This window comes from Musca autumnalis, unplaced genomic scaffold, assembly GCF_047663935.1.
Source record: "Musca autumnalis isolate F117 unplaced genomic scaffold, ASM4766393v1 scaffold_4, whole genome shotgun sequence".
NCBI lineage: Eukaryota > Metazoa > Arthropoda > Insecta > Diptera > Muscidae > Musca > Musca autumnalis.
This window is the reverse complement of record NW_027411977.1, coordinates 90758212-91334927: the sequence shown is the minus strand read 5'-3', so window position 1 is coordinate 91334927 and position 576716 is coordinate 90758212. Positions and strand designations below refer to the sequence as shown.

At 36.2% G+C, this 576716-nt stretch overlaps 4 protein-coding genes, 1 long non-coding RNA gene and 12 other non-coding genes across 71 annotated transcripts; 9 read left to right on the top strand and 8 right to left on the bottom strand.

The window, feature by feature from the left end:
- Positions 1–47132: 47132 nt before the first annotated feature.
- Positions 47133–50627, top strand: LOC141400673 (brachyurin). The gene is made up of 2 exons (XM_073980040.1): positions 47133–47306; positions 47603–50627. Exon 2 carries the CDS (start codon positions 48327–48329, stop codon positions 49242–49244), a length of 918 nt encoding a protein of 305 aa, XP_073836141.1. The 5' UTR covers positions 47133–47306; positions 47603–48326; the 3' UTR covers positions 49245–50627.
- Positions 50628–83474: 32847 nt separating this feature from the next.
- Positions 83475–137104, bottom strand: Ak1 (Adenylate kinase 1). 5 transcript variants are annotated; one of them, XM_073980149.1, is made up of 7 exons: positions 136624–136763; positions 100651–100734; positions 100089–100211; positions 99869–100011; positions 84510–84594; positions 84288–84437; positions 83475–84205 (listed from the first exon to the last, which is right to left on the bottom strand). In XM_073980149.1, the coding sequence occupies exons 1-7, from the start codon at positions 136624–136626 to the stop codon at positions 84107–84109; spliced, it is 687 nt and encodes a 228-aa protein (XP_073836250.1). In that variant the 5' UTR covers positions 136627–136763; the 3' UTR covers positions 83475–84106. The 5 variants fall into 5 exon arrangements, with proteins under 5 accessions (XP_073836250.1, XP_073836248.1, XP_073836249.1 ...); XM_073980147.1 differs by lacking the exon at positions 136624–136763 and adding an exon at positions 113571–113759; XM_073980148.1 differs by lacking the exon at positions 136624–136763 and adding an exon at positions 101627–101746.
- Positions 137105–142597: 5493 nt separating this feature from the next.
- Tsen54 (tRNA splicing endonuclease subunit 54) lies at positions 142598–149230 on the bottom strand. 2 transcript variants are annotated; one of them, XM_073980146.1, is made up of 5 exons: positions 149120–149230; positions 147728–147825; positions 147553–147668; positions 147293–147480; positions 142598–144460 (listed from the first exon to the last, which is right to left on the bottom strand). In XM_073980146.1, exons 2-5 carry the CDS (start codon positions 147790–147792, stop codon positions 143603–143605), a joined length of 1227 nt encoding a protein of 408 aa, XP_073836247.1. In that variant the 5' UTR covers positions 147793–147825; positions 149120–149230; the 3' UTR covers positions 142598–143602. The 2 variants fall into 2 exon arrangements, with proteins under 2 accessions (XP_073836247.1, XP_073836246.1); XM_073980145.1 differs by lacking the exon at positions 149120–149230 and adding an exon at positions 148976–149038.
- Positions 149231–165650: 16420 nt separating this feature from the next.
- Sarm (sterile alpha and armadillo motif) lies at positions 165651–539914 on the bottom strand. 50 transcript variants are annotated; one of them, XM_073980092.1, is made up of 13 exons: positions 538918–539914; positions 439520–439551; positions 417768–418775; positions 406390–406514; positions 263982–264305; positions 214336–214646; positions 213887–214268; positions 186919–188823; positions 186671–186850; positions 182231–182400; positions 181938–182128; positions 180209–181364; positions 165651–166600 (listed from the first exon to the last, which is right to left on the bottom strand). In XM_073980092.1, the coding sequence occupies exons 3-13, from the start codon at positions 418420–418422 to the stop codon at positions 166594–166596; spliced, it is 5406 nt and encodes a 1801-aa protein (XP_073836193.1). In that variant the 5' UTR covers positions 418423–418775; positions 439520–439551; positions 538918–539914; the 3' UTR covers positions 165651–166593. The 50 variants fall into 50 exon arrangements, with proteins under 50 accessions (XP_073836193.1, XP_073836195.1, XP_073836210.1 ...); XM_073980094.1 differs by having other exon boundaries at positions 180209–181361; XM_073980109.1 differs by lacking the exon at positions 180209–181364.
- TRNAE-CUC (transfer RNA glutamic acid (anticodon CUC)) lies at positions 429145–429216 on the top strand. The gene has a single exon. It is a non-coding gene; the product is annotated as a tRNA-Glu (tRNA).
- Positions 430041–430112, top strand: TRNAE-CUC (transfer RNA glutamic acid (anticodon CUC)). The gene has a single exon. It is a non-coding gene; the product is annotated as a tRNA-Glu (tRNA).
- TRNAE-CUC (transfer RNA glutamic acid (anticodon CUC)) lies at positions 432886–432957 on the top strand. Its single transcript has one exon. It is a non-coding gene; the product is annotated as a tRNA-Glu (tRNA).
- Positions 433902–433973, top strand: TRNAE-CUC (transfer RNA glutamic acid (anticodon CUC)). Its single transcript has one exon. It is a non-coding gene; the product is annotated as a tRNA-Glu (tRNA).
- Positions 434316–434387, top strand: TRNAE-CUC (transfer RNA glutamic acid (anticodon CUC)). Its single transcript has one exon. It is a non-coding gene; the product is annotated as a tRNA-Glu (tRNA).
- Positions 434824–434895, top strand: TRNAE-CUC (transfer RNA glutamic acid (anticodon CUC)). Its single transcript has one exon. It is a non-coding gene; the product is annotated as a tRNA-Glu (tRNA).
- TRNAE-CUC (transfer RNA glutamic acid (anticodon CUC)) lies at positions 435155–435226 on the top strand. Its single transcript has one exon. It is a non-coding gene; the product is annotated as a tRNA-Glu (tRNA).
- TRNAE-CUC (transfer RNA glutamic acid (anticodon CUC)) lies at positions 441806–441877 on the bottom strand. Its single transcript has one exon. It is a non-coding gene; the product is annotated as a tRNA-Glu (tRNA).
- TRNAL-CAG (transfer RNA leucine (anticodon CAG)) lies at positions 442145–442227 on the top strand. Its single transcript has one exon. It is a non-coding gene; the product is annotated as a tRNA-Leu (tRNA).
- Positions 520169–525372, bottom strand: LOC141402120 (uncharacterized). Its single transcript, XR_012412534.1, has 2 exons — positions 525056–525372; positions 520169–523585 (listed from the first exon to the last, which is right to left on the bottom strand). It is a non-coding gene; the product is annotated as an uncharacterized lncRNA (long non-coding RNA).
- Positions 539915–551528: 11614 nt separating the features above from the next.
- On the bottom strand, positions 551529–551601 carry TRNAR-ACG (transfer RNA arginine (anticodon ACG)). Its single transcript has one exon. It is a non-coding gene; the product is annotated as a tRNA-Arg (tRNA).
- A 10786-nt stretch (positions 551602–562387) lies between these two features.
- TRNAR-ACG (transfer RNA arginine (anticodon ACG)) lies at positions 562388–562460 on the bottom strand. Its single transcript has one exon. It is a non-coding gene; the product is annotated as a tRNA-Arg (tRNA).
- Positions 562461–570229: 7769 nt separating this feature from the next.
- Positions 570230–570302, bottom strand: TRNAR-ACG (transfer RNA arginine (anticodon ACG)). Its single transcript has one exon. It is a non-coding gene; the product is annotated as a tRNA-Arg (tRNA).
- Positions 570303–576716: the final 6414 nt, after the last annotated feature.

The window sequence follows — 576716 nt, the reverse complement described above, 5'->3', positions numbered from 1 at the left end:
GTGCAGAGATTCTTAAAATAAACTTATAGAAAATCGGTCCAATTTCTAGGAAAATAATAGAGAAATCGGCCACATTTCTAAAAAAAATTCAGAAAATCTCAGAAAAAATCTGATATCAGAGCCCTCGGAAAAAATTGTTAGCTGGGTATGAAGAAATGATGGACAGCTGGGAGACAGCCGACAAATGTATGTATGTGTTAGTAAATCAGAGTTGTATTTGAAGACAAACTGTCTAGTGTAAACGCCTATTTATGTTGTTAAATCAATAATAATTTGTTTTAAAGGGATTTGACATTTCATATTCGATCAGCTGGTGTGATACCACTACCTTGGTAATTGTGCCATGGCTCTAGACATTCTACTAATCCCATTAGTCTTTTGAACTCTTAATTTGTGAATAGAATAATATAAAAATTAATACAGTATGTCAAGGATTTGTAGTCGAATAATATTTGAGCTTTTTGGCGAAAACTGAAAATATCCAACCTATTAAGGCCAAGAACATACGAGGGCGGTTCGGAAACTTCTTAGCCTATCGATGAAAGAGAATAGTTAGTTTTTCAAAAATATTTTTATTTTTCAATATAATCTCCTGAAACTTCGATACACTTACTAGGCGTTTACACCAGACAGTTTGTCTTCAAATACAACTCTGATTTACTAACACATGCTCTTATGTTACACGCTAAAACTTTCATACGAAACTTTCCCATTATTTTGGCGTTCATAGATCGAGTTCCATACAAAAGAATTTTAATAAAATAACTGTAATGGGGAACTCGACCTAAGAACGCCAAAATAATGGGAAAGTTTCGTATGAAATTTTTAGCGTGTAACATAAGAGATGCATACATTTGTCGTTTGTCTCTCACCTGTCCATCAGTTTTTCACAGACAGCCGGGTTGACAAATTTTTGACATTTTTGTGAAAAAGAAAATGAGATGATAATTCAAATGTGCTGAAAACAAAAGAATATGTACAAAACAAAATATATGAACGGAAAACAAAAAGAAATCGGTGATTTTCATTCATAATTTTACAACTGTTTTCGCAGTTGTCTGGACGCCTACGTCACACAGGCAAGTTGTGGGATTTTGACAATCAATTCATGTATTCATTGATCAACTGTGCTGTCATTTGGAAAAGCAGGGTTAGTCCAACGCTTTTCTAGCCATTCTATCCCTTGTTTAAAATAGTTTTCTTCAAGGGCTTCAAAATAGTGGTTTACAACTGTAATTGCATCTTCATTTGAGGTAAAACGCTTGCCAGCAAGGAATTTTTTTTTAGATTTTGGAACAAGTAAAAGTCACTGGGAGCTAAATCGGGAGAATAAGGTGGGTGGTCAAGCAACTCGTACTTTAATTCGTTGATTTTAGCCATTGTTAAAACACTCTTGTACGCTGGTGCGTTGTCTTGATGAAAAATTATTTTTTTGTGTTGTAAGCCAGGACGTTTTTCTCGAATTTGTACATTTAATTGATCCAAAAGGTTGCAGTAGTACTCTGAATTTATTGTTTTACCCATTTGCAGATAGTCAATCAATAAAATACCTTTGAATTTCCAAAAAACCGTTGCCATAACCTTACCAGCCGATTGAATTGTTTTTGCCTTCTTTGGGGCACTTCCTCCAGCTTCAGTCCATTGTTTGGATTGTTCTTTTGTCTCTGGAGTATAGTGGTGGATCCATGTCTCATCAACAGTTATGAAACGGCGCTTAAAATCCATTTTATTTCACTTAAAACGATCCAAACAAGCTTGAGAAATGTTCATTCTTATTCGTTTTTGATCGACTGTTAACAAATGCGTCACCCATCTTGCAGAAAGCTTTTTCATCTGTAGTTCTTCATGCAAAATTAAATGGACTCGATCATTTGAGATGCCCATGATATTAGCAATTTCACGCACTTTTATTCGTCGATCATTTAATACCATATCATGCACTTTGGCTACAATTTCCGTTGTTGTTGCTGTTTTTGGACGTCCACTACGTGGTTCATCTTCAATGCTTGTACGACCACGTTTAAATTCAGCAACCCAATTTTTACTGTTGCATATGAAGGAGCACCTAACACATTCACCATATCATTATGAATTTCTTGTCCCGATACACCTTTTTTATGTAAATATTTAATGACAGCACGCATTTCTAATTTTTCCATTGTAAAAAAATTGCGGATGCGTCTTTTTTGAACACCTGTTTCTACATGAAGGAGTTGCCAGATCGAAACAAAATTTAACATGTGTTCATAACAGAGATGGAAGTTTCCACAACACTTAACTTTTTTCTGTTTATACCGCGCTTTTTGTGCTAGGCTAAGAAGTTTCCGAACTGTCCTCGTAGAAATTAGTCTATATTTACATTAGGCAATTTTCCTTGCGGCAATTGTCAGTTTTTAGGTGAGAGAGGGTGTTGGGAGGTAAAGTGTTACCATATGCCTCACCTCTCTCTTCATCAAACTGACAATTGCCGCAAGGAAAATTGCCTAATATAAATATGGACTTACTTCGAACCACAAACTTGGCCGAAGCTGATCCAAAGGCCGGTTGAAAAATGATGTGGCATTGTGGCGTACCAATGAGGTGAGTTGACTATCCCGCAGTACATTTCTGGGACGAGCAACGTTTATATCAAGTAGTGATCTCCTATCCAAACAAGTAAGAAAGTATCAGTTAGCTGTGCCGATTGAGATATACCCTCAGCCTCGGACCTAAATAGTAAGTTTACATTTACGAAATCCACTTAAATGTCAATTCCACTGCTTAAACGTCAAATGAAATCCCATTTTATTTGTTTTCATTTGACGTATACGCAAAGGAATTGACAGTTGAAATCTAGTGGATTTCGTAAATGTAAACCAAGCAAAAGAAAAGAATCAATAGCAGAACATGTTACCAAAAATTTAAAAATGACCCGAAAGAGTGGTCCTATGTAGTCAACAGTCGGACATAATTTGAGGCTGTAGGAAATAATACCAAGGCAAATGTATGTAAGGCATAAGCATGAATTACAACAACTAACAAATTTACAAAACAAAATTGTTATTGAAAATTAATTGTCAAATATTGAATAATAGGGTCATTTTTAATTTTTTTTTTGAAAATCTTCTAAAATAGAACAAATTTGAATCAAAATGTAAATATAACGCATTCAGAACTCTCGTAGGTAATTTTTATTACACGGATGAAAAGCAGTATTTTATGGTAGCAAATTTCGAAGTTTCAAATTTCATGAGTAGGCCCTATTACATTTTGAAAGCTAAATTTACAAAAAAAAGTAAGAATACAGCTGATTGTCACTTCTACCCTATAAATATGCATTGATAATACTATGTACAACGGTTGGACAATATCGGTTTCTCCCTTCGAGGGTTATCTTACGTACTGCCCAAACGTTTTCCAAAAAATCAAAAACGATCAGAGACGAGCTATTAAAGTGCATTTTCGGTTTCTTTGAACTTTTAGGCCATTATCTCAGGAAGTATGAAATGGCATCCAACAGAAATTGTACCGTCGTAAAGGGAGCTGCAAGGACAACCTGCAGAAAACAATTTAAAACGATCCGAGAGGAGCTCTTAAATTTCACTTTACCCGAATTTTGTGTGGGAGGTACCCGAAGGAGTGGTCCGATATGGCCCGCCTTCGAACTTAAACCAAGTTTGAAAAAATATTAAGATACCCAAAAATTTGGTTTGAATCGGTTGATCCGTTCGAAAGTTATAGGCCGCACCAGCCAGACAGACCGACGGACGGACATGGCTAAATCGACTCCAAATTGGCTGAAACGAATTTCGTCCAAACATACTTGGGGTCTAAAACCGTTATTTCGTTGCGGCACATTTTTGGTCGTATCAAAATGTATAGCGTCACCTGAAATGCCCTTTTTAGCCTAAAGGGTATAAAAAAGATACCCTAACACCATAGTGCTAAGGCACCACGTGTCTATCGGTGTTGTTGAAGGTTTTCAGAAGGTGTCAACTGTCAACGAGCCTTAGTTTTTGTCCATCAGTCCCGTCACAAATCAATATCTCATGGGTATACAAACTTTGATGTAAGTGCGAATGCCTTGGAGCCCTCGATTTTCACTTATACAAGTGCACCAACTTCACTAGCCCTGGTTATTATAGATATGGACACTGACAGCGAACACCTCACGCCAGCAGATCAAGCTCTGATGTCACAAAGAAATGCTATGTTTACATTTACGAAATCCACTCGATTTCATCTGTCAAATCCATTGGTTAAACGTCAAATGAAATCCAATGGATTTCAGATGAGATTTCATTTGACGTTTGAGCTATGGAATTGACAGATGAAATCGAGTGGATTTCGTAAATGTAAACTTAGCATAAGGGCCGGGAAGTCATCCCAAAACTAGACGACAAAAACGAATGTTTCGGCAGACAGAACAGTGTACTTCTCAATCTAATTGAGGAAAATGTCGCCCTAACTGTCAGGGAAGAGAGCATTCCGGACGAAATTTGGGATAATTTATCACTGATAGAAGATGATGAAGCCATGGACACGACTTAAAGTCGGAAGAACATGCAACTTAATGAATTAAGCCAGGAATCCTCTTATGTGACGAGGCCTCTAGGAAGAATTTTGAAGGTAGTCGGGAAACGGAACGTAATTTGCTAAAAAGAACCTTAATTTAATGAGGCCCCGACCCACCAGGCAACGTCGCACAGGATCTGCTGGACTATCTTTGGATGGTAATTTTGGATGCTAACCACTCCACTGGGAAGCTGTGACACTAATGTCAGAGGCCATATTTAAATTTATTTTACAAAATACAGTGAGTCACAGTCAAAAGTATCTACTTGATTTTCTGTCATTAAAACTGCGATTGCTAAGAGTTAATTACTGATAGTGATTTCATTCTTTTTAAAAAAAAATCAAAAAGTTAAAAAAAAAATCATATTTAGGCATAAAACCGGGAATTGGGTTGAAAAACAGCGAAAAAAAATATTTACACTGAAATAGAAGAAAATTGGTTGCTTTGACAGGTGACCCATAGCCCGAAGCTTAGTGCTCCTAAACTTACTCAGACCGCGGAGAAATATCTTAACAAAATCTGTAGCCCATTAACCATTAGGATAATTTTCGTAAGCATGGCACTGAAAAAACAATTCATAAATCCTAAAAACCTCCAAATTCGATTGGAGTTCGTTCAGGAACTCGGAAAAAAGGATATTTTTGCAGATGAAAGCAAATTTAACCTGTTTCGGTTGGATAGACCAAGTAAGGTATGGCGTAGGGCAAATACGGCCGTGGACCTTAAACACACAAATCCAACCGTAAAGCACGGGGGAGGATCTGTTATGGTATGGGGTTGTATGAGTGCATCCGGTGAAGGTAATCTTGTCTTTATCGAAGGAATTATGCGCAAGATGTGCTATTTAAAAGGAATTGACATTTGAAACCCAGTGGGTTTGTTAAATCCGGTTATACATATATAAACGTGCTATAATGTAAAAATATAAAAAGCAACAAAATCATTTTCATTAATTTACTCTTAGCAATCGCAGTTTTAATGAAAGAAACTGAAGTAGGTACATCTGACTCTGACTCACTGTAAATTGGGTATAAACTGGATGGCGGACAAGGCAATTTACAACCAAAACAAATAGTTTCCCTGCTACAAATCAACTTAATTTTCCTCTCCAGATTTATGCAGAACAACCAGCCTGTTATTTCTTCTTTTCTCTTTAGTTGAAATTTCTTATCTTGTTTGACATTGACGCTGCTTTCCAAATATGTATTAACTATTTTAAGCGTCCAAAAGAGCAGACGCCATTTACTGCTGCGGTAATTAATCAATCGATTATTTTAAATATTTAGGTGTTTTGCAGTTTGGTTAACTTTTTTCGTGCTTTTAATGTGGCATTTGCGGTCTGTTGCGATTAGTAAAAAATTTGCTAGAAATTTGTTTATGTTAATTTTGGCTAATTTACTTGGCGCCAATAAATTTGCAGCGGTCCATGTTTTGGTTTTGTGATTTATTTTATGGAGTAGCAGCAGCAGTTTGCAAATGATAGATGCCACAAAAACCACAAAACGTATTCAAGTTTAAATGCTTCAGGTGATAGCTGGAAATGGAGCATAATGAAGTCAATGAAAAATTGGCATTTGCCAATTATAAAAAAAAAAACAGATAAAAAAGAAGCAGTCGACTTTGCCGATAGCTAATTACCCTCAGTCTGTGAATGTAAAAGAATATAATAACAATGATGGACCAAAATGTCTTATTAACGGGTCTATAATTTTAAAAATATTATTTACGTAGATGGCAAGCATGAGTTTTGGAAGTTTCCAGCGTAGTGCATCTTGGAATTTGATATAAGTTTGGAAGACACTCCTTTAGATGACTATGGTCTTGAAGTGTGGACATGTCGTCAAAAACATTATATTGTTGTAAACAGGACACTAAAATAAACACAAAAATATTTATCAGTCTAAAAAGATTTTGATTGTGCGATACAATAACCCTGTATTTATCTGCGATATAATAACCCTGTATTTATCCATTCGTTAAAATAGACAAAATGCTTTATAATCTTTTAAACGTAGCAGTTAATTATTTTTAACTGTTCTTTGATAAATCGATTTCGAAGATAATGTCTTTTGGAACTGCACAAAGAGCAAACCTATCAAGTTTTGGCTCATTAGACAAAAACTTAAGAGTGCAGGAATGTCGCCTGTCCGTCATACTTCAAAAACCGGTAGATCCTAGTATTTCGAAATATAAAACAATAACAAATGTTATGCCTGCGCCAGAGCCTGCATGAATCTATAAAATTTTACTACGATAACAATTTTTTTATAATATCTAAAAATAAAAAGTAAAAATTAGTAGGTTAGGTTTAAGGATGCAAGACCATAATTCATCATCATAACCGCTTCACTCGGAGACCGTAGGTCCATCATTATGTTCATCCTGAAAGTAAATATGGAGATACGAAAGGTTCGTAGCAGGAGAAGATAGTAGAGAGTGCAGAGCAGTGCTCACCAGCGAGCCAATACTGAGAGTAAGTGAGCACTGGTGTAGAGTATGGTTATTAAGAAAGTGAAATTCGTATTATTGTGTTTGTTATATCCCAGCAAAGCAAATGTCGGGCGTCCGACGCGTCTGCTCAAAGTCGGAAGTTTTTTCCGACGCGTCTAACCGATTTCGGTCAGAATTCTGTCCAACTTGTCTGAGGAAATTTTTTCTCTCTCTCTCGCTGAAGGGAATTTTTTCTATTTTCTCTTTTACTTGGGTGGCAATATTTATTGTAAGCAAGCAGAGAGAAAATAATTGTAAATTTTGCGCTCGCACATTGTGGACAAAATGTAAATGTTTAATTATTGATTTGCCGACGTTGATGAAAGATCTGTTCCTTTACGTGCAAGAATCTTCAAGTTTTGCCACTTTTTACTCGAAAAGTGTTCCTTTACTTCTGGCACCATGCAATTCATATGTGAGCAGCTTACAACTTTTGCCGGATTTACCATTTTCAAAAGTAAAGGAACAGACCAGAAGTACGAACTAAAAAATTAGCGCTACGGTTTTAATTTATATATCGAAAATTGGTTTATTTTTGTTACGCGTGTTGTTGCATGACAGTGTTTAAAGATCGTTCAGAGTGAACCGTTGTATACATAATAAATGTTCCACAAACATCCAATACGGGACAAGGGAGACTTCTCTCATATCTCATATCACTAGTAGAGAAGTTTTACATGGCTGAAATACTCAGGAAATGTCGCCAACATTACTGAGGGTTATTTTGCCACCGTTGAAAATTGTTTGATGTTTCTGACCGGGGAATCGAACCCACGCCTTCTGCGTGCAAGGTTATATACATATTTGTTAATTTTTATTAAGTGAGTGAAAGTAAAGATTTTCATGGTCAAACTTCAACACTGTTTCGTGGAAAGTCATCATACGTAGTACACCTAAACATATGGTCTGTCCCTTTATTTTTGAAAATGGTAAAACCGGCAAAAGTAGTAAAGGTTGTAAATTGCACCCATGTGAATTGTATGGTATCGGAAGTAAAGGAACGCTTTTTCAACCGATCTCATTGGTTTTCCCCATTTTGTAAAGCTTACTAAATTTCCTTCTTGATAACGGTAAATATTTACGCAGTTTGGTGTCTTCTACGCAGCCTAGAGCACGAGGAAAAGCATTTTCCTGTTTTTTAATGCGTTTTTGTCACATTTAAATCACTATAACTCAACCATTTGTTACCCGATTTTTAAAAATTATGGCTTGTTTGAAAGACATGTTTTTCACCTTTTAAAAATTGATAGAGCAGTCAAGCTCGAGGTCTATTTTTGTAAATATTTATTTATTTAATCATCAATATTTCGCAACTGCATTGAATTGCTTCATCAGGATTATCTACAAATACAGATGGATACACAATAATTTATTATTAACCCCGAGGTATACATCATATTACAAAAGAACTAACATACCATGTTCGCAAAATACGTAAAAACAAACTTAAAAAATATTTACTTATAACTAGAGTAGAATAACCACCATCGTCATGTGAGGTAAATATTGCACTGTCGTTTTCTTTCGCATTGCGATCCATTTACATTCTTTGTTTTGTTTATGAGTCCTCGGCAGCGTGACCGCTGGAAAATTTCAAAAAGTATCACAAAAAGTATCATTCCAGGAAAAAGGTGGCACAAGTATTTCAAAAAAGTAGCACAAAAAGTGGCAAACTTTTTTCTTATTATTACTAGGCGTTTACACCAGACAGCTTGTCTTCAAATACAACTCTGATTTACTAACACATGCATACATTTGTCGTTTGTCTCTCAGCTGTCCATCAGTTTTTCACAGACAGCCGGGTTGACACATTTTTGACATTTTTGTGAAAAAGAAGTGAGATGATAATTAAAATGTGCTGAAAACAAAAGAATATGTACAAAACATATGACGCCTACGTCACACAGGCAAGTTGTGGGATTTTGACAATCAATACATGAAGTCTACTGTCCTGTCATGTGTAAACGCAGGGTTAAAAACCGAAAACAATAGGTTCGTCCTCGCACTCGATAACACATTTTTTTAGCAACTTTTCCATTATACAGCTGTCAACTTTAGAAGAATTTTTAAAAATTATTACAAATTATGGAGTAAAAAATTCAGCTTCGTTTCAGAACTAAAAACTTTTTACACATTTAACACATTTTGAACATTTTTCCCCGAAATGCGTTCCTGTACACCAAAAAAGTTGCAAAATGTTCACTTCTCTTTGAACAAAAATGGCGCTGAGTGGCTCTCTCTTTAGAAACTTTTTACACGACAAATTTGAGCGAGCAAAAATGTGCAACATGTTTGTCGGCTTTCGATTGGCTGACACGCCTACTTTGACATTTGTTCTAGTTTTTATGACGTTTTTGCCATTTTTCCGTTCCTGTACATTTTGGAAAAATGTGTGTGTTGGACTCATTTTCAACAGATTGCTCTTTTGACACTTTTATCATTAAAAAAGTACTGGAACGAAGCTTTCGTTTATAAGTAGTAAGTCCCAATTATAAGTAGTAAGTATCTCTCTGTTTGTAGGAGAGACACTTAAGGGAAATAAAAAAGGAAAACAAGTCTACATAGCTTTGAAAACAAAATTTGCCTGAATAGAATTCCTTGTATAAACGCAAGAGGTAAGTTTAAAAGGAACGAGAAAAATTGCCGCGAGGAAAATGGCCCAATGTAAATCGGGACTAATATACAATATGTTAAAAATACACTAAAACACCGTTTCTTTGAACTTCTAAGGGCTAATAACACAAAAATAATATTGAATCACATTTATTTAATAATTGCTTGCAAAATGTTGGTTATTTTCCTTATAATAACGAAGCCACACAACTATTTTTTTTTCTCTAATTATACTAAATGCATTATCCGTAGAAGTTCCCACAAAATTATTCCAAGGAAGGTTATGGCACTCTAATGTAGAGAAGATATTACAAATATCTGGACTTTCTAAGAAGAAAGAGTCTTTAGTGTAGCCGTTTTGCGAATCAACTGAATGACTACCATTACCAAACATCGTTCATTCCTATCAACCGAAAACCTGGGTTTTACAGATGCAAATATCACTTAAAAACAAACGAATAAAAAAACTTGCCGCATGTTGTTTCAACTCCCTAATTCCAAGTCGTGTAGTTCGACGTTTTTTCGACTGTTCCTCGTAATTAAAATTGAGTCTACATTACAATGTATTTAATTTAAAAAATAGTGGCACAAAGTATGAAAAAGTGTCACAAATTTTCAAAAAGTGGCACATTTGGTATCAATATAAAAAAGTGGCACAGAAGTATCAATGCCGAAAAAAAGTGTCAAAATTGATACTTTAGTGGCACAACGGTCACACTGGTCCTCGGTAGCTTAACGCACTGTTGTCAACGTCACTTTTGATTCAAAAGTTTTGAAGTTCATGCGTTTTGTTGTTGGCACATTGAGTATGTGGAGCATCTCCATCGTGTAGCGTTTGCTGTGGTGAGTTTCCGTATCTAATATTCCCACTCTCTCCAATTGTGGGTGATGACTTGCGTTGGCACAGTGGCTTACTAGTGCTGTTTTGGGTTTTTCGTTTTGATGCCGTAATTTAATATCGGACTTATGAGATGATAATCTTGTTTTCAACTTGTTTTTAGTTGTTCCGACATATAACTTATCACATTTTTCGTTAAAACTGCCGCCACATGGAATTTGATAAATAACATTATTCTTCTCTGTTTTTTCAATTTTAGTTTTGGTATTCGAGAAAAGTGTATTTAGTGTATAATTGCTTTTGTGTGCTATTTTGACTTTGTTTTTGTTATAAATATTAGAATGTTCAAACCGTTCTGATATACCAGGTACATATATCACAGATTTGTAATTTTTCTTTTCATTGTTATCATTTGTAGATTCCATAGGTAAATTTTTGTAGTAATCTTTGATTAGATTGTTAATAATATTGCGTGGAAAATTGTTGTTGGATAAAATATGTTTGATTTTTATTTTGTTCTGCGGATGAAACTCATCGTCACTTATAAACAGACATCTATGAATGAGATTTTTCGCCGTATTCATGATTATTCTTTTAGGATGCTTAGAGAAGAAGTTAATTATACGCCCTGAGGCTGTAGGTTTTTGATACCAATCTGTCTTAATCTTATCATTATCCCTTATTACCATTATGTCTAGATAAGGAAGCCTGCCATTTTGTTCTCTTTCCAACGTAAATTGTATATCTTTGTGATAACTATTTAGGGCTTTCAAAAAAAAAATTAAAAATTAAGCTGTAAATGTCTGTTGTGGAAAAAAGAAGTTAAGGACTGAGTACATAAGCTGCTTTGCCTGGTTGCCTTGCTTTCGTGCTGCATTTTTTGACATAATAAATATAAAAGAATAAAGGAGGCCGATCAAATTTCAAACTGGGTTCCCCTTTTTTGTTTTATTCTTTTATCAGAAACAAGCAAGGCAACCAGGCGAGGCAGCTTATGTACCCAGGCCTTTATGCCCGTTTTAAGTTGAAAATCCAACCTGTTTTTCACTACATTTACCGTTATAAAATCAAAAACTGAAGTGACCCAAAGAAACCAAAGGTATATTCGCCTTCAAATTTTCACTGTAGCACAGTGTTAGCGAGTTCTTTATTCCACCTTACTGGTTGATTTTTCCTGGCTGATAATATAGGCGGACATGATTTCTCATAACAACCCAAAAGAACATTGGTGACTTTATCCCCTGCATTATCAACTGCTTCAATAGAATGGACGATAGACGATTCATACATATTAGTTACCGTTATGTCTATAAGCTCTTCTCTAACTCTATTATGGAATGTGGCCGTATTGCCCCTATTGCATATTCCTGGATTATTACTTAAAATAAAATCAAAAAGTGACTCATCCCTTGCATTGGTGTTAGGCCTCGACACATAAGAAGCATGGTGTTCTTGCTTAAGTCATATCTGGTAAATGACTAAAGACCAAGTTCGACCTAATTTAAATGTGATTCTGAAATCTTTTTATTAAGTCGAACTTGGTCTTTAGTCTTTTATCAGATATGACTTCAGCAAGAATGCCATTCTTCTTATGTGTCGATGTCTTTACTGCTCCCCCAGTGAAAATTGTGAGCGCTTTGGACTTCCGCAACCAGATTACGCAACCCTCTACTGAGTGGTTCAGGGTCCTCAAATGGTAGTTAGACTGCAGCAAGGAGAAGTGCTCTACCCGAGCTCGACACCAATCTAAAAGTCGTCATATCCCCATCGCTATAATTTAAGAGATGGATTAAATTTAAATTCTTTTTGGCAATTATGCAAGTTCTTACCTTCTCCACACTTGCGGAGGCAAACATTTCGTAGTTTCTATCGCTTAGTCCAGCAACTCTATTCTGGTACAAATAGGGTTCCTAAACCAAAGCCATGTCAACATCGGACCTGGAGAGGGAGAATGAAAGTTTAGCCGTATCGACTCTACAGTAGTGCAGATTAATCTGGACCACTAGGATCGCCGACTGCTTAATTCTGTGCGCCATCAATTTGGAATGAGGAAAGCTCATCCATCCCAAGACTGAGCACTCCCTCACAGGCCCGCAGATACTCGACACACTTCTTGTCGGTGGAAAACTTGACCACTGAACCATTCCCGTTCCGCAAAGAACTGACTACCCGCTAGCCATCCGTCTGTAGTTCCTGGTTTTGCTTTCCTAGCAGTTTCCGAACCTCTACCACATCCATTACTGGAAGCTGTACCCAGACTGAAGCTACCGATCTGCATATCTGCTAGTGTGACATGGACGTTGACTGTCTGGGTAAGGAATTTTCTCGACTATTCACGAGTCCGTACCAGTCTACTGCTACTTCCGGGGTAATCAGGTATCTCTGTGCTGGTAAGCGTGAACACAGGCCGCTTCCATTGTCCTCTTTCACTTGAATGGGTGCATGCCCTTTGCAGCGCTACAAACGCTGCAATTGATCTTTATTGATGTTCTTTTTTACTTTACACATTCATTCGCCTATTACCTTCGTGATGACAAACAGTTCCTTCAATAAACCAATGTTTGTTTTTTTTTGACATTGAAAGAACGATTACGACGTGCAAAGATTAGACCAAATCGCTGTAAAGCGGGGTAAACACGATCAGTTTTGACTGTCAATTTTTCAGAAATATCAATAAATGTCAAACTGTCCAGCAACCACAAAATATTTTGTGGTTGTCTGATGACTGACACAAATGAACGGCCACACTGGGAACCAACCGATTATTTGAGCAAAACTGACAGTCAAAACTGATCGTGTGTACCCCACTTAAGAGCCAGTTAGTATGAACAGAGCTGGCAAACTATCAACATTCCCAACATTAGATATTTTCGATATTTTATTTCAAATAATCGATAGCTATCGATATTATCGTTAATTTGTCATCACTATTAATTTGGAAATAAAAATGGCAATTTGCACAAGTACTACACAGAAATATAAAGGAGAGATAACAATTGCTTTTATTTAATAAAAATTTGTACGTGTGAGTACGGACTCACATCCACAAAACCGAAAAGTCGCGTAATTTCTATTCATTTCAATATATTTTAGGTTAGGGGTTTTTAATTCGATAATATCTATAGGTAAAACTAATTATCGATATTGAATTTTTAAAAAATAATGGATACTCTTGATAATGCCCACGATTTTTGCCAGCACTAGTATGAACTTACTTTTAGAAAATTTTCGGCTAATAATCGATTAACCAAAATCGATTTTAAGCATCCCTCGTCGTAAAGCTGGGTACACATCGTCAGTTTTGAATGACAGCTTTGTTGTTGCTTGCAAGTGTGGCTTTTCATTTTTGTCAATCTTAAGTGGGGTACATACGATCAGTTTTGACTGTCAGTTTTGCTCAAATAATCGGTTGCTTGCCAGTGTGGCCGTACATTTTTGTCAGTCATCAGGCAACCACAAAATATTTTGTGGTTGTTGGACAGTTTGACATTTATCGATGTTTCCGAAAAATCGACAGTCAAAACTGATCATGTGTACCTCGCTTAAGGTCTGTTCGTTTACTCAGGTCCAGTAACTTCTTGTAATCGACTAAGGTCTTTTGCATTGTACTGTAGAGTAAACGAACAACATCCAGTAACAATTTGTACAACTTTTAAGTAAACGAACACACATAAAGTCAGAAGGACTATCTGCTGTAAAAATTTCAAACCTAAACTAGACATGTCCCAGAAGTGCACATTTGCGAATATTTTTGGAAATTTTTGTGGGAGGTAACAGGCGGAGTACATCCATATAGTTAGCCCATATTAGAAATATTAAGATGAGTAAATATTGGACCAATGCCAATCACTCCTTTCGATGGTTATCGGGCTCATAAGACACTTTAGCTGGTCACCGTGGATTTTTTCCGAGCTTTTGAACCATTATGTGAGGAACAGGCGGAGTACATCCATATAGTTAGCCCATATTAGAAATATTAAGATGAGTAAATATTGGACCAATGCCAATCACTCCTTTCGATGGTTATCGGGCTCATAAGACACTTTAGCTGGTCACCGTGGATTTTTTCCGAGCTTTTGAACCATTATGTGAGGAAGCATGGACTTGCCCATGAAAAACATTATATCGCTGTAAACAGGACCACAAGAAGTACTTTTGGTAAAAATTTGAGAACGATCCTCGAGCAGCCTTTAAACTACACTTAGCAAAATGTTGAACTTTTGTGAGGGAGGTACCCGAATGAAGTAAAAATGTTTCAGTTTGCATATTCCACTTCTACAAGGAATAAGCCCTGACGTGGGGGAAGAGGTTAGTACTTTCATAAACGAAAGGAAACGAACTGTTCAATTTTACTTCTATACATGTCGTGGTGGAGGGTATAAAAATGTGATTCTTACTTTTTTATTTTACCATGTTCGAATTCAGACCTTTGAGCATGTGGAACAAGAACATCCTTCAAACATTACTTGGGTAAAAAATTGAATTGTGAATTGACTTTAAGCCCACACAGTTCTGTTGTGATACAAACATATACATATATGTATATAAAATACAAAGAATTTATTTATTAATACAATTCCCACTGACGCCAATCGCAAAGATAGCCGTCACACTTCTCTTCTATGAAATGATACGAAAAAGTCAAAAATATGCATATAAATTAAAACAAGGCATTTCATTTGAATTAAATTTTAGTCATCAAATTAAAAAGAAAACATTTACTGTTGACATTATTGAATTCTAATAACTGGGGGAATCTTTGTGTCCGTCAACAATTTAATAAATAAAAATAAATATTGACTAATTTATGATTTGTTTATACCTTTATATCTATCTATATATATATATAAAAATGGTGTAAAAAATGTATAGTAATTCATAAAATGAGAACGGCTAGGCCGATTTCTGTAAAATTTTTTGTCAGTTATTCGTATTTTCGAGGAGAAGGTTTACGGAAGAAATTTTTGGAAAATCTTTCTTGAAAAGTCGGAAAATTGGAAAAATCGAAAATTGAGTTTTTGTATGAAATTTTATTCCTTAATAGCGAGACGAAGTTCGCAGGGTCCGCTAGTTTATAATAAATGCGAACCGGGATTTAAATACGAAAGCAAAATAATTTAATTAATTTGTAAAGAAAAATTATTATTATTTTTTTTTTGGATTGTAAAATCTGACAAAATTGTAACGACATTTAAATAAATATTGTCATATTTATGATAAGGCATAACCTTATGTCTCCACTTAAATTTCCAATAAATTACCTCTGCGAATGGGCTTTAAATACGAATGTAAACAATTTAATTGATTTGTAATGAGAAAATATATGTTTTTAATGAATTGTAAAAGCTGACAATGCGAATTGTAACGATATACATATGTATGTACGTATGTAAATAGGTTAAATATAAATATTTCCTCAAGGCTAATGAACGATTTCATTTAATTTATAATATCCTTGGATGTGAAGAAGACGGCTCGATATTCCTAATTCAAATACTCGATATCTCAAAACATCGTCTTCGAGATTCCAACTTGTTTTGCTGTCTATTCTAAGTTCGGCATATGGAACATCTAAGCTAGTAAACAAACTAGTTACATTAAATACTCTTTATTCATTCCAATCTGAATCACATAAAAAGCAAAAATTATAGCCATAGCCAATGTTCAGCAATGCACGTAAGCATTAATAAAGATGTCGTCTACCTCAAAACAGTTTTTTTTTTAATTTTGTTGTATCAAAATTTCTAATTTATTTGACAAACAACGACAAAAAGATTATACCCTCGCGACAGACAAACACAAAAAAACACAAAATAGACCAAAAACCAGTAGCACTCTCCTTAAAAGATTTCAAATATGAAAATGGATTCAAAAAAGCAAAGCGAAAAAACAGCTTAAAAACTAATAAAAAATTAATTTAAATTTAGTTTCTTTTAAAAGTCGTCCGATCGATCGTTAGACCATCAACTAGGTTTGTTAATGAAATTAAATCGTTTTGATCAATTCCCAGTTTTTTTAATTATTTTTCCTGGGGCAATTTTTTATTTAATCTTCAGTCAGTCTTTGCCATTTCCAATTTAGCAAAATCTTTGGAATTCCCAATTTTTTTTTTTGATTAAACCTTGTTTAATTCAGTTAATAAACAGGCGATTGCTAAAGGCGCGTAGTAAGCTTTAAAAGACTGTAGGTTTGGTTATAGCATGGAAAAATGCAAGTCATCAGCCCTTGGGTCTAATATTGGAAATACCAAAGAACAGTGAAAATCGAATCGAATAAACTAAGTCAATTCAACTCAGGTTTCAAGTGATAGATTACAGTCAATTCATTTTGAAACTTTGTCCAGTACCATTAAAATAACGGGTATTGTATTGGACTTTTCATTTCGAATCTTGTTTTGACCTTTCCAGGAAATTTGTAAATATAAACATGAACAAAATATTTGGAGAAACTATCAATGCGAAAAACTGCATCTGTTGCTTTAAAATTTATAATACGAGGGCTACTAAATAAGTTTGAAAAAAAAATGGAATTTGCTTTTGAACACACGCAGGGGGAAAAATATGATTTATCCAACAATATTCAAAAAGCAAAATAGTATGTATTGTAAAGATATTATTAGATTCCGTGTGTAGTATTGTGACCCAAATAATCGTTTTTGTCAATTTCAAAAATTGCTTTTGGCAAATCTAACAATAATTTTTTTCACCTGTGTAATATTATTATCTTTTCTTCTTTTATTCTCCTCTCTCGGTATTCGATGCCGTGGTAAAAAAAAAAATAATTTTTGTGAGTTTTGTTTTGTTTTTTTTTTTTTTTTGACAGGAGAATTTATCTTTGATTTTCTGTATATATGTATGCAAAGTATGTATTGTAAAGATATTGTTAGATTCCTTGTGTAGTATTGTGACTCAAACAATCGTTTTTGTCAATTTCAACAATTGCTTTTGTTAAATCCAAAAATAATTTTTGTGACCTGTGCAATATTATTCTCTTTTCTTCGACAATTATATTCTCTTCTCTCGGTATTCGATGCCGTGGTGAAAAAATAATCGAAAACGATTGGGCCGTTTTCATATATTTCGGTAAGTTTATTAAATAAATAACAAGTAAAAAAGTGTCAGTCGGCTTTGCCGACAGATATATACCCTCAGCCAATGTGAAGTGAAACTTTCACCTAAGGACAAATCGAATGTATTTAAGGTCACTTCAGAATTTTGTGGCCCTTTTTGGACATTTGAACTTACCGACAAAAATGTGGATTAGAAATTAACTGCACTAAGACACAAATGTTGAACCTTTGTGGGGGAGGTACCCTTAGAGAGGACCAATATGGGCCATTTTAGTGACATTTTGGATATAATATGACGAAGACCAAATTTTGGATCAAATCGCTTGAACAGTTCGAGAGTTATCGTGCTCTCCGACAGCCACATATGGTGACATAGGGATTTTTACACCTTTCGGGCTGTTTTCCTAAGAAACATGGACTTGCCCCTGAAAAAACGTTTACCGCCGTAATGGAGGTAGCAAATTGCTTCAATAAAAATCAAAGTGATTCGAGAGCAGGTCTTAAAGTGAATTTATCTGAAATTTTGTGTGAGAGGTACCAGAAGGAGTAGACAAATATAGTCCATATTCTAACCTGTTGTATATCTGGTAGATATATTAGGATGTGCAAAGTATGGATTACATCTATCACTCCGTTCAAAAGTTATCGTGTGCACAATTTTTCCGAACATTTTTCAACTTTTGTGGGGGAGGTACCTGAAGGAGTGGACCGACATGGCTTATCTTCGAATTTAAACTATGTTTGGACAAAATATTACGAAGGCCAAATTTTGGACCGAATCTGTAGATCCGTTCGAGAGTTATCTTGCGCTCCAACCACTACACACGGTGTCATAGGGGCTCTTTGCAACTTTTAGGCTATTTTCTCAGGAAGTATGGACTCGCCCCTGATGAAACTTGTACCGTCGTATGGGGGCAGTGAACACAAGTTGTTGCAACAAAAATCAAAGCGATTCGCGAGCAGGTCCTAAACTGAACTTTTCCGAAATTTTGTGTGGGAGGTACCCGAAGGCGTGGACCGATTGAGTCCATATTGGAACCTCATCTAAGTGTGGCAGAAATATCACGATGTGCAAAGTATGGGCCATGTCAGTTATTCCCTTCAAGAGTTATCGTGCGCACACATTTTCCGAACATTTTCGAACTTTTGTGGGAGAGGTACCGGAAGAAGTGGACCGATATAACCCATCTTCGAACTTGAATTAAGTTTAGACAAAATATTGCGATAGCCAACTTTTGGACCAAATCGGTTCATCCGTTCGAGAGTTATCGTGCGCACCAGCCAGACAGACAGACAGACTGACGGACATTGCTCAATCGACTCTAAATTGTCTGAAACACATTTCGTCCAAACATACTTGGGGTCTAAAACCATTATTTCGATGAGGCACATTTTGCCCGTATGAAAGTGTATATATACCCTCGTTAGCATAAATGCTGAGGCTATAAAAAGGGTTTCATATGTCGTCATTTGCGACAAAACTATGCAATATTATTCAACAACAAAAATTCCAAAAGTTAGAGTTGTGTCGTTCCGGAACGAACTAGTTCAAAGGAACTACCCCACAAAAGGAACGACCGGTACTAGGTCCGACTATGCGGTTTAGCTACCCGCTTGCAACGAAAACTCCAATTGTCGCAATTGAAGTAGTCCACAACTAGTTCTAATCCATACTAGTACAAATATTGACCCCTAAGTAATGCGAAGGGAACCAATTGACACCTTTTTATCCCCAAGTAAACGAGGAGGCGTCAGTTGCGACTAAATTAACTTAACTTAAACGACGAGTTGTATAAATAATTCACATTTACATTTTCTTAATACCTTAAATATAAATGCAGCATCCAATAACAGAAGCTAGTGTTGATGGACTGAACATATTCGAACATATTATTCATATTGTTCTGGTATAAAAAAGGAATACGAAGGAAATATGCAAATTGCCCTCTTCTTCTCTCTACCCGCTAGCAATTCCAATTGTTGGAGTTTAAATAGTCCTAAACTAGAGTTAAGTGGTACTAGTACAAAACTGACCCCTAAGTAATGCGAAGAAAACCAATTGACAACTTTTTATCCCCGAGTAAACGACGAGGCGCCAGTTGCGACTATTTACTCTTAAATAAAATCTACCACTTTTTTAATTGTAGTGGTATATGACTGTAAACTTGGAACTAGTACAATACCACCAACAGGTAATGCATAGAGTGGTTACCTCCTATGACATCCCCATGTTAAAGTTTACAGTTGATTGCACTGTGAGGGGCCTTAAGTGGAACTAGTTACTGTAACCCAGAGAATCGACGAGTTTCCGATACCGAACTAGTCCATCTTGCAAGAGGGTAGTTCCTTTTGCTCCCTCGTTCGTTTTTCTCCCATTATTTTTGCTCTTCTCTTTCAGTTAGTTCCATCAGTTCATTTAACACAATGGTGCACAAGAAGAGTATGCTATTTTGGTATTTCCCGCTTGCAACGAAAATTCCAATTGTCGCAATTGAAGTAGTCCAGAACTAGTTCTAATCTGTACTAGTACAAATATTGACCCCTAAGTATTGCGAAGGGAACCAATTGACACCTTTTTATCCCTAAGTAAACGAGGAGGCGTCAGTTGCGACTAAATTAACTTAACAAAAACGACGAGTTGTATAAATAATTCACATTTACATTTTCTTAATAACTTAAATATAAATCCAGCATCCAATAATAGAAGCTAGTGTTGATGGACAGAACATATTCGTACATATTATTCTGGTATAAAAAAGGAATACGAAGGAAATATGCAAATTGCCCTCTTCATCTCTCTACCCGCTAGCAATTCCAATTGTCGCAATTTAAATAGCCCTAAACTAGAGTTAAGTGGTACTAGTACAAAACTGACCCCTATGTAATGCGAAGGGAACCAATTGACAACTTTTTATCCCCGAGTAAACGACGAGGCGCCAGTTGCGACTATTTACTCTTAAATAAAATCTACCACTTTTTTAATGGTAGTGGTATATGACTGTAAACTTGGAACTAGTACAATACCATCAACAGGTAATGCATAGAGGGTCAATTGGTTACCTCCTATGACATCCCCATGTTAAAGTTTACAGTTGATTGCACTGTGAGGGGTATTAAGTGGAACTAGTTACTGTAACCCAGAGAATCGACGAGTTTCCGATGCCGCACTAGTCCATCTTACAAGCGGGTTTGTATAGGAAAGAGAGTTGTAGGTTACTTTTTCGTGCATGGCTGATTTAACATCAGTTGCCTCTTTCTCTCCCTGTCTTTTAATAGCTCTGTTCCTTTACGAGCAGGAATCTTCAAGTTTTACCACTTTTTACTCGAAAAGCGTTCCTTTACTTCAGACGCCATACAACTTATATGGGGGCAGTTTACAACTTTTGCTATTTTTGCCGGTTTTACCATTTTCAATAGTAAAGGAACAGACCAATTATTATATTAGTGAATAAGAAAACTCATAGTGTCATTTCGTTTTTCATTTCTTACTAAACTGATCTTTGTCCCAATTTACATTGGGCGAGTTTACTTGCGGCAATTGTCATTTTGTAGGAGAGAGAGGTGAAGCATATGGTAACCCTTTGCCTCTCAGCACCCTCTCTCACCTAGAAACTGACAATTGCCGCAAGTAAACTCGCCTAATGTAAATTGGGACTATGCCGAATTAAAAAAAAAAAAAAAAAAACAATTGAAGTATTTTTAATTAGCAAAATGATTGTAAATTTGTTTTAAATATTTGGGCATAAGGCCATGTTTATATTATAGCCTTTTGCAGGGTTAACCTCCTCAATGAAGATTTATTTGACGTATACACAAAGGAATTGACATTTAAAACCCAGAAGGTTTGTTAAATCCGGTTATATATAAACGTACTATAAGTTGAATATACTGACTGGATTCGGATCGGTTTGAAGGAAGGTTTTGTTCACGTTACCCGAGATTTGTTCCTGTCCATAGGAAATAGGCTTAAACCCCGGCCGAAGGCCTGCTATATATGAAAAAATTCGATTTACACTAAAAATATCGTCAAAAGCAAGGGATTTTTTGAAATTTCGGAGCCTATATCTCGTGGAGTATGGACTTCCTGCCCATGATATATTGGCGTGATCAACACTGCAAGACCTATCTGTGGTAAAAATTTCAACAAATTAATTTTTCTTTTGTTTTGATGAAGAAGAAGCACGAACGATATGAACTGAGTGAACGAGTATGAGTGTGGGTATACATCTCACGGTGCTCTTGAAACAATTTTAAATGGAAGGTGCTTACTAGGGTTATGACTTTTTGACATTTTTTCTCAAAATTGATTTCCTGTAGCAGGGATGAATGAACTTTTGCCTAATAATCACTACGCTATCGTTTATTCCATTGAAATTTAAAAAAAGTTCACGCACAAATCGATTTTTAAAATAAAATTTTTTGAAAAAATGTATGAAATGAAAAAAAAAATTTTTTCAAAAATTATTTTTTGTTGCACGAATGAATAAATATAAGCCTACTAATAACTATAATAATGTTTATTTCATTCAAATATTGAAAAAGGTCATGCACAAACCACTTTGAAAAAATTTTAAGTTTTTTTGGTTTTTGTTAAAAAATTATATCTTTAAATAAAAGCGTTTACGACAGTTTTACGATTCTCAGAATTGAAGAAAATTAGTGAGAAATAAATGTTATGTCAGTTTAATTATCTCATGTGACTCTAAAGTTTATTTTCAATTGTATATCATAATTTTGATAAATTCAAATTTTAAAATCATTTTGTGCGTGAGGTTTTTTCACCGAATCACCTTATAATTATGAATTCATGTAATCTTATGGCAAAACTCATCACGCTATGATACAGGGATATGAGGTTGTAAAAAAGTCATAACCCTAGTGCTTACACCTCGGAAATTTTTGCGGATTCTGAAACTACAATGTTTATAGATAAGAACAATCAAAAAACAAAAAAAAAAAAAATCGCCGGAGCGCTTTTTAAATAAATCGATTTAAGTTGACATTTTTAGGGGTTGTTTAGGTTTTCGCGATTTTGCATAGAAACCACATTTCCTATCAAAATGGGACTAAAACAAATGTTGTAGATATGAAAATTCTCTACAAGATTGACCTTTATGATATTCTCGTGGGTTTTACCGTTTTTGAGATATAGAAGTTCAAATTGGGACAATTCAAATTCAATTCAATTCTGTATCGCCCCCTTATAAAACAATGTCATGACTGCAAATTCCCAACTTAAACTTATATATCTAAAAAAATGTTACAACTAAGGATAAGTTACTTAAGCCAGTCTTGTAGAGAATTTTCACAGCTTTAAGATTTTCTCTGGTCACATGTCGATACGACTTACCGTATTCAAGCAAATTCGCGAAACCCTAACAAAAAAAAACTAAAAATGTAAACTGAGCTTCCTTATCTCAAAAATGGTACAAGCTGGGAACAAATGATAAAGTCAATCCTCTAGAGAATTTTGACAGGTACAACATTTTCTTTAGCTCCATTTCGATTGGACTTGCGGTTTTCAAGCAAAATCGTAAAAACCTAAAAAACACCTAAAAATGTGTATTTTGAACGCGATTTTTTAAATAAATCGCTACAGCGATTTTTTCTTGTTTTTGGATTTTTCTCATCTATGAACACTGCTGATTCAGAATTCACAAAATCTTTCCCTGTGTAAGCGGTTTTCATCAAAAGTTAGTTAAGGCGCACCCTACATGACATTGTTTTATAAGGGGGCGATACAGTCAGTGCATTGTCCCAAGTTGAACTTCTCTATCTCAAAAATGGTAAAAACTACGAAAATACCGTAAAGGTCGATCTTGTAGAGAATTTTCGTAGCTACAATATTTGTTTTAGTCCCATTTTGATAGGAAATGCGGTTTCTAAGCAAAATCGCGAAAACCTAAACAACCCCTAAAAATGTCAACTTAAATCGCGATTTATTTAAAAAGCGCTCCGGCGATTTTTTTTTTCGTTTTTTGATTGTTCTCATCTATGAACATTGTAGTTTCAGAATCCGCAAAAACTTTCGAGGTGTAAGCACCTTCCATTTAAAATTGTTTCAAGAGCACCGTGATCTTTGATGTCAACGCCTGCACGTTGTCGTAACAACAGAGAGCTATGCCAGCCGTTGTTTAACGACCCGCTTGGGCCAGTTCGGCATCGGAAACTCGTCGATCCTCAGCGTTACAGTAACTAGTTCCACTTCTGACCCCTCACAGTGCAATCAACTGTAAACTTTAACATGGGGATGACATAGGAGGTAACCAACTGACACTCTATGCATTACCTGTAGGTGGTATTGTACTAGTTCCAGGTTTACAGTCATATACCAGTTTATTTATAAAAAAAAGTGGTGGGAAATAGTTACAACTGACGCTTCGTCGTTTACTTGGGGATATATCGGTGTCAATTGATTCCCTTCGCATTACTTATGGGTCAATTGTGAACTAGTACCACTTACCTCTAGTATAGGACTATTTAAATTGCGACAATTGGAATTGCTAGCGGGTAGAGAGAAGAAGAGGGCGATTTGCATATTTCCTTCGTATTCCTTTTTTATACCAGAACAATATGTACGAAGATATTCAGTCCATCAACACTAGCTTCTGTTATTGGATGCTTCATTTATATTAAAGTTATGAAGAAAATGTAAATGTGAATTATTTATACAACTCGTCGTTTAAGTTAAGTTAATTAAGTCGCAACTGACGCCTCCTCGTTTACTTGGGGATAAAAAGGTGACAATTGGTTCCCTTGGTATTACTTAGGGGCCAATATTTGTACTAGTACTGATTAGAACTAGTTCTGGACTACTTGAATTGCGACAATTGGAATTTTGGTCGCAAGCGGGAAAGGGACATTACTCTCCCATCAATTCTCTCTCATTTATTTTGGACACCAATGATAGTATACATATAAAGGTTGGTACTAAAAGGAACTATGGAACCAACTGAACGACCTAGTTCCTTTTGCGGAACGGAACGGAAAAGATCGAACCGCAAAAGGAACGAAATTGCCCAACTCTACCAAAAGTTCCAAAGGTCCCGATATATATTAGGCGAGTCTACTTGCGGCAATTATTCTCGTTCCTTTTTAAACTTGCCTCTTGCGTTTATAAAAGGCTATTCTGTTCCGACAAGTTTTGTTTTCTAAACAATGAAAATAATGTCAAAAAGGAAAAATATAAAAGGATTTGACCGAAAATTGCCGGTATGAGCAATTTGTTTCCATTTCCTTTCCCTTTACGTGCCTCTCCTACAAACAGAGACTTGTCGCAAGTAAACATGCCTAATGTAAATTGGGACTAGTTTAAGTTGTGCTCTTTCAGTTGAAACAGAGATCTACATAAAATATTCGCTGATTCTTCGAAAAACTCATGAAAATTTAGTTTTTTGATCTGCTCAACTTGAGATAACCCCTTATATACCTAACAAAAGTTCACAGTTTTAGCTAAAGTGCTGTTTAAGGGCTGTTCGAGAACTGTATTAAACTTGTTGCCGAAGTTCTCCTTGTGGTCTTCTTTACAGCGATATAATAATGGTCCAGAAGCTCGAAAAAAATCATACGATAGAAAACTAAACTAAATCAGACTAGCCACATGTGGCAATAGGAAATATAATAACTGTTTTTCTGTGAGTAGATTCCTATCTAATAATCACTTTTAAAGTCATAACTATTTCATTATCTTCGAAAGAAGTTGCATAGTAACCGGACAGTTTTATTCGATCTTGTGAAATTAATTCATGGATAAAAAATACATGTTATCTAATGATGATTCAGCACTATGTAAATCAAATCATCGAAATGGTATTTCGTATTTTTGGGATGCTGAGTTCAAAGATCATAAAATCGTGAAGAAGAGTAAAAGACACTGTGTATGCGCTTAAAAATAAAATGGAACATCAATAAGGTGACTACGTCATAAACTAATTAGTATGCCAGCTCATTTTCTTCGTCGAGATAATGGTTGGTATTTAAACGGAAATGCAGAAACTGTTTTAGACATAGTTGAGGGCATTCCCATCGACAGATGAAAATTAGTACAAATGAATAGCCTTGACAATGCTAACCAACCGTTATTTATGGCTCATTCGACGACGACGTCGACAATGGAGAAACCCATTTCAAATTCAGACATTGCCTTAACTTTATTAACATGTCTTCGTTGGTATTTTTTGTAAGGCGCCAAATTAAATGACGCTAAACTTGGCAACAATTTTTCACACCTTCTGATTGAAAATGAAACAATAGAAACAGAAATAAAAATGAAATGTTTTTTCTTAAAAAAATTTAAAATTTAGAATAATCGATGAAATTTATGTTTTTTTTTGCAGAATTTAAAATATTTTTATTTTTTTGTTTGATTTTAGACATTATCAGTGGCCGAACTCAAGTAGATTCGAATGTTGTAAATTCTTGACTATTTTCAGTAATGGTACGTTTATATATAACCGGATGTAACAAACCCACTGGGTTTTAAATGTCAACTCCTTTACGTATACATCAAATAAATCCTCATAAAGAAGGTTGACGTATTTATCATCGTTAATGTATTTATCATCTCGATGCCACTGAAGACATGTACCACCGAATAATATATAGTATCAATACCCTGTAAATATTCATTTATGGTCCTTGTATACGTCAAGCTGTATCTTGATTTCCGTCGAATCGCGTCTTATATTACGTGGTTCGATTCGATAGAGATTTTGCTCGTGAATAAAAAACGGCATGATAAGACTCGATCGAAAACGTTCAAGCAATGTTATCGATTTTTTCGATAGTAACCGGTAATCGAACTATGGAAACCTATGTGTTCTTCAAGCAACATTATAAAGGTAGACGCCAAAAAATGAGTTTATTTTAAAACAAAAACTAAAATTATGAATGAAAAAATTTAAATATTTGTGGAATTTGTTGAATAATAATTTCGCAATGAAGTAATACATCTACCTTAATAGTTCTCTCTCAAAATAAATGAGAGAATTTGGTGGGTTTTTTGCTTAGCCTCTCTGACAGAGTCTTTCCGGCCGATGTATTCTATTAAATGTTGTTCACCTATAAGAAAGGCTATTAATAGGTCTTTCTGGTTACCCTAAAACTTGTAACAATTTGTACCAATTGTTGCAAAAAGTGTGCATCCGCGGATGCAGTTGAATCACTACAAGTGTACGGTACATTTGCCGTTGGAGTACATCTTTTCCTATGAATTCACTTATGAATTTTACAAGAGAGCGCGCAGCTAGGATGCTCTCCATTTTGCTTCCACAGCACGCAGCTGGGATGCACTCCATTTTCGATCTAAATCACAGCTTTTGATGTAGTGTTTTGGATTGAATTTAAAGGCACTCTTCGGATTGCGTGTTTAATCAGTCCAAAGATGCAATTAAAATGCAAGCCATTGCGAAATATTCCAAAATAAATAAAACGCATTTATTATTTGTGTAAAACAAGAACACAAAGAACTTTATTATATAAACACAAATTAAAAAAGTTTCCATTAAATTCAATCACATTTGAGCTTACTTCCTCCATTCTCGATTTAATCGAAGCGCATGTGATTTTCTTTCATCATACTAAAGTTGTTTTATGTTGCCTTCCCATCACTAGTTCAGCATTCGACATGGACTCCAACTCCACTCCATTAAAAATTTCTGTCTCGTGAATTACCTCGAGCCAAAACAATTCTTATGAAATTACCGCAAAAATGTTCGCAACTTAAGTTGTTTTTTCTTTATTTTATAACAAATTCTTCGATATGTATATACTCTTGTTTATTTTTTGAAGAAATATGTAGAGATCAACCAACTGTTTTTTTTCTGTAGGGATCTCTACAGCAACTGCTTATAAAATGTATCGAACGGAGTGCATTTTTCTTAACTCTGTTGGACTACAGTTGTGAAATCATAACTCCAATTGAACAACTTCCAAAAATTTTTGCTGGGAAGGCATTAAGAAGTCTTTCATTTTGTTGGTTTACGATAGGTAATTTAGCTACGAGTAATTTCTCGCAAATTTATGCTCAATAACTCGATAACGAATGTTGTCATTCCAACTTTGAGTACTCGGTTCGAAACAACTCGATATCGAATCACATAATTAGGCTAATGAACTTAAAGAAGCAATTAACTGAATAAACTAAAAAGTACAACTCTATACTATTGCAATCCTCTAGACACTGTGATATAAAAACCTTTCAAAATATATATAATAACTTTTATTCGTCTAGCGAAATTTTATTATTGTTGTCATTTGTGAAATTCCTACACCGAAAAAAGTTTTTCTGATAAAAGTGTGAAATACTTTTATTTTGGAATTTCCTATATTTAGATACATATATTTGTTGATGATTGCAGACACTGATGTAGCATTTTTAACGCCCGTCAATAAAACTAAACTATTTTATTAGAGCTAAATTAGTAAATCAAATCGAAAAGATAAATATTATTTCTAATTTTAAATTCCAGTTCATTGGTGATGTTAAGTGTTTTGGAGTTTTAATTTGAACTTAAATAAAAACCACGTAATGTGTCGTACATTGATCTGGCGTCGTGCGAGATATCGTTGTTATGATCCACCATCATCCAGCCATCCGTCCATCTGTTTGTTTATCATTATTTGTTTTTTGAAATGCCAAAATGAATTGAAACGGAACATGACTTTTAACAACATTTTTGTTGTTAATTTCTGCTAAAATCCTTGTCACAATAAAAACTTGATCGAAAGTTTTTTTTTATATATACACTAGACCACATAATTATGGGTATAAAAAAATAAACATTCGTTAAAATTTGTTTAATTAGTCTTAGGTCATGTTTATATTATAGCCTTTTGAATGGCTAACCTTCTAATGAGGATTTAACTAACGTATACGCAAAGGAATTGACATTTGAAAACTAGTGGGTTTGTTAAATCCGGTTATATATAAACGTACTATTACCCCCATTATCATAGGTCTTCTTTTGCTATTGATTGGATTTTATGTGCAGGAGCGCTATAACTGTTCCGGTCAAATTAAAGTTCAAATTGATCATTAAATTTCAAGGAGTACCTTCTTAGCATTAACTTTAGTTTTTTTAATTAATTAGGTTTTAAAGTCATCCAAATTGATTTATTTTTCGATTTAAAATCCAATCAATAGTAAAAGAAAACATATAATAATGGCCCTTAAGGGGTCATCTCTAGTTGTGCAGACCAAAATAAATTAATTTTCATATATTTTTCCAAGAAACTACCAATATTTTTAAGTTGTTCTTTCATTAATATATCTTGCTTAAAGACAAGATTTTTATGTATTTAATAAGATCGGTCCATTCGTTTCTAGCTACGTTGCCACCGACTTCAAAAATGCAATTTCGAACAAAACGAGTTTTAAGTTACGCCTCTACACACCACAAATAAAGGGTTCTTTACTTCGAACCGTCATATATATCTCAGCCAATTTTGTTCCGACAATTTTTTGAAAGTGATAAGTAGGGGTAACCCTTATGTATATAATTTCTATTTCCAATTTATGTTTATTTTAATCCACTGAAAATGTCTACATAGAGCCCAGAAAAAGTGCGAAACTTAATTCCATTCCATACCTATTAATAGTTGTAAGGAAATTTATGTGATCTAGTGTATGTACATAGGTGTGAAATTGGAGCCACAATTAAGTTCATAATTTATTAGCAATCGTAATATTTATGAAGAGAATTTCCCAAATCCGTAAATTTGATTAGACCCCAATGTTGCAGCACATCGAGACATTGCACACTGGTCCCAATATCAGCAAATCTCTGCGACAATTCAGCAAATTGTCTCTGAACATATCATATTTTAATATTCCAGCATTGCTTTTGTAATTTATAAAGGTATTTAACAAAACAAAACAGAAGAAGTTGACATTTACGTATCATCACTTAAAAACTTTAAAAACATCAGTAAGGTTGTGACCATGATACAATAAGAAGGTAGCATTATCAGCCCAGCTGATGGTAACATGATGTGTCAATTGCATTGAATTTATGTCAAATTTTGACATCTTATGTTACCATCTTATGTTTTTTCCAAGTCCTAAAGATTGATGTTGAGTTTTACTAACTTCGCCACTCTCCTAATTTTTTGGAAAATGTTCAAAATAGTGCCCAGTTTACAAAAAAATTGGTTCCAGCTGCATATATTTGCATTTCCGTGTGTGACATTAAAAATAATTACCATGCCTCTGGTCGTTTCAGTGAATATGCCGTATTACTGTATTCTCAGTTTCTTCTTTGTTTTGTGTTTTAATTGTTTGTTTTGGTTTTTTCTTTAAAGATTTAGACATTTTTGTTTTGGGATATACTTATGAGTGTATTTTTTTACATTTGCATATTTTTTTATATGTATGATGCTACATCTATATATGGTAACATGGGGCGTGGTGGGTTAATGTTAGAAATTTGTCATGTTTAATTTAGATTCTTTATTCCATAGATATACCACACTTTAATGTGAAGTTAAAATCAAATATTATCCTAAACGTATCTTGTTTTAGTTATCTTATGATTGTTGTACCTAAATTCAAGGTACTTACTTCAATTAACTGCTAGAATCGGTTACTTTTTGTGAATTTTAAAATCATTTTTGATTATTCAATAGAGAACATGTTCCTTTTTTGCATAATGTTTACATTTAAGGAATAAGTATGATAAATTACAGTTTTAGAGTCCGTTGGAGAATGTTCAATATCGGTGGCGAAGCTGCCCTATGGTTGGGGAGGCTTCGCCACTTTTTAGACATTTTGTAAATTCTCAAAAATAATATTTTAAAAACAACATTATAACAATTTATATAGCAAAACTTGTAGTCAATATATGCTAGTATTTGTACCAAAAATAATAATTGAAAAAACTTTAACGGTGTCAGTATGAGAACATTTTGAACAAAAACATGGCGAAGGCGCCCATGTTACCATAAATAAAAATCAAATGTCGTTCGTTGGTAATGACATCAGTTGAGAACGGGCGCACCGATTTCGATAATTCTTTCTGTAAAATGTGCGCCATAACCCGACTTGGGTTTTTATGCAAAGAAATTTAGACCACACCCACTTTTACGCCAACTTTTTTCAATTTTCAATTTTTGTCATTTCTACAAAAACTACTGTACCGATTTTCCCGAAATTGCCAGGGAATGCACAGGGATGGCCCCCGGTTAAAATAGGCTACAAATTTTGTTGAATTTCAGAAGGGGCGGCGTACTTCCCATATACCCTATTTCTTTAAAAATGCTATCTATATCTATATATGGCGAAAACCAAAAATGTTTTACAATCGATGAATCCTAGTTTCACCCATTCAGAATTCGCGAACTGTTAATATGTATATTCTATATAGTATGACTGAAATTCTTTAAAATGAAGTGTTTTAGGAGGGATCCCATAATGTCGACCATTAAAATTAATTTTCGTGGAAGCTGTGTTGGCATCAATGTAGAAAAATAGGTAAAAATGGGTTGAAGCCAACAAGTTTTTTATGCTCCCTTCCGATTTCTGGCTTAACCTTACATTTTATAGACATATGTCCAAAGAAAGACTCAAAGAATACTTCATGGGCAATATGATGCTAGTGTATCATTTTTCGATATTTCCACTGCATCCACCTAAAATTGATGCTGACATTTTGAAGCCGGAATTTCGGGGTTTTTTGAAATTTTTTAATAATTCGGACGTGCAACAAGATAATATTCCAAACTCATAATAGAATTATAAATCTCGTGATTCTAAGTCGTTTAATGCATATCTCATGAGTGTGCTCCTTACAGCATCCTAGTAATTGGAGTCTAAAGACCAATATTTGATGCGTGAATTTTTTTAAAAAACCTATTTTTTGCGTTTAAAATTTACAAGTGCCATTCAATTTCCTTTGTACCCCACGTGAATTTAGTTTTTTTACGCGACGGATCTATTGAGTCCACCCGCGATCGAATCCATCCACTAAAACCGCGGATATAGATACCCTGAAAATAGGAAAATCAGCAAAAATATATTTTGACAAATCCGCGTACTAAACCGCGATTTTCTTTAAAATTTTTTACATAAATGGAATCCTTTACTCGCGATTATAATATTTGCGAAAACACGTGTCATAAAAAACAGAGATACGCGAGTAATATGGGTATTTCGCCAAAAATTGAATGTGGAGGCACATCCGCGGTCTTTGAAGAATCTATTTGAAATAGGTGTATATTGACGTATTTTTGATGCGCATCAAAATCGTATGCACATTGTGCGACTTTTACCAACTTTAAGGTTTTTTGCAGTGCATGATGCAACTGGCGGCACACAATGGCCGCTGAGTGAAACATCGAAATATGCATAAATATTGAAAGAGATTGATTCGCTTTATCCAAAATCGGATGCGCATCAACCGACTTTAACTAATTCGCGAATTACAGTCTTTTTAATTTTCATATCTTTTAAATGATAGTAATCAATTTACCTATGGCAGACCGGTCCTTCCGGGTTCATCACATTATATTCATCGACATTCATCGCCAAAAACAATTTTTCACCCCCAGCCTTTAATCTCCATATTTGCGCGTACTGATATTTTTCCTTAAAAACGGTTTAAGAAAACGGGGTTTTTGTTCTAGAACTGCAACTAGAAAACTTTCAATCAACGAATTAATTAAGGAGTTTTTGAAAGATTTTTAAAAGAAGAACAAAAAAGACGCATTTGATGAACCGCATGTGGGTTAAAATTTTTAACAAAAATATTGTCCACATACTCCTCCGTAAAGTTGCCAAAGACACTATATACCTGAAATGCATGGATTCAAAGATATCTTAACTCGAATATTTCGAAAAAATTAAAAATGGGCGGAACTTGCCCCGCCTATTTTGGTTACTTTCCGACGTAAACTTTTAAAACGCCGATACACGTGTCTTATATTTTTAGCTCTACTTTCATAATCTACTCGATTTTCTTCGTATTTCTTTTTTGTCGCACAGTGAAATTAGTGAGAAACAAATTTTAGGTCAGTTTCATTATTTCACATATACATATCTACTTACAGTGACTTCAAATAATTGCCCCTAATTCTGCTAACTTCAAATTATAAAATCATATTGTGTGTGAGGATTTTTCATCGAATCACCTTATAATAAATATTTTATGTAATCGTGTGGAGAAACTCATCACGCTATGATACTGGGATATGAGGTTTTAAAAAATTCTTAACCCCAACATACACTGTAGAAAATTTTGATGTTCTGGTCAGGGATTGAACCGCAGACCTTCTGAGTGCAATGCGGACGTGCTTACAACTGCACCCAGGGATTATGAGATATAGACCCGAAAATGTCCCAATATTTGGGAACGAGTGTAGCCTTCTCATAATTATTATCATTCTCTATACCTCTCTCGATAATTCTCAGAATGTTGCAAAACCCAGCCCATGTGGTATTCTAAGAGTTATGTTCGTTGATGATGTGCAGGCACCAAATACCTGAAACATTTATTGTATATTCAACATTATCAAAATTCTTCTAACTATTAACTCTATTATTTGTAGATTTTGTTTTGGATAATAATTTAAAAGCCTTGTCTAAATTTAATCCAAATCTAATAAACATAAACTATTTCCTATATTTTTGCCAAACATAATTTATGTTATTGACAAAATATTAGTTCATAAACTTGTGAAGAATTTTTTTATTCACACTTCAAGGTAAATGATTTGCATTTTTACGATACATAGTCCATTTGATACTCGAGGTGGTGAGATGTTTTCTTTTTTTAATACTATCAAAATTGTTGACGAAGTCATAAATGATGATAAGAATTTAATGCCGACATTTAACACAATTTTATAACTTCAATTTTGATGTTGAAATAAAACTGGCTTAAATGGTGTTTAGGATCAAAAGGAACGCTTAAACTTGAAAATTGTGTCTAGACAAATGCGCTAAAAATATCATTCATCAAATTCTAAAGAGAGTCTATGTTCTATGGAATTTCCCGACATTCTTCATTAGTAGAACATAACCGACATGCTAATGAATTGGTGTTTGTGCTGTGATGATCATCGGCATTCCAAAACAAAATCAACGGATGGTTCTTGTCTTTAATTAAAAGAACACAAATAAATTCCAACAAAATTTTCTTAATTTAATATAAAACTCTTTTGGAATTTCTTTATTTATTGTGAATTGATGTTTTCATTTTGATTCTTAATGAAAAAAAAAACAAATTAAATTATGCTAATTCCGTTTATTTGTTTTAATCTTATCTGATGAAAATGGTTGAGGGTGGGAAGGGAGAGTGAAGAGAAAAAATGTTACTTCGGCCGGTTGGCTCCAGTCGGCTTTAAATTCAAGTTTAATTTCCAATCAAACACAACAAAACATATTTTGCCAAATATTGGCAAATTTGTTATGATATTTGTCTTCAGATTAATTCCTATCGAAAATATTTACTGTTGAACTCCGGTTTGACGTCACAACCAACATTCTTTTAGAACAAAGACTACCAGCACCACCACAACCAAATGACATTCATTCATTTTTTATCGCTTCAAAAGAATTCCCCCCATTCCAATGTGTGTATTTTATGGGTGTCTCTCTATTTGGTTAATATGGGTTCAAAATCGAACGCATAGCAAAATTAATTAATTTCGTTTTATTTCATCAGTCGACCATTTAATTGAAGGCGTCGAGTTCATTTGTGACTTAAGGTGATTTTTTTGGAAATACAAATCAGTCAAAGGCGCCAATCAAATTAATTAATAGAACATTAAGATGATACTCTGTAGAATGAACTGGACCTATTTCATGATTATTGCGAATTTAATTTTCACGCTTAATCAACTGAGTCATTAGCATTTTAAGGTGACCATATCAAAAAAGTGTTGATATTTGATAGTTGCACTTTTCGCTAATATTGCACATGCGATGTACTCGTATATACCCAGCAAACCAATCGTACCGACATGGTAACGAAATCGGAACAAAATTCGGACGCTACGTTCGATGTCGGATCAGAAATCGTAACGACATCTTAACGATAATTATATGAAGTGGTTGACATAATTTCGGAACGAAATGTCGGAGTAAAATCGGATAGAATTCGGAACGAAAATCCTTGGGAAATTAGGAAGGCGAATTTTTTCTTCCGAATTATCGTACAGATTTCTGAACTATTTCGGAATAATGTCGTATGAAAATCGAAGGTACCTTCCGAATCTTCGAAAGATTTCTGAACGATTTTGGAATAATGTAGTGTATGAATATGGAAGGAAAACATTTTTCTCTGGCGTCTCTTTTTCATTAATTGATCTTTGTTATGATTTTATTGGAAGACAGTAATATCAAACGTTTCTCCAATGATATTAGAACACTGTAAACTTTGTGTACGTATATGCTGAGTATATCATCACTAACTTGAATTATTATATGTTGCATTTATATTTAAAATATTTGAAAATTGTATATGTGAATTTTAGAACCAACCATTTTGTTTTTCGACAACAAACTAAAATGAAACCAACCACCTTTTGTATATATTTAACATCAAGGAATTAGATATACATAAAAGGTGGTTGTTGTGCGAAGGGAAATTTGTTTCGGACATATCGATTCGAATTCGTACCGAAAACGGAAGAAAAACTCTGGTATATTCGAAGGGAAATTTTTTACCGACATTCTCTCCGAAATCGGAATGAAATCTCAACGAATTCCCATATGAAAAATCATATAGAAATCTGAACGATTTTGTTTCCGAAATTGTTGAGATGTGTCGGACATTCGACAATTGGTTTGCTGGCTACAAATAAAAATGATTTCCTGTAGCGAAAATGAATGAACGTTTGCCTATTAATGATGAAAGTAACCTTTATTATATTGAAATTTTGTTAGAATCAAGGCAAATTTATATAAGGTATATGCATGAATTACAACAACTAACAAATTTACAAAAACAACATTGTTGTTTTTGAAAATTAATTGTCAAAGAAAATATTGAATAATAGGGTCGTTCCGCCATGGTCAAATTTCTTTTAAAATTTGTTCTCAAGTTTTGTTATACTGCTATCAAAACGATCAAATATATTTTTGGTAATTAAGGATTTTTTTAAAGCAAAATACCACCAATTTTTATTCTTCTCTTCTTTTAAAGTGTCTCTGCTGTAGAAAAAGGTAAAAATAACGATAATTTAATTAAACATTTTGCATGAATAAAAAGTCAGACGAACATCCGAATACTTAAGAAAAATGTGATAGATACGATTAACTATGGCAATTTATTCAACGGAAATGGCGAATAGCAGTCCTTCTACAACAGAACTGAGCAAAATCGAGAGACAGGCAAATTTAAGGGAGAATTAATATTTAATTTTTCTTGATGTTTCATTACTTATTTCAACATTTGTTATACATTAATGTTGTCTAAAATCGTCCACAATGCAAATTATTAAAAAATATAAATAAAAAATTGCATAAACTTTGAATTGTTTATGGTTCACAAAAAACTAAGAGTACGTTTTCACAATATGCGTATGTGCTAGCACACAGGCGTGCTCACCCCTGTTCTACAACAATATTCAATGTTTACAAAGACATAAATACAACAAGATAAGACATTTTGTTTGCTATCATTCTTCAGTGAATGGCTTTTGAATTTAACATAATGTTATATCGCGATATGGTGATATAACATTTTTTTCTTTTATACATTTTTACGTATTTAACCGAATTTACCGATCCAGTTGACATAGAATTATTCTTGAATAGATCCTTGAATTCATAAATTTCGTTTCTGATACCATTACATGAAATGTTCCTCCTTGGTTGCGATTTTGAATTAACTGCAACCTGTTAAGGGTAATGTTTATATACAAAGTTTCGTAAACATTTTTTGTTGCATGCATTTTGTCATGTCTTATGGTCTGTTCCTTTACGTGCAAGAATCTTAAAGTTTTACTACTTTTTACTCGAAAAGCGTTCCTTTACTTCAGACACCATACAATTCATATGGGGGCAGTTTACAACTTTTTCTACTTTTGCCGGTTTTACTATTTTCAAAAGTAAAGGAACATTAGTTGTATTTATGTCTTTGATGTTTATATGAAAATAAATGTTGCCAACGTTGGGAAATGCAACGAAACGTAATCCGGACTAAAGGTAGAAACACAATGAAATACGCCGCTTTTCACGCTCAGTTTCATGTAAAAGATTAAAGGCCAAGTCCTATCTATTTCAAATGAATTCGATAGCATTTGAATGCAATGAACATGAAACTGAGCGTGAACAAAGCAGCGTATTTCATTGTGTTTCTACCTTAAGGTAACGTAAACACATTTTTGGCTTGTACATGGTAAAAATCGCAAAAACGTATTGAAGTTTTAGAATACGAAAATCATTTATGTCGAAAACTGTGAGAAATTATGAGGAACAATTAAACTATACAAGTCTTTATACTGTCTGCGTACGACTAAAATTCACACACTCTATTACCTCCACAACTACCAGAATCAAGCCAATACTTGTAATAGGTACTAATTACTACGTTTTTACGTATTACAAATATTGGCTTTATTCCTCCATGGGGAGCGGCTGAAAACTAGATGGAAAACTGTAAACCCTTCAGAAGGCAATGGGAAACCCTTGCAGTACTATCCCACGAAAATCATGCAATTTATGAATATAAATAATGAACGGCCCTCAGTCTCCGGCCAAACGAGGGTGCTAAGAATCCCCGGAGGTAAAACAAAAAATAACCTGAATATTGGTACCTGGAACGCACGAAGCCTATATGAATCTGGAAAATTAGCTAACACCATTAATGAGAAGAATAAACTGAATATTGATATACTTGGAGTTTGCGAAACATGGTGGCCTGATAATGGAGAATTTGCATCTCAAAACGTCAAAATATTTTACTCAGGAAACCTGAATAGAACTCATAGAAACGGAGTAGGTGTCATTTTAAAAAACCACATAGCACAATGCGTAATAGGATTTGTACCAAAATCTGACAGAGCAATGCTTATAAAGTTAGAAACAAAACCCTTAAAACTAAACTAAATATAAATATAAAACTAAATATAAAATACCCACTGCAGACAAGAGCAAAGAAGAAGTGGAAGATTTTTACGAAGATGTAAAATACCTAATAAATATGACAAAACCCCATGATATAACTATCATCCAAGGAGACTTTAATGCCAAAGTTGGACAAGATATTGTACCAGGCATAACAGGCAAATTTGGACTAGGCGAGAGAAATTATAGAGGTGACAGACTTATTCAATTCTGTCAAGAATATGGGTTGAAAATTACAAATACAATGTTCTGCTTGCCAAAAAGAAGATTGTATACCTGGAAATCCCCTCAGGACAAACCAACAAATATAATACGAAACCAGATAGATTATATTTTGATCAATAAACGCTTTTCTTCATGTGTAATGAAGACATCCACATATCCAGGGGCAGATGTTCCATCGGACCATATCCTGTTAATGACAAAAATAAGAGCAAAATTAAAGAGAAACTCAAAGAGAAAAACACGTGGAAAACTCAATACTGGAAAACTGGAGGAACCAAGGGTTAGGACAAGAATGAGGGAGATCATTGATCAAGAATTTAGAAAAATTGAAGGTGCAGATAGTGAACAGATGTGGAATAATCTAGGAATCACAACAAAACCACAAAAGAATGAATGGATGACAAAGGAGACATAAAATCGAAACTACGAATTATATTACGAATTAAATAGAGAAATACAATCCGCAATCATAAACAGGCAATGCCAGGAGATTGAAAGATTGCAACAATTAAATGACGATTTCAATCTTCACAAAAAGATCAAAGAAATGACAGGTGTATACCGCAAATCAATACCTAAAATTCTATACAATAAGGAAAATTAACCTATTTTTGATATATCAGAAAAGATGATAATATGGAAAGAGTACATAAAGCTCCTCCGACCAGAACCGATCAACATATGTGATGATGACGAATGAACCGCCAGAAGGAACATCTATAACCAAACAAGAAATTGAGTCAGCAGTAAAATCCTTAAAACTTAAAAAAGCATGTGGTCCTGATGAGATTCCATCGGAAATATTGAAGTTAATAGACGGAGATTACATTAATATCCTGAACAAGCTATTCAACTACATATATGAGACCGGGGAATACCCAAATGACTGGCTGAGATCAAAGTTTATAACTATACCAAAGAAAACACAGCCGAAACACTGCAGTGACTACAGACTTATCAGCCTAATGAGCCATGCATTGAAGATTTTCCTAAAAATAATTCATGGGCGAATATATGAGAAGTGTGAAAAAGTTATGGGTGCTTCCCAATTTGGTTTTAAGGAAGGCATGGGAACCCGCGAAGCTCTTTCTTCCCTACAAATCCTAGTTGAAAAATGCAAAACTGTTCAAAAAGATGTATATACAGTATCGGCCAAAACTAAAGCACCCCCTCAGTAAATTTTTTTGAAATGATAATTTTTTTATGAAAACTAAATTATAAATTTATTTTTTATTTTTCTTTTTATATATTTATATCTTTATAATTGAAAAATACAAAAATAAGGAGATCAGAATTTAATAAACAAAAGTTAAAATTCAAAAAACATTTTAGGTCGCAAATATAAGCGGACAAAACTAAAGCACCCCCCCATTTGAGGTACAGCAAAAACTATTGAAATCAATATTTCGTTGCTTATCCTCTATTCTGGATGACACAATCAAATCTTTTAGGCATAAAGGATACTAAATTATTAATTATTGCAGGCGAAATAATCGGTTTTTCGAAAATTTAGCTTAAATCCTCAAAATACTGAAAATCGGAAGTTACCGTTATATGGGGGCTATACCCAAACGTGGACCCAGGTCCACGATTTTTGGTGGATATGTTTTGTGACCACTAAGAACCCTAAGTACCAAATTACAGCTAATTTAGTAGGAAAATGTGGCTTAAATATTTGAAATACCGAAGATCGGAAGGTACCGCTATAAGGGGGCTATACCAAAACATTAGCCGATATTGTTCATATTCATCCAAAAACGATGCTACAGCATCCACTAGTCAAATACAATACGCTTACGTTTAAAAATTAGCAAACGAACGAATTGCAGAAGAACGACAGACGCCGGCTTATTCAGTCGACGACCAGCAAAAAAAAACCTTTCATATCGTCTAAAAATGAAGGAGCCAGACTGGCATTCGCCAAGACCCATTTGAACTGTTTTCCGAAAAATCTATGTTTAATTTATAGTATTCAGATGGTAAAAGGCTTGGACCAAATGGGCAACCGTTAAATCCTAAATATTGCAAAGGCGCTGTAAAACATGGAGGCGGAAGGTTTTTTGCTGGTCGTCGACTGAATATGCCGGCGTCTACCGTTCTTTTGCAATTCGTTCTTTTGCTAATTTTTAAACCTAAGGGATTTAGTATTTGACCAGAGAATGCTGTAGCATCATTTTTGGATGAATATGAACAATATCGGCTAATGTTTTGGTATAGCCCCCTTATAGCGGTACCTTCCGATCTTCGGTATTTCGTATATTTAAGCCACATTTTCCTACTAAATTAGCTGTAATTTGGTACTTAGTGTTCTTAGTGGTCACAAAACATATCCACCAAAAATCGTGGACCTGGGTCCACGTTTGGGTATAGCCCCCATATAACGGTAACTTCCGATTTTCAGTATTTTGAGGATTTAAGCTAAATTTTCGAAAAACCGATTATTTCGCCTGCAATAATTAATAATTTAGTATCCTTTATGCCTAAAAGATTTGATTGTGTCATCCAGAATAGAGGATAAGCAACGAAATATTGATTTCAATAGTTTTTGCTGTACCTCAAATGGGGGGGTGCTTTAGTTTTGTCCGCTTATATTTGCGACCTAAAATGTTTTTTGAATTTTAACTTTTGTTTATTAAATTCTGATCTCCTTATTTTTGTATTTTTCAATTATAAAGATATAAATATATAAAAAGAAAAATAAAAAATAAATTTATAATTTAGTTTTCATAAAAAAATTATCATTTCAAAAAAATTTACTGAGGGGGTGCTTTAGTTTTGGCCGATACTGTATATATGGTTTATTGATTACGAAAAGGCTTTCGATACAGTACAACACGACACGACAAGTAAAAAAGTATCAGTCGGCTTTGCCGACAGAGATATACCCTCAGCCTGTGTATATTGAAACAATTTTTTTCCAAAATACGTATGTATTTAGGGGGTTTTAAAAATGTTGGGCGTTTGAACCGACAAAAATTTTGGTTGGGATTAAAGATCAAAAGTTTTGCGGAAGAAATACTAAAAGGAATGGATCGACATTGACCGTTATGGAAGTGGATCTCCAGCCACAACATATGGTGTCATAGGGTGTTTTTACACTCTTCGGACTGTTTGCTCAAGAAGTATGGACTTGTCCCTAAAAAAACTTTTACCATCGTAATTGAGGCAGCGAATGCAAGTTGCTTCAACAAAAATCAAAGTGATTCGATACTAGGTCTTAAAGTGAACTTATCCGAAATTTTGTGTGGGAGGTACCGGATGGAGTGGACAAATATAGTCCATACTTGAACCTGCTCTATATCTGGTAGATATATTAGGATATGTAAAGTATAGACCAATTCGGCCACTCCCTTCAAGAGTTACCGTACGAAAAATTTTTCCAAACATTTTTGAACTTTTGTGGGGGAGGTACCTGAAGGAGTGGCCCGATATGGCTTATTTTCAAACTTAAACTATGTTTGGACAAAATATTACTAAGGCCGTATTTTGGACAGAATCGGCAGATCGTTCGAGAGTTATCTTGCGCTCCAACCACCTCACACGGTGTCATAGGGGTTTTTTGCAACTTTCATGCTATTTTCTCAGGAAGTATGGACACGCCCCTGATGAAACTTGTACCGTCGTATGGAGGGCAGTGAATACCAGTTGCTAAAACAAAAATCAAAGCATTTCGAGAGATGGCCCTAAACTGCACTTTTCCGAAATTTTGTGTGGGAGATACCCGAAGGAGTGGAACTATTGAGACCGTATTGAAACCTCATATAACTCTAGTAGAAAGTTTACGCTATACAAAGTATGGACCAAATCGGTCACTCCCTTCAAGAGTTATCGTGCGCACAAACTTTCCGAACATTTTCGAACTTTTGTGGGGGAGGTACCGGAAGGAGTGGACCGATGTAGCTCATCTTCGAACTTAAACTAAGTTTGGGCAAAATATTACGAAAGCCAAAATTTGAACCGAAGCGGTTCATCCGTTCGAGAGTTATCGTGCGCTCCAGCCAGCAGGACAGACAGAAAGACAGACAGACAGACGGACGGACATGGCTAGATCGACCCAAATTGTCTGAAACACATTTCGTCCAAACATACTTGGGGTCTAAAACCATTATTTCGATGAGGCACATTTTCATCGTATCAAAGTGTATATACCCTCCTTAGCCTAAAGGCTGAGGGTATAATTAAAGATATGGACGTGGAAAGAGTACATAGCTTTAAATACCTCTGCGTCACAATAAATGACAAGTGGAACATTTCAAATGAAATAAGAAGCAGAATCGAAATGGCGAGAGAAGCTTTTGTAAAATACAAGAAAATTTTAAATTTTAAGTCATGATATTACTATAGAGTCAAAACTAAGATATCTGAAAACATATGTATGGTCTGTTTTGCTATATGGAGTCGAAATGTGGACCCTGAAGGCAGTTGAAATGAAAAAACTTGAAGCTTTCGAGATGTGGACTTACAGACGAATTCTAAAAATACCATGGACCAAGTTTGTAACGAACAATGAAGTACTGCGAAGAATACACCAAGAAAAAGAGCTTATACGTACAATAAAGAAACGAAAAACAGCGTATCTTGGACACATAATGCGAAACAGCAAATACAAACTACTCCAAAACATTATCCGATGCAGAATAGAATGCAGACAGTCCAGGGGAAGAAAAGAGAACTCTTGGATTAACAATATTCAGGAATGGACCGGCATAAATGATGCCTCAACTCTACTCAGCAGGTGCAGAAATCGACAATCTTTTGCTGAAATAATAAACAACTTATAAATACATATAAGCACTTAATATAATGTAATATATTTTATGTAATTGCACTGATCGCCATAAATTCGTAAAACGAATAGGCAAATAAAGAAGAAGAAGAGCATCGGAAATTGACGGACTTAGCAGAAAGGTACGATTTTTAGTATACAGAGATCTGTTTCGATCTTTGTCGAAAATCCCCTGCCATGTAAAATACGTATAAGCTTGTCTTTTCGGTAAAACGTTTATTAAATGGACCTAATACAAAACAAATGAACATATCCCAATGTGTTTCCTTAAGTTCGTGTAACTAAAATTGTATATTAAAATAAATGTGTGTATTTATGGTTATATTGTCTCCAAGGAACCGCACAGTGCCGCTGTTGCTACAAAAAAAAAAAAAAAAAAAAAAAACAAGGATTTAGCCTAAACTTCATTTTTGTAAGGGGTATGTATTAGGTTTATGACTTTTTTACAACCTCGTATGCCTGTATGATATTTTGATGAGATTACATAAAAAAAAAAATAAAATAATTATAAAGCGATTCGATAAAAAAAGCTTCCGCACACAAATCTTTTAAAGTTTTTATTTTTCAGAACTTTTGACAATTTTTTGAAGTCACTGTAAGGCGTTTGTTTCCAACTAATTTTATCATCGTATTATATATTATATATAATTTTATATTACATATAACATAATTTCATATATCATAAAAATTAAAAGTAGTTTGTGTGGGATATTTTTTAATATTTAAATGGAATAAAAGTTGTTTAAGTCGTTAATAGGCCATTCATTCGTGCAACAGGAAATAATTTTTTGATTCAAAAATTTTTTTTTCAAAGAGTTTTGTGCGGATTTTTTTTATAATAAAATGGAATGAATGTTATTTTAGGCATTAATAGGCAAAAGTTCATTTCAAAGCACATTTCAAAAAGTCATAAACCTAGTACGTATGCTTATATGTGCCACTGTATTTGCCTGAAACCCTGTTATCTGACCTTGTATATCAACATATTTGGCATCAACTTATGGGGATGGAACATATTTTCCAGGAATAAAAATACTAAAAATTTTACCAATTTTCACACAAAGGTTTCGGGTTATTTAACCCGGGTCTGCGACGAATGTTTCGCGATGTTACATGAATATTGGGAAAAAGAAACTTATAATAAATACCCTTTCCACATTTTCCACATTTGATCAAACAAAATACAGGTATTGAAGCGGAAAAAATAAACGAAGAATAGTGTTTTTACCACCACAATAAAATCTTTAATGCAGAAGGCGATAGAATGTTTTTTCTTCCTCCTGAAAAATTTCAAAAAATGGACTTACGACCGTGCGTAGCAGTCGATATGATTTTTTAATATATGAGTTTTTTTTTAATGTAAATGTAATTTTAAAACTGAATCGTGCTGGTACCTTGCAAATATTTTGTTCTGGAGTTTCTTTTTTGGAAAACCGAAAAGTGAGCATCATTCTCATTAAAATGGGAAGGTTATGTTAGGTTAAAGGATGCGCGGCTGTCATGGTTGACAGCCACTTCACTCGGAGACCTTGTGGTTCATTGTGTTCATCCTGTTGATGTACTGAAAAGAAGAAGAGGTTATAGAGAAGATAGGTAATGTGTGGTTTTGAGGGAGATATTAAAGATTTGGATATTTGTTCCCGCTGAAGCCATTTTAGACCTTTGGCAAGATTTAGCAGACTTGTTGGCTCGGTGTGGCAGTGTTATTTGGGAAAGCCGAAAAGTGAGCATCATTCTCATTAAAATGGAAAGGTTTTGTTAGGTTAAAGGATGCGCGGCTTTCATGGTTGACAGCCACTTCACTCGGAGACCTTGTGGTCCATTGTGTTCATCCTGTTGAAGTACTGAAAAGAAGAAGAGGTTATAGAGAAGATAGGCAATTTTGGGTTTTGAGGGAGATATAAAAGATTTAAATTATTGTTCTCGCTGAAGCCATTTTAGACCTTTGGCAAGATGAAGCAGGCTTGTTGGCACGGTGTGGCAGAAGGTTGTCAGAGTTTGGATCGTGTGTTCACCCATGGTTCGCAGTCTCCGCGTCGTGAGCATTGGACAGCGACATAATAAGTGTTCGATTGTTTCTGTTTCCTCTTCATCTTCGCACAGCCTGCAGTAGTCAACATTATTGTCTCTTTTCCATTTGCAGGACATAGATCTTATTCTGCAATGACCCGCGATGATTTCAACCGTTAGTTTCAAGTCGGATTTGTTCATGGAGAGTAGGGATGTACTTCTTTGCTTTGATAGGATGGGTAGATTGCCTTGGAACCTTACAACTAGGTTCATGGTGCCAAATCTGGCTAGCATTGTCTCGATAGGAAGATAGGCTGATCAGTCTATAGTCTTTAGGAAGTGTGTGACTTGAGTTCCCCGCCTTGGGGATGTATGCCACATTAACCACTCGCCATAGAGCCGGAGTGAGCGATAGCCGCAGACAAGCTCTGAAAATTTTGTCCAGATGTGGGATAAAGGCCTCTAGTGCATTTTTTAGCATTGCAGGAAAGATACCATCTGGACTAGGTGATTTAAAGGGCTTGAATGTATTTATCGCCAAGGCTATCTTTGGTCGACTTAATGACTCTCAACTCCCCATTGGCTTGGTTGCTTACGATTGGAGCGGTGGAGCGCTCTGGTGCATCCATGCATTTGGGGAAGTGTGTATTATATAGGATATCTAGAGTTTCTAGACCGGAGTTAGTCCACGTGCCATCTTCCCGTTTGATATCGCCGATGGGAAACTTGATGCTTGAAGAGTTCGGTTTTTCACTAGAAAAATCACCATTTCAGTAAACTGAAAAGCCAATTGATAATTCCCTTCACCGGGATGAAATCATGATATTGGTAGCGATCAGTAAATTTTGCAAGGTTGTCAGTGCGTTTTGTAAACATTACTCTCTGTAATAGAGAGTAATGATGAAGTTAAGCCAATGGGGGAATACTCCAGACTTAAAGCAACCATATGATTGACTCTTCAACAATAACAAAACAAACAATTTTTTTTTAAATTTAAAATTTGTTTTCCATTTTTTGAATTTTCTGTTTTTTATAGTTCGTTTATTGGCGTTTGACCTTTTTAATAGTTAGAACATATGAAAAACTTAAAAACACTCATACTTTCATGCAAAATATATAAAAAACTCAAAATGTTCCTCTTGGAGTAGGAACTCTTCTTATGAATATTGCAAAATTTATCGGCCTTAAGGCTTACTTTACAAAATGTTTCAATAAATAAAATATAAAAAAGAATAAAATGTTAACTTTGAATTCCTCTGCATCTACTAGACCTATTTGAATGATTTTAATGCATCGGAAAGCTGATTGTGTTATTTGTTCAATACTTACAGAGTTTTGACCAGGAAAAAAAAAACGATTCTGAACCACTATGTGCCTTAAATAGGCCCGCAAGGGCAACCTGCTGAAAAAAATCAAAACGATACGAGAGGAGCTCTTAATCTTCACTTGTTCGAACCCGATCAATACATGGAAGGAATAATACGATGTACTAAGTTTGGACCAAATCGAACAAATGGAGCATGTGTTTGTAGTCAACACCTTTAAAACTTTGAAAATCAGACTGTGGTCCACAATAATGAAAGAAGGGAAAGCTCAAATAATAGCAGGTTGACTCCAGAATGTGTTAGATGTGCTCAACTTGTAGGGATCAATTGTGATTATTGTTGTGGATACAGCAGCAATCGTCAATACCGGCTAAATGTCACCCCACACTCGAATTCATCAGTTGCCAGCATCATGTGCTGGATCGCATCAAAACAGTAATCACCTTAATGTGTATGGAGAAAAAATTATAAGCCTAGTGTACCCTAATATGGTTATAATTTTGTGCAAATATCAAAAATACCACCACCTAGCCTGTAGAGCATGGGAAAATATTAAAAGTTACCATGTCCCTTTTCCCCCTACAGCTATATAAGTGCCGGCACCTATTGCGTGCAAGTTTTACATTGCAGTTGTTGGAATAGTGCTTTTCAAATTTCCACATTAGCTTCGTTCCAGAACCTAAAAGTTTTTACCCATTTTGCATATTTTTCCCCAAAATGAGTTCCCGTGCACCAACTAAGTTGCAAAATGTTAAACAAAAATGGCGCTGAATAGCTTTCTCTATGAACATTTTCCAAAATAATTTTTAGTCATTCAGAAATATTCGGAATTTAAATCAAATAAATTTTGTAAGAAAATTGTCTATATATTATAGCCTTTTGCAGGGTTAACCTCCTTAATGAGGATTTATTTCACATATACGCAAAGGAATTGACATTTGAAACCCAGTGGGTTTGTTAAATCGGGTTATATACATATGTATAAACGTACTATTAGACCCTTGTTTTCTACATTGTTTAATTGCGAAAAATTGAGTGATAATATCGAATTTCAGCGATGAACAATTTCCTCTGCTTTTTCATCTCTACATACGAGAATATCTCGTATTGGTGTAAAATTCCCAACGTTTTGGAAGACGAATCCCTAAGCATTGGTTCCGGCATTTTGAAATCCATTTTTTATGCTGGAATAATGCAGGATGAAACGAAGTACCACACATTAGTTGGATCAATTGAAAACAATATTCTCAACGCTGTAAGCCACATCATCTAGAATCCTCCATACGACAATAAGTATGAAGCACTAGACGGCAATTCGACGATACCACAAGTAAGTAACCATGCAACCATTTTTTGTGGCATTAGTACGACCAGTGGCTTTAAGTGGGTTAATAGAGTAGTGTTTAATATTATAACAACAATTAAAGTTTAGCTGAAACTTATCTTTAGTGTAATAGTTCTTAACGACCTATTTAAAAAAAATGCGGAAGTATATTGTTCCATATTTTTTTTTTTAATCGGGACTAACTATATACATTGACCTCTGGTCACCTTAAAAGAACCATCATAACTGATAACAGTATCTAAAGAACCATTATGTATGTATTTAGTTTTCTTTTCTTCCAGCTTGTTATCAATAAAGCTTCATTTTGGGCATTAATCTTTGGTATGTGGAGGGGATGTTTCCAATAGAAATAGTTTAAAAATCAATAAAGATTATGTGCAAATCTCCACGCTGCTGCCAGCGTACACAGCATCCGATGGTAGCAGCGATTTTGGCGACGAAAATCTTAAAAGAAACAAACAATATCAAGTCCAACAAAATTCCCAAAAAACAAACACACAAAAACGGCGAAATGAGCACAAAATTCAATCAAAAATATTTTGAAACTTAAAACGAGATTTGTTGTTGCAAACGCTCGCGACAACGGCGCCGACTTGTTTTTTTCTGCCGTTTCGGCGTAAAATCGAAGATGAGACGAAAGCAGCCCTAGCAGACAGAAATCTAAAGCGCAGCCGGCAAAATATTTTTTCGAGGTTTTGAAATAAAATTTCAACGTCCAGTTAGAATGAGTTTAGATTTAAACGGGAGTTTGAATAGTGAACAACACACGCTGAATCAATATCAAAAAAGCAAGAAATAAAGCAAAGAAAATAAAATAAAACAAGCTTAAAATTGCAAAAGAAACTGAAAACTTAATAAGAGACAACAAGAAATTCAAGTGTAAAGAACACGTAGAAACAAATTTAATGAACTTTTTAACGTACAGAACTTTTTGATTTGAAAAAGAAAACAAAATTTGAACTTGAACTCAAGTGGTGAAGTGCGATCAATTGATTGATAATAAAAATGTTGGCATTACGGTTATTTGTAATGAGCCTGCTGGTGGCCTTGTCTTTAATAAAGGTCGTAGATTGCTATGCTGTGGGCCAATCCAAATATGGCCGTATTGAGAAATTTCCCTATCAAGTAATGCTGATAGGCAAGCAACAGTGGCGCAAACGTATACTCTGTGGTGGTACCCTGCTGGATAATCGTTGGATATTAACTGCCGGCCATTGCACCATTGGTGTAACACATTTCGATGTTTATATGGGCACCAAGAGTGTCGATGAATCCGAGGAAGCCGGCAAGGTTGTTATGCGCAGCAACAAGTTCATAGTCCATGAACATTTCAATCCCCGTACAGCAGCAAATGATATCGCCTTGGTCAAATTGCCCGAAGATGTGGTATTTACATCACGCATTAAGCCAGCCACCTTGCCGCATGCCATGCAGAATGATCAATTTGTGGGTTCACGTGTTGTGGCCACGGGTTGGGGTGCAGCTGGTGAAACATCTAATTCTGATCCCATGCAGTACACCGAATTACGCGTCATCTCCAATACCGAGTGTGCCGAAGAATTTGATGTGATTACTGATGGTGTCTTGTGTGCCAAGGGCTTGAAAGATGAAACTGTGTGCACTGGTGATTCCGGTGGTCCTTTGGTCTTAAAGGGTAGCCAAGTAGTGGTGGGCATTACCAGCTTTGGTCCCGCCGATGGTTGTGAAACAAATATTCCTGGTGGTTTTACACGTGTTACTCATTATCTGGATTGGATTGATGCAAAAATTGGTAACAGTCAGACAAATTATAAACAGCAACAACAAAAACAACAAGAACAACCTAAACCAAAAACCCTAAATGATGGTCGCTATCATCCTCAACATAATGTCCAGCATAAATCTATGGTGAACACTCCAAGGGATCATCCCAATATTGTGTAAAGAAATGGGATGATGGAGAAAGAAGATGACTAAAAGAAAACAAAAAAAAACAGGGGTCCCAAAATATTGGACATTATTTGCTGAATCTCATAAAATGACTGACTGAACCTAATAGCTTTATTTTAATTTGTTTGTTACAACAAAATCCTATCCAGTAATTATAGTATGTAAGCATGTTATTATTTATTGTCATTATTATGTAAATAATAGTTAAGTGATATATGTGGAAAAAGTACAAGAATTGTAAGCAACTTTAATATTTTTAGAATTGAAAGGAAAAGTGAAGAGAATTTATACAGTGTTCATACTTGGCGATTTTTGTTAGTCAACATGGTTGGAATTTATTCAAGTGCTTAGCTTATACTTGGTTTACATTTACGAAATCCACTCGATTTCAACAATTCAAATGAAATCCAGATGAGATTTCATTTGACGTTTGAGCTGTGGATTTGACAGTTGAAATCGAGTGGATTTCGTAAATGTAAACCAAGCATTACCGATCATAAGAATGTTTCTGTATTTGCCGTACATTTGTGATAAGATTTATGTCAAATAAATCAAGATTTAGGAGATTATCATCATAATAAGCGCTACCGTAATAACCAGAGATGGCTAATAGAAACCGCCGCCACCATGTGCTGTGAGCAGCTGTTGTAGACAAAATTGTATTTTTTGAAACAGCTGTTATGATTTGCGTACCTTATTTAATATTCTCTCTTATTTTATTTTTTAGAATAAAATGTGTAGAATTTATAGATTTTTATATCAAAATTGACTCAAAAATATTTGTTTTTCTATGTAAAAATAGTTTTTAGAAAAAAATTCAACTATTGATAAAAGAAATATGAGAGTAATAATTTTGAAGAGAAGATCAAAATCTAAAATAGAGAGAGGGAGAGAGCATGCATGTCGATATAAGAAAATAATGATGACGCTGTTGACATTTTTAAATCATTAGTCATCATTGTTATCCCTTTCGAATGAATGAAACTTAAACAATCTCATGCACCTCTATCCTATAAATCAAGCTAGGTGTTTAAAAACCAATTTGTCATATTAATTAATTTCTAACAAGGAAGTAATAAAAAACAACTATTCTCTTTCAAAATAATTGTGATATCAAAATTTTTCCACAATACAAAATATCAATAATTAACCTAAAAAAATTTTTAATTTGCATAAACATTGCATTAAGTATAGTTTATTTATTTGAATAGTTAATTGTTTTTCACATGGACATGAAAAATAAAACAAATATTTGTTAAGAGTTTTGAAAGCTTGAGACTAAATAACAAATAATTTGAGTCGTATATTAATATAAAAAAAAAAACCAAAACAAAAACAAATTCATTTGTTTATTATTAACATAATTAACGAAAGAAAGGAGAAGAAGAAGAAGAAACAAAATTCTGAAAAGAGAAAGAAATAAAATACACAAAGAAATTAAATATTTTTTATATACAAATTAAAAAAGACCTGGTTTTATTTCAACTTTTCAGCTCTGGCTAAATTTCCAGTGGGGAATCATTTGGGTTTTACCCTCGAAATTTGTTTGAGAGAAACAAAAACAAAATTTATTAGTATAATTTAACTCTTACCTCCTATATATGCATGGATATCGTCATTGTCATTTTGGGAATTTCTTCGTTTTAATTTTTTTTGTTATTTGTGAAAGGTTAAAATCCTCTCAGTGATATAATAATATTTTTTATTTGTTTGTCTATTGAAATATTTGCATAATTATTTTTTTTTGTTTATTTTGTTGCGGTTAAATTGGCGCCAACAACTTGCCGGTTAAAATTTGATATTCAGTTAAATCTGGTTAAGGTTGTAAGATATAGTCTAAGCTAAATTAAGTGATGATGCTGCTGCTGCTGCCAATGGCTAACATTTTATTCGTAAAGGGTGAAATTTGTTTATATTGCTGGGATTTTCCGAACATTATGTTATAATTTTAAATACATTGTTTTTTTCGCCGTTTCAATGGAATGAGGCTAACCTAGTTGTCTTGATGATTTAGTTTTTTTGGTATTTCATCTATTCAAGTTTTGATTTCAATTTATTTGTTAGTTACTTTATTGGCAACGTAACGAGGTGTGTTGGGAAATTATATGAAGCCAGTAATTAGAGATTTATAAATGTTTTTGTATTATAAAATGGGGTATTATTTTTGGTACCATCTTCTAAGTCTTCGATTCCCATCCCAGAAATAAAGGGAGGGCATTGCAGTCCTGAGGAATTGTGAAGAGCCCTCGCAAGCATAATATGACAAATGTCTTCATTCTCACAATTCTTTGTAAGTCAAATCGATTGTAAAGAAAAGCCAACCGAAAGACTGATTACCGAACTGCTCAAACGGGGCTTTGGAATGCTGAACGTGAGCTATAAGTATACTAAAACGGAAAATAAACCAAACCGCTTCATGGAATAATGAGGGCGAATTTAAAAACACAGCCAAAAAGGAAATAAAAAGAAAGGGGCACGACTGTGAGACTATAAAAACGGGTTAATCCCATCATTTATACCTTCGACCATATTATTGAGGGTATAATTAAATTTCTCATTCCGTTTGTAACACATCGAAATATTCATCGGAGACCCTATAAAGTATATATATTCTTTATCAGGGTAAAATTCTAGGTCGATCTAACCATGTCCGTCCGTCCGTCCCTCTGTGAAATCAAGATACAGCTCACAATTTTTAAGATAGAGCTTTGTAATTTGGTATAGAAGTTTCTATTACTCCTATAGAAGGAGTTAACGAAGCTGCCAGGTTTCGTAAGATTCTATCCAAGGATCCCAAACCCATGGGTAGCATCAAACGAGAAAACGGCACGTGGACTAACTCTGGTCTAGAGACTCTAAATCTGTTGTCTGAAGTGCATTTTCCAGGCTATACAGACCTAGAGAGTGACTCGCAGCGAACGAATCACAATCAGGGCTGTACGGCACAGGACGAGCAACTGATTGACAGCTTAACTAGCATCCCAAGAATAAAATGGGCGATAGACAGCTTTCAACCCTATAAATCTCCTGGACCGGATGGCATTATACCGGTTATGTTGCAAAATGCAGCTGACTCGGTACTGGCAACCATAAAGGAAATTTACAGGGCCTGCCTGCGTCTGTCGTACATACCTAACTCATGGAAGGAGGTAACGGTGACTTACATTCCCAAAGCTGGGAAGCCTAGTCACACACTACCTAAGGACTATAGACCTATTAGTCTTTCTTCCTTCCTCCTTAAAACTCTAGAGAGACTACTCGACCACGACATACGGTCTCATCTAGATTCCAATACTATAAGCAACTCGCAGCACGCCTATATTAAAGGCAAGTCGGTGGACACCGCCTTACACGAGGTGGTTGGATATATTGAGAGGAATATGGAGGGTTCTTGCTTCACACTTGCAGCCTTCCTCGATATAGAGGGAGACTTCAACAATGTGAAGCTGGAATCCATTCATAATTCGCTCACCAACGCAGGAGTTTCCTCTATCCTTGTTGGGTGGGTTGATGAAATGCTGAAGAGCAGAATCATCAACTCCCATCTAGGAGAGAGTTCCGTAAGGAAAAAGGTTTGCAGGGGTACGCCTCAAGGAGGAGTTTTATCACCCCTCCTCTGGCTCCTTGTAATAAACGAAATTCTTGTGAATTTCAACCAACTAGGGACGAAGGTGGTAGCCTATGCTGACGATGTTGTTATCCTCATAAGCGGCAAATTCTTGTCGACCATATCAGACCTTATGCTGCGTGCTTTAGTGCAGCTGTCTCGCTGGGCTCGCACCAATGGACTTGGTGTGAATCCAACGAAGACTGAGCTCGTACTCTACACGAAGAAGCGCAAAATTCCCGATTTCCCGCTACCAGAGCTGGACGGTGTTGCCCTAAAACTCTCATCGGAAGCCAAATACCTCGGTGTTATCCTGGACCAACGCTTAAATTGGAAAAGGAATACTGAGGAGAGGGTTAAAAGGGGTTTTATGGCACTCTATTCCTGTAAGAACTCCATTGGTAAAACTTGGGGTCTCAAACCAAAGATCATACACTGGTTGTATGATACCGTGGTTCTCCCAATTCTTACCTATGGTGGGCTTGTCTGGTGGCATGCACTCGGGAACAGTGCACTTCTGTCCAAATTATCTAGTGTTCAAAGAGCCGCATATTTGCTAATCTCTGGAGCCATTAGAAGTACACCTCAAGCCACCCTGAATGTGATACTGGATCTCCAACCTCTGGACATCACTATCAACTTTCAGGCGGAGAGGACGGCTTTCAGGCTTAGAGAGGCAGGTATGTGGCAGTGTTCACGATTTGGACATGCAAAGGTCTTCTTCCCCTTCACCGATTTACTTGAGTTCAGTGGACCCGATCACATCAGTGATTATATACCCACTTTACTCAACTTCAACCAAATTAACGTCACAATTCCAAGCAGAAATGCCTGGTCTAGTGGTAGCCTTCCTCTTGGCGGTCTAGCCATCTACTCAGACGGTTCAAAGATGGAGGATGGCACAGGTGCCGGGGTCTTCTGCGAAAACCCACAAATTAAGCAATCCTTCAAACTCAACGATAACTGCAGCGTCTTTCAGGCAGAGATTTTTGCAATTAGGAAAGCAGCGGAGATGGTCAAAGAACTTGGGAGTGTCCTTAAAGGACCGGTGACTATTTTTGTCGATAGTCAAGCGGCCCTTAAGGCTCTCAAGTCATGGACCATAAACTCAAAAGCTATCCTCGATTGCAAAAACGCTCTGCTTGAAGTACGCGACTTCGTTGGGAAAAGGGAAACGAAGAGGCGGATGTACTAGCACGGGGTGGCTCTCAGTCGACTGATTTACCAGTTGAGTCATCTATCAGACCACCAAAATGCTACTACATCCGGAAACTTCGCTGTTACTTCCTTGAGAAGGCGGGGCAAAGATGGCAAATGGAAACTGGCTGTAAGGTATCCAAGGCAATCTGGCCCAGCTATTCTCAGCATAGAACCAACTCTTTCTTCTCATTAAATAAGTTAGGGATAAATACCACTGTAGGTCTCATTACCGGTCACAACATGGTCAGGTCCCTAACTTCTAGATGGGACAACAGTAGTATAGATTGCTGTAGGCTATGTCAAGATCCAGAAGAAACAGAGACGGTCGAACATCTACTATGTAGGTACCCCTCGTTACTCACGAGGAGACATCGATTCTTCGGTAGATATGATATAAATACTCTGACTTTCTTCTCCGACATAGACCCCATCTACTTGTATCAATTTGCCAAAAATCTCACATGGCTGGCAAACAAAACTAATTAATCACTGTTTTTCTTTCTCCTTCACACAGGGTGATAGAAATCGGCTCAACACTGAACAACACCCTCAGCGGCAACACACCCATATCACATCCACTACATCAACATCTTTGCCACAATCACAGCAGCCGCGCATCCATATCCATTACTCATTGCACCCATCACACCAAACCACTTTACATCAACAAACCTGCAATAGACCAACCACCGTATATTACTTCAGTCATCTTTACTATAAACCGTCACCTGGCGTCTATCATCATCGCAACCTCAACAACAATACACGAATATCTCTATAAAAGACCAACCACCGCACATCACTGCATTATAAACCAGTTACCACACACAACAACTTGATTATAAACTTACATCCACCATCACAAACTCAGCAACAACCTATAAACTCACATCCATCATCACAACATCACCTACACACTCAACTTGACAACAAATCCGCAATAGTCCAGCATCTATCATCATCACATATAGTCCAACCACAACACACATTTTCTTTAAGGATGATCACAATGGACCTCAAGGTCTCCGAGTGAAGTAGCTGCCAACAACGGTAGCTGCGCGTCCTAAAACCAAACCAAACCAATTACTCCTAGGATGTTTGGTATTGCAAATGGGCTATATCGGCCCACCCCTTAATATAGCCCCCATAGAACGGTACCATCCGATTTTCGGTATTTTGAATGTTTTAGCTTCATTATCACACCGAAATGGCTGACATTTGGTACTTAGTCTTCGTTGGGGGTATAACATTTCTCCCCAGAATTTTGTCGGTATCGGTCCGCGCCTTCATATAGCCCCCATAGAACGGTACCTCCCGATGTTCGGTATTTTGAAGGTTTTAGCTTCATTATCACACTGAAATGGCTGAAATTTGGTACATAGTTTTCTTTGGGGGCATAAACCTTTTACCCAGAATTTTGTCGGTATCGGTCCACGCCTTCATATATCCCCTATAGAACGGTACCTCCCGATTTTCGGTATTTTGAAGGTGGTGGCCTCAATATTCCATCGAAATGGCTGAAATTTGGTATATAACCTTTATTGTGGATATAAAATTTCCCCCTTTAAATTTGTCGGTATAGGCCCATGCCTTCATGTAGCCCCCATAGAACGGTACCTCCCCATTTTCGGTATTTTGAATGTTGTGGCCTAAATATTACTCCGAAATAGCTGAAATTTAGTATTTAGACTTCGTAGGGGGTACTCAACTTTCCTCTTTAAATTCCTCTTTAAATTTGTGAGTAAAAAATTTTCCCCTTTAAATTTGTCGGTATAGGCCCATGCCTTCATGTAGCCCCCATAGAACGGTACCTCCCCATTTTCGGTATTTTGAATGTTGTGGCCTAAATATTACTCCGAAATAGCTGAAATTTAGTATTTAGACTTCGTAGGGGGTACTCAACTTTCCTCTTTAAATGTGTATAGGTATAGGTCCACGCCTTCATGTAGTCCCCATTGAACGGTACCTCCCGATTTTCGGTGTTTTGAAGGTTGTGGGCTCAAAATTCATCCGAAATGTCTGAAATTTGGTATTTAGACTTCGTTGGGGGTACTCAAACCTCCCCCTTAAATTGATAGGTATAGGTCCACGCCTTCATATAGTCTCCATGGAAGGGTACCTCCCGATTTTCTGTATTTTGAAGGTTGTGGCCTCAATATTCCTCCGAAATTACTGAAATTTGGTATTAAGTCTTTGTTGAGGGTATAAAACTTCCCTCCTCTAAATTTCTCGGTATAGGTCCACGCCTTCATGTAGTCCCCATTGAACGGTACCTCCCAATTTTCGGTGTTTTGAAGGTTGTGTCCTAAATATTACTCCGAAATGACTGAAATTTGGTATTTAGACTTCGTTGGGGGTACTCAAACTTCCCCTTTAAATTGATAGGTATAGGTCCACGCCTTCATATAGCTCCAATGGAAAGGTACCTCCCGATTTTCGGTATTTTGAAGGTTGTGACTTTAATATTCCACCAAAATGGCTACAATTTGGTATTAAGTCTTCGTTGGTGATATAAAACAGTTTGTCTGTACATGTCCACGCCTTCATATTACCCCCATTTCCGACATTCGTCGGTATAGGTCCACGTTTCGATATAGCCCTCTTAGAACGGTACCTCCCGATTTTCGTAATACTGAAGGTTGTGACGTCAATATCCCACCGAAATGACTGAAATTCGTTATCTAGTTTTCCAAGAGGTTATAAACTATTCCAGAAGAGTATTATCGTGAAGCGTACTTCTTGATTTTTGGTACTTTTAAGTTTTAGCTACATTCTTTTACCGAAATATAGGAAATTTGTTATGTAGTATTCTTTGAGTCTAAAAACTTTCCGCCAGAAATAAGAAACTTGTTTAGGTTTAGATTTTTGACAAAAAAAAAAAAAAAAAACATTTTGGCGACACTGTGCCATGGAACTAATCGTCTATGACAATGCGAAGAACGCGACCCAGCACATTGTGCTAGCAACTGATGAATTTGGGTGTGGGATGAGTGGCATTTTTTTTCTGTAATCGAACTGCAACGCTTGCAATTTAGCTGATACTAACGCTTGTTCTATCAATAACAGTCATCGCAATTGATCACCCAATCCCACGTTGGCATGTTCTTCGATACCAGATTGGCCCGGAACCACACAAGCCCCTTATTCCGCTCAACGGCTGCTACCTTAGTGTATTTACGTTTGTATTTGTATTGTTTTTTGTGTTTGGGAGCAGCATATCCCATAATGTCTGTTTCCTGCGGATTCTTGTGGTCCTTGTCGGACGGAGGAAAATCCAGGTGTGTTTGGGAGCAGCATATCCCATAATATCTCATCCGGATTCTTGTGGTCCATGCCGGAAAATCCAGGTGTGTCATATTCGTATCTACCGCACTCAAACTTCGATAAGATGCAATTGATGCTGGGAGTGGGTGCATCTAAGGGGTTGCACTGGGATCGTCCATGTGATGGACTACGACAGGGAATATGTTGCTGTATGCAGCATGAACACAGCCCCCCCTCCCCCCCCCTGTGAGACGACGTCATCAAAATACGAGACTCTGCAGCAGTCGCCCCGACAGCAGCACGTAACACCAGCCGTTGCTGTTCCAATGAAATATTTTCAATTTAATTACAACAGACTCCACGGTTAGATGGGAAGAATATTATGGTCTCGTCAATGCTGGAAACCAAGCTCAGCAACAACCACAGCTTACAGAGTTTGCTTGAGCCTGGCTCTAATAACCCGTACATGGAATGTATTGGGTAGAACATAGGTTTGGAACTGCCTTGGTAGAGCTGCTTATCGTATACATCCCATATATACCAGAAGTCGAATCTCTGTAGTGTGAAACAGGGAATTCTCCATTTATGGTGATATCTCCGAAACTGTTTAACCCACACCTCTCATTTATTCCACACCTTCCAGACAACATTGCGATCATAAGATTGAGATCTTGTTGCCAGGTACCCTCCCTTCCCTGATATCATTTATGAACGGCTAAACTCCTATTTGACAGATCATTTCACATTTTTTCCACGCGAAAAAAATACAAATACCCGCTATCAAATTTACGGCGACCTTGTTCACCACGTGGTTTGTGGAGGTGAACTCTGACTTGAATATCATGGTCGATCGTAGCAGAATTCCGACCACCAACCATTCCAATATTCTAGGGGTCACATTCGACAGCATGCTCACTTCGTCCGCGTCGCCTGGCACAGTTATCTGAGATGTGGGAACAAGGTCCCCAAGCCCCTAGCCGGCAGTATTTGGGGTGCAGAAACTTTCGTAACCACATATAACACTACAGGCCGGTCTGTGGTAAGTTATGCGGTGGCAGAGTGGTCTGCGAATATAAGTGCAACGCCATGGAAAAATATTCAAATCTGTCAGAATGCAGCCCTGAGAAATGCAACAGGTTGTCTCCTATGTCTTCAATTGACCATATATATGAGGAGACAAAGATTCTTCTATGTAGTAAAACAACATAATGACGTGCTCTCGTTGCAGTACTTAGTACCCGAGAGTCATTCTAGGACCCCCAATCCTTGGAGAATTTCATTACCTAGAAATGAGGTCTAACGTTACAAGAAGCAACCCCTAGATTAGCAAGCCTATCAAGCAGTTTTAAATAACATTCACAAAGATGATGTCGCAGATGCCTCCACGGTGAACATTCTCAATATATAGCATCAGAGGAGCATCGGCTGCCATGACAAAACAGAGTAGTTTTGCCTCAACTCAACTTGTTGTGGTGAAGCTGTCTAAATTGCTATAGGGCAAGGAATGATGACACCGTGCACAACATCTGCCCAGCATGCGACACAGACTCTCACGTCATACTGCACCTTTTCAACTTTCCTGTCTCTGCAATACATGTTAGTAGGGATGCCGATCCCGAATTCCGAAACCCCGCAATTTTTCGGCATTTCTCAAATCCCGAACCCCGGGATTCACTTCTTTGGAGTCCCGGGATTTTTATACCCTCAGCCTTTAGGCTAAGGAGTATATATACACTTTGATACGATGAAAATGTGCCTCATCGAAATAATGGTTTTAGACCCCAAGTAGGTTTGGACGAAATGTGTTTCAGGCAATTTGGAGTCGATCTAGCCATGTCCGTCCGTCTGTCTGTCTGTCCTGCTGGCTGGAGCGCACGATAACTCTCGAACGGATGAACCGATTCGGTTCAAATGTTGGCTTTCGTAATATTTTGCCCAAACTTAGTTTAAGTTCGAAGATGGGTTATATCGGTCCACTCCTTCCGGTACCTCCCCCACAAAAGTTCGGAAATGTTCGGAAAATTTGTGCGCACGATAACTCTTAAAGGAAGTAACAGATTTGGTCCATACTTTGCTTATCGTGAAATTTCCACCAGAATTAGATGAGGTTCCAATATGGACTCTATCGGTCCACTCCTTCGGGTACCTCCCACACAAAATTTCGGAAAAGTTCAGTTTAGGACCTGCTCTCGAATCGCTTTGATTTGTGTTGCAGCAACTTGTATTCACTGCCCCTCATACGACGCTATAAGTTTCATCAGGGGCAAGTCCATACTTCCTGAGAAAATAGCATGAAAGGTACAAAAACCCTATGACACCGTGTGTAGTGGTTGGAGCGCAATATAACTCTCGTACGGATCTGCCGATTCGGTCCAAAATGTGGCCTTCGTAATATTTTGTGCAGACTTAGTTTAAGTTCGAAGATAAGCCATATCGGTACCTCCCCCACAAAAGCTCAAAAATTTTAGGAAAAATTGTGCGCACGATAACCCTTGATGGGAGTTACCGATTTGGTCCATACTTTACACATCCTAATGTATCTATCAGATATTGATCAGGTTCGAATATGGACTATATTTGCCCACTCCTTCGAGTAACTCCCACACAAAATTTTGGATAAGTTCACTTTAAGACCTGCGCTCGAATCACTTTGATTTTTGTTGAAGCAACTTGCATTCGCTGCCTCAATTACGACTGAAAAGTTTTTTCAGGGGCAAGTCCATATTTCTTGAGAAAACAGCCCGAAAGGTATTGAAACCCCCTATGGCATGATAACTCTTGAACTGATCAACCGATTTGGTACAAAATTTGGACTTCGTCATATTTTGTACAAACTTAGTTTCAGTTTGAAGATCGGTAATACCGGTCCACAACTTCCAGTACTTCACCCAAATATTTAAAGAATGTCACTAAAATGGTATGCACTATATCTCTTGAACGGAGCAACCAATTTTGGATATCTCAATATTTTGTCTAAATTTTTTCTTTAGAGATATTATTGTGCGTATGAAGTTTCAAATTAAACTGGCTGAGGGTATATCTCTGTCGGATAAGCCGACTGATACTTTTTTACTTGTTTTCCATTTAATTTAAAATTCCTTTAATTTAAAATTCTTTTAATTTAAAATTCTTTTATGGCGGCAAGTCTCGACAAATCTCGCAGTCCCGAAATTGCCCCGAAAAATCCCGAAAATTTGGAAATCGCGGGATTTTTGAAAACCTGTCCCTTTCGACATCGCTACATGTTAGGTTATGCTTTACTTAGTTTGTTGATGCTGTATTGTCATCCTTCCCTGGACTATCTGTACTGCTGTCGGATGAGTTCGTGCTACTTTGGAAACATTTAGGCATCGCTGAACTGGTAAGCGTGGAAACAATAACCTCCATTTCGCTTGGATGGGAGGTTGGTATTGGCTCTAGCAGGTTTGCCGCTGGAATAACCAAAGCGGTCTTTGCTCTCCACTTGCAGTTAGTAGAGGTTATTTTCCTTTTTGTACATCCACTCACCTTAGAGTAGAGTACCGATTGTACTCTTCCACAAGTTTTGCACAAATTGGTTGGTCAGATATATCTGAACTCAAACATTTTTTCTCCAATTTTTCCTATAAAACCATAAAAAAATAAAATTAGAATAATATGATTTTAATTTTTTCGTAATATTTTCTTCGTATTTTTGCAAATAACATGAATACTATAGCTCCAACTTTCACAACTTAGGTTTCATTTTATTCCTCAAAATGTCTGGATGCTGTAATAATTTTTTTTATATATTTTTCGTAACTATGATCGCAATTTTTTCAAAAATATGTTTGTAAATACGTGAAATTTTTTAACAAATTTGATTTTTCGCGAATCCATTGAGACTTTGCGATTTTTTTTTTGCATCATAGCAAAGGGTACGAATTCAGTTAACGATAATAGGATATAACAGCTAACTATATTAAGCCGCGATTTTTTTAGAATTTTTTCTTATTATCATAATTAAAACGGTCATATCTTTTGCGCGCAACGATCAAAGTTAGTAACGAAAACAGATTTGGAATGCTGATTTTTTTCTTAATCTATGTACCAAAAATCATTGATGTAGTTTAAAAAAATTTTTTTGATTTTTTTGAAATGGAAAAGACAATTTTAGCCATTTTTCCTGATATGTATATGCGACAATTTCATTGTTATGTTTCATATGGATTTGAGTTTGGAATACATACATATTTAAATATCATTAACGAAAACAATCGGGTGTTTCCGATGCTACTAAAATTACACATTTTATGGAAAATCAATCTTAGCGTTCGTTCGTTCGTAAGAGTCGTAGGCACGTTTTAATACACTGGAAGGCAATAAATTGATACACATCTATAAAAATTTCACAGTTCCTGGATTCTTATTCAAAATATTCGGAATACATTTTAAAACTATTAAATCTGAATCAAAACTACCAAATATGGAGTTGGCACATTAAATTGAACATTCTTTCAGCTTTTGTTAAGATTTCATCGAAAGACGGGCGCCAATTTGACGGATTGCGAGTGTTTCAAATTAAATTTGCATGTCTGAGAATTCTTGCATAAATTATGGAATTATTCGCCAGCGAATTATAAATTTTGTTGAATGACCAAACAAACCACCACCACTTAAATCGATGATGACAAATAAAAGTAGCCAAAAAATGCTATTGATAAGACTTTCAATAGCCAATGGAATGTAGTTCCGTCAAGTTAATGTCTTTTCTTTCGATTCCATCGATAATCGAAAGCTTAAAAAGAAAACTAGATTTAGTCACCATGCATTATTAAGTGTCACGCTTGTGACAGCCACCACTAACTACTACGGATGACTTCTACAGTTGGCAGTTGGCAGGCGACATTAGCAGGCATATACATACATATATTTAGGTAGGTATATGCTTTAGTTAGTATGTATGTAGATTTGAATTCGAACAAGATTTGTTATCTATTCAAATGGATATTGACATTTATTTGATTCTGGACTTTGTCTCAAATAAATAACAACCGATTTTATGGGATTTCTTCACATCATAAAGCCTAGTTGTTCTATTCACGTTTTTTTTTGGTTAACCAATTTATTTGGCGATTTTTCGAGATCGTCATTAACCATGTGAATGTGTGTGCTATTAAAGGAGATGTGTATAATGATACAAAACAAGCAAAAGTTTCTGTCGGCTTTGCCGACAGAGATATACCCTCAGCCTATGTGAATTTAAAATCTCATCTGCGGGCACATCAAATGTATTTAGGGTCTTTTCAGATTTTTGTGGCCCTTTTAGGACATTTAAGCTTGCCGGAAAAAATGTGGATTAGGATTAAAGTTCGAAAGTGTTGCGGAGGAGGTACTAAAAGGAATGGACCGACTTGGTCCATTATGAAAGTGGATCTTATTTAGGAATCATATCTCTTCGAAGAAGACTTAATACCAAATTGTAGCATGTTCGGTAAAATAATGTGGCTAACCTTCAAAATACCGAAAATCGGGAGGTTCCGTTCCATGGGGGTAATCGTCGATCTATACCTACAAATTTCTGGCGTAAAGTTTTTAGACTCAAAGAAAACTAAATACCAAATTTCCGATATTTCGGTAAAACTCTTCAAAATACCGAATATCAAGAGGTACGCTTCTATGGGGTATATAGGTATCCGCGTACCTATACTGATAATTCTTTTCTGGAATATTTTAAAATCCCATGGAAGACTAAATAACAAATTTCTGTCTTTCGGTGGGATGTTGTCGTCACAACCTTCAGAATTACGAAAATCGGGAGGTACAGTTCTATGGGGGCTATATGGAAACGGGGACCTATACCGACGAATTTCAGTCAGCAAGGCTTTTACCTCCAACAAAGGCTAAATACCAAATTTCAGCCATTTCGGTGGGTTGCTGTGGCCACTAACTTTAAAATACAGAAAATCGGGAGGTACCGTTCTGTGGGGCCAATATGAAGGCGTGGACCTGGGAGGAAGTTGTATACCACCAACGAAGACTTAGTATCAAATTTCAACTATTTAGGTGTGCTGATGAGTCTAAAACCTTTAAAATACCGAAAATCCGATGGTACCGTTCTATGGGGGATATATGAGGGCGTGGACCTATAACGACAAATTTCATGTGAACGTTTAATACCCCAAATGAAGACCAAATACCAAATTTCAGCCATCGGTGGAATATTGAGGCCACAACATTCAAAATACCGGAAATAAGGAGGTGCCGTTCTATGGGGCAATATGAAGGCGTGGACCTTTACCGACAAATTTCAGGCGGAAAGTTGTATACCCCCAAGCGAAGATTAAATACCAAATTTCAGTCATTTTGGTGTGATAATAAGACTAAAACTTTCAAAATACCGAAAATTGGGTTGTACCGTTCTATGGGGGCTATACAAAGGCTTAAACATGTACCGACAAGTTTCTGGGAGAAAGTTTAACACCCCCAACGAAGACTAAATACCAAATTTCAGTCATATTGAGGCCACAACCTTCAAAACACCGAAAATCGGGAGGTACCAATATGAAGGCGTGGACCTATACCGACAAGTTTCTGGGAGAAAGTTTTATCTCCCAACGAAGACTAAACACCAAATTTCAGCCATTTCGGTGGGATAATACCCATTAAAATACCCAAAATCGGGTGGTATAGCTCTATGGGGGCTATTCTAAGGCGTATACATGTACCGACAAATTTCTGGGGAATAGTTTTATACCCCCAACGAAGACTAATACCGCCTACCAGGACATTCAAATCTGTTCTCATCTCCGCAGTCCATGTGGTGAACAGATTGACCCTAGACGTAGTGGCGTATACTTGAACATTCCTCGCGTCATATCATCATCCGCAATCATCATACAATCATACAATCATCCGCATATTTAATGATCTCAATACTGTCTGGAGGTTAGAGGTTAAGCAGTTTCGAAGGTAGCACCTCGCCTTGGGGCTTTCACTCTACATGACGTTGACTTCTTGTTCGTGTATTCCACGTATGACTGGCGTCCGCACATATAATTGTTTATCCAACGTTTCAAATTTGGCCGGAGGGTAATCTGCTCAATGACCTCAAATAGGATCGAGTGCGGGAGTGCCTTCAACAGTGTCCTATCACATAGTTTTTTGTGGTTGAGTCCTTGACTAATATGTGTGTTAATGGCTGTGTGGTGGTTTCTCATGCTTACGGAACCCATGTTGATAATCGGAAACGCCTCAAGAGTGTCTTTGTTACGTGCAACAAAAGCGAAATAGGTATATACGATTTACCTTTATTGGCATCCTTGCCCAGCTCCCAGCTGTTTTAATATTACCATGAAGATACCACCAGGGCCTAACGTTTTGGACGATTTAGCATTCCTAATGACATTTGCAACATCAGTCATTGTAAATTGTGGTGGTTTCTCATCGGTAGGAAGATATCTTTTGCAACGTGGTACTCTTCTCTTTGCCCTGTCAATCCCTAGGATGCTCGAGAAGCTTAAATAAATAACTTGCGCACCTCTTCGTGGCATCACCAAGTGTGACTGAGATCCTATCTTCCTTCTTTCTAGATTTCGAGAGTGATTTAACCGTTGCTCAGAATGCTCAGGTTTTGGCTCCAATGTTACAACTCTTTTGATAATCCAGTCACTTGTTCCGCTTGTACCTACCGACTAACATACTAACTTCCAGTGTCAGCTCCCTAACTCTATGGTCAATGGGGTTGGCTTGACGAAGCTCATCACTCACATTTGGTAGTCCAACCGCTTCAGCTGGGAAATTTGTTATCACTTCGGGTATTCGACCAGCAGGTATACAGTGAGCGGCTGCAGCTGTGATAAGGTCCTGGAAGAGAGTGTCCTCTTTCCGCCCATACATACTTTTGGCTCTCCCATGATTGATGAAAGTGCGGCGTTCAGAGGTAATGGAATCGGATAGTCTGCTGATGGAGACATTTATGGGGAGATGGTTTTACCCAAGAGAAACGACGGATTGCCACATGACGTCATTTGTCAGACCAGGTGCTTATGTATTGCGATCTATGATACATTCCGCTAATTCAGGTAAGGGTGTCCTCATTGACCGAACAAAAAGAACAATGAAGTTAGAGTAAATACTACAACAAATACAACTCAACAACAAACACATAGGAATTTGTTTTTGTTTGTAATGTTATTGTCAACTGTACATGTAAACAAAACAAGGAAATGTCTATAAATTATTGGAATTTATCATGGCGCAATTACACAGGTAGTGGTATCACACCAGCTGTTCGAAAATGAAAAGTCAAATCCCTTTTTAAAAATATTATTTTTGTTGTAATTTTCCCATCAACATAAAGAAAGTTTTGACATAATATATTCAAAATTTTACGATGCCGCTACCTGGGTAATTGTGCCATGGAATTTATAAAACCTATATTTTTTCACATTTGATTGAATATTTTGAAAAAACATGAATGGAAATTCGTTACATTTTCAATTTGAAAGTATCCACATCATTCCCCTAAATGGATAATTTGTCGCAGAAAGTAGAATCCTTGCAAAAATCTATGGGGTCGCTAAAAATTCACTGAAAAAGGAGAAGCTGTTTCAAACCTTTGTTTTTGAAATCAAAAAGCACATGTTTATTATGGCTTTAATTTTTTAAAATTTAACAAAATGCCACACATATTAACAAATAGTATACCGCTTCTATAAGCGGTGCAACAAAATGGAGCTCGAGGTCTGGGGGGTGGAAAATTCCTTTTGGGGGTGAAAGGCCTTGATGAGTATATACAGAACCCCAAAGGGCAGATCCGCCGTGAGTGGAGCTTTTGAGTTATGGCGTGATGAATTTTTCACTGGAGAACCTATAAGCCATCAGAAATTACCGTTATATCTTTTTTCGCTGTTGTTTTGGTTTTTTTTTGATATGATATGTCTACGGTCAAATCTAATGAGGATCTTTTTCGTAGAACATTTCAAGATTCTAACTCGCTTCCTTCCATGTCCTTTTCGTCCTTTACTTCAAGAACCTCAATAAAAGTACCACCAGATGACATTATGGGTCTATAATATGAAGTACAGCTATTAATCGGCGGGATGTATACGTTAAGCAAATCTACATCCAAATTTCCACACCTGACTGCATTCCATGTACGGATCATTAGATTCAGGCTCAAGCGAGATAGATCTGTACCCCACCTTCACTTCTGATCCTTCCTCAGTACCTTGTAACCAGCGTTGTCATGTAGTGGTTGCTGTAGTTATTATTAAGCTTGGTTTCATGCAACGATCTTACCTCTGAGTCCATTGCAATAAAAATGCAAAAATTATGAATTTCCAGGGATTGGAACAACAAGGGCCGGTATTAAGTGCTGTGAGTGCGGTTGCTGTTGGGTGGACTGCGTTGGAGTCTCCCACTCTGATGACGACTCACTTGGGGTACGTTCACGCAGCGGCAACATAGTCCCGGTTGTAGTCGCTCACATGGACGATCAACCCCTGAGATGCAGCCACGTACTGACATATATTGCATTTCACCGATGTTGCGGATGTGACAAATCAAGCATATTCAAATTGGTCTTGCATTTCCCATGTCACGGCAAGAACCAAAGAATCCGTAGGCATTCCGGCATTCCAGAATAAGTTGTTCTCAACAAAGGAAAACGATACAAATACAAACATATGTACAGTGAGGTGTCATCAGCCGACCAGAACTCTTATGTTGTGTGGTGCGCAGCCATGAATTTGTTGTAGAAGAGGTGGATCGACATGGTCCTTCTTCGAACTTGATCAAGTTTGTTCAAAATGCTACGAGGTGCAAAGTTTCGACCAAATCGGTTGATCCGTTCGAATGTTATCCTGCACAGAAAAGGGCTAAATCTGAAACGGATTTCATCCAAACATATTTTGGGTCCAACAAAGAATTTTTAATGTGAATGCCTAATAGCCTGCAAGACGAAATTCGCCGTGTCCACTAGAACATGACCCAAACTGAGTAACCATTGTAATTTGATTCGTTAAACTCTGTATGACATTGTCGGAGTACTGGCCGTACAACTCGCGGTTCTCATGACATCTATATGCTCCACGTATAGAGATTATCCTATCGATTTTTTTCTCCCAAACACTCCAAGAACTGTCTCTTTTGCCTCAAACTGGACTAATTTGCATCTACGACGTATTTTATATTGTTTTGATACCCTCTGTTGGTCATACGAATATTTTCTTGGACTACTGTTTGTTTTAATTACTTTTTTCTTTTGCATTTATAAACCATAACTTTAGTCTTTGGCAAATTTATTATCACCTAATTATTGGCCGGTATTTTGTCACGTACTATTTTAACCCATCTGTACGTAAAATGTATTTCTTGAACAATTAAGATGATATACATATTAACTAGTAACGGTTAAATGCCTATTATCATATCATATACATACATACATATCTACATAGTATACTAACGTCACAGATTTCATATTGGAATACCAACAATATTTGCATTTTGTTTATCGTATTTGTTTTTATTTTTGAAAGAAAGAGAGACAAGCCTTAAAAATATTTTAATATTAATAAAAATAACTAACAGGCTATTACGAATTTGTATATGAACATATTTTGAATCTAGGTTGAAGGTCGGTTAAATGTATCTTCTATGCGTATTTGGTATACTCGTACATATGTAAAAGAAACTATTTCCTACAAACATCCCACAGTGGATGAGTCCAGTCCGATTCTATTTTAAGTTCAACGATATGAGACCACAAACATACATATGTACGTACAACGCAACCTGTAGATATTAGCAGCTTGGAATAATGTCATGGTCGCGTTGCAGGAATCCAAGCTCGACAACAACTGCGGCCAACTCATCATGAGCTGTGGCATTCGGTCCTCGGAAACAGAGAAGCCGAACAGATTGATAGCTCTACGTTTTGCACGGTCAATGAGGACGCTCCTGCCAGAATTAGCGAAGAGTGTTACAGTTCTCCAGACATAACCATCGTGCCACATGGTGCTGGATTATTTTTCTATGAAAATTTGGAATGAAAAATATTTTCTTTATAATTTTTTTCATTTGACAGGTTTTTCCTTTATAAAAGTTTTTATTTCACAGAATTGAGACCCTGGACTAACAAATGACGTCACCTGGCAACCAGTCGCTTCTCTTGGATCAAACCCTCTCCAAATAATTGTCTCCAACGGTAGATCACCCGATTCCATCACATCTAAACGCTTCACTTTCAGAGCTCCGAAATACTCGCTCGAATTCTACTCGCGAGTGAAATTGGAGCGAGATTGAGCGGGAGTACTCGCGCGAGTAGAGAAAATAAAGCGAGTATACTCTATTTTTACTCGTCACTTGCGAAGCATATGTCAGACTTGCTCGTTTTTACTCGCGAGTGAAAAGTACCTATGATTGGGAGTACTCGAAGAGTGCGAGTTTCAAAAGGAGTTTACTTCCACTCTTTTTTTATTTGGTAGGAAAAATAATGGGGTGAGGGGGTGGGGGTGGGGGAAATTAATGTCTGCAGGTTGAGGGTGGGGAAGCTAAAAAATCGTACCCATCCAAAAAGTTGACAGCCTCCTCAAATTGCCCCAGTCTACTTCCCCACCCCACTCTCCCCCCAACTTCCCCACCTAAACTTTCCCCCCCCCCCAACCTGCCCTCCCCTCAAATCGATTAGTTGTCAATGAGAGCCGTAACTAAAATTTTCTGAGCGACATTTTTGCAGAACATTTCGAAGCTGTAAAACGTCATCTTGTGGTACTTTTATAGCGGCCCTTAAAATAAAGGACGAAAAGGACATTGAAGGAAGCTAGTTAGAAGTTCCAAGTGATCTACGATGATAGTCCTCATTCGATTTGACTGAAGACATGTCATCTCAAAAATAAGCTAAAGCAACAGTGAACAAAGATATAACGCTAATTCCTGATGGCTTACAGGGTCTCTAGCAAAAACTTCATCACGTCATAACGCGGAAGTTCGACTCACGGCGGATCTGTCCTTCGGGGTTCTTAATATACTCATCAAAGCATTTCTTCCCCAAGAGGAGTTTTCCGTGCCCCAGACTTTCACCTCCATTTTGTTGCACAGTGTATTCCGAGACATTAGGTATGTTCGATAACCCAAAAGTTTGTACGAAATTTGTACAAAATTTTACAAAAAGCTGTTCGATAACAAGCTTGTTCAATAAAAGGGAAATGAGAAGTAGTTACAAGTACTTGCAAGAGCTTGCAAATAGTTTTTACTTTCGAAGTTATCGAACAGGCCTATTATAACTGCTGCAGACGCTCGGTATTTACCTGCTGGTCGAATGCCCGCAGTGAGACCAAAGTTCCCAGCAGAAGCAGAACACTGGAAGCTAACCGGTTGGTCGGTGAGCATAAGCGGAACATGTGGTGAATCATCTGAAGATTTGCAACATTGAAGCCGGAATAAGTGAAATGCCAACGGTTATGTAACTCTCGAATCCGGGAAAGAAGGGAGATAGGATCTTAGTCACGTTTGGCGACGTTAGGTGCACAAGTTATTTCAATCGATAGTTTGTCGATCACCGCTGGAGGGAGTGACAAGGCAAAGAGAAGAACACTAAGTCGCATTAGATCTTTTCCTGCTGAGGATGAACCACACCAATTTACAATGGATGATGTCATCAGGAACGCAAAATCATATAAAGTGTTGGGCCCTGATGGAATCTCCATGGTAAGGCTGAAACCGCTGAATGAACCGTATGCAGCGCAGCATGACAATAGCGCGGCACACCATCTCGAGGACTCAACCAGAGCAAGCCGTGTGGTAGGACAGTGATGGTGGCACTTATCAAAAGTCTTTGATACTGCAAAGCACTCCACGCTGTTTGAGGGCACAGAGCAGACTACCACCCTCCGGCCAAGTTTTAAAAGTTGGATACTTAGTTATATGTGTGGACGTATTTGGAATTCCGAAACAAGAAGTACAAGCCCAGTAGAGTAAAACAGGGAGTTCCCCAAGGTAGGGTGATATCTACGGAACTGTTTATCCTCTACCTTTCCTGTCTTCCGCCCTTTCATATGGAATTGAGATCGTAACGTATGTAGATGATTGTATGAATTTGGCGTCAGGATCCTTTGCTGATGTAAATTTACGGTCACTCTGCTCACCACATGGACAACAGAGGTGAGAACTGAGTTGAATGCAACGGTCGTTGATAACGGATGTCAGATTACAAACAACCACAAAATTCTACGTGTTACATTCGACAGCATGTACATGCCGTCCGCGCATGCCGCAGTTATCTGCTCTGAAATGTAGGAACAAGGTCCTCAAGTATCTAGCCGGCAGCACTTGCGTCGGCAGATAAAGAATTCTTGTTAAGGTAGTAACGTCTGTGTATGATTGTAAGATCTTGGCGTGAGGTACCTTCTTTGATGTCATTTGTGAAAGGCTGAATTCCTATTTCTACCACTGGAATATGCACTGCGTTCACCACATGGACGGTAGCGGGGAGAACTGAGTTTAATGCCAACCAGTGCACTGAAGATATACATGAGGAGACAAAGATTTTTCAATACAGCAAAAAAATGACATACACTCGTTACAGATCTTGCTGGGTGGTATCGTGGTAGCCAACCTTATCACCCACCCATCCAGGCATGTTAGGATGGATCTTTATGATTTAGAGAGGGGGGGTACAACTTTACAAGAGAGAACTCCAGATCAACAAGCCTATCGAGCAGGCTAAAATAGCATTCTCATGGATGCAGTCGCAGATGCTATAAACAATTCCTATAGGGCAAGGGTTGATGATATCATGCAAAACATACCAACATGCGGTACTGGCCCGCACATTTTCAACTGCCCTCAACTAACTCCAGTAGATCTGTGATTCCATCCACATTCCTAGACCCAGAGCCAGATTATGCAGAAAACGAACTTAAAACAAGTAAAAATGTATCAATCGGCTTTGCCGACAGAAATGTACCCTCCCAGATCAAATGCATTTAGGGTCTTTTTCAGTATTTTGTGCCCTATTTTGGACATTTGAACTTGCCGACGAAAATGTTGATTAGGATTAAAGTTCAAAAGTGATGCAGAGGAGGTACTTAGAGAAATGGACCGACATAGTCCACTAAAGAAGTGCATCCTATTTTGGGGGTCATATCTTTTCGATAGATATCGCGTCCACTAGCTAAACTGCACTTAGACACAAATGGTACCTCCATTTTAGAAGTTATACTAAATTGGGGAAAAATATTAAGAGATCCAAAATTTGGACCAAATTTGTTTAAGAAACATCGTGCATAACATTTTAGTGATTTTTTTAATATTCGGGGGAAGTACCTGATTTTGTGGACCAGTATTGTCTATCTTCGAACTAAAACTATGACAAAATATAACGAAGGCCAAAGTTTGGACCAAATCCGTTGGACTGAGTTATCGTGCTCTCCAGCAACTACAAGTATGGGCTTGGCCCTGAAAAAAACTTTTACCATCGCAATAGAGGCAACGAATGTAACTCCATTTTAGAAGTTAAACTAAATTGGGGAAAAATATTAGTGAATTTTTTTCAAATATTCGGGGAAGTACCTGAAGTCGGGGGCCACCGTGGTGCAATGGTTAGCACGTCCGCCTTGCACTCAGAAGGTCTGCGGTTCGAATCCCAGGCCAAGCAACATCAAATTTTCAACGGTGGCAAAATTCCCCCTCAGTAATGCTTGGCGACATTTCCTGAGTATTTAAGCCATGAAAAACTTCTCTACAAGTGGTGTCGTAAGACACGCCGTTCGGACTCGGCAATAAAAAGTAGGTCCCATATCATTGAGCCAATATGAATCGGCGTGCACTCATTGATATGAGAGAAGTCTCCCTTGTCCCATCTGGGATGTTTGTGGAACAATTATTATATTATTACCTGAAGTTGTGGACCGGTATTGCCTATCTTCGAACGAAAACTATGACAAAATATAATGAAGGCCAAATTTTGGACCAAATCCGTTGGACTGAGATATCGTGCTCTCCAGACACTATAAGTATAGGCTTGCCCCTGAAAAAATTTCTTCCATCGTAATAGAGGCAACGAATTCTAGTTGCTTTAACAAAAATCAACGTGATTCGAGATCAGGTCTTCAAATGAACCTATCCCAAACTTATAGACAAATATAGCCCATAGTCGAACCTCATCTATATCTGATATATATATTAGGATGTGTATAGTAGTATGGACCAAATCGGTCACTCCCTTCAAAAGTTATCATGCAAAAACTTTTTCGGAACATTTTTTAACTTTTGTGGGGGAGGTACCTGAAGGAACGGACCGATATGGCTTTTCTTTTAAATTAAACTTACTTATTTACTTACTTAGCTGGCCCATTACAGAACATTTGTTCCATAGGCCGAACTAAGAAAATATCTCCATTCCTCTCTATTTGTTGCTTCGCACTCTGGAATACCGCGCCTTTTCATCTCATCATCCACTTGTTTGCGCCATCTATTCCTTGGCCTGGCAATTCTGCGCGCACCGCCAAGCGGTCCGTATTTATACGCCTTTTTAGCGGGTTCATCATCGCTCATTCTTATGATATGGCCTAGCCAACGCAATCGCTGCATCTCGATACGTTTAACAATATTGATGTCGTTGTACAGCAGATACAGCTCGTGGTTCTCTCAAACACACCAAGCACTGTCATGCCTGCTTGCGCAAGTACCCAGGCTTCGGAGCCATACATCAGCACGGGTAGTATCAGTGTTTTGTAGAGCGTTATTTTTGTTTGACGAGACGTGGCTTTGTTTTTAAACTGCTTACTTTAACCAAAGTAGCATCTGTTGGCCAATACAATTCTTCTTTTTATTTCACAACTGATGTCGTTTGTTGTGTTTACGGAGGTGCCGACGAAGTCTTTTACTACCTCAATAATATAGTAACCAACATCCACAGTCGGTCCGAGCTAAATGGACGCATTGCCCGTCGACATCATTAACTTGGTCTTCTCACCGTTTACCGCCAGACCCACTTTAGCAGATTCTCCTTCGACCTTTATAAAGGTATCAGTTACTTATTTTACTGATCGGCCTATGATGTCTATATCATCAGCATAAGCAAGTAACATGTGACTATTGGTATAGATTGTGCCACTTCTTTTGACGTTTGCCTCTCGTATAACCTTTTCAAGCAGGATATTGAAAAGGTCACACGAAAGGCTGTCTCCTTGCCTGAAACCTCTTCTGGTACCAAACTCTTCGTAGAGGTTCTTTCCTATTTTAACTGGGGACCTCGTGTCAGTCAAAGTCATTTTACAAAGTCGGATGAGTTTTGCGGGGATACCAAATTCAGACATGGCTTGGAATACCCTTGAACGCAGCGGGCTGTCGAAGGCTGCTTTATAATCGACAAAAAGGTTGTAGGTGTCGATCTGCATCTCTTGGGTCTTCTCCAGGATTTTCCGCAGGGTAAATACCTGGTCAATGGTGGACTTGCCAGGTCTAAAGCCGCATTGGTATGGTCCAATTATCTCGTTGACCATCGGCTGTAGTCGTTCGCACAATATCCCTGACACGATCTTGTAGGCAATAGGGAGTAGACTTATGCCCTATAGTTAGAGCATACAGTCTTATCTCCCTTCTTGTGGACGGGACACAGGATACTCAGATTCCAATCGTCGGGTACTCGTTCTTCCTGCCAGATGGTGCTAACTAGCTGATGAATACACCTTATCAGCGTGTCGCCTCCGGTTTTGAACAGCTCGGCTGGTAAGCCATCGGCCACTGCTACCTTATTATTTTCAGCCGATTTATTGCTGTCCTTACCTCATCTTGGCCGGGCGGTATACATTCTATACCATCTTCTGGGATTGGGACTGTGGTATATTCGTCGTCTTCGCTGCTATTGGATACCAACAGATTTGAAAAATGTTCTTTCCATATCCTGAGTACACTATCTGTATCAGTTACCAAATTACCTTGCTGGTCTCTACAGGAGGATGTGCCTATACCAAAGCCATCAGTTTTATGCTTGACTCTTTGGTAGAATTTTCGGACTTCATTCTGGCTCCTGTACATCTCGAATTTTTCACACTCCCGCTTTTCCATCTCTCTCTTTTTCCTGCGGAAAAGACGTTTCTCCTCTCTCCTTTTCTCCCTGTATCTCTCTCGTGCGCTACGCGTTGCTACGGATTGTAAAGTAGCCCTATATGCCGCATTTTTCTCTTCGGTGGCAGCACGACACTCCTGATCATACCATGGATTCCTTGGTGGAGGTCTCTGGTATCCAAGTATGGATTTTGCGGCTGTTTGCATGGAGTGGGCAATGCTTTGCCATTGCGCTGAAATGTTATCGGGATGAGGAGTGCTTTGATTAAGCAATTGGGCTAGTTGAGTGGAATATGTTGTGGCTATATGTTGTGATTGCAGCTTACCGATGTCTAACTTTCGTGTTATGTCTGTTCGTACTTTGTTTGCTACGTTTAAGCGGATGCGTACCTTTGCTGCAACAAGGTAGTGGTCCGAATCAATGCTTGCGACTCCAACACGCTCGATGAATGTCTTCCATCTATCACAACATGATCAATTTGATTTCTTGTTTTCTGATCTGGAGACAGCCAGGTGCCCTTATGAATATCGATATGATTAAATCTGGTACTGCTAACTACCATGTTTTTTGCAGCTGCAAAGTCTATCAGCCTCATACCATTGTCAGATGTTACACTGTGGAGACTGAATTTCCCGACTGTTGGGCCAAAGATATTCTCCTTTCCAATTTTGGCATTAAAATCGCCTAGAATGATTTTAATATCATGGGCAGGACAACGGTCATATGTTTCTTCTAAGCGCTCGTAAAATATATCTTTGGTCTGTTCGTGCTTTTCTTTAGTGGGAGCATGAGCGCAAATAAAGCTGATGTTGAAGAATTTAGCTTTTATTCGAATTGCAGCAAGTCTTTCATTCACTGGGGTGAAGCTTGATACCAGTTGTTTTAGCCTCCGACTAACTACGCAACAAAACTCATGCTTTGTGTCATGGCAGCTATAATACACTGCGTCACCTTTAGGTGTTGTTGTGACGCCTTTCCCAATCCATCGTATTTCCTGTATGGCAGTAATATCGGCCTTGTACTTTTCAAGTACGTCTGCCAATGCGTACGTCTTCTCTATAAAGAGTGCGAACATTCCAGATACAGATTCGCAGATCATTGTCCTTAAAACGTTTGGGGGGTTCGTCAACATTAGAGGGGTTTGTTTTTCTTTTCTTTCGTTTTTTCATAGTAGGCCGTTTTTTCTAGGGGAGGGTTACTAACCCGACGCCCAAACCCAAGTTTTTAACGTTCTTATGGGTGAACGCGCGGCACATGTTAGCTCACTACCTTTAACGGGTGTTAAAGGCAGTTCCCCAGGTGACAACACGGGGAGGTCAGTGTCCACTTGGGATGAAAGGGGGACCAAGATAAATTCTGGGCTTTGCCATGTTAAAACCGGTCAGGACCGTTGCTTGGTACCTTCCATCCCCTTTAAATTAAACTATGTTTAGATAAAATATTATGAAGGCCAAATTTTACACCAAATAGGTTGATCCATTCGAGAGTTATCGTGCGCTCCAACCACTACACATGGTGTCATAGGGATTTTCAACAAAAAAATCTTTTTTGCAAAAATTAGAATTTTGTTTGCGACTGTTTGACACCGTCAGTAATGAAAGTACTTAGCTCCGCTGCCATGTGTTTGGTGCATCAACTACATGAATTCGGGCAAACATATACGCGTATATGGGAGCTATATTGAAATCTGACTCGTTTCAAATATAAACCACATTTCAAATTTCATCAAAATTGATTGGTACATCAAATATCTAAAATCGGGCGAAAATATATGTATATAGGAGCTACAAATATCCAAATCTGAACAGATTTTTAATGTTCGTCATTTGGTGCCACCATGTTGCAATGGTATGCACACCCGTCTTGCACGCTAAAGATCGTTGGTTCGATTTCCAGGCCAGGCAACGTTAAAACATTTTCATTTCAGTGATGTTGGCGACATTTCCTGAGTATTTCAGCCATGTAAAACTTCTCTACAAGTGGTGTCTTAGAACACGACGTTCGGACTCGGCAATAAACAGCAGATCCCATATCATTGAACATACTCGTATACATAAGAGTGCGTATATACATACGATATGAATCCTAACATCAAATTCACTTGCAATGTAGTTGACGAAATTTTCATTATTCCAAATGTCTTTGTTTTTAATGGATCAAATTGAATAGAAGGTCAATTGCAAATAGGCCGAAGATTATCGCCAACAGTTAAAATTATCAAGAGTTGTTATTAAAACATCAATGCAAAAAAAAGAACAACTTATTTTTGAAAAAGAACAAACAGTATTAGAATTTAGTCAGTTTATAAAGCTTGTCATCGAGAGTGTTGTTTATGACAACGTTCCATGGATTTGAAAATTATATCCGCGAAAATGACATGTCCCAAATGGCCTATGATTGTAGCATATATATGCATTTTTGTCTATACCCTGTCTGCCTGGTTTACCCTTAGCAGGCTGGTGGGTTGGCCCAATAAGGACGAAGAACCCCCCATGATTAAAGATAGAAAATATGCCGATGGCAAGCATGTAGATCCCGACGATACAACAACGGAAGATGAAATTTTAATGGCATATAGTGGTAAGTAATTTTGTTGTTGTTTTGTTCAGTTCCAAAGTAGTTTTCAAAAAATTATCTAATTCTCTCTTTAAAAAGAAGTAGCTAAACATATAGCCTCACGAGTTGCAGGTCTTGTTGTTGATATTATTATGATAATGTTATCCGCTCTGCTTGTTATGGGCCTTAAGAAGGTAAAAACGAATTATCACCATCTTCATCCTTTAATAATTAGTTTAATTCCTCCATTCCTCTCTCCGTTTTTTAGGAAAACCATAAATGTATCTACCCCTGGTTGATTGTAAGTTTATTTTATGAAGTTGTAGAATTGTTCCTTATGTACTTGGATGAACAGTCTAAAGCGGAAATTGTTGCCTATTTAACATTTATATGTAAGTATTTAAAGATACCTGAGATACCTAAAGTTCGGCTTAATTTAGTTGTTTTTACCAAACTATTAGTGTTCATTGCGGTCATGTGGTATCCGGTCTATAAACAATACAAACTCATGCGTCATCCTAAAGTTGTGGTGCCAGAAACTAGCAAAATTACTGCATATTCCCCAGGATATACCCATTGTACCGCAAAATCTAATATTTGTAATAATGAAGGATTGCCAGTGGCCAAGCCAAACGTTTGAATAAAGATAAACATTTTAAAACAATAGTTTTACTCGATTCACAGAGCTCTTGAACCAACTTTAAATGGGAGGTACTTAAACCTGGGAAGTTTTTTGGATTTTGAAACTACAATGTTCATAGATGAGAAAAATCAAAAACTAAAAAATCGCCGGATCGCTTTTTAAATAAATCGCAATTCAAGTTGACATTTTTAGGGGTTTTTTAGGTTTTCACGATTTTGCTTGGAAAACCGCAATTCCTATGGAAATAGTACTAAAGAAAATATTGTACTAGTGAAAATTCTCTACCAGATTGACCTTTATGATATTTTAGTAGGTTTTACCATTTTTCAGATATAGAAGTTGAAATTGGAAAAATGCACTGACTGTATCGCCTCCTTATAAAACAATAGGTCTGTACGATAACTTCGCAAGTGAAAAGTATTTGCAAGTACTCAGCAAGTTTTCAGTAACCTCTCTCCACTAATTTTACTCTCTTGAAGCTAAAAATTTGCAGATTGTTATCGAACAGCAATTTGCCAACACTTGCAAGAAGTCAGCTGATTTGACAGACAAGAAGTTTGGCGGAAAATATTTAATTTAACAATCGAAAATTGTTAACGAAAATTGTTTGAGTATCCATTGCTACAACAATAATTCTCTTTCCATATCATAAATTAACGGCTGGCCGTCCGCATAGTGTTCCTCCCACTCCATGGATGCGCCGCTTTTTGTTGGGATTTCATAACTTAAAAATAAAACAATCATCACTAACTACAAAATAAGTTATTTTACAAAATAAGGCGTTTTCCATAATTTATTTAGTTATCTCTTCTCTTTTTATACCCTCAGCCTTTAGGCTAAAGAGGGTATTTACACTTTGATACGACCAAAAATGTGCCTCATCGAAATAATGGTTTTAGACCCCAAGTATGTTTGTACGATATCCGTTTCAGACAATTTTGAGTAGATCTAGCAATGTCCGTCCGTCTGTCTGTCTGTCTGCCGGTCTGTCTGTCTGTCTGGCTGGCTGGTGCGCACGATAACTCTCGAACGGATCAATCGATTCGGTTCAAATTTTGGGTATCGAAATATTTTGTCCAGATTCGATTTAAGTTCGAAGACGGGCCATATAGGTCCACTCCTTCAGGTACCTCCCCCACAAATGTTCAAAAATTGTCACAAAACTTGTGCGCACGATAACTCTTGTAGGAAATAACCGATTTGGTCCATACTTTGCACATCGTGTAATTTCTACCAAACTTAGATGAGGTTCCAATATGGACTCAATCGGTCCACTACTTCGGGTACCTCCCACACAAAATTTCGTAAAAGTTCAGTTTAGGACCTGGTCTCGAATCGCTTTGATTTTTGTTTACGCAAGTTGTATTCGCAGTCCTCTATACCACGCTGTAAGTTTTATTAGGGGCAAGTCCATACTTCCTGAGAAAATAGCCTGAAAGTTATAAAAAACCCTATAACACCGTGTGTAGAGGTTGGAGCGCAAGATAACTCTCGAACGGATCTGCCGATTCGGTCCAAAATTTGGCTTTCGTAATATTTTGCCCAAACTTAGTTCAAGTTCAAAGATGGATTATATCGGTCCACTCCTTCCGGTACCTCCCCCACAAAAGTTCGAAAATGTTCGGAAAATTTGTGCGCACGATATCTCTTGAAGGAAGTAACCGATTTGGTCCATACTTTGCACATTATGAAATTTCTACCAGACTTAGATGAGGTTACAATATGGAGTCAATCGGTAAACTCCTTCGAGTACCTCCCACACAAAATTTCGGAAAAGTTCAGTTTAGGACCTGCTCTCGAATCGCCTTGGTTTTTATTGTAACATCTTGTATTCACTGTCCCCTATACGAAGGTACAAGTTTCCTCAGGGGCAAGTCCATACTTCCTGAAAAAATAGCCCGAAGGGTGTAAAAACCCCTTTTGCACCCCCATTGTCTATGTCGGTCCATTCCTTTAAGTACCTTTTTCGCAAAATGTTTGAAATTTAATCCTAATCAACATTTCATACGACCAACATTTTGAAACCCTCTAAATACATAAGTTTAAGGCTGAGGGTATATCTCTGTCGGCAAAGCCGACTGATACTTTTTTACTTGTTTATTTTGTAATTATACCCTCAGCCTTTAGGCTAAAGAGGGTATTTACACTTTGATACGACCAAAAATGTGCCTCATCGAAATAATGGTTTTAGACCCCAAGTATGTTTGTACGATATCCGTTTCAGACAATTTTGAGTAGATCTAGCAATGTCCGTCCATCTGTCTGTCTGTCTGTCCGTCTGTCTGTCTGTCTGGCTGGCTGGTGCGCACGATAACTCTCGAGCGGATCAATCGATTCGGTTCAAATTTTGGGTATCGAAATATTTTGTCCAGATTCGATTTAAGTTCGATGATGGACCATATAGGTCCACTCCTTCAGGTACCTCCCCCACAAATGTTCAAAAATTGTCGCAAAACTTGTGCGCACGATAACTCTTGTAGGGAATAACCGATTTGGTCCATACTTTGCACATCGTGTAATTTCTAGCAAACTTAGATGAGGTTCCAATATGGACTCAATTGGTCCACTCCTTCGGGTACCTCCCACACAAAATTTCGGAAAAGTTCGGTTTAGGACCTGGTCTCGAATCTCTTTGATTTTTGATTACGCAAGTTGTATTCGCTGTCCTCTATACGAAGCTGAAAGTTTCATTAGGGGCAAGTCCATACTTCTTGAGAAAGTAGCCTGAAAGTTACAAAAAACCCTATGACACCGTGTGTTGTGGTTGGAGCGCAAGATAACTCTCGAATGGATCTGCCGATTCGGTCCAAAATTTGGCTTTCGTAATATTTTGTCCAAGCTTAGTTCAAGTTCAAAGATGGATTATATCGGTCCACTCCTTCCGGTACCTCCCCCACAAAAGTTCGAAACTGTTCGGAAAATTTCTGCGAACGATAACTCTTGAAGGAAGTAACCGATTTGGTCCATACTTTGCACATTATGAAATTTCTACCAGACTTAGATGAGGTTCCAATATGGACTCAATCGGTAAACTCCTTCGAGTACCTCCCACACAAAATTTCGGAAAAGTTCAGTTTATGACCTGCTCTCGAATCGCCTTGGTTTTTGTTGTGACATCTTGTATTCACTGTTCCCTATACGCAGGTACAAGTTTGCTCAGGGGCAAGTCCATACTTCCTGAAAATATAGCCTGAAAGTTGAAAAAACCCTATGACACCATGTTTATGCGTGGAAACGCAAGATAATTCTCGAACGGAAATTCCGATTCCGGCCAAAATTTGGCCTTCGTAATATTGTTTCCAAACTTAGTTTAAGTTCGTAGATAAGTCACATCGGTCCACTCCTTCAGGCACCTACCCCACAAATGTTCAAAAATATTCGGAAAAATTGTGCGCACGATAACTCTTGAAGGGAGTTGCCGATTCGGTCCATACTTTACACATTCTCATAATATCTACCAGATATAGATAAGGTTCGTATATGGACTATATTGGTCCACTCCATCCCGTACCTCCCACACAACATTTTGGATAAGTTCACTTTAAGACCTGATTTTGAATCACTTTGATTTTTGTTGAAGCAACTTACATTCGGTGCTTCAATTACAATGGTAAAATTTGTTTCAGGGGCAAGTCCATACTTCTTGAGAAAACAGCCCGAAGGGTGTAAAAACCCCCTATGGCACCCCCATGGTCTATGACGGTCCATTCCTGTAAGTACCTTTTTCGCAAAATTTTTGAACTTTAATCCTAACGAACATTTTTGTCGGTTCATACGACCAAAATTTTGAAACCCCCTAAATACATAAGTTTTTTGTGAAAAAAGTGTTTCAATTTGCACAGGCTGAGGGTATATCTCTATCGGCAAAGCCGACTGATACTTTTTTACTTGTTATTTTAATAACCAAATGTTTGTTTATGTTTTTGCCAAGAATTGCAAAGTCCGCCACACAACATTCGAATTTAAATCAGCTGATCAAACTTGCAAGTTCTTACAAGAAAAAATTTCCCTGCAAAAACTTGTAAACAAAACTCTCCAAAGCTCTCCAAAATTCTCTCACAATTCTCTTCAAATTCGCTCTCTTTTACTTTACAAGTTTGTTATCGAACAGCATTTTGTAAAAGTTTTTACAAATTTGTGCAAACTTTTGGGTTATCGTACAGACCTAATGTCATGTCTGCAAATTCCCAACTTAAACTTATATATCTCAGCAAGTAAAAAGTATATGTCGGCTTTGCCGACAGAGATGTACCCTCAGCCTGTGTATATTGAAACAATTTTTTCCCAAAAAACGTATGTGTTTAGGGGGTTTTAAAAATTTTGGGCGTTTGAACCGACAAAGGATTAAAGATCAAAAGTTTTGCGAAGGAGATACTAAAAGGAATGGATCGACATTGACCATTATGGAAGTGGATCTCCAGCCACTACATATGGTGCCTATGGGGTTTTTACCATCGTAATTGAGGCAGCGAATGCAAGTTGCTTCAAAGTGATTCGATATCAGGACTTAAAGTGAACTTATCCGAAATTTTGTGTGGGATGTACCGGATGGAGTGGACAAATATAGTCCATATTTGAACCTGATCTATATCTGGTAGATATATTAGGATGTGTAGAGTATGGACCAATTCGGCCACTCCCTTCAAGAGTTACCGTACGAACAATTTTTCCGAACATTTTTGAACTTTTGTGGGGGAGGTACCTGAAGGAGTGGACCGATATGGCTTATCTTCGAACTTAAACTATGTTTGGACAAAATATTACTAATGCCAAATGTTGGACCGAATCGGCAGATCCGTTCTAAAGTTATCTTGCGCTCCAACCACCTCACATGGCGTCATAGGGGTTTTTTGCTACTTTTATGCTATTCTCTCAGGAAGTATGGCCTTGCCCCTAATGAAACTTGTACCGTCATATGGGGGGCAGTGAATACAAGTTGCTAAAACAAAAATCAAAGCGATTCGAGAGATGGTCCTACACTGAACTTTTCCGGAATTTTGTGTGGGAGGTACCCGAAGGAGTGGACAGATTGAGTCCATATTGAAACCTTATCTAAGACTGGTACACATTTCAGGATGTGCAAAATATGGACCAAATCGGTTGCTTCCTTCAAAAGTTATCGTACGTACAAATTTTCCGAACATTTTCGAACTTTTGTGGGGGAGGTACCGGAAGGAGTGGTCCGATATAGCCCATCTTCGATCTTAGACTAAGTTTGGGCAAAATATTACGAAAGCCAAAATTTGAACCGAATCGATTCATCCGTTCGAGAGTTATCGTGCGCTCCAGCCAGCCAGACAGACAGACTAAATCGACTCCAAATTGTCTGAAACACATTTCGTCCAAACATACCATTATTTCGATGAGGCACATTTTGCCCGTATGAAAGTGTATATACCCTCGTTAGCATAAATGCTGCGGGTATAACAAGTTCAAACGTTACAACAACCGTTGAAAATTTAAAATTGCAACTCCTAATATTTATGTATTGTAATGAATTTCTTGCTCAAGATTGGCGCTAAATTTAATACAATTTCTATTTTAACAAACAACATGTTATTTTCCAATACTCAGACACGATTATTTCCTAAACAAAAATAAACTCTTTGCCATATAAAGAATCTGAATTTGTAGCAAAAGACGTAAATTTGCCCAGTTGGAGATCTTCCCCCAATGGAATACGGAAATTATTTATTATAACAGCATGGTAAATAGGATATGTCTAACTACGTCACAAGCTCCCACGAATTGAACTGTTGGGTTGAGATATCACATGGCACCTATTGGCAAGCATACATATATTCATATATACACATAGATCTACAAATGTATAAATGTGAATACCGTTCCAACAAAATACTTACCAAATAAATTGCAAACAAAATTGTTTTACCACCACAATACAATGAGGGAAATATATTTTGATTTTTTATTTATTTATTTAATTTGTTTTGTATTAATTTTCAATTAAAAGTGACTTAAATTTAATACAAATTGAACTAACATTCATTTATTCATTTAATGATACAATTTTGTTTTTTATTGAAAATAGACAAAAAGTTTTGTTTTATAAGCATTGCTTCTTGTTGTGTTTTTGTCTCTTCGGCACTGAGGGCGGCGATGGCAATATTTTTCATTCAGTTTAATGGGAGGTAGGGTGAGTATTAGAAGTTGTACAATATCAATAGGTTTGTATATTACTACATATATGTATATTTGTGTGGATGTTATAGTATAGGTTGCATTATTGTTCAAATTCATTAAAGCTTTTATTTGTTAATGCTCTCACATAATTTATCTTTGGTTTAAAGCATACATACATTTGTATGTAGTTTCTCTACATCTCTTTGTTTTGTATATAAACAAACACCTTCTCCTCGAGCCGAGTTATAATATCTTTGGTATATTGAAAAGAAGATTTTGTTGTGCAGCAGCAAGTGCTAATTTCAATATTTAAAAGTTAAAATTAAAAACAAATTAAACATTTAAAAAGAAACAACAAACATAAAGATAGTAGAACTACATATTAAACAGATCATCATGGATGGCCTTTATGCACTGGCCACAACTGTGGCTTTCTTCTGTATTACACAATCCAAGGCACAGGTGACGTCATTGAAGATTTCATCAACACCGCGTTCAGCATTGATCTGTGAGAAATAACGAAAAACAAAAAAATAAATTAAATAAGTTGGGTTCTAAAATAGATCCGGTCATTGTTATAAAACTTACAGTTAAGGTCTTGTCGGTATATTGTGAAAGGATGGCATTGGTATTTGATCTGAAGGTGGCAATACGTGTCTTAATAGTTTCTTCATTATCATCAGCACGCTTTTCAGCGGAGGCAGCAGCACGAGCCATAACACGGCTTACCAAAGTGGCCTGTAAAGTGATGATGATGAAGTAAAATGTCATTGCTTGCTTGTTGGTCTTTTATTTATTTCGTTAACTTACATCGGCACAATCGAAGAACAAAACTAAATCGGCAGGAGCAATTTTCTTTTCAAAGGCAACACCTTGATCCTTCTCACGTGGATAGCTGCAAGAATAACAAAAACAAAGAGGGAATTGTTTAAACATTTACATAAAGTAGTTTACATGTTTCAGCACTAATTTGTATAGCCGTCATATATTGCAAACAAAAGGGGACCAGAAGAAATTCAATTGCAAATAGATTGAGTCAAATACGAAAACGTTAATTCTCAGTTCACTTAAAGACCAGCGTTCGAATCGTTTTGAATTTTTGCTTGTCTTCGCGGACCTGTTACGATAGAGCAAGATTTTTTAGGCCAAATCCATACTTCGTGAGAAAATGTCCCGAAAGCTGTAAACCCCCTACGGAGGGAAGAGTTCTAAGGTGCACAACGGTCCACTCCTTCGGGTACCGCTTCTTCTGAAGTTTAAACAATTTTGCCACAATGTAGTCAATGCCTTTTTACACACTTTGACCCGATAAAAAGGTACTTCATCGAAATAATGGTTTTAGACCCCAAGTATGTTTGGGCGAAATCCGTTTCAAACTATTTAGAGTCGATTTAGCCATGTCTGTTCGTCTGTCTTGCAGGCTCGAGTGCACAAAAACTCTCGAACGGTTTTTTACCATTTACCAATTTCGTTTTGGTAATATTTATACCCTCAGCCTTTAGGCTAAAGAGGGTATTCACACTTTGATACGACCAAAAATGTCCCTCATCGAAATAATGGTTTTAGACAAACATACTTGTACGATATCCGTTTCAGACAATTTTGAGTAGATCAGTGTGCAATGTCCGTCCGTCTGTCTGGCTGGTGCGCACGATAACTCTCGAACTGATCAATCGATTCGGTTAAAATTTAGGGTATCGAAATATTTTGTCCAGATTTGATTTAAGTTCGAAGATGGGCCATATAGGTCCACTCCTTCAGGTACCTCCCCCCACAAATGTTCAAAAATTGTCGCAAAACTTGTGCGATAACTCTCGAAGGGAGTAACCGAATTGAACCAAACTTTGCATATGGTAATACTACCTCTAGGCAGGTTCGAATATGGATTATATCGGTCCACTCCTTCATGTACCTCCCACACAAACTTTGAAATAAGTGCAGTTTAGTGACACCTCACGAATAGTTATGAAATTTTTTGTAACAGGATGTTCGTGCGGCCCCCGTTATGTCATTGTAATTTTTTCGAGGGCAAGTCCATAGTTCCCGAGATAATGGCGCATAACCTCAAAAAACGCTGCACTATTTCGCTAGTTCAAATAAACGGTGGCCAAATATAGAAGGAGTTGGCAGATGAATTTTCGTATAAATACTTATAGTTCACTGACAATGTCGAGAGCAGAAAATTGGGAAGGTCGGTCTACGTTTTGGGATAGTCCCCATGCAACGGTACTTCTTAATGTTTCGGTATTTTGAATATTTAAGCTAAACTTATCAACCAAATTGGTTGAATTTTGAGATGCGGGTTTTTACTTTACAAAAAACTTTTCCGATAAAAATTGTGGACATAGGTCCACGTTTTGATATAGACCCCATATAACGGTACCTCCCGATTTTCGGAATTTTGAAGGTTTTAGCCACATTAAACCACCAATGTAGCTGATATTTGGTATTTAGTCTTCGCCAGGTCTTGCGAAATATTTTTACAGAGAATTGTTGGTATTGGTTCACGTTTTGATATAACCCCCGTGGAACGGTACCGCCCAATTTTCGGGGTTTTAAGGTTTTAGCCACATTATCCACCCAAAATTACAGAAATTTGGTGTTCAGTCTTTTGTGAGTTTATTGAATACATCAAAATTTTGTCTTCAAATAAGAGAATTTTCCTTAGAAGTTTTTTGACCGATTAATGGTCAATAAACGGCACATTTTTTGTTAAAAATCGAAATTTTGACTTTGTATTCTTTTCCTTGACGGTGTATTCTTTTTCGGGGACAAGTCCATACATTTTGAGATAATGGCCCAGGAGCTCAAAAAAATCTGCCGGCACTAACTAAACTTGGTTGTGCCTAACATAACACTCGCGTACATACTTAGATTACGTCCAAATATGGAACGTAGATCGTACCACTCCTTAGGGTATCTCCCACACAAAATTTGGAACATGTAGAGTTTAAGGTTTGTTATACCTTCAGCATTTATGCTAACGAGGGTATATACAATTTCATACGGGCAAAATGTGCCTCATCGAAATAATGGTTTTAGACCCCAAGTATGTTTGGACGAAATGTGTTTCAGACAATTTGGAGTCGATCTAGCCATTTCCTCCGTCTGTCTGGCTGGCTGGTGAGCACGATAACTCTCGAACGGATGAACCGATTTGGTCCAAAAGTTGGCTATCGCAATATTTTGTCCAAACTTAGCTTAAGTTCGAAGATGGTTTATATCGGTCCACTCCTTCCGGTACCTCCCCCACAAAAGTTCGAAAATGTTCGGAAAATTTGTGCGCACCATAACTCTTGAAGGGAATAACCGACTTGGACCATACTTTGCACATCGTGATATTTCTACCAAACTTAGATGAGGTTCCAATATGGACTCAATCGGTCCACTCCTTCGGGTACCTCCCACACAAAATTTCGGAAAAGTTCAGTTTAGGGCCTGCTCTTGAATCGCTTTGATTTTTGTTGCAACAACTTGTATTCACTGCCCCCCATACGACGGTACAAGTTTCATCAGGGGGAAGTCCATACTTCCTGAGAAAATAGCCTTAAAATTGCAAAGAGCCCCTATGACACCGTGTGTAGTGGTTGGAGCGCAAGATAACTCTCGAACGGATCTGCAGATTTGGTCCAAAGTTTCGCCTTCGTAATATTTTGTCCAAACATAGTTTAAATTCGATGATAAGCCATATCGGTCCACTCCTTCAGGTACCTCCCCCACACAAGTTGAAAATGTTCGGAAAAAATATGCGCACTATAACTCTTGAAGGGAGTGACTGATGTAATCCATACTCTGCACATCCTAATATATCTACCAGATATAGATCAGGTTTGAATATGGGCTATATTTGTCTCCTCCTTCTGGTGACTCTCACACAAAATTTCGGATAAGTTCACTTTCAAATCTGCTCTCGAATCACTTTGATTTGTGTTGAATCGATTTGCATTCGCTACCTTCATTAGACGGTAAACGCTTTTTCAGGGGCGAGTCCATATTTCATGGGAAAAAGACCGAAAGGTGTAAAAACCCTCTATGTCAGCACATGTGGCGGTCGGAGAGAACGATAACTCTCGAACTGTTCAACCGATTTGGTCCAATATTTGGTCTTCGTCATATTATATCCAAACTTAGTTTCATGGGGCAATACCGGTTAACAACTTCTCCCCAATATTTAAAAAATGTCTCTGGAATGCTAGGACGATATCACTTGAATGGGACAACCAATTTGGTCCAAACTTTGGATCTTCTAAAATTTTGTCAAAATTTAGTTTAACTTCTAAAATGGCCCATATCGGTCCTCCCTAAGGGTACCTCCCCCACAAAAGTTCATTATTTGTGTCTTAGTGCAGTTAATTCCTAATCCACATTTTTATCGGCAAGTTCAAATGTTGAAAAAGGGCCACAACATTCTGAAGAGACGCTAAATACATTCTATCTGTCCGTAAATGAAAGTTTCAATTCACATTGGCTGAGGGTATACCTCTGTCGGCAAAGCCAACTGACACTTTTTTACTTGTTTTTCTTAACTTAGACCAAGTTCGAAGATGGGCAATATTATCGGTCCACTCCTTCCGGTACCTCCCCCACAAAAGTTCACAGTTTTTGCTAAAATCGTGCGCACGATAACTCGGGAATGGATTATCCGACTTGGCCCAAAAGTTTTTTAATATTTTAATAAGACATAGATCAGGTTTAATCGATCCACACCTTCGGCTATGTCCTACTTAAAATTTCAACAATTTTCACATAAATGCAGTTTAAGGACAAGTCTCAGGTCGATTTGAAATTTTTTGTAGCGTGTTGTCTTCGTGGACAAGGTCTTTTCGAGGATTGTTTGAAAATGTTAATCGAAGGCGTAGTCCTTGTGATTCTGATTACAACGATATACCCCCATTATTATAAGACTTCTTTTATTATAGTTTGGATTTACCGAACCGATTTATAGCATTCCGGTTAACTTAAAGTTAAAAGTGATGATGGAATTTCAGGGAGGAGCTTCTTGTCATTAACTTTCAATGTGAAAATTATACTTTTAATGCTTCCAAGTTAGTTTATTTTGCATTTTCAAATCTGTCAGATAGTAAAAGAACACATGTAATAATGACCCATAATGTTTTTCCGCAGGCAAGTCTATGCTTGCAGGAGCTGTAAGTAATCCTACGGTGACCAACTAAAATGGCTGCTTAGCACGATAACTATCGAAAGGAATGACTTCAAAATGATGATCTTTGTTGATTTAAAGGAATGGACCGGTTTAGTCTAGATCCATTTCATTAAATCAACAAAGATCACCCAAAGATCAACACTTTTGCGCAATTGCCGGCGCACAGTGGTTCAGGAATCGATTTTACTGGCCAAAACCCCAACTTTTTGTCGTCATCGATTGTTAATTTCTATGTGGGATTCAATAGTAAACATGTTGAAACTAAGGAAACCAAAACAATTAGATCATAATATTGGAAGCTGTGGGCGTGGCGTGCTCCAGTTGCCAATTTTTATCAATTTTGGAAAATACGTCATTTTTGCAAATTTCTGGGGAAAAGAAATAGCTATAGGCGTCAGGAATATTCAAATATTCGTCATTAAATCTACGGCCTCTCCGTTCACCACATGGACGGCAGTAGTGAGCACTGAGTTGAGTATCATGTTCAATGGTAGCAAAATTCCGACCACTAACTACCCCATGATCCTAACGTTCGATAGCACGTTCACGCTGCCCGCGCCTCTTACAGCTATCTGCGACAGGTTGATATGTAGGAACAAGGTACTCAAGTCTCTAGCCGGCATGACCTGGGGTGCAGAGAAAGAAACCACGTTGTGTACATATAACGCGATAGGTCGGTCTGTGGTAAGCTAGGTGACATCAGTGTGGTCCGCGAGAACTGAGAACTGCAACAAGGTGCCTCCTAATGTCTGCAGTGGACCATCTACATGAGGAGACAAAGATTTTTCCAGCAACACAATGGCATGCTGTTGTTGCTCTCGTTGTAGTACTTGCTCGGGCGTTACCGTGGGAGCTACCCCAATTACCATGGTAGATAGGATACTCCTCCCTTCCACCAACACATGTCACGAGGGATCTTCATAATCTAGAAAGGAGATAATGGAGTGAATCTCTATATAAACAAGTGTATGAAGCCAGCTAACGTGTAAATGCGGTACTCGGAGTACTTCGCCCATCTATCGCAGCTGAAGCACGACAGCTGCTACGATAAACCAGAGTAGTTTCGGATGCGGCCCGCACAATACACTGCACCTTTTCAGCTGCCCCGTCAAGCCTTCTCAACTAACTCCAGCAGCTGTGTGATTACAAACCATCGAAGCAGCCACATTCCAGAGTCACATTAAGCAGGAAAACGAACATACAATCATATCATTTGCTGTTAGGAAAAAGGTGACCAACTAAAATGTCTGGTGGACACGATCTTTGCAACCTTTGCACATCGTAATAATTGTCGTATACTTTCTGACCGAAAAGCTCTAAAACAACAGTAAGAAAGTATCAGTTGGCTGCACCAACAGCGATATACCCTCAGCCTCGGACCTAAAAAAATCACAATACTTCTAAAGACTACTTTAGGGTTTTTTGAGTTTTTGGGCCAATTTCCCAGGAAGTATGGGCTTGTCCCCCAAACAATTGTGGTCAACATTTTAAATACGATTTCAGACGAGTCCTTAAACTGCTCTCTTTCCAAACGTTGTGTGGGAGGTACACGAAAGAGTGGTCCGATGTAGTCAATATTCGGACATAATCCGAGTCTGCAATGTTCAATGTTTGGACCAAATCGGTTTCCTCCTTTTGGGGTCAGAGGTCCGCAAAATGCAACTCGCTTTTAATGCATATTCGCGATTTCGTACCTTTTTCATTGCTTGCTATTGCCATCTCAGTTTAGTGCTATTGCTTGCTTTGCTTTTACTTTCATGAGTGTGTGCCAATTGCACACACACAACACACTAAAAGAGCTCGTTGCCCTTTTTGCTGCACGCTGCCTTCGAAAAAGCACGTTGCACTACAAAAAACAGTAGATATTTCTGGTCAAATTTACATGTTAATTATTATAGGTTTTTAGGTACCGGTAAAGTCGACTGATACTGTTCTTTATACCCTACACCATACTGTGGTAAGGGGTCGTATGTGTTTGTGCATTTGTTTGTAACATGCATAAGGAAAAGAGATAGACCCATACTTCCTTCTAGGGATATGCATAGAATCACTTTCTGAGTCGATTTATGCATGTCCGTCTGTCCTTTCGCAACGTACAGGTAGCATTTGTTGTCCGATTTGGCTGAAAATTGGGCCAGATCATTTTTTTAGCCGTCGGAAGAACGCTACTGCTTTTGCTGAAAATCAGTTCAGATTTGGATATAGCTCCCATATATATTTTCGTCCGATTTGAGGTATTTGATGCACCAAACGCGCTATATCTGTCTAATTTTGATGAAATTTGGAATTTGTGACGGACTTAGGTCTATAAATAAATGTACCAAATTATATCGAAATCGGTTCAGATTTGGATATAGCTCCCATATATATTTTCGGCCGATTTGACGTATTTGCTGCACCAAACACGCTATATACGTCCGATTTTGATGAAATTTGGCATGTGTGACTGAATTCGATCTAAAAATAAATGTGCCAAACTACATCGAAATCGGTTCAGATTTGGATATAGCTCCCATATATATTTTCGGCCGATTTGACGTATTTGCTGCACCAAAGACGCTATTTACGTCCAATTTTGATGACATTTGGAATGTGTGACTGAATTTGGTCTAGAAATAAGTGTTCCAACTTATATCGAAATCGGTTCAAATTTGGATATAGCTTCTATGTATATTTTCGCCCGATTTGTCCAATTTTGATGAAATTTGGAATGTGTGACGGAATTTTCCCTAGTAATATGTGTACCATATTATATAGAAATCAGTTCAAATTGATATATATCTCCTATATTTTACATATTCACAGTGGTGTAGGGTATCATATAGTCGGCCCCGCCCGACTATGATCCTTTCCATACTGGTTATTTATTTATTTTTTTTTGTAAAAATTGTTTACATTACATACGCCGCCTAATCAATTATGGAAACGAATTACTCAATGTCAATTTTCTACACAGTAAATATTGTTTTTGACCAGATGGGCTTAATAAGAATCTTCCAAAATATGTGGATATTCAACAACAGTCGTAAATATTTTTTATGTATCAATTAACAATTTTATCAACAAAGTACAAGTCTTTGACATCTAACGTTCAAATAGGATAAACAAAAACACACATCATTGTGTATTCGAGAAGGGTAACAACTTTCACACGTGAAATAACAATTTCATCATAAAAAATGGAATTTATTTCAAACCAACATTTGTATGGTTTTAAGGCTCTAATAAAGTTCATTGGCGTAGAAAATTACATTCGCTAATTGTATGTAATTGTAATAAATTTATTAATTACAATCAACAATAGCAATTGACGTTTGATTTATGGTCTGCTTCTCTAGAATTTAATTCATTACAATTTTTAATAACAAAATATTTTATAGTAACAGGATTTTGAAGGAATTCGAAGGATTTTTTGAATCATCGTAGAGAAATAGACCATTAGACCTTTGGTTGGACCTAGGTTGTAGCCTAATTTTTTTTTGTTAACGATAGCCTATCTCGAATTGAATTCCAGCTGATGGCCGAAAAATATACTATTTTGGTCAAAATATCTTTTCTCGTTTATGTTGATAAATTAAAAAATAATATTAGAAAACAAAAAAATGTATTAAAATTTAAATTTATTAATTAAAAGCAAACTATTTTCGTAATGCTGATACATAAGTTTCCCTTCTGATTCAGAATGTTTGACGGATAGATGATATTAAAAAAAAAGTTTATGTTTATATTGAAATCTGTGACAGCTTCAATATGAATTTGCCAGAAAATTCAATAACTTTATTTGGAAATAAAATTGAGTTATTGCAATTTTTAATCGAGTAAAATATGGTTAATTTGGGTTAATATATCTGCTATAAAAATTGAAATTTATCTTTTTAATGTATTAACTAAAATATCCAGAAGTATCTGCATTGTCATTCAACATTCAAACTGGATTAACAAAAAGCATTGGAATTCAAAAAGTGTAACAAATTACACACGTGCACTTTCATTGACATCAATTAATTAGAACAGAATTTCAAAAAACAATAACAATGTTGTCATAAAAATTGTATTTATTTCGTTTATTTGAAAGGATATGCATGTGTGAATTATAAAATAACCTTTTGTAATTTTTTTGGGTTTTAACAAAGTTCATTGGTCAAGCTAATTACAATCGTTCGTTAATTACAATGTCTAGAAATTTATTAATTTCAATCAGTGATTATTATCACAATATGACGTCTGATTGACTGACGCATGCTAAAGATTTACACAAAAAATTCAGTAAAAGGTATTCGAAATAAGACAATATGTACAGTTGACACAAAAATAATTAGGATCAGTTTATAATTTATATTTCATTATATATTTTAGAGTCCTAATTACATTAAATTATACCAATACATACATATCGCTCATTTACTCAAAGAGTGTCATAACTCAAAAAAATGGATTTTCTGAGTTAGAATTTTCTATTCTTTCTACGACTTCTGTAGGCCTATTCTGTAACTTTTTAACAACTTTACTCATTGTTTACTTTACAACAATTTCATTTGTTTGTTTTGTTTTTGTTACAATAACAAAAGAAATTTAAACAATATCGATAGTTGTTAAAAGTTACAGAATAGTCCTACTGATATCTCCAAAACTCGACGAGTTACAGCTCATTTGCTACGAGATTCGCATAACTTAACACAAAGCTTTTTTGCGATTATGAAGCACTCAAACACTTCAAATCATGCTTGATATTGCACAGAAATATAGCACTGATATCTAGCTAGCTGTGTAATAATCTGTTCTATTTGGGAAGTCAAATTTTTCTGGGCAACATAAAACGCGTTTTTTTCAAAACTGGTTTTTTGACATGTGTCACTCTTTGAGTAAATGAGAGATGTGTTTCCATACACATATCCGAATTGAAATGGCAGACTTCTCACACATTCCCTTTTTATTTATCGGGTTTTTACAGCTTTTGATCCATTATACCGTCCATACTTGGAATAGGAAGTTTTGTGTGGGAGGTACCGGGAGTAGTGGACCGATATAGAAATATTGCGAAGTGCAAACATTAGACCATATAGGATTATTTAAGCAAACCTTTTTTAACTATTGTGGGGGAGATACCCGATGGAGTGGGCCGATATGGCCCATAATCGAACTTACACTAAGTTTTGTGAAGATATTTGGATGTACAAAAGTTGGACCCGATAGGTCCAACCAACATTAACCTGGTGGCCGTAGGGGTATGAAAATATTACCGAATACAAGTTGTTACATAAAAATATCAAAGCGATTCGAAAGCAGGTCTTCAACTGCACTTTTCCGCATTTTTGTTTGGGAGGTACCCAAAGGACGAGACTGATGACTGGAGGAAATGTTACGAAGTGCAAAGTTTGGACCAATAAGAAACTCCCTGCGAGAGTTATTTTGCGGATTTGCCATTTTAGTTGATGTCGTCAGGGTTTCTTGGAGCATTAGGCCAAACATAATTTATTGCAATTTGTGAACTTGTCTTGACATTTTTTGCACCCTCCACCATAATGTGGTGTTTGTAACACATCGAGTATATATTCTTGAACAGCATAAAATTCTAAGTCGATATAACCATGTCCGCCAGTCTGCCCGTCTGTTGAAATCAAGATACAGCTCGACATTTTTAAGATATAGAATGTTTGGTATTGAAAATGGTCTTTGGTATTTAAGCTTCGTTGAGGTTATAAAACTATCCACCTGAAATTTATCGGCATAGGTCCACGTTTTCATATAGCGCCCATAGAACAGTACCTCCTGATTTTCAGTATTTTGAAGGTTATGGCCTCAATATCCCACCGAAACGGCTGAAATTTGGTATTTAGTCTTCGTTGGATGTATAAGGTGTATTGGTATATATGCATAAGGTGTATTGGTTTAGATCCACGCCCTCATACCGCCACCATAGAACAGTACCTCCCGATTTTCGGTATTTTGAATGGCTGAAATTTGGTATTTAGTCTTTATTGGGGATATAAAACTTTCCACGTGAAATCTGTCGGTATATATCCTCATCTTCATATAGCCTCCATAGAACGGTACCTCTCGAAGATTGTGGTCTCAATATCCCACCGAAACAGCTGAAATTTGGTATTTAATTTTCGTTGGGAGTATACAAGTTTTCAAATGAAATTATTCGATATTGTCCCACGTCTTCATATAGCCCCCGTAGAACTGCCCCTCCAAATTTTCGGTATTTTGAAAATGTTAGCAATATCTACCGAAATGGTTTAAATTTGATATTTAATTTAATTTATTTGACAAACACAGTAACCTAGCACATACAATAACTACTCTCAGTATAGGCCCACGTCTTCATATTGCCCCCATAGAACGGTACCCTCCGATTTTCTGTATTTTGAAGGTTATGGCCTCAATATCCCACCGAAATAGCTAAAATCTGGTATTTAGTCTTCGTTGGATGTATAAAAATTCCCACCTGCAATTTGTTGGTATAGGCCCACGCCTTCATACAGCCACCATAGAACGATACCTCCTGCTTTTCGGTATTTTGGAGGTTGTGGCCTCGATATCCCACCGAAAAGGCTGAAATTTGGTATTTAGTCTGCGTTAGGGGTACAAAACATTTCATCTAAAATTTGTTGGTATAGGTCTACGCCTTCATACAGCCACCATAGAACGATACCTCCTGCTTTTCGGTATTTTGAAGGTTATGGCCTCAATATCCCACTGAAAAGGCTAAAAGGGTATTTAGCCTTCGATGGGGGTATAAAACTTTCCTAAAATCTGAAATTTGTCGGTATATTTCTACGCCCTCATATAGCCCCCATAGAACTGTACCTACCGATTTTCGGTATTTTTAAGGTTTTAGCCTCATTAACACGCCGAAATAGCTGAAATTTCGTATTTATTATTCTTGGTGGTGTAACTGAAATTTGGTGGTATACGTCCACGTTTTCATATAGCCCCCATAGAATAGTACCTCCCGATTTTCGGTATTTTGAATGTTGTGGTCTCAATCTCCCTCAATCTTAATCTTCGTTGGGAGCATACAATTTTCCACCAGACCCCATAGGTCGGTACCCTCAATTTTCGGTGTTTTGAAAGTTTTTGCCACATTATTCAACCGGAATAACTGAAATTTTTGTATTTAGTCTTCGCTTAAGGTACAAGACATTTATGCAGGTACAAAACATCCCTTGGAAAAAATCATACATTGTAGGTTCATGTTTTGGTATAGCCCCCATATAAGCGGGAGATCGTTGGGAGCATACAATTTTCCACCAGAAAGTTGTGGGTATAGGCCCCATAGGACGGTACCCTCAATTTTCGGTGTTTTGAAAGTTTTAGCCACATTATTCAACCGGAATAACTGACTTTTTTGTATTTAGTCTTCGCTTAAGGTACAAGACATTTATGCAGGTACAAAACATCCCTTGGAAAAAATCATACATTGTAGGTTCATGTTTTGGTATAGCCCCCATATAAGCGGAGCCACCATTTAAGGGTTTTTATCCCCTCAGCATTTATGGTAACGAGGGTATATACACTTTCATACGGGCAAAATGTGCCTCATCGAAATAATGGTTTTAGACCCCAAGTATGTTTGGACAAAATGTGTTTCAGACAATTTGGAGTTGATTTAGCCATGTCCGTCCGTCTGTCTGTCTGTCCGGCTGGCTGGTGCGCACGATAAATCTCGAACGGAGCAACCGATTCGGTTAAAAATTTGGCTTTTGATTTAATTTGCCCAAACAGAGTTTAAGTTTGAAGATACCTCCCTCACAAAAATTCAAAAATCTTCGGAAAAAATATGCGCACGATAACTCTTGAAGGGAGTGACTGATGTAATCCATACTCTGCACATCCTAATATATCTACCAGATATAGATCAAATTCGAATATGGACTATATTTGTGCACTCCTTTGGGTACCTCCACACACAAAATTTCGCATAAGTTCACTTTAAGACCTGCTCTCGAATCACTTTGATTTTTATACCCTCAGCATTTATGCTAACGAGGGTATATACACTTTCATACGGGCAAAATGTGCCTCATCGAAATAATGGTTTTAGACCCCAAGTATGTTTGGACGACCGGATGAACCGATTCGGTTCAAATTTTGGCTTTCGTAATATTTTGCCCAAACTTAGTTTAAGTTCGAAGATGAGCTATATCGGTCCACTCCTTCCGGTACCTCCCCCACAAAAGTTCGAAAATGTTCGGAACATTTGTGCGTACGATAACTCTTGAAGAGAGTGGCCGAATTGGACCATACTTTACACATCCTAATATATCTACCAGATATAGATCAGGTTCAAATATGGACTATATTTGTCCACTCCATCCGGTACCTCCCACACAAAATTTCGGAAACATGTTCACTTTAAGACCTGCTTTCGAATCGAACTCTTGAAGGGAGTAACCGATTTGGTCCATACTTTGCCCATCGTGGAGCGTGTACCAGACTTAGATCAGGTTTTAATATGGACTCAATCGGTCCACTCCGTCGGGTACCTCCCACACAAAAATTTGGAAAAGTTCAGTTTAGGACCATCTCTCGAATCGCTTTGATTTTTGCTTTAGCAACTTGTATTCACTGCCCTCCATACGCCGGTATAAGTTTCATCAGGGGCAAGTCCATACTTCCTGAGAAAATAGCCTGAAAGTTGCAAAAAAAACCACTATGACACCGTGTGAGGAGGTTGGAGGGCAAAATAACTCTCGAACAGGTCTGCCGATTCGGTCCAAAGTTTGGCCTTAGTAATATTTTGTCCAAACATAGTTTAAGTTCGAAGATAAGCCATACCGGTCCACTCCTTCAGGTACCTCCCCCACAAAAGTTCAAAAATGTTCGGAAAAATTGTGCGTACGATAACTCTTGAAGAGAGTGGCCGAATTGGACCATACTTTACACATCCTAATATATCTACCAGATATAGATCAGGTTCAAATATGGACTATATTTGTCCACTAGGGCTATAACCAAAAAAATACCACCACATAGCCGTGTAGAGCACGGAAAACTATTATGAAATACGGCGTCAATTTTTCTCTATCGCGAAAAAAGTTTCCGCACCGAATGCATTGAAGTTCAGTAATGCATTTTTTAATTTTAGCTGTTATGACAACATATTTGCTTTTATTTAAAATTTTTATTTTTTTGTAATCTAATTTAAAATCATCAAAGCGTTCTGGACCAATTTGTTCTCAACTCGCGCCATTTCGGAGCATGTTAGGAACTTTTGATATTTTTTGTACCTACCGGACAAAAGAATATGGGGCCATTTGCAACGAAGTCGCGAAAGTTACAGGCTGTTTTTGTTGACTTTGCCTGTGAGAATCGTATATGTTTTTTACAAAACGAGGGGAATTTTGTCCTAATAATGAAAACGCGTTTCTAAGATCGATTCGGTGAAAAAAGTTTCCGCGCCGACTGTAATTACTAAAACCCTTTTGATATTTTTTCTACTTATAATTTTAAATTTGCTTTGTTTGAATAAATATTCATAGAAAAAAATACAATTCTCACAGGCAAAGTCATTAAAAACTCTCTGTAACTTTCGCGAATTTGTTGCAAATGACACCATATTCTCTTGTCGAATAGGTACAATAAATATAAACATAAAATTCGCGAGTTTATAAAGAAAAAACAAAAATTGTAATAGTGTCAAAAATTCCTAAAATGCTCCGAAACGGCGCGATTTGAGAACAAATTGGTCCAGAACGCTTTGATAATGATTTTAAATTAGATTACAAAAAAATAAAAATTTTAATTAAAAGCAAATATGTTGTCATAACAGCTAAAATTAAAAAATGCATTACTGAACTTCAATGCATTTGGTGCGGAAACTTTTTTCGCGATAGAGAAAAATTGACGCCGTATTTTATAATAGTTTTCATGCTCTACATGGCTATGTGGTGGTATTTTTGATATTTGCAAAAAAGTGCAAAAAGTTATATCCCTATTGTCCACTCCATCCGGTACCTCCCACACAAAATTTCGGAAACATGTTCACTTTAAGACCTGCTTTCGAATCGCTTTGATTTTTGTTGAAGCAACTTGCATTCGCTGCCTCAATTGCGATGGTAAAAGTTGTTTATCCAAACTTAGTTTCATGGAGCAATACCGGTCCCCAACTTCCGATACTTTTCACCAATATTTAAAAAATGTCACTAAAATGTTAGGACGATATCACTTGAATGGGGCAACCAACTTGGTCCAAACTTTGGATCTCCTAATATTTCGTCAAAATTTAGTTTAACTTCTAAAATGGCCAACATCGGTCCTCCCTAAGGGTACCTCCCCCACAAAAGTTCAACATTTGTGTTAATTCCTAATCCACATTTTTGTCGGCAAGTTCAAATGTTGAAAAAGGGCCACAAAATTCTGAAAAGACTTTAAATACATTATATCTGTCCGTAGATGAAAGTTTCAATTCACATTGGCTGAGGGTATACCTCTGTCGGCAAAGCCGACTGACACTTTTTTACTTGTTTTTTTTGATGATTTTAGTCACATTTTTCTACCGAGTTGGTCGTTAATTGGATTTTTGTGTACCCGGAGATAGAAAACCTACTTGTCTAGCCCAATTTTGTGTTTTTCGGGGGTTTTTTTTGTCAACTATTCGAATAGAGATTGCTGTAATTTAATATTGTGTATTGCTAGGAGTTCAAAGGCTCAATTCGGAAATTTGTAAATATTAGTCCATGTTTTAGAAAGAACTACGATGACGCCCCATACGCGCTATTTTGAAGGGACTGTTATCCGTTTGGGATATACTACTCCTGCAATATGAGGAAGTGGTTAGTACTTTCATAAACGAAAGAAAACTAATTGTTTTTATTTACTTCAATACAGTTTGTGGTGGAGGGTATAAAATGTTCGGCCCGGCCGAACTTAACGCCTTTCTTACTTGTTCTAATATATATTTAATATAACCCCAACAAAGTATGATTTAGGTTATGTTGTTATCCCTAAAGATTTGTTATGTCAACGTTTTAATAAAACAATCTTCCAAACTACTTACCCATCGATGAGGAAACCCTTGGCACCATTAAGTCTTTCACGAATAGCTTTTTCCAATAGTCCCAAAACGTCATCGTTTGACACCAGTTTGCCTTCTTTCATGATGGCAGCCAATTCTTGACCTCTAGGTGAGCCGGAGGCTACCTATCATAAAACAACAACAAATCACAATAATTAACACCACTCCCTGCCCAATTAAACACATAATCGAAAAGACATACCTCTTCACGCAACAAATCACCACTGGACAAGTGGACGAAGCCATACTTTTCAACAATTTTGGCACATTGGGTACCCTTGCCACAGCCGGGACCGCCCAAAACCCAGATAATTGGTACACCAACCTAGAATTAAAAAGGGAAATGCAAAAAGGAATGTTAAATGGATTGAAGGATATAATTAGGTAATTATTATGTTTATATAGGGTACAATTAACGCATTTATGGCATTTAGCAGCTTTCAATTTAATGGAGCAACACTTGGTAGAGGCAATTTCATTCCTAAGCATAGCTGTTTGATTAGAGAGAGCGTTTGTAGATTAGTGTTCGTTTTAGTAGCCTTACAGAAATATTAAATCTTACTCTTGAAACATGCTTGAATTTAATTTTAATTTATTAGATGTTGATATTGTTTTTTGTTTGTTTTGCTTTTAAGGAGGGTTAGCCTGTTTACACCCATCACACATCCACACAATATTGAATGGAACAACTTCCCTACCCACCCACCACATGTAAAATGGAGTGTGGGTGGAATGGTCGGTTGCCACTTTGTTTTGGTACTTACACCAATTTGTTGTCTTCGCACTTCATCAGCTTTTTGTTTTTCATTGGCCTCCTTCTTCATGGCCATTTGGTGACACATGAACAACTGTTGTTGTACCCCAGGACAATTTATTGGGTATTTGTATTTGTTTTGTTTGTGTGAGAAAATGTCAATTCAAAACGTTGGGTAGCAGAAAATAGTAAAAAATATCATTTCAAACTTGATTTTATTTCGTTGTTTTTGTTGTTGTTATAAATGCTAATTCAAAGGGAGGAGGAGGTAGTCACATTTTAGTATGGAAAAGCATTTGTATTGTTAGTATACTTTGGCAAAGTTGCACGTTTTCGCTTTGACAGTTTTAACGCTCAAGATGTACAGTAGGTTGAAAATTACCATTCTGATTCAGTTGGAAATCTATTCAATTCAATTTGTTGCCTAAAGGCCTCGACACATAAGAAGCATGGCATTCTTGCTGAAGTCATATCTGATAAGAGACTAAAGACCTAGTTCGACATAATAAAAAGATTTCAGAATCACATTTGAATTAGGTCGAACTTGGTCTTTAGTCATTTACCAGATATGACTTAAGCAAGAATGCCATGCAACTTACATATGTGTCGAGGCCTTAAAATATTGAGGGTACCCTGAAGTAAGAAGTGGAACGAACATATACTCTTATCCGATTATGTTCTCCTTCATCTGGTCATATATAGCGGTGTATCTCAACTTAATTTCATTCATTTGATATTGTCTCATTCGTGGCTATATTTCCTATAGATTTACTCATATTTGGTATTTTGGCATCTACTAAGTTCAAAACAAGGACATGTTTAATGCATTTCAAAAGCATTTCCGTCCCTTTACCCTTTGCTACTAGCGCAGCAGCACAGAAGGTCAACCCGAACCATGGGTGTTACGTATGAATAATCAAGAATTATGTCATCACATAAAAAAAATCAACAAACAATCTGTCGAAAAAAACAAACAAAACACGCACCCATTCATATACCACCATCACCCCACACCTTAGCCGTGTTGGCCAAGATTTTCTTTTTTTAGAAAAAGTTTATTTTTTAAGTTTTGTCTACACCACTACCGCACAACACGAAAACAACAACAATTGGCACAAACATCCCATCCAACAAGCAAATAAAATACAATGTCAATTTCCCCTAGTTTTATTCGCCGTGAAAATGAAATGAAATTTCATTATGCTTGAAAATATTTTTTTCCGGCAAAGTGCCAAACATTTTTATTTCCTTTTCGCATTTTTTTTGTTTTTGGTTTTTTAGTGAAATTCATTGGTTGTCGTCGTTTGTGGCAAGTGGTTATTTGCGAAAAAATAGAATATATAGAAGAAGAAGCAAAACAAATTTATACATTGGCGTAGGTATTTGGTTTTTTTTTCCCGAGGGTCTTCTCAATAAAAATTTGGGGATATTTCATAAATTATCCAAATTTGTAAGGGCGATTATCGGTCCCTCTTAATGAAATATCACCTACGCCCGTGTTTTTACTGTAATTAATTGTTATTGTCTCTCACACAGTATATAGGATGAGGGGGAAATGTGTCGAAAAATCGTAGAAAGAACAACGCGCTAAATGTGTAAAACAATTTCGAACATCACAATCAAGACCTCGTAGCCTTCAAATTGAGGAATTTCTGTGTTATTGTCAAGATCAATTTATTACTCGTGTTGTATATTAGGACATTTCTCTTTTTTTTTTTTTGAAAATTATTGCTCGAATTAATGAAATTTTGAGATTTTACAAAATATTTATTTCAAATTATTGGCAATGTAAAGAACGCAATCTACACAATACAATACAAAATTCTGGATACACTGCACTCTGGGCCCAATGGCAGTTTTCTGAGGCAAACAGTCTATTTTTCATGTCATATATTTGAATAAGGTAATAATACCCTAGACAGACGGCAGCGTTAATTTGCATTAACTGCCTTAACTCAAATTAATCCGTGAATTATCCACATTCTTAATACCCTAAACAGGCGGCAGCGTTAATTTGCATTAAGTACTGCATTTAATTTTACCGGGACAGACGACAGTTTCTGCATTTACGAAACAGCTAATTGCTGGTAAACAACTGTTTTGTTGTTGTTTGCTATGTGAATTGTGTCTCTGAGCATGAATATGCTCTTCTCTCTTACATGAATATGGGCTCTCATCTACAGTATTGCCATATTGAAATACCTAAATTCAGTTTAAATTCACTTTGATTTTGTGCATTAAGAATGTGAATAATGCACGAATTAATTTGAATTAAGGCAGTTAATGCAAATTAACGCTGCCGTTTCATGAACGAATACAAAGCAACTGACGTTTCAGAAGTCAGCCATATATTTATCTGAACCGATCAGAACCAAATTTTCCGGATATGAGTCTAAATTGAACATGATCTGCCATATCAAATTTTAATGCCATCGAATGCGAATTGTAACCTTTGTTCGGCTTAAATATAAAATCTGTTTCATTCGAAAGCCATATCTATATCTGAACCGATTTCTACCAAAATTTGCAAATGCTCATTATAAAGATCGGAAAGAAATTTGAAAGTTCCAGCTGCTTCCAGTCACTTGTTGCCTCAAAAACTTGCCATTGGGCCCATAGTGCATTGCAAGAATATTACTTGGGTGGAATTTTTGGAACTTTAAGACCATTATTGAGATAAGTGTAGTATACAGAATAAAACTATGGCGTCGCACAGTGGTCAGAATCATTTTTCCTACTAAAAATTGTGTAACTATTGAACGGATAGAGATATTTTCATAATTTTTCATAACACAATTAGCTTTTTTATTTATTTTTATTTAATTGTTGTCTTATTAAGACGAAGGTCATTTATTTGTGAGATTTTTATTTTATTGAATTAATTGAGCTTTCATGACCAAAGAAGTTTTGTATTGAAAAATTGATATCTATCTATTTAAAAAATGTCCACTTGTGTGTGTCATCTACTTACAGAATTTTGAGGCTCTTTTTGAACATTTAAACTCTCCGACAAAAATGTGGATTAGGATTAAAGTTCAAAATATTGCGGAGGAGGTACTTGAAGGTATGGACCGACATAGTCCAATATGGAAGTTGATTTTATTTTGGGGTTCATATCTTTTAGATTGATATAGCTCCCACTTGGCACTTTAGTGGGTCATAGTATAAATTTTGGACTTGTCCACAGAAAACATAATGTCACTGTAAACGGGACCACAACGAACATCATCGGTATACATTTCCAAAGGATCTTCGAACAGACCCTAAACTGCACTTAGACATATATGTTGAACTTTTGTGGGGGAGGTACCCTAAGGAGAGAACCGATATCGACCATGTTAAAAGTTAAACTAAATTTGGACAAAATATTAGGAGATCAAAAGTTTGGACCCAATTCGCGCCGTTCAAGATATATCGTAAATGCCATTTTAGTGACAGTTTTAAAATATTGGGGGAAATACCGATATTGCCCATCTTCGAACTGAAAATAAGTTTGGACAAAATATGACGAAGACCAAATTTTGGACCATTTCGGTTGATCCGTTCGAGAATTATCTTGCGCTCCAACCACTACACATGGTGTCATAGGGGTTATTTGCACCTTTCAGGCTATTTTCTTAAGAAGTATGGACTTGCCTCTGAAAAATCTCTTGCCGTCGTAGAGGAGGCAGAGTATGCTAGTTGCTTCAACAGAAATCAAGTGATTCGAGTGCGGGCCTTAACTTAAAGTTAATTTATCCGAAATGTTGTGTGGGAAGTACCTGAAGGAGTGGACAAATATAGTTCAAACCTGATCTATATCTGATAGACATATTAGGATGTGTAAAGTATGGACAAAATCGGTCACCCCATTCAAGAGTTATCGTGCGCACAATTTTTCCGAACATTTTTGAACTTTTGTGGGGGAGGTATCTGAAGGAGTGGACCGATATGGGTTATCATCGAACTTAAATTAAGTTTAGACAAAATATTACTAAGGCCAAATTTTGGACCGAATCGGCAGATCCGTTCTAGAGTTACCTTGCGCTCCAACCACCTCACACGGTGTCATAGGGGTTTTTTACAACTATTTTGTCAGCAATTATGGACTTGCCCCTGATGAAAGTTGTACCGTCGTATGGGGGGCAGTGAATACAAGTTGCTACAGCAAAATCAAAGCGATTCGATAGTAGGTCCTAAACTGAACTTATCCGAAATTTTGTGTGGGATGTACCCGAAGGAGTGGACCGATTGAGTCCATATTGGAACCTCATCTAAGTAGGGTGGAAATTTCACGATGTGCAAAGTATGGACCAAATCGGTTTCTCCCTTCGAGAGCTATCGTTCGCAAAATTTGTCAGTACATATTGGAAATTTTGTGGGGGAGGTACCGGAGTGGATCGATATAACCCATCTTCGAACTTAAACTAACTTTGGACAAAATATTACGAAAGGCAAATTTTAGACAGAATCGGTTCATCCGTTCGTGCGTTCCAGCCAGACAAACATACAGACGGACGGGCATTGCTAAATCGATTCCAAATTGTCTGAAACGGATTTCGTCTAAAACCATTATTTCGATGAGGCACATTTTGCCAGGAGCTTTTATCTCAGGAAGTATGGACTTACGCTAGAAACAAATTGTACTGTTGCAATAAGGACCGTGAAAACAAATTTCAAAAATTTCTCAAATTTTGTGTGGGAGGTACATGAAGGACGGGAACGATATAGTCCATATTCCGACCTGATACATGGCGAGCAGAGAAGAGATATTGTAGCAGCAATCTGAAAATATATATTGTTGGTGCAACAACATATTTTGTGTCATTTGTTTCCTGACACAAAATATATGGTTGAAACAACAATATGTATTTTCAAATTTAAATGGTCTGTTTCTCTAAAACGATTCAAATTCAAATTCATTCGAATTAAATCCAAACTACGGTTGTTTTAAAAAAATTCTTGTTTGATTGAAAACAAAAATGAATCAAATATTTTTCAAAAAATAGAAGTTTGGTAGTAGTTCGAATGAATTTCTATTCGAATCGTTTTAGTAAAACAGGCCGTTAAAATACACTATTTTGCTTTTAGAATAGGATTGCTGCTACAATATCTCTTCTCTGCTTGTGTACAAAGTTTGCAGCAATCAGAAACTTCCTGTGACAATTATCTTGCGGATTTGCCATTTTAGTTGGTGCCTTCAGGGTTTCTTGGCCATTATCTCAGGAAGTATGAACTTCCCCCCAAAAAAATTACAGTAGTTAAGGGTGCCGCAAGAACAACCTGTTGAAAAAATTTCAAAATGATTTCAAATTTTGTGTGGGAGGTACTCGAAGGAGTGGACCTTAGGGTTATGACTTTTTACAACCTCGAATCCTGTATAATATGTCGATGTGTTTTTATCTAAGATTACATAAAATCTTAATTATAAAGTAATTCGATAAAAAAAGCTTCCGCACAAAAAGCTTTTAAAGTTTTTATTTTTCAGAACTTTTGAAAATTTTTTGAAGTCACTGTAAGCTGATATTTAACTGAAAACAAGGCATGGAGGGGTACACGACATAACCAAAATGACATAACCGTTTGTTTCTCACTAATTTTATCATCGTATTATATATAATTATATAATTTTATATTAAATATAACATTATTTTTTTTCTGTGAAATTACATAACAATTATGATGTTGCCTCTGCGCCATTAAGGCATAATTGAGGCGTGCTGGCAATCTGACACGATTCACAATATATATTTTAAAAATTAATTTGATAAAAGTTAACATTATATTAGTTTAGAAGCATCTCTAGCGTAGACAATATATATGTTTTTAAATTTCTTTTGAATATTGACAAGGAGTCACAATTCTTTAAATTAGTTGGCAAGTTGTTAAACAAATGGCTACCCATGTAGGTAATTCGCTGTTTAGTTGATTCCAATCTGCATCTCACAATACGCAAATTATTTCTATTTCTAGTATTAATAACAGTTAGATTTTTCTGAAATTTTATAGTGCGATAACCAATGTCATTTAAAGACTTAAAAACGTATATTAAGGTTTGATATTGGTACAAACCATGAACTGGTATAATTGTTTTGCAGATGTCACTGTATAGGCTTATGGTAGGGAAAGTAATTGGCAGTTTATATACACTTTTTAATGCTTTGTTTTGCATAATCTGCAACGCTTTTAAATTGCTTGAATTTTTTGCTCCATATATCGATGTTAGATAACTTATATGACTCTGGATGAGTGATTGGTATAATAGCAATTTACTCTTTATATCTAACACATACTGCATTTTGTATAATATCCCGAGTGCGGGTGCTACTTTATTTTTAATACTATTTATGTGCATATCCCAAGATAGGTTACTCTGCAGAGTAACACCCAAGTATTTGACATTATTTACCTCGTGCACTTCATTTCCATCAACAACAATGCTAAAAGAACTGTTATTATGATACGAAAGTGGTCTAAATCGTATTTCATATATAATATCAATTAAAAGTAGTTTGTGCGGGACATTTTTTAATATTTAAATGGAATAAAAGTTGTTCTAATCGTTAATAGGCAAAAGGAAATTCATTCTTGCAACAGGAAATAATTATTTTTGAGAAAAAAATTTTTTCGTATCATAGAATTTTTTCAGAAAAAAAATGTTCAAAGTGTTTTGTGCGGAACCTTTTTTTATAATAAATGCTCTGTTCCAGAACCTGCAAGAATCTACTATTTTTTACTAAGATAGCATTTTTGCCTTTATGTTATCGGAAAAAAAATAGTAAACATTAGTAGATTCTTGGAGTTCTGGAACAAACCAAAAATGGAATGAATGTTATTTTAGGCACTAATAGGCAAAAGTTCATTCATTTTCCTTACAGGAACTCATTTTTGAGAAAAAAATATCAAAAAGTCATAACCCAAGTAGACCTATACAATCCATATTCGAACCCGATCTATATCTAGAAATTTGGACCGAATCGATTGCTCCTTTCGAGAGATATGGTTCACAACATTTTACAGAAAAATTTTGAACATTTGTGGGGGAGGTAACCGAAGGTCGAACTTAAGTTTGGGCAAAATATTATGAAGTGCAAAATTTGGTTCGAATCGGTTGATCCGTTCGAGAGTTATCGTGCACACCAGCAAAACAGCCAGACTGACGGACATGGCTAAATCGATTTAAAATTGTCTGAAACGAATTTCGTCAAAACATACTAGACCCCATTATTTCGATGAATCACATTTTTGGTCGTATGAAGTGTACATACCCTCTTTAGCCTAAAGGATGAGGGTATAAAAATCAATTTAGAATAGAAGAGAAAAACTTTAACCAATATGTAGATGCGTTAGATACATTGGGCTAAGTCAAGCAGTTAAAAACCAACCAAGATAAACATGTTTCAAACGATCTACCGATCAATCTGCGTTTTCGTTGAATATCAACGTGGTATGAATCACAAGCTGTACCAGCTATATAACGACAGATTAACCGTTTCCAGTTACACATGAAAGGAAGATCAAGTTTACGATGTGGAAGACGAGATCGCTTTGGTATCGAAAATTAGGAAAGACAAAGTGATGAGCTGGAGGGTTTGCAAATAAACTCTTATAATATTCTGACAAATGACACTGATCACTTAACGTCACATCTGTATGTAAAAAAACATTATGTTTTGCTGGAAACCCAAACACAAAAAATTAAATGTATAATAAAATGTGGTTCATATACTTTTATTTTTCAATACTTTTACTTTAGTAAATACGAACCAAAAAGAATATTCTTGCCGCAATCATTTGGACAATTAAAATTAAATAATTTGTTTTAATGATTTTGCTTGTTGATTAATTGAAATTTCGAAACTAGAATATGTACAAATATCGTTTTCTAAACGAGAAAAACAATGTCGAAAAAATGTCGAAAAACACGATGAATGACCTTGATGATAAACAAAAGATGAAAAGAAATTCAACAAAAAAAAAAAAAAGACAAATAATTTTATTGGTTAATTTAATGACACAACAAAGATACATATATTAACGTGTTCGTAATAAGTATACATATATAAAGATGTTTCTTTTTGTTTCATTATTATAATGTGAACAAAAATATGCTTCTTATGTATGTATGTATTTAAATAAATCCACATGTTATATATGTACTCATTTGTACATATATTCTAAACCATTATGTGGGAGAAGGTAACATTTCTTTTTTAGCTATGGGGGAAAGTATTATACAAGAAATTGTCATTTCGACTCGATTTATAGAAGTATGTATATTAGGGTGACCCTAAATAAGGTGGATTTGTCCACCAAAAAATAATAGTTGTAATTAGAACCACAATGACTATCTCCGATGAAAATTTGAAAACAATCCTTGAACAGCCCTTAAACTGCACTTAAGAGAAAATTTTGAACTTTTGTGATAGGGGTACGAAAAGGATGGCCGATTTAACATCGGCCACAATATTATGATGTGCAGAGGTTGGACCGGTGTGTGACCTAGGGGTTCTATCTTATATCATTGGATCTCTCTTATTGGAAGACTCTTCAACTCCTCATGCAGATGATTCACTGATGACATTAGGAGGTACTCAGTTGTAGTTCACAGGGCGGCGTTCTGATCGGTTTGGATACTGATCCATCACGTTGCTCTTATGTTATCATACCACACAGGCGTCGCATAGATTACCACATGCCGACCAATCTTTGTCTGCATCCCAAATGCTGTCGGCAAGGGTCGCAGGTAGCTATGGCATGCGCGAATAACGTGCACATACTGTCGTATGTTACCCCAAGAATCTTGGGATAGTTAGTAATCGAAATTTTGTTGCCATCGACCACGACATTCAACTCTGTGCTCATCTCCGCATTCAATGTGGTGAACAGAGTGACCGTAGACATAGTGCCGCATATTTGCACATCCATCTCGTTAAAAAAGTGGTAAGATTGATTAAATAGGAGTTCATCCTTTCGCAAATGACAGGATCGTAAAATCATTCGCATACGTAACGATATCAATGTCTTATGGAGGGGGTAGAATATAGGAAAGGTAGATGTTAAACATTTCGGGAGAAATCACCCCACCTTGCGAAATTTCCTGTTTTACTCTACGGAAGTTCGGATCGCATGCTAATGATCGGATAGATATTTCTGATGCTGGGGAGGACTAAAGTCCCAAGAGACTTTGCTACGGGCGACAAATGCGAAATCGGTCTGTACGTTTCACCTTTGCTGGCACCTTAAAGGTCTTCTCTCTACTAGAGAATACCTTAAAAGGTCATCTGTCTTCTAGAGAATACCTTAAAAGGCGTTATGTCTACTAGAGAATATAGAAAAACTGTTCTGTCTACAAGAAAATACCTTAAAAGGTGCTCTGTCTACTAGAGAAGACCCTAAAAGTTCTTCTGTCTACTAGAGAATACAGAAAAGCTGTTCTGTCTATTAGAGAATACTTTAAAAGGTGTTCTGTCTACTAGAGAAGACCCTAAAAGGTCTTCTGCCTACTAAAGAATACTTTAAATGGTCCTCTGTCTACTAGAGAATATCTAAAAGGTTTTCTGTCTACTAGAGAAAACCTTAAAAGGTGTTCTGTCTGCTAGAGAAGACATTAAAAGGTCTTCTGTCTACTAGAGAATACCTTAGAAGGTCATCTGTCTACTAGAGAATACCTTAAAAGGTCTTCGGTTTGCTAGAGAACATATAAAAGGTCTTCTGTCTACTAGAGAATACCTTAAAAGGTCTTCGGTCTACTAGAGAATACCTTAGAAGGTCATCTGTCTACTAGAGAATACCTAAAAAGGTCTTCTGTCTAGGGAAATCCTTAAACGGTGTTCTGTCTACTAGAGAATACTTAAAAGATATTTTGTCTGTTAGAGAATATCTAAAAGGTCTTCTGTCTACTAAAGAATATCTTAAAAGTCATCTGTCTACTAGAGAATACCTTAAAAGGTCTTCCGTCTACTGCGGAAAACAGTTATTCTGTCTACTGGAAAATACCTACTATTCTCTAGTATTTGCTGACATCACCCTGTCCATTTTCCAGACATTAGCCACAATAAGGGTGGCTAGCGAACGGTTGAGAACTTCGGTATGTACTCAACTCACGGGTCCTCCAGCAGTTTCCAATGCAATTTGCATCTTTATCCATTGTAAATTGTGGTAGTTTCTCCTCAGCAGGAAGATATCTAATGTTGTTGTTGATTGATTTTAATTAATTTCTCGTTGGAATCAACTTAATGACCGTTTATTTTTGCAAGTGAAAAAGCAAAGCCGAAGATTCGAACCCACACAACCACCACTATGTGACGTGCATGTTTCGCCGTTGGTAGAGCGGCTCATCAGACATATCGGCTATGGAGTGGCTTCTCTGTCATCAAAGTTTCCCTTTTTTAAATGCAATTTTAGTTTCTTACAACAACAATGGACATTTGCCCATTTAGTGGTGGTTTCATGACGAACGCTTAGCACTGCATATAGTAAACGGTAATTTGTGCAGCCGATATATCTGATGAATCGCTCTACCAACGGCGAAACATGCACGTCACATAGTGGTGTTTGTTTGTGTGTTCGAATCTTCGGCTTTCCTTTTTCACTTGCAAAAATAAACTGTCATTAAGCTCGATTCTAACGAGAAATTAAAAATAGTTTTTGGAAATCCTATCTTATATATCAAATTTTATGTAATTTGGGGGGGTAGGAGTTTCAAAAATTAAAAATTTTGTTTTTTTGGGTCACTCTAATGTACATATGTCTCAATATCATGACACAATTATCCAGGTAGTGGCATCGTAAAATTTTGAATATGTTATGTCAAAACTTTCTTTATGTTGTTGGGGAAATTACAACAAAAATAATTTTTTATAAAGGGATTTGACTTTTCATATTCGATCAGCTGGCATGATAGAGGTTAGAAATAATTGTGATTAGGATTTAGCATGGTACAATAATTTGGAAGGTAGGCCAGGTTTGAAAAAATTTTGAAAAACAAGGCCTGGGTGTAGTTGCTTATTCTGTCAGAATTACCATAACTGAATATGCAACAGATTGTACTGTTTATTTGATATTTTGGATCATGAACTAAAAACGCGAAAATGAATGGGAGGCTAAGTTTTTTTACAGAGTCAGCTTCTGCATATGTTCAAAAGTTTGTTTCATAACAATGTTGTAATAAATACAAATAATAAATGTTGTAATAACAATTTTCATTTCGACTGAATTATAATATTTATAATTGTCATATTTTCCCCCCATACCATTGCTATCGGAAACGATTCGTTTTCGAATGTTTTTCGATAGTTTTGCGGATATTTTGTTTGAAAACGACACACGAGAACGAATTGAAAACGATTCATTCGTCGCTCAGTTTGTGGCAGGAAAACCTTCGAATTCGAATATCGTTAATAATATTATTAGCGAATGAAAGATGATAGTTTTTACGATAGTGGCGAAAAACAATTTTTGTGTAGTGTCTTGATGTTTCTGTTATGTACCTTTTCCGTTTTTATTTCTTTATGTTTGCGACTCGATATGTAACTGTTGATAAACATTGTTGTCTTGTGTTTGGCAACCTACCCATATGTTGTCTTTATCAACACTTATTGTCATGGTAGAACAAATACAAGGTAAAGTTAATACTACAACAAATACAACTCGAACAACAACCACAAAGGAATTTGTTTTTGTTTGTAAACCTTAGTGTCAACGTAAATGTAAACAAAACAAGGAAATGTCTATAAATTATTGGAATTTAAAAAACTAATATTTTTTCACATTTGATTGAATATTTTGGAAAACATGAATGAAAACTCGTTAGATTTTCAATTTGAATGTTTCCATATCATTCCACTAAATGCATAATTTCTCGCAGAAAGTAGAATACTTGCAAAAATGATTCGGGTCGCTGGTAATTCATTGAAAAAAAGAGAAGATGTTTCAATCATTTGCTTTTGAAAACAAAAAAGCACATGTTTATTAGGGCTTTATTCTTTTCAAGTTTAACAAAATACCACACATATTAACAAATATTGTACCGCCACTATAAGCGATGTTTTAGTGTGCGGCATGTCGTTCGGACCTGGAGGAGGTTACATGTCAATGATATGAAGCCGTCTTTATGGGAAATAGTTTTTTTTTCTGATGAATAAATTTGTTCTTCAAAAATATATATCCCTAATATACATCGAACATAGAAATAAATACATAAAATGTCGAATGGAATTTGACACTAACACTACAACCCAGTTCAGTCAGCTGGGTATTGCTGCTACCTTTTCTTGTTCTACCATGACTTATTGTCTATATTATACGTAGCATTTATATCGAAATTATTTGAAAAAAGCAAATGGGAATTTTTTACAAACAATATAACATTTTTTTTGAAACAAAAAAAAAAATTCAAAGTAAGAAATGTTTCTCGAAACAATTTTTCTTGTGAAGAAAAAATATTCGCCAAATGTTCGAAAACGATATCGTTTTTAAACTTTTGACGAACAAAAGAACAACGTGCTTGTGTACACCCGAAAAACATTTGCCAATTCTTCGAATGTGATATCGTTTTCGAAAGTTGTGCCGAACATTCGAATAATATCCGCAATTGGTATGAGGGGTTTCAAAACCATACACATATGTATGTACATACACAATTTGTGTATACTGATTTGAAAGAATAAGTCCCAATTTACATTGGGCGAGTTTACTTGCGGCAATTGTCATTTTGTAGGAGAGAGAGGTGAGGCATATGGTAACCCTTTGCCTCTCAGCACCCTCTCTCACCTACAAACTGACAATTGCCGCAAGTAAACTCGCCTAATGTAAATTGGGACTTAGCAAACCAACCCAACATACCAAATAAAAAGTAAAAAGTAATAGGGCTTGAGAATAATATTTTTAAAACTAGAAAATTCACAATCATTTTTTAACAATGCTTGAAAAACTATTACGTGCACAAACTTTTCTAAAGTCTGCCTGAAAATTATTTTTATACACATTTTTGTTTATTGACATTTGTTGATAGATTAGTTTTCGTAGAATCATTTTTGTTGTATTTTACATCGATCTTTTAGTTTTTATGTGATTAAGTATATATCGGCGTTGTGTTAGCAAATAATTATATCCCTGTTGTGCTAAAATATAATTGCCGATGCCTAAAAAATATAAAAAATGTTAAAAGATAAAAAAGTCATTGAACTTCGTTTGAATCATAAAAAAAAACAAAAAATATGAATCTGAAGAAGTTTTCATGATTGGTGATATAAATAGCGTTTGTGAGGAAACTAGAAGTGAATGCGAACAAAGTGAAAGTGACAAAACTACGAATAATTATATATGTAATTGACATTCATATATACATACACATTCCCTAAGGGACACGGCAGATTTCTCTCATATCAGTGAGTGCATGGTACAATAAGGTAGGTCAGGTTCGAACAAATTGTGAAAAACAAGGCCTGGATGTACATATTTGCTTATTCTGTCAGAATTGCCATAACTGAATGTTGTAATAACAATTTTCATTTCGACTGAATTTTAATAGGTTTGTCCTTGTACTTTCTCAGTAAATATTACTCAGTAACTTCTTTTTAGAGAGTTAAGTATTTTATACTCTTTCAATGGAAAAAATTAAAAAAGTAAAAAGACAACATTCAGTACAAATTTTCAATTTGATTAATATTGACGATTATGATATTTGAATATTTTAAACTTTTGACAACTGTTAATGCTACAAAATGTTACTGAACAAAATTCCTTCAGTAAAAATTATAAGTTCTCAGTAATAAAAATTTCAAAACAAGTCTCTCAATTCATTCTCATTTACTGAACATTTGTGTAAAAAAACAACATTTAGTAATAATTTGTAATAATTATTACAAATTATCGAGTACGCAGACACACTTAATAAGTATAAAATATTTTGTCATATTTTTCAAAACCATACACATACATACACAATTTCTGTATACCGATTTGAAAGAATAAGCAAACCAATAGAAAAAATTTTAATCAGCTGTTTGCTATGCCCTGCCTTGCAATGATTCTACCATGTGTGAGTGCACACCGTTTCATATTGGCTTAATGATGTGGGACGTGTACTTGTTATCGCCGAATCCGAAAGGCGTGTTTTACGACACCACTTGCATAAAATTTGTTCATGGATGAACAGAAATGCCGTCTACATTACGCCGTTGGAAAATATAATGGTTTCGTCCGACCTGAGAATCCAAACCGTGCATATAGAGTGCAAGGCGCACATGCTTACTCAAGATGAGATGACTAAGTGCAGTGTTGGTAGAAGAGCTCTATTCAAAAGGAACGGAAGGGAAGTGTTGGAAATTTAAGCACAACAAAGCAAGTCCAATTTACAAAATAAACTGAAAAAAATATCACTAAATTTCTATTTTTCATAGATGACTCAACTCCGGTTCGCTAAAAATGGTAATAGAAAAAAACTTGTAATCAGCTGTTTGCTATGCCCTACCTTGTAATGATTCTACCATGGGATTTAGTACCAATTTTTTTTTTAATTTCTACAAAAAATCCCCGATATAGTTGGTGGGAACAACAGCGCGTTGACCTCAACATATGCCATGCCCTAATCTATTTTTATAAAGCTTTAGATATATTTTCATATACATACATACATATGTATGTATGAATGTACTTTTAATATTCGAATTTTATAAATTTTATAGACAAATTAATTTAGGGCCGCTATTTTCATCAAAATTTAAAGACATCAAACCTAGAACACATTTACTTGTGTATACGAAGATTGTTTTTGTAAAAACATTAGCTATGGTGTGGTGAATTAAAACGTGAGCAACGTTGTGTGGGCGTCACAAAACAAATCAACAATCAACGGTATATTTATTTATTAACAACAGATTGCGCAGCGGGGTCGGTGTATGCGAGCAAAATTGTTTATTACCAAAGAGGCAACGACGCAAATTATTAAATCAATTTTCGTTTCTTTGGCGAGTTTTTTTCTTGGGGGTAAATCTCACACCTTCATATATGTACATTAGGGTTATGACTTTTTATACAACCTCGTATTTCTGTATCATAATTTGAGGAGTTTTTACCTTATATATTATAAGGTGATTCGATAAAAAAGCTCACGCACAAAATTTTTCTTTATGAACTTTTTTGAGAAATTTTTGATATATAACTGAAAATAATCCTTGGAACCACACGGCATAATCAAAATGGTATAACCTTTTGTTTGTCACTAAATTTACCATCATATTATTACATATATGTATATCATTTTATATTTATTTCATATATCATATCAATTAAAAGTGGTTTATGTGGGACCTTTTTCAATAATTAAATGGTATAAAAGTTATTTCAGTTATTAACAGGCAGAAGATCATTCATTCGTGTAACGGAAATAATCTTTTCAGATTTTTTTTTTTTTCATTTAATGGAATTTAAAAAAATGTTTTTCAAAGTGGTGTGTGCGTGACCTTTTTTACACACTCCACCATAGTATGGAGGGTATATTAAGCTTGTTTTTCCGTTTGTAACGCATTGAAATTATCATTTGCGACCCTAAAAAGTATATATATTCCTGATCAGGGTAATATTATGAGTCGATCTATGCTTGTCCGTCCGTCCATCTGTGGAAATCACTCTAGCATCCACAAAAATTGAAATAGTACGTTGAACTTTTTGGGAAGATGCGTCTCTTGTCAGCAGGCAGGTCAAGTTCGATGATGGGCTATAACGGTCCACGTGTTGGTATAGACCCCATATAAGGTATTTCCCGATTTCCGATATTTTGACGCTTTTAGCTACATTTTCAGACCGAAGTGGCCATAATTTGACATTCAAAGTTCCTAGTGACCACAAAACTTATATTCCAAAAATGTTGGACATTAGCTCATGTTTTGGTATAGCTTCCATATAACGGTACCTCCCGATTTTCGGAATTTTGAGGATTTCAGCTAAAATTTTTAACCAAACCAGATGTAATTTAATATTTAAGGTTCACAGTGGTCACGAAAGTTCTCCACCAAATCGTCAATATAGGTCCACGTTTTGATATGGCCCCCATATAACGATACCTCTCGATTTTCGGTATTTTGAAAATTTTAGCTACAATTTTTAACCGAACCAGCTATAATTTAACATTTAAGGTTCTCAGTTCTTCACCAAAAATCGTCAATATAGTTCTATGTTTTGGTATAGCCCCCTATAACGGTACCTCCCGATTTTCGGTAGTTTGAAGATTTTACCTAAAATTTTGAACCGAACTAGCTATAGTTGGACATTTTAAGTTCTCAGTGGTCGCGAAAGTTCTCCACCAAAAATATTCAATATAGGGCCATGCTTTGGTATAGCCCCCATATAAGGGTACCTCCCGATTTTCGGTATTTTGGGGATTTTACCTACAATTTTTAACCGAACAACCTGCAATTTGACACTTGAGGTTCCTAGTCGTCACAAAATATCTCCACCAAAAACTGTTAACATACTCGTAGGTACATTTTTTGGTATAGCCCCCTATAAAACAGTACCTCCCAATATTCGGTATTTTGAGAATGTTAGCTACATTTTTACACCGAACTACCTGTAATTTAACACAAAGGTCACAAATCATCTCCAACAAAAATCGTCATCGTAGGTCTCTGTTTTGGTAAGGCCCCCATGTAACGGTACCTCCCGATTTTTTGTATTTTGCGGATTTTATCTACATCTTTGAACAGAACTACCCGTAATTTCACATTTGAGGTACCCAATGATCACAAAACATCTCCACAAGAAAAACGTCGACATAGGTCCATGTCTTGCGGTAATTTGCCATTTGAGGTTTCCAGTTGGCACAAAACTTCTCTACTTAAAATTGTCAACATAGTTCGATTTTTTGGTATAGCTCCCATATAACGGCACCTCCCGGAATTTTCGGAATTTTGAGGATTTTAGCTACAATTTTTAACCGAACTAGTCGTAAATTGACATTCGAGGTTCCCAGTGTTCACAAAACTTCTCCACGAAAAAAAAACTCTAAATAGACCCAAACCCGCCCGATTGAAGACATTTTTTGATCAATTTTGTGACGGTATTTTGGTATGCGTGTTCACAAAATATACATAACCAAATGTCTGACATCCGACACATCGGATCAATTTCGGAATCAAAATCATTCAGATTTCGTTCCGATATCTAAACCATTTTTCGTAGAGGAATTCGTTCAAATATCGTTCCAATTTCGTAGAGAATATGCTACTGTTTTTCTTTCGATTTCGGTACGAATTTGGATCGATATGTCGGAAACAAATATCCCTTCGCACAACAACCACCTTTTGTATATATCTAACAAGCAACATTTTAGTTTGTTGTCGAAAAACAAAATGCTTGGTCTTAAAATTCGCATATACAATTTTTAAATATTTTAAATATAAATGCAACATATAAAAATTCAACCTAGTTCTGATAGACTTAACATATTCGTACACAAAGTTTACATTGTTCTACTATAGCTACAAAATAATAAAAACAGTGAAAATCATTAGATGCGTTTGAAATTCCAATCTTCCAATAAAAAAACATAACAAAGAAAAATTGATCAATAAAATAGAGGCATCAGAGAAACATTTTTTCCTTCGATAATCATACGAAATTATTCCAAAATCGTTCAGAAATCTTTGCGCAAGTTCGGAAGGTACCTCAGATTTTCATACGACATTATTCCCGAAATCGTTCAGAAATCTGTACGAAAATTCGGAGGAAAAAAATCGCATTCCGAGTTTCCCAAGGATTTTCTGTCGATTTCGTTCCGAATTCTGACCGAAATCGATCCGATATCGATCCGACATTTCGTTCCGAAATTATGTCAACCACTTCATACAACTTTCGTTAAGATATCGTTACGATTTCGGATCAAATATCGGACGTAGCGTCCGAATTTTGTTCCGATTTCCTTACGATGTCGGTACGATTGGTTTGCTGGGAAATTACAATCTTCCAATAAAAAACATAACAAAGAAAAATTGATCAATAAAAAAGAGGCATCAGAAAAAAAATTTGTTTCCTTCGATATTCATATGACATTATTCCAAAATCGTTTAGAAATCTTTACGAAGATTCGGAAGGCACCTCAGATTTTCATACGACATTATTCGGAAATCGTTCAGAAATCTGTACGAAAATTCGGAGGAAAAAAACTGCATTCCTTAATTCCGATTTCGTTCCGAATTCTGAACGAAATCGATCCGATTTCGCTCCGACATTTCGTTCCGAAATTATGTCAGCCGGATTTCGGATCAAATTTAACGCCTTTTTACTAGTTAATACTTAAATAGAATAAATTATTTTATGCAAAAGTTCATTAACTTTTCTTACAGGAAATCGTTTTTGAGAAAAAAGATCACAAAGTCATAACCCTAATATACATACGTATGTGAGCAAACGTTTCTTGATCTGTCGTTTCCATTTCCCATACCAGCAGCATTTCGACAGTATCCAATTTTTCATCGCAGCTTCTTGTTTTCTTTTTTTGGGAAATCGTGTTAATCATTCCTGTCTAGCTGCTGTTGGTTATTGATTATTTGCTTAAATTTCATTTTCAAAAAAATTAAAACAATTGTTTGTGTTTATTTGTTCAAGGTGTGCAATATCTTTCCCCCAACCCACTTCATCCCTCCTCTCCCTTACACCTAATACATTTTCTTGTGTAGTTATTTTTGTTTTGTATTCATCACCAGCGGATATTTCAATCGCATTGGTAAAGGTGAAAAATTGTAAATTTTATTTGATTGACATATGAACACATTAATGATAGTAAAAAATTAATAAATTATTCAAATAATTAAATAAAAAAGTATGATGGCCTGAATATGGCATGCAAATATGAATTGCACGCACAATGCATTTGTGTGAAGCAAATTGTAAATTGCACAGAAAGCGCCTTGAGTGACAACAGTGGCCAACAATTTGAAAAACAGTTGACTGCCAGTTGCGTATCGCCGGTGTCATGCTTAAGTGTTCCATACGTAACTTAGAGCCGTACTGAAAACTCATGAAAGAAAAAGAAAATTTTTTGGGGATATTCACTTTAAATAATTTTTCGTTTTTGGGTCACCCTAATGTTGGACCACGCCAAAACTTTGAGATTTTCCACAGTGAGAACCAAAAATACATATTGCAGGCAATTCTGCAGAAAAAGTTGATTACATATTATAAAGTACCGAAAAATGGACGGTAACCCTTTATGGAGGCTGCGGTCAAAAGTGGACCGACATCACATTTCTTTATAAGGTGGTGTTCTGAACTCTGAGTTCATTATTAAAACCTATTAGGTTTAAATATTTGGCTAGCTTCTGCCGAAATAAATCGAGATATAAATCAAATCATGGTCCAATACTGAGGGGAGGTTTACTATGCAATAAGAATTCCTGGCCCCGGATTACAGCAAATTCGGTTGAACAATGTGTTGGTAACAGTAAACCAGTAAGGAAAGGATCAAAGTCGGGCGGGGCCGACTATATGATACCCTACACCACTGTGAATAGGGAGCTAAATCCAAATGAGAACAGATTACGATATAATTTGGCACATGTATTTCTAGACCAAACACCGTCACACATTCCAAATTTCATCAAAATTAGACATACATAGCGTCTTTGGTGCATCAAATACCTTAAATCGGGCGAAAATATATATGGGTGCTATATCCAAATCCGAACCGATTTCGATAAAATTTGGCACACTTATATATAGACCTAATTCCGTCACACATTCCATATTTCATTGAGATCGGACATATATAACGTGTTTCGTGCACCAAATACCAAAAATCCAAATCTGATCCGATTTTGTTATATTTTGGCACACTTATTTCTAGACCAAATTCCGTCAGACATTCCAAATTTCATTGAGATCGGACATATAAAACGTCTTTCGTGCACCAAATACCAAAAATCGGCCGAAAAATTATATGGGAGCTATATCCAAATCTGAACCGATTTTGATATAATTTTGCACATTTATCTATAGACCTAATTCCGTAACACATTCCAAATTTCATCAAAATTGGACAGATACAGCGTGTTTGGTGCATCAAATACTTCAAATCCGCCGAAAATATATATGGGAGCTATATCCAAATCTAAACCGATTTTCACCAAAAGCAATAGCGTTCTTCATTAGGCTAAAAAATGATCTTCCCCAATTTTCAGCCAAATCGAACAGTAAATGCGACTTGTACGTTGCGAACGGACGGACGGACATATACATATCCCTAGAAGGAACTATGGGTCTATCTCTTTTCCTTAGGCATGTTACATATAGATGCACTAACACATAATACCCTTACCACAGGGTGGTGTAGGGTATAAATAGCTTAATTCAGGAGAATTAAGCTTGGACCTAGGACTGTAATATTTTTGTTAGGGTGTTTATAGTTCACTAGAACCCATTGATACAAATTTCAGTTCGATATATTATCCAGGCGTATTTTTGTCACACCATCCCACATAAGTGCCACCACTGTGCGCTGGTACCTTAGAGCGTAGGATTGCAATTGTAATTTTTTATTTAATAACAAGCATACGCACCAAGATACCAATGTTAAGAAATACAAAATTCAGTCGAACTTCTCTATAACTAGACAGGGAATTTTTGCACCTAATGATGTTTGGAATAACTGACCACCGACAGTTCAGACTTGTGTTGTTGGTGAAATCAAGTTCCTAATTAAATAACACACATGCACCTGCCAGATAATGTCATACGCAAGCTAAGAATGGAATTTATAAAGTCATAAATAATTTTGAACTCTAATATTTAGAAATAGTTTGCACAAGTCCAATTAATGTTTTTGCGTCATTTTTCATTTTCCGTCAGTATGAATTAACACATCTGTTCTAAATTAACACACATTTGTCAAGTTATTCCCATGTTAGATCATTGAGAAGGAGTAGTGAACATATGTTAATGCCTCCAGTAATAATATCGTCAGCTTTTAGGCTAACGAAATCCGTTTCAGACAATTTAAAGTCGTTTTAGACCTCTCCATTCGTTTGTCCATAAAGACCTCTGCACATGCGATCCGTTGAGAAAGGCATTGCCTATGAAAAACAACAACCACATGAAAAATGTTTAAGTGATGCCAAGTTTGTTCGTGATGTTTTTTCTTGCAAAATAATTTTAAAAAGTGAAAATATTTTAAAATCAATATTTTAAAATGTTAAAAACTACTAAAATCACTTAACTATGCAATATTCTCGCTGAATCGAAAAAATGTTCTCTTTTTGCACATAAATATGGAAATAACAATTCTAAAATAGGGGAAAGGGAAAAAATTCCGCATGGAATTTTTATTCATGATTCCCCGTATATGTGTGAGCTTTGTTTATCGAATCACCTTAAAATTAAGATTTTATTTAATCTTAGGTAAATACTCATCAAAATATGATACAGGGATACGAGGTTGGAAAAAGTCATAACCCTATTGTGATATTTTGATAAGTTTTTACCTAGGATTACATAAAATCTTAATTATAAAGTGAAAAAAATAATACTAATAAAAAAAAGCCTCCGCACAAAAAGCGTTTAAAGTTCTTATTTTTCAGAATTTTTGACAATTTTTTGAAGTCAGTGTAGTCAGTGTATAGCATAAGGGCACACGACATAACCAAAAAGACATAACCGTTTGTTTCTCACTAATTTTATCATCGTATTATCTATATATATAAAAATGGTGTAAAAAATGTATAGTAATTCATAAAATGAGAACGGCTAGGCCGATTTCTGTAAAATTTTTTGTCAGTTATTCGTATTTTCGAGGAGAAGGTCTTTACGATGGAAAAGTCGGAAAAATCGAAAATTGAGTTTTTGTATGAAATTTTATTCCTTAATAGCGAGACGAAGTTCGCCGGGTCCGCTAGTATATTATATAATTTTATATTACATATAACATTATTTTTTCATATCTTACCCCCATTATTATCAGTCTTCTTTTGTTATAGTTTCGATTTACCGAACAGATTTATATCGTTCCGGTTAACCTAAAGTTAAAAGTGATGATTGAATTTCAAGGAGGAGCTTCTTGTCATTAACTTTCAATGTGAAAATTATATTTTTAATTCCTCCAAATTAGTTTATTTTGCATTTTCAAGTCCATCAGATAGTAAAAGAACACATGTAATAAGGGCCCATAGAATTTTTTCAAAAAAACATATTTCAAAGTAGTTCGTGTAGAAACTTTGTTATCATAAAATGGAATGAAAGTTATTTTAAGCATTAATAGGTAAAAGTTCATTCATTTTCACTACAGGAAATCATTTTTGAGAAAAAAGGCCAAAAAGTGATAACCCTAATGAATAACATTGGCTAATATCTTTGTACAGCCTCCATGTAACAATTTTCGGTATTTTGAAGGACCCTCGGTATTTTAGGGTCCCTAGTGTTCACTAAACTATATAAATGCACACCTTCGTGTATTTCGAAAGACCTGTTTCGGAAAGTTTGGACATTTTTTTGCAGCATGTTTTTCTCGCTGTCCTTATTACAACGCACAGTAGTCGAAATCACTGATTACTTGAAAACTAATTGAGATATTTTTCTGAAATTTACACAAAATCAATGGATAATAATGGAACAAATATGAACAACATTGACTAATATCTTGGTACAGCCTCCATGTAACGATTTTCGGTATTTTGAGGGTCCCTCGGGATTTTAGAGTCCCTAGTGGTCACTAAACTTTTCCAACAAAAATTGTGGCCATACCGGTACCACCCGATTTTCAATATTTTCAGTACTTAAGCTACATTTTCCGACCAAATTGGGTTAATATGGTATTTGGGGATCCTAATAGTCACAAACATTCTCCACCAAAAATTTTGGACATAGGTCTGCTGTTGGTATTGCCCTCATATAACGCTACCTCCCAATACTTTGTATTTTGAGGATTTTATCCACATTTTCAGACTAAATAAGTTAAATTTTTACATTGGAGTTTCTCGGTGGTCATACATCTTCTCCACCAAAAATTGTCTACGTTTTGATACAATCCCCATATAACTGTACCGGGTATTTTGAGGATGTAAGCCACATTTTCCTGGCTAACTTAAGAAGAGTCGCAACTATTTGCAGAGAAAATTTGGTTATTCGGAATATAGGAAGTCCAATTTATTTCACACAATACATACACAATAATTGGTTTGTCTTTTTACGTACTGAACTTTACTGAACATTTTTTCTTCAGTAAAGTTTTGACAATTGTATAATTGAAATGTTGCTAAACATTACTGAAGAAACAATGTTCAGTAAAGTTCAGTACGTAAAAGGACAAACCTAATATTAATAATAATTTTTGAACATTTATTTCTATACATATATAACTACCCAGCAAAAATCCTCATTACAAACCTCCTTTCCCACCCATTATTTTAACAAGGGCATGTCGCGCGAAATATCTGGTTATTTTGTAACCACTGAACAAAGTAGATGGTAACCACTGAAATAAGTAGATACTACTGACTACTTATTTCAGTGGTTACAAAATAACCAGATATTTCGCGCGACATGCCCTTGTTAAAATAATGGGTGGGAAAGGAGGTTTGTAATGAGGATTTTTGCTGGGTATGTACCAGCCCCAAACATTGTTTATACCCTCAGCATTTATGCTAACGAAGTGAAAGTGTATATACCACTTTCATACCGGCAAAATGTGCCTCATCGAAATAATGGTTTTAGACCCCAAGTATGTTTGGACGAAATCCGTTTCAGACAATTTGGAGTGGATTTAGAAATGTCCGTCCTTCTGTCCGTCTGTTTGTCTGGCTGGCTGGTGCGCACGATAACTCTCGAAAGGATCAACCGATTCGAACCAAATTTTGGGTATCGTAATATTTTGTTCAAACTTAGTTTAAGTTCGAAGATGTGTTATATCGGTCCACTCCTTCCGGTACCTCCCCCACAAAAGTTTGAAAATGTTCGGAAAAATTGTGCGAACGATAACTCTTGAAAGTAGTAACCAATTTGATGCATACTTCACACATCGTGAAATTTCTATCAGACATAGATGAGGTTCCAATATGGACTCTATCGTTCCACTCCTTCGGGTACCTCCCACACAAAATTTCGGAAAAGTTCAGTTTAGGACCTGTTTCCGAATCGCTTTGATTTTTGTTGTAGCAACTTGTATTTTCTGCCCCCATTACAGTCGTGTAAGTTTTATCAGGGGCAAGTCCATACTTCCTGAGCAAATAGCCAGAAAGGTGCAAAAAAACGCTTATGACACCGTGTGTAGTGGTTGGAGCGCAAGATAGCTCTGGAAGGGATCTGCTGAATCGATCCAAAATTTAGCCTTCGTAATATTTTGTCCAACCATAGTTTATGTTTGAAAATAAGCCATATCGCTCCACTCCTTCAGGTACCTCCCCCATAAAAGTTCAAAAATGTTTGGGAAATTGTGCACACAATAACTCTTAAAGGGAGTGAACGATTTAGCCGATACTTTACACCTGCAATATATCTAACAGGTATACATCAGGTTCGAATATGGACTATATTTGTCAACCCCTTCCGCTAACTCCCAAACAAAATTTCTGATAAGTCCACTTTGAGACTTGCTGTCGACTAACCTTGATTTTTGTTGAAGCAACTTGCATTCGCTGCCTCCATTACTACGGTAAAAGTTTCTTCAGGGGCAAGTCCATACGTCTTGAGAAAACAGCCCTGGAAAACACGATAACTCTCGAACTGAACAACCGATTTGGTCCAAAATTTGGCCTTCGTCATATTTTAGAAAAATGTCACTAAAATTGTATTCACGATATCTCTTGAACGGGGCAACTAATTTGGTACAAACTTTGGATCTCCTAATATTTTGTCCAAATTTAGTTTAACTTCTAAATGGCACATATCGGTCCTCTCCTTAGGGTACCTCCCCCACAAAAGTTCAACATTTGTGTCTAAGTGCAGTTTATGTTCTGTTCGAAGATCCTTTGGAAATGTATACCGATACTGTTCGTTGTGGTCCTGTTTACAACGATATTATGTTTTCCGTGGACAAGTCCATGCTTCCTGGCATAGTGGCCCAGAAGTTTTAAGTTATACGACTAGTGGGGCGATATCTATCGAAAATATATGACAAAATGAGATACACGTTCGTAATGGACTATATCGGTCCATTCCTTCGAGTACCTCCTCCGCGACACGTTTGAACTTTAATCCTAATCCACATTTTTGTCGGCAAGTTCAAATGCCAAAAAAGGGCCACATCATTCTGAAAAGACCCTAAATACATTCCATCTGTCCGTCGATGAAAGTTTCAATGCACATAGGCTGAGGGTATATCTCTGTCGGCAAAACCGAATGATACTTTTTTCTTTGTTTAATTTAAATCACATCCTCCCCTATCAATTAAAAATTAATTTTGTTTAGTTTTATTAAGAATTTATTTAACAATTTAACAAATATGAGGAAAATCGTTTTATTGTGGTGTAGACTGTGCTGATTCTCTTCCAAGCAAAATTTTGATTTCACAGCTATAAAATAGACCTAATGTTTAGCTTTGCATTTACTTTTTTAGCTGGACTTTTGTGTTGACCATGATGCAATACATAAGGTGAAGCGATAAGGCCAGCTGATTTCACCCAATCTGTCCAATTCATAATAAGTCTGTCTGGTTACTTTTCCAGCAAGAATTGTCCAGCAAGAACTTTCTCAGAGAGAAAGGAGTTTTTATTCTCTTTTGCAAGAAAATTGTACAAAGTAAACAGACACCTTCCCAGCAAATACCAGCAAGCAATCAAACAATTTGTCCGCCAATAAAGGAACCAGAGGAAGCAAAAATGTTGTATTTTATTAAAAAAAAAAAAGAAAATGAACCAAAAATGGATTTTTTCCACTTTGCAACTTTTCTCTACAAGAAAAAAATACAATTAGACTTGCTATTTCCGCAATAAAATTGATTTTAATTTTCACAAACATAAATCAACGAAAAATTAAAACCAGTAAGGAAATGATCAAAGTCGGGCGGGGCCGACTATATGATACCCTACACCACTGTGAATATGTAAAATTTAAATCGGAGCTATATTCAGATCTTAACCTATTTCGATATTATTTGGCACATTTATTTGCAGACCGAATTCAGTCACACATTCAAAATATCATTGAAATCGGACTTATATAGCGTGTTTGGTGCAGCAAATACGCGAAATCGGCCGAAAATATATATGGGAGCTATATCCCAATCTGAACCGATTTCGATATAATTTGGCACATTTATTTCTAGACCGAATTCAGTCACACATTCCAAATTTCATCGAAATCGGAAATATATAGCGTGTTTGGTACAGAAAATATGTGAAATCGGCCGAAAATATATATGGGAGCTATATCCAAATGTGAACCGATTTTGATATAATTTGGGACACTTATTTCTAGACCGAATTCAGTCACACATTCCAAATTTCATCGAAATCGGAAATATATAGCGTGTTTGGTACAGAAAATATGTGAAATCGGCCGAAAATATATATGGGAGCTATATCCAAATCTGAACCGATTTCGATATAATTTGGCACACTTATTTACAGACCGAATTCAGTCACACATTCATCAAAATTGGACGTATATAGCGTGTTTGGTGCAGCAAATTCGTGAAATCGGGTGAAAATATATATGGGAGCTATATCCAAATCTGAACCGATTTTCACCAAAGGCATAGCGTTCTTTCTATGGCAAAACAAAATTGTAATTCCGAATTTTCAGCTAAATCGGACAAAAAATGCGACCTGTACGTTGCGAACAAAAATACATGGACAGACGGACGGACTAAATCGACTCAGAAAGTGATTATATGTATATCCCCAAAAGGAACTATGGGTCTATTTCGTTTCCTTTTGTATGTTACATACAAATGCACAAAGACGTAATACTCCTTACCACAGTGTGGTGTAGGGTATAAACAGATGATTGATTGTTTTCAGGAAGAAGAAGAATTGCTAGTGGTTGCTAGAAGAAATTTGTCCAGCAAGAATTTGCAAACTCTCAGTGAAAGAACTGTCCAAATGTCTCTCTCGAATCACTCTCTTTTGTTGACTTTTTGTGTTAACAGACGACTTCCAGCAACAATTGTTACAAATTGTTACAAATTTTAGGGTAACCAGACAGACCTATTATTGTGAATTCACCGTATGAAAATGTAAACAAAAATTCTGACAGCATGAAGAACTTTCAACCAAAATACTCGTAGGTTTGTCGTTTTAGTTTCTGGTTCACCTTATTAATTGCATCATGGAGTTGACTGTAAGATTCGATAACAATTGATGATAAATATCGAGTAAACAGACACACTTATTGTAAAGGGCATTGCCCTCATGCATTACAGAATCAACTCACAGAGTGATACTGAATTCTGATTTTCGGTTTGTTTTCGGTCAAAGGTACCAGATGGCCACATTATTATTTACTAAATAAAAAAAAATGCTTTAAGTCTGGAGTATTCCCCCCTTGGTTTAACTTCATCATTTCTTGGGGGAATACTCCAGACATAAAGCAATCATATAATTGAATCTTCAACATTAACAAAACACAAAAATATATATAAAAAATTAGAAAAAAAAAACTTCATTTAAATTACCATTTATTGCTAAAGGTGGATCCTCCTCCTCTCACCTAACGGCTGGGGGGTCACATCATATCTCACTTTCATTTCATTTGCATTGAAAAAACAAATAACAACACAACCGGATGAATATACCGTACAGTGTAAATATCACTTCACTTATAACGGCTATGAACTGTTAAACGAGACGTAGGCGGTCGCAACGTAAATCCAGCGCTGTCGTCATTGTGATCATAACCGTCAAATTAAGACAACACTTGTTATATTTCACAAACGAGTACTAAATTAAAGCTATGATACAGTTCGGTCAGTCATTGAGACAGGCATTTAGAATAAATTACTGTGTTCGGAATGAGTGACCAGCATTGGCGCGCCGAAGGGTACTTAGTTCTCGTGCACATGTTGCGTTTGTTTTAGGCATTTAAATAATTAAATATTTTTGTTTTGTTGTTGTTGAACATTAAACAAGAAGAGTAGGTGGGTGGACGGATTCACTGACTCATTACAAGGTCAACTTTGTGGTATATTATTTTTAAAATTACTTCTTTTAATAGCATTGGTAATATTCTTTTCTATTATTCATAATTGAACAAATTTTTTTTATTGTGTGTGAGTAATTTCCCCGTTAAGGATAAGAACTATCCTTATTTATTCACATGAGAACTAACAACGATCTTACACTTGCGAATTATCACGGTGACTGTTGAAAAATCTAAGCAAAACTTCAAGTTTTATTTTTATATGTCATATCCAATTAACTGCGGCCAGACGGCGCCGTAAGTCCAACTTGTTGGCGCATCAAAAAATATGTATGTATGTCGCATTATAAATAGCCGCTTATATCAACTTTTATCAATGTTATATCTCACTCCCCTAGCCAAGCCGATTTGTTTTTGTCATGACAATTAACAAAAAATTTTTGGGGATTTCTGATATGCAAATGGCACAACTGGTCATAGTTTTTGTTTGCACCAATCTCCCATAGAAATCTGATCAATAATTGACGTCACAATAGATTGGAATGTTGTTTTGAACAACAAATGCCGGGAGCAACCGGTTCTTTTGCCGGCGCAATTCACTGACTTGCCATTTTTGTTGTATATTTTGTTGTTTTTGCCTAATCTATGGCTCCAGCCGAAAAAAATTAGCATTGGCGACGTTCGATGATCTTTAAATGCAAAAAAGAAAAAAAGACAACAACAAAAAAACCAAAGCCATTTTATTTATCATAAATTTTTTGTGATAACTAATTGGAGCTAATCTTGACAATAATTATCTCCCCCTTCCTTCGAGCGAAATGGAAACAAAACAAAGAAAAAAAGCATTCCAGCATTTCTTATTTCTCTTCTCCATTTGTTGTCTGTTGTCTATCTGCCGATCATTAAAAGCGGGTCTCTGGTCTTATAAATATTCATTGGCTTTTTGGGTTTTTTCGGCCTTTAAACACATTTAATTTCCCCAGCTCTTCGAACGAACTAGCCTACTGCGATTTGCTATGGTAGCTGCGATCGGTATTGGTGGCAGGGGGCTAGGTGATTGTAAAGGTCGTTTGATATTGTTTTTTAAAGTTATTTCTTTTTTGTTTGATTTGCTTTTGAATGACGCTCACCACTAAATATGAATAAAGAATAGAATGATGATATTTGCAATAATTTTATTATATCGGATTTACACACTGAACGTTCAAAACGTTTACAGAAAAGCTAAATTTGTTATTTAAATCTCTCAAAATTTTCTTTTTTGAATAATTTAAAAAATTACAAGCTCTGAAATGAGGTCAAATTTTTCATAAAAAATATATTTACATATTAGGCGGTGTTCAAAGTCCAAAACCTAGCTACAATTTTAATGATATTTGTAAAACTAATTCCGACAAGATGTTGGAGATAAAGCCGTTAGAAAAAATCATTACTGGGTACGTGCTACTGTGGTGTTCTCTAAGCTATATATTACGGAGACTTGGATAGCCCACATCATCATGCATGACACATGTACGCTCAACGTATATTGTTGAGGTCTTGAAGGTTAATAACCCAGAGATTTGCCGACAACTAAATACTTTCAGTCTATAGCGGGAGTGGTGGACCTAAACATACTATAAACAAATCTCTATTTTTTAAAAATAAATAGCATATTCGTAGTTGACAAAAGAAAATGTCGGTTGATACGTCTATGAGAAATCGCGCGAACCATTTTAGCGAATATTTTCGAACTTTTGTGGGGGAGGTACCGGTAGGAGTGGACCTATAAGTACCACCTTCGAATTTCATCTAATATTCTAAGAAATATTACAATATCCAAAGTTTGGACGAACGCAGTATTCGGTTCGAGCTCTCCAGCCACTACATGTGGTGCCATAGGGGGTTTTTTACAACCTTCGGGCTGTTTTCTCAAGAAGTATGGACTTGCCCATGAAAAAACTTTTACTGCCGTAATTAAGGCAGCGAATGCAAGTTGCTTCAACAAAAATCAAAGTGATTTGAGAGCAGGTCTTAAAGTGAATTTATCCAAAATTTTGTGTGGGAGGTAGCCGAAGGTGTGGACAAATATTCGAACCTGATCTATATGTGTTGGATATATTAGGATGTGTAAAGCATGGACCAAATCGGCCACTCCCATCAAGAGTTATCGTGTGCAAAAAATTTCCGAACATTTTTGAACTTTTGTGGGGGAGGTACCTGAAGGAGTGGACCGATATGGCTTATCTTGAAACTTAAACTAAGTTTGCACAAAATATTACGAAGGCCTTTTGTACCGAATCGGTAGTTCCGTTCGAGAGTAATATTGCGTTCGAACAACTACACACTACACTGTGCCTTAGAGGTTTCAGGAAGTATGGTCTTCCCCCTGATGAAACTTATACCGTCGTATGGGGGTAGTGAAAACAAGTTGCTACAACAAAAATCAAAGCGATTCGAGAGCAGGTCCTAAACTCATTTTTTTCCGAAATTTTGTATGGGGGTACCCGAAGGAGTCGACCGATCCATATTGGAACCTCAGCTAAGTCTGGTAGAAACTTCACGATGTGCAAAGTATGGACCAAATCGGTTACTTTCTTCAAGAGTTATCGGGCGCACAAATTTTCCGAACATTTCCGATCTTTTGTGGGGGAGGTACCGGAAGGAGTGGACCGATATAACTTAAACTAAGTTTGGACAAAAAGTTTTGGACCGAATTGGTTGATCCGTTCGAGAGTTATCGTTCGCTCCAGCCAGCCAGACGGACGGACATAGCTAAATCAACTCAAAATTGTCTGAAACATATCTCGTCCAAACATACTTGGGGTCTAAAACCATTATTTCGATGAGGCACATTTTGCCCGTATAAAAGTGTATATACCTTCGTTAGCATAAATGCTGAGGGTATAATCTTCGCCCTAACAGGAAATATTTCAAAACGAAATTGATAATATCATTGGCCCTACTGTAGCACAATTTTAAATCACAACACGTCCTGAAAACGTACCAGAACTATGGCAAAGTACCAGCCACTTAATACGAAAAGTCCCCAAAATCCAAGCTTGAGTACGAATCACGAGTGTTGTGATGCTATCGGAGAGGAAAATGGCAAATGGGCCTGCCCTTCATGGAGGACGAGGAAGAAGCAAAGGACACCACCGGATAAACAGGAGGAGGTAAAAGTGACAGAAGTATTGTGGAAGACCCAATGACGATAATTTTAGGTGGTAATATCGAACCCTTACTTTTTGAAGTAGTTTAGAAAAAAACTGTCCTCATCCAACTACCGTGCGAAAGAACAGTGATGGTGGCGCTTCACTTATCAAAAGCCTTTGATACAGTCAGGCACTCCACGCTGTTTGATGACATTGAGCAGACAACCCTCCGGCCAAGCTTGAAACGTTGGATAGTCAACTATATGTGTGGACGCCAGTCGTACGTGGAATTCAGGAATAAGAAGTCCAAACCCCGTAGAGTGAAACAGGGAGTTCCCCAAGGTGGGGTGATATCTCCGGAACTGTTTAACCTCTACCTCTCCTGTATTCCACCCCCTCCAGACGGCATTAAGATTGTGACGTATGCGGATGATTGCACGATCCTGGCGTCGGGTACCTATCCTGATGACATCTGTTAGAGACTGAACAACTTTTAAACCGATCTTACCACCTTTTTCCATTCGAGGAATATGCAGATTTCCGCCACAAAATCTACAGCCACTCTGTTCACCACATGGACAGCGCAGTTTGGACGTGAGTTGAATGCAGCGTTGCCGACAGTTTTTGATCAGAAATCGTCAAAAAAATCGTCAAATCGTCAACAATATTTGAAAAATCGTCAAAAAATCGTCAACATGGTCCAAAATTCGGTTTGGTTACCATTTAATGCGATTTTTCGCTGCTATTTTTGTGAATGAGACTGACAACATAAGACACAACACAGCAATAAATCTAACCCAATATCACTTAAATATTGCTATAAAAACAGCTTTCAGAAGATGATAGTTTTCCTATGGTTATCGAGTTTGAAGCAATGCAGTGTGGTAAAGCTGGGTTCACATTGCCATTTCAAATGGTAGCTTAGCTCAAATATCGCCTGCTTGACAGTGTAACTGTCCATATTTGTCCGTACACGTACATTTTGGTTGTTGGGCAGTCGAAAATCGATAAAAATTTTCATTCAAAACTGGATGACAACTTAAAGAGAGCATTTGTAGGAAGTTAATAAAGCTGGACTCATATTTTTTATAACAAAATATATATAAGTAATATTTTATCTCGAAAACTTTTTAAGGAAGATTTTCATCTATTACCAAAACTAAAGGAAAATTTTCAGCTCATGTAATTTGAATGTGGGGCAAAAACTATGAAATACCTGTGCCTAGATATACCATATATGTGCCTAAATATAGCCAATCCGTCTGGAAATTGCTATAAAACATTAAAAAGCTCAAAGTTTGGAACATTGCTTTCCTTAAAATCTTTCGTGAAACTTTGGTCAAAATGTAGTCATCGTCTTTTATTTCATACATTTCTGGCTTAGGTGAAAAATCGTCATTTTGGACCATAAAATCGTCAAATCGTCATTTTTCAATTTTGGGCCAAAAAATCGTCAAAATGACGATAAATCAGCAAATTCGGCAACACTGGTTGAATGTCGTGGTCGACGGTAGCAGAATTCCTACCACAAACTGCCCTAAAATTTTAGGGGTCACATTCGACACTACATTCACGTCGTGCGCACACGCCACAGCTATCTGCGACAAGTTGAAAAGTAGGAACAAGGTCCTCAAGTCCCTGGCCTGCAGCACTTGGGGTGCAGATAAAGAAACCTTGTTGGCCACGTATAACGCGATAGGTCGGTCTGTGGTAAGCTATGTTGCTCCAGTCTGGTCCCGAGATTGTGTGATACGAACTGGAAAAAGATTCAAACTTGCCAGAATGCCGCCCTGAGAACAGCGACAGGGTGCCTCCTAAATCTTCGGTGGACCATCTACATGAGTAGGCAAAAATTCTTCCTGTAAAGCAACACAATGAGATGCTTTCGTTGCAGTACCTGCTTGGATGTTATCGTATGAGCCATCCCAATCACCATCTTGTGGGTAGGCCCGGCCCATTCAGGGAGATCAGGAAGGATATCCATGCTCTAGAGGGAGAGGTCCAACGATACAGGAGAGAACCCCTAGATCAACAAGCATATCAAGCAGGATTGAATAGCATTCACACTGACGCAGTTGCCAAGGCCTTAAGCAATTATAGTGTGAATAAAGTACTCGGAATACATCCTCCATCTATCGCAGCTGAGGAGCGTCAGCTGCCACGACAAACCAGAGTAGTTTTGGCTCAACTACGCTCGGGATATTGCAGTCGCCTAAATTCGTATTGGGCGGAAATCGATCGCGCCGTGCAAGACATATGCCCAGTATGCGGCATGGGCCCGCACAACACACAACACCTTTTTAACTGCCTCGCCAAACCTACCCATCTAACTCCAGTGGATCTGTGGCTACATCCCATCGAAGCAGCCATTTTTCTGGAACTGGAGATAGACACAGAGCCAGATTGAACAGAGGAACGAACATATAAACATAATAAAAAACTGTTACAACAACAACTACCGAAAAACACTTCGTCAATGAAATTCGAGACTACCCTGCAAAAATACTCATTACAAATTGGCCTACTTTCTGATTATTTTAACACGGGCATGTCATAGGGAGTAAGTACTTATTTTTTGGCCACTAAAAAGTAGATAAATAAGTAGTTACTCCCTGCTTATTTCAAGTCGTAACTACTTATTTATTTACTTTTAAGTGCCAAAAAATAAGTACTTACTCCCTATGACATGCCCGTGTTAAAATAATGAGAAAGTAGGCCAATTTGTAATGAGTATTTTTGCTGGGTACTATGGGAAGCTCCTGCATAGCAAGAAAAATGCAACCGAAAATTCAGTTGTAAAGGACAGCTTTTGACTAATATGGATAGGTTACACACTCCTTTAGATGAGTGGATTCGAGGTGAGGAAAAGTAAGAATATACGGCTATATAGAGGGAGTAGGAAATCAGTTCGTAAAGCGCAAATTAATAGCCATAACTGGCTGCATGACATCTGTCGGGCTGGACACACAACAAAGACCATTATCTATCCAACTTATTTCTACACATTCTTGATGGAGTGGTATTGAAACATTCATCATCGCCTGATTCGAAAATGGAACAACGAGGTGAGGACGAAGTAGGTCATATACATAGGTCTATACTCCTGAAAGAACTCGAATGACAAAGGTTGGGGACTTTAACCAAGATGTCAAGAGTGCAAAGGGAACTGGAACAATCACAAGTGCGCAATAGGCTGCTTTAAGAGTCATCGTGGCTCTCAAACCCTGCAACTATTGGGTCGGTTCCAATCAACGAATAGCGCATTACGGCTTTAAGAGTTAGGATCGTGCCGATTTTGACACATAGGATATTTGAAGGTCTTAATTACCGGACAAATGTCTTAAATATCAAAGTATTCACTTTAACCCTTTATTGCCGTTATTATAAGTCTTATTGTGTTATTGTTTGGTTTTTTCCAACAGATTTTTAGTGTTCCGGTTAACTTAAAGTTAAAAGTGATCATTAAATTTCAAGGGCCTTCTTGGCATTAACCTTTAATGTGAAAATATATCAGTATTGCCTCCAAATTGTATTATTTTGCGTTTTCAAATCCATCCAATTGAAAAAGAAAACATATAATATTGGCCCTTAATGTTATTATTTAAAACAGAGGTGCGAGTGTCTACTGTAACTGTATTTTGGAGCACACACAGAACCCTTGTCAATTTACGTCATCAATCAAGTCAATGACCCTCTAGAGCGATAAAGAATGGTTATGTAGTGTTTACGCATCTTTGTTATACTGTTTTGCGTTCATGGGCATTCAATTGGGATTGAGCCAACTCGGGGTGGCTCTCAGACGACCGATCTATCCATTCGATGAATCTGCCAATGCGATTCTACACTAGCAAAATTCATAATGCATAATCCGAGAAAATTGATGGCTAATGGAAACTGAAATCTGGATCCAAATAAAAAATATACAGGTCAATCCGGTATTTGTTAGAACCAGCTCACAACCCTCCCAATATCTTTTGCCAAGCAAGAGATTAACGTTTACTTTGTAGGTGGACAAAACTGTGTCGATTATTTCGTTAATACCATAGAGTAATTATTGTCTTGTTATCAGGTATAGATCCCATAAGCCATAATAACTACGCCAAAGACCTCTTGTGGTGACGGCAGTTATATTCATTACTTTACTTTATGAACTTAGTTTCATCACTTTGCTATAAATTTGAATAAATTCTTTCATCTGCAAATCTAAATGCATTCATCACTCTATTCACCTTATTCACTATTTGTGGTTTTAATTCGTTTTAATATCTAAAACACAATAAGCGTATTTTAATAGCATCAATAATAAATATCTGCAGTTCTTTCCTTGAGGTATCCATTGTGCTAAGTACTATATTAACAATGAAAAACATGACCAATACAGACAGCATTCAAGGTCAATGCTGCAATGAAAATGAACTTGATTTTGTAACAGAAGAAAAGAAAAAAACAAATCAGGTCAAGGACGGTCTGATTTGTATTACTCAGAGTAGACAAGTGGAAAATCAACAAAACATTAAAAAAAAGAAGTAACCTCAGACACTGCGTGCCTTCTATGACCTAAAAACAGAAAAAAAGGATAAAACAATTGCAGGAGGGGGGAATTTGGGAATTGATTGATTGTTAGTAGGTAAGGATAGGAATAATTGCTTAAAAAAATTGAAACTAAAACTATTGCATCGAAGAAGAAAAAAACTCAACAAACTATGTAATTTTTAATGTGTTCAATATGCTTGGTTTTGAAATTTGATCATTATCAAATCTCATCAACAACTTCCCACATTGTTATCCGGAAATCAATTACTCACCATGATGATTAAAGGAAATTTATGTGATTTTTGGGAAGTAGAAAATCGAATTATTTAATTGATGCTGCTTCTGCTGCAACTTATTGTTGTAACTTTTTTAATTGTTGAACAAATCAACAATTTTAATTTATTTTTTAAATTACCGTAACACACACGGACGGTTACGTTACGTTTAAATCAACGATGTGAGACTACTATCGCGCAGATACCCGAACACAGCCGTTGTTGAATGCGAACTAATAATGGATATCAAAAGGGAAAACTAAAAATTGGATGTATTTTCCGCGACACTTGCTGAGATTTTTCTTTGAGTTTGATATGAATTTTCCCTCACAAACTTACCGTTAGTGTTGAGCATTTTTCACATGTTGCTGCTGCACTGCTCATTTTCACCGTTGTTATTGTTGTTTTAGTATTTTGACTCAAGGGAAAGAGAACAGAAAGAATTTCCTATTTTTCTTTGAGTTTTTTGTGCTTTACGGAAAATTATTTTTTGCTTATTATTTGTTCACGTTTGTCTGTGGGTGATGTGTTTTGGCACTTTACTCAATGAGTGTTTTGTTTTTATTCAAATTTCAGAGCATAGATGGGCTTTCTTGCACGCCAGCGTTGCTATGTTTTGTTTCTCTTTTTCGTTGTTACAACATAAATAAACATTTACGGGTAATTTTGCACATTTTTTTTAATATAACAGTTTTTTGGATTTGTTAAGATACCGTCTGTGATTAAAAAATATTAAAAAAACAAACAAATTTTAACAAAAACCCCGTTCTAATTTTCCCTTAAATTCTATTTAACAGACATTTTGCCCATCTATGTTTCAGAGAGTGATAGAGAAAGAAATGAGTAAATGTCAAGATTTAATGTGGAATTAGGGTTACCGTGTGTAAATTAAATCAACTGCCGGTTGTGCTTTCTGTAGTGGGATTCTCTAGTTAATTTCTTTGGTTGCCGATGGAAATATGCCAAATTAAATGCATATAATTTCGGTAATAACTAGGCGTTTACACCAGACAGTTTGTCTTCAAATACAACTCTGATTTACTAACACATATGTACATACATTTGTCGTCTGTTTCCCAGCTGTACATCATTTTTTCACAGATAGTAGGGTTAAAAATTTTTAACTTTTTTGTGAAAAAGAAGTGAGATGATAATTTAAATGTGTTGAAAACAAAAGAATAGATACAAAAACAACGGAAAACAAAAAGAAATCTATGATTTTCATTCATAATTACAGTGTTTTATTTTACAACTGTTTTTCCTGTTGTCTGGACGCCTACGTCACAGAGGCAAGTTTTGGGTTTTTGACAATCTATACATGAAGTCAACTGTCCTGTCTTTTGTAAACGCAGGGTTAACAACATTTGTCGGTGAGCTAGCGACCGATAGTAACAGAGTTATCATCTTTTATTTGCATTTTTAATTCATAATTTTGCGTTTCAATTTCACTGATTTTTGTCTGTAATAAAAAAAATGAGTTACAGAAATCCACTACATACTGGATGAGTCGGCAGTTGGGTATCTTATGAAAGTTCTTGACCTGTCGGAGATGAGAACAGAGTTGAATGTCATGCTTCTATTCTATAGAAGCCTCCTACGGGGGTCTTCTATTCTATAGAAGCCAGTCTTCTATTCTATAGAAGCCAGTCTTCTATTCTATAGAAGCCAGTCTTCTATTCTATAGAAGCCTCCCACGGAGATCTTCTATTCTATATTCTATATAATATATTTTATTGACGTTTAAAAAAGAAAAACAATCTGTACAGTGATTCAGTAACTTGCTATCGAAGGAACTACCGACATTTTAAAACATTATTAAGTACCAATAAATTTGTTTTATAAGAGAATAATTTCAGATAAATAATGACCTTCCCTGAGAAGGTCACAGAAGACTGGAGGATTTCAACTGTCAATTCCATTGTGTATACATCAAATGAAATAAACTGGATTTCCAACTTTATTTGACTTACAAACTATACGTATAAAAGAGTTTAGTAACAATAACTGACTGACTGGACTCATAATCAACGCTCAGGATAAACGGCTGACGCTAAAATCGGTCCGAAGGTGTGAAATAAGGCTGGAAATTGGAATTAGAAGGGTACGAAAAGTCCTAAATCTATACTTATAAAAGAGTTGAGTAATGATGACTGACTGATAATCAACGCCCAGACTATACGGCTAAAGCTAGAATCTTGAAATTTTGGGTGAGGGTCACTCTTGGTCCGAAGGTGTCAGATAAGGCTGGATTTTTGGAAATTCGAACTAGAACGTTACGAAAAGTACTAAATATGGTACCCTTAGTATTAGGCAAACGCGAACAGCTAGAATTCTGAAATTTGGAATCAGGTTCACTGATGGAGAGTTAGAAAGGTGTACCAAAGGGTTTTTGGAAATTCCAACTATAAGTGTACGAAAAGTACTAAAAGTTACAAAATTTAGTACCATTTGGTATTACGTGAACGGATAGAGCTAAAATCTTGAAATTTGGAATGAAAATCAAGGTTTAGAAGATGAGTTAATATAAGGAGGTGGTTTTGAAAATGTGTACGAATAGTACTAAATGGTACTAAATTTGGTAAAATTTGAATTTGGGCGAACCGATAATGTTGGAATTCTGAAATTACTATTACTGTTGGAGTGTAGATTGGAGATATGGAGGTAGTTTTCGAAATTCGTATATATGGGTACGAAAGGTACTAAATAGTACCAAATAAGGTACAATTTGGATTTGGGTGAACGGATGGAGCTGGAATCCTGAAATTTAGAATTATAATTACTGTCGGAGTGTAGGATGGAGGTATTTTGGAAATTCGTACTTTTGGGTACGAAAAGTACTAAATCGTACCAAATTTGGTACAATATGAATTTAAGTGATCAGATAGAGCTGGAATAGTGAAATTCGGAATTAAGATTACTATAGGAGTGTGGGATTGGGATACTTTTGGAAATTCGTACATATGGGAACGAAAAGTACTAAATTCGTACTTGTGGGTACAAAAAGTACTGAGTGCTAGCAAAACTTGTACAATTTGGATTTGAGTGATCGGATAGAGCAGGAATAGTGAAATCTTTTGAAAATTCGTACTTATGGCTACGAAAAATACTAAACGGTACCAAATTTGGTACAATTTGGATTTGGGTTATCGGATACATTTGGAATCCTGAAATTCGAAATTAAGATTACTGTTGGAGTGTTGGATAGAGGTAGGTTTGGAAATTCGTACTTATGGGAACAAAAAGTACTAAATGGTACCAAATTTGGTACAATTTGGATTTGGGTGAACGGATATAGCTGGAATCCCGAGATTTGGAGTAAGGAGTACTGTTGGAGTGCAGGATTGATAAAGTTTTGGAAAATTTTAGTTATGGGTAGGAAAAGTACTAAGTGGTACTAAATTTGGTACAATTTGGATTTCAGTGATAGGATACATTTGGAATCGTGAAATTCGGAATAACGATTACTGTTGGAGTATGATAGAAGTAGGTTAGAAATTCATACTTTGGATGAGAATAGTACTAAATGGTACGAAATTTGGATTTGAGTGATCGGATATATCTGGAATCCTGAAATTCAGAATTAAGCTTATTGTTTGAACTTAGCACTGAGGTAGTTTTGAAAATTTGTACTTATGACTACGAAAAACAATAAATTTGGTACAATTTGGATTTCGGCGATCTGATGCAGCTGCAAATCCTCAAATTTGGAATTAAAATACCTGTTGAAGTGTAGGATTGAGGTAGTTTTGGAAATATTTGATTATGGGTGCGAAAAGTACTAAATGGTACCAAATTTGGTACAATTTGGATTTGCGGCTAGAGCTGCAATCTTGAAATTTGGAATTGAGATTACTGTTGGAGTTTGTTTTGGAAATTCGTACTCATGTTAACAAAAATTACTAAATTTGGTACAATTAGGATTTGGTACGAAGATGGTTCAATGCATGGTACAATTTTGTATTGGACTAACGAATAGACCTGGATTCGTGAGATTTAGAATTAAGATTACTGTTGTTATTTGGTAATAACGTTATGTACCATAAATAAACGAATTGTACTATATGGTACAAGATTTGGTGCAATTTGTTATTGTGTAAAGGGAATTTTGAAATATTAGGAGGAGGTTCGTATTTATATGTAAGGTACTAAATAGTACTATAAATGGTTTTAGGCGAACAAATAGAGCTGGAAATGAGGATCGCGGTTGGTGGGTTAAGCCGTCTTGGCACTGAGCACCCCAATTAAAATATCTCAACAATTATGGCTGGCTCTTGATGTGTAGGCGTGAGGAAAATCGGACTTATGTGGTACGAATAGTACTAATATGAAAATGAATATCAATTAAAATAGGTATTAGTACAAACATTTTTCCATGTTCACCGTTCTATATTATATATTTTTTATTTGTTTTGTATATCCTTTCCGCATACGAAGTAGCGGGTACTTTGCTAGTAGTAATATAATTGGATACGAATTAATGTTCGGCCATCAGTGTGCTAATACTTCGGCAAAATTCATGAGGTTTACTTTGAGAAGGCACACGCCAGATGGCTTATGGAACTTGAGTGGAGGATATCCAATCCAGTCTGTTCTGTTACCTCTCAAAGTAGACCCCCCTGTCATGATTAAAATTACAGTGGGACTTTACGGTTGACTGTAGGACAAGTTCTCTAACACCTAGATGTGACATCTACTTTGTAGGTGCCCCTGCTTGCACACTATAAGAAACGGGTACAGATTCATACTGGCTGACTTCCGAAACGTCAGTTGCCTTGTATTCGTGTACGAAACTACTAGAGTAATTTTATGAGATTGCCGTAGTGGGGAACTCGATCTAAGAACCCCTAGTTTCATGTACGAATACAAAGCAACTGGCGTTTCGGAAGTCAGCCACTGTCAACATCTTATCATAAATATCATGGGCTATCATGGCTTGAGAAGCACTACCACACAACATATGTACTCCACTCTATCTAATCCTGTACCAACCATCTATCAACAGAACAGGAATATGCCGGAAACATAATATTTAATTCAAACACCAATAACCATGAAACATAAATCTGGAAATGTAACCTGGAACCATGGGATAAACAAACACATATATGTACATATGAATGGCATTTGCTCCCGACATTCCAATGGACATGCCATTATTATAACATTATTTTGTTTTTATTTTTGTTCGAAAAAGTCAATCGGAAAGATTCTGTTTTTGAAAAAATGACCAAAATTCGAAAATAGCATATTCTTAAAAATTTCGAAAATAGTGGATTCTTGCAGATTCTGAAACAGATAAATAATCAAAGTTTCTTATCGGCTTTGACACTATTATTCGTTACTGGTTTACTCGCGCGGAAGGTAAGATTTAGTCCTGCCGTATTTAGTTCGGTTCTGCGTAGAGGTCTGACAAATGAATTGGTCACTGGACTATGTTGCATACATTTTGGCACCATAATAGTGTATGATGTTACCGGAGCCTAAATGGTTTTAGTTGTGGCCAAAGCAGGCGACTAGAGTAGATATTTTTAAATATTAAAATTTTCCGATCAAAGTCAAACACCTGAAAATTTTCAGTGAAATATTAACATGAAAGCAATAGAAAGTTGAACAAAAGCGTTAATGTGTTTTCATCTAAATTTAGTTCAAGAAATTACTACTGTGTCAACTTCAACAAATTTTACAACTTTTTTATAGTATAAAATCAATAATACATACCACAAATAATACAACATGTTCAATATATTCTATTGGCTGTAATTTTGAACTTATTTCTATATGCCCACAATGTTATTGACTTTGCGAAATTGTCATCTGGATTTTCCGGAAATTCCATATAATGTAATCAAAAATAATTTACTTGATCCTCACTGAATGTATAAACAATGTGGTTGATGTTTCTTTGTAAATAACATTAACCTGCACACACACCTACAAATAATATGAAAATAAATATAAAAAGAATGAATTGTTTATGTTAAAAATAACGTATTGTTCGTTTATATTTTATTTCTTTTAAACATTTCAGCAAACAATATATGATGATGTGGAAAAACAAAGTTCCAATACACCCAGTCAAATGGTTATTTGAAAACAAAAACAAAAAATGAATTTTGCAGAGTAGACGCGTTAAATAATTAAAATAAATTTAGGCAAATGCGTATACGCACAGCTGGATTGAAATAATTTATAAATAAATGTTAGAGTTAATTAATTAATATCTCAATCGTATAGTATAGTAAACAAACTTATCACGTGGTAATCATTTCCTTGGAAACAAAGTGAAAGAGAATAAGGCAATGGCTTGGCTAATTTAGTGATACACAACTGTCATTTTAAACATGAACAAATTAAAAACCAACTGTTCTTTGTCATGACCGAATGTTATAATTATTCTACATCAGGCATATTCACTTAGTACAATACCATTGAACTTTCCTATAACGTAAATGCGAAGATGGAAGAATTACTACGTTATAGTAAACAATTGCTACAGAAAATTATTTAGAAAATCTACATAGATTCCAAGGCATATTGAACATTCAAAATTCTAAAGTATGTATACCTTGTAGTAAATCTTAGTTCACAAAAATATATACTTTGTTCAAATATCTCAAGATATTTTTTGTACATAATAATTGTGTGGTAATTTTTCATATTTGGGAACCTGCATATTTCCCACTGGGCCGTAATTTTTTACAAATACTTTGTGGCTGAAATCCACAAAAAAAAACATTTCATATATTTAAGCAAAAGATATTAATTACACTATCGTAAGGAAATTATGAACCACATAATTGCTGTGATATATTATTTTTATACAAATTATGGCAAATAAACAAAATTTTGTTTATATTAAAAATATACCCATTGTGCTGAAAAGTGTATGTCTCCGTTTGGCTACTTTATCTCATGTTTTATTAAATGATCAACATTTTTTTCTTTTTTGAAAAAATAAACACAAGATGTGCGTATCTTAACTAAAATAGTATAAAAATGCTTGAATTTGTTTTGAATCATTGACCGTTACCAATAGCAAAGGTACCGGATTCAATTGCTGGCGATAGGTGAAGAACATTTCTTTATGTGTGGGAAATCTTTGATGGGAGTGTAAAATAACTAAACGGAAATTTGGTATGTGTGGTGAACTTTTTCGAAAGCCTTCATTGTGTAAATAAACATCAAAATTTATGTTGAAAGTTTCCACCTTAACAGGGTCGTAATTTTCCCGTTCATTCTCCTCCTCATCCTCATCATAATTCTTCAAGTTTACAATATCGAATTGTTGAAATTGCTCTTTGAATTGTTTGTATTCATCTTCATCTTTAAGAAAATCCACCAGACTCTTGTAAAACACATTGACACCACAATTACGACGCCTTTTTGCCTTTTTCCAATTATCTGCTGTCATTGGGTTGTCATCATTTTCCGCTTTCCTTTTTAGATTTGGTTTAATTTTATCACTGAAATTTAATTCAATATCATGTGATTCCAAAAGTGGGTCTTCTTTATTGTTTTGATTTTTAATATCACTGCGTATTTGGTCAAACTGTTTTCTTACTTTAGCATAGAAGGCGGACTTTTTTACATAGTCTGGTACAGTGTCATTTTGCAGTTCTGCTTCTAAGATAGCCCATGTACAATCTTCAGCAGTTTCTATTTGATATTTTGGAAAATTGATATTTTGATGCCTCACCAAAATATAACCAACACGCGTAAAATGGGAATATACCAGATATTCTGTAAATTTGCTGGATCTATTTTCGCCTAATAGCAAGAGGTAGGCCTGTTCGACGCTAAGAATTCTTGAATGGTATTCCAGTTGAAGACGGTTCTGTAAATAATAAAAATACGATAATTTTGGGTTATTCAAATTTATTAGAAACCAGTAAAAAGCGTTAAGTTCAGTTGAGGCGAACTTCTTATACTCTCCATAAAATGTTCTGAACTAAAATAAAATAAATAATTTTCTTTTTGTTACGAAAGTTCCAATGCACAGTGACCAATTTTCCCAAAAGCCAAAAAGCGAAAAAAAAATTTATAAATTTACACTAAATAGTGTAAAATATTGTTTTTAGGACCCATTGCGTGTAGTTATGAAAAAATATATACGTTTCTTGTCTAGGAAGTGGGTATTAAACAAAAAGACCAAATTAACCCTAAAAACCCCTTTAGTGACCCGTTTTTTAACAAAAATATTAAGTATGTCTGGTGGTTACTCAAAAGTTTTAAACAATTCGTACAAATTGTTACAGAAAGTTGTCTGTCAACTTAATTGTTCACTGTTAACTCTCTGTTATTCATTGAGAACTTGCAAGTTTTTGCTGAGCATATTTCTTCTATCAAGAATTTGTAAGTAACCGGACACACATATTCCTCGCACTCTTCTCAGTAAAGTTGCCAACGACACCATATACCTAAAGTGCAAGCATTCCAAGGAATCTTAACTCAAATATTTTCAAAAGTGTTCGTTTTTTCTGCAAAATTGATACCTATATTTACTTGGTATGTAATGCATATGGAGATCTAATGTCTTTGGTTACCTATGATGAAATTTAGTGTAGAACATTTTTTCCTTTGGCATCATTCTTTCCAAATAATGTTTTGTAGAGCCTAGGACATATAGTAAACTGTTAAGGCGAACAAATTTATAGAATATATAGATCTGATACGATCACATTTTATAGGAGGAGGCACCAAAAAGAACCCTTTAATGATCACAAGAGAGTTAAATAATACGAAAAATTAAACCAGCGACCCAAAAAAACATAAGAACGCAAGGTTAGGTAAAAATCCATTCATTTTTAGAGTTTTGGACAGGTTTTTCGTAAAATTGACCACTGTGTAATGTCACAATTTGTGGTGACCACTGAACACTGGCAACTGAACACAATGACGATAAAAAACTTAGAAAAACCTGAAATCGGGCATTACGTTGTGTGGGGTCTAATCTAAAACGTACTTTTTGGAAGGGAAATTTCATGTAGACTGGGAACCCTTAATGCCAATTCATATTCAAATTTATTTATTTATTTATTTATTGAAACATTTTGTAAAGTAAGCCTGAAGGCCAATTAGTTTTACAATATTCATAAGAAGAGTTCCTACTCCAAAATATAGTAATATAAATAGTGTATACAAATTCATATATAAATACAAGTTATTTATAAGCTAAATGCATAAAGCTAAAACTATAATTTAAAGTTATAAATATGTAATTGTTTTGCCTGTTTATTTAATATAACACATTAATACAACAGGATATGTGAGATATTCTTTAACCGAAAACGTCATTAAAAAACTTCTAAATGCCAGAAATCGAGCGGTACCGTTATATGGGGGCTGTACCAAAACGTGACCTATGTCTATAATCTTAGTGGAGCCCTAAATACCAAATAAAAGCCAATTAAGACCGAAAATATACATACATAAAAACTTCAAAATACCTGAAATCGGATGGACATATATATATATATATATATATATATATATATATATATATATAGATTTTTGTGAAAATGGTTTTTTGCGTCTGGAACGACAAAATCCCAAATTATAACAAAATCTTTGATCAAATGTGACTTATACACTGATAAAGAATATGTATTTTGTGGGATCTAAAATGAATATTTCGTGGAGTTACAAACGGAATGACAAACTTAATATACCCTCCGTTATTAGGAGGAGAGTATAAAAAGAATGAGTCGTTACTACCGACAGAAATATACATATGTATATAGAAGAAATAAACATTTCTAGCGGAGGAAGGCTAGGTGAGGGCAAACATTTAGATACCCAAAACTACTCTGGTTTGTCGTGGCAGCTGACGTTCTTCGGTTGCGATAGATGGGGGATGTACTTCGAGGACGTTATATGTTGTCATAAAGGTTTCTTTATGTACATCCAAAACCTTGCAAAGGTGATAAGATCGATAGGAATAGGAGTTTAGCTTTTCACTGAAATTAGGGAAGCTATTCGACGCCATGATCGTACTATGATCCACATACCTTACGATTTCAATGCCGTCTGGAGGGGTGGAAAACAGGAAAAGTAGAGGTTGAACACGCCACCATCAAAAACAGCGTGGACTTTTGATAAGTCGAGCGCCAAAGTTGGTCCGAGTATACTGGACGTCACGCGTTTTGATACCATGAACTTGGTCTCTACCAGACTCTTTTTTAAATTTTTGAAAGGTGGCTTTACGAGCCTGTAGTTGATTTGAGTGGAATATACATTTGCTATCTGTATCTGTAATACCTGAACTTATTTGCACCTTCTCGACATCCAACTTCTGTCCTATGCTACATCGCGCGTTTGCCACTTAATTACGAAGAGTGGGTACTTGGCTCTTACAAGGAAATGGTCCGATGCTCGTTCATCTAACACACTGCAAGAGTGTCATGAAGCCTGAACTTGCCAACCATGCTTCCAAAGATGTCCCTTCCAATTTAACATTTAAATCTCCTACAACAATCTGAATCTTATATTATTTCTAATTATGCCAATTATAATTTGTTGTTTTAATACTTTTGGTGTTTTCCTCGCTCCAAAAACTTTTGACATCTAGAGAAGACAGACTAAAGCCTGAATTGTGTATCCTTACTAAATGAACCTTGTTTTGCACCTTACTATTTCTCGATTATAAATTGAATCTTTTTAAACTTACCACTTCCAATAAAAACATCGCCTCATAGTATTCCAAAAATAGTTCTCCATTTTCGCTATAACCAAATGTTCCAAATTTCCCATCCTTTCGAACAACACGCACAGCTTTGGCATCGTCATCCCACTCGGCAACAGCTCGCCCACTTATACGTTCTATACGTGGTTTAGATAATAGTTTTTGTAGTTGATCTTTTTAAATGAAAATAGGAAATTTAATTCGAATGCATTACAATTTTACTGTGTAAAATAGGTGTGACTTACCATATAGAGCTTCTAGTTCATGTTTTTCCTCTTCACTATTTTCTGGGAATGTTCTTTTGAGTCCAAGACTTACTCCGTCTGCATCTACATTCCTTAGCTGTGTTAATTCTATTGAACTATGCTAAAGTTTTTAATAATATGAATTAATGTATTTTTTGCATTTTATACAAATTACCTTAAATATTGAGTTTTTGGCTGAACTTTAATTGTATCCTCCTCAGTTATTTTCAAATTGTCCATCTTTATGCACCAACTATAGGTAGGTGGGCGTTCCTGTAAAAATTAAATTTATATGTAAATTATTGACGCTTGATAATTTTGCACAAGATAAGGTTAGTCTAAGTCTTCTTGTAATCAAATCGAGGACAGACTTAAGCTACAAATCCAAGGAGGGACCTCCTCCTTCAGTGTCAAATGGCCAACCTCATTTAGCACGTATGAATACCATTGTGTTGGCCATTTTGGATTTTGATAAGATAGAGACCGTGGTGCAATGGTATGCACACCCGCCTTGTAAGGAAACCAATGTTCCAAACTCGATTTTTGAGCTTTTTAATGTTTTATAGCAATTTCCAGACGGATTGGCTATATTTAGGCACATATCTGGCATATCTAGGCACAGGTATTTCATAGTGTTTGCCCCACATTCAAATTACATGAGCTGAAAATTTTCGTTTAGTTTTGGTAATAGATGAAAATCTTCCTTAAAAAGTTTTCGAGATAAAATATTACTTATATATATTTTGTTATAAAAAATATGAGTCCAGCTATTAACTTCCTACAAATGCCCTCTTTAAGCTGTCAGTTTTGAATGGAAATTTTTATCGATTTTCGACTGCCCAACAACCAAAATGTACGTGTACGGACAAATATGGACAGTCACACTGTCAAGCAAGCGATATTTGAGCTGAGCTACCATTTAAAATGGCAATGTGTACCCCGCTTTACCATACTGCATTGCTTCAAACTCGATAACCATAGGAAAACTATCAGCTTCTGAAAGCTGTTTTTATAGCAGTATTTAAGTGATATTGGGTTAGATTTATTGCTGTGGATTGTATATCTTATGTTGTCAGTCTCATTCACAAAAATAGCAGCGAAAAATCGCATTAAACGGTAACCAAAACGAGTTTTGGACCATGTTGACGATTTTTTGACGATTTTTCAAATATTGTTGACGATTTGACGATTTCTGATCAAAAACTGTCGGCAACGCTGGTCTTAAGACACGCCGTTCGGACTCGGCGATAAACTGTAGGTCCCATATCATTGAGCTAATATAAATCGGGGTGCACTCATTGATATGAGAGAAGTCTCCCTTGTCCCATCTGGGGATGTTTGTGGAACATATATGTATAAGATAGAGAATCAACATTGGTTTGGGACACTACATAAGACACAACTGGACTCGAAATCCTCGAACCTCATGCTTGTTCACTTGGCATTGCACAGCACTCCATAACCACAGCATAATCCTAACCACACTATTTCCAAATTACTTTATCACATCTTGTTAATTAATTTTAAAATAATTTTAATTAATTTTATTTTTTTCTTAAAAACGTACCTCTCGTAAAGTGAAAATGGACAAAGTGGACGATAAAGATCGAAATCAAAATAAAAACACCGACAAAAGGTAGGAACACCTAGCTCGAAAAACAAGTTCGTCAGCTGGGACGAAGATGAAAACAAAGCAAAATTGAAAACCGTACTTCTTCTTCTTCTTCTTCATTGTTGAAAAACTTTTACAACTAACAGTTGTTGAGTTATTTTTTTCGAATTTCAAAAGATAAATCTTGGTCAATTTCCAGATAACGCCACAACAAAAAATAAAAGTTACTTTCATATTGTTCATCATGGAATTGTTCCATGGTGTTTAAATGACAGATAAAATCGTAAAAATGAGGGGAAATAAATTTTCACCATTCACTGCGAAATGATATAGATATTCAGTTTCATTCATCTCAGGAACATTCTCATGTAAAACCACTAAAATAAAATACAAGAGATGTCGTTGCTGATGTTGTAAGAATATTCACATTGGTGAGCTCATTTACAGCATGTTTTTGTAAAAATGCTTGCTTGCATACGTTCAAAATGTGGTTCTTGTAAAAATTTACGAATCATTTGTCTTTATCTAAAAGCTTTCGTATATTTCGGAAAAGCTTTTATATCTCAGGGTTTCCATAATGCTTGTTTTGTGAATTTTGCATCTGTATCGGTACCATGGCAGAACTGCCATAGTAGAACTGATGTAGATAAGTTTCTGTGTTGTGATTATTAGATGGGTCCGGTTATTGTGTTTGAATATATGGTGATTGTGTGCATGATGATGATGATGTTTATTGATGGTTGTTGGTGATTGATGGTATGGTTGTTGTGATGTAGTTAAGTTTCTGTGTTCCCTGCCAGCAATTGGAAGTGTGTTTCTCACTCCCTCGCCTAGGAAGTCACTCCGGAGACACGCCAAGGAAGATCGTTGGTGAATTACACAAACAATTTCTATAGCCTTATTGTGATTACCTTTTATCGCGTATGGCGACACTTCGGAGTGACTTCTGAGTAACTTCCAAGGCGATTGTTTACATTTATTTAATGATTCAACACATTTAAGCAAGTATAGAACATTTTTCTATGTGATGACTACATGAGACGGTGGTGCAGTGGTAAGCATACTCGCTTTGCACTCTGTAGGTCCGGGTTCGCTTCCCAAGTCAGACAACAAAACATTACATTTTTAAAATGACAAAATTAATGTAGGCGGAAATTGCTAAGAATAATTTCTCTAAAAGAGAAGAGAAATAAAAATAAAAAATTTAAAATATAAAAAATTAAAAAAAAAAAAATAAATAAAAATAAAAAATTAGAAAAATAAATCAAAATAAAATTAAAAAAAAAAAATTAAATAAAAATAAATAGAAAAAAAAAAATAAAAAATATTTGCCTATTACTATTAGTATCAAAAGTAGTATCCTTATTTCTCCGCCACAGGCAGGGAGATAAGGAACTACGTTTCTACATTCATTGAGATCGACGGTCAGCCGATCATAAATTGAAATTAATTAACTTTGCTTAAATTTTTTCTATAAAAAAAGGTTTTCTGAATTTGATCATATGTTTAAGTGAACATGTCTGTACTATATATATACATGTATGTACATATGTAAATTGACTTTTATAGCGGTAAATTTCTGAACATAGCGGTGCATCACCACGTGCAGTATTCGCGAGTACAGAAGGGTAGAACATAAAAGAAAAGAGAAACAGAAGAGGAACGCAAAATGAGAAATAATTAAGATCATCTATAGCAAGGTGTAAGATTTATTTTTACATTGCGTTTGTTTTTAACGCCATAAGCTTTCATTGGTCTCAAAGTGCGTTTTGGGCCTCTAATAGTTCTTTAAGTATTTTTACTTTTACTCGTTGAAAATGTATTTGTGAATTCTGTGCTGACAGGTGTAACCGATTATTCTTTTAGTAACTTTGAAACTATTTAGTATTCAATTTTGGATACTAACAAATCATTCTTAACAAAACCGCCTTGGATCTTTTTATCCACCTTATACATATATGTACATGGTGTATATATGTATATAACCATTAGAATTTATACATGAAAAATTATACTTATATAATTTAGAATTTTAAGGCATAGTCTAGAATCAATTCTGACTTTAAATTTATTATTGTTGATTTAAATCTTAATTAATCCTTTCATTGATTTAAACCCTTGTCATTTATTTGAGGATGTCGATCCCAATCAAAGTTTGATAAAAATTAAGCATCAACATTTTTTTTTAATTGTAGAGTCTTTATAAATGTTTCCTTGGAAACTAATGAATATGTAAATATTTTTGGACCATATGGGTATCCAAATAAAACCTGAATTGTCTTTATAATATGAAACCATATTTGTTGAATATGTGGTAAATATTTCTTTATAAGGTAATGTAGAAGGGAGGTTCAGCCAATGGAAGTTTTTTTTATTGGGAGTCAATTAAGACTCATTGGGGATTTTCTTTGCAGAAATCCATTGGGTGGGCAAGGTAACCCAACAACACCTGGGTACCCAACATCAGCAACAACAACAACTTAATTCTGTTGAATATAAATAAGCATTTCATTTTTTTTTTGTTTTGGTTTTGTGATCAATAATAGATCAATTTTTTTATGTCTGGTTTGGAGTGGCCAACTGAGCTAGACCGTAATACTTCAATGGCAAACGCATACCAGCGACATCTTGGTATGCCTCATTCCCCTTTACACTCCAAACTAGTTACATAACAAGTAAATCAAAGTAAAGGAAAATATAGATATAGATATAGATATATGTATATACATGTAAATATAGACATACTACATGCGGATGCAATTTAAGTCCGCACTGACCTGCCCCAGAGCCACTTGAGGCTCTTGCAGAAAGCTACCAGAATTTTTGGGTTGACGGAAGAGAAGTAGGAAAGAGATTCAATCACATGTACACCAAAAAATAAATACCTTTTGACAGTTAGTCTAGGACATTTACATAGAAGGCGCTCAATTGTCTCCGTTTCCTCCCCATCCTCACATAGCCTACAGTACTCAATGCTGTTGCCATCCCACTTGCATGTCATAGATCTAATGCCACAGTGGCCAGTTATGACTCCTGTGGCGGTCCTGATCTCCGACTTGCAAAGTGAGAGAAGGGACGCAGTTCTACGCCTCGAGATTGCCGGCCAGATTGACTTTGATACCTTACAGCCAGGTACGTCCTGCCATATCCTTTCGGTTTTCTCTGCGTAGAACTGGCTAAGCTTGCCGAGGAAGTAACAAAGCGGTGGTTTAACGTAGTCCTCCACCACGAGGTTAGAGGACTGGGAGCCACGTCTTGCTAGTTCGTCAACAATCTCGTTTCCCTCAACATTACAGTGCCCTGGTACCCAGCATAGCCTAACTCGTAAATTACATGTTTTTAATAAGGACCTACAGTTTTGAACAATCCTAGATTTAATAGTGTACGACCTTAGCGCCTTAAGGGCGGCCTGACTATCTACGTAGATCGTGACTGCCCTACCTGTTTCGTCCGTCAATCCTACTATTAATTCTAAGGCCTTCAATACTGCAAAGACCTCCGCTTGAAAAACACTGCAATTCGTATTAAGCTTATAAGAGCGTGTAACGTTCAGATCCTCGCAGTACACCCCCGCACCAGTACCTTCGACCATCTTAGAGCCATCAGTAAAGATGGAGAGGCTATCGGGTAGTGGCCTGCCATGCTCCCATTCATTTCTGTCAGGGATATAGACCTCCGCTGCGTCAAAGTCCAGCGAAGGCGAGATGTAGTCTGTTACAGACCCCCCGTCACGTAATTCGATCTGACTGCTAAGATGTAAAATGCTAGCATGTCCAGACCCTGAAGAACGCTATAGATTAAGCTCCTTGAGCCTCAAGGCACTACGGAATGCTAGATACTGAACAGAAACATCCAGAGGCTGGATGTTCAGTATTGCACTCAGTGCTGCTTGAGGGGTGCTCTTCATTGCCCCCGTAATAAGTACTGAAGCAGATCTTTGCACACTAGCTAATCTAGATAGATTTGACTTACTATTCAGGGCCTGCCACCAAACAAGACACCCATAGGTCAAAATGGGGCATACCACTGTCGAGAACAACCAATGTACGACATTTGGTCTCAGACCCCAACTCTTACCTATGGAGTTCTTGCAAGAATAGAGTGCAATTAGACCCCTTTTAGCGCGCTCCTCTGTGTTCCTTTTCCATCTAAGCTGATGGTCAAGAATAACACCCAGGTATTTCGCCTCTGTAGAGAGAGTCAACTGCACTCCATCCAGTGTTGGTGGTACGAACTCGCTGATCTTCCTTTTCCTGGTAAAGAGCACCAGCTCTGTCTTAGCCGGATTCACACCCAGACCATTGTTGTGAGCCCAGCGTGAGAGTTTAGCAAGTGCCCTTTGCATTAAATCAGATAATGTGGTTAAGAATTTCCCGCTAATCAGGATTACCACATCATCCGCATAGGCAACTACCTTTGTTCCTAGATTTTCGAATTCCATGAGTATCCCATTTATCACCAGTAGCCAGAGCAAGGGGGATAGGACTCCCCCTTGAGGTGTGCCCCTGGTGACAGATCTCCTAATAGAGCTCTCCCCAATATTAGAATTGATAAGTCTGCTTCTAAGCATGCTATCAATCCATTCTATCAAGATAGAGGGGACACCCAGAGATTCTAGAGCGAGATGAATGGATTCGAGCTTCACGTTATTAAAAGCACCCTCTATGTCCAGAAAGGCAGCCAGGGTGAAGTTCGAATCCCCAATATTCTTCTCTATATAACCTACGACACAATGTAGCGCTGTTTCTGTTGATTTACCTTTAATATAAGCATGTTGCGAATTGCTTATAAGGTCACTGCTGAAGAAAGTTCTAATTTCTAAGTCTAACAACCTTTCCAAAGTCTTTAAGAGAAAGGAGGAAAGACTAATCGGCCTATAGTCTTTAGGCAGCGAGTGACTTGGTTTCCCAGCTTTGGGAATATAGGTCACTGTCACCTCTTTCCATAGTGCCGGAATGTGCGATAGTAGTAAACATGCCTTAAAAATCTTCTGAAGGATGGTTATCAGCGCAGCCGGTGCATTCTGAAGCATCGCTGGAATGACACCATCAGGTCCAGGCGACTTATATGGCTGAAAAGTACTTATCGCCCATGAGATTTTGGGATAGCTTATTAATCTGTTGACAAGAGCCACCTCCTCGGGCGTGCGGTTCCTGCTTTCATACACACCCGGTGCACTCGAGCTGGCATCCTCACTCCCAGGGAAGTGTGTTCCTGTCAGCAGATCTAAAGTCTCCAGAGCGGAGTTAATCCAGGTGCCGTCATCCCGTTTGATGCTCCCGAAGGGTTTTGGGTCCTTCGAGATCACCTTACGGAATCTTGCCGCTGCATTAACCCCTTCTATCGACTCACTGAAGCTTTTCCCTTTTAGCTTTCCTGATTTCACTCTTATACCGATTGAAACTCTCTTTATAGAGGTTCCAGTCGGTATCAGACTTTGTTCTGTTAGCTTTATTATATGCTTTCCTACAACTTTTCCTAAGCTTAGCTAGCTCCTTATTCCACCAAACTGGTTGTGTTCTCCTACCAGGATAAGTTAATGGGCAGGACTTCTCATAGCAACACAGGAGAACACGCGTGAGATCTTCAACTTGGCCATCTATTTCCTCCGTTGTACGTGGTTCGGGGAACTCGCACAACCTCGGGGAAACAAGGGAGCTGTAAATTTCCCAGCTTGTTCTCCTTGGATTACTATGAGGTGGTTGCCTTTTACCTCCATAATGCACTCGAAAGTGTATCGCCCTGTGATCTGAAAAAGAACACTCATTCGATACTCTCCAGTCCATTATGGAAGTATCTTCCATATTTGTAAGAGTGATGTCTAAGACCTCCTCCCTTACCCTATTATGAAAGGTGGCAGTGTCACCCCTGTTGCATACTCTCAGATTATTAACTAAAATAAAATCGAATATGGACTCACCCCTCGTATTGGTATCTCTGCTTCCCCAGTGAAAGTGGTGAGCATTTGCATCACAGCCCATCACCAATCTGCAACTGCCCGCCGTCTCCTCCACAAGTTTGCGCACCAATTCGCTAGGTGGGTCGGGTGCCTCATACGGCATATAGACTGAGGCCAAGACTAAAGCCCTACCGGTAACCTCGTCCAGTCTCACCACAGTCGTATCACCATCACTGTAATTGTAGAGTTGAATAAGATTTAAACTTTTTCTAGCTACATTACAAGTTCTTACTTTATCTCCATTATTCGCGTGGAATAGTGAAAAGTGTTTATTGTTTAGCCCAGAAACCCTATTTTTATATAAATAGGGTTCCTGGACCAAAGCAATATCCACAGCAGAGTCTGTGAGGGAGAGAAGGAGTTCAGCAGCTGCGGCCTTACAGTGGTGCAGATTAATCTGCAACACCTTAAGACCATGCTGCTGAACAACCTTACTGTGACCCCGAGAACCGGAACCGAAGTCCACCGGAACCGAAGTACAGCACTCCCCCACAGTCTCTGATGTACTCAGCACTTTCACTGTCTATGGTGAAACGCATCACCATGCCCTCTCTCTCCCTGAAGCGCTTCAAAAGCCTCCAGCCGTCTACCGAAAGACCTCTGTTTTGCTTCCGCAACATCTTAACTACTCCCTCTGCTTCAGAGTCAGGAGGCGGCACCCACGTAGTGGCCACAATCCTCCTGGGAATCTCCTCAACAGGGACAGCAGCTAGCTTACAGCCTTCCCAGAGGTTACCAGAATCCCCTATTAGTTGGATGAGGAAGTCTCTTGACTCCTCATCCTGACAATAGAGAATTCTGATTCCCCTTTGGTTGACTGCTCTGCCGAAGCCGGTCTTGCTGGCGTCAACCTCATCAGAGGTGATAGCCTCTCTCAACAGGCGTTCCACTGCAATCCAGTGCGAATCGCTGATCCTCCCATCCAGATCAGCCTTGTCAATTATCGCCACCCGGAGATTCTCCGGGGCGATCACGCCTTCCCGGTTTACTGACATCGGGGTCTTGTCCTTGGAAGACCGTGGGTATGACTTACCTGGGTCGGCTTTACGAGCCTTCCCAGGTTGAGCCCCCTCAGACCTCCCCTGACCGGTCGTCCCATGTGAGAGAGTTCCCATGTGGTTGCTCGGACGACGATCCACCACCCTCTTAGCAACAGGGTGCGGATCCTCAGAAGATCGGACCCTCTTGACGCATTCCTGCGCAGATGTCTTCGAGTATCCGCTCTGTTTTGAGGTCGATGGTCCGTCATCCGCTGCAACCCCATGGCCACTCCCACTGCCAGCACCTCTCTTTACATCAGAAGAATGAGCTCCAGTAGGTGTCGACGACCTTACAGTTGTCTGTTGTCCAGTCAACTGTAAGTTCGTCGCCCCTACTGGATCTACACCCTTCTTTACCCCGGCGGGTTCAGTGGCAGACACTGGCAAGACAGTCGGCATAGGCGGTACCTTTGACGGTTGTCTAACTGGTGGCTGCACTTTACCCTGCACCAACTTCGAAACGGAAGGGATCACACCAGTGTTTTCCTTACGCTTCGTAGTCTTCGGGGCCAGTGGAGTCGACCTGTCTAATCCTGCCGCGGTCGTCGCAGACGCTCGCAAGGGATTAGAGCAGATTGACAGTACTGGTTTTGTGGTTCTTCCCATAGAGGTTGCTTTTTTCTCAGCCGCTGAGCTGGAAACTGCAGCCTCCACAGGGGTCGGGATCTGGTCAATTGGCAGGGAGATCCTTTCAAAGTGAGGGTATTTCTTTTCAAAACGCCTCACAAATCTGATCTTCAGGCCAATTTCCCTAAATTCCGACGGGGTCACCTCGGATGGGTTCTTGCCAATAAATCTACGACAGTAGTAGATGGCTCTCCGGTAGTTATACCTGTCCTTCTTCTGCCGAGATTTATTGGCTTTGGTAGAGGGAGACATGGGGGAGGCCGTCGACGTATCCTCCTCCACAGCATCCTCAACCAAGGCGTCTTGCCTGTTCAGGGTTGGTTTGTCGGAACCGACCGACAGTTTAGCCCCTGAAGGAGAGGGAGCCTCGACCGTTAGGTTAGAGCTCTCCAAAGCACGAGAGAGAGTAGCGGTGGATGATTGAGATGGGATAATTGTAATATCCATCTCATCATCCTCCCAACTCTCCCAGTCCCATGGAGGGGGGCTCTCCTGACTGAGTCGGAGACTCTCACTGTCCCCCAGGAGCTCGAGCAATTCCCTGCTCTGTTTATTGATGGCGTCGTTCACACTGTCCACTGTCGGTTTGTTGACGTCCCCGCCCAGGGGTTGGGTGTTCGCACGAGGTGCGGCATTGTCCGGGTTCGAAGCAAGGGTCGGTAATGTTGATGGTTCGGGATTGTTGTTGTTTGGGGTTTTGTTAATAATTGATTTTTCCATGAGAAATTTACGGTAATGGGGGAGCTGAGTACAGCCATGGCATAGCCCTCCACTACCATGACTGGGGCACTAACTACTCGCTGAGGTGCCCAGGTATCAAGCGAGGCTCCGTTCGAATACAGTTGGTACCCTAACTGCAAACCTTTGGAATACCGATGAGCACGAGGTCGCATAACACCCCGGTGTTAGGGGATCTCACCATTATTTTGGTAGGAGATCGCTACCAAATATGTGTCACTCAGTCCAGAGATGCACTATGAGTTTCTAGTGCACCGTGTTGGTGTGTGACAGAGAGTGGATAACCTTTGGTCAATCACAACCTCCCAGTTCAACACTACAAGAAGTTAAATGAGAGTGTTGTGACGTCTAGCCCCCGCATCGCGCCAAGATTGTTATCCCCGGCGGGGGACGATTTAATTTAATTTAAACGCATTTTACACTTGCACTTAGTGTCTTGTTCAGACTGACGGTAATTCGCTCTCTATTCGTTGTTCGACACCAAATTACGATGTAATTACTTCATTTCCCATACAAAATTTTGAGAACAAAAACGAACAACGATTTGTGTACATTGTGTGGAATCTATCTCCGTATTTTGATGAGTTTTATGTGTACGGAGATTATACGGAACACGTGAACTCGTTGTGCAAAGTAGTATTAGCATCTATTGGATATATTGGTGAGTTTTAGGGCCTGTTTCACTATGTCGAAAGAAAATGAATACGAACGAAAAACACCTAAACTTTGCTTTTCATGGTAATATTGACTTTATTCTTGATTCGAAACAACTACAAAATTTGAAAATCATACACGAGTTTAGTAGTTTTTCTTTTGTTCTAAAAATCAGGTTCCGAGGATTATGAAATCGCTGAAATAATGTGTTTTATGTATGTATGTATATTCAATTTCAAATCTCGTATAGGTGGACTGTCTTCTTGCTGAAAACTAGTTTATACAGAAAGATTCTGCTTCTCTTGATTGTTCAGCTTGCCATCTCCGATCTTAAACAGCTCGGCTTAGGTTAGGTCATAGGACTTGCAACATCCTTAAGTTGTAGACAGCTACTTCAGTTGGAGAACAGTGGTCTATACCGTTTATCCTGAAAAGGGATAGGAGAGGAAGAGAACTGGGAAAGGATGAAAGAGGAACGTATTGAAGTGTAGGGAAAATGAGAAGGATTATAAATTAAACCAGTAAGGAAAGGATCAAAGTCGGGCGGGGCCGACTATATGATACCCTTCACCACTGTGAATATGTAAAATATAAATCGGAGCTATATCCAGATCTTAACCGATTTCGATATAATTTGGCACATTTATTTCCAGACCGAATTCAGTCACACATTCCAAATATCATCAAAATTGGACGTATATAGCGTGTTTGGTGCAGCAAATACGTGAAATCGGGCGAAAATATATATGGGAGCTATATCCAAATCTGAACCGATTTTCACCAAAAGCAACAACGTTCTTCCTATGGCTAAAAAAATTTTAGTCCCCAATTTTCAGCTGAATCAGACAAAAAATGCGACCTCTACGTTGCGAACAAAAATACATGAACAGACGGACAGACGGACGGACATGCATAAATCGAATCAGAAAGTGATTATATGTATATTCCCAAAAGGAACTATGGGTCTATTTCGTTTCCTTCTGTTTGTTACATACAAATGCACAAAGACATAATACCCCTTACCACAGTGTGGTGTAGGGTATAAAAATGGAACTATTTAGAAAACATTAAACCTTTGATCTACTCTATCAGACTTACTCATTTGAAACTTTTAAAGTATTTAATCAAAAATTTAGGATTTGTAAATGAAAAGTGGAAGTGAGATTCTTCTCGTAAGAACCCAACAAATAACCTATGACATTTGTCCATAAGAATTGCCATCGCCAGAAAAGATGTCTGATCGCCTTGTTTTCACAGATCCTACAGTTCTTAATATTGCTTTCCTCCCAAATGTCTTCGTCATGGATCGTATGCGGCAGTGACAAGTTAAAGCTTTTAAATTATTTCTTATTATCTCAGATTTCTTAAGCTAGAGTAGGTACAGAGTTCCGCATCGTGAGATTGCAACGCAAAGTAATCTCGGTGTCCTACGGTTTTCTTAAAGTAGAACTATATAGGGTCCAAAGTACCTAAAATCGGCCAAATATGCATATTGCAGCTATATGAAAATATTATCCGATTTTGACAATTTTTTATTTTTTTCATTTAGTCTAGAGAACAGAGTTCCTTACAGACTAAGCTTAAATATAATGGCTTATCTATATATATATATATATATGTATATATATATATAATAATGGTGTGAAAAATGTATAGTAATTCATAAAATGTGAACGGCTAGGCCGATTTCTGTAAAATTTTTCGTCAGTTATTCGTATTTTCGAGGAGAAGGTCTTTACGGAAGAAAATTTTGGAAAATCTGTCTGGAAAAGTCGGAAAATTGGAAAAATCGAAAATTGAGTTTTTGTATGAAATTTTATTCCTTAATAGCGAGACGAAGTTCGCCGGGTCCGCTAGTTGTATATAAATTAATAAACAAATATATTTCTTATAAAATTAAGAAACAATTTGTTTTATATTTTCCTTAAAGAACTGCTTTGTTGCGCTAAATGCAATAGGAGACAACCGATTAAATGTATTGAAATTCAATAGTGGCCTAATAATAGGACCATTTAAGACATAATTATTGCGGTAGTAATCAATATGAAATAGATTAAAATTCCGAAGACAACGACTTGGAACATTAACTTTAATTCTTTCTAAAAGTAGGATTCATTTTTTAGCCTCAACAATGAACTGGCAAAATTTATTCAACGACTGGACCATAACTGCGGCCTTTAGATAATTTTCGTTAAAATTCACCTTTGGTCCCATACAAAAGATCGTTCAGATGGCACGAGTTAACGTTAACCGATCGTCATAAAATTTCATATATAAAGTTTTTGCATCAAATGGAAAAAATAGGTGGTAGGCCTCTTGGGTCGCCTCAATGTACATATCTTAATTATTTGTATGTTCCAATGACATTTTTCAACAGATTTGATTGATGGTTTTGACAAAAACGGTTTCAGAATATTTGAAGTCGATTTAGCCATTTTCGTCCCTCTGTCTGGCTAGTACACACTATAACTCTTGATCGGATTAACCGATTTGGTCTTTGGATCTCGTAATATTTTCTCCAAACTTATCGGCCCTTCGAGTATATCCTCCACAAATGTCCAAAATTGTTAGCTAAAATTGTCAAATGGTGCCAAACTATGCACATCGCAATACCCATACCAACTGAAATGAATGATGATCACGATAACTTTGGAATTAAGGATCTGATTCGGCCGAAACTATGCAAATCGTTAAGTTTATTCCAAAAGGTCTATATCGGATAACACACATATCAGATACTTACTTACTTACTTAGCTGGCCCATTACAGAACATTTGTTCTATAGGCCGAACTAAGAAGAGATTTCCATTCCTCTCTATTTGTTGCTTTGCACTCTGGAATACCGCGCCTTTTCATCTCATCATCCACTTGTTTGCGCCATCTATTCCTTGGCCTGCCAATTCTGCGTGCACCGCCATGTGGCATGTATTCATACGCCTTTTTAGCGGGTTCATCATCGCTCATTCTTATGATATGGCCTAGCCAACGCAATCGCTGCATCTCGATACGTTTAACTATATTGATGTCGTTGTATAGCAGATACAGCTCGTGGTTCATGCGACGTCGATATTCACCGTCAACGCAGATTGGTCCGTAGATCTTTCGAAGAATTTTTCTCTCAAACACACCAAGCACTGCCATGTCTGCTTGCGCAAGTACCCAGGCTTCGGAGCCATACATCAGCACGGGTAGTATCAGTGTTTTGTAGAGCGTTATTTTTGTTTGTTTTTAAACTGCTTGCTTAAACCAATGTGGCATCTGTTGGCCAATACAATTCTTCTTTTTATTTCACAACTGATGTCGTTTGTTGTGTTTACGGAGGTGCCGAGGTAGACGAAGTCTTTTACTACCTCAAAATTATAGGAACCAACTTCCACAGTCGGTCCGCGCTCAATGGACGCATTGCGCGTCGACACCATCAACTTGGTCTTCTCACCGTTTACCGCCAGACCCACTTTAGCAGATTCTCCTTCGACCTTTATAAAGGTATCAGTTACTTATTTTACTGATCGGCCCATGATGTCTATATCATCAGCATAAGCAAGTAACATGTGACTATTGGTGTAGATTGTGCCACTTCTTTTGACGTTTGCCTCTCGTATAACCTTTTCTAGCAGGATGTTGAAGAGGTCACACGAAAGGCTGTCTCCTTGTCTGAAACCTCTTTTGGTACCAAACTCTTCGGAGAGGTTCTTTCCTATTTTAACTGAGGACCTCGTGTCAGTTAAAGTCATTTTACAAAGCCGGATGAGCTTTGCGGGAATACCAAATTCAGACATGGCTTGGAATACCTTTGAACGCAGCGGGCTGTCGAAGGCTGCTTTATAATCGACAAAAAGGTGGTAGGTGTCGATCTGCATCTCTTGGGTCTTCTCCAGGATTTGCCGCAGGGTAAATATCTGGTCAATGGTGGACTTGCCAGGTCTAAAGCCGCATTGGTATGGTCCAATTATCTCGTTGACCATAGGCTTTAGTCGTTCGCACAATATCCCTGACACGATCTTGTAGGCAATAGGGAGTAGACTTATGCCCCTATAGTTAGAGCATACAGTCTTATCTCCCTTCTTGTGGACGGGGCACAGGATACTCAGGTTCCAATCATCGGCTACTCGTTCTTCCTGCCAGATGGTGCTAACTAGCTGATGAATACACCTTATCAGCGTGTCGCCTCCGGTTTTGAACAGCTCGGCTGGTAAGCCATCGGCCCCTGCTGCCTTATTATTCTTCAGCCGATTTATTGCTGTCTTTACCTCATCTTGGCTGGGCGGTATACATTCAATACCATCTTCTGGGATTGGGACTGTGGTATCTTCGTCGTCTTCGCTGCTATTGGATACCAACAGATTTGAAAAATGTTCTTTCCATATCCTGAGTACACTATCTGTATCAGTTACCAAATTACCTTACTGGTCTCTATAGGAGGATGTGCCTGTACCAAAGCCATCTGTTTGATGCTTGACTCTTTGGTAGAATTTTCGGACTTCATTCTGGCTCCTGTACATCTCGATTTTTTCACACTCCCGCTTTTCCATCTCTCTCTTTTTCCTGCGGAAAAGACGTTTCTCCTCTCTCCTTTTCTCCCTGTATCCGCATTTTTCTCTTCGGTGGCAGCACGACACTCCTCATCATACCATGGATTCCTTGGTGGAGGTCTCTGGTACCCAAGTATGGATTTTGCGGCTGTTTGCATGGAGTGGGCAATGCTTTGCCATTGCGCTGATATGTTATCGGGATGAGGAGTGCTTTGATTAAGCAATTGGGCTAGTTGAGTGGAATATGCTGTGACTATCTGTTGTGATTGCAGCTTACCGATGTCTAACTTTCGTGTTGTGTCTGTTCGTACTTTGTTTGCTACGTTTAAGCGGGTGCGTACCTTTGCTGCAACAAGGTAGTGGTCCGAATCAATGTTTGCGCCTCGGAACGATCGTACATCCAACACGCTCGATGAATGTCTTCTATCTATCACAACATGATCAATTTGGTTTCTTGTTTTCTGATCTGGAGACAGCCAGTAGCCCTTATGAATATCGAGATGATTAAATCTGGTACTGCTAACTACCATGTTTTTTGCAGCTGCAAAGTCTATCAGCCTCATACCATTGTCAGATGTTTCACTGTGGAGACTGAATTTTCCGACTGTTGGGCCAAATATATTCTCCTTTCCAATTTTGGCATTAAAATCGCCTAGAATTATTTTAATGTCATGGGCAGGGCAACGGTCATATGTTTCTTCTAAGCGCTCGTAAAATATATCTTTGGTCTGTACGTCCTTTTCTTCAGTGGGAGCATGAGCGCAAATAAAGCTCATGTTGAAGAATTTAGCTTTTATTCGAATTGCAGCAAGTCTTTCATTCACTGGGGTGAAGCTGGATACCAGATGTTTTAGTCTCCGACTAACTACGAATCCACAACCAAACTCATGCTTTACGTTATGGCAGCTATAATACAGTGCGTCACCTTTAGGTGTTGTTGTGACGCCTTTCCCAATCCATCGTATTTCCTGTATGGCAGTAATATCGGCCTTGTACTTTTCAAGTACGTCTGCCAATGCGAAGACTGCACCTTCTCTATAAAGAGTGCGAACATTCCAGGTGCAGATTCGCAGATCATGGTCCTTAAAACGTTTGCGGGGTTCGTCAACTTTAGAGGGGTTTGTTTTTCTTTTCTTTCGTTTTTTCATAGCAGGATGTTATTTCTAGGGGAGGGTTACTAACCCGACGCCCAAACCCAAGTTTTTAACGTTCTTATGGGTGAACGCGCGGCACATGTTAGCTCACTACCTTTAATGGGTGTTAAAGGCAGTTTCCCAGGTGACACCACGGGGAGGTCAGTGTCCACTTCAGATGAAAGAGGGACCAAGATAAATCCTGGGCTTTGCCATGTTAAAACTGGTCAGGACCGTTGCTTGGTATCTTCCATCCCCTACGTCACCCATATCCCAGATAAAGGTCTGGGATATATCAGATAAAGGTCTATATACGATAACTTCCTCACAAAAGTTCAACATTTTGGATTATAATCCGATAATTATCGACAGTTTAAGGGCTGTTCGAGTATAGTTTTAGAATTTGTAACGAATATTCTCCTTGTGGTCCTGTTTAGAGTCATGTTATGTTATTTGTCGGCAAATAATACTTCCTGACTAAATGTAATTGCGATAACTATCGCAAGGACAACTCCTTCCTTAAAACTGTATGCTTAAGTGAAGGTTAAGGGCTGTTCGAGCATAGATTTTAAATTGTCATGGAAGATAGTGCTTGTGAAAAGTCAGTGCTTCCTGATATTAGACCCATAAGTTCTAAAAAATACCACGGTGACTGGTTGGTTGATGCGAAAACTAACGAAAGAAATGACTCTCAAAATTAGATTCAGTTCCAAAATGGTCTATTTTAGTCCATTCATTCAGATATGTATCTACTCCACAAGGTCCATCACTTTTGCGCTATAATCCAGTTTAAGACCGCCTCTCGGATTCTCGGATCGTGTTGACATTTTTAAAGTCGTTATAATTACTACGACATTATAATATTTTTGTTTGCTAGGAGAAAGAAGCCCCTAACTACTTTGTGAGATCGGGAATTGTCGAAAAATTTAGAGACACTCCTTAATTTGTCGAACTAAACTTTTTAGTCCCGGTCCACACTAGAGCGTCATTATGAAGATAAGAATAGAAAATAAAATTACAGACTACTAAGTTCTGGTCCACACTAGAGCGATTTCAATGAAATAATTTAATGAAATTATCCGTTCTTAGATCGAGTTCCATACTTAAGTAATTTTATGAAATTGCGGTAGTGGGGAACTCGATCTAAGAACGCCTAATTTCATTAAATTATTTCATTGAAATCGCTCTAGTGTGGACCAGAACTTAGTAGTCTGTAATTTTATTTTCTATTCTTATCTTTATAATGACCCGATGTTCGAAAACTCGGACCAAGTGGTGTTCTTGCACTTGCAAAAAAAGAAGGATTACGACACAAGCGCCTAAAAATATACAATGAAAACTTTTAAAATGTCTGTTTATTTCTGAAATTGATATTTACCCCCTGTTTTTGTAAATTTTTTTGTTCGTTCGTCTCTATTCGTAATAATTTAGGCATACATAGCAGAAGAAGACATACATACCTAATTTTTCGTATACCCGTGCCATATATCGTTAAGAATTCCTCATTTAAAAATCAGCGCTCTACATTGGCGCTAAAGCGAGTAAATCGACCTACAAAATTTTACAATTCGTGTGCGAAGAATAAATTTTTTTACAAAAACAGAGGGTTATTTTTTAAATAAATTTCTTGTTCATATCACATTTAGGTCCATCACTCCTGTTATTAGTTTTTTATGCAGTCATAAGCTGACGATGCTTAGCTTTCGGTAAAACTGACAGGTTTTTTTCTTCCTAACTTTGTTAATTTAGTTCCTTTTTAAGTTCTATAAATTCCATATATATCCATTGAATAAAACACAATAATTTCGCTTTCGTAAATTTCAATACGTAATTTTATTGTTTTTTTTTTTTCTTTTTAATTCTATTAAAAATTGATGTTCGTTGCGTTCTTTTTCAATAAGATTCCAGTTATCGTTATCGTACTTTCTAATAATACTCTAAATTAAAATAAAGTAATTATTATTTTTGTGTGCATTGCGTTTAACTTATTTTCATTATTTTCACAAATTGTAGTAATTTTGTACAGTAGTGTGCGTGTAGTTTTTGGGATTAAAAGGATTTTTCTTATTAAATAATTCACTACCAAAATAAAATACGTCCTGGTGCAGGTGATGTACCTTTGGAAAAGAGTATTTCGGGGATTTCATCATTGGCAAATGTGTCATTACTAAAAAAACAAATAAAGTGGGGGGAGAGGGAGTAAAAATTAAAAATGTATATTTTTTGTTTTGATAAACTTTTAAAAGTTATCGTTTTTTTTTTCTTCATTAATTTTTTCTTTGTTTAAATTTATAAATAAATTAATTGTTTAACAATATGTAGAAAAGAAAAAAGTACAATGTAAATTATGTATGCTTGTTTGTGTGTGCGTGTAAGTATGTAAACTTAAAATTAAATACAGATTTGTTTGAAGAAAAAACAAATGTTGTTGTTTTGTGTGTTTAAAAATTACATAAACATTAAGTGGTGAAAAAATGTTGATTATTTCCTTCCGGGGTCGAGGATGTCGATGATTTGATGGCGAGCTGCAGTTCTCCCCTGATTATCCCTTTACTGGATGCTTTAGACATTTTACTCTTGGATGTGCGACTCAAATGATAAAGAGTCCAGAGACGCTTCCATACACTGAGAGACAGGACATATGCTAATGGATGGTGATTAAATACTATGGACACACTCAACACATCTACATCTATACACATGTATTGTTGAGCCGTAAAAAAATGTTTTATTTCTTTAGAAGAATTTAAGGTCTGTGAAAACAATAAAAGAAATAAATCAAAGAGATAAGAAAATTAAAATTTCATTAAAAATGTGTACAAAATAACTTAATAATTTAAAATTAAAAATTAAACATTATTGTATAATAAATCTAAAGGACGGTGGTTAATGAATTATACTAATTTCGCGGGTGTAATAAAAAATGTGTCCCCTAAAAAAATTTCATACAACTTAATACGATATATTTTCGATTATTAGAGAACCGAAACCATTTAAACTACAAATAAAAGCCCATGTAATCCCAGTATGACACAATAAAAACAACCAAACAAAGTTTATATGGGGAAAGGAACTTCCATGAGATGTCCTACACCCTTTGCATAAGTTTTTCACGTATCACTTTTTCTTTTAGGACAGAATTTATGTTATTCTTTCAATATGAGAAATATAATTGGATTCACACAAGTTATGTTAAAATACTACATAAAACCTATAGTGATTGATATTAAAAGAAACGAAAAACTCCACCATTCAGTAAAAATCAGGAATCAGACGGCTTTGTCAACATCAAAAAAAAAAAAGTAAAAAAGTGTGGCTAAAATGATCAAAATACCGAAAATCGGGAGGTACTGTTATATGGGTGCTATACCAAAACATGGACCTATGCCAAAAATTTGTGGAATATAAGTCTTTTGATCGCTAGGAAAACTAAATGTCAAATTATAGTAAAAAACTTCAAAATACCTGTTATCGGGCGATACCGCAACCTGCATATTCCCAACAGTTCAGCTGACAATCTCCATTTTGTGGATGGTAGAGTGATTACAACAGACGGACGGAAATGCATACACGACTCTGAATTTTATCCTGATCATGAATTATAGGGACGCAAATTATTATTTCAATGCGCTACAAACAGAAAAAACTTAATATACTCTCCATACTATGGTGGAGGATCTAAAAAAAAAAATAAATAGCACTAACAAGAGTGGTGGACCTAAATGTACTATTAACAGATGCAAAAGTTTTTCCACTGACAGACCCAATTGACACACTTGACTACACAAAAAGAAACCCCAAAGCTTCCCATATTACAAGAATGGCACTTGGGCTTGGCACACTCGTACCATTATCGAGTAGCGCTGTAACCAAGATCACACAGCCTACTAGCAACTTTAGTGTGAGAGGTGTGTAAATAAGTGGACCTAAATATTGGGACATATATCAAGAAATAACATTTCGGTGAGCAGATAATTTCACGTTTTGGGCCGGTCGATTGGCCGCCAAGATCGTGTGATATCACACCGCTAGACTTTTTTTCTGTGGGGATATGCAAAGTCTAAAATTTATATGTACGTGTCATTTGCATGGTTACCAGTCGAAATGCTCGAACGAGTCACCGAAAATTGGATTCACTGGATGGACCATCTAAGACGTAGACGCAGCCAAAATTTAGTGGACATCATTTTCAAAAAATAAATGCCAAAGAATATACTTTCAAATGACAATAAAAATTCCCCATTCCGAATTTAGTTGGACAATGTAGAATTTTTTAGAGCTTTTGCATTATTATATCAGTAAGCATAGGGTGCCACCGTGGTGCAATGGTATGCACGTCCGCCTTGCACGCAGAAGGTCGGGGTTGGATTCCCCAGCCAGGCAACATCAAACATTTTTCAACGGTGGTAAAATACCCCTCAGTAATGTTGGCGACATTTCCTGAGCATTTCAGCCTTGAAAAACTTCTCGATAAGTGGTGTCTTAAGACACGCCGTTCGGACTCGGCGATAAACAGTAGGTCCCATATCATTAAGCTAAATATGAATCGGGGTGCACTCATTGATATGAGAGAAGTCTCCCTTGTCCCGTATGGGATGTTGTGGAAGAATGTTTTTTTTTTTTTTGTTTTAAGCATAGACTTACCCACGAAAATTATTGTATCGCTGTAAACAGGACCACAAGGAGTACCATCGGCAAAAATTGCAAAACGTTGCTCAAACAGTTCTTAAACCATCGATGCTTGTACTCATACGAACAAATGTAAACAGACCACGCGTATTCTCTCTTTGTTTTCATCTGGCCTGATTTAACAATGGAAATATTCGCTTCCGCTACTAACGCACGAAATATTTTGATCATCGATGCCTTAAACTAGACTTTAGCGAAAAAACAAACTTTTGTGAGAGATAGACACAAAGTGCACTTCGATATATACCTAATTTGAATTAGATGTTCGTTTGGAAGAAAATTTACGATATGCAAAGTTTCGACCAAATCGGATACTCATCCGTCATTTTATTTGATGCCCGTGGGGGTTTTTAGGGCTTATAGACTTGATCCCGGAAAATGGTACCGTCGTAATAGTGGCTGCGAGAACAACATACTGCAAACAATTTCAAAACGATCCGACACATGTCCTACCGAAGAGAAAAATGCGGCATATAGGCTACTTTACAATCAGTAGCATATATCACCAGTCCTGAGATTTGACGATATAGACGTCGTTATACCTAGTAGAGACGACTGGAACCGCAGTAACCCCCCCTCTGGACGGTCTGGCTTTTTATACAGACGGTTCCAAGATGGAGGAAGGTACCGGGGATGGCGTCTACTGTAAAAGGCTATCTCTTGAATACACCTACAGGCTAGACAGCAACTGTAGTGTTTTCCATAAAACTGTAGTGTTTTGATAAAAAGTTTGGATGCAGAAATCTTTGAACCGGTGACTATCTTTGTGGATAGTCAAGCGGCTCTTAAAGCCATCAAATCCTGCAACATCAAATCCGATGTCGTTCTTAAGTATAGATCAGCCTTGGAAACGCTAACTAACGGCTTCCGGCTATGCTGGGTACCAGAACACTGCGACTATTTGGGTAATGAAAGAGCAGACGAAACGCTGCCTCTATCAAACAACCCATTTGTCATTTCTTTCAAAAAATTGAAACGTTCTCTGACAAAAGAGCCAGTGAATCGTGGCATAATGAACCTAGGTGCATTGTGGCAAGATCCATATGGCCGCCTCTGTCAGTCAAAAGAGCGAACTTTCTGTTGAACCTGAGTAAAGCTGAAGTTAGAGTATCGACGGGAGTCATTACTGGACACTGCTATATCAGGGCCTATACCATCAAATTTGATGAGGATGTTACTGACTACTGCAGACTCTGTGGGGATGAGGAGGAGTTAGAGACGATCGAGCACATCCTGTGTCGTTGTCCAGCCTTGGCTCGTAGACGGCATAGATTAGTAGGTGTTCACTTTCCACCGTGTCTAACTTTCTACTCAACTGTGGAACCTGCTGTGATCTACAACATCATCAAAAATCTGAAGTGGCTGGGACAGCGCAACATGAACGCGTAAATTAATTCAAATATTCTGCCTACCATTAACAATAAATATCCTCTCTTTTCCATCTCCTCTTTTCTTGCAGTTTTTTCTACTGGATGATCACAATGGACCGGAAGGTCTCCGAGTGACGCAGTCAGAAGTTAGTGGCTGCACATCCCCTAACCTAACCTACAATCAGTAGCAACGCGGGAGAAAAGGAGAGAGGAGAAATGTCTTTTCCGCAGGAAAAAGAGAGAGATGGAAAAGCGGGAGTGTGAACAAATCGTGATGTACAGGAGACAGAATGAAGTCCGAAAATTCTACTAAAGAGTGAAACATCAAACTGATGGCTTTGGAACTGGCACATCCTCCTGTAGAGAGGTAACTGATACAGATAGTGTGCTAAGGATATGGAAAGAGCATTCTTCCAATCTGTTGGTATCCAATAGTAGCGAAGTTGACGAAGATACCACAGATCTAATACCTGAAGATGGTATTGAATGTAACCACCCGGCCATGATGAGGTAAAGACACAATAAACCGGCTGAAGAATAATAAGGCAGCAGGAGCTGATGGCCTACCAGCCGAGCTGTTTAAAACCGGAGGCGACACGCTGATAGGGTGTATGCATCAGCTAGTTAGCTCCATCTGGCAGGAAGAACGCGTACCCGACGATTGGAACCTGAGCATCCTGTGTCCCGTCCATAAGAAAGGAGATGAGACTGTATGCTCTAACTATAGGGGCATAAGTCTTCTCCCTATCGCCTACAAGATAGTGTCAGGGATATTGTGCGAAGAACTAAAGCCCATGGTCAACGAAATAATTGGGCCATATCAATGCGGCTTTAGATCTGGCAAGTCCACCATTGACCAAATATTTACCCTGCGGCAAATCCTGGAGAAGACCCAAGAGATGCAGATCGACACCTACCACCTTTTTGTCGATTATAAAGTAGCCCTCGAGAGCCCGCTACGTTCAAAGATGATCTTTTCAACATCCTGCTAGAAAAGGTTATACGAGAGGCAAACGTCAAAAGAAGTGGCAATAGTCACATGTTACTTGCTTATGCTGATTATATAGACATCATGGGACGATCAGTAAAAGAAGTAACCGATACCTTTATGAAGGTCGAAGGAGAATCTGCTAAAGTGAGTCTCGCGGTAAACGGCGAGAAGACCAAGTTGATGGTGTCGACGCGCAATGCGTCCATTGAGATCGGACCAACTGATGAAGTTGGTTCCTATAATTTTGAGGTAGTAAAAGACTTCGTATACCTCGGCACCGCCGTAAACACAACAAACGACATCAGTTGTGAAATAAAAAAAAGAATTTAGTAGCATCTGTTGGCCAATGCTACTTTGGCTTATGTAAGCACTTCAAAAACATAGCCACAACTCGTCAAACAAATAAAACGCTTTACAAACACTGATACTACCCGTGCTGATGTATGGTTCCGAAGCCTGGCTACTTGCGCAAGCAGATAAGGCAGTGCTTGGCGTGTTTGAGAGAAAAATTCTTCGAAAGATCTACGGGCCAGTCTGCGTTGACGGTGAATATCGACGTCGTATGAACCACGAGCTGTATCTGCTAGGCCATATAATATAATAAGAATGATCGATGATGAACCCGCTAAAAAGGCGTATAAATTCGAGCCACATGGCGGTGCACGCAGCATTGGCAGGCCAAAAAATAGATGGCGCAAACAAGTAGATGAAGAGATGACAAGGCGCGGTATTCCTGAAAGCGAACCACTAAACAGAGAGAATTGGAGATCTTTTCTTACTTTGGTCTATGCAACAAATGTTCTGTAATGGACCAGCTAAGTAAGTAAGTAAGTAAGATAACCTTAAGGGCTATTCTATAACTAACTTGATCATGCAGCTAAATCCTTCAATATACCTCAAATCGGGCGATACTGTTATATGGTGACCAAACCCAAAACGTGGACCACGTTCATTGTAGGGATGTTTTGTGACCACAGAAAACTTGGAATGCCAAATTACATCGTTATGCAATCGTAGCTAAACCTTCACAATACATGAAACGAGATGTGTTGAAATATGGAGGCTATACCATCACATAGACCTGTGTCCACAATTTTATGGTGGGGAAGGGTTCTGACCACTAAAACCCTAAAGTACCAAATTACAGAAAATGCATTTAAAATCTTCAAAATACCTCAATACCTGTTCAAACCACAGAGAAATACGTCTCCGTCCTATCACATACGAAATAGTTTCTATGAAATAATTTGAACATATTATTTCAACATCAACCAAATTTTCATTTTACGTCAAACCCTTACCAGACCGATACTTACCATTTTTGGTTAGTAGGGTTCCTTTTGACAGACCTCTTAGATCAAAAGTGTTTCAAACCATACTCACTACCAAATAAAGTTTCAGATTAAGCGTAAATGTTGAAATTTGGTGGGGACGGTACCCCAAGAATTTATCCGATGTAGTCCATCGAACATGATTATAGATTGAGAGAAATATTATAACACGCAAAGTTTGGACCAATGTCAGTCACTCCTTCCGATAGTTATTGTGCCCGTCGGTCATTATAGTTGGTCATCGAATGAAATTTTAGAGCTTTCGTGCCATTATATTTTTAGATTTTGCCACGAAAAAATGATATTTTTATATTCAGGACCACAAGAACTGCCTTCAGTGAAAATTTCAAACCTATCCGTGAAAAGTGCTTAAACTGCGCTTAAGCGAACATTTTGAGTTGAGTGAAGTAGGTAGCCGAAGAAGTTGTCCGATATAAATCTCCTCGGAATGATGCACGTTTCGAAGGAATATTTCGACTAATATAGTCCACATTCAAACTTGATCTAAGTTTGGAGGTGCAAAGTTTAGACTAAGGATTAATTCGTTTACTCGTTTCGAGAGTTACGTTGTTAACCAGCCGCACATACGATCAGGCGGATGGGAAATATTAGATATTACAAATCGTCAGAAGCAAATTTGATCTTAACCCTCAGAGGATTAACCACAGAGTGAGGACCCATATGCATAAAGTTAAAAAAGTGTCGAGCTGCACTCTTTGTTTTTGAATTCCTCCTTCGAGGATGTTCTTAAACTTAGGGTTTAAGAATGCCTTGTATGCCGAATGTCTATGTTCGATTTTCTGGCTAGAAACATAATTTTTAAAGTTTTTGGACACATACTCAATCGAAATAGCAGGCATTTTTAGAGGTACAGAGGTATATCCTACAGAATATTAGAAAGAAAATAATCGATATATTCACCATATAACTGTTACGCTCGATTTTCGGTATATTGATAATTTGATCCCTCGAATTTGCCGAAATTTGGCGATTTGGCAGAAAATTGTTGATGTATGCTTAAGTTTTGGAGTAGGACAAGCACAGGTATAGGTAAGAAGTTTGTTGGTTTTCCCTTGGTAAAGACGTTGAGAGAAGTCTCTCTCCATTGTCACTTTTTGGATGTTTGTGGAACCCTTATTATTGTTATAACGATGATATTTTCCCTCCCAATATTCCTCTGACTCTAAGATTCCATTGAAACTATATTCATACTTCAATCTTCAGAATAAAATCCTTACGGTGATATCAATAAAGAGGAGCTCTCCAAATGTGAATTCAAAATGAAAATAAATAAAAATAAATGAAATAAATTTAGAAAAATATGTTTTACTCCTATGTTTAGCGAGGAATATTTTAGCGTATTAAAAAATGTTTAAAAATATTTACTTTTATAATAAATAAGAATAAATAAAAACAAACAAAAGTTAAGACAAGGACAACATGCATTTAACGAAAACGAAAACAAAATAACATCAATAACAAACAAATAAAAAAACAACAAAAAACGTTTAAAAGCAATATGTTTGTGGACGAGGCAATATTTGAACATTTGGAGCATGGGACACAGTACAAATGGAAATCATATCAGCATTGGGCGTATCATCTGTCAAATCTATTTTGTGGTGATGGTCCAAAACTTCAATCTCTAACACAACATTTGGGCGGAACAATAAAATTTACAACACAACAAAGTTTGGGGTTTTATTTTGTTTTGAGAATTCTTTTTTATTTAATTTTTTTTGCTTTTAAGCCAATTATCAGGTTTTTATTTTAATTTGTATTTTTTTGTTTCTTAAGCATTTTTCCATTAACGAAAAATGTTGTACAATTAGTAATAATATTAAATAAAATTAATTCGTTTTGTTTTTCTTGTTTTTGCATTACTTATATAAATTAATTTTAATTTAAAATTAATGAATTAGCATAATTTTTATATAAAAAAATTGTTTATATATAAAAATATATATGTATATTGAAAAGGATTTCCATGTAGGAACACATAAAACAAAATAAACATCTATGGTGAAGGATTTATGTGGGGATTTATAAAAATACAAAAAAAAATAATTTAAAAATTTACAAAAACAAAATAAAATAATATTTTTGTTTTTAATTTTGTTTGTTCTTTTTTTTGACTAAATCCGGACGGTATGAAAATGTTATTTGATTTAAATTATTTTTTTTTTTACTAAAAACACATGGAGTACAAAATAACATTACTTTCACTTAAATGTTTCTGTTGCCTATTTTTAGGCATATGAGAAATTGTTCCACAAAAAATGGAATCGAAACACTAAGGAGGTACTTTTTTCCATGAGTTATGTTATTAACTTTGCACTCATTCTTTAAGTTAAATTAAAAAAAGAAATAAACAAAAAAGGGAAAGGCTCAAAAATGGGAAACATTTTACAAAGACTTAAAAACATATTCGAACAAACAAAGAGAACTTTAATAAAAAACAGTCAATAAATTTTCTTTAATTCTAATTAATTTCTTTTTACAGATATTTGTTTTGTTTTCATTTGTATGTGTGTGTGTGTGGGTTTTTAATAAATATTATTTCTTAAATGAAAAATTCGTTGAGAAGAAAATTCAAAAACTCTTTTTGTTTCTATATAAGAATGTATGTTGTGTAATTATTGCAGATTATATTTCAAAACTAATCACAAGGCAAATAGATTTTATCGGTTCACGCCTGGGTAGGTGTAATGGTTGGTGGTGGTTGTGCTAAAGGGCAGTTGATATTTTGTTTAGTCGCTTTGAAATTCATTTCAATAGGTTTTAGAGAGCATATTTGACTAGTATAAAAATAGAGCCGAGTAGTTGTAGTGGTAAATATTAACCATAACCTCAATTTTTTGGTTCTGTTATCACTTTGCAGATATTAGAGCCGTTAAAGTAAGCATAGTTTTTTAATGTTATTGAGTTTGTGTTAATTTATAGATTTTGATATGGAATGCTTTTGGGTCACAGTAAGGTGGGTGGGTTGGTAAGATGTTAATAAATAGCATTTGATGAGTTTGAAAATTTATACGATTTTACAAGATTTGTTGTTTTTGTAAATCAGGCACTATGTTTGTACTATTTTTATACATATGCATACTATATGTATTTAAATATTTAATACATCTATTTATGAGTTTGCAAAGGCACTATTAATTTTTGTGTGTTTTGTGATGATGAAGACAATAACTTAAAGGGGAGATACGATTTTTTGCTAATGTCATTTCTGGTAAAGAAAAAAGAAACGTCGGAACCACATTTGAATTAGGTCTTACTTGTCTTTTAATTTTTTACCAGAAAGTCATACTTCTTCTTTTGTATCTCCTTTAAAGCTGCAACACTTTATCGCATAAGTCAAGGCTGCTAAAGAATAGGGGACAAAGTACGTCCTAACTCAAATGTGACAATGACAGTCCTTTATTCTTTGAACTACAAGAAAGGGCTGTCGTTTTCTTCATGTGTCGTAGTCTAAAATTTGAAGCGTGTGGTTTTCTCGAGTGGTTTTTCTTTTCAGACTTATGAGAGAAAATCAATCGCTTTTTTTGTTGCAAAATTAGAAATTACGAGCGCAATTTCTCAAAGCAGGTTACTTTAAAAATCGCCTAGGTTACTCCTCTGCTACTATCAATGAGTAAAAATGACATTAGTATACTGACAGGTATCCTTACAGGACACATAGGGCTACAAGCGCACCTGCACACAACAGGTTTTGCAGAAAACAGCGAATGTAGAGCACGTGGATAGGACAATGAAACACTATCTTTGTAATTTGTTAATCATAGCAGCATTCTGCAGAAACTTTCAGCGTAAATTATTAGACGTTTGTGGACATCTGTTTTAGTTGATCCACCATATTAAGTTCTTTAGCTTTTGGGTTATTACGTCTGGAAGTATGTATGTACATGATTACGAAAACCAAAAAAGTACATCGTTATAATTAGAATTACATGAACTACCTATGATGAACCTTTCAAAAAAGGTTCCCAAACTGCACCTAAGTGATAAGTTTAAAATTGTGTAAGGGAGGTACCAGAAGGTATTGTTCTATATAGACTTGATGTAGGCTTGATGGAAATACTCGTATTACGATGTGCAAAGTTTGAAAGTTTGGACCAATGTCAGTAACTCCTTTCGATTGCCATGTCCGCCAACCATTTTAGTTGGTCACAGCAGGATTTTTTAGAGCTCTTGGTCCATTTTGTCTGCAAGAATGGACTTGTCCACGAAACACATTATGTCGCTGTAAACAGGACCTACGGTAAAAAAAATCGAAATGATTTTCGAACAGTCCTTTAACTGCGTTTAAGCGAATATTTTGAACTTTTGTGAGGGAGGTACCCGATATAGACCTTGTTTTATATAGACCTTCTTAGAACTTGATGAATGTTTGGAAGAAATTTGACAATGTTGCTCATCAGTCATTTTAGTTAATAGAGGTTCACAGAGCTTTTGGGTAATTACCTCAGGAAGTATAGATTTTTTAAAAAACAAGTAAAAAATGTCAGTCGGCTTTGCCGACAGATATATACCCTCAGCCAATGTGAAGTGAAACTTTCACCTACGGACAGATCGAATGTATTAAAGGTCTCTTCAGAATTTTGTGGCCCTTTTTGGACATTTAACTGCACTAAGGCACAAATGTTGAACCTTTGTGGGGGAGGACCGATATGGGCCATTTTAGAAGTTAAACTAAATTTTGACAAAATATTAGGAGATCCAAAGTTTGGACCAAATTGTTTGCCCCATTCAAGTGATATCGTCCTAGCATGTTAGTGACATTTTTTAAATATTGGGGAGAAGTACCGGAAGTTCTGGGCAGGTATTACCCCATGAAACTAAGTTTGGATATAATATGACGAAGACCAAATGTTGGACCAAATCGGTCGGTTATCGTGCTCTCCGACAGCCACATATGGTGACATAGGGATTTTTAACACCTTTCGGGCTGTTTTCCTAAGAAATATGGACTTGCCCCTGAAAAAACCTTTACCGTCGTAATGAAGGCAGCGAATCCAAATCGCATCAACAAAAATCAAGGTGATTCGAGAGCAGGTCTTAAAGTGAACTTATCCGAAATTGTGTGTGAGAGTTCCCAGAAGGAGTAGACAAATATAGTCCATATTCGAACCTGATCTATATCTGGTAGATATATAAGGATGTGCAAAATATGGATTACATCGGTCACTCCCTTCAAGAGTTATCATGCGCACAATTTGTCCGAAAATTTTTGAACTTTTGTGGAGGAAGGTACCTGAAGGAGTGGAACGATATGGCTTATCTTCGAATTTAAACTTTGCTTGGACAAAATATTACGAAGGCCAAATTTGTAACCGAATCGGCAGATCCATTCGAGAGTTATCTTGCGCTCCATCCACTACACACGGTGTTATAGGGGCTTTTTGAACCTTTCTGGATATCTTCTCAGGTAGTATGGACTTACCCCTGATGAAACTTATACCGTCGTATTGGGGGCAATGAATACAAGTTGTTGCAACAAAAATCAAAGCGATTCGAGAGCAGGTCCTAATCTGAACTTATCCGAAATTTTGTGTGGGAGGTACCCGAAGGAGTGGACCGATTAAGTCCATTTTGAAAACTCATCTAAGTTTGGTAGAAATTTCACATGTGCAAAGTATGGGCCAAATCGGTTACTTCCTTCAAGAGTTATCGTGCGCACACATTTTCCGAACATTTTCGAACTTTTGTGGGGGAGGTACCGGAAGGAGTGGACCGATATAGCCCATCTTCGAACTTAAACTAAGTTTGGACAAAATATTACGAAAGCCAAATTTTGGATCGAATCGGCTGATCCTTTCGAGAGTTATCGTGCGCACCAGCCAGCCAGACGGACAGACAGACAGACGGACGGACATTGCTCAATCGACTCCAAATTGTCTGAAACACATTTCGTCCAAACATACTTGGGGTCTAAAACCATTACCATGTTGCAAAGAATTTCAAAACTATTCAAGACATGTATTTAAACTGCATTTTGTGTGGGAGGTGCGAGAAGGAGTGGACCGAAACAGTCCATATTCTAACCTCATCTATGCCAGGAGGAAATATATTGAGAAACATATTTTAAACCAAATCGGTTGAGCCATTCTAGAGTTATCGTTTAAGCGAACAATGTTGAACTTTTGTGGGTTGGGTCGAGGAGAAGGCCGATGTGGCCCATCTTCGTAATTGATCTAAGTCGGGACAACATATTACGAAATATATTATAAATATTTCGTTGATGAGAAATTCATGGACAAATTATCTACCGTGGTAGTGGGTCTTCTATGTATAGAAGACTCCTTTAGGATGTCCTCTACTTATACAAGATCTACTTTGTAAGTCCTTTTTGTATAGAAGGCCTCTTCAGGATGTATTCTATGTATAGACGACCCTTTCAGGATGTATTCTATGTATAGACGACCCTTTCAGGAGGTCTTCTATGTATAGAACACCCTTTCAGGAGGTCTTCTATGTATAGAAGACCCTTTCAGGAGGCCTTTTATGTATAGAAGATCCTTTCAGGAGGTCTTCTATGTATAGAAGACCTCTTTAGGTGGTCTTCTATGTATAGAAGACCCCTTTAGGTGGTCTTCTATGTATAGAAGACCCCTTTAGATGGTCTTCTATGTATAGAAGACTACCCTTCTATACATAGAACACCACCCTTTAGGTGGTGTTCTATGTATAGAATACCCTTATAGGAAGTCTTCTTTGTATAGGAGGTTAAATATATATGTGTAGAAGACCCCTTCAGGAGGACTTCTACGTTTAGAAGAACCATCTTGGAAGTCATCTATATATAGAAACCCGCTTTAGACCCTTACAGGAGGTTTATTATATATAGAATATTCTTTCAGGAGATTTTCTTTGTATGGAAAACCTTTTAGAGAGGGTTTTTATGTATAGAAGAACTTTTCGGGTGGTCTTTAATGAAAAGAAGACCCTTTCAGGAGGTTTTCTATGTATAAGTTATCCCCAAACCACAATTGTCCATGTATTAGTAGACTTTATAAATGCCCTTTGGAGTACATGAATACATTTAGCAGTGATTAAAAAATACCCACAATGATTCGATAATGTGTAAACATTTTCTATGTCTTTCGGAATATACATATGAATGAGTTATACAGCAGTTATCCACCACTTTTCGTAAGGTCTTCAAATTGTCCATAGCCTTTAGAATACCTTAAAACTAATCACTTTCTTTCGGTAATGGAGTATATTCCAACATATCAAATACAAATGTTCAATAAAACTTGCGTAGAGCATAAAGGTATTCACAAAAACATTTTTAACAATGTTTTTGTTTTATTCAAGTTTTGCTTAGAAAATGCTTCAGATGACAAAAAACAATCAACAAATATCCCGGTAATGCGAACTTTATGCCTTTCCTTAAAGTAATTAAAAATAACGGTTCCGTTTTGATTATTCTACCCTAGGTAAAGTAGCATTTTACGCATTTTACAAGCTTATTATAATAATATCTTGAGACATTTTAGGGTATATGACTAATATTTAAACTAAATGTTGTGACTTAAGATTTGTAAACCAATTCGACGGACTATGCTTTTTCGCACCCAAGAGACACATAAACTTTAATGCACGTTTTGGAAAGCACAAAGGGACAATTAAAACAATGAATAGTACCAAACATGAATATCTAGGAAGCTGGATATGGGTAAATGGAAAAAATGAAGACCAATGAAAATCTTTCAGATTTCTTTAGCCTAAGACAAAAACACAAATGCATATTAGCTTCAACAGTTTGTTGTTGAGCATTTTAAAGCGAATGCTGTTACATATATATGTACGTATGCATGTAGGTTATGTATGTAATGCAACAAACAAACAATAGTTAATGGGGGGCAGGACATTGTTCAAACGCTTCTTGTTTGCTTTTTTTTGTGGATATTGGTGTCATTTTGTTTTTTGTTGTTGTTGATGTTTTGGCTTGATTTGAAAATAAATGATGCTTACTTTTTGATGAGAGATCGAACTTTCTTAATTGTTCGATTAAATATGGTTTTGTTGTTATCTCCCGCCGTCGCAGATGCCACTCCGGGTTTGGTGGGTGTTGAACCTAATGAACTGCTTGATGTTGTTTTGGGCACACGACATGCGGCGGTGCCATTACCACGATGGACATGAGCTGCTGCTCTTGTCTGACTCTTGGCAGCTGAAGGTGGTTTTGCCGTTGCAGGTAGTGTTGCTTGTGTGGAAGATGCCGCAGATGCCGATGACGATTTACAACTCTTTTGGCTTTGTGTATCCTCATGTTCATCTTCGGTCGAGCTAATGCCTTCTGGACTCTGTCTATTTGAGGGACTTTGTCGCAGAGCAGTAACACGATCCGGTGTCAATGATTTAGAGTCCCGCACCGAAGCTGAACGCATAGGCAGCGAATGTATGGCCCCATTTATAACATTGGTAGAGCGTATTGGCTCTGGTGTTTGCGGTGTGGCAAGATTTTGCATACTCTGTGTACCATCTGTGGGCGATGGTGGCACTGTAAGTGCTGCAAGTGTCTGTTCATCAAGAAAATGATCTAGGCTGCGGGATTTGCGATGTTGAGGATTTATGGGTGGTAGGTGGGCTGATTTGTCGCGACGTGACACATTCGCACTTACTTCATCTTCGAGTAAATCGTCTGTGGACACGGAGTAATCTTCATTGGGTTGAAGAGTACTGGTGGAACTGGCATTGGTTAATGCCAGACTACCCGCTGAGACAATAGCTGCTGCTTCAGCTATTTTACGATCACTACTCTCATTACTATCCAGTAGGCCGTCTACACTGTGACTTCTAAAGTTCGATGCTGCCGACTTGGAAGTGCCACCAGCATCATTGCAAATGCCAACAGCTGAGCTGCGACGTGGAGGTTTATAGGCCAATGGTGAGACATTCTGCATTGAACCACCCATAACCAAGGGTTTGTGAGTCGACGTTGGTTGTGTTCTGTAGGGAGGCAACATATTACGCTTGGAACTGCCTCGACCAAATACACTCAGCTGGCTGCCGGTACTGCCCAATTTACCCGTACTGCTGATCATACTGCCGCCTGCTCCTCCTGGACCCAAACGTTGGCGAGCCGGTGATGCCGATTGCCGATATCTATTTGCCTGGTGACTAGCTGCTAGTTTGTGATTAGTTTGATTAATTAATTGATTATTATCATTATCATCATCATTATTATGTAGGTTATTAAGTATGTGTAAGGCTTTAGAATTTTGACTAAGAAAACTACTACAGCTGCTGAGGGAACAACAACTGCCACTGTGGCCACGTTTCATTGCCAATTGGCCATTTAATAATTTCGATTTTAATTTACATCTGAGTATGGATGAGGGAGAATTTAAAAGAGTTTTGAAATGTTTCTTGCTATGATTACTGCTGATGTTGTTGTTGTTGTTGTTTCTGCTGCTGCTAATCTTACTAATATAACTACTAAGGCTAACATTATCATTAATATTATCAATAATATTCGAAATAGAAGGAGAAGAAAATGAAGAGGATGTATAGATGTTAAAAGTAGTAGGATAATGTAAAGAACTAAATAATGGAGGGGTTGTTGTGGTAGTAGTAGTATTGGTAGTCTGAGAATTAAAAGAATTTTCAAATTGTTTTTTAGACTTTAAACAATCCAGTCAATCGACACTGGATCGTCCTGTACTTGAGGATGTTGTTGTAGTAGTAGTTTGTGCCCCACCTTGTCCGCCGCCATTAACCGATGATCCATTGTTGCCGCCGCCACTGCCACAATTACTGCCGCCAGCATTACTGCCCGCCACACTATAGTCCGAATCGTTGCTGTGCATTCTTTGGTATGTAACCGTTGAACTGGGCGTGCCCGGTGTCATTGCCGTTATGCGATCAATATTCTTTTCGCCGCGCATAAATCTATAAATCGAAAATCGAATCGAGAGAAAAAAAGCGTGATTGTGTGATTACTATTTGTACGCTACGTTGTACGGGGCGTGAGCTCATGAGTTGACAACGAACCTCTCTAATTTATCGATACAGGCATCTTGATAGTCATGTATCCAGGTGACGCCATTAAAATGACAAACGCTGCGCATATCCTCGGGTAATCGTTCCGATTCAGGCCAACTGAATTGATTATCAATAATTGGTATAATATTGCAATTTGAATTTAGAGCAGCAACAATTTCCTGAAGAGAAAAAAGAAAGATGAAAAACAATAAAAAGTTAAAGGGGGAATTAGTAAAAGTCAAGAGAAATATGAAGTCAAAATAGGGAACAATTTTATAGATACATACATACATATTTTTAAAAGTGAGGCAATGTAACAAAGAAGTACTATTGTAGCAAAGAACTAATATTTCCCATAAAGAAGGTCATTTTATTAATCCGTTGGTCGGACAATACATTTTTTAACTGTAATGCGAATATTGTTCTAAAAGACACTTCTTTATAGAGAATTATTCAATAAATCGAAGTACGTTATAGAGAAATGCAACTGTACCTCAACTCCCTAACAACAAACTGTGTAGAGGAGGTTATTTTAGAGGTAGTTTACACTATCTATCAATGTCATATGACACGAAATAACATTCCATATTTACCCACGGAGGCAATGTGGAGACGTAGTTTTTTTACATTTTTGCTGGTGTGGACGCACAGAGTAAATGGCGTAAGGAAAATCTCCAATATTACACATATTAGATGGCAAATTTCATGTCATATGACATTTACATATAGTGTAAACTACCCCTTAGAAAAACTTATAGTTAAACAGTACATTATTTATTAACGCCCAAAAGTATGCACCACATAAAAAGTCAACTTAACAGCAATATTACAATTGTGGGTTGGATGGTGATGAATTTTATAAAATTGTATATATAAAATCTGCCACTTCATGTAATATGTCAAACTGTAAGGCCATTTGATTCCATTTCCATCAGCTTTTAGGCTAAAGAGGTATATACACTTTGATACGATAAATATATGCCTCATCGAAATAATGGTTTTAGACCCCAATTATATGTATGTTGACGAAATAAGTTTCAGAAAATTTGGAGTCGATTTAGTCATGTCCGTCCTTCTGCAGGTGTGCCTGTCTGAGACCACCTGATTGTAGCGCACGATATTTCTCGAACGGATCAACTAATATGGTTCAAAATATGGCTCGGGTGATATTTTGTCCAAACTTAGATTTAGTTCCTTCGTATAACTCCCCACAAACGTGTAACTCTTTTCGGCAACTCGAAGGAAATAACGGATTTGGGTACAAACTTTGCACGTCGTAATATTTCCTCCAGGCATCTGATAGTTTCGTATATGCACTATATTGATTCACTCCTTGGAGTATCTCCTACACAAATTTTCTACATTTTTGGTACAAGTGCAGTTAAGAGACTCTTGTCGGATCGGAATGATTTCTTTTTTTGCAGCATGTTGTGCTCGCGGTCCGTTTTAGGACGGTACAATTTTTCCGGGGACAAGTCCATAATGGTAAAAATGGTTCAAAAATTACAAAGAAATTAAAGATGACCGACACTTATTTACTTGTCTTTCGGGACCATCGAATGAGATGTAAAGGAGTATCGAAGAGGAAAAAAGGAAAAGTCTGATAGCGCCCTATTGCTGCAATAAAACATTATTCAACCTACTGATTTCTTCATATTCAGGATTTCCCCATTTTAAGATAGCGTTGCTGGTGTGGAAAATGCCGACGACTATTTACAACTCTTTATAATTCGCATGTTCATCTTCGGTCGAGCAATTCCTTCTGGACTCTGTCTATTTGAGGTCTCATTTATCACATTGGTAGACCGAATTCGGATCTGTTTTTAGAGGTGTGGCAAAATTGTGCGTGCTCTGTGAACCATATGTGGGCGATTGTGGCACTGTATGTGCTATTAATCAATCGAAAATGAAATTTGAAAATCAGGCGGCCTCAAATTTCAATTATTAAATGGTTGGGCATCCTTAAACCTAACCTAATCTATGGACCATAAAAACAAGTAAAAAAGTATCAGTCGGCTTTGCCGACGGAGATATACCCTCAGCCTGTGCAAATTTAATTACTTTTTTCACAACAAACTTATGTAATTAGGGGGTTTCAAAATTTTGGTCGTATGAACCGACAAAAATGTTGATTAGGATTAAACTTCAAAAATTTTGCGGAAAAGGTACTTAAAGAAATGGACCGACATAGACCATGGGGGTGCCATAGGGGGTTTTTGCACCCTTCGGGCTGTTTTCTCAAGAAGTATGGACTTGCCCCTGAAACAACTTGTACCATCGTAATTGAGGCAGCGAATGTAAGTTGCTTCAACAAAAATCAAAGTGATTCAATAGCAGGTCTTAAAGTGAACTTACCCAAAATTTTGTGTGGGATGTACGGGATGGAGTTGGCAAATATAGTCCATATTCGAACCTGATCTATATCTGGTAGATACTATGAGAATGTGTAAAGTATGGACCAAATCGGTCACTCCCATCAATAGTTATCTTGCGCACAATTTTTCTGAATATTTTTGAAGTTTTGTGGGGTAGGTACCTGAAGGAGTGGACCGATATGGCTTATCTACGAACTTAAAGTAAGTTTGGAAACAATATTACGAAGGCCAAATTTTGGCATGAATCGGCATTTCCGTGTCATAGGGTTTGTTTTTCAACTTTCAGGCTATTTTTTCAGGAAGTATTGACTTGCCCCTGAGGAAACTTGTACCTTCGTATAGGGGACAGTGAATACAAGATGTTACAACAAAAACCAAAGCGATTCGAGAGCAGGTCCTAAACTGAACTTTTCCGAAATTTTGTGTGGGAGGTACTCGAAGGAGTTTACCGATTTAGTCCATATGGGAACCTCATCTAAGTCTGGTAGAAATTTCATAATGTGCAAAGTATGGACCAAATCGGTTACTCCCTTCAAGAGGTATCGTATGCACAAATTTTCCGAACATTTTCGAACTTTTGTGGGGGAGGTACCGGAAGGAGTGGACCGATATAATCCACCTTTGAACTTGAACTAAGTTTGGATAAAATATTACGAAAGCCAAAAATTGGACCGAATCGGCAGATCCGTTCGAGAGTTATCTTGCGCTCCAACCACTACACACGGTGCCATAGGGTTTTTTGTAACTTTCAGGCCATTTTCTCAGGAAGTATGGACTTGCCCCTAATGAGACTTACAGCGTCGTATAGAGGACAATGAATACAACTTGCGTAAACAAAAATCAAAGCGATTCGAGACCAGGTCCTAAACTGAACTTTTCCGAGATTTTGTGTGGGAGGTACCCGAAGGAGTGGACCGATTGTGTCCATATTGGAACCTCATCTAAGTTTGGTAGAAATTACACGATGTGCAAAGTATGGACCAAATCAGTTATTCCCTACAAGAGTTATCGTGCACAAAAGTTTTGGGACAATTTTTGAACATTTGTGGGGGAGGTACCTGAAGGAGTGGACCTATATGGCCCATCTTCGAACTTAAATCGGATCTGGACAAAATATTTCGATACCCAAAATTTGAACCGAATCGATTGATCCGTTCGAGAGTTATCGTGCGCACCAGCCTGCCAGACAGACAGACAGACAGACGGACGGACATTGCTCTAGACCTACTCAAAATTGTCTGAAACGGATATCGTACAAACATACTTGGGGTCTAAAACCATTATTTCGATAAGGCACATTTTTGGTCGTATCAAAGTGTAAATACCCTCTTTAGCCTAAAGGCTGAGGGTATAACGAGAGTAGTTCATGACAGCAGAATGACACTACCAAGGCGAATTTAGGAAGGTGATACAAAAAGCGGATTCAGGTCATAGTCTTCATTTGCTGTCAACTTTTTTGCGCGAAATATCAACAAAATTTGAAGGAAACGGTAAACTATTCTTCGCGAAGATTAAATAAAGATGTTGGTAAATTCTTTATAGAAGCGAAATATTTGTTATTTATTTTTGATTAAAAATATGTTTTGAAAGCAAATGAAGACATCCGTTGGTATTATTGTATCACCTTCTTTCTTGCACCATGGACAATACTTTATTATATTTTATTATGTTCCTTGTCATAGGAGAATAATTGGGAATGAAGTGTCAAATCACCAATTAGCTAATAAATCGGCAAATTGGGACTTTGAAAAGTATGGGCACAGATCTGAATACGATATCCAGGTAAATTTGACCCAATTTCTCAATATAAAAGCTCTAGATGAAAATCATTGCGGGTGTAACTAGTGGTCATTGTATGGTATGAATCTAGCAACGCTTTTAATGCCTAAATCCTTCTCCCGGCCTCTTATACTGTTACTTTTCACATAACCCAGTGTGGGCCTTAGGATATTTTCTGAATGTTCTAACAATTTTCTAATACCTTACAAACTGTGTTAAACATAACCTCACATTTAAATGCAATTATTAAAATTATCTATAAATTTTTACAAATTAAAAAAAAAAATCAACTTACCCTATGCACCCAATCTTTACAATCATTATCATCGACACAACGTTCGAGAGCATTTGGTGTTAATACTAAAACGAAATTTTTCGCTTGACGAATACTGTTTAGCAAACCATTATCAAATTTTCCAGCCTCCAAACGTTCAACATCAATGAACACCGAGAAGCCGCGCAACTGCAGATGGACCTAGAGAATGGATAAAACGAAAGATTTAATACAATTTTCCACTCTTCTGCAAATCACACGCTACTCACCTTAAGCAAACTAGCCAACTGTGAACCATTGGAACGTCGATAACTAACAAAAACATCCAATGTCTTGGCCATACTATCCTCGGAGGCACTCGATAAGCTATTCTCCAAACTTTTGACAGCATTCAGAATCCTTAGGCGATGTATGGAATTTGTTATGTTGCACTCCTGTATTAGCATATCTTCGTTGAGGTGGGGCAGAGAATTCTTATCGATACCGGCATTTAACATTGAGTAGGTATAGGTACAATATTCTGGCCCAATTTCAGCCAAAAATTGATGCAACTTTGCTGTATCCTTGGACGAATAGTCAGCCATACGTTTGAGATTTTGTAGTTCACGTTCGAAACGTTTTAGCAGGATGCCATTCATTATGCCGATATCATCGCGAAGATTTTTATCGGTCAGCTTCAAGAGCAAGTCACCATCTACTTGGGATTCCTCGAACTGTTTGACAAATTGACCGAAACCGATTTGTTTTACCCACTCTTGGACATCTTCGACAGACCACAGTGGCACCTGTTGGGACAGTTTGTGGGGTACAGTTTCTCCTATCAAGCGCAATGCTTGGGCGGCAAACTTTGAGGCTATGGCATTTGGACAACTGGCCACGGTCTTGAGGGCTTCGATGGCTCCAATTTCACGGAATATTTCTGTGTTACCCTGCTCACGCTTTATGCCAGCTTCCATACAAAAATGAAAAGCGGCCAAACTACGGGCTTCTTCTCGGTTTGAACTTAAAACGGGAACTAAACGTTGTAGCCAGTGTTTGCTTTGACCATGGGCATGGGCCAAATTCGACTTGGCAAACTCTGAGGGATCGTGGGAGGTAACGAACGGCTCAACCAAGTCCAAACAACCGGATTTCAAGACCTCGGCTTCAATTTCTTTGTTGGCGACTAGAACAGCAATGGCCAGGCAGGCATAATACTTGATGTTGTCGTCATTGTGGAAGGCCAGCGGGAACAGCCACATGGGTACTTTACGCAGGATCATGGCTTCTTGATTTTCCGCACCACCATACAGAGACAAATTGGCCAAGGCACTGGCGCAATGCCTCAACGTTTCCACATCGCTGGTCCGACACTCGAAGAGTACAGCATCTAAACCGCCCAGTTTAATGACATCCGAACATGTGCCCTCAGAGTGTTTGAAGAGATGTTCCAAAATACCCGTACCCACCCGTGAGTGTTCGGTACTTTGGTTCTTGGTGCAGACACAGGCAACATTCACCACCTTATCCAGGCCATTGTCCACCACATGGGTACGATTTTCTGTGGTCAAACACTGTTCCAACAATTTGGCAGAGGAGAATTTGATGCGCATATCACTTTGGACACAATTACGCATCAATAGATCCAGACCACCACTGCTGCGCAAAGAATTACACAAACTATAACCCAACTCATGACCATGTGTGGGTACTGCCCAGGCACGGCGTATGACTTCATTGATTTTATCCAAGAACAATGTGGCTTCGGAGTCGGCTTTTTTCTCCTGCAGTGTGCTAACGCAATTTGTCAGCATGTTCGAATACTTGTTTATGGCCTGTTCGATTTCCCTTTGGCCACTGTTGGCTGAAAGAGACATTAAATCGTCTAGCTTAAAGTCGGCCAGTTTAAAGAAGCTGCCATTTGTGGTGGACATTTGTGAGGATGAAGAGATCATGGTACTGCCACCTGAGCTGCTGACACCTTTACTTGTCATGGTATAGTTGGCCTGGGCGGCGGATGACATGTGCTTCTCTTGGCTAATAATGCCATTGGAGGTCATCGTTTGGGATTGTTGGGATTGGGAGATGGCTTTCTTGTCGGCGGAGAAAGTGTCACTTTGTACCTTAAGGCTGGCGGCAGCCACATTATTGCTGGCCTGTTGTGTAATATCACCGGTGCGCAAGGAGAGAGCTTCCTAAAAGAAACGAAAAGGAGGGAAAGAGGAAAATTAATAAAGTTTTTTTTTTTTTAAGATTATTTGGAGACATGGAGTTAGCAAATATACAGAGAGGGGGAGGTCCATTCGAGTACAATAAACATAGAGCCTTATTGACCTAATTTGTAATTTTTGTTCTTGCTGTTGTTGATCATTCTAACCTTATTTTGTTCGACTTCTATGGGTATTTCTCGAACATTTTTCAGTGGTTTTGGTGGTGGAGTTGGTGATTTTATGCCATTATGATTGATGTGTTGATGGTGTTGTTGCTGTTGTGTTGAGGATTGACAGCTGTTGCTGACTAGAGAGGGACTAGATTCTTTACGTACAGCGGTGCGTGAGGCACGACTACTGCTGGAGGCTGATGCCGATTGTGACATTCGGGCGGATGCTGATGAGGCAGATGACGAAGAGGCAGTGGCAGCAGAGCTGCTGCTGGTGGCGGCGGCGGACTGGGACATTCTTCGTTGACCGGCTGCCGACGACGAAGAAGACGACGACGATTGAGCACATTTTGAGCTGGAAGATAAGGACGCTGTAGAAGTTACGGCGGGTCCAGGAGGGCCAAGTATGACCTGTACGGGTTGTGGCGGGGGCGAAAGTGGACAGTTATTGTCAAAACGACTTAACGATGAACCGCGACTATTACTCGACACCGGTGGCGGCGACAAGGGCATTTCCACAATTGGACTGGGTGATCTGGTGGGTATGAAATCTGATTGGCCACTAGAGCGAAATATGCCCTTGCGTACTGGCCAAGGTGCTTGATTGTTCATGTCACTGTTGTGGGGGTTATTTTGATGATTTGAATTCTGAATGTTACCAATTTTGTCGAGAAATTTAGAAAACTGTTTCAAACTGCTTAAATGAAATGAGACAAGTTTTTCAATAATGGAATTTCATAACTAAACTGAAGCAGCTGAACGGACGACACACAAACACACGCACATACACAAAGGATTTGAAGGAGTAAATTTGCAATTTTGAGAGTTTTAAAGACACGCGAATGCACGCATGAGAAATGATAAATTAAAATTTAATTATAAAACAAAAAAGCAAACCTGACGTCATAACAGTTTATGCGGACATAGATTGATAGCAATAATGGCCAAATAATATAAAACTGAATAAATTTTTTCAATGTCAAGCTAAACGCAAAACACTCGCCGAAATGATCATGAGAAAATATTTGAAATTTCCATTCGATCATCAGAAGCAACTAAAAGAGAGCAATTTCTTCGGTTGATCTCCCAACACCCAGCTAATAATAAAAATAATTTTTGGACACACCGACCGACCGACCGTGATGTTGAGGCATAACTCATTCGAGAAATGTTTACCGCTATCGTTAGAATTTGTTGTGACCAGAAAAAAAACTGTTAGTACCGCGAAAGGCTCTGAAAAGCAAGAAGAAATTTCATTTTCTTTTCAAGCGTCATGGAATCAGTAGCGTAGAAAGGCGGAACATTATTTGGGTGTTGAAAATTAACAACATTAATCCAATAAAGAAAAACGACAGAAAGCAACAATAAAAATTTATTAGGTTTTAGCAAAAGAGAAAATACAAAAAGGAACTTTTTTTGTTAATAGCTTTTTAGATTCTGTATTGAAGAAACATTTTTAGAAGTGATGGTGAATGTGCAAATATTTGGCGAAAAAAGCAATATTATTAGTCTAGCGCGTATTTTGTGGACTATTCTGTCAGACAATTTGGGTGAGTGGGAGTGTGTGTGTATGCCTTTTGAAGCATAAAGAGTGCATACATACTATGTAAATATAGCGTATTCTTGGGTCCGATCATATGGTTCCCAACACCAAGTGAAAAAAATTGACAAAATTGTTTGGGTTATTAAGTACTCGAACATAAATGAAAAATATATTATTCATTTATGTGAAAGAAGAAAATCAGAATTGTCAAGTCGGAGAGCGGTATGTGTAGCTGTTTTAATAGTTTATTTCATAAAATTGATAATTCAGTTAATTTTAAACAAGTCAATGTATATAATTCCACACATATGTACATATGTATATTGATTGAACTATAAACTCTTCTCTTCCTGGTGTAGGGTATTTAAAACAATAAATATCCATTTGTTTGAAATAATAAAATCGCACATCTGTACATTTGTATATTTAGCTAATAAATGAACGTTTTATTTGGGTTACAAATTTTGTTTTTGTTTTAATTATCGCGAATACGAGTGAAACCATAGACAGACGTAGACACATGTAGTGTAAGGAAATTGTTTTTCAAATTAATCAATGACCTTTTTCAACTGAAGAAAAAAATCGAAATTTACATGTAAATAAATATTATTAATTAAATGATTGGCTGAAATTAATGAATATTGTAATGGTCAAGTACATACATACATATGTAGGGAAGCGGGAATGAATGATATCACAAGAAAAACATTCTTAAGGATCGCAATCAGTTTGCTATAAATTTAATATAATGGACAGTTTGTGGGTTACGTAGGGGATGGAAGATACCAAGGAACGGTCCTGACCTGGGGAACTGCCTTTAACACCCGTTAAAGGTAGTGATCTAACATGTGCCGAGCGTTCTCCCATAAGAACGTTAAAAACTTGGGTTTGGTTAGTTAGTAACCCTCCCTAGAAAAAACAGCCTACTATGAAAGAACAAAAGAAAAGAAAAACAACCTCTCTAAAGTTGACGAAACCGGAAACGTTTTAAGGGCCATGATCTGCGAACCTGCACCTGGAATGTTCGCACTGTTTATAGAGAACGTGCAGTTTACGCCTTGGCAGATGTACTTGAAAAGTACAAGGCCGACATTACCGCCATACAGGAAATACGATGGATTGGGAAAGGCGTCACAACAACACCTAAAGGTGACGCACTGTATTATAGCTGTCATGACACAAAGCATGAGTTTGGTCTCCAGCTTCACCCCAGTGAATGAAAGACTTGCTGCAATTCGATTAAAAGCTAAATTCTTCAACATCAGCTTTTTTTGCGCTCATGCTCCCACTGAAGAAAAGAACGAACAGACCAAAGATATATTTTACGAGCGCCTAGAAGAAACTTATGACCGTTGCCCTGCCCATGACAACAAAATTATACTAGGGGATTTTAATGCCAATATAGGAAAGGAGAATATCTTTGGCCCAACAGTCGGAAAATTCAGTCTCCACAATGAAACATCTGATAATGGCATGAGGCTGATAGACTTTGCAGCGGCAAAAAACATGGTAGTTAGCAGCACCAGATTTAAACATCTCGACATCCATAAGGGCACCTGGCTGTCTCCAGATCAGAAAACAAGAAATCAAATTGATCGTGTTGTGATAGATGGAAGACATTCATCGAGTGTGCTGGATGTACGATCTTTCCGAGGTGCAAACATAGACTCGGACCACTACCTTGTTGCAGCAAAGGTACGTACCAGATTAAACGTAGCAAACAAAGTGCGAATAGACACAACACGGAAGTTGGGCATCGGTAAGCTGCAATCACAACATATAGCCACAGCATATTCCACTCAACTGGCCCAACTGCTTAATCAAAGCACTCCTGGTCCCGATAAAATATCTGTAGGCCTATTTTGTAACTTTTTTCGATTGAAAAGTTGTTAAAATTTCTTTTGTTTTTGTAACAACTACAAAACAAACAAATGAAATTGTTGTAAATTAAACAATGAGTAAAGTTGTTAAAAAGTTACAGAATAGGGGGACAGGACAATGGCAAAACATTGCCCACTCCATGCAAACAGAGGTATCGGGTGAAAAGGAGAGAGGAGAAACGTCTTTTCCGCAGGAAAAAGAGAGAGATGGAAAAGCGGGAGTGTGAACAAATCGAGATGTACAGGAGACAGAATGAAGTCCGAAAATTCTATCAAAGAGTCAAGCATCAAACTGATGGCTTTGGAACATCCTCCTGTAGAGACCAGCAAGGTAATGTGATAACTGATACAGATAGTGTGCTAAGGATATAGAAAGAGCATTTTTCCAAACTGTTGGTATCCAATAGTAGCGAAGTCGACGAAGATACCAGAGATCCAATCCCAGAAGATGGTATTGAATGTATACCACCCGGCCAAGATGAGGTAAAGACAGCAATAAACCGGAATAATAAGGCAGCAGGAGCTGATGGCCTACCAGCCGAGCTGTTTAAAACCGGAGGCGACACGCTGATAAGGTGTATGCATCAGCTAGTTAGCACCATCTGGCAGGAAGAACGAGTACCCGACGATTGGAACCTGGGCATCCTCTTTCCCGTCCATAAGAAAGGAGGTAAGACTTTATGCTCCAACTATAGGGGCATAAGTCTTCTCCCTATCGCCTACAAGATAGTGTCAGGGATATTGTGCGAACGACTAAAGCACATGGTCAACGAAATAATTGGATCATATCAATGCGGCTTTAGACCAGGCATGACCAAAAAGAGAACGGAGAAAATGTGAAGGTATTCAATATATGTGCAACTTATAACAGTTTGTAATTTTGTATTCACGCAAGCTATGAAACAATAACAAATCAAAACATTTGTTCTCTTTTGTACGCTCTTTCTGTGCATTCGGGTTGTGTGCGTGTAAATTGCCGAAAATCATCGGCACCTCCGTGCCAAATGTGACCATGCTTGCTTTAGACCTGGCAAGTCCACCATTGACCAGATATTTACCCTGCGGCAAATCCTGGAGAAGACTCAAGAGATGCAGATCGACACCTACCACCTTTTTGTCGATTATAAAGCAGCCTTCGACAGCCCGCTACGTTCAGAGGTATTCCAAGCAATGTCTGAATTTGGTATCCCCGCAAAGCTCATTCGGCTTTGTAAAATGACTCTAACTGACACAAGATCTTCAGTTAAAATAGGAAAGAACCTCTCCGAAGAGTTTTGTACCAAAAGAGGTTTCAGGCAAGGAGACAGCCTTTAGTGTAATCTTTTCAATATCCTGCTAGAAGAGGTTATACGAGAGGCAAACGTCAAAAGAAGTGCCACAATCTACACATGTTACTTGTTTATGCTGATGATATAGACATCATCAGTAAAAGAAGTAACCGATACCTTTATGAAGGTCGAAGGAGAATCTGCTAAAGTGGGTCTGGCGGTAAACGGCAAGAAGACCAAGCTGATGGTGTCGACGCGCAATGCGTCCATTGAGCTCGGACCAACTGCTAAAGTTGGTTCCTATAATTTTGATGTAGTAAAAGACTTCGTATACCTCGGCACCGCCGTAAACACAACAAACGACATCAGTTGTGAAATAAAAAGAATAATTGTATTGGCCAACAGATGCTACTTTGGCTTAAGTAAGCACTTCAAAAACAAAGCCACAACTCGTCAAACAAATATAACGCTTTACAAAACACTGATACTACCCGTGCTGATGTATGGTTCCGAAGCCTGGGTACTTGCGCAAGCAGATAAGGCTGTGCTTGGCGTGTTTGAGAAAGAAATTCTTCGAAAAATCTACGGACCGATCTGCGTTGACGGTGAATATCGAGCTGTATCTGCTATACAACGACATCAATATAGTTAAACGTATCGAGATGCAGCGATTGCGTTGGCTTAGACATGTAATAAGAATGAGCGATGATAAACCCGCTAAAAAGTCGTATAAATTCGAGCCACATAGCGGTGCACGCAGAATTGGCAGGCCAAAGAATAGATGACGCAAACAAGTGGATGATGAGATGGCAAGGCGCGGTATTCCAAAAAGCGAAGCAATAAACAGAGAGAATTGGAGATCTTTTCTTAGTTCGGTTTATGGAACAAATGTTCTGTAATGCGCCAGCTAAGTAAGTAATGGACAGTTTGTGGGGTATAGTTTCTCCTAACATCTCCACTGTGAAATGTGGGTGCCCTTTTTCATTGACAAGAAGTACTCAAAATGGCAAGGAAATTCTTCGTTTTTCTTTGGACGATAGAATGATGCCTGATTCTTTTAAGTTCCGCTATTCCATTGGTATAAACATTTCGAGGAGCATTCGAACTATTAATTTTTAAATATTTCAGCTGCGACTGATCGCACCTTGGATATATAAGGTGGTACCGATTTTATGCATTTTCAGTATTATACTGACATTAATCAACTGACTGAAGTAAAAATTGAAATATGTATAGCGTTTCTATAGCGAGTAGAAAATCTCTTTACAACAAATTGTCAATATAGGTCCATTTTGGCTGCACTGTGCAAGGGAAAAATTGAAAACTTTGAAATATACATATAAAATCGACATTTAAACTTGCCGACAAAAATGTGGATTAGGATTGAAGTTCAAAATTTCTGCGGAGTGTTGCCAGGAAACGTGGATTTGTCCACGTAAAGCATAATTCCACTGTAAACAGCACCACAACGAACAGCATCAGTATACATTTCCAACGGAAATGTAGACACAAAAGTTGAACTAAGGAGAGGACCGATGATATGGGCCATTTTAGAAATTAAATTTGACAAAATATTAGGAGATCCAAAGTTTAGACGAAATTGGTTGCCCCGTTCAAGAGATATCGTGCATACCATTTTAGTGAAATTTTTAAGTACCGGGGGAAGTACCGGAAGTTGTGGACCGGTATTGCCCATCTTCGAACTGAAACTAAGTTTGGGCTAAATGCCAAATTTTGATCCAAATCGTTTGATCAGTTCGAGAGTTATTATGCTCTCCAGCCACTACATATGGTGCCATAGGGGTTTCTTTACACCTTTAGGGATGTTTTCTCAAGTAGTATGAACTTGCCCCTAAAAAAACTTTTACCGTCGTATTTGAGGCAGCGAATGCAAGTTGCTTCAACAAAAATCAGAGTGATTCAGAAGCAGGTCTTAATGTGAACTTATCTGAAATTTTGTGTGATAGGTACCCGAAGGAGTGGACAAATTATTGAACTTTTATGGGGGAGGTATATGAAGGAGTGGATGGTTATGGCTTATCTTCGAACTTAAACTATGCTTGGACAAAATATTACGAAGTACAAATGTTGATTCTTGGTCGGTTGATCCTTTCGAGAGTTATCTTGCGCTCCAACCACTACACACGGTGTCATAAGGTTTTTTGCAACTTTCAGGCTATTTTCTCAGGAAGTATAGACTTGCCCCGGATGAAACTTTCACCTTCGTAATGGAGGCAGCGAATGCAAGTTGCTTCAACAAAAATCAAAGTGATACGAAAGCAGGTCTTCTAACTTAATCTAAGTTTGGACAAAATATTACGGAGGCCAAATTTTGGACCGTCATCCGTTCGAGAGTTATCGTGCGCTCCAGCCAGCCAGACAGACCAACGGTCATGACAACGTCAACTCCAAATTGTCTGAAACGGATTTCGTTCAAACATACTTGGGGTCTAAAACCATTATTTTGTCCGTATGAAAGTATATATACCCTCGTAGACATAAATGCTGAGGATATAACTATTACCACGCCCAGTTTGGACCAAATCGGGTACTCCTTTCGAGTGCTATCTTTGATACAGCCATTTTACGGTAGTTTATTTACAGTTTTTGGGTAAATCTCAAGAAGTATGGAATTTGCTTCTAAAAAAGTAGCCCTATATTACGACCGTATAATTTTATTTATAATATTGTAAGAGCAACCATATTCTAAGAGCTTAATACGGTCTTTTAAAAATCTTAAAATATATATTGTTAATTCAACAAGAGAGAAGTATCCCTTGTCCCATCTGGGATGTTTGTGGAACAATTATTATTATTATTATTGTTATTATTATTATTGTTATTATTATTATTATTATTATTATTATTATTATTATTATTTTTATTATTATTATTATTATTATAATTCAACAATATATTTTGTGTCACGATGGTGCCTGACACAAAATATATGTTTAAAGCAACAATATATTTTCAGATGTTTAAAATACCGGATTTTGCTTTTAGAATATGATTGCCCCTGTAATATCTATTATCTGCGTGAATGCTCGAAAAATATTGAATTTTTGTTTGGGAGGTACCCTAAGAAGTGGGCGGAATGAATCATGATCTAAATTTCGACAAAATATTACGTAGTTCAAAGCTTGAATCAAATCATCTGTTCCGTTCGAGAGTTATCGCGCGCATTAGCCAGACGGACGGACAGAGACATATCAAAACCTATAGAAGTTAAAAACTAATATTGACAGAATAAAGTTTTGGCGAGTTTTAAGAAATGTATTGCTTGACACCGTAATATTTTGCCATTGAGTTTTGTCGCAGGCAAACGCAGAAAAATATATGTATGTTTGGACCCAAACAAATATTTGTTTAGGACTGATTGCAAACAAATATATGTTTGGATCTAAACATAATTTGTTTGTGTACAAACAAATAAATGTTTGCAACATTTTGTAACATATCTCAATTTTATTTGTTTGGGTACCAACATATTTTTTTATGTTAGAACATATTTTTTATGGGTGGAGAGAGGATTTTTGTCACAGAGAGTAACAACAGGGCTCTCGCGGCTGCGGAATGCTGTTTTATAATAAAGAGCTGGTGTAATAGGTGACGCAGAAGCTTTGGTGGTGTGTATGGGTAAAACACATGTGTGTCATGCTTTGCTGTTGTTAAGCAACGTATCAAGCGAGGAGAAAAAGAAAAATATTGTATTAATTGTGTTGTACTTTTTCTTCAGTTTTCTAAATACAATCGTTGAGTAAAGACGGTAAAGTGGGTGAATAAATCAGTGTTTTGTGTGTGTTTTGAAATATGGATGTGCCTATTTATTACATTGTATAATCATTTGATTCCAGATGCCGATTTCCCGCTGATGATTTCAACTTTGAGAAATTTAGACTCCCTTGCTCTCAGAAAGCGCCCACTGTTGCATGTGTTTGTTTTTGTTTTGCACCCAAACATATAATTTGTTTGCACCTAAACATATATTTGTTTGCAGGACATATGTTATGTTTGGGACTGATTGCAAACAAATATATGTTTGCTGCAAAATATGTTTGGGACATGTGTATGTAAGAGAGGCGTTTTTTTTCCTCCGTGCAGAGACGACAGTGAACTGGCCCAATTTTTATGGAATTTTTTGGATTAACATCAGATATGAAATGAAGAGAAGCTCGTTGATAACATTATTTTACAGGCGACGACTGTGACTGTGATTCACAACTAATTGACAGAACTAACAACATAACATTACAACATTAATAATTATCTAATCTTAGCATTATAGCCATTGAATTGTGTCTGACTGAAATCACGAGTTGACAAATATAAAGGCTTTTTTTGGGATCTCTGAAGGAACTTCTGTGTATTTTTGTGCGTAAATTTCCAAAGAAATTCCTGATTTCTTGTCTTAAGGTCATGACGAATGGATTGGAAAGGCAAAATGGACCTAAGTCCGTCGTCACCTATGACATAAACAAATTCACACAACCTTATTAATATTTTTTTTATTTTTAATTTGCTAGACTCAATGTTCCAACACGTTCTTTCCTTAAGTTGTCGTTAACATTGCCTTTAATTACCATCTTTATGAATATTCAGGTGTATTCTTCCATTAGCAATTACTTGTCAACTGAAAGCAGAAAGTTTGATCGCGACGCTTGGCAAATGCATGCAAATATTTAACAGAAAATATCGAATAATTTATAGATACAACGTATTAAACAGATTTCAGACAAAAACAACAATCACAGACAAAGTATGTAGAGAAAAACAAAACGAAACGGAAGAACGAACAATTAACGGTAAATTAGTAACTTATAAGAATTTCAAATAAAAGCTCACATAGGTGCGATAACGATAACTCATTTTAAGCGGTTGTTAGAGGCGGCTAGGCAGATCAATAGCAAATCAATTTAAAGGAAAATAACCGAAAAACACTTTCGTTCTATATTTTGCACACAAGCAATGCTAAATAAATTATTATTATTTTGCTTAGTATTTTGTTTTCTTGTTCTTTTTCATTATTTTTATTTTTCAAAATGAATGAAGCATTTTCAAAACTTTTGCCAATCTATTTGTATTTTTATTTTCTTTTCCGATTTGTTGTGCTTGGCGTGCGTTTGTGTGTATGCGTTTCTTGTTTTTATTTCAATATTTTTATGTTGTTATTGTTCTTGTTGTTATTTTGAAATTGAATTTGATTTTAAATTCAAATGATCTTTAACACCAACAGAAGGTCGTTGTTGTATATTTGGTTTTGGTTGTATTTTTAAAACACTGTTGTTAGTTTTAATTTTATTTATTTTTTATTTGAAATATTTTAATTCCTTTGCTTTGTTTTGGTTGAACTTTTTCTCCTTCCTAGTTGAAGAGAAACACACACGAAAATAGTTTCGATTTATTTATGGCCGTTTTATTTTGATTTCGAAATACACTTTCAATGACAAGTTCAGAAACTATGCTAACTAAAACAAAAACACAATTGATCGATTAGAGGTGCCGATTGAAGAGCCTATTTTAATGTCACCTGTTTTCAGGTGTATACTGCCCAATGATTGGCCAAAATATTCACGTACAAAACTTTTTTTGGGTTTGCTTATTTGTTCTTTTGCCAAAATTAACAAATCAATTGCAATTTTTTTGCGGATTCGAGGAAATACTTTAATTTTGTTGCTGCTGTTTTGTTTTAACCGTAGATGAATTAAGAATTTTTTTTTGGGTTTAAATTTGAAAAATTCTTGAAATAAATGCAAAATCTTGTATACGTCTCGTTTTAATTAGTATGACTATTTCTATTTTTTGTTTGCTATATATTCGTTGTTTTTATTTTTCTTTATTATTTATTTGTTTTTTTTTCTCTCTTTTGTTTGTTAACGAAATTTCCCGACCGCTTCTTGAGCGCGTATGAGCGATTTGAAATTGAAATCCACTCGATCGTGCAGTTCGTTAAAGACTAAACGGCAACAGCTAGGCGAAATTTTCAATAGATTTTGAAAAAAAAAATACAAAATAGAATGCCAAAATTTGTATTCTCTCGCCATTGTAATGTTAATTTAACGAAACATTTTTTTCGCGCGTAGATTTATGATGGTGAGAGAGAAACGCCGCACAATGCTTAACCCATTAAGAACCATAAAATATTGCTTAAATAACAATTTTAATTCAAATTATCCTAAGGACATTGCCATTATATGATGGTATGGGGAAAAGTAAGAAACTCAAATCCTTTCTAAAAAATTCAATAAATATATAAGTCAATTATATTAATTATGAAATTAATTAATCGACGTTTTTCATTGAAAATTCAAACACTTCAATTTAAGTTTCTTATTAGTTATCTCCCCACTCGAATTCTTACTTAATCGAAATGGGTTAAAGCCAACACAATAAGATAGATTTTAAGAGTAAAACTTTTTGCTAAAGAGATACATATGAGAGATTAAAACTCAGTGATCTCTAGTTTTTTTAGCACACCATTGTCATTATGCTCTAGTTTTTGGTTTTATTGTTTACATTTTACTTGTAACAGCCGTTGTGGTCAGTAAGTGTTCTCCGAAAGCGAATTGGACACAATGACCTGCAAGTTCATAGAATTACACTCATATATGGTAGATACGTATATCAAATAAATTGTGTTTTTTAGTTATGAATTGATCTTATTAAGGTGATAATAGCCTTTTAAATATTAGCTTTGTTGTTGATATATGTGATAAATTTGTATTATAGTTTAAAATGAGGAAGGAAGAGTGTTAATTGTGGGAAAATGTTGAATCAGGGATGCCAATGTGATGGTTTTCCCGCTACTTGTGGTGATTTTTGACGTACAAAAACCACTGTTTTAGCTGGGATTTCAACTGTTTTGAGGTAACAATCGCTACAGACCAATGGTACGTATGTGGTATATAGCGATTTTTACCCCAGAACAGTTGGCAACCCTGTGTTGAATACATTAATCAAAGGCAAAGGCTGTTCCGACAGCTAAATACCCTCAGCTAATGATTGTACCAAAACAGTAACAGCAGTTGTGGACCTAAAGAAGCAAGTATCATTTTTGTAGGTGTCAAAAAAAGCTTTTGACGTTTTCAGTGAAAATTTTTAGTGGTTATATTATAGTGGGATAGGCATCATAAATCACGAGCCTATTTTTTCCACTGACAGACCCATTAAACACAGTCTACACAAAATAAAATTTATAGCGTTGTAGCAAAGACCAGTTGAAGATTTGACTTATCCTATCAAAGAAAATTATAATGTTGTAGTCATTACAATTTCAACACAATCCGAGATGTAGTCTTAAATTTGATAAAAGCGCAAAAGTGTTGAACTAATTTAGAAGTCATTCCTTTCCTAGAAGTCCTTAGGTTCATTAAAACCTTTAAAACGATGCTCGAACAGCCCTTAACAATTTTTATACCCTTAGCATTTATGCTAACGAGGGAATATACGCTTTCATACGGGCAAAATGGGCCTCATCGAAACAATGGTTTTAGACCCCAAGTATGTTTGGACGAAATGTGTTTCAGACAATTTGGAGTCGATTGAGCAATGTCCGTCCGTCTGTCTGGCTGGCTGGAGCGCACGATAACTCTCGAACGGATGAACCGATTCGGTTCAAATTTTGGCTTTCGTAATATTTTGTCCAAACTTAGTTTAAGTTCGAAGATGGGTTATATCGGTCAACTCCTTCCGGTACCTCCCCACAAAAGTTCAGAAATGTTTGGAAAATTTGTGCGCACGATAACTCTTGAAGGGATTAACCGATTTGGTCCATACTTTGAACATCGTGAAATTTCTACCAGACTTAGATGATGTTCCAATATTGACTCAATCGGTTTACTCCTTCGGGTACCTCCCACACAAAATTTCGGAATAGTTCAGTCTAGGACCTGCTCTCGAATCGCTTTGATTTTTGCTGTAGCATTTTGTATTCACTGCCCCCCATACGACGGGATAAGTTTTATCAGGGGCAAGACCATACTTCCTGACAAAATAGCCTGAAAGGTACAATAAACCCCTTTGACATCGTGTGTAATCGTTGAAGCGCAAGATAACTTTCGGACTGATCTGCCGATTCGGTCAAAAATGTGGCCTTCGTAATATTTTGTGCAAACTTAGTTTAAGTTCGAAGATTAACCATATCGGTCCACTCCTTTAGGTACCTCCCCTACAAAAGTTCAAAAATGTTCGGAAAAATGTTGCGCACGATAACTCTTGATGGGATCCTAATATATCCTAATATATCTACCAGATATAGATCAGGTTCGAATATGGACTATATTTGTCCACTCCTTCGGGTACCTCACACACATAATTTTGGATAAATTCACTTTAAGACCTGCTCCCGAATCACTTTAGTTTTGTGTTGAAGCAACTTGCATACGCTGCCTTAATTACGACAGTAAACGTTTTTTCAGGGGCAAGTCCATACTTCTTGAGAAAACAGCCCGAAAGTTGTAAAAAAAACCCCTATGGCACCATATGTAGCGTCTGGAGAGCTCGAACCGAATACTGCGTTCGTCCACACTTTGGATATTGTAATATTTCTTCGAATATTAGATGAAATTCGAAAGTGGTGCTTTAGGTCCACTTCTTCCGGTATCACCCCCCCCCCCCCAAAAGTTGGAAAATATTGTTCAACATTTTTGTGTGTTTAAGGGTCTGTTTGAGGATCCTTTGGACATTTTTACCGAAGGTTTTCCTAGTGGCCCTGTTTACAGCGATATTATTTTTTTCGTAGGCTAGTGTGATAAAAAGCTCTATCTATCGATATCCCCGCAAATGTTTCAGCTTTAATCCTATCCATAATTTTGTCGGTTCATACAAACAAATTTTGAAAACCCTTCTAAATACATATGTATATCCACACAGGCTGAGGACTAGGGTTATGACTTTTTGACATTTTTCCTCAAAAATGATTTCCTGTAGCAGGGATGAATGAACTTTTGCCTATTAATCACTATGCTATCGTTTATTCCATTGAAATATAAAAAAAGTTCACGCACAAATCGATTTTAAAAAAATAATTTTTTGAAAAAATATATGAAATGAAAATTTTTTTTTCAAAAAATTATTTTTTGTTGCACGAATGAATAAATATAAGCCCACTAATAACTATAATAACGTTTATTTCATTCAAATATTAAAAAAGTCGCGAAAAAAGTCACTTTGAAAATTTTTTAAATTTTTTGTTTTTTGTTAAAAAATTATATTTTTGAATAAAAGCGTTTACGACATTTTTACGATTCTCAGAATTAAAGAAATAGTGAAAAATAATTTAAAGTCATTTTAATTACCTCATGTTGCTCTAAAGTTTATTTTCAATTATATATCTGTTTTCCGTGACTTCAAAAAATTGTCCATAATTTTGATAAATTCAAATTTTAAAATCATTTTGTGCGTGAAGTTTTTTCACCGAATCACCTTATAATTAAGATTTTATGTAATCTTATGGCAAAACTCATCACGCTATGATACAGGGATATGAGGTTGTAAAAAAGTCATAACCCTCAGTGAGGACATATCTCTGTAGCCAAATCCGACTGATACTTTTTTTACTTGTTTGTATACCCTCCACCATAGTATTGAGGGTATATTAAGTTTGTTTTTCCGTTTGCAACCCATTGAAATAATCAGTTTTTGACCCCAAAAAATATATATTTATGATTAGGGTAAAATTTTGAGTCGATCTATGCATGTCTGTCTCCCGTCCATGCGCCCGATTTCAGGTATATTGGCGTTTTTAGTCACATTCTCAGACCGAATATATTTTGAAATGTAGGGTTTCTAGTGACCAACAAACGTATATTCCAAATATATTCCCCATATAACGTTACCTCCATTTTTCCGTATTTTGAGAATTTTAACTACAATTTTTTACCGAATTTTTGACATTTGAAACTCCTATTGGTCACAACACTTCTCCACCAAAAGTATAATGGTACCTCCCGATTTTCGGTATTTTGAGGGTTTTGGCAAACATTTTTTTTTTGACGGAACTACCCGAAATTTGACATTTGAGGTTTTCTGTTTTAACGAAACTTTCCAATCAACAAAAATGGTAAAGATAGGTCCATGTATTGGTATAGTCCCCATATAAAGGTACCTACCGGTTTTCGGTATTTTGCCGGTTTTAGCTACATTGTTTGACGGAACTACCCTTAATTTGACATTTGAAGTTCCCTGCAGTCACAAAACTTTTCCGAAAATTGTCAACATAGTTCCACACTTTAATATAGCCACCATATAAAGGTACCACCTGTTTGAACACATTTTTTACATTTGATTAGATAATTTTGGCACTTTGCATTTAATTTTGGAAAGGAAACTAATTATTCCATTATTAGTTAAGAATGTTTTATGGTGGAGAACTTGATGTATGCTTGTAAGACATGCCACATTTGTAAAGTTTCGACAAAATTGGATATTCAATTCAGAAATTATCGTTCTCATCAGTTGTTGTTCTAGCAAACCTAATACGTTTGCTCGTTCATCGCTTTTCAGTTATCTAGTTCAGGTAAAGGGGTTTATCCTTATTTGGGTCATGTGACCAAAAACATTTTTAACTACTCGTAATGTACATTGTAGCATGCTTGTGGATCTCAAATTTTATCTCAGTTACTTCGGCAAATCCTAGCTTTCTTTCACAATAACAGACATGCTTCTGTTAATTCGAGTAGTTTCTACTGGGTGCAAGACTCTCTGAAGTCGTGAGTCAAACAATACTATGGATACCCAATAGAAATCAAAATTAAGGTACTAATCTATTTTTACCATGGAAACGGTGTTGTTTTCCCCCTTTCACATTAAATATTAATTCCTAATGTTTTGTCAGCTGTTGTCAACGACATCGCATCGTACAATTGATTACTCTTTCTTGTTTAAATCACTCTAATTTTCTCCCTCTCTTTTTATTTGTCTTATAAATTATTTAAAACTATAGATGATGTCAACGTCACTACAACAACAACAATAAATATAATTATGTATAGGATCTTCCATTATTAACACACAATCAAAATGGTATTTGCATAAAGTAATAGCTAATATACTGAATGCGGAACGTGCATGGTGGGTGAGAATAGAAGAATTTCGTATAACGTCGTTTCCGATCACTCTTACGTTGATCATCATTTTGGCCATTATCCAATTAAGTGCCATGTTCTTTTGGTGTTTTGTATGAAATACCTGTCTGTCACTCGATTTGTTTTAATCTGAATTCTTGCGGTAGCCTTGAGGGCGGCTACTGTTTGTTCATTGATTGACAGCGCATAATTTGCAATGTTTTATTTCACAATTAAATTGAACGATTAGTGGAGATATGCAAAATTGCCTTCTAATAGCTTGTTCGAATTTAATGATGAGTACCGTACTTTATGATGAGTACTGATGGTTCTAAAAATCCGGGATTCATCTCCCTAAGGGTAGTGAGTTAGAATGTGAGAGAAAGGGAGATCGATCACCTCCGTTCTCTCCCGAAAGTTGTGAAAGTTTCACGGTGTAAAATAAGAGTCAGCTACCATTCGGAAAAAAGCTAAATAATTCAACACTATTCTTATCTTCGCCCATAATCTGAAAAAAAAAACATTGTTCCACAACATCCCATACGGGACAAGGGGGACTTCTCTCATATCAATGAGTGCACCCCGATTCATATTTAGCTCAATGACATGGGACCTACTGTTTATCGCCGAGTCCGAACTGCGTGTCATAAGACACCACTTGTGGAGAAGTTTTTCAAGGCTGAAATACTCAGGAAATGTCGCCAACATTACTGAGGGGTATTTTGCCACCGTTGAAAAATGTTTGATGTTGCCTGGCCGGGGAATCGAACCACTGACCTTCTGCGTGCAAGGCGGGCGTGCATACCATTGCACCACGGTGGCACCCCGCCCATAATCTGACTGAAGTTAAAAACTAGCAGATCAAAGACATTTTAGCGAACATGCTTCATGTTTTTCTCAAGCGAAAACGTGCCTTCTTTTAATAGCACATAAATATAGTGAGTTAAAATGTGTCGCGGTAAACGTTCCACCAATAAGAAGAAGAAAAACAAAAACAAGTAAACAAAATTAAGTTCGGCTGGGCCGAATTAGTTTCCTGTTAGGTACAAGAATTGTTTGAGCATGGATACAACAAATGCCTAAATTAGATCAAAAAATGTATCTAAACATTTGGACCTATGTTGACGATTTTTGGTGGAGGAGTTTCAGAACCTCTGGGAACATTAAACGTCAAATTACAGCTAGTTCGGTTAAAAATTGTAGCTAAAATTCTCAAAATACCAACAATTGTGAGGTACCGTTCTAGAGGGGCTATACCAAAAATGGACCTATGTGGAAGATTTTTGGCTGAAATGTTTCGGGGCCACAGAGAAAATTGAACCTAAAATATTCAAAATACCGAAAATCGGAAGGTATCGTCATGTGAGGGGCATATCAAAACATGGGCCTTTGTTCACAGTTTTTGGTGGAGATGTTTTGAGATCACTAGGAACCTCAACTATCAAATTACCGGTGGTTCGGTCAAAAATTGTAGCTAAAATCCGCCAAATACACGAAAATCGGGAGTTACCGTTATATGGGGGCTATACCAAAACGTGGACCTATGTTGACAATTTTTGGAGGCGATGTTTTGTGATCACTAGAAACCTCAAATGTCAAATTACAGCTATGTTGGTAAAAAATTGTAGCAAAAACCTTAAAATACCGAAAATCTGGAGGTACCGTTATATGGGGGCTACACCAAAACATGGACCTATGTTGACGGTTTTTGGTGAAGATATTTTGTGACCACTAAGAACCTCAAATGTCAAATTACAGGTAGTTCGGTAAACAAAAATTTAGCTAAAATTCCCAAAATACTGAAAATCGGCAGGCACCGTTATATTGGGGCTACACCAAAACATGGACCTATGTTGACTGTTTTTGGTGCAGATATTTTGTAACCACTAAGAACCTCAAATGTCAAATTACAGGTAGTTCGCTCAAAAAATGTAACTAAAATCCCCAAAATACCGAAAATCGGGTGGTACCGTTATACGGGGACCATACCAAAACGTAGGCTGACCATCGAACTTGACCTGCCTATGGAATGACAATCGGGTGCAAAAATATAGCGCTCTATCTCAATTATTGTGGACGCTAGAGTGATTACCACAGACGAGCATGTCTATATCGACTCAGAATTTTATCCTGATCCAGAATATATATATTTTATAGGATCGCAAAGTTATATTTCAATGCGTTACAAAAGGAAAAACAAACTTAATATAACCTCCATACTATGGTGGAGGATACAAAAAAATTTATGAGGCTTCGGATTAGTAATTGCTTCGATTCTAAATTACTCAACATCATTCTTATCCTCTGGCAAAAAGCAACTGGCCCTTTTCGTAGGTACCAAAAGAGTCACGGGATGATTTCCCAGATATAAAAGATTTCATACCTGCTTTTCACAGAGTTCAAATAGTGTGCCAAACATAGAGGTACACCACCTGCAGCATATGTAAGTCAACATTGCGCTGTGGAATTTAACCGGAATTTACCGTTAAAACAATCCTCAATGTTTGGGCGGAGGTACTAACTCAAGACAAAGCTTTTTGCTAATCATTACACCACGATTCCATCCGATTTCGTCATTATTATACCCTCAGTTTTTAGACTAACGAGGCTAACTCTCGAACGGATTAACCGATTCGGTCCTAAATTTGGCATTCGTAACCTTAGTTCAAGTTCGAAGATGGGTCATATCGGTCCACTCTCCACAAAAGTTGTTTTCGTTGCCTCCATTACGACCGTACACGTTTTTAAGGGGCAAGTCCATACTTCCCGAGAAAATAGCCCGAAAGATGTAAAAAACCACCATTTATAGTAGCTAGGGCGTACGATAACTCTCGAACTGATCAACCGGGTTGGTCCAAAATTTTGCTCTCGTAATATTTCGTAAAATAGTTTAAGTTCAAAGAAGGTGCGTTTAGGACCACTCCTTTCGGTACCTCCCTCACAGAAGTTCGAAAATATTCGCTAAAATTTTACGCGCGATATTTCTTAAATGGAGCAACCGATTTGGTCCAAACTTATAATAATAATTGTTCCACAAACATTCCAGATGGGACAAGGGGAGACTTCTCTCATATCAATGAGTGCATCCCGATTCATATTAGCTCAATCATATGGGTCCTACTCTTTATTGCCGAGTCCGAACGGCGTGTCCTAAGACACCACTTGTAGAGAAGTTTTGCATGGTTCGAATACTCAGGAAATGTCGCCAAAACCACTGAGGGGTATATTGCCACCGTTGAAAATTTGATGTTGCCTAGCCTGGGAATCGAGCCCACGACCTTTAGCGTGCAAGGCGGGTGTGCATACCATTGCACCACGGTGGCACCCAAACTTAGGATCTCGTAATATTTTGTTTAAACTTAGTTTGAGTTCAAATAATTGGGATATCGTTCCACACAACATTTTTGTTTAATGGCCTGTTCGATGATCCTTTGGAATTTTTTTACCAAAGGTACTCCTTTTGGTTCTGTTTACAGCGATATTATGTTTTTAGTGAGCAAGTACATGCTTCCTGACATAACGGTCCAAAATCTCTGAATTATTCGGTGACCAACTGATGTGACTCATGGGCAGATTCACACAGGCTGATGGTACACCTATCGAAAGAAATGATAATGAATGACTCCCAAAATAAGATCCACTTCTTAAATGGACAACAAGAATTTAAAGTTTCAATTTACACAGGCTGAGAGTGTATCTCTGTCGGCAAAGCCGACCAAAACTTTTTTACTTGTTTCTCTCTCAAATACCTACAGGTTCACTTCATTACGAAACGTTGGTTCTTATATTACACCAACCCGTGTTTGAAATTCTCTTTGCTACCAATAATTACAACAACAGGAAGAAAAAAATTTCCCCTCACATAACATTTATAATTAATAATATTTTATAGGCCTTCACATTTCATACAGGGAAAAAATAACGTTGTTGTTATTGGTAACAACAATAGAAAAAAAACAGAGCAGAAACAGAAAACTCCACATAATTACAATAATACTAATGTTAAATATTATTAATAATACAATACACAGTAATTTTGCAATAATAAAATTACTCAGATATCAGTCGTCGTTAACAGTTAGGGTTCATTAAAAGTACATTACCTTAATGCGGCCATATACCGATTTACGTGACGAATGTTTTGAACAATAGAATAATGTTGAAGGTCCAAGGTATGTGACACCACCTGCTACACCACTTCGAGTGGAAATTTTAAATAATGTCCTTTGTCCCAACACCCATACTTGGGTGGAGAACATTATTATTCAGCGCAGTGAAAATTAGTCCGTTGAAGATTTCTGTTGAACTACATGTGAACTACTGACTGACTGGCTGGCGCCACAATATTTCTTCCAAAAAAAGGAAGCACTTGCTCACCCGTACACACACACATGTACCCACAACAAAGGACTTTTTAAAGGAAATTTGGTAAACTTTCGTTTCAACGTTAGTATGGCAACACATAAAGAGTAAGAAAATGCCAACAAAGAGGAAGAACTAAAATCAATAACTTGTTCACAACGTTTGTCCTTTATTTCTCTTTGTCATTGCAACGGTTCTCTTGAACTCCAATATTGTTTTATGTTGCTTTACTCGTTTTTTATTATGTATTTATTTTTATTATATAAAAAGTATGTATTTAAAAAATTTTATTTTTTGTTTATTTTCTTTAGAATTTCACATTTTCGTTGCTTTGGTAAAATTTGTTTGCCTTTGATGTCACCGCCTTTGTTATTTATGTCCTTTTGTAGTTTTTAATGCGATTTCCACAGTTGGTTTTTTTTATACGAACAAAATCTAAAACTATGTCAGCACGCAAGGACTTTATTATTTGATTGCGTGTATTTGAAGTACAGCGCGGGACATTACATTCCAGCGTTTGTAATGAACTCGAAAACACTGAATTAACGACTATTCTTCGTCCATTGTTGGGTGTTGCGCGCCTTGCGTGTTCCAATGAGATTTTTGTGTGATTCAGCGAGTTAGTAATGCCATAAAATACCCCAATGCTAACGTCTTTGTGTGCAGGCATAGTACAAACCAGCACACACCCTTTTGGCATTTAACGATAACAACAACAAAGAATCATTGCTCCCACTACCACTCGTTTATAGGGCGGCGATAATGTCTGTAGCCAGAAACATGAACTCTAGCAACCTTTTAGGTTTTCACTTTCAAACTATTCCTTGGGGATATTTTAATTCAGGATAGCACATTTTTCCTGCATATAATCCACCGTAAGGATAATTGAATAAAATTGTTAATTAAAGAGTAAAAGTGAAGTACCTCCCAGAAGGCACAAGAGTAGTTTTCTCTCATGTCGGAAGTGAAGACCGATCCTATTCTCATATCGCACCTACTTATTCCAAACCTAAATGAAATATTTTACGACACCAGTAATGGGTGCAATTGTAAGCCCAGCTTTGATTTCCAGTCCAGGCAACATCACATTTTCAAAGATGGCAAAAATAAATATCAGCCAAATGTTGTCGACATTTTTAGCCAGGTAAAACTTCTTTCCAAGTGGTGTCGTAAGGCACATCGTTCGGACTAGGCTATAAAAGGTAGGTCTCATATGATATTCATGTATGTATGTAGTAATGGAGAAGTTGCAGATAGCTGAAATAAAAATGTGGCTAGAATTTAGCTAAACATGACAACTGCCATACTGTGATTTAGAAGTCGACTTCATTGGCCCAAACCCTATGTATTTTGACAACCATTTTTTTAAAGTGGATATTTTTTAAAAATTTCTCTTGTTAAAAAATTAGATTATTACGTAATAAGAAATATTATGATCGGTCCATTCGTTTTCGTGCTAAAGTAGGCAACGAAAAACGCATTTTAAAAACAGTGCTTCGTATGCGGCCATTTGTCATAAAACTATGCACATTTTTTCAAGAAAATATGCCCAAAATGGCTCAAGATGTGCCCTTTTAAGATGCACTAAAAATGTTGTTTACTGAGAATATCGTGACTGAGTTTTTGCTGCACGATACTTTTAAGATTTAACATTTTACATTGAATATTTTATGTCTTAAGTTTTATAATTTATATATTATAATTAATATTTTATATTTTATATTTTATACTGTATAGTTTATATTTCATTTGTGTATTTTATATTTTATATTTTATATTTATAATTTATATTTTATATTTTATATTTTATATTTTATATTTTATATTTTATATTTTATATTTTATATTTTATATTTTATATTTTATATTTTATATTTTATATTTTATATTTTATATTTTATATTTTATATTTTATATTTTATATTTTATATTTTATATTTTATATTTTATATTTTATATTTTATATTTTATATTTTATATTTTATATTTTATATTTTATATTTTATATTTTATATTTTATATTTTATATTTTATATTTTATATTTTATATTTTATATTTTATATTTTATATTTTATATTTTATATTTTATATTTTATATTTTATATTTTATATTTTATATTTTATATTTTATATTTTATATTTTATATTTTATATTTTATATTTTATATTTTATATTTTATATTTTATATTTTATATTTTATATTTTATATTTTATATTTTATATTTTATATTTTATATTTTATATTTTATATTTTATATTTTATATTTTATATTTTATATTTTATATTTTATATTTTATATTTTATATTTTATATTTTATATTTTATATTTTATATTTTATATTTTATATTTTATATTTTATATTTTATATTTTATATTTTATATTTTATATTTTATATTTTATATTTTATATTTTATATTTTATATTTTATATTTTATATTTTATATTTTATATTTTATATTTTATATTTTATATTTTATATTTTATATTTTATATTTTATATTTTATATTTTATATTTTATATTTTATATTTTATATTTTATATTTTATATTTTATATTTTATATTTTATATTTTATATTTTATATTTTATATTTTATATTTTATATTTTATATTTTATATTTTATATTTTATATTTTATATTTTATATTTTATATTTTATATTTTATATTTTATATTTTATATTTTATATTTTATATTTTATATTTTATATTTTATATTTTATATTTTATATTTTATATTTTATATTTTATATTTTATATTTTATATTTTTTATGTTATATTTTGTATTTTATATTTTACTTTAATTTTATTATTTTAAATTTAATAGTTAATATTTTATGTTTTATATTTTATATATTTATATTTTATATAGAGGGTTAAGTTACTGATGGCATAAAAGTGCTGCAGATTATTTTTTGTGAATGACTATAAATTATGCTCATCATAGACCACTTCTCCATTCTAAACTAAATCCTGGATATAAACATGTGTGGAATGTGTCGACGTGATTGATGTTCATGTGTATTGAACATCAATCACGTCGACACATTCCACACATGTTTCCATAATAAGACCCGAATAACATGAAAAACGTTCCAATCCATGTCAGATGATTATCCTTACAGGATAATCTTGTGAAGCACCTATCCCCACAATTTTAGCTGGAGAAGTCACATGACTGCTAGAAACCCTAAATGTCAAATTATAGGTAATTCGGCCAGAAAATGTAGTTAAAACCGTAAAAATACCTGAAATCGGGAGGTGCCGCCATATGGGGGTTACAAGAAAACGTGGACCTGTATCCATAATTTCTGATGGAGAAGGTCCTTGGTCACTGGGAACCCTAAATGTCAAATTATAGCTAATTCAGTATGAAACTGTAGCTAAAAATGTCAAAAACCCGGAAATCGGGCGGTACTGCTATATGGAGACTGACCAAAACGTAGACCTATGACCATAATTTTTAGTGGGGAACTTTCTTGAGCTAAAAACTTGTAGCTAAAAGCTTCAAAAAGAAAAGAAAACGTGGACCTTTGTCCATAATTTTTGGTGGAGAAGTTTCTTGCTCAAGGGAATCCCTAAATGTCAAATTACAGCTAATTCGGTCTGAAAATATGGCTAAAAACTTCAAAATATCTGAAATCGGGCGGTACCGTTGTATGGGGGCTACACCAAAACGTGGACCGATATAGCCCATCTTCGAACTTGATCTAAGTTCACATTCAAACACATGTATGTAAACTTTCAGGTGTGTAGCTCGATTCTTTCGGAAGATAGCGTGATTACAACAGACGGACAGGGCTAAAACGACTTAGAAGTTTACACTGATCAAAAATATATTTACTTTATAGGGTCGCAAATGATTATTTCGATGAGTTACAAACGGAATGACAACCTAAATATACCCTCCATATTATGGTGGAGGGTATAAAAAAATCCAAACAACTTTCTACAAATTGTAACCCAAATGTCGATTTACAAAAACAAGGAGGGTAAATACAAAATAGGTCATTCAATCACTCTTTCATTTTTAAACGGAGGTTGTGCTTAATTAAATATATGTATGTAGATTTATACAGATTAATAGGCAATGTTTTTCAGAGACATTGACTATTCTTGCCCTTTTCCGGCATTGTCAATCTATTGGCAAAAATTTGCCTCCAATTTTTATGACTTCACTAAATATGCAGAAAGGGAACAAACAAAAAACGTTAAATGACGCGAAATTTATATCTGCAATATATTCATGTGTAGACATATTTGCAATTAAGTGCATAAAGTAAATTACAATAAACAATATTCAAGATAAGAATGGACTGAATGGTACTATACCCTGCCAAGTGGGTGTTGTTTTGGTTGGTGGCGGTGGTTACCCTTTCTAATATGAATGGATATGATATGACGTTTATAGATTGAATCATTTCATAAAGAAATGGGAAATATTGCAATGTTTTATTCACAAATGTTGGTTTGGCTTCAAGTTGTGCGCAATACCCGATTTAAATGACGTCAGAATATTCATAATTTATGTAGGTCACAAAAACAAACAACGCAGATTTGGGGGTTGGTAAAACGAGGGGTGAATAAAATAAGATTTGTGAAATTTGTCGTGGTTTCTCGAAAAAAAAAAAATCATTCATGACATTAAATTTATTCTACGTGTGTATATTGTACTCAACTAGACCTCTCTGTTATTTTTTTCTTTTTGGTCAAACTAATTAATTTTCAATGATAAATTGTTTCAGAATACTACTTACATGTATAACAGCGGCATTTTCTTCCGTCTTAACACCATCCATTTCCATGCGATTGCGTGACGCTGCTGCTGCCTTTGCCTGTTGATAATCAATATCACCGGTTTGTAGCCGTTTGCTTTCCGCCAAATTGCTGGTGGCTTGTTCCGAACTAAAACCATCGGTAATGACTTTTGTTTTTGATTCGGTTTTGGTACGTTTTTCTTCGAATTTCACTGTATCCACCAGGGTACCCTTTGAACCACTCAGACCATTGGTGGACAATTGATTGGAGGCTTTAACCAAATCCATATTTAGATTCATTTCATTGTCATCACTGTCATCGGGAAATGTGATACTTGGTTCATTGTTGCCATCCACAATGTTCTCCAAAGAGGAGCGTATCCTAGAAGAAAAGAGAAAACAATTAGTTTAAGAAGCAAAAGATTTGAATATTTCAAAACAAATCTTACTTTTTCTTAAGTTTATTTATGGCATCGCTACTGTTGAGGCCATTGAGATCGTTTATGGAGGGCGGTTGATGATGACTAAGGGTTCCCGTGGAACCACTTAAGGCGGCGGGTGATGCATTACGGCCCAGGGCCAAATCATTGATTTCGGACATGGAATTTTTAAATTCGTTCATATCACGTTTCAATGCTGCTGCTTTCATTTCTGTTGAGGTCGATGATGATGACGAGGACGATGATGAAGTAATGTGATGTAGGCGTGATTTCTTTTCGACGCGTGTGGTTGTACTACTACTGCTGCTACTGTTAACGACCTGTAAGTAGTGAAAAAGGAGGTAATTAGTAAATCGGCGATAACAGGTATTACTATAAGAAAATATGTGAGCTATAAAGACACCTTTATTTCTAATACCTGTTTTGGTTAATTACTAGTTTAATATTTTTCTACCTGCGAATTTTGACATGTTTTGGTTTTTGTGCCAAATATTATTCAAATAATATATTACTCAATATACAGACTTCCAGCTGCTAATATGTGTGCATTGTATGCAAGCAAACATATATGAATGCATAGGCTATCAACACAATTGCACAAATAATCTCATGTACACAATCGGTGTAATGTTTAGCTCCTCGCGGTCTTTGGAAATTTGGTTTGCTTATGTGTCGGTGTCCTTGCTTGGATTAGAAGCTCAGACTAATGTGACCCTTGCACAAGAGACTAGAAACTGTGGCCATCATAGACCAAATCTCCAGCCTAAACAAAATCCTGGATAATATCATGAACAATGCAAATATGAGAATTTTTCACATATTCTTACTATTTAAACAAGTTCAAACACCGATAAAAAAAACCATAAAAATATTTTAACATTTTTTTAAAAAATGTTTAAAAACATTTACATTTGTTTCCAAAGTTCAAAAAAATCCTTCTTGGGTTTTCATAAAACTCGTATATCAGGCAAAATGCCTAAAATTGTCTTTTCCATTTCAAAAAAATAAAAAAAATTTTTGATACTACATCAATGATTTTTGGTACATAGATTAAGAAAAAAATCAGCATTCCAAATCTGATTACTAAATTTCATTACTAACTTTGATCGTTGCGCGCAAAAGATATGACCGTTTTAATTATGATAATAAGAAAAAATTCTAAAAAAAATCACGGCGTAATATAGTTAGCTGTTGTATCCTATTATCGTTAACTGAATTCGTACCCTTTGCGATGATGCAAAAAATAATCGCAAAGTCTCAATGGATTCGCGAAAAATCAAATTTGTTAAAAAATTTCACGTATTTACAAACATATTTTTGAAAAAATAGCGCTCATAGTTACGAAAAATATATAAAAAAATTATAACAGCATCCAGACATTTTGAGGAATAAAATGAAACCTAAGTTGTGAAAGTTGGAGCTATAGTATTCATATTATTTGCAAAAATACGAAGAAAATATTACGAAAAAATTAAAATCATATTATTCCTATTTTATTTTTTTATGGTTTTATAGGAAAAGTTGGAGAAAAAATTTTTGAGTTCTTCGGCATTTTCGTCAATTTCACGCAATAATGATGATATTTCGTTGTAACAAATTTTTCGCTTATAGTTTTCCTATTGGATAATATTATTAGAACCTTATATCAAATCACAAGGAATTCCAATGGTGGCATAACGTTAAAATAATGATATATTGAATATTACAACATTTGAGATGCATATAAACCGCGCAATTGTGAAAATGACATGATGCACATCCGATTTTCCAACACAGCGAATCAATCCCTCTTATTTGATGTACAGTTTGTCAAATTCTATTTGGCGGCCACGATGTAGCATCTGCTGCATATTAGGGTGCAAAATACAGTAAAATGGTCATAATTTCCCCGAAGTGCATTTACATTTTATGCGCATCCGATTTCAATAATCACCATTAAAAAATACATCCTTCTATACCGTTTCAATGCAATCCATCAAGAACCGTGGATGTAGCATCGCACTTAATTTTTAGAAAAAATCTATTATATCTCTGGATCAGCGATAGTTTTGAAATATCTGTTTTCGTGCAGTTTAAACACGCGTATCGATCTATTTATTTAAGTAGAACTGACACATCCAAAACGCGTTTTAATATGCGATATTTTCAAAATAATTTTTTGCAAATTTTCGAAATTTGAGGGGTATCATATCCGCCGATCTAGTGGGTGGATTTTTACGCGTCGTGGCTTGTTAGATTCAGAACGTAAAAAAACTAAATTTACGCGGGTTTCCACGGAAATCCAATGACGTTTGTAAATTTTAAACCAAAAAAATAGGTTTTTGAGAAAAATTTACGCACAAAAATTTCGTGTTTAGGCGCAGATTACTGTGATCCTGTGAGGGCTACACCCTCATGTTATACATTAAAAAATGCGAAATCGCGAGTACTACAATCCAATAATAAGCTTTTAGGGAAAACCTGCTGCGCGTCCCGATTAGAGCAAAAATTCAAAAAACCCCATTTTTCAGGTTTCAAAATGTCAGCATCCGTTTGAGGTAGATACAGTGGATATATTAAAAAATCATACATTAGAAACTTCAACTCTGAAGTGTGCTCTTTAATTTCTCCTTTGAGCATTAAGCTCTACATTGTGTTGTAAAACTACTAATTGGGAAATAACATAATGAAACTCGTTTATTTCAACGATTTTTTCCGATTTTTTTACATTAGTACGACCACAGCTTCCGCTCAAATTATTATTTTAAGAAACCCCTCGGTGAATCGGGCTAAAACAGTTTATTTTGCCGAAATGCGGTCAAAAGTTATGGTATAGTAAAACTGATCGCGAGTTACAATACCTCATACCTCAGTTTCAACATAAGTTAATTTTCTACAAAAAGCTTGATATCTCCTATAAAAACTCGTATATTAAAAAACTCATATATTATTGAAAAAACCCACGAAATTTAAAAAAATTTAAAAAAATGTGAAACGGACGTAATGGGCCTGGTACAAAAGTATATATTGGCTTTGTTCCAAGCTGTTCCCTAAAAGTTCTAGTCCACTAAAGTTGGAATTTCACTAAAATTTAGGACAAAAAATTGGGGTTTTGGCCAGGAAAATCGATTCCTGAACCACTGTGCGTCGATAAGCTCTGCCGGTCAGCTGTCTTTTCGCTCTTCGTTCACCTTTTCTGAATCGTACACACGTATACATTAGGTTTATGACTTTTTGACATTTTTTCTCAAAATTGATTTCCTTTAGTGAGAATGGACTTTTGCCTATTATATTATGTAAAATTTTCAATCTGATACATATGTATCTCCAAAACTCAACGAGTTACAGCTTATTTGCTAGGAGCGTGGCATAAATCATCAAAATAGTTTTTTGAGGTTATGCACTTAAGCACTTCAAATCATGCTTGATCTAGCACAGGAATTTAGCACTGATATCTGGCTAGCTCGTTTAGTTTGTTATTTTATTTTTTGTGTAATATTTTTTTAAGTTGGGAAGTCAAATTGCAATCGACAACTTAAAACGCGTTTTTCTCGAAACTTTATTTTTCGAGATGTGTCACACTTTGAGCAAATGAGCGATATGTTCTATTTTTAGAATATTTGAGGTGGAATTTGTTTTCAATTTCAACACACTTAATATTTTTATTCTATTTTATTCCGCTGTCTGCTGGATTTGATCTTGCGAAATTTTGATTTGTAGTTGAACACACTAGGCCACGAAGATAAAATGTTGTTTAAACGCTTACATATGCTTGCATGTTTAACAAAAACTACCCGGGCGGCGGTGAGCGTTGAACACACAACCCTCGGATTTATAGTCGGACACACACGCTCTGTGCCACCGTACTCATAACTTAGTAAGGGGTAACATAAGTAGTTATTTTTGTTTACATTACTTTGTAATGGCTTACATAATGACTAACGGATCCGAATTTTTGCTGGGATTGGTTATTTTAATTGGTCACTGTATGATTTTTTTGGGTTTTATTTTGAATCATAGAAAAGTGACTTATGTTGCTATTCTCCTAATTCCATCTGTTAATTTCTGGCCAGAAAACTACTCATAATTTTTACTGTTTTTTGTTTCTTTAGTTTCCTTTTTTATTATTGTTTTTTTTTTCGCATTTTACCGCCTATCAATTTTCTACATTAAATTGTTGTTATCAATTTTGTTGTTGGTCCCTACCAAAATACATAAGTGGGGTCTTAGCGTAGGTTTTTATACACAACTAAATGAAGGCTCTTGATTTTAAAAATATACAATTTATGCAATTTCTATATATAGAATATTATAAGAAGCTTATAAGTTTTCAAGTATTTCGGAATAAATATAGGTTGCATTGTGAATGGCGTCAAATAAAAATAGACACAATTATAATTTGTTTTCAAATTAAATAAATTCAATATTTTGTTGTTGCCTTTTTTATACATTTTTGATGCAAAATATTTCGTAATCTTAACTAATGACAAAAGTGGTTAATTTAATTGCATGAACATATACATATGCATACATGCTCCTGTGTTTGTATATAAACACACAAAGGTATATGTACCCGTTTTAGAAGTTTTAAATTTTTAATTCATTTATATTTTAACCCCCATTATTACAAGTCTTCTTTTGTTATATTTTGGATTTACCGAACAGATTAAGAGCGTTCCGCTTAACATAAAGTTAAAAGTGATGATTGAATTTCAAGGAGGAGCTTCATGGCATTAACTTTCAATGTAAAAAGCATATTTTTAATGCCTCCAAATTGGTTTATTTTGCGTTTTCAAATCAATCAGATAGTAAAAGAACACATATAATAATGGCCCTAAATGTGTGAATGTCACATGTAAATAAAATGAATTCCTAGAATATCCTCTTCCCATAAAATATTCAACAATTATTACCAAAACACTAAAAATAGACCAAATCACTTCCCATTAAAAAAAGACAACAAACGTTTATTTTTAAATATTATAAAAGACCACATGTTTGTATATAAGTACATATCTACAAGTTCTTAAGAAACATGCCAAAATTTTTGTCATTTTTTGGCACAGCTCTTTATTAGATAGTTAAAAAAATAATATAGATTTTATTTCTGACTTTTCCTTTTTAAGTGGGAAATCACAAAACGTCAACATCTATTTTTAGTTGATATTTTTGTGTCAGTCAATCATTCTTTATATACTTATTTTAACATCTTTTGTACAACAATTAGCAAAAGCAGGCAATACAATGTTTTTACCTACACATTTATGTAAATTAAATGCAAGAAAACTAAAAAACTGTTTTACCTCTTACATTTGGTCGCGTTTTTTCAAATTAGAAAACAATGAATCTTAGCAAATATACTCAATCATCATAAAAAGAAAACATAAATAAGTACAGGTCCCACATTTTAAAAAGAATTATCATTTTTGTAGCCACGACCAAGGGACCGATGGAATTGGTCGCTATAACCGATATGTCGTTATACGCGATATTTGTTTTGTGTGGGATATAAATTGCCTCAACAATTTGGGACTTTGACTACAGTTGCAAAATTTTAAATTAAATTAAATTTTAAGGCGCTTATGCCCAGCAAAAAATCCTTACTAAATAATAGGCTTTTATAGTACTTTTATGTTGTAGTAACTGCCTACAAAACCCCCTACTAACCCATTATTTTAACAAGAGCATGTCGCACTGAATACCTAGTTATTCCATGGCCACTAGAAGTTGAATAGTAAGAAAAAAAGAAGATATTTTTATAACAGTTGAAGTGAAACTGTTTCAATTTCAACACAGTTTACAATTGTATTTTGCTCTCGACTGGATTTGATCCCGTGAACTTCTGATTTGTAGCGGAAGACACAACACGCTTTGCCACACGTATGAAAATTAAGGGCCGTTTAATCGCATACATGTTCACAATCATGTAGCGAACAGCTGTGATGATGCCCCGTAACATTCTTTCTGTTATCCGAACATCAAAAAGATTAAACATTCTTCTGAAGCGGGAATCTAGGCCAATTTGCTTTCCCATGACACGGACCAGGTGACACGTTGTTTATCTCTGAAAACTATGGCCCTCTCTGCTAATTACGGTGGAGCTGTCCTCATTGAACATAGAGCTACCAATCTGATGGGCAAACGCTACATCCCTCTGGTCATTACCTAGGACCGAATGCCATAACTCATGATGAATATTAAAGCCCCCTAAGACCAGCCGAATATCACCTACAAAAAGAGGCCTAATGTTAGTCGGCGCGATGTATACGAGTACGTTGAGAAACTCTACCTCGGCAGTTCCACGTCTGACTGCTACACACATTCCAGGTTTAAGCTAGATACGTCTGTATTAAACAGACTGGTGCAATAGGAAAGCTATTCCCCCGCCTTCACTTCTGGTGCGATCCTTCCTCAGTATGTTGCATCACAAAGTGCACTATTTCCTCGATCTTACCTCGGAATCCATTCCCCTTAAATTGGAAAAATAATACATTTCCAGGGTTGCTGTTGGGGGACTGCGGCAGAGTCTCGCTACATAGTCCCTCATAGGGCGACATTATATCCACCCCCTGAGATACAATCAGTCCCGCGCCTTGTCATCTCTCCATCAACTTGTTTGCGCCTGCCGATTCTGCAACGCCATGTCGCATGTATTCATACGCCTTTTTAGTTCATCATCGCTCATTTTTATGATATGGCCTAGCCAACGCAATCGTTGCATCTCGATACGTTTAACTATATTCATGTCTTTGTATAGCTGATATAGCTCGTGGTTCATACGACGTCGATATTCACCGTCAACGCAAATCGGCCCGTAGATCTTCCGAAGAATTTTCCTCACAAACACACCATGCACTGCCTTATCTGCTTGCGCAAGTACCCATGCTTCGGAGCCATACATTAGCACGGGTAGTATCAGCGTTTTGTATAGTTTTATTTTTGTTTGACGAGATGTGGCTATGTTTTTAAATTGCTTACTTAAACCATAGTAGCATCTGTTGGCCAATACAATTCTTCTTCTTATTTCACAACTGATGTTGTTTGCTGTGTTTATGGCAATGCCGAGGTAGACGAAATCTTTAACTACGTCAAAATTATAGGTACCAACTTCCACAGTTGGTCCGAACTCTATGGACGCTTTGCGCGTCGACACCATCAATTTGGTCTTTTCGTCGTTTACTGCCAGACCCACTTTCGCAGATTCTGCTTCGACCTTCCTAAAGGTATCAGTTACTTCCTTTACTGATCGTCCCATGATGTCTATGTCATCAGCATAAGCAAGTAACATGTGGCTATTGGTGTAAATTGTGCCATTTCTTTTGACATTTGCATCTCGTATTACCTTTTCCAGCAAAATGTTGAATAGGTCACACGAAAAGCTGTCTCCTTGTCTGAAACCTCTTTTGGTACTGAACTGTTCGGAGAGGTTCCTTTCAATTTTAACTGAGGACCTAGTATCAGTTAAAGTCATCTTACAAAGCCGGATGAGATTTGCGGGGATACCAAATTCAGACATTGCATGGAATACCTTTGATCGGAGGGGACTGTCGAATGCTGCTTTATAGTCGACAAAAAGGTGATATGTGTCGATCTGCATCTCTTGGGTATTCTTCAGGATTTGCCGCAGGGTAAATATCTGGTCAATGGTGGACTTGCCAGGTCTAAAGCCACATTAGTATGGTCCAATTATTTCGTTGACCATTGGCTTTAGTCCTTCGCACAATATCCCTGACACTATCTTATAGGCAATAGGGAGAAGACTTATGCCCCTGTAGTTGGAGCATACAGTCTTATCTCCTTTCTTGTGGACGAGACACAGGATGCTCAGGTTCCAATCGTTGGGTACGCGTTCTTCCTGCCAGATGGTGCTAACTAGCTGATGCATACACCTTATCAGCGTGTCGCCTCCGGTTTTAAACACCTCGGCTGGTAAGCCATCGGCTCCTGCTGCTTTATTATTCTTCAGCCGGTTAATTGCTGTTTTTACCTCATCTTGGCCGGGCGGTATACATTCTATACCATCTTCTGGGATTGGATCTGTGGTATCATCGTCTTCGCAGATTGGAGAAGTGTTCCTTCCATATCCTGAGCACGCTATCTGTACCTGTTACCAGATAACCTTGCTGGTCTCTACAGGAGGATGTGCCTGTACCAAAGCCATCTGTTTGATGTTTCACTCTTTGGTCGAATTTTCGGACTTCATTCTGGCTCCTGTACATCTCAATTTTTTCACACTCCCGCTTTTTCATTTCTCTCCTTTTCTCCCTATATCCCTCTAGTGCGCTACGCGTTGCTACTGATTGTAAAGTAGCTCTATATGCCGCATTTTTCTCTTCGGTAGCAGCACGACACTCCTGGTCATACCATGAATTCTTTGTGGAGGTCTCTGGTATCCAAGTATGGATTTTGCGGCTGTTTGCATGGAGTGGGCAATATTTTGCCATTGTGTTGTTATGTTATCGGGACAAGGAGTGCTCTCATTAAGCAATTGGGCTAGTTGAGTGGAATATGCTGTGGCTATCTGTTCTGTTTGCAGCCTATCGATGTCCAACTTCCGCGTTGTGTCTGTTCGTGCTTTATTTGCAACGTTTAGACGGGTACGTACCTTTGCTGCAACAAGGTAGTGGTCCGAATCAGTGTTTGCGCCTCGGAACGATCGTACATCCAACACGCTCGATGAATGTCTTCCATCTATCACAACATGATCAATTTGATTACTTGTTCTTTGATCTGGAGACAGCCAGGTGCCCTTATGAATATCGAGATGATTAAATCTGGTACTGCTTCTAAGCGCTCGTAAAATACATATATCTTTGGTCTGTTCGTTCTTGTCTTCAGTGGGAGCATGAGCGCAAATAAAGCTGATGTTGAAGAATTTAGCTTTTATTCGAATTGCAGCAAGTCTTTCATTCACTGGAGTGAAGCTGGATACCAGATGTTTTAATCTCCGACTAACTAAAAATCCGCAACCAAACTCATGCTTTACGTCATGACAGCTATAATACAGTGCGTCACCTTTAGGTGTTGTTGAGACGCTTTTCCCAATCCATCGTACTTCCTGTATGGCAGTAATATCGGCCTTGTACTTTTCAAATACGTCTGTTAATGCGAAGACTGCACCTTCGCTATAAAGATTGCGAACATTCCAGGTGCAAATTCGCAGATCATAGTCCTTAAAACGTTTGCGGGGTCAACTCTAGAGGGGATCGTTTTTCTTTTCTTTCGTTTTTTCATAGTAGTCTGTTTTTTCTAGGGGAGGGTTACTAACCCGACGCCCAAACCCAAGTTTTTAACGTTCTCATTATTCTACTATAACTACAGAACGATAGCAAGAGTGAAAATCATTAGAAACGTTTAAAATTACAATCATCCAATATAAACATAACAAAGAAACATTGACCAATAAAAAAGAGGCGTCAGAGAAAAATTATTTCCTTCGATATTTATACGATATTATTCCAAAATCGTTCAGAAAACTTTACGAAGATTCGGAAGGTACCTCAAATTGTCATACGACATTATTCAGAATTCGTTCAGAAATCTTTACGAAAATTTGAAAGAAAAAATTCACCTTCCGAATTTCCCAAGGATTTTCTTCCAATTTCGTTGGGAATTCTAACGGAAATCTATCCGATTTCGCTCCGAAATTATGTCAACCACTTCATACAACTTTCGTTAAGATATTGATACGATTTCAGATCCGAGCCTCAAGAGGTTCATTCCCTCCAGGGATATTTTATATTTTTTTTTCTTCTTTAAAATACTAACCTTTTAGATTGTTGTTTTGCTATTTCTTCCTCTTACAAAAACTTTTGAATTCTTCTGTGTTCTCCTCCTTCTTCTATTTCTTTATGGAATTCAAAAAGTTTCACACTTATTTTGTTTACAATGGAATACTGTTGTTATTACTGTTGTTGTTATTAAAAACAAACACTTATCTTTTTCTCTAAGCGTTTAATTAGATTTTTTCCACCACTTTACATTCATTGAATATATTGTTGTTATTTATATGTTTGTTTTTGTTGTATTTGTTTTAATTTATAAACACTTAACAATATGATTTTTAAATATTGAGTTAATATTTTAATATTAATTTAAATTGTTAATTTCTTACATTTATGTCTTTTCTGCTTTGCTTGTTTCTTCCACAATTTGTATTTTTTGATATTTTCTTTTTTTTGGTTTATTACTATTTTTATAGCTGCTTTTTTGGATGATTTTTTCTTATCAATTTATGATTTGGTTGTTATTTCTTTTCTCTACTTTGTTGCTGCTGCTTGTTTTTGGTATTTTGCTACGTCGTTGTTGTTGTTGTTAGTGCTTTTCATTATATTCTATTATAATTAGCTCTAGAAAACTCTTTTTTTTTTGGCTGCTAAAAAATATTGTTAATGTAAAACCATTAAGGAAGTTTAATAATAATTGTTGTTTGTTTGATTGCAATACATTTTGCCCCTAACAAATCGACAAACCATGTATTTGTATCTGTATCTTTGTATTTATTTTATTTTCTTTAATTCCACGTCTAATGTATCGGTTATGAAATGGGCCGTTTGTAAAGAAAAATGCCAAAGAACCCGTCAAAATTTTAACCGTAAACAACGACTGTTTTTTGGGAACTAAAGAAAAAAATATCGGTTAAAATTCATATTGAAATATTATTTTCTCAATTTACCATTATTTTTTGTTTGTTCTCTCTGTTTATTTGGGAGAGAGATATGGCCAAGCACCTAGGTTGGCAGCTTATCAATTGTGTTTCGTATATTATGTCTCGTCTTATTATTGTTTCCTTTCAAGATAATATGAATTATATTTGTAAACTAATTGATGTATGTACTTTTTTCTTTTTGGCTATTTTTGCATACATTTAAATGTTGTAGAGAAAAAAAGCCATATTTGGCCGCAATTTTATAAATTTGATTGCAATTTTTGCAAGTTTGGTGCAAGGTGAATGTTTTTTTTTTTTGGAAAATTTGAGAAAAAATATAAAACTAGCATATTTTTGCACCTTCTGTATCGCAGCTTCTAAACTAGTTCTTTTTTTCAAAAATTCCAGCGTCCACTATTATGTGAGAATACTCTTGCATGCTTTTAGGCGCTATAAATATGAAATAACATATGATCTTAACGTGTGGTACAGCATTTTGAATTTAGTTGCCAATTGTTTAAGAACAAATTAAACTTTCCTTCGAAAATATAAAGACATGGACCTATACCGACAAATTTCAGCTAGAAAACTGCGAGCTGTATCTTGATTTAAACAGACGGACGGACATGGTATATCGACATTGAATTTTATGCTGATTAAGAATATGCATATTTTATAGGGCCTCCATCGAATATTTCGACGAGTTGTAAATGGAATGAAAAATTTAATTACATGGTGGAAGGTTTAAAAATATGCTCTGTCCCAGAAACTCAAAAAATCAATTTTTGATGTTTTTGACAAATTTATAAATTTAATTTTTTTGACAAAATTTCAGAAATAGTAGACTTTTGCAGATTCTGGAACAAAATAATATCTAGCTTCAACTGTATCACAATAAAGAAGGTAGATATATGTACATATGTATCATCCCAACTGATTGACGAACAAGAAATGTCAAATTCGTCGTAAAAACACAGGGCAAATTGGAATTTAACTGTTTTATATTGATAATTTTTGGAAAATAAAAAATGTTTTTTTTAATCGGTTAGCCTTTATAATTAATAAAACCGATTACTTAAAATTAACTTTCTAGAGAATAGTGAATGAATCTTTCAACATTTTTCACAAGTTTTGACATTTAAAATTTTATGTATTGTAGAAATTTGCCGATGCACCTATCTTTATTACTATGCAATGTCATCCACAAAACAGCAGTTTGAAAATATATTGTGAATTCTGTGGTTAGTAACTGTATCAAATAAGTGTCATTATTTGGCCGTTAAATGCATCAAAGATATGGACGAAATTCACTTTTCTGCCGAAAAATGTATGCAGCAAAGTCAAAACTACCGTATACTTATTTTACATTTTTTTAATTTAGCTAGACAAGTCTATGGCGATTTTTTGTCCAAATTTTTGACTCTACTTATAGCCAACAATTGAGACATTTAAGTGTAAAATTACACATAGAACTCTCTGTTATTAGTGACATTCACAAAACTTAAACAATAGATATTGACACATAATATCACACACCTGTGTGGATTTAGATTTTTGTCTGTATCCTTCCGAAGGACATGACCAATTTTTAAGATTTTCATTAGGAATGTCTTCGTTCCAAAAATTATCAGAGCATGCAGACGTCCTGCTACATGTGTGTATCGTCTAGAAATGTAATAAAACTTTATTTAAAGAGATATTTGTTTATATATTTCTTCGAATAGACATATACATAAATTGTTAAAATTTCAGTAAATTCAGTTGACATTGGAAAGCTCAAACAATCGCAAAAGGTCTCTGAATGTGTTAGGTATGTTTAACCTTTGACAGGCGTTGTAATGGAAATGTTCGCAGAAGAATTCAAAAAAGTATCAGTCGGCTTTGCCGACAGAGATATCCTCTCAGACTGTAACATAATGAAATGAAGCAAATCCAAACAGTATTGTTGTAATGAGGTAACGGAAGAAGTGGACCGGTATGATCTTCGAATTTGGAAGATTGCTCAAAATCAAGGTTTCACGTTAGTTGTTATAGTTGGTGGTCGTAGGGTCTTTACATCTTTATTGTTTATTATCTCAGCCAGTGTGGACTCACCAGCGATAAAAATTATACTGCCGTAATATGAGTTGCGAGGATTACCTGTTCTTTTGGAGGTACCAGAAAAAGTGGAACGGTATAGTCCATATTCGAAATATTGCGATGCGCTAATGTTGGACCAATGTCAATCTTTCTACCAGATAGTTATCGTGGTCACTAGGCACTTTAGTTGGTCACATTGGATTGTTTTAGAGTTTTAGTGCCACTTGTTAGGAAGCATGGACTAGCCCACGAAAAACATTATATCGCTAAATTTTACAATGTGCGAAGTTTCGGTCCTATAGAATACTCCATTTGTAAGTTTTCGTTCTAATCAGTCATTTAAGTTGGCGCCGGCAGAGTTATTTAGAGCTTTTAGGACATTGCGCCTAAAAAAAATTGTACTGCCGTAAAAGGCTCCGCGAGCACAACATGCTACAAAAAATTTAATGTCGATCCTAGAAGTGTCCATTAACTGCACTTGTTTTGAAAATTTTAAAATTTTGTGTGGATGAAATATTACAAAGTATGGACAAAATCGATTACTCCCTTCGAGAGTTATCGTACGCACCATTTTTGGGAAAAATGTTGAATTATTGTGGGGAAGGGTACGTCCCCAGGAGGAGTTGACCGACATGGGCCATCTTCGAACTTAAATATTACGAGGCCCAAATTTTATACTCAATCGGTTGGTCCTTTCGAGTGTTGCCGGCGCTCCAGCCATACTTGGGGACTAAAACCATTGTTTCGATGAGGCACATTTTAATCGTATCATTAGGCTAAACAAGATAGTTATTGAAGAATAAATAAATACTGTTATTTTTGATCAGACCACGTATGTATGCGGTTCTAAGGCTTGTGTTGAATTATAAAAAAATTGCCCAAAAAATACTTTTTTAATTCATTTTGTGCTTGGATTATCGAATCACCTTATATGAAAGATTTTGCTAATCTTAAATAAATACTCATCAAAAATTATACAGGGATATGAGTTTGTAAAAAATTGTCACCCTAACTTTGATACGATTAAGATGTGACTTAACCAAACAGTGTTTTTAAGCACCACCCAGCAAAAATTTTCATTACAAAACCCTCTACTAACCCATTATTTTAAGAAGGGAATTTCGCATAAAATTGGTAGTTATTTTTTAACCACTTAAATAAGTAGTTAAATAACTAGTTACTAAAAGTCGTGACTACTCATTTAACTACTTATTAAAGTGGCCAAAAATAACTACTTATTTCGCGCGATATGCCCAAGTGTGTTCGAACGTGGCCTATATGGGCTCACTCCTCCGGCCATCTCCAGTCTAAGACCAGCTATCGGATAGTTTTGAAATGTTTACAACAGATAGTCCCCACGGCCCGTATGGACTCTAAAGTTGTAAAAAACACTACGTCCATCAACTGAACTGGCTAGGGCACAAGATACTCGAGGGAGTGCTCGATTTGGTCAATCTTTACACATACTAACAGTCGGTGTGAATAGTGCCTGAAATAGTGTTATAGAAGATATGATACAAAATACAGCTGAAACAAGTAAAACAAGTATCAGTCGGCTTTGACGACTGAGATATACCCTCAGCCTATGTATTTATGGTCTTTTCATTATTTTGCCGACGAAAATATGGATTAGGATTAAAGTTCAAAAGGGTTGCAGTTCATTATAGAAGTGGATCTTATTTTGGGAGTCATATCATTTTGATATATATATAGTCATTTCAGTGGGTCATCGTATAACTTTTGGACCAGTATGCCAGGAAGCATGGACCTAATACTGCTGTAAGCAGGACAACAACGAACAGCATCGGTATACATTTCCAAAGGATCTTCGAACAGATCTTAAACTGCACTTAGACACAAATGTTGAACTTTTGTGGAGGAGGTACCTCCATTTTAGAAGTTAAACTAAATTTGGACAAAATATTAGGAGATCAAAAGTTTGGACCAAATTTGTTCAAGAGATATCGTTCACACCATTTAAGTGAAATTTGTTTAAATATTCGGGGGAATTACCGGAACTTGTGGACCGGTATTGCCTATCTTCGAACCGAAAGTATGACAAAATATGAGGAAGGCCAAATTTAGACCAAGTCGGTTACTTCGAGAGCTATCGTGCTCTTCAGCCAGTACAGGGATTTTTTGCATCTTTCAAGTTGTTAAAACAAAAATCAAAGCGATTCGAGAGAAGGTCCTAAACTGAACTTTTCGGAAATTTTGTGTGGGAGGTACCTGAAGGGGTAGACAAACATAGTCCATATTCGAATCTGATCTATATCTGGTAGATTTATTAGGATGTGTAAAGTATGGACCAAATCAGTCACTCCCTTCAAGAGTTATCGTGCGAACAATTTTTCCGAACATTTTTGAACTTTTGTGGGGGAGGTACCTGAAGGAGTTTACCGATATTGCTTATGTTAGAACCTAAACTATGTTTGGGCAAAATATTACGAGGGCCAAATTTTGGACCAAATCGGTTGATCATTTCGAGATTTATCTTGCGCTCCAACCACTACACACGGTGTCATAGGGATTTTTTGCATCTTTCAGGTTATTTTCTCAGGAAGTATGGACTTGCCCCTAATGAGACATGTACCGTCGTAAGTGTGGCAGTGAATACAAGTTGTTAAAACAAAAATCAAAGCGATTCGAGAGAAGGTCCTAAACTGAAATTTTGTGTGGGAGGTACCTGAAGGAGTGGATCGATATGGCTTATTTTTAAACCTGAACTATGTTTGGACAAAATATTACTAAGGCCAAATTTTCGACCGAATCGGTCACACGGTGTCATAGGGGTTTTTGGAAACGTTCAGGCTATTTTCTCAGGAAGTATGGATTTGCTCCTGATGAAACTTGTACCGTCGTATGGAGGGCAGTGAATACAAGTTGCTAAAACAAAAAAAGCGATTCGATAATAAAAAATCAAAGCGATTCGATAGGTAGCCCTAAACTGAACTTTTCCGAAATTGTGTGTGGCAGGTACCCGAAGGCGTGGACTGATTGAGTCCATATTGAAACCTTAACTAAGTCTGGTACACATTTTACGATGTGCAAAGTATGGGTCAAATCGGTTACTTCCTTCAAAAGTTATCGTTCACACAAATTTCCCGAACATTTTCGAACTTTTGTGGGGGAGGTACCGGAAGGAGTGGAGCGATATAGCCCATCTTCGAACTTAAACTAAGTTTGGACAAAATATTACGAAAGCCAAATTTTGGACCAAATCGGTTCATCCGTTCGAGAGTTATCGTGCGCACCAGCCAGACAGACGGACGGACATTGCTCAATCGACTCCAAATTTTCCGAAACACATTTCGTCCAAACATACTTGGGGTCTAAAACCATTATTTCGATGAGGCACATTTTGCCCGTATGAAAGTGTATATACCCTCGTTAGCATAAATGCTGAGGGTTAACAACATGAAATAAGCATTTTAGAGTTTCACAATGTCCTGAAGAATTGCTGAGAACATTATTTGGAATATTCCCAATAGTTTAGCTGATAACGACCAGAATTCCAGATATTATGTCAAATTTGCTATATTTTATCGACTTAGATGGTTCTGTTTAACAGATAAGTTCTACTAGTATACGGCTACAATATTGCTAAGGACAACAAGGCCAAATTCCTACTCGCATCTGAGATAAAGGCCCGATAAATGCAAAAAAAATTAATGAAATGAAAACCGAACTGGATCTGACAGGATAAAACCCAACTCAATATGAACTTTCAAAATATGCATACTAGAAATTGTTTGCATTTTCAGTGTGGCATAGTGTAATTGTAAAGCAAAACGAATTTCGCCCATAGATGAAATGGTCAATTTCTAGCAGCAGGTCTTCCTCACATGAAATCTATGATGATAGGTTTAAACTTTGACGATTTATAAGTGGAAAATCCGGCATATCGTGCAATACTGTTCAGTTGGTTGCTATCACTGTACACTGAAAGAAAATTTCAGGAAATCGTCTTAACAAATATATAACACTGTAATGTTGTGCACACCAAATGCCTGGGTTCGGTTCCTAGGCAAGACTACCTTACATTTTCCAGCGGTATGGCGAAAAGTTCAGTTTTATTATTTTCATAAAATTGATTACATTTCGAAATTTTGTTAGTTACATTTACAGAAAACAGTGGCACACATATAAAGGCTATCACACACACCTCAGTGGATTTTGTTCTATACGATAATCCTTTCGAAGGACACAAGAAATTTGTAGACATCTCAGCAGTTATGCGTTTATCGCAAAGCAGATTAGAGCTCGATGCCGCCTTTTCGTGGGTATGAACCACCTAAAAAATGTATTCAAATTATAAATATATGTTTCACAAGATATTGATATTTCTGGAGTATACAACATAAAGTGTGGTTATATAGAAACTTCTCGTTCATATGAATCACAATTGGCATTTTAATGAGCACTAATGTAAGCACCTCATATAACTTTTTTTTCGCATTATTAGTAACATCTACGAAGAAAACAATTGATATTTTATCTTACGCACCTTTTTCGAGGATATAATTGTATATATCCAGTCCTCTGAAGGACACATAAAGCAAGTATAATTTTCATCTGATATGATTTCATTGTATGAGAGATCCGTGCATGAAATAGATTTTTGACGAATTCGTTGCCTATAAAAATGTTACATGCAATTTAACAATTTAATTCTGAAAAGGGGTTTTTTACAACGCATCATGTTATGAAGTAGTAGGAATAATTCAATATGGGGTAATATCACATAGGACACGATTCCCCTATTTAGAGTATTTACTTATGCAAATTCCTAGTACAGTAGAATCTCGATAATTCGTAATCCAAGGGACTGGTCATTTTATACGAATTATCGAGGTTTTCGATTTAGCGAGACTAAAATGCGAAGGAACCGAAAACTTATACGAATTATCGAGAATTTCGATTTATCAAGATACGAATTATCGCGATTCTACTGTAAAAGATTATTTTTTTTCATTGCGAAATGATCTAGTCATGTTTGTTACGGTTCATTCACTCTGAACAAACACACATAAATATTTTATAAGTCAATTTTGTGGTTTTGAGGGAGAACGAGACCATTTCTTGTGATACGTTTTACTCTCGAATAATAAGAAGTGGTTGTGAAAATTACCCCATTTTCATTGAAGATAAATATAGCTCCGACGTGTTCTGTATTTTATTACATCTTCCATTCCTTAGCCGGGAATTTGGATTTTTTACAAAATTGATTTATTTCTGGTTCTTGTCACAATTCTGCCATTTTTTACAAACAATTATTCACCAAAAAGCCACACGTCCGAACGAAGACTATATAATGACTAACTGCAGCTAGCGTCAAAGTAAAAGTCAGGTCCAACCTTTCTTCGTCAACGTTATGATAAGTATAACGGAAACCACATTATAATGTGATTAATTTCTTTATAAAAGCAACACAAGTAAATACAAATCAGTCAGATGTCCGAAAGCTAAATTCCCGTCAGCCTATGACTCTAAAAAAAAAGAATTGATTTACTTAGCCCGAATTTCTATCTGGCTGAGAAGAACGAAGTATTCGATTTGATTCAAATTTGGTACAGTCTACTATTTCTACCTAACTTTTGGCATAAATCCCACAATACGGAAACTTTGGATTTCACGTATTTTAAAGTCTTTAAACACATTTTCCATCCGAATAAGCTATAGGTTGACATTTTGAGATCTCTATGCACACGAAGTCTCCATACTGAAAATTGCTGACATACATATGCCCAGCAAAATGTCTGCCTCCAAAGATGCAGTTAAATTATATGTACAAGTAATCTGAAAGTGCGGGTGACGTAGGGGATGAATGATACCAAACAACGGTCTTGACCGGCTTTAACATGGCAAAGACCAGGATTTACCTTGGTCCCTCTTTCATCTTAAGTGGACACTGACCTCCCTGTGGTGTCACCTGGGGAACTGCCTTTAACACCCGTTAAAGGTAGTGAGCTAACATGTGCCGCGCGTTCACCCATAAGAACGTTAAAAACTTGGGTTTGGGCGCCGGTTAGTAACCCTCCCCTAGAAAAAACATCCTACTATGAAAAAACGAAAGAAAAGAAAAACAAACCCCTCTAAAGTTGACGAACCCCGCAAACGTTTTAAGGACCATGATCTGCGAATCTGCACCTGGAATGTTCGCACTCTTTATAGAGAAGGTGCAGTCTTCGGATTGGCAGAAGTACTTGAAAAGTACAAGGCCGATATTACTGCCATACAGGAAATACGATGGATTGGGAAAGGCGTCACAACAACACCTAAAGGTGACGCACTGTATTATAGCTGCCATGACGTAAAGCATGAGTTTGGTTGCGGATTCGTAGTTAGTCGGAGACTAAAACATCTGGTATCCAGCTTCACCCCAGTGAATGAAAGACTTGCTGCAATTCGAATAAAAGCTAAAATCTTCAACATCAGCTTTATTTGCGCTCATGCTCCCACTGAAGAAAAGGACGAACAGACCAAAGATATATTTTACGAGTACTTAGAAGAAACATATGACCGTTGCCCTGCCCATGACATTAAAATCATTCTAGGCGATTTTAATGCCAAAATTGGAAAGGAGAATATCTTTGGCCCAACAGTCGGGAAATTCAGTCTCCACAGTGAAACATCTGACAATGGTATGAGGCTGATAGACTTTGCAGCTGCAAAAAACATGGTAGTTAGCAGTACCAGATTTAATCATCTCGATATTCATAAGGGCACCTGGCTGTCTCCAGATCAAAGAACAAGTAATCAAATTGATCATGTTGTGATAGATGGAAGACATTCATCCAGCGTGTTGGATGTACGATCGTTCCGAGGCGCAAACATTGATTCGGACCACTACCTTGTTGCAGCAAAGGTACGTACCCGTCTAAACGTTGCAAATAAAGGACGAACAGACACAACGCGGAAGTTGGACATTGATAGGCTGCATACACAACAGATAGCCACAGCATATTCCACTCAACTAGCCCAATTGCTTAACGCGAGCACTCCTTGTCCCGATAACATGACAAAATAATGGCAACATATTGCCCACTCCATGCAAACAGCCGCAAAATCCATACTTGGATTCCAGAGACCTCCACAAAGGAATTCATGGTATGACCAGGAGTGTCGTGCTGCTACCGAAGAGAAAAATGTGGCATATAGAGCTACTTTACAATCAGTAGCAACGCGTAGCGCACGAGAGAGATATCGGGAGAAAAGGAGGGAAGAGAAACGTCTTTTCCGCAAGAAAAAGAGAGAAATGGAAAAGCGGGAGTGTGAAAAAATCGAGATGTACAGGAGACAGAATGAAGTCCGAAAATTCTACCAAAGAGTGAAGCATCAAACAGATGGCTTTGGTACAGGCACATCCTCCTGTAGAGACCAGCAAGGTCATCTGGTAACAGATACAGATAGCGTGCTCAGGATATGGAAGGAACATTTCTCCAATCTGCTGGTATCCAATAGTAGCGAAGACGATGATACCACAGATCCAATTCCAGAAGATGGTATAGAATGTATACCGCCCGGCCAAGATGAGGTAAAAACAGTAATTAACCGGCTGAAGAATAATAAAGCAGCAGGAGCCGATGGCTTACCAGCCGAGCTGTTTATAACCGGAGGCGACGCGCTGATAAGGTGTACGCATCAGCTAGTTAGCACCATCTGGCAGGAAGAACGCGTACCCGACGATTGGAACCTGAGTATCCTATGTCCCGTCCACAAGAAAGGAGATAAGACTGTATGCTCAAACTATAGGGGCATAAGTCTTCTCCCTATTGCTTATACGATAGTGTCAGGGATATTGTGCCAATGGTCAACGAAATAATTGGACCATACCAATGTGGCTTTAGACCTGGCAAGTCCACCATTGACCAGATATTTACCCTGCGGCAAATCCTAGAGAAGACCCAAGAGATGCAGATCGACACATTTCATCTTTTTGTCGATTATAAAGCAGCATTCGACAGTCCCCTCCGATCAAAGGTATTCCACGCAATGTCTGAATTTGGTATCCCCGCAAAGCTCATCCGGCTTTGTAAGATGACATTAACTGATACTAGGTCCTCAGTTAAAATTGGAAAGAACCTCTCCGAAGAATTTTGTACCAAAAGAGGTTTCAGACAAGGAGACAGCCTTTCGTGTGATCTTTTCAACATTTTGCTGGAAAAGGTAATACGAGATGCAAATGTCAAAAGAAATGGCACAATTTACACCAATAGCCACATGTTACTTGCCTATGCTGATGACATAGACATCATGGGACGATCAGTAAAGGAAGTAACTGATACCTTTAAGAAGGTCGAAGCAGAATCTGCGAAAGTGGGTCTGGCGGTAAACGGCGAAAAGACCAAATTGATGGTGTCGACGCGCAAAGCGTCCATAGAGCTCGGACCAACTGTGGAAGTTGGTACCTACAATTTTGAGGTAGTTAAAGTTTTCGTCTACCTCGGCACTGCCATAAACACAACAAACAACATCAGTTGTGAAATAAGAAGAAGAATTGTATTGGCCAACAGATGCTACTATGGTCTAAGTAAGCAATTTAAAAACAAAGCCACATCTCGTCAAACAAAAATAACACTATACAAACCGCTGATACTACCCGTGCTAATGTATGGCTCCGAAGCATGGGTACTTGCGCAAGCAGATAAGGCAGTGCTTGGTGTGTTTGGGAGGAAAATTCTTCGAAAGATCTACGAGCCGATTTGCGTTGACGGTGAATATCGACGTCGTATGAACCACGAGCTATATAAGCTATACAAAGAAATGAATATAGTTAAACGTATCGAGATGCAACGATTGTGTTGGCTAGGCCATATCATGAGAATGAGCGATGATGAACCCGCTAAAAAGGCGTATGAATACATGCCACATGGCGGTGCACGCAGAATCGACAGGCCTAAGCTTCGATGGAACATACAAGTGGATGAAGAAATGAAAAGGCGCGGTATTCCAAAAAGTCAAGCGAAAAACAGAGAGGAATGGAGATCTTTTCTTAGTTCGGTCTATGGAACAAATGTTCTGCAATGGGCCAACTAAGTAAGTAATCTGGAAGTGCATCAAATTATGCATTTTCACTCATGATTTTTACAAGAGCGTGACTACTGAAAGATGCACTCCATACAACTGCATTTTAACTAACCCTTTGGTACTGCATTTTAACTGACCCTTGGCACTGCATTTTAACTGCAAATGGATGTGATTCTTTGGATTGCATCCAAAAGCGGTTAAAATGTGAGGAATGGAGTGTCTTTTTCATGACTCCGTTTGAACTGCATCAAAACATGCCGTGATAGAAGTAGTCTACATTGCACTGCTTCCAACTTTTTATAACTCGAACTTAAATCAAGTTGAAAAATGAACTATTTCGGACAACTGTTTCAAGTCCATTTTTTGTCACATAATTGCCAAAAAGCTCCAAAAACGGGTATCATCTGAACTGGCCGGTGGGCATGATTGGCACGATATTTAAACGTTTATGGATTTTATTCGCTATTGGATCTGTCATCCATGTCCTAAAACCTTCAAAATACAGTTATACGGAGGCAATACCAACAAATTGAATTTCAAATCGATTCTCGTACCAACTTCAGAATGCATGGACACGTCCAAAAAATATATCGTTATAATTCTATTATCTAATTATAAATCTACCTTTAGAGGAATATTCTACCTGTAGTGGAACTATAAAAGCTCTTCAACCTCTAGAAGACAGTTAAAGGTTTTCTGTGTCTATATAGAAGGTATTCTACCTAGAGAAAACCTATAGAATGTCTTCTACCTGTGGAAAACTTTTCAAAGGTCATCTACCTCGAGAAAGACTACTGAAGGTCTCTTACTTCTACCTGTAGAAGGTCATCTTTGTGCATTTAAAATGTTTTCGGTAACTATTAGAAGGTATAAAATACCTATAGAATGCTTTCTACTTCTATAAGACATTTCAAAGATCTTGTATCTTTAGAACGACTATAGAAGGTCTCATACCTATAGAATCACTTCTATGTATAGGCAATCTATTCTGTACCTATTCAGAAGGTATAAAGGACTTATAGAATGTCTTCTACTTCTAGAAGACATTTCAAATGTCTTGTATATTTAGAACAAGTATAGAAGATCTCCTACTTCTATATGTATACGAGAAGATCTCCTCATTAGAGACATTTCTATGTACATATATGCATATCCATAGAAGTTATGCTACACCCAGCGAAAATATTACACCATACGGTCAAAATGACCACATCCGTTGTCAATAGTGTATCAAAACCGTTTGTTGTCGAAATGAACAAACCGTTTTCAATTTGACAATGAGATGTTGTTAACGGTTTCTAGAATTGACAACGTACCGTGGTCTAAATGAGCTCATTTGTGGCCGAAATATTAAAAATTGAGCACATATGTGCTCATATCGACACCATTAGTGGTCAGATTCAAAAAATGAGAACACCCGTGGTCAGAAATATTGAACTAGCCTGTGCTCATATTGACACCATACGATGTTGATTTTATAACTACAGAAGGTCTTCTACCTCTAGAAGACATTTAAAGGTCTTCTGTGTCTATATATAAAGTATTCTACCTACAGAAGACCTATAGAATGTCTTCTACCTGTAGAAAACTTTTCAAAAGCCATCCACCTCGAGAAGGTCTCTTCTACCTGTAGAAGATCTCCTTTGTGGCTTTAAAATGTCTTCTGAACCTATTAGAAGGTATAAAAGACCTATAGAATACTTTCTTCTTCTAGCAGACATTTCAAGGGCCTTGTACCCTTAGAACGACTTTAGAAGTTCTACTATATATAGAAACATTTCTATGTGTAGGCGAAGGTCGAATAAAAACACTTCTGTGTATGGGGGATTCATAGAAGTTGTTCTACACCCAGAGAAAAAGGACACCATACGTGGTCAAACTGACCACATCCGTTGAAAATTTGACAACGAGATGTTGCCAACGATTTTTAGAATTGACAACGTACCGTGGTCCAAGTGAGCTTATGTGGTCGAAATATTAAAAATTGAGCACGCATGTGCTCATATTGACAATATTAGTAGTCAGAATAAAAAAAACAACAGCCGTGGTAAAAAAATATTGAATACGCTTGTGTTCATGTTGATACCATACGGTGTTGATTTTGAATTGACTTTTTGCCTCTGTGCATCTACAGCAGACCTATAGATGGTTATCTTGGTACAGAACAAAGTTTAGAACAAATCGGTTTCTCCGTTCGAGAGTTTCCATGTTAACAAGCCATGTAGACAGACGAACAGGCGGATATGGCTAGATTGATTCCACATTTCTAGTCGTGACAAAGTACCAAGTATCGATCCCGATAAGAGGCTGTGAATGGAGGCATGAACTCTCAAAAAATATTGAACACGCTTGCGCTCATGTTGACACCATATGGTGTTGATTTTGAATTGACTTTTTCGTTCTGTGTATCTACAGCAGACCTATAGAAGGCTATCTAGCTAGCTAGCTATATAGAACTCCGATCCAACTACAACTATCCCGATTAAAAACTTGGAAATGGATCCATGATCTCTCACTTTTTCAGAATTTGTATTCCTGACACCATTATTTAGGAGTAGTGTGTAAGCACATCCGATTAGAGAGTTGTTTATCGAAGGTCTTCTACCTGTAGTAGACATATATAAGTTATTCTACCTATAGAAGATTTATAGAAGGTCTTCTACCTGTATAATACCTATATAAGTTATTCTACCTGTAGAAGATTTATAGAAGGTCCTCTACCTGTCGAAGATATATAGAAAGTATTCTATTTATATAAGGTCTTCTTATATTGAAGCCCTATACAAAGTATTCTACCTAGCAAATATCTACAGAAGGCAGACAGGCAACGGAAGTATTTGGTTAAGTTGATTTCACATATCTGATCGTGACAATGTTTTCAGTATCGACCCCGATTAAAGACTGTGAATGGAGCCACGAACTCTCACTTTTTCATCTGTTGTACTCCTGACAAACCATTATTTAGGATTAGTGGGTAAACATTACCGATCCGGTCTTCTACCTGTATAACACTTATATAAGTATTCTACCTGTAGAAGCTTTATAGAAGGCCTTCTACCTGTAAAATACCTATATAAGTTATTCTATTTGTAGAAGATTTATATACCTGTCGCAGACATATGGAAGGTCTTCTACCTGTATAAGGTCTTCCGTTTATAGAAGGCCTATACAGACAGACAGCGGATGGACATGGTTAAGTTGATTTCACATTTCTGCTGGTGGCAAAGTTTTCAGTATCGAACCCGTTTAAAGACTGTGAATGGGACCACGAACTCTCACTTTTTCATAAATTGTACCCCTGACAAATTAGTCAAGAATTAGTGGATTAGGATATCATATACTAGGCACCGTTCGATTATAGCGCATTCTATAGAAGGATTTCTACCTCAATGAAATCTATTGAAGACTTTCTACCTGCATGATGCCAACATAAGGTCTTCTACCTGTAAAAGATCTATAGAAGGCCGTCTGCCTTCTGTCTACAGAAAGTCTTCTACATATCGAAGTTAGGGAGAAAATCCGAAAATCGTTGTCCAGAGGTATTGGTTTAGAGCATCTGCCCGTCCAACCATAGCACTTTAGTTTTTTAGGTGGATGCACTTATTCATACTTATCATTCATTTCCATACTTATATTACCTGCAAAAATATATCAATCTTTTGTGAATGTATGGACCACAACAATATATCGGCTCACTTTACAAAGTGGTGTTGAGCGTGTCAATAATAAAGCATTTCTTTACTGACGTTGGCCAGCCATCGTCATTGAATGTTATTGAAATAAAATGTTACCGCATATCGTGATTGTGACGACAAAAAAGATACGCTGAATACCGTTAATAGAGTTTCAAACATAATATATAAATACATGCATACAAATTTATGTACTTATATCATGTAGAGAGCTACCAGCAAGCATTCTTTAACTAACTACTGCTACAACATTTATTGAACATGTCGTCATGTTGTCGTTTGTATAAACATGTATGTAGTTCAAAGGAAAACAAAACGTCAAATACAATGGTCGCGATGGTGGCTAAGAAGGCAACGACTCTACTCTAGCAGCAACATTAAGTGATTGCGAATTAAATTTTACGACTGTACGAATGGAATGATACAAAGTTTCTATTTTTACACGATGATGATGTTGGTGATTGACGATGAACGTTAAGTCTACTTCTGGTCTTTTGTTGGTTTATTTTTTATGGCTTGTCGATCTTTGATGGGTCGGGGGAAAATTATTAAACCCAATTGAATTATTGTCTCCAATTAAGTTTTGATTTTCCTTTGGTGTAATACCTTTGATTTAGTATTTTGGTAGAACTTCGTTGAAAACTTTTTTCAATTAAAAATATATTCTTTTTCGCTCGTTTTATTTCCTTATTTATTTTAGATAATTAATTTATTCGTTGTGTACACTTCTTTTTTTCTTTGTTAAGGCTTTTCGTTGTGACAACTATATTTTCGTTAAAAGGATATTCCTCTTTCTTTTCTTTTAAATTATTTTGTATTATTAATTTTATTATTTTGCAAATATTTTTTTTCGTTTAGATTTATTTCTTTGAAATTATATTTGTTTTTATTATTTAAAGCGCGCACAAAACCACTATTCCGGCGTTCTATGCTTGAGACGTTCGTTCGCTCGTTCGTTTAGTATCGTTTTGATTTGGTTCTGGCCTTACAGTTGCTCAGCAACCCATCATCATCAGCCAGCCAGCCAGCTATGTAAAAGAAACAACAAATCAGACAGATACTCACACCCACTGAACTTCGAGAGAGAATAGTAGAAAAACAATCGCCATAAGAAGGCACTGTGTCAGGCACAAGATATACACGTTCCAACAAAAAAACACTTGTCAAGAGCAGAAAGAAGAAATATAATGAACAATAATAAAATAGAAAAATAAAAACAAATCAATAATTACTAAAACTGAGAGTAACGAATGAACGATCTCAGAGTGCAGAAGTACCCTATATAAAGAATTTAAATTTTACTTTTGTACTGGCCCCTCTATGGATCGTCTATACATAGAAGGTATTCCATGAATACAAGCCCTGCATGCCGCATAAGTTTTATTCTGTCTATTTTTTAGGGGAGATCCACAGTAGGCCCATAGAAGGTCTTCTATTTGGAAACGATTAACAGAAGGTCTTTTATGTACAGAAGACCTATAGAAGGTCAGAGGAACTACTATGTAGAGAAGACCTATATAAGGACTTCTATGTAGAAAAGACCTATAGAAGGTATTCATTCTATGTAGAGAAGACCTATAGAGGGTTTTCTATGTAGAGAAGACCTATAGAAGGTCCTCTATGTAGAGAAGACCTATAGAAGGTCTTCTATGTAGAGAAGTCCTATATATATGTAGAGAAATCCTATATTCTATGTAGAAACAGTCCTATAGAAGGTATTTTATGTAGAGAAGACATATATAAGGTCTTATAGAAAGAAGGGTAGAGAAGATTTATAGAATATATTCTATGTAGGGAAGACCTTTGCAGGGCGTTCTACGTAGAAAAGACTTTTAGAAGGTCTTTTATGTAGAGAAGATCTATAGAAGGTCTTCTATGTAGAGAAGATCTAGAGAAGGTTTTTTATGTTGATAGGACCTTCTGAAGAGAAGACCTTTAGAAGGTCTTTTATGTAGATAGGACCTTTAGAAGGTTTTCTATGTAGAGAAGACCTTTAGAAGGTCTTTTATGTAGAGAAGACCTATAGAAAATCTTCTATATAGGGAAGATCTATAGTAGGTCTTCTATGTAGAGTAGGCATATAGAAGGTCTTCTATATAGAGAAGACCTGTAGAAGGTTTTCTATGCAGAGAAGACCTGTAGAAGGTATTCTATGTAGAAAAAACCTATAGAAGGTTTTCTATGTAGAGAAGACTTTTAGAAGGTCTTTTATGTAGAGAAGATCTTTAGAAGATCTTCTATGTAGAGAAGATCTACAGAAGGTCTTCTATGTAGAGTAGACATATAGAAGATCTTCTATGTAGAGAAGACTTATAGAAGGTTTTCTATGTAGAGCGGGCGTTTAGAAGGTTTTCTACGTAGAGAAGACCTTTAGAAGGTCTTTTATGTAGAGAAGACCTATAGAAGATTTTCTATGTAGGGAAGATCTATAGTAGGTCTTCTATGTAGAGTAGGCATATAGAAGGTCTTCTATATAGAGAAGACCTGTAGAAGGTTTTCTATGCAGAGAAGACCTGTAGAAGGTTTTCTATGCAGAGAAGACCTTTAGAAGCTGTTCCTATGTAGATAAGACCTTTAGAAGGTATTTTATGTAGAGAAGACCTATAGAAGGTCTTTTATGTAGAGAAGACCTTTAGAAGGTTTTCTATGTAGAGAAGACCTTTAGAAGGTCTTTTATGTAGAGAAGACCTATAGAAGGCCTTCTATAGAAGGTTTTCTATGTAGAGAAGACCTTTAGAAAGTTTTCTATGTAGAGAAGACCTTTAGAAGGTCTTTTATGTAGAGAAGACCTATAGAAGGCCTTCTATAGAAGGTTTTCTATGTAGAGAAGACTTTTAGAAGGACTTTTATGTAGAAAAGATCTGTAGAAGATCTTCTATATAGAGAAGACCTTTAGAAGGTATTTTATGTAGAGAAGACCTATAGACGATCTTCTATGAAAAGAAGATCTATAGAAGGTCTTCTAAGTAGAGTAGACATATAGAAGGTATTCTATGTAGAGAAGACCTATCAAAGGTGTTCTATGTAGAGAAGACCTTTAGAAGCTGTTTCTATGTAGAGAAGGCCTTTAGAAGGTATTTTATGTAGAGAAGACCTATAGACGATCTTCTATGTAGAGAAGATCCTTTAGAAGGTTTTCTATGTAGAGAAGACCTTTAGAAGGTCTTTTATGTAGAGAAGACCTATAGAAGGCCTTCTATAGAACGTTTTCTATGTAGAGAAGACTTTTAGAAGGTCTTTTATGTAGAAAAGATCTGTAGAAGATCTTCTATATAGAGAAGAACTTTAGAAAGTATTTTATGTAGAGAAGACCTATAGACGATCTTCTATGAAGAGAAGATCTATAGAAGGTCTTCTAAGTAGAGTAGACATATAGAAGGTATTCTATGTTGAGAAGACCTATCGAAGCTGTTTCTATGTAGAGAAGGCCTTTAGAAGGTATTTTATGTAGAGAAGACCTATAAACGATCTTCTATGTAGAGAAGATCTATAGAAGGTCTTCTATGTAGAGTAGACATATAGAAGGTCTTCTATGTAGAGAAGACCTATAGAAGGTTTTCTATGTAAAGAAGACCTTTAGAAGCTGTTTCTATGTAAAGAAGAGCTTTACAAGCTGTTTCTATGTAAAGAAGAGCTTTACAAGGTATTTTATGTAGAGAAGACCTATAGACGATCTTCTATGTAGAGAAGATCTATATAAGGTCTTCTATGTAGAGTAGACATATAGAAGGTCTTCTATGTTGAGAAGACCTATAGAAGGTTTTCTATGTAGATGGGACCTTTAGGGGGTTTTCTATGTAGAGAAGACCTTTAGAATGTCTTCTATGTAGAGAAGACCTATAGAAGGTTTTCTATGTAGATAGGACCTTTAGAAGGTTTTCTATGTGGAGAAGATCTATAGAAGGTTTTCTGTGTAGTGAAGACCTTTTGAAGGTTTTCTATGTAGAGAAGACCTATAGAAGGTCTTCTATGTAGAGAAGATCTATAAAAGGTTTTCTGTGTAGTGAAGACCTTTAGAAGGTCTTTTAGGAAGATAAGGCCAATAGAAGGTCTTCTATCTAGAGAAGACCTACAGAAGGGCTTCTATGTAGAGAGGACCTATAGAAGGTCTTCTAGGTAGAGAAGACCTTTAGAAGGTCTATTATGAAGAGAAGACCTATAGAAGGTTTTTTATGTAGAGAAGACCCATAGAAGGTTTTCTATGAGTGAAGAGAAGATCTATAGAAGGTTTTCTGTGTAGTGAAGACCTTTAGAAGGTCTTTTAGGAAGATAAGGCCAATAGAAGGTCTTCTATCTAGAGAAGACCTACAGAAGGGCTTCTATGTAGAGAGGACCTATAGAAGGTCTTCTAGGTAGAGAAGACCTATAGAAGGTAATCTATGTAGAAAAGATCTATAGAAGGTCTTCTATGTAGAGAAGTCCTATATATATATGTAGAGAAATCCTATATTCTATGCAGAAACAGCCCCATAGAAGGTCTTCTATGTAGAGAAGACCTATAAAAGTTTTTATATGTAGAGAAGTCCTTTAGAAGGACTTTTATGAAGTGAAGACCTGTAGAAGGTATTCTATGTAGAGAAGACCTATAGAAGGTCTTCTATGTAGAGAAGATCTATAGATGGTTTTCTGTGAAGAGAAGGCCAATAGAAAGTCTTCTATCTTGATAAGACCTATAGAAGATCTTCTAGGTAGAGAAGACCTATAGAAGGTCTTCTATGTAGAGAAGACCTATAGAAGGTCTTCTATGTAGAGAAGACCTATTGAAGGTCTTCTATGTAGAGAAGACCTATTGAAGGTCTTCTATATAGAGAAGACCTATAGAAGGTCCTCTATGTAGAGAAGACCTATAGAAGGTCTTCTATGTAGAGAAGTCCTATATATATGTAGAGAAATCCTATATTCAATGTAGAAACAGTCCTATAGAAGGTATTTTATGTAGAGAAGACATATATAAGGTCTTATAGAAAGAAGGGTAGAGAAGATTTATAGAATATATTCTATGTAGAGAAGACCTTTGTAGGGCGTTCTACGTAGAAAAGACTTATAGAATGTCTTCTATGTGGAGAAGTCCTATAGAAGGTCTCCTATGAAGAAAAAACCTATAGAGGGACATCTACCTGCAGAAGTTCTATAAGTGTTATTCTACCTATAAAAGTGCTATAGAAGATGTATTGAAGGCCTTTTGCCTTTAGAGGAGAGGTAAAAGGCCTTATACAATACCTTTCGAAGATCTTCTACCTTTAAACTATCTATGGAGTGTGTCGTTCCTATAAAAGACCTAGTGTTCCTCCTTCCTTTAGAAGGTCTCTTTGTAGAGATGACCTAGAAAAGATCCCCTATGTTTAGCAGACCTATAGTAGGTCGTCTCTATATAGACTTGCTGTTTATTTTAAAAGGTGTAGGGTAAAACACTTTCGATTTGATCAAATACTTTATCATCGTATTTTCTATTCTCACTCCCTTTCTCTCTCTCTCTTTGTGCACCAATCAACTATCAATCTCTTCTGGTAACTTATTTACGGGGTTCTCACCCGAAAGGGTCGAAAAACGTTAAGACTCTTTTAACTGAAAAAAATAAACGTTGTTTATCGCAAAAAAACAAAAGCTCGCAACAACAAAAATAAAGCACAACAACAACCAACGTCTATGACTAGCAGAAAATGAAAACATTTTGCTTTTGTTGTTATCTTATTTAAATAAATGCCATGCCATTTGTTGAACAAACCCGCAGAGAAAATTGTGGGAAAATAACACAAAAAGCAAAAAAAACAAAGGCAAATTCAAATATTCACGTTATGACTTAAGTAGAAATTCTAAGAACTGTCATTTGTTTGTTTTCCACGCCAAAAATTTTCTTTTGTGCTGCCTCCTAGAAAACGAAAATTCTTCAAAAAACAAGGAACACACAAAATCAAGGCATGTCAGAATCAAAATTAACATAAAAGTATATTTTTTGGCAAAAATTGAAATAATTAAAAAATTTTATGAGCATTTTGCCATGATCAGTGCATTGCAAATTTTCCCCTGTCCTCCGTGCTGTGCAACTAAACGTGACTTTTGTTTAATTGATTTGCTTTTGTTGTTGTTTTGCTAAAAGCATTCTAATATATAACAGCTTCTGTAGCAGATATTGCTGTTGTAGTTGTTGGTATTTTGAGTGTAATATACAAACATTTTTATTTAATTTATTCCATTTGTTGTATTGCCAATTACTTTGTATTTTGCTTTTAAATTACTGAAGTACTGTTAGTGTGGTGTATTTACAGATCATGGATGAAAATAGATGGAAATATCCATATGTATGTATCTGAAGGAACAACTATTATAATTATTAAATTGTAAAAGTTTATTGTACCTAAAAGATTTTCATTGAAAAAGGTTTTTAAGCCACCTTTGGTTTAAAATGTCAACAATTATTCAATGTGAGTGTGAGAGAGAGTATTGTTACAGTGGGCTGGTCTATTTTTAATTCATCAAAGCCTGTTTTAAGGTATGTGAATGAAGGTGAAAAATTGATCGGGACCCAAATAAATCCTGAGTGTAACCACATTAAATCCGTTTAGGGCCATTCCATGCTCTCTAGTTTTGTTTCCCTACGCCACACAGTGTTTCAGAATAGATTTTTTCTTGTCAAAATTTTGTAATTTTTGAACGGATAGAGATATTTTCATATTTTTTGTTCGACAGATAACACAATCATCTTTTCAATACATTCAAGTTCGGTCTAGTAGCTGCAGAGGAATTTAAGGCCAAGTTCCAAAACAAACCATAAAAATACAAAAAAAAAAAAAAAAATAAACAAATTTTTTACACTTTTTTTTAATTAAAAAATACTCCTTTGGTTTTCATAAAAATCTTATAAATACTTATATATTTAAATTAAATAAAAAATGTTAATTTGTGTAAGACGGCTATAATTAATATGGGGAACGGCATGGCAAAAAGCTTATATATTTAGAAGGTTTTCAGAATTTTGGGCGTATCAATTTTCCGACAAAAATATGGATTTGGATCATGAACGATATAAGCTGACTGAACTGGGCTGTAACGTTAGTGTCAAATTCCATACACTTAAAACATTTATTTCCATTTTCGATGTTCATTAGGGGTATATATTTTTTGAGGAAAAAAATATATCATTCCGAAAAAAACTATTTCCCATAAAGAGTTCTTTATATCAATGGCATGTAACCTCCCCCAAGTCCGAAAGACATGCCGCACACTAAAACACCACTTAAAGATGCGGCAAAACATTTGTTAATATGTATGATATTTTCTTAAATATGAAAAAATAAAGCCCTAATAAACATGTGCTTCTTTGATTTCACAAACCTTCTCCTTTTTCAATGAATTTACAGCGATCCCAAACATTTTTGCAAGAATTCTATTATCGGTGAGAAATTATGCATTTAGTGGAATGATTTGGAAACATTCAAATTGAAAATGTAACGAATTTTCATTCATGTTTTCCAAAATATTCAATCAAATGTGAACAATTATTAATTTCTTAAGTTCCAATAATTTATAGACATTTCCTTATTTTGTTTACATATACCGGTGACACTAACATTACAAACAAAAATATTTTTCTATATGGTTGTTGTTGAGTTGTATCTGTTGTAGTATTTACTTTACTTTGTTTGTTCTAACATGGATTTGGTTTAAAGCTCAAAATTTTACGGGGGAGGTACCTAAAGGAATGGATCGAAATAGCCCATTTTAGAAGTAGGACTTATTTTGGGAGTCATTCTCTTCCTTATATATCACGCTCACCACTCATTTCAGTTGGTCACCATATAATTTAGAGCTTTTGGACCATTATATCAGGAAACATGGACTTTCCCACAAAAACCATATTATTTCTGTAAACAGGGCCACTAGGAGTACCTTCGGTAAAAATTGCCTCGAACAGACCGTTAACCGCACTTAAACAAAAATTTTTATCTTTTGTGTGGGTGGTACCCCAAGTTTGGACCGATAGGACTCACTTTGAACATAAATTAAATTTGGAAAAAATATTTCGAGATCCAAAGTTTGTCGGTTGCTCCGTTTGTGAAATATCGCCCCTACCATTAAAGCGAATATTTTTGACCTTTTGTGGGGGAGGTACCGGAAGGAGTGAACCTATGAGCACCACCTTCTAATTTCATCTAACATTCGAAGAAATATTACGAAATGCAACGCAGTATTCCGTTCGAGAGTTGTAGTGCACGTGGCTGGTTGTGAAATTCGAAGGTGGTGCTTGCTGGCCGTAGGGGTCTTTTTACAGCTCCCGAGTCATTTTCTCAAGAAGCATGCTACTTAAAAAACTTGTACCATGGCAATAGGGGCCTTGAGGGCAACCTGTTGCAAGAAAACTCAAAACGATTCGGGAGGAGATCCTAAACTGCACTTTTCCGAAATTTTGTGTGGGAGGTACCCGAAGGAGTTGACATATATAGCCCATATTCTAACCAAATCTTTGTCTCGTAGAATTATTACGATGTGAAAATTATGGAGCAAATCGGTTACTGCCTTCGAAAGTTATCGTGCGCACGATTTTAACGAAAAGTTTTGAACTTTCGTGGGGAGGTACACATAGAAGTGGACCGATATAGACCATCTTGGAACTTGATTAAAGTTTCCGCAAGATATTACGAACGCCAAATTTTGGATTGATTCGGCTTATCCGTTCGATAGTTACTGTACGCTCCATCCACTACACATGGTGCCATAGCGGGTTTTTACAGCTTTCAGGTCATTTTCTCAGGAAGTATGGACTTGCGCCTGATGAAACTTGTATCGTCGTATGGGAGGCAGTGAATACAAGTTGTTACAACAAAAATTAAAGCGATCTGAGAGCAGGTCCAAAACTGTTTTGTTTTTCGAAATTTTGTGTGGGAGGTATCAGACGGAGTGGACCGATTAAGTCCATATTAGAACCTCATCTAAGTCTGGTAACAACTTCACGCTGTGCAAAGTATGGACAAAATCGGTTACTCCCTTCAAGAGCTATCGTGCGAAGAATTTTTCCGAACATTTTCGAACTTTTGTGGTGGAGGTACCGGAAGTAGTGGACCTATGTAACCCATCTTCGAACTTGAACTAAGTTTGGACAAAATATTACGAAAGCCAAATTTTGGACCGAATCGGTTGATCCGTTCGAGAGTTATCGTGCGCTCCAGCCAGACGGACCGACGGACATGGCTAAATCAACTCCAACTTGTCTAAAACCATTATTTCGACGAGGCACATTTTGCCCGTATGAAAGTGTATGTACCCTCGTTAGCATTAATGCTGATGGTATAATTCACCCTTATGCGGATCTTCAAAATAGTTTAAAACTTCATTTATGTAAACGCCAGGAAGATGCAAAAGATAACAAGTAGGAAAAGCGTTAAGTTCGGTCGGGCCGAACATTTTATACCCTCCACCACAAATTGCAGCCATTTCGTTGGATTAATGTGGCCACAACCTTCATAATACCGAAAATCGGAAGGTACCGTTCTATGGGGGCTATATGATTGCGTGGACCTATACCTACAAATTTCTGGGGAAAGTTTTATACCCCAACTAAGACTAAATACCAAATTTCAGCCATCTCGGTGTGATAATGAGGCCAAAACCATCAAAATACCGAAAATCGGGAGATATCGTCCTATGGGGCTATATCAAAACGTGGGCCTATATAAACATTTTGTGGTAGAAATGTTTCTTAGCCTCTGGAAACACAAAATACAAAGTTACAACCGATTCTGTTGTCAAATGGGACTAATATATTCAAAATATATTAAAAAGACGCGTACTTTATATGGGGCGTTATACGAGTATTGGGTAATACCAAAACGTGGACCTATATAAACCAACTTTGGTAGGAATGTTTTTTGGCCTCTTGAGACACAAAATACCAAATTACAACCAATTCGGTGGTAAAATGGGACAAATATCTTAAAAATCCCTTAAAACGACGACGCGTCACGCGTCATTTTGTATGGGGGCTATACGAAAGCGTGGACCTACATAGACCGCTTTCAATACCAAAAGTCCTACGTACATATAATAGATTTTCCCAAAAATTTCATCCACCTACGTCAATCCGCTCGGACGCTAGAGTGATTTCCACTGACGGACGGACATGGCTATATCGATGTAGAATTGCACGCTGATCAAGAATATATAGTTTGTGGGGTCTACAATGATTATTTCGAGTAGTTACAAAAGGAATGACGAACTTAATATAACCCCATCAAATTCGCATTTCATGTGAGTTTATTCAAAATTGCCCTACAAAACATAACTTTAGTGGGACGATGTCAAAGACAAAAATATTCTTCGTCAAATTTAACTATAGGTCACCAAAGAAATGAAGTCTCTATTTACATTATATATCAGGAAAATTTTAGTATTAGTTTTGCCGAAAAAAACATGAAAATATTTCCCATTTTTTTATGAAATTGGTTTCCTTCTTGTTTCGTCAACCTCTATATCACCACTCAATATCGAAGAGAACATCTTAATTTTTGCTGTTCATTTATATGGAAAATTAATCAATTTCTTCATAAGTCCATATTGAACTTAACTACAAGTTCCATATAAAATTTGATTTTATTAGTTCTCAAGAAATAATAATGAAATCAACACAATCGTCGCCATGAATGGTTGGATGACTTCAATTTATATTTTTAATATAACTGAAAAAAACTGATTTGTCAACCATTTTCTAAAAAAAAATTAACAACAACACACGACTATAATAATCTATTCTCCTTATTACCTTATCGGTTGGTAATAATTGTATTCGTTTTTGTTTTTCCTGAAACATATACAATAAATTTGCAAAAAAAAAACACAAGCAATGGCAAAATGTTAAGTCCACCCCCACGCAGATTTGCCGGTATTTTTGTTCAGTGTTAATTCATTAAATTTGAAAACAACAAAAATACACAACAACAACTCCCAGTCCATCACTTAACGTCACCTATTTATTTGACACAACAAATGACATTTGCCATGCTGTTTTAGCTGTTTTTCTATCGGCCGCTTGTTTTCAATCATGAATGTAGAAGAACACACACACACTCATACAGACTTTGGTATATATTTTACATTTATTGTGATTTTATATTGTGAGCGCCTTTTTGTTGCAAATTTTATGAATCATCGTTTTTAGTTTTAGCACAAAATATGTGCGGCATTCATCGTATAACAGAATTATTATTTTATTTTTAAAAACAGTCGTGATTTCTGACAACAAGTGATGATGATGATGATAGCGATGAACGTCATTATCAGCTTCAAGATAATGAAAATAGTCTGGGGTCCATTGGCACAAAGAGAAAGATTGTTATCATTTTAGAAAAAACCCGTTGTTTACATAGGTATAATATTTACATATTTATTTAAATGGCATATACACGTTTTACTTGTTTTGTTTTTTTTTTATACAATGCGAAAGAATATATTTGATCCATAACACTACATATATAGGTCAGTAGGTAAATATCAAACAGCGTTACAAAGAAATAAGAAAGTATCAGTCAGCTGTGCCGACAGAAATATATCCTCAGCCTCGAATCTAAAGATACATCCGACAATACATCCGAAAGAGTGGTCCGATGTAGTCGATATTCTGACATAATTCGAGGCTGTAAGGATAAGGTTAAGTACTGCCCAGTTTAGTTGGGGCCGGCAGGAAGTATGGACTTGTTCTGTCGTAGCAGGGTCAGCAGCAAGAAATTTTTGAAAAAAATCAAAATGATCCGAGATGAGCTGTTAAACTGCACTTTTTCAAATGTTGTGTGGGAGGTACCCAAAGGACGGACCTGATATAGTCCATATTCCATGCTACTACATGACTAGATAAAATAATACAATATGCAAAGTTTGGACCAATCAGAAACTCCTTGTGAGAGTTAGTTTGCGGATTTGCCACTTTAGTTGGTGCCGTCAAGATTTCTTGGAGCTTTTAGGCCATTATCTCAGGAAGTATGAATTTGCCCCCGAAAAAATTGTACCATTGTGTCGGAGACTGAATAGACGTCTCATATTCTGAAGATGACAGTGAAGCACGAATCAACGTAATCTCTGTTGTTGTAGTCACTAACCCGGGCTAAGCCGGAATAGCCCCTTAGGTGCAAACAATCAATGCATCTGTTGCACCGCATCGATACTAACCTGTGGTTGATACGGTTGCGGCAGACAGAACACAACCATGGTCCTTGTATTTTTCAGTCCCGGTTTGGACCAATAAAATTCTCAACAAAAATCCCTCAAACCGCATTTCCCAAAACAAAAAGAAATACACGAACATTTTAATTGGTGTTTGACGGTTTTTCCTTTTTCGGAGCTATTGGGCAATTGTTTCTAGATGTATAGACTTTCCATCCCCTTACCGGAACTGTACTTTTGTTAAAAGGTTTGAGATTTGATGTGGTAAATTATGATGATATGGACCGATATAGTTCATATTCGAAGCTAATCTATGTCTGGAAAATATATTACAAGAAGCCTGCCTGTCAGTGTGGTTAGCTGGAGCACACGATAACTCTCGAACAATCCATCTTCTGGTACTCGTAATACTTTGTCCAAATTTGAAGGTTTGAAGATGGACCATATCGGGTACCTATACCCTCCTCCACCATAATTTGGAGGGTATAATTAAATTTGCCATTCCGTTTGTCACACATTGAAATATTCGTTGGAGACCCTATAAATTATATATATTTTTGATCAGCATAAAATTCTAAGCCGAAGTAGCGATGCCTGTATGTATTTCCGTCCGTCTGCCCGTCTGTTGAAATCAAGATACAGCTCGCCATAAGGTAGAGCTTTATATTTTTATACCCTCAGCATTTATGCTAACGAGGGTATATCCACTTTCATACGGGCAAAATGTGCCTCATCGAAATAATGGTTTTAGACCCCAAGTATGTTTGGACGAAATATGTTTCAGACAATTTGGAGTTGATTTAGCCATGTCCGTCCGTCTGTCTGTCTGACTGGAGCGCACGATAACTCTCGAACGGATCAACCGATTCGGTCCAAAATTTGGCTTTCGTAATATTTTGTCCAAACTTAGTTTAAGTTCGAAGATGCGTTATATCGGTCCACTCCTTCCGGTACCTCCCACACAAAAGTTCGGAAATGTGCGGAAAATTTGTGCGCACGATAACTCTTGAAGGAAGTAACCGATTTGACCCATACTTTGCACATCGTGAAATTTCTACTAAACTTAGATGAGGTTCCAAAATTGATTCAATCGGTCCACTATTTCGGGTACATCCCACACAAACTCATACGACGGTATAAGTTTCATCAGGGGTAAGTCCATACTTCCTGAGAAAATAGCCTGAAAGTTACAAAAAACCCCTATGACACCGTGTGTAGGGGTTGGAGCGCAAGATAACTCTCGATCTGCCGATTCGGCCCAAAATGTGGCCTTTGCAATATTTTGCGCAAACTTAGTTTAAGTTCGAAGATAAGCCATATCTGTCCACTCCTTCAGCTACCTCCCCCACAAAAGTTGAAAAATGTTCGGAAAAATTGTGCGCACGATAACTCTTGATGGGAGTGACCGATTTGGTCCATACTTTGCACATCCTAATATATCTACGAGATATAGATCAGGTTTAAATATGGATTATATTTGTCCAATCCATCCGGTTCCTCCCACACACAATTTTGGATAAATTCACTTTAAGACCTGCTCTCGAATCACTTTAGTTTTTGTTGAAGCAACTTGCATTCGCTGCCTCAATTACGATAGTAAAAGTTTTTTTCAGGGGCAAGTCCATACTTCTTGAGAACACAGCCTGAAAGTTGTAAAAAAACCCCTATGGCACCATATGTAGTGGCTGCAGAGCTCGAATCGAATACTACGTTCGTCTTGGATATTGTAATATTTCTTCTAATATTAGATGAAATTCGAAGGTGGTACTTATAGGTCCACTCCTTCCGGTACCTCCCCCACCACGTAGCAATCGATTTGGTCCAAACTGTGGATCTCTAAATATTGTCGAAACTTAGTTTATGTTCAAATTTTGGCCCTATTTGTCCAATCCTTGTGGTACCACCCACACAAATGTTCAACATTTTTGTGTGGTTAAAAGTCTGTTCGAGGCGATGTTATGTTTTTCGTACGCTAGTGTGAGAAAAAAGCTCTATCTATCGCAAATTTTTGAGCTTTAATCCTATCCATACTTTTGTCGGTTCATACGCCCAAAATTTTGAAAACCCCCCTAAATACATAAAATTTTTTTGTGAAAAAAGTCATTCAATCCTGAGGGTATATCTCCGTCCGCAAAGCCGACTGATACTTGTTTACTTGTTGTATAGAAGTTTCTATTACTCCTAGGCTGTTTGATATTGAAAATGGGCTATATCGGACTACGTTTTGATATAGCCCCCATAGAACGGTTCCTCCCGATTTTGAATATCTTGAAGGTTTTAGCCTAATTATCCCACCGGAATGACTGTATTTGGTACTTAGAAGTCGTTGGTGGTATAAAACTTTCCACCGGAATTTATCAGTCGGTATAGGTCCACGTCGTTTTATGGCCCCCATAGAACGGTACCTCCCTGTTTTCTTTTTTTTGAAGGTTGTGGCCTCAATATCCCCCCGAAATTGCTGAAATTTAGTATTTAGTCTCCCTGGGGGTATAGAACCTTCCACCTGAAATTTGTCAGTATAGGTTCACGTCTTCGTATAGCGTAGAACGGTACCTTACGACATTCGGTATTTTGAAGGTTGTGGCCCCAATATTCCCCTTACAATGGCCGAAATTTGGTATTTAGTCTTTGTTGGGGGTATAAAATTTTCACCTGAAATTTGTAGGTATAGGTCCAAGTAGAACCTTCCAATTTTCGGTATTTTGAAGGTTGTGGCCCCAATATACCACTGAAATGGCTGAAATTTTGGTATTTAGTCTTCGTTGGGGGTATAAAACTTTCCACCTGAAATTTGTCGGTATAGGTCTTTATATAGTTAAGATATTATTCTCCTCCAAGGAATTACTATAGTTACTAATAGTTCTACTGATGTTACTAATAGTTACTACTGTAGTTACTAATTGTTTACATTTACTTCACATTTACAGTGGTGGTGGAAGGTATAAAAAGTTCGGCCCAGGATAATTCTCCAGCGAATAAACCAATTTGGTCCAAAAGCTTTTACTCGTAATATTTCTTCCAGACATAGATCAGTAGTGCGATTCTCTAACTCACTTTTTGAGTTACCTACAAAAATCGGTAAAAAATTATGAATGGAAAGTTCAAATAAAAGTTTACAGCAATCTTGCTATCGGTAGAACTTTACGACTATTGCACTTTTTTTTTGTCGTTTACTTACCGAAAAATATCGGACATTAATGAAATAATATGCATTTTAATTTTACCGATTTTGGTCGGTAACTCAAAACTTGAGTTAGAATATGGACTATATCGGTCCACTCCTTCGGGTACCTCCCACAGAAAGTCTCACTTTTTTTGCAAAAGTGCAGTTGAAGACGAACTCTCGGTGGAGCTGGCGAACTACAGATAATCGGACTATCGTTTTGATCATTGTCGTAAAGATTTGTTTATATCGGACTCAGAAGTAATTATATCTTAAAAAAAATTCGCGACAGATAATCTAAATAACTTGTGTTGGAGTCAGACGTAACCTTTGTTTTACGACAGCATTCAAAAAGATAGTCGGACTATCGATACTTTGCCAGTACATTTTTCGTGGTTCTGATTAAAACAATACAATTTTTTCTGAGGCATATGGTACCGACAAACTGTAATTGCCGCAATGAAACTTGCCTAATGTATATATGGACATAGTTTCTGGTTATACAACAAGTAAAAAAGTGTGAGTCGGCTTTGCCGACAGATATATACCCTCAGCCAATGTGAAGTAAAACTTTCACCTACGGACAGATCAAATGTATTTAAGGTCTCTTCAGAATTTTGTGGCTCTTTTTTGGACATTTGAACTTGCCAACAAAATGTGGATTAGGAATTAACTGCACTAAGACACAAATGTTGAATCTTTGTGGGGGAGGTACCCTTAGGGAGGACCGACATGGGCCATTTTAGAACTTAAACTAAATTTTGACAAAATATTAGGAGATCCAAAGTTTGGACCAAATTGGTTGAGCCATTCAAGTGATATCGTCCTAGCATTTTAGTGAAATTTTTTAAATATTGGGGAGAAGTACCGGAAGTTGTGGACCGGTATTGCCCCATGAAACTAAGTTCGGATATAATATGACGAAGACCAAATGTTGTACCAAATCGGTCCAACAGCCATAGATGATGACATAGGAATTTTTTACACCTTTCGGGCTGTTTTCCTAAGAAATATGGACTTGCCCCTAAAATAACTTTTACCATCGTAATGGAGGTAGCGAATGCAAATCGCTTCAACAAAAATCAAAGTGATTCGAGAGCAGGTCTTAAAGTGAACTTATCCGAAATTGTGTGTGAGAGGTATCAGAAGGAGTAAACAAATATAGTCCATATTCGAACCTGATCTATATCTGGTAGATATCGGTCACTCCCTTCAAGAGTTATCATGCGCACAATTTTTCCAAACATTTTTGAACTCTTGTGGGGGAGATACCTGAAGGAGTGGACCAATATGGCTTATCTTCGAATTTAAGCTGGAAGAATCGGCAGATCCGTTCGAGAGTTATCTTGCGCTCCATCCACTACACACGGTGTTATAGGGGCTTTTTGCATCTCAGGAAGTATAGACTTGCCCCTGATTAAACTTGTATCGTCGTATGAGGGGCAATGAATACAAGCTGTTGCAACAAAAATCAAAGCGATTCGAGAACTGGTCCTAATCTGAACTTATCCAAAATTTTGTGTGGGAGGTACCAGAAAGAGTGGACCGACTGAGTCTATTTTGGAACCTTATCTAAGTTTAGTAGAAATTTCACGATGTGCAAAGTATGGACCAAATCTGTTACTTCCTTCAAGAGTTATCGTGCGCACAATTTCTAACATTTGCGGGGGAGGTACCGGAAGGAGTGGACCGATATAGCCCACCTTCGAACTGAAACTAAGTTTAGACAAAATATTACGAAATCCAAATTTTGGATCAAATCGGTTGAACCGTTCGAGAGTTATCGTGCGCTCCAGCGATCCAGACATACAGACGGACGAACATTGCTAAATCAACTCCAAATCGTCTGAAACACATTTCGGCCAAACATACTTGGGGTCTAAAACCATTATTTCCATGAGGTACATTTTGTCCGTATGAAAGTGTATATACCCTCGTTAGCATAAATGCTGAGGGTATAAAAAACTCGCGTGCCGACGGTGATTGTTGAACACAAAACCCTCGTATTTGTAGTCGGACACACACGCTCTGTGCCACCGTACTCATTATATAGTAAGGAGTAAAGTAGTTTTGCCTTGTAAAATTTTTAAGAAATATCCCATTATTTTTATGCTTACTAGGAATGCAGAAAGTATTTTTTTTAATTATTTAACCCAATTTTTGCTGGAATACCTTATGGGTACTTTTTTACATATGGGTTCTAACTTTTTATATACCAAATGTATTTGGTATTTGACAGCACATATGTAAAATAACATATCGTGTAAAGTGCCCATTAGTTGGAGTTCCGCGTCAGTCAAAATCATATCTTTTCGCCTTGGTTAAAAATTCTAAAAACATTTTCAGAGTATTTCGGCTGTGTATAACTTATCTAAATAGTGTCGATAAATAGATCGCAATTGTTGAGGTGCCCTCACTCATTGATACCATAAAAATCCTCCCCTGTCCTTTCGGTCAGGTTAGTTGAAAATACTTGCTGATTTGGTTTATTCTACCAACACGAATAGACACTAAAATTGTATTTTTCTTAGTCCTTTTTCTTTGCCAATTATTAGTGATGTTATTTTACTTATTGTTTCTTTTTTTGTTCATGAGAATCAGAGCCACTATAGAAATAATATTCAAATATGTATTATTTAGCACGTGTCTAATACAAACGGCAAACAAAACAAAAAATATTGTGCCAAAAAAAGACATTTGTGTTTAATTTTCACATTATTTAAATTTGAATCGTTTCGGTGCGGTTAATTTTTGCAATGAAATCATATTAACAGGAATTGTGGGCGAAATTTGTTTGACACAAAGTCTTATCTAATCAGTATTGAAGGCGTAAAGCGAAAACAAAATCGGCGTCATTGGTTTTACAAAGAATATTGATTCGGTGAAATGAAATGTGTTAATACCTTTTTTTCGTTAATAAACATAAAATTTTCAAATGTTTGCCCAAAAATAAATATTTAAAATTAGTCCATATTTACATTAGGCAATTTTCCTTGCGGCAATTGTCAGTTTGTAGGTGAGAGAGGGTGTTGAGAGGTAAAGGGTTACCATATGCCTCACCTCTCTCTCCATCAAACTGACAATTGCCGCAAGGAAAATTGCCTAATGTAAATATGACCTTAGTTTAAAGAGTTGCGAGGTATTGTAGAATGACTTGCAGGCTATTTGTTTTTACATATTTATTATTTACCGAAAAAATGAGATTAAATTTCAATTGTTCAAAACATTACATTAAAATGTTGATAAGAAAATACTTTTTACTATCAATTTAGGTCTAATCGCAAATTTTACATCTGGCATTCCAATGCTTCCTACGTCATTAGATAGGTTAAGGTAAAGTGATTTTACATATAACGATCAAAAAATGACCGCAGTCTTTATCGGCCAAAAACATTATTAATTTCGAAAATGTATCTTATCGTTAAAAATAGTGTACATAAAATAGTCGAGTCGGGGTAACCCCCTGTTTTTGTAACTTATTTTTGTTCGTTCGTCTATATTCGTTATAATTTAGTCATCTATAGCTCAACCTCCAGAAGACATACATACCTAATTTTTCGTATACCCGTTCCATATACAGCTAAGAATTCCTCATTTAAACATCAGCGCTCTACATTTGCGCTAAAGCGAGTAAATCGATCTACAAAATTTGGCAATTCGTGTGAGAAGAATAAATTTTTTTACAAAAACTGGGGGTTAAACATACATAATATTATTGTGGGGACATTGGCTTTGTCTGTATTGTCTGTCTTTTTCCCGTTTGATGAAAATGTGGCTTTAGCTTCTTAACTGTATAACTAATGCAAAATTTTATGCATATCAATAAGAGTCCATAAATAGTTGCTATCCTTTCTCCCTCTTTTCATAATATATATCACCTATTTAAAGATATTGTATATCATTTAAGGGTTTGTTCCGAAACCATAGATCACCCACCCACCTACATTTCAAAATATTCCCCTATTAATTACTTACTTCCTTTAGCGGCATGACTTTCAAAAAGCTATCTTCTATTTGTCTAAAAAGATTCCTAAGATAACATTCTTTAGAAAACATCATCAGGGTTTATGTTTTTTTTGTATTTTATCAAACTCCATAAAAACAACAACAGGCAGAGGGACAGACAACAAGGCAATTGCTATGACACAAATACAACAAAGCCAAACACAACAACAGCTAAGATTTATTTTAAAAATGTTTTAATTAAACACTAACATTTCTCTGTTTTTCGCTGTGTAATTAAAAAAGTAACCACAACAGCAACAAACATTCATTCATTCGCTCACTCACTCACGTTCTACGCGAGTATGAGTAATGGCATCGTATGATACGAAGCAAATTGATCATACGTCACACTAGACATTCGTATGCCATCCATATCATTGTCATTGATTCTCTAATTTACTCACGGATAGATATCTCCTCTATCAGTACTTGAATGTGTCAAAAGCCTATTCCATGCCATTCCATTCAATTTTGTTTTTATTTGCAGACCCCCATTTGTGGACCGGCATAGTTTTGCCAACCACCTGCCATTGGGTTGGAGTAATAATTATTTTAAAAACAATTTGCTAATCGTAATGCCAGCCACTAAACTATTTCTTCTCTTATTGTGAACGTGTTTATATTATTATCATTTATTACCGCGCATTTAGGTATGCCAAATCAGTCCGAATCTAGTCGGATTTTAGAAGTGACATTTTGATTAATTGTTCTTACTCAGGTTTTTGGATTTAAAATCTTATCGAAATAAATTTGTATATAACTAGCGGACCCGGCGAACTTCGTCTCGCTATTAAGGAATATAATTTCATACAAAAACTCAATTTTCGATTTTTCCAATTTTCCGACTTTTCCAGAGGGATTTTCCAAAATTTTCTTCCGTAAAGACCTTCTCCTCGAAAATGCGAATAACTGACAAAAAATTTTACAGAAATCGGCCTAGCCGTTCTCATTTTATGAATTACTATACATTTTTTACACCATTTTTATATATATAGATAATTAAAAATAAATAAAAAGAGAACGATTTGCAAAATATTTAATATTTATAAATATTAAGGGGTGACCCCCACTTGTAAATTACAGAAAATCGAAAAATCGGCCGATCCGATCGAGAGTTATCGAGCGCTCCAACCACTACACATGGTTCTGTACTAGTTTTTTACAGCATTCGGACTCTTTTCTCAGGAAGTATGGACTTGCCCCTGATGAAACTTGCTTTGTCGTAATGGGGGCAGCGAATACAAGTTGCTACAACTAAAATCAAAACCATCCGAGAGCAGGTCATAAACTGAACTTTTCCGAACTTTTGCGTGGGAGGTACCCGAAGGAGTGGACCATTAGAGTCCATATTGGAGCCTCTTCTATGCCGGGTAGAAATTTCACGATGTGCAAAGTATGGACCACATCGGTTGTTCCCTTTCTCGAAATGACATTTGGAAAACGTTGCCAACTCTAGCTCAAAAACTAATAAACCGATTGTCATATAATTTTGTGGGTTTATCAAGGACATCAAAAACTAGTCCTTCATCAATCGATTTTATTTTTCAAAATTTTTTGTCCGTTTTTTGACAAAAGAACGGCAGTTTTTTAGGAAAAAAATTTAAATTTTGACTTTTTGGTTCCACCATTTCCCTAAAACCTAATAATTTTTAAAAAATCTATGGATGAAGGACTAGATTTTTAAACTAGATTAAGATGAGGTCTTTCAGATGAAAAAAAACATCTACTTAAAATTTTTCATATTTTTCTTCGAAGGCCTTCGATGTATGAATCAGGCCAAGATTTTCAAGGACGCAGAGACGACTTCTTTCCAGATCTACTTTAGACAAAAGTCACTACGGCAATTTTCGGATTTTTTAAAGTAGTTGTCTTTGCCTTTGAAGTTAGGCAGAGGCTATATTCGGTAAACATCAGTCCCCGCTTCTTGAGTCCAACTGGCAATGGTATATGACTACGAAGCCGAACATACGATAACGATATTCATAGGATATGTTCTTATAACCTCGGCGACTGCATCTGTATGAATATCTCTCAAACCTGCCTGATAAGCCTGTTGATTTTGAAAATTGAAAATTCTCTTTCGTATCATTAAACCTCCCGCTGAAGATCATGAAGATCTTTCTTAACATGCCTAAGCGGGTGTACCTATCCACTGGATGGTGTTTTAGAAGGTTTTGTCAATAGCATCCAAGCAGATATTGCATCGACAACACCCTGTTGTGCCGACACACTGGCAAGATCTTGGTACTGGACTCATGGCTGCATTGTGGTTAGTTTACACCACACTGCTGCCGCATAGACCGACCTATCGTGTGGTTATCAAGGCTCCTTTTCCTGTTCTCTAAATGCAGCCAGTCCGACTGATAGTACTCTTTGGCTACAAAGTTGACAGAAACTCAACTGTGAGTGTCACTAATAGCGAATTTTTTGGAGTTCTTTTGGTAGTAGTTTTTATACTACGTAACCTGAACGGAAGCTATATTGTAGTATTACAGGTGTCAGGAAACACTTTTGGTTCGAATGTAGAGTTGGAATATCAACCGGGAACCTGACCCATAGCAAGGCAGGAGTGGTAGATAGGGGGCGATCACGACCAAATACGTGTGAACGATTTGGTACTCACATTTCGGCTTGGGGGCGTTGAACATGGCATATGTGAGACCAACTAATATGACTGGTGCCCATGATAACTATCGAAAGGAGTGGCTGACATTGGTTTAACCTTTACGCATTGTAACATTCAGTAAAACTTAAATCAAGCTCAAAGATGGACCTTTCGCTATCTATAACACAAAAGCTCAAAATGATCGCTTAAGTGCAGTTTAAGCAGTGCTTGGTATGTTTGAGAGATAAATTCTTCGGACCAATCTGCGTTGATGGTGAATATCGACGTCGAGCTGTATCTGCTATACAAGGACATCAGTAACAACGATTGCGTTGGCTAGGCCATGTCATAAGTATGAGCGATGATTAACCCGCTAAAAAAGGTGTATAAATACGGGCCACATGGCGGTACACGCAGAACTGGCAGGCCAAGGAATCGATGGAGCAAACACGTGGAAGAAGAGATTAAAAGGCGCGGTATTCCAGAGACCGAAGCAACAAATAGAGTGAATTGGAGATATTTTCTTAGTTCGGCTTATAGAACAAATGTTCTGTAATGGGCCAGCTAAGTAAGTAAGTACCCAGCAAAATAAATTGGAAGTAGTGCAATGTGGACTAGTTCTGCCACGGCATGTTTTGATGCCGTTCAAACGGAGTCGTGAAAAAGGCACTCCAGTCCTCTTATTTTAACCGCATTTGGATGCAATCCAAAGAATCACATCCACTTGTCACATTTTAACAACATCCGGATGCAGTTCAGCGGTGTCGTGAAAAAGGCACTCCAATTCCTCACATTTTAACAGCATCCGGATGCAGTCCAAACGGAGTCGTGAAAAAGGCACTCCGTTCGCTACATTTTATTAGCAGTTGTTAGAGATCCCTACATGTACATAAATCAGTTTGTACATCTCTACAGGCAGCGGCATACATTTTCCAAAAAGAGATAAGCGTGTTAACATTTCCAAACATTTGTTAATACAAACTAAATAATATTTAATTTGTGAACATTTTTCTGGTAACTCACGAGAAGAAAATTTCCGAATAGAGTGCTGTTGGAGTACATGTCGAAATCTTAACTGGTGATGGGCAAAAACAGTTCAGCTTGGATTAAATGTAGAGAGGAGGAAACACGCATGTTTGCGATTGAATTCAATGGAGAATTTTCATAATTTGTGTTAATGTAATAAAGTTCTTAACATTTTTGTTTTACACGAATAATAAGTGCATTTTATTTGTTCTGGGATATTTTGTAATGGCTTGTACAATTTCCGCAGAATGCCTGTATTAAAACACGTGCTTTGGAGTGCCTCCTATTCTACCCCAAAGGGTTAGTTAGAATGCAATGCCAAAGGGTCAGTTAAAATGCAGTGCCAGAGGGTCAAGTTCGAATATGGGCTATATTTGTCCACTCCTTCGGGTACCTCCCACACAAAATTTTGGATAAATTCACTTTAAGACCTGCTCTCGAATCACTTTGATTTTTTTTAAAGCAACTTGCATTCGCTAGAAGTCTCCCTTGTCCCGTATGGGATGTTTGTGGATCAATTATTATATAATTATAACTTGCATTCGCTGCCTCAATTACGGCAGTAAAAGTTTTTTTCAGGTGCAAGTCCATACTTCTTGTGAAAACAGCCCGAGTGTTGTAAAAAACCCCCTATGGCACCATATGTAGTGGCTGGAGGGCTCGAACCTAATATATTACCGAATATAGCTATATTGTGTTTTTTGCAGGCTAATGTGATAAAAAAGCCCTATCTATCGATATCCCCGCAAATTTTTGAGCTTTAATCCTATCCATACTTTTGTCGGTGCATACGGCCAAAATTTTGAAAACCCCCTAAATACATAAGTTTTTTTTTGGAAAAAAGTATTTCAATCCATTTCAGCCGACTGATACATTTTTACTTGTTTTGTTAGAAACCTAACTTTTTTTTTATCTAAAAAATAATGAAATGTGATTATTTCCATATAATCAGTGTTGTTGTAGTCAGTCCATATTGCAAAAATTTAAAGTTCTTTTTAATGAATAACATTTTTTTCTCATAATTTATTTCAATATTTGATACGCCTCACACAACAAATCTTTTTGGTTTCATTTATTTAAATATGTTTAAGAATACATTCCGCACAACTGTGGAACGTAACGTGTATTTTTAAAATCTCAATATTATAACTTGAAAAATCAACAAATAGAGCATACTTTTAGGCATTATTCAATTTATACAGAATATGTTTATAACTATTAAGGTGCCTTCTATATATGTCAGAAATAAAAAAAAACTATAGTACTCCTGCATACACTTACCTGTTGTGATGACGATGTTGATGAGGTTTCCTTAACACTACTACTGGAACTGGCATTTATTTGTCGTCCGCTGCCACCACTAACTGCCCCACCCACAATTGCTATTTGACCACCACCATTGATGGACGGTGATGTGCTACCACCAATGGTGCTTGGTATGCTAATACTTGGTGATGTGTTGACCGATGACGATGTTGATGATGAACCACCACCTCCGCCCCCGCCGCTTCCAACAACTGTGCCATTTTTCTTGTGGAAATTTTCAATAAATGAGCTTGCCGGACTGATGACACCGCTCTGTGAACTATCCGAAAAATCTGACATCTGTAAGATAATAAAGAAGAAAGGAGAGAATAATAATATTAGAGAATTGTTAAAAAAATTAAAATATATAATGTGATAGATGTAATTATTTCAAAATGAAAGTATTAGTACACGGTGCGCCTTAACTAATTTTAAATGGGGGACACGATACAGTCAGTGCATTGTCTCAATTTCAACTTCTATGTCTCAAAAACGGTAAAACCTACGAAAATATCATAAAGGTCAATCTTGTGGAGAATTTCCACAGCTATAACATTTTCTTTAGGCCCATTTACATAGGTCTCGCGGTTTCCAAGCAAAATCGTGAAAACCTAAAGAATCCCTAAAAATATGAACTTAACTCGCGATTTTTTTGAAAATCCCTCCGGCGATTTTTTTGTTTCTTGATATTTCTCATCGATGAGCATGTAGTTTCAGAATCTGCTAAAACTTCCCAGGTGTAAGCACCTTCCATTTAAATTTGGTTAAGGCACATCATGAGTAGTAAAGGAAAGTTCAGTAGTAAAGCATCACGACAAGAATTAGGTCTTCAAATGTGACATTCTCAAACAATTTTTCGTTTACCTTTTAAACCAGCCCATGACTTAAGCGAGAATAATGTCATGTTGCTTATGTGTCTTAGTCCTAACTCAAAATGAAATATTAAATAAAAATCGAAAATGAATTTAAAACTGTCAATTGATTAATTTTCTATTTTAGCCATAAACAATCAGCAGACAATTTGACAGTTAAATGTTGTAAAGTTAATTAAGCACCTAAAAATAGAACTATAAATTGTTTCTAGCACATACATACATATATATGTGATCAACTACCATAACCGCAGCAGAACAATAGTAACACCTCCAAACACCACTAACTCAATCACATCATAAAATATGCCAAAATCCAAAAAAAAAAAACTAACAACGAAATTCGCCATTTAAAACAGTCTAGAGAAAATTGAAAAATTAAAATGCAAATCACATTGACAAAGGAAATCCCACGTCCATTGTTAGATAGTTCTGTCAGTAACAACAATACCAACAATAAAAACAAAGTCAATGTCTTCCCAATAGTGTGTGGTATTGCGAATTTAATTTAAAAAAAATTGGCAAGTATGACAAAATTGTGTTACACTGAAAAAATGTTAAATTGTCTCTTACTGGAGTTAAAACGTTATTGGGTAGATGTTATTTGTTACCAACATTGTATAATAAACCTCCAATAAAATTTAAGATGATCTTTTTTGAAGATAAGCTATGCGAAAGCTAAGATAAGCGAAAACTTACGAGCATCCTACAGTAGATGTCTATCCCTTTACAAGGTAGCAATGAGGTAAAAATTTTCTTCATACCCAAAGCAGGGAAACGTAGACACGAAAATGCCCAAAAGTCGTTCATCATTTTTACTTCAAGCCCTCGAAAACCCCATGTACGTATACGAGGACAAGTTGATAAGTTCCTGGCCTAGGCAACACTACGTGTTGCCAGACGCCATTTGTTATTTTCATTGGAAAGTTTGACATTTTTTAGCATAAACATACTCAATAGCTTTGTTCCTTTACTTTTTTAATGGTAAAAGTGGTAAAAGAGATAACTGTCAAAATTTCTCAAAATTGCTCTCTCATAAACAGTTTTACCATAAAAGTAAAGGAACGAAAAATTGGTAGATCTGGTAGCAATGTCAAAAAACACAAACATTCAATTTTCTTCTTTTATTTTACAATTTTTAATTTTTTTCTTTTATTTTTGTTCATTTTTTCGTCATTGTCAAATAATCGTCAAACAAATGTCGAAAAATCACTTCTACCATTTTTTACCTGCAGAAATTTGTCTGGTAGCCTGCTGTAAAAGAGAAAGCCATTTTCGCACTCTCTCTCACTCTCTTAAAAATTGCTTCCAGTTTTACCACTTTTCGGGGTTAAGTAACGCTTTGCAGGTTAAAAATGGTAAAAATGGTAACCTCAGGTAAGTAAAGGAACACAACTAATACTGTTTGAAGGCTGATCATTTTTACACAACTTTCGGTTGAAAAATGTGACAAAAATCGTAAAAAAACCTTAAATGGGTGGCTACGCTTATATGGGGGCTATACCAACATGTGATCCTATACTGTATACTGGTATACCTATACCTATACTGTAAGAGATGTTTTGTAACACTATAAATGCATTGTACCTTTAGCGAAGACTAATGGCTTAAACAGGGAAAATCGTAGGGTACCGGTCTATTGGGGCTATATGAAGGTGTGGACCTATACCGACCAATTTCAGGTGAAAATATCTGGAAGAAATAATACGATGTGCAAAGTTTGGAACAAATCGATTGCTTCCTTCGAAAGCTATCCTTCACACAATTTTAAAGAACATTTTTTAATTTTTGTGGGGGTGGTACCCGAAGGAGTCGACTGATATGGCTCATCTTCAAACTTAAACTAAGTTTGGACAAAATATTACATTACCCAAAATTTGGTTCGAATCCGTTGGAGACCAGCCAGACAGACGGACGGACATGGCAAAATCGACTCCAAATTGTCTGAAACGAATTTCGTCCAAACATACTTGGGGTCTAAAACCGTTATTTCGATGAAGTATGGACTTGCCCCTAAAAACACTTTGTAATGGGGGCAGCGAATAAAAGTTGTTACAAGAAAAATCAAACTGAACCGATGGCAGGTTTTCAACTGCACGGTGCTCTTAAACCAAATTTAAATGAAAGGTGCATACACCTGGAAAGTTTTGCGGATTCTGAAACTACAATGTTCGTAGATGAGAAAAATCAAAAAACAAAAATCGCCGGAGCGCTTTTTATATAAATCGAAATTTTTAAGGGTTTTAGGTTTTCAAGATTTTGCTTGGAAACCGCAACTCCTATCGAAATCGGACTAAAGAAAATGTTGTAGCTGTGAAAATTCTCTACAAGATTGAGTTTTATGATATCTTCGTAGCTTTTACCGTAATTGAGATATAGAAGTTCAAATTAGGACAATGGATTGACTGTATCGACTCCTTATATTACAATGTTATGCACAGTGCACCTTAACTAACTCTAAATGAAAACCTCTTACACCAGGGAAGTCTTTGCGGATTCTGAAACAGCAATGTTTATAGATGAGAAAAATCCAAAAACAAGAAAAAATCGCTGGATGGATTTTTTAATAAATCGCGATCAAATTTCATATTTTTAGGTTTTTTCAGGTTTTAACGATTTTGCTTGGAAACCGAAAAAAAGGAATAAATTTCTATAATGTCGTATTTTTTTTACGATAAATTAAATTTGCAAAAAAAAAATATCTTGAAAATTTATGTTCGATCAGCTGCACATATGTATCTACCTTGATTATTGGATATGTTTGAAGTCAACAGAAAATAAGTATAAACAACGGGGTGCATTTCAGGATTTCGTGAAATTCAGTGGATTTCGGAGCATAAGTAGAAACCAACTATTGGGGCCTAAAACTAGCATTTCGATGAGGCATATTTTTCCCTATAAAAGTATATATACTCTCGATAGTCTAAAGACTGAGGGTATAATTCACACTGAAAGCTTCTAAATCTTTTTATCACTTACGAAAATTATATTTATTTTTTTTAAATTAGGGATCTGTAAATAGTCTACGACTCCTGCAATTGTTTTTTTTTTGTAGGCAGGCAGAGGGTACAACTTTATCGGTAAAGCTGACCGTTACTTTTTTTACTTACTGTATAGAGAGACTGTTGTAAAGTGGCTTTTTGTGAATACTTGCTCTGTCAGAATTACTCCTCTGCGGAATACTATCTCGAAGTACATGTTAGATGCGTGACTCCCCAGGTGACATCAAGATGAGGTTAATTCTATCACTAAATGGTCAAGATTCCCAACATTAAAAATAATATTTTGTGACGATAAAACCATTTATCTAATAACAATAATTTTTGTTTGTGTATTAATGAGAGTTTACTTTCTGTAGTCACTACCACCACAGACACACCCACTTTACTTGCTTCAATATGGCCATTGATGAATTATCTGTCTACATCATTGCCGTCATTCAAAATGATTTCCTTATTGTTAATTATTATTTCAATATGGTCGAGATTTGTGGTTATAGCCATATTTTATCAGTTAAAACGCACATACACACACACGCACACACATTGAACTAGGTGTCCTTAATAAATTAAAGAAGGCGTTTGCACCGGTACTGATACTCAGTCTTTGTCATTATTATTTAACTTGTTTTCTTGGCTGTAGTGAAGTACTGAAATTGATTTATGATGCCGGTATTGGCTAGACAGAAATTAATTCCAGATTGGAAATACAAGTTTGAATATGCAATGAAATTCTATTCTTGAATTATTGACATTTTCAACAATACATTTAGTTAAATGTTAAAATGCAATAGCTTCTCCATTAAGATCATTGTTTGCCAAAGAAGTTGATAGATTTTCCAGGTCAGGGATATGGTGTGAATAAAAATATATATTTTTTTGGTATTGCAATCTATTGATATTTTAATAAATGAGGAATTTTTAACTTCAATTAAAAAAAAATAAAAATTTTATATTTGGAATATCACGATTTCTAAATATTCAATGTTTTGGAAATATTGGAATATTCTTCACGAAGTAAACTTTAATTAATCAAAAAAGTAAGTTATTTAAATACCAGCGTTTCATATGAACTAACACTCCCTCCAAGCCACATATAAAGGAAACTATACGACTACATTTCACCTTTTTAAGGTCATTTATACAAAAAATTTGGAATAAAACATTTTACACACAATCACCAATACATACATACATGTATGTATGTATGATTGTCTTGTAAATAGGCCATTACTGGATAGATTCAGGTGATTAAACACTTTAAGAAATTTCCAGATATAGTTAAGCGTTTACCACATACCAAGTCAACGTTTCTTTACCGGGTATTTTATTTATTAATAATTTTATTTGTTAAAAAAAAGAATATACACAAAGTTATAAACCAATAGTTGACTTTATTTGACCAAAAGAAGTTTTGTTTGTAAGAGAGTTGTGTGTTGAGTCACTGTCACCGCAGTATTAGTTTTTGGCCAAATTTGGTTTGATACGTAAACAATAACCCAGAAAACATAAGTGAATGAATTTAAAACAATTATAAAGTATCAGCCGGCTTGCCGACACAGATGTAACCTCAGCCTGTGTAAATATCAGCGTACGTAAAAATGCTTTAAATAACATTTCCAATCGTTTCGTTTCGTATTTTCCATAGGAACAATACAAAACGAAACATAACCCACGTTGGCCGAGCTCGCTGTTTAGTTTTGTTTTGTTTACATTCGTGAGTGCGAACAAAACGAAAAGCGAAAAGTACTCAACTCCACAAGAGCAGATAGAAAACGGAATAGTACTAAACACACGTGAATAAATCAAAAACGTCTGGTGGTTGATAAAATTCACTGTGGTATGCTGATGCTAACCTATAGGGTTGTTAAGCAATCACATGTGTGTGTGCCTGAGTGTGTCATTGACAATACGCACGGCAAACGTTTCCCAAAAATACTTTTTGTTTCGGTGGTGAATGAAACAACTCGGCAAAGCATAGCCGATGTTATATTTCAGCAATCGTACGCTTTCCATCTTTTTACATTGAAAAGTTTGTGTTTTTGTTTTGGTTGTGAGAATGAAACGATTCAGAGAAGCTGAAAAGTTTGTGGCTTTGTGTGATTGGTACGGGAATCGTTTTGTTTGTTTCCGTTCATTGGTAAATATTGCGACTTTTATCAATGAACATATCAAATCGGATTTAGAGGGTTTTCAAGATTTTGTGACCGTCATAAGGGAATGAACTTTCAGGATATTTATCTTAAAGATTGTGGACGTCCGAACATATGCGGATGGATTGCTAATAAATTTGATCCGATTCGGATTTAAGAGCAAAAGTGTTGAACTTAGAGCTGCAAACTATCGATTGTCTGACTATCGTTTTGATCGCTGTCATAAAGCATAGTTTATATCAGGGTTTCGGAGTCTAGCAATTTTGCTGGAGTCGGCGTCTAAGTCGAAAAAAATAACTCGACTCCGACTCCGGGCAACATTTTTTCACCGTTATAGGAATATAACATTAAATTTGGAACAAGAACATTTTTTTTAAATTAATATTTTTTTAAAAGGAAGGTATAAGAAAACATATATGCAAACGGTATATTATACTAACTTAAAGGAAAATTCACAGAATATTTACTATCCTCTGAAGTGTAGTCTATTCATCCCTATTTTGTTGATCCAATTGATTTTTTACATTTTTGCAAACAAAAGTAAAGTTTTATGATAATCGAATTAAGATAGGACCTTTAACTTCTTTCGTCAGAAGTCTTACTGGTATTCTCACAAAGTTGTATTGGTATTCTGATCTTGTTTTTATGAGAAGTTATCCTTGTCTTCTATTAAAGACATTGTGGTCTCTATGGGAAATCTTACTGAATACCCTGTGACACAAAATGGAAGTCAAGATCTGGGTGTGGAAAAATTCCTTTTCAGAATGAAAACCCCAGTCGAAAACCCCAAATGATCCCATAGCTGAAATTTCTGAGTTATGACGTAATGAATTTTTCGATTGACCCCCATCAATCATTGAGTAAATAGCTTTTTTATCTCTGTTTCGAGATATTGTTTCGTCATTGTTATATGTCATGTTTTCAGTTAAATAGAATGAGGAACCTTTCTGTTGAATATGCTGTCCTTCTACCTCTGTTCCTTCGATGTCCTTTTTGTTCTTGAACTCAAAAAGTAAATCAAAATGAAATTTTTGACAAAAAAAATTATATATAGGTTTCCCATATCCAAGAAATCCATATTGTCACGTTTTCATTGTCCTTTAACAGTATTACCCATTACTTTTTCAAAAAAAAAATCGTATGTTTATGTATTTCGGTAAAGTTCGCATAATCTATTAACTATATATGAAATTCGGAGGGTTACGCTTCTGAATCAGGGCATCATCAATTCGTTGTTGGTCAATGATAGATTCATCCCGCCATAACTCAGATGTCTGACAAACGCGGAATCTTTCTTCTAGGATTCATTATATACTCAATGAGGGCTTTAGATGTAGACATTCAAATAACCGGATCCGTCCGCCAGGAACAGATATAGTTCATGTGTATCCGAGTTTTCTACACAATCAATAGCTTATACGAAATTCAATAAAATACTCGTACATAATCATATAGTTTTTCATGAAAAAAGGATCGGGTAAAAGTGATAAAGGACAATGAATATATGGCAATATCGATTAGTTGTCCTAGTGGACCGACCATACATAAAATTTGCCTAGCAACATTTTTGTAGAATATGTATTTTCATGCACGAAATGTCAGTGAGCTAATTTTTCAGCTCCAGAAGACATCCTTCTGCCTACGTGCTGGGTGGTGTCCACAATACATCTCAAATATTTCAATAAATTATTCACTCCATACCAATGTTCAAAATGTGAGCGCTGAACTTTAGTTTAAGGGGTGATCCCTACCTATAAATTTCAGAAAAAAGTAGAAAGTATAAATAGCATAGAATATGTGGTCAAATTTTTAAGTCGATCGGAACAATATTGCCTTAGTTAGTTGGATGGGAACAATTTATTTTATATTGTATGTAGCATATAAACTGTGTTTTTCTCGAAATCGGCCACAAAAATATATGACAATTGGTTTATTAGTTTTCGAGCTAGAGTTGGCACCGCAAAATGCTTTAATAAAAGCTGGGTTTCGTAGACTGCCTCAGAACTTCGTAATATTTTTCTCTTTCAAATGGAGAAAAAAATCTGCCAAAAAGTTACGTAGTGTTCTCGTAAAAAAATTATAAAAAATTGCTTTTATTGAGCTTTACTACTTTTAAGACTAAGCACACTAAAATGTTGGTTTACATCCAGTTTGAAACTTGGTCATGAATTGCTCATAATTTTTGTTGCATGTACACTAGGGATATAACTTTTTGCACTTTTTTTGCAAATATCAAAAATACCACCACATAGCCGTGTAGAGCATGAAAAACTATTATGAAAAAAGGTGTAATTTTTTCTCTATCGCGAAAAAAGTTTCCGCACCAAATGCATTGAAGTTCAGTAATGCATTTTTTAATTTTAGCTGTTATGACAACATATTTGCTTTTAATTAAATTTTTTATTTTTTTGTAATCTAATTTAAAATCATTACCAAAGCGTTCTGGACCAATTTGTTCTCAAATCGCGCCATTTCGGAGCATTTTATGCATTTTTGACACTATTGCAATTTTTGTTTTTTCTTTATAAACTCGTGAATTTTATGTTTATATTTATTGTACCTATCGGACAAGAGAATATGGTGTCATTTGCAACAAATTCGCGAAAGTTACAGACAGTTTTTAATGACTTTGCCTGTGAGAATTGTATTTTTTCTATGAATATTTATTCAAACAAAGCAAATTTAAAATTATAAGTAGAAAAAATAGCAAAAGGGTTTTAGTAATTACAGTCGGCGCGGAAACTTTTTTCACCGAATCGATCTTAGAAACGCGTTTTCATTATTAGGACAAAATTCCCCACGTGGTACTGGTGTTGTATTTTTGTAAAAAACATATACGATTCTCACAGGCAAAGTCAACAAAAACAGCCTGTAACTTTCGCGACTTCGTTGCAAATGACCCCATATTCTTTTGTCCGGTAGGTACAAAAAATATAAACATAAAATTCACGAGTTTATAAAGAAAAAGCAAAAACTGCAATAGTGTCAAAAATTCATAAAATGCTCCGAAATGGCGCGATTTGAGAACAAATTGGTCCAGAATGCTTTGATAATGATTTTAAATTAGATTACAAAAAAATAAAAATTTTAATTAAAAGCAAATATGTTGTCATAACAGCTAAAATTAAAAAATGCATTACTGAACTTCAATGCATTTGGTGCGGAAACTTTTTTCGCGATAAAGAAAAATTGACGCCGTATTTCATAATAGTTTTCCATGCTCTACACGGCTATGTGGTGGTATTTTTTTGGTTATAGCCCTAATGTACACAGTCCTTATGATTTGTATTGCCCCTTCATTTTCACATATTTTGAAAGCTATACGATTTTCTCACACGGAAGAATTCCATCCAGAATATACTCGTCCAAAAAAGGAAAACCGACAGAAACTTTCGTAAGATTCGGCCGAAACGATATTGATATGATCGAATGTATTCGAACGAATGTCCTTTCTAATGAATATGTAAGGAAAAACTAACACATTAGCCTATATAGGCCAAAATATAGGAAAAAGTTGAAAATTTTTCCACATTTTATTCATTTTTAGTAGTATAGGAATTCACACTCGGATTCGACAAGGAGTCGGAGCCGGTGTCGTGAAAAAATTCTTCTGGAGTCGGAGTCGAGCCAAAAATACCTCGACTCCAAAACCCTGGTTTATATCGGTTTCCAAATCATTTATTTTTGAATAATTCACGACAAATAATCCAAAAAACATGTCTTGGTCGTCGGCGAATACTTTGTTTTCCGACAGTAATCAAAACGATAGTCAGACTATCGATAGTTTGCCAGCTCTAGGTGAACTATTGGAAGTGCATCTATTTATTTTAATACCGTTGATGTGAGAAGTCCGATGGGTTGCGCGGCTTATTTATTGAGCACCCTGATAGCGACCGGGCGAAGTACTTTACGTATTACCACATGCTACAGCCAATTGCAATAAGATGTTATATAGGAACAAAGACCTCAAGTCCCTAGCCGGCAGAACTTGTGGAGGAGATGAAGAAGCCTTGTAAACCATATACAACAGGAAGTTTTCAATGGAGTATATGCTTGGTACTATAAGTCAAACCATTCAAATCACCACAGGTCCAAAAATACAAAAAAAAATCTTCGGCTTTCCGTTTTCACATTCAAAAAATCTTCCATCATCCAGCTCAAGTCCAACGAGAAAAATTAATATGTAACAAGTAAAAAAGTATCAGTTGGCTTTGCCGACAGAGATATAACCTAAACCTATGTGAATTAAAACTTTCATCATCTACTGACAGCTCGAATGTATTTAGGGTCCTTTCAGAATTTTGTGGCTCTTTTTGGACATTTGAATTTGCCGACAAAAATGTAGATTAGGATTTAAATTCAAAAGTGTTGCGGAGGAGGTACTTGAAGTAATTGGCCGACATAGTCCAATATGAAATTGGCTGTTTTTTTTTTCTTGGAGTTGTAACTTTAAGATAGATATCGCGGCCACTAGTCATTTTAGTGGGTCACTGTATGACTTTTGGACCAGTATACCAGGAAGCTTGGACTTGTCCACGGAACACATAATATGGCTGTAAACAGGACCACAACGAGTAGCATCGATATATATTTCCAAAGGATCTTCGAACAGACCCTAAACTGCACTTAGATACAAATGTTGAACTTTTGTGAGGCAGGTAAGAGGAGCGATATGCGCCATTTAAGAAGTTTATCTAAATTTGAACAAAATATTAGGAGATCCAAAGTTTGGAGCAAGAGATATGGTGCATACCATTTAGTGACATTTTTTAAATATTGTGGGGAAGTACCGGAAGTTGTGGACCGGTATTGCCCATTTTCGAAATGAAACTAAATTTTGACAAAATATGACGAAGGCCAAACTTTCTACCAAATCGGTCGAACAGCTCGAGAGTTATGGTGCTATCCGGCCGCTACAATGGTGACATAGGGATATTTTACACATTTCTGGCTGTTTTCTGAAGAAAAAACTTCCAGGGGCAAGGAAAAAAAGTTTACCCCCGTAATTGCGGCAGCGAATGCGAATTGCTTCAACAAAAATCAAAGTGATTCAAGAGCAGTTCTTAAAGTGAATTTATTCGATATTTTGTGTGGGAGGTACCCGAAGGAGTGGACAAATATAGTCTATATTCGAACCTGATCTATATCTGGTAGATATATTAGGATGTACAAAGTATGAACCACATCGGTCACTCCCTTCAAAAGTTATCGCGCGCACAATTTTCCGACCATTTCTGAACTTTTGTGGGGGAGGTACCTGAAGGAGTGGACCGATATGGCTTATCTTCGAACTAAGTTTGGACAAGATATTAGGAAGGCCAGATTTTGGACCGAATCGGCAGATCCGTTCGAGAGTTAGCTTGCGCTCCAATCACTACACACGGTGTCATAGGAGTTTTTTTGCACCTTTCAGTCTAAATTCTTAAGAAGTATGGACTTGCCCCTGATGAAACTTGTACAGTCGTATGGGGGCAGCAAATACAAGCTGTTACAACACCGTCGTAATTGCAGAAGCGAATGCGAGTTGCTTCTACAAAAATCAAAGCGATTCGAGAGCAGGCCCTAAACTGAAATTTTCCGAAATTTTGTGTGGGAGGTAACCGAAGGAGTGGACCGATTTCGATTTCGAATTTCATGCAAACATACTTGGGGTCTAAAACCATTATTTCGATGAGACACATTTTGACCATATGAAAGTGTATATACCCTCGTTAGCATAAATGCTGAGGGTATATAAAAACAAGTAAAAAAGTATCAGTCGGATCTGCCGACAGAGGTATACCCTCAGCCTGTGTGAATTGAAACACCTTTTTGCTGACAAAGATATGGATTAGGATAAAATCCCAAAAGTTTTGCGGGGGAGGTACCTAAAGCAATGTACCGACATAGTCCATTATGGAAGTGTGTCTTATTTTGGGGGTCATTCCTCTCGATAGGGCCATTATATGAGGAAACATGGACTTGCCCACGAAAAACACCATATCGCTGTAAACAGGGCTTCTTGGAGTACCTTCGGTAAAAATTTCCAAAGGATTCTCGCAGAGACCTTTATCCGCACTTTAATAAAAATGTTGATCATTTGTGTGAGTGGTACCCTAAGGAATGAACCGATAGGGCCCACTTTTGAACATAAACTAAGTTTGAAAAAAATATGTCGAGATCCAAAGTTCGGACCAAATCGATTGCTCCGTTCGTGAAATAACTTTTGTGGGGAAGCTACCGGAAGGAGTGGACCTACAAGCACCATCTTCGAATTTCATTTTATGTTGCAAGAAAAATCAAAACGATTCGAGAGGAAGTCCTAACCTACGCTTTTTCGAAATTTGGTCTGGGAGGTATCCGAAAGAGTTGACACATATAGTCCATATTCTAACCTGATCTATGTCTCGCAGCTGGTTGATTAATGATTTTTTATTTTTTTCTTTTTGAGGCAAGTAGAAGCGTTACGAATTTCAACATTTTTTTTTTTAATTTTTTGAACTGTTGTTCTTTGCACCTATTTCAAATATTGTGAAATACAAATAGAAACGTCAAAAATAATAATAACATAGCCCTGAGCCAACACGCTTTTAAAATGAATTCATTTTAATACTGTTTCAACCCACACTTTCAGCTTTTAATCACACAAACTCTAGAGTCAATACGAGGGAAGATCAATCAGCCAAGGTTAGGTTAGATATGTCCTAATATCCATTTAAAATGTCATTTTTGTTACCTACAAATCCAAATCTAATTAGCCATATACAAATACTAAGAGCCACTATAATGTGTTTTCTTTTTACTAAGGGGTGGATTTTGAAACGCAAAATAAATAAATTTGCAGGTTTTAAAACTATAAAATTCGTATTAAAAGTTAATGTTAAAAATGTCCACTTCACATTTAACTTCAAGATAACCAGAAGATCTGTTCAAAAACTCCAAACAATAATAAAAGGAAATTTCTAATAATGGGGGTAAGGAATATACTATTCGATACTCCTCCTTGGGTTATAGTATTTATCTAATACCTAAGTTAGAACATCTGTGCATTTGCAATATGACTACCAGAAGCTGTTTAGAGCTTATATAAAAGTTTGTGGTGAATTCAAGGAATTGCCCACACATGACAATAGACTCGTTGTTAGCTTGTTGATGTTGTTGTCGTTGTTTTTATAAGGTTAATGAGCGACATAAAAATGAAAACAAAATTAAAACGAAATGCAAATTACACTTTAAATAAAATAATATGGTACGAATGAATTGAAATATTGGGGAAAGGCAACAGTGGGAATTGTGTTTTGTTGCGACGTATGGAATCTTAAATTTCTATGTCCTTATATGGCAATATAAATTTCTACTAGTATGTTAATGGTATTTATTTGAAAACAAGTAAAACCTGGAATTAATTTGGTCTGCCGACAGATAAATAACTTCAGCTTATCACTGAAAACATGCAGACCAAACAGACCATAAATTGCATTTAAGTGAAATTATAGAACCTGTGTGGGGGAGAGTTGTACCACGTAGTAAATCTTCGAAATGAGTTTATATTTGAGGGAAATATTACAATGTGCCAATGCTGGACCAATGTTAGTCATTCCTTTCGATAGCAATACTGGTCACCAGCCATTTAACATACCGACATTCTTCTTCAATCTCCTTAGAAACAGTTCTTTCTCCCTCCAGCGAAATCAATTGAAGTACTTACAATACTTGCACGCTAATTGTTTGAGTTTTAAATTCCTGCCAACAATATAGTCACACATATGCTATAAATGTTAATAAAACACACAAACAAAATCGATTATGTGGCAATTAAACAAAATTCATTCGTGTAACAAAGAGTCCGAATACATGACTGCGCATTTAATTACCCCCAATTTACAATTGATTGATATTTGCACAACAAATAAAAGATTTCCTGTTGTATTTCTTTGAAAAATGAAAAAAATGCAACAAAAAATCTTCCAAAAGATTTGCGGTTGAGGAGGTGCATCATAAGTGCACACTGTAGACTACATGAAGCATTCCAAAAAATAAGTCACACCCATTATTTTTCTTAACTGCAACAAAACTTGAACCGAGTAAAGCAACACCTTACATTTTTGTTGAAGACACTTGAAGGAAAAATAAAATAAACAACGAACTGATAAAAAAATGTGAGTTATTTACCTTTTAAACCATAAAGCAAGTCAATATATTTTCGGGTTTGTGTGTTCGACTTTATAAAATTGAATGAAAAAGTCACTGGGGGAAACCCCAAGCGTTGTGGCATTTACAAGGTTTCCAACGCCAACACACATTTGACACCAACCAACGACATTGTTTTTGTTCAAAAGGATAAGGTACAGTAAGCAGACACACCACCACTTGTCTACATGTGTGAAATGCCAGATCCCAAAAAAAAAGAAACATAAGCCATGTAAAAACCATTTCAAGTTTTGCAAATATGGCATGGCGCCAATGATGTTTTGAACTTTTTTTCTTTTGTCATGTTCATGTGTGACTGTAGTTTTGACAGAGTTGTAAAATTCATTCATTTACAATGTGAACACTACAAGCTCACAATGTGTGGATGCACACAGAATGTTCAGCTAACGAATTGCATGAGAAAGTTATGTATTCCGGTAGAGAAGGTTTGTGAGTCAATCACTTAGGCCAAAGGGGGGCTTTCTTTGACATACTCAAGAAAAAATATTTGTTCAATTGCAATTGATAGATGACTGAGCTCGTGATCCTAAGAAATGCTTCCTTTACAAAGGTCACACAACATCGAGTATCCTTTAGAAATTTGACCGAAAGTATTCCTTGTGAACCGAAAAGTTCCGAAATTTGTATCCTCACAAGTAAAAAAGTATCAGTCGGCTTTGCCGACAGAGATATAATCTCAGCCTATGTGACTTGGAACTTTCATTTACGAACAGATCGAATGTATTTAGGGTCTTTTCAGAATTTTGTGGCACTTTTTGGACATTTGAACTTGGCGACTTTTTGGACATTTGAACCTGCCGACAAAAATGTGGATTAGGATTAAAGTTCAAAAGTTTTGCGGAGGAGGGAATGGACCGACATAGTGCATTACGGAAGTGGATCTTATTTTGACATTTCAGTGGGTTATCGTACACCTGTTGGACCAGTATGCCAGGAAGAATGGACTTGTCCACGGAAAACATAATATGGCTGTAAACAGGACCACAAAGAACATCATCTTTATAAATTTCCAAAGGATCTCCGAACAGACCCTAAACTGCACTTGGACAAAACTGTTGAACTTTTGATATATATCTTTTATATATCTGGTATATATATTAGGATGCGTAAAGTATGGACCAAATCGGTTCTTCCCTTCAAGAGTTATCGTGCGCATAATTTCGAACATTTTTGAACTTTTGTGGGGGAGGTACCTGAACGAGTGAACCGATATGGCTTATCTTCGAACTTAAACTATGTTTGGATAAAATATTACGAAGGCCAAATTTTGGATCGAATCGGCAGATCCGTTCGAGAGTTATCTTGCGCTCCAACCACTACACACGGTGTCATAGGGGTTTTTTTGAAACTTTCAGGCTATTTTCTCAGGAAGTATGGTTTTGCCCCTGATGAAACTTTACCGCCCCCCCAGTGAATACAAGTTGTTACAACAAAAATCAAAACGATTCGAGAGCAGGTCCTAAACTGAACTTTTCCGAAATTTTGTGTGAGAGGTACCCGAAGGCGTGGAACGATTGAGTCCATATTGGAACCTCATCTAAGTTTGGTAGAAATTTCACAATGTGTAAAGTATGGACCACATCGGTTACATCCTTCAAAAGTTATAGTGCGCACAAATTTTCCGAACATTTTCGAACTTTTGTGTGGGAGGAACCGGAAGGAGTGGACTGACATTCCTGAACATTTTCTGAAAATTGCATGAAATTAGGTTCAGTAGTTTTGGAAAGATAATGTATTGAAGAGAGCGGGCGTTGTCATCAGTTTTCAAGATATAACATATTTAAAAAAGTGGACGTAGTCTGGTATTTTGGCTCCAAATATGTAAATAGGGTACACACAACCCCATTGTCTCCCAAAATTTATGCTTAAACCGATATAATCATAAGTTTGGCTTATACATATAGCTTTTATAAGAAGGGCGTGGGGAAGGCACCCACCTCATCCGTAATTCATAAAATATACATAACAATGGTAAACATCGAGCTTTTGCTGCTAATTTGATGGAAATCGGTTCAGTAGTATTGGAGATATAACATTTAAAAAAAAGGCGTGGTCGTGTCTTTAGGACCCAAAGAAGTACTACATTGTAGATTAATCCTTAAAGTTTTAAACCGATACATGCGAAATTTTTGCAAATATAGCGTTTTTAAAAATATCACATAGGGGAGGTTCCCCGCCCCCTCTGGAATCCATTAAAATATGTAGCCTGTTTTCGGGGGCTATCCCTATACATTGCCTGACAATTTTAGGAAAATCGGTTCTGTAGTTTTTGGAGAAAAACTTTAAATTGAAAATTTAAATGAAAATTGAAAAAAGGGGCGCGGTAAAACTTTCTTTCCATAAAAACCTAAGTTGGACTATGACGGCATTTGATTTTTATTCATAAGGATAAGGAGTTTTTTTAAATATGGCAAAGGGAATTACCTCGCATCCTTCGAAATTCAAGAAAATAGGCATGCTATTTCCACCGGAGGGAATGCCTGTACATTCCCTGAAATTTTCAGGAAAATCGGTTCAGTAGATTTGTAGATGTAACAAACATATTTTAAAAAGTGAGCGTGGTCAAGTCTTTGGGTCCTAAAAAGTAGGTAAGGTCTGAGACATAACCACAATTGTCTCGCAAATTAATTTCCAAACCGATACATTCGTAATTATTTTAAATATAGCATTTTTAAAAAGTAGGGTATAGGGGCAGTATCCCGCCCACTCCGAAACTAAATTTGTAACCTATGTTCACCGGGGGCCATCCCTGTACATTCCATGACAATTTCAGGAAAATCTGTTCAGTAGTTTTTGTAGAAAAGATTAAAATTGAAAATTGAAATAAGTGGGCGTAAAAATGAGCGTGGTCACATTTTCTTTGCATAAAAACCTAAGTTGGGTTATGAAGACATTTCAAAAACAAAGAATTGTCCAAATCGGTCCAGCCGTTGTCAACTGATGACATTTCATTTTTATTTATATACATTTTATATTTTTATACACGCAGAAAAATATATGTTAGAAATATGTTTGGATCCAAACAAATATTTGTTTGGGACTGATTGCAAACATATATATGTTTGTAACATTTTGTAACATATCTCAATTTTATAGGTTTGGGTACCAACATATTTTTTTATGTTAGAACATATTTTTTATGGGTGGAGAGGATTTTTGTCAAAGAGAGTAACAACAGGGCTCTCGCGGCTGCGGAATGCTGGTTTATAATAAAGAGCTGTGTGAATGGTGTAATAGGAGAAGCAGAAGTTTTGTGATGTGTATGCGTAAAAACGTGTGTTTCGTGCTTTGTTGTTGTTAACCAACGTAGCAAGCGAAGAGGAAAAGAAAAAATGGTATTAATTATGTTGGTCTTTTTTCATCAGTGTTCTAGACAACATCGTTGAGTAAAGACGGTAAAGTGAGTGAATAAATCAGTGTTTTGTCTTTTCTTAAAGAAAATGTTAGTAAATTAAATGTCTAATACATTTTATAATTGTATCAAAAAGGTGAATGGACATATTTTATTGGACAAGAAAGAAATCGCATTTAATATTAATTACATTAATTAGTAATCAATCATATGTATATTTGAAATATGGATGTACCTATTTATTACATTATATAATCATTTGATTCCTGATGCCGATTTCCGGCTGATGATTTCAACTTTGAAGGAAATGTGTTTTATTTCACAACTAACTATACAATTTATTCTCTTTAAAAGTGCGACTTTCTAAAAGTTATTTCATTCAGTTTTTCTTTTATTAAAATGAGTTATGTATTTCTTTGGCATCTTGTATGTACCTATGTGTCTTTGTTGTTTTGCTTTTTTTCTATGCCCTTCAATAAAAACACCACCATTTATAAATGTGTATATATGTTAGAAATAGCCAATGAGCGCTTGCTGAGAGCAAGTGAGCATCCATTTCAATGTGTTTCACATTGACATTTACGCTCCCTTGCTCTCAGAAAGCGCCCACTGGTGCATGTGTTTGTTGTTTTTGTGACTTTTGGGCTTGTATTTGTTGCACCCAAACATATAATTTGTTTGCACCCAAATATATATTTGTTTGCAGGACCCAAACATAGAAGACCCTGCTCTCGAATCGCTTCGATTTTTGCTGTAACAACTGTCCTCCATACGACGGTATAAATTCATCAGGGATAATTCCATACATACTTCCTGAGAAAATAACCTGAAATGTACAAAAAAAAACCATATGACACCGTGTGTAGTGGTTGGAATTCAAGATAACTCTTGAACGGATCTGCCGATTCGGTCCAAAAATCGGCCTTCTTAATATTTTGTCCAAACTTAGTTGAAGTTCGAAGATAAGCCATATCGGTCCACTCCTTCAGGTACCTCCCCCACAAAAGTTAAAAAATGTTCGTAAAAATTGTGCGGACGATAGGTCTTGTAGGGAGTGACCGATTAGGTCCATACTTTACACATCCTAATATATCTATCAGATATAGGACAGGTTCGAATATCGTCTATATATGTCCACTCATTCGGGTACATCCCCCACAAAATTTCCGATATGTTCACTTTAAAACCTGCTCTCGAACCACTTAGATTTTTGTTAAAGTAACTTGCATTCGCTGCTTCCATTACAACGGGAGTGACCGATTTGGTCCATACTTTACACATCCTAATATATCTACCAGATATAGGTCAGGTTCGAATATCGTCTATATATGTCCACTCATTCGGGTACATCCCCCACAAAATTTCCGATATGTTCACTTTAAAACCTGCTCTCGAACCACTTAGATTTTTGTTAAAGCAACTTACATTCGCTGCTTCCATTACAACGGTAAACATTTTTTCAAGGGCAAGTCCATACTTCTTGAGAAAACAACCCGAAAGTGAAAAAAAACCCCTATGGAACCTTATGTAGTGGCTGGAGGGCACTATAACTCACGAACTGATCAAGCGATTTCGTCCAAAATTTGACCTTCGTCATATTTTGTTCAAACTTAGTTTCAATTCAAAGATGGCCAATACCGAAGCACAACTTCCCGTACTTCCCCCCAATATTTAAAAATTCTAATAATCTCATAAATTGGTATGCACGATATCTCTTGAACGGGGCAACCAATTTGGACCAAACTTTGGATCTCCTAACATTTTCTTCAAATTTAGTTTAACTTCCAAAATGGCCCATATTGGTCCACTCCTTAGGGTACCTGCCCCACAAAAAATCAACTTTTATGTCTAAGTGCAGTTTAGGTTCTGTTCGAAGATCCTTTGGAAATATATAACGATGCTGTTCGTTGTGGCCCTGTTTACAGCGATATTATGTTTTCCGTGGACAAGTCCAAGCTTCCTGGCATACAGGTCCAAAATTTCCACGTAAGCGCGATATCTATCGAAAAGACATGTTTCTCAAAATTTGATCCACATCCAGAATGAACTGTGTCGGTCCATGCTATTACCTCTCTTCCGCAACACTTTTGAACTTTAATCCTAATCCGCAAGTTCAGGTGTCCAAATATGGCTACAAAGTTCTGAAAAGACCCAAAATACGTTTGATCTGATCCTAGATGAAAGTTTCAATATACATAGGCTGATACTTTTACTTGTTTAATTTTATTTTTATGTTTTACATTTTGTATTGTTAATTTTATATTTTATAATTTATGTTTATATTTTATATTTATTATATTTTACATTTTATTTTTATATTTTATATTTGATATTTTTATTTTTTATTTTTGATCTTATATTTTATACTAGCAAAATGCCCGCTACTTCGTATGGGGAAAGGGAATAATATACAAATAAACTCAATGTCACTCAATTTCTCGGATGTTCTTTTAAAAGGTTTGTCCAATATCGTTGCTTACCATGCGTTTACACATGACAGGACAGTTGAGTTCATGTATTGATTGTCAAAAACTCAAAACTTGTCTGTCTGACGTAGGCGTCCAGACAACTGCAAAAACAGTTGTAAAATTATTAATGAAAATCATGTACATATTCTTTTGTTTTCAGCACATTTGAATTATCATCTCACTTCTTTTTCACTAAAATGTCAAACATTTGTTTACCCGACTGTCTGTGAAAAAATTATGGACAGCTGGAAGACAGCCGACAAATGTATGTATGTGTTAGTAAAAGATGTTACACTAGGTCTTTTTTGGTCAGTGTAATTTCACGATTCAGCCTCTATCCGTTTGCCAAAATCCAAATTTAGTACCATTTAGTACTTTCGGTACACATAAGTCCGATTTTCCAAAGCTGTCTCCACCGCTCAATCCTAAACTTAAACAGTAATATTAAATTTCATGATCCCAGCTCTATCCGTTCACCCAAAACGAAATTAGTACCATTTAGTACTTTTCGTACACAATAAGAGCGAATTTCCAAAACTACCTCAATCCTATGCTCCAACAGTAATTGTATTTCCAATTTTCAGAATTCAATCTTAATCTTAAGTACCTTCTAAATACGAATTTCCAAACATACCTCCATATCTCAACCGTAATCATAACTCCAAACTTCAAGCTATATCCCTTCACCCAAAGCCAAACTGTACCAAATATAGTACCACTTAGTAATTTTCGTACACATAAGTAAGAAATTCAAAAAACTATCTCAATCCTACACTCCTTCAGTAATCGTAATTCTAAATTTCAGGGTCCCAACTCTATCCCTTAACGCAAAACCAAATTAGTACCGTTTAGTACCGTTTTAGAATTCCATCTCTATCCGTTCAATCAAATCCAAATAGTACCAAATTTAGTACCTTTTAAGTACGAATTTCCAAATGTACCTACACCTCTCAATCCAACACTTCAACAGTAATCCTAATTCCAAATTTCAGGTTTCCAGCTCTATCCGTTCACCCAACCCCAAATTGTACCAAATTTAGTACTTTTCGTACACAAAAGTACGAATTTCCAAAACTACCTCAATCCTATACTCCAACATTAACAATTATTCCAAATTTCAGGATTCCGACTCTATCAGTTTGTCCAAATCCAAAATTTAGTACACTTTAGTACTTTTCGTACACATAAGTACGAATTTCCATAGCTCCCTCAATATCTCAATCCTACACTTAACCAGTAATCCTTATTCCAAATTTTTACCCAACTCCAAATTTAGTACCATTTAGTACTTTTCGTTGACATAAGTACGAATTTACGAAACTACCCCCATATCTCAATCTTACACTTTAAAAATAATCTTAATTTCAAATTTTTTGTTTCCAGCTCTATCCGTTCACCCAAATCCAAATTGTACTAAATTTAGTACTATTTAGAACTTTTCGTACACATGAGTACGAATTTCAATAACCATTTCCTTTTATAAACACCACTTCCCAAACTTGATTTCCATACCAAATTCCAATATTCTAGCTATATCCGCTAAAATTATACAATTGGTCCTAAATTTAGTAAATTTTAGTACACTTACAAAAAATCCTTTGGTACATCTTTCTAACTCTCCATCAGTGACCCTCATTCCAATTTTCAAAATTCTAGCTCTTCCCGTTTGCCTAATACGAAGGGTACCATATTTAGTACCTTTTACTACTTTTCGTACCCTTCTAGGTCAAATATCCAGAAACCCAGCCCTATCTCACCCCTACACACCAACACTCAAAATTTCAAGTTTCTAGCTTTAGCCGTTTCGTCTGGGCGATGATCTGTCAGTCACTCACTCACTTACAAAGCTCTTTTATATGTCAAGATTATATATTTGAAATTTTATATTTAATATTTTAATGGTGTGCGCGATAACTCCCACACCGATTTGGTCCATAGCACCAAAAACCCTAAGTGATAAACACGGTAACTTACGAACTGAGTATCCTGTTTATTTTATAGGCAAGTTCATGTTTCCTGAGGCTAAATAGGAAAATTGAAAGAAAGACATTTAAGAGGCGATAGGTGTACCAATAATACTCCCAAAAAAATCCCCCCTAAATGTTTTCATTTGTTGCAAATGTAATGTTTTTTGTTGTTTGCAAACCAGATGTAGAAGTTCAATTTCAAGGTAAAATGTACCTATTTTTAAATTTTACAAATGAAATGCAACAAAAGCAAATGTTCGTTTTCTATTCTCTTTTGATCCGACAAGATTTAATTAAAAGGGAAAGAAACAAATTATAACAATACTGCCGTGGGTTTGTTGATCTATTTTTAGTGCCCAAAATCAAAATAATGCAATCTACTGTACCGGCGGCTGCGGTGGCAGCAGCGACAAAAAGGAAACGACTGATAAGTGTGCAATTAGCATTCTCCCTATTTATATTGTGATAAATGTCAAATGATTAAGCAGGTAAAAAGTGCCACAATATAATAGAATTGAATCGAATGTGACAGATGTTCTGCAACATACAATTGAGGAGGAATATGGTGCGGTGCATAAGTAAAAGTTTCGAGATGCCAAAAAAAAAAAAAAAAAAAAAAAAAACGAAAAAAAAAAACAGATTTAAGTTACACCGAGAGAAAATGATGTTTTGGGGTTAAGGTGAATTGTTGCTCCTAAAAGTATGCAACGGACTCTAGTCATCAAGGCACTGTACGTTAAAGGGCTGTTTACACCATCTATCATTCGACATTCTCTATGTTTGTCAAAATTGACGTCATCCATACAACTTTCAATTTGTGCGTTCATACCTACAAGTGTTATTTTAGTATGACATAACCTATAAATATAAAAACAGCTGTTTTTGTCATTGTTTACATTTATTGTTGAGTTACAAATTTGCGCAAATTTTTAATTTTGGTTGAAGGAAAATGAATATCTAGCATGTTTGTTGTGGTGGAATAGGTTTTTGGGGTTATAGAGGCATTCATGTTTTTCCACAAAGCAATAATTTCCAACACTGCCCCTTTCGACCAATCGATCTGAAAATAACATTATAAACACCCTTTATTTACTTTTTTATATATTTAAATATACATAACTTTCCATTTTCTTATTTAAAAGATTTTGTTTTTCAATTTTTTTTTGGAATGCCAGAAAACAGCTGATAAATTTATGTTTACATACGAGAATTCCGTATCAAATAGAGCGCTCCCTAAATGAAAAATTTACATATGAGTTGCCAAATCATTTTGATAGATGAAAATTTTCATAGTGGTCACACTATGTGTACAACATTCGCAGGTAGAAAATTTTACATCTCATACGACATTGATAGATGGTGTAAACAACCCTTAAGCTGTGTACACATTGTCAGTTTTGAACTACAGCTTTGCTCAAATAATCGCTTGCTAGTGTGACTGTTCATTTTCATCATTCATCATGCAACCACATTACTGCGAAAAATCGACAGTCTAAACTGGCAATGTGTACCGCAGTTTGGACTGTCGCCATTACTCCATATTTACCGAATGTACTGTACATAGCTGTGTTTCCAACAATCTTCGAAAAACTTACCTGTAAAGAAAAAAAAGAGAAAAACAGAATTTTATAAGATTTGAAAAAGATTATTAAAAAAAGTGTATTATTGGTAAACGCTATGAACTTTGTGTGACAAATTTATTTGCCAAGGTCAAGTATGAAATATAGAACATACCATTTTTATTTGAGCGTAAGTAATTGCAATTTATAATTAAGTGATTGCAATTATAATAACATTGGCGTTGTTTTTCTGTGTAGATACGTGATTAAAGTCCCCACACAGTGGGTGTAGGTTAAATAGGTCGATACCAATAAATCACAATCTACAATTTATCATCAATTAATGAATGGGAAACAAATAAAAAGCAAAAACAAATACCACAATAAGATCAAACACATCAATACAAACACATGATTTGTGTTATTTGCATTGTCACGCCTCCAAAATCTTACATGTAAACCCTTTAGCTTTGGCTTCGTGCCTCGTGAGCCGTGATACAAATTGAAATAAACAACAAAATTGACATTTATTGCTCAGTTGTAACTGTCGTTGATGGATCGATTAATCGATCAAACGGACAGACCTCTGTCCTCACTACCTCAATTCCTTCTCAATACCACACTTGTGGTTTGACGAAATTTGTCATGTTTCAATTGATTTATACGATGGCAATTTGTGACTGCTGTTAATCTGTATCAGGCTTTTGCGAAAAAATACAACGAATATTGTAGAAAAAGGGAATTAAATGAAACAAGAAATGGCAAGATCAAATGTACATTATATATGTATGTACATATGTATGTATGTCTATGGTGTTGAGTGCATTGCATCGTATAAAACAAGCGTTCATGTCGCCAAAACGGAAATACTTTCAATGTTAACCGTTTGACCAGTTTCACGTCCACCCGCCACATTAGTAATGTAGAATAAATCAGACAACGGCAATGTAGGTTGTGCTACAGTCTGTTGTTGGGGGCCGGTCGGTAAAAACAATTACCAATCCGTAATATTATGGCAATTAAAGTAATTACCTGTGGCAACACAATTAAACAGATGGACATTGAAAAGAAAATAAAAATATCACTTTTTATATTTGTATACCCTCAGCAGTTAAGGATATACATTTTGCCACGATCAGAAATGTGTCTCATTGAAGTAATTGTTTTAAAGTCCACATATGTTAAGTTCATATTCGTTTAAGACAATTTGGAGTTGATGTAGTCATGTCCGTTCGTCCGTCTGTCGGTCTATCTGGCTGGTTAACACGATAACTCTACAAGGTAGTACCCGATTTGGTATAGGTTATTTACATCGTAATATGTCTTCAATCAAATAATTTGTTCATTACTAAACTATATCGGTCCACTCCTCCGACTACTTCCTCCCACAACAGTTTCCATCAGGGGCAGTTTAGGGTCTGTTTGAGGATCGTATAGAAATTTTCATCGAAGGTAGTCCTTGTGATTCAAATTACAACGACATATTTTTTTCGTGGAGATGTTTATACTTCCTGAGATATTGCTGCCGGCACCAAAAAAAAAAAAAAAAAAAAAAAAAAAAAAAAACAACGACGTTAAGTTCGAACTTTTTATATCCTCCACCACGAGTTCTACTGAATTAAAAGAGGTACGCTTCTATAGGGATATAGGAAGACGTGGACCTATACTGATAATTCTCTTCTGTAATATTTTATATATAAAATAACAAATCTCAGTCATTTCTGTGGGATATTGACGTCGCAACCCTCAGAAATTTACACCCGTTAAAGGTAGTGAGCTAACATGTGCCGCGCGTTCACCCATAAGAACGTTAAAAACTTGGGTTTGGGCGTCGAGTTAGTAACCCTCCCCTAGAAAAAACAGCCTAATATGAAAAAACGAAAGAAAAGAAAAACAAATCCCTCTAAAGTTGACGAACCCCGCAAACGTTTTAAGGGCCATGATCTGCGAAACTGCACCTGGAATGTTCGCACTCTTTATAGAGAAGGTGCAGTTTTCGCATTGGCAGATGTACTTGAAAAATACAAGGCCGACATTACTGCCATACCGGAAATACGATGGAACGGGAAAGGCCTCACAACAACAACTAAAGGTGACGCACTGTATTATAGCTGCCATGACACAAAGCATGAGTTTGGTTGCGGATTTGTAGTTGGTCGGAGGTTAAAACATCTGGTCTCCAGCTTCACCCCAGTGAATTAAAGACTCGCTGCAATTCGATTAAAAGCTAAATTCTTCAACATCAGCTTTATTTGCGTTCATGCTCCCACTGAAGACAAGGACGAACAGACCAAAGATATATTTTACGAGCGCTTAGAAGAAACATATGACCGTTGCCCTGCCCATGACATTAAAATCATTCTAGGCGATTTTAATGCAAAAATTTGAAAGGAGAATATCTTTGGCCCAACAGTCGGGAAATTCAGTCTCCACAGTAAAACATCTGACAATGGTATGAAGCTGATAGACTTTGCAGCTGCAAAAAACATGGTAGTTAGCAGTACCAGATTTAAGCATCTCGATATTCATAAGGGCACCTGGCTGTCGCCAGATCAAAGAACAAGAAATCAAATTGATCATGTTGTGATAAATGGAAGACATTCATCGAGCGTGTTGGATGTACAATCGTTCTGAGGAGCAAACATAGATTCGGACCACTACCTTGTTGCAGCAAAGGTACGTACCGGTCTAAACGTTGCAAATAAAGCACGAACAGATACAACGCAGAAGTTGGACATCGGTAAGCTGCAAACACAACAGATAGCCACAGCATACTCCACTCAATTAGCCCAACTGCTTAATGAAAGCACTCCTCGTCCCGATAACATATCAGCACAATGGCAAAATATTGCCTACTCCATGCAAACAGCCGCAAAATCCACACTTGGATACCAGAGACCTCCACCAAGGAATCCATTGTATGCGGCATATAGGGCTACTTTACAATCAGTAGCAATGCGTAGCGCACGAGAGAGGTATCGGGAGAAAAGGAGAGAGGAGAAACGTCTTTTCCGCAGGAAAAAGAGAGAGATGGAAATGCGGGAGTGTTAAAAAATCGAGATGTACAGGAGACAGAATGAAGTCTGAAAATTCTACCAAAGAGTGAAACCACAGATCCAATCCCAGAAGATGGTATTGAATGTATACCACCCGGCCAAGATGAGGTAAAGACAGCAATAAACCGTCTGAAGAATAATAAGGCAGCAGGAGCTGGCCTACCAGGCGAGCTGTTTAAAACCGGAGGCGACACGCTGATAAGGTGTATGCATCAGCTACTTAGCTCCATCTGGCAAGAAGAATGCGTACCCGACGATTGGAACCTGAGCATCCTGTGTACCGTCCATAAGGAGATAGGACTTTATGCTCCAACTATAGGGGCATAAGTCTTCTCCCTATCGCCTACAAGATCGTGTCAGGGATATTGTGCGAACGACTAAAGCCCATGGTCAACGAAATAATTGGACCATACCAATGCGGATTTAGACCTGGCAAGTCCATCATTGACCAGATCCAAGAGATGCAGATCGACATCTACCACCTTTTTGTCGATTATAAAGCAGCCTTCGACAGCCCGCTACGTTCAAAGGTATTCCAAGCAATGTCTGAATTTGGTATCCCAGCAAAGCTCATTCGGCTTTGTAAGAGAACCTCTCCGAAGAGTTTTGTACCAAAATAGGTTTCAGGCAAGGAGACAGCCTTTCATGTGATCTTTTCAACATCCTGCTAGAAAAGGTTATACGAGAGGCAAACGTCAAAAGAAGTGGTACAATCTACACCAATAGCCACATGTTACTTGCATACGGTGATGATATAGACATCATGGGACGATCAGTAAAAGAAATAACCGATACCTTTAAGAAGGTCGAAGGAGAATCTGCTAAAGTGGGTCTGGCGTAAACAGCGAGAAGACCAAGCTGATAGTGTCGACGCGCAATGCGTCCATTGAGATCGGACCAACTGTTGAAGTTGGTTCCTATAATTTTGAGGTAATAAAAGACTTCGTATACCTTGGCACCGCCGTAAACACAACAAACGACATCAGTTGTGAAATAAAAAGAAGAATTGTATTGGTCAACAGATGCTACTTTGGTTTAAGTAAGCACTTTAAAAAGAAAGACACATTTCGTCAAACCAAAATAACGCTTTACAAGACACTGATACTACCCGTGCTGATGTATGGTTCCGAAGCCTGGGTACTTGCGCAAGCAGATAAGGCAGTGCTTGGCGTGTTTGAAAGAAAAATTCTTCGAAAGATCTACGGACCGATCAGCGTTGACGGTGAATATCGACGTCGTATGAACCACGAGCTATATCAGCTATACAACGACATTAATATAGTTAAACATATCGAGATGCAACGATTGCGTTGGCTAGGCCATATCATAAGAATGAGCGATGATGAACCCGCTTAAAAGGCGTACAAATTCGGGCCACATGGCGGTGCACGCAGAATTGGCAGGCCAAAGAATAGATGGCACAAACAAGCGGATGAAGAGATGACAAGGCACGGTATTCCAAACAGAGAGAATTGGAGATCTTTTCTTAGTTCGGTCTATGGAACAAATGTTCTGTAATGGGCCAGCTAAGTAAGTAAGTACCCTCAGAATTACGGAAATCGGAAGGTACAGTTCTATAGAGGCTATATCGAAACGTGAACCTATGCCGACGAATTTAAGCCGGAAAGGTTTTTACCTCCAACGTAGACTAAGTACAAAATTTTCAGCAATTTCGATGGATTATTGTGGTCACAACCTTCAAAATACCGGAAAATCCAAAGGTGCCGTTCTATGTGGGCTATATGAAGGCTTGGACCTATACCTATAAAATTCTGGGGGAAGGTATCATACCCCCAACGAAGATTTTAGCTATTTCAGAGGAATATTGTGGCTACAACCTTCCAAATTACGAAAATCGGGAAGTATGGTTCTATTGGGCCAATATGAAGGCGTGTACCTAAACCGACTCAAAGAAGACTAAACACCAAACTTTCGATCTTTCGGTAAGATACATACATACATACATATGTTCCCACAACATCCCTGAAGGGACAAGGGAGACTTCTCTCATATCAATGAGTGCACGCCGATTCATATTGGCTCAATGATATGGGACCTACTTTTTATCGCCGAGTCCGAACGGCGTGTCTTACGACACCACTTTTTTTAGAGAAGTTTTTCATGGCTGAAATACTCAGGAAATGTCGCCAACATTACTGAGGGGGAATATTGCCACCGTTGTAAATTTGATGTTGCTTGGCCTGGGATTCGAACCGCAGACCTTCTGAGTGCAAGGCGGACGTGCTAACCATTGCACCACGGTGGCCCCCGGTAAGATAATTTGGCTAAAACCTTCAAAATAGCGAAAATCAAGAGGTACGTTTCAATGGGGGATATAGGAAGACGTGGACCTATACTTATAATTCTCTTCTGCAATATTTTATAACCCCATGGAAGACTAAATAACAAGTCTCAGTCATTTCGGTGGGATATTGACGTCACAACCCTCAGAATTATGAAAATTGGAAGGTATCGTTCTATGGGGGCTATATCGAAACGTGCACCTATACCGACGAATTTTAGTCGGAAATGTTTTTACCTCCAACGTGGACTAAATACCAAATTTCAGGCATTTCGGTGGCTGATTTTCGGTATTTTAAAGGTTGTGACCACAATGTACCTTTCTATAAGGGCAATTATGAAGGCATGGACCTATATCTAAAAATTTCAGATGGAAAGTTTTGTACAACCCCAACGAAGACTAAATGCCAAATTTCAGCCATTTCGGAGGAATATTGAGGCCACAATTTTCAAAATTACGAAAATCGGGAAGTATTGTTTTATGGAGGCTCTATTAAGGCGTGGACCTATACCGACAAATTTCATATGGAAAGTTCTATAACCCCAAAAGAAGACTAAATACCAAATTTCAACAATTTCGGTGGAATATTGAGGCCACAATCTTCAAAAACCGAAACTCGGGAGGTACCGTTCTATGGGGACTATATGAAGACGTGGACCAATAGCGACAAATTTAATACGGAAAGTTTTATACCCCAAATGAAGACTAAATACCAAATTTTAGCCATTTCGGTTTAATATTAAGACCAAAACCTTCACAATACCGAAAATCGGGAGGTACCTTTCAATGGGGGTTATATGAAGGAGTGGACCTATACCGAAAAATTTCCGTGGGAAAGTTTTATACCCCAAACGAAGACTATGTACCAAATTTAACCCATATAGAGCATTTGCCAATACCAAACATCGTAGGAGTAATAGAAACTTATGTAACAAATTATTAAGCTCTATTTTAAAAATTATGAGCTGTATCTTGATTCCAAAAAACGGATGGACGGATAGACGGTCATGGTTTTATCGACTTTGAATTTTATGCTGATCAAGAATATTTATAATTTATAGGGTCTCCCTTAATATTATGGTAGAGTATATAAAAATTGGCGTGAGTATTCAAACCCCTTTTGGGGTTTTGCTCGTCTGACCTAGTACCTACATTCGGAATTCACCACACCACATAACAAATCGTTTCGGAACCTTGAAGTGGGAGGCTTCTATATTGGTATTTTATCATAAAAAATGGTCAACAAATCAAAATTCCTTTGGGGTTTTGCTCTTCAGGCCATTTAGAATTTATCAAACCCCATACCAAATCCCTTCGAAACATGGAAGCTACCGTTGTATGGGGGCTATACCAGGAAGGTTTTCTAAACCCAAAGAAACAAAAATACATTTTATACCCTCAGCATTTATGCTAACGAGGGTATATACACTTTCATACGGGCAAAATGTGCCTCATCGAAATAATGGCTTTGGACCCGAAGTATGTTTGGACGAAATTTGTTTCGGACAATTTGGAGTCGATTTAGCAATGTCCGTCCGTCTGTCTGTCTGTCGTGCTGGCTGGTGCGCACGATAACTCTCAAACGGATGAGCCGATTTGGTCCAAAATTTGGCTATCGTAATATTTTGTCCAAACTTACTTTAAGTTCGAAGATGTGCCATATCGGTCTACTCCTTCCGGTACCTCCCCCACAAAAGTTCGAAAATATTCGGAAAATTTGTGCGCACGATAACTCTTGAAGGGAGTAACCGATTTGGTCCATACTTTGCCCATCGTAAAATGTGTACCAGACTTAGATAATGTTTCAGTATAGACTCAATCGGCCCACTCCTTCGGGTACCTCCCACACAAAATTTCGGAAAAGCTCAGTTTAGGGCCTGCTCTCGAATCGCTTTGATTTTTGTTGTAGCAACTTATATTCACTACCCCCCATACGACGGTATAAGTTTCATCAGGGGCAACTCCATACTTCCTGAGAAAATAGCCTGAAAGTTGCAAAAAAACCCCTATGACACAATGTGTGGTGGTTGGAGCGCAAGATAACTCTTGAACGGATCTGCCGATTCGGTCCAAAATGTGGCCTTCGTAATATTTTGTGCAAACTTAGTTTAAGTTCGAAGATAAGCCATATCGGTCCACTCCTTCAGGTACCTCCCCCACAAAAGTTCAAAATGTTCGGAAAAATTGTGCGTACGGTAACTATTGATGGGAGTGACAGATTTGGTCCATACTTTGCACATTCTAATATATCTACAAGATATAGATCAGGTTCGAATATGGACTATATTTGTGTACTCCTTCTGGTACCTCTCACACAAAATTTCGGATAAGTTCACTTTAAGACCTCTCGCTCTCGAATCACTTTGATTTTTGTTGAAGCGATATGCATTCGCTACCTCCATTACTACGGTAAAAGTTTTTTCAGGGGCAAGTCCATATTTTTTAGGAAAACAGGCCGAAAGGTGTAAAAAATCCCGTTCGGAGAGCACGATAACTCTCGAACTGTTCAACCGATTTGGTCCAACATTTGGTCTTCGTCATATTATATCCAAAATTAGTTTCATGGGCCGGGCTACAACTTCCGGTACTTCTCCCCAATATTTAAAAATGTCACTAAAATGCTAGAACGATATCAGTTGAATGGGGCAACAAATTTGGTCCAAACTTTGGATCTCCTAATATGTTGTCAAAATTTAGTTTAATTTCTAAAATGTTCCATATCTGTCCTCCCTAAGGGTACCTCCCCCACAAAAGTTCAACATTTGTGTCTTAGTGCAGTTAATTCCTAATCCACATTTTTGTCGGCAAGTTCAAATGCCCAAAAATGGCCACAAAATTCTGAAGATACCTTAAATACACTCGATCTGTCCGTAGTTGAAAGTTTCTATTCACGTTGGCTGAGGGTATATCTCTGTCGGCAAAGCCGACTGACACTTTTTTTACTTGTTTACATACAAGTGAACTGTTTTGTAGGATCTAGGAGGGGACAGCTGCCCCTCCCTAGCTATTCCTGGCTACGTCCATGCTGATATACCTATTTATTTTCATTACTTTTTCTCTTCTCTTGAGTACCAATGTACTCGCAAGTTTTGCACGAAAAAAATCCGGACTTTGCCTTTTCTCTTCCACTAACATCTCACAGCTACGAGTTAACATTGAAACTGCAGTCAAAGGTACATTGACATTTCTATAAATACATACATATGTATACCTACACACATACCTTTCTATGTATGTATGTTCAATTCTCATAAATATAGTAAATGATGATTGGACTTTTTGACAGCTCACAGATCAACAAGCATTTCATTTGTGTTCGTCTTAGTTTCATGCAACAAAATTGTTTCATTCATTTTATTTCGATCATTAATCAATATTAATTGAATATTTAATGTGGCCGAATTATTACCCTACAAAAAAAAAAACGAATAGATGATTCACATCATATTTGAAAAAAAAAATCTAATACAATTTTTTAAAAACAAAAATAAATTTTAAGTACATAGTTCGAATTTTCTTGAGAATTGTTGTTGTTGTTTTTCCAATGTTAATGTCTAATGGCCTGTTTCTCTAAGACGATTCGAAATGAAATTCGTTCGAATTACTCCTGTTGATGTAGGAAATGTTTGTTTTATTGAAATAAAAACCGTTCAAATATTTGTCAAAAAAATAAAAGTTTGGTAGATGTTCGAACGAATTTGTATTCGAATCGTCTTTGTGAAACAGGCCATATATTAACTTTAATTACTTCATGTGATTTCATGCTCTATAAAGCTGTAGGGTATTAAACAGTAGTTACATTTAAGTAAGCTATATATTTTACCTGCATATAAATATGTTATTATTTTTTTTACATTCGTACAGATTAATCCATTGAAAACCGCCCCTTAATAGAATTGCTCAAACAAATCTAAAGTCACGATTCAAATAAACAACTTGATTTTGAATTATTTAACACAAATCTATTGACAACGAGTTGATGTGGCGATGAGGATTATAATTAATTTTAAATGTTTTTTTCTTGAGTTATTACTTTCTGCATATGTTTTAATGTATGTAATTGTAAAAAATGTATTCTAATAATAAATAGAGTTGAAAGGCATTAAATTCGAGTGAACCGCAACAAGAGAATTAGTGAGATTATTTAATTACAAAATTATTGGTAATTTTTCTAATTAATGTCGATAATTTTTTGAAAGCTAGGACTCCTGCAAAACATTGCCATTAAGCCGGTGACTTTTTTACAAACTCATACCATATCCATATTTGATAAATTTCATTACACTGTACAACACAAAAAATAATTATAAGATAATTTGGTCAGATTATGAAAGAGTACCGCAAAAAAGAAGATACGAGTATCGGCGTTTTGAAAGTTTACGTCTGGAAGTAACCTAAATAGGCGAGGCAAGTTCCCTATATTTCTACAGGTTTTGAAATATTCGACATCAGATTCCTTGGAATCCTTGCATTTTAGGTATAAGGTGTCTTTGGCAATATTACTGACAACAATGCGGGGTATCTTTTTATGAAAAAAATTAACCCTCATGCGAGTCATTAAATGGGTCTTTTTCCTGCCTTTTTTCAAAACCGTTTAAAAACTCCTTTAAAATGTGATCGCATCAGATCGAAATATTCTACAAAATTACTTGTCATAAAATTTTACTATAGGACCCCGAATACACCAAAACTCTCAATCGTACCTAAAGGCCAGGAATTTGCCAAAAGTAAAATCACGTTTTAGGGTTAATGATGTACTTTATTTGAGTTTATTATGTTTTGTCACACAAAACTTCATTCTAGATAGAAGAAGTCAAAGACAAAAATATTCTCCAACAAATTTCAATATAAGTCGCCGTAAAAATGAAATATGTATTTGCAATATATATCAAGAAATTATATACATCAAATTTGCCAACAAAACACCCAAATATTTTTTGTATAAATTTGTTTCGTTCTTTTTTCGAGTTGATGCATGAAAGTAACATGAAATTTAGTTTTAGACGAAGGGTTTTAAAAGAAAAAATATTCTACACAAAATTTCACTGTAAGTCCCAGAACAAACTAGATATCTAAGTAAAATACTTTGTTAAGAAAATTACGTTACAAAATTAGATATTAGAGGTAGCAATTATTTATTAACCTTGTAGACTCTTAATTAAAATTTATTCCATACTGAGTCAAAATCTCCTAAAATACTTCACTTTTTGGGGATTGTGTCAAAAGAAGAAATGTTCCAAATCAAATTTCATTATGAGTCTCTGAACAAAAGAAATTTGTAGCTATAATATTTAACATCTACAGAAGCTTTCGTTTTTTATGATTTAGGACCACAATCTACCGTTTTTATTTACATTTTCGTTATCTGCGTTCACAAAATATATTTTATTGATGTTTTTTCGTAAAAAATAAACAATAGCCGTAGACTATCCCCGCATTTTCACATACAGTATCAGGAACCTATGACTTATCCTGATGACGTTATTTTAGTTTATAGTACTAAAATACGTAATTTTACAAAGTCCGATCTGGGTTATCAATATTTTCCCTATATACACTGGTGTGCGAAATAATAGAGCCACTGAAGTTACAACGCATTAAACGTTTCTACGTCACTTCTGAAAAGTGTTTTATGGCGCAATTTGCATTTTTATAGTGGAACATTATCCCATAAATAAAATTCAGTCAACATTTTTCCAATTTGGGAGTTGTCTTTGTATTAGGCAAGGCAGAGCCTGTAAAGAGATGTGCGAAATAATAGAGCCACTTTATATATTTGTTTGGACACAAACAAATTATGTTTGGAACCAAATATATTACTTACTTACTTAGCTGACCCATTACAGAACATTTGTTCCATAGACCGCACTAAAAAAAACTCCAATTCTCTCTGTTTCGTGCTTCGCTTTCTGGAATACCGCGCCTTGTCATCTCTTCGTCCACTTGTTTGCGCCATCTATTCTTTGGCCTGCCAATTCTGCGTGCACCGCCATGCGGCTCGAATTTATACGCCTTTTTAGCGGGTTCATCATCGCTCATTCTTATTATATGGCCTAGCCAACGCAATCGCTGCATCTCGATACGTTTAACAATATTGATGTCGTTGTATAGCAGATGCAGCTCGTGGTTCATGCGACGTCTATATTCACCGTCAACGCAGATCGTTCCGTAGATCTTTCGAAGAATTTTTCTCTCAAACACGCCAAGCACTGCCTTATCTGCTTGTGCAAGTACCCGCGCTTGGGAACCATACATCAGCACGGGTAGTATCAGTGTTTTGTAAAGCGTTATTTTGGTTTGACGAAATGTGACTTTGTTTTTAAAGTGCTTACTTAAGCCAAACTAGTAGCATCTGTTGGCCAATACAATTCTTCTTTTTATTTCACAACTGATGTCGTTTGTTGTCTTTACGGCGGTGCCGAGGTAGACGAAGTCTTCAACTACCTCAAAATTATAGGTACCAACTTTCACAGTTGGTCCGAGCTCTATGGACGCTTTGCGCGTTGACACCATCAATTTGGCCATTTCGCCGTTCACCGCCAGACCCACTTTCTCAGATTCTGTTTCGACCTTCCTAAAGGTACCAGTTACTTCCTTTACTGATCGTCCCATGATGCCTATATCATCAGCATAAGCAAGTAACATGTGGCTATTGGTGTAGGTTGTGCCACTTCTTTTGACGTTTGCCTCTCGTATAACCTTTTCTAGCAGAATGTTGAAAAGATCACACTAAAGGCTGTCTCCTTGCCTGAAACCTCTTTTGGTACAAAACTCTTCGGAGAAGTTTTTTCCTATTTTAATTGAAGACCTTGTGTCAGTTAGAGTCATTTTACAAAGCCGAATGAGCTTTGCGTGGATACCAAATTCAGACATTGCTGGGAATACCTTTGAACGTAGCGGGCTGTCGAAGGCTGCTTTATAATCGACAAAAAGGAGGTAGGTGTCGATCTGCATCTCTTGGGTCTTCTCCAGGATTTGCTGCAGGGTCAATATCTGGCCAATGGCGGACTTGCCAGGTCTAAAGCCGCATTGGTATGGTCCAATTATTTCGTTGACCATCGGCTTTAGTCGTTCGCACAATATCCCTGACACTATCTTGTGGGCGATAGCGAGAAGACTTATGCCCCTATCGTCGGGTACGCGTTCTTCCTGCCAGATGGAGCTAACTAGCTGATGCATACACCTAATCAGCGTGTCGCCTCCGGTTTTAAACAGCTCGGCTGGTAGGCCATTAGCTACTGCTGCCTTAATATTCTTCAGCAGGTTTATTGCTGTCTTTACCTCATCTTGGCCGGGTGGTATACATTCTATACCATCTTCTGGGATTGTATCTGTGGTATCTTCGTCGACTTCGCTACTATTGGATACCAACAGTTTGGAAAAATGCTCTTTCCATAGCCTTAGCACACTATCTGTATCAGTTAACAGATTACCTTGCTGGTCTCTACAGGAGGATGTGCCAGTTCCAAAGCCATCAGTTTGATGTTTCACTCTTTGGTAGAATTTTCGGACTTCATTCTGTCTCCTGTACATCTCGATTTATTCACACTCCCGCTTTTCCATCTCTCTCTTTTTCCTGCGGAAAAGACGTTTCTCCTGTCTCGTTTTCTCCCGATACCTTTCTCGTGCGCTACGCGTTGCTACTGATTGTAAAGTAGCACTATATGCCGCATTTTTCTCTTCGGTAGAAGTACGACACTTCTGGTCTTAGCATGGATTCCTTGGTGGAGGTCTCTGGTAACCAAGTACTGATTTTGCGGCTGTTTGCATGGAGTGGGCAATGTTTTGCTATTGTTCTGAGATGTTATCGGGACGAGGAGTGCTTTGATTAAGCAGTTGGGCCAGTTGAGTGGAATATGCTGTGGCTATCTGTTGTGATTGCAGCTTACCGATGTCCAACTTCCGTGTTGTGTCTGTTCGCACTTTGCTACGTTTAATTTGGTACGTACCTTTGCTGCAACAAGGTAGTGGTCCGAGTCTATGTTTGCACCTCGGAACGATCGTACATCCAACACACTTGATGCATGTCTTCCATCTATCACAACGTGATCAATTTGATTTCTTGTTCTTTGATCTGGCGACAACCAGGTGCCCTTATGAATATCGAGATGCTTATATCTGGTACTGCTAACTACCATTTTTCTTGCAGCTGCAAAGTCTATCAGCCTCATACCATTGTCAGATGTTTCACTGTGGAGACTGAATTTCCCGACTGTTGGGCCATAGATATTCTCCTTTCTAATTTTGGCATTAAAATCGCATGGAATAATTTTAATGTCATGGGCAGGACAACGGTCATATGTTTCTGCTAAGCGCTCATAAAATATATCTTTGGCCAGTTCGTCCTTGTCTTCAGTGCGAACATGAGCGCAAATAAAGCTGATGTTGAAGAATTTTGCTTTTAATCGAATTGCAGCGAGTCTTTCATTCACTGGGGTGAAACTGGAGACCAGATGTTTTAACCTCCGACCAACTACAAATCCGCAACCAAACTCATGCTTTGTGTCATGGCAGCTATAATACAGTGCGTCACCTTTAGGTGTTCTTGTGACGCCTTTTTCCGTTTCATCGTATTTCCAGTATGGCAGTAATGTCAGCCTTGTACTTTTCAAGTACATCTGCCAATGCGTAAACTCCACCCCGCCAATGCCCAAACCCAAGTTTTTAACGTTCTTATGGGTAATAAAGGCAGTTTTTTAGACCCCAAGTATGTTTGGACGAAATTCGTTTCAGACAATTTGGAGTCGATTTAGCCATGTCCGTCCGTCTGGTGTTAACGATAACTCTCGAAGGCTAAAAAGTAATATAACAAGTAAAAAAGTGTCAGTCGGCTTTGGCGACGGATATATACCCTCAGCCAATGTGAAGTGAAACTTTCACCTACGGACAGATCGAATGTATTTAAAGTCTCTTCAGAATTTCGGGGCCCTTTTTGGGCATTTGAACTTGCCGACAAAAATGTGGATTAGGAATTAACTGCACTAAGACACAAATGTTGAACTTTTGTGGGGGAGGTACTTTTTAGGGAGGACCGATATGGGCCATTTTAGAAGTTAAACTAAATTTTGACAAAATATTAGGAGATCCAAAGTTTTGACCAAGTTGGGTGCCCTATTCAAGTGATATCGTCCTAGCACTTTAGTGACATTTTTTAAATATTGGAGAGAAGTACCGGAAGTTGTGGACCGGTATTGCCCCATGAAACTAAGTTTGGATATAATATGACGAAGACCAAATGTTGGACCAAATCGGTTGAACAGTTCGAGAGTTATCGTGCTCTCCGACCGCCACAGGGGGTTTTTGCACCCTTCGAGCTGTTTGCTCAAGAAGTATGGACTTGCCCCTGAAAAACGTTTACCATCGTAATTGAGGCAGCGAATGCAAGTTGCTTCAACAAAAACCAAAGTGATTCGATAGCAGGTCTTACAGTGAACTCATCCGAAATTTTGTGTGGGAGGTACCGGATGGATTGGACAAATATAGTCCATATTTGAACCTGATCTCTATCTTGTAGATATATTAGGATGTGTAAAGCATGGACCAATTCGGCCACTCCCTTCAAGAGTTACCGTATGAACAAATTTTCCGAGCATTTTTGAACTTTTGTGGGGGAGGTACCTGAAGGAGTGTACCGATATGGCTTATCTTCAAACTTAAACTATGTTTGGACAAAATATTACTGAGGCCAAATTTTGGACCGAATCGGCGGATCCGTTCTAGAGTTATCTTGTGCTCTAACAACCTCACACGGTGTCATAGGGGGTTTTTGCAACTTCCAGGCTATTTTCTCAGGAAGTATGGACTTGCCCCTAATGAAACTTGTACCGTCGTATGGAGGGCAGTGACTACAAGTTGCAAAAACAAAAATCGGAGTGATTCGAGCGATGGGCCTAAACTGAACTTTTTCGAAATTTTGGGTGGGAGGTACCCGAAGGAGTGGACCGATTGAGTCTATATTGAAACATTATCTAAGTAAGGTACACATTTTACGATGGGCAAAGTATGGACCAAATCGGTTACTCCCTTCAAGAGTTATCGTGCGCACAAATTTTCCGAACATTATCGAACTTAAACTAAGTTTGGGCAAAATATTACGAAAGCCAAAATTTTAACCGAATCAGTTCAACTATTCGAGAGTTAGCGTGTGCACCAGCCAGCCAGACAGAAACACATTTCGTCCAAACATACTTGGGGTCTAAAACCATTTTTTCGATGTGGCACATTTTGCCCGTATGAAAGTGTATATAAATGCTGAGCGTATAAAAACAACGGAAAGCCATCACACTACACGTTGCTCTTGAATCAAATTTAAATGGAAGGTGCTTACACCTGGGAAGTTTTTGCGGATTCTGAAACTACAATGTTCATAGATAAGAAAAATCAAAGAACAAAAAAAAATCGCCGGAGCTCTTTTTAAATAAATCGCGATTCAAGTTGACATTTTTAGGGGTTGTTTAGATTTTTGCGATTTTGCTTGGAAACCGCAAGTCCTATCAAAATGGAAATAAAGAAAGTGTTGTAGCTATCAAAATTTTCTACAAGATTGACCTTAATGATATTTTCGTAGGTTTTACAACTTTTGTGATATAGAAGTTGAAATTGGGACAATTCATATTTAATTCAATTCTGTATCGTCTCCTTATAAAACAATGTCATGACTGCAATTTCCCAACTTAAACTTATATATCTAAAACCAGTAAGGAAAGGATCAAAGTCGGGCGGGGCCGACTATATGATACCCTACACCACTGTGAATATGTAAAATATAAATCGGAGCTATATACAGATCTTAACCGATTTTGATACAATTTGGCACATTTATTTCCAGACCGAATTCAGTCACACATTCCAAATATCATTGAAATCGGACTTATATAGCGTGTTTGGAGCAGCAAATACGCGAAATCAGCCGAAAATATATATGGGAGCTATATCCAAATTTGAACCGATTTCGAAATAATTTGGCACATTTATTTCTAGACCGAATTCAGTCACACATTCCAAATTTCATTGAAATCGGACATATATAGCGTGTGTGGTACATAAAATAAGTGAAATCGACCGAAAATATATATGGGAGCTATATCCAAATCTGAACCGATTTCTATATAATTTGGCACACTTATTTTTAGACCGAATTTAGTCAAACATTCCAAATTTCATTAAAATCGGACGTATATAGCGTGTTTGGTGCAGCAAATTCGTGAAATCGGGCGAACATATATATGGGAGCCATATCCAAATCTAAACCGATTTCGATATTATTCGGCACATTTATTTCGAAACGGAATTCAGTCACACATTCAAAATTTCGTCAAAATTGGACGTATATAGCGTGTTTGGTGCAGCAAATACGTCAAATCGGGCGAAAATATATATGGGAGCTATATCCAAATCTGAACCGATTTTCACCAAAAGCAATAGCGTTCTTCCTATGGCTAAAAAAGTTGTAGTCCCCAATTTTCAGCTGAATCGGACAAAAAATGCGACCTGTACGTTGCGAACAAAAATACATGGACAGACGGACAGACAGACAGACAGACAGACGGACGGACATGCATAAATCGACTCAGAAAGTGATTATATGTATATCCCCAAAAGGAACTATGGGTCTATTTCGTTTCCTTTTGTATGTTACATACAAATGCACAAAGACATAATACCCCTTACCACATAGTGGTGTAGGGTATAAAAATGGTACAACCTAGGAAAAATTACATAAGTCAGTCTTGTAGAGAATTTTCACAGCTATAAGATTTTCTCAGATACCATGCCGATAAAACTTGCCGTATTCAAGCAAAATTGCGAAACCCTAACAAAAAAACCTAAAAATGTAAACTGAGCTTCTTTATCTCAAAAATGGTACAGCCTGAGAAGAAATCATAAACGTCAATCCTGTAGAGAATTTTCAGGACTACAACATTTTCTTTAGCTCCATTTCGATTGGACTTGCGATTTGCAAGCAAAATCGTGAAAACCTAAAAAACACCTAAAAATGTGAATTTTGACCGCGATTTATTTAAAAATCCCTACAGCGATTTTTCTTGTTTTTGGATTTTTCTCATCTATGAACATTGCTGTTACAGAATTCACAAAAACGTCCCCTGTGTAAGCGGTTTTCATTAAAAGTTAGTTAAGGCGCACCCTTCATGACATTGTTTTATAAGGGGGCGATACAGTCAATGACACTGACCCAGTTTGAACTTCAATATCTCAAAAATGGTAAAACCTACGAAAATACCGTAAAGGTCAATCTTGTAGAGAATTTTCATCGCTACAACATTTTCTTCAGTTTTATTTTGATAGGACTTGCGGTTTCTAAGCAAAATCGTGAAAACCTAAACAACCCCTAAAAATGTCAAGTTGAATCGCGATTTATTTAAAAAGCGCTCCGGCGATTTTTTTTTTTGTTTTTTAATTTTTCTCATCTATGAGCATTGTAGTTTCAGAACGGCAACACTGCCAACAAAACACATGATTCCATTTGAGAATGCAAATGATAAGACAGTCGGGCGTCTAAAACAAAACATAATGGAAATAACACAAACAAAAAGGTGATCAATTAAATTAGTAAAGTGAAATAAACTGCTATATACCGATGCATATACACAAGTAATCTTGTGTAGTGGGGTGGAACGTGTTAACTTTGTTTAGCTTAAATTGCTTTTAAATACAAAAAATTAATGTGAAATTGGTTTTTAAATATTCTATGGAGATCCATAAAGAAATTCATGGATTAAACAAAATAATTATTTGGAAATTATACTACAAAGAGACAACTTTTTTCATTACATGCTATTATTGTAAAACATATTGCCTATTGATTTTTCAATTTGCCTATAGACACAATCATTTATGTATTTACAAATTATTTTCCTTTTCTCCACCCCGCGCATTTGATGGTTGGTTGATTGGTTGGTGCTTGGACACTTATGGAGAAAAATCCATTAAATAGTACCACACAAAGTATTTTATGTGATATTGGCGTATTTGTTTGAATCCGAATCGCATTCAGAAGCAATTTAGATAATATCGGCTGTAGTCAAAGTGGCGTTTTGTTTGATGTTGAATTACTTTTTTAAATCTGATAGATAGAGGGTGGGGTGTACTATTTATAGCACAACCCTTCTATCAATAAATTGATTTGAGATGTTTTGTGGGATACTATGATTTTTATTGAAAACGAACACTAATAATTTTATGTCCGAATCAAGTCAACAGGGAGAAAATAAAATTAGGGTGAAACTTAAAACTTCATAACGAATAGTTTTTTAAACCCTTAGCATTTATGCTAACGAGGGTATATACACTTTCATACGGGCAAAATGTGCCTCATCGAAATAATGGTTTTAGACCCCAAGTATGTTTGGACGAAATCCGTTTCAGACAATTTGGAGTTGATTGAGCCATGTCCGTCCGTCCGTCTGTCAGTCTGTCTGTCTGGCTGGCTGGAGTGCACTCTCGAACGGATCTCCCGATATGGTTCATAATTTGGCCTTCGTAAAATGTTTTGTCCACACTTAGTTTAAGTTTGGAGATAAGCCATATCGGTCCACTCTTTCAGATACCTCCCCCACAAATGTTCTGAAAAATTGTGCGCACAAGGGCGTGACCGATTTGGGCGTGACCGATTTGGTCCATACTTTACACATTCAAACATATCTACCAAACAAAGATCAGGTTCGAATATGGACTTTATTTGTCCACTCCTTCGGGTACCTATCACACAAATTTACTTTAAGACCTGCTTTCGAATCGCTTTGATTTTTGTAGAAGCAACTTGCATTCGCTGCCTTAATTACGACGGTAATTGTTTTTTTTAGGGACAAGTCCATACTTCTTGAGAAAACAGACCGAAATGTATAAAAACGCCTATGGCACTATATTTAGTGGCTGAAGAGAACGATAACACTCGAACTTTTCAACCGATTTGGTCCAAAATTTGGCCTTCGTCATATTTTGTCCAAACTTCAGTTTCAGTCCAAAGATGGGCAATACCGGTCCACAGCTTCTGGTACTTCCCCCAATATTTAAAAAATGTCGCTAAAATGGTATGCACTATGTCTCTTTAACGATCAACCAATTTGGTCCAAACTTTGGGTCTCCTAAAAATTTGTCCAAATTTAGTTAAACTTCTAAGATGGCCCATATCAGTCCTCTCCTTAGGATACCTCCCCCACAAAAGTTCAACATTTGTGTCCAAGTGCAGTTTAGGGTCTGTTCGAAAATCCTTTGGAAATGCATACCGATGCTGTTCGATATGGTCCTGTTTACAGCGATATTATGTTTTCCGTGGACAAGTCCTTGCTTCCTGGCATACTGGCCCAAAAGTTATACGATGACCCACTGAAATTACTAGTGGCCGCGATATCTATCGAAAAGATATGTCTCCCAAAATAAGATCCACTTCCATAATAGACTATGTCGGTCCATTCCTTTAAGTACCTCCTCCGCAACACTTTTGAACTTTAATCCTAATCTACTTTTATGTCGGCAAGTTCAAATGTCCAAAAAAGTTTCAATCCACATGGGCTGCGGGTATATCTCTGTCGACTGATACTTTTTTATTTGTTACTACCCAAGCATGTGAGACAGTAATTGGCGCTGCACAGCAACAGCAGCATTTTTAAACGTATCGAGCAGCAGGTTGTCATTACGTTCCCAATTACGACGGTACAATTTCTTTTTGAGGGACAATCCCATACAGAATAACAGATATAATCAACTTTAGAGTCATCTACCGGATATGTGTAACTAAAATCCTACACAGCACGCCTTAAATTACTCTTATCAAATCTATAAAATGACGTACTACTGCCTCTTCAGTCAATCAATTTATTTTAGCCCCAATCTGTCTACTGATTTGTTTTCTCGAGTGTAAAATGATGAGTTTGGTTGTTGTGTACAACAACAAAGTTCTAAAGATTGACTTTATCACTGGCATAAATGAAGCTTGTCAGAAACTAAAAAAAAAAATGAAAAATAAAATAGAAGAACATCAACAACAATCTGAAATCTCAAAAAATAATAACAATTGTAATCTTTTACAGTTTTTTACATCAAAACAAAACTAAAAAAATAATTCACAGTTTTTAATTTGCCGCTTGTACTTTTTTCCTTGTTATTCGTGTTACACATTCTGCGTTATCGATAAACTACTCACAAACATATCAGTTTCGTCCAACAACAACAGCAACAAATTGAACATATTTACAATTAATTAAAAAAGTAATATTTTTGTGTTTTTTTACAACAACAACGGCTAGTTGTTGTCTAGTGTTTGTTCTTTGAACAAATGTGTCTTTGTGTTTTATCATTACGTAGAGCTTCTGGCGTCTGACTACTGCCCTGCAGCTGCTTTCGTAGAATTATTTTTATTTTCGTTTATTTACACAATTATAAATGAAAGACTACCACATTAATATTGGGAATAAACTACCAAAAAGCAGAATTTAATTGTTATGACAATTGGCTAGTGGCCAATAAAATTATCGACAATTATTCAGCTCACCTTTTCACACTATAGGGGGCAATATAAAATAAAAAGATCGTCGTGATTAAAATGTGTAGATTTAAGCAATAATGTACAGTGATGGTAGAGGTAGGGGTGGAAGACACCTTGCAACAGCGCTGATCGGCTTTAACATGGCAAAACCCTGGATTTATTTGGATTTCTCTCTCATCTCAAGTGGACACTGGGTTCCCGTCGTGTCAACTGGGAAACTGCTTTTAATAATACCCCAAAAGAAATTGAAAATTTACCCCAATTTTTGTTTTTTTTTTTTTTTCAATTTGAAAAATGGCCCCAAAACAAAGAGATCCCAAACTATGAAATTTTCATTGGCACCAAAATGCATTTTTGAATTTTGGGCAAAAATATGTTTGGATTTCGGAGACATAACCCTCATAATAATTGGAACATAATACCCAAAACATTTCGAAGAAAATTTTGCATGCGTTGCCGGTGTTGACATCTGTGCAAGTGTTGAAGTCTCAAATCCCGACTGAAGAACCGGTCGTCTATTTTATCTAAAACGCAAAATTGAATATTTGATCCGAAAACTTGTAGGAGGGGGCACTAAAAAACTTTCTGGCCTAGGCAACACGCCGTGTCGCCATTTGACATATTTTTGGAGTCATTTGAAATATTTTTGGAAATTTTGACAATTTTTAGCCAAAGCATACTCAGGACACTTTGACATACGACCGACCATGTGTTGGGTTGTTCAGAGTGGCTTCATTGAGACACCTCCAAAACATGGCTTTTGAACGCTTTTACAGCATCTACTGGCGACGAAAATCGTTGACCACTCCTTTTTTCTTGATGTTCTGGAATCAGATCAAGTCATTGGATCCCCGGTCAGGGCTATACAGTGCATGACCCATCAATTCCACGTTTTGACCGTTCAAACTGGCGCTGGTGTGAATCGATGTGTGAGAGCTCGCATTGACATGATGCAGAACGATTCGTTTTCTCTTGTTCGTTTTTCGAATTTCTTAGTCGCCACATGGTCAGATTTGCCGCAGAAAGAGGCGACCATTTGTTTCGAAGGTGTTTTTCCCTGAACAGCTTTCTTTGGATTTGGCTCGCTTTCGAAGACCTAAACAGTCGAATAACATGGCGATGCTGCGTTATCCGTTCACGCACAGCTTATTTTTTTGTGGCACAACGGTCGATTTGGGTGTCCCTCACCATCATCGCTTTTTCGCGAGTGTCGGCCACGATTGAATTCATTAAACCAGTTTTTCATAGTGATATAGGATGTCCCTTTATCGACATACAAAGATTTAATTTGATGGATGCACTCCGTTTTTTGGCAAAGTGATTTTTTTAAGGCACTGTAAACAACCCAACACATGTTGTATGTCAAACTTTTCTGAGTACGCTTCGGCTAAAAACTGTCAAACTTTTCAAAAAAAAAAAAACGCCTGGCGAAACTGATTGGTGCCTAGGCCAGAACGTTTTTTAGTGCCCCTCGTACAAAAAACTGTGGCGCAAATGAGCGGGCTTCGACATAGCTTAAAATTTTCACCTCTGGGGTATATAAAAATGCTACGCGATCCAATATTTATATATATTTATGTTTTTCCTACACTTTAAAGTTTAGCCGGTCTTCAGTCGGGGCTTAAGATTTCCGTCCTGGGTATGTCCAGAAACTGGCTACGCCATCCAGAGTTTTCCTAAATTCATGTTTTTCCTACACTATTAAGCTTTCCCAAAGAGACCCAAGGTTTTGTGGTTGTTTCCTTATAGTACTTGTTTCATTTTCTATTAGCGGTGTTATATCCTTGGGGCCCTATTTCTGTACGCCGATACTATGTACAAAATACATCGTACTATGAAAAACAAACAAAGATCAAAAACAATCCCAATAAAGTTGACAAGCCCAGCACACATTTTAAGGACCATGATCTGCGAATCTGCACCTGGAATGCCCACACTCCTTATAGATAAGTTGCCACACAGAAAATATGATGGATTGGGAAAGGCATCACAACAATACCGTACAGTTTTATATCTGCCATGACATAAAGCATGAATTTGGTTGCGGATTTGTAGTTGATCGGAGGTTAAAACATCTGGTCTTTAGCTTCACCCCAGTGAATGAACGACTTGAAACAATACGGATAAAAGCGAAATTCTTGAACATCAGCTTTATATGCGCTCATGTTCCAACAGCAGACAAGGACGAACAGACCAAAGACACATACATTATGATTGGTGTCCTGCCCATAACATTAAAATTATTCTAGGCGATTTTAACGTCCAAATTCGGAAAGTTGAATATACATACATACTTGTCCCAGCAGTCGGGAAATTTAGTCTCCACAGTGGAACATCTGGCAATGGAATGAGGCTGATAGACTCTGCAGCCGTACCAGATTTAAAGGTAGTATTAGACGTGGGTGCCACCGTGGTGCAATGGTATGCACACCGGCCTTGCACACATAATGTCGTGGGTTTGATTCCCCGGCCAGGCAACATCAAAACACTTTTCAACGGTGGCAAAATATCCCTCAGTAATGTTGGCGACATTTCCTGAGTATTTCAGCCATGAAAAACGTCTCTACAAAAGTGGTGTCTTAGACACGCCGTTCGGACTCGGCGATAAACTGTAGGTCCCATATCATTGAGCTAATATGAATCGGGGTGCACTCATTGATATGAGAGAAGTCTCCCTTGTCCCTTATGGGATGTTTGTGGAAAAAATATTAGACGTGACATAACCTTAACGCCATAAGGCCATATCAATCAGCTGATTGAATCTAACCTATGGAAATCAATGTATTCAATTAGTAGTGACATAACATAATGCCATGGCCATAACCATAAGAAAGCAATTGGGGTTTGGTTTTCTATGGTTATGGCGTTATGGCTATGTCACGTCTAATTCTACCTTAAGCCTCTCGGCATTCATATATCCCCTGGATGTCAACAGATGAACAAAAAATTAATAAAATAGAGAAATAAAATTGATCACGTTGTGATAAATGGAAGACATTCATCGAGCGTGTTGGATGTACGAACGTTCCGATGAGCAAACAAAGACTCAGACCATCAACACCTTATTACAGCAAAGTTAAGTAAGCGATTAAACGTAGCAAATGAAGTACGAACAGACACAACGCGGAAGTTGGACTTCGGTAAGCTGCAATCACAACAGATAGCCACAGCATATTCCCCTCAACAGGCCCAATTGCTTAATCAAAGCACTTCTCATTCCGAAAACCGTGACAAACAGGCAGGTAACGTTACCGCCCGATATCAGGCATTTTGACGTTTTTAGTCACATTTTTAGACCGAATTAGCTATAATTTGACATTTAGGGTTCCTAGTGATAAAAAACGTATATTCAAAAAACTAACGGTATTCGGTATTTTGAGGATTTTAGCTTCAATTGTTAACCTAACTAGCTGTAGTTTGACATTTTATGTTCTCAGTGGTCATGAAGCTCCTTCACTAAAAATCGTCCTCATAGATTCATGTTTTGGTGTAGCCCCCATATAACGGTACCTCCCGATTTTCGGTTTTTTGAGGATTTTAGCTACATTAAAGGCTTCCTGCAGTTACAATACTTTTCCATCAAAAATTGTCAAGATAGGTCTACACTTTGAAAAAGCCCCCATATAACGGGACCTCCCGATTTTGGGTATTTTGACGATTTTAGCTGCAACTGTTAACCGAACTAGCTGTAATTTGACATTTTATGTTCTTAGGCGTCACAACACTTCTTCACCAAAAATTGTCTACATAGGTCCAATGTTTTGGTATAGCCTCCATATAACGGTACCCCCCGCTTTTTGGTACTTTCAGGGTTTTAGAAAAATTTTTTGACTAAACAACCCCAAATTTGACATTGGAGGTTCTTGGGAGTCACGATACTTCTTCACCAAAAATGGTCAACATAGTTTTATGTTTTAGTATAGCCTCCATATAACGGTACAACCCGATTTTCGGGTATTTTATGTTTTTAGCTACAGTTTTTTGCCGAACTACCTGAAATTTTACATTTGAGGTTCTGGGGGGTTGACTGCCATATATTTTTTCGTCCGATTTCACGTATTTGCTGCACCAAACGCTGACTAAATTCGGACTAGAAATAAATGTGGCAAATTATATCGAAATCGTTCCAGATTTGGATATAGCTCCCATATATTTTACATATTCACAGTGATGTAGGGTATCATATAGACGGCCCCGATTTAGGTTTTATCTACATTTTCGAGCAAGATTGGATGTCCTTTGGCATTTATGGTAAAAACGTTTCTATCAATGATTGTGGGCTTTGGCCCACGTTGTGATATAGCCCCCATATAACGATACCGTCCGTTTTATCTGAGTTCCCAGTATGCAAAAAAAATCTCCACATAAAAAAAATCTCCACATCATAGGTAGTGAGGTAGCTTTAAACATTTTGTTTACAGATTCATCTCGGTAGATGATCCCAATCGAAGACAATTGCGAGCAGAACAGCAGTATATTTTAGGCACGCCATAATATGTACTATAGCAAAATGGAAAGTAGAATAACTTTGGCCCAACTGGCAGCAAAATGTAAGTCCACAGTCCAAAAAAAGATTTCAAGTAGACAATAAACATGGTATTTAGCGGCACCAAACTACTCTGAACGCAATGCTGAACTTAAGGCCTCTGGGCCTCAGCATTAAGTGTCAGGCAACTCGTAGTGCCCTAAGGTTGCGTGAATCATGTATCACTGTGAACCAACGTGGTAAACTAAGCGACTATGTATCACCAGTCCTGAGATTTTACATATAGATGTCGTTATCCCTAATAGAGACGACTGGAACCGCGTAACCCCCCTCTGGACGGTCTGGCTTTTTATACAGATGGTTCAAAGATGGAGGAATGTACCGGGGCTGGCGTCTACTGTGAAAGGCTATCTCTTGAGTACACCTACAGGCTACACAGCAACTGATGTCGTCCTTAAGTGTAGAACAGCCTTGGGAACGCTAACTAACAGCTATCGACTATGCTGGATACTAGGACACTGCAACTATATGGGTAATGAAAAAGCAAACCAATTAGCTAGACGAGGATCGCAATCTACAGTTCTAGCAATCGCTGACTCCATCAAAGCACCCATTTGTCACTTTTTCCAAAGTATCGAAACGTTATCTGACGAAAGAGCCAGTGAATTATGGCATAATAAACCTAGGTGCATTGTGTCAAGATCCATATGGCCGTCTCTGTCAGTCAAAAGAACGAATTCTCTGTTGAACCTGAGTAAAGCTGAAGTTAGAGTAATGACGGGAGTTATCACTGGACACTGCTATATCAGGGCCTTTGTCATCAAATGGGATGATGACGTTACTGACTATTGCAGACTCTGTGAGGATGAGGAGGAGACGGAGCCGATCTAGCACCTCCTGTGTCCAGCTCTGGCTCGTAGGCGGCATAGATTAGTGGGTGTTCACTTTCCACCATGTCTAACCTTCTACTCAACTGAAATGGCTGGGAACAACGCAACCTGAACACGTGAACCGTATTTCTAATTTTCTTCAAACCATCACCACCCAAACTTTTTCTACCTTAAAACTCATGATAGAACAATAAAAGGTAACAGCAATACACAGCTGACTGAACTGGGTTGTAACGTTAGTGTCAAATTTCATACGACATTTTATATATTTTTACCTATTTCGACGTACATTAGGTATATATAATTTTTGAGGAAAAATATATCATTCCCAAAAAAAAAACTATTTCCCAGAAAGATTCCTTCATATCAATGATATGTAACCTTCTCCAAGTCCGAACGACGAGCCGCACAATAAAGCACCTCTTATAGAGACGGTACAACGTTTGTTAATATGTGAGGTATTTAGCTAAATTTGAAAAAAAAAATAAAGCCCTAATAAACATGTGCTTCTTTGATTTCAAAAACAAAAGACTGAACCAGCTTCTCCTTTTCAATGAATTTCCAGCGACCTCAACATTTTTGCAAGAATTCTACTTTCTGTAACGAATTTTCATTCATGTTTTCCAAAATATTCAATCAAATGTGAAAAAATATTAGTTGTATAAATTCCAATAATTTATAGACATTTCCTTGTTTTGTTTACATGTACCGGTGACAGTAACGTTACAAACAAACTGAGTGTCAAGGTTGCCGGCGTCTTAGCGTTCTGAGCCACCATCAACTTTTCGAACCATTAGTAGATAATAATTGATTATCAAAAATCTTCTGATAAACAGAGCAATTACTAATGACGCAGGAATAAAACTTACCATAGTATTTGTGAACATTGAAAAATGGGATTACCAAGCAGGACTATAGGAATAGTTTGGAGTTTCAATTAACTGACATAATTTCGCAAATGCATTAATCTAATGAAGTGCGATATACATACTAGTTCCCAAGCTGTGCCTTCATCTGCCACAAAAACAACATTCAATACGCCTGAAGATCGGCTTAACCACCCGTGAAACGTAGTGTAATGGTTGAATGCGTGGGACTTCGGTAGACTCCTAATTTTTCAATATATATAATAGGTCTAATAAGCTCAACTCGAAAGAGAATAAATTAAATATCACTATATATGACCTTCGCCTTAATAAGGCAAAAATAAAAAACAAATTCCTTTGTGGCTGTTGTTGAGTTATATTTGTTGTAGTATTTACTTTACCTTATATTTGTTCTACCATGCTTAAAATTATTTTTCTTTTTTGAAAATTCTTACTCAATTACTTTATACACATTCTCATTAAAACCTTTTTTTTAATTTTTTGTCTCTCTTTTCCCTATCTTTTCTTTTCTTTGCAGTACTTTCCTTATATTTTCCCTGGATGATCAGAATGGACCGGAAGGTCTCCGAGTTGCGCAGTCACAATTTAGTGACTTCACATCCCGAAACCTAACCTAGCGGCACCAGATCAATTTAAAACTACCTTCCTATCGTTGTGTCCGTTAAAAGACCAACGGACTTCAGCTTCATTTCAGTATTTCAATAGGCTATTTTTAATCCATTTATGAATTTGTCGATTTCAGTAATGGTCAATTCCGATTTTTCTTTGAGTGTAACATTTCAAAATCCCAAATGTGGATACTTAGCGTACGAACAGTGGGAAACATACATACAAAAAATAATCGTTTTAATTGCACATTATAATTTGTGATCACTACTGAGGAAATACATAATCAACACAGAAATTAATTCTTTTGTGTTGTAAATTTTAATTTAACCAACAACAACAATAATACAAAGGCAATTTTTGCGACTAGAAAATTACTCTCACAATTTATCACGACGTTTTATTGCTTGCAAGTTAAATTTTCCGCAAACGAATAATTTCATAATTTCGCATAAAACATTTTTTGGCATAGAAGAAAATTACCTTGTTTTTCTTAATGGAAGAAAAAAAAAACCGGAACAAATTTAAAACATTTTTTTAAATAAAAGAAATTATTCGCTTTGATTTTTTAATTTATTTAGCAAAATAAATTTTTCGCATACACTTGATTTAATTTTTTTTAATTTCTTTATTTTTTTAAATTTCTTTATTTTTAAGCACAATTTCTATTCTATTATTTTATTTATTTATTTTCACAATTTTTTTCACCACATTTACAGAAAATCGGAAGTGATTTCTGCTGCCGAAAAACAACAATTACAGCTGTGTTGATTTTTATTTATTTTTTCTATTTTATCTTATGTTTTGTTATTTAATTGGCTTTTTTGTTGCTTTTACTCAAATTGTTTATAACATTATTTGGTGGATCTTCACCTGCGACGTATCTATTGACGAACAACAAACGAGCATATTGCAAAATACGCGTGTTTTTCCCGTTTATAATTTTTTCACTCATTGACGTACTGACAGACGACCAATAGAACGAACGCGGCCGCGTGTAGAACGTGTTTCGATTTTTTTGCTTTTTTATTTATTTTTTTCTTCAAATTTTATCTGACGGATGCGAATGAATGGTAGCTAGCTGTCTATTGAATTTGAATCTATGTTTAATGCCGCTCACTTTTTTGTTTTTTTAATTATTATTGTTGTTGTTGACATTTCGCGTCGCCGTGAGAAATATGAGCCAACCAAAACTACAACTTTACAACTCAAACGCATTCAGCAAACTAACAACACAAACAAATCGAATAAAAGCTAACCCTCAATAAATAACAGCAGGCAACAACATTTGTTGATACCTTGCCCAACGTTTGCGACCAACACCATGCCAAGTATCTTTTGGCTGAGATAATAAACCACGCTAGCAGCCCCATTGTCTGGCTGTTGTTCTTCACCATTGTTTTGTTCTTCAATATTCTCTCTCATAAAAACATATAAAACAAATGTGGGACGCTTTTCATGCTTTGTTTCTTTTTTTCAGTTTCAAGAGAAACTTTGAATGAAGCTAAGACACCCTTTTTTTGTTAAAACAAAATCTCATACATAGCTACCTACTCTCATTGTAAAAATTCGTTCTCTTATTTCTCGGGGCACAGTGAATTGGAAATGACATAAAAAGACCTCCAATAAAAAAATAAGATTTTCCTGTTGATTTGAAAATCAAGATGTACCTAAAAAGTACAAGGTTATAACCTCTTGTATCCAGACCCACCGCTTCAAACTTCACATCGAGCGGTATCATAGTACCTTCCAATCTGAGAACCAGCAATACCTCTTTTATAAGGCCTATATTAAAACGTGCATTTATACACACAATTATCTGTGGGCATGCTTTTATACCCATATCGACTACTAAATGCCAAATTTCAGTAATTTCGGTAGGATAATAGGGCTAAAACCTTCAAAATACCGACAATCGGCAGGTACCTTTCTATAGCGGCTACATCAAAACGTGGACCTATACCGAAAATTCTCTGCAGGAATGTTGTATATTCCCAACGAACACCTTATACCGAATTCTACCCATTTCTGTATGATGATGTCGCTAAAAGTTTGAAAATACCAAAAACCGAGAAGAAGCAAAAATCCTCATTACAAACCTCCTTTCCCACCCATTATTTTAACAAGGCCATGTCGCGCGAAATATCTGGTTATTTTGTAACCACTGAAATAAGTAGTCAGAATCTACTCAGTATCTACTTATTTCAGTGGTTACAAAATAACCAGATATTTCGCGCGACATGCCCTTGTTAAAATAATGGGTGGGAAGAAGGTTTGTAATGAGGATTTTTGCTGGGTACTGTTGTATGGAGACTATACCAAACCTTAATGCTGGACCAAAATTTATTTGCAGGAATGCTATATATCCCCAACGATGACTATATACCGAATTTTACACATTCCTCTAGAATAATGCGGTTATAACGTTGAAAATACCGAAAATCGGGCGGTACCGTTCTATGGGGGCTATATCAAAACGTGGACCATATACCGACAAATTTCTGGAAAAGAGTTTTGCAGCCTCAAAGAAGAATAAATGCAAATTTTCAACGATTTCTTTGAGATAATGTGGCTAAAACCTTCAAAATACCGAAAATCGAGAGGTACCTGTCTATTGGGGATATATCGACACGTAGACCTACACAGAAAAAATAAATACTGCATTTTAGGAATAGTGTTCATAAAGTCTTGCCAAGGTTCAAATTTCTGCATTTCATGAACGCCTTTCATAAATAAAAAATACTGGTTTTTCTGAGAGATTGAACAAAAAAAAGAAAAAAAAAAATTTGGAGAGTTGTTGTTTTTGTTATTATTGGTTAACAACCACCACACACCACCAACCAAACAAACCACCAAGAGACAAATGTTGCTGCTTCTTATTATTAATGCTTTTATTTTGTATTATTGTAATTCACCGTTTCTTCTAATTTTCACTGTAGTTGTTATCGTCTTGTGAACATAGCAGAACAATACGAACCATATGTACATACATGTTGAGTCTACCAGCATTATGTTCAGATATTAGATGTTGCCTTTATATTAAAGAAATTAAAAATTTGTAGTTGCGAACTATACAGTCAAGCACTTTGTTTTTTCGACACAAAACGCACTGTAGTTGTTTGGTTTGTCAGTTAACTAACAACAAAATTGTTGCCGAGTACAGTGGTAGTTTAGGTTTGTTGTTGTGGTGTGGTTTATTGAAACATTATCAATACGAATGGTGAGACCATTCAAAAGAAAACGAGAACAAAGTTGAGAGCATTTATCAAACAAGAGAGGAAATATGAGAGCAAATAGTGGAATATAGGGAAAAATAGGAAAGTGATTTTGCATGTCATGGAAATCTTACATATTTTTGAAAAAATAGTGGCTTTCGGATGGAAATAATAAACTGCACATGTATATTATGTGAGGTATATTATGTGAGTATGAAAAAATTAGATCACGAAAGAAAAAATATATCTGGAAGAAAGTTTTGTATCTCCAAAGGAGACTGAATACCACATTTCAGCTATTTCGGTGAAAAAATGTGGCTTAAAACTTCAAATTACGGAAAATCGGAAGGATCCGTTCTATGGGGGCTATTTTAAAACTTGGACCCTATACCGGGGAAAAGTGTTATTTCATACATTTTGGTGAGAAAATGAGGGTAAAGCATTCAAAATACTGGAAATCGGGAGGTTCAAATCTGTGGGGGAAAGTTTTGTAGCCCCAAAAGAAGACCAAATGTCAATATCAGACATTTCGTTATTATAATGTGACTAAAACCTTTAAACTACCGAAATCGGAGGGTACCGTTCCATGGGGGCTATATCAAAACGTTGACCGATATATGCAATTTTCTGGGGGCTACAACCCCAATAAAGAGTAAACACCAAATTTCAGCCATATTGGTGAGAAAATGTGGCTAAAACGTTTATAAACCGTAAATTGGGAGGTTGCGTTCTATGGGGGCTATATCAAAATGTGGATCGATGTAGGCAAGTTTCAATATCAGACATGCTAGGAGTAATAAAAACTTCTGTACCAAATTATAAAGCATTATCTTAAATATTGCGAGCTGTGTCTTGATTTCAACAGACGGTCATGGTCAAATCGATTTACAATTTTATGCTGAGAAGAATATATACTTTATAGGGTCTCTGACGAATTTCGCTGTGTAACGAACGGGACGACAAATTTAATTATACACAGGAAAAACAAAAGTATGAATTTTTTACTAATTCCGTTCATAATAATTTGATCGCACCTCTTTTAAAGTTATTGGAACAAATTTTGTATTCATGTACACAATACTATTTTTGCAAAAGTATGAATGCTTTTCTAAAATACAAAAATAAATTTTCTAGTTTCCTCTACATTCACCAATATTTTTTTTTCTGGCAAAAACCTGGTTTTGTGCTTTACCTATAAAGATGTTGTGGTTTTGCTTCTATTGTTTTTGTCTTTCCTCCCCTCCACCGTATCTACACGCACATTGACTCCGTGTCAACAAAGCACAACATCCTAAACAATCACCCCTACCACACTAATAAACCAAACACGTACACAGAAAAAACGAAAGTATGAATTTTTTACTAATTCCGTTCGTAATTTTTTTTTGTCCATGATTTGAACGCACCTCTTTTAGAGTGAATGGATAAATGTTTGTATTCATGTACACAATACTATTTTTGCAAAAGTATGAATGCTTTTCTAAACTACAAAATTAATTTTTTAGTTTCCCCTACATTCACCATTATTTTTTTTCTGGCAAAAACCGGTATAAAGATGTTGTGGTTTTCCTTCTATTGTTTTTGTCTTTCCTCCCCCCATCGTATCTACACGCACATTGACTCCGTGCCAACAAAGCACAACAGCCTAAACAACGACCACTAACAAATCAAACCTACCATACTAACAAACCCAACACGGATAGATTTCGTTTGTTGTCGGAAAACACTCACTATATCAATAGTATTATTTCGCATATACAATTTTTGAATTTCTTTAATACAAATGCAACATCTAATAACTGAAGTTAGTGCTGAGTATGTATGTACATGTGGTTCACATTGTTCTGATTTGCAAGATATATACATACGTAATTCATTAGGAAAAATCAATTAGAAGTGAAAAGTTTAAAGAACAATAATCACAAAAATAAAAACAAAAATTATTTCAAATAAAATAAAAAAACTATTTTCAAAATAAAAATAAAAAACCAATTTCAAAATAAAAAAACATTACTCTCTGTAATAAATGAAGTTAAGCCATTGGGGGAATACTCCAGCTTAAGCAATCAAATGAGATTGAATCTTCAACAATAAACAAAAAAAAACAAAAAAAAAAAAAAACAGCGAATGGCACGCGCAATTCCTACAACAATCACTCACAGGCAACTGTGATGTTTTTTGGAAAATCCGAAAAGTAAGTGTGATTCTCATTTATTTGAGAATACTAGACACTTAATGAGTTCGGTTTTTCCTTAAATAAAGGCTTCATTTCAAAAAGCTGAGAAGCTAATTGATAACTCCCTTCGCAGGGATGAAATCATGATATTGGTAGCGATCAGTAAAATTTTGCAACACTGTCAGTTCGTTTTGAAAAACATTACTCTCTGTAATAGAGGGTAATAAATGAAGTTAAGCCATTGGGGGAATACTTTAGCTTAAGCAATCAAAATGAGATTGAATCTTCAACAATAAACAAAACAAACAAAACAAAATTTGTATAGAAAAAATAAGTTTATAAAAAATATAAACTGAGTTTTTAATATAAGTAACTTTTTCTTGCCATGAAGAAAATTATTTTGAAATGAATGAATCGGTTCATATTTTGTCAAAATATAGACATATATTCCATGTTTATGTTTCATTCAAAAAAGAAACCAGTATTAATTGCTTTATGAATTAGGTTCATATAAAGTAAAAATCTGAACATTGGAAACCATTTTTCAACACTATTCATAAAGGGTCCTCAATCTATCGTTAATTACACAGAAAAAAATATTTCAAGAATTTTTACATATTTTCGTTCGTGATGTAGTTTTTTCATACTGTACAGGTACTTCACATAAGATACATGTGCAGTTTCTTATTTCCATACGAAAGCCACTATTTTTTCAAAAATATGCAAGATTTTCATAAGATACAAAATCACTTTCCTATTTTTCCCTATATTCCACTACTTGCTCTCATATTTCCTCTCTTGGTTGGTAAATGCTCTCAACAACATACCTATACTAGGTAGAAACAAGTTTGTTGTTAGCTAACTGAAAAACCAAACAACTACAGTTCGCAACTACAAATTTTTAATTTCTTTAATAAAAGGCAACATCTAATATCTCAACCTAGTGCTGATAGATTCAACATGTATGTACATATGTTTCGTATTGTTCTGCTATGTTCACAAGACGATAACAACTGCAATGAAAATCATTAGAAGAAACGATAAGTTACAATAATACAAAATACAAGAATTAATAAAAGTAGCACAAAATTTGTCTCTGGTTTGGTGTTGTGGTGGTTATTAGTCACTAATAACAAACACAACAACTCGTCAAAATTGATTTCTTTCGATCTGTCAGAAAAAACAGTATTTTTTTTTTGCTTTATGAAAATAGTTTATGAAATGCAGAAATTTTAACCTTGGCAAGACTTTATGAACACTATTCCTGAAATGCAGTAATTATTTTTTTCTGTGTAGCAACCTGGAAATTTGCCAGGGTAGCAAGATGCCAGTAGAGACGAATTGTACAGACACAATTTGCTTCTTTAACTTGTAGCCAAGATTTTTGAGACTCTACTCCTCCTCATGATGAAAAGAAACTTTGGAGGACTAAGCAGCAGAACAGGCCGTCCAACCGAGCAGTCATAGCGGTTTTGAGCCATCGAACGATAGAAGGAATCATCGCTATTAATATCAACTCGGTAATGACGTCTGTACGAAAAGGTGCAAGACTTTCTATCAATAACCTGCCTCTTGTTTCTTTTTTATGCTGGAGAATTTTACGATTCGGGTGAATTGTGCGATTGGGAAAAGCTGTAATATACAATTGATAGCACCATACTTCAGAGGCAAACGTACCTTAGGTGCCGAAGTTCTCACCAACAAGTAAAAAAGTATCAGTCGACATTGCCGACAGAGATATACCCTCAGCCTGTGTGGATTGAACTATTTTTTTTTTTCTAAAAAAATACTTACGTATTTAGGGAGGTTTTCAAAACAATATGGATAGGATTAAAGCGCAAAAATTTGCGGGGATATCGATAGATAGGGCTTTTTTTAAACTGAGTTTCGACAATATTTAGAGTACCATTTTAGAATATTTTCGAACTTTTGTGGGGGAGGTATCGGAATGTCCACTCCTACCACCTTCGAATTTCATCTAATATTCGAAGAAATATTACGATATCCAAAGTGTGGACGAACGCAGTATTCGGTTCGAGCTCTCCAGTCAATACATATGATGCCATAGGGGGTTTTTACAACTTTCGGACTTTTTTCTCAAGAAGTATGGACTTGCCCTTGAAAAAACTTTACTGTCGTAATTGAGGCAAGTTGCTTCAACAAAAATGAAAGTGATCCGAGAGCAGGTCTTAAAGTGAATTTATCCAAAAATGTGGTGGGAGGTACCCGACGGAGTTGACAAATATAGTCCATATTCGAACCTGACTTATACCAGGTAGATATATTAGGGTGTGTAAAGTATGAACCAAATCTTTCACTCCCATCAAGAGTTATCGTACGCACAATTTTTCCGAACATTTTTGAACTTTTGTGGGGGAGGTACCTGAAGGAGTGGACCGATATGGCTTATCTTCGAACTTCAACTAAGTTTGCTCAAAATATTACGAAGGCCACATTTTGGACCGAAACGGCAGATCCGTTCGAGAGTTATCTTACGCTCCAACCAATACACACGGTGTCATAGGGGGTTTTTGCACCTTTCAGGCTATTTTCTCAGGAAGTATGGACTTGCCCCTGATGAAACTTGTACCGTCGTATGGGGGGGCAGTGAATATACGTTGCTTCAACAGAAATCAAAGCGATTCGAGAACATGCCCTAAACTTTTCCGAAATTTTTTGTGGGAGGTACCCGAAGGTGTGGATCGATTGAGTCCATATTGAAACCTTATCTAAGTCTGGTAGAAATTTCACGATGTGCAAAGTACGGATCAAATCGGTTACTCCCTTCAAGAGTTATCGTGCGCACAAATTTTCCGAACATTTTCGAACTTTTGTGGGGGAGGCACCTCAAGGAGTAGACCGATATGGCCCATCTTCGAACTTAAACTAAGTTTGGACATTACGATAGCCAAATTTTGGACCAAATCGGCTCATCCGTTTGAGAGTTATCGGGCGCACCAGCCAGACAGACAGACGGACGGACATTGCTCAATCGACTCCAAATTGTCTGAAACACATTTCGTCCAAACATACTTGGGGTCTAAAACCATTATTTCGATGTGGCACATTTTGCCCGTATGAAAGTGTACATACCCTTTCTAGCCTAAAGGCTGAGGGTATAAAAACATATTGTACGACCCGGAATGCAGTTAGTAAAATACAAAATATGTTTGGGGAGAAACGGAACTACGAAATAATATCTGAAATATAAACCACGGCAGATGAAAAAAAGAGAGATACATATATGACAGTTGCGTGCCAAATAATAGCACTGCGGAACTGCTATGTACCGCTAGGTATCCTTAAAGCATTTTTATTATCTGCATTAGGCGAATGCCTATAAGGTGTCAGGCGTCACGGGCTAAAATATTTTCCATAAATATGCAACTATTAAGAAACACCATTAATGTTTTTATAAATAACACTATATTTACAGTATCGACATGCACTTAAAACAGATTTTTAAATATATTAATGTTTCGTGTTGTATAGTGGAATCCATCAGCAATAACTGACCGGTCACTTTATCCATAAAAATGGTTATTTAGCACGTTTCCACAAGATTTGGTCTTATTTCCTTCACTTTATCAACATATTTTTACATTAAATTTTAAAAAATATTATCCGTACTATGAAAGCTAGTTGCTTTGAGAATACATAGGACGATTATCGACCATTACAAATAATTTTTGAGAAAATACAACCGATATATTCCACTATGTGGTAAGTTTTTCCTTGGAAAATTTAAATATTTTATGTTTATGACCATCTGAGCTGCAGTGCTGCACTTAAGGCAGTGACGATCCACATTTGTACACATATTGTCTTTAAATCGTCTTATTTTCATTCCATTCCATCATACTTTTCAACAGTAAAAAGTTATTCATTCTACTTGGCTTACTTGCACTGCTATTATTGTGCACACGAAAAAATCTTCCTGAACAGAAAACTTTAATGGTGTTTCTTAATAGTTGCATATTTATGAATAATATTTTAGCCCGTGAGGTCTGACACCTTACAAGCATTCGCCTGATGTAGATAATTAAATTGCTTTAAGGATTTATAGCAGCATTATGGCAATTTTCGTATACAGCAATTCTGCACTGCTATTATTTTGTACGTTACTGCATGTACGGATTGTTTATAATTTTTCATTCGAGACTGATTCTTTTAATTTATATCACCTAAACACTGTGCATAGATTCATGTCGCTCTAGCTCTCATTTCTATAGCATTAACTTTTCATGCATGTCACGACTACAACTAACCACAAAGACCACATCGTCGCGTGTAGAGAGACGTTTCATTGTTGTCATTCGTAATTCTATATGAATGAAAAGCAAGAACAACATGAAAGCTTTTTTCAAATAAGCATAAAAAATATTCGATGCTTTTTTCTGTTAAGTTTCTTGTTGCGGGTTCTCTTCTCTCATAACTGCGTACATTGCTGAATCACATTAAATTTAACTGAAGAGTAAATTGTTGGTTTCTTTGTGATAGAAACAGCATTGCCAACACAAATTGAGGAAAGTTTTGTTTTGTTAAAATTACCAATGTAAGTGGGGACGTTACAAAAACCGCTTAATTCAAATATAATTTCAAAAAAGCCCACAAAAGTTATAGTAGACATTACCTCTCTGTTAAAGTGCTATTGAAAGTTTTTTTTTCTGTTTTTATTACAGACGCACTTACCTGAAAAGAAAAAGAAAAACATGTTGGTTATTATATATTTTTATAAGAAAATGTTGGAATTAAAAATAAGTATAATAAGAGGTATGCCCGGTCATAACTGAAAAAATAAATACAGAGTGACTTTTAGAGAGAGAACAAGCTATAAGGAAGCGATGGAAAACGATTCGAATCGGTTTCCTATAAATAGAAATCGTATAAAATTTTGATGAATATTTTATTTAAATTGAAATGGATTTTAGAAATATTATTCAAATAAAGGATGTTTGCGAAGCAAAACTATACATATCATTAAAGGTACCCCGAATATATATCATTTCGATTCGCCTTCGGGAGATCTCTTATTTTGAAAGTATGTACATAAATGGCATTTCTATGTAGATATCATCAACAGAGCGTCTACTAAAGACCCAATGACCCAATGCGTATGATTGTTATTTATTAGAAATATTATAATAACAATTGTACGCACTGGGGTTCCTATGTTAAGAAATAAAACATATTAAGGCCTCGTCACATAAGAGGATTTCTGGCTTAATTCATAAAGTTACATGTTCTTCCGGCTTTAAGTCAAAAGTCAAATCATACGAAAATGGTGTTTTAGCACACATTCAGCCGCGTAGAGATGCGGCAACTCTTTTTTATTAGTAAAAGTAGCAAAAGAGGAAACTGCCAAAATTGCTCGCACGTAAAAAAGTTTTGCACAAAAGTAAATGAACGGAAAACAAGTAAAAAAGTATCAGTCGGCTTTGCCGACAGAGATATACCCTCAGTCTATGTGAATTGGAACTTTCATCTACGGACAGATCGAATGTATTTAGGGTCTCTTCAGAATTTTTTGGCATTTTTTGGACATTTGAACTTGCCGACAAAAATGTGGATTAGGATTAAAATTCAAAAGTTTTGCGGAGGAGGGAATGGACCGACATAGTGCATTACGGAAGTGGATCTTATTTTGAAAGTCATATCTTTTCGATAGATATCGCGCCAACTAGTCATTTCAGTGGGTTATCGTACACCTCTTGGACCAGTATGCCAGGAAGCATGGACTTGTCCACGGAAACAGGACCACAAAGAACATTAAGAACTGCACTTGGACAAAAATTTTGAACTTTTGTGGGGGAGGTGTCCGAAGAAGAGGAACGATGTGGGCCATTTCAGATGTTAAACTAAGTTTGACAAAATATAAACAAGGCCAAAATTTTGGACCAAATCGGTTTATCACTTCGAGAGTTATTGTGCTCTCCAACTACTACATATGGTGCTATAGGGGGTTTTTACAACTTTCGGGCTGTTTTCCCAAGAAGTATGGACTTGCCACTGAAAAAACTTTTACCGTCGCAATTGAAATTAAAGTTACTCAGGAGCAGGTCTAAAAGTGAACTTATCCGAAATTTTGTGTGGCAGGTACCCGAAGGAATGGACAAATATAGTCCATATTCAAACCTGATCTATATCTGGTAGATATATTAGGATGCGTAAAGTATGGACCAAATCGGCCTCTCCCATCAAGAGTTATCGTGCGCACAAATTTTCCGAACATTTTTGAACTTTTGTGGGGGAGATACCGGAAGGAGTGAACAGATATGGCTTATCTTCGAACTTAAACTAAGTTTGGACAAAACATTATGAAGGCCAAATTTTGGATCGAATCGGCAGATTCCTTCGAGAGTTATCTTGCGCTCCAACCACTACATACGGTGTCATAGGGGTTTTTTGAACCTTTCAGGCTATTTTCTCAAGAAGTATGGTTTTGGCCCTGATGAAACTTGTACCGCCGTATGGGGGGCCGTGAATACAAGCTGTTACAACAAAAATCAAAACGATTCGAGAGCAGGTCCTAAACTGAACTTTTCCGAAATTTTGTGTGGGAGGTACCCGAAGCCGTGGACCGATTGAGTCCATATTGGAACCTCGTCTAAGTTTGGTAGAAATTTCACGATGTACAAAGTATGGACCAAATCGGTTACTCCCTTTAAGAGTCATCGTGCGCAGAAATTTTCCGAACATTTTCGAAATTTTGTGGGGGAGGTACCGGAAGGAGGGGACCGATATAACCCATCTTCGAACTTAAACTAAGTTTGAACAAAATATTGCGAAAGCCAAATATTGGATCAAATCGGTTCATCCGTTCGAGAGCTATCGTGCGCACCATCCAGACAGACGGACGGACATTACTAAATCGACTCCAAATTGTCTGAAACACATTTCGTCCAAACATACTTGGGGTCTAAAACCATTATTTCGGTGAGGCCCATTTTGCCGGTATGAAAGTGTATATACCCTCGTTAGCATAAATGCTTGCAGCGATGTCAAAAAAACAAACATGAATGCGTAAAAAATAACAACAAACAAAATAAATGTCACTGTTTTTTATTTCATTGGTTTAAATATTTTATTTATACTTATTTTATTTTACGAGGAGAAATTTGTCGATGAGAAAGTAGTAAAAGAGAAAGCCATTTTGGCATGCTCTCTCTCTTAAATGTTGCTTCAAGTTTTACTACTTTTTGGGGTTAAGGAACGCTCTTCGAGTTCAAAATGACGTCTATAGGGGTTTTTTGAATTTTTTAGGACAATTGCTCTGGAAGTATTGATTTGCCTTCGAAAAAATTGTACCGTCGCATACACAACATGTTGCCAAAATTTAAAAACGATGCCAGACGAGTCCTTAAACTGCACTCTTTCCAAACGTTGTTGTGGGAGGTACGCGAAAAAGTGGTCCGATGTTGTCGATATTCGGACATATTCGAGGCTGTAAAAACTAATACTACGAGTATATACAACGTTTAGACCAAATCAGTTTCTCCTTTCAAGGGCAATCACACGTACGAGGCCGTTTAATTGATACCGGTTTTTTTTTTTTTTTTTTTGAGACTTTGGGCCATTATCTCAGGAAGTATAGACTTACAGGGCTCGCAAGAAGAACCCTCGAGATTAGTTGTTGAACTGCACTTTTCACAAATTTTGTGTAGGAGGTATTGGATAGACAGGACCGATATAGTCCATATTCCAACTTGATACATGACTGGATGAAAGAATACGATGTGCAAAGTTTTTACCAATCAGAAATTCCCTGCGGGAGTTATGTTGCGAATTTGCCATTTTAGTGCCGTCAAGGAGGATAATGGCTAAACATTATCTCAGAAAGTATGGACTTGCACACGAAAAAAAATTCATTACATATACATATATAATTTATATTATATATTAATTTATTTCATATATCATAAAAATTAAAAGTGGTTTGTGCGGGACCTTTTTTATAATAAAATGGATTTAACGTTATTTTAGGTATTAATAGGCCAAAGTTCATTCATTCTCACTACAGGAAATCAGTTTTGAGAAAAAATGTCAAAAAGTCATATCCATAGTATATACCCTCGTTAGCTTAAATACTGAGGGTATGACAATTGTACAGTCGTAGTCGTTTGTGGAGGAGGTTCCCATAAATTCTCCTAAAAAAAGATGCACTGCCAGGTAATTGGAACCCATGATTGAACAGATCCTGGGCATTGAATAATAGTTAAAAGAGATACAAAACTATTTTCCGCAAACATCTTGGCCCTTTCGGCCCCAATTTTTGCTGTAAATATTTTTTAAACACCCATATTTGAGAATACGAGGGCTGTACGAAAACTATCTGGCCTAGGCAACAACGGGTGTTGCCAGGCGCCATTTGATTTTTTTTGTGGAAAGTTTGGCAGTTTTTAGCCTAACCCTACTCAGTACAGTTTGACATACGACCATGTGTTATGTTGTTTACAGTGACTTGAAAAATCACTTGAAAAAAAAATGGAATTTCCTTGTGAACATTTTGGTCCGATCATTTTTCACAACATTTACGTGGATAATCACGACAAGAGTGAATCGATCAAATTAAATCTTTCGCTCAAAAAAAGGCTCTTGTAGATTGGTGCAAAGAAATTGTGAATAAAAACGATTGCGATGCTTCACACGACGTTTATAAGATCGTCACAGACGACAAATCTTGGATCTATGCTTAGGAGCCCGAAACAAAACAGGAATCGGCCGTAGAGGTGTTCGAAAGCGACCCAAATCCAACGAAAGTTGTTCATGTAAGAAGCACTTCGAAGCAAATGGTCGCCAGTTTCATCGTGTGGCAACTATAAGGCTTGAGAAATATAGGGCGGTCAATTCTGAGTGGTACACTACAATTTGTTTGCCTGAAGTCTCCTGAGAATTCCGAAAAACGAACAAGAGAAGACAATGCGAGCTTTCACACATCGATTCGAACCACCACCTGTTTGACCGGACAAAACGTGAAATTGTTTGGTCATCCGCCTTACAGCCCTGACTGAGGATCCAATGATTTCATTTGATTCCAGCATATCAAGAAAAAAAAGGAGTGGTCAAAGATTTTCGTCGCCAGCATGTCAGCTTTGTAGCATCTTCATCGATGAATTTTATATGAGCGTGGACCCTAAAAGATGCTATTCATTTTTGGATCCAAAGCATGTCATTTACACCAATGTTTTGACATGACATTTTCACCAATGCTTTGGCATGTCATTTCCACCAATGCTTTGGCATGTCATTTTCACCAACCCTTTGCAATGACATTATCATTACGACGAGAGTTTTAACAACGTTGGTTGTGATTTCGAGTCTCCGTCAACATCAAGCCTATTGTAAATAGTTAATCTTATATATTTAGAAAAATGGTATACAAAATTCATCTCTATTGAATCGATGGAATGGGTTCAAATGCCAATGAAAAGATCGGATCTTTCACGACTTCGTTTGAACCACGTCATCGTATGGAACCCCTTCCTTCAAATTTTGCTGGGTACTTCAAAAATTTGTTTGAGCGCATGAAAAAGTGTATAAATCATGCTGGAGACTACTTAAGAAAACAATAATACTATTTATGGTGGTAAATATTAGCGTTTTCATAGTCAGATAGTTATCGAACAAACCTCGTATAGCCTATCAAGAAAAGATGCTTCCAATAAGAGAATATTTCCTGAGTTTCTGTCTTCAGTTTTTGTAGTGTCAGCTAAAAATAGAAACTCATTCGTTTTTTATGTTCAGAATTGCTTCCTAAAAGAATATCTTGTTGTGTCTAGAGCTACATATCGTCGCATCATGCTAAGTTCGTATATGCTTTATGTCAAGTGTCCCGCCACTGCTTTAGGCAAGCAAGCAGACGCCATTCATTTGGGACACTTTAAAATTTATTGTGCGAGGTCTGTGTTATAAGTATTTTTGTGACAACATTTTTTGTTGTTGCTTTTTAAAGTTTATTTTTGTTTTGTCATCATTTTTTTCTCATTTTTTAATGGAATTTTTATGAATATACCTCTATACATCAGTAAATACGTGTTTAAGTGCGAATTTTGGTATTATTTTTATCGTTTTTTTTTTTTTATTTTTTTAACTTTCTATAATTATTTTTCTATTATTATCCCGCTTGAATTTATTTGGCTAAATATTCGGTTATTAACCCAATTTACCCACTTTATCGGTTATTTGACCTTTTACCCATCTATTACCATTTTTGAACTCTCGACGTCAAAATATAATTGAACATAGATTTTGTCCATTTTGAAAAGATCTTCTCAAAAAGTCCATCATGTATTTTATTGATATCAATGGTGTTATCTTAACGAGATAAAATAATCCAAAATACTGTGTGGTCCCATTCCCTGGGAATTATCATCTGTTGACTCTTCTTAAAAAAAATCCATAAAATTTATAATTTATTAAATCATAAAAAAAATTCCGAATGGATAAAAATCTGTACTTTTAAGCCTAAAGTATGATCATAAAACCACATTTAAACACTATGCTAAAACATTTTACATTTTATTTTTAAAGATCACATTGGAATGACCTTAGAGGTCAATTTATTTAAATCAATTTACAACACCATCCTGTACAACATTTTAAAAACAGAAGAATGGTTATAAATTTTTGTTTAAAAATTTATGAATGAATATCATTAATGGCCACCACACTAAACTCCCACCCAATTTATATATGGAGGAGAAAAAAGACTGCATTGGGCATTATATCAAATGTCCATCCATCCATCCATCCATCCATGCAAACAACCACATCTCATATCTGATCTACCCACTTGGTCCGTCTATTTGTCTCCAATCCACTTAACCAACCAACCATCAGCAGCCATAAACAAGTATTGCTGCATTTGGGTTCATTTAAGCTTTTGATCAGTCCATAAAGATGATGTCGTTTTTTATGCGACTTGTGTCTGCACACAGCTTGTGGCTGAGGTGCTGCTACTATACATATCTCTTGAAAAGATCAACTTTAAAAGTGTCTCTATGGCACGGAATTAATTAAATTGATATAAAAACTAGTGACCATTTAGATATGACCAAAAGTTATTTAGATTTTTGAGTTGCATAAATTTCGAGTGCAGTAAATTTTTATTGTGTATATTAGGGTGATGAAATTTTTACAACCTCATATCCCTGTATCATATTTTGCTGAGTATGGGGTGTCGATAAATTTGGCGAAATTGAATAATTGCATTTGTATAGAGTCGTTGTCTTGGTAGTATTTATATTGCAATTTGTTTGAATTTTAAGGGTCAACAAACCCAAATTTCTTGACGCTGTTGGTTAAACCTTTTTAAAAACATCTAAATAAACGCACTTTGCCATGGTTTCCTCCAAAATTCGGTTGTTACCAACGCCGCTGCTTGCTATACAACCCCATACCATAACTGATAGTTTTCCGAACTTTACCATTGTTTTCTAGGGTTTTGAGAGGTTTCCACAATACCTTTTGGGACCCATCTTGACATTATAACATAATTTTCGTCTCATCAGAACATATAACGTCATCCCAGTACACCAGAGGACGTGAAATCTTCTCTGTAGCTAATCTGAACCGCTTGTCTATTTTTGCTGGAAGAGTCATGGTTTTTTCCTAGCCACTCGTGATGAATACTTTCGGTTATGTAGCACTTTTTTGACTTTTTCTAGTGGCACACTTAATCCAGAATCGTTTTCAGTTAGAAAAGCCAAAAGCCGATTCTCGGGCGGATTGACCATTTTTATACCCTACACCACTATGTGGGGAGGGTATTATAAGTTGGTTTTGGTCAAAAAGTTTGTAACGCATCGAAATAATGGTCGTAGACCCATACTTATATATACCAAAATGAATGTCTCGACGAGCTGAGTCGATCTGGCTATGTGTGTCCGTCCGTCAGTCCGTCCGTCCGTCCGTCTGTCCGTCTGTCCATCTAAACCTTGTAATCACGCTACAGGTCGCAATTTTGATCGGATCGTCACGAAATTTTGCATGGTGATGGGGGTCCCGGAGGGGAAGAAGCCTATTGATTTTGGTGATGGTCGGATAATATTTAAGGGTCGGAAAGGGCAAAAAACTTAGGTGGATAAAAAGACAACGTTATTTTCCAAAGCGAATATCTCAGCTTCTATATGGGGTATACCAAAAGCCAAACCTGACTATTAAAGTAGAAAATATCACCTTTCTAATGATGTAAAATAGGTGCTCGTAGGTGATCAAACAACGAAGTTATCACAATAGTAACAAATAAAACCCCAATTTTGATTTTTGCGATTTTAATTATATTGACGAATATCACAGCTTTAGTTGTAAAATTTCCAAAAGCAAAAGCCTGACTATGAAAGTAGAAGATCCTGTCTTTACAATGATGCAACCTAGGTCAGCGTAGGTAACCAAATGACGGAGATATCGCAATAGTCGGTAATACATCCCATCTTTCTATTTTTTTGGAAATCACGCTACAGGTCGCAATTTTGATCGGATCGTCACGAAAATTTGAGGGTTAATGGGGGTCTCACAGGTGAAGAAGCGTATTGATTTTGGTGATGGTCGGATAATATTTAGGGATCGGAATGGGCAAACACTTATTTGGAGAAACGTCAACATTTTATTTCAAAGCCAATATCTCTGTTTCTTTAAGAGGTATATCAAAAGCAAAACTAGGCAAGGAAACTACAAAATATCACCTTTACAACGATGTAAAATAGGTTGTCGTAGTTGGTCAAATAGCAGAGATATGGTAATAGTCGACAATGCATCCCATTTTCCGATTTTTTTGTAATCACGCTACAGGTCGCAATTTTGATCGGATCGTCACGAAATTTTGGGGGTTAATGGGGGTCCCAAAGAGAAAGAAGCCTATTGATTTTGATGATGGTCGGATAATATTCAGGGGTCGGAATGTGCAAAACACTTATTTGGAGAAAGGTCAACGTTTTATTTCAAAGCCAATATCTCTGTTTCTTTTAGAGGTATATCTAAAGCAAAACCTAGCAAAGAAAGTAGAAAATATCACCTTTACAACGATGTTGTCGTAGGTGGTCAAATAGCAGAGATATCGCAATAGTCGGTAATGCATCCCATTTACTGATTTGCTGGTGTAGGGTATCACATGGTCGGCCCCATCCCGACTATAGCCTTTGCTCACTTGTTATATTTGGAATAGGACAATTTCGTGAAAATTCACCATTGACCCCTTTACAAATTTCTATAAATATAGGTAAAAAAGTGTCAGTCGGTTTTGCCGACAGATATATATCCTAAGCCTATGTAAAGCGAACTGCATTTAGGGTATTTTACAGGAAGCATGGACTTGTCCACGGAAAATATTAATATCGCTGCAAACAGGACCACAACGAACATTATCGGTATAAATTTCCAAAACGATCTACGAACAGATCCTAAACTGCACTTAGACACAAATGTTGAACTCTTGTGGCGGAGGTACCCTAAGGAGAGTTAGAAGTTAAACTAAATTTAGAGATCCAAAGTTTTGACGTGCGTTCCATTTTAGTGACATTTTTAAATATGGAGGGAAGTACCCGAAGTTGTGAACAGGTATTGTCCATCTTCGAACTGAAACTATGTTTGGACAAAGTACGAGTGCGGTTCGGAAACTTATTAGCCTATCAATGAAAGAGAATAGTTAGTTTTTCAAAAATATTTTTATTTTTCAATATAATCTCCTGAAACGTCAACACACTTAGTCCAACGCTTTTCTAGCAATTCTATCCCTTGATTAAAATAGTTTTCCTCAAGGTCTTCCAAATAGTGGTTTACAACTGTAATTGCATCTTCATTTGAGGTAAAACGCTTGCCAGCAAGGAATTTTTTAGATTTGGGAACAAGTAAAAGTCACTGGGAGCTAAATCAGGAGAATAAGGTGGGTGGTCAAGCAACTCGTACTTTAATTCGTTGATTTTAGCCATTGTTAAAACACTCTTGTGCGCTGGTGCGTTGTCTTGATGAAAAATTATTTTTTTGTGTTGTGTACATTTAATTGATCCAAAAGGTTGCAATAGTACTCTGAATTTATTGTTTTACCCTTTTGCAGATAGTCAATCAATAAAATACCTTTGAAGTCCCAAAAAACCGTTGCCATAACCTTACCAGCCGATTGAATTGTTTTTGCCTTCTTTGGGGCACTTCCTCCAGCTTCAGTCCAATGTTTGGATTGTTCTTTTGTCTCTGGAGTATAGTGGTGGATCCATGTCTCATCAACAGTTATGAAACGACGCTTAAAATCCATTTTATTTCGCTTAAAACGATCCAAACAAGCTTGAGACATGTTCATTCTTATGCGTTTTTGATCGACTGTTAACAAATGCGGCACCCATCTTGCAGAAAGCTTTTTCATCTGTAGTTCTTCATGCAAAATTAAATGGACTCGATCATTTGAGATGCCCATGATATTAGCAATTTCACGCACTTTTATTCGTCTATCATTTAATACCATATCATGCACTTTGGCTACAATTTCTGTTGTTGTTGCTGTTTTTGGACGTCCACTACGTGGTTCATCTTCAATGCTTGTACGACCACGTTTAAATTCAGCAACCCAATTTTTTACTGTTGCATATGAAGGAGCACTTTCACCTAACACATTCACCATATCATTATGAATTTCTTGTCCCGATAAACCTTTTTTATGTAAATATTTAATGACAGCACGTATTTCTAATTTTTCAATTGTAAAAAAAATTGCGGATGCGTCTTTTTGAACACCTGTTTCTATATGAAGGAGTTGCCAGATCGAAACAAAATTTAACATGTGTTCATAACAGAAATGGATGTTTCCAAAACACTTAACTTTTTTCTGTTTATACCGCGTATGACGAAGGCCAAAATTTGGACCAAATCAGTTGATCAGTTCGAGAGTTACCGTGCTCTCCAGCCACTAAATATGGTGCCATAGGGGGTTTTACACCTTTCGGGCTGTTTTCTCAAGAAGTATGGATTTACCTCTGAAACAACTTTTACCCTCGTAATGGAGGCAGCGTATGCAAGTTTCTTCAACATCAAAGTAATTCGATAGCAGTTCTAAAAGTGAACTTATCCGAAATATAGTCCATATTCGAACCTGATCTATATCTTGTAGATATATTAGGATGTGTAAAGTATAGACCAAATCGGTCACTGCCTTCACGAGTTATCGTGCTCACAATTTTTCTGAACATTTTTGAACTTTTGTGGGGGAGGTAGGTACCTGAAGGAGTTGGCCGATATGACTTATCTTCAAAGGCTTAATTTTGTACCGAATCGGCAGATCCGCTCGGCAGTTGTCTTGCGCTTCAACCACAACGCACTGTGTCATTGGCGTTTTGTTGCACATTTCAGGCTATTTTCTCAGCAAGTATGGACTTGCCCCTGATGAAACGTATTCCGTCGTATGGGGACAGTGAATACAAGTTGTTGTAACAAAAATCGAAGCGATTTGAGTGCAGGCCCTAACTTAACCTTTTCCGAAATATTGTGTGGGAGATACCCGAAGGAGTGGACCGATTGAGTCCATATTGAAACCTTATCTAAGTCTTGCAGAATTTTCACCATGTGTGAGTGGACCGATATAACCCATCTTCGAACTTAAACTAAGTTTGGACAAAATATTACGAAAGCCAAATTTTGGCTTTGACTTGGATGGATGAATGGCATTAGCGGTCTAGGCAATGCGGTCTATGCTCTCAGTTTTTCATTTGTAGAGGCTATTTTACTCTTTGCATATCCATTTGCGTTTTACCCTGGTGATGCCAAACACTTCCTTCAATGAATCAACTTTCGACCTGTTCCAGAAGATTGGTTTTAAATGTGTATTCTGTAAATGTCTTTTCTGTAAAAATCATTCATGCTACAAGAATTTTTATAGCAGGTAAGAACGGCGTTATGTTTGGCCAGACCGAACTTGTTATACCCTCCACCACGAGTTGTATTGAAGTAAAATGGAACAATTAGTTTCCTTTCGTTTTTTGAAGACTTAATACCAAATTTCAGCAAGTTCGGTAAAACAATATATACCGAAACCGTGAGGTACCGTTCCATTGGGGCTATATCAAAACGTCGTTATATAACTACAAATATCTGGTGAAACAAGCTGAAATATACCGATAATTCTCATCAGGAATATTTTATAACCCCATGCAAGACTAAATAGCAAACTTCAGTCTTTCGGTGGGATACACTATGCAACACTGAAAATGCAAACAACTTCTAGTATGATTTTTTTAAAGTACATATTTAGACTACAAAAACCCTAGTAGGGTTTTGTCCTGTCAGATCCAGTTCGGATTTTATGGCATCATCTAAACCGGGCTAAATCTACACTTTTTTGCATTTATCAGGCCTTTATCTCAGAAACGAATAGGAATCTGGCCTTGCTGTCTTTAGCAATATTGTAGCCCTACACTAGTAGAACTTATCTTTTGAAGAAACCACATAAGAAAAACTCCATCTAGGGCATCAAAATCTATAAAATATAGAAAATTTTACATAATTGCTGAAATTGAGGTCGGTATCGGCTAAACTATTGGGAGTTGAACCAAGTAACCTTTTGCAAAAATCTTCCAACTAAAGTTCTCAACACTTCTTTAAAACATTCTAAAACTCTAAAATGCTTATTTCATGTTGTTTCAGCTGTATTTTGCATCATATCTTTTACAACACGTATTTCAAACACAGTTCACACCAACAGTTTATTCTCGCATTTCGGATTTCACTACATTATTGACATGTTTATTAAATCGTCGTTTAAAAATGTACTGCAAACAACGGCATAGAGGCATTTTACAACAATTACATGTTCTGAAGAATTGTGTATTACATTCCAGGGAATATTTTTCCAAAAGAAAATGTTCAGAAAAAATAACAGTTTTGGAGATACGGTGCGAAATGTATAAAATTGTGGAATTTTTGCATATATTTTGAAATTTAAGGCAATAAATGTAGTTTTTCGAGTTCATTATTTCTCGAAATATTTTATTCTTGTCTCTATCTACAAATTTGCTTCAGAGGTCAGAAGAAGATTCGGATTGGTTTCAGAGATATAGCCCCGAATTTCTTTAAAAACTCAATATTTAACCATGTTTAGATGGGGCCATAAAATCCGAGCTGGATCTTGTCGTCTGGGTCTGTACTTTAAAAAAATCCTCAGTTAGAATTGATCACCTTAAAAATGTTGCACAGTGATATTGACGTCACCACCTTCAAAATTACGAAAATCGGGAGGTACCGTTCTATGGAGGATATATCGAAACGTGGACCTATACCGACGAATTTCAGTCAGAAAGGCTTTTACCTCCAACAAAGTTTACATACCAAATTTCAGTCATTTCGGTGGGTTGCTGTGTCCACAACCTTTACCTCACAATGGGGGCTCTATACCAACAAATCTCTGGCAGAAAGTTGTATACCCCCAACGATGAATAAGTAACAACCTTTAGCCATTTCGGTGTGATATTGAGGCTAAAACCTTCAAAATACCGAAAATCGGGTGGTGCCGTTCTATGGGGGCTATATGAAGGTGTGGACCTATACCGACAAATTTTATATGCAACGTTAAGTACCCCAAATGAAGACCAAATACTAAATTTCAGCCCTTTCGGTAGAATATTGAGGCCACAACCTTCAAAATACCGGAAATAGGGAGGTACCATTCTATGGGGCTATACTAAGGCATGGACCTGTACCGACAAGTTTCTGAGAGAAGACTTAATACCAAATTACAGCCATTTCTGAGGAATATTGAGGCCACAACCTTCAAAACACCGAAAATCGGATGGTACGTTCTATGAGGGCTATATGAAGGCGTGGACCTATACCGACAAATTTCTGTGGGAAAGTTGTATACCCCCAACGAAGACTAAGTACAAAATTTCAGCCATTTTGGTGTGATAATGAGGCTAAAACCTTCAGAATACCAAAAATCGGGTGGTACCGTTCAATGCGTGGACAGATATAGCCCTTTTGCAATACCAAACATCCTAGGAGTAATAGAAACTTCTATACCAAATTACAAAGCAGTGTCTTAAAAATTGCGAGCTGTATCTTGATTTCAACAGACGGGCGTACGAACAGAGACCTGATCAAGAATATATATACTTTATAGGGTCTCCGATCAATATTGTGTTACAAACGGAATGACAAATTTAATTGTACCATCCATATTAAAAATAGTCGAATAGACATAACCCTAATGTTTTCTTGTTCACAAAAGAGTTTGCATTCGTTGCGCTATTCTGTTTTTTTCTTTGTGGTTGTAATGTCTTTGGATATATTTTTGTTTGTTTTTACGACGAAATAAAACCTGAAAATGGAGATTTCAATATTTTCGCAGTATTTCCAATATTTGCCAGTATTTAAGAAAAAATATTGGAACACCTAAATGGACACAATTTTAAATTCAACTTTTCAATTGAGACACATTAATGGAATATGTTCTTTATCAAATGTCGAGGGCATAATGCACAACTTATTGAATTCCAACGGCTCGCCTTGTTAACCAGACAGACATTCTCAAAAATATTTCTTTATTATTATTTGTTTAAATTAGACAGACTGTGTGGCTGATTGACTCTTTCACAGAATTTTAAATTTCGGTGTGTGTGTGTTTTTGTGTCTTTGTCGGGTTTAATGACTTTGCAACGGCTAGCGTGTCTTCATGTGAAAGAATCGCGTGCATTTGTCACAAGGATTGTTTGTATGGCTGTGTGTCGTTATGCCTGTCATAAAATCTTAAAACTTAGGGCATTGTCTTTACTAATTGATTTTCAATAACATTTTGTCTGCTGCTCAACTGACCTTCTTTAAATTAGTTAGGGGATGCAAAGGCAAATTTTAAATAACAATTTTTCTCCATTGTCTCTTGAATGAGAAAAACATTTACCTGATTTCCATGAACATGATGAGGTTGCTGATGCTGATGATGCAAAGTTGTGCCACTACTGCGTGGATAAATCAATTTCGATCTGTAGACTGTTGTGGGCGCTGAATTGGCCACCGGTTGAGATGTAACCAAATGACTACGGGTTGATGTTACCACCATTTTGTTGTTGTTTTCTTTGTTGTCACTTGCTTTTTTATTATTTTCTTTATTTGTTTTAATATAACTATATTATTTTTATATATTGCACAATAATTTTTGTATTTCTTTAATTTGAGAATATTTTTGTTTTCACAAATATTTTAAAGAAAATCACATTTTGTTAAGCTGCAAATTTATTAAAATATTATTTTGCTATATGTTTTGAGATTTTGTTGTTGTATGCCAAGTTTTTTTTATAATCTTAACATTAATAATTCTTGTTTAACCAGAAATTGATATTTTTACAAGAATTTAACACCGTCAATTAATCTTTAGTGTGTGTGGGGTATGTTATGGTTATTTATCAGTAGATCTTAGATTTTTTTGGCAAAAAAACTTTGCATATTCGATCAGAAATGGCATTCTTCGTATTAAGATTTTTTTTTTGTGAAAAATCTTAAAAAATTGAAGAAATATAAGAAATATGTCAGATATATATGCAAAAAAAAACTTAGGAAAAATAATTCATACATGCTATGTTTTATGCCCAAAAAGCGTTGCCAATGTTCAGATTCATGCATATTATGTAACAGCATTTAAGCAAAAATTACTGTTTTCTTCTAAAAGAGATTTAAAAAACAATTTTGCTGACTTTCAACATAGGTGTGGATTTTTTAAGACATTTTTTCAAGTGTCAACATATGCATGGATTTTTTAGATTTTTTTTTCAAGGACCAACCTAAGCGTAGCTTTTTTAAGAATATTTTTTTCAAGTGCCATCATAAACGTGGATTTGTTAAGATTTTTTTTCACGGGCCAAAAGAAGCGTGCATTTTTAAGAATATTTTTTTTAGGCCCAACGTAAACGGGGATTTATTTAGTATATTTTTTCAAGGGCTTTATATATGTTGGGTCTTGATAAAATATTCCTAAAAAATCCACGTATATGTGTTTTGGAAAAATATTGTTAAAAAATCCACGCTTATGCTGGGCCTTGAAAAAATATTGTTAAAAAATCCACGCTTATGCTGGGCCTTGAAAAAATATTGTTAAAAAATCCACGCTTATGCTGGGCCTTGAAAAAATATTGTTAAAAAATCCACGCTTATGCTGGGCCTTGAAAAAATATTGTTAAAAAATCCACGCTTATGCTGGGCCTTGAAAAAATATTGTTAAAAAATCCACGCTTATGCTGGGCCTTGAAAAAATATTGTTAAAAAATCCACGCTTATGCTGGGCCTTGAAAAAATATTGTTAAAAAATCCACGCTTATGCTGGGCCTTGAAAAAATATTGTTAAAAAATCCACGCTTATGCTGGGCCTTGAAAAAATATTGTTAAAAAATCCACGCTTATGCTGGGCCTTGAAAAAATATTGTTAAAAAATCCACGCTTATGCTGGGCCTTGAAAAAATATTGTTAAAAAATCCACGCTTATGCTGGGCCTTGAAAAAATATTGTTAAAAAATCCACGCTTATGCTGGGCCTTGAAAAAATATTGTTAAAAAATCCACGCTTATGCTGGGCCTTGAAAAAATATTGTTAAAAAATCCACGCTTATGCTGGGCCTTGAAAAAATATTGTTAAAAAATCCACGCTTATGCTGGGCCTTGAAAAAATATTGTTAAAAAATCCACGCTTATGCTGGGCCTTGAAAAAATATTGTTAAAAAATCCACGCTTATGCTGGGCCTTGAAAAAATATTGTTAAAAAATCCACGCTTATGCTGGGCCTTGAAAAAATATTGTTAAAAAATCCACGCTTATGCTGGGCCTTGAAAAAATATTGTTAAAAAATCCACGCTTATGCTGGGCCTTGAAAAAATATTGTTAAAAAATCCACGCTTATGCTGGGCCTTGAAAAAATATTGTTAAAAAATCCACGCTTATGCTGGGCCTTGAAAAAATATTGTTAAAAAATCCACGCTTATGCTGGGCCTTGAAAAAATATTGTTAAAAAATCCACGCTTATGCTGGGCCTTGAAAAAATATTGTTAAAAAATCCACGCTTATGCTGGGCCTTGAAAAAATATTGTTAAAAAATCCACGCTTATGCTGGGCCTTGAAAAAATATTGTTAAAAAATCCACGCTTATGCTGGGCCTTGAAAAAATATTGTTAAAAAATCCACGCTTATGCTGGGCCTTGAAAAAATATTGTTAAAAAATCCACGCTTATGCTGGGCCTTGAAAAAATATTGTTAAAAAATCCACGCTTATGCTGGGCCTTGAAAAAATATTGTTAAAAAATCCACGCTTATGCTGGGCCTTGAAAAAATATTGTTAAAAAATCCACGCTTATGCTGGGCCTTGAAAAAATATTGTTAAAAAATCCACGCTTATGCTGGGCCTTGAAAAAATATTGTTAAAAAATCCACGCTTATGCTGGGCCTTGAAAAAATATTGTTAAAAAATCCACGCTTATGCTGGGCCTTGAAAAAATATTGTTAAAAAATCCACGCTTATGCTGGGCCTTGAAAAAATATTGTTAAAAAATCCACGCTTATGCTGGGCCTTGAAAAAATATTGTTAAAAAATCCACGCTTATGCTGGGCCTTGAAAAAATATTGTTAAAAAATCCACGCTTATGCTGGGCCTTGAAAAAATATTGTTAAAAAATCCACGCTTATGCTGGGCCTTGAAAAAATATTGTTAAAAAATCCACGCTTATGCTGGGCCTTGAAAAAATATTGTTAAAAAATCCACGCTTATGCTGGGCCTTGAAAAAATATTGTTAAAAAATCCACGCTTATGCTGGGCCTTGAAAAAATATTGTTAAAAAATCCACGCTTATGCTGGGCCTTGAAAAAATATTGTTAAAAAATCCACGCTTATGCTGGGCCTTGAAAAAATATTCTTAAAAAATCCACGCTTATGTTGGGTCTTGAAAAAATATTCTTAAAAAATCCACGCTTATGCTGGGTCTTGAAAAAATATTCTTAAAAATCCACGCTTATGTTGGGTCTTGAAAAAATATTCTTAAAAAATCCACGCTTATGTTGGGTTTTGAAAAAATATTCTTAAAAAATCCACGCTTATGCTGGGTCTTGAAAAATTATTCTTAAAAAATCCATGTTGGGTCTTGAAAAAATATTCTTAAAAAGTCCACGTTGGGTCTTGAAAAAATATTCTTAAAAAATCCACGTTGGGTCTTAAAAAAATATTCTTAAAAAGTCCACGTTGGGTCTTGAAAAAATATTGTTAAAAAATTCACGTTGGGTCTTGAAAAATAATTCTTAAAAAATCCACGTTTGGTCTTGAAAAAATATTCTTGAAAAATTCACGTTGGGTCTTGAAAAAATATTCTTAAAAAAATCCACGTCGGGTCTTGAAAAAATATTCTTAAAAAAATCCACGTCGGGTCTTGACAAAAATATTCTTAAAAAATCCACGCTTATGTTGGGCCTTGGAAAAATATTCTTAAAAAATCCACGCGTATGTTGACCCTTGAAAAAATATTCTTAAAAAATCCACCCTTATGCTGGGCCTTGAAAAAATATTTTTTAATAAATTAACGCGAATATATGTTGACCCTTCAAAAAATATTCTTAAAAAATCTACGCTTATGTTGGGCCTTGGAATAATATTTTTAAAAATATTTTTCCAGCATACATAAGCGCGGATTTTTTAAGAATATATTTTCAAGGCCCAACTTAAGTGTGGATTTTTTAAGAACCAACATAAGCATGGATTTTTTAAAAATATGTGTTCAACGACCAACATAAGCGTGGATTTTTTAAGAATATTTCTTCAAGGGCAAACATATGGGTGGAATTTTTTAAGAATATTTTTTCAAGGCCCAACACAAGCGGATTTTTTTAAGAATATTTTGTCAAGGCAAACATATGGGTGGAATTTTTTAAGAATATTTTTTCAAGGCCCAACACAAGCGCGGATTTTTTAAGAATATTTTTCTAGGGCCAACTTACATCATAGCGGATTTTTTAAGAATATTTTTTCAAGGGCCAACATACATATGCGAGGATTTTTTAAGAATATTTTTTCAAGGCCCAACATAAGCGTGGATTTTTTAAGAATATTTTTTCAAGGCCCAACATAAGCGTGGATTTTTTAAGAATATTTTTTCAAGGCCCAACATAAGCGTGGATTTTTTAAGAATATTTTTTCAAGGCCCAACATAAGCGTGGATTTTTTAAGAATATTTTTTCAAGACCCAACATAAGCGTGGAATTTTTAAGAATATTTTTTCAAGACCCAACATAAGCGTGGATTTTTTAAGAATATTTTTTCAAGACCCAACATAAGCGTGGATTTTTTATGAATATTTTTTCAAGACCCAACATAAGCGTAGATTTTTTAAGAATATTTTTTCAAGACCCAACATAAGCGTGTATTTTTTTAAAATATTTTTTCAAGGCCCAACATTAGCGTGGATTTTTTGAAAATATTTTTTCAAGACCCAACATAAGCGTGGATTTTTTAAGAATATTTTTTCAAGGCCCAACATAAGCGTGTATTTTTTGAAAATATTTTTTCAAGGCCCAACATAAGCGTGGGTTTTTTGAAAATATTTTTTCAAGGCCCAACATAAGCGTGGATTTTTTGAAAATATTTTTTCAAGGCCCAACAAAAGCATGGATTTATTGAAAATATTTTTTCAAGGCCCAACATAAGCGTGGATTTTTTGAAAATATTTTTTCAAGGCCCAACATAAGCGTGGATTTTTTGAAAATATTTTTTCAAGGCCCAACATAAGCGTGGATTTTTTGAAAATATTTTTTCAAGGCCCAACATAAGCGTGGATTTTTTGAAAATATTTTTTCAAGGCCCAACATAAGCGTGGATTTTTTGAAAATATTTTTTCAAGGCCCAACATAAGCGTGGATTTTCTGAAAATATTTTTTCAAGGCCCAACATAAGCGTGGATTTTTTGAAAATATTTTTTCAAGGCCCAACATAAGCGTGGATTTTTTGAAAATATTTTTTCAATGCCCAACATAAGCGTGGATTTTTTGAAAATATTTTTTCAAGGCCCAACATAAGCGTGGATTTTTTGAAAATATTTTTTCAAGGCCCAACATAAGCGTGGATTTTTTGAAAATATTTTTTCAATGCCCAACATAAGCGTGGATTTTTTGAAAATATTTTTTCAAGGCCCAACATAAGCGTGGATTTTTTGAAAATATTTTTTCAAGGCCCAACATAAGCGTGGATTTTTTGAAAATATTTTTTCAAGGCCCAACATAAGCGTGGATTTTTTGAAAATATTTTTTCAAGGCCCAACATAAGCGTGGATTTTTTGAAAATATTTTTTCAAGGCCCAACATAAGCGTGGATTTTTTGAAAATATTTTTTCAAGGCCCAACATAAGCGTGGATTTTTTGAAAATATTTTTTCAAGGCCCAACATAAGCGTGGATTTTTTGAAAATATTTTTTCAAGGCCCAACATAAGCGTGGATTTTTTGAAAATATTTTTTCAAGGCCCAACATAAGCGTGGATTTTTTGAAAATATTTTTTCAAGGCCCAACATAAGCGTGGATTTTTTGAAAATATTTTTTCAAGGCCCAACATAAGCGTGGATTTTTTGAAAATATTTTTTCAAGGCCCAACATAAGCGTGGATTTTTTATGAATATTTTTTCAGGACCCAACATAAGCGTAGATTTTTTAAGAATATTTTTTCAAGACCCAACATAAGCGTGTATTTTTTTAAAATATTTTTTCAAGGCCCAACATAAGCGTGGATTTTTTGAAAATATTTTTTCAAGACCCAACATAAGCGTGGATTTTTTAAGAATATTTTTTCAAGGCCCAACATAAGCGTGTATTTTTTGAAAATATTTTTTCAAGGCCCAACATAAGCGTGGCTTTTTTGAAAATATTTTTTCAAGGCCCAACATAAGCGTGGATTTTTTGAAAATATTTTTTCAAGGCCCAACAAAAGCATGGATTTATTGAAAATATTTTTTCAAGGCCCAACATAAGCGTGGATTTTTTGAAAATATTTTTTCAAGGCCCAACATAAGCGTGGATTTTTTGAAAATATTTTTTCAAGGCCCAACATAAGCGTGGATTTTTTGAAAATATTTTTTCAAGGCCCAACATAAGCGTGGATTTTTTGAAAATATTTTTTCAAGGCCCAACATAAGCGTGGATTTTTTGAAAATATTTTTTCAAGGCCCAACATAAGCGTGGATTTTTTGAAAATATTTTTTCAAGGCCCAACATAAGCGTGGATTTTTTGAAAATATTTTTTCAAGGCCCAACATAAGCGTGGATTTTTTGAAAATATTTTTTCAAGGCCCAACATAAGCGTGGATTTTTTGAAAATATTTTTTCAAGGCCCAACATAAGCGTGGATTTTTTGAAAATATTTTTTCAAGGCCCAACATAAGCGTGGATTTTTTGAAAATATTTTTTCAAGGCCCAACATAAGCGTGGATTTTTTGAAAATATTTTTTCAAGGCGTGGATTTTTTGAAAATATTTTTTCAAGGCCCAACATAAGCGTGGATTTTTTGAAAATATTTTTTCAAGGCCCAACATAAGCGTGGATTTTTTGAAAATATTTTTTCAAGGCCCAACATAAGCGTGGATTTTTTGAAAATATTTTTTCAAGCCCAACATAAGCGTGGATTTTTTGAAAATATTTTTTCAAGGCCCAACATAAGCGTGGATTTTTTGAAAATATTTTTTCAAGGCCCAACATAAGCGTGGATTTTTTGAAAATATTTTTTCAAGGCCCAACATAAGCGTGGATTTTTTGAAAATATTTTTTCAAGGCCCAACATAAGCGTGGATTTTTTGAAAATATTTTTTCAAGGCCCAACATAAGCGTGGATTTTTTGAAAATATTTTTTCAAGGCCCAACATAAGCGTGGATTTTTTGAAAATATTTTTTCAAGGCCCAACATAAGCGTGGATTTTTTGAAAATATTTTTTCAAGGCCCAACATAAGCGTGGATTTTTTGAAAATATTTTTTCAAGGCCCAACATAAGCGTGGATTTTTTGAAAATATTTTTTCAAGGCCCAACATAAGCGTGGATTTTTTGAAAATATTTTTTCAAGGCCCAACATAAGCGTGGATTTTTTGAAAATATTTTTTCAAGGCCCAACATAAGCGTGGATTTTTTGAAAATATTTTTTCAAGGCCCACCATAAGCGTGGATTTTTTAAGAATATTTTTTCAAGGCCCAACATAAGCGTGGATTTTTTAAGAATATTTTTTCAAGGCCCAACATAAGCCTGGATTTTTTAAGAATATTTTTTCAAGGCCCAACATAAGCGTGGATTTTTTAAGAATATTTTTTCAAGGCCCAACATAAGCCTGGATTTTTTAAGAATATTTTTTCAAGGCCCAACATAAGCCTGGATTTTTTAAGAATATTTTTTCAAGGCCCAACATAAGCCTGGATTTTTTAAGAATATTTTTTCAAGGCCCAACATAAGCCTGGATTTTTTAAGAATAGTTTTTCAAGGGCCAACATACATAAGCTTGGATCTCTTGTCTTGAAAAATTGTCTTAAAAATATTCTTAAAAAATCCAGCCCAACATAAGCGTGGATTTTTAAGAATATTTTTAAGAAAATTTTTTCAAGGCCCAACATAATCGTGGATTTTTTAAGAATAGAACATTGGTGGCGTTTTTTGCAAACACTTTCGTCGGGGTTGTGTGAGGATGCCAAAGAAAAACTTCTCAATGAAGTTATTTCTTGGTTCACCTTTATACTTCGAGCTGACGATTGATGTTTGGGCATAAAAAGTTTGCTGTTGAAGAAGTTATTGAAAAATAACTTCGGTGGAGAATATCCAAAAACAAAAAACAAGGGAACTGATGAGATCCTGTGGCGAGGGTCGAAACTAGTCTTCCCTGCCTTATCCCTTGGCGAACAATGCCAAACCTTCTCCACTAATAAATTAGTTGTTTTAAATATTAAAACAACAACAATGGGATTAAGCCAGTCTATTTTTTAAGAATATTTGTCAAGGGTAAACATAAGCCCGGATTTTTTACATATATTTTTAAGACCCAACATAAGCGTGAATTTCTTAAGAATATTTTGTCAAGGTCCAAAATACATAAGCGTGGATCTCTTAAGAATATTGACAAATTCCGAAAGGAGTGACTCCTAAAATTATACAACGTTCCGAAAAGTTTAACTCGTTTGCAATGCAATCGCAACACTGTGCGTTGTTATGCCTCCATAATTTATTTTTAATTTTGCCTCGTTTTTTTCTATTTATTTTTTTTTTTTGTTCAAAAGCCAGTTTGGTAGATTGTGCAGTTGTGGCTGGTTTCTTTTCGTATGTCCCTACTTTTTTGAAAATGCCAAATACCAACAACAACTGCAACTGAAAACGCACGTTCACTTGGTCAGTGAATGCGGTTGGTTATCGTTTTACGTTTCCAACACTCTTTCCGTGGGACATAATTTGAATTAACGGACGTCATTAATGTCATTATGGAGTTGTTGTTTTTGTTGCGTTTTTTTCTTTTTCTTTAACAGCTTCGTTTAATGCAAAAGGAAATCAATTATAATTGAATGCGTGCATGTCCGGCGGAATGTAGGCAAATAAGTTTTAATGTCATTACACTGTTCTACAAAGTTGCTATTGGAATTTGTGATGGAAATAATTGTTATTAAAGTTCGCTATATTTGCATTTCCGGAAGTTACGAAGTCTGTCCTTCAAATTTATTTGGTCTAAGACTAATCTTCGAGGAGTAAGAAACGAAGTGACCAAATTAATATGCCCATCATTATATGGAGAAGGGTATACATACATATAGGGATAAGAGTAAATTTTTGTGGTATCGAAATTTGGATTCGAAGTCGACTCCAGAGTCGGAATCCTACCAAAAATAAATGTCTCCACTCGTTGTCCCTGTTTAAAAGAAACATGTTTTAATATAAATTTGTCTTTCGAAAGAGGATCCACAGCGGGCAATCCAGTAAATTCTCGAGGATTCTCCCAGAAATATTTGACAACATTGTGAAATAGATTTCTAATCGACGAAAATTAATGTATTGCATAAGAGTTTCAACAACCCCTCACCTTAAATGGTAAGTAAAAAAACCACAACTTCTTTTTAGCAAATCCAAAAGAAAACTAATTGACCGAAGATAATCATAAAATTCTGTGAATTTCGCATCAATAAAACGTTTTTAATCATTTTCTTCTTTTTGTTACCAATTTTGGTAACTTGTTTCTTCAGTTCAATCGAAATGTTAAGAAATGAAAGTTGACTGACTCATAACAAACATTACAGTCTGTCTGAATATGGATAAATGGCAAACGGTTTTGTTTTTCTCTTTCGAACACTTCTAGCATCCACTCCATATAAGTTCAGACAAGTTATTGGGTTTTTGAAGTAAGCATTTGGTTTTATTCAATAAAACGAATATTTTATTTGTTAAAAATAATATTGATATTGCTGGCGTATGGCCTTTTTAAGAGAAATGAAAGATTAAAATTTTTTTGGGTTTTCGTCTAGACGTCACATTTGCGACATCACAAATTCTCTTGAATTAGGTTGATTTTTTGTTTCCTATTTTGTTGCCAATCCATTAGTGCCAACATTTTTTCTGTTGACGTACCTCAAAGTCCATTGTGGTCCAATGACGTCTTAACATAATTTTGTTTAATATTTTATTTAGTTCTTTATTGTTTTTGCTTCTTTATATCATTCGGCACATGTCTTGTGTTTATGCGATTTATTATTGGTTTATATGGCTATTTTCTTCAGTTTATTTCGCTTATGTGTTATTATGTATATGTATGTATGTTTACGGTTATATACTCGTATGTACATATTTATATTTGTTTAACCGGCAAGTAAGTGCAAACCAAAAGCGTCCGGTAAAGGTAATTTATGAATGACTTCTTTGTGCGAGTGTGGGTGTGAACAGAATTAAAAAATCTATCTTCATCAAATTAATATAAACAAAAAATTTGGTATATTTCTAAGAAATTAAATGTTTTGCTTGGAAAAAAAATAAAAAATGTACGCCATTCCAAGTACAGGTGTACGACACACAATGGTGCAGAAATCGATTTTCCTGGCCAAAATCCCAATTTTTTGTCGTAACGATTGTTAATTTCTGTATGGGATTCAATAGTAATCATATTGAAACGAAGGAAACCAAAAAACACGAACAATTTTCCCCAATTTGGAAAATACGCAATTTTTACAAATTTCTGGAAAAAGAAATAGTTCATAGTTTTTTTCTTCTTTTTTTGTAGTTAGGATTGTTGCCTTTAAGGAACGTTTTAATATATTACCGGAACATTTACACGTGATGCGCTATTTTATTTTTCCTCAGGTAATAAATTTTAGTGAAATTTTATCTTTAGTAGAGTAAAACTTTTAAGGAACAATATGGAACAAGGTTTGGTATGCCCGAGAGTGTTCTCTTTCCTTCCCGTACACTATTGGACGGGGACGGGTTTTTTAAATTTGTTGAAATTACAGATTTTACACGAATGGCAATTTTTTTAAATATTTGTGTTTTTATATGAATTATATGAGTTTTATGGAATGAATATTTTAAATTTTTGAAAAAAAAATTTTTGACATTTAAAAAAAAAATTATACCCTCCACCATAATATGGAGGGTATAACTGAATTTGTCATTCCGTTTGTAACACATCGAAATATTCATCGGAGGCCATGTCCGTCCGTCCGTCTGTTGAAATCAAGATACAGCTAGCAATTTTTAAGAGAGAGCTTTGTAATTTGGTATAGAAGTTTCTATTACTTCTAGGATGTTTGGTATTGCAAATGGACTATATCGGTTCACGTTTTGATATAGCCCCATAGAACGGTACCACCCGATTTTCGGTATTTTAAAGGTTTTAGCTTCATTATCACACCTAAATGGCTAAATTTTGGTATTTAGTCTTCGTTAGGGGTACAAAACTTTCTCCAGAAATTTTTCGGTACCGATTCACGCTTTAATATAGCCCCCATATAACGGTACCTCCCGATTTTCGGTACTTTGAAGGTTGTGACCACAATAATCCATCGAAATGGCTGAAATTTGGTATTTAGTATTCATTGTGGGTATTCAAAGTTGTAGGTATAGGTTCACGCCTTCATATAGCCCCATAGAACGGTACATCACAATTTTCGATATTTTGAGGTTATGGCCTCAATATTCCACCGAAATAGCTGAAATTTGGTATTTAGTCTCCGATGGGGTACCAAACTTTCCACCTGAAATTTTTAGGTTTAGATCCATATTGCCCTCATAGAAAGGTACATTCCGAAAACAAACCACCGAAATGGCTGAATTTGGTATTAAGTCTATGTTGGAGGTAAAAACTTTTCCGACTAAAATTCGTCGGTATAGGTCCACGTTTCGATATAGCCCCCATAGAACGGTACCTCCCGATTTTCGTAATTTTGAAGGTTGTGACGTCAATATCCCACCGAAATGACTGAAATATGTTATTTAAGTTTGGTATTTAGTCTTCTCAGAGTCTAAAAACTTATCGCCAGAAATTTGTCGGTATAGATCGAAGTTTTGATATAGCCCCCATAGAACGGTACCTCCCGAATTTCGGCATTTTGAAATTACTGAAATTTGGTATTAAAAAAAAAACTATTCCATTTTACTTTAATACAACTCGTGGTGGAGGGTATAACAAGTTCGGCCCGGCCGAAATTAACGTTGTTTTTACTTGTTTTTGTATTTTTATTTTTTATGTATATAGGAACATATAAAAAACTCAAAAAAATCATATTTTGATGCAAAGTATACAAAACTCAACATTTTTACATTGAACCTGGATTCCTGAAACTAATAGACCGAATATGATCTGTTGATGCTTTGGAAAGCTGATTGTGTGATCTGTTGGAGGTAAAAACCGTCCAAATGCTACAGAATTTTGACCAGGAAAAACGATTCTGAACCACTGTGCGGCGGCTGCCGAATTTCTATTCCCCCTTAAAAGATCCGAAAAAAACATCGCTTTGGTTCAGGAACCCTATTTGCATAAAAATAAGTTTTTTTTGGAATAACCGATTGGCGATACTCCCTATCTTACAATTTAAATGTGGAGAAGGTAAGAATTTGTATTGTTGCGAAGAAAAGACTAAATCTTATTCAACTCAACAATTACAGTGATACGACAGTAGTTATCGGGATCGGGAAGAGCCTAGGTGCTAGCCTCGGTCTACATGCAGTATGATATATCCGACCCACCAAGTTAATTGGAGCGCAAACTATTGGATGAGACGTGGGGCAGTTGCAGTTTTGTAATGGCCTGCAACTGCTCATCACGTACCTATTCACAAATATTCAGTTTTAGGTGGAGGATTGTGTCAAGCCACCGTTTTGCATCTTCAATAAGTTATAGTTAGAGAAAAGCGTAAAGAGCTGGCAGGACGGACCAGGATGCAAGGTATAGAAATTAATCTGGCAATCTCTCACTTCGCAAATCAAAGATCAAAAAAGCTGTAGCGATCATCACCGGTCATTTCTGCATTATATCTATGACAAGCAAGAGGAATGGGAACAAAATTGAGCACTACATGCTATGTGAAGATTTGGAGGAGACTTAAGCAATCTGTCGATGTCCTAGAACAGCAATCAATAGATCCATAGAATCCATAGATCCTACGGTCCTGCTAAAGTACTGTACACGCAGGGAAAAAATATGATTGTTCCAGCAATAGTCTAGGAGCAAAATATGTATTATAAAGACATTTTAGATTCCGTATGTAGTATTGTGACTCCAGCAAGCGTTTTTATCAATTACAACAACTGGTTTTGCCATATCCAACAATAGTTTTTGTCAATTGGACAATATTATTCTCTTTTTTCGACAATTGTATTCTCTTCACTCGGTATTCGATGCCGTGGTGGAAAACTATTTAGGTGAGTTTTGTTTGTATGACAGGATGATTTTTGTTTTTGGTTTTGTGTATGTACTACCCCACCAACAATGAGATTTTTTAATTATTTCTTCTTTGGGTTTTGATGGTTGAGTTATACCGGTACAATCTGAAAATCTGGATGACCGCAATGGAGTACTTATTTTTTTGTGTTTGTTGTCAATTAAAGCAGCAAAACTTGATCATGTATTGTGTTCATCAATACTCATAATATTATACAGTCGAAATCGCTTATAACGTCGGTCAAGGGACCGACCAAAATCGGACGCTATAAGCGATAGTCGTTATAAACGATACTTATCAAAGAGGTGGAATTATATTATGTATAGTGACTTTTGGGTATAAATACATTGTTTTATTACTTTTTCATCTATATACATACGTATGAAAAATAACGAAATTAAATACATTCTTCAGCAGATATATTAGTCTGTCATTTTAATTTGGGCTTGTGAATTCCAGATCTGAGTTTTGAAAGGTTTTTTTGAAACATATTCTTTGCTTGTAAAATCTTCTGTGTAAATAAATTTTTGAAGAGTTCTACAGCTAGACACGCCTTTGACCCTGACGATAATTGAAATTCTGGTTTTGTAGTATTCTCAATTTTTTCGTTAGAATTGCCTCCATCTTCCAATATTATGTCGTCATTATACGTGACAGATGTGAAAACATTGTCATCGGTGACAACTTATTCATCAACATCTTCTACGTGCTGGGAGAAATGAGAATGAAGAATGAGCAATGACAGAAGACGTTACATTTTTCCACGCTTCATCTAACAATAACACGGCATCCAACATATTTAATTTCGTACTTTGATCCTTTTCTATTCTGGTCAAGATAGTGGATATTTTCCGATTCTAGAATGTGATTTGATTGATTTTATTACATCTTGGTCCATGGGTTGTAAAACAGGTGTGACATTGGGTGGCAAAAACTAAAGCTTAATTGACTGTAAAGCGCCTCCATGTGAGTCGTAATTCAGTTGTCCAAACCCATCTTCGAACTTGTTGCGCATATGTTTGGTATTTTGTAGTTGTTTGAGTTTACATACAAAAAAAAAACTATTGATACACATTTTTCTTTTCGTATGGTTCGACTTTACAACCGATAGCAAAATTCAAATATTTCACAAAAATCCGACTTAACAACCGATATGACGCTATAACCGATGACGTTATAAGCGATATTTATTTGTGTCAAATATAAAGGGCAGAAATTCGGGACTTTTAGATTTCGACGTTATAAGCGATATGACGTTATAAACGACGACGTTATAAGCGATTTCGACTGTACGTGACATTTATAACAAAGTTAGGTGGAAAGTGTATATGAGAATTATATACAATAAAATCAAAAATTTCAGTGACAGGTTTTATGGGCTGACAATAGTTTTTGTAAAAATTCTAGATTATGATAATTCCTACCATCGCTATTGTTAATGATTTTTACAATATTGCGAAATTTCGTTGTTGTAGTTTTATATGTTTAAGGCAACAAATAATTTTTTCTCAGCATTTAGGTGCCTTAAGTGGCTATGGGGTGGCCCATCCAATTTCCTCACAGTTTTTTCTGTCAACCCCCGCCATTCCTCTTCCTGTCATTTATTTTTTTTTTTTGTGAGGATGAGAACAATGTTCCGCTGGTCTCCGAGTGAAGTGGCTGCCAACAAGCAACGACAGCGGCACATTCAAATTTAATGTAATTTGTGATTTGGAAGGTTTAGTGGTCACGAAACGTTCCTACCGAATATTGTTGTGGCAGGACCACGTTTTGATATAGCCCTCATACAAAGGTACCACACGATTTACGGTAGTTTGCGGTTTTTAATGATCATATTCTAAACAAAGAAACTGTAATAAAATATTTTCTGTGTTTCAGTATTCACAAAACTTCCCTGCTAAAAATTGTGAAGTTACCCTGTAGGAAGCATGGGGTCATGTGTCGACATGTCACCACTTTGTCTACTATTATGAAATCTTCAAGTTTTACCACTTTTTACTCGAAAAGTGTTCCTTTACTAAAGTAAGCATACAATTCATATGAGAGCAGTTCACAACTTTTGCTGTTTTTACCAATGTCTATACTGACTCACTACATCCAATGTCAACACATGGCCCCTCAGTAAGTACTGACTTACTACTGACATACTAATGTCCAATGTCACTACTGACTTTCGAATGACATAATATAATAATAATTGTTCCACAAACATCCCAGGCGGGACAGGGGAGACTTCTCTCATATCAATGAGTGCACCCCGATTCATATTAGCTCAATGATATGGAACCTACTGTTTATCGCCGAGTCCGAACGGCGTGTCTAAGACACCACTTGTAGAGAAGTTGTACAAGGCTGAAATACTCAGAAAATGTCGCCAACATTACTGAGGGGTATTTTGCCACCGTTGAAAAGTGTTTGATGTTGACTGACCGGGGAATCGAAACCACGACCTACAGCGTGCAAGGCGGCTGTGCATACCATTGCACCACGGTGGCGTCCATTCGAATGACATGTTCATATAAAATGTCTATAGGAAATTACATGAATTGTCTACAGTTTGGCAGTAGTACTGTTGACAATGCCAGTAGTAAGTCAGTATAGATTCACTATTGACATTTCCTACAGGGTAGTTACGTGTTTTAGTATACCCCATATAACTGTTGAACCGAATTTTCGGTATTCTGTAACAAGTAGCCATATACTGTAGTGAAACGATTTGATATTAGGATTTTGTCGCTTTCGCGAGTTTTGTAAGGAATTTCGAATTTATTCTTCTTCCCGGTATGAAGAATTCAAAGGGCTTTCTTCACATTCCATTGTATTCCTTATCTGTTCCTCTGACTATGAGGGATATTCAGAACACGGCACTTATATCTATAGACAAGTCTACAAAAGTACCCACGAAATAAAGAAGTTACAACATTGCTTTATTTGGGACAATTTATCGAACTTCTGGTGGTCCTTTTTGCAAAAAATTTGGGGATACCTTGCCATATCATCTGTGGCATATTATCTGTTTCACCAGTAACATAAAGTTGCGTCATATATGTAAGTTTTTCACCACACCTTTGTATCCACATGTACAGGCAGGCGCCTGGTTGTGAGCTATTGGAAAATTCCAACTGGTTTTTATTGACACTTGAATAAACCATGTTGGGGAAACACATCTGTTTTGGTGGCCATGAAGATTTTCGTTTTTTTTTTTCTTTGTTTTACATAAAACTTGTTTTTCTTACAGCAGCGTCTGTTACAGATGCATCTTTGGTTTTTTATGGCAACAAAAAATATTAGTCATACATCAAATTGTAAACAATAAAAAAATATTTTAACAATACACAAAAATTAATAACAAACGGAAGTTGCAAGACTGAACAAAAAACAGAAAAAGTGTGGGTTCCAATCACGCCAACCAAATGGAATAAAACATTTCATTCAAATAGACATTCGTCTCGAAGACGTAAAACAAGGTTAGTGTGGGTTTTATTTAAATGTGTGTAAATTAATGTACATTGATTTGGGTTTTTTGAATTCGTTCTCAATCAAGCTTGTCTCAACGACCCAATAACATTGTCAGATGCATTTAAAAATAATTGAAGGAAAATTGTAAACGCCTATTGTAATTTTCAGTTTTTTTTTTTTGATTATTCAAATAAAAAACGCGCGCCATTCAACATTTTGTGTAACCAGTTGTCTAAAGAAGTTTTAAAGTCAAGGTTTTATTTGGTAACGTTGATCATGGCTTGGTTGGCTGTATACAAAATGAGGTTAAGAATTTTTGTATGACTTTGTCTGTTAAAGTTTCGTCATGTTGTATATTGTATGTCTTAATCAGAAACCCACACATTTTTTTGGGGTTTATCTTGTTGAAACTGGGGTTAAGCGCCATAAAAACCTTTATTACCTTCATATTATGATTATGTGGCAATAACATTTTTTTTTTGAGAGTTGGGGCAAGGTTTGTATCTTAACTTGGCTATAACCTTAAAAAGTGGGGAATTTTGGGAAATGGTAACTTATGCATGTGCATAAAAATTCGCATTATACATATGTATATTAGGGTCATATATAATATGGAAAAAAATAATGTATGAACGAAAATATAGGAATCAGTCCGTTTTGCCGACAGAGATATAGCCTCTGCATGTGACATTATGAAAATAAGAAAACCCAGTATAGGTTGTTTTTCCAAAACATTACTGCTAGAATGAGAACTATCCGAAAAAAATTTTAAAATTTATCCACAAACACGTCTGTACCTGTTCTTAAGCCTAATAGTTTGAACTTTTGTGGGGGATGTATCGGAGGATTAGATCGATATAGTCTGTATTCGAACATGATTTGCCCCGGCCAGTGCCACACATCGATTAATTCCATTTTTTGAAAAATTTTAAATTTAAGTGTCAAAGCCCTTGATAGCTATTTATATTTATAATAACTTTCGTGAATACTAAAGATTAGCGCCGTTAAATGGCAAATATACAGATATTCAATGGCAAACATACATTACATTGTCGCGTTTCTCAACTTTGCGTTTTTAACCGCTGTGTTCACTGAGTGGCTCATTTAAGGGTGAAAGAAGTATTGAGATACGCAAAGGTTGGACCATGGGTGCCACCGTGGTCGTGGGTTCGATTCCCCGGCCAGGCAACATCAACAATTCTTCAACGGTGGCAAAATACCCCTCAGTAATGTTGGCGACATTACCTGAGTATATCAGCCTTGAAAAACTTCTCCACAAGTGGTGTATTTAGACACGCCGTTCAGACTCTGCGATGAACAATAGGTCCCATATCATTGAGCTTAAATATGAATCGGGGTGCACTCATTGATATGAGAGAAGTCTCCCTTGTCCACTATGGGATGTTGTGGAATAATGTTTTTTATACCCTACACCACTATGTGGGGAGGGTATTATAAGTTGGTTTCGGCCAAAAAGTTTGTCACGTATCGAAATAATGGTCGTAGACCCATACATATATATACCAAAATGAATGTCTCGACGAGCTGAGTCGATCTGACTATGTGTGTCCGTCCGTCTGTCCATCTAAATTTTGTAATCACGCTACAGGTCGCAATTTTGATCGGATCGTCACCAAATTTTGGGTGTTGATGAAGGTCCCGGAGGGGAAGAAGCCTATTTATTTTGGTGATGGTCGGATAATATTCAGGGGTCGGAATGGACAAAAAACTTATTTGGAGAAAAAGTCAACGTTTTATTTCAAAGCGAATATCTCCGCATTTATGGAAGAAGAATATCCCACCTTTACAATGATGCAAAACAGGTTGGCGTAGGTGGCCAAATAACGGAGATATAGCAATAGTCGGTAATACATCCCATTTTTCAATTTTTTTCGAAATCGCGCTACAGGCCGCAATTTTGATCGGATCGTCACGAAATTTTGTGAGTTAATGAGGGTCCCACAGAGGAAGAAGCATAATGATTTTGATGATGATCGGATAATATTCAGGAGTCGGAATAAGCAAAAAGCTTATGTGGAGAAAAGTCAACGTTTTCTTCTTATGCGAATATCTCCGCTTCTGGTAGGAGTATTCCAAAAGGAAAGCCCGCCAATAGAAGAAGAAAAGATCTCCTTTATATTGATATAAAGTTTGTTGGCGTAAGTGGGCAAACAACCGAAATATCGCAAAAGTCAGTAATATATCCAATTTTTCAATTTTTTTTAATCACGCTACAGTTTGGAATTTTGATCGGATAGTCACGAAATTTTGGGAGTTATTGGGGGCCCACGGAGGTAGAAGCCTATTGATTTTGGTGATAGTCGGATAATATTTATGGGTCGGAATGGGGAAAAACTCATGTGGAGACAAATTCAAAGTTTTATTCTTTGTGAATATATCGGTTTCTAGTAGGGGTATTTCAACGGCAAGGCCTGTCAATGGAAGAAGAAAATATTGCCCTTTAATTGGTGATCAAACAAGGGAGATACTACAATAGTTGGTAAGGCATCCTTCTTTCTTCTTTTTTGCAATCACGCTACAGGTCGCAATTTTGATCGGATAGTCACAAAATTTTGGTTGCTTATTTGGGTCCCATAGAGAAAGAGACATATTATGTTTGGTGGTAGTTGGATTATATTCCCTAAAAGAAATGTTTACCAGTGAAAAGCTTATGCACAGGGGTAGTGGTGTAGGGCATTACATAGTCGGCCCCGTCCCGACTATAGCCTTTGCTCACTTGTTTTTTGTAAAGGTTGGACCAATGAAAATCACTCCTTTGGATAGTTATCGTGACCATCAGGCATTTTGTTGGTCACGGTGGATTTTCTTATTAGAGCTGTTGGACCATTATGTCAGGAAGTATGGAATTACCCACGCAAAAACATTATATCGATGTAAACGGGGCCACAGGAAGTACCTTCGGTAGAATTTTTTTTACAGATTTTTGGAAAACGGTAATTTTTTATAGCCTCAGCATTTATACTAATGAGGGTATATACACTTTTAGTTCGAAGATGGGCCATATCGGTCCACTCCTTCAGATACCTCCCCCACAAAAGTTCGAAAATGTTCGGAAAATTTTTGCGCACGATAACTCTTGAAGGGAGTAACCATACTTTGCACATCGTGAAATTTCTACCAGTCATAGATGAGATTCCAATATGGACTCTATAGGTCCACACCTTCGGGTACCTCCCACACAAAATTTCGGAAAAGTTCTGTTTAGGACCTGCTCTCGGATCGTTTTGATTTTTGTTGTAGCACCATATATTCGCTGCCCCCATTACGAAGGTTCAATTTTTTTTCAGGGGCAAGTCCATACTTCCTGAGAAAATAGCCAGAAAGTTGTAAAAATCCCCTATGGCACAATGTGTAGTGGGTGGAGCGCACGATATTTCTCGAATGGATCTGCCGATTCGGTCCGAACTTTGGCCATCGTAGTATTTTGTCTGACGTTAGTTTAAGTCAGAAGGTGAGCAATATCGGTCCATTCCTTTAGGTACCTCTCACACAAAATTTCGGAAAGATGCACTTTAAGGCCTGCTTTCGAATCGCTTTTAACTTTGTTGTAAGAACTTGTGTTCGCTGCCCCCATTATGGCGATGCAAGTTTTCAGGGTCAAGTCCATACTTCCTGAGAAAATAGGCCGATAGCTGTAAAAATTCCTATGACACTATGCGTACGATAACTCTCGAACGGATCAGCCGATTCGGTCCAAAATTTGGCCTTCGTAATATTTGGTCCAAACTAAGTTTAAGTTTGACGATTGGCACTATCGCTGAGCACCTTCCGGTACCTCCCTCCACCCCAAAAGTTAAAAAAAACATTACTATAATAGTACGCGCTGTATCTGCTGAACGGAGCAAGCGTCCAAACCTTGGACCTCCTAATATTTTGTCCAAATGTAGTTTTACTTCAGAAATAGGTCTGATCCTTTGTTTTTGTTTAAGCGCAGTTTAGGATCTGTTCGAAGAACCTTTGGAAAATTATACCTCTGATATTCTTTGTGGTCCTGTTTAAGCCTCTAAGTTATACGGTGACCAACTGAAATGTATGGTGGGTACAAAATCTATAAAAAGAAATTAAATAAGATCCACTTCCAAAATAAACTATGTCGATCCCCATTCCTTCAAGTAACCCTCCGCAACACTTTTAAGCTTCAAACCAAATATTTTTTGACGGCAAATTTCAAAAAGGGCTACAAAATACATAATCCGTAGATTCGATATCGTCAATAGATGGACATTTTAATTCACACAGGCTGAGGGTATATCTCTGTCGGCAAAGACGACTGATACTTTTTTACTTGTTTTATAATAAAATTGAATGAATGTTATTTTCGACATTAATAGGGAAAAATTCATTCATTCTTACCACAGGAAATCATTTTTGAGAAAAAATGTCAAAAAGTCATAACCCTAATACCCAATGTAATTAAAACCCAATGGGTTTGTTAAATCTTGTTATATATAAACGTACTATTATTTAAGTTAATTTGAATGTTTTAACTACATTTTCCATTTATATAAGACTTTAATTTGGTGTTGCCCGACTTTTGGTATTCGGAATGATCAACATACTTCATTAAGCAAGCTTGATTTTACTTTGACACTTTGGGTTTCTTTCTGGAGGTCTGAAACCTCACCAATTTCGCCTTCATGAACCGAGTTGGAATATTTGAATATTTTAAATTTGCCTCTCATGGTGAAGCGTATTGAAAGTTCGGGTCAGTCGAACCTACTGCCTTTTATAACTTGTTTTTATCACAGTCATAGTTTCAGGATAGTTCGCTATGGACTACTTATTTTATTCTCGTTTTTATTTTTTTTTTTTTTTTTTTTTCAGTGTATAAATTTATTTACCACACACATTTCATTGACATAATTTGGATACATTCCAAAGAGGTATTTTTAAAGAAATTTAATTATTTTTATAACAAAATATTTAACGTATCACAACGGAACATTAATTTTAATATGTAGAGCACAAAAATTATTGAATATTATGAAATTTATGTTTTGTTTAGAATTTTAAAATCACATAATTTTTATTATCACAACAACAACAAAATGCATATACAACAATTAACTATTTATAAAGAAATATGTATATGTATCTTAAAAAAAAAACTTGGCATACACAAAATATTTCACACACAATTTTTTGTATTTGTATTATTTTTTGCAAATATTTTCAAAATTTTACATGTAAAATCTATGTATCACAACATACATATTGCGTGCACAAACAATTTTTATTTTGTTTTTGATTTTCTTGAATATTCGAAACAAATGTGTATATCTGTAAAAGATATGGTACAAAGATCAAAACACTTAAGAGCCACAAAAGTCCCACACTTTGTATGTGGAGCTTGCAAACTATAATCAACAATATGAGCATTATTTTTTTTTTAATAACAATAACATTTATTTTTTCGTTTGCATTTGTTTTCCTTTTTCAAAACCACTTCACTTTTTCTCTATAAATTATTCATTATTATTATTTTGCTGATAATAATATTCTTGATTTCTTTTCTGTTCCACTATTCTTTGTATACATCCATGTACTTTACTTGAACACTTAAACGAGATGCTGCTGTTGATTCTTAAAAAGATTTTTGATTTCAGATTTGTTTTTTTCAATTTCTTTAAATATTTTCCATAGATGCTCCGCCACACATCACATACATACATATACCACCAAAAATGCCCACACTTACGTACACATAAAAAATTATTAAACACTTGGATACACTTTACTCGGCTTCTTTGTTTTGGTTATTTCTCTTTTTTAGTTCCATTTGCCTTTTGCTTTGGTTATTATTATTTTTTGTTTATGCTTTGTTGTTTTCTTGGAATCTTACTTTGTTGTTTTGTTTTCTTGCCGCTTGACTTTTACACTAGGCACACACGCGTTGTGTCAAGTTCCACGATCCGTTTCGTTGTATGCTCAAAGTGAGACTGAAGTGTCAGTGAACGAAGAATATGGTAGAGGATCGTTCAGTCATTTGTTAGGCTACAGCTACGGCATGGAATAAGAAGAGTGATCGTGTATGTGTGCGAGTGTTTGGAAAGGCGTGAGTCGGAACGTGATCACCAACCACACTAACCATTCACAATATTTCGTTTAGTTTTTCGTTAAGTTTATCATTCCGCTCTCTATGCTAGGTTATGGTATTTGTGTTGCAGTGTGTGTGTGTGTGTTGATTTCCTTTCAGTAGTGCGTATCTTTCGTTAAATGTATCTAACAGATACAAATCTACACATAAATGTCATTTTGAATTCAGATTCAAAAATGCCTTACAAGTGGAAATGCATCTAGAAATTCTGATTGGATGTTGGCAACATGTTGCAGGGAGTTTACAAATCTATAGTTTGGAGTGAAATTAGTGAAAAATGGAGGTCAAGATTTTTAAAAGTAAGCACCATTTTTAATTAAATTGTATGTTGTGAAAGAAAGTTGCTTCTTTAGACCCTTTTTGAAGGAAATTGGGCTTCTATAGAACCTTACTGAAAGAATTTCTGCGTGTATGGACCCTTTCTGAAAGAAACGGTGCTTCTATAGACCTTTTCTGAGAGAAAGGGTACATCTATAGACCCCTTCTAAGAGAAATGGTGCTTCTATAGACCCTTTCTGAGAGAAAGGGTGCTTCTATAGACCCTTTCTGAGAGAAAGGGTGTTTCCATAGACCCTTTCTGAGAGAAAGGGTGCTTCTATAGACCCTTTCTGAGAGAAAGGGTGCTTCTGTAGACCCTTTCTGAAAGAACGATGTTTCTATAAAGAGTGCTTCTATAGACCCTTTCTGAGCGAAAGGGTGCGTCTATAGATCCTTTCTGAAAGAAAGGGTGCTTCTATAGACCCTTCCTGAACGAAAGGGTGCTTCTATAGACCCTTCCTGAAAGAAAGGGTGCTTCTATAGACCCTTTCTGAAAGAAAGGGTGATTCTGTAGAACCTATTTGATTCACTTTCTCTACACCCTTTCTGAGAGAACGATGTTTCTATAAACCATTTCTCAGAGAAAAAGTTTGTTTCAATATACCCTTTCTGAAAGAAAGGGTGCTTCTATAGAAACTTTTTGATACACTTTCTCTACACCCTTTCTTAGAGATCGATGTTTCTATATACCCTTTCAGAGAGAAACTATGTTTCTATAGAACCTTTCTGAGAAAAAGGGTGTTTCTATAGACCCTTTCTGAGAGAAAGGGTGCTTCTATAGACCCTTTCTGAGAGAAAGGGTGCTCCTATAGACCCTTTCTGAGAGAAAGGGTGCTTCTGTAGACCCTTTCTGAGAGAAAGGGTGCTCCTATAGACCCTTTCTGAGAGAAAGGGTGTTTCAGTATACCCTCTCTGAGAGAAAGGGTGCTTCTATAGACCCTTTCTGAGAGAAAGGGTGTTTCAGTATACCCTCTCTGAGAGAAAGGGTGCTGCTATAGACCCTTTCTGAGAGAAAGGGTGCTTCTATAGACCCTTCCTGAAAGAAAGGGTGTTTCAATTTACCCTTTCTGAGAGAAAGGGTGCTTCTATAGACCCTTCCTGAAAGAAAGGGTGTTTCAATTTACCCTTTCTGAGAGAAAGGGTGCTTCTATAGACCCTTCCTGAAAGAAAGGGTGTTTCAATTTACCCTTTCTGAGAGAAAGGGTGCTTCTATAGCAGCCATGAACAAACAAGTACTACAGTCACAATACTACAGTCACACATATTATTTTGTGCATCATTGTTCTATAGACCCTTTCTGAGAGAAAGGGTGTTTCTGTAGACCCTTTCTGAGAAAAAGGGTGCTTCTATAGACCCTTTCTGAGAGAAAGGCTGCTTCTATAGAACCTTTTTTAAACCCTTTTTATACACCCTTTCTGAGGGAAAGGGTGCTTCTATAGACCCATTATGGGAGAAAGGGTGCTCCTGAGAGAAAGTGTGCCTCTATAGACCCTTTCTGAGAGAAAGGGTGCTCCTGAGAGAAAGGGTGCTCCTGAGAGAAAGTGTGCTTCTATAGACCCTTTCTGAGAGACGGATGTTTCTATAAACCCTTTCTGAGAGACGGATGTTTCAATATACCCTTTCTGAGAGAAAGGGTGCTTCTATAGACCCTTTCTGAGAGAAAGGGTGCTCCTATAGACCCTTTCTGAGAGAAAGGGAGCTTCTGTAGACCCTTTCTGAGAGAAAGGGTGCTTCTATAGACCCTTTCTGAGAGAAAGGGTGCTTCTATAGACCCTTTCTGAGAGAAAGGGTGCTTCTATAGACCCTTTCTGAGAGAAAGGGTGCTTTTATAGACCCTTTCTGAGAGAAAGGGTGCTTCTATAGACCCTTTCTGAGAGAAAGGGTGCTTCTATAGACCCTTTCTGAGAGAAAGGGTGCTTCTATAGACCCTTTCTGAGAGAAAGGGTGCTTCTATAGACCCTTTCTGAGAGAAAGGGTGCTTCTATAGACCCTTTCTGAGAGAAAGGGTGCTTCTATAGACCCTTTCTGATAGAAAGGGTACTTCTATAGACCCTTTCTGAGAGAAAGGGTGCTTCTATATACCCTTTCTGAGAGAAAGGGTGCTTCTATAGACCCTTTCTGAGAGAAAGGGTGCTTCTATAGACCCTTTCTGAGAGAAAGGGTGCTTCTATAGACCCTTTCTGAGAGAAAGGGTGCTTCTATAGACCCTTTCTGAGAGAAAGGGTGCTTATATAGACCCTTTCTGAGAGAAAGGGTGCTTATATAGACCCTTTCTGAGAGAAAGGGTGCTTCTATAGACCCTTTCTGAGAGAAAGGGTGCTTCTATAGACCCTTTCTGAGAGAAAGGGTGCTTCTATAGACCCTTTCTGAGAGAAAGGGTGCTTCTATAGACCCTTTCTGAGAGAAAGGGTGCTTCTATAGACCCTTTCTGAGAGAAAGGGTGCTTCTATAGACCCTTTCTGAGAGAAAGGGTGCTTCTATAGACCCTTTCTGAGAGAAAGGGTGCTTCTATAGACCCTTTCTGAGAGAAAGGGTGCTTCTATAGACCCTTTCTGAGAGAAAGGGTGCTTCTATAGACCCTTTCTGAGAGAAAGGGTGCTTCTATAGACCCTTTCTGAGAGAAAGGGTGCTTCTATAGACCCTTTCTGAGAGAAAGGGTGCTTCTATAGACCCTTTCTGAGAGAAAGGGTGCTTCTATAGACCCTTTCTGAGAGAAAGGGTGCTTCAATAGACCCTTTCTGAGAGAAAGGGTGCTTCTATAGACCCTTTCTGAGAGAAAGGGTGCTTCTATAGACCCTTTCTGATAGAAAGGTTGTCTCTTTAGAACTTTTCTGAGAGAAAGGGTGCTTCTATAGACTCCTTCTGAGAGAAAGAGTGCTTCTATAGACCTTTTCTGAGAGAAAGGGTGCTTCTGTAGACACTTTCTGAGAGAAAGGGTGCTTCTATAGACTCTTTCTGAGAGAAAGGGTGCTTCTATAGACTCTTTCTGAGAGAAAGGGTGCTTCTATAGACTCTTTCTGAGAGAAAGGGTGCTTCTATAGACTCTTTCTGAGAGAAAGGGTGCTTCTATAGACTCTTTCTGAGAGAAAGGGTGCTTCTATAGACTCTTTCTGAGAGAAAGGGTGCTTCTATAGACTCTTTCTGAGAGAAAGGGAGCTTCTATAGACTCTTTCTGAGAGAAAGGGTGCTTCTATAGACTCTTTCTGAGAGAAAGGGTGCTTCTATAGACTCTTTCGGTTTACCCTAGCATCGGCTCAATGACATTGTTTCGGAATTTGAGACCATATCCCAAAAACTATTTTGATTAATTATTTCTGTTTTTCATTATAAAAACTTCTTGACCTGCAACTTGCATTCAATGTGCGGTAAAAAACGCGCCACAATTTCCCCTAAGAAAACATACAAATGTTTATCTTTTATTTCAAGCTCAAGTAACCAGGCATAGAACAGAAAAATTCCAAACTCTTAAATCATACCACCACCACATACAAATAATCAATGAAAGTAACTCAATTGCTGCCAATGCTCCTATCTTTATCTTTGAAGTGATGTCTAAATGGAAAATCAACTCCAAACACTGGTGCAACAACAAACATGAACAAAAACACAAAATCAAAGATCGTGTCATGTCTTGTGGTATTGTTGGTGGAGTTGATAACATACCACATACCATTTCTCATGCCATACCATCGAAGAAGGTATTTTTTCCAGAAGTGACACAAAAAAAGTAGAAGGCAACTGTTGAACATGTCTAATTTGAACAAAAAAACCCCCATTGGATGATGGTGATGATTCATGCTACAAATGCGCTCAATGCCTGAGGCACACGCCGTAGCAAATACAATTCGAGCACAGTGCATGCCATGAGAATAGATCTCCCACATTCCAATCGTCAAAGTAATAGTGGATAGCTGATATTCAAGCGTATAATCGGTCTTTTAGAAATTCAAAACTAAATCAAAAACAGACATAAACAGATATTTCTCTTCATCTTCCTCCCTCTCAATTCATTCATTCGATTATGTTAACCATTGATCAGATTGACCAACCAACCACATGGTATTCATTCAATATCAGACCACACCACTCATCTCCTTCCTCCTCTTCTATATATCCATTTTCTTACGTTACACTGATTTGATTCATAGTTTTCAATTTCTTTGTGCACAGGTCTCACTTACTATGGTGATTCACCAAGTCTGGTTTATTTTTCGCCTGAATCCACTATCCACAAAAAAAAACCACAGACACTCACAAACCACACTCCGCCGGTTGCCGAGATTGTGTAATTAATGTGTGAATTATTTTCATTGAGAAAGTTGTGTGAACTACCATCATCGATATGAACGGAAAATGATGCAGGCCACAGAAAATGACGTCAATGAGTTCATCTTCATTGTGGTATTGAGAGTGCAGCATACGTACGTACAAACCTATATATGTATGTATGCAGATATTAACAATGAATATAAACATCACTGACATGATTAATAATTGTTGTAATTAATCATAGATGATAGATGGCCCAATGGACCTAGTGGTTAACAATTTGTTATGCATTCGTCGTTAAATGGTAGGGGTCAATGACCGAATGGAATTTCAATTCGTTACACTTAATGCGTAACATATTTACATACATACATAGTTTGGTGGGCAAGTGTGCATATTGTGGAAAGTAGGATTTTAAAGGAGAATGGTCATTCGACAAACACAATAAGTAACACTGAAACAAGTAAGGAAGTATCAGTCAACTGTGCTGACGGAGATATACCCTCAGCTGATGGCAAAAAAACTAAACACAATAATTATGCTGTATATAGAATATATCGATTTTGAATCAAGAGCTTGCTTTAAAATCAGTAGGTACCGTAATGTGGGGCTATACCAAATCACTGACATATACCAAACATTTTTAGTGACCAAACTTCTTCATGAAGCACTCGAAATATTAAATTAGCTTTGAGTTATCTTGCACAATAACCACCATTTTAGCATGTACCGGCTGGGTGTTGGAGGTTTTGTGCCATTATCTTAGGAAGTATTGACTTACTCCAGAAAATATGTACCGTTGTAAACAGCGTGACCGCTGAAAATTTTGAAAAAGTATCATTTCTGGAAAAAAGTGGCACAAGTTTTTTGAAAAAGTAGCACAAAAAGTGGCACAGTTTTTTTGCTATTGTTAAGGGGTTATAGACACTTATTAAGCACCAAAAATTATTATTCAAGATTTTTTATAAAAGAAATTTAAATATTGCATATTTTTCTGACAAATGCCAGCCTACGAAACATTGTTTTTACTAAAGCTGTTTGCGATTCCCACCGTAGTTCAAAAGCAAATAAACGGATAAGATTATATTTTGTGGGATCAATTTCCTTTCCTTAAGCGAAACGGAAAATGTCGATTTCGTCAAAAAAATTAATAAAAGTCCCTCGCTCGATTTTTTGTTAATAATAATGTTGGTATAGTACATTAAGACTATGCTGGATTTAGCAAATCCAAACGATTTAAATTGTTGTTTTCATACAATATATGTCAAAAAATTGGGATAATGGATAATGTATCGTCGTATAAGTGTATAGTCTAAAAGGCGTTTAATGTAAAAATTCCAATAGTCGAACGCACATATATACATTATATTGACCTTAAATAACGGCATTTGAACACCAAAAATTATATTCTATTCTCTAAAATATATCTCAGACACCCAGAGGCATTCGCCAAAACAATAAAATGTATAAATTTTGCTGGTAATTCCATATATTTCACGGTAATACCAACATTTCCTTGGGTGTATGTAAACTTTTGTCCCCATAATTTTTAGGTTTTTTTAAAATTTACCGTTATTTGTATTATGGAATATAATTTTGTTCTATTAAATATTGTTTATTAGTGAGAAGAAATAAAACCGCATACTTGGAATTTCATAAAAATCACTACTAACCCTAATACCCGAGATTTAGGGGGTGTATGTAAACTTTTGTCCCTGACTGTATATAACAACACACAATTACAGACCATCTACGACTCATTGTTATTTAACTAAGAACCCGTCATGCATCAATGAATGCGGTTGTCGCAATCTTATCCAAAATGATAAAGCCCAACGTGCCAGTCATATGATTGTGGCACAATTCTTCTCGTGGGCTTGATCATTTAGGATAAGATTTAGACAATCGCATCGATGCTTGCCTCCCGACATTAAAATGTATGTAGTTTAAAAAAGGTGGCACAAGGTATGAAAAAGTGGCACAAAATATCAAAAAGTGGCACATTTGGTATCAATATAAAAAAGTGACACAGAAGTATCAATGCTGAAAAAAAGTATCAAAATTGATACTTTAGTGGCACAACGGTCACGCTGGTTGTAAATGAGGACTCTAGAACAACCTACTGAAAAAAAGAATCAAAACGATGCGAGATGAGATCTTAAACTTCACTTTTTCCTAGGGAGGTATGCGAAGAAGTGGACCGATATAGTCGTTATTCCAATCTAATACATGACTGGATGAAATAATACGATGTGCAAAGCCTGCACCAATCAGAAACTCCCTGCGAGAATTATCTTTCGGTTTGCCACTTTGTTTGGTGCCGTCAGGGTTTCTTGGAGTTTTTAGGCCAATATCTCAGGAAGTATGGACTTGTACAGGAAAAAAATTGTACCGTCGTAAAGGGAGCCGCAAGGACAACCTACAAAAAAAAAATTCAAAACGATCCGAGGGGGTGCTCTTAAACTTCACTTTATCCGAATTTTGTGTGGGAGGTACCTGAAGGACTGGATCGATATAGTCCATATTCGAACCCGATTAATATCTGGAAGGACCAAATCAATTGCTCCCTACGAGAGTTATCGGTCACAACAATTTACAGGAAAATGTTGAACTTTTGTGGGGGAGGTACCGTAAGGAGTGGACCGATACGACCAATCTTCGAACTTAAACGAAGTTTGGACAAAATATTAACATACCAAAAATGTGGTTCGAATCGGTTGATGCTTTCGAGAGTTATCGTGCAGAAAGACGGACGGACGTGCCTAACTAGGCGTTTACACCAGACAGTTTGTCTTCAAATACAACTCTGATTTACTAACACATACATACATTTGTCGTTTGTCTCCCAGCTGTCCATCATTTTTTCACAGACAGTAGAGAAGACAAATTTTTGGCATTTTTGTAAAAATAAGAGAGATAATAATTGAAATGTGTTGAAATCAAAAGAACATGAACAAAAACAAAACATGTGAACGGAGAGCAAAAAGAAATCGACGATTTTCATTCAAAATCTTACAACTGTTTTTGCAGTTGTCGGGACGCCTACGTCACACAGGCAAGTTGTGGGATTTTGACAATCAATACATGAACTCAACTGTCCTGTCATTTGTAAACGCAGGGTAAATCGACTCCAAATTGTCTGAAACGAATTTCGTCCAAACATACTTGGGGTCTAAAACCATTATTTCGATGAGGTACATTTTTCGTCGTATCAAGGCGTATATTACGGCGGCCAAAAAAAAAAAACAAACGATTTGAAAACCTTAATGGGTCATTCGCGTTTCTGATTCCTGGATTGGACTGAGCAAAAAAGTACACTGGGCCATATGTCTATGATGAAAATCGATCCTCCCGCTTTTGACTTGAAGTTTTTATTGACGTTTTTTGTATATTTTATCATATAGCAACCAAACCATTGAGATTTGCGATCCAACAAAGATAACAAAATTGTAGCCAACACAATAATTAAGAACTCACTAGTACATCGCAAAAGTATTGGAATGCTCCTTCAAGCAGTTTTGGCCTTGAGAAAGTGCAAATTTTTCGGAAAATATCGATAAATGACACTGTGCTACAAAAGTTGATAAGACAAATATTCAAGCGTTCACTTATAAAATTCTATCGTGTTGGGGTCCATAGGCAACGAACATAACTTTGGTTCGTTTGGGTCACTTTGTTTTATTATTTTATAACGGTAAAAGTAGTGAAAATCTGGGTTTCTTACATTTTCAAATTTAAACGGGCATATGTTCTTTTTTTACAACGGATTTCTATTGATCCTTTTTCCTATTATAGGGGCTAAGTAAGTTATTATTTCAAATGTATAAGAACATTAAAAAATAAATTTAAGTTCATATACATTTTTCATTTCATAATACGAGGGCGGTTCGGAAACTTCATAGCCTATCAATGAAAGAGAATAGTTAGTTTTTCAAAAATATTTTTATTTTTCAATATAATCTCCTGAAACTTCAATGCACTTAGTCCAACGCTTTTCTGGCAATTCTATCCATTGATTAAAATAGTTTTCCTCAAGGTCTTCAAAATAGTGGTTTACAACTGTTATTGCATCTTCATTTGAGGTAAAACGCTTGTCAGCAAGGAATTTGTTTAGATTTGGGAACAAGTAAAAGTCACTGGGGGCTAAATCAGGAGAATAAGGTGGGTGGTCAAGCAACTCGTACTTTAATTCGTTGATTTTAGCCATTGTTAAAACACTCTTGTGCGCTGGTGCGTTGTCTTGATGAAAAATTATTTTTTGTGTTGTAAGCCAGGACGTTTTTCTCGAATTTGTACATTTAATTGATCGAAAAGATTGCAATAGTACTCTGAATTTATTGTTTTACCCTTTTGCAGATAGTCAATCAATAAAATACCTTTGAAGTCCCAAAAAACCGTTGCCATAACCTTACCAGCCGATTGAATTGTTTTTGCCTTCTTTGGGGCACTTCCTCCAGCTTCAGTCCATTGTTTGGATTGTGCTTTTGTCTCTGGAGTATAGTGGCGGATCCATGTCTCATCAACAGTTATAAAACGACGCTTAAAATCCATTTTATTTCGCTTAAAACGATCCAAACAAGCTTGAGAAATGTTCATTCTTATGCGTTTTTGATCGACTGTTAACAAATGCGGCACCCATCTTGCAGAAAGCTTTTCCATCTGTAGTTCTTCATGCAAAATTCAATGGACTCGATCATTTGAGATGCTCATGATATTAGCAATTTCACGCACTTTTATTCGTCGATCATTTAATACCATATCATGCACTTTGGCTACAATTTCGGTTGTTGTTGGTGTTTTTGGACGTCCACTACGTGGTTCATCTTCAATGCTTGTACGACCACGTTTAAATTCAGCAACCCAATTTTTTACTGTTGCATATGAAGGAGCACTTTCACCTAACACATTCACCATATCATTATGAATTTCTTGTCCCGATAAACCTTTTTTATGGAAATATTTAATGACAGCACGCATTTCTAATTTTTCCATTGTAAAACAAGTGAGAAAAGGCTATAGTCGGTACGGGGCCGGCTATGTGATACCCTACACCACTACCCCTGTGCATAATCTTTTCACCCGAAAACATTTCTTTTACGGAGATACGAAAGTTTTCACCTATCTGGCTTTTATACCAAGTGACTTAAGGCGAACTGAACCAAAATAATTAATATTTAGTTTTATATTTGACTACTCTCGACATTAGAATGTCCCCAACCAAAGGTGTGATATCCGTCATTATTATTAAAATCGCAAAAATGAAAAGTTGGGTTCTATTACCGACTATTGCGATATCATCGTTTTGTGACCACCTACGACAACCTACGTTACATCATTTCAAAGGTGATATTTTCTACTTTCATTGCCAAGTTTTTCTTTTTATATACCACTTATAGACGCTGAGATATTTGCTTTAGAATAAAATGTAGACTTTTTCTCCAAATAACTTTTTTGCTCATTCCGACCCCTAATTATTATCCGACCATCACCAAAATCAATAGGCTTCTTCCCCTCCGGGACCCTCATCAACACCCAAAATTTCGTGACGATCCGATCAAAATTGCGACCAACTATTGCGATATCGCCGTTAGTTGGTCACCTACGCCGACCTTGTTGCATCATTGTAAAGATGGGATCTTCTACTTTCATAGTCAGGCTTTGCTTTTGAAAAGTCCCCAACCAAAGCTGTGATATTCGTCATTATAATTAAAATCGCATGTATGAAAATTTGGGTTTTATTTGCGACTATTGTAATATCTTCGTTGTTTCTTTTTCTTTTCTTTTTGTCCACATAAGTTTTTTGCCCATTACGACCCCTGAATATTATCCGACCATCACCAAAATCAATAGGATGTCCAAAATAGGACGGACGGACGGACTGACACACATAGCCAGATCGACTCAGCTCGTGGAGACATTCATTTTGGTATATATAAGTATGGGTCTACGACCATTATTTCGATGCGTTACAAACTTTCTGGGCAAAACCAACTTATAATACCCTCCCCACATAGTGGTGTAGGGTATACAAATTGCGGATGCGTCTTTTTTGAACACCTGTTTCTATATGAAGGAGTTGCCAGATCGAAACAAAATTTAACATGTGTTCATAACAGAGATGGAAGTTTCCAAAACACTTAACTTTTTTCTGTTTATACCACGCTTTTTGTGCTAGGCAAAGAAGTTTCCGAACTGCCCTCGTAAGAGGTTAACATGAAAATATGTTTCTTGATATTCAAACTACTCTAATGTCCTGTTTCGCTAAGATTAATTGACGCCAAGTTTGTGCGAACTATACCAAACTTCCGCGTTTTTTTTTTTTTTGTTTTTTTTTTTGAAAATTATTAAATTTGTTTTTTTTTTAAAAAAGTTCTAAACTAACAGGAGTTTGGTAGTAATTCGAATTCAAATTCGTTCGAATTACAACAAAACTCCTGTTGTTGTGGAAAATGTTTGTTTTTATTCAAATCGTCTTGATGTAATCGTCTTACAAAGACCGGTCATAAGCGTACGGAAAGAATTAATATTGTACAGTTTTTACATTTTACTTTATGAATTCTGGGGTAAATAAAACGGGGGTATAAAAATGGGGTAAATAAAAATTCTGTTTGCATCCTCTTTTCTATGAATGAGCACTTTTCGCTAACAAAGTAGCGGGCACAAGCTAGAAAATAAATAAAAAGAAAAATATAATTTTCTTTTCTTAACAAATTATAATTTTAAAACAAGTGAGCAAAGGTTATAATCGGTCGGGGCCGACTATGTGATGCCCTACACCTCTACCCTTTTCATAACTTCCCACATAATGGTGCAGGGTATAAAAATCTATTGAGGGGGTGCTTAAGTTTTGGCTGACACTGTAACTTGTGTGGAATTCAAACAGTTCGTTTCAATATACCTTTCATTTTGAATGAATAATTATCGTTCGTTCCTAACCAGAATTTTGAACCATGAAAAGCTCATGGACTGCATTGCTCATGAAAAGTTTGATCTGTTGCATCACGGTGCAAACCCTCAGCACCCAAGTTCGAAAATATAGCTGTGTATATTGATAGGTTCATACCTTTCTATTGAATTTCAAATAAACTTGGTCTTATCACACGTCTATAGAACTGAAAGAACATTTTTGCTTTAACCTTTTCGTTCGGACGTTGATTGTCTGTCGGTCAGTCAATTATTCAAAATAAAATATTTTCAGTTTATTTTGTTGCCATTTGTTTTCACCAACATTAATTGTCTTAAGAGGATCGGAGCAGAAGCATAAAAATACATGTGCGGAAATTAAATTGAAATTGTATTGAAAAAACATTTTTGCACATCAAAATGTTTTTGTTTATAAAATTTTGATGTGAAATGAAAATTGGGACGTCTGTCTCTTCATTCAGCTACAACCCAAGAAAACACTTGTGTTCGTTCTGTTTATTCGTGTGATTCTGAGAAATAATCGTAAATAAAAACAAAGAAATTAAAATTGAAACAAAAATAAATATATTATTGGCGTTCTAATTTATTGAAAATATACATGTTGCCTAAATTGTTTTCTCATTTTTTTAGTTTTGAATTAAAATATCTACATAAGTATGTATATTAGGGCTACAACCAAAAAAATACCACCACATAGCCGTGTAGAGCATGGAAAACTATTATGAAACACGGTTTCAATTTTTCTCTATCGCGAAAAAAGTTTCCGCACCAAATGCATTGAAGTTCTGTAATGCATTTTTTAATTTTATCTGTCATAACAACATATTTGCTTTTCATTAAAATTTTTATTTTTTTGTAATCTAATTTAAAATCATTATCAAAGCGTTCTGGACCAATTTCTTCTCAAATCGCGCCATTTCGGACCACATTAGGATTTTTTGACACTATTGCAATTTTTGGTTTTTCTTTATAAACTCGTGAATTTTATGTTTATATTTTTTTCACCTATCGGACCAGGGAATATGGGGTCATTTGCAATGAATTCGCGAAAGTTACAGGCTGTTTTTGTTGACTTTGCTTGTGAGAATGTATTTGCTTTCTACAAAAATACAACACCAGTACCATGTGGGGAATTTTGTGCTAATAATGAAAACGCGTTTCTAAGATCGATTCGGTGAAAAAGTCTCCGCACCAACTTTGATTACTAAAACCCTTTTGATGCTTTTTCTACTTATAATTTTAAATTTGCTTTGTTTGAATAAATATTTATAGAAAAAAATACAATTCTCACAGGCAAAGTCAACAAAAACAGCCTGTAACTTTCGCGAATTAGTTACAAATGACTCCATATTCTCTTGTCCGATAGGTTAAAAAAATATAAACATAAAATTCACGAGTTTATAAAGAAAAACCAAAAATTGCAATAGTGTCAAAAAATCTTAATATGGTCCGAAATGCCGCGATTTTAGAACAAATTGGTCCAGAACGCTTTGATAATGATTTTAAATTAGATTACAAAAAAAATAAAAATTTTAATGAAAAGCAAATATGTTGTTATCACAGATAAAATTAAAAAATGCATTACAGAACTTCAATGCATTTGGTGCGGAAACTTTTTTCGCGGAAGAGAAAAATTGACACCACATTTCATAATAGTTTTTCATGCTCTACACAGGTATGTGGTGGTATTTTTGATATTTGCAAAAAAGTGCAAAAAGTTATATCCCTAATGTATATATGTATATGAGCGTACGTAGGTATGAACGGACGTACATATATTCATAAATTATACATCAAATGTTATATTGGTTTGACTGAAATTTCGAACGAATAATTTATAATAATTATTTTTCTGTTATCCTTGACCTCCAGTAGAATATGGAACGTAAAAAAAATCTTATAAAAAAGACATAATTGCGCAATGTTTGGCTAATGTCAGTCTTAAATAGTATACGGAACATCACATAATTTAGGTTAGTAAGTGGTCGGAAACCTACTTAATAAACCCCCTACTAACCCATTATTTTAACAAGGGCATGTAGCACTGATTCACTAGTTATTCTCCATTAGTTATCCTGTGGCCACTAGAAGTTGAAAAATAAGCTAAAAATTCTATTTTTAGAACAGTTGAGGTGGAATTTGCATTCAGCTATGTAGATATTTAACCTATCACATATATCATCGACGATAGAACCCGATGCCAAAATCGTATAATCAATCATTCACATCTCTATGCCATTTGGAAGGTATGGAATTTTAGAAAGGTAGAAGCTAAACAGTTCCGGAGATCACACCACATCTTGGAGAGTACCCTGTTTCAAGCTACGGGTCTCAGACTATTTCGGTATTCCACAAACAACTGGCGCATTCAAAGTGTTTATTATCCAACTTTTGAAAACAAGGTTGGAACTAAGTCGTCTCTATGTCCTCAAACAGCTTGGCATGGTTGACGGTGTCCGGTGACGGTATCCTTGCTGACTTTGCCGCAGTATTATTATCTTCAGTATTATTATCTTCATTTGCTAATCCCGTCTCCTTCTTTGGGAGGAAGTTTGGCAAGTGGTTGCAGCTGTGATAATGACATTCTCAGCTACCCAAGGTTGTCAGGGCTAAAGCTAAAGGGTGTTTTTTTAAGCCCGATAGAACTTGAAATTGTAAAAAATAACACAAAAAATTAAACTGTAATCAAAATTTTTTTTCATTCGAAAGATCAATACGTGACATTAACATTTGAAAATGATTTCGGGCATATGGGCACCGCGGCTGTTCTTGACGAAGTGCATTCTGGACGTCCAATTTTTGGCCACTTTTTCGAGCACTGCTGGCCGTATGTCACGAATAACACGAACAATGCTGGCCTCCAAGGCATCAATTGTTGCTGGTTTATCAGCATAAACCAGTGACTTCACGTAGCCCCACAGGAAATAATCGAGAGCCATCCTGTTGAAACCACATCTCCTCCGGATCAATGTCATCCTTATTTTCAAACAAAAAATCATTGATCATGGTGCGGTAACGATCTCCATTGACCGTAACGCGAGCTCCGGCCTCATTTTTGAAGAAATAAGGTCCGATGATGCCACCAGCGTGAAAACCGCACCATACGGTGCATTTTTCTGGATGTAATGGAGTCTGTAGGGTCTCTTGTGGATTGGTCTCACTCCATATGCGGCAATTTTGCTTAATAACAAACCCGTTAAGCCAAAAATGCGCCTCATCGCTGAACACAATTTTGCGATAAAACAACGGGTCGAATCGACGACTGATTTTCAAAGTAAATTTGGATAATTTCGTAGCGTTGTTCAAGCGTGAGTGTATTCTTGATGATTTGTCAGAGTATACTGAAACAAATAAAAACAAAGTTTCATCAAAATTTAATTTTTTGTGTTACTTTTTACAATTTAAAGTTCTATCTAGCTTAAAAAACACCCTTTATCGGAAGACGTAAGATGTCCTGAGCCAGGGGAAATGACGGGTTGCCAGGACACGTAATTTATCAGACGGGGTGCCACAATGGTGATATTTGGCGAGCAGTGGCAATCTGCTCTTATCCTCGTAAGAGCGTCTTCTTTAACCGTGCAAAATGTGGAGCTATCAATTTGGTCGGTCAGCGTTGTATTCATCTAGTCATTGCATAGGACGGAATATCAGAGCTCATGACAAGCAATGAAGTCCCCTAGCACCAGACGATTAAAGCCTTCCTAGATCACGATGCCTTTGGCCATTAGATGCTGCGTTTGTTATTGTTGAGGAAAAGGCGTGGGTGTATCGTATTCCGACGACGTCGAAGTTGGAGACAATCTGCCGCAGCAACATAACTCTTCAATCTTAAAGCAGCGGATACTTTCGTGCCGACTTGACCCCAAACCAAAGTGTTTCGGCCAGCGGCTGCCAACCCAGCATCAAACCTATGTTTCTACGTAGGTTTCTATGCTGCTACAATAACAACAACATAACTCCTATCGCAGTATTCATTGAGACCAGATAGATAGAAGCATCCTTTCGTACAGAAAGGGTGTATATAAGCACCCTTTTGTTCAGAAAGGGTGTATAGAAGCACCTTCTGTTCAGAGATGGTGTATAGAAGCACCTTCTGTTCAGAAAGGGTGTATAGAAACACCCTTTCGTTAAGAAAGGGTGTATAGAAGCACCCATTCGTTCAGAAAGGGTGTATAGAAGTATCCTTTCGTTCAGAAAGGGTGTATAGAAACACCCTTTCGTTCAGGGAGGGCGTATAGAGGCACCCTTGTTCAGAAAGGGTGTATAGAGGCACCCTTTCGTTCAGAAAAAGTCTATAGAAGCACCCTTTTGTTCAAAAAGAGTCTAAAGAAGCACCCTTTTGTTCAAAAAGAGTCTAAAGAAGCACCCTTTCGTTCAGAGAGGGCGTATAGAAGCAGCTTCTGTTCAGACAGGGTGTATAGAAACACCTTCCGTTCAGAAAGGGTGTATAGAAGCACCCATTCGTTCAGAAAGGGTGTATAGAAACACCCTTTCGTTCAGGGAGGGCGCATAGAGGCACCCATTCGTTCAGAAAGGGTGTATAGAAACACCCTTTCGTTCAGAAAGGGTGTATAGAAACACCTTCCGTTCAGAAAGGGTGTATAGAAGCACCCATTCGTTCAGAAAGGGTGTATAGAAACACCCTTTCGTTCAGAAAGGGTGTATAGAAACACCCTTTCGTTCAAAAAGGGTGTATAGAAGCACCCTTTCGTTCAGATAGGGTGTATAGAAGTACCCTTTCGTTCAGATAGGATGTATAGAGGCACCCTTTCGTTCAGATAGGGTGTATAGAAGTACCCTTTCGTTCAGATAGGTTGTATAGAAGCACCATTTCGTTCAGATAGGGTGTACAGAAGCACCCTTTCGTTCAGATAGGGTATATAGAAGCACCCTTTCGTTCAGATAGGGTGTATAGAGGCACCCTTTCGTTCAGATAGGGTGTATAGAAGTACCCTTTCGTTCAGATAGGGTGTATAGAAACACCCTTTCGTTCAGAAAGGGTGTATAGAAACACCCTTTCGTTCAGAAAGTGTGTATAGAAACACCCTTTCGTTCAGATGGGGTGTATAGATGCACTCTTTCGTTCAGAGAGGGTGTATAGAAGCACCCTTTCGTTCAGATAGGGTGTATAGAAGCACCCTTTCGTTCAGATAGGGTGTATAGAAGTACCCTTTCGTTCAGATAGGGTGTATAGAAGCACCATTTCGTTCAGATAGGGTGTATAGATGCACCCTTTCGTTCAGATAGGGTATATAGAAGCACCCTTTCGTTCAGATAGGGTGTATAGAGGCACCCTTTCGTTCAGATAGGGTGCATAGAAGTACCCTTTCGTTCAGATAGGTTGTATAGAAGCACCATTTCGTTCAGATAGGGTGTATAGATGCACCCTTTCGTTCAGATAGGGTATATAGAAGCACCCTTTCGTTCAGATAGGGTGTATAGAGGCACTCTTTCGTTCAGATAGGGTGTATAGAAGCACCCTTTTTTCAGATAGGGTGTATAAAAGCACCCTTTCGTTCAGATAGGGTGTATAGAAGCACCCTTTCGTTCAGATAGGGTGTATAAAAGCACCCTTTTGTTCAGATAGGGTGTATAGAAGCACCCTTTCGTTCAGATAGGGTGTATAGAAGCACCCTTTCGTTCAGATAGGGTGTATAGAAGCACCCTTTCATTCAAAAAGAGTGTATAGAAGCACCTTTTCCTTCAGAAAGGGTCTATAGAAGTACCCGTTCGTTCTGAAAGGGTCTATAGAAGTACCCGTTCGTTCTAAAGCAGCCATTCGTTCAGAAAGGGTGTATAGAAGCACCCTTTCGTTCACAAAGGGTGTACAGAAGCACCCTTTCGTTAAGAAAAGGTGTATAGAAGCACCCATTCGTTCAGAAAGGGTGTATAGAAGGACCCTTTTGTTCAGAAAGGGTGTATAGAATCACCTTTTTGTAAAGAAAGGGTGTATAGAAGCACCCTTTCGTTCAAAAAGGGTGTATAGAAGCACCCTTTCGTTCAGAAAGGGTGTATAGAAGGCCCCTTTCTTTCAGAAAGGGTCTATAGAAGTATAGAAGCACCCTTTCGTTCAGAAAGGGTCTATAGAAGTATCCTTTCGTTCAGATAGGGTGTATAGAAGCACCATTTCGTTCAGAAAGGGTGTATAGAAGCACCCTTTCGTTCAGGAAAGGCGTATAGAGGTACCCTTTCGTGCAGAAAGGGTCTATAGAAGCACCCTTTCGTTCAGAAATGGTCTATAGAAGCATATATGAACCCAGCAAAAAGTTTGCCTCCAAAGAGGCAGTTAAATCATATGTACACGTGATGTGGAAGTGCATCAAATTATGCCTTTTCACTCATGATTTTTACAGGAGCGTGACTACTGAAAGAAGCACTCCATTGCACTGCATTTTAACTGACCATTTGGCACTGAATTTTAACTGACCCTCTGGCACTGCATTTAAACTGACCCTTTGGGGTAGAATTGGATGCAGTCCAAAGCACGTTTTTGATACAGGCATTCTGCGGAATGTGTGCAAGCCATTACAAAATATCCCAAAACAAATAAAATGCATTTATTATTTGTGTAAAACAAAAATATTAAGAACTTTATTACATTAATACAAATTATGAAAATTCTCCATTGAATTCAATCGCAACCATGCGTGTTTCCTCCTCTCTCCATTTAATCCAAGCTGAACTGTTTTTGCTTCATCTGCTAAATGGGTTTGATATTGTCTACCCATCACCAGTTAAGATTTCGACATGTAATCCAAGCACTCCATTGGAATTTTAAATACATTTTTTTTTATATTATTATCTAAAAATTTGGAAATTTGAACACGCTTATCTCTTTTTGGAAAATGTATGCCGCTGCCTGTAGAGATGTACAAACTGATTTACATACATACGTTCTTGTAGGGATCTCTAACAACTGCTAATAAAATGAAGCGAAAGGAGTGCCTCTTTCACGACTCCGTTTGGACTGCATCCGGATGTCGTTAAATTGTGACGAATTGGAGTGCCTTTTTCACGACTCCGTTGAATTGCATCCGGATGCTGTTAAATTGTGAGGAATTGGAGTGCCTTTTTCACGAATCCGTTGAACTGCATCCACATGTTGTTAAAATGTGACAAGTGGATGAGATTCTTTGGATTGCATCCAAAATCGGTTAAAACGTGAGGAATGGAGTGCCTTTTTCACGACTCCGTTTGAATTGCATCAAAACATGCCGTGAAAGAACTGGTCCACATTGCACTACTTCCAATTTATTTTGCTGGGAAGATATCCCCTTAGCCACTCCAATTGGTGTTGCGACTGACTTTGGGAGTTTCTTAGAGGCGGATCCCTCTCTAGCTAGTTCGTCCGCTTTTTCGTTATGGCCTGGGATCCAAGTGAAAGTACCTCTTGACAGGCGTCCTAGCTTAGCAAGTTCTTCTTTTCAATCTTTCACTAGCTTTGATGTAGCAGAGTTTGATTTCAATGCAAGAAGCGCCGCTTGTTGTTATTTCTTTCGCTAGTTTGTGATACACGCACGCATGTCCGTTGGAATTATCTCTCCTCACTTCAAGAGCCCGCAGCCTTGCCGCATTACATGTTGCAATTACTTTGATGTGTATATCTAATGGCGGAATGTGCATCATTATATTGAGGGCTTAAGCAATGCACGTCCGCATTGCCCATGTCATCCAGATGCATGTGGATCTTTGTGCCTCATCGAAATAATAGTTTTAGACGCCAAGTATGTTTTGGGCGAAATCTGTTTTAGACAATTTTGAGTCGATTCAGTAATGTCCGGAGCGCACAATAACTCTCGAACGGATTAACCGATTTTGTCAAAAACTTGGCTATCGTAATATTTTGTCCAAACTTAGTTTAAGTTCGAAGATGGGCATATCGATTTACTTCCTTGCCCCACAAAAGTTCAAAATTTTTCGCAAAGACTATGCGCACGATAAGAAGGGACTTACCGATTTGGTCCATACTTTTCACATCGTATTATTTCTACCAGACGTAGATTAAGTTCGAATATGGACTATTTCGGCCCACTCCTTTGGGTACCTTCCACATACGATTTGGAAAAGTGCAGTTTAAGACCATCTCTCAAATCGTTTTGATTTTTCTAGTAGCAAGTACAACTTTTATCAGGCGCAAATGCATGCTTCCTTAGAAAATTACCCGAAAGCTCTAAAAACCCGCTATAGCACCATATGTAGTGGATGGAGCGCACGATAACTCTCGAACGGATAAACCGATTCGGTCCAAAATTTAGCAGTCGTAATATTTTGCGCAAAACTAAATCAAGTTCTAAGATGGGCCATATCGATCCACTCCTTCGTGTACCTCCCCCACAAAAGTTCAAAACTTTTCGATAAAATGATGCGCATGATAACACTCGAAGGCACATCGTAATATTTCTACGAGACATAGATCCGGTTTGAATATGGACTATATATGTCAACTCCTTCGGGTACCTCCCACACAAAATTTCGGAAAAGTTCAGTTAAGGACTTCCTCTCGAATCGTTTTTATCTTGCAACATGTGGCGCTCAAAGCCCTGTTTACGATGGTACAAGTTTTTGTGTGGCAAGTCCATACTTCTTGAGAAAATGACCCGAAAGCTGTAAAAAAAAACCCTACGACTAGCATGTGTAGGGCTGGTGCTCACGACCACTCTCGAACCGAATACTACCTTGGTCCATAGTTTGCATATCGTAATATTTCTTTGAATGTTAAATGAAATTCGAATGTGGTACTTATAGGTCCACTTCTTCCGGTACCTCCCTCACAAAAGTTTGAAAATATTCATTTAAATTGTACGCGCGATATCTCATAAACGGAGCAACCGGTTTGATTCAAATATTTGAATCTCGAAATATGTTGTCCAAAACTTAGTTTATGTTCAAAAGTGGGCCTTATCGGTCCACTCTTTGGGGTACCACCTAAGAATCCTAAGGACATTTTTAACGAAGTTATTCCTAGTGGTCCTATTTACAGCGATATTATGTTTTTTTGTAGGCACGTACATGATTCCTGATATAATGGTCCAAAAGCTCTAAATTATATGGTGCCCAACAGAAATAACAAGTGAGCGCGATATCTATCGGCAGAAATTACTCCCAAAATAAGACCCACTTCCAAAATGGACTATCTCGGTCCATTCCTTTAGATATCTCCCCGCAAAGCTTTTGAGCTTTAATCCAAATCCGTATTTTTGTCGGCAAGTTCGTACACCCAACATTTTGAAAACCCCTAAATACATAAGTTTTTTTTAGAAAAAAAATTGTTGCAATTCACATAGGCTAAGCGTATATCTCTGTTGGTAAAGCCGACTTAGCTTATCCTTGTATGACTGCCAGAATCCGTTTTGGTAGCTGTCGTTGAAAGCTTTGTATGAATGTTTACCCAATTTATAGAGCTTGGATGTCCACCATGGTGAATAGTGCTTTTTTGAGCGCGTCATAATAATTAATTATTGACTGTGTCATGACCTTTTTAAAATAATCGGTTAGTGAGTTGATTTGTGACTAGTTACGACTACTAAAAAGCCGTTATTTGGTAATATCTTTCCTTGCAAATTCGGTTAATGAAATGAATTTGCTTAAACATCAATTTCAGGCCCTCTTAAATAAAAGGTGAGACACCACTTTGCACGCTTGTCGTGATATTGCTTAATACCGATGATAAGCTGCAATAATTAATGAGCATTATTTGTTTGATGGAATTTTAATTCTAAAATATTTTGATTTGAAGCTTTATTTTTTTAATTAATATTTAAACATAAAACAATACAAGCTAATAAAATGAAATCATTAAATCACTATGAATGGCAGTCAAATTCATTACGGAGTCATAAAATCAATAATTATTGTCATTGTCATAATGAAGATGACAACAGCTGGTTGGTTGGTTGTTCTTATCATTATCAAGTAAAGAAAAAAACAAAGAAACAACGACAAAAAACGTTAATTGTTTAAAACAATAGTGTCGTCGATATATTCCTCATTATGATCATCGTCAACAACGTCATAATTAAAAATGTAAACAAATAACAAAAGGGGTTGGGGTGGTGGTTTGGAAGAATGTGGAGTGGGGAATGAATACAAGTACCTAAACAAATAAAATAAAATATACTCAAGCTTACCTTACTGCCATTGGATGTGCCAATGTTGGTGTTGTTCAGGTTGTTGGTAGTGTTAAAATCCGAATTTATTTTCATTCTGGCTATGTGTGATGATGAAATATTCAGAGTCCGCTTTTCACGAGTCAATAAATCCGTTCTGGTGGAGGCCAATACTTTTATGGAATCCGGTGCTGAGAATATTGGAGCATCCACAACATCTACAGAAATTTTGTTGTTAGTATTCTCCTTATTTCCACCAATAACCACTGGCGTTTCTAAGGAATCGCTTGAATTTTTAATCGATGTGTTTCCAAAAACGGCTGCTTCCTCAGTTTCCGCTTTAAAGCTGGAATCTGCAAGAGCGTTATCTTTTTCGTTTGTTGTGTCTTTTGGGCCAAGCTTAAGACGCCTAGGTAGGGTGCTGGCACCACGATGAACTTCAACGGGTTCTTGCTGGCTGCTACGCGTACCGTTCTCACGTGTAATCCAGTTTAGTGAAAGACGACGCTGTAGAAATCTACGTTTCGATGTACGTTTTGGTGATTCGCGCGTATTCAAATCGGAACTGTTGTCACTAGTTTTATTGGGGGTATCTTTGTTGTGGCTTATAGGCAAATTTGTTTTCTTACACCACAACGTACTGACACGATTGCCCATAATAAATTTCAATTTTCTTTTTTTTATTTCAAGGTTTTACTACAATTGAGACGAGATGGGTGGGATGGGGGTATGGACAAAATAACTCTAAAGCAACACAACAAGGAGGGAAACGTAATAAATTTTCTTTTGACCAAAACTTTTCACATTTCATTGGTGGTATCCTTGAACTTTAATTTTTTTCTCCGACACAAAATTTTAACAATCACAATGGCGTATTTATATTTTTTCTTTTTTGGATTTTCTCCGTTTTTTATTGGAATCATAAAATCATGCACTCCGGGTAGTATTATTAACAATAATTATTTTTATTTTGTTTATAATAAAATTCTTCCTTTGGTGTGGATATTTAATGGCCTCAAATCGTATTTATTTTTCAAAACAAAAAAACCTACTACCGGTACGACTCTCAATTCGTCACATACTGAATATGGTATTCTTGGAAGACGGCTGAATAACTCACTCACAGTCACGTTGTGTCTCTCGGACACCACCACTACTACTCACACTTTTTTCAACTAAACTCAGCACGCATACCGCCACACTCGCAAGCTTTTCAAGCAGGCCAGGCCACAGTCAACAACGACAAAAATTTAACCATCAGAACTAAAATGTTTTAAATATTAAAACAAAAACAATAGAGACGCCAAGCAGAAGTAAAAAAGGCAAGCAGACATCAGGCGAAAAAAGTAAATAAAATTCTAACCATTTATTTTACACAGTGGCACAGTGTAGTGAGTGCGGTACACTAGCAGCACACCACCCATACATGTGGATATCGAACAGCAATCTTTCATTCATTTATTCATTTATTCACCCAACCATCCATCCATCCATCCACTTACACATCTACACACATTGACAAGCTTCGAAAACCCCAATACCATTGCAGATGAGAATTTATTGGAATTTCGTTTAGTTGTCACAGTATTCCGATTTGTGACTTTATTTTACCCCCAGCCATTAGGGTGAAAAAATGTTCGGATAAAATTCGTTTCAGACAATTCTGGAGATAAGGGCCCCATAATGTCCGAAACAATATCTGTCCATAGACACATTGGAAGCCATATGAGTCGAATAACTCATTACAACCCAGCAAAAAATCATTTCAAATAGGGTGTCCAAAAAACCGGTTTTTCCAAACAAAACGATTTTTGGTTAACCGACATTTTCATTTTTTTCAAAAACCGGTTTTCGGTTTTCAAAAATTTTCAAAACCGGTTAACCGGTTTAAACCTGTTTTGTTAAATAGGTACAAAATTGATAAGTATTTGTATCAAAATGTACGGCAAGGGATAAATTAAGTATACCGACTTCGTTATTATATAATTAGTTTATGATATCCTTTTTATTGGACATTCATTCTCGAAGTGGGGACAGCAAAATTAAGACAGAAATTGTGCCCTTATTGTTCCACAAACATCTCATAAGAGACAAGGGAGACTTCTCTCATATCAATGAGTGCACCCCGATTCATATTAGCTCAATGATATGGGACCAACAGTTTATCGCCGAGTACGAACGGCGTGTCCTACTCGTACAGAAGTTTTACATGGCTGAAATACTCAGGAAATGTCGCCAACACTACTAAGGGGTATTTTGCCACCGTTGAAAATTTTGATGTTGACTGACCGGGGAATCGAACCCACGAGGGCATATGTCCTAAGGATTTTCTTCTAATTCATATGGAGATTCCTATATTTGAAACATTCCACTCCACAAAAAGAGCATAAAGGCTTTCTAATGGGTTTTATTTGTCCAGTTATGTGTAAAATTGTCTAAAATAAATGTGTAACCCTATTTCCAAGGGATTTTTTTTAGGTTGTGGTACGTACACTAATTTCAAACCCATCTCCTACTTTTGCGACCTTTTTACATGCAATTTTGAAGACATGGTAGGGTGAAATGCGACAAATTTCAAAAAATGGTATTCATTCTGTCAAATAATGTAGAAAAAGATCCAAATTTTAAGAAAAATTTTGGAAATTTTTCAATAAAAAATAGGTGAGGTCTGGCCAGACTCATGTGTTACGAATGTGATATGTATGTCAAAAAATCCTTGTAGCTCCTTTTCTGGTGATCCTTTTGACTTCACGTTTCTTTCGTTGGAAAGGTAAGAAAATTTCATGAAGCTACCTGAAATCTCAGGTCCATAGCTTTATTTTAACCCAGTTTAAAATGCAAAATAAAATGAAAAAGGCCTGGCTAGACTCAGGTGTCCATCGGAGGGTTAAGTCTGGTTTCTTCGCCTTGCGTTGCCAAACTAAAACTGTCGTGAAATGCCTGACTCAAACATACATTTTGTTATCGTTACCCTTCATAACCTGACATTCGACTAAAGATTGTGTTAATTATGCACAGACTTTGCCTAATAAGTCTGATCACAGTGAATATTACACAGCATAGGAAAATTCGGCGGTCTGTTGTATAATGACTAATATTAGTTTTAACCGTCTTATATTGCGTATTCGCCCACAAACGATGTGGGGGTAGTGAACTATATTGGCACAACTCTACATTTTACACAAAATATTTTTCAAATTTAAAGGTATCTGGCATTTATAACTTTGCGGTACCTTGTGTTAGTTAAGATGAGTTTACTTTCAAGAATACAATTGTAATGAAATATTAAAAATATTAGTATTTTTTAAAAACCGGTTAACCGACACAAATAACCGGTTTTTTCGGTTAACCGAAAATGACGTTTTTGGCGAAAACCGGTTTCGGTTTTCTAACTCAAAACCGGTTAACCGGTTTCGGTTTTGGACACCCTAATTACAAATCTCCTTACTAACCCCCATTATTTTAACAGAAAACAGAAGTCCTTTTGACATTTTCTACAGATCGAAGGCCTCTTAAGGTCTTCCATACAATTGAAGACCAGAAGACATCATGAGGTCTTCCGTAGACCCCAGAAGACGCTTTTGGGGTCCTCTATAGACAACCGAGGACCTAAATGTCTTCCTGAGACACCAGAAGACCTATTGAGCTCCTCTATAAACAAACGAAGACTTCTCGAGGTCTTTTATAGACAACAAAATGCCTGTTGAAGTCCTCTGCAGCAAACAGACGGCATCTTGATGTCTTCTGCAGAAAACAGAAGGCCACTTAAGGTGTTTCACATCTTGAGGCTTTCTGTAGACACCAAAAGACATCTTGAAGTCTTCTATAGACACCAGAAGACACCTTGAGGTCTTCCGTAGACCCCAGAAGACCCTCTATAGACAACCGAGGACCTAAATGTCTTGCTGAGACACCAGAAGACCTATTGAACTCCTCCAAACAAAAGATATCTTGATGTCTTCTGGAAAAGCAGAAGGCCTCCTGAGGACAATCACATCTTGAGGTTTTCTGTAGACACCAGAAGACCTCTCAATGTCTTCTATAGATACCAGAACACATCTCGAGATCTTCCGTAGACACCAGAAGACCCTTTTGGGTCCTCTATAGACAACCGATGACCTAAATGTATTCCTGAGACACCAGAAGACCTTTTGAGCTCCTCTATAAACAAAAGAAGACCTATCGAGGTTTTTTATAGACAACAGAAGGCCTGTTGAAGTCCTCTGTAGGAAATACAAGGCATATTGATGTCTTGTACAGAAAACAGAAGGCTTCCTGAGGACATTCACATCTTGAGGTTTTCTGTAGACAACAGAAGACCTCTTGCCGTCTTCTATAGATACCAGAAGACATCTTGAGGTTTTCCGTAGACACCAGAAGACCCTTTTGGGGTCCTCTATAGACAATAGAGGACTTAAATGTATTCCTGAGACGCCAGAAGACCTTGTGAGCTCCTCTATAAACAAAGGAATTCCTCTCGAGGTCTTTTATGAACAACAAAAGGCCTGTTGAAGTCCTCTGCAGCAAACAGAAGGCCTCCTGAGGACATTCACATTTTGAAGTTTTCTATAGACACCAGAATACATCTTGAGGTTTTCCGTAGACACCAAAAGATCCTTTTCGGGTCCTCTATAGACAACTGAAGACCTAAATGTCTTCCTGAGACACCAGAAGACCTATTGAGCACATTTATAAACAAACGAAGACCTCTCGAGGTCTTTCATAGACAACAGAAGGTCTGTTGAAGTCCTCTGCAGAAAATACAAGGCATCTTTATGCCTTCTACAGAAAACAGAAGGCAACTTGAGGTCTTCTAGAGAAAACAGAATGCCTTCTGAGGTCATTCAAATCTTGAGGTTTTCTGTAGACACCAGCAGACATCTTGAGGTCTCGTAGACACCAGACGTTTCGTAGACACCAGAAGACATCTTGAGGTCATCGTAGACACGATCGAAGACCTCTTGAGGTCTTCTATAAACAGTAGAAGGCCTGTTGACGTCCTCTGCCGAAAACAAAGGGATTTTGATATCTTCGACAGAAAACACAAGGCCTCTTGACGTCTCCACAGAGCACAGAAGGCCTCCTGACGTCTTTCATAGAAAACATGGGACCTCTTGATATTTTCTATAGACCGAAGGCCTCTTAACTTCTTCTATACAACAGAAGACCTCTTGAGGTCGTCTAAAGGCACCAGAAGACATCTTATGGTCTTCTATAGACACCAGATGACCTATTGAGGTCGTCTATAGACAAAAAGAGACCATTTGTAGCCTTATACGGATACCTTTTAAGGGTATCCGTTAGACAACAGAAGACGCGTTGAGGTCTTCTATAGATAGAAGACACATTGGCTTCCTATAGGCAACAGAAGACCTCTCGGTGTATTCTTTAGACAACATAACAGATTCTAAGATATACAGACGGCCTCTTGAAGTCTTCTATAGACAACAGAAGACCCCTTGAGGTCTTCTATAGACAACAGATGTCTTCCGAAGACATCAGAAGACCTCTTGAGGTCTTTCGTAGACACCAGAAGACATCTCGAGGTCTTCTATAGGTACCAGAAAGCCTCTTGATGTCCTTTATAAAAAACCAACACCTCTCGAGGTCTTTTACCGAAAACAGAAGTCCTTTAAGGTATTCCACAGAAAACAGAGGACTTCTTGATGTTTTCTGTAGACCGAATGCCCCTTATGGTCTTCCGTACAACAGAAGACCTTTTCAGGTTGTCTAAAGGCACCAGAAGACATCTTAAGTTATTCTTTAAACACTAGAAGACAAAAACAGACCTTTTGTAGCCTTATACGGATAGCCTTTAAGAGTCTCCGTTAGACAGCAGAAGACGCCTTGAGGTCTTCTATAGCCAGAAGGCCTATTGGCTTCCTATAGGCAACAGAAGACAACATAATATATCTCGGTGTATTCTATAGACAACAGAAGAATTCTAAGACCTACAGACACCAGCAGACCATTTGAAGTCTTCTATAGACAACAGAAGACCTCTTAAGGTCTTCTATAGACAACAGAAGACTCCTTGAGGACTTCAATAGACACCAGGAGACCTCTTGGTATCTTTCGTAGACACCAGAAGATCTTTTGATGTCTTCCGAAAACGCCAAAAGACCTCTTAAGTTTTTCCGGAGACACCCGAAGACCTCTTGAGGTCCTGTTGATGTCCTCTACAGGAAACAGAAGACCTCTTCAGGTCTTTTACAGAAAACAGAAAAACTCTTGAGGTTTTCCACAGAAAACATAAGGTCTTTAAGGTGTTCCTGTGAAACATCTTGATATTTTCTATAGACCGAAAGGCTCTTAAGGTCGTCCATACAACAAAAGTACATCAATTTCAATATCCCTGAGTATTACAAATATCTTACTTACAGCGAACCCCTAACTACTGTCCCCAGCAGTTCAAGATCTTGTGTAACAAAGACATCGAACATAACCAAGGGCGGTGACGAAATGCCGCAACTGGATCACATTAGCGACAATCTAAATATACAGAGCAAAATGTTCCCCTAACTCTAAGGAAAAAAACAGGAAAAAAAAACAAAAAACATGCCGGCCGAAACGATATCGATCCATGTTTCCAACTCCAGTCATGAGACTACATTCCAAATTCATTGGAAAGATTGCTGAACCGACCTGTACCACTGCTCAGACGTTTAAGAGTCTTAAATATGCAACAAACCATTACTACTCAGGCAAAAGGCACTAGAGGAGGAAAGTAGTAAGGGAGGAACTTTATCCACACAACTAAGAAGGAACTTCTTATCAACGAAATTCCCACTTAAAGACTCCTCATTTGCATCAAATCGAAAAGCTCTAAAACGGAGATGTAAGTGGGCCAGCAGATGAACAAAAGAAACCAATCCAAGTTAGGTGGAATCGCGAGCAGACGGAGCAATGATGGTTTCGCATGCGTCGTTTGCCTCGGTGACAAACAAGGTTGGTGGTTGGAGAGTCCATTGGTTATTACCTGATTGTTCCAAAAGTAACGCTGACAAAGCAGCAACGGTGTGCCAACGGCTTTACGCTGAGTGGATTGAAACCTCAACGCCATTTTAGTCAGGTATCCACAAAGCTATCTACAAGGAAACCATTCGGCTGAAGGAGAACTTGATAAGAACGCTTTATCGGGGGAAGTGCACTATGCCGGCAAAATCTTTGAGAGTTTTGAATATCAGACCATGGTCCTCAAGAACGAACCCATTGAAATTAAATTGCCTGCGCTCACATTGAATGATGGGAAATTTTAAACAATCCACGATGGGGCCAATGACAGGTTTTCGAGGCAACAAATCACTGGGGCAAGCTAGACCTTCCAAATTTTGTACAGATGTTTATAATGGGCTTAGAAACTAATATGCCAAATTTGGATCATATCGGTTCATATATACATATAGCTGCCGTATATATGTTCGCCCGATTTCAAGCAATTGATGGACCAAACACGCAAATTCTGCCCAATTTTTATGCGATTTGGAAAATACCACGGAATTAGGACTACAAATAAGTTTGCCAAGTTATATTGAAATCGGTTCAGATTTTGATATTGCTCCCATATATATTTTCGCCCGATTTTAGGTATTTGGTGCACCAATCCCGCTATGTATGTCCAATCTTGATGAAATTTGAAATGTGTGACGGATTTTGGTCTAGAAACATTTTTGGCAAATCATATTGAAATCGGTTCAGAATTGGATATAGCTCCCATATATATGTTCGCCCGATTACAGGAAAACGATTGACCAAGCATGCAAATTCCATCAAATTACAATAACATTTGGAAAATGTTACGGAATTCGGACTACAAATAAGTTTGTCAAGTTATATTGAAATCGGTTCAGATATAGAAATAGCTCCCCTATATACATATGTTCAAATTTCATGGTTTTGTCTGTGGTTTGTTACAAGTTAATAAAAAAAGGTTCCAAATTTAGTAAAAATCGGCTAAGATTCCGCCACAAAAGCCAAAGTTTGCGATATCTTTGAAATTATATATTATTATTATTATATACGTCTATTAAATTTTTCCGAAATCCAATTGGTAACATTAATGGCTTTCCGATTATTCGCCAACCAAAACATAAAAATGTCCATATTTTTAAGTATTACGACATCTGAAATCAGATTTTTATGAAAAGGCGCAGATAGGCGCAGCTAATTTTTTCACAAAATGATAGTACACATTAATACCTTTCACCACATATATATAATATCCTAGATCTACCTAGATCTCAAAAGTTATACTCCAGAGAACACATGGATAACAAAGCAAAATACTCCAAAAAAGACATAACATCTTAACTCAAAAATACATTTACCACACACAACATTTTTATTATTTGTTAACACTATCTTATTTTACATACCCATTGAAGAGCTTTCCATGTTTAAAAAATATAAAAATGTTGAAATGTTCTTTTTGGCGCCTAAAATGCTTTCACTACTTATTTATAATGAATATCCGAAAATGATGCATAAGAAAATATGTCACCATTGCCAGATCAGTATGTCGCTATGTGATGTTAACAGATTGATTTATTTTTTTATTTTTAGTGATTCAGAGTGTTGGCAATCGAAATCCGTTATCATTTTTTTCAAATTGTTCACTTCAAAAATTGACTTTTTGCCTCGAAAACCTGCTATTGGCCCCATCGTGCAATGCAGAAAGACTCCACTATGTATGTTTAACCTGTGGGAACCAATTGTGATGAATGTTACCGATACAACAAACGTGAATACCAACTAAAAGACAGGGGTTATAGTTCGACTGCAACAAATGTTCGCAGAGAAAGAGCACCCCATAGATCAGCATGATGTGCTGGATCACCGTTTTTCGCATTGTCGTATAAGATGGGCTCCATGGGCCGACTTAATTCCAAAACATCGAGTACTTCTTTGCGCAGGATTTGCATAATTGTTCATGCTCAACTGAAAGCAGTTTTCACCAATGGTGAGATTAAGAAAACAGGCGGCTGCAGAGACGAAATGAAGTTTCTCTTCCGTCACTTTACTGAGACCAATGTTTTTCGGGACCACTTAGAACCTCAAATGTCAAAATGGAGCCAATTAGGGCGGAAAATGTAGCTAAAACCTACAAAATATCTTAAATCGGGATATGAGGGTAATATAAGGGCTACACCAAAACATGGACCTATTTTGACAATTTTTAGTAGAGAAATTTCTTGGCTATTGTAAATCTTAAATGTCAAATTTCGGCAAGTTCGATCAAAAAATGTAGCTAAAATCAACAAAATCCCATATAGCCGATCTTTGAACTTGACCTGCCTATGGAAAAAAGAGACTCGGGTGCAAAATTTTAGCTTCTATCTCAATTATTGCGGACTAGGGTTATAACTTTTTGACCTTTTTTTCTCAAAAATGATTTCCTGTAGCGAGAATGAATGAACTTTTGCCTATTAATGACTAAAATAACGTTTATTCCATTCAAAAATTAAAACAAGTTCAAGCACAAATCAATTTTAAAAAATATTTTGTTTGAAAAAATTTATGAAATAATTTTATTTCTCAAAAATTATTTCCTGTTACACGAATGAATAAACTTAAGCCTACTTATAACTAAACTAATGTTTATTCCATTTAAACATTGAAAATGGTCACGCACATCACGCTATGATACAGGGATATGAGGTTGTAAAAAGTCATAACCCTATTGCCGACGCTAGAGTCATAGGCAGACGGACACGGCTACATCATCTTAGACCTTTATCCTGATCAAGAATATATATATTGATATAGTCGCAAATGATTAGTTCGATGTGTTAAAAACAGAAGAACAGACTTAATATACCCTCCATACTATGGCGGAAGGTATAAAAACTCAACTAAAAGGATTTTAACCTACGAATTGAGAATCCGATCAATTACGGACAATTTCTTCCCTCAAAAAAGTTCAACATTTATTTATTTAAGAAATTCAAGAGCATGATCGTTCTGAAATTTTTATCGAAGGTAGTCTTTTCGGTCTGGTTTACAATAGTTAATGGTTTTCCAGGACAAATCTATGCATCCACACTAGGCCGGGGCGATTTGAAAACCTTAATGGGCCCTTCGCGTTTCTTATTCCTGGGATTGAAGTGAGCAAAAAAGTCCACTAGACCAAAGGTCTACGGTGAAAATCGAGGCTGGCGATTTTGAGTTTAAGTTTTTTATACACGTTTTTTGAAAATTTTGGCATATAACAGCTAAACCATTAAGATTTTCGATCCAACACAAAGACAAAAATTGTAGCCCAGACAGTAAGGGGTAGTTTACACTATATGTAAATGTCATATGACATGAAACTTCATCGTTATATATTCGCTAATATGTGTAATATTAGAGATTTTCCTTACGCCATTTACTCTGTGCGTCCACACCAGCAAAATGTAAAAAAACTACGTCTCCTCATTGCCTCCGTGGGTAAATATGGAATGTTTTTATTTCGTGTCATATGACATTGATAGATAGTGTAAACTACCTCTAATTAAGAACTCTGTAATACATAGCTAAAGCATTGGAACGCTTCAGGCAGTTTTGGCCTTGAGAAGGTGCAAACTTTTCGGAAAATGTCGACAAATGCAAAAGTTGACCAGAAAAATATTCAAGCGTTCTGATGCAAAATGGACTTTTTTGCTCAGTTCAATCCCAGGAATAAGAAACGCGATGGGCCCATTAAGGTTTTTTCTATATCCGGTACCTTTAGGTTCCTCCTCCACATAAATTATCAAAACTTTTTGCTTTAATCCATTTTAAGGCCGGGTCGTTTAGTAGTGGGTAGTCTTTGAGAATATCATTACTACAACATACGAATTATTTTTCTAGGTAAAACCAATGCTTCCCTGATATGTCAATTAAAGACAACTGTTTATATTTAAAGTGATTTCATTTAAGTTTCTTTTAAAGGTTTTAAAAATGTTTTTTCAACATTTCGAAACACTGTGGCACTTTTTCTATATTCAAAACAATTTGTTTAATTCTATAATGTGTGTTGACTGACAGTGGTTAGGGGTTTGGTTTAATGAATATGTTATACAATTGTTGTAGTTGGTGTAGTTGTATTGGCCAAAGCGTTGTTGTTCTAATGATTTGGCTAAAACACTAAATTTATTTACTTTTTTCATTATTTTGGTCATGTTTTAAGAACAACAATTCATTCATCTATATGTATTTGTTTATTTGAATCTCAATATCATCGCTGTCAGGTTTTCAATATTTCACATGGGGTGTCATGATATTCTGGTAGCAGCGGTTAGCATAACAACCAAAACAAGCCAAAAAAAATTGGTAAACAATACCAATTGAATAAATGTTGTTTTTAATTTTCAAAATTTTGTTTCTAAAACAAATGTTAAAAGATCAAAGCAAAATTGGTACTAATGAAGACACCAAACAAAATGCGTAATAAAAGTACATTTACTCATTTACATATAGCTACATACATATGTATATTTAAATGTTTTTATGCATGTTTATGATTGGAATATTCCACACATATCCATTACACTGGATATGATCGGATGAATTCTCTTTATTCAAATCGTTCTCCCTCTCTCTCGACATGGGGTTTTCAGTACATTAACGATCAATTCAATTTCGAAAATATTATATGATAATACTGCCAAACAGAATTATTTATAGTAAATTGTACAAAATACATTCATACATACATACATCTATCAATAAAACGATTCTCATGCACCGACACTTTTAACAAAAATATTCATCATCGTTTCGGCACGTTTCTACCGTTTACATCACACCCACCAAAGCGCTGCCATTATGAAAATCCATTCAAATGTTAAGTGAAAATACAACGACAACAACAATAACCGCAAATGTTTAATGTGTTTGATAGAGGTACCCTACACATCGCTGGTTCTTAATTACAACATGACTTTGTAATAGAACGGAAATACGAAATAAATATTAAATAGGAAATACATTTAAAAAAAAATACATAAATAAATATGTACAGAAATGGTAAAACCTAATCTAATTGGGTTAACAAATGGGTGGCATAGATGAATATAAATAGGTACAAACACCTAAGTGGCTTTCACATGGGAAAGAGCAGGACATACACTGCACCCCGATTCAACAGTTCATTGTCCGAAATAGTTCCTTGGTTCGTTCCGAAACTACACAACTCTAGTTCTTTTCTGGTAACTACTCCGTTCACGGTGCGCCTGAACCAACTTTAAATGGGAGATGCTTACACCTGTGAAGTTGTTGGGGATTCTGAAACTACAATGTTCATAGATGAAAAAAATCAAACAACAAAAAATCGCCGAAGCGCTTTTTAAATAAATCGCGATTCAAGTTGACATTTTTAAGGGTTTATTAGGTTTTCACGATTTTGCTTGGAAACCGCAAGTCCTATCGAAATGGAATTAGAGAAAATGTTGTAACCGTGAAAATTCTCTATAAGATATGTTCATAGGTTTTACCATTATTGAGATAGAGAAGTTCAAATTGGGACAATGCACTGACTGTATCGCTTCCTTATAAAACAATGTCATGACTGCAATTTCACAACATAAACCAACATATCTAAAAATGTGTACCTAGGAAAAAATTACAAAATTCAATCTTGTAGAGAACTTTCACAGCTATAAGATTTTCTCCAGACTCATTTCGATAAGTCTTCCCTAAAATAAACCTAAAAATGGGAACTTTGACCGCAGTTTATTTAAAAATCCCTCCAGCGATTTTTTTGTTTTTGGATTTTTTCATCTTTGAATATTGCAGTTTCAGAATCCGCTAAAACTTTGCAGGTGTAAGCGGTTTTCATTTAAAGTTAGTTAAGGCGCACCGCACATGTTTATTTTATAAGGAGGCGATACAGTCAGTGCATTGTCCTAATTTGAACTTCTTTATCTCAAAAATGGTAAAACCTACGAAAATATCATAAAGGATAATCTCTAATCCCATTTCGATAGGACTTGCGGTTTCCAAGCAAAATTGTGAAAAAATAAAAAACGCTAAAAATGTGAACTTGTAAAATTCGTCCGGCGACTTTTTTGTTTTTTTTTTTTCATCTATGAACATTGTAGTTTCACAATTCGCACAAAACTTTCTAGGTGTAAGCTCATTTCTTTTAATGTTGGTTCAGGCGCACATGCGTTTACATACATTAAATTTGAGGCCTTTAGTCTAAAGAGGGTATAAACACTTTGATACGACTAAAATTGAATTGAAATAATGAATTGAAATAACACAAAATTTCCGAATACTGTGTTGGTCCAAACTTTGCATATTTCATATTGCATATATATTTCTTCGAATATTATATGAAATTCCAAGATGGTGCTTATTAATCCAGTACCTCCGATCTGGTCCGGTACCTCTCCCCACAAAATATTTTGTCCAAGCTTTGATCGAATATGAACCGCATCGGACCACTCCTTAGAGTACCTCCCGCACAAAAGTAAAACATTTTTGATAAAGTGTACTTTAAGGTCTGTTCTATGATCATTTGTACATTTTATCGAAGGTACATCTTGTAGTCCTGTTTACAGCGAAATTATGTTTTTCGTGGGCAAGTCCATGCTTCCAAATATAATGGTGACCAATTGTAATGAAAGGAATCACTCCCAACATAAAAACGTTTTCAATATAGCCAATACTTCAGGTACCACCTCCGCAACATTTTTGTCGGCAAGTTTTTAAGCCACAACAATGAAAAAAAATTGTCATCAATTGAACCATAAATGCGGAATTTTCGTGAAAGATCAATCTGGTGGCCCTGGTTATCGTTAACCGATCGTCATAAAATTTGATATCTAAGATTTTTGGATCAAATGGAAAAAATTTGGAGGTACACGTTTTTTGGGCCGCCGTAATATACACTTTGATACGACGAAAAATGTGCCTCATCGAAATAATGGTTTTAGACCCCATGTATCTTTGGACGAAATTCGTTTCAGACAATTTAGAGTCGATTTAGCGATGTCCGCCCTACGGATAGGTAATGGATAGCAATAATTGATTTTTCGATTTTGGTCCAAAACGATTTTTTTAGTCTGGCGATTATTTCAGTCGTCTTAAATCTCGACTTTCGACTTTTTCATAACCTCAGAGATCCGATTATAATCGACTATTCTTCGATTTTCGAGTTTTCTTTTGAAACTACAGTCGAAATCGCTTATAACGTCGTCATTTATAACGTCATATCGACTATAACGTCGAAATCCAAAAGTCACGAATTTCTGCCCTTTATATTCCAAACAAATAAATATCGCTTATAACGTCATCGCGTCGTATCGGTTGTTGCGTCGGATTTTTGTGAAATATTTGAATTTTGCTATCGGTTATAACGTCGAATTATACAAGGAAGAACAATTTTGCTCAATATTTTGTTGTATGTATTTTTTTGAACTCAAACAACAAACCACCAAATATATGCACAACATGTTCGAAGATGGGGTTAGACAACTGAATTACGACTGGCATACAGGCGGTCTCAAGTCAATTAACCTTGGTTTTTTGCCATCACATTTGTTTTACAACCCATAGACCAAGGAGTAATAAAATCATTAAAATCGCGTTACCGGGATCGGCAAATATCCACTACGAGTATTCTAGCAAGAATAGAAAAGGAAGAAAGTACGAAATTAAATGTGTTGGATGCAGTGTTATTGTTAGATGAAGCCATGAATAATGTAGCGTCTTCTGTCATTGCTAATTGCTTCCATAACATTGTCATTTGGATGAATTAGTTACCATCGTTGCCATGTATAATTACGACGATAAAATATTGGAAGTTTCAGATGAAGGCAATTCTACCGAAGAAATTGGGGATCCATAGAACCAGAATTTCAATTACCGCCAGTGTTAGAGGTATGTCTAACAGTAGAAACTCTTTAAAAATTGATTTACTCAGAAGAGGTTACAACAAAGAATATGTTTTGGAAACCGTTTAAACTCAGATCTGAGTTTAATTTAAAGTCATGAATTCCAAAAAAGCCAAAACTGAAATAACAGGATATTTTAAATAAAACCATATCATATAACGTAATATATCTGCTGACGAATGAATTTAATGCCCTTATTTTTTATTATTTTGTTTTTAATTCTTTTATACGAAAGTATATAGAATTAAAAGGTTCCAAAATTTAATTGCATTTTTTATTTACTTAATAAAACAACGTATTCACACCCAAAAGTCACTATACATAATATAATTTGACCTCTTCTATTAATATCGTTTATAACGACTATCGCTTATAGCATCCGAATTTGGTCGGTCCCTTGACCGACGTTATAAGTGATTTCGACTGTATATGCCTGTTCGATAACTTCGCAAGTAAAAACTATTTGCAAGTACTGGCAACTACTTCTCCTTTCTTTTTACTGAACAAGTTTGTTATCGAACAACATTTTGTAAAAGTTTGTACAAATTTGTACAAACTTTTGAGTTATCGTGCATACCTTATAAAACCGTTAAAACTGTAAAACCACCAAATCAACAATCTATGGGCAAAGCTTATGTTTACATTTACGAAATCCACTCGATTTCAACTGTCAATTCCTTTGCCTATACGTCAAATGAAAACTCATCTGACATCGACTGGATTTCATTTGACGTTTGAGCAATGGAATTGACAGTTGAAATCGAGTGGATTTCGTAAATGTAAACATAGTGAAACTCTAAAATCGATTATGCGATTTTTCCTGCCGACAAAAGTCGACTACGATTTTTAGACTATTGCCTGTAAAAAGTCGATTAACCGAAAGTCTACTTACCTATCTCAAGTCCGTCCGGCTGGCTGACATGAAAAAATAAAACGTTGATTGATGGAATGAATAGATGTGCAAAGAGGAAAATAATCTCGACAAACTACAAATTGAGAGCAAAGGACGCATTAGTAACTCCAGCATTAAACCTGGTGGTGCCATTACCATCCATCCATCAAAGAGAAAGAGGACAATGGAAGCGACTATTTCCACAGTTAACACCTCAGCGATACTTGATTGTTCCAAAAGTGACACAGACTCATGTGACAGCAGTAGAGATAGTCCTTTGAAGGATGACTATGCAGCATTAACGAGCAAAAGGAATTATAACCCAACAGGCATTAGAAAAGCGTCTTCCACAAATTTTCAAAATATTTCACAAAAATGTTACGAACATGAGCTGTAAATGTATCTGTCCACTCCTTAAAAATTTCAAAATTTAAAAGCATGGCTCGGATCGTCTTGAAATATTTTTTTTGATATAATTCCATACTTACTGAGATAATCACCTAAACGAGTAGGTTTGATACCTCCAAAAGAGACTAAATGTAAAAAAAACTTGAAAATACTAAAAACCGGAAGTACGGTTCTATGAGAGCTATACACTGAAAGAAAAATGTTTCATTGATTTTGAACCAACGTAGAGTTTCATTGAATAAATGAAAATCATTAAATAACCATAAGGAATTTCTTCATTATTCCAATGAAATTTCCTCAATTATGCAATGTACTTCTTTATTAACTCAATAAAGTAGTTAAAAGTTAGAATTCTATTATTACTACGAAACTTTCACATTAATACTCTGAAACAATAATGAATGTTATTTTACGAAACTAAATGAAACTTCTTCATTAATACAATGAAGTCTTATGTTGGTTCACAATCAATGACAAATTTCATTGATACAACGTAATTTTCTTTTAGTGTATGAAAACGTGGACAGATACAAACATTCTCACTATCAAGCATGCTATGAGCAATAGAAACTTCTCTAGCAAATTATAAGGTTATATTTTAAATATTGCGAGTTGTAGCTTCACTTCAACAGGCAGACTCATGTGACGGATATCATTATATCTACTTTGAAATTTATACTAATCAAAAATATATATACTTTATAGGGTCTACGACGAATATTGCGATGTATTACAAACGGAATGACAAAATTAAAATACCTTCAATCTTATGCTGGAGGGTATACAAACGATTACAGGACCCCATGTTGGTTTGGCCGTCAAGTTACGCTCCAATTTGTATATACGAAGTCTGATAAAACACGTTATTTAAAAATCAGTTTTGAGAAGAGGAAAAAGTCAGCGGGGTCAAAGTCCGGAAATACTGTGGTTGAGACATTATAACAATTTTGTTTTTGGTCAAAAACTCACGCACTAGCATCGATGTGTGAGCTGGTGCGTTGTCATGGTACAAAATTCATGTTTGGCTTTTCCACAATTCTATGCGTTTCTGACGAATTTTTTCGCGCAAATGGTGCATAATTTCAAGGTAGTATTTCTTATTCACCGTACGACCTTGTGGTAAGAATTGCACCACGCCATTGCAGACGAAGAAAACAGTAAGCAAAAACGAGGAATCTATTCTGAGTCCGATATGAGTGTCTAATATAGTTATAGTATGTACAGAGAAGTTTTCCATTGACTCTAATACCCATGAAATGTGAACATTTTAATCACTACTGAAAATGTCGTGTCTTGTCGGAGTATCGAACTCTCGGCATTTCATTCAATTTTTCTCCAGTCATAAACAAAGTCGACTACTATCTACAATATTTACAAATCCAATTCCAACCACTGTTGATTAATTAAATTAACTAACTGTTAGTTAGGTGGCTGACGGACACATTCATAAATCCGTGATTTCTTGTTTACCCAGTTTTCGTAGATTCATTTCATATTATATTTCCATTCAATAGATTTGAGACGTGCGTTTGTGTTTTTCTGTCCACAACTTGGTCATAAATAAACTCTTTAACTATAAATTCTTATAACTTGGTTAATGGCCGACGGTGGTGTCCGTCGTCATTAACCAGAGTATTTCCAGCCTAGCAAATGACCGACCAATGGTTGAGAATATAGAAATTACCAGCGGCAAGGTGAACAATGTAGTTATGGCTAGAATATGAAAACACAAAAATATTTCAATACAAAAAAGCCACAACAGGAATGTTAACGAAGAAGAAGGTTAAACAGAAGAAAGTAAGGGAGTGTCATTCATATTTTGACTAATATCCCAATGGCGGCTGGTCTACTCAGCCTTTGGCATTGTTGATTTGACTTTGCGGTTTGACTTTAATGTAGCCATTGTGTTGTTCTCATCATCACCACCATCATCATTAGAAAACATTTGATTATCATTAGCAAAATAAATTATTTGTTTTGTTTTACGTTGGGGTACAGTATGCAAAAATCGTAGACACACACGATATCATTTAGGCTTAAATAATGACACAAGGACACAAAAAACTAAGTGCCCGAAATTGTCCAAAACAATGTAAAAATATGGATTAGTTAAACAAATTAAAAATAATAGACAAGACAATAAAGGGAGTCTTAATAGATGAGCTAAAGCAAGGACCCTTTAAAGACGCTCTGAGGCAGGGAATCTTAAAGAGGCCCTAAAGCAGCCGTGATATGGGCCTAAAGCAGCTGTGGGATGGGTATTATTCAATGAAATCGAAACAGTTTGTCAAATGTACGAATACAATTTATTCACACTGTATGCACATGTATCGCGTCTTCTTCTCGTAATGATCATTAGTAATTTGCATGTTATCCATACATAATTCCCCCCACCCCCCACAACATTCAGAAGGTGTTAACTGTGTATTCCAATCGTTTGAAATACGTGTGCGTATGAATGTTGTCTGACTGCAAAAGAGACCCAAATACGAGTATATTATTCTAACAAAACGTGTTTTCTTCTCCATCAAAAATAACCAACCAACCAATTTCAAATTTTTTCATATCATTTTTTAACAAAATTTGTTTTTAATTAAATAAATTCCTCCCACAATCAGAGCAAAAAACAGACTGAGCAAACTAGTTCGCTTTGGAAGAGAAGGAACAAAGTAAATGACCCGAGCGAATGATAGTCTCCAAAAGGTCATAAACTCTGTTTTGATTAGAATTAGCGAATCACGGCTAACAAATATAACGGATAATGATTAGAAATAGAAGATAGTTCTATTGATATGTGTGTATGTTTTTCATAAATATCCCTACGCGACTTTTTTCAACCGGTTGAAAAAATAGTTTGTTATAAATGCATTATTCTATAAATAACTACAAATTGGTTGAAAAGTAATCTATATATCAACTAGATTGAAAACTAAAAACATAGACAACTGACTATCTCTGCACTACTTTTCAACTAGTTATCAACCAGTTTGAAAATAGTCAGTTACAAATTAGTTGAAAAGTCATCTAGATATCAACCAGTTGAAAACGTTGAATGTTCAATATTATGTTTTTGACGCAGATAATTCTCAAATACACTTTCGTAATTATTTCGATTTAATTGCAACATACAATTACACTGTGTGTAATTTTTTGAGTCATGGCTTATTAACCAGAGTCTGACACCGCAGCGTGATAGAACACCAAAAATAAGTAGACACGTGTCCCGGCGTTTTTCCCTATCACTTCAACTTTCGCGGTTATGGGCCCCCAAAGACCTGAGGCCTTGATGTCAAAAAGGGATCATTTTGTCAGTCACATATCTTCTTAGCCGCTAAGAATGTGGGTTTACTCATGGAAGAAAAGTTTTAGCTCTCGTCTTAAATAATAATAATTGTGAAAACATAAAATCCATTCAACCTCACCTTCAAGGTCAAAATCGTCAAGGTCAAATTTCCCTTTTAATTTTTTCTCGGATTTTAGTCTACAGATATCAAATCGATCAAAATTAAAGCAAACAACCAACTAGAAAAATGTATCTTAGATCTTAGTAAACAACTTTCTAGAATATATCGACGCCTCCAAACAATAGTATGCAAAGTCGACTTAGCATGTTTTCAAGTTCTTTACATTTATATATTTAACGTCCTTTTACTTAAATTCTGTCAAATTTTGGTAATGATCGGACAATCCGATCAGAAGTTATAAACAAATATTTCCTTAGCATAGTACTGAAGGTCAAAGAAATGTCCAAACTTTAAGAGCTTGTCCTGCAAAACTCGCTTTTCAGAATAAGCAAACTATTATTTGGAGGTGTCGAACGTCCTTTAACTTAAATTCTGTCTAATTTTGGTAATGATCGGTCAATCCGAACAGAAGTTATAAACAAATATAGACTTAGCATAGTACTGAAGTTCAAAAAAATTTCTAAACTTTGAGAGCTTCTCCTGCAAAACTCACTTTTTAGACTTAGCATACTTTTATTTGGAGGTGTCCATATGAACTCTGTAGAAACTGTTCTTAATGGTTAAAATAGCAAATCAAATGCGATTTTTATCCTCTTTTCTCGGTCCCTGTTCCATAGATACTAAACCGTTTAAAATTGAAGAAAACAATGGACCACAATAATGTAGCAAATATATCAGCAAACAACTTTCTGGAACACACGAAATGTCTTAGACCGGTTCTTAAATGTGAAAATAGCCAAAAACTTTTGAAAATTTTCGATTTTTATACTTTTTTTCTCCGATTCCTGTCCACAGATACCGAACCGCCCAAAAATTAAGGATACAGTCAACTACAAAAATGTACCTAAGATTTAAATAAACAACTTTCTGGAACATAAAAAGATTCTAGGAACGGTTCTTCAAACTCAAAATTCGATTATTTTAGATCATTTTTCCTATTCAGGTCCGTAAATAACAAACCTTTCAAATTTCCTCGAGTTTTGTTATTTCCACACCTGAGGTGGGGAAAAATAATTTAATTTTTGTGAATTTCAGCTTAAAGCATCATTCGGAGAATGTTCATATGTTCTAAAAAGTTGTTTATTGAAATCTTTTTTACATTTTTGTAGTTGACTGTATTCTTAATTTTTGGGCGGTTCGGTATCTGTGGACCGGAATCGGAGAAAAAAGTATAAACATCGAACATTTTCAAAAGTTTTTGGCTATTTTCACGTTCAACAACCGGTCATAGACATTTCGTATGTTCCAGAAAGTAGTTTGCTGATATCTTTGCTACATTATTGTGATCCATTGTTTTCTTAAATTTTGAACGGTTTAGTATCTGTGGAGCAGGGACCGAGAAAAGAGGATAAAAATCGCATTTGATTTGCTATTTTGACCATTAAGCGCAGTTTCTACAGAGTTCGTATGTTCTAGAAAGTTGTTTACTAAGATCTAAAGTACATTTTTCTCGTTGGCTGTCATCTTCAATTTTGATCGATTTGATATCTGTAGTCTAAAATCATAGAAAAAATTAAAAGGGAAATTTGACCTTGAAGGTGAGGTTGAATGGACGAGAGCAACAACTTTTCTTCTACGAGTAAACCCAAATTCTTAGCGGTTTAGAAGATATGTGCCTGACAAAATGATCCCTTTTGACATCAAGGCCTCAGGTCTTTGGGGGCCCATAACCGCGAAAGATGAAGTGATAGGGAAAAACTCTGGGACACGTGTCTTCTTATTTTTGGTCTTCTATCCCGCTGCGGTGTCAGAATATGGTTAATAATTTTTGTGTCGCACAGTGTTATAGTAACTAATTTTGATAGACTCGACATACCAAAAGAGGACCAACAAGGAAATGCAACTGAGAAACAACTAATGTCAAAATAGAAAGTCAAAGATAAAAGCAAAAGAGAACATTAAAACAAATATTTTTTTCACTCTCTTTAAGACAAAAACAGCATTTTTAAACTGACTATAAAAAGTCAAAAAAAAAAAATAGTTAGATATAAATTAGTCAAAAATAGTTGGTTTATAACTAGATAAAAGTAATGCAGAGATGGACAATTGTCCACTGCCTACCCTGCGGGAAAATAAATTAGTTTAAAAGCCGTTTATAACTAGTTTAAAAATAACCACAACTGGTTATTTTTCGATTATTTTCCATTAGACCAACTATTTTAACATGGGGATTAGGTAGGCAGTGGACAATCGTCTATCTCTGCATTACATTGAACTCGTTATAAACCAACCATTTTTGACTACTTTATATCTAACTATTTTTCGACTTTTTATAGTCAGTTTAAAAATATTGTTTTTATCTTAAAGATAGTGAAAAAAACATATTTTATTTATTTTAATTTTCTCTTTTGCTTTAATCTTTGCCTTTTTTGACACCATATGTTTCTCAGATATGTTTCCTTGTTGTTCATCTTTTGGTATGTCGAGTCTATCAAAACAAGTTTGTATAATTGTATGTTGCATTTATATCCAAATAATTACAAAAGTGTATATGAGAATTATTTGCGTCGAAACCACACTATTGAATTTTCAACTTTTTCAACTGCTTGATCTCTAGATGACTTTTCAACTAATTTGTAGTTGGTTGTAGAATAATGGCTTTGTAACTGACTATTTTCAAACTGGTTGATAACTAATAGAAAAGTAGTGCAGTTGTCCACTTTTTTAGTTCTCAATCTGGTTGATCTCTAGATGACTTTTCAACCAATTTGTACTTAGTTCTAGAATAATGCATTTATAACTAACTATTTTTTCAACCAGTTAAGAGAAGTCCCGCAGGGTAGCTTATCCCCATAATAAAATACTTAGTTGGTGTAATTGAAAATACTCGAAAAATAACCAGTTGTGGTTATTTTTAAACTAGTTACAAACTACTTTTAAACTAATTTATTTCCCCGCAGGAATGTTTCAATGAAAATATAAATATGTTTCAATAGAAATAATTAAATTCACTTGTCTGTATTTAGTTTCGTTTGGAGAAAAATAAAATATCATTAAAAATTATTTTACTTACATTTCCATAATTTCTTAATGTGGATGGACTCAAATTAAAAAGACGATTTAGGTGATTTGAAGGCGATGCTGAGCTGGTCGCTGGTGATATAGATGAAGCGATTTCTGCAAATATTGGGGAATGATCTGAAATGAAAAAATTATATTAGTAAATGTTTTTATGTTATTTACAGGGAAAATGTACATCATAAATTTTATTATAACTCCTCTTTTTAGCCATATAAGTCAACAACAATCATGAAATTTCGATGTTATAGGTATTGTTTTTATACCCTACACCACTATGTGGGGAGGGTATTATAAGTTGGTTTTGGCCAAAAAGTTTGTAACGCATCGAAATAATGGTCGTAGACCCATACTTATATATACCAAAATGAATGTCTCGACGAGCTGAGTCGATCTGGCTGTGTGTCCGTCCGTCCGTCAGTCCGTCCGTCCGTCTGTCCATCTAAACTTTGTAATCACGCTACAGGTCGCAATTTTGATCGGATCGTCACGAAATTTTGCATGTTGATGGAGATCCCGGAGGGGAAGAAGCCTATTGATTTTGGTGATAGTCGGATAATATTTAGGGGTCGGAATGGGGAAAAACTCATTTGGAGACAAATTCAAAGTTTTATTCTTTGTGAATATATCGGCTTCTAGTAGTGGTATTCCAACGGCAAAGCCTGTAAATGGAAAAAGAAAATATTACCTTTACATTGGTGTAAAGCAGGTTGGCGAAGGTGGTCTAACAAGGGAGATACCACAATAGTCGGTAATGCATCGAATTCTTCCAGTTTTTGCAATCAAGCTACAGGTCGTAATTTTGATCGGATGGTCACGAAATTTTGGTTGCTTATGGGTGTCCCAGAGAGAAAGAGGCATATTATTTTTGGTGGTAATCGGATTATATTCCCTAAAAGAAAAGTTTAGCATTGAAAAGCTTATGCACAGGGGTAGTGGTGTAGGGTATCACATGGTCGGCCCCATCCCGACTATAGCCTTTGCTCACTTGTTTAATATAGATCATGGGTCTTACCTTCACCGAATGTCTCTCTTTTTGTATGTCTCGGGGGCACTATAACTCTCGAACAGAACAATCAATTTTGTACAAACTTTACACAGGACCATGTCGATACACTTCTTCTGGTACCTTCCACACAAACATACATACATACATACATCATATTCGTTCCCCTCCTACAAATGTAAAATAATTTTGGCTTAAGTACCGCTTGAGGCCTGTTCGCAGATAAATTTTAATTTATTTTTCGGATAGTTATCGCATTATTAAATTGTGGATCTATACCGCCAGTTCCCTGTAGGAATGTTTTATACCCCTAGCGTAGACTGAAAATATGTATTGAAAATTGGGTAATACTGTTCTATTGGGGCTATATCAGAATGTAGACAAATTTCTGGGTGCAAGTTCTCTACACAAAAAAGAACACTAAATACGAAACTTAAGACATTTCGGCGTGATAAATAATCTAAAACCTTGAAAATACTGAAAATCAGGAAGTACCGTTCTATGGGGGCTAATCAAAACATGGATCTGTACTGACAAACTTCTGGGAGAAAGTTTCGTAGCCCCAACGAAGACTAAATACCAACGGTCATTTCGGTGTGATAAAGAGGCTACAACTTTGAAAATATCGGAAATCGGTAAGTATTCTTTTGTGGGGGGTATGTATAGCGCAAAATTTCTGGGGGGAAGTTCAGCGCTGCCAAGGAAAACTAAATACGAAATTTCAGCCATTTCTATGTGATAAAGGGGTTTTATGGGGGCTAATTGAGGCGCTCATCGCCAAAACGGCCTAACCCACATAGAAACAAGTAAAAAAGTATCAGTCGGCTTTGCCGACAGAGATATACCCTCAGCCTGTGCAAATTGAAACACTTTTTTCACCAAAAACTTATGTATTTAGGGGGTTTCAAAACAAAACAAAAACCGACAAAAATGTTGATTAGGATTAAAGTTCACAAATTTTGCGGAAAAGCTACTTAAAGGAATGGACCGACATTGACCATGGGGGTGTCATGGGGGGTTTTTACACCCTTCGGGCTGTTTTCTCAAGAAGTATGGACTTGCCCCTGAAACAACTTTTACCATCGTAATTGAGGCAGCAAATGTAAGTTGCTTCAACAAAAATCAAAGTGATTCAATAGCAGGTCTTAAAGTGAACTTATCCAAAATTTTGTGTGGGAGGTACGGGATGGAGTGGACAAATATAGTCCATATCCGTAACCAAATCGGTCACTCCCATCAAGAGTTTTCGTGCGCACAATTTTTCCAAATATTTTTGAACTTTTGTGGGGTAGGTACCTGAAGTAGTGGACCGATATGGCTTATCTACGAACTTAAACTAAAGTTGGAAACAATATTACGAAGGCCAAATTTTGGCCGGAATTGGCATTTCCGTTCGAGGGCTTGTTTTTCAACTTTCAGGTTATTTTTTCAGGAAGTATGGACTTGCCCCTGAGGAAACTTGTACCTTCGTATAGGGGACAGTGAATACAAGATGTTACAACAAAAACCAAGGCGATCCGAGAGCAGGTCCTAAACTGAACTTTTCCGAAATTTTGTGTGGGATGTACTCGAAGGAGTTTACCGATTTAGTCCATATTGGAACTTCATTTAAGTCTGGTAGAAAATTTCATAATGTGCAAAGTATGGACCAAATCGGTTACTCCCTTCAAGAGTTATCGTACGCACAAATTTTCCGAACATTTTCGAACTTTTGTGGGGGAGGTACCGGACGGAGTGGACCGATATAATCCATCTTTGAACTTGAACTAAGTTTGTACAAAATATTACGAAAGCAAAATTTTGGGCCAAATCGGCAGATCCGTTCGAGAGTTATCTTGCGCTCCAACCACTACACACGGTGTCATAGGGTTTTTTGTAACTTTCAGGCTATTTCCTCAGGAAGTATGGACTTGCCCCTAATGAAACTTACAGCGTCGTATAGAGGACAGCGAATACAACTTGCGTAAACAAAAATCAATGCGATTCGAGGCCAGGTCCTAAACCAGGTCCTGTGTGGGAGGTACCCAAAGGAGTGGACCGATTGAGTCCATATTGTGGACCGATTGAGTTCATGGTAGAAATTACACGATGTGCAAAGTATGGACCAAATCGGTTATTCCCTACAAGAGTTATCGTGCGCACAAGTTTTGCGACAATTTTTGAACATTTGTGGGGGAGGTACCTGAAGGAGTGGACCTATATGGCCCATCTTCGAACTTAAATCGAATCTGGACAAAATATTTCGGTACCCAAAATTTCAACCGAATCGATTGATCCGTTCGAGAGTTATCGTACGCACCAGCCAGACAGACGGACAGACAGACAGACGGACGGACATTGCTAGATCTACTCAAAATTGTCTGAAACGGATATCGTACAAACATACTTGGGGTCTAAAACCATTATTTCGATGAGGCACATTTTTGGTCGTATCAAAGTGTAAATACCCTCTTTGGCCTAAAGGCTGAGGGTATAATGATTCTGAGAAAAACGAAGTTGAAAGAAAACAAGTTTTTAAAATATTTTTATAATTTTTTTATTAATCATAAATACGAGCCCTAACCACTATTAATTCGTACATCACGTATTTTTTCACTATTTAACATGAAACTTAATTAACGTCAAATATATGTCTAAAGAGAATAGATTTTCATAAATTTTTGTAGGATTAATTTTTCAGCCACAATAATGAACTGGTAAACTTTTTTCCATCGATTGGAAAATAATTGTGGCCTGTAGAGCGATTTTCGGAAAATTAGTTTTTGGTCCCCATACAAAGTTCTATGAAAAATAAAAAGCGGCCAGAGAGCACGGGTTATCGTTAACCGATCGTCATAAATTTTTGTAGAGATCATTTTTTAGCCCCAATAATGAACTGCTAAAGTTTTTTCGTCGATTGGACAATAATTGAGGCCTTTAGAGAATTTTCGTGAAAATGCACCTTTGACCCCATACAAATTACTATGGAAACAAAGATCGCTCGGTAAATACGGGTTAACGTTAACCAATTTCCGTAAAATTTCATATGTAAGGTTTTTGGATCAAATCGAAACAAATTTAGGAGGTAGGAGCTCCAAAATAAAAATATTTTGTTTTTTATGGGTCGCCCTAATATACATACTTTAATAACACATTGTTGAAATATGCTCTGTGTACGAATTAATAGTGGTTAGGGCTCGTACATATTAGTTGTAATATTTGTTTTAGGTTAATTATTAGGTATAAGTTTAGATAGATAAAGACTGTTTTAAACAGATAATAAAAAAATTAAAATGGCTTAGGCCGTTTTGGCATCCATTTAAAAAAAAATATTTATAGAACTGAGGGGTAAGGCCATTTCCATTTATTAAAACAACAAAAGTTCTAATTGATGCGTTTTATTTGATGCATATTAATTATAATTATTGGTCTTCTTCCTGGATATCTTCATCTTCGGCTCTCGAATTTGTTTTTAAATTATTATAAAATGCATGATTTATAGGAAGTATTATGAACCCTTTGAGATTCTGTAAATCCTTAAACTTTGCAGCTTCAATGAATCTTCCTCCCAGATAAAGCGGTTCCAATTCTAAATTTATGTACTTGCTGGAGTTTCTTTTTGAAATATCAACTTCTTCACCTAAAACATTTACATATGTTTTATTTTAAAGTTTTTGCCTTTTTTAGGGGCGAAGGTCATTATTTGTGAGATTTAATTAATTTAATTAATCGAGTTTTTTTATGACCTAAGGAGATTACATTGAAAAATTGATATCTAGCATATGTCATTTGAATATTTGTATTGAATTATAAATGGCTTCGCATTTTGGAATCGAAGACACTGAATATTAAGCCATTCAACGTTTGAAGTCTTGTCTTCGGAGATATTTCTTTTTGATACTAGTTTCTCAACAGAGGATATGCTTTTTATTTCATCTTTCGTTATCTACTACTACTAAAAATTTGTGGTCTATCCGTTCCCCTGAGAAGTTCGAATTATTGACCATGTATGTATGTGCAAATAGTGTTCATTCTTATGTTACGGTTTTGGCCACCACAATGATCGCTATACATATTAACTTCTTACATTCTACATTGACGCCAGGGCGTAAGTCGGCTTTATTACTTAACCTCTGGTTTTTACTTACAAATTCTTCTCGAAAATTTATTTTTATATTATTTTTCAAATATACTCCTGACTAAAACGTAACATGCGTTTTTGGCCTAACCCGCATTCGATTTTGCCTATGTGGCTTAGGCCATTTTGGCGTCCACAGTTTTTGGCATGTAGAATAACATAGGGTTAACCTATGCAATTGGGGATTTTTTTAGTATATATTACAACAGGATCCGGTTCGAACAGCATAGTCAGTTCGATTTTTTGATAATGTGGGTTAGGCCGTTTTGGCGTTGAGCGCCTCATTTCAAAACGTGAAAGTTTTGTAGCCCCAAATAAGACTAAATACTAAGTTGCAGCCATTTTGGTGTGATAATGATGCTAAAACCTCAAAACTGAAAAGGTGGACGGATATATCCTATTTTCAATACCAAACATCTATCTTAAATATTGCGAGCTGTGACAGACGGACGGTCATGGTTGTATCAGCTTAAATTTTTTTGCTGATCAAGAATATAGACAAAGTTTATTACAAAAACGATCCTTTAATATGCTTCAAACTGAACATGAACGATCATGTTAAATTTTTGTGAGTGAGGTACCCGAAGGTGTAGTCCGATATTAAAACTTATTCAAACATGATATACATACAGTGGCGCCCAGCTAATTAGGGACAATAAATTTAGTTTAATTGATTACTTTATTTCATTCAAAAATGTGAAGACTTTTGTGAAATAAATTTTGTATATAAGGTATTGGTATAAGCACTATCGAGTGACATCAAAACATTCTGAGATTCCCCATATGTGGAGGAAGGACATCCCACTTTTCAAAAAATGGTCCATATTAGCCTGGCCAGCTAATTAGGGACATTAGTAGTAAAATCAACTTAGCGTTAATTGGAACACACTTTTATACCAGAATTGGTTGTATTTAGTTAGGTAATAGTGTATTCAGATGATTTCATGCTTTACCCCCACCACAAGTCCTCAGTCATTGGGCTAAAGAGGGTCCGGCTGGCTGGCTTGTGCGCACTATAACTCTGGAACGAAGCCACCGATCAGGTTTAAATTTGGCATTCGAGATTTTTTTTTTCAAACTTAGTTTAAGTTCGAAGATGGTCTATATCGGTGATCCAAAAAGTTCAACAATTATCGCTAAAATGTTGCGCACGACAACTCCCGAAGGGAATAACCGATTCGGTCATAATTTCGCATATGGTAATATTTTTTCCATGCATAGAACGGGTTCCACACAAAATTCGGAAAAAGTGAAATTTTACAGCTCCTTTCGGATCGATTTGAATTTCTTTCAGCAGTTTGTCCTACGGGCCCTTTTACGACGGTACAAATTTAGTCGGGGTCAAGTCCATACTGGGATAATGTCTTAAAAGCTCCAAGAAACATTGAAAAATTTCTACTTGAAGGCCCTGTTACAACGGCGCAACTTTTTTTTTGGTAAGTCCACTCTTCCCGAGGTAAAGGCCCAAAATCTCAAAAAAGCCTGCCGATAACAACTACATTGGGTAGCACGTAAGATAACCGTCGAAGGGAGAAATCTCCCACTCTCTCTCTTTTATATGTTTGGCAACATGTTTTGTGTGCGGCCCTAGTTAAAACGGTACAATTTTTTTCGGGGCAAATCCATACTTCCTGAGAAATTGGCTCAAAAACTCAGAAAGCCCATAGAAACGACAGAAGTATTGTGTTTGCTTTTTTCATTAGGTCCGAGGCTGAGGGTATATCTCAGTAGGCGCAGCTTACTGATACTTTCATACTTGTTTCAAGCAATCTTAAGCATAAGAATAAAACATACGATTTTCGAGGTCCATAAAATTGAAAAATTCTGATCAATAACTTCATTGTTTGAGCCAAATCACCTTCCATAGAGCGATTTCCTTAGCTTTGAGTAATGGAAATAATGGTCAGTGTGGGCAAAATCCGGGCAACATGGTGCATTTTTCCATATTTTTTCGTTTTTAATCAATAGAGCGAAAACGTGTCATGCATTTTTGAGCTTTGAAAATATTGTATTTTATATAAAAAATCAAAGAAATATTGATCCACTCTCGTATTTTAAAACTTCCCGGGAAATACCGGATTCCCGGGAATGACGATTTTATGATTCCCGTTTCCCGGGAATGATAAAAACCGGGAAAACCCAAAACCCTATGCACCACGAATATGCAGATTTTTTGGCTCTTTAAACAAACATGATATTTCTAGTAACCCCAAACATCATTCCGAACCATACACTGCAATTACCGCTCCATACAGGGTGTACATTTATCTTTAAATTATTTATTAACCAGTTTGGATGAGGTACAAGGGTGAAGATCCTATTTTAAGGACGAGATATGAGGCTTTTTTAAATCAAAAAATATGGTAATCTGGTCATTAGCATGTTGACATAATGTGTTAAAAATATTTTGCATACAAAAGCTAACACAAGGATCCCTGGGGCTTCCATCAATGTTGGGTGTTTTTCATCCTTTATAAAAATTGTGCATGTAAATGATCCCTCATCTAAATTTTGGTCAATTTTATAGGTAGAGGCAAAATATTTTTTTTACATAATGTCGGCATGCTTATGACTAGATAACCATATTTTGTTGCCTTAAAAATGCCTCATAACTCATCCTTAAAATAGGATTTTTACCCTAGTAACTCAACCAAACTGGTTAATAAGTAATTTAAGGAGAAATATACACCCAGTAAGGAGAGGTAATTGCAGTGTATGGCTCGGAATGTTGTCTGGGATTACTAAAAATATATTTTTTTATTAAGAACCAAATAAATATCATATTTGCTGAATTAACGGAAGATAAGACCTAAAGCACATTATTAGCGATTATAGTAATACTTCGGTCCCTTAAAGGACTTGCGGTGGGCGCAAAGCATGGAATCAGTTGAAAACACTATAAACTAACTAAACTTCGAAATGTTCTGCAAAAATGTCGCTCAGAAAAATGTTAAGTACGGCTCTCATTAGTCATTTTTGACATTTCCCCCTGTTTGCTCAGAAAAAAAACTGTGTTTTGTGTTTTTGTATGTTCTGTAACGAATATACAAAAAAAACAATATATGCACTTTTCTGAACAAAAACAGGGTAAATGCACATAACGACCACGAAAACGCGAAAAAATAGATTAGTTATCAATGAGAGCCGTACCTAAAATTTTCTGAGCGACATTTTTGCAGAACATTTCGAAGCTGAAAAACGTCATCTTGTGGTACTTTTATAGCGGCTCTTAAAATAAAGGACGAAAAGGACTTTGAATGAAGCGAGTTAGAAGGTCGAAGTGCTCTACGAAAATAATTCTCATTCCCCTGTCTGGGGAAACGATGGCATGACGTCACGAAACGAAAACAGTTGGTCAAGTGACGCCACCGCGAAAATATACGAGTATATAGGAGCTATATCCAAATCTCAACCAATTTTCAACAAAAACTATAGCGTTCGTTAATTACCGTCCTTAATTTTCAACAGGATACACAAATACATGGACAGACGGAAAATTGAAAAGGAGACAGAAGTTTTAGTTAATGGCTTCAAAATAGGTGCATTAGGGTTGTGACTTTTTGACTTTTTTTCTCAAAAATGATTTCCTTTAGTAAGAATAAATGAACTTTTGCCTATTAATTTCTAAAATGACGTTTATTCTATTTAAGTATTAAAAACGGTCACGCACAAACAACTTAAAAAAATTTAAAAAATACTATGAAAAAAAAAAATTTTTTTTTTTGAAATTATTTCCTGTTGCATGTACAAATGACCTATTGGTTATAATTGACTATAATAAATGTTATTCCATTTAAATATGGAAAAAGGTCCCGCACAAAACCACACTTAATTTATATGATATCTGAATTAAAATGATATATGTATATGTAATGATATGTTTATAAATTTAGTGAAAACACGTAAAAAAGTGTGAGTCGGCTTTGCCAACAGAGGTATACCCTCAGCCTGTGCAAATTGAAACCATTTTTCCCAAATAAACGTAAGTATTTAGGTGGGTTTTTAAAATTATATGCGTAGAACCGACAAAAATGTTGATTAGGATTAAAGTTCAAAAGTGTTGCGAAGGAGGTACTTAAAGAAATGGACCAACATAGTCCATTATGGAAGTGGATCTTATTTTGGGAGTCATATCTTTTCGATAGATATCGAGCCCACTAGTCATTTCAGTTTGGACCAGTATGCCAGGAAGCATGGACTTGTCCACGGAAAACATAATATCGCTGTAAAAAGGACCACAACGAACAGCATCGGTATAAATTTCAAAAGGATCTTCGAACAGACCCTAAACTGCACTTAGACACAAATGTTGAACTTTTGTGGGGAAGGTACCCTAAGTAGAGGACCGATGTGGGCCATTTTAGAAGTTAAACTAAATTTGAACAAAACATTAGGAGATCAAAAGTTTGGTCCAAAATGGTTACCCCGTTCAAGAGATATTGTGCATACCATTTTAGTGACTTTTACAAAATATTGGGGGAAGTACAGGAAGTTGGGAGCCGGTATTGCCCATCTTCGAACTGAAACTAAGTTTCGACAAAATATGACGTAGGCTGAATTTTCGACCAAATCGGTTGATGTGTTCGATAGTTTTCGTGCTCTCCAGCCACTACATATGGTGACATAGAGGGTTTCTACACCTTTCGGGCTGTTTTCTCAAGAAGCATGGACTTGTCCCTGAGAAAAAAAATTACCGTCGTATTTGAAGCAGCAAATGCAAGTTGCTTCAAAAAAATCAATGTGATCCGAGAGCATGTCTTAAAGTGAACTTAGCCGAATGATCTATATTTCGTAGATATCTTAGGATGCGTAAAGTATGGATCAAACAGATCACTCTCTTCAAGAGTTATCGTGCACACAATTTTTCCGAGCATTTTTTGAACTTGGGCTAAATCGGTTACTCCCTTCAAGAGTTTTTGTGCACACAAATTTTCCAAACATTTTCGATTTTTTGTGGGAAAGGTACCAGAAGGAGTGGGCAGATATAATCCATCTTCGAACATAAACTAAGTTTGGATAAAATATTACGAAAGCCAAATTTTGGACCGAATCGGTTCATCCGTTCGAGAGTTATCGTGCGCTCCAGCCAGCCAGACAGACGGACGGACGGACATGGCTAAATCAACTTCAAATTCTCTGAAACACATTTCGTCTGAACACACTTGTGGTCTAAAACCATTATTTCAATGAGGCACATTTTGCCCATATGAAAGTGTATATACCCTCGTTAGCATAAATGCTGAGGGTATAAACAAAAGGTAATGTCTGTCATTTTGGTTAGTTCGTATGGATCCAAAACTTATTTTCAGTTATATATCTGCTTATAGTTACCTCAAAAGTTTGTCAAAAAGTCTAATATAGAAATATTTTTCAATGACTCTGGGCATGAGCTTTTTTTTATCGAATCACCTTATTGTTAAGATTTTATTGATTCACTTTGGCAGTTTTGTTGAGATGTGTGTTTTACTTACTATTTATATGTAAGTCTAGCTTAATCTCATATTTGTTGTTTTCAAATTTAAAAACAACAAGTTTAAAGTGGGATGTAGTTAAAATTGATTACTTTTGGGGATGGCAGAGAAGACTAGTTTCGTCCAACGCCACTTGGACTCATCAGTTCTCTTAGTTCTTTGTATTGAAACAAACAACCCTTCCCCAATTTTATGACGACTCGAGCTCAAGAATAAGTGTGACTGATGAATTCGTTTAAATGCGAATTCAATCGAAACATCTAAAAACTCTCTTAACCGCATATGTAAACCAAATTAACTACTCCCACTGTTGTTGTTATTTTTCGACAACTATCAAAATAGTTATGTGCATTCTCTGCGATGTGGATACACATGACAGTGGGAGTAGTTACTTTGGTTTACATATGCGGTTAAGAGAGTTTTTAGATGTTTCGATTGAATTCGCATTTAAACGAATTCATCAGTCACACTTATTCTTGAGCTCGAGTCGTCATAAAATTGGGGAAGGGTTCTTTGTTTCAATACAAAGAACTAAGAGAACTGATGAGTCCAAGTGGCGTTGGACGAAACTAGTCTTCTCTGCCATCCCCAAAAGTAATCAATTTTAACTACATCCCACTTTAAACTTGTTGTTTTTAAATTTGAAAACAACAAATATGAGATTAAGCTTGACTTACATGTTGTTGGATCGAGTTTCATGGGTTTTACTTTATGCCATACTCGTATTTTCGTTTCCATAAATATATAAAACAAAACAAAAATACAACAACCAAACTTACCTCCTACTGCTGGCGACGAAAATTCCTTGGTAAATGCAAAGAAATCGCTGTTATTGCACAAATCCGATGAATTTAAAGTTATGCTGGGATTTCGTACCCTTAAAAATTGTCCACTACTGGCAGTGGAAGGTGTGGCGGTGGTACAATTTGAATTATTTATCACATTTGGTAAAGTATTCGACTCCAGTGGTGAGGCTGATTTCGGTATATGTGAGTGAGATAAGGACGAAGAGCTGTTGACGAGGGTTGGGGCTGGAGATGGCATAATTTGTGGAGTTGTATTGGAAACTGATGTGTTACGTTTTAATATTGGAGCCGGGGGCAGTTGTGACGGCGAAGAGTGGCGAAATTGTGAAATGCCGCTTTGATTATTTGTGTACGACAAGTCACCCTGTTGTTTGGGTATGGCTAAACGCAAAGTTTGTCTGGCTGCTAGCCTACGTGCAGGCGCAAATTTATTTTGTGTTATTTGCTGTTCGGTTCCATTGATTTGGTTCGATGATGTTGAGGTTGGAACCGGTTGAGTTTTGCCATGGTTAAAGTCATGGGTTTGATTGTTTGTGGTGTTGTTTGTTGCCGGCGTTTTTGAATTGTGAAGATAATTATGATGATTGCTCAGTGGCGGGGCGTTGCTAATTAAATGTGAGGAATTCATTGTGGGGTTTGTCTCTGAGTATGGGTGGGTGGGAGATATTGTTAAGAGTGTGTTTTATTATTCTCTTTGTAAAATTTTAAGAGATTCTTTTGATTATTTGTATGCATTAATTATTTTGGTTTTTTGTTATGGATTTTTGTTGTCTGTAATTTAAGCAAACACGTTTTACTTGTCGCATACATTAATCGGTATTATAATGGTTTTTGTTTTTCTCTTAATTTATTTGTGTAATTTCATAGGTGGCGCTTAAGATTTCTTTGCATATTTTCTATGCAAAACTTGTAAACGCTAACAACAGCAACGCAATAAATTAACTCAGTTATTTAATTATCCATTTGAAAAATATGTCATATCTGAAAAGATAAAATAAATAAAATAGATTTAATATAATATTTATTATGTATGTATATTTATAATTGAAAAATATGTACATTAAAAGTGTTTATACAGTTAGACAACAAAAGTATTGCAAACTTGTAAAATAATTCATATTAATTATTTGTTTATGGCAACAAATTATCTAAAAAATGTTTTTTTTTTTGTGAAAATCTCTTGCTATTAGTCCTCAAAACAAGATTAAAAATATACAAAGATTTTATACCCTCAGCATTTATGCTAACGAAGGTATATACACGTTCATACGTGCTTCATCGAAATAATGGTAGACCCCAAGTATGTTTGGACGAAATGTGTTTCAGATAATTTTGAGTCGATTGAGCAATGTCCGTCCGTCTGTCTGTCTGGCTGGCTGGCACGAAACTCTCGAAGGGATAAACCGATTCGGTTAAAACTTAGTTTAAGTTCGAAGATGGGCTATATCGGTCCACTCCTTCCGGTACATCCCACACAAAAGTTCGAAAATGTTCTGAACATTTGTGCGCACGATAACTCTTGAAGGGAGAGTAACCGATTTGGTTCATACCTAGCACATCGTGAAATTTCTACTAGACTTAGATAAGGTTTCAATATGGACTCAATCGGCTCACTCCTTCGGGTACCTCCCACACAAAATTTCGGAAAAATTCAGTTTTGGGCCATCTATCGAATCGCTTGGATTTTTGTTTTAGCAACTTGTATTCACTGCGCCCCATATGATGGTACAAGTTTTATTAGCGGCAAGTTCATACTACCTGAGAAAATAGCATGAAAGTTGCAAAAAAAACCCCTATGACACCATGGATCTACCGATTCGGTCCAAAATTTGGCCTTAGTAATATTTTGTCCAAACACAGTTTAAGTTCGGTAACTCTTGAAGGGAACTTTACACATCCTAATATATCTACCAGATATATGTAGATCAGGTTCAAATATGGACTATATTTGTCCACACCATCCGGTACCTCCCACACAAAATTTAGGATAAGTTCACTTTAAGACCTGACATCGAATCACTTTGATTTTTGTTGAAGCAGCTTGCATTCGCTGCCTCAATTACGATGATAAAAGTTTTTTTTTTTCAGGGGCAAGTCCATACTTCTTGAGCAAACAGCCCGAAGTGTGAAAAAACCACCTATGGCACCATATGTAGTGGCTGGAGATCCACTTCCATAATGGTCAATGCCGATCCATTCCTTTTAGTATCTCCTCCGCAAAACTTTTAATCTTTAATCCTAATCAACATTTTTGTCGGTTCAAACACCCAAAATTTTTAAAACCCCCTAAATACATACGTATTTTGGGGAAAAAATTTTTCTAATTTACACAGGCTGAGGGTAGGGTATATCTCTGTCGGCAAAGTCGACTGATACTTTTTTACTTGCCTTTTTTATTTTTAATAAAATAGACTATTTTTGCTTCCTTTGGTACCTTTAATGGCGGACAAATTGTTCTGTTTTACTTTTTACAATTTTCTAGCAAAAGTGAATAAAAACTCCTTACTCTCTGAGAATTTGTTTCCTGGACAATTCTTGCTGGGAAAGTAACCAGACAGACAGACCTAATATCTATGCATATTTCAATGTTTCACTCAGCGGTAATTGTCGTTGCATCTCACAATTCCAAAAACCATAAAGCGGGTAAACGTCGCGCAATGTGCATACAATTTTAATGCACATCCGGTTTCATTAGTGCCCATCAAAAATACGTCAATATACACCTATTTCAAATAGCTTCTTCAAGAACCGCGAATGTACCTCCACATTCTATTTTGCATAAAAGATCCATATTACTCGCATATCTCTGTAATTTTTTACACGCGTTTTCGCAAATATTATAATCGGTTTTAGTGGATGGATTCGATAGCGGAAGGACTCATTAGATCCGTCGCGTAAAAAAAAAACTAAATTCACGCGGGGTTCAAAGGAAATTGATTGACACTTGTAAGAAAATTCACGCACCAAATTTTGGCTTTTAGACTCCAATTACTGCGATACTGTAAGGAGCACGCTCATGAGATATACATTAAACGACGTAAAAAAAGAGAAACAGGGCTATTTGATATCGTCGAAATAGAAGGAGATAATTGCTCCATGATATTGTCTGCTTGTGCCGCTATTTCATCCAATGTACCTTTGTTACCAATGTGGATAATACGCACATTTTCGGGCATCTTCTCCAAAAACAATGACTTTAAAACAGAATCACTTACTTGGCCCAGTCCTTTATTGCGCATAAATTGCAAGTAATGACTTGGTTTCTGATCACCAATTGCATGACCTACCAAGAGCCTGCGGAGCTTTTTTTCGTCAGATTCCGTAAAGGCAGAAATTAACTTATTTTTCAAGGCTTCGTATTTACATCCATTAAAATTTGAAGCCAATATAATATCCGATACGAACTGTGATCGAATTTTGTTTCACCTCGAGTAATTCTATTGACTTTAAAAACAGCTTCCACCTGAATGAACAACAATTTCGGATTTTGTTTCCAAAACGGCGGAATTTTAACGGCCGCTGTTGCTGAAATTTGTTGAGGCAGAATTTGAGCTTGTTCATTGTTATTGACGCCATCACCAACGTTTGCGTTTGCAAGATTTTCTTCGCTGGACATCGTATTCAATGTTCGAGGTCACCAATGTAGAATGCTTCAAACTTTTAAGTTAAAAACGCGATATTTTAATAAAAACGTTTATTAACAAGAATATTTAATAATTAGAAATGTTAAGGCAAATTGTATGATTGAAAGTTTTTAAAAGAATGAAAATTATTATGAAAGCAAAAAATGTGTATACATATTTTTAAAAATGAAAAACGAATATTCAATGGTTGCTTCGCCACACTATAATCCTATATGAGTTTGGAATATTATCTTGTTGCGCGTCCGGATTATTTGAAAATTCAAAAAAAAAACCCGAAATTCCGGCTTCAAAATGTCATGTTGCCCATGGAGTATTCTGTGATTATTTCTTTGGGCATAAGTCCATAAAATGTAAGGTTAAGCTAGAAATCGGAAAGGAACTTACAAAACTTGTTGGCTTCAACCCATTTTGACCCATTTTTCTACATTGATGCCAACACAGCTTCCACGAAAATTAATTTTAATGATCGAGAATATGGGATCCGTCCTAAAACACTTAATTTTAAAGAATTCCAGTCATACTATAAAAATATGTTAACAGTTCGCGAATTCTGAATTGGTGAAACTCGGATTTATCGATTGTAAAACATTTTTGGTTTTTACCATATATTCTTGATTAGGATAATACTCTAAGTCGATATGGCCATGTCCGTCCGTCTGTTATAATCACTCTAGTGTCCACAATAATTGAGCTAGAGCGCTGTATTTTTTCACCCGAGTGTCTTTTCTCCATAGGCAGGACAATATGGGCTATATCGGCACACGTTTTAGCCCCCATATAACGGTACCTCTCGATTTTCGGTATTTTGGGGATGTCACCCATGGAGAGTTTAGCCCATACTTGCTGAGAAAAGTAGGGAGAAGATTAATGCCCCTATAGTTAGAGCATACGGTCTTATCTCCTTTCTTGTGGAGGGGACACAGGATGCTCAGGTTCCAATCGTCGGGTATGCGTTGTTCTCCTTACTTACTAATGGCATTTTTGCAGAACATTTCGAAGCTGAAAAACGTCATCTTGTGGTACTTTTATAGCGGCTCTTAAAATAAAGGACGAAAAGGACATTGAAGGAAGCGAGTTAGAATATCGAAGTGCACTACGAAAATAATCCTCATTCGATTTGACTGTCGACATGTCAGATCAAAACTAAGCTAAAGCAACAGTGAACAAAGATATAACGCTAATTCCTGTTGGCTTACAGGGTCTCTAGCAAAAACTTCATCACGCCATAACGCGGAAGTTCGATTCACGGCGGATCTGTCCTTTTTACCATATATTCTTGATTAGGATAATACTCTAAGTCGATATGGCCATGTCCGTCCGTCTGTTATAATCACTCTAGTGTCCACAATAATTGAGCTAGAGCGCTGTATTTTTTCACCCGAGTGTCTTTTCTCCATAGGCAGGACAATATGGGTTATATCGGCACACGTTTTAGCCCCCATATAACGGTACCTCTCGATTTTCGGTATTTTGGGGATTTCACCCATGGGGAGTTTAGCCCATACTTGCTGAGAAAATTATGCGAAAGTTGTAAAAAACCCCTATGGCACCATGTGTAGTGGCTGATGAACCGATTTGGTCCACAATTTGGCATTTGTAATATTTTGTCGAAACTTAGTTTAAGTTCGAAGATGAGCCATATCGGTCAAACTCCTTCAGGTACCTCCCCCACAAAAGTTCAAAACTTTATGCTAAAATGGTGCGTACGATAACTCTCGAAGGCAGAGTTGGTCCATACTTTGCAAATAGTATCTTTTACATAAAGTTCGTATATAGAGTAATCGGTCCACTACTGAGGGTACCTTCCCCACAAAAGTTCAACATGTTTGTTTAAGTACTGTTTTGGGTCTGTTCGAAGATCCTTTAGAAATGTATACCGATATTACTCCTTGTGGTCTTGTTTACACAGATATTATGATTTTCCCTGCTTCCTAACATAGTGGTCCAAAACCTCTAAGTTATACGGTGACCAACTGAAATGACTGGAGAGCGCGCTATCTATCGAAAAGAAATGACTATGCAGATGCATTCCTTCATGTATCGCCTCCGCAACACTTTTGTGCTTTATCCAAATATATTTTTGCCGGCTATGCAAGTACATACGTTTAAAAATATAAAAAAAAACCCTAATACATAATTATTGTGGAAAAGAATTTGGTTGCTTAGCCGGTATTCAATTCGATATTGTCAATAGATGAAAGATCAAATCCACACAGGCTGAAGCTATATCTTTGATGCTATTTGACCTGATTTATTTATATTTATACCATAAGCGACAATGTGGATACGTTGTTGTGGTAGCATCGAAAATATATCGAGCCCTTCCCGCGAAAAAGATGTAAGCGACATTTTTTTGATTTTCTTTTTTTCACAGAAATTGATAAAGAATATTCCAACACACCATCTCCAAAATTTTTAGAACTCTGCCATGTACCGTTACGAAATTATAGCAAAAGCAATTTTGATGTAAGCGCCCTTGTTGTTTTATTTACATTTTTAGTTGACAGCGAATTGTCGCTTACATCAAAATTTCCCATTAACATACCATGTAGTTATTTGACTATATTAGAAGAAATATGCTTTAATCTTATAATTTTTCGAATAAATACTTGTTATAAAAGAAAGTTACTTCGTTTTTAAATTGTAGATGTGAATTACACTAAAAATGATTTGTTTCAAAAGAAATTTTTTAACGTAACCGCCACTTTTTACGTGCTAGTCTGATTGCGTTACAGCGAAAAAGATGTAAGCGACACAAATTACCGTTATATTGAAGATATTCCACAACTTATTTATTGGTTTAGTAAGTAGGATATAGTAACGGAACTATACCAAAATTTAATTAAAAATCTTGCTTAGATCAAAAGTTATTCAATAAAAACCGTCTCCTGTAAAATTTGCTTTTTGTCGCTTACACCTTTTTCGCGGGAAGGGCTCGATATGTGTATGTTCGTTCGTATATATTTTTCTGTTATCTGATACTGGTTCCTCTGTGGCTGCGTCCATAAAAAATAAGGAGAAATATGAGTGGGGTTAGCTGGTCAGTTAAACAAACATAGCGTGTAGTACTTCCCAATTTTTTTACAGATCAGCGTAAGCGTGTAACATGTGGGTGTTTGTGTAAATTGTGTCAGTTATTTTAACATCTGTATCTCGTATAATTTTTCCTGCAACATGTTGCCGAGAGGTTGTCTCCTTGTCTGAAACCTCTTTTGATACTAAACTCTTCGGAGAGGTTCTTTCCTAATTTAATGGAGGACCAGGTATCAGTTAAAGTCATCTTGCAAAGCCGAATGAACTTTGCGAGGATACCAAATTCAGACATGGCTTGGTATATTATTGAATGTAGGGGGCTGTCAAAGGCTGCTTTATAATAGACAATAAGGTGCATCTCTTGGGTCTTCTCCAGGATTTGACTAAGGGTAAATATCTTTGTCGACTTGCCAGGTCTAAAGCCGCATTGGTATAGCCAAATTATTTCATTTACTATAGGCTTTAGTCGTTCACGCAATATTTCTGACACTATCTTGTAAGCAATAGGAAGAAGATTAATGCCCCTATAGTTAGAGCATAATGTCTTATCTCCTTTCTTGTGGAGGGGACACAGGATGCTCAGGTTCCAATCGTCGGGTATGTGTTATTCTCCTTCTAGTTGGTGCTAACTAGCTGATGCATACATCTTATCAACGTGTCTCCTCCGGGTTTGAACAGATCAGCTGGTAAGTCATCGGTTTCTGCTGTCTCTCTTCTTTAGCCGGTTTATTGCTGTCTTTACCTCATCTTGATACATTCAATACCATCTTCTGGGATTGGATCTGTGGTATCTTCGTTGTCTTCACTGGTATTGGATACCAACAATTTGGAAAAATGTGGGGTAGTGGTGGTTTGATCCTTTCCTTTCTGGTTTTTCTTTTTCTTTGTTTTTTTATAGTAGGATGCTTTTTTCTAAGGTCTAACGTATTATACCCTGCATAATATGGTGGAGAATGAATGATGATGCTCCCAATAACAAGATGTGTTATGAACACGAGCCTGCTAACGTAGAAGAGAATGCCCATCCCGTTATTGGTTTGTTATTTAAGATTGACCAAGTTTTGGAAATCCTTCCTAAGTTAGCCTAAGGACAATAGTTCTGTTTCGAGCCACCTAAGAAAGATATAAATGTTACCGGTCATGGTCAATTGCAATGTTTGTTTGGTTAGTTTATCAAGAAGTTTCCACTTTTAAGCCAGGGACAATGCACAGTGGTCGCTGCCATTGGCCAAAATTAAAAAAAAAACCAGTAAGGAAAGGATCAAAGTCGGGCGAGGCCGACTATATAATACCCTACACCACTGTGAATATGTAAAATATAAATCGGAGCTATATCCAGATCTTAACCGATTTTGATTTAATTTGGCACATTTATTTCCAGACCGAATTCAGTCACACATTCCAAATATCATTGAATTCGGACTTATATATCGTGTTTGGAGCTGAAAATACACGAAATCGGCCGAAAATATATATGGGTGCTATATCCAAATCTGAACCGATTTCGATATAATTTGGCACATTTATTTCTAGACTGAATTCGGTCACACATTCCAAATTTCATCGAAATCGGAAATATATAGCGTGTTTGGTACAGAAAATACGTGAAATCGGCCGAAAATATATATGGGAGCTATATCCAAATCGGAACCGATTTCGATATAATTTGGCACACTTATTTCTAGACCGAATTCAGTCAAACATTCCAAATTTCATCAAAATCGGACGTATATAGCGTGTTTGGTGCAGCAAATACGTGAAATTGGGCGTACATATATATGGGAGATATATCCAAATCTGAACCGATTTCGATATAATTTGGCTCAATTTAAGTGGCGAAATTTCGTGGCCACTGGGAACCACATATGTAAAATTTCAGCTAGTTCAAGCAAAAAATGTGGCTAAGATCCCTAAAATACCTTAAATCGGGAGGTATCGTTATATGGGGACTATACCGAACCGTGGACCTATCTTGACAATTTTTAGTGGAGCAATTTCGCGGCCATTGAGAACCTCAAATGTAAAATTTCAGCTGGTTTGGGCAACAAATGCGGCTAAGATCCTTAAATACCTTAAATCGGGAGGTACCGTTATATGGGGGCTATACCAAAACTTGGACCGATATAGCCCATCTTCGAACTTGATCTTCCGACGGCTAAAAAAATGGTATTCCCCAATTTTCAGCGAAATCGGGCAACATATGCGACCTGTATGTTGCGAACGGACGGACGGACGGACGGACATGCATAAATCGACTCAGAAAGTGATTCTATGTATATCCCTAGAAGGAACTATGGGTCTATCTCGCTTCCTTTTGTATGTTACATACAAATGCACTAACACATAATACCCCTTACGACATAGTGGTGTAGGGTATAATAATAAAGTACAATTTTTGGTACCAAATATGTTCATATCTACTCCTAACATGTTAAATTTTTATAAAATAAATTTAATAAAGGATTACTTCTTGCTGTACTCATTGAGAATAGCATCCAAAAAGAGAAAATTTAACAGGTTGGATTTCGAGCTGAATTCAGTGCAAAAGTTAGGTGAAAGTAAAATATTAATGTCGAACTAAATGAACTCTATGTTGACCAAACTTAATTCAAAAATTGAAAAAGAATGTATTAACTTAATTTTCATGCAGTTTTGTGGACTTTTGTAATGTCATTTCTTCAGTATAATTAAATCTCACGTAAAGTTTTAGTTATGTTCCCCCTCTATTTTCTATTTTCAAAATATGAGCTGCATCTTTCCCATTTTTGGAACATGTTCCCAAAATACTAAGGATACCCTTCAGGGTGTTTTTGTCATTTTTTTAAAAATGGGCAGGTGATATATTTCAGTTTTTTAAATATATAGAAGAGACATTGTGCGGTTCAGTTATATGAAGGATACTTCAAAATGTGGTCCTCAATGTAAAATTTGAAAAATTTAGCCATTTTGAGTGATTATTACGGCTGGAACCCTAAAAATACCGAATACCGATTTATAGGGACAACATCAAAGGGTGGACCTACATTAATTGACAATTTTCTGGGGGAAGCCTAGCTCCAGGAAAGATTAAGTCGCATTTCGGCCATTTCGAATTGATTATTTATATAATACCTTCAAAATTGCGAAAATTGGACTTTACCATTATATGGGGGACCCTATAAAAACTTGGACCCAATTCAAAAATATTTTGCAAGAAGGTTTTCTAACCCTAGGGAATTCCGATAGCCAAATTTTAGACAAATTCATTGAAAGATGTAGTCAAGACCCCCAAAATGCCAGAAATCATGGGGTATCGTTCTTTGGAGGCTATACCTAAAGTTGGACCTATGTTGAATATATTTTTTTTCATTTTCATGCTTTTTTCATTTGTGTTGCTAAACTAACATTTACTGAAAATTCCGTATTGATATCTGCACAGGAAGTATTTTTGGCCGCTCTTCCCATACTAGTTCGACCACAGTGCAAAGTCTGTGCGACTAAAAGCAAAAGATTTAATCATCATCTGTGCATCAAAACCGCCAAAGCCGTATTGTCTTCGTTTATCTGGCCCAGACCGAAATGACCATGAATGACAACGCTGTAGCATTTTTTCGAGTTTTTCTCATTTTGCCGGTATTTGTGAGGTGTGTAAACTCGATGTTCATTAATTTTTAACTGCAACAACCATAACAAATAAAAAACATCGAAGCCAAAAGACAATTGCCACAATTTTTTCATACGAATGGCGGTGTAAAATTAAATATCCAACAAAACATTCTGTTGTTGGGTATTTTTTCGTCGTCTTTTTAGCTTGAAGCGTATTATTCATCGACTCAATGAACTTGGCAGTAATTTTGTTGCCTTTAACAATAAACAGCAATAATAACAACAACATTATAATGACTGTGAAAATGTCAGAAAGAACAATTATTTCATCACACATCGTTCAACCAACCGGCTGGCTCTGGTCTCTGTTGGTCGGTCGTCCGGCGGTCATCGAACGACCGCATGAGCAATTCCACAAAGCAATTCTTTTTGGCCAATATTAAACGGTTTAAACGAATTTTATTCTTTAAGCATTTTTCAGAGCTCTAGCTCCAAATCCTCCGGAGAGTGCAAATTTCTCGATAAGAAGAGTGCATAATCCTGTGGAATGTGGCCGACAAAAAACTGTTCCGTAAGTCTATTCTTCGTTGACCCTGTGGTCCCATCATTTCCAAACCTTTTGCTACCTCGTTCCCCTTCCCAACACCCAAATTGTATGCATAAAAGTTCAAATAACATCGACTTTTCGCCAAAATGAAATGGAATATCCCATCCATTAGTCACAAAAAACAATCGATTGCCAATCTCTATATGTGGGAGTTCTACGTGGCAAATATGTGTTTGTTGTTTTTTTTTTTCTCGACAATTGATATACGGCTGCCAATGTGATTTCATGAATTACCTTATATGCTGGGGGTATTTTTTGACTTGTACGCCAAATGTATGACTATTTCAAGATCATTTGAACTTCTGGTGGTTTGGTGTGCCCCAAATACTATTTTCGTTTTGGAAAAATCAACACCACATGTTGGCGGTGGCATATAAAAATAGATTTTCATCTGTAGAAAAAACATACAGAATTTATTGAATGTCATATGTACGAATTGAAGTTCTTTAACAATCAATAATTGATAGGAAATTCCCAACAATCCCGTATTGTCTAGTGGTTAGGATATCCGGCTCTCACCCGGAAGGCCCGGGTTCGATTCCCGGTACGGGAAATATGTGTTTTTTTATAACAAATACCAGAAATATTAAAAGGAAAATTTAAATTGTAATTAAAGGGAAACAGTAATGTAAGATGGACAGGGTGGTCCCAATGCAGAAACCTGGCAACGATGCTAGCAAAGGTGAATCATACAGGCCGATTTCACTTCTATCGCCAGTAGCAAAGATACTCGAGGCGTTACTCCTCCCCAGCATCAGAGCGTGTTATTCAGTTGCGGATCATCAACACGGGTTCCGGAAGCAACACAGGCAACAATTTGCTTCGAAGTGCTTCTTACATGAACAACTTTCGTTGGATTTGGCTCGATTTGGCCGTTTTGTTTCGGGCTCCTAAGCATAGATCCAAGACGACATTACAAATTGACAATTTCTTCGCACCAATCCACAAGAGCCTTTTTCTTGAGCGAGTGTCCAATTTTGCCGGATCTAACGAAAAAAATCCATTTTTGCAGTCATGTGTTCATGCAATATCAAAAGTTAGTTGGTGGAAGAAATGCCCAAGGATGCCTCTATTTCACGGTATATATCATGGCAATCTGGTATTATCTGTTCACGTACGGCTTAATTTTTTTCTGGCACAACGGCCATTTTTGCACGACCCTCGCGACCTTCCTTTTTTAGCGAGTTTCGGCCACGATTGAATTCATCAAACCAGTTTTTCATAGTGCATTGGGATGGGTCTTTATCTACATAGAAAGATTTAATTTGATCGATGCACTCTTTCCGTGATTATCCATGCCGAAGTTGTGAAAAAAATATAGTTTTCGTGCAGCCCTCGTACTACCTTAAATACATTTTAGAATTCAAAGTTATCTTATCCCGTATTGTCTAGTGGTTAGGATATCCGGCTCTCACCCGGAAGGCCCGGGTTCGATTCCCGGTACGGGAAAGTTTTTGTAAAATTTAAAAAAAAAATTAAGAAATTTACAAAAAATAGAGGATGTTCATTCCACATGAAAGATCCGAAATGTACAAAAATTGATACAATACGTCCTTAAAGAAATAAATAACATGTTGATTTTCTGAAAAAATGTTCTGAAAAAATTTACTGTAGTTTGTATATATCTTCTATACTTATAAAAGAGTTGAGTAATGATGACTCACTGACTGACTGACTGATTCATAATCAACGCCCAGGCTAAACGGCTGGAGCTAGAATCTTGAAATTTTGAGGGAGTGTCACTCTTGGTCCCAACGTGTCAGATAAGGCTGGATATTTGGAAATTCCAACTAGAACGGTACGAAAAGTACTAAAAGGTACTAAATATGGTACCCTTAGTATTAGGCAAACGCGAAGAGCTGAAATTTGGAATGAGGTTCACTGATGGAGAGTTAGAAAGGTGTACCAAAGGGTTTTTGGAAATTCGAACTATAAGTGTACGAAAAGTACTAAAAGTTACTAAATTTAGTACGATTTGGTATTACGTGAACGGATAGAGCTAAAATCTTAAAATTCGGAATGAAAATCAAGGTTTAGAAGATGAATTCATATAAGGAGGTGGTTTAAATGGTACTAAATTTGGTACAATTTGAATTTGGGCGAAACGATTCTGAAATTTGGAATTACTATTACTGTTGGAGTGTAGGTTTGAGATATGGAGGTAGTTTTCGAATTTCGTACATATGGGTACAAAAGGTACTAAATAGTACCAAACAAGGTACAATTTGGATTTGGGGGAACGGATGAAGCTGAAATCCTGAAATTTAGAATTAGGATAACTGTCGGAGTGCAGGATAGAGGTATTTTGGAAATTCGTACTTTTGGGTACGAAAAGTACTAAATGGTACCAAATTAGGTACAATATGAATTTAAGTGATCGGATAGAGCTGGAATAGTGAAATTTGGAATTAAGATTACTGTTGGAGTGTGGGATTGGGATACTTTTGGAAATTCGTACTTATGGCAACGAAAGGTACTAAATTCGTACTTGTGGGTACAAAAAGTACTAAGTGGTACTAAATTTTGTATAATTTGGATTTGGGTGAACGGATATAACAGGAATTCTGAAATTCGGAATTAAGATTACTGTTGGAGTGTAGGTAGTTTTGGAAATTTTTGGTTATGGGTACGAAAAGTACTAAATGGTACCAAATCTTGTACAATTTGGATTTGAGTGATCGGATAGAGCAGCAATATTGAAATTTGAAATTATGATTACTATTGGAGTGTGGGATTGGGATACGTTTGAAAATTCGTAATTATGGCTACGAAAAGTACTAAATGGTACCAAATTTGGTACAATTTGTATTTGGGTGATCGGGTACATTTGGAATCCTGAAATTCGAAATTAAGATTACTGTTGGAGTGTTGGATAGAGGTAGGTTTGGAAATTCGGACCTATGGGAACACCAAGTACTAAATGGTACTAAATTTGGTACAATTTGGATTACGGTGATCGGATGTAGCTGTAATCCTGAAATTTGTAATTAAGATTACTGTTGGCGTGTAGGGTTGAGGTAGTTGTGGAAATTCGTACTCATGGGTACGAATAGTAGTAAATAGTACCAAATTTGGTACAATTTGGATTTGGGTGAACGGATATAGCAGGAATTTTGAAATTTGGAATTAAGATTACTGTTGGAGTGTTTGATAGAGGTAGGTTTAGAAATTCGTACTTTGGATACGAATAGTACTAAATGGTACCAAATTTGGATTTGAGTGTTCAGATATATCTGGAATCCTGAAATTCGGAATTAAGCTTATTGTTTGAACTTAGCACTGAGGTAGTTTTGAAAATTTGTAATTATGGGTACGAAAAGTACTAAATTTGGTACAATTTGGATTTCGGTGATCTGATGCAGCTGCAATCCTCAAATTTGGAATTAAAATACCTGTGGAAGTGTAGGATTGAGGTAGTTTTGGAAATTTTGGTTATGGGTGCGAAAAGTACTAAATGGTACCAAATTTGGTACAATTTGGATTTGAGCGAACGGCTAGAGCTGTAATCTTGAAATTTGGAATTGAGATTACTGTTGGAGTTTGTTTTGGAAATTCGTACTTATGTTTACAAAAAGTACTCAATTTGGTACAATTAGGATTTGGTAGTCTTAGGGATGCGAAGATGGTTCAATGCATGGTACAATTTTGTATTGGACTAACGAATAGACCTGGATTCGTGAGATTTTGAATTAAGATTACTGTTGTTATTTGGTAATATCGTCAGATTTAGGAAATATGTACCATAAATATACGAATTGTACTATATGGTACAGGATTTGGTACAATTTGTTATTGTGTAAAGAGAATTTTGAAATATTAGGAGAAGGTTCGTATTTATATGTAAAGTACTAAATAGTACTATAAATGGTTTTGGGGGAACAGATAGAGCTGGAAATGAGGATCGCGGTTGGTGGGTTAAGCCGTCTTGGCGCTGAGCACTCCAATTAAAATATCCCAACAATTATGGCTGGCTCTTGATGTGTAGGCGTGAGGAAAATAGGACTTACGTATTTACATGAAAATAAATATCAATTAAAATAGGTATTAGTAAAAAAAAATTATGTTCACCGTTCTATATTATATATTTTTTATTTGTTTTGTATATCCTTTCCGCATACGAAGTAGCGGGTACTTTGCTAGTTTATCTATATTTAATCATTTATGCAATTTTACACATAAAAATGTCCACTTCAAGTTGATACCAACATAGACCAAGTCTTTATCCCGTATTGTCTAGTGGTTAGGATATCCGGCTCTCACCCGGAAGGCCCGGGTTCGATTCCCGGTACGGGAAAGTTTTTGTAGAAATGTTCTAAATTTTAAAGAATCTTAAACAATCAATGATATTTATGGGATGATGATGGAAATCTAAGAAATAATTCATAAACATGATGCTCCGATTCATACCCTGCAAACATTTCTCAAAATTGTGGAAGACTGTTTGCTCAGATTAATCTACTGTGATTCGCAGCGGCGATCATTTGACAAAGGGCAACTGATGATTGTTACTGAAATTTTTTATTTGATTGTATATAATTCTCATATACATTTTCTACAGAACTTTGATAAAAATGTCACGTATAATATTATTAGAATCGAAAAAAACAACATATCGCTCATTTACTCAAAGGGTGACACATTTCAAAAAATAAAGTTTTGAGAAAACTTGAAAAGATTAATACACAAAAAATAAAATTAACTACTTTGGAGTATTTTTTTTAAAGAGCTAGCTAGATATCAGTTCCTAAATTTCTGCGCAAGATCAAGCATGATTTTGAAGTGTTTTAGTACTTTATAGACTGAAAAAAACTTTGGTGATGATTTATGCTAAGCACCTAGATATAAGCTGTAACTCGTTGAGTTTTAGAGATATCCGCATGAGAAATTATTTGCTAACTCCAACAACCTATTTTTTGAGTTATGCCACTCTTTGAGTAAATGAGCGATATGTCCAGGTTTTGCCAAGTTTAACTAGAAAGACAACAAAGTAAATGGAGAAACAACACCACAACATAAGGAATAATTAAAAATCATAAAAAGCAAAAAAGAAAACAAAAGGGTTAAAACTCTACGACAACAAATGAAACAAAAAAAAACACAATAAATTATGGTAAATCCTTAAATATGTATGTAGAATAACATTTCTAGGTTCTGAATACAACATTTGCAAATTTTAACACTTTATATAGAATTTCAACTTTTCACTTCAAGTTGATACCAACAAACATCAAGTTTTTATCCCGTATTGTCTAGTGGTTAGGATATCCGGCTCTCACCCGGAAGGCCCGGGTTCGATTCCCGGTACGGGAAAATTTTTGTAGTTTGTCATAAAATTGCAAGTACATTTAAAAACTGTGCGTGTGTTCTCTTCCCATATACCCAAGATATTGTAAATTGTAAACAATCTTCTAAAACTATCCAAATTTAAGATTTTGGGACAAAGAAACTACTTAACTATACAGCACTAACCGTGAAACGTTGGCATGTTGATTTAAAGTGTTTGAAATTCCGCTGAATTTTTAGTTCAAAAATATACTCGTATAATGAAAACTGAGTTGAGGGCATTAAGCGACCTCAAAATATTTTTTAATTCTTTGTCGTTTAATGTGAAATTAACTTTTATGTATTGATATTGTGATTATATAATTAAAATCCCGTATTGTCTAGTGGTTAGGATATCCGGCTCTCACCCGGAAGGCCCGGGTTCGATTCCCGGTACGGGAAAATGATTTTTTTGCAAAATATTTTTGATTTTTTTTTAAATTTCGCAGTACTGAATACTGATGCATCTACCTGGTTAATATGCCTTGGATATTGGTATACTAACATCTCTCCTACCCACGACCTAAATTTATACGTTGTTTTCCAACAAAGATATTCGTAAGCTGATTTTTGTGCTTAAAAAGACGAAGTTGGCTTTTGTTTATGGGCGAGACCGAAAGCCAAAAGAAATAGGTATTACAAAAACATTTAAAACGTTAAAGAATTTTAATTTGTCTGGAAATATCACTTTCACTTGATTTCACGAAATCGAAATTTGACCTTTTAATTGAAAGTAAAACTAGAAAAGTTAAAAAGTAAATTTTTGTTTCCAGTACAGTTCTACAATAGGACTGAAATTATAACGAATATTAATAAAATTAGGCGCCTATTTATAGTATCCCGTATTGTCTAGTGGTTAGGATATCCGGCTCTCACCCGGAAGGCCCGGGTTCGATTCCCGGTACGGGAAAGTTTTTGTAAAATGTTTAAAAAAATTAAGACATTTACAAAAAAAGTTGAGGATGCTCATTCCACATGATGCTCCGAAGTTTACATAAATGGATACAATACGTCCTTAAAGAAGTAAATGGCATGACGATTTTCTGAACAAATTTACTGTAGTTTGTATATATTTATATATGTATATATATTTAGTCATGATGCATATATGCAATTTTACATTTAAAAGTGTCCACTTCAAGTTGATACCAACATAGACCAAGTCTTTATCCCGTATTGTCTAGTGGTTAGGATATCCGGCTCTCACCCGGAAGGCCCGGGTTCGATTCCCGGTACGGGAAAGTTTTTGTAAAATTCTATGTAAAATAATTTCAAGGAAATTATATTTCTCACTCCCGATTTTCTGCAAGATTTCTTTAAAAACGCTGTGCATATTAACCTGAGCCTCTTCCAGAAAATTTGCTGATAATACGCACATGAACATTTTGATTCGTTTTTTTACGGTTATAAGGACTACAACTCTAAAGGAGTATGAGAAATGTAGTACAAAAGGTTCTCACAAAAATGATCTAAAATTGTTACAAAAGCAAGTAAAAAAAGTATCAGTCGGCTTTGCCGACAGAGATGTACCCTCAACCTATGTGAATTGAAAGTTTCATCTACGGACAGATCGAAAGTATTTAGGGTCTTTTCAGAATTTTGTGGCCCTTTTTGAATTTACAGACAAAAATGTGGATTAGGATTAAATTTCAAAGTGTTGCGGAGGAAGTACTTGGAGGAATGGACCGACATAGTCCATTATTTTGGGAGTCATACCTTTTCGATAGATATCGCACCCGCTAGTCATTTCAGTGAGTCATCGTATAACATTTTGACCAGCATGCCAGGAAGCATGGACTTGTCCACGGAAAACATAATACATATCGTTGTAAACAGGACCACAACGAATAGCATCGGTATACATTTCTTCGAACAGACCCTAAACTGCACTTAGAAACAATTGTTGAACTTTTGCAGGGGAGGTACCTTAAGGAGAGGACCAATATGGGCCATTTTAGAAGTTGAACTAAATTTGGACAAAATATTAGAAGATCCAAAGTTTGGACCAAATTGGTTACCCCGTTCAAGAAAGTGTATCGTGCATACCATTTTAGTGAATTTTTTTTAAATTTTGGGGAGAAGTACTGGAAGTTGTGGACCGGTATTGTCAATCATCGAACTGTAACTAAGTTTGGACATAATACGACGAAGGCCAAATTTCAGACCAAATCGGTTGACCAGTTCAAGTGCTATAATGCGCTCCAGCCACTACACATGGTGCAATAAAGATTTTTACAACTTTCGGGTTATTTTCGCTGGAAGTATTTACTTGCCCATGAACAAGTACGAAAGTATCAGTCAGCTGAGCCGACAGAGATATACCCTCAGCCTGTGCAAATTGAAACACTTTTTTCACAAAAAACTTATGTATTTAGGGGGTTTCAAAATTTTGGTCGTATGAACCGACAAAAATGTTGAATAGGATTAAAGTTCAAAAATTTTGCGGAAAAGGAACTTAAAGGAATGGACCGACATAGACCATGGGAGTACCATAGGGAGTTTTTACACCCTACGGGCTGTTTTCTCAAGAAGTATGGACTTGCCCCTGAAACAACTTTTTCCATCGTGATTGAGGCAGCGAATGTAAGTTGCTTCAACAAACTTATCCAAAATCTTATGTGGGAGGTACGGGATGGACTGGACAAATATAGTCCATATTCGAACCTGATCTATATCTGGTAGACATTATGAGAATGTGTAAAGTATGGACCAAATCGGTCACTCCCATCAAGAGTTATCGTGCGCACAATTTTTCCGAATATTTTTGAACTTTTGTGGGGTAGGTACCTGAAGCAGTGGACCGATATGGCTTATCTACGAACTTAAACTAAGTTTGGAAACAATGTTACGAAGGCCAAATTTTGGCCGGAATCGGCATTCCCGTTCGAGAATTATCTTGCGCTTCCATCCATAAACATTGTGTCATAGGGTTTGTTTTTCAACTTTCAGGCAATTTTTCAGGAAGTATGGACTTGCCCCTGAGGAAACTTGTACCTTCGTATAGGGGACAGTGAATACAAGATGTTACAACAAAAACCATGTCGATTCGAGAGTAGGTCCTAAACTGAACTTTTCCGAAATTTTGTGTGGAAGGTACTCGAAGGAGTTTACCGATTGAGTCCATATTGGAACCTCATCTAAGTCCGGTAGAAATTTAATAATGTGGAAAGTATGGACCAAATCGGTTACTCCCTTCAAGAGTTATCGTACGCACAAATTTTCCGAACATTTTTGAACTTTTGTGGGGGAGGTACCGGAAGGAGTGGACCGATATAATCCATCTTTGAACTTGAACTAAGTTTGGACAAAATATTACGACAGCCAAATTTTGGACCGAGTCGGTAGATCCGTTCGAGAGTTATCTTGCGCTCCAACCACTACACACGGTGTCCTAGGGTTTTTTGTAACTTTCAGGCTTTTTTCTCAGGAAGTATGGATTTGCCCCTAATGAAACATACAGCGTCGCATAGAGGACAGCGAATACAACTTGCGTAAACAAAAATCAAACGATTCGAGACCAGGTCCTAAACTGAACTTTTCCGAAAATTTGTGTGGGAGGTACCCAAAGGAGTGGACCGATTGAGTCCATATTGTGGATCGATTGAGTCCATGGTAGAAATTAAACGATGTGCAAAGTATGGACCAAATCGGTTATTCCCTGCAAGAGTTATCGTGCGCACAAGTTTTGCGACAATTTTTGAACATTTGTGGGGGGGTACCTGAAGGAGTGGACCTATATGGCCCATCTTCGAACTTAAATCGAATATGTACAAAATATTTCGATACCCAAAATTTGAACCGAACCGATTGATCCGTTCGAGAGTTATCGTGCGCACTAGCCAGCCAGACAGACCGACAGACAGACAGACCGACAGACAGACAGGCAGACAGACGGACGGACATTGCTAGATCTACTCAAAATTGTCTGAAACGGATATCATACAAACATACTTGGGGTCTAAAACCATTATTTCGATGAGGCACATTTTTGGTCGTATCAAAGTGTAAATACCCTCTTTAGCCTAAAGGCTGAGGGTATAAAAATCTTGTACCATCGTAAAGGGATTCAGTGAATGCAAGTTGCTTCAACAGAAATCAAAGTGATTCGAAATCAGGTCTTAAAGTGAACTTATCCGAAATTTTGTGTGGGTGGTACCGGAATTAGTGGACAAATACAGTCCATATTGGAACCTGATCTATACCTGGTAGGTATATTAGGATGTGTAAAGTATGGACCAAATCGGTCAATCCCCTCAAGAGTTATCGTGCTCACACTTTTTCCGAACAGTTTTGAACATTGGTGTGGGAGGTATCTGAAGGAGTGGACCGATATGGCTTATCATCGAACTTAAACTAAGTTTGGTAAAATATTACGAAGGCCAAATGTTGGACCGAATCAGCAGATCTGTTCGAGAGTTATCTTGCGTCCCAACAACTACACACGGTGTCATAGGGGTTTTTTTGTAACTTTCAGTCTATTTTGTCAGGAAGTATGAGTCTGGACGAAATCCGGTCCAAACATACTTGGGATCTAAAACCATTATTTCGATTAGGCACATTTTGCCCGTATGAAAGTGTATATAGCTACCTTCGTTAGCATTAATGCTGAGGGTATAATTATTGTCATTCGAGAAAACCAGAAGATCACAAACTTTTAATATTGGCTTAATGATAAAAACGCTAATATTCATCATGAAAATAGTTTTATTGTTCTCCAAGGTATTTTCCAGCATGATTTATATACTTTTTCATGCGATCGAACTAATTGTTGAAGCACTTTTTACCGATTGACACACCTTCAAAATATGACTTTTGAGCGCTTCAACAGCATCTTCTGTCGAATGAAATCATTGGCCACGCCTTTTTTCTTGATGTGCGGGAATCAAATGAAGTAATTGTGTTCCAAATCAGGGCTGTACGGCGGATGACCCATCAAGTCCACGTGTTGCCGGTTAAAAAGGCGCTTGTTTGAATCGATGTATGAGAGCTCGCATTGTCATGGTGTGCAATGATTCGTCTTCTCTTGTTCGTCTTCGAATTTCTTAAGAGAGTTCAGGCAACTAAATTGAAGAAACAGACGACCACTTCTTTCATGAACAACTTTCGTTGGATTTGGCTCGCTTTCGAAAACCTAAATGCTCGATTCCTGTTTTGTTTCGGACTCCTAAGCATACATCCAAGATTTGTCCTATAAACGTCGTTTGAAGCACCGCGATCGCATTTATTCACAATTTCATTGCACCAATCCACAAAAGCCTTTTTTGAGCGATTGTCCAATTTTGTTGGATCTAACGAGAAAAATCCATTTTTGCGGCCTGGTGCTCAATATCAAATGCTACTTGGTGGAAGAAATGCCCAAGGATGCATCTACCTCACGGTATAGGTATGACATGGTCGTCTTGCATTATCCTACAATAGAACTACAATACTATGTACATAGTTTTAATTGGCTAAAACTAACAAATAATTAAATACTACTTTTATTCTAATTAATAATTAGTAATTATATATTAATAATACCAAAAAACACTTACTACACATATATAACATATTATTGGATAAAAACCTGAAACGAAATAAAGAATTAAAATTGCATTAGCCATATATAGCCATAAAAACACTTTAAATGTTATCAGTTAACATACATATGTATTTATTTTTAAAAAAAAATTAAAATGTGCCTATCTATCAATAGCTTCATATGATAATCCACATGAACATTTATTGCCCACATAAATACCAATTTTGGTGGGCAAAAAACATTAACTTGCCAAAACGTTTTGAAGTAAAACCATTTATTTCGCTGCATCAGTAATTGAGACAACGTCATAAACAGCATTTGGATGTGATTAGTTGACTTTTAATTTGTTAAGTGAATACAAGTACATACATATCGCTCATTAACTTAAAGAGTGGCATAACTCAAAAAATGCGTTTTCTGAGTTAGCAATTTCTATTTTTTCTACGATTTCTACTTTATCTTGTGTCAAATTTTCATGCTGATATCTCTAAAACTCGACGAGTTACAGCTCATTTACTACGAGTTGCCAATAACACTGTGCATCATTTTTAAGGTGATCTTGTGCAAACAATTCGAACTGAGGATTTTTTGAAAGTACAGACCCAAACGACAAGAAACCCTAGTTGGATTTTGTTGTGTCAGATCCAGCGCTCAGATTTTATGGCCCCATCTAAACATGGTTAAATATTGAGTTTTTAAAGAAATTCGGGGCTATATCTCTGATATGAATGCGAATCTTCTTCTGACCTCTGAAGCATATTTGTAGATAAGGAAAAGAATAAAATACTTGGAGAAATAATGAACTCGAAAAGCTACATTTATTGCCTTAAATCTCAAAATATATGCAAAAATTCCACAATTTTTATACATTTCGCACCGTATCTCCAAAACCGTTCATTTTTTCTGAATATTTTCTTTTGGAAAAATATTCGCTGGAATGTAATACACAAAACATGTAATTGTTGTAAAATGCCACTATCACATTGTTTTCAGTATATTTTCCAACGACTATTTAATAAATATGTCAATAATGTGGTGAAATCCGAGATGCGAGAATAAACTGTTGGTGTGAACTGTGTTTGAAATACGTGTTGTAAAAGATATGATGCAAAATACCGCTGAAACAACATGAAGTAAGCATTTTAGAGTTTCAGAATATTCTAAAGAATTGTTGAGAACTTTATTTGGAAGATTTTTCGAAAAGATTACTTGGTTCAACTCTCAATAGTTTAGTCGATACTGACCAGAATTTCAGCAATTATGTAAAATTTTCTATACTTTATAGATTTTGATGTCCTATATGAAGTTTTTCTTATGTGGTTTTTTTAAAGATAAGTTCTACTAGTTTAGGGTTACAATATTGCTCAAGACAGCAAGGCCAAAATCCTACTCGTTTCTGAAATAAAATCCTGATAAATGCAAAAAAGTGTACATTTAGCCCGTTTAGATGAGGCCATAAAATCCGAACTGGATCTGACAGGACAAAACCCTACTAGGGTTTTTGTAGTCTAAATATGTACTTTCAAAAAATGCATACTAGGAGTTGTTTGCATTTTCAATGATGCATAGTGTAATTCAACACACAAGTTTTTCGAGGTTATGATGCACTAAAACACTTCAAATCATGATTGATCTTGTACAGAAATTTATCACTGATAGCTAGCTGTCTGCAAAATATGGTTGAAGCAGTGATTTTAGTTTTTGTGTAATAATCTTTTTAAGTTGTGAAGCCAAATTTCAATCGTCAATTTAAAACGCGTTTTTCTCGAACCTGGATTTTTTGAGATGTGTCACTCTTTGAGTAAATGAGCGATATGAAGAAAAAATCGTATAATGAAAATGTTTTAACAGAGATGTAAATAAAACAAGTTTCCATATAGGTATATTGCTAAAATATAATTTCGTCTACACATTTGAAATTATACATTGTCTTCAGAAAACGAAGTCAAATTTTTATTTTATAGTTACCAATTTTTTTATTTCAATTTTAATTTCAGACCTGCCAAAATATTTATATGTTAACAAAGGCTTAAAAATTCATCTAAATCGTTGATTATCTCAAAAAATTTCATGGTCTTTTGTCTCTTGTTAAGTTTTCGCAAATTTGTTCATAATACATTTTGTAGGACTATTAACATTCTGCACGTCATGTATGTACAATGTACATTGTACATACTGACTATATTATTTCCATTTTATGGTATATACCATATCTCATCGCAATGAAACAAATCTTTTACTATTATTTTATGTACATTACCTCAAACTCCATATATCAAATTTTAAACGATAAAAAACTTTCCCGTACCGGGAATCGAACCCGGGCCTTCCGGGTGAGAGCCGGATATCCTAACCACTAGACAATACGGGATACTTAACGGTAAATGTTAATTTTTTAAAAGAACACAGCGCATGCCGACTACACGCTGTACCCAAAATAACCATCCCTCATATAATAAATAAATAGAACAAAACAAGCATTTAAAATAGAATACAACAACAATCTAGCACACAAGCATCCAACCCAAATTTCTATAGAACGAAAATACAACAAAAACAACCACACACAATCATCTTGACACAAAGTGTGATTGTGTGCCCACATTTATGTGAAACATTGGCCATCAACCCTCCAACAGTCAGGATGGCCGAGTGGTCTAAGGCGCTGCGTTCAGGTCGCAGTCTACTCTGTAGGCGTGGGTTCAAATCCCACTTCTGACAAACATCTTTTTGTGTGTTTTTTTTTTTTATTTTTTAATTTACTTTTAAATAATATGTAATTCAGTTCCATTTCTTTATCAAGAATAATGTTTTTCCCCACAATGCAATTATCGCAAAGAAATTGTGAAAATTGTTGTCCAATTAAATGACCAAATATGTACAAAAATACATACATTTCTTTGTACTCTTTTGTAAATATTTATATTTGTATGTGCAATGTCTTATCGACTATCGCTGATCTAAATATAATGAGATCTTCAGTACTATACTTCAAATAATAGAACGGAAAAAATTATGCCATGCTTTACAAACTAGAACACAAGCAATTCACATTTAAATGTAGGCAACAACAAATAAAAAATGTAAATATATAACAAAACTAGCTAAACCCGATAAAAAAAAACTAGATAAAATAAAGTGGAATGCTATAATTATATTATATATTTATACCCCCAGCGTATATGGTAAAGAGGGTATATACACTTTTATACGGGCAAAATGTGCCTCATCGAAATATTGGCTTTAGACCCAAAGGATGTTTGGATAAAATGTGTTTCAGACAATTTGGAGTTGATTTAGCAATGTCCGTCCGTCTGTCTGGCTGGCTGGAGCGCACGATAACTCTCGAACGGATCAACCGGTCCAAAATTTGGCTTTCGTAATATTTTGTCCAAAGTTAGTTTAAGTTCGAAGATGGGTTATATCGGTCCACTCCTTCCGTTACCTCCCCCCACAATTTTGGAAATGTTCGGAAAATTTGTGCGCACGATAACTCATGAAGGAAGTAACCGATTTGGTCCATACTTCGCACATCGTTAAATTTCTACCAGACTTAAATGAATTTCCAATATGAACTGAATCGGTCCACTCCTTCGGGTACCTCCCGCACAAAATTTCGGATATACTCAGTTTAGGACCTGCACTCGAATCGCTTTGATTTTTGTTGTAGCAACTTGTGTTAGCTGCCCCCCATAAGACGGTATAAGTTTCATCAGGGGCATGTCCAGAAAGGTACAAAAACCCCTATGACTCAATCGGTCCACTCCTACGGGTACTTCCCACACAAAATTTCGGATAAGTTCAGTTTAGGACCTGCTCCCGAATCGCTTTGATTTTTGTTGTAGCAACTTATAAGTTTCATCGGGGGCAAGTCTATACTTCCTGGGAAATTAGCCCCTAAAATTACAAAAAAAAACCTCCCATGACACCGTGTGTAGTGGTTGGAGCGCAAGATAACTCTCGGCCGGATCAACCGATTTGGGCCAAAATTTGGCCTTCGTAATATTTTGTGCAAACTTAGTTTAAGTTCGAAGATAACCCATATCGGTCCACTCCTTCAGGTACCTCCCCCACAAAAGTTCCAAAAATGTTCGGGAAATTGAGCACACGATAACTCTTGAAGGGAGTGACCGATTTGGTCTATACTTTACACATATTAATATATCTACCATATGTATATCAGGTTTGAATATATATTTATATTTGTCTACACCTTCGGGTACCGCTCACCCACACAAAATTTCGGATAAGTCCACTTTAAGACCTGCTTTCGAATCACTTTGATTTCTGTTGAAACAACTTGCATTCACTGCCTCAATTACGACTGTAAATGCTTTTTCAGGAGCAAGTCCATACTTCTTGAGAAAACAGCCCAAAAGGTGTCCAAACTTAGTTTCAGTTCGAAGATTGGCAACAACTTCCTGTACTTCCCTCCAATATTTAAAAAAATGTCACTTAAGTGGTATGCACGATATCCCTTGAACGGGGCTACTGAATTGGTCAAACGTTGGATCTCTTAATTTAGTTTAACTTCTAAAATGGCCGATATCGATCTTCTCCATATGGTACCTCCACCACAAAAGTTCAACAATTGTCTCGATCTGTCCGTAGATGAATGCTGCAATTCATATAGGCTGAGGGTATATCTCTGTCGGCAAAGCCGACGGATACTTTTTGACTTGTTTATATTTTAACGTGTAAATATAGGACAGCCCATTCATGACTGCCATGGAACTACTATGGTATTTTTGTATGTTTCAGTGGATAGAACTCTTCCTAAAGCCCTTTAATCTTATATGCTGTTTATATTAGAGCATTTTGCCGGGTTAACCTTCATTATCAGGATTTGTTTGACGTATATGTAAAGGAATTGACATTTTAAACTCAGTGGGTTTGTTAAGTCCGGTTATATATAAACGTACTATTACACTATTACTTTGTCTTTATTTCTACAGATTAGATTTAGATTTACCTGACTGAATTAAATTAAGAATAGAACCAGGTTTGAAGCCGTAAGTTTAAGGATAGTTTTAATTTCTTTTATATGTACAGGGGACTTATTTTTTCCAGGTCATATACTACGTATTAACATATTGTGATATCTTAAATTACTATTAGGATAACTCCTACTTTTATTTATAATTTTTACTCAAATAATGATGGTATAAATATCATAATAAAAAATTATTCTTAAAAAGTCTCTAAAATATATGATATTTAATAGCTGTAGACTCTATTCCTTCCCAACTATATGTACTTCTGTATATAATGATGACTTCAACTGACTTCTGAGTTTCTTCAAAATTTCATTCAAACTGGACATACGTATCAAACACATGAAATCGACCGAAAATATATATGGGAGCTACATCCAAATCTGAACCGATTTCGATATAATTTTGCACATGTAGTTCTAGACCAAGTTTAGTCACACGTTCCAAGTTTTATTGAAATTGGATATAAATAGCGTGTTTGGTGCCTCAAATACATGAAATCGGCAGAAAATATATATAGGAGCTATATTCAAATCTGAACCGATTTCGATATAAATTGGTACATATATTTCTAGGCCAATATCCATCACACATTCTCAATTTCAGCGAAATTGGACAGATATAGCGTGTTTGGTGCACAAAATAAGGAAATCGGCCGAAAATATATGTATATGGGAGCTATATCCAAATCTGAACCAATCTCGATATAATTTGGCAGATTTATTTCTAGAACAAATTCCGTCATACATTCAAAATTTCAGCGAAATTGGACATATATAGCGTGTTTGGTACATAAAATAAGGAAGTCGGCCGAAAATATATGTGTATGGGAGCTATATCCAAATCTGAACCAATTTTGATATAATTTGTCACGTTTATTTCCAGACCAAGTTCCGTCACATATTCCAAATTTCATTGAAATTGGACATAAATAGCACGTTTGGTACATAAAATAAGGAAATCGGCCAAAAATATATGTATATGGGAGCTATATCCAGATCTGAACCGATTTGAATATAATTTGGTAAATTTATTTCTACATCAAATTCCATCACACATACAAAATTTGGAGATTGTGTCTGTAAAAGTTTTAAAGATATTTGCATACAAAATCGAAATTTTTGGAGGTACCTCCGGTTTTGATGCTATATCTCCAGATCAAGGCGAAATTTCAAAAAATAATATAGCCTATTTTCATTCCAGGCCATGTTGCAATGTACCCTAAAAATTTCAGTAAGATCTGTTCAGCGGTTTTCGAGTCTATAAGGCACAAACAAACAAACAAACAAACAGACAAACAAATTTCAATTTTATATATATAGATATTTGAATTCGAAAATCTTCAGTAATTATTAGACATCGGATGTTAGCATGTTTTTTATTTCTTGTCCGATTGGACTCAAATTTTGGATCTAGACGCTTTGGGGTCAATTTTTCGATATTTGGGGTCATATCAAAAACATGCGAAAATTGTCCATTAAATTTGGAAAATTATCAAAAAGTGTTCTAAATTAAGTACGGTAATTGGAAAACTACAAAATTTTCATAAAACTCATTCAGAAATGTTAGAATCGACGTATCCGAATATGGTGATAGTTTATACTCGGTCAAAATTATCTAACAGAAAAACGAAGGAGCTGGAGTTAATCAACGCCACACAGCACATTTTTTCTAGTTTTTGGAATAAGCACAAAATGGGAAAAAGTACTAGAGTACCATGTAGTACATAGTAAGTATCATTTTGCAGGATCTGGAATATAACTATAGCACTGTGAACAAAAATTTTGGGGCAGAGATAATTCCTTTTGGGGATGAAAGCCCTTGGTGAGTATATTAAGAATCCCGAAGGACAGATCCGCCGTGAGTCGAACTTCCGCGTTATGGCATGATGAAGTTTTTACTAAACCCTGCAAGCCATCAGGAATTAGCGTTATATCTTTGTTCACTGTTGCTTTAGCTTATTTTTGGGATGATATGTCTTCAGTCAAATCGAATGAGGATTATTTTTGTAGAGCACTTCGACCTTCTAATTCGCTTCCTTCAATGTCCTTTTCGTCCTTTATTTTAAGAGCCGCTATAAAAGTACCACAAGATGACGTTTTTCAGCTTCGAAATGTTCTGCAAAAATGTCGCTCAGAAAATTTTAGGTACGGCTCTCATTGACAACTAATCGATTTTGTCGCGTGTTCATAGTCATTTTGACATATACCCCTGTTTGCTCAGAAAAAAATGTGTTTTTTGTTTTTGTATGTTCTGTAACGAATATACAAAAAAACAAAATATAGTCTTTTTCTCTATTTTAATGACTTGTCTGAAGAGAATTTTAAACAGAAAAATTGTACACATAAACATTTTTGCACCTATTATTGAAATATTTGATGCATAAGAAATTGCATATGCAAAATTTATGCATTTTTCATAATTTTGCATACGTCATATGTTTCGATTGCAATTTAATCAGAAGTCAAAAATATGCCCAGTACCAAACTCTGACATGAATCGGACCAAAAATAGGGGTTGCATAAAATTCCGCTGTCTAGTGATTACAAAAAAAAATGGGATGTATTACCGACTATTGCGATATCTCCGTTATTTGGACACCTACGTCAACCTGCTTTACATCATTGTAAAGATGGGATTTTCTACGTTTATAGTCAGACTTTGCGTTTGGAAGGTCCCAACCAAAGCTGAGATATTCTCCATTATTATTAAAATCGGTAAAATGAAAAGTTGGGTTCTATTAGCGGCTATTGCAATATCTTCGTTGTTTGACCACCTACGACAACCTACGTTACATCGTACTCCCTCTCCCACTCGTTTTTTCTTGCAAAACTCGTACCCTTCAAGTACTCGTAAATAAACATGTCTGAAATATGCCTCGCGAGTGACGAGTAAAAATAGAGTATACTCGATTTATTATTTCTACTCGCGCGAGTACTCCTGCTCGAACTCGCACAGGTAGTTTACAACAATTACACTGTGCAACACTGGAAATGCAAACAACTTTTAATGGGCATTTTCTGAAAGTACATATAGAGACTACAAAAACCTTAATTGGGTTTTGTGTTCTTAGATCGGGTTTAAATTTTATGGCCTCATCTAAACAGCCTTTTTATCTCCGAAACTAATTAGAATTTTGCTTTGCAGTCTTCAGCAATATTGTAGCCCTAAAGTAGTAGAACTTAAGTGTCAAACAGATGACTAGAAAAAGCTGCATCTAGCGCATCAAAATAGTTAAAACATAGAAAAGTTTACATAATTTCTGAAATTCTGGTCAATAACAACTAAACTGTTGGAAGTTGAAACAAGTAACCATTCTAAAAATTTTCCAAATAATGTGACCATCAATTCTTCAGAACATTCTGAAACTCTAAAATTGTTATTTCACGTTGTTTAAGGGGTATTTCATAACATACCTTTTACAAAACTAATTTCAAACAATGTTCACACAGGTTGTTTATTCTCATGTTGGGGATTTCAATGAATTATTGAAATATTTACCAAAGTGTTGTTGAAAAATTTGCTATAAACAAGGCGATAGAGGCATTTACAACAATATAATGTTCTGAAAAGTTGTGTATTACATTCCAGAGAATATTTTCCCAAAGGTAACATTAAGAAAAATTTAACGTTTTGGGAGATACGCTGCGAAATATACACAAACTATAGAATTTTTAGATATATTATAAAATTTGAGGGAATAAATGCAGTTTTTCGAGTTCTCTATTCCTCCAAATATTTTCTTCTTGCTCTTATTTGCAAGTTTGCTGCAGATGTCAAAACAAGATTCGTATTGGTTTCAGAGGTACGGCCCCGATTTGTTTTAAAAATTCGATCTTTAACGATCTAAGAAAACAAAACCCAACTATGGGTTTTGCATATTGGTCCTCTACTTTCATAAAATTCTGGACAGAAGTTGTTTGCACGCGATTGGCTCAAAAATGTTGCACAGTGTCATTTAATAATAATTTAACCATAGTTAAACGTGTCGAATTAATATAATTACGTTAGCAATTTTATTGTATGAACCATGGTACAATCATTAAAAGGTAGGGCACAGCAAACATCTGATTACAATTTTTTCCTGAGGTCCTCCTATTGTGTCAAAACAGTTTTGACAAAGTTGACAAACGGCAAAATAAATTTATTCAAAATCAAATTGGACACATACAAAAACAAATATAGAAGATGTACAATGAAAGCAGAAATGACTTCAACATTGTCGACGTGTTCTTGATTAAACAATGGGATCAGATGAGTGGAATATGCTGTGGATATGTGTTGTGATTGCAGCTTAACGATGTCCAACTTCCGTGTTGTGTCTGTTGGTAACAATAAATCTAATACTGCTAACTGTCATGTTTTTGTCGCTGCGAAGTCTTTCAACCTGATTCCTTTGGCAGAAGTTTCACCTGGAAGACTGAATTTTCGGACTGTTGGACCAAAGTCATTCTCCTTTCCAATTTCGGCATTAAAATCGCATAAAATAAATGTAATGTCATGGGCAGGACAACAATCATGCGTTTCTTCTAAGCACTCGTAAAATACATACATATATCTTTGGTCTGTCCGTATGTGCCGGGGCCATTAGGTGTTGTTGTGGCGCCTTTCCCAGTGCATCGTATTTCCTGTATTGCAGTAATATCGGTCTTGTATTTTTCAAGTACATATTCCAAAGCGTAAACTGCACCTTCTGTGAAGATTCCGAACATTCCAGGTGCAGATTCGCTGTAAAACTTTTGCGAGGTCGTCAGCTTAAGATGGGGGTTGTTTTCTGTTTCTTTGTTTTTCATAATACGATCTTTTGGAGCGATGGGTTACTAGCCCAATGCCCAACTCAAGTTTTTAAAGTTCTTATGAGTAAACATGTTAGCTCACTAACCATAACAGATGGTAAAGGTAGCTTGGAAGGTGGCACCACGATGAGCTTAGTGTCCACTGGCCCGGGCGAACGTTTTATATCCTCTACCGTTAAGTTTTCTGAACTAAAATCTGCAGGTTCCCTTATATGGGGCTATACCAAAACGTGGGCATACATATATAAAATGTTTCAATTTAAATATTTGACAATATTTCAAATACACAAAACCTGTTGCATTTGTTATTAGTCATTTGAAGTTATAAGCAAACCGGCATCAGAGTTGTTTTTTTATAATTTCATGAACCTGCCCAACCTTCTAATAATTGAACCATGGTATGAACAATGTTAAAATTCCGATTTTAAGTTCAATGTTTCCCATTCATTATTTATTTCAGTTAGGTGCCACATATAAAGTACAATACATATGATTTACCCATTACTGTTAATTTTAAAAGCCTTTCATCCAACGTATTGTGTAGCTGCGAATGTTTAACTAATTTCACACTTTCCCAATGACTCAATATACTGACAACTTTGCCAGCGATTTCTTAACAAAAACATTTAAAACCTATACAATGCAAAAACAATTGGTGTAGGACACGTACAATGTATGTCGTCTTACATGGATGTGTTAAAATTAGTGTAAATTTGCACAATTGCCAGATGCATGTCACAACAATTAAGAATTCACTGATTGATTGTGTTTATTCTATAATAATATACAGATATTCAAATACACTTAACAAAATTAGTGTTCATGTGATTTCATTCACTTTCTTATGCAGATCTGTATACAGTTAAGAATATTGAGGGAGCTGTAAATGCTTTAGGCTAATCATTCCTGATATGTTATGTGGTCTCCTCTCCAATCACAAGAGTTTGAAGGTAATTTTTAATTTTATTAGTAAAAGCACAAACATGACAAACATCCTTTAACACTTATTAAAGGTACACAGAAAAAAATATTTCAAGAATTTTTACATATTTTCGTTCGTGATCTAGTTTTTTCATACTATACAAGTACCTCACATAAGATATGTACATGTGCAGTTTTCTATTTCCGTCCAAAAGCCACTATTTATTCAAAAATATGTAAGATTTTCATGAGATATAAAATCATTTTCTTATTTTTCCCTATATTCCACTATTTTCTCTCATATTTTATCTCTTGGTTGTAAATGCTCTCAACTTTGTTCTCGTTTTCTTTTGAATGGTCTCGTCGTCTCACCATCGTATTGACAATGTATCAACAAACCACAACACAACCCCCACCATCGTCTCACCATCACATTGCGACTATATCAACAAACCACACCACACACATAGGGTATGCAACCATTTTGTTGTTAGTTAACTGACAAACCAATCAACTACAGTGCGTTTGGTGTCGAAAAAAACAAAGTGTTTGGGGCTGTATACTTCGCAACTACAAATTTTTAATTTCTTTAATATAAAGCCAACATCTAATATCTCAACCTAGTGCTGATAGACTCAACATGTATGTATGTATACATATGGGTTGTATTGTTCTGCTATGTTCACAAGACGATAACAACTACGGTGAAAATCATTAGAAGAAACAGTAAGTTACAACAATACAAAATAAAAGAATTAATAAAAGCAGCAAAATTTTAGTCTCTGGTTTGGTTGGTGGTGTGTGGCGGTTGTTAGTTAGCCCAACAAAAACAACAACTCGTCAAAAAAAGTTTTTTTATCTCTCAGAAAAAACCAGTATTTTTATTTGCTTTATGAAAGGCGTTCATGAAATGCAGAAATTTGAACTGGCAAGACTTTATGAACACTATTCCTGAAATGCAGTAATTATTTTTTTCTGTGTAGTGACCCCATGTATACCCATAAGAACGATAAAAACTTCAGTTGGACGTCGTTTTAGTAACACACTGTAACGACGAAAAACAAAGAAAATCAAACCCTCTAAAGTTAGCAACACCTGCAACCGTTGTAAGGACCATGATCCGCGAAGCTTTGTAGAGAAGGTGCAGATGTACTCGGCAAGTACAAGGCCTATATTACTGCCGTACAGGAAATACGATGGTTTGGGAAAGGCGCGACACCAACTCTAATTGACGCACTGTATTATACCTGACATAAAATAAAACAGAATTGAATTTGAATTGTCCCAATTTCAACTTCTATATCTCAAAAGTTGTAAATCCTGCGAAAATATCATTAAGGTCAATCTTGTAGAGAATTTTGATAGCTACAACATTTTCTTTATTCCCATTTTGATAGGACCTGCGGTTTCCAAGCAAAATCGCAAAAACCTAAACAACCCTTAAAAACGTCAACTTGAATCGCGATTTATTTAAAAAGCGCTCCGGCGATTTTTATACCCTACACCACTATGTGGGGAGGGTATTAGAAGTTGGTTTTGGCCAAAAAGTTTGTAACGCATCGAAATAATGGTCGTAGACCCATACTTATATATATCAAAATGAATGTCTCAACGAGGTAAGTCGATCTGGCTATGTGTGTCCGTCCGTCAGTCCGTCCGTCTGTCCATCTAAACCTTGTAATCACGCTACAGGTCGCAATTTTGATCGGATCGTCACGAAATTTTGGGTGTTGATGGGGGTCCCGGAGGGGAAGAAGCCTATTGATTTTGGTGATGGTCGGATAATATTTAGGGGTCGGAGTGGGCAAAAAACTTATGTGGATAAAAAGACAACGTTTTTTCCAAAGCGAATATCTCAGCTTCTGTATGGGGTATACCAAAAGCAAAACCTGACAATGAAAGTAGAAAATATCACCTTTCTAATGATGTAAAGTAGGTTCTTGTAGGTGATCAAACAACAAAGATATCACAATAGTCGCAAATAAACCCCAAATTTTCATGTTTGCGATTTTATTTATAATGACGAATATCACAGCTTTGGCTGGGGACTTTCCAAAAGCAAAGCCTGACTATGAAAGTAGAAGATTCCACCTTTACAATGATGCAAACTAGGTCGGCGTAGGTGACCAAATAGCGGAGATATCACAATAGTCGGTAATTCATCCCATTTTTACATTTTTTGGAAATCGCGCTACAGGCCGCAATTTTGATCGGATCGTCACGAAATTTTGAGGGTTAATGGGGGTCACACAGATGAAGAAGCCTATTGTTTTTGGTGATGGTCGGATAATATTTAGTGGTCGTAATGGGCAAAAAACGTATTTGGAGAAAAAGACAACGTTTTTTTCCAAAGCGACTATCTCAGCTTCAATATGGGGTATACCAAAAGCAAAACCTGGCCATGAAAGTAGAAAATATCGCCTTTCTAATGATGTAAAGTAGGTTCTCGTAGGTGATCAAACAACGAATATATCGCCGCTAATAGAACCCAACTTTTTATTTTTGCGATTTTAATAATAATGACGAATATCACAGCTTCGGTTGGGGATCTTCCAAAAACAAAGTCTGACTATGAAAGTAGAAAATCCCATATTTACAGTGACGCAAAGTAGGTTGGCGTAGGTGGCCACTTAACGGAGATATCACAATACATACATCCCACTTTTTCATTTTTTTGTAATCACGCTACAGGTCGCAATTTTAATCGGATCGTCACGAAATTTTGGGGGCTAATGGGGGTCCTACAGAGAAAGAAGCCTATTGATTTTGGTGATGGTCGGATAATATTCAGAGGTCGGAATAGGCAAAAAACTTATTTGGAGAAAAAGTCAACGTTTTATTTCAAAGCGAATATCTCTGCTTCTAAAAGGGTATATCAAAAGCAAAACCTGCTGATGAAAGAAGAAAATATCACCTTTGCAACGATGTTACGTAAGCTGTCGTAGGTGGTCAAACAATGAAGATATCGCAAAAGCCGCTAATAGAACACAACTTTTCATTTATGCGATTTTAATAATAATGACGAATATCACAGCTTTGGTTCCGGACCTTCCAAAAGCAAAGTCTGACAGTGAAAGTAAAAAATCCCATCATTACAATAATGTAAAGCAGGTTGGCGTAGGTATCCAAATAACGGAGATATCGCAATTGTCGGTAATACATCCCATTTTTCCACTTTTTGGAAATCACGCTACAGGTCGCAATTTTAATTGGATCGTCACGAAATTTTGGGTGTTATTGGGGGTTCCACAGAGGAAAAAACCTTTTGATTTTTTATAATGACAAACAAAAATATTTGGAAAAAAGGCCAATGTTTTATTTCAAAGTTAATATCTCCCTTCTGTAGGAGGTATATCGAAAGCAAGACCTGGCAAGGAAAGTAGAAAATATCACCTTTACAACGATGTTAAGTAGGTTGTCATAGGTGGTCAAACAACAGAGATATCGCAATAGTCGGTAATGCACCCCTTTTTCCATTTTTGTGCAATCACACTACGAAATTTTGATCGGATCCTCACGAAATTTTGGGGGTTGATGGGGGTCTAACACAGAAAGAAGCCTATTGATGGTTGGCATACATCCCACTTTTCCATTTTTTATTTGGGTTGTACTGTCGATGCACTTAAATACGTTTCAAAAAAATTGACCTGTGTTAATGTAGACATTCAGAGCAAAGGCGCTAAGCTATCCCAATTTTAATATTTTGAATTTTATTTTATTAGTCAAAAGCTTTCGAACAGGGGTAGTGGTGTAGGGTATCACATAGTCGGCCCCGACCCGACTATAGCCTTGGCTCACTTGTTTTTTTTTTTTTTGTTTTTTTTTTTTATTTTCTCATCTATGAACATTGTAGTTTTATAATCCGCAAAAACTTCCCAGGTATAAGCACCTTCCATTTAAAATTTGATTCAAGAGCACCGTGTACCCTAAGCATTTATGCTAACGAGGTTATATAAATGTGTCTCATCTTCCAAACGTACTTGGGGTCTAAAAACATTAGACCCCAAGTACGTTTGGAAGAAATCCGTTTTAGAAAATTTAGAGTCGATGTCCGTCTGTCTGTCTGGCTGGTGCGCACGATATCTCTCGAACGGAAGTTCGAAGATGGGCCATATCGGCCCACTCCTTCAGGTACCTCCCCCACAAAAGTACGAACATGATGATGAGGTTCCAATATGTACTCAATCGGGCCACTCTTTCGGGTACATCCCACACAAAATGTCGGAAAACTGCAGTTTAGGACCTGCTCTCGAATCGCTTTGAGTTTTGCTGTAGCAACTTGTATTCACTGCCCCCATACGATGGTACCAAGTTTCATCAGGGGCAAGTCCATACTTCCTGAGAAAATAGCCTGAAAGGTGCAAAAAAAAACCCCCATGACACCTTGTGTAGCTGTTGGAACGCAAGATAACTCTCGAACGGATCTGCCGATTCGGTCCAACATTTGGCCTTCGTAATATCTTGTCCAAACTTAGTTTAAGTTCGAAGATAAGCCAAATTGGTCCACTCCTTCAGGTACCTCCCCCACAAAAGTTCAAAAATGTTCTGAAAATTGTATGCACGATAACTCTCGAATAGAGTGACCGATTTGGTCCATAATTTACAACTCCTTCGGGTAGCTCCCACACAAAATTTCGAATAAATTCACATTAAGGCCCGCTCTCGAATCACTTTGATTTCTGTTGAAGCAACTTGCATAGGCTGCCTCCTTAAGGTCGGTAAGATTTTTTAAGGGCAAGTCCATACTTCTTGAGAAAATAGCTTGAAGGGTGTAAAAAACCCCTATGACGCCGTGTTTAGTGGTTGGAGCGCAAGATAACACTCGAACGGATCAACCGATTTGGTCCTAAATTTTGTCTTCGTCATATTTTGTCCAAACTTAGTTTCAGTTCGAAGATGGGCAATATCGGTATTTCCCCCAATATTTAAAAAATGTCACAAAATGGTATGCACGATATATCTTGAACGGGGCAACCACTTTGGTCCCAACTTTTGATCTCCTAATATCTTGTCCACATTTAGTTTAACTTCCAAAATGGTCCATTTCGGTCCTCTCCTTAGGGTTCCTTCCCCAAAATAGTTCAACATTTATGTCCAAGTGCAGTTTAGGGTCTGTTCGAAGATTCTTGGAAAATGTATGCCGATGCTGTTCGTTGTGGTCCCGTTTATGTTTTCCGTGGGCAAGTTCATGCTTCCTGGCATACTGATCAAAAGGTAATACTATAACCCACTAAAGTGCCTAGTGAGCGCTATATCAATCGAAAAGATATGACCCCCAAAATAAGATCAACTTCCATAATGGACTAAGTCAGTCCATTCCTTCAAGTACCTCCTCCGCAACATTTTGGACTTTAATCCTAATCCACATTTTTGTCGGCAAGTTCAAATGTCCAAAAAAAGCCACAAAATTCTGTACGTAGATAAAAGTTTCGATTCATATAGGCTGAGGGTATATCTCTGTCGGCCTAGCTATTCCTGGCTACGTCCATGTTTGTGTCTAAGTACAGTTTAGGGTCTGTTGGAAGATCCTTTGGAAATATATACCGATATTGTTCGTTGTGGTCCTGCTTACAGCTATATTATGTTTTCCGTAGACAATTCCATGCTTCCTGGCATACTGGTCCAAAAGTTACACGACGAACCACTAAAATGACTACGAGCCCTAACCACCATTAATTCGTACACCAAGTATTCTTTCACTATTTAACATGAAACTTAATTGACATCAAATGTATGTCTATAGTGAATTGATTTTCATAAATTTTTGTAGGATTCTTTTTTTAGCCACAATAATGAACTGTTAATTTTTTTTCATCGATTGGAAAATATTTGTGGCCTGTAGATAGATTTTCTTAAAATTCGCCTTTGGCACCCATACAAAATACTATGAAAAATTAAAAGCGACCAGGGGGCACGGGTTATCGTTAACCAATCGTCATAAACTTTTGTAGAAAGTGTTTTTTAGCCACAAAAATGAACTGATAAGCTTTTTACGTCGATCGGACCATAATTGCGGCCTATTGATAATTTTCGTGAAAATGCGCCTTTGGCCCCACACAAATTACGATGGAAACAAAGATCGCTTGATTGGAACAGGTTAACGTTAACCGATCGCCGTAAAATTTCATATATAAAGTTTTTGGATCAAATGGAAACGAATTAAGGGGGGTAGAAGCTCCAAAATAAAAAAAATATTGTTTTTTTGCGTCGCCCTAATATACATACTTTAATAACACATTGTTGAAATGTGTTCTGTGTACGAATTAATTGTGGTTAGGGCTCGTAGAGGACGCGATATCTATCGAAAATATATGACTCCCATAATAAGATCCACTTCCATAATGAACCATCACGGTGCTCTTGAAACAATTTTAAATGGAAGGTGCTTACACCTCGGAAGTTTTTGCGGATACTGAAACTACAATGTTTATAGATGAGAAAAATCAAAAAAACAAAAAATCGCCGGAGCGCTTTTTAAATAAATCGCGATTTAAGTTGACGTTTTTAGGGGTTGTTTAGGTTATCACGATTTTGTTTAGAACACACAAGTCCTATCAAAATCGGACTAAAAAAAATGTTGTAGCTATGAAAGTTCTCTACAAGATTGACCTTTATGGTATTCACGTAGGTTTTACCGTTTTTGAGATATAGGAGTTCAAATTGGGACAATTCAAATTCAATTCAATTCTGTATCGCCCCCTTATAAAACAATGACATGACTGCAAATTCCCAACTTAAACTTATATATCTAAAAAAATGTTTCAACTTAGGATAAGTTACTTAAGCCAGTCTTGTAGAGAATTTTCACAGCTTTAAGATTTTCTCAGGTCCCATATCGATAAGACTTACCGTATTCAAGCAAAATCGCGAAACCCTAACAAAAAAACCTAAAAATGTAAACTGAGCTTCTTTATCTCAATAATGGTACACGCTGGGTACAAATAATAAACGTCACTCCTCTAGAGAATTTTCACAGCTACAACATTTTCTTTAGCTCTATTTCGATTGGACTTGCGGTTTCCAAGCAAAATCGTGAAAACATAAAAAACACATAAAAATGTGAATTTTGACCGCGATTTATTTAAAAATCCCTACAGCGATTTTTTATTGTTTTTGTATTTTTCTCATCTATGAACACTGCTGTTTCAGAATTCACAAAAACTTTCCCTGCGCCAGCGGTTTTCATCAAAAGTTAGTTAAGGCGCACCCTTCATGACATTGTTTTATAAGGGAGCGATACAGTCAGTGCATTGTCCCTATTTGAACTTCTATATCTCAAAAATGGTAAAAACTACGAAAATACCATAAAGGCCGATCTTGTAGAGAATTTTCATAGCTACAACAGTTTTCTTAGTCCCATTTTGATACAACTTGCGGTTTGTAAGCAAAATCGTGAAAACCTCAACAACCCCTAAAAATGTCAACTTAAATCGCGATTTATTGAAAAAGCGCTCCGGCGTTTTTTTTTTGTTTTTTGATTTTTCTCATCTATGAACATTGTAGTTTCAGAATCCGCAAAAACTTCCAAGGTGTAAGCACCTTCCATTTAAAATTGTTTCAAGAGCACCGTGCCATGTCGGTCCATTCCTTTAAGTACCTCTTCCGCAACACTTTTAAACTTTAATCCTAAACCATATTTTTGTCGGCAAGTTAAAATGTCAAAAATGGGCCACAAATTTCTGAAAAAGATTCTACATACATTCGATCTGTCCGTAGATGAAAGTTTCAATTCACATAGACTGAGGGTATATCTCTATCGCCAAAGCCGACTGATACTTTTTTACTTGTTATAATATAAATATTGATCTTCAAATATTTTCAGCACACTCATAATTCTTTCTCTATGTACATACGTTATCTATCATATTCCGAAATTTGTAGAAAACAAAATTCTTAACATACAATGCAGCAGGTTCATGCCCTGCTGCTTTTTGTGTAAAGTTCATTGATGTTCATTGCTCCTTTAAAACAAAACAAAAACAACATACAGGAAAATTACTCAACATGTTCAGTAATTAATTACAAAACTAGTTCTATGTTCCAGAACTGTGTTGCGTCGAATAAAGTTGCCCTTGCTCTCTGTCTTCCTGCAAGGAGTTGTTCACTTTTTCACATTTTCTTAATAAAAATCTTTATGTAAGCTGTGTTATCTTCTATAAAAACAACTTTGTAAAGTTCCATCATCATTCATTGTTACAAATAACCTTTAAATCGCATGAGAACTGGTGCATATGTTTGAGTGGGTTTCTTTATCGTTTTAGTCAGCAAGCAGCAAACTGTATATGTATATGTCACCATGACAGATAATTCACTGAAATATATGTATGTGTATAAGTGGACGACGGTTGACGTTAAAAATAAATGTGGGTTACAATTTAGGGCATTGGTTCAATGCCATTTCGATGCAGGTTTCTAGGTTTACCATATTTGTAAAATATTAAAATGCCAAATAATCATTTTTTTCTGTTTTCTTCAACACCAAAAACGGTATTCTCCAATTCATGAAAACTCACGTTCTGTACTTCGTGTAAATTGACATGTTTAAGAAATAGAATACAAAAACAATCGAGAGCAATAGGTTGTATTGCACGATCAAATGTCAAAACAAAGCAACTATGGAACAGTGTTTATATAGGTCTCCTCACTTTAATAAAATGATAAAAAAATAGAATAATTTATAGAATTACAGCTTAAAAAAACATTCAAGGTTAAATGCGATATGCCAACTGAACTTCAAATAAAGAACAGTAAATGCGGTCCTAAAGTCTCAGTCAGAAATCCATAAAGAGGTGAAGTGAATGGTGAAGCAAATATATAATAAGTAACAAGTGAGCCAAGGCTATAGTCGGGTCGGGGCCGACTATGTGATACCCTACACCACTTCCCCTGTGCATAAGCTTTTGACTGGTAAAATTCAAAATATTAAAATTGGGATAGCTTAGCGCCTTTGCTCTGAGTGTCTTCATTAATACAGGTCAATTTTATTAAAACGCGTTTAAGTGCATCGTCAGAATAACTTAAATAAAACAAGTGAGCAAAGGCTATAGTCGGGACGGGGCCGACCATGCGATACCCTACACCACTACCCCTGTGCATAAGCTTTTCACTGGTAAACATTTCTTTTAGGGAATATAATCCGACTACCACCAAAAATAATATGCCTGGGACCCCCATAAGCAACTAAAATTTCGTGACCATCCGATCAAAGTGAGCTTGTAGCTTGATTGCAAAGAATTGAAGAATTTGATGCATTACCGACTATTGTGGTATCTCCCTTGTTTGACCACCTTCGCCAACCTGCTTTACATCAATGTAAAGGTAATATTTTCTTCTTCCATTGACAGGCTTTGTCGTTTGAATACCCCTACTAGAAGCCAACATATTCACAAAGAATAAAACTTTGAATTCGTCTCCAAATGAGTTTTTCCCCATTCCGACCCCTAAATATTATCCGGCTATCACCAAAATCAATAGGCTTCTTTCTATGTCGGACCCGCATCAACTCCCAAAAAATTTGTGACGATCCGATTAAAATTGCGACCTGTAGCGTAATAACAAACAAATCGGAAAATGGGATGCACTACCGACTATTGCGATATCTCTACTATTTGACCACCTATGACAACCTAATTTACATCGTTGTAAAGGTGATATTTTCTACTTTCCTTGCCAGATTTTGCTTTTGATATACCTCTTGAAGAAACAGAGATATTGGCTTTGAAATAAAACGTTGACCATTCTCCAAATAAGTGTTTGCCCATTCCGACCCCTGAATATTATCCAACCATCATCAAAATCAATAGGCTTCTTTCTTTTTTGGACCCCCATTAACCCCCAAAACTTCGTGACCATCCGGTCAAAATTGCGACCTGTAGCGTGATAACAAAATAATCGGAAAATGGAATGCATTATCGGCTATTGCCATATCTTTGCTATTTGACCACCTACGACAACCTGTTTTACACCATTGTAAAGGTGATATTTTCTACTTTCCTTTCCAGGTTTTGCTTTTAATATATCTCTTAAAGAAACAGAGATATTGGCTTTGAAATAAAAAATTACTTTTCTCCAAATAAGTGTTTGCTTATTCCGACCCCTAAATATTATCCGACCATCACCAAAATCAATATGCTTCTTCATCTGTGAGACCCCCATTAACCCTGAAATGTTCGTGACGATCCGATCAATATTGCGACCTGTAGCGTGATTTCCAAAAAAATAGAAAAATGGGATGTATTACCGACTATTGCGATATCTCCGTTATTTGGTAACCTACGCCGACCTAGTTTGCATCATTGTAAAGACGGGATCTTCTACTTTCATAGTCAATCTTTGCTTTTGGAAAATTTTCAACCAAAGCTGTGATATTTGTCAATATAATTAAAATCGCAAAAATGAAAATTGGGGTTTTATTTGCTACTATTGCGATATCTTCGTTGTTTGATCATGTACGAGCACCTACTTTACATCATTAGAAAGGTGATATTTTCTGCTTTCATTGTCAGGTTTTGGTTTTGGTATACCCCATATAGAAGCTGAGATATTGGCTTTGGAAAAAAACGTTGTCTTTTTATCCACCTAAGTTTTTGCCCTTTCCGACCCCTAAATATTATCCGACCATCACCAAAATCAATAGGCTTCTTCCCCTCCGGGACCCCCATCAACATCCAAAATTTCGTGACGATCCGATCAAAATTGCGGGCTGTAGCGTGATTACAAGGTTTAGATGGACAGACGGACAGACGGACAGACGGACGGACGGACGGACACACATAGCCAGATCGACTCAGCTCGTCGAGACATTCATTTTGATATATATAAGTATGGGTCTACGACCATTATTTCGATGCGTTACAAACTTTTTGGCCAAAACCAACTTATAATACCCTCCCCACATAGTGGTGTAGGGTATAAAAATAGAAAAGTGGGAAGTATGCCAACCATCAACCATCACATTTCGACCCCAGAATAATATCCGACCATTACCAAAATCAATAGGTTTATTCCTCTGTGGAACCCCCATTAACACCCAAAATTTCGTGACTATCCAATCAAAATTACGACGTGTAGCGTGATTACAAAAAATTAAATAATAGGATGTATTACCGACTATTGCTATATCTCCGTTATTTGGCCACATACGCCAACATGCTTTACATCATTGTAAAGATGGGATTTTCTACTTTCATAGTCGGACTTTGCTTTTGGAAGGTCCCCAACCAAAGCTGTCATATTCGTCATTATTATTACAATCGCAATCTTCGTTGTTTGACCACCTACAACAACCTACTTTACAACGGTGCAAAGGCGATATTTTCTACTTTCATTAGCAGGTTTTGCTTTTGGCATACCCCCTATAGAAGCTGAGATATTCGGTTTGAAAAAAACATTTTCTTTTTCTCCAAAAAAGTTGTTCGCCCATTTCGACCCCTAAATATTATCCGACCATCACCAAAATAAATAGGCTTTTTCCCCTGCGGGACCCCCATCAACACCCAACATTTGGTGACGATCCGATTAAAATTACGACCTGTAGCGTGATTTCTTTAAAAGTGGAAAAATGGAATGTATTACCGGCTATTGTGATATCTCTGTTATTTGGCCACCTACGCTAACCTACTTTGCATCATTGTAAAGACAGGATTTTCTACTTTCATAGCCAGGTTTTGTTTTTGGAAAGTATCCAACAAATTAGAATTAAAATCGAATAAATGAAAAGTTGGGTTCTATAAGCGACTATTGCGATATCTTCGTTGTTTGACCACCTACGACAACCTACCATACATCGCTGTAAAGGTGATATTTTCTGCTTTCATTAACAGGCTTTGCCTTTAATATACCCATTATAGATACGGAGATATTCGCTTTGAAATAAAACGTTGACTTTTTCCGCAAAAGCCCATTCCGACCCCTAAATATTATCCGACCATCACCAAAATCAATAGGCTTCTTCCCCTCCGGGACCCTCATCAACATCCAAAATTTGGTGACGATCCGATCAGAATTGCGACCTGTAGCGTAATTACAAGGTTTAGATGGACAGACGGACAGACGGATGGACGGACGGACTGACGGACGGACACACATAGCCAGATCGACTCAGCTCGTCGAGACATTCATTTTGGTATATATAAGTATGGGTCTACGACCATTATTTCGATGCGTTACAAACTTTTTGGCCAAAACCAACTTATAATACCCTCCCCACATAGTGGTGTAGGGTATAAAAAGAGTATCAGTCTGCTTTGAAGACCTGTGGACAGGCAGATCGAATATTGACTACACAACCGAAATCCTTTTCTCCAAAAATTACTAATTTTGAGATTTTCAAAATTGTGTGGACATTTATGGGCGTATTAACATACCGATTTGGATTAATGCTCAACAGTTTTGCGGAGGAAGGACCTAAAGGAGAGAATCTCATTGTTTATTTTGGAAGTGGATCTTATTTTGGGAGCCGCTCCTTTCGATAGACATCGTACCCACCACCAGTCGTTCACCATGTAGTTTAGAGCATTTGGACTGTTATATCAGGAAGCATGGATTTGCCGACGAAAAACCTAAAATTACTGTAAACAGAACCACAAAGAGTATGTACCTCTGCACAGAGGGGAAACGTAGGCCTAAGGTTGCTCAAAACTCAAAATATGAAAATCGTTTTTTTTTATGAAAAAATTTTGATAAACGCCAACCAGACTCTTTTCTACATTTGCTATAACCATCCTCGACTTTGTAAGATTAACCAATCCAATGCAGCAGTCGATTGAACTCAGCCATACTGAAAACAAAATGTAAAATTTCGAAAACTAAGAAATTAGGTGAACATTAAAATGACGAAAATTAATATTTTTCAAGATTTATTGTTTTTGTACAGACTCCGAACAAGATTAACATTTAAAATTTTCAGATTGATTCTACATCTTTGCTCTTTAATAGTGGTGATACATATCCTCTTTATAAAATTTTTTTATGATAATTTTTAAGATTACTACAATTTCAATAGTGAAAAAGTCTATTTCCCCGTCGTTTCCCGACCATAGTTTCTTCTAATGTTTTATGCGCTTGAGTCTCAAATATCAGATTCAATCATAAAAAATTGCGCATATTTGCGCCATTCCGAAAAAATCTAATTTTTCTCAACTAAATAATGAAATATTTTTATATGGAATTGCAAGGTTTACTCACACTAAATTTTCTTCCGCCTTATAACCGGGACTCTTATTTATCAGACTAAACCAACACCTATCAAATGTGTTTGCATTATTCAGAAACATTCACGGCTTTTCTCATGTGAATTGAGAAAAATTTAATTTAAGTAAGTTTCAAAAAATAAAATTTGGATTGAAATATATGTATATATGAAGAAAAGACAAAATTTTTTAGTTTTCCATAAAAAAAAATTAAAAAAATTTTTTTAAAGCTACATGAATGATTTTTGGTACATAAATTGGGAAAAAAATCCCGTTCTTAAATCTGTTCGAGATACTAATTTTGGTTGTTGCGCGCAAAAGTTATGGCGGGTTCAATTCTGATAAAAAGAAAAAAATCTTTAAATGCTCTAATCATTATATTGAGAAACTCTCTTAATTAGGGGCTCTCTACATACTATATGGTTACTGAGGTCCCATAACTTTAGTGAAAAAGTTGTAAATTTTCGCGGAAATTAGGAAAGCATTCAAAACAATTGGTAGTTTACAACTTGTTCTAATAAAATTCATCTGCATCTGAAAAATATATAAAAAATATGTGCGTAATCTAAACATCGCGAAGATTCAAATGAAACCAAAACTATACAAATACCTTTAGCGGTTTGCATATTATAGCAAAAAATTTTGGGTGTTATTGGGGGTTCCACAGAGGAAAAAACCTTTTGATTTTTTATAATGACAAACAAAAATATTTGGAAAAAAGGCCAATGTTTTATTTCAAAGTTAATATCTCCCTTCTGTAGGAGGTATATCGAAAGCAAGACCTGGCAAGGAAAGTAGAAAATATCACCTTTACAACGATGTTAAGTAGGTTGTCATAGGTGGTCAAACAACAGAGATATCGCAATAGTCGGTAATGCACCCCTTTTTCCATTTTTGTGCAATCACACTACGAAATTTTGATCGGATCCTCACGAAATTTTGGGGGTTGATGGGGGTCTAACACAGAAAGAAGCCTATTGATGGTTGGCATACATCCCACTTTTCCATTTTTTATTTGGGTTGTACTGTCGATGCACTTAAATACGTTTCAAAAAAATTGACCTGTGTTAATGTAGACATTCAGAGCAAAGGCGCTAAGCTATCCCAATTTTAATATTTTGAATTTTATTTTATTAGTCAAAAGCTTTCGAACAGGGGTAGTGGTGTAGGGTATCACATAGTCGGCCCCGACCCGACTATAGCCTTGGCTCACTTGTTTTTTTTTTTTTTTGTTTTTTTTTTTTATTTTCTCATCTATGAACATTGTAGTTTTATAATCCGCAAAAACTTCCCAGGTATAAGCACCTTCCATTTAAAATTTGATTCAAGAGCACCGTGTACCCTAAGCATTTATGCTAACGAGGTTATATAAATGTGTCTCATCTTCCAAACGTACTTGGGGTCTAAAAACATTAGACCCCAAGTACGTTTGGAAGAAATCCGTTTTAGAAAATTTAGAGTCGATGTCCGTCTGTCTGTCTGGCTGGTGCGCACGATATCTCTCGAACGGAAGTTCGAAGATGGGCCATATCGGCCCACTCCTTCAGGTACCTCCCCCACAAAAGTACGAACATGATGATGAGGTTCCAATATGTACTCAATCGGGCCACTCTTTCGGGTACATCCCACACAAAATGTCGGAAAACTGCAGTTTAGGACCTGCTCTCGAATCGCTTTGAGTTTTGCTGTAGCAACTTGTATTCACTGCCCCCATACGATGGTACCAAGTTTCATCAGGGGCAAGTCCATACTTCCTGAGAAAATAGCCTGAAAGGTGCAAAAAAAAACCCCCATGACACCTTGTGTAGCTGTTGGAACGCAAGATAACTCTCGAACGGATCTGCCGATTCGGTCCAACATTTGGCCTTCGTAATATCTTGTCCAAACTTAGTTTAAGTTCGAAGATAAGCCAAATTGGTCCACTCCTTCAGGTACCTCCCCCACAAAAGTTCAAAAATGTTCTGAAAATTGTATGCACGATAACTCTCGAATAGAGTGACCGATTTGGTCCATAATTTACAACTCCTTCGGGTAGCTCCCACACAAAATTTCGAATAAATTCACATTAAGGCCCGCTCTCGAATCACTTTGATTTCTGTTGAAGCAACTTGCATAGGCTGCCTCCTTAAGGTCGGTAAGATTTTTTAAGGGCAAGTCCATACTTCTTGAGAAAATAGCTTGAAGGGTGTAAAAAACCCCTATGACGCCGTGTTTAGTGGTTGGAGCGCAAGATAACACTCGAACGGATCAACCGATTTGGTCCTAAATTTTGTCTTCGTCATATTTTGTCCAAACTTAGTTTCAGTTCGAAGATGGGCAATATCGGTATTTCCCCCAATATTTAAAAAATGTCACAAAATGGTATGCACGATATATCTTGAACGGGGCAACCACTTTGGTCCCAACTTTTGATCTCCTAATATCTTGTCCACATTTAGTTTAACTTCCAAAATGGTCCATTTCGGTCCTCTCCTTAGGGTTCCTTCCCCAAAATAGTTCAACATTTATGTCCAAGTGCAGTTTAGGGTCTGTTCGAAGATTCTTGGAAAATGTATGCCGATGCTGTTCGTTGTGGTCCCGTTTATGTTTTCCGTGGGCAAGTTCATGCTTCCTGGCATACTGATCAAAAGGTAATACTATAACCCACTAAAGTGCCTAGTGAGCGCTATATCAATCGAAAAGATATGACCCCCAAAATAAGATCAACTTCCATAATGGACTAAGTCAGTCCATTCCTTCAAGTACCTCCTCCGCAACATTTTGGACTTTAATCCTAATCCACATTTTTGTCGGCAAGTTCAAATGTCCAAAAAAAGCCACAAAATTCTGTACGTAGATAAAAGTTTCGATTCATATAGGCTGAGGGTATATCTCTGTCGGCCTAGCTATTCCTGGCTACGTCCATGTTTGTGTCTAAGTACAGTTTAGGGTCTGTTGGAAGATCCTTTGGAAATATATACCGATATTGTTCGTTGTGGTCCTGCTTACAGCTATATTATGTTTTCCGTAGACAATTCCATGCTTCCTGGCATACTGGTCCAAAAGTTACACGACGAACCACTAAAATGACTACGAGCCCTAACCACCATTAATTCGTACACCAAGTATTCTTTCACTATTTAACATGAAACTTAATTGACATCAAATGTATGTCTATAGTGAATTGATTTTCATAAATTTTTGTAGGATTCTTTTTTTAGCCACAATAATGAACTGTTAATTTTTTTTCATCGATTGGAAAATATTTGTGGCCTGTAGATAGATTTTCTTAAAATTCGCCTTTGGCACCCATACAAAATACTATGAAAAATTAAAAGCGACCAGGGGGCACGGGTTATCGTTAACCAATCGTCATAAACTTTTGTAGAAAGTGTTTTTTAGCCACAAAAATGAACTGATAAGCTTTTTACGTCGATCGGACCATAATTGCGGCCTATTGATAATTTTCGTGAAAATGCGCCTTTGGCCCCACACAAATTACGATGGAAACAAAGATCGCTTGATTGGAACAGGTTAACGTTAACCGATCGCCGTAAAATTTCATATATAAAGTTTTTGGATCAAATGGAAACGAATTAAGGGGGGTAGAAGCTCCAAAATAAAAAAAATATTGTTTTTTTGCGTCGCCCTAATATACATACTTTAATAACACATTGTTGAAATGTGTTCTGTGTACGAATTAATTGTGGTTAGGGCTCGTAGAGGACGCGATATCTATCGAAAATATATGACTCCCATAATAAGATCCACTTCCATAATGAACCATCACGGTGCTCTTGAAACAATTTTAAATGGAAGGTGCTTACACCTCGGAAGTTTTTGCGGATACTGAAACTACAATGTTTATAGATGAGAAAAATCAAAAAAACAAAAAATCGCCGGAGCGCTTTTTAAATAAATCGCGATTTAAGTTGACGTTTTTAGGGGTTGTTTAGGTTATCACGATTTTGTTTAGAACACACAAGTCCTATCAAAATCGGACTAAAAAAAATGTTGTAGCTATGAAAGTTCTCTACAAGATTGACCTTTATGGTATTCACGTAGGTTTTACCGTTTTTGAGATATAGGAGTTCAAATTGGGACAATTCAAATTCAATTCAATTCTGTATCGCCCCCTTATAAAACAATGACATGACTGCAAATTCCCAACTTAAACTTATATATCTAAAAAAATGTTTCAACTTAGGATAAGTTACTTAAGCCAGTCTTGTAGAGAATTTTCACAGCTTTAAGATTTTCTCAGGTCCCATATCGATAAGACTTACCGTATTCAAGCAAAATCGCGAAACCCTAACAAAAAAACCTAAAAATGTAAACTGAGCTTCTTTATCTCAATAATGGTACACGCTGGGTACAAATAATAAACGTCACTCCTCTAGAGAATTTTCACAGCTACAACATTTTCTTTAGCTCTATTTCGATTGGACTTGCGGTTTCCAAGCAAAATCGTGAAAACATAAAAAACACATAAAAATGTGAATTTTGACCGCGATTTATTTAAAAATCCCTACAGCGATTTTTTATTGTTTTTGTATTTTTCTCATCTATGAACACTGCTGTTTCAGAATTCACAAAAACTTTCCCTGCGCCAGCGGTTTTCATCAAAAGTTAGTTAAGGCGCACCCTTCATGACATTGTTTTATAAGGGAGCGATACAGTCAGTGCATTGTCCCTATTTGAACTTCTATATCTCAAAAATGGTAAAAACTACGAAAATACCATAAAGGCCGATCTTGTAGAGAATTTTCATAGCTACAACAGTTTTCTTAGTCCCATTTTGATACAACTTGCGGTTTGTAAGCAAAATCGTGAAAACCTCAACAACCCCTAAAAATGTCAACTTAAATCGCGATTTATTGAAAAAGCGCTCCGGCGTTTTTTTTTTGTTTTTTGATTTTTCTCATCTATGAACATTGTAGTTTCAGAATCCGCAAAAACTTCCAAGGTGTAAGCACCTTCCATTTAAAATTGTTTCAAGAGCACCGTGCCATGTCGGTCCATTCCTTTAAGTACCTCTTCCGCAACACTTTTAAACTTTAATCCTAAACCATATTTTTGTCGGCAAGTTAAAATGTCAAAAATGGGCCACAAATTTCTGAAAAAGATTCTACATACATTCGATCTGTCCGTAGATGAAAGTTTCAATTCACATAGACTGAGGGTATATCTCTATCGCCAAAGCCGACTGATACTTTTTTACTTGTTATAATATAAATATTGATCTTCAAATATTTTCAGCACACTCATAATTCTTTCTCTATGTACATACGTTATCTATCATATTCCGAAATTTGTAGAAAACAAAATTCTTAACATACAATGCAGCAGGTTCATGCCCTGCTGCTTTTTGTGTAAAGTTCATTGATGTTCATTGCTCCTTTAAAACAAAACAAAAACAACATACAGGAAAATTACTCAACATGTTCAGTAATTAATTACAAAACTAGTTCTATGTTCCAGAACTGTGTTGCGTCGAATAAAGTTGCCCTTGCTCTCTGTCTTCCTGCAAGGAGTTGTTCACTTTTTCACATTTTCTTAATAAAAATCTTTATGTAAGCTGTGTTATCTTCTATAAAAACAACTTTGTAAAGTTCCATCATCATTCATTGTTACAAATAACCTTTAAATCGCATGAGAACTGGTGCATATGTTTGAGTGGGTTTCTTTATCGTTTTAGTCAGCAAGCAGCAAACTGTATATGTATATGTCACCATGACAGATAATTCACTGAAATATATGTATGTGTATAAGTGGACGACGGTTGACGTTAAAAATAAATGTGGGTTACAATTTAGGGCATTGGTTCAATGCCATTTCGATGCAGGTTTCTAGGTTTACCATATTTGTAAAATATTAAAATGCCAAATAATCATTTTTTTCTGTTTTCTTCAACACCAAAAACGGTATTCTCCAATTCATGAAAACTCACGTTCTGTACTTCGTGTAAATTGACATGTTTAAGAAATAGAATACAAAAACAATCGAGAGCAATAGGTTGTATTGCACGATCAAATGTCAAAACAAAGCAACTATGGAACAGTGTTTATATAGGTCTCCTCACTTTAATAAAATGATAAAAAAATAGAATAATTTATAGAATTACAGCTTAAAAAAACATTCAAGGTTAAATGCGATATGCCAACTGAACTTCAAATAAAGAACAGTAAATGCGGTCCTAAAGTCTCAGTCAGAAATCCATAAAGAGGTGAAGTGAATGGTGAAGCAAATATATAATAAGTAACAAGTGAGCCAAGGCTATAGTCGGGTCGGGGCCGACTATGTGATACCCTACACCACTTCCCCTGTGCATAAGCTTTTGACTGGTAAAATTCAAAATATTAAAATTGGGATAGCTTAGCGCCTTTGCTCTGAGTGTCTTCATTAATACAGGTCAATTTTATTAAAACGCGTTTAAGTGCATCGTCAGAATAACTTAAATAAAACAAGTGAGCAAAGGCTATAGTCGGGACGGGGCCGACCATGCGATACCCTACACCACTACCCCTGTGCATAAGCTTTTCACTGGTAAACATTTCTTTTAGGGAATATAATCCGACTACCACCAAAAATAATATGCCTGGGACCCCCATAAGCAACTAAAATTTCGTGACCATCCGATCAAAGTGAGCTTGTAGCTTGATTGCAAAGAATTGAAGAATTTGATGCATTACCGACTATTGTGGTATCTCCCTTGTTTGACCACCTTCGCCAACCTGCTTTACATCAATGTAAAGGTAATATTTTCTTCTTCCATTGACAGGCTTTGTCGTTTGAATACCCCTACTAGAAGCCAACATATTCACAAAGAATAAAACTTTGAATTCGTCTCCAAATGAGTTTTTCCCCATTCCGACCCCTAAATATTATCCGGCTATCACCAAAATCAATAGGCTTCTTTCTATGTCGGACCCGCATCAACTCCCAAAAAATTTGTGACGATCCGATTAAAATTGCGACCTGTAGCGTAATAACAAACAAATCGGAAAATGGGATGCACTACCGACTATTGCGATATCTCTACTATTTGACCACCTATGACAACCTAATTTACATCGTTCTAAAGGTGATATTTTCTACTTTCCTTGCCAGATTTTGCTTTTGATATACCTCTTGAAGAAACAGAGATATTGGCTTTGAAATAAAACGTTGACCATTCTCCAAATAAGTGTTTGCCCATTCCGACCCCTGAATATTATCCAACCATCATCAAAATCAATAGGCTTCTTTCTTTTTTGGACCCCCATTAACCCCCAAAACTTCGTGACCATCCGGTCAAAATTGCGACCTGTAGCGTGATAACAAAATAATCGGAAAATGGAATGCATTATCGGCTATTGCCATATCTTTGCTATTTGACCACCTACGACAACCTGTTTTACACCATTGTAAAGGTGATATTTTCTACTTTCCTTTCCAGGTTTTGCTTTTAATATATCTCTTAAAGAAACAGAGATATTGGCTTTGAAATAAAAAATTACTTTTCTCCAAATAAGTGTTTGCTTATTCCGACCCCTAAATATTATCCGACCATCACCAAAATCAATATGCTTCTTCATCTGTGAGACCCCCATTAACCCTGAAATGTTCGTGACGATCCGATCAATATTGCGACCTGTAGCGTGATTTCCAAAAAAATAGAAAAATGGGATGTATTACCGACTATTGCGATATCTCCGTTATTTGGTAACCTACGCCGACCTAGTTTGCATCATTGTAAAGACGGGATCTTCTACTTTCATAGTCAATCTTTGCTTTTGGAAAATTTTCAACCAAAGCTGTGATATTTGTCAATATAATTAAAATCGCAAAAATGAAAATTGGGGTTTTATTTGCTACTATTGCGATATCTTCGTTGTTTGATCATGTACGAGCACCTACTTTACATCATTAGAAAGGTGATATTTTCTGCTTTCATTGTCAGGTTTTGGTTTTGGTATACCCCATATAGAAGCTGAGATATTGGCTTTGGAAAAAAACGTTGTCTTTTTATCCACCTAAGTTTTTGCCCTTTCCGACCCCTAAATATTATCCGACCATCACCAAAATCAATAGGCTTCTTCCCCTCCGGGACCCCCATCAACATCCAAAATTTCGTGACGATCCGATCAAAATTGCGGGCTGTAGCGTGATTACAAGGTTTAGATGGACAGACGGACAGACGGACAGACGGACGGACGGACGGACACACATAGCCAGATCGACTCAGCTCGTCGAGACATTCATTTTGATATATATAAGTATGGGTCTACGACCATTATTTCGATGCGTTACAAACTTTTTGGCCAAAACCAACTTATAATACCCTCCCCACATAGTGGTGTAGGGTATAAAAATAGAAAAGTGGGAAGTATGCCAACCATCAACCATCACATTTCGACCCCAGAATAATATCCGACCATTACCAAAATCAATAGGTTTATTCCTCTGTGGAACCCCCATTAACACCCAAAATTTCGTGACTATCCAATCAAAATTACGACGTGTAGCGTGATTACAAAAAATTAAATAATAGGATGTATTACCGACTATTGCTATATCTCCGTTATTTGGCCACATACGCCAACATGCTTTACATCATTGTAAAGATGGGATTTTCTACTTTCATAGTCGGACTTTGCTTTTGGAAGGTCCCCAACCAAAGCTGTCATATTCGTCATTATTATTACAATCGCAATCTTCGTTGTTTGACCACCTACAACAACCTACTTTACAACGGTGCAAAGGCGATATTTTCTACTTTCATTAGCAGGTTTTGCTTTTGGCATACCCCCTATAGAAGCTGAGATATTCGGTTTGAAAAAAACATTTTCTTTTTCTCCAAAAAAGTTGTTCGCCCATTTCGACCCCTAAATATTATCCGACCATCACCAAAATAAATAGGCTTTTTCCCCTGCGGGACCCCCATCAACACCCAACATTTGGTGACGATCCGATTAAAATTACGACCTGTAGCGTGATTTCTTTAAAAGTGGAAAAATGGAATGTATTACCGGCTATTGTGATATCTCTGTTATTTGGCCACCTACGCTAACCTACTTTGCATCATTGTAAAGACAGGATTTTCTACTTTCATAGCCAGGTTTTGTTTTTGGAAAGTATCCAACAAAAGCTGTGTTATTCGTCATTAGAATTAAAATCGAATAAATGAAAAGTTGGGTTCTATAAGCGACTATTGCGATATCTTCGTTGTTTGACCACCTACGACAACCTACCATACATCGCTGTAAAGGTGATATTTTCTGCTTTCATTAACAGGCTTTGCCTTTAATATACCCATTATAGATACGGAGATATTCGCTTTGAAATAAAACGTTGACTTTTTCCGCAAAAGCCCATTCCGACCCCTAAATATTATCCGACCATCACCAAAATCAATAGGCTTCTTCCCCTCCGGGACCCTCATCAACATCCAAAATTTGGTGACGATCCGATCAGAATTGCGACCTGTAGCGTAATTACAAGGTTTAGATGGACAGACGGACAGACGGATGGACGGACGGACTGACGGACGGACACACATAGCCAGATCGACTCAGCTCGTCGAGACATTCATTTTGGTATATATAAGTATGGGTCTACGACCATTATTTCGATGCGTTACAAACTTTTTGGCCAAAACCAACTTATAATACCCTCCCCACATAGTGGTGTAGGGTATAAAAAGAGTATCAGTCTGCTTTGAAGACCTGTGGACAGGCAGATCGAATATTGACTACACAACCGAAATCCTTTTCTCCAAAAATTACTAATTTTGAGATTTTCAAAATTGTGTGGACATTTATGGGCGTATTAACATACCGATTTGGATTAATGCTCAACAGTTTTGCGGAGGAAGGACCTAAAGGAGAGAATCTCATTGTTTATTTTGGAAGTGGATCTTATTTTGGGAGCCGCTCCTTTCGATAGACATCGTACCCACCACCAGTCGTTCACCATGTAGTTTAGAGCATTTGGACTGTTATATCAGGAAGCATGGATTTGCCGACGAAAAACCTAAAATTACTGTAAACAGAACCACAAAGAGTATGTACCTCTGCACAGAGGGGAAACGTAGGCCTAAGGTTGCTCAAAACTCAAAATATGAAAATCGTTTTTTTTATGAAAAAATTTTGATAAACGCCAACCAGACTCTTTTCTACATTTGCTATAACCATCCTCGACTTTGTAAGATTAACCAATCCAATGCAGCAGTCGATTGAACTCAGCCATACTGAAAACAAAATGTAAAATTTCGAAAACTAAGAAATTAGGTGAACATTAAAATGACGAAAATTAATATTTTTCAAGATTTATTGTTTTTGTACAGACTCCGAACAAGATTAACATTTAAAATTTTCAGATTGATTCTACATCTTTGCTCTTTAATAGTGGTGATACATATCCTCTTTATAAAATTTTTTTATGATAATTTTTAAGATTACTACAATTTCAATAGTGAAAAAGTCTATTTCCCCGTCGTTTCCCGACCATAGTTTCTTCTAATGTTTTATGCGCTTGAGTCTCAAATATCAGATTCAATCATAAAAAATTGCGCATATTTGCGCCATTCCGAAAAAATCTAATTTTTCTCAACTAAATAATGAAATATTTTTATATGGAATTGCAAGGTTTACTCACACTAAATTTTCTTCCGCCTTATAACCGGGACTCTTATTTATCAGACTAAACCAACACCTATCAAATGTGTTTGCATTATTCAGAAACATTCACGGCTTTTCTCATGTGAATTGAGAAAAATTTAATTTAAGTAAGTTTCAAAAAATAAAATTTGGATTGAAATATATGTATATATGAAGAAAAGACAAAATTTTTTAGTTTTCCATAAAAAAAAATTAAAAAAATTTTTTTAAAGCTACATGAATGATTTTTGGTACATAAATTGGGAAAAAAATCCCGTTCTTAAATCTGTTCGAGATACTAATTTTGGTTGTTGCGCGCAAAAGTTATGGCGGGTTCAATTCTGATAAAAAGAAAAAAATCTTTAAATGCTCTAATCATTATATTGAGAAACTCTCTTAATTAGGGGCTCTCTACATACTATATGGTTACTGAGGTCCCATAACTTTAGTGAAAAAGTTGTAAATTTTCGCGGAAATTAGGAAAGCATTCAAAACAATTGGTAGTTTACAACTTGTTCTAATAAAATTCATCTGCATCTGAAAAATATATAAAAAATATGTGCGTAATCTAAACATCGCGAAGATTCAAATGAAACCAAAACTATACAAATACCTTTAGCGGTTTGCATATTATAGCAAAAAACAAAAAAATATATTGAGGAAATCTATAAAATTTTTGTAAGAGAAAATATTTATTAAAATTTATTTTGTGAGTTAGTTGAACAAAATGTAAGAAAAATAGGTCGGAGGTTTTCTTCCATTTTAGTTAAATTCCACGCAATAAATCACATTTTTTATTCTAATCACTTCTCGAAACCACGCTAACATCTAGCAGAAGATATGGATATCTTTCAAATAAATGTTGGGTTCCTTTAAATGGGGTATAATCTTGAAATAAAATTGTATCGGGTAATGTTCATTTTGAAATGCGTGTAAATCGCGAAATCCTCAAAATCACTTGATGCGCATGCGGTTTACCAATACAGCGAATTCTTCTCTTTTAATTTGTACACATTTGCCAGGATTTACTTTGGCCGCTAAGATGTAGCATCGTCTGCAGTTTAGTGTGCAACAAACTGTATTACGCTTATATTTTGCACAAAGTGCATACACTTTTTATGCGCATCCGATTTCACTATCAACCGTGAAAAAATACATCGATCGAATCCTATTTCGATCAAATCCATCAAGAACCGTGGATGTAGCATCACACACTATTTTTGGGATAAATCGGATACAGCTCACATGCCACTAAATTTTTTAAACCGCTGTTTTCGCAAAACCGCGAATGATGTGTCAGTTTTTTCATTGACAAGAAAAATATCCACAGAAAATGCGACTAAATCCGCGATATTTTCAAAAACATTTTTAGCACATTTTTCGGTTTTTGCAGTTGCTGTTTTCGCCGTTCTAGTAGATGGATTTTCACGATCTATGATTTATATGATCCGGACCGCCGAAAAACTAAAATATCGCGGGGTACCAGCACACTCAAAACGATATTGTAAATACTGTACCCAAAAAATAGGTTTTTTAGAAAAAATATCGCACTAAATTTTGGCCTTTGACAGTAGATTACTCTGCTGCTGTGTAGGCTACATACTTAATACACATATCAGATTATGCGAAATCGCGAGTTCTTTAGTCCTATAATTGGTTTTTCGAAATATCCGAATGCGCGTCCCAGTTACATAAACAATACTAAAAACACCTGAAATCCGGCTTCAAAATGTCAGCATCCATAAAAGGTAGATGCAGTGGAAATTTTGGAAAGTGATACATTAGAAGTGTAATCTTCATTTTGTGTTCTCTAACTTTTACTTTGGACAGATGTCCGTCATTTGAATGGTTTAATCAGAAATCGAATAGCAATCTAAAAAACCTGTTTAGATTCAACGTGTTTTTACCTATGGTTTTTCCTTTACGCGGTCGTAACTACCATGTAAATTAAATTTTTTTGCTAAATTTTTGAGCTTTGTACAAAAACATCTAAATTAATCCAGCAATAGTCATAGTTACTGGCAAACTACAATAGTTCGCGTATTATAATAGTGCAAACCTTGGCTTCATGGAAACTAAAAAATTTTGACTTTTCCTCATATACATCTGTACCGATTTGTTTGAAAATTGGCTCAATGTTTTTTTAGACTAGTTCAGGTTGCATGTGTCAAATTTCAGTGATTTTGGTGCATTTTTATCTCATATCAGATGCGAATATATATGTAAGCTGCATCCAAATCTGGACCGATTTTCATTATTTTCTATAGGATTAATCCTTGTACAGAAGATATGCTTTGTGCAAAATTTTATATCAATCCGACTATAAATGAGCTTTCTAGGGATTTTGATCAAATTTTAACACAAGTTTCCCCTCTGTGCTCTGGTAAAAATTTCCAAAGGATCCTCGAACAGACCTTTAACTGCACTTAAACAAAAATGTTGAATTTTAATAAGGGAGTTACCCTAAAAAGTTGGGTGATATGACCCATTTCGGAATCGAAACTAAATTTGGACAATATATATATTTTTTATTACGAAATGCAAAATATGGACCAACACCGTTCGAGAGTTGTCGTGTTCACCAATCACTACACATGGTGGCAGTAGGGATTTTTACAGCTTTTGGGCCATTTCCCCGTAATAAAAGTTATGCCGTCAGTGTGGTAATAGGGGCTCCGAGTAAAACATTTTGCAGAAAAAGTCAAAGCGATTTGAGAGGAGGTCTTAAAAATCACTTTTCTGGACATTTCTGTGGAAATTACCCGAAGATGTGAATTGACATACTCTTTATTCCCTATTTCAGGGTCATTCGCAAAAACGGTAAAAATCGCGACATTGGGAAATATTTTTAAAGATTTTATTAGCTCTGGGGATAGCTGTCTCTATAAGCTTTAAAATGGTACCCATGTTGTACTGGAAGAATTTTCCTTTCCTTACAGGGCCTGAAAAGGATAGTTTTACAAAGAAATCCATTTTTGAATAGCTCTGTTAAGTTTAACAGTGCTCTACTAACTGGTTTGTATCTCCACTAGAGTGGTTTGTGTCTCCACTAGAGTGGTTTATGTCTTCCATAGTTAAATAAAAATTTATCTTAATGGACATCATTGATAAGTCTGATTCTGAAAGTAGGAATAGCGAGTAACATTGGGTGTTAGTGAAATGTGGTCTGAGAAAGATCATAATGAATAGCTCTGTTAAGTTTAACAGTGCTCTACTAACAGTGTTGTTTGTGTCTTCACTAGAATGGTTTGTGTATCCGCTAGAGTGGTTTATGTCTTCTATATTTAAATACAAATTTATCTTAATGGACATCATTGATAAGTCTGATTCTGATGGTAGGAATAGCGAGTAACATTGGGTGTTAGTGAAAAATCATAACCTCTGACGAAGTATAGAACAGCAAGACCGTCATTGAAAGAACAACGATGTACCAGAGCTTCAAGGTTGTAAATTTTCAGGATGGTGAACTTAAGGATTTGATAAAATGGACTCACTCTGGAACGGCTGTCTCTTGTCGCATTACAGTCGTAACATGGATGCCACCGCGTAATTCGGACGTGGCAAAAGTGTTGAAACTGCTCCGCAAGCAGAATCGCGGTCTTTAGACCGGTAGCTGGAAACTGATCAACTCCATTCAGGATGGTAGAGGAACACTGTTTATGCAGGAGCAAAAATGTGAATCTGTTCAGAGAGCAGCACCATATGTGACAATCCTCAAGATTTGGGCATGCAAACCAAATGCAAAGGGTAGTTAGCCAAGTTGGGCTAAGTGACAGTGAGGGTGACACCGAGTACATTTCGCCGACTATATACTTCGATATAGCAGATATAATAATTCTGGTAAGGAATGAGTGGGCACAGGCAAGACAATTGACGGACAGTTTAGCCATTTTCACGTTATATGCAAATAACCAGGCTGCTCTAAAGGCACTTGGGTCTTTTATCACAAAACTATTCTCCTAAGAACAAATTAGGTCTGAATATGGACAATATCGGTGCACTCCTTACTTGTACTTAGATGGTCTGCGGTTCAATCCCTGACCAGTACATCAACATTTTTAGCGGTTGTAAAATACCCCTTAGTGTCTTCAGTGCAACAACGTTGGCGACATTTCCTCAGCATTTCAGCCATGTAAAACATCTGTGCAAGTGGTGTCTTAAGACCGTATACATCACTCACGACACGGTGGTGCCGAAGTTTCTAAGGGATATTTGGTTTGGTTGTTGTCAAAAAACATATTGATTGACTATAAAATTCGCATATACAATTTTTCATTTGATTCAACATACGTCATACACATCGTTTACATTGTTGTACTATTAACAACAAAATGATAACAACAGTGTGAAAATCTTTAGAACGTTTAAAATAAGAATTTTTCATAAATAGCATTACAAAAAATTTTCTGTGAGCCGGTCTTTGTTCTGTGGTTGGTGTGTCAATAAAAAGCCGACGTCGAAGTCTTTTTTTCATTATCATGTGACTAGATAAAACAAATTTCCCTCCCGATTTCGGACCGAATTCGGAACGAAATGCTGGAAGAAACAGCATCATAGTTTCAGACCGAGTTCAGTCCGTTTTCGGATAGTTTGGTTGGCTGGGTGGTGATGTCTCAATAAAAAGTCGTTGGAGAAAAAACATTTTTTTTTTTTAAATTTTCATAGGACAAGAAAGAAAAAAATTTTACCCCCGAATTTCCCAAATCTTTTCTTCCGATTTTGGACCGAAATGCCGGAACAAACATTCGACTTTTCCGAATATTCGGTCCAAAACATGTTAACCACTCCATATAATATGCTGACCGAATTCGGTTAGAATTCAAATCCGAAACCGGAAGAAGCATCAGAGTTTCGGACCGATTTCAGTACGTTTTTGGACAGTTTACTGGGTTGTTTGAGTTACCAATTTACTAACACATTTGCAATCTTGCGTTTTCTAAAACACATTCACATTTGTTTTCTTTCCCAGTTAAATTTTTTTCCGACAGCTCTGATTTTCAATTTTTTTCTGAGTTTTTCCTGATTATTTTTTAGAAATTTGCCGATTTTTCTAAATTGTTCCTAGAAATTGGAGCGATTTTCGGATATTTATTTACGAATCTGCAAATTTTTTGAAGAATCATAAGAATCTTCGGTTCGAATTCGGTCTGATTTCTAAACGATTTTTTAAGGAATTTTTTTTCGGTTGTTGTCGAAAAGCAAAGTGATTGGTTATAAAATTCGCATATACAATTTTATATAAATCTCTGCAAACATTTGAAAGATTGTTTTACGATTTTTTGATCAAATTATTCTTCTGCGGCGATCTTTTAGCGAATTTTTATATAAAATTCACCCACGCGAGTAATTTGCCATTCGTAGACGATTCTTTACAATTATTGTTTATTATCCATCGCTACAACGAATCTTTTGCAATGCATCTCGGCGATCTTTCGCTTGTTGTTAGTGCAGGCGAATAATATATTATTCTTCCGAACTCCGATCGCGCGATTGTTACTAAAATGTTTGATTTGGTTCCATATAATTCTCATTTACTTTGACATAAGTTTGATACAAATGGTACGTATAATATTATGAGTATTGACAAACACAACACATGTTCGGGTTTTGCCAAGTGAAATGAAGAAAGTGGAGTTAATTACAATTATAATAAATCAGAAAAGAAGCAAAAAACAAAGAGGTATGAAAAATAAATTTCCTTTAATTTTTTCTTTATATTTTCTTCTTCTTAAGATCTTCCATATGATTCGTCAGCGAATCTTGGTCGCGATTCGCATTGCATAGACACTTACTTTAGGTCGGTGATACGCGGAAGATTTTTAGGCGATATCGCGTGCGACAAATTAATCGCGCAGGAGAATCGCGAATTATTCTTAGGCGATAGAAACTACAGCTACTTTAAGCTTGTTGTTTTTATACCCTCCACCATAGGATGGGGGTATATTAAGTTTGTCACTACGTTTGTAACTACTCGAAATAATCATTGTAGACCCCACAAACTATATATATATTCTTGATCAGCGTGCAATTCTACATCGATATAGCCATGTCCGTCCGTCTGTGGAAATCACTCTAGCGTCCGAACGGATTGACGTAGGTGGATGAAATTTTGGGAAAATCTATTATATGTACGTAGGACTTTTGGTATTAAAAGCGGGCTATGTAGCTCCACGCTTTCGTATAGCCCCCATACAAAATGACGCGTGACGCGTCGTCGTTTTAAGGAATTTTTAAGATATTTGTCCCATTTTACCACCGAATTGGTTGTAATTTGGTATTTTGTGTCTCCAGAGGCCAAAAAACATTCCTACCAAAGTTGGTTTATATAGGTCCACGTTTTGGTATTACCCCCATATAATGCCCCATATAAAGTACGCGTCATTTTAATATATTTTGAATGTATTAGTCCCATTTGACAACAGAATCGGTTGTAACTTTGTATTTTGTGTTTTCAGAGGCTAAGAAACATTTCTACCATAAAACGTTTATATAGGTCCACATTTTGATATAGCCCCATAGGACGATATCTCCCGATTTTCGGTATTTTGAAGGTTTTTGGCCTCATTATCACACCGAGATGGCTGAAATTTGGTATTTAGTGTTCGTTGGGGGTATGAAACTTTCCCCCAAAAATTTGTAGGTATAGGCCCACGCCATCATATAGCCCCCATAGAAGTGTACCTTCCGATTTTCGGTATTTTGTAGGTTGTGGCCACATTAATCCACCGAAATGACTGAAAATTGTGGTGGAGGGTATAAAAAATTCGGCCCGACCGAACTTAACACTTTTCTTACTTGTTAAATTTTAAAACAACAAATATGAGATTAAGCTTGACTTACCTACAAATAGTAAGTAAAACATACATCTCAACAAAACTGCCAAGGTGAATCTAAAAATAGACACACAAAGCACCGTGGATGGTTGTTGTTATTTTTCGACAACTATCAAAATAGTTATGTGCATTCTCTGCGATGTGGAGACACATGACAGTGGCAGTAGTTAATTTGGTTTACATATGAGGCTACGAGAGTTTTTAGGTGTTTCGGTTGAATTCGCATTTAAACGAATTCATCGTCACACTTATTCTTGAGCTCGAGTAGTCATAAAAATGGGGAAGGATTCTTTGTTTTGAATATAAAGAACTAAGAGAACTGATGAGTCCCAGTGGCGTTGGACGAAACTAGTCTTCTCTGCCATCCCCTAAAGTAATCAATTTTAACTACATCCCACTTAAAACTTGTTGTTTTTATACCCTCAGCATTTATGCTAACGAGGGTATATACACTTTCATACGGTCAAAATGTGCCTCATCGAAATAATGGTTTTAGACCCCAAGTATGTTTGGACGAAATGGGTTTCAGACAATTTGGAGTCGATTGAGCAATGTCCGTCTGTCTGTTTGGCTGGCTGGAGCGCACGATAACTCTCGAACGGATCAACCGATTGTCCAAACTTAGTTTAAGTTCGAAGATGGGTTATATCGGTACACTCCTTCCGGTATCTCCCCCAAAAAATTTCGAAAATGCTGGGAAAATTTGTACGTACGATAACTCTTGAAGGAAGTAACCGATTTGGTCCATACTTTGCCCAACGTAAAATGTGTACCAAACTTAGATAGTGTTTCAATATAGATTTAATCCGCCCACTCCTTCGTGTACCTCCCACAGAAAATTTCGGAAAAGTTCAGTTTAGGGCCATCTCTCGAATCGCTCTGATTTTTGTTTTAGCAACTTGTATTCACTGCCCTCATTAGGGGCAAGTCCATACTTTCTGAGAAAAAAGCCTGAAAGTTGCAAAAAAATCCTTATGACACCGTGTGAGTTGGTTGGAGCGCAAGATAACTCTCGAACAGATCTGCCGATTGAGTCCAAAATTTGGCCTTAGTTATATTGTGTCCAAACATAGTTTAAGTTCAAAGATAAGCCATATCGGTTCACTCCTTCCCCCACAAAAGTTCAAAAATGTTCGGAAAAATTGTTCGTACATTAACTCTTGAAGGGAATAGCCGAATTGGTCCATACTTTACACATCTTAATATATCTACCACATATAGATCAGGTTCGAATATGGACTATATTTGTCCACTCCATCCGGTACCTCCCACACAAAATTTCGGATAAGTTCACTTTAAGACCTGCTATCAAATTTCACACGAATTTCACACAAAATTTCGGATAAGTTCACTTTAAGACCTGCTATCGAATCACTTTGATTTTTGTTGAAGCAACCTACATTCACTGCCGGTATTAAAAGCGGGCTATGTAGCTCCACGCTTTCGTATAGCCCCCATACAAAATGACGCGTGACGCGTCGTCGTTTTAAGGAATTTTTAAGATATTTGTCCCATTTTACCACCGAATTGGTTGTAATTTGGTATTTTGTGTCTCCAGAGGCCAAAAAACATTCCTACCAAAGTTGGTTTATATAGGTCCACGTTTTGGTATTACCCCCATATAATGCCCCATATAAAGTACGCGTCATTTTAATATATTTTGAATGTATTAGTCCCATTTGACAACAGAATCGGTTGTAACTTTGTATTTTGTGTTTTCAGAGGCTAAGAAACATTTCTACCATAAAACGTTTATATAGGTCCACATTTTGATATAGCCCCATAGGACGATATCTCCCGATTTTCGGTATTTTGAAGGTTTTTGGCCTCATTATCACACCGAGATGGCTGAAATTTGGTATTTAGTGTTCGTTGGGGGTATGAAACTTTCCCCCAAAAATTTGTAGGTATAGGCCCACGCCATCATATAGCCCCCATAGAAGTGTACCTTCCGATTTTCGGTATTTTGTAGGTTGTGGCCACATTAATCCACCGAAATGACTGAAAATTGTGGTGGAGGGTATAAAAAATTCGGCCCGACCGAACTTAACACTTTTCTTACTTGTTAAATTTTAAAACAACAAATATGAGATTAAGCTTGACTTACCTACAAATAGTAAGTAAAACATACATCTCAACAAAACTGCCAAGGTGAATCTAAAAATAGACACACAAAGCACCGTGGATGGTTGTTGTTATTTTTCGACAACTATCAAAATAGTTATGTGCATTCTCTGCGATGTGGAGACACATGACAGTGGCAGTAGTTAATTTGGTTTACATATGAGGCTACGAGAGTTTTTAGGTGTTTCGGTTGAATTCGCATTTAAACGAATTCATCGTCACACTTATTCTTGAGCTCGAGTAGTCATAAAAATGGGGAAGGACTCTTTGTTTTGAATATAAAGAACTAAGAGAACTGATGAGTCCCAGTGGCGTTGGACGAAACTAGTCTTCTCTGCCATCCCCTAAAGTAATCAATTTTAACTACATCCCACTTAAAACTTGTTGTTTTTATACCCTCAGCATTTATGCTAACGAGGGTATATACACTTTCATACGGTCAAAATGTGCCTCATCGAAATAATGGTTTTAGACCCCAAGTATGTTTGGACGAAATGGGTTTCAGACAATTTGGAGTCGATTGAGCAATGTCCGTCTGTCTGTTTGGCTGGCTGGAGCGCACGATAACTCTCGAACGGATCAACCGATTGTCCAAACTTAGTTTAAGTTCGAAGATGGGTTATATCGGTACACTCCTTCCGGTATCTCCCCCAAAAAATTTCGAAAATGCTGGGAAAATTTGTACGTACGATAACTCTTGAAGGAAGTAACCGATTTGGTCCATACTTTGCCCAACGTAAAATGTGTACCAAACTTAGATAGTGTTTCAATATAGATTTAATCCGCCCACTCCTTCGTGTACCTCCCACAGAAAATTTCGGAAAAGTTCAGTTTAGGGCCATCTCTCGAATCGCTCTGATTTTTGTTTTAGCAACTTGTATTCACTGCCCTCATTAGGGGCAAGTCCATACTTTCTGAGAAAAAAGCCTGAAAGTTGCAAAAAAATCCTTATGACACCGTGTGAGTTGGTTGGAGCGCAAGATAACTCTCGAACAGATCTGCCGATTGAGTCCAAAATTTGGCCTTAGTTATATTGTGTCCAAACATAGTTTAAGTTCAAAGATAAGCCATATCGGTTCACTCCTTCCCCCACAAAAGTTCAAAAATGTTCGGAAAAATTGTTCGTACATTAACTCTTGAAGGGAATAGCCGAATTGGTCCATACTTTACACATCTTAATATATCTACCACATATAGATCAGGTTCGAATATGGACTATATTTGTCCACTCCATCCGGTACCTCCCACACAAAATTTCGGATAAGTTCACTTTAAGACCTGCTATCAAATTTCACACGAATTTCACACAAAATTTCGGATAAGTTCACTTTAAGACCTGCTATCGAATCACTTTGATTTTTGTTGAAGCAACCTACATTCACTGCCTCCATTACGATGGTAAAAGTTTTTCAGGGGCAAGCCGATATTTCTTGCGAAAACAGACCGAAGGGTGTAAAAAACCCCTATGGCACATCCATGGTCTATGTCGGTCCATTCCTTTAAGTACCTCCTCCGCAAAACGTTTGAACTTTAATCCTAATCAACATTTTTGTCGGTTCATACGCCCAACCCCACCAAAATACATAAGTTTTTTGAAAAAAATGTGTTTCAATTTCCACAGGCTGAGGGTACATCTCTGTCGGCAAACCCGACTGATACTTTTTTACTTGTTTTTAATGTAATTTACTGAATTTTTGGCTGGCTTTCACGTACTTAAAGAATATTATTTACTTACAAAACTTTTTTAATGGGACTGAATTTAGTGTGTGATATCTGGGTATGTACTTTAAAAAAGAAAAGACGTTATGTTCGGGCCGAACTTTGTATATCCTCCAAACACTGTATATCTTTATTCGACATATCCGCTAATGTAATCCGTGTATTCGAACGTGTGTCTTTTTTCACCACTTTTTGCAAGTAGGTTCTCCCACCAAAACGATTTCCAAAATCCATATTACATACGATATTTATAGTCTCGTATAATAATAGCTTCGAATTATAGAAAATCTTTCGAAAGCTATTCTCTGCGGGATTTAGAACCCAAAATGCCAAATACGAGCTAATGTGGTTGCAAATTCTGGGATACACCAAAACGTTAATATATGGGTAATATTCATTTGAAAGATTATTTAGTTATTGCTTCAATGCTGTTGGAGAATTAAGCTACCAACTTAGGGTTCATTTTCAATTCTAAACATCCAAGGACTAATATATTATACTCTGTTCCAATTTTCAGTCTTGCATCTAAAATATTGTGATCTCTCTATTGAATGTATGTATATACTTTGTGGTAATATTGCATACACATACATAAAATCAGCTAAAAATATTTAAAATAGCTTTATGTAACTATACACAACATTTTTAATTTTCATGATTTTTGGTCAAGTTGGGCCCTCCCCCGAAATAAAATCCTGCGCACGTCCCTGCCTCTGTGGATGTAAATAGCTAATAATTAGCCCCCCTAAAATAAGATTAAAGAAAATTTATAATACATTGCTACAAAGACAATAATTTGTTAATTAAATTATAAATCATTTTAATTGATGACAACAACGAACACGAATAAATTTTTGGAAAGGAGACCGACCGACCGGCCAATTAAATTGCCATTCAAGAAGTGTTCATGTCTAAAACTTGAACACTGCGTAGCCACTTGAAATTGTAAATAGTCGTAAATAATTTAGTTAATTAAAATAGTTAATTGAATCACTTGACTGACTGAACATATCGACCGACTGAGATAAGCTTTTGGGATTTGGTCAACATGGTAGTTGAGTTTTGTTTTACTTGCAATCAAAATTTGGGGGTTGTTTGATGACAGAAGAAACAAACAAAAAAGTGAACTGAAACAAGAATTTAATTGAAAACTTGTTTTGCGGCGTTTCTTTTATTTCGTTTCTCTCTATACCTATTTATGATTAAACATTAAGTAAGTAAGTAAAATTAAGATCGTCAGGAAATCCAAAATAATTGCGAGAAGTAAATGAGGGTTTTCTTAAACAAATTTGGGGTATTATATTATATGAATTATTCCCGTTTTGAACGGAATAAATTACATTTCCTCATGCCATATCATCAATCAATAATTTTATGTGGCTACATTGTCTAGTTTAAGATCTTTCATGATAATTTCAACGGATACTGTGAAAAAAAATTAAAAAAAACACTGTTGCAACTTATTACAACGATCATCAGCGACAAAGCCCCAAACATACAGTGAGTGTCAAAAATATTCGGTTTTCAATTTCACCAATAATAACTCCTCATTATTTTAGAAGCCCATGCCCAGTATCCAAAAAACCAAATAGTTAAAAAAATGTTGGTCCTGTGGCAATTAAAAAGTGTACGTAACATGGATCCATGGCAACCCTATAAGCGAGAATAACAAACAGAACGTTGTTAACCCTGTTTTCAGTGCGTCAAAAATATTCGGTTTTTGTAACTTTTGTTAAATATTTTGGCAAAAACAGGTCATTATCGAACTTTTTCTGCAATATTAGTATACATTTTAATAATTGCGAACAGAAACTTTGTTCCTGTGTGCAAAAATATTGTATTTGAAAGCAAATTATTAAAATTTAGGGCTAAGGAAAACGCTATCCTAGAAAAGAGAAAACTGGTCATATTTCATTATAAAAACAGCAGAAATGAACGGAAATTTTGCTTATTTGTGAATATTTAGTCGAATATAGTTGAGATAATGTGCAAAAGTCACGAAAATATAGAAATAATAGATTTCATGAAGCACATAAGCCAGCCAAATACACGAACTGGGAGGGAAGGTAGAGGAATCTCCTGAAAAATTACGGCTAAACCGCCCTTAATTTTCTTGAAATTGGTCACTGAGTCCTAAATGACTTTCAGAAGATAGAAAATATGCACTTACATTCCAAACAAATCGTAAGGATAAAGCCTTTCATGGCCTTGTAACAGATCACACACCATCGGCTTATTTACATAACCAATAATCAAGTATAAATTTCGCCTTGATGTACCTTCAAAACTTGATGTACATCAAAAACTTGGTGAAAAGGAGTTAGTTTTGAATGTCTAAGCAGGAAAATCAGTATACCACCAAGTTTCCGGCCTTTCTGTGTACTCCAACACAAAAAGTACAAAGGAGCTTCTAGGAGACATCTATTTATTAATGACTTATGATGTGTTACAAGGCCATGAAAGGCTTTATCCTTACGATTTTTTTGGAAAGTAAGTACATATTTTCTATCTTCTGAAAGTTATTTAGGGCTCGGTGACTAATTTCAAGAAAATTAAGGGCGTTTTAGCTGTAATTTTTCAGGAGATTCCTCTACCTTCCCTCCCAGACCTTGGTTTGGCTGGCTTATGTGTTTCACGAAATCGATTATTTCTGTGTTTTCGTGACTTTTGCAAATTATTTAAACTATATTCGACTAAATATTCAAAAATAAGCAAAAATTCCCTTTATTTCTGCCGTTTTTATAATAAAATATAAACAGTTTTCTCTTTTCTAGGATAGCGTTTTTCCTTAGCCCTAAATTTTGATAATTTGCTAAGAAATATGATATTTGTGCACACAGGAACAAAGATTCTGTTCGAAATTATTAAAATGTATACTAGTATTGCAGAAAAAGTTCGATAATGACCTGTTTTTTGGCGAAATATTTAACAAAAGTTACAAAAACCGAATATTTTTGACGCATTGAAAACAGGGTTAACAACGTTTTCTTTGTTATTCTCGCTTATAGGGTTGCCATGGATCCATGTTACATACACTTTTTAATTGCCACAGGACCAACATTTTTTTAAGTATTTTGTTTTTTGGATATTGGGCATGGGCTTCTAAAATACTGAGGTGTTATTATTGGTGAAATTTAAAACCGAATATTTTTGACACTCACTGTATGTAAAAATGTTTTTTTATTTATCCTCATAAATATTTCTATTGTTTATGTTTGCTTTCATTGTTGCTATATTTGTTGTTATTGCTGTCGTTTTGTTAATCACATAACCAATATTATTTATTGTTTGTTCGGAACGGGGGGGACAATAACATCAAAAATATGTTTTTGTCCGTTTTTTTTTCGTTCATTTCGTGCGTGCATCGCCATCATCACCCATGATGTGTGAGAATATTGTCACTCGTTTACCATTTGCCGGGTATTTTTGTTTTATCTGTTTTCTGTGTCAAATGCGTTCATTAACTTTTGCCCAAAAATAGTTTTGCCCTACCCCCACCACACCAATAAATATCGCTCGCTCGCATCAGGCAGACAGAGTCATATTCGGCGGCAATGGCACCCATACCATACCGGCGGCACTAGCAGCAGCAACATCATTAGAAAACGAAATAAAGGAAGATAGGAGGAGAACACACAAAATAATTGATAAAAACAAATTATTTTGAACGAAAAAAAAACAGCGGCTACAGCACTAATGGCAGATCATTTCGATTTTTTTTTGGATGCTAATTATTCGACAAAAATACACATTGTTTACTCGAACTTCACTACTTATTCGCATTAATTATTATCATTTTTTGGAACACAGACAGTTTAGAAAAAAAAAAAATTAAAACGGAAATAGAAGCAATAAGCAGCAAAAGTTATTATCTTAAATTTACTTTTTATAGCTACGTATTTTTTTACAACAAGACCACCGACGTGGGCAGAAAATAATGTCAATTTGCCTTTGTAGGCATCCGTTAAACAAAATAATCATACTGACAAATAGGCAACAATTTCGGATATTTCAGCAGATTTCAGTAAATAGTGGAATTGTCTAAATGTTGGTCATGCGGCTCGTTTTGAATTCCTTCAGTTGTAGCATCAGTATTTATTCTTATGTATAGACGCTTTCCTATTTCGATATCGTGGGCCACGGATTTTAATATACACCCAATATGTACATACATATATTTGACAGACTTTGGGTATTTTGGGCCCTATATAATAGGTATATCAAAATCCGATCCGATTTTCACTAATTTTTGTAGGATTCTTTTTTAGTCACAATAATAAAAGGTATCGATTGGATTGGACTTTCATGAAAATGCACCTTTGGTCCCATAAAAATTAATATGGAAAGAAACATTGCTCGGGTGGCACAGTTAACGTTAACCGATCGCCATAAAATGTTATAAATCCCAGCAAAAAATCCTACCAAAAAATAATGGGTTTTATAGTACTTTTTTGTAGTCATAACTACACTGAAAGAAAAATGCTTCGTTGCATCAGTGAAAGGATTTCATTGATTATTTTTCATTGATGCTATGAAACTTTACGTTATTTAAAATTCAATGATTTTTGGTTTCATTGTATAAACGAAATGGATTTCATTGATGCAATGAAACTTTTAATTTCTATAAATTAAAAAAAATATGTATGTTTTGAATTCAAACTAAATAGATTGGGCTAGAAACACTAGTACGCAAACATCTTTTTAAAAAAATGCCGAAAAATGTATATATTCGATGTGTTTGATTTGGTTTAAAAATGAATGAAACAATTTCATTAAATAAATGAAAGAGTTTCATTAGATAAATGAAAGAGTTTCATTGCGTTTTCCATTCTTTGTAAATCTGTTAAGTTATAAAATTTGTCTTCTCATTATTTTGTCTTTATTAAACAAATTAAATTTTTGACAATCATAAAAAGAACACATTTATATATTGGCTACATACATATGTATAGAATCACATACATAAATATGTATAGTGAATATTTGCCAAAACTAGCAGAAATGTCATCAACTGTACAAAAATTCGCTACTGTCGCCCATTGGCGTTGGTATACATAAATATTCATCCACATTAAAAAGAATGCTCCTCACAGTTCTTTGTTATTGTTTGTATTGTCGTTCATTGAATTCCATTTGTGGTTGTGTGTGAGTATTTGACAAGCAGAAAAACACGTGTCGGCAAAACAACCACCGATTTCTTAGCTACATCAAAAGGTGTTCAAGAACATTGTTTTAGTTTGCACTAAACCACAGCCAAGTGTGGATGAAAAAAAAAGTTATTTTACGTCTGGTGTTTTCAACTTTAAAAACTGTGATGTGTTTAACATGAAAAGAAAATTTAAATATTTTTTTTTTAGGTGTTCAGTTGTTCTTTTAAGTGAATTTTCATTTATATTTTTCTTGTAATGGAAGCATTCAATAGAAAATCTAAAGAAGAGTGGAATGGAGGAGAAACTGTTACCATTGGCCAATGAAGCATCTCTCACTTAGAAAAAGAAAATGTTGTATTGTTGTATAGTTTTCTGTCCAACGGCGAAAGTTAAAGGTAAGTTAATGTTTAGAAAGAAAACCACTAAAAATTGTTTTATGGTTTTCAATTTTGCTTACTTACGACTACGCTCAAAAGGATAATTAACTTCTCTGAAAGTATGAAGTGTTTAATAATGTGAAATGAAAATTCAAATATTGGTTAAATTATTTTTTGTAGTTTTTATGCGTTCTTTTATTTACTTTTTTAATTTTCATTTATAGTTGCAATGGAGATAAAAATAGAAAATCCAATGATCAGTGGAATTACGGAGACTATCCGTGGCCAATGAAGAACTACTCCCTTAAGAAACAAAAATGCTGTATCCTAACATCGTGGACGTACACAGGAGATGACTCAGCGGCAAAAATTTTACTTACAGATGACAACGCCCAATACTATCATTAATGTGCTTAATACCTGAGGTATTAAATATAACTTGTTGTATTAATGGTTAAAACTAATTGCAATAGAATGAAATAAACATATTTAGCATTGACTTCATTTTTGTTCTTTACGTGAATATGAAATGACTTCATAACATAAAGGAAATCCTACGCTGTATCAATGAAATTTGTCATTGATTTTGAACCAACGTAAGGCTTCATTGCATAAATGAAGAAGCGTCATTACAACAATGAAAGTATTGCATTGCATCAATGAAAAGGTTTCATTGAATTAATGATAAAGTTTCATTGCATCAAGGGAAAAGTTTCATTGCATCAATGAAGAAGTTTCATTGCATCAATGAAGAAGTTGCATTGCATCAATGAAGGAGTTTCCTTGCATTAATGAAAAAGTTTCTTTGCGTTATCGAAAAAGTTTCATTGGATAAATGAAGGAATTTCATTGCATTAATGAACAATTTCGTTAATTTTACTTCAATGAAACTCAATGAAACTTTTTTCATTTATTCAATCAAGCTCTACGTTGGCTCAAAATCAATGACAAATTTCATTGATACGACGTAGGATTTCATTCATATTACATAGCTTTTTCTTTCAGTGTACTTACAAAACCCCATACTAATGACGACCACTAGAATAACTATTTATTCGATGGCCACTAGAAATTGAAAATAATCTAAAAACATATCGCTCATTTACTCAAAGAGTGGCATAACTAAAAAAAATGTGTTAGCAATTTCTATTTTTTCTACGACAGCATTTGAACCACGTTGTTCGCTCTCATAATTACGTACACGAATTAACCCGTTCATACGACATTATACACAATTCATATCAACATTATTCATATTTTCATACTTTTTATTTACTGATTTTAAAGAATGTTTCAGCAAAAAGACTATTAAAATTAATTGACACGAACCGAAAAAAATATTTGTCCTTCTTTCAGATATCTATTTACTCTTAAATTATATTATTTTCACTCATGTTTTCTATTTTTTCTCACAATTTTGGTGTTTTCAGTAAATTTTTTAATTTTTCTATTTTCAAAATAACGAGAGAGACCTGCCAAAATATCTTTTTTGTATACACTTTGTGGCAGGCATTTGATTTTTGTTTCTGCATTTGAACGTGAATTTGAAACGATGGACAAGAAATGCAACTGCAATGACAGAGAAGACAACATTTGCCTTGATTTGAGTGTATACTAGCCGTTAAATCGTTTAATTTTCATTCATGTTTTGCAGTTTTCCTAAAAATGTTTGGGTTTTTAATAAATTTTTAATTTTTGTATTTTCCCTGTCATAATTAATTTATTTTGATAAATTCTCTCATTTGTTAGAGATGGGACATATTTTATCGTCGTTCGGAGAGTAATTTAAATTGAACAATGTACAAAAATCGTTGTTCGTTCTCAAAAATTTGTATGGGAAATTAAAGCCCTGTTTCAGAACTAAAAACTTTTTACAATTTTTACCACTTTTACAGATTTTACGTTCCCGTACACAAAATTTATATGAAAACCGTTTACGACTTTTACAACTTTTGCGACTTTTACCACTTTATAAAGTACGGGAACAGGCCATAAGTAATTATATCGTAATTTGGGTTCGAACAACGAATAGAGAGCGATTTAGCCTTAGTATGAACAAGGCATTATCTTGTGTCAAATTTTCATGTTGATATCTCTAAAACTCAACGAGTTACTGCACATTTACTAAGAGTTTTTCATAATTCAACAAAAATGTATTTTGAGTTTATGAAACACTAAAACACTTCAAATCATGCTTGATCTTGCACAGAAATTTAGCAGTGATATCTGGCTAGCTGTTTGCAAAATATGGCCGTGTAGTTATTTTAGATTTGTGTAATAATTTGTATACCCTACACCACTATGTGGGGAGGTTGGTTTCGGCCAAAAAGTTTGTAACGCATCGAAATAATGGTCGTAAACCCATACTTATACATACCAAAATGAAAGAGTCGATCTGGCTATGTGTGTCCGTCCGTCCGTCTGTCCATCTAAACCTTGCAATCATGCTACAGGTCGCAATTTTGATCGGATGTCACCAAATTTTGGGTGTTGATGAAGGTCCCGGAGGGGATGATCGGATAATATTTAGGGCTCGGAATGGTCAAAAAACTTATTAGGAGAAAAAGTCAACGTTTTATTTGAAAGCGAGTATCTCCGCATCTATAAGGGTTGATATACCCTGAAAGTAGAAAATATCACCTTTACAAAGATGTATTGAAGGTTGTAGTAGCTGGTCAAACAACAGAGATATCGCAATAGTCGGTAATGCATCCCATTTTCCGTTTTTTTGTAATCACACTACGGGTCGCAATTTTCATCGGATCGTCATGAAATTTTTGGGAGTTGATGCGGGTCCTACAGAGGAAGAAGCCTATTAAGTTTGGTGACGTTTTTTTCTTATGCGAATATCTCCGCTTCTGGTAAGAGTATTCCCGTCAATGGAAGAAGAAAAGATCTCTTTTATATTGGTGTAAAGTATGTTGGCGTAAGTGGGCCAACAACCGAAATATCGAAAAAGTCAGTAATATATCCAATTTTTCCATTTTTTGTAATCACGCTACAGGTTGGAATTTTAGGGGTTGATGCGAGCCCCACAGAGGAAGAACCCTATTGATTTTGGTGATAGTCGGATAATATTTAGGTGTCGGAATGCGAAAAAACTCATGTGAAGAGAAATTCAAAGTTTTATTCTTTGTGAATATATCGGCTTCTAGTAGGTGTATTCCAACGGCAAAGCCTGGTTGCTTATGGTGGTCCCAGTAAGAAAGAGGCATATTATGTTTGGTGGTAGTCGTATTATATTCCTTAAAAGAAATGTAACAGTGATAAGCTTATGCACCGGGGTAGTTGTGTAGGGTATCACACGGCCCCGTACCGGCTATAGCCATTGCGCACTTGTTTGAATTTTAAACTTTTTAAATTCAGAATTCATTTAGTTTTTGTTTACTTGTTATACCCTCAGCATTTATGCTAACAGGGTATATACACTTTCCTACGGGCAAAATGTGCCTCATCGAAATAATGTTTTTAGATCCCAAGTATGTTTGGACGAAATGTGTTTCAGACAATTTGGAGTCGATTGAGCAATGTCCGTCCGTCTGTCTGTCTGTGTGTCTGTCTGGCTGGAGCGCACGATAACTGCCGAACGGATAAACCGATTCGGTTCAAATTTTGGCTTTCGTATTATTTTACCCAAACTTAGTTTAAGTTCGAAGATGGACTATATAGGTCCACTCCTTCCGGTACCTCCCCCACAAAAGTTCGAAAATGTTCGGAAAATTTGTGCGCACGATAACTCTTGAAAGGAGTAACCGATTTGGTCCATACTTTGCCCATCATGAAACGTGTACCAGACTTAAATAAGGTTTCAATGTGGACTCAATCGGTCCACTCCTTCGGGTACCTCCCGTACAAAATTTCGGAAAAGTTCAGTTTAAAGACATCTCTCGAATCGCTTTGATTTTTGTTTTAGCCACTTGTATTCACTGCCCTCCATATGACGGTAAAAGTTTCATCAGGGGCAAGTCCATACTTCCTGAGAAAATAGCCTGCAAGTTGCAAAAAACCCCTATGACACCGTATGAGGTGGTTGGAGCGCAAGATAACTCTCGAACGAATCTGTGGATTCGGTCAAAAATTTGGCCTTAGTAATATTTTGTCCAAACATAGTTTAAGTTCGAAAATAAGCCATATCGGTCCCCTCCTCCAGGTACCTCCCCCCACAAAAGTTCAAAAATATTCGGAAAAATTGTTCGTACGGTAACTCTTGAAGTGAGTGGACGAATTGGTCTATACTTTACACATCCTAATATGTCTACCAGATATAGATCACGTTCGAATATGGACTATATTTGTCCACTCCATCCGGTACGTCCCACACAAAATTTCGGATAAGTTCACTTTACGACCAGATATTGAATCACTTTGATATTTGTTGAAGCAACTTGCATTCGCTGCCTCAATTACGATGGTAAAAGTTTTTTTTTTAGGGGCAAGTCCATACTTCTTGAGCAAACAGCCCGAAGAATGTAAAAACCCCTTATGGCACCATATGTTGTGGCTGGACATCCACTTCCATAACGGTCAATGTCGATCCATTCCTTTTAGTATCTCCTCCGCAAAACTTTTGATCTTTAATCTTAATCAACATTTTGGTCGGTTCAAACGCCCAAAATTTTTAAAACGCCCTAAATACATACGTATTTTGGGAAAAAATTGTTTCAGTATACACAGGCTGAGGGTATATCTCTGTCGGCAAAGCCGACTGATACTTTTTTACTTGTTTTCTTTAAAAAAAATATATTATTTAAAAAATTTACTGAGGGGCTGCTTTAGTTTTAGCCGACACTGTATATCCAAATCTGAACCGATTTCAATATAGTTTGGCTAACTTATGTATTTCTAGAATAAATTCCATCACATGTTCCAATTATCATAGAAATTAGACATATATAGTGTGTTTAACAAATGCATATATATATGAGCTTTATCCAAAGCTGAACCATTCTCACCAAAAGCAATAGTGTTCAGCCTTTGTACAAAAATATTACCATCCTCAATTTTCAACTAGATAGTATAATAAATTAGACCTGTACATTGATAACAAAAATAAATGTACACGCAGAGAAAAAAATATGTTTGATCCAACAATATTCCAAGAGCAAAATATGTATTGTTAACATATTGTTGGATTCCTCATGTAGTATTGTAAATCCAAAAATAGTTTGTGTCAACTGAACAATATTTCTCTCTATTCTTCGAAAATTTGTTTCTCTTCTCTCGCTATTCGATGTCGTGTTGAAAAAACAATTTTGGTGAGTTGTGGTGTGTTTGTATGACATGCTGCCTTTACCTTTGTTTTTGTGTGTATGTACTTGTGAGACTTTTGTTTTTATTTGTTTCTGTTTTTTTTTTTTCATTCTTCTTTCCTTTTCATGTTTGTTATGGTGTTTAATTATTCCTTATGTTGTGGTGGCTGCTAGTGGCTTTTTGTTTGTCTTTGTTGTCAACTAAAGTAGCAAACCATGTATTGCGTTCATCAATGCTCGTAATATTATACGCGATATTTACATCAAAGTTGTGTGGAAAGTGTATATGAGAAGTATATACACTCAAATCAAAAAATTTAGTATCTGGTTTTCAGGGCTGACAATATGTTTTGTAAAAAATTTAGATTATGATTGTTCCTACAATCGGTATTGTTAACGATTTTTACAATATTGCGGAAATTCGAAAGTTGTTTTTGTTTTCTATGTTCGGAACAAAAGATGGTATTTTTGGATTTGGATTACAATATTTGTACAAAACAAACACATTTTTGGAACCAAAATAAATATTTTTGTTCCAACAAAACCGAAAAATATTTTTTCTCTGCGTGTAAAGATGGGCGGACGGACAAGCATAAATCTACTCAGAATGTGATGCAAAATATAAATCATCATAAGCCCTTGTAATTAATTTCTGTAATAACAATTAAAGCGTAATTAAGGAAAACATTTAGAATATATTTTTTTTCACTTCCACTCTGGAAAACATTTAGAATATATTTTTCACTTCCTCAAATGAATTTATTTATCTTATCATTTTAATTTTTTTTCTGCAATGTCAATAAACAACACAATCCCTGAGTCACTTGGTGAGTAGAGGCGTCTAATGTAAACACTAAATAGCGTTTTTTTTTTTTTAATTGCCACTTAAAAAATAAAACACCTATTTTATTACAATAGTTTCAGCAAATAACAAATGAATATTACATTTTGAGGCAATAATATTGAAGAAAATAAAAAAACAATTGCCTAAATACTTTCAATATTTTTTTTACCAAAATGTTTGTTAGTATGTAAAATGAATGGCAGGGGAGCTATGTATATAATCCAAAAGCGGACACAGAAACTTTTTTCTGAATTAATGGTAAGGAGAAAAAAATAATAATAATGTTTTTTAAACTGTTTCATCTCTAATAACACTGTGCAACATTTTTGAGCCAATCGCGTGCAAACAACTTCTGTCCAGAATTTTATGAAAGTAGAGGACCAATAGGCAAAAACCATATTTGGGTTTTGTTTTCTTAGATCGGGTTCGGTTTTTATGGCCTCATCTAAACATGGTTAAAGATCGAATTTTTACAACAAATCGGGGCTGTATCTCTGAAACCAATACGAATCTTGTTTTGACATCTGTAGCAAACTTGTAGATAAGAGCAAGAAGAAAATATTTGGAGGAATACTGAACTCGAAAAACTGCATTTATTGCCTCAAAGTTTATAATATATCTAAAAATTCTATAATTTGTGTATATTTCGCAGCGTATCTCCCAAAATGTTAAATTCTTCTTAATGTTACCTTTTGGGAAAATATTCTCTGGAATGTAATACACAACTCTTCAGGACATTATATTGTTGTAAAATGCCTCTATCGCCTTGTTTATAGCAAATTTTTCAACAACAATTTGGTAAATATTTCAATAATTCATTGAAATCCCCAACATGAGAATAAACAGCCTGTGTGAACATTGTTTGAAATAAGTTTTGTAAAAGGTATATTATGAAATACCCCTTAAACAACGTGAAAAAAACATTTTAGAGTTTCAGAATGTTCTGAAGAATTGATGGTCACATTATTTGGAAAATTTTTGGAATGGTTACTTGTTTCAACTCCCAGCAGTTTAGTTGTTACTGACCGGAATTTCAGAAAATATGCAAACTTTTCTATATTTTAACGAGGTTGATGAGCTAGATGCAGTTTTTCCTAGTTCATCTGTTTGACACATAAGTCCTGTTACTTTAGGGCTACAATATTGCTGAAGACCGCAAAGAAAAATTCTTATTAGTTTCGGAGATAAAGATCCGATCACTGGAAAAAAGGCTCATTTTAGGTCGGTTTAGATGAGGCCATAAAATCTAAACCCGATCTAAGAACACAAAACCCTATTAAGGTTTTTGTAGTCTCAATATGTACTTTCAGAAAATGTCCATTAGAAGTTGTTTGCATTTCCAGTGTTGCACAGTGTAATTATTTTGTTTTCTGAAATGTTGGGGTTTCTGACATATGAGTTTGTAAAATTATTTTATTATAACCTAGTGGCAGAAGAGGCCATGTTTCGCTTTCTACAGAGGGGTTTTTTACCAATCAAATCAATAATTCGTTCAATCTGAATATCTATCTGTTTCAAAAACACAAATTCCACTCATTTTTCTATCCAGATGGGGGAATTTTTAAACGGCCTTTGATATAAAAAATATTTTTTTGGCATTGATTGACATACTCAATAGTTTTTTTTTCACACAAATGATATGTTAATTTCAATAAAATCGAATTTATTATTGAAAAGATTTCTTTGTGTAGAATAAATTAATAGTACAGTACAAAAAACGTGGGAAAGAAGGATGGAGAATGAATGATCGCACATTGCGGGTCATTAAATGCCTGCTTGCCAGCCCAAATACGTGAATGTTTTACTAGATGCCATGCCAATCCACAGATGATATGCCACAAATTATTTCACATTTTTATTTTGGAATATTTCCAGTTAACATTTTTTTGCCATCTATTGTTTATAATAAAAAATTTGGAGATTTATACATACATTTTGATTTGGATTTAATTTATTTTGAATTTCATAAAACACAATTGTGGTTGTGAATTTTCATTTTTAAATCATGTGATATTATTTGTATTAAAATAAATTAATTGGAACAAATGAAAATAAATACAACAATTGACGTGTTTTTACGATCTTAATTATTGCTGAAATGATATTCATTGAAGGAAATTATCTTGAAAACATTTATTATTTGAAGTACATACATAAAATTAATCGCAACAGAGAACAAATTGCAACGCATGAAAATCGACTTAATCGCTTTAACAAAACAATTAATTTGATTAACAGCTTCCTTGTGTTGACTTGTTGAATTTATTGTCTCAATGCAAACAACCGGAAAAAAAATACTAGGTTTTTTCCCGAACATGGTAACCACCCACATCGAGATAGATATTAGTTGTTCAAGTTGAAGATATTTCCATCAATAAAGTTGTAATAATGTTTCAGTAAACTATATACAAAAAATTAAAATAACACTTTTAGTTAAAAAGCGACGGCTATTATGAAAATCTACAAGTCGATCGATAATTTTTCAAATTTATTCCGAAAAGGACGTATGAAAAATAAAATATAGAAGAAAATCTGGAGACGTTGTACCGAGGTAAATATGTATATATGTATATGTCAATTTGTTAAAAAAAATAAATAAATGAAAACAAGTGAACAAAGGCTATAGTCGGGACGGAGGCCCCTATGTAATACCCTACACCACTACTCCTGTGCATAAGCTTTTCACTGCTAAACATTTATTTTAGGGAATATTATCCGATTATCACCTAGTTCAATATGCTTCTTCTTCTTTGGGTCCCCTTAGGCCACCAAAATTTCGTGACGATCTCATAAAAATCGCGACATGTAACGTAATTACAAAAAATAAAATGATGGAAAATTGGATGAATATCTGTCTATTGTGATATCTCCTTTGTTTGGTTAACTTCGGCCACCTACTTTGCATCAGTGTAAAGGCGATATTTTCTTCTTACATTGATAGGCTTTACCGTTGGAATACCCTACTAGGAGACGCGTTGGGCCCTGATGGTAATGCTGAAGCAGCTGGATGAGCCCAAGTCTGGAAAATGGGCAGGGTGGTCCCACTACGGAAGCCCGACAATGATGCCAGCAAAAGTGAATCTTACAGCCAGATTTCGCTTTTGTCGCCCGTAGCAAAGACCCTTGAGGCTTTAGTTCTGCCCAGCGTCAGAAATAGCTATCCAGTTGCGGATCATCAGCATCGGTTCTGTACGCAGCACAGAACGACCATAGTGCTGCACGCCATCTCCACACATATTAGTCAAGGACTCAACCAGAGTAAGCCGTGTGATAGAACAGTAATGGTGATGGTTGACTTACCAAAAGGCTTTGATACTGTTAGGCACTCCACGCTGTTTGAGGACATTGAGCAGACAACCCTCCGGCCAAGCTTGAAACGTTGAATAGTTAATTACATATATGTGTGGACGCCAGTCGTACGTGGAATTCAGGAACAAAAAGTCCAAACCCCGTAGAGTGAAACAGGGAGTTCCGCAAGGTGGGGTGATATCTCCGGAACTGTTTAACCTCTACCTCTCCTGAATTCCGCCCCTCCAGACTGCATCGAGATCGTAACGTATGCGGATGATTGCACGATCGTGGCGTCGGGTATCTATCCTGATGACATCTGTAAGAGACTGAACAACTATTTAACCGACCTTACCACCTTTTTCCATTCGAGGAATATGCAGCTTTCCACCACAAAATCAACAGCCACTCTGTTCACCACATGGACAACGCAGTTTGGAAATGAATTGAATGTCGTGGTCGACGGTAGCAGAATTCCGACCACAAACTGCCCCAAAAATTTAGGGGTCACATTCGAGAGAATTGATGAATTGAATGTCGTGGTCGACTTTAGCAGAATTCCGACCACAAACTGCCCCAAAATTTTAGGGTTCACATTCGACACTACTTTCACGCCACAGCTATCTGCGACAAACTGAAAAGTAGGAACAAGGTCCTCAAGTCCCTAGCCGGCAGCACTTGGGGTGCAGATAAAGAAACCTTATTGACCACATATAACGCGTGGTAAGCTATGCGGCGTCAGTTTGGTCCCCGAGATTATGTGATACAATTGGAAAAAGATTCAAACTTACCAGAATGCCGCCCTGAGAACAGCAACAGGGTGTCTCCTCAAATCTTCAGTGGACCATCTAATGAGGAGGCAAAGATTCTTCCAGTAAAGCAACACAATTAGATGCTTTCGTTGCAGTACCTGCTTGGATGTTACCATGTGAGTCATCCCAATCACCATCTTGTGGGTAGGCGCGACACATACAGGCAAATCAGGAAGGATATCCATGCTCTAGAGGGAGAGGTCCAACGATACAGGAGAGAACCCCTAGATCAACAAGCATATTAAGCAGGTATATATAGTATTCACACGGATGCAGTTGCCAAGTCCTTAAGCAATTATGGTGTGAATAAAGTCCTCGAAATATATCCCCCATCTATTGCAGCTGAGGAGCGTCAGCTGCCACGACAAACTAGAGTAGTTTTGGCTCAACTACGCTCGGGATATTGCAGTCGCCTAAATTCTTATTGGGCGGAAATCGACCGCGCCGTGCAAGACATCTGTCTAGTATGTTTCACGACACAAAACACCTTTTCAACTGCCCAGCCAAACCTACTCATCTATCTCCAGTGGATCTGTGGTTACATCCCATAGAAGCAGCCACTTTCCTGGAACTGGAGATAGACCCAGAGCTAGATTGAACAGGAGAACGAACATACAGCATAATAACAAACACTGTTACAACAACAACAACTAGAAAACGAGGATATTGGCAAAAGAATAAAACTTTAAATTTTTCTCCACATGTATTTTTGTCCATTCCGACACCTGAATATTATCCGACCATCACCAATAGGCTTCTTCCTCTGTGACAATCGCATTAACTACCAAAATTTCGTGACGATTCGATTAAAATTTCGGCCTATAGCGTGATTAAAAAATGGAAAAATGGAATTTATTACCGACTTTTGCGATATCTCCACCTTTGGACCACCTACGCCGACCAAGTTTTAATCAATGTAAAGGAGAACTTTTCTTCTTCCATTGACGAGCTTTCCTTTTGGAATACCCACCTAGTAGTGGAGATATTCGCATATGAATAAAATATTAGTTTTGTTCCTTTACTTTTTTAATAGTAAAAATGGTAAAAGGGAAAACTGTCAAATTGCTTAAAATTGCTCTATAATGAACAGTTTTACCAGAAAAGTAAAGGAACGAAAAAATGGTAGATCTGGTAGCAATGTCAAAAAGAAACATACAATTAAATTTTTTTATTTTATTTCACAGTTTTTAATTTGTTTCGTCAGCGTTCGCATTTTTCTTCTGTTTTTTGTTCATTTTTTCTTCATTGTCAAATAATCGTCAAAAATATCGAAAAACAGTTCTGCCATTTTTTACCTGAAGAAATTCGTCTGGTAGCCTCTGGTAGAAAGGAAAGGTATATTTGCCCTCTATCTCTCTTCTCTCTCACTCTCTTAAAAATGGCTTCCAGTTTTACCACTTTTTGGGGTGAAGGAAGGCTTTGCAGGTTAAAAATGGTAACAAATGGTAAAAATGGTAACCTCAGCTAAGTAAAGGAACACAACTATTGAATTTTGTCCACATAAGATGTTTACCCATCAATAGGCTCCTTCCTCTGTGGGACTCTCATCAACATCCACAATTTCGTGATTATCCGATCAAAATTCCGACTGTAGCGTGATTACAAAAAATTGAAAAATGGGATGCATTACTGACTTTTGTTATATTTGCCTTGTTTGACCAGTTACGCCAACCTACTTTACATCAATGTAACAGAGAACTTTTCTTCTTCCATTGATGGGCTTTCCGTTTTTGAATACTCTTACTAGAAGCGGAGATATTCGCATGAGAATAAAACGTTGAAGTTTCTTCACATGCGTTTTTTGCCCATTCCGAACATTATCCGACCATTACCAAACTCAGAAGGCTTCTTCCTCTCCAGGAACCCAAAATTTCGTTACAATCCAATCAAAATTGCGAACTGTAGCGTGATTTAAAAAAAATGGAAAAATGGGATGTATTACCGACTATTGCGATATATTCGTTGTTTGACCACCTACGACAACCTACTTCACATCGATAGAAAGGTGAAATTTTCTACTTTTATTATCAGGTTTTGCTTTTGATATACCCCTTATTGACGCTGAGATATTTGCTTTGGAATAAATTGTTGACTTTTTCTCCAAATAAGTTTTTTGCGCATTCCGACCCCTGATTATTATCCGGCCATCGCCAAAGTCAGTAGCTTTTTGCCATCCGGCACCCCCATAAACCACCAAAATTTCGTGGCGATTCCATCAAAATTCCATCAAGCGTGATTTAAAAAAATTGAATAATGCGATGTATTACCGACTATTGTGATATTAGTCCGTAGTCATAAACACATTTTCCGTAAAAGTAAATTGTATTTTTGTGCATTTTTATTTCTAAATTAACGGTGATGACAAAATAACGATAATATCGATAACTATCGTTCTTTGAAATGAAATATCGAAAATATCTAATGTTGGGAATAACGATAGTTTGTATCTCTAATCTCTAGTCATGTCGTTTCAAGACCATTTTCCGGCAAATGAAATTTGTTTGCCTTTTCCCAATAACATTTGGTCTGTTCCAGTATTACAAGAAGCTACTAATTTTTACTTTTTTTAACGCAATTGTCTCGATTTCTTTAAGAGCATTTAAACTGTTTTTTCCACTTCCACTTCAATGTCTATTAATAAAGAAAAAAAACACATCTGACTTTGCACTGAAATTTGAAATAGAAATTAGAAGTCTTCGTCGTCGTCGCAAGCGCAAGAATTAAAAAAAAACATATGGCCAAATACGCATTGTTATTACCCCTCCGGCCAAGCCTTTTTTGTTTTTATTTTTTTTTTTTTTCTAAATTAGAAGCCGTAGACAAACAGATACGACGACGACCACAAACTAATAGATTTTGGCGTTCTTCTTCTTGATTCTTTTTTTTTGGTTTGAGAATTTTGAATAGCCGCCAGAGCATCTGGGGGATTTTTTTGTTTGGTTTTCATTGTCTGTTTATGGCAGAGATAGCATTGCCTCCAATTCGTTGCCATCTTTTGGGTTTACGTTTATTTTATTGCCACCGACGCGTTACCATTGTTGTTGTTGTTAATAAAACCACAAATTTACATATGTTCTGTGAGGTTCTGTTTCTTTTTTCTTTTCGTATTTAAATATTTGATTGCAAATGTTTATTTTTGAGTATTTTATTAGGTGTATAAAAAATATTGTATATCAATTACTGGCAAGTGGCTAGCCAGTCAGTTTCGGCCAAATAGCCTAAAATATTCAATACATGTACCAAGGGAACTTGGCATGTAAATATAAACAATTTGTGATTGAAATTGTACACACATAAACGTTAGGTAAATGTTGTGGGAACATTCCAAAGGGAGCAAAAAGATATTTTTTTTTAGGAAGGAAAGTATTTTTGTGGGCGGTGTTGTTCCTATCCCTGAAAATGCATCCTTTTTTCTATTTAATTGTAATGGATTCCGAGGTAAGATCAAGGAAAAATGGATTTCATGAGTCGGAAGAATATCTTGGTCGCGGCGGTGCAGGAAACCAAGCTCAATAACAGCTGCAGCTTACAGCGTTGTGATTTTACATAAGGGATAAGCTTTCGCATTGCACCAGGCTGTTCATTACAGACCTATCTCATTTGAGCCTGGCTCTAATGACAAGTACATGGAATGTGTGGGGATAGCAGTCAGGCGTGGAACTGCCGCGGTAGAGTTGCTCAACGTATACATCCCGCCGATAAATAGCTGAATTCCAGGGACTGCTATTGGGCGACTTTAATGCTCATCATGAGTTGTGGCATTCGGTCCTCGGAAATGACCAAAGGAGTATAGTGCTGGCTGAGCAGATTGATAGCTCTTGGGTTTGCACAGTCAATGAGGACTCCCCTACCACAATTATCGAAAAGTGTCAGAGTTCGCCAGACATAACCATTGTGTCACTAAGTCTGACAAATCACGTCACCTGGCAACCAGTCGTTTCTCTTGGATCAGACCATCTCCCCATAATTATCGCCATCAGCAGACCGACCACTTTCATTGCCTCTGAACTTAATGGCCGAGTTTCAGAGAGTTAACTAATTACCACTTCAGAGATCTGTACAACCCGTGTAGGAGTAGAAAGGACGTTCCGAGATATCATCACTGCCGCAGCCGTTCGCCATATACCTGCTAGTTGAATACCCGAAGTGAGGTCAAACTTCCCGGCAAAGGCGAAGGAAATAGCAAATTGACATCATGAGCTTCGTCGTGCCAACCCCAGTGACCCTAGAGTTATGGAGTTGCCACTGAAGTTAAAATATTGGTCGGTATGGAATGGCATTTGGAAAGTTAGAACATTGGAGCCAGAATAAGTGAATTGAGGACAACGGTTAAGTCACTCTCGAACCCTGAAAAAAGGGAAGACAGAACCTCTGTCACGTTTGGCGACGTTACTCTGACTGATTCGAAGAGGTGCGCAAGTTATTTCAATCGACAATTTGTCCAGCACTCCGGGATAAACAGATCGAAGAGAAGAGTACTCTGTTACATTATATCTCTTCCTGCCACCACCGCAATTTACAGTGGATGATGTTGCGAATGTCATAAGGAACGTTAAATCATTCAAAGCGTTGTGCCCTGATGGAATCTGCTGAAACAGCTGGATGTGCCGAGAGTCGAGTATCTCACTAAAGTTCTCAACGTGTCGCTAACCACCCACATCGTTCCCGAAGTCTGGAATATGAAGCCAGGCAAGGATACAAGGTGAATCGCACAGATCGATTTTGGTTTTATCACCCGTTGCAAGAAGCATTGGGGCTTTAGTCCTCCTCAGTGTCAGTTGCGGATCATCACCATGGGTTCCGTAGGCAGCACAGCACGACCATAGCCACCCTGGCAGCACAGCACGACCATAGCCATCTCCACACATATTAGTCGAGGACTCAACCAGAGCAAGCCGTGTGATAGAACAGTGATGATGCCGCTTGATTTATCAAAAGCTTTTGATGGAGTCAACCACGCTGTTTGGGGGCATGGAGCAGACGACCCTTCGGTCAAGTTTGAACTGTTGATTGGCCGGTCGTATGTGGTGAGATGATATCTCCGGAACTGTTTAACCTCTACATCTCCTTTATTACGCCCTCTCCACACTGCATTGAGATCGTAACGCGGATGCGGATGATTGTACGATCTTTGCATGACGTACCTTACCTGATGTCATTTGTGAAAGACAGAACTCCTATTTGACTGATCTTACCACCTTTTTCCACGCGAGGAATATGCAAATATCTGCTACTAAATCTAAGGCCTCTCTGTTCACCACATGGATGGCATAGGTGAGAACAGCGTTGAATGTCATGGTCGATGGTAGCAGAATTCCTAGCACAAACAAACCCAACATTCTAGGGGTCAAATTCGACAAGCCGAGATGTAGGAACTAGGTCCTCAAGTGCCTAACTGGCAGCACTTGAGGTGCAGGCAGATAAAAAAAAAAAACGTTGTTTACCACATATAACGCGATAGGTCGGTCTGTGGCAAGCTATGTGGTGCCAGTTTGGTCCTCGAATGTAAGTGAAACTTTGTGTGGGAGGTACCCGAAAGGGTGGTCCGATGTAGTCAACATTCGAACATAATTCGAAGCTGTAAGAAATAATATCATGTACAACGTTTGGGTCAAAACGAGTTTCTCCATTTGAGGGTTATCTTACATATTACTCTGTTTAGTTTATGCCGACAGGCTTTTTGGAGATTTTGGCCCATTATCTCAGGAAGTGTGGACTTAAACCCGAAAAAATTGCGCCGTCGAACTTTTTCCAAAACGCAAAAAACTGCAGTTTTCCCAAATTTGGTGCGGGAAGTACTCGAAGGACGGGACCGATATACTCCATATTCCAACATCATTCATAACGAGATCAATTAAAACGCAATACATGGACGAATCTAAAACTCTCTGCGAGAGTTATCTTGCTGATTTGCCATTTTAGTTGGTGCCGTCAGGATTTCTTGGAGCTTTTAGGCCATTATCTCAGGAAGTATGGACTTGCCCATAGAAAAAAATTGTACCTTCGTAAAGGACGCCACGAGGACAATCTGCTGAAAAAGAATTCAAAACCATCCGAGCGAAGCTTTTAAACTACCCTTTTTCTGAATTTTGTGTGAGAGGTACCCGAAGTAATGGACCGATTTAATAAATATTAAAACCCTAGCTATGCCTGGAAGTTATTGTGCGCACAAGCCAATCAGACAGACGGACGAACATGGTTAATCCAATTCACATTGTCTGAAACAAATTTCGTCCATACATACTTGTGGTCTAAACCCATTTATTGAGGCATATTTTTGGTCGTAAGAATGAAATTGCGGACAAAAAATATGGATTTGGATTAAAGTTCAAGAGTATTGCGGAAGAGGCACCTGAAGAAGTGGAAATCATGGACTTGCCTACGAAAAAGCATAATATCGCTATAAACAGGACAAGGAGTACATTCGGTAAAAATTTCCAAAGAATCCTCGAACAGATCCAAACGGCATTTAAAAAAATTGCATTTGAAAAAAGTTCGATGGCAAGCGCTTTGTTTCTTAATTACAATATTCGCAGTTAAAATATTACAATAACATCGGCATTAGTATATGTTTCAAAGCATTGCTAGAGAAGCCACATCCACAACCAAATCTACAAGTTTGGATTTGCATTATGGGCGGCATTCCACGCGATAGATACCGGCCACACCAATTATTTCAGCTGGTCACCATATAATTTAGATCTTTTGACCATTATATCGGGAAACATGGACTTGCCCACGAAAAACATAATATCGCTGTAAGTAGGGCCACTAGGAGTACATTCGGTAAAAATTTCCAAAGGATCAGCACTTAAACAAAAATTTTGAAAATTATTTGGGTGTACCCCAAGGAGTGGACCGGTGCGGAGCACTTTTGATCATAAGCAAAGTTTGGACAAAATATTTCTAGATCCAAAGTTTACACCAAATCGGTTGCTGCGTTTTTTTTACCATTTTAGCGAATATTTTCGTACTTTTGTTGAACTTAGAACACCACCTTCGAATTTCATCTTAAGTTTACATTAGGCAAGTTTACTTGCGGCAAGTCCCTGTTTGTAGGAGAGACATGTAAGGAGAATGCAAATGGAAAAAAATTGCTCGTACCGGCAATTCCTTTTATATTTTTCGTATTTGAAGTATTTTCATTGTTTTGAAAACAAAACTTTTTGGAACACAATTGCCTTTTATAAACACAAGAGGCAAGTTTAAAGCGCCCCATACTAGGGATACGCAGTGAAATGCTATAATCGGTTTTTCGATCATTCGATTTTTGCGAAAAACTTAAGACTCGATTTTCGGTTAGTCGATTATTTGAGAGTATTCAAAAAGTCGACTTTCGATTAATCGTTAACCGCCGAAAACCGATTATAATCGAATATAATCGACCATTTTCGTTGATGCGATCCGTGATGGTTATATGTTTAAAAAAGTACCGCCGACTACGCGGTTTTAGCACACCTAATAGTCAACTACGAGTAATAGTCGACTACGAATAATAATAAACTACGACTAATGGTTGACTACGAATAATAGTTGACTCCGTCTTCCGAAAGTCGATTAAGAATAATCGATTATCCGGTTTTCGCAGATTCAATAGTCTACTACGACTTTTAGCAATTTTAAGGCTAATAACCGATTTATCGATTAACCGAAATCGATTTTACGTATCCCTACCCCATACTCTACCAAATTTTGATGTCATTTTTCAAAATATGAGAATGTGTGTGTGTATTTAAGGCCCATACCTATATACGTCCGTATACCCAGGGCGTGTGTGGTAAAAAAAGTAGAACACATGTATTCTTATGAGAACTACCGAAATACGTCGAGCGTATACTTTTTGTAAGTTGAACAAATTCAACTATGACAGAACGTTTTGTATGCATGAATGTGTGTGTTTTGTATTTTGAAAACAAAAGCCCAACAAAACCTGAAATCCAATTAATTGCAAAGGAAAATTATTTATTTTACGAATGAAAACATTTAAATAAGTTTTGGCCGCTGATTTGGTGTTTTAAATGTGATTTTGTACTCAGCGTATTTGGGTAATATGGACGCTCAGAGAGCGTTGTTATGCCTGTGAAGTTATATTGGACATTATATTGGAAAAATTAATTTTTAGCAAAGGCGCAAACCATTCACAGGGCGACTCAGAGAAATCATATTTAACTAAAATTGGAGAACAAATTGAATCGCAAATTATAATTTATGGTCATAACTATTAAAATAACGGTAAAGTATAAACAATTCTGAACAAAATGAATGAAGGAGGCATAAATACGTGTTTAATATATATCAAAGAGCTGTATTGAAAAAGACACTGAACAGAACAGCCCATTGTGCCAAAACTATAAAAGATGGGCGGACGAAACTTGGCTTAAATTAAAGGTCTCTTGAATAGCTATCAGCCAATATATAGATTTTATCCGAAATCAATTTCAGAGATCTGCATTTTGCGATCTACCTTGGGCCCACCTATGAAATATATACTGAACATAATAGCCTACTGTTCCAAAACTATAAAAGATGGGCGGACGAAACTTGGCTTAAATTAAAGGCCTCTTGAGTAGCTATCAGCCCATATATAGGTTTTATCCGAAATCAATTTCAGAGATCTGCATTTTTGCGATCTACCTTGGGCCCACCTATGAAAAAGACACTAAACAGAACAGCCCATTGTGCAAAAACTATAAAAGATGGGCGGACGAAACTTGGCTTAAATTAAAGGCCTCTTGAATAGCTATCAGCCCATATATAGGTTTTATCCGAAATCAATTTCAGAGATCTGCATTTTGCGATTTACCTTGGGCCCACCTCTGAAATATACACTTGACATAATAGCCCACTGTGCCAAAACTATAAAAGATGGGCGGACGAAACTTGGCTTAAATTAAAGGCCTCTTGAATAGCTATCAGCCAATATATAGATTTTATCCGAAATCAATTTCAGAGATCTGCATTTTTGCGATCTACCTTGGGCCCACCTATGAAAAAGACACTAAACAGAACAGCCCATTGTGCAAAAACTATAAAAGATGGGCGGACGAAACTTGGCTTAAATTAAAGGCCTCTTGAATAGCTATCAGCCTATATATAGGTTTTATCCGAAATCAATTTCAGAGATCTGCATTTTGCGATCTACCTTGGGCCCACCTATGAAATATATACTGAACATAATAGCCCACTGTTCCAAAACTATAAAAGATGGGCGGACGAAACTTGGCTTAAATTAAAGGCCTCTTGAATAGCTATCAGCCCATATATAGGTTTTATCCGAAATCAATTTCAGAGATCTGCATTTTTGCGATCTACCTTGGGCCCACCTATGAAAAAGACACTAAACAGAACAGCCCATTGTGCAAAAACTATAAAAGATGGGCGGACGAAACTTGGCTTAAATTAAAGGCCTCTTGAATAGCTATCAGCCAATATATAGATTTTATCCGAAATCAATTTCAGAGATCTGCGTTTTGCGATTTACCTTAGGGCCCACCTATGAAAAAGACACTAAACAGAACAGCCCATTGTGCAAAAACTATAAAAGATGGGCGGACGAAACTTGGCTTAAATTAAAGGCCTCTTGAATAGCTATCAGCCAATATATAGATTTTATCCGAAATCAATTTCAGAGATCTGCGTTTTGCGATTTACCTTAGGGCCCACCTATGAAAAAGACACTAAACAGAACAGCCCATTGTGCAAAAACTATAAAAGATGGGCGGACGAAACTTGGCTTAAATTAAAGGCCTCTTGAATAGCTATCAGCCCATATATAGGTTTTATCCGAAATCAATTTCAGAGATCTGCATTTTTGCGATCTACCTTGGGCCCACCTATGAAAAAGACACTAAACAGAACAGCCCATTGTGCAAAAACTATAAAAGATGGGCGGACGAAACTTGGCTTAAATTAAAGGCCTCTTGAATAGCTATCAGCCTATATATAGGTTTTATCCGAAATCAATTTCAGAGATCTGCATTTTGCGATCTACCTTGGGCCCACCTATGAAATATATACTGAACATAATAGCCCACTGTTCCAAAACTATAAAAGATGGGCGGACGAAACTTGGCTTAAATTAAAGGCCTCTTGAATAGCTATCAGCCCATATATAGGTTTTATCCGAAATCAATTTCAGAGATCTGCATTTTTGCGATCTACCTTGGGCCCACCTATGAAAAAGACACTAAACAGAACAGCCCATTGTGCAAAAACTATAAAAGATGGGCGGACGAAACTTGGCTTAAATTAAAGGCCTCTTGAATAGCTATCAGCCAATATATAGATTTTATCCGAAATCAATTTCAGAGATCTGCGTTTTGCGATTTACCTTAGGGCCCACCTATGAAAAAGACACTAAACAGAACAGCCCATTGTGCAAAAACTATAAAAGATGGGCGGACGAAACTTGGCTTAAATTAAAGGCCTCTTGAATAGCTATCAGCCCATATATAGGTTTTATCCGAAATCAATTTCAGAGATCTGCATTTTGCGATTTACATTGGGCCCACCTATGAAAAAGACACTAAACAGAACAGCCCATTGTGCAAAAACTATAAAAGATGGGCGGACGAAACTTGGCTTAAATTAAAGGCCTCTTGAATAGCTATCAGCCCATATAAAGGTTTTATCCGAAATCAATTTCAGAGATCTGCATTTTTGCGATCTACCTTTTGCCCACCTATGAAAAAGACACTAAACAGAACAGCCCATTGTGCAAAAACTATAAAAGATGGGCGGACGAAACTTGTCTTAAATTAAAGGCCTCTTGAATAGCTATCAGCCCATATATAGGTTTTATCCGAAATCAATTTCAGAGATCTGCATTTTGCGATTTACCTTGGGCCCACCTCTGAAATATACACTTGACATAATAGCCCACTGTGCCAAAACTATAAAAGATGGGCGGACGAAACTTGGCTTAAATTAAAGGCCTCTTGAATAGCTATCAGCCCATATATAGGTTTTATCCGAAATCAATTTCAGAGATCTGCATTTTTGCGATCTACCTTTTGCCCACCTATGAAAAAGACACTAAACAGAACAGCCCATTGTGCAAAAACTATAAAAGATGGGCGGACGAAACTTGGCTTAAATTAAAGGCCTCTTGAATAGCTATCAGCCCATATATAGGTTTTATCCGAAATCAATTTCAGAGATCTGCATTTTGCGATCTACCTTGGGCCCACCTATGAAATATATACTGAACATAATAGCCTACTGTTCCAAAACTATAAAAGATGGGCGGACGAAACTTGGCTTAAATTAAAGGCCTCTTGAGTAGCTATCAGCCCATATATAGGTTTTATCCGAAATCAATTTCAGAGATCTGCATTTTTGCGATCTACCTTGGGCCCACCTATGAAAAAGACACTAAACAGAACAGCCCATTGTGCAAAAACTATAAAAGATGGGCGGACGAAACTTGGCTTAAATTAAAGGCCTCTTGAATAGCTATCAGCCCATATATAGGTTTTATCCGAAATCAATTTCAGAGATCTGCATTTTTGCGATCTACCTTTTGCCCACCTATGAAAAAGACACTAAACAGAACAGCCCATTGTGCAAAAACTATAAAAGATGGGCGGACGAAACTTGGCTTAAATTAAAGGCCTCTTGAATAGCTATCAGCCCATATATAGGTTTTATCCGAAATCAATTTCAGAGATCTGCATTTTGCGATCTACCTTGGGCCCACCTATGAAATATATACTGAACATAATAGCCTACTGTTCCAAAACTATAAAAGATGGGCGGACGAAACTTGGCTTAAATTAAAGGCCTCTTGAGTAGCTATCAGCCCATATATAGGTTTTATCCGAAATCAATTTCAGAGATCTGCATTTTTGCGATCTACCTTGGGCCCACCTATGAAAAAGACACTAAACAGAACAGCCCATTGTGCAAAAACTATAAAAGATGGGCGGACGAAACTTGGCTTAAATTAAAGGCCTCTTGAATAGCTATCAGCCCATATATAGGTTTTATCCGAAATCAATTTCAGAGATCTGCATTTTTGCGATCTACCTTTTGCCCACCTATGAAAAAGACACTAAACAGAACAGCCCATTGTGCAAAAACTATAAAAGATGGGCGGACGAAACTTGGCTTAAATTAAAGGCCTCTTGAATAGCTATCAGCCCATATATAGGTTTTATCCGAAATCAATTTCAGAGATCTGCATTTTGCGATTTACCTTGGGCCCACCTCTGAAATATACACTTGACATAATAGCCCACTGTGCCAAAACTATAAAAGATGGGCGGACGAAACTTGGCTTGCATTAAAGGCCTCTTGAATAGCTATCAGCCCATATATAGGTTTTATCCGAAATCAATTTCAGAGATCTGCATTTTTGCGATCTACCTTTTGCCCACCTATGAAAAAGACACTAAACAGAACAGCCCATTGTGCAAAAACTATAAAAGATGGGCGGACGAAACTTGGCTTAAATTAAAGGCCTCTTGAATAGCTATCAGCCCATATATAGGTTTTATCCGAAATCAATTTCAGAGATCTGCATTTTTGCGATCTACCTTTTGCCCACCTATGAAAAAGACACTAAACAGAACAGCCCATTGTGCAAAAACTATAAAAGATGGGCGGACGAAACTTGGCTTAAATTAAAGGCCTCTTGAATAGCTATCAGCCCATATATAGGTTTTATCCGAAATCAATTTCAGAGATCTGCATTTTGCGATCTACCTTGGGCCCACCTATGAAATATATACTGAACATAATAGCCTACTGTTCCAAAACTATAAAAGATGGGCGGACGAAACTTGGCTTAAATTAAAGGCCTCTTGAGTAGCTATCAGCTCATATATAGGTTTTATCCGAAATCAATTTCAGAGATCTGCATTTTTGCGATCTACCTTGGGCCCACCTATGAAAAAGACACTAAACAGAACAGCCCATTGTGCAAAAACTATAAAAGATGGGCGGACGAAACTTGGCTTAAATTAAAGGCCTCTTGAATAGCTATCAGCCCATATATAGGTTTTATCCGAAATCAATTTCAGAGATCTGCATTTTTGCGATCTACCTTTTGCCCACCTATGAAAAAGACACTAAACAGAACAGCCCATTGTGCAAAAACTATAAAAGATGGGCGGACGAAACTTGGCTTAAATTAAAGGCCTCTTGAATAGCTATCAGCCCATATATAGGTTTTATCCGAAATCAATTTCAGAGATCTGCATTTTGCGATTTACCTTGGGCCCACCTCTGAAATATACACTTGACATAATAGCCCACTGTGCCAAAACTATAAAAGATGGGCGGACGAAACTTGGCTTAAATTAAAGGCCTCTTGAATAGCTATCAGCCCATATATAGGTTTTATCCGAAATCAATTTCAGAGATCTGCATTTTTGCGATCTACCTTTTGCCCACCTATGAAAAAGACACTAAACAGAACAGCCCATTGTGCAAAAACTATAAAAGATGGGCGGACGAAACTTGGCTTAAATTAAAGGCCTCTTGAATAGCTATCAGCCCATATATAGGTTTTATCCGAAATCAATTTCAGAGATCTGCATTTTGCGATTTACCTTGGGCCCACCTCTGAAATATACACTTGACATAATAGCCCATTGTGCCAAAACTATAAAAGATGGGCGGACGAAACTTGGCTTAAATTAAAGGTCTCTTGAATAGCTATCAGCCCATATATAGGTTTTATCCGAAATCAATTTCAGAGATCTGCATTTTTGCGATCTACCTTGGGCCCACCTATGAAAAAGACACTAAACAGAACAGCCCATTGTGCAAAAACTATAAAAGATGGGCGGACGAAACTTGGCTTAAATTAAAGGCCTCTTGAATAGCTATCAGCCCATATATAGGTTTTATCCGAAATCAATTTCAGAGATCTGCATTTTGCGATCTACCTTGGGCCCACCTATGAAATATATACTGAACATAATAGCCTACTGTTCCAAAACTATAAAAGATGGGCGGACGAAACTTGGCTTAAATTAAAGGCCTCTTGAGTAGCTATCAGCCCATATATAGGTTTTATCCGAAATCAATTTCAGAGATCTGCATTTTTGCGATCTACCTTGGGCCCACCTATGAAAAAGACACTAAACAGAACAGCCCATTGTGCAAAAACTATAAAAGATGGGCGGACGAAACTTGGCTTAAATTAAAGGCCTCTTGAATAGCTATCAGCCCATATATAGGTTTTATCCGAAATCAATTTCAGAGATCTGCATTTTTGCGATCTACCTTTTGCCCACCTATGAAAAAGACACTAAACAGAACAGCCCATTGTGCAAAAACTATAAAAGATGGGCGGACGAAACTTGGCTTAAATTAAAGGCCTCTTGAATAGCTATCAGCCCATATATAGGTTTTATCCGAAATCAATTTCAGAGATCTGCATTTTGCGATTTACCTTGGGCCCACCTCTGAAATATACACTTGACATAATAGCCCACTGTGCCAAAACTATAAAAGATGGGCGGACGAAACTTGGCTTAAATTAAAGGCCTCTTGAGTAGCTATCAGCCCATATATAGGTTTTATCCGAAATCAATTTCAGAGATCTGCATTTTGCGATCTACCTTGGGCCCACCTATGAAATATATACTGAACATAATAGCCTACTGTTCCAAAACTATAAAAGATGGGCGGACGAAACTTGGCTTAAATTAAAGGCCTCTTGAGTAGCTATCAGCCCATATATAGGTTTTATCCGAAATCAATTTCAGAGATCTGCATTTTTGCGATCTACCTTGGGCCCACCTATGAAAAAGACACTAAACAGAACAGCCCATTGTGCAAAAACTATAAAAGATGGGCGGACGAAACTTGGCTTAAATTAAAGGCCTCTTGAATAGCTATCAGCCCATATATAGGTTTTATCCGAAATCAATTTCAGAGATCTGCATTTTTGCGATCTACCTTTTGCCCACCTATGAAAAAGACACTAAACAGAACAGCCCATTGTGCAAAAACTATAAAAGATGGGCGGACGAAACTTGGCTTAAATTAAAGGCCTCTTGAATAGCTATCAGCCCATATATAGGTTTTATCCGAAATCAATTTCAGAGATCTGCATTTTGCGATTTACCTTGGGCCCACCTCTGAAATATACACTTGACATAATAGCCCACTGTGCCAAAACTATAAAAGATGGGCGGACGAAACTTGGCTTAAATTAAAGGCCTCTTGAGTAGCTATCAGCCCATATATAGGTTTTATCCGAAATCAATTTCAGAGATCTGCATTTTTGCGATCTACCTTGGGCCCACCTATGAAAAAGACACTAAACAGAACAGCCCATTGTGCAAAAACTATAAAAGATGGGCGGACGAAACTTGGCTTAAATTAAAGGCCTCTTGAATAGCTATCAGCCCATATATAGGTTTTATCCGAAATCAATTTCAGAGATCTGCATTTTGCGATCTACCTTGGGCCCACCTATGAAATATATACTGAACATAATAGCATACTGTTCCAAAACTATAAAAGATGGGCGGACGAAACTTGGCTTAAATTAAAGGCCTCTTGAGTAGCTATCAGCCCATATATAGGTTTTATCCGAAATCAATTTCAAATTTTGCCCATTGTGCAAAAACTATAAAAGATGGGCGGACGAAACTTGGCTTAAATTAAAGGCCTCTTGAATAGCTATCAGCCCATATATAGGTTTTATCCGAAATCAATTTCAGAGATCTGCATTTTGCGATTTACCTTGGGCCCACCTCTGAAATATACACTTGACATAATAGCCCATTGTGCCAAAACTATAAAAGATGGGCGGACGAAACTTGGCTTAAATTAAAGGTCTCTTGAATAGCTATCAGCCCATATATAGGTTTTATCCGAAATCAATTTCAGAGATCTGCATTTTTGCGATCTACCTTGGGCCCACCTATGAAATATACACTTGACATAATAGCCCACTGTTCCAAAACTATAAAAGATGGGCGGACGAAACTTGGCTTAAATTAAAGGCCTCTTGAATAGCTATCAGCCCATATAAAGGTTTTATCCGAAATCAATTTCAGAGATCTGCATTTTTGCGATCTACCTTTTGCCCACCTATGAAAAAGACACTAAACAGAACAGCCCATTGTGCAAAAACTATAAAAGATGGGCGGACGAAACTTGGCTTAAATTAAAGGCCTCTTGAATAGCTATCAGCCCATATATAGGTTTTATCCGAAATCAATTTCAGAGATCTGCATTTTGCGATTTACCTTGGGCCCACCTCTGAAATATACACTTGACATAATAGCCCACTGTGCCAAAACTATAAAAGATGGGCGGACGAAACTTGGCTTAAATTAAAGGCCTCTTGAGTAGCTATCAGCCCATATATAGGTTTTATCCGAAATCAATTTCAGAGATCTGCATTTTGCGATCTACCTTGGGCCCACCTATGAAATATATACTGAACATAATAGCCTACTGTTCCAAAACTATAAAAGATGGGCGGACGAAACTTGGCTTAAATTAAAGGCCTCTTGAGTAGCTATCAGCCCATATATAGGTTTTATCCGAAATCAATTTCAGAGATCTGCATTTTTGCGATCTACCTTGGGCCCACCTATGAAAAAGACACTAAACAGAACAGCCCATTGTGCAAAAACTATAAAAGATGGGCGGACGAAACTTGGCTTAAATTAAAGGCCTCTTGAATAGCTATCAGCCCATATATAGGTTTTATCCGAAATCAATTTCAGAGATCTGCATTTTTGCGATCTACCTTTTGCCCACCTATGAAAAAGACACTAAACAGAACAGCCCATTGTGCAAAAACTATAAAAGATGGGCGGACGAAACTTGGCTTAAATTAAAGGCCTCTTGAATAGCTATCAGCCCATATATAGGTTTTATCCGAAATCAATTTCAGAGATCTGCATTTTGCGATTTACCTTGGGCCCACCTCTGAAATATACACTTGACATAATAGCCCACTGTGCCAAAACTATAAAAGATGGGCGGACGAAACTTGGCTTAAATTAAAGGCCTCTTGAGTAGCTATCAGCCCATATATAGGTTTTATCCGAAATCAATTTCAGAGATCTGCATTTTGCGATCTACCTTGGGCCCACCTATGAAATATATACTGAACATAATAGCCTACTGTTCCAAAACTATAAAAGATGGGCGGACGAAACTTGGCTTAAATTAAAGGCCTCTTGAGTAGCTATCAGCCCATATATAGGTTTTATCCGAAATCAATTTCAGAGATCTGCATTTTTGCGATCTACCTTGGGCCCACCTATGAAAAAGACACTAAACAGAACAGCCCATTGTGCAAAAACTATAAAAGATGGGCGGACGAAACTTGGCTTAAATTAAAGGCCTCTTGAATAGCTATCAGCCCATATATAGGTTTTATCCGAAATCAATTTCAGAGATCTGCATTTTGCGATCTACCTTGGGCCCACCTATGAAATATATACTGAACATAATAGCATACTGTTCCAAAACTATAAAAGATGGGCGGACGAAACTTGGCTCAAATTAAAAATCAAGGAGACATTTGTGGGTTATCATATAAAAAACAAGGAAACTTTCCAGGATTTTCAAAAAAGAAGTTCAAACAACAAAAAATTGAGAATGCTGCTGTAATGTGTTGCAATTGTATTTATATTTGATATATTAGGGTCTAGTACATATTTTACTTATTGTATATGATTCATGCAAAAAATCTTAAATATAGCTGATTGTATATATATAGTTGATTATATATATTAAGGCATACGATTAGTTTCAAATATATACTTCACACATTTTTGTTACTTAAAATATACTTTTGTTTTTTACATTAATACTTAATTTAAATAAACTAAAATATATACACATATATTGCCACGTATATATGTATGTGCATATACATGCACATAAAAAACTAATTCATCAAATTCATATATGTATACATACATTTTTATACATTTTACATTTGTGAGATGTTTTCTATGAACTTATTTGTAATTGTTTTTGTTGCACTATATTGGTTAATAATAATATTAATATTTATACGCAGGGTTTTTTTTAATATTTATATATATATACATTTAAAAAAGGAAACCAAATCACCAAGCTTATAGATATTCTTAAAGTAGTTTTAGTAATATTCACCTTTTTGAGTTTTGCGAAGACTCTGATCATACCTCTATATTGGCCCAACTGCTGATAAAGTATACACTGACAGGAGTATCTCAGGATCTATTCTCCCCTCTGAGACTGTAATTGTTATTATGAAAAATATATGGGCACCAATACAAGCATCGTACAACGAGTACAAATATTTTAAATATGTTGTTTGAAAAATGTTGACCTTTGAAATTTGTTTGAGAAAACTAAAAATTAAAAATAACATTATACACCACTTTGCCTATACTTTCAAACGCATATAGTCCGGTTTAAGTGTAATTTTAGCTGTCGGACATTCTTACAATTTTGTGAATAGAGGCAAAACGAGGACATCAAAACATTAGTAGAAGGAAGAAGACATACCATATTGGGACGATTTCAACTTTCAGGATTTTCGAAGCTATTTGAATTATGATATTTTTAGATTCAAGGTTAATACCCATAGTAACGAAATATTCAAAATCCTTTGGAAGTATTTTGGTAAGAGCATATTCCGCATATAAAAGCATTAGTCCCGGTATTCGTATATATATATTCCCGACATCCATCACAACAGGGCAGTCCACATACATTGCAAATTACGTCATTGGAATCACAATTATAACCACAATGTAGGCAAAAGGTACTTTTGTTATCCGAATTCTCTGCCAATACTTTTTTAATGTATATCCTGTTTTCATCTGGATCTTCCTGATTTAACAAACTCCTATTCGCAACAATTGATTCCACGAACTGGCAAACAAATACCCCACAATTGTAATTGTCTTTTTGCTCGTCATGGTCCAAATACTTCAATTTCCAGCCTTCTTGCTTTATTTGGTCTTGAAATATTTGAAATTTATCCTTGTAATTATTTTCCTTTCCCTGAGGATCAAGAAAGTAAAAGTCCTTATTGCTAACATCTAAATATACTAACGTGAAGTGGTTATTTTCTAATATGGGAATGAAAAATCGTTCATAACTATTTATATCGGGAATACTGAATTGACCCTTGAAAAACATGGTTCCTAATACGGATGTCGTAAAATATGTGGACCTAGATGCATTATTTGCAATCGAAATGGCAATAAATGTGTCAACAATTACATTATATAATGTTTGTGCTTTATCTAATGATGTGTAATCGTCATATGTTATTTTATTATCAATTATTTCCCCGGTGTTCAATTTGTCGTAAATATTGCAATATCGGTACATTATATAATTTCTTGAACTCTTACATTTCCTTGGAAGTTTTTGATATTTACGATACAGCATTTCACTTAACCACTGAACATCTTTGTCTTCGTCATTTGTTTGGGTTTTTACTATTTCAGTAGACATATTTTCATAGTTATGTAAAATGTTTTCGTATACCCTCATCTGACTAATTTTTTCTTTTTCTTTTCGTGGCGTTCGGTCCCAAATATTTTGTTCTAACCTCACAATTTTTCTTTTTGGATCTTTATTGTAAAGGTCTGGACATGCATTTTCTATATCGTTGGTTTTTGCATTTTTATATATATATGATTCTCGCACATATTCCGATGCGCGAACATATGCTTTTCCACGCAATATTTGGTTTTTTAGATGGCTGAAATACCCTTCAGCTGGGCTATTAGCAACGCGTGTATTTTCCGAATCAATAAATTTTCCCATTATATTAGACCATAAAGGTGCATACGGTATATACTTTTTTATAAAAATAGAAGCAAAAGCTTCTGAATAATAAATATTTTTTTCTCCATCGAATTCTAAATTACTTTTTACACTACATAAAATTTTGTTCGCTCTTGTGTAATACGGACTTTTCTTATAATTTGGAGACCTCTCAGAATCATATTCAACCTCATCGTCGTCATCGTCAACATCTTTTGTAACTAGTACTTCATCCATTTCAGGAGAAGTGCTCTTAATATTTCTGAAGGACTCTGTTACTGACGTACTTTTTGTTGGAGAGCACACAATTGTTAACACATGTTTGACCCAACGAAACAATTCTGTCGAGTCACTAATATTAATACCCACCCACATCTGCCAACGTAAAAATTCGCAAACCCCTTTTTCGGCATTTATTGCTTCTAAGTCTTTTACTACAATGCGCATAAAATGTGCGCAGCACAATTGAATTATAACGAATTTAGGATTTTCATGATTTTGGTAAACTTTGTAGCAGTCGCTTACGTAGTCCAGAATAGAAAATTGCCTTAAATCCGCATTAAATGCTTGTATTACAGCCGTAATTTGCGGTATACTCCAGTCAGAGCATACTCTTTTTGTAATGGGCCAAGTTAGACCATTTTCTAAGCAGTACGTCTTAAGAGACAACAGAAAGCAAAGTATGTTATTGGAGTAGTGTCTGCACAATAAGGCCTCTGCCACTGGATAGAGTACACCTTCTTTATTAGGGTCAATACGAATGTGAGCGATAATGGAGTATAAAAGTACTCTTTTCGATGACTCGTCGAATTTGTTTACTATTCTACCGGTGGAGTCCATGAAAAGAGTATTTCTACTAGATTTTAACAAGCGGAATTTATCCGCCTGTAAAAGATTCAAATGCTTATAGGCGTATAAATAAATTTTTTGAGGAATTGAAACTTCTTGTATATAGTTTTTCCAATCTTTTTCCATATACATTTTGTAGCAAATCTATAAAACTGTCATTATCCCTATACATGTCATGGTTAGCTTCTGATTTTATTTTTCTCGCAGCTGCCTTTGAAGGAATTCGTTGATTGTTGCCAACTTCCTGGAGTGCTGTACTCCGCCGATTGAGTTTTCGGTTCCTCCAAACCGAAGCTGGCATATTTCTGATTTCATTTTTTGCAACTTTCCGACTAACTCCTCTAGTTTGGTGTGCTTTTATAAAATTTGGATGACATGGCTCTCCTTTAGTCCCATAGATATATACTATATTATTATCTTCAAAACAATTTATAATAAATTTATATTTCCCGCAGCCATGCATGAAATATACGCATCTTGCGTAGAACGTTATTGGTTTTTTGTCTTCCAATGCATTAATGGGGTAAAATGAATAAAAATTTATTCCGCACACATTATTTATGGCCTGAAATTTTTCCCGAATGATATCCTCTAAATACGCAAAAAAATTCTTTTGTTTTGAAGATAGGAGGTCCTGTATAAATAGAATTTCGGCCTTAGTTAGTGTAAATTCGCCGTATTGTTTAAATGGTATTTTTTTCGATTTTACCGACTTAGATACGCCTTTTTTTATTTTAACCTTCCTATTAGGTTGTTTGGATACCAGAGTTTTCTTTCTCAGAGGCACATAGTCATTAAGGGTGGTGTCTGCTGAATCAGAAACATCTATGGTCTTGTGCAGAACACATTGCTCCTCTTTTGATTTATTCAAAGAATCTTTTATTGATTTCTTTGGATATGCTGGGCTATTATCGGTACTGTATGGTGTGACAAATTCAGATTCCGTTGACTGAATTTGATTGAATGATTTTATTGGAGGAATAATGACGACATCAGTAATAACAAAATCATTTGGTCCAGAATTTTGGATATTTACTGAAGGTGTAATTTGATGTGCATGGCTATTGTTAGTAAAATTTTGCATAGATAAGTCAAATTGATCAAATAGCGATACAGGTAAAAGGTAATTTAAATCATCTGATATTCTGGAATTGTTATCTTCTTTTGGTATGTTAAACTGTTCCTCTGGTTCAATACCATTTGGTGATTTGATTGGGAATTCGGGGCTGTTGTTATTAATATGTGTAGTGGACAACTCAAATTGTTGGGTAACTTCTATACATCTATTTAATGTTAACGGCATATAAAGCTTATCTTCTTTTAGGATATTAAAAGGTTCTTCTAATTGAATGGGATTTGATGATTTGGTTGGAGATTTACAGTTGCTATTATTAATATTTGACATGGATAAGTCAATTTGATCATAAGAAATTTCAGATATATGACTATTTAAACATTTTGAATATCTAGAAATCGTAATATCTTCTGTATTATTTACGACTCTCGTTGATGTTATAGATACGTTGTTAAAAATTGTTTGTGAGGTACAAAACTGTATGGATTCGGATTCTAAATCTTGTATGGCTAAAAGTTTAACAAATTTATTTTCTGGGCACTTATATTCAGGACTTTTTTCCGGCAAAACAGTGTTGGGGGCTGGTATGTTAAACTGTTCCTCTGGTTCAATACCATTTGGTGATTTGATTGGGAATTCGGGGCTGTTGTTATTAATATGTGTAGTGGACAACTCAAATTGTTGGGTAACTTCTATACATCTATTTAATGTTAACGGCATATAAAGCTTATCTTCTTTTAGGATATTAAAAGGTTCTTCTAATTGAATGGGATTTGATGATTTGGTTGGAGATTTACAGTTGCTATTATTAATATTTGACATGGATAAGTTAATTTGATCATAAGAAATTTCAGATATATGACTATTAAAACATTTTGAATATCTAGAAATCGTAATATCTTCGACTCTCGTTGATGTTATAGATACGTTGTTACAAAATGTTTGTGAGGTACACAACTGTATGGATTCGGATTCTAAATCTTGTATGTCTAAAAGTTTAACAAATTTATTTTCTGGGCACTTATATTCAGAACTTTTTTCCGGCAAAACAGTGTTGGGGGCTGGTATAATTTGTAGGTCTTTTTGAAAATCATCATTTATATCATTGACTGGGGATGTTAACGTTTGGAATTGTATGTTTAAAATGGATTCCATCGATGATACCAAATTTGGAATTTTGAATTTGCATCTTACTTCGGTGTTCTCCAACAACTTTTCCAAAGATATTTCCAAGGAGTCCTATTACACATAAAAACCACATAAAATATGTTTATAAAAGCAAATATCAACTTCTACAGTGCGGAAGAATGTCAACAGGATAGACATACAGTGAATCACAGTAAAAAGTATCCACTTTAGTCTTTTTCAGTAAAACTGCTATTGCGAAAAGATAATTAATAGCCCTGTTCCTTTACGTTCAAGAATCTTCAAGTTTTACCACTTTTTACTCGAAAAGCGTTCCTTTACTTCAGGCACAATACAAACTATGTACAGTCAACCAAAAAAGTCTACATACACCCTATAAATCTCGGGTTTTAAGGGTAAGGAAGCATTTTTATGAAAATCCAAGTACATAGTTCTATTTCATATCCCTAATAAACAATATAACATATAACAGAAATATATTCCATAATACGAATAACGGTAAATTCTATAAAAATTAAAAAAATAATAGGGAAAAAGTGTACATACACCCAATGAAATATTAAGATTACCGTAAATTTTATGGAATAAGCAATACAAATTTTACATTTTATTGCTTTATCGAATGTCTCTGGTTGTCTATGATATATTTTAGACAAAACAGGAACATATTTGTGCTTTAATTGACGTTATTTAAGGTCAGACTTCGCGTATAGCTCGTTAAGGCGGACCCTTGCAGATATCTTTGAGTTTTTCAGTCTGGTACTTTATAAAACCCCAGGAAATACAGTGGGATTAATTATTTTGAGATCCTAGAGCGCTTTGAAGTTGTTCTTATGGATAATATATGCTCCCGAGCTTCGCTAAATATGCGAATTCCTGAGTTTTTCATAAATTTTATAGTTTTCACAGCATTCCAAGGGTCAAAGTACAAGCAAGAACCTTGGAATTACCTTGTAATACATTTTTGGACCTTAACTCAATCAGAAATGTACAACATTATTATACAAACCCGTTCCTAAAGTTTCCAAAGTATCAAAATAAAAGCACCACCAAAGAATGCATGCAATTTGTATGAAATTTGCACTGTTAACTAGTATGCTCTCGTATTATGATCGTTGTGGTCACTTGATGCGCTATAAATGTCCGATACTTTTACATTGCTTATTCAATGGATGCTCGAGGATTGTACCAGACCATATTACAAGGTAATTCGAAGGCTTCTGTATGTAATTTTCCCCTTGGAATGCTGGGAAAACTATAAAATTTATAAAAATCGCAGTAATTTGCATATTTAGCGAAGCTCAGGAGCATATATTATCCATAACAACAACTTCAAAGCGCTCTAGGATCTCAAAATAATTAGTCCCACTGCATTTCCTGGGGTTTCATAAACTACCAGACTGAAAAACTCCAATATATCTGCAAGGGTCCGCCTTAACGAGCTATACGCGAAGTCTGACCTTAAATAACGTCAATTAAAGCACAAATATGTTCCTATTTTTTCTAAAATATATCATAGACAACCAGAGACATTCGATAAAGCAATAAAATGTCAAATTTGTATTGCTTATTCCCTAAATTTTACGGTAATCTTAATATTTCATTGGGTGTATGTACACTTTTTCCCTATTATTTTTTTAATTTTTATAGAATTTACCGTTATTCGTATTATGGAATATATTTCTGTTATATGTTATATTGTTTATTAGGGATATGAAATAGAACTGTGTATTTGGATTTTCATAAAAATGCTTCCTTACCCTTAAAACCCGAGATTTATAGGGTGTATGTAGACTTTTTTGGTTGACTGTATATGGGAGCAGTTTACAACTTTTGCTACTTTTGCCGGTTTTACCATTTTCTGAAGTAAAGGAACAGACCAAATGATATCCATTTGAATAATTTTTATATTTTTACATTAGTGTCTTGACCTGAATATTATAAAATAAAATTAACGAAATTCTAATAAATTTAGATAAAAAAATTAAAAATTGTAAAACAACATCGATTTTTACCTCACAGGGAAAAGTATCCACTCTAAAAGTTTTATGAAACAAAAAGGATTTCTTAGTCCCGGTGCACACTAGAGTTATTTCACTGAAATTTTGATATGAAATTATGCGTCTCTAGGTCGAGTTCCATAGTAGAGTAAAATTATGAAATTGTTGTAGTAGGGAATTCGACCTAAGAACACCTAATTTCATGAAATTTTTAAATGAAATTCACCCTAGTGTGGACCGGGACTTTTTAACTAAGTTTTCGGTGAAGGATATCTGAATTTTCCCCCATTGTTCTTACAAGGCAGTTTTCAGGGTTCCTACACTTTTGATGTTATGACTTCTTATATTTGTTTGTTCGGATTTAGGACAACATTCAAATTTTATCAAAAAATGACCCCAAGCACAAATCACACATTTTTCGATAATGGATGCCATGTAACTGTCAAAAAGTGATTTAAACACCTCCCCGATCCCCGGATATGAATCCTAAAGGCAATTTATGGAGTATTTTGGAGACAAATATAAGAAGTCATAACATCAAAAGTGTAGGAACCCTGAAAACTGCCATGTAAGAACAATGGCGGAAAATTCAGATATCCTTCACCGACAATTTAGTTAAATCTTTGACAAAATGGCTAAAAATGGTAAAGGATAACAAAGGACGTCATGCCAAGTGCTAAATCGCTAAGAAAACCTTTTTGTTTCATAAAACTCTTAGAGTGGATACTTTTCACTGTGAGGTAAAAATCGATGTACAATTTTTTATCTAAATTTACCAGAATTTCATTAATTTTATTTTATAATATTTAGGTCAAGACTCTAATGTAAAAATATAAAAATTATTCAAATCGATATCATTAATTATCTCTTCGCAATAGCAGTTTTACTGAAAGAAACTGAAGTGGATACTTTTCACTGTGACTCAATGTAGTTTGTCCAGTAAATGTATTCGAAACAAAGAAATGTGACATTTTTCCGTATTAATTTACGAAAATCGGAATGTCTATTATAAAATCAGTATAGATTGACAAGGTCTTGCATATTGATTTCTAAGCGATTTTTGTACCTTTATGGTTTGTTTTGAAGAATTCCCTTTGTCCTTAATTTAATTTGAGTTTAATAGACAAAATTTAATTCCTGGTTATGGATTCAAATGGTCTCATTTACTGTTTATATAATCTGGTAGCTTTTTGGTTGGAAGGTTGCCAATCCTGATCTAATAATTCTAAAGTTATTATTTATTTTAGTTGATGGCAATACATCCTAGTGAACTTAAGAAACTTATTGAAGGTCTAAGTTTTCAGATATTCCCGGTTTAATCCATATGGTAACCCCCAGATATTCGATGTCTACTGTTTTTGATACTTGTTAGTAGTTAATCCCTGTTTTCAAGTATTTTCCAAAAATACTTGGCATTTTGGAACCTCTATTACGTTTCGAAAACATTATTTGACAACTTGCTTTACATGTAGTTATTGGTTTTCGTTGTTTTTGTTGGACTACGTGGGTCAATTTTTTCTTTATGCCTAAAATATGTCGTCCAACTGATTTTTGCAAAAACCAAGACATTTTTATCACAATTATCAGTAAATTTTCATAAATTAATACAGAAAAATGTTTGTTTTCTGGATTCGAAAACATTAACTTGGAAAACTGTATTTACGTTAAGATAAAAATTATTTTGACTAGCGGACACACTACTAACGTAGCCTACACGGCTTTTTATTTTTAAAAAAGGTCTAAAAGTTATATATGTACCTAAAGTACAATCTCGATTTGACAAATCTAAACTAATTGGTTTCCATCACATACCAAATTACTACTTACCACCGCTTTAAATCTAGCATAAGCTCGCTTCCTTTGATTCAAATTGTTTGCCGTAAGTTTTAAGCAAAATAAAATTTCCAGTTGGTTTAGTTTTTCAAAAAAATCTGTATATATGTCATTGTTCGTCCAATTTAAAAAGTTATTTATTGTATAACCGTCCTCCTTTTTTTTAGAAAGTACACTTTTGAAAAATTTGAAAACACTAGCACTTTTTTGTCCATTTTTTAAAATATCTAATACACAGTAATCTATTAAACTGACTTGTTACCTCTTAAAGTTACGATGGTTCAACGTCAACTAACAAAATCTCTGGTATTGTCAAATATTTTTTTTTTTTTCAAATATTTTTTTGTTATCCAATTTTTTATTATTACATATAATTTCATGCTTGTAAAATGCAAGCAATTGAAAAATCGACTTTTTTTGTAATTTTCGACTTCTGATTAAATAAACTAGATATGTCATATAAATTTCATTATTATAATATTATATTCATATAATTTCAAGAACTTGTCAGAACGTAGCAGAAGTATTTTCTCAATTAAAAAACCGAGGGGTTAACATGCAAAAATATATAGAGACTGTTAATCGATTATTGCGGTGCTCACATTAAAAAAGACCGTTCTTTACTTTTCGGTAACATTTTAGTATAAGGTACTAGAAACGGAATATTTTTGTATGTCATCTTAAAGACAACTCTTCGGCCTACAAATCATTGTTTGACTTGTTAAAAATCTCAACTTGTTTCAAAGTTATCAACGTTTACATTTTTACTTCAGGTTGCATGATTTTTTATGATAGTCACTGTAAGGTGAATCACAGTCAAAAGTATCCACTTCAGTTTCTTTCATTAAAACTGCGATTGCCAAGAGCTTTTTTTTATTTGATTATTATTTTTATATTAGTTTCTTTACTTAAATATTATAAAATTAATGAAATTCATTTAAATTTAGATAAAAAATTAAAATTGCTAAAAACATCGATTTTTACCTCACAGTGAAAAGTATCCACTCTAAGAGTTCTATGAAACAAAAAGGTTTTCTTAGCGATTTAGATTTCGGATAAAATCTATATATTGGCTGATAGCTATTCAAGGGGCCTTTAATTTAAGCCAAGTTTCGTCCGCCCATCTTTTATAGTTTTGGAACAGTGGGCTATTATGTTCAGTATATATTTCATAGGTGGGCCCAAGGTAGATCGCAAAATGCAGATCTCTGAAATTGATTTCGGATAAAACCTATATATGGGCTGATAGCTATTCAAGAGGCCTTTAATTTAAGCCAAGTTTCGTCCGCCCATCTTTTATAGTTTTTGCACAATGGGCTGTTCTGTTTAGTGTCTTTTTCATAGGTGGGCAAAAGGTAGATCGCAAAAATGCAGATCTCTGAAATTGATTTCGGATAAAACCTATATATGGGCTGATAGCTATTCAAGAGGCCTTTAATTTAAGCCATATTTCGTCCGCCCATCTTTTATAGTTTTTTAACAGTGGGCTATTATGTTCAGTATATATTTCATAGGTGGGCCCATGGTAGATCGCAAAATGCAGATCTCTGAAATTGATTTCGGATAAAACCTATATATGGGCTGATAGCTATTCAAGAGGCCTTTAATTTTAAGCCAAGTTTCGTCCGCCCATCTTTTATAGTTTTTGCACAATGGGCTGTTCTGTTTAGTGTCTTTTTCATAGGTGGGCCCAAGGTAGATCGCAAAAATGCAGATCTCTGAAATTGATTTCGGATAAAACCTATATATGAGCTAATAGCTATTCAAGAGGCCTTTAATTTAAGCCATATTTCGTCCGCCCATCTTTTATAGTTTTTTAACAGTGGGCTATTATGTTCAGTATATATTTCATAGGTGGGCCCATGGTAGATCGCAAAATGCAGATCTCTGAAATTGATTTCGGATAAAACCTATATATGGGCTGATAGCTATTCAAGAGGCCTTTAATTTTAAGCCAAGTTTCGTCCGCCCATCTTTTATAGTTTTTGCACAATGGGCTGTTCTGTTTAGTGTCTTTTTCATAGGTGGGCCCAAGGTAGATCGCAAAAATGCAGATCTCTGAAATTGATTTCGGATAAAACCTATATATGGGCTAATAGCTATTCAAGAGGCCTTTAATTTAAGCCATATTTCGTCCGCCCATCTTTTATAGTTTTTTAACAGTGGGCTATTATGTTCAGTATATATTTCATAGGTGGGCCCAAGGTAGATCGCAAAATGCAGATCTCTGAAATTGATTTCGGATAAAACCTATATATGGGCTGATAGCTATTCAAGAGGCCTTTAATTTAAGCCAAGTTTCGTCCGCCCATCTTTTATAGTTTTGGCACAGTGGGCTATTATGTCAAGTGTATATTTCAGAGGTGGGCCCAAGGTAAATCGCAAAATGCAGATCTCTGAAATTGATTTCGGATAAAACCTATATATGGGCTGATAGCTATTCAAGAGGCCTTTAATTTAAGCCAAGTTTCGTCCGCCCATCTTTTATAGTTTTTGCACAATGGGCTGTTCTGTTTAGTGTCTTTTTCATAGGTGGGCCCAATGTAAATCGCAAAATGCAGATCTCTGAAATTGATTTCGGATAAAACCTATATATGGGCTGATAGCTATTCAAGAGGCCTTTAATTTAAGCCAAGTTTCGTCCGCCCATCTTTTATAGTTTTTGCACAATGGGCTGTTCTGTTTAGTGTCTTTTTCATAGGTGGGCCCTAAGGTAAATCGCAAAACGCAGATCTCTGAAATTGATTTCGGATAAAATCTATATATTGGCTGATAGCTATTCAAGAGGCCTTTAATTTAAGCCAAGTTTCGTCCGCCCATCTTTTATAGTTTTTGCACAATGGGCTGTTCTGTTTAGTGTCTTTTTCATAGGTGGGCCCAAGGTAGATCGCAAAAATGCAGATCTCTGAAATTGATTTCGGATAAAACCTATATATGGGCTGATAGCTATTCAAGAGGCCTTTAATTTAAGCCAAGTTTCGTCCGCCCATCTTTTATAGTTTTGGAACAGTGGGCTATTATGTTCAGTATATATTTCATAGGTGGGCCCAAGGTAGATCGCAAAATGCAGATCTCTGAAATTGATTTCGGATAAAACCTATATATAGGCTGATAGCTATTCAAGAGGCCTTTAATTTAAGCCAAGTTTCGTCCGCCCATCTTTTATAGTTTTTGCACAATGGGCTGTTCTGTTTAGTGTCTTTTTCATAGGTGGGCCCAAGGTAGATCGCAAAAATGCAGATCTCTGAAATTGATTTCGGATAAAACCTATATATGGGCTGATAGCTATTCAAGAGGCCTTTAATTTAAGCCAAGTTTCGTCCGCCCATCTTTTATAGTTTTTGCACAATGGGCTGTTCTGTTTAGTGTCTTTTTCATAGGTGGGCCCTAAGGTAAATCGCAAAACGCAGATCTCTGAAATTGATTTCGGATAAAATCTATATATTGGCTGATAGCTATTCAAGAGGCCTTTAATTTAAGCCAAGTTTCGTCCGCCCATCTTTTATAGTTTTTGCACAATGGGCTGTTCTGTTTAGTGTCTTTTTCATAGGTGGGCCCTAAGGTAAATCGCAAAACGCAGATCTCTGAAATTGATTTCGGATAAAATCTATATATTGGCTGATAGCTATTCAAGAGGCCTTTAATTTAAGCCAAGTTTCGTCCGCCCATCTTTTATAGTTTTTGCACAATGGGCTGTTCTGTTTAGTGTCTTTTTCATAGGTGGGCCCAAGGTAGATCGCAAAAATGCAGATCTCTGAAATTGATTTCGGATAAAACCTATATATGGGCTGATAGCTATTCAAGAGGCCTTTAATTTAAGCCAAGTTTCGTCCGCCCATCTTTTATAGTTTTGGAACAGTGGGCTATTATGTTCAGTATATATTTCATAGGTGGGCCCAAGGTAGATCGCAAAATGCAGATCTCTGAAATTGATTTCGGATAAAACCTATATATAGGCTGATAGCTATTCAAGAGGCCTTTAATTTAAGCCAAGTTTCGTCCGCCCATCTTTTATAGTTTTTGCACAATGGGCTGTTCTGTTTAGTGTCTTTTTCATAGGTGGGCCCAAGGTAGATCGCAAAAATGCAGATCTCTGAAATTGATTTCGGATAAAATCTATATATTGGCTGATAGCTATTCAAGAGGCCTTTAATTTAAGCCAAGTTTCGTCCGCCCATCTTTTATAGTTTTGGCACAGTGGGCTATTATGTCAAGTGTATATTTCAGAGGTGGGCCCAAGGTAAATCGCAAAATGCAGATCTCTGAAATTGATTTCGGATAAAACCTATATATGGGCTGATAGCTATTCAAGAGGCCTTTAATTTAAGCCAAGTTTCGTCCGCCCATCTTTTATAGTTTTTGCACAATGGGCTGTTCTGTTTAGTGTCTTTTTCATAGGTGGGCCCAAGGTAGATCGCAAAAATGCAGATCTCTGAAATTGATTTCGGATAAAACCTATATATGGGCTGATAGCTACTCAAGAGGCCTTTAATTTAAGCCAAGTTTCGTCCGCCCATCTTTTATAGTTTTGGAACAGTAGGCTATTATGTTCAGTATATATTTCATAGGTGGGCCCAAGGTAGATCGCAAAATGCAGATCTCTGAAATTGATTTCGGATAAAATCTATATATTGGCTGATAGCTATTCAAGAGACCTTTAATTTAAGCCAAGTTTCGTCCGCCCATCTTTTATAGTTTTGGCACAGTGGGCTATTATGTCAAGTGTATATTTCAGAGGTGGGCCCAAGGTAAATCGCAAAATGCAGATCTCTGAAATTGATTTCGGATAAAATCTATATATTGGCTGATAGCTATTCAAGAGGCCTTTAATTTAAGCCAAGTTTCGTCCGCCCATCTTTTATAGTTTTTGCACAATGGGCTGTTCTGTTTAGTGTCTTTTTCATAGGTGGGCCCAAGGTAGATCGCAAAAATGCAGATCTCTGAAATTGATTTCGGATAAAACCTATATATGGGCTGATAGCTACTCAAGAGGCCTTTAATTTAAGCCAAGTTTCGTCCGCCCATCTTTTATAGTTTTTGCACAATGGGCTATTATGTTCAGTATATATTTCATAGGTGGGCCCAAGGTAGATCGCAAAATGCAGATCTCTGAAATTGATTTCGGATAAAACCTATATATGAGCTGATAGCTACTCAAGAGGCCTTTAATTTAAGCCAAGTTTCGTCCGCCCATCTTTTATAGTTTTGGAACAGTAGGCTATTATGTTCAGTATATATTTCATAGGTGGGCCCAAGGTAGATCGCAAAATGCAGATCTCTGAAATTGATTTCGGATAAAACCTATATATGGGCTGATAGCTATTCAAGAGGCCTTTAATTTAAGCCAAGTTTCGTCCGCCCATCTTTTATAGTTTTTGCACAATGGGCTGTTCTGTTTAGTGTCTTTTTCATAGGTGGGCAAAAGGTAGATCGCAAAAATGCAGATCTCTGAAATTGATTTCGGATAAAACCTATATATGGGCTGATAGCTATTCAAGAGGCCTTTAATTTAAGCCAAGTTTCGTCCGCCCATCTTTTATAGTTTTTGCACAATGGGCTGTTCTGTTTAGTGTCTTTTTCATAGGTGGGCCCAAGGTAGATCGCAAAAATGCAGATCTCTGAAATTGATTTCGGATAAAACCTATATATGAGCTGATAGCTACTCAAGAGGCCTTTAATTTAAGCCAAGTTTCGTCCGCCCATCTTTTATAGTTTTGGAACAGTAGGCTATTATGTTCAGTATATATTTCATAGGTGGGCCCAAGGTAGATCGCAAAATGCAGATCTCTGAAATTGATTTCGGATAAAACCTATATATGGGCTGATAGCTATTCAAGAGGCCTTTAATTTAAGCCAAGTTTCGTCCGCCCATCTTTTATAGTTTTTGCACAATGGGCTGTTCTGTTTAGTGTCTTTTTCATAGGTGGGCAAAAGGTAGATCGCAAAAATGCAGATCTCTGAAATTGATTTCGGATAAAACCTATATATGGGCTGATAGCTATTCAAGAGGCCTTTAATTTAAGCCAAGTTTCGTCCGCCCATCTTTTATAGTTTTTGCACAATGGGCTGTTCTGTTTAGTGTCTTTTTCATAGGTGGGCAAAAGGTAGATCGCAAAAATGCAGATCTCTGAAATTGATTTCGGATAAAACCTATATATGGGCTGATAGCTATTCAAGAGGCCTTTAATGCAAGCCAAGTTTCGTCCGCCCATCTTTTATAGTTTTGGCACAGTGGGCTATTATGTCAAGTGTATATTTCAGAGGTGGGCCCAAGGTAAATCGCAAAATGCAGATCTCTGAAATTGATTTCGGATAAAACCTATATATGGGCTGATAGCTATTCAAGAGGCCTTTAATTTAAGCCAAGTTTCGTCCGCCCATCTTTTATAGTTTTTGCACAATGGGCTGTTCTGTTTAGTGTCTTTTTCATAGGTGGGCAAAAGGTAGATCGCAAAAATGCAGATCTCTGAAATTGATTTCGGATAAAACCTATATATGGGCTGATAGCTATTCAAGAGGCCTTTAATTTAAGCCAAGTTTCGTCCGCCCATCTTTTATAGTTTTTGCACAATGGGCTGTTCTGTTTAGTGTCTTTTTCATAGGTGGGCCCAAGGTAGATCGCAAAAATGCAGATCTCTGAAATTGATTTCGGATAAAACCTATATATGGGCTGATAGCTACTCAAGAGGCCTTTAATTTAAGCCAAGTTTCGTCCGCCCATCTTTTATAGTTTTGGAACAGTAGGCTATTATGTTCAGTATATATTTCATAGGTGGGCCCAAGGTAGATCGCAAAATGCAGATCTCTGAAATTGATTTCGGATAAAACCTATATATGGGCTGATAGCTATTCAAGAGGCCTTTAATTTAAGCCAAGTTTCGTCCGCCCATCTTTTATAGTTTTTGCACAATGGGCTGTTCTGTTTAGTGTCTTTTTCATAGGTGGGCAAAAGGTAGATCGCAAAAATGCAGATCTCTGAAATTGATTTCGGATAAAACCTATATATGGGCTGATAGCTATTCAAGAGGCCTTTAATTTAAGCCAAGTTTCGTCCGCCCATCTTTTATAGTTTTTGCACAATGGGCTGTTCTGTTTAGTGTCTTTTTCATAGGTGGGCCCAAGGTAGATCGCAAAAATGCAGATCTCTGAAATTGATTTCGGATAAAACCTATATATGGGCTGATAGCTACTCAAGAGGCCTTTAATTTAAGCCAAGTTTCATCCGCCCATCTTTTATAGTTTTGGAACAGTAGGCTATTATGTTCAGTATATATTTCATAGGTGGGCCCAAGGTAGATCGCAAAATGCAGATCTCTGAAATTGATTTCGGATAAAACCTATATATGGGCTGATAGCTATTCAAGAGGCCTTTAATTTAAGCCAAGTTTCGTCCGCCCATCTTTTATAGTTTTTGCACAATGGGCTGTTCTGTTTAGTGTCTTTTTCATAGGTGGGCAAAAGGTAGATCGCAAAAATGCAGATCTCTGAAATTGATTTCGGATAAAACCTATATATGGGCTGATAGCTATTCAAGAGGCCTTTAATTTAAGCCAAGTTTCGTCCGCCCATCTTTTATAGTTTTGGCACAGTGGGCTATTATGTCAAGTGTATATTTCAGAGGTGGGCCCAAGGTAAATCGCAAAATGCAGATCTCTGAAATTGATTTCGGATAAAACCTATATATGGGCTGATAGCTATTCAAGAGGCCTTTAATTTAAGACAAGTTTCGTCCGCCCATCTTTTATAGTTTTTGCACAATGGGCTGTTCTGTTTAGTGTCTTTTTCATAGGTGGGCCCAATGTAAATCGCAAAATGCAGATCTCTGAAATTGATTTCGGATAAAACCTTTATATGGGCTGATAGCTATTCAAGAGGCCTTTAATTTAAGCCAAGTTTCGTCCGCCCATCTTTTATAGTTTTTGCACAATGGGCTGTTCTGTTTAGTGTCTTTTTCATAGGTGGGCAAAAGGTAGATCGCAAAAATGCAGATCTCTGAAATTGATTTCGGATAAAACCTTTATATGGGCTGATAGCTATTCAAGAGGCCTTTAATTTAAGCCAAGTTTCGTCCGCCCATCTTTTATAGTTTTGGAACAGTGGGCTATTATGTCAAGTGTATATTTCATAGGTGGGCCCAAGGTAGATCGCAAAAATGCAGATCTCTGAAATTGATTTCGGATAAAACCTATATATGGGCTGATAGCTATTCAAGAGACCTTTAATTTAAGCCAAGTTTCGTCCGCCCATCTTTTATAGTTTTGGCACAATGGGCTGTTCTGTTCAGTGTCTTTTTCAATACAGCTCTTTGATATATATTAAACACGTATTTATGCCTCCTTCATTCATTTTGTTCAGAATTGTTTATACTTTACCGTTATTTTAATAGTTATGACCATAAATTATAATTTGCGATTCAATTTGTTCTCCAATTTTAGTTAAATATGTTTTCTCTGAGTCACCCTGTGAATGGTTTGCGCCTTTGCTAAAAATTAATTTTTCCAATATAATTTCCAATATAACTTCACAGGCATAGCGTTGTTGTGGTAGAAAGGTGAAATATTTGTGTACGTCCCGTCGTTATTTAGGTTTAGCAGTTATGGATTCAGGAAAATCAAAATAGTTTTGATTTTCAAAATGAAACCAAATCAATCCGATGAATAGGGTTTATTTTCAAAATTGTCAAAAAGAAATTTTGAAAAAAAGAAAACATTGTGTTAGGAATGAAATAAAAAAATTAAGTTCATTCGTTTTTTAGAGGACAATCTGAAGATTTCGGTTGCAGATTGAATGCTTTGCTACACACTTATCAAGCACACACGTACATACATCGTGGTGTTTAATGTGAGTACCTGCCATGTGGCCTACCCCACAGTGCTCTTAACACGGGGTGAATACAATGCGTCTACCAACGCCCCTGCACGGAAAGTACGGGTACCAATTCGCCCACACGTATTTGGACGTGATCGCCTCCTTGGTTAGGAGCGGATCCTATCTAAACTCCTGTCTTTCTTTGGGTCAGGCACCCGGTTGAAGTGCAACTCCACACTCGAGCCCAAACTCTACCCGCGATTTGGGTCTAAACCACAGCCACCGCGATGCTCCCACGAGGGGGCCAACACCAACTGCCAGGTCAGATCCGAAGATCTGGGGGCACCTGGCACGCGCGGTACCAAAATATAGCCTCCGGTCAAGCTTCGTGGCCAATGACCACTACCAGTTGGACTCCAAACAGTCCCGGACTGGTGACCTTCTCCAATCAAGCCAGCGGAAAAACATACAAGACAGGACCACAAACAATTAACATGCTGTCCTCACGGACTGAACAATGGGCCCACAGGGACCGCGGCAACGGACAACACAACACAAACAATAGACGAAGCCACCCTCACGGATGACCGGCACGACATCCACACCAGGATCCAACGCCGCACCACTCAACTTCTCCGAACCACCTCCTCCTCCAACACCAACACACCCAACTGCAGAGATGACTATGTGGAGGAATTACCTCCACTAAGTCTAGTCCTTCTCCTATCAAACACTTCACGTGCATACCTACTTAAACAACTAAAGGTCCGACTGTCTCCAAGTGCCCTACTGAAATCCCACCCCGCCCCTCCATACGTTATACCCATATTGACTAAAACTCTAATGTCATCATAGTAAGGACATTCCGTCAGTATATGCCTCCAGTCCTCAGTCATACCACACCCACATAAATCTGTCCTGGACAGGCCTCTTGCATATAAAAATGCATTTAGAGAGAGTAAGAATCCCAGACTCATGCTTAAGCTGAAGTCTGGGCGGTCCAGTACGAACGTTGTGTCACGAATAAATTCGTACGTCACCCGCCCGTTGTCACTGTCCGTCCACCTAGTCCGCCACCTAACAGCAGCACGCTCCCGAAGGATTGCACTGCGCCGCCCAACATCCCCATCCACCAGATCAGAAGGCCCGAGCCAATCATCCTCAGACAGTTGCAAGCCACGCTTCAGCTTGTACAGAACAGTCCTAAATCTCGCTTCCAGGTCAAAGGGCAGGGCGCCAAGTAGCACCTGCATTGCGTCCGTGGACACAATGCGACACTCTGGCAGACATGTTAACATGACCACTCGTTGACACGACAAGAGCTTCCTCCGCCCAACAACAGATTCTGCTGCAGCACACCATACAGGCGCCCCATATGTTGTAGAGTTGTATAGTTCATGAACGAACTAGTTCAATTGAACGATTCAATGAATAGAGCTTATGAACTAGATCAGTCGATATAGTTCAATAGTTCACTGAACTATAATCAGTCAGCGACCGTACGATCAACGAACGAACGATTCACAATCTAGTTCAACATGTCGTTCACATATGCATAAAGTTACGCCGTTGTCTGTGTTAAGTGGTTCCTTCGTAATGTGATGAGTTTGTTTACGTTTTGGATGAAGGTACAATGAATAGCTGTTCGAAAGTGAAGATTTCTTCAAAAACACAACAAATTCCACATATTCCCATATTGAATGGGCCTGGTTTTGGATCACTGTCGGCCTCATACACAAAAGTGTAAAAAATACATGAGTCTCTCGCAATTTGCCCACCATTGTTTTGGATAGAAAAAAAAATAAATAAAAAGAAACACACACGCACAAAGCTTTTTCGCATTGACAGTTTCTACACACACACACAACATAAGATTTTTGCCAGCCAACTAAATAAAGGACGTGTATTCTTAAATTAATACCAACTTACAGACTGTTTCTGTATGCCGAAAGAAGAATGTGTGCGAAAGAAACACGTCCAAACTCTTGTGTGATTTTCAAATTTGTTTTTTGTTTTGAAGCAAAAGCAAAGGTAAAATTGTTTCGAAAACTAAAGTTCGGGCGTGTTTCATTCGCACACATTCTTCTTTCGACATACAGAAACTGGCTGTTAATCTTTCTTTATGAATGGAATAAAACACGTAAATTTAAAACTTTTGTTCTGTTGTATTTAAATTATATTATTCTATTGTGTGTTTCTATTTGGTGTATATACACACACGTACAGAAAGAGTTCATCGGATGGACAAGCCAATTTGAAAGGAGTGGATTGATATGGCATATCTTAGAGCTTGTTTTAATTTTGCGCAAAATGTTATGTCTGCCAAATTTTGGACCGTTTGAGAGTTATCCTGCGCTCCATCCACTACACATGGTTTCAAAGCGAGTTTAAAATTTTAAAAAAAATTGTTAAAAAAAAAATCAAAATGATTCGTGAACAGGTCCTAAACTGTAATTTATCAGAAATTTTGTGTGGGAGGTACCTGAAGAAGTGGGCCGATATATTCCATATTCGAACATGATCTGTCTGGTAGAAAAGTTACGATGTGCAAAGTTTTGGATCAAATCGGTAGGTCCCTTCGAGAGTTGTCATGAGCATAATTTTCGCGAACATTTTTGTACTTTTGTGGGGGAGGTACCCGAGGGAGTGGACCGATATGGTCCATCTTCGAACTTAAACTAGGTTTGGACGAAATATTACGAAAGGAAATTTTTGGACTAAATCGGCTAATACGTTAGAGAGTTATTGCGGGCAGCAGCCAGCCAGACAGAAGGACGGACATGGCTAAATCGACTCCAAATTGTCTGAAGCGGATTTCGCCCAAACATGCTTGAGTACTAAAATCATTATTTCGATGTGGCACAATTTGGTCGCATTTTGAGGGTATATAAATCGGAACTTTCAGTATGAAGAAGTAATTCTTGAAATGTTAAGTTCTATTGAACTAAACACAGTTTTGCCAGGTAATAAATATAGAGCAAGGTTTTGAGTGATGTCAACAGTAGCAAATTTCAAAATATTCTCGTTACCTTTTATTTCCACTCGGTTGGCAGTAGCGGTAGATGATATTCTTGAATAAACAAATTCGCACTTAAACTGATTCATTCACTTTTTTCAATTTGCAATTTGAATAACAAATTAGAATGGCTTTATTTATTTATTTTTTCTTTTTTTAAATTGGAAACACTTGAAAAAATTCTTTTTTAGAGCACAATTTTGTTTCTTTTTGGAATTTTTTCACGTTTTACTTTTAATTATTGCTTTGAATTTTTGTTTCAAACTTTTTTTCAATAATTGTGAAATGGTTGGTTATATAGACGGCTTAATACGAAACAAACACACAAACTGGAAACAAACGACGTAAAAATATTTACGATAATTTTTTGTTGTATACAATGAAGACTACGTCGCTCCGCCACAGATGTCAACAAAACACAAATCTCTCTCACAGACAGACAGACGAGACGAATAAATAAATATCTATGAAATTTACACTTTTAGCTGAGATTTTATTTGTTTGGTTTTTTGTTTCTTTTTGTTTTGTTTTGTCACTCAACCAACGACCCGACCCGACCGACAGAATATCCAGGGAACCACCAACAGCTTGCTAGTTTGACGAGACGACTCTTTTAAAACGCTATCAAGTCGCGACAACAAAGCCCACCAAAAAACACGCAACTACAATATGTATTTTTCCTCTTCAATAAGACCGACGACTGACTTTTCTTGATGCATTAATTTGTGGGCCTGGCCCAATGTGAGGTTGAAATTATCAAATCACTTGTAACTCGTTTTCACATCACAATAACCCATTAGGGAAGGAGCACGGAGGATATTGCACACGCATAATATTTCAACAAAACCATGGGCAAAATATTACAATTTTGGGGCAAAAAAACTAAGACACAAATAAACAATGAATGTCAACGATCGGTAGTTGGAAAAACAAAAATATGTAAATCGACAATCGAATTTGGGCACTTCTCCGTATAACGAACCGTTTCGTTGCGTTCTTAAAAGTTTACTAGTTTGTTGGTGCACAAGATGCACACAACCGAGACCCCATACCTCCAATAAACTTGTGGAGACCAAACAAACAGCGAGAGAGTGAGAGCGAACAACATTGTTGTCGAATTTAGATTTTTGGCATTTTATGAGAAATTTCGAATATTTTTACATTAACAACAAAAACTTACTCGCATTCATGCTCTTTGGTTTCTCATACTCACTCTCCCCAAACACGCACGCATTCCCCCCAATGAAACGCCAACACCCACCGTACCAAAGAAACACCAACAACTAACTCGTCTTATCAATGGAATTCAACCAAACAAAACAAATGCATTTGCATGAAGCGGGGTGGGGGGGTTCCCAAGATCAATGGTTTGGATGGATGGAAGAATTCTTCAAATGTCAACGTTTCTAACAAAATAAATATTGAATGGTATTGAATTTTAAAACAAGAAAAAGTAATAGTAAATAAGGGAATGGTAAATTCTTGACACCACATAAAAATAAAAATTTCATAGACCAGTTAGAAATAAATTAAATAATGGAGAAGTAAAGGCCTGCGTACATAAGCTGCCTTGCCTGCTTACCTTGCTTACTTCTGATAAAAGAATAAAAAAGAAAAGGGCAACCCAGTTCGAAATTTCCTCGGCCTTCTTTATTCTTTCATTTTTATTATGTCAAAAATGAAGCAGGAAAGCAAGGCAATCAGGCAGAGCAGCTTATGTACGCAGGCCTTAATCCGTAAACGAACGAACACACTGCCTATAATTAACAGTAGATTTTTCTAAATATAACCGTATTAGTCGGCTTTAGCGACAGCTTAATACCCTCAGCAAAACAAAGAAGATGAATTCTGTAACTCATTTTTAGCTACCGACAAAAGTCAGTAAAATTAAAACATGGAAAACCTCGGTAGGGTCTTCTATAGAAAACCTCGATAGGGGTCTTTCATAGAATAGAAGACCTCAGTAGGCGTCTTCCATAGAATAGAAGACCTCAGTAGGGGTCTTTCATAGAATAGAAGACTTCGGTAGGGGTCTTCTATAGAATATGTTCTATATACACGCAGAAAAATATATGTTAGAAATATGTTTGGATCCAAATAAATATTTGTTTGGGACTGATTGCAAACAAATTTATGTTTGGATCCAAACATAATTTGTTCGTGTCACCATCACATTGACAATGTATCAACAAACCACAACACAACCCCCACCATCGCCGATAACATTGAGACTTTATCAACAAACCGCACACACACAACAACTACCGCTGTCCCAACAATTGTTGTTAGTTAACTGACAAACCAAACAACTACAGTGCGTTTGTGTCGAAAAAACAAAGTTCGTATAGTCAAATACTTCGCAACCAAAAATTTGTAACAAACAAACATAGTGTGAATAGTCCTCGAAATACATCCCCCATCTATTGCAGCTGAAGAGCGTCAGCTGCCACGACAAACTAGAATAGTGGTTTGGCTCAACTACGCTCGGTCCTAAATTCTTATTGGACGGAAATCGACCGCGCCGTGTAAGACATCTGCCCAGTATGTGGCATAGGCCCGCACGACACAAAACACCTATTCAACTGCCCAGTCAAACCTACTCATCTAACTCCAGTGGATCTGTGGTTTTTTTAATCTCTCAGAAAACCAGTATTTTTTTCTGCTTGCAAACAAATATATGTTTGCTGCAAAATATGTTTGGGACATATGTTAGAGAGGCCATTTTTTTCTGTGTGTAGAAGTCATCGGTAGAATCTTCTATATATAGAAGACCCCGGTAGGGTTCTCCATAGAAGGGAAGACCTCGGTAGGGGTCTTCTATAGAATAGAAGACTTCGGTAGGGGTCTTCCATAGAAGAGAAGACCTCGTTAGGGGTCTTCTACAGAATAAAAGACCTCGGTAGAGGTCTTCTATAGAATAGAAGGCCTTGGTAGGGGTCTTCTATAGAATAGAAGACCTTGGTAGGGGTCTTCTATAGAATAGGAGACCTCGGTAGTGTTCTTCTACATAATAAAAGACCTTGGTAGGGGTCTTGTATAGAATAGGAGACCTCGGTAGGGGTCTTCTACATAATAAAAGACCTCGGTAGGGGTCTTCTACAGAATAGAAGACCTCGTTAGCGGTCTTCTATAGAATAGAATATAGAATAGAAGTCCATGTATTTTTGTAAACAAAGTTGGGAAGATAGTTTTTTTGGCCAAAGGACGAACGCTATTTATTTTGGTAAAAATTGGTTCAGATTTGGATATAGCCCCCATATATATCTTCGGCCGGATTTAAGACATTTGGTGCACGAAACACGCTATATATGTCCGATTTCAATTAAATTTGGAATGTGCGACGGTATTTAGTCTAGAAATAAGTGTGCCAAATTATATAGAAATCGGTTCAGATTTGGATATAGCCCCCATATATATTTTCGCCCGATTTAAGGTATTTGGTGCACGAAACACGCTATATATGACCGATTTCAATTAAATTTGGAATGTGCGATGGTATTTAGTTTAGAAATAAGTGTGCCGTATTATATAGAAATCTGTTCAAATTTGGATATAGCTCCCATATATATTATCGGCCGAGAAAAATTTGGTAAAATTTGGTATGTTTGCCGGGATTTGGCCTAGAATAAGTGTGCCAAATTATATCGAAATCGGTTCAGATTTGGATATAGCTCTCATATATATTTTAGGCAGATTTGAGGTATTTTCTGCACGAAACACGCTATATATGTCCGATTTTGATGAAATTTGGACTATGTGACGGAATTTGGTCTAAAAATAAATGTGAAAATTATATCGAAATCTGTTCTGATTTGGATTTAGCACCCATATATATTCTACATATGCACAGTGGTGTAGGGTATTATATAGTCGGCCACGCCCGACTTTGATTTTTTCCTTACTGGTTTTCTTTTGAATATCGTTCATGGTTCCTCTTCCTATATTTATTGTTTTGTGTGTGTCAGTTTGTGATGCTTGCGTTAACGCAGCTTGTGTGAGTTTGTTGTGTGCAAAAAATGGTGGTGGTTTCTGAACGTGGTGGTGGTGATTTTGAATATGAACGAAAGAAGCAAAAACAACCAGAGAAGCTAAAATAAAGTACAGTACACATTGTCAGTTTTGAATGACGATTTTTTGAAATTATCGATTACTGTCCAACCGTCCAGCAACCACAAAATATTTTGTGGTTGCATGATGAATGACAAAAATGAACGGCCACACTAGCAAACAACAACAAAGCTGTCATTCAAAACTGACAATGTGTACCCAGCTTAACGAGATGAACGATATGACCTATTGAACGATATCAGCTAACTGAATCATTGATTTTGTGTGTGTAAATTTGTGATGCTTGCGCTAACGCAGCTTGTGTAAGTAGATTTTGTGTGTTAAACTAATTATGGTGCTTCTACTGCTAATTTTGTAAGCAACAATGTCTTGGCCATCAGGGATCTAAATGAACCAAATAAACGAATGTGCTGGAAACGGATCCGTTCGTTCTTTTCACAGAATCGTTCCTTTGAACCGGTTCGTTCATGAACGACACAACTCTAGTATCCACACATTTGTCTGTATCAGAGCTCTAATTTTCTCGCGAGTGAAAAATGGGGATGGACCAATTTTGATTGGTGGTGAGTTAGTTTTTGTTTGGTGGGGAGAGTGGGCAAGTTGTCCTCTCAGCTTGCTCGAATTCGAGAAGAGATTCATTCGCGTGTGGTATGTATTTATGGCAGCGTCAGGCGAGAGAGCGGCCACGTGCGCCCATTTAACGTTGCTCTCTCTATACACACAATTCAACACATTGAAAAAGCATGCACTCACACAATGACACCCCGTAAAGTATGCAATAGAAAAGTATGGTGCCGGACGCTGATTTATGGTTATCCAACGGTTTGAACTTCGTCGGAGGGTAGTCTGTTCTGGAGTACTAGACAGTATAGAAAGCTTTTGATAAGTCGAGCGCCATAAAACTAATACATATGTATGTGTCGAGATGGTGTGTTGTGCTGCTTATGGAACCCATGGTGATGAACGGCAACTGGATAGCTATTTCTGACGCTGGGGAGAAGTAAAGCCTCAAGAGTCCTTGGCTGAGGGTGACTAGCGAAAAGTTTAGAACTTTGGTGAAATATTCAACTGCCGGCTCATCCAGCTGTTTCAGCATTACCATGGACATTTTATCAGGACCCAACGGCAATAAGAGATCTAATGTGACGTATTGATCTTTTCTTCGCCCTGTCGCTCCAGGGGTGCTTGACAAAATGGCGATTAAAATAACTTTTGCACCTCTTCGGATCAGCAGCGTAACGTCACCAAACGTGGCTGGGGTCTTATTTTCCTTCTTCCCATTGTTCGAGAGTGACTTAAATTTTGCCCCAATTCACTTATTCCGGCTCCGATGTTGCTACTCTTCATATGATTTAGGACCTGTTTCGATTATGCTCACAGAACAACCTTTTGACATCCAGTGACAGCTCCCAGACTCGAGGTCCTGATTTTGGTCTTACTTCCGGAATTCGACCAACAGATAAATGGTGAGCGACTGCAACAGTGATGATATCTCGGAACGTCATTTCTGCTACCCGACCATCAGAAGGGTTGAGCAGATCTCTGAAGCGCTGATTAGTGAACTTTCTGAAACTAGTCCAATTAGTTTTCCCGTGATTTATGAAAGTGCGGCGTTCAGTGGCGATTAAATCGGGCGGTCTGCTAATGAAGACAATTATGTTGCCAGGTGACGTCATTTGCTACACCATGGGACATGCTGGTTTTATCTAGTGAACTGTGGCACTATCCGCTAATTCTGGTATAATGATTACTTTGGATGATTTTGACCATAGACATCACATTCTGTTGACAATTTGATATGAAAACTCTTACGTCTACATATTACATTTACCCCACACCCCCTATAAACAAACTTAATCATCACCATTTTTGTTATAATTCAAATTTTACTAATTAAGTTGTTTATTCGCCTTTTTTCTGATTCCCTTAATTGTCTGTACACCTCCACGTTATTCTTAATAGCCATTGTGTGGTGGCAAATGTTGATGTTCGATTTCTTGGTTCAACTGCCCAGTCAACCAAATCAGTTGACCGGACTGCATGACATGGACTGCAAGGCAAACTAAACGCAAACACTTGTACAATACCAAAAATATCAATAAATCCACAATCATTGAAATTGTATTTTAAACAAAACCTGAACTTTAAATACCAAAAAAAAAAGAATAACGCCCACGGCACAAAAACAATTTAAAATAATAAAATCAAATAAAGTGAAAAACTTATGAAGAAGAATAAGGCACATTGACCGACAGTGTGGGACAAAAGTAGAAATAAGAAAAAAAATAAATTTAAATGTATTTAATAACAAAACGATGACGATTGTAGTTTTTTGGTCTGTTCCAGTACTGCAAAGAATCTACTAATTTTTTCGAAAACATAAAAAAACATAAAACATAAAAAATGTTATCGTAGTAAATATTGAATATAAATATTTTGAAAATTTAAACAATACAATACATTGAAATTTTTTTTGTATACAAATGTTTAATTTTGATCGATACTGTTAAAGGCATGTACAGCGTAATCGCACGAAATCTGTTTAAAATCAAAATGTTATTTCCAAAACAATTGTGAAATATGAATATTTCTTTGATTGCGTATTTCTATTCCCCGAAAGAAATTGAGACAAATAAATCAATTTATTTGGTTTTCCTTATTGGTTGGTCATCTTTTGTCGGACAAATGCAATATTTCAAATAATTTCGAAGGTGCCAATTCACCATGAAAACAATTAACAAATCCCGATCCCAATGCTGTATGACGATGCTATTTTTAAATTGGAGAGCAGTGTCAAAAATAAATCTTTTATTATACCTACATATTAGAATGACCCAAAAACATTTTTTTTGGATTTTTTCCATTCGATCCAAAAACTTTATATTTATATGAAATTTTATGGCGATCCGTTAAGGTTAACCCGTGCCAACGTAGCGATTTTTTTTCCATAGTAATTTGTATGGGACTCAAGTGACATTTTCACGAAAAATCTTTAAATGCCACAGGTCCGATCGATAAAAAAAGCTTTACCAGTTCATTATTGTGGCTAAACAATTCTAGAAACAATTTTGAAAATCGGATCGGATTTTGATATTATAGCTGCCAAGACCAAAAGCATGAGTTTGGTTGCGGATTTGTAGTTGGTCGGAGGTTAAAACATCTGGTCTCCAGCTTCACCCCAGTGAATGAAAGACTTGCTACAATACGGATAAAAGCAAACCTCTTCAACATTAGCTTCATTTGCACTCAAGGACGAGCAGAACAAAGATGAAAATATTACCGTTGTCCTGCCCATGACATTAAGATTATTCTAGGAGATTTTAATGTCAAAATTGGAAAGGAAAATATATCCTTGGTCCAACAGTCGAAAAATTCAGTCTCCATAATATAACATCGGAATGAGGCTGATAGACTTCGCAGCAGCAAGAAATATTATAATAAACAGCAATAAATATAAGCATCTCAATATTCATAAGGGCATCTGGCTGTTTCCAGAAATCAAGAAACCAAATTGATCACGTTGCGATTGATGTGAGACAGTCATCGAGTGTGTTGGATGTATGATCGTTCCGAGGAGCACATATCGACTCGGATCACTACAAAGAAAAAATTGTAGCCATTTGATAAAGAAATTCAAAGATTCAATCAAAAATTTATCGATTTTTCCGGTGATAAAAAAATTGTCATATTGACAAAATTCGATAAAACTATTTGATCACAAAGTAGAAATACAGTTTGATAAAATAAAATTGTAATATTGACTAAAATATTTATCGAATTTGTTTATCTTGAACTGATAAAATATTTCACATATTGACAAAAATATTTATCAAAATATTTCATATTTTGCTTGATAAAAATAAAATATTTTCTTGATTAAAAAAATTTTTGAATGCATTTTTCTAAAATCGATAAAAAAAAATGTTCATATTTACAATTATTTCGTTGTTTTTTGTTAAATACGAACCCAAAAGCCACAAAAAAGATACATACACACATTTATAAATGGTGGTGGTGGTTATTTATTTAATTAAAAGGCATAAACATTTCAAACACAAACCAACAGCAGACAGAAAGAAAAACGGAATGGAATAATGAATAACAAAAGTAAATAATTATTTAGTGCCACACTTCAATTTTAATAAAAGAAAACAAGAAATACTTTTAAATATAAAATGCAGGGAACATCGTTGAACGCTTCTCGCTTCAGCGGAAAATGGATATCTGTAATTACAAAGATATTACGTACATATTTCAAATATATAAAATGTATTGATGTTATTAACAATATCTTTGTCCAATAAAATATTCTTATTCTCCTTTTTCAGATACGTGAATTCAATTATAAAATGTATTGGACATTTAATTTACATGAATAGCACCTTTACTTTAAGAAAACGCACAAACACTGATTTATTTCTGCACTACCGATCCACACACAACGACTGCTTTACAGAGACTGCCAAAATTAACCAAACTGACGGTTAAAAAATGTTATCTGCTTTTCTTAACCACCAAACAGAACAAAACATGAGAACACGTACTATTTTTTTCTTCCCTCTTCGTTTGTTTGTTTCATAAAAAAACAGTAAGAAACTTATTGTATACATACAAGCCTTCACCCGAGCACAAGTAGATAAACAAACCAAATGCCAAACAAACGCATCATCCCTCCCTGCCGCAAAAATGCCCATAAACATAGCAACGACACTCACATCTCAAGAAAAAAAACAGCACATTGTTCTAGCGCTCTCTCTCTATGCCGTCAAAAAGTTTTTTCTCTCGAAATTCATTAATAACCATAAACAAATTTCAATAAATTATTTGTTTGAAATCGTTTATGGATCGTTTTCTAGTAACATTTTCATGTTTGATAAACATTTTGCAATATATTCGTAATATTTTATTTTATTCGACAAAAATATGGTGATAAAGCTTTTAATCAAAATTTTCGGGGTAGCTTTTTTTCTGTGTACCTTCTTGCGCAAAGGTACGTACCCGTCTCAACGTAGCAAATATAGTACGACCCGATACAACACGAAAGTTGGACGTCGGTATGCTGCAAGCACAACAGATAGTCACTGCATATTCCACCCAACTAGCCCAATTGCTTAATGAAAGCACCCCTCGTCCCGATAACAAATCAGCACAGTGACAAAGTATTTCCACTCCATTCAAACAGCCGCAAAAGCCATTTCAGAGGCCTCCACCAAGGAATCCATGGTATAAACATATAGGGCTACCCTACAATCAGTGTAGCAACGCGTAGCGCACGGGAGGGGCATTGGGAGAAATGGAAAAGCGGGAGTGCGAAAAAATTGAGATGTACAGAGCCAGAATGAAGTCGAAAATTCTGCCAATGAGTGAAACATCAAGCTGATGGTTTTGGTACAGGCACATTCTCCAGTAGAGACCAGAAGGTAATTTGGTAAGTGATACAGATAGTGTGTTTGTGATATGGAAATATCATTTGTCCAAACTGTTGGTATTCAATACTAGCGAAGACGACGAACATACCACAAGATGAGGTAAAGACAGCAATACAACGGCTAAAGAATAAAGAGGCAGCTGGAGGCAAATGCATACCAGCCGATTTGTTCAAATCCGAAGGCGACACGCTGCATACACTTTGCATCAGCTAGTAAGCACCATATGGCAGGAAGGCCGCGTACCTGACGATTGGAATGTGAACATCCTATGTCCAGTCCACAAGAAGGGAGATTACATATAAGATTAGAGTTGTACAATCTAGTTCATTTGAACGATCTAGTTCAATAGCTCAGCTCTTTTAACTGAACTAGTTCAGTAATCTAGTTCATAGTTCACTATCCAGTTCAATCATTCGGACCATAACACTGTACAACAAAATTGAACTTTTTTTAAAATTAAGTAACGTAAATAGGCGTGGCAAGTTCCGCCCATCTCTACAGGTTTTGATATATTCGAAATCAGATTCCTTGGAATCCTTGCATTTTAGGTATAAAGTGTCCTTGGCAATATTACTGACAACAATGCGGGGTATCTTTTTATAAAAAAATTAACCCTCATGCGAGTCACTGAACGTTTCTTTCTGGTCCCTTTTTTCAAAAACGTTTAAAAACTCCTTTAAAATGTGATCGTATCAGATCAAAATATTCTACAAAATTATTTGTCATAAAATGTTACTATAGGTCCCTGAATACACCAAAACTCTAAATCGTACCTAAACACCAGGAAACTGCCAAAGGTAAAATCACGTTTAAGGGTTAATGTTGTACTTTATCTGAATTTAAGTTTTGTCCCACAAAACTTTATTCTAGATAGAAGACGTCAAAGGCGAAAATATTCTCCATCAAATTTCAATAAAATAATAAATGACATATGTATTTGCAATAGATATCATGAAAATATATACATCAAATTTGCCAACAAAACACACAAATATTTTTTGAATAAATTTGTATTGTTCTTTTTTCGAGTTGATGCATGAAAGTAACATGAAATTTAGTTTTAGACGAAAGCTGTTAAAAGAAGAAATGTTCTACACAAAATTTCACTGCAAGTCCCTAAACAAACCAGATATCTAAGTAAAATACTTTGTTATGAAAATTACGTTACAAAATTAGATAGTTAACTTAGAAATTTTTTGCTAAACTTTTAGACTCTTAATTAAAATTTATTCCATACTGAGTCAAAATCTCCTAAAATATTTCACTTTTTGGGGATTGTGTCAAAAGAAGAAATGTTCCAAATCAAATTTCATTATGAGTGTCTGAACAAAAGAAATTTGTAGCTATAATATTTAACATCTCCAGAAGCTTTCGCTTTTCATATATGATTTTGGACCATATTCTACCGTTTTTATTCACATTTTCGTTATCTGCGGTCACAAAATATATTTTATTGATGTTTTTTATAATAAATTCTTTAAAAAGATTATGTGTGCTCGATCCAAACTATTTTTGAAATATCTGTGGCGAAAATATATAGGGAAAATATTTATAACCCAGATCGGACTTTGAAAAATTACGTATTTTAGTACTATAAACTAAAATAACGTCATCTGGATAAATCATAGGTTCCTAATATTGTATGTGAAAATGCGGGGATAGTTTACGGCTATTGTCCAGTGAATATATCTAACATTGGAGTAATAACATCCATTATTTTGGCATGGTTCTAAATACTATAATGATGGCAGCTACTCCTGCTCTGACAAAATTGACTAAATTTCTGTTTGTTGGCCACAACCTCTTAAAATAAGGAAAATCGGGAGGTAAAGTTCTATGGGGGCTATATGAAGGCGTAGACCTATACCGACAAATTTCATATGGAAAGTTTTATAACTCAAATGAGGACTAAATACCAAATTTCAGCAATATCGGTGAAATATCGAGGCCACAACCTTCTAAATACCGGAAATCGGGAGGTACCGTTCTTTGGGACTATATGAGGTCGTGGACCCATATCAACAAAATTCTGGGGGAAAGTTTTATATTCCCAACGAAGGCTAAGTACCAAATTTCAGCCATTTTGGTGTGATAACGAAGCTAAAACCTTCAAATTACCGAATATCGGGTGGTATCATTCTATGGGGGCCGTATTGAGGCGTGAGTACGTACCAGCAAATTTCTGTGGGGAAGTTTTATTAAATACCAAATTTCAGCCACTTTGGATGAATATTGAGGTCACAACCTTCAAAATACCCAAAAAACGGGAGGTACCGTTCTATGGGGGCTGTATTGAGGCGTGGACTTGTACAGACAAATTTCTGGGCGAAAGTTTTATTATTCTAACGAAGACTAAATACCAAATTTCAGCCATTTCGGAGTAGTATTGAGTCCACAACCTTCAAACCTTCAAAATACCGAAAATCGGGAGGTACCGTTCTATGGGGGCTATATGAAGGCGTGTCCCATACCAACAAAATTCAGGGGGAAAGTTTTATACCACCAACGATAATGAAGCTAACACCTTCAAAATACCGAAAATCGGGCGGTACCGTTCTATGGGGGCTATATCAAAACGTGGACCGATGTAGCCCATTTGCAATACCAAACATCCAGTGTAATAGAAACTTCTGTATATTGATTTCAACAGACGGACGGACAAGGTTATATCGACTTACCCTGATCAAGAATATTTATACTTTATACCCTATAATCCGATGAATATTTCGATGTGTTACAAACGGAATGACAAATTTAATTATACCCTCCATATTATGGTGGAGGGTATAACAAAAATCTGAAAAATGTTTTGCTGATGAGCAGCTTCACCACAGCAAAAATTAAAGGAAATCAAAAATCTCATCTTGAAAAAGTTTCCGATTTCACTCATAAATCCCCATATGTATATTATAGTACATCAATCAGAGATGTCAATATCACCAAGATAACCGTTAAAGTTCCATTGAATACACCCTCAGATTTGTTTCTTCCATTACCCAGTCCATGAGAATGAGGAATATGGTAGTCGCAAATCTTTAATAGGTATAAAATCAAGGCTTTCATTTCCGTAATTAAAAAATCCAATAATAAAAAAATAACAAAAAATTTCATTAACTTACAGCGTCTTCGATCCTGCCAGGAGTCGAACCTGGAATCTTCTGATCCGTAGTCAGACGCGTTATCCATTGCGCCACAGGACCGTTTGCAAAAACGCCGTCTATTTGCAAATTTCAAACACTCGAGAGAAGAATTTAATTCTCACAATATGAAGCCCAACAAATGAAGAACAACAACAAACACCGATATGATGTATATATGTATGTACGCGAACAATGTATGTACATAACACAGCGTCTCTGCAGTAAACGGAACAAACTCAATTGGAACACGCAAAGCTTATATGAGGGTTGTATACAGAATTGTGTGATTTTTTCAATCGTTGATTCAAGCGAAGAAGATAATATGTGTTCTATGAAGTTCTCCCACTAAAAATCGTCAACACAGATCCATGTTTTGGAATGCATGGGGGGGCATACCATACCTCCCTTTCGATATTTTCAGGGTCTTAGCTACATTGTTTGACGGAAGTATCCATAATTTGACATTTGAGGTTCCCTGCACTTGCAAAACTTTTCCACCAAAAATTGCCAAGGTAGGTCCACATTTTGATATATCCCCCATATATATGGTAGAAAAACTTCTCCGCCTAAAATTTTGGACAGTAAAGGAAACTAACTAGTCCATTTTAGTTCAGAATATTTTATGGTGGAGCGTATGAAAAGTTCTGTCCGGACAAACTTAACGACTTTTTACTTTGTTTTTAAACAGCTTACTTAAGCCAAAGAAGCATCTGTTCTTCATGTTCTTTGTTGTGCTTATGGCGGTGCCGAGGTAGAATTAGTCTGCAACAAACTCAAAATTAAATGAACCAACTTCCACAGTTGGTGCGAGTACTATGGGCGTATTACACCTCGACACCATCAGCACGATCTTGTCGCCGTTTACTTCCAGTTCCACTTAAGTATATTTTCTTTAATATTGTTTAAAGGTATCAGTTACTTACTTTACTAATCGACCCCCCAGCAAAAATTTGGTAGAGACATGTCATTACTTTCTGCATTACCAGGTAATGTGTACTCATTACCCTCCGCATTATCACACAGTACATATATAAGAGTTAACACATAACTAGTTACATCCTTACTTACTACTAACTTACTAAGAAATGAGTGTGGTGGCACAGAGCTAGTGTGTCCGACTACAAATTCTAGAGTTGTGTGTTCAAAGCTCAGCGTCGGCGTGTGTGTTTTTTGTTTACAAAATTACAAAAACATGTTGATGTACATGGATGAGTTTAACCAACCCTTGCTGTTCGAGCGAGTGGCCTAGTGTGTAGTGTGTTTGACTACAAATCAGAAGTTCGTGTGTTCAAAACTAGAATGTATGGAATGAAAAAGATAAAAAAAAAACAAAAAATGTGTAGTGTTGAATTTGAATATAATTTCACCTCAACTTTTTCTAAAAATAGAACTATGCTTTTTAGCTTCTTTTCGACTGCCGGTATGTGGTTAAGTATGTACTTAAAAAAACATATTTAAGGAAGTACTTCCGCCCTATGACATCCCCATGTAAAAATAATGACTTTTACGGTATATTTGTAAGTAGTTACTACTGCCAAATTTTACTGAATAAAGTCATTACTTAGTAATGACTTTTTTTGCTGGGCCATTATGTCATCAATGTTGACTGCGTAAGCTACATGTGGCTATTGGTCTATATTGTGCAATTTCTGAATGAATCCCCAGCAGAACGTTAAATACCTAGGTCCCACAAAAGGCTATGTACTTGCCTGAAGCCGCATTGGTATGGCCCAATTATTTCATTAGCCATAGGCTTTAGTCTTTCACACAATAACTCTGACACTATCTTGTAGGTAATAGGGAGAAAACGTATGCACCTATAGTTACAACATGTACAGAAAAAAAATATTTCAAGAAATTTTACATATTTTCGTTCGTGATGTAGCTTTTTATACCCTACACCACTATGTGGGGAGGGTATTATAAGTTGGTTTTGGCCAAAAAGTTTGTAACGCATCGAAATAATGGTCGTAGACCCATACTTATATATATCAAAATTAATGTCTCGACGAGCTGAGTCGATCTGGCTGTGTGTGTCCGTCCGTCAGTCCGTCCGTCCGTCCGTCTGTCCGTCTGTCCGTCTGTCCATCTAAACCTTGTAATCACGCTACAGGTCGCAATTTTGATCTGATCGTCACGAAATTTTGGATGTTGATGGGGGTCCCGGAAGGGAAGAAGCCTATTGATTTTGGTGATGGTCGGATAATATTTAGGGGTCGGAATGGGCAAAAAACTTATGTGGATAAAAAGACAACGTTTTTTTCCAAAGCGAATATCTCAGCTTCTATACGGGGTATACCAAAGGCAAAACCTGACAATAAAAGTAGAAAATATCACCTTTCTAATGATGTAAAGTAGGTTCTCGTAGGTGATCAAACAACGAAGATATCACAATAGTCGCAAATAAAACCCAAATTTTAATTTTTGCCATTTTAATTATAATGACGAATATCACAGCTTTGGTTAGGGACTTTCCAAAAGCAAAGCCTGGCTATGAAAGTAGAAGATCCCATCTTTACAATGATGTAAACTAGGTCGGCGCAGGTGACCAAATAAAGGAGATATCGCATTAGTCGGTAATACATCCCATTTTTCCACTTTTTTGGAAATCACGTTACAGATCTCAATTTTGATCGGATCGATACGAAATTTTAAGGGTTAATGGGGGTCACACAGATGAAGAAGCCTATTGATTTTGGTGATGGTCGGATAATATTAAGGGGTCGTAATGGGCGAAAAACTTATTTGGAGAAAAGGACAACGTTTTTTTCCTAAGCGAATATCTCAGCTTCAATATGGGATATACCAAAAGCAGAACCTGGCCATGAAAGTAGAAAATATCGCCTTTCTAATGATGTAAAGTAGGTTCTCGTAGGTGATCAAACAACGAATACATCGCAATAGCCGCTAATAGAACCCAACTTTTTATTTTTGCGATTTTAATAATAATGACGAATATCAAGGCTTCGGTTGGGGATCTTCCAAAAACAAAGTCTGACTATGAAAGTAGAAAATCCCACCTTTACAGTGATGCAAAGTAGGTTGGCGTAGGTGGCCACATAACGGAGATATCACAATAGTCGGCAATTCATCCCATTTTTTCATTTTTTTGTAATCACGCTACAGGTCGCAATTTTGATCGGATCGTCACGAAATGTTGGGGGCTAATGGGGATCCTACAGAGAAAGAAGCCTATCGATTTTCATGATGGTCGGATAATATTCAGGGGTCGGAATGGGCAAAAAACTTATTTGGAGAAAAAGTCAACGTTTTATTTCAAAGCGAATATCTCCGCTTCTAAAAGGGGTATATCTAATGAAAGTAGAAAATATCACCTTTGCAACGATGTTACGTAGGTTGTCGTAGGTGGTCAAACAACGAAGATATCGGAAAAACCGCGAATAGAACACAACTTTTAATTTTTGCGATTTTAATAATAACGACGAATATCACAGCTTTGGTTCGGGACCTTCCAAAAGCAAAGTCTGACAATGAAAGTAAAAAAATTCCATCATTACAATGATGTAAAGGAGGTTGGCGTAGGTATCCAAATAACGGAGATATCGCAATAGTCGGTAATACATCCAATTTTCCACTTTTTTGCAAATCACGCTACAGGTCGCAATTTTAATTGGATCGTCACGAAATTTTGGGTGTTATTGGGGGTCCCACAGAGGAAAAAACCTTTTGATTTTTGCTAATGGTCGGATATTATTCAGGGGTCGGAATGTGAAAAAAAATATTTGGAAAAAAGACCAACGTTTTATTTCAAAGTTAATATCTCCCTTCTGTAGGAGGTATATCGAAAGCAAAACCTGGCAAGGAAAGTAGAAAATATCACCTTTACAACGATGTGAAGTAGGTTGTCATAAGTGGTCAAACAACAGATATATCGCAATAGTCGGTAATGCATCCCTTTTTCCATTTTTGTGCAATCACACTACGAAATTTTGATCGGATCCTCACGAAATTTTTTATTTGGGTTGTACTGTCAATGCACTTAAATGCGTTTCAAAAAAATTGACCTGTGTTAATGAAGACATTCAGAGCAAAGGCGCTAAGCTATCCCAATTTTAATATTTTGAATTTTATTAGTCAAAAGCTTATGAACAGGGGTAATGGTGTAGGGTATCACATAGTCGGCCCCGACCCGACTATAGCCTTGGCTCACTTGTTCATATTGTACAGGTACCTCACATAAGATACATCCTTGCGGGACTTTCCTCAACCAGTTGAAAAAATAGTTACAAATGCACTATTCTACAACTAACTACAAATTGGTTGAAAAGTCATCCATAGATCAACCTGATTGCAAACTAAAAAAATTGACAACTATCTCTGCATTACTTTTCAACTAGTTATCAACCAGTTTGAAAATAATCAGTTACAAAGCAATTATTCTACACCCAACTATAAATTAGTTGAAAAGTCATCTAGAGATCAACTAGTTGAAAACGTTGAATGTTCAATTGTGTGTTTTCGATGCAAATAATTCTCATATACACTTTCGTAATTATTTCGATATAAATGCAACATACAATTACACAAGCTAGTTTTGATAGACTCGACATACCAAAGGTGGAACAACAAGGAATCATACTGGAAACTACGGGTGTTAAAATATAAAGTCAAAGGTAAAAGCAAAAGAAAAAATAAAAGAAATCTAAAATAAATAAAATATAATAAATAAAAAGTGTTTTCTTTTCACTCTTTTTAAGACAAACACAGCACTTTTAAACTGACGATAAAAAGTCAAAAAATAGTTAGATATGAATTAGTTAAAAATAGTTGGTTTATAACTAGTTAAAAGTAATGCAGAGATGGACAATTGTCCACTGTCTAGCTCACCCCATTTTAAAATAGTTAGTTGGCGTAATGGAAAACGAGGAAAAAAGCGTTAAGTTCGGCCGGGCCGAACTTTTCATACCCTCCACCATAAAATATTCATTCCTGTCCCCAACTTTAAGTGAGTACGTTAAAATGTCAGAAAATGTACATAAAATGCTTCATTCGGGAGGCCCTTTTTTATGGTGCCTATATCTAACTGTTGACAATTTTTGGTGGGCTAGAAATTGGGAGGTACTGTTATATAGGGCTTATAATAAAACATGGGCCTATGTTGACAGTTTTTGATGGGAGCCTTTAATGTCAAATAACTCCTAATTCGGTTAAAAAATTTAGCTAGAATCCTCAAAATATCAAAAATCGGTACATAACGTGGGAACTTCAAATGTTATTAACAGCTAGTTCGGAGGTATCTGGGCTATACGAAAATATGAACTTAAATGAACAATTTTTGTTGACTTTTAAATTTCAAATTACAGAAACTTCGTCCAAAAAATAAAGCTAAGGTACGGAAAATCGGGCGGTTTATTTTGGGGCTATACAAAAACATGGACCTACGTTCGGTTAACATTTTAAGTAAACTCCACAAAGTATCTAAAATCGGGAAGTATCGTTATATTGGGGCTATGTTGAAAATTGTTGACGCAGATGTGTGGTGACCACTACAACCTTCAAATGTCAAATTACAGTTAGTTCTGTTAAAAATTTTAGCTAAAATTGCCAAATTACTGAAAATTGGGAGGTACCGTTACATGGGAGCTATATCCGAACATGGACCTATGTTGACAATTTTTGATGGAGAGGTGTTGTGACCACTAAGAACTTCAAATGTCAAATGTTCAAATTACAGATAATTCGGTTAAAACTTGTTGGTAAAATTCTCAAAATACCTGAAATCGGGCGGTAACGTTATATGGGGGTTATTCCAAAACATGGACCTATGTCCACTAGTTATATAAGTTTATTGACATTTAAGAACCCTAAATGTCAATTGATAGCTAAATCGGTCTGAACATGTAGATAAAAACGTCGAAATGGGGTAAATCGGGTGTACCGTTATATGGGGGCTATACCAAAACGTGGACCTAGGTCCACAACTTTTTTTATATAAGTTTACTTGCACTTAAGAACCCTAAATGTCAAATTATAGCTACATCGGTTTGAAAATGTAGCTAAAAACGTCAAAATACCGTAAATCGGGGGGTACCGTTATATGGTGGCTATACCAAAACGTGGACCTATGTCCACAACTTTTGTTATATAAGTTTATTGACATATAAGAACCCTAAGTGTCAAATTATAGCCAAATCGGTCTGAAAATGTAGCTAAAACCGACAAACTACCGTAAATCGGGGGGTACCGTTATATGGGGGCTATACCAAAACGTGGACCTATGTCCACAAGTTTTGTTTTATAAGTTTATTGACACTTAAGAACTCTAACTGTCAAATTATAGCTACATCGGTCTGCAAATGTAGCTAAAAACGTCAAAATGCCGCAAATCGGGGGGTACCGTTATATGTGGGCTATACCAAAACGTGGACCTATGTCCACAAGTTTTGTTATATAAGTTTATTGACACTTAAGAACCCTAAATGTTTAATTATAGCTACATCGATCTGAAAATGTAGCTAAAAACGTCAAAATACCGCAAATCGGAGGGTACCGTTATATGGGGGCTATACCAAAACGTGGACCTATGTCCACAATTTTGTTATATAAGTTTATTGACACTTAAGAACCCTAAATGTCAAATTATAGCTATATCGGTCTGCAAATGTAGCTAAAAACATCAAAACACCGTAAATCGGGGGGCACCGTTATATGGTGGCTATACCAAAACGGGGACCTATGTCCACAACTTTTGTTATATAAGTTTATTGACACTTAAGAACCCTAAATGTCAAGTTATAGCTAAATCGGTCTGAAAATGTAGCTAAAAACGTCAAAATACCGCAAATCGGGGGGTACCCTTATATGGGGGCTATGCCAAAACGTGGACCTATGTCCACGAGTTTTGTTATATATGTTTATTGACACTTAAGAACCCTAAATGTCAAATTATAGCCAAATCGGTCTGAAAATGTAGCTGAAAACGTCAAAATAGCATAAATCGGGGGGTACCGTTATATTGGGGCTATACCAAAACGTGGACCGATATATCCCATCTTCGAACTTGATCTTCCGACGGCTAAAAAAATGGTATTCCCCAATTTTCAGCGAAATCGGTCAACAAATGCGACCTGTATGTTGCGAACGGACGGACGGACGGACGGACGGACGGACATGCATAAATCGACTCAGAAAGTGATTCTATGTATATCCCTAGAAGGAACTATGGGTCTATCTCGCTTCCTTTTGTATGTTACATACAAATGCACTAACACATAATACCCCTTACCACATAGTGGTGTAGGGTATAATAATCGAAAAATAACCACTTGTGGTTGTTATACCCTCCACCATATGGATGGTATAATTAAAATTGTCATTCCGTTTGTAACACACCGAAATATTCGTCGGAGACCCTATAAAGTATATATATTATTGATCAGCATAAAATTCGATGTCGATTTAACCATGTCCGTCAGTCCGTCCCTCTGTCTGTCTGTTGAAATCAAGATACAGCTCGCAATTTTAAAGATAGAGTGTCAAAATTTGGTACAGAAGTTTTTATTACTTGCAGGATGGTTGGTATTGAAAATGGGATATATCGGTCCACGTTTTGATATAGCCCCCATAGAACGGTACCTCCCGATTTTAGGTATTTTTAAGGTTTTAGCTTCATTATCCTACCAAAATGGCTAAAATTTGGTACGTAGTCTTCTTTAGGGGTATAAAACTTTCCCCCAGAATTTTGTTGGTATCGGTCCACACCTTCATATAGCCCCCATAGAACGGTACCTCCCGATTTTCGGTATTTTGAAGGTTTTAGCTTCATTATCCTACCAAAATGGCTGAAATTTGGTACGTAGTCTTCTTTAGGATGGTTGGTATTGAAAATGGGATATATCGGTCCACGTTTTGATATAGCCCCCATAGAACGGTACCTCCCGATTTTCGGTATTTTAAAGGTTTTACCTTCATTATCACACCGAAATGGCTGAAATTTGGTACTTAGTCTACGTTGGTGGTATAAAACTTTTCCCCAGAACTTTGTCGGTATCGGTCCATGCGGTCTTCTTATAGCCTCCATAGAACGGAACCTCCCGATTTTCAGTATTTTGAAGGTTGTGGCCTCAACATTCCGCCGAAATGGCTGAAATTTGTCCGATAGGTCCACGCCTTCATATAGCCCTCATGGAAAAGTACCTCCCGATTTTTCGTATTTTAAAGGTTGTGTCTTCAAAATTCCACCAAAATGGCTGAAATTTGGTATTTAGTCTTCAATGTTATATAAAACTGTTCGCCAGAAATATGTCTGTACAGGTCCACGCTTTCGTATTGCCCCATTTCTGACTAAAATTCGTCGGTATAAGACCACGTTTCGATAGAACGGGAGGTACCGTTCTATGGGCGCTATATGAAGGTGTGGATCGATACCGACAAAATTCTGGGAGAAAGTTTTATACCCCTAAAGAAGACTACGTACCAAATGTCAGCCATTTTTGTAGGATAATGAAGCTAAAACCCTAAAAATACCGAAAATCGGGAGGTACCGTTCTATGGGGGCTATATGAAGGTGTGGACCGATACTGACAAAATTCTGGGGGAAAGTTTTATACCCCTAAGGAAGACTACGTACCAAATTTCAGCCATTTTGGTAGGATAATGAAGCTAAAACCTTAAAAATACCGAAAATCGGGAGGTACCGTTCTATGGGGGCTATATCAAAACGTGGACCGATATATCCCATTTTCAATACCTGCAAGTAATAAAAACTTCAGTACCAAATTTTGACTCTCTATCTTTAAAATTGCGAGCTGTATCTTGATTTCAACAGACAGACGGACGGACTGACGGACGGACAGACGGACATGGTTAAATCGACATAGAATTTTATGCTGATCAATAATATATATCAGCAAAAATTTCTAAAATCGTCTTTTCCATTTCAAAAAAAATCAAAAAAATGTTTGATACTACATCTATGATTTTTGCTACATAGATTAAGAAAAAAAATCGTCATTCCAAATCTGTTTTCGTTACCAACTTTGATAGTTGCGCGCAAAAGATATGACCGTTTTAGTTATGCTAATTAGAAAAAATTCTAAAAAATCGCGGCTTAATATAGTAACTGTTATATCCTATTATCGTTAACTGAATACGCACCTTTTGCGATGATGCAAAAAAAAAAAAAATTGGAAAGTTTCAATAGATTCGCGAAAAATTAAATTTGTTAAATAATTTCACGTATTTACAAACATATTTTTGAAATAATAGCGCTTATACTTACCAAAAAATATATATAAAAAATTAAAGCAGCATCCAGACATTGTGAGGAATAAAATGAAACCTAAGTCGTGAAGTTTGGAACTATAGTATTCATGTTATTTGCAAAAATACAAAGAAAATATGACGAAAAAAAATAAAAATCATGTTATTCTAATTTTATTTTTTTATGGTTTTATAGGAAAGGTTGAAGAAAAAATATTTGAGTTCTTCGTCATTTTCGTCCAAACTCCACGCAATATTGAAAATACTCCGTTGCAACAAATTTTTCGCTTATAGTTTTCCTATTGGCGAATATTTTTAAAACATTATATTAAATCACAAGGAATTCCAATTGTGGCATAACATTAAAATAATGTTATATTGAATATTACAACATTTGAAACGCATATAAACCGCGTAATAGTGGAAATCACAAGATGCGCATCAGATTTTCCAAAACAGCGAATCAATCCCTCTTATTTGATATACACTCTGTGAAATTCCATTTGGCGGCCACGATGTAGCATCTGCTGCATTATTTAAGGGTGCAAAATACAGTAAAATGCCCATAATTTCCACGAAGTACATTTGCATTTTATGCGCATTCGATTTCAATGATCACCATTAAAAAATACATCATCCTATGTCATTTCAATGCGATCCATCAAGAACCGTGGATGTAGCATCGCACTCAGTTTTTAGAAAAAATCTATTATATCTCCGGATTCGCGAACGTTTTTCAATATCTGTTTTCGCATATTTTAAATATGCGTTTCGCTCTATTTATCTAAGTAGTAATAACACATCTAAAACCCGTCTAAATACGCGATATTTTCAAAAACATTTTTTGCAGATTTTCGAAATTTGAGGGGTATCATATCTAGTGGATGGATTTAGACGCGCAAAGGCTTGTTAGATTCAGAACGTAAAAAAACTAAATTCACACGGGTTTCCACTGAAATCGAATGGCATTTGTAAATTTTGAATCCAAAAAACTGGTTTTTTAGAAAAATATACGCACAAAAATTTCGAATTTAAGCTGAGATTTTTGTGAACCTTTGAAGGCTACACGCCCGAGTTTTACGTCAAAAAATGCGTAATCGCGAGTTCAACAATCTCATAATCAGTTTTTAAACGAGTACAGTTGCGCGTCCCGATTAGAGCAAAAATTCAAAAAACCCAATTTTCCAGTCTTCAAAATGTCAGCATCCGTTTGAGATTGATGCATTGGTTATATTAAAAAATCATACATTAGAAACTTCATCTCTGAAGTGCATTCTTTAATTTCTTCTTTGAACATTATACTCTACATTGTATTGTAAAGCCACTAATTGAAAATTGACTTAAAAAATCTCGTTTCCTTCAACGATTTTTTCCTCTTTTTTTACATTAATATGTCCACAGCTTCCGCTCAAATTATAATTTTAAGAAATCCATCGGTGAATCGTGCTAAAACAGTTTATTTTACCTAAATGCGTTCAAAAGTTATGGTATATTACAACAATTCGCGAGTTACAATACCCCATAACTCAGTTTCAACATAAGTAAATTTTCTACAAAAGGCCGATATACAAATCTTACAATTCACTGACTTTTTTCAAAAATAATAATAAAAATAATTATTCGTCGATCCTGCCAGGAGTCGAACCTGGAATCTTCTGATCCGTAGTCAGACGCGTTATCCATTGCGCCACAGGACCGTGTTGTTTTAGCGAAACTAAATTGAGTTTTTGTTCATAGAGCTTTTTTCGTACTGTTCTTGAGAACAATAAATAAAAAGCTTTTCTCAATAAGCTTTACATCCCAATAGGAAAACCATAAACATTAAACGACAACAGAAGTTAATTTTTATTTATGAAAATTTGTCTTCTATTTGTTCAATCATAAATTTCGCATAAATGTTTCATTTCTTTTGTTTTTGTAATAATTTGTTTTATGTGCATGTTAACAATTAAACAAAACGTCATGTCAATTCAAATAAAATATGACAGATATTGTTTGTTATACACCAACCACAACCTTTGTCAAATGATCGCTGGTTGGTTGGGTGGTAGCATGGCGCTGGAAAATCAGGTTAAAGTCATTAATCATTTTGGGGCTACTTGGAGTGCATGTACTCTCCTCCGAGTGCGGCTTGAATTTATCATCATTCGCATGAATCAAGGGAATGTATTGTATGAACATAGACTTAATACCTACATACATACATATGTATTTATGTATGTATGTACAAATGTATGTATTTTGAGAGGCGCTAGATGGATCGTGGTCTTTAATAAATAAATGTATGAACGTAAACTCATATGTACATACATATGTTCATGTCTAATGTTCAGTCATGTTGATCTATGCAACAATGACCATTTATTAAATTTACTGTTCAACAGACAACCGAATTCTATTTGGATGGAATTTAAAAACGTATCGAATGCAACGTAAATTTATTTCAATAAACATGACAAGAATTAGAAAATATCTACATTTATTACTTTTTTAAATTATTTGCATATTTTCAATTAACAATACATACCTGTTTATTGTCATGTTTATAAGACGTATGAGCTGTTATAACACTGTGCAACATTTTTAAGTTAATCTTGTGCAAACAATTGAACTGAGGATTTTTTGAAAGTACAACAGACCCAAACGACAATAAACCATAGTTGGGTTTTCTTGTGTCAAATCCAGCTTGGATTTTATAGCCTCATCTATACATGGTTAAACGACGTATAGATATGGCCAGAGATGCCTTTTTCAAGTATAAACAAGTATTAACAAACCACGACATAAGCCTCTCAACAAAAGCCAGATTTGTGAAATGCTATATATGGTCTGTACTACTCTACGCAGTTGAGACGTGGACCATCAAAATTACCGATGAGAAAAAGCTTGAATCCTTCGAAATATGGGTCTATCGAAGGATTTTAAAGATACCCTGGACCGACCATGTATCAAACCAGGACGTTCTAAGAAGAATGGGATTAGAAAGACAACTGCTGCAACATGCCAAATCTCGAAAAATTGCATACCTAGGACACCTCATGAGAAATGACAAATATAAGTTTCTGCAAACCATTATAAAAGGTAAAATAGAAGGAAAAAGAGGAAGAGGTAGAAGAGAACTGAACTGGCTGAAAAATATCCAAGACTGGACAGGCTGCCAAGATGAAGGAAATGTGATTTCGGCTGCAAGAAATAGAGAGCTGTTTATGCCTGAATAATCATTATAATATAAATATGAACTTATATTAACACATTTATAATTCTATGCAAATAAAGAAGAAGATACATGGTGTTGGAGCAGAATACTATTGTGCTTTTGTGTTATTGTTGTTATTTGTCATGTGTGTCGTTTGGGCCTTTCATTTTATTATTTAATTTAAAATTATTTAATTTAATATTTTATTCGGCCCACCTTAATGTTCGTATCGTTCGTCCCACCCTAATGTGCAGTGTCGAGTTTGTGTCACTTTTTGTTAGGAATACATTTCCTTATTTTCTTTTGTGCTTTGTACGTCCCAACGAGAAGCACTAACAACACTGCCTACATATGGGTTTGGCATTTGTTGGTTACTAGCTTTTGTCGTCCGTTTTGTGTTGAAGGGCAACAACACTGTTGTTAGACGTAGTTCTGTATGTATGTATGTTACATACATATCAGTAACTATCGCCCTTTACTGTCGTTTGTTTTGATCGTTGTTTCTTTTGATCGTTCTATTGTCGTCCTATTATATTTGATGTTTCATTTCAAATTTGTTCCCCTTTTTTATGTTGCCCTTTGAGTAGGGATAGAAAATAAGCATAATTAGTTGACAAATAGCCGGCAAATAAAGCATATTAAAATTGTGAATTTTTGAATTTAAAAACTAATGTGTTTTTATTGAATATTTCGGGCGGAAAACAAATCTACCTTTCTGTGCGAACATTTTGGCGACCGTGACAGGACGGTAGTCATAAAATTAAAGTAAATTAATTATTAAAATAATTAATTGAACACTTAAAGTGAAATAAAGAATTATTGTGTCTCAGTGCCTTTCGTCGTTGTTGTTGTTCTGCACATTCGGTGTAACAACAGAACAAATAATTCGTCGCTTTAATAACCTATCGTGGTTTCGATTAATTTTAATTTCTACCGTCGTTCAAAAATATATTGTTGTTGAAAAGAATAAATATTATTCTTTAACAGAAAGAGGATTTTTGTTGCTCGAAGAACTTTGGTGTTACGCAATAGCGGTAAACACATACATACATACATTGATCGTCGTTCGTGGAAAGTGTTGGAAAATACACTTATACAACCAAGAATTTTCTAATTTGTATTAGAAAATAAAATACCTTGACAATTTGACACCATCTTGAGTGAAAACATTGATTTTGCATAAACAATTTTGGCGCTTTTATTTGAAAATAGAAGCCAAATTCTCTTTAGTTGTTCGATTGTGTTTCTCTTAAACTATACAAAATGCCTAAAGACGATATTGAGATCGTAGAAGAGAATGCTAGTGGTTCGGACCTAGCGTCTCTTAAATTACAACGTAGTTCAATAAAGAAAAATATTACAAACATACAAAAGAAAGTGGAAAAAGATGGTTCGAAAATGGATTCGACCATTTTAGAATGTCGTCTCGAAATATTAGAAGGATATTTTAAACAATTGTGCGATGTACAAAGTAAAATCGAAGCTATTAATGCTAATGACAATACTCGAAGTGATCTCGAAGAAACATTTATTGTTGCAAAATCAAAAATATTGAAATTGATAAACAAAAATCGTGGTTCAGTGTCTATGGAACATAGTTTGTTGAACGCTTCAATGGCTTGTGGTTCTAGTTCTCGTTTACCGTCACTAAAGTTGCCCAATTTTGATGGAAAATATAGTGAATATCAAAGATTCATTACAGCATATAACAATATCGTTCATGAAAACCACTCAATAAGTGTTATCGAAAAATTCAATTACTTGTTGAACTGTCTCTCGGGCCCAGCTTTAGCTGTCGTGGAACCATTTCAAGTGTGTGAAGACAATTACGAGAAAGCTTTACAAAGATTGCAAGAAAGATATGATAATAAAGTGCTCATATTCTTAGAACATATCGAATCGTTATTCAACGTTCCCAAAATGCAAAAGAGTGATAGTATTTCGTTGCGCCATCTTATTGATACCGTATCTGCTGTTCGTGGTTCGTTGTTGTCGCTCGGATCAGAGGCGGATGTTATGAATGCAATTTTAGTGCATATGGTTCTATCGAAAGTGGACAATGAAACAAAAGACAATTATGATGAGAAACAAGATTTTAAATCGTTATCCTCATGGGAATTGTGCTATGAACTATTAAGTCGTCGTTGTCAGTTTCTCGAAAGTAATAGAAAGAGAACTGAACTTGTTGAAAATGTAATTCCAAACAAACCTAAATCTCCTAGATTCAATCGGTCGGCTCATACGTTTGTCAACTCTAATTCGAACTGTTCATATTGTAACTCAAGTGAACATAACCTCTCAACTTGTTCGTCGTTCGCAAATATCGTCGTTTCTGAACGTTTTAACTTCGTAAAACGTAGTGGACATTGTATTAACTGCCTTCGAAAAGGGCATATGGTATCGAACTGTCCCTCAAAATCTCGATGCAGAGTCTGTGATTGTGCACATCATACGCTGCTGCACATTTTTAGTAACCCAGAACAACCAACTACATTGAATTCGAATGGAAACTCACCGCAACCATCAACCAGCTCCAATCCAGTTTCGTTAGTGGCTCGTTCATTCAAGAGAGCAATAATTCCAACCGCTATAATTTTGATGAAGGATAGCTGTGGCTCATTTCAGACGGTAAGAGCATTACTCGATTCTTGCTCTGAGTTGAATTTCATTTCGGAAGAAACAGCAAAAAGGCTGAAATTAAAATTTAAACCGTACTCACAAGAAATATCTGGGATTGGAGAAGTTCGTACTTCAATTAAGTTTTCTGTCGGTGGTACTATAAAATCGAAAAGTAGTTCGTTCATGTGGTCCTCAACATTTGCAGTTACCAAAAACATTTCGTTTCGTCAGCCTGGTGAATTTCTCAATACAACGCAATGGAAGATTCCGCCGAATATTGAACTCGCAGATCCGTTATTCTACAAGCCACAACCTATAGATGTGCTGCTGAGTGCCGAAGTCTTTTTCGATTTATTGTTGGATGGCAAAATTTCATTGGGAAATGGATTGCCGTGTCTCACAAATACAGTTTTCGGATGGATAGTTGGTGGTTCGTCGCCTAGTCGTTCCAATTCAAATTCGTTGATGTGTAACTTAATCGTAAGTACACGAGAACAAAATATTGATGAAATTTCGAAACAATTCTGGGAAATTGAGGAGTATTCCAAATCTCCTACAACATGTACTGAAGAAGAGCGATCTTGCGAAGATCATTTTGTCGAAAATAGTCGTTTGGATTCTTATGGAAGTGTACAAGTTCGTCTTCCATACAAGAAATTACCCAATTATCTTGGTAACTCATTGGAAATATCTCGTAGACGTTTGTTGTCGCTCGAAAGACGACTTGAACGTGATTCAACTTTGAAATTGATGTATGAAGCAATCATGCAAGAATATGTGTCGCTCGAATACATGTCACCCTACACTCTATCGTCGAATAATTCGCATTATATAATACCTCATCATTGTTTTCTCAAGCCTCATAGTAGTCCCACAAAACTTCGAGTCGTATTTGATGCTTCAGATGGCACTTCGTCGAATCATTCGTTGAATGATAAATTGATGGTCGGTCCAACAATACAAGAGGATTTGATCATCACACTCTTTTCGTTTCGCTGGAACAAATACACTATCACTGCAGACATTTCGAACATGCATCAGCAGTTTCGTATTGGAGAACCGGATAGAAGTTCTCAACTCGTTTTGTGGATAAGTAACAAAAATGATAATATAAAGATGAATATGGCACATGTCATCCTTGTGGTTCGGAGGTCTTACAAGAAGATCTTTACGTCGATGGCGTACATACTGGCGCCGATAATATCGAAACTTTAGCCCTCAAGGAGGACGAGTTGTTACAAATTTTGAAATTGAATAGTATCGAATTGGCTATACGGAATAGCAACAATGCGTCGGACACAACATTACCGAAACCTTGGGTATGTTCTGGAGAGCTAAGCAAGATGTCTTTCTTTGTAATCTCGTGTTGCCCGATGTCAAAAATACCACAAAAATATCAGTTTCGTCGCTCGCATTCAAAAATATTAGATTTTCTTGGAATTTTAAATCATCGAAAGTTGCTGCAATCAAAGCTGAATCTTTACATCGACTTGCTGGAGGGTCTCTCAGTAAATCTTGGCTAAAATCGAAATACAAAATATACCATTTTGGCTCATCGTTGCACTTTTGGACTAACTCCAAACTTGTACTGCAGTGGATCAAACCTCGTTCGTCGAATCTGAACTATAATGTAATATATAGTGTCAGAAAGCCCAAAGAAAAAACTCGAATCGTATTTCGGAGACATGTCCAAACACAAGATGTCTCAAATTGGCCGGGTACAGAAGACGAATTTTCACTTGATGTTCCAGAATTTCGGAAAGCTGTCGCCATCAATTCTATTATTTGTGGAAATAATGTCATTTTGGACATTATAGATAAGCTTTTATCATATTTATATCGTATACGAATAATCCCGTTTGTTTTTTGTATCTCCAACAGACCTTTGAAGTACCCATCTTTGCAACATACAGCTCCACTTGGAATAGAGTGCATAGTTTGGAAACCCTCGTATATATCGTCGTTGCAGAAGGTCTCATTTTTCTCGAAAGGCCTTCAAATTAGTACCACTGATGTGGGTCTGAATCCAATTTCTGGTTGTATTCCGAAATCACTCATCATATTCGCCATGCTGTTGGTTTATTTTAGTACATTTGTTGCCGAAAAACCACCTATAGACAGAGGATTATGTTGATGTCGCCCCATCCACGAAATCGCTCCCTTACAATACGTACTTGAACCTTTAGGATTCAACGGGCGGAGGATGTTGGAGCAGAATACTATTGTGCTTTTGTGTTATTGTTGTTATTTGTCATGTGTGTCGTTTGGGCCTTTCATTTTATTATTTAATTTAAAATTATTTAATTTAATATTTTATTCGGCCCACCTTAATGTTCGTATCGTTCGTCCCACCCTAATGTGCAGTGTCGAGTTTGTGTCACTTTTTGTTAGGAATACATTTCCTTATTTTCTTTTGTGCTTTGTACGTCCCAACGAGAAGCACTAACAACACTGCCTACATATGGATTAGGCATTTGTTGGTTACTAGCTTTTGTCGTCCGTTTTGTGTTGAAGGGCAACAACACTGTTGTTAGACGTAGTTCTGTATGTATGTATGTTACATACATATCAGTAACTATCGCCCTTTACTGTCGTTTGTTTTGATCGTTGTTTCTTTTGATCGTTCTATTGTCGTCCTATTATATTTGATGTTTCATTTCAAATTTGTTCCCCTTTTTTATGTTGCCCTTTGAGTAGGGATAGAAAATAAGCATAATTAGTTGACAAATAGCCGGCAAATAAAGCATATTAAAATTGTGAATTTTTGAATTTAAAAACTAATGTGTTTTTATTGAATATTTCGGGCGGAAAACAAATCTACCTTTCTGTGCGAACACATGGTTAAATATTCACTTTTTAAAGCAATTCGGGGCTATATCTCTGAAACCAGTGCAAATCTTCTTCTGAGCTCTAAAGCAAATTTGTTGATAAGAACAAAAATAAAATATCTGAAGAAATAATGAACTCTAAAAACTACATTTATTTCCTCAAATATATATCTAAAATCTCAATCATTTTTAACATTTCGAACCATATCTCAAAAACATGTTGTAAAATGTATGATAAGAAATACCACTAAAACAACATGAAATAAGCATTTTAGAGTTTCAGAATGATCTGAAGAATTGCTGAGAAATTTATTCGGAAGATTTTTCCAAAAGGTTAATTGGTTCCATTCCCAATACCTAGTTACCGACCAAAATTCTAGAAATTATGTAAAATTTTCTATATTTTCTAGATTTTCATGACCTAGACATGTTCAACTAGTCAGGGCTACAATATTGCTAAAGACAGCATAGCCAAATTCCTATTCGTTTCTGAGTTAAAGGGTCCATAAATGCAAAAAGTTTAGTTTTAGCCTGGTTTAGATGAGGAAGTGGATCTGACAGGACAAAACTCAACTAGAGATTTTGTAGTCTCAACATGTACTTTCAAAAATGCATACTAGAAGTTGTTTGCTTTTTCAGTGTTGCATAGTGTAATTTTAAACCCTACACCACAACGAATGGAAAGAATTTTAAGTTTTATTTTTTGGCTTCAAGATGACAAGTCCATCAAATCCATCTGCTGCTTGTGCATCTATTATATTTTTCCTTAAAAAAAAAAATTAGGTGTTTGTAGCAAAAAAATGGGATCATCAATAAGTTATTACGATCCTGCCAGGAGTCGAACCTGGAATCTTCTGATCCGTAGTCAGACGCGTTATCCATTGCGCCACAGGACCGCGTGATTATTGACTTTATTATACCTGTGTTGAAATCTGACTCAGATTATCTGAGTAATATATGGAAAATATTCCAGCCATACTCTGTGGCGTATCAACGGCCCTGACTGGATTTAACATGGCAAAGCCCAGGACTTATCTTGGTCCCCCTTTCATCTCAAATGGACACTGACCTCCCCGTAGTGTCACCTGGGGAGTTGCCTATAACACCCGTTAAAGGTAGTGATCTAAAATTTGCGGAGCGTTCAACCATTCGAACGATAAAAACTTGGGTTTGGGCGTCGGGTTAGTAACACGGCTGCCGGATTTGACGATTTTTTGGTCAATAATTGTTAAATGTCGATTTGACTATTTTTATCCCCAAAAAAAAAAAAATAAATCTATATTAATAAAAGAGTAGAGTGACTGATTCACTGACTGACTGACTGATTGATTCATCAACGCCCAGACGAAACGGCTGAAGCTAGAATCATGAAATTTTGGGTGAGGGTCACTCTTGGTCCGAAGGGGTCAGATAAGGCTGGGTTTTTGGAAATTCGAACTGGAAGGGTACGAAAAGTACTAAAAGGTACTAAATATGGTACCGTTTGTATTTGGCGAACCGGTAGAGCTAGAACTTTGAAATTTGGAATGAAGGTTACTGATGGAGTGTAGGAAAGATGTGCTAAAGGGTTTTTCGAAACTCGAACTATAAGTGTACGAAAAGTACTAAAGTGTACTAAATTTGGTACCAATTCGTATTTTGTGAACGGATAAAGGTTAAAGGCTGAAATTTGGTGTGAGAGTCAAGGTTAAAAGGTACGGCTGACATAAGGAGGTGGTTTAGGAAAAGTGTACACATGTGTACGAAAAGTACTAAATGGTACTAAATTTGGTACAATTATGATTTAGGCGAACGGATAGAGCTGGAATCCTGAAATTTTAAATTAATGCCTTGTTCAGACTGACGGTAATTCGCTCTCTATTCGTTGTTTGAACCCAAATTACGATATAATTACTTCATTTCCCATACAAAATTTTGAGAACGAACAACGATTTGTGTACTTTGTTCAATTTAAATTACTCTCAGAACGACGATAAAATATGTCCCATCTCTAACAAATGAGAGAATTTATCGAAATAAATTAATTATGACAGGAAAAATATAAAATTTTAAATTTATTAAAAACCCAAAATTTTTTAGTAAAACTGCAAAACCTAAATGAAAAGTAAACGGTTCAAGGACTAATAAACATTCAAATCATAGCAAATTTTCTATTTTCGTTTATTGCAGTTGCATTTCTTGTCCATCGTTTCAAATTCGCGTACAAATTTAAAAACAAACATCAAATGCCTGCCAGAAAGTCTGTATACCAAAAAGTTATTTTGGCAGGTCTCTCTCTTGTTAATTTTGAAAATAGAAAAGTATTTTTATTTGCTGAAAACACCAAAATTGTGAGCAAAAATAGAAAAGATGAATGAAAATAATGTAATTAAATATTAAATAGATATCTGAAAGAAAGACAAATAGTTTTTCAGTTCATATCAATTAATTTTACTCGTTTTTGGGCGAAACTTTCTTTAAAATCAGAAAATAAAAAGTATGATAATATGAATCATGTTGCTATGAATTGTGTACCCTGTCGTATGAACGGGTTAATTCGTGTACGTATTTATGAGAACGAACTACGTGATTCAAATTCTAGTATGAACATGGCATAAGGCTTCTGTTGGAGAGTAGAATGGACGTAGTTTTGAAAATTCGTACTTATGGGTACGAAAAGTACTAAATGGTACTAAATTTGGTACAATTATGATTTGGGCGAACGGATAGAGCTGGAATCCTGAAATTTCGAACTAAGGCTACTGTTGAAGAGTGAATGGAAGCAGTTTTGAAAATTCTAAAACTAAATGGTACTAAATTTGGATTTAGGTTGAACGGATAGACCTGGAATCCTGAAGTTTTGAATTAAGGCTGCTGTTAGAGAGTAGAATGGAAGTAGTTTTGAAAATTCGTACTTATGGGTACGACAAGTACTAAACGGTACTAAGTTTGGTACAATTTGGATAGATCGACGGATAGAGCTGGAATCCTGGAATTTTGAATTGAGGTAGTAGTTTTGAAAATTCTTACTTATGGGTACGAAAATTATTAAATGGTACTAAATTTGGTACAATTACGATTTGGACGAACGGATAGAGTTGGAATTCTGAAATTTGAATTAAGGCTAATGTTAGAGAGTAGAATGGAAGTAGTTTTGAAAATTCGTACTTAAGGGTACAAAAAGTACTGAATGATACTAAATTTGGTACAATTACGATTTGGGCGAACGGATATAGCTGGAATCCTGAAATTTGAATTAGAGAGTAGAATGGAAGCAGTTTTAAAAATTCGTACTGATAGGTACGACAAATACTAAATGGTACTACATCGTGAAGTTTGAATTAAGGCTGATGTTAGAGAGTAGAATGGAAGTAATTTTTAAAATTCGTACTTATGGGTACGAAAAGTACTAAATGGTACTAAATTTGGTACAATTACGATTTGGGCGAACGAATAGAGCTGGAATCCTGAAATTTAAATTAAGGCTGCTGATAGAGAATAGAATGGAAACAGTTTTGACAATTCGTACTTATGGGTACGACAAGTACTAAATGGTACAAAATTTTGTACAATTTGATTTAGGTTGAGCGGCTGGAATCCTGAAATTTTTGCATTAAGGCTGCAGTTGGAGGGTAGAGTGGAAGTAGTTTTGAAAATTCGTTCTTATGGGTATGAAATGTACTAAATGATCCTAAATTGGGTACAATTACGATTTGGGCGAACGGATAGGGCTGGAATCCTGAAATTTTGAACTAAGGCTGTGGTTACGAAATGTACTAAATGATACTAAATTTGGTACAATCATGATTTAGGCGAACGAATACAGCTGGAATCCTGGAATTTGAATTAAGGCTGATGTTAGAAAATAGAATGGAAGTAATTTTAAAAATTCGTACTTATGGGTACGAAAAGTACTAAATGGTACTAAATTTGGTACAATTACGATTTGGGCGAACGAATAGAGCTGGAATCCTGAAATTTGAATTAAGGCTGCTGTTAGAGAGTAGAATGGAAGTAGTTTTGACAATTCGTACTTATGGGTACGAAATGTACTAAATGATACTAAATTTGGTACAATCATGATTTAGGTGAACGGATAGAGCTGGAATCCTGAAATTTTGAATTAAGTCTACTGTTAGAGAATAGAATGAAAGTAGTTTTCAAAATTCGTACTTATGGATACGACAAGTATTAAATTTTGTACAATTTGGATTTAGGTTGAAAGGATAGAGCTGGAATCCTGAAATTTTGAATTAAGATTGATGTTGTAGTATGAGATGGACATAATTTGGAAATTCGTACTTATAGGTTACGAAAAGTAATAAATTTGGTGCAATTAAGTTTTGGGTCATCGGATAGATGTGAATTTCTGAAATTTGGAATAAAAATTGCTGCTGGAGTATAAGATTGGCTACTGTTGCATTATAGAATGGAAGTTGTTTTGAAAATTCGTACTTAAGGTTACGAAAACTTCTAAGTGGTACTAAATTTGGTACAAATACTAAAGTTGGTACAGTTTGGATTTGGGTGAACGAAAAGAGCGTGAAACCTTAAATTCGTAATTGAGATTAATGTTGAAGTGTAGGATTGAGGTAGTTTTGGAAATTCGTACTTATGGATACGAAAAGCACTAAATTTGGTACAATTTGGATTTGGAATCTGGAATCCTGAAATTTGGAATTGAGATTATTGTTGAAGTGTAGGATTGATGTAGTTTTGGGAATTCGTACTTATGGGTACGAAAAGTACTAAATGGTACTAAATTTGGTACAGTGGCTATTTGGCGGAACGGATAGAGCTGGAATCCTGGAATTTGGTAAGACTACGGTTGGAGTGTAGGATTGAGACATGGTGGTAGTTTTTGAAATTCGTACTTATGGACAAGAAATATACCAAATGGTACAATATGAATTTGAGTGCAAGGACAGCGCTGGAATCCTGTTTTTTGGAATTAAGGCTACTGGTGAAGTGAAGGATTGAGGTACTTATGGGTACGAAGAATACTTAATGGCACTCAATATGTTGTTGGGTGTAGGGACAGTGCTGGAATCTGTATTTTTTGGATTTAGTGTGAGTATTGGTGTGCAATGTTGGTCTCGCTGTTGACATGTAAGGGTGAGATACCGCTGATTTTTTGAAAATCGAACTAAAGCGGTACGAACAGTACTAAAATAACAATAATTATTGATTAAAATTTATATAAGTACAATAAAATTTTCAGTGTTCGCCATTTCCATGTTATATATTGTTTATTTGTTTTTTATATCCTTTCCGCATACGAAGTAGCGGGCACTTTGCTAGTAAATAATAAAATTGTTTGATATTTTGCTAATACACTCATAATACCCTAGACTGACGGCAGCGTTAATTTGTATTAAGATGTGCATTTAATTTTAGCCTGACAGACGACAGTTTCGGCATTTACGAAACAGCTGATTGCTGTATTGTTTTTGTTCGCACTGCATTTCTTTGTTTTCCTTGTGTCTCAGAGCACATATGAATATGGGCTCTCTTCTACGGTATTGCCATATTGAAATACCTAAATGCCCTTTAAATTCAGTTTGATTTTGTGCATTAAGAATGTGGATAATGCACGAATTACTTTGAATTAAGGCAGTTAATGCAAATTAACACTGCCGTCTGTCTAGGGTATAAGACATTTTGTAAAATATTAATTTGCAAAAACTGATCAAATATTCTTAGGACCATTATTACATGCGTTCTTTTACTATCTGATGGATTTGAGAATGCAAAATAAACTAATTTGGAGGCATTGAAAATATAATTTTCACATTGAAAGTTAATGGCAAGAAGCTCCTCCTTGAAATTCAATAATCACTTTTAACTTTACCTTAACCGGAACGCTATAAATCTGTTCGGTAAATCCAAATTATAACAAAAGAAGACTTATAATAATGGGGGTTAGTTGATTTTAATAATTAATTGTTAGACGATAATGGAATATATTTAGGTGTATATGCAAAGGAATTTTTAACAAAAACAAAACTGAATTCGGTTGAAACAAGCAAATTATTAATTGATCTGCTTCAGAACCTGCTAAAATCTACTGTTTTTTTTGGCAAATTTATAAGGGAACAATTAGTCAAAATTTCAATAATAGTAGATTATGTTCTGGAACAGAGCAATTGACTGTGTTAACTTTTATATTGAGCTTTGTACAGAAATTTTAAAAGATTTGATTTTGAAAACAATTTTATTAATTTCTCCATTTCAATTTTATCCATTTTATGTTACTTTTAATTTTAAATATATTTATATATATTTAAATGTGCGTATATTAATTTTTAACGATTTTATAAAATAGATTTGACGATTATAAAAATTATCTGGCACCCCTGTTAGTAACCCGACCCTTGAAAAATATCCTACTATGGAAAAAGAAAAGAAAAAATCCTCTAAAATTGACGAACCCCGCAAAAGTTTTAAGGACCATGATCTGCAAATGAAATACTACACTCATTACAGAGAAGGTGCAGCTTACGCACTGGCAGATGTAATGGACAGTACAATTTTCCAGTCAAAATAACAAAAATGCCCACAGAGCAGCAGAATTTTGGTGGAGAACTAGGGTTTGCCATTAGAAGTAATGGCCTAAAAGTCCCCATCAATCCCGTGTGTGTAAAAACAGTCATTCGGGTTCAAAGTTCAAAATTTAGGGATTTGTTAGGTTTTCGGATTTTTTCTTGAAAACGGTGTATCTAATCAAAAAGTGACTAGAGCAAATATTGTAGTAAGAAAAATTCCCTATACTTTGGTCTCTATAATTTTTTTCCTAGAAGGAACCATTCTTGAGATATAGCAGTTCTAAAAAACACATTTATATGCACTTGTAGTGAAATACACATATATTTAGGTGAAACGGCTAAAATAACCGGAGTAACCGGGTCTGTCCCCCCAAAAATATACGTTTACTTTTACTTTGCCGTTTCTGAGAAAAGTCAAGAAAACCTTTGACTGCGAATAACTCCGTTTGCACACATGGACGTTACTTCTAATGGCAAACCCTTTTGCTATTTCCCCCTTAAACGCATGTCTATTTAGACCGCTTTTGAGGCCGACATAACTGGCATACAGGAAATACGGTGGATTGGGAAAGGCGTCACAACAGTCCCTAAAGGTGACGCACTGTATTATAGCTGTCATGACATAAAGCATGAGTTTGGTTGCGGATTTGTAATTGGCTGTTTTCCCAACAGTCGGGAAATTCAGTCTCCACAGTGAAGCATACTCAGAGCGTCCAGACATTCATAAGTTCACATCAACTTTCAAAGAAATCATATTGATCACGTTGTGATAGCTGCAAGACATTC

Excerpts from the sequence above, each read along its gene's own strand:
- Sarm (XM_073980092.1), bottom strand. The coding sequence starts at position 418,422 with ATGAATTCCTCACATTTAATTAGCAACGCCCCGCCACTGAGCAATCAT. Across the intron at positions 188,824-213,886 it reads AAAATGCCGCTGTTATACAT|GAAGCTCTCTCCTTGCGCAC; the intron begins GTAAGTAGTATT and ends CGTTTCTTTTAG. Across the intron at positions 182,129-182,230 it reads TGTATCGATAAATTAGAGAG|ATTTATGCGCGGCGAAAAGA; the intron begins GTTCGTTGTCAA and ends TTCGATTTATAG.
- Ak1 (XM_073980147.1), bottom strand. The coding sequence starts at position 113,654 with ATGATTCTACGAAAACTAATCTATCAACAAATGTCAATAAACAAAAAT. Across the intron at positions 100,735-113,570 it reads TTCAGGCAGACTTTAGAAAA|TTGTTCATGTGTCACCAAAT; the intron begins GTTTGTGCACGT and ends GTACAACAACAG. Across the intron at positions 84,206-84,287 it reads ATACCGACAAGACCTTAACT|ATCAATGCTGAACGCGGTGT; the intron begins GTAAGTTTTATA and ends TATTTCTCACAG.
- Tsen54 (XM_073980145.1), bottom strand. The coding sequence starts at position 149,023 with ATGCTGTGGTTATGGAGTGCTGTGCAATGCCAAGTGAACAAGCATGAG. Across the intron at positions 147,669-147,727 it reads CCAAAAACTCAATATTTAAG|TTCAATAGAATTAACACAGC; the intron begins GTAATTTGTATA and ends ACTTTAGCATAG. Across the intron at positions 147,481-147,552 it reads TGAACTAGAAGCTCTATATG|ATCAACTACAAAAACTATTA; the intron begins GTAAGTCACACC and ends TCATTTAAAAAG.
- LOC141400673 (XM_073980040.1), top strand. The coding sequence starts at position 48,327 with ATGTTGGCATTACGGTTATTTGTAATGAGCCTGCTGGTGGCCTTGTCT.